The sequence below is a fragment of the Dromaius novaehollandiae genome, chromosome 5 (assembly GCF_036370855.1).
Source record: "Dromaius novaehollandiae isolate bDroNov1 chromosome 5, bDroNov1.hap1, whole genome shotgun sequence".
NCBI classification, from domain to species: domain Eukaryota; kingdom Metazoa; phylum Chordata; class Aves; order Casuariiformes; family Dromaiidae; genus Dromaius; species Dromaius novaehollandiae.
In genome coordinates this window covers 14,141,960-14,717,701 of record NC_088102.1, presented here as the reverse complement: position 1 = coordinate 14,717,701, position 575,742 = coordinate 14,141,960, and the positions used below count along the sequence as shown (strand labels likewise).

Genomic DNA, 575,742 nt, shown 5'->3' with positions numbered 1-575,742 from the left:
GATTTAATCTTTCTTCTTCAGAATTCCACTTCCTTTGTTTCCTTAGCCAAGTTTCAGCTGATTGTGAGATTTTTAAGGAGAATTGTGAGGATAGTTCTACTTTAACTGGGTGGAAAAATGGCCTGCATGACAAACAATACCATGCAGTAATTGAGATGATTTGAGGACGTCTGCATAGAGCAGTAAGATGGGAGTTTCACCATTATTTTCCAGGTACTTAAGTATTCTTTTTGCTGATCTAACTATTAGTCACCCTTCTCCTGCGTTAGCCCATTTGAACCTCTTGAGCATCAGCAAAGGCCACCTAGTTCTTGCATGTTGCTAGTTTTGACTGCCACCAGCCCCTAGCTGACAATCACTTAATGGCACACAGTCTCTGTTGACAGATTAAAGCATATGGAAACCAACCCACCAGGATCAGCCGTTGGCAGCAGAGAGCTTTGCTATGATGCAGCTGGCTCTACAAATACAGAGCTGTACGCCCTGGATGTATATTGAGGGAGTTATGTGGGTGCCTCATAAATCTCAGAGGAAATATTTATTGGTAGAGGAAGACAGAGACTTACAAATACATCTTCTCCTTCTTATCCTTTCTCCCAGCCTACACTGAGTGGAGGAACATTGCAGATAGGCAGCAGAAGTATTTGAGTATGTGCAGGCACATATGTGTGTGTGTAGGTATGTGCCTGCCAGCTCAGTACCTTTTTATGAAGGTGGGAAGATAGTTATTGCAAGCCTGTGATAGTCAAAGCATAGAAGTACATGTATATTTAAATACCTGATATATTTATCTGCTATTTATTAGGTTCTTTACTGGTATCATTTTTCTTTATTTTAAAATATGCTTGTATACCCAGCTGTCATATAAACTGAGCTTTCGATAGACACTGCTGCTGCATTTGAACATGCTAGTATACCAACCTGGATGCTGATTCAGGATAAGTGTCAAAATGGTCCAGAATAATGCTAGTTACCACCGTACAGCTGCTCTTTTCTATGTATGTGCAGTCCTCGACTTCTACCTAGTAGTAATATGGTTTATTGCCTTCTCTTCTAATCTCACCTCTGTGATTCAAACTGGAATATCTGTATTTTTACTTCCACTGTTGTAAAGTGGATGTGTTATGTCAGAGCAGCTACATCACATGGAGGACGCAGCATATCTTTGAGGGAATAATATGGACCCATCCTTGCTACCTCCTGTTCTTTATCTCCAAGGTAGAGCAGCTGTGTGAAGAGCTCAAGTTTCTTTCACTTAGCAGCTTCTGGTACCCGACAGGCAGCCTGAGCGTCTTTGCACTCTGTTGCATTCTATGATATAGACACATCTTTAGGCAAAAATTTGAGTGTTAATAAGTTAATCGTGCTCTTTCCAAAGGATCAGAGAGGCAAATTTTCCCACAAGTTACTGCAGAAAAATTCTAGGTTTCTGCCAAATGGAGGAAGATGCGGTGAAATAGGTAGGGCTTTGCCGTGGGGACACACAAATGCTGGCAGAGGTATTCGGGGTGCTCTGAACTGGATTGCCCGCGCCGCGCGGACGTGGTTTTAGCACAGCACAGTGAGGAGGAGAGCGGGCAGCAGCGGGCATCAGGGCGGCTGCCACAGTGCCCCGTTCCCCACTGCGCCGTGTTGTCGCGCTCAGCTTATTGCACCGTTACTGCAGTGCTGTGGCTTTGCGCCCAAGGGGGGAATAGAAAGCAGAGCCGGCAGGGCCCCACTTAGTTATCTCTCAATAACTAGTAACTGTGTTCCAAATTTAGGTTTGAGTACTGCATAGTTTTTCAGTGTTATACAGACAAGTGAGACTCCAAACCCACTTGATGTGTGTCAATATTCTGCTGCCTTTTACATGACCTCCCTGAGGTTTTTCATGTCCAGCCTTTACTCTGGGGCACAGGTGCAGCCATCCTGCTGCCTAGAGCAATGTTTTAACATAGCCAGAAAAGCAGTTAAGAGGGAAACTGCAATCATTCTTAACAATAATGTGGGAAATAGAGATGCTATTGTTAAGAGAGAAAATCTCCAACGTTCAGCTGTTGTAAGCACTGACACTGAGTAGCTTGTTCCTCAGGGGCACAGCCGATGGTAGCTGCTAAACTCCTGACCTTTTTTCCACTTAGTACTACCAATCTTGCCAGTTACTTGCCCACCATATACTGGAAAGTTTTATTGACAGAGGAGGGCCAACTAGCCTCTCCAGTCCTTCTGCACCTCAGTACGTACGAGCTGGGTGACAACCAGCTCAGGGGAGATGTCACTGCAAACATCTGTATTTGGCAGCATTGGGTAAGAAACAACTGAATCCACTGAAGATTTTGCTTTGCAAAGGTACAGCTGACTCCTGTAGCCAGCGCAGCTTAACTCACTGCAAGAGATATGCGTTTACCTCCGTTCATTCATTATGAGCAGTTGCTTTTATGAGAGCTGTCATCTGTGCCAGATGGGAACACAAGACAACAGCACAGCAGCGCCTGTCAAGCTTGACCGTGGTGGGTCTGATGGCCTTGAAAGGCTCCATAGACCAGCACCGCTCTTGCAGATCTTCTTTCCACACAGCCAGGCAGAAGGAAACCCCAAAGGCGTTGTAGTGATTAAGCCAGCAGGCTGTCCCTCAAAGGCATGGGGATCCTACACCCCAAGCTGTGTCCCCACAGCGTGTCTGGTTATTGTCACCTCTAGTCTTAACCACAAGTGGTAAGGAGCAGCCTACATTATTCCTGGTTATTTGCTTTTAAGGAGCATGACTGGATTTTTAGAGAGTTTGGAGAGTATGGCTGGTGACACGTCACCGTGTGAAATGGTTTCAATGTGCGGGGGGGGCTAGGCACTGTATGTTGAACCCTGCCGCCTGTATAGGAGCAGTTTTACTCACAAGCAGTTAACAACCATATGTTATGCTCTGGGACAGCTGTTAATAGATTGAGTTTATCACCTGGGCAGGAAAGGGCTCCATCTAGCCATGACCAGGAAGAATTGGCATTTCAAAAAGTTAGGTGGAGCAGACACTCTTTTGGAGAAAAGGTAGCACTTACAAGGTAACTGTTCACAGAAAAATACTTTTGTCTTGAGAAAGCAGGAAAAATGTGAATCTGGGACTGCAGAAAAGATTGGATGTGTTCATGTGGGTGTAGATATTCCCAAAGATTCTCTTTGGCTACATCCACACTAGTAAATGAACCAGGAAAACACCCAGAAACGTCTCCTGGCATTGGCAATAAACGACCAGTGCTATTAAATCTTTAGAGCAGCCCCCAGCATACTTTTGGCCAAGACTAACCAGCACTCTGAAATAATCCTAGAATAGTTCAGGAGTAAGTACAGGTGAGGGACCATTCCCAGCGGCAGGCAGCTTGGATGCAGCTGGCCAGTTTTGGAAGTAAGAGCATTAAATTATGTAAATGTGGGATGTCTTGCACCAGCTGGCCTTAATACTAGGGAACAACTCTGATTTACTAAATATAGGTGTAGCTTTGTGAAAACTAAATCCAAGGTGACTGTTTTTTCTTAAGGACTGAATTTTGGATCACAAGGCCACGTAACCTTCTTGACAATTTGTTTACTGGGTGATAAAGGAATACAAATCTTTGGAGCACATCAGAAGTACAGGGAGAGAAAGTGATGATTTTCTTTTATTTTTTCTGCACCTACCTTTGAACAGAATGAATGTATTGCTAGTATTTGGACTGCTCACATTTTTTTTCCTTTTACAATGTATTGTGGTTTTAGATAGATACCAGATGAGTTGCAGCCCACAAGGTATTTCATTCCTATCTGTGTAGCAGTTGTTTAAACCAACATCTTAGACCGTTTTTGCAGTGCTCAATATTGCAGTATGATACACACAGACACCTAGGAGATACAGAGAGTTTCTGGAGGAAATAGCAGAGCTGCTTTGGGAGCTGTTATCACAGAGGCTCCTGCCAGGTGTAGGACAACGAGGGAAGTTCTTGAACCATGAAGGTCTGTGGGGGCAGTTGCAATGCTGTACAGGTGGGTTGAGCAGCTATGGCATCATCTGAGGCTTTGCTTGGGAAGAGCTGGGGGAGAGGAAATTGCCCTTAAAACCCTATCACAAAAGAAAGATCTAGTTTCAGGTTTTTCCTCCTTGGTGACATGCTGTGCTGGGTGTGAGGTGCTGGGAAACATGACACAGCAGGTCCCTGTGCGGTCGCGCGGGCCGTTGACTCACCGGTGCTGGGCTGAGCTGAGCTGGCCCAGCCTGAGTCCTCACTTGCCAAGGGCTTCCTTCTTTGTCAGCACTTGAAGGTACCCCAATGTTCCCCGGCAGCTTCTGTGACTTAGGGACCTGGCGCTTGAGGAGGTGATTTTTCCCGGTGTCAAAGGGAAGGTCAGATTTTTGTTACTAATCAGGTGCCGCTTTTCTTTTTTCCTGTCCCTTGATAATCAGGTTGAAATGAGTTGTTTTCTGTTTCCAAAAAACACTATAACACACCTCAGTGGCCTTGGCTTGAATGGACTTAATTATGATTCACACTGATACAAATAACAGTAGAATTTGGCCTACTGCTTTACACTGTATATTCATATACGTATATAAATATATATATATACACATATGCTGAGGAAAGTTACATAGTTATTTTGGAATGGAAGTAACATTTTTCTTTACTTTTATTAATAGCTAGATTTAAAATAAGGTCATCTATTGTAATTGTGCTGGTAACACAATTTAAGTGCCTATTTTGTAGTATTATTTATAATACTGCAGTTTGTCTTTTGTAATAAAAATAACCAAATGTTTAAATTAAAGTATTCATCTTTTTTTTTTTCTTTTCAGTATGGTGTATGAATGAATAGAACTGTAAGGGCACAGCAGCAAACATCTTCCTGAATATTGTAGATGATGAGTAATAGAGAAGCAATCACTGATTGTTCCAGGGGAGGTGGTTTAAGATAAATGGCTCTCTTACATTTTGTAAAAAATTCTGTATGATCTTACTGTAAATAAGTTCATCTGCCTCAGTACTTTTCACACCAACTGTCATAATAATAGGAACAAGGAGATCACATATTATTACTTGGCCATCAGAACAGTGAGATGGGTTTGCAGGTATATTTCAATGAATATTTTGAAATCTGCTTATATTCTTTATACAGTGTTCCACTGAGCTGGATAACTGTCTGCTAGTATTGTGGAGTTTTAATTCCATGTTGAATGATACAGAGAATATTAATCTGTCTAAACTCTTAGAATATTTTAGATTCAATGGTAAGTTGAGCAGCTTGATTTTGCAATCATGCAGCAAGAGAGCTTGCCAATATAAGTTTTCTGTACTGAATTTTCCAGTCCTTGGAGCAGAGAACTTGATCTTTGGCATTATTAAAAGCAAATAATTATTTGCCACAAAACAGTGACTATGTGAGACTGAAGCCATCAAACAGATAAGGGGGTGAAGGCATGCTGTGTAAAGGCACGACGAAAGTTATTTCTCTCCTGTTAAAAAGTTAAATTAAAAAATTAAACAGAATGTTTGAATTTTTCACAGCTGGCATGCAAAAGTCTGCGTTTCTGCCTCATGTCTGCATGATCACCGTATTAAAAACATTAAAAGTATTGGAAGCTGTAGATCTTTTTTAAGCTTCATCATAAGATTTGGATGTTCCCATAAGCAGCAGACTCGCAAAAAGTTACTAGCAAAACATCTACCATTTTCTCAACAGCTGGTGCACGTTTGGTAACTATATGCCATAAAGAGCCCATTATTAGTTATAATGTGATGTTTTCGTTATTGATGATTGTGTAAAATATTAATACAAAAGCATGTACAAAGCAGTGGTGGTTCTGGCTGGGGTTTTCCAGACCCTGGCATGTGGTCGGGCACGGCACAGTGCCTGCGTGCTGGTTTTGACATGGCTGCGTGGTGTGTGAACATGCAGAAAACTTGTGTAGCTCATCCATGTCTCAGACAGCATTAGATCTCCAGGTCTTAACTGGTGGGGGTGTATGCAGTGCTTACATGTGGGATTTCCCAGCATGTGGCAGAGCTGCCAGAGCTGGACAGAAAGACTGAAGTCCCTAAACAACAGCTGGTCCTCAGAGTCCACCTGGACAATATTTCTGAATCGGAAGGGAGGATGTGCCTGGTAAAATCAGTCCCTAAGTTTGTACCTCCATTGGGCATTGAGGAAAGGCATTGCTTATCGCAGCCCCAGACCCTATTAATTCCATATGGACCTTTAGGCAGGGGATTGAGGTTTTAGCCTGTAACTTCAAGAGAGGTACTAATTTAATTGCCATCTGCAGTTAACCAGTAGCATACAACAGATGGAGATATTTAACAATAAAATTAAGAGCTTTTTATTTAGCAGTGTATTTTATTGGCAAGCTCAGAACTGCCCCAAGATACACCCCTGGATAATTATATGCTGCAGAGCTGGGAAGTCATTTCCAAGTGCAAGAGATGCCTGTGTTGTGTCCACTACCTGCTGTCCTCACATATGGACTGAATGATGCTGGACTTCTCAAGAGAGAGGAATGAATATTTTCAAAATTCATGACTATGAAAAGACAAGCAAAAGAGAACAGGAGTTTGGACTAATCCTATGTCCTATACATTTTTCAAATTCACCTTGTAGCTTTGCATCAGTTAATAATTCCCAGGTTTCTGCCCTTCTGTTCTGCTCCCAAGTGTCTCTTGCTCTTTGTACTTCTGGGAATGTGCAAGTTGGCAAAATGTCCACGCGATGGCAGTTCAGCCCTTGGCAGAAAAACGACAGGCGGGAAAGTTCAGCATGTCCAAGTCTCCACTCCTTTTCAGTGCAGCGTGTGGGTCCCAGATAGATAATAAATACAACAATGACTTTGTATCATGTCCTTCATTCAAGGGTATAGAAACATGTTAGAATACAAACAGAAGTTTTTATTAAAGCTTATCTTTAACGCCAGAAATATAATCTCCAATCTACCCAGGCTGAATACTTATGAAAGGGGAGTTACTGACTGATAATTACATTTGCATGAGAAGCTTCATTCTGAGAGCTTGCCTATTCTAATCAGGGATCAGAAATATATTACATAGACTCTCTATCCCATCAAAATGTATAAAATATCAAATATTTTATCACATATTAAATACTCCCTGTGAGCTGCTCACAAACAAGGTAGGAGCTGGAATTTTCCACAGGAATTATTCTGAGTGATTTCAAATGAATGACTACATTACACATAGTTACAATCTGTTCCTGAATAATTCTGAAAAAAAAAAAGGTTGATAAAACTCGGAAAATCAACCTTTCATCATGAAGTTCATTCAGTGGCTTTAAAGACATGGTTTCATTAATTAGCTTCAGTTTTTAAGCACTTTCTCTGGGTGATGCTATTTTTGTGATTAGCTATGCCTTTCCCACTGATTGGAATTGGAATTCATATCAGGAGATCATGATATATATGTATTGTCTGACAAAATGGGAAGGAATGCTAGCTTTTTTCTGAAAACAAGAGGTTATAAAACCCCAAGGTTAACAGAAAGGAAAAAATGACTTTTAATTAAGATAAATAGAAATAGTAGTTACATAATATTGTTGTTCATTGATAAAGCACAGTAATTTCCAGATAAACAAAATCCACGTAAAGACAAAGATAGTGCTGAGACTAAGTACCTAAAACATAGAGAAAAATCATTCCAGGGTTGTTGCAATTATTTCAAACAAAAGAAAGAAAATCAATGTTAAATTTAACAGAAATCCAAACAATATTTAAAAAACACAACCAGCTTCTGCTCTGTCATCTACTGACAGCCAATGACTTCAGTATGTAACATTTTGTACCATTACCAAGTTACAGCATTTCTCAGAGGTCACAGCATTACCAACAAGCTCATAATTTGTGCTATGCAATGGGAGCCCACAAAAGAGGTGCCACATGGGGCACAGGTTGGAAATCAGTGGAAAAGGAGACCAGGTTGTATTTGTTCTTAAAGGGCACATCAGGTTTCCTGCCTCTCCTTCTTGAGCATTGTAGCCACCCGAACTGGAAAGCCCAAGAACCCCTCCCAGCTGCCAGCCTTCACGGTTTTGTCCTGAGTCTCGCCATGCCTGGTGTTTTTGGCTGAGGCACCAGCTGTCCATGACACCTCAGATTTCAAGGCAAGAAAGGCACTAGCCTTGCCTCACCGTACACATCTGACCTTCTCAGCAGAGAAAGGAGACCATCAGCATGCCTTGAGGATGGCTGGAAAGCTCCGTGCAGTCCTGGCATCCCCCCCGGAGGTGAGGGTCACATCAACCGTTGCAGTAACCATCCCAGGAGAGTCTGCCATGGCAAAGGGGCAAAGGGAGAAACGAACCTCAGAGTGAAGTGGAGGTGCTGGTTGCCAGGCCCTAGTAACGGCCATTCGGTAGCTTGTCCAGCTGCTTCTGCCTCCGCAGGGCCAGCTGTGCCAACAGCACCAAAATCCTGCCCCACCACCGGTGGGAGAGTGGGCCAAGTGACTGAAGCATGGGCAGGCTTGGGCCATGCTTGCCGTAAGATCTGCTGGTTCCTGGGGATGTCAGAAGAAAATCCCTCACATCCTTTGAGGTCTGCAATACCAACGCTTTCATTCTCACTCATTGAGAGCTGCCCAACGTGGAGCAGGCGGGTCTGTAGGCCACCGAACTGTGGGCTCGGTGCTTTCTGCTAATCCAGTGCAGGCTCTGACTGATGTGTCTCCCATGGGTGCCGTCTCTTTCCCATACATCATCTCTAACACAGGCTGAGCTCGGATTACAAAACCAGACAATTTCTTTCATCTACCTGGTTTTCATCTATTTTGTGATCTGTATTTCTATGTCAAATTTTGATGAATTTGTCCGCTAGGTTCAAAAGTTGTTAGTGAGGGGTATGTAGACAGACTGAGAGACATATCACAGGCAGCCAGGAAAAATAAGACACAGAGTCTCAGCTGCTACGGATGCTCTTTAAACTCTCCTTCACCTACTGGCTCCCCATTGCCTCTCTACCAGTCCCAGGCAGAACACTGGCCATTCAAAATTATTTACCATTTTGAAACCAAAGTAAAATAAAGATAACAGACCCTCACTTCACCCCAGCATGAGTTGTTGTTGTTTTGATAGCAGTGCTCTGCTATCTCTGATCTGCTAGTCTCAAAAACAAGCAGAAGCGACAAAAGAAAACCAATGAAAACTTGCAGGCTTTCTTACATTTGAAAGGCAAAGCAAGCTGGCTGTCTGAGGTGCCTGGCATATGATTGCTGCATCAGATGGACAAAAACAGGGGGTGCCCTGAATTACATCCCACCCTCCTGCTGAGGAGAGGTACAGCCATATGGGAGCTGCTGGGAGGGAGGCAGGGAGGCCTGGGAAAGACTCCACATGGGGAAAAGGCAGGGGTAGGAGCTCCTGCAGCAGCCTTGTACGGTGGTGAGAAACATGTCCGGATGTCCATGGGCAGCAAAATATAAGAATAAATGGTAAAACTCCATCTAGCTTAGTATCCTGTCTCCAGCAAGCTGGATAAAGCATGCACGGGGAAAGAGCATGTGAATGGAGGTATGCTGTGCAAGACAGCTGCTGTGCCTTTTTTCTTTAAAGGACACGGCTGGCTGCAGGGTTTGTCCCGCCTGTCCTCCCCCCGCTGCGCTCAGGGCCTTTGGGGATGGCATCACCCCCCGGCGAGGAGCAGGCTGTGCTCCCGGGCTGCCCTGACTCCCGCCCGGCGATGGGGCGCCCTGACCCGCCTGCCTGCCTGCCTGCGCAGCCGCTGCCTGCTCGCCCCGCTCCCCGCCGCGGCTGTGCTGCCGCTTTAAGCTCCGCCGCGCGCTGCCTGGCCTCCTTCCCGGCTTCCTCCGGCAGCCGGAGCTCGTCCGGCCCCGGACCGCCCGCCCAGCGCGCCCGGGCTGGGCCTGGCCCCCCGGAGGCCATGGAGGTGCTGGGGGCCCTGGGGGCCCTTTCCCTTCTGCTCCTGGCCGCACTGCTCCTGGCCTTCGGCATTTACTGCGGCTACGTGCAGCGCGTCCACGCCAAGTACGACCACATCCCCGGCGCCCCGCGCGAGAGGTAGGGGGCAGGCCCTGCGCTGCCTGCGGTCTGGGCAAGGTCGAAGCGGCTCGGCGAAGGGGAGGAGGCGACGCAGGCCTTTCCTCCGCGGGGGAGCGGGGGCAGCCTGCGGGCAGAGCCGGGACCCGGCTGACGCTGCCGGACGCGCACCCGACGCCGGGGAAGCGCTGTCTGTGTGAGGAGCGTCGTCATCCGTCGCTCAGGCCGAGGCAGGCGCGGAGCGGTTAAGCGAGTGGTCTGCGCACGCCGCGTTCCCGCCTGGGCCCGTGCGGCCCCACCGCAGAGCTGGCTGAGGGAGGTGGGACTGTGTCAGCTCAGAGCCGGGGCGACGGAGCCGCGTCCACGTGGCGAGCCCCGCTGAGAAGTGAGGGGCAGTCGCGCTGGTGAAGCCCTGCCGGCTGCGGGGGCCCCGGGCGAACGTGGATAAAGCGCCCCACTAGCTCGGCGGGAAGTCTCGTGCCGCGGGGATGCCGGTGTCCTGGCTCACAAACCTTCTCCATTAAACCACAGCTTGCTTTTCTGTACGGAAGAGCGACCTGTCAGCGGGCATGCTCCGCCAGCGACGCCTGAGGGGTTTTGGCACCACATGAGCACACAAGCCTTGCTTGAGACCCTCCCCATTTGTATCCGCTCCCACGCTGACCCCGGCCTGCCCTCCCACAGAGTGCCCAAACGCACCTCACCTGACAGCCACGCCACCTGATGCCGTCCCCACTCCCCCTCGCGACTTAGGGCTTTAGTTTCTGCTCCACAAAATGTCCAAAATTTTAAAGGGCGGTGGAAAGTCTAGCAGCATGGTAGTGGCATCGCTGTCACAGGGAGATACAGTTCTTGCAGAAGTGGGTGGGCTTCGCTTTGGGTGCGTATGCTCTCAGATAACATGCCCATACTGCCATTGGAACAGACATCGCAACAGCTCTCTTACATAAGCAGTCCTAGAAGAACACCAAGTCTGGCTGCCTGACTCCAATTTTTAGCCTACTTGTATAATCAGGGCTAGATAATGTGATTAGAGGTATGATGGATCCTGTTATACCTGATCCTGCTTGATTCATTTTGAGGTGTGAAGTAACATCCTAGAACAGTGGCAGCTTGTAAAGTAACTCCATCACTTTTTCTGTTTCTTCTTCAGGATTTGAGGCTTAATCTCAGCCTAAGATCCTTCCCAGGAAGGTTTCTAGTACTGCTGTGCCTAAGTGGAAGCCCATGATAGCCCTGGTATCTGATAGCTTTTAAAAAGTATAGTCAGTGACTTGCCTGGTATGTCCAAAGTCCCCATTCGAGTACTTGTTATGCAGACACCTCCACTCCTAAATATCCAAAGGTCAAACACCTCCAGCTATGCTAAGTAGTCTATTTAAAAAAAAAAAAAAAAAAAAGAGGTGAAGTGGGCTGCTTGTGTGGTGGTGGCTCCCCCGGTAGCAGAAAGATGTTGACAAACCAGAGCAAGTCCAGTGGAGGACAGCCAGCATGCCTGGAGGCTGGAGCACAGGGAGTACAACGAGATGCTGAGGCAGATGGGCCTGCTTAGGATGGAGAAGAGGCTGCTGAAGGGTGGAGGGGATCCACTTGCTGTTTTCAGCTACCTAACAGGTGGTTATGAGAAGGTGGAGCCAGACTTTCTTGGATATATACAGCAAGAGGACAAAGGGTAATGGACACAAGTTGCAGCAAGGGAAATTCCAGTTAAGCATAACGAAAAACTTCTTTCCAGCAAGGGAAATTCCAGTTAAGCATAAGGAAAAACTTCTTTCCCATGGTGCTCAGATACCGACACAGGTTGCCCATGGAGACTGTGGACTCTCCATCCCTGCAGATGCTCAAAGCTCAACTGGATGAGGCTCTGAGCAATCTAATGTAGCTCTGAAGTTGGCCCTGCTTGGAGCAGGGAACTGGACGTAAGGGCTTAAGAAGTCCTTGCCAACCCAAATTACTCTGGGATTCTATGGTTCTAACATGCAATTAATCCAAATTTAAGCACTCCTCAGCTGAGATTTTAGCCAGCAAACTAAAGAAGAATGGGACCAGAAAGAGAGGAACCAAACTGATGTGTTGGAAAGTAGGACTCTTTGGGAACACTGGAGCAGAAAGCTTCCCCTAGATGAGTGGTTCCCTGGTAAAATATAAGCACTTCAGTTAAACAAAATAATGGGAAAAGAGTTATTCTACTTCCAACTTTATGGCTTTCTTAGTTAGACACTGGAAGGATCGGGAGACTGATGTCTCCCACTTTCTCCACAGCTTAAGACCTTAAGGTTATAAACTTCTTGGCCTTCATGATGGAGCTATCCTGAGGGAGGGCCTCCGCACATGTGGATGGAAAGAGGGAAACCAGCAACATCACCACCTATGCACGTTTCAACTAAATATCATACTGCAGCTGGAGTCTGCCACCCATGCTGTTGTTAGCCATGCAGGGATATGTCCCTTTTCTTTTCTACTTCATTTTTTCCCCTGTACTCTTTCCTTTGATATCTACTGAATGGCAGCCTGGTCCTGCTAGACAGAACTCCACTTTCTGCAGCAATATGGAGCACCCCCTAAGTGCCAGGCAAGAGCCCAACACCCATCTAAGCTTGCCAGGTCTTCAAACGCCAGATGAGGCTGTGGGCCCATCTCTCCCTCCACTTGCAAGACTGCAAAGACAGGAGCCATGAGCTTTTTTGCAGTTCTCCTCCTCCTCCTCCTTCTGTGAGCTTGTCTCATTTAGTCCTAAAGGAGAGAGGATTCAACTGAAACAGCAACAACAGCCAGCCCAGCCCAGCCAACTTCCCTCTTAGCCCAGACAAGCAGCTAATACCACTGTCCATTTCTGAGTGCTTCAGTGCAGTTTCTGGAGTCCTGTGACACCACTTTCCCTCTTCCAGATGGACAGGGCAAAAGGTTCAGGTGTGCCCAGCAGCAGTAGGATTATTTCTTGATTTGTTCACCCCGCACTTTGATTTCAGCTCCTTACACAGCTGAAAATTGTTCAAGGGCTGGACAGAACAAGCCACAGGCTGTAGCCTGCCTGCAGGCTGCTCACAGAGCTGTGCCAAGCTGGATAGCTCAGCATGGCTGGGTTTTGCTAAAACTTTCTAAAGCTAAAGGCAAAGAAAATAAGGCATATTGATATGAAAGCCTTACTTTGTGCTTTCCATTTCATAGAAATCACAGCATTGTTTAGGTTGAAAGGGACCATGGGAGGTCTCTAGTCCTACCTCCTGCTCAAAGCAGGGTCATTGAATTCAGAGCAGGTTGCTCAGGGCTTTGCCCAGTCGGGCATTGAAAAGCTACAAGGACAGAGACAGCACAACTTCTCCGGGCAACTTGCCTGACTGCACTCATGGGGAAAAAGTCTTATATCCAGCCTGAACCGCCCCTATTCCAAGCTCTGCCTGCTGTCTCTTGCCCTCCCACCAAACACCCTGCAAAGAGCCTGGCAGTCTTCCTGCCAGCCTCCTTGTAAGTCCTGGGGCTGTTGTGAGATCCCCTTGAAGCCATGTCTGCCCCAGCTTGAACAAGCCCTGGTCCCTCAGCTTCTCGCAGGGCAACTGCTCCAGCCCTGACCAGGTTGGGGCAGCCCTTTGCTGAATTTGCTCTGGTTTGCCACTTGCTGTCTTGTGTTGGGCACCCCAAAACTGGAGGATAATCACTTCCCTCGCTCTGCTGGCCAAGTTTCTGCTCAGACACCCCAGGATGCTGCTGGCCCTCTCCACAGCCAGGGCGCAGGGCTGGCTCATGTCCTGATCGCTGCCCACCAGGGCTCCCTCACTATGTCCAGCAGAGCTGCTCCCCAGGCAGTTAGCCCTAGGCCTGTATCGTTTCAAGGTGTTAGTCTGTCGTGATTTTGCATTTGTCCTTGTCTCTTTCCTTTGCCTTCGATAACAGCTTAAGAAAGCCTTGTTTTAGGATGAAGTAGAACAGGATCTTATCAAAACCTCAGACCTTGGGTAAGCTCTTATGGCTGCATGATGACAAGATTATATTAACACCCCTGATTTCTTGGGCTGATTTATTTTATCAGAGCTAACACAACACATCTCTAAAGGAGACTGTTGTGCAGAACAGGCTGAAAAAGTGAGTCATAGTGGCTTTGTGTCATTTTTACTGCATGAATGGCTCACCTTTGAACAGATAAGGTTATCTCTTCAAAGGTTTATTTCACATTAGAGATCTAAAGGTAAGAAATGGCAAAAAGGATTTATTTGCAAATACTTTTTCAGGTGATGATAGTGTGACTTAATGCTATATTACAAACTGAGCCCTTGCTTAGTTTTATCATGACATGCATTAAGTGCTAATAATTGTGACCTCTCTTTAGAGGATTAATATTTTAGGTCTGTTGTAGCACTTAACTTGAATGTTTTTGTTCACGTGAAAAAAAAAAAACTATCAAAACTGAATCCCACAAGTTTCTGAAAACCTTCAACTTGCTTTTACACCAGCCAGTAGAGGATCCTCTGAGCTACTGTAAAGGATTCAGTGCAGAGCCCCAGAAAAGAACAGTCTCAAAATGACACACACACATGGTGCATGTTATGAAAACCTTTCATCTAGTCTTCTGCTGATTTTGTCATTAGGAACACACTGTTCTATTTGTGTATGGGCAGGATAATTGAGGTTTAGCACTGTCAACCTCTAGAAATGCATACAAATGTGGTAAGTGAAGCATACGTTTTCTGCATTATCCAAGTCTTCGTGTTGCAAGTTCATCTAGGTATGCTTGACGTTGTCCACATGCAAGATCTTGCAGACTGCAAAAAGCAACCCATGAATAAAGAAAACATAATGCTAGCCTTGCATCAGGGAGCGATGGGCCGCTCCAGAGTATGGCCGTAGCCTTGGTCTTCCGCACTGGCCAGTGGAAGGAAGCCAGCATAAAGGAGGATACGGCCTGTATCCTTGTTGTACTGGCATTTTTTCAAGTGGTCTCTGCACAGTAGAGGGGTACTGATAGGACAGAGGATTAAAAACATCTCTGAGGATTCATTTGTCACAACTAAACAGTCACACAAGGGGAGTCATGGGTGGGACCTTGCATCATACGCTCCAGAGAGTTGTTGCTGAAGCTTTACTAATGAAGGACATGTCTGCCTTATTTGGTGCTTTCATATCTTTTTGGAGTCCAGTTGCTAGTAGAAGATTCACGCAAGTGAAGGATTAAAAGTTTCTGTAGGAGGTGTTGGGTAATTTTGTTGAGCACTTGTTATTTTAAGCACTTACTGGATCCAACAAAAATAAAGTAGGAGTTTGTTTTTCTCCTACAGCTTGTTTATATTGAAGAGAGTGATAGTAGGACTATCTGTCTCAGCTGGAAAACAGATCTTAAGCATAGCTTGCTTGCTTTTAGAGAGGAATTTAGCCAAATCCTCCTTCATATGCATGCAAAGTTGGTGGATATTCCCCACTCATACCTCCAGGAAGAAACTGATCTGACTTTTGTCTAAAGCTAATGTATTTAAAGAGTTAACCCTTTTTATTCATTTCTGCAATTTAGCAATTAATCAGTGATTATACTTCTAGGTTTGCCTCTTCTTTTCAGCATTTGAATTAACATGACTTTAGACAGAAAGAGCCCATTCCTATTTTTCATCTCAGTTTAACTCCATTGACAGAACAAAAGTTACTGCTCATCAGGGCTGGACCTGTATTCTTTATTTTGTATATACAGAAATGTAATAGTTGCAGTATAGATTGAGTCAGTGTAGGCAGACTAAGATCAAAGCAGTTCATTGGGAGTTCCCACACACAAACCCAAATATCCCTTATTCTTATGCAGGAAAAAAGCTCCCCTCAGCTTGCAGCACACCAGGGCTTTGTTCTGCGTCTCTGCACAGATCTTCCTGACAGTGCAGGAACTGCACAGAGTGACCATGGTCTTCCAGTTTGCAAGGGCATTGGACGCAGCTGGGTATTACTTTTATCTTACCTTAAACGGAGGAAAAATACAAGCACCGTGCATACTGCATCCACTGAGCAACAGAGATGCACGCTGAGTAATCAGCACACAGGGCGTGTGGGGATATAAACAGTGTCACTGAAATGGTGTTCATATTACTCCAGTTGTTTCCCTCAGCGAAGGATCTTGAGCATGTTTTAAAATCAAATTATTTCTTTTACAAGTGCATGTGTCATTCCAAATCAGATCACACTGGAACAACAGGGTCTTGGAGCTAGCCTCACATTCTTCCAAAGCCCTTCCACCCTAAAATCAGCAACGAGCACTGTAGTCCATCCAAAACCTTTTTTGGCATCCTCATGACACTCAAACTTCTTTTTCTGTAGCTTTCTACTTGGACATCTGCCAATCTTGTGGAGAATGATGAAGAAAAATGAGTTCGTGCATGATCTCTTCCTGCAGTGGTAAGTTGAGATACTTCAGTAACTTAGAATCAGGTAGCCCTGTAATACAAACTGGGAAATCAAGGCACAGAGATATTGAATTACATATTCAGCATCATTCAGCAGGTCAGCAGAGGAACCAGAGCATTGATCTTTCCCTTTATTCAGTCAAGACTGCAGTAGGTCTAGTACATTCTGGTTTAGTCCTTTGAGGTTATTAGGCCTGCATTGTTACATGTTCATGTTTTATATCATAATTCTCTTTTTTTTTCTTCCCTTCTTGTAGGGCTGAGAAATATGGACCCATTGTACGATTTAATGCTTTTCACAGAGTCTCAATAATGATTTTGAGTCCTGAAGGAGTGAAGGTACTGCAGATAAAATAGAATCTACAGTGGGGATCAGCCCATCCACCCAGAAAGAGCGAGGTGCTGTCTAATGTTTAGAGCAGCATGATCCAGCCAGTCTGCACCCTGTGGGAGCGCAGCTCTGAGCCAGGTTATGAGGGTGAGGTATTACTCTGGAGTCCCGGCTGTCCCGACTCTACTTCTTGCTTGATTTACTTTGTTACCTTTCTTTAAGCTGCAGATTGAGCAAGCATCCACCATTTCTGAAAAGCATACTATCTGCAAGACCTTTATATCTCAAAAGAGCAAGGCACAAAGGGGCTGATTTTTCCTTCTAAATCCTGGTAATAGCCACAGTGTGAGATTTGAGGTCACTGGGGAAGAAAGTGCTACAGGCATGCAGAACAAGCTATCAGCCCACAGACCAGGGTACACCAAATAATTCATGAAGCCTTCAGGCTTGGCTACAGGAAGGAAAGGGTGAATGTGTTTCTTTGTTTGGTGTGGGAGATGAATTGCCCTCAGTATTTACTGACATTAGATTTGATTTTAGGAATTCTTGATGTCGCCACAGTACCCAAAGGATCAACAGGTGTACGGTCGTATCTTCAATATATTTGGTGTGAGGTAGGCAAAACCCAGCTGAAGCCATTGTGACCTGAAAGTAAATGAAAGATTAATTAAGTCACAGGCATTACATTTGCTTTGACTCAGAGCATTGACTGTCCTGTTGGGATTCATGACTAATTCTAGACACATTTAAGCACCAGGTACCTACTAAGTTATGCTGAAAGTGCACATGTCAAGTCAAATGTCTTCCTGATCAGGGATGAGGTTGTAGGGATTTTTTACCTGATCTTATATTTTTCCTGTGTGGATATTCATTTAGTCTCAGACAAACTTGTTCAAGGTTCATCAAACTTCTCACCTGGATTTTAGAGCACTGAACTATTCCTTAGTGCACTGGAGTTTCCAGCTCCTAGGCTTAATGAGAGGAAAAGGGAATTTTCCCTGTTAGCCTGAAACTCCTAAAATATAATAATCTAGCTATTATATTAATTATTTGTATAACAACTATTCTTGGGAACCTCTGTAACGAGCCAGGGTCTTGTTGGACTCAGCATTTCACAAGTACCAGGCAAAACATTTCTGCAATTCAGTCGTTGTCCACCCTGATGTAATGATTGTGTACTCAAAGCAGCATGGTACTCCCTGCATGTGGAAAAAATACAAGAAAGTAGATGTGGAAGAGTTATGTTTGCAACTATACAGCTTTCAGCTGGCTCCCTTGCTGAAAACTGTTCCTCTTCTTGTTTCCCTAAATGCTAGATTTCTTGGGAACGGCTTGGTAACCGATCGCAACTATGATCACTGGTACAAGCAGCGGAAGATTATGGATCCAGCTTTCAGCCGAACGTAAGGCAAATATCTCTGGGATGATCTATTTGTTAATTCTGATGTGTTCTTATGATTCCTACTCATTGATCTGTTATTTGATATTTAGAAAGAGTAAACCCATTTAGTGTCAAAATCACATTTTACTTGGAGTCTAACACATCATTTCCATGACAACCGTAATTTGACCAGACTTTCCACGTGAAAGTGGAGGGACACCCATATAAGCTCAGCGATGGCAGGAGCAGGTCCCGCAGTTTTGCACCCAGCAACGTGGCAAGGGCTGCCTTATCCTGTCTGAAAACAGATGTCAGATACTGGAAGTGGGCAAGCCTCAGCACCACATGCCTCAGTGATTCCCTATGGGAGACATGGCATGATTAATAAGCAGGGGGGTGGTGGTTGGTCTGATTTGTTTGTGTGTGCCTATTTAAAACAGATGCATTGCATGTAGGGTCTGAAGATGAAATCCACTTGCTTTGGCAAGCAAAGGCCAAAGCCCTTTGCCATGCCTTTGCGTGATAGGACTTGTCAGGCTGCTGCAAAAAGAACTTGGCTCATTTTATCTTGCAATGGTCTTTTCTACCTCTTTGTTTTCAAAAGGAATAAAGGCAAATAAATTTAAGGTTAAAATAATGTTTTTTAAAAAGTTTCTTTACAATTTTATATGGAAAATGAAGAAGATAAGTTTGTCTGAGCAAAGATGTGCTCCCCAAAGCCCCCATCACTCATCTTTATTAATTGTTCAGCTACCTGATTGGTCTGATGGAAACTTTTAATGAAAAAGCAGAGGAGCTGATGGAGAAACTAGAGGAAAAGGCAGATGGAAAAAAAGAGTTTAGCATGCTGATGATGATGAGCCGAGTGACTTTGGATGTCATCGCAAAGGTACCAGCTGCTTTCTTATTTCCTCTGCAACTGGCAGGAAAGAGTGGAAGTAAAGGGTACCAGCAACTGCACACCGTCAGGAGGCCGGAGCCAGGCAACAAGAACTTTATGCAGAAATGCCAGAATAGTTGAGAGACTAGTTGTGCCACATCTGTCAGGGTGAGCAGCAGTGAAACCCATAGGAAGGGACAGTTCAGGAAAGGGTTTACTGTCCAGGTTGTGTATGAGTGGCCTGCAGTACGCTACATGGGGGACCCTTTGCAAAAGCCTGTACATTCTAGTAACTCGCCCCCCTCCAAGCCAAAAGGGGCACATCAGTATTCATTCATGTGTGCATGCTCTTTTATTACCACTATACATCAGCGTGAAATCTGCCTCACACTGGCTTTTCCCTTCATTATGTGAAACACTTTGGGATGAATAGAAAGTAGCATTAAACTACTAATTCCCCCAAGACAAGGAGGAAGCCTAATCTAAATATTACCCTTCCCTCACAGACACCTGCAAGGCAGAATCTAGCCTAAGATAGTTTTACAGTAAAAGAGATCAGTGTGAGGTTGTTCTGCTCTCTCATCCCAGACCCCATAAGCCAGAAGGATTCAGTTAGTTGCTGCTTTTTTTCCTCAGATAGCTTTTGGCTTGGAATTAAACTCGCTGAGTGATGACCAGACACCCTTTCCACACGCTGTGACCATGATTATGAAGGGAATGACTGAGATGCGCATCCCCTTTGTGAAGGTATGTACTCACCCACTTCAGTAGTCTCTCCTCATATTGAGGTCCATACATGACAGGGAAAGTGTTACCAGTAACTCCTTCCCTCCAGCATGCATTGAGATAAAATTTGCTAGTACTTTAAAACACTTGCAAAATTAACCTTATTATTTAATGCTTTGTTTACGTCTTTCTGCCTTCTCTTCCCCTCTGCATCTCTTTTCATCCCCTCTTAATTTTTTATATTTTCACATCAATGGCTTCAAAAATTGAGAAGTCCTTCCCATCTGTCTGAGAAAGACTGCCTTCACTCAATGTGCTAGAAATTTGAACTTTCTTACCATAAAAAAATTTCTGTTCTTGACCAAAACGCGAATATTAGAAAATTATGGATGAAACCTGAAATATTTCTATTAATTGCATGAAACAGTTTCCCATGAAATAGTTCAGACTTCTAGTGCTTCTGTTTTCTTTTTTGGACCCAAAGAGCCTAGTTAGATTCTGTATCACGTTACAGTTTCTTTCCTTGAAGAGGTGAGGATTTTTGCTCACTGTGCTGAAAACATTAGCTCCGGCAAGACATGACATCGGCATGCACAGATTGAAATGTTTCTTGCGTTAGCCAAAATCAGCCATTCTGGGGACATTCACCTTTTTCCAGGGAGAGTGGACATTTTTGTGAAAAATATTATTTAACAGAAAATGAAGTGCTCACTTGAAAAATAATGCTGTCAATATTTTTACTAGCCAAAGGAATAATATGACTAAGGAGATTCTATATTCAGTACATGCCAGGAAAACAGAAAATGATAAAGGAGGTCCAGGAGAGTGTGAGACTGCTGCGCCGTGTGGGCAAGGAATGCATTGAGCAACGGAGAGAAGCCATGCAGAATGGGAAGGAAGCCACGGTAGACATTCTTACGCAGATACTGAAAGGAGATGGTAGGAAACTCACTGTTGCTTGAGTTAATTGGTGGAATGTTTTTCCTGAGATTTGGGGAGGCTTGTTTTGGGGATCTGAACTTTGAGACTCGGTCTTCTTTTAGTTCAGGAGTGTAAGTTTTTTCACACTGAAGAGACATACCGGCACTTGTTCTGAAAATTCCTTCCCTTTGAATACATTCCCAGTTTCTTTATGTTGGATCAAATACTGCTCACAAGTCACCCTTGAGCTGCCCTCTCAGAATCTCCTCCCAATTCCACCTCGGACAAAATACTCAAAGAAGGACATAGTATTCTAGCTGTTCCAACTGGGACATGGGGAAGTTTTCTAATCTTGCTTTGTTTTCTGTCTTGACAGCTCTGGAGGAAATTAGAGATGATGAAAATATTCTGGATAACTTTATCACTTTCTTTGTTGCTGGTGGGTAGCTATTTCCTTATTTGGATATGTAATGTGGGAAGCTGCAGGAGCATCGCTAATGATTTTGCTCACTCCTCGTGGCACTGCTGTAACTAGGAATCACTTCATTGGAGAACAGCAGGCCTGTACTGGAATAAGACCACTTGAATGAGGTCTGAAAGGGTTCGTAGTTTTCTCATAGGCAAACGATTTTTTATCCTCCTATTCTGTCCTTTAAACATAGTGGACAATGTCAGGCTCCAATCTGCAGCACAGAGAGCAACACTTTCCGCTGGTGAGCAAGAATATTCTTTACACGGTTCTGGCCCTTTCTCCCCACCTCCTGCTAAATCTCACTGAAAGAATCTTTAGTATATTACAGATGCCTTTGCATCACCTCACCCACACATGTGAATGCCATTCTTCCCTTAAGGGCATTACACACTGCTCAGTAGGAGAGGGCACTATCAAAACTACAGAACACAGTTTGACATGATACGTGAGGTAAATGACTTAAAAACACTGATCCTATTGCAAGACAGTAGGATTTAGGTCCCTAACAAGGTGAAGTCAAAACATCTTTTGCAAGAAAACTGTCTTTTCAAACAATGCATCTTTAAAAAAATCTATTTCCAGTAATGCTTTAAAATAATATGTATGACTACCAAAGAAAAAATGGAAAATGTCCACAGAAAACAGACACTTCAAAGAAAGCCTGTTAGAAGCTCAGTTTGCTCTCAAAACCAGTGTATTCTTGCTTCTCAGCAGGACTATGTATGTGTCCCATGATATGACATGGCAAATATCCGGTCCGACTGGCCTCTTTTGAAGCATTGATCATTGCTGCTAGGGAATTCTGAACCAGTGAATGCTGTATGCATCGATTGCAGCTTTGCATTGCTCTGGATGGCTTGTATCTTTACCAGCTCTATCTTGTGCTTGAAACACTTGAAAGCTCCTTAAATAAATATTATGCCCCTTTTAGTGTTTCTTTTTTTTTCTAGTATATTTGAAATTAAACATTCAGAGCCCGATTTTTTAAGTAACCTGTTCACATTAACACTACTAGACGTTCTTAATATCATACTTATTTCAAACTAATCTTTAAACTGACTTTTTGTGTTGTTAGGCCATGAAACAACGGCCAATCAGTTATCATTTACAGTAATGGCACTGGCTCAGCATCCTGAAGTATTGGAAAGGTATGTACACTGTAATTTGCAAGGCCAACCTCACTGTTGATTTTAAGAATTTAATAATAATTATAAGGATTACTAAAAATCTAGGATCAATTCCTAATAAATTCCAGCCTCCTTTCCAAACTACAGTTTCATAGTCCAATATATCTAAATTTTAAAAAGCAGCTTAAAAATGAATTATTTCAATTCCATCTAAGTGATTTTTTTTGAGGCCTTTGTACAAAGCTGGTCCTGAATCCCACCTGATGCCAACTATTATATCCTCATATGAGGCACAAGCTCAGGAGGCTGTGTGGGAATCAATAGGCATTTTGCTTGAGGATGGAAGTCCAGCTCAATGTCTGGAAAGTTAAAAAATGTAATTTGTCGAACTGCCTGGCAAGAAATGGGCACCTGTAACTACTGTTTTTTAAATTTAACTATAGACTTCAGGCCGAAGTGGATGAAGTTATCGGTGCCAAGAGAGACATCAGCTATGAGGATCTTGGCAAACTCAAGTATTTATCACAGGTACTATAGAAGGGAAATTAAATATCAGTCAGAGCTGTTTGGTAGTGCTCTTGCCATGCCATGTGACTGCCAAGAGGAGTCCCACACTTCTAAAATTTTACACATAATACCAACATTGGATTCTGACAACTTTTGTCCTCAGAGAAGTAAGCTGGTACTCTGAGCCTTTTGCAGCAGCCGAGCCTTCTTAGGGAAGTTGCTTCTAGAATTTTGTCCTGAAATCCAACATGGTTTCTTCACTGCTTATTTTCATTACCAAGCTGGGAGCTAGAGCTGAGTTGCTTAATCCCTGCCAGTTTAAGCTGAAACAGTAGCCATACTTTAGGAAGTGTTTGCATCTTTGAACCCAAGCTTTGCATGAGCCCTGTGCAGTTCCCAGACTTACAGATCTATTTTTGTTTGGTTATTACTAAAGCATTTCCAACTCTGATCTCACCATGTGCAGTAAACTAAGCAGGATTTGGGGACATCCCAAAAATGGTTAGTTTTTGCAGTTTTTATTTTGTAGGATTCAGTCTTTAAACCCCCTTCAGTCACTTGGAAAAAGAGTTTGGTCCTAACAGAGGTCTTGTATATAGAAATGCTGGTTGGTAATGAACTGTAAAGCCAGGGCTTGGTTACTTGCCAGCATTTGTGTTGCAGGTCCTTTTTTACAAGATGGGAGACAGCAGTAACCCTCAGCAGAGGCTGAATCACAGTCCTGGCAACTACTCTCCCTGCTTAAATCTCCCTATTATTTTAATAGTCTGCCATGATCACTTTTCTCTTAAACTGCCCTGTTGAAATGGGTGATGGCATTTTAGCATTTGCCATGTCTCGTCCCATAAATCACCATGCTTTGAATGTGGATAATGATCAAAAGTGTATTTCTCATATGGAAAAGACATCTCTGTGTGCCTGCAGGAATCATCAGGTTTCTTCAGACTTCTCCAAACATCATCACAGTTACACCAGTCCAACTGGGACTGCGTATCTAAGCCTTTCAGTTTTAAGGCAGATCACAGGCAACCCCTCTGAGCAGACAGTTTTTTTAACAGGACAAGCGTGAGATCTGTACAGTCAAAATCACAGTCACCCTTGGTCAGAGAACCAGTCTGTCATTGGAGCATCAGAGACCATGGGACTCCTTTCTTGCCATTCAAGCAATTCTGAATCCTTTTGTCCACTCTTCTTTTTCATTGACTCACTCGTGCATACACACTTATTAATTGCATTTGCAGTGCAATGCTAATGTGCACTGTTAATTAGGCTTCACTTCCATGAAAAAAAGCCATTCTTTCAGCTCGCTGCCACCAAAAGAAATGGTCTCATTCCATTTTTTTTCCCCACTGTTCCCATTTCAGTTTTCTTTGCCAGGTAGTTTTTTGTCGGTTTGGTGTAATGAGCTGGCTCAGCTCAAGAACTGCCTCCCCAGGCAATGTCCTCCTGCACAAAGGCAGGAGTGGGAGCACAGTGCTGAGAGCAAGAAGGAGTGGGAGCAACCACACGGTCAGAAGCTCCCATTTTAGCCAGAGGCCATAGGGAAGGAATTTTATTTCTGCTTCCTGCACTGTAGTAGCTGACTGACCCTTTGTGCTTTTTGCTGACACAGGTTTTGAAAGAATCGCTCCGACTGTACCCCCCCGTCCCGGGGACTGTACGCTGGACAAAAATGGAAAATGTCATTGAAGGCATCAGGATTCCAGCGAACACGACACTCATTGTGAGTCCAGCAGCAACATCTGCAAGTCGGCAGCTTTTAGCTGCTGCAATGGATCCACATGTAACAGATCTGGATCTCAGAGGGCCAAAATACTCTCTGGGCCTAATTCTATTGGAGGCACTGAAATTAGGCCTGGAGAAATTCTGGCCAAAACTAAAGTGTGAACTGGGACTCTGGAGCGTTTATGTAAGAGGCCCCAGGAGTAGAAACAAGACCAGCCCCTGTCTGGGGAGTGAAAAGCAGTTACATTTTTGTATCTGTGACAGCAAAGAGGCACTTTCAGTGTGCTTCTCCTGACTAATGCAAATAAACTCTTTCTTGACAGTTCAGCACTTACATAATGGGAAGGATGGAACAGTATTTCAAGGACCCACTCACTTTCAATCCAGACCGATTTAGCAAAGAGGCACCAAAGTGAGTTTCTTTTTACTGCCAAGTTATTAACTATCTAATAAGGAATCATTACAGGAAGAGATTTCAAAGGTAAAAAATGGAATTAATTACTTTTTCATTCCAGTATGAGTAACACTAAAGCCTTATCCAGATGCAAATAGAAAACAATAATGTCTAGCTTTTGTTCAGAAGCTCTTTAGACTGCATGATGACTTACAAAAAAAGACTGATACTAATGTTTTTTAATATTTATACTGAGGTAGAAGTTATGGGTCAAAACCAGATTGAATATTGGCCTTAGTGCAGCACAGTCTTATAATACATGACAGCCCTCACCCCAAGAAGCTCAAAGTAGCTCCACAATTGATGTGCAAAAATGGGCCCAAAGACATAAAATGCTGGTCTGCAACAGGCTCAGAAGGCCTAAGCTGTGTCTACAGCAGTGGGCAGTCGTGCAATAGGAGGGAGCAATGAGTTGACGCAGTTGGTGCTGAGGCCCCTATATCTCTTCTGTTTGTGGTTCAAGGGTGTTACTTCAGACTAGAACTAGGCTGGACTGCCTAGGAACTAGAGGGCATTTAGAGTGTGCTTGCAATTCAGTTTAGAAATCGAGTTTGCATGCATCAAAACTGCTCTTTGAGCTCAGCCAACACACAGTAGGTGGAGATGACTGGGAATTTGCTTCCAAACTGCACTACAGCTCTGAACCATAAATGCAAATTTGGAGACAGCCTTAAACAACTCAGGTGGGTAAAGTGGTATTCAGACTATATCCGTGTTGTTTTGATGAAATGTCTGCTTCCTTCTTCACAACAAAGCCATCAAAATGACAGTTTTCAACATTTTTTCTTCATAGGCCATATTACTCCTACTTTCCATTCTCTCTGGGACCCCGATCCTGTATTGGGCAGGTTTTTGCACAGGTAAGCAGGCCTGGAAAGATGATCCATTAGTGAGCACTGGTGTTTGGAGGTCAAAGGCCATTCTGATGAAGCACCAAACCTCTTCCCTTTAGAGGGAAGATCCCCAGCATGCCTGTGACAGGGCATGTATCTGCCATGTGATCAAATGCTGTCACATGACCAGATAGATGTATATGTACCAAACTTGTCCCATGTCACCCATGCATGCGTACATCCAAGGTGTTTTCAGGAGAGGGGGCAGCAGGCTGCACAGCTTGTGACTTGTTCCAAGTTGCCCTGCTTGAATCCAAGCCCTTTTATAGGAATCGCAATCACCATTGCGTTGCCCCCCATGGTCAGACACAAGGGATAGGTACCGCGGCTCTTAGGTACCAACCTGTGGCTGCAGCTGGCAGAGTCAAACCATGCAGAACATCAGCTGGCAAAAGGGCACAGACCAGCCAAGGCTGGCATTAAGAAGGGGAGGAGGGCCTTGCATGGATGGGAGAAACAATTTAACAAACTATGCAAGCATATGAGCATGGCAAAGGGCATTTTAGAAGCACAGTAGGAGGCCAACTCTTTGGGTCTGTGCTGTGATTTCATCTAAGCATTCAGGCTCAAAATCTTGGTTGGATTTACACTCTGATTTCCAAAGCAGGATTAACACATAAACACAAGGATGAGTCTTTGTGCTTGCCATTTGTCTTCAAATCCGGGAAGCCCCAGGTAGCTGTGTTTTTCCTGCCCAAACTCAGAGTCAGCTGCATTAGTAGAGTCGTGTGTAAAGTTTTAAATCTCTATATTGACAAAGCAGCACGATGTAGCACACTGAATTTAATAGCTGCAGTCAAGGCTGAATTTGCTGTCACTGATTTTGAGTTTGCTTTTCTCCGTAACAGATGGAGGCGAAAGTGGTGATGGCAAAATTGCTGCAGAGGTTTGAATTCCAGCTGGTACCAGGGCAGAGTTTTAAACTCTCGGATACTGGCACCCTTAGGCCACTAGATGGAGTAATGTGTAAATTGAAGCCCAGGAGCCTTCCGAAAAGCTTCCAGACGTGATTGTCAGGAAAGGGAGTATGAAGTGGCAGTGGTAGAGTTTCTTCTGATTTTGAAGACTTCCCCACTAATCAAAGGTTAGATTTTGTAGGTGCCTTTAGAGGATTACTAGACTGAAATTTTTCCTAGTCTTCCACATCATTTATTGAAGAAAACCTTAGGAGGTTTGTTCTAGATATGTTTGAACATCTTTGATCTGGAAGCTTGTCTGGAACTTGCAAAGCCTGTCTTTTTTTTTTTTTGCCGGGGACTATCTGATTGTGACCAGACTTTGAAAAGAACATATCTTCACTGGAGTATCCCTGGTAGCTACACACAAACCTACATCAAATCCCAGCTGATATTTTCCACTGATTTCACTTACAATACCAGATGGTCTAAGTAAAGGGCCTGCTTAGAGTTGTTTAGAACTTACTTAGTTCAAGGAGTTTCATATTTACACAGTGAATCAAGCACTCAGTAAGAGCATAAGGCTTGGGCTGAATTCGGGAAGAGAAGTTTGAAGATACTCTGTTGGTCAAAACAATTTTTCCTCCCCTATTCTAAATAAGAATATGGATTGATAGAAGCAATCTGAAACAGAAATCACTGCTATTGGCCACTAGTTTTTCCTGTTGCTTCTGCCTCATTTTTCTTCAGTGTCTCCCACTTTTCTTCCAATATTATTCAGAGTGTAGGTTCACAATCCATTTAAGCCAGTGCTGTCAAAAGAGGCTCTCTGCTTTTCTCCTACACTGCCCCCCACTCATTCTCATGCAATGCTATAGTTTTTAGAGGGGGTCTTGCTGAGTTCATTTTAACCCAGATCAGTCTCCGCATCTGGCTCACCATGAAGCAATCTGAACGCTTGGACCAGACTGCTGTAGTAGGTACAGCAGCCTTGAAAGTATGTGCCTAGAAGCAGATGCTGCCTAAACTGACCTTGCCTCTGAAGAAAAGTGCACTGAACTTGAGCCAGAGGCAGGGAAACATCCTGCACCCTCCTTTGCTGCTGCTGCTCCAGAATTGCTCACTGCTTGCAGGCTTTCAAAGATTCCATCTCTGCTAGGGAAAAAATGATGTGTGAAAATCCAATCTTCCTGAAATATTTTGATACCTAATAGGAGTTTGGGCATAAGATCTATCTTGAAATAAAGGAAATTCAGGACATTCAATCCTTGCCATTGTTATATCTTTTCTAATTAAAATGGGGAGAAGCTGGTATGTACACTGTCAAGTTACTGTGTTGGTTTCCACACCAGCACAGTGATTTCCCAAAGATTTCCCTGAGTCTGCTCATGTTGTGCAACAGATCATTCAGTGCGGCAGTGCAATATCAGACCAATAAGGTTGATGCTTTCATTGATAACATAAGCTATGTTCTACAAGGTACAGATATTACCTATACCCAGAGGTACTAATACTAGTATTGCTAGAGCAGGTTTAGCCTATCAGTCAATAGGCCAGTTCTTCAGTCCCCTTTTGCTGGAGATCTGCTTATATCTTCTTACAGATTAATAAAATCTTGTTTGGAAAACTAAGGAGTCTCTGGCTGGGAGCATGTTTGTGGGAGCTGATATGGTTGGGAGCCAGATGCTCAATGTCAGTGGGGCTAGACTTGCTGGTGGCATAACAAAAGGCTGAATTCTGAGAACATGTTGAAGCGGGGGCGGGGGGGGATATCACAACAGCAAAGGAGTCGTCAGGGACGCTGTGAGGGGGAGTGGCATACGCTGTGAGCAGCACACAGACAGCTTGACAGACATGCCAGCAAATCATGCCGTGGGGATGCAAGAAGCCGCCACCCCAGCTCTCTGCTCTGCCCTGCTAATGAATGAGCTGAGACACATTAGTAGCCCAAACACATATTCCCTTCTGCAACCTCTGCAGTGGGACTGGGCATCTCCAAGGAGGAGCCAGGGCTCACAAGCGGGGGTGGTAGTTCGTTGGAACCCTGCAGCGAGTTTTGCCAGGCCTCATCTGCTCCAGCCCTGCCTGCTCTGTGCTTACCTCGCTCGGAGAGCGCCCACATTCCTGCCCTCTCTGCAAGCTGAAATGCCAGCCTGCTCTCCAAGGATTACCAGCACAGGCCTTTCTCCTGGTTCTACCGCCAGACGTGGAAGCACAGCTCTTGCCAGACTGTCGCCTGTCAGTGCTGATCGCCTTCCACCAGATGGCAAGCTCTCATCACCAATGCACTGCGCAGGAGCAGCGTTCCTCGGCCTCAGCATCTCCTTGTCTCGGGAGACAGCCTGTCCTGAGCTTTGCAGGTGAGTGTGTGCCAGCGGGAGATGATTTCTAGACCACGGGGATGTTGTGTCAATATAGTGCAGGGCTCTCTCTGTTTCATCCTCACCCCTAGGCAGGAGATGATCCCTCATCCTGCAGAAAAAAAGGATCCGTGTTCAACCCACCGGCTTCAGGAAAGCTGCTCCCCGGGGCCCTGTATGCCAGCTAGGTGCTTACATAGGCTCTGCCAAACCCTGCCAAGAGGCTTCAGGCCACGAGTACCCAAGCAGACACAGCTGTGGCTGTCATGGGCTATGAAGAAAGCTGGGGGCTGCAGCTTTCATGGACAGCACAGAAAAGGAGCTTCTTTTTACTCTGGGAAAGAGAAAAATGTTATTTCACTTCCAGGGCAAGTCAGCTTTATCTGTAAGCACTCAGCCAGGGATCACGGCCAGTAAAGAGGAAATGCAGAACAGGAGCTGTCTGCCCTCCCAAGTGCCCATCCCAGCTGCTTGTAGGCGAAAGTATCAAACACGGTGCTATTTTTCTCTGTATGCTTCTACTAGCATCTGAGGAAAAACAAAGATCTGAAAATGACTGGTGGGATGATTTTTTTTCCCTGGGCGCCACCCAGAAGGGGCCCAACCCAGCCCTGCATGGAGTCCCATGGGCTGAGTGGACAGGCAAGTCACGGTTTGCTCAGAACCACAAAGCCATGCTCTTCAGGACTGCTCCAGCCCCTGAACCCTACGAGTAAGAGCCTGCCCTCCACCAGATCCCAGAGCTCCTCTTGCCTTCACCCTCTGCAGATGCACATGCTTGGAGACCAACAGGAACTCTCAGCAAAGGCTCAGCCAGCAGGAGCCAAGGCAAAGAGCTGCCTCCAAAGGCGAGGATACTCGTTCCCAAGTGTCTTTTTTACAGGTGTCCAATTTTTCCTCCTTTTCTGACTGATGGCTGCTGCAGGTTTCTTTCATCCCCCTCCCAGACCTATAAACTCTTTGCCTCCCTCTTTTGGATTGATGCCCAGGACTTTCATGTACGTGCTCAGAGTGAGGACGTTCCCTAGGATTTCTCCCCAGGTTTTATATGCTAATCGAAAAGCCTCGATCTTATCTCTTTCAGATCAGTGCCATAGACGAATAACAGGAGAAACAGGGAAATCACCACTGCCTACAGACATTCTCTTGTGATAGGAAGGAACCAACTATAGCAAATGCACCCGGAGGAGCCTCCGTCTTTCAGAGGAAGGCAAATCACCCCACAGCTGGGATGGGAGAAAAGCATCCTTCCTTACCCCAGCTTGTTTGGAGCACAGGAGCAAGACTCACGGTTTTGCATCTACACCTCATGCAGGGAGGGTTAGTGCTGGAGGGAAGTGGGAAAAATACCACAATTTTGCCTGGGAGGAATATCATCCTAACCCTTGCAGGAAACCAGTAGAAGCTCAGAAGCATGGGATTCAGTCACAGTCACTGTATTATAGCAGAGCCTGAAATTTTCTGAACAATGCAGGGACTTCTGATCTATCTAAAGCCTCTGGGGGAATGACTGTAGATAAGAGAGCATAAGATGCTGTCCTTTTCATTGCTGGAGCCCCGTATGCAGAATGCGAAGACAACTGTAACATGCGACCTCCCCGGGATCTAGGCAAAATCTGCTATTGAGACAAGACAACCTTAAGTAGCTGTCCACAGCACGTATCTAACACATCTTCACCACGCAGAGCTCACATGCTGGCAAAGGCAATACAGACAGGCAGAAACATTGCAACTAGCCTTCTTTCTGATGAGTGAGAGCAGAATGATGTGCTGTATCCAAGAGAGGCACCAGCGGGGTGGTGGAGCTGCCTACACTGAGACATTTGAATCCTGCCAGCATCTCAGTAGGACCATTTTAGAGTTGCTCCATCTTGCTGCCCATGCCAATCCTTTGGGCTGCTCCACAGGACACTTCTAGACACGATTTGTAATTAATAACCATTTGTCTCATGGTAACATTTGGAGGCCACCCCCAGGTGACACTCACGCCCTGTGGAGGGCCTTTAACTCCATTTTACTCCCTGTGAACTAACTTGGTTTCTTGCTCTAGAATCACAGCCTAAATGGCAGTTAATGTGAGTCGGGAAGGCTCAGAAAACTGAAAATAAGCTGACTTAACCCCAAACTAGCTGGGGTAAGGAAGGATCCTTTTCTCCCATCCCAGCTGCGGAGGGATTTGCCTCCCTCTGAAAGACAGAGGCTCCTCTGGGTGGGTATATTTCCCATAATGGGTTCCCTCCTATCACAAGCAAATAAGAAAATAAGCTAACTGAAAATAAGAGGTCAAAGCTAGTGGGCTCAGAAAACTGTCTACATCTTCCCTTCTCACATAAAACCTCTGTGTGAAACATGCTGACAAATCCTGCCTCAGTCACTGTGCCCATGTGTGCCCGTACACGAGTCTGTGCGAGGTAGGAGTGTTTTGTCTCTGAACTGGCAGTGATGTGTGCTCAGCGAAACTGGAAGTACTGAGTCAGGCATTTCCGCTTCAAGCCCTGAAGCATTTCCTGGCCTTGTCCTACTCTGCTATCTCAGCAGGCTCTGGAGCAGACACAGTCAAAGCTATTTATAATCCCTTTTGAAGAGCAGTTCTTGAATCCTCCTCCGGGTTCAGTCAGGCAGAGGCCGCCAGAGCTCCTGGAAGGACACAGCACTCAGCAGTGGCACCTCCCTGTATTTGCAAGGACTGCTACTGTTTCTCCCCTCCTCAAGACACTAAGGCTACATCTCTGTTAACAAATTATGTATGTCCAGGACCTTTCCCTGGCACCGAGGCCAACTGGCACACAATGGCTGGGTCTACTGAGCTCTCTCGCCCTTCAAATTATGTTGATGACATGCAAATTGCATACTGGGAATGGTCTCTGGCACATCCTGACTCCCAAGCCATACCAGAAGCTGTCAGGGGGCACGCTACTGGCCAGGAGCTGTTATAATGGCTAGTGGCTACGAAGAAGGTCAAGCACCAGTGCACAGGAAAGTACCTGACGCTTCATCCTACACAGTTTGTATCAGTCTAAAGAATATCTTTAGACACAGTCTGTGCTGGTCAGCCAATCCTGCTAGTAACCATTTTCTTCTAACAAACACTGAATTTCTGACTTGCATCCTTCCTCTTTACCTCCATTCCTTCCTTCTCTTAACAGTGTTGCGGTCCACACATTTCCTCTCCTCAACATTGGAAACACCACTCATTTCTCATGCTCCAACCATCCTTCTCCTCTTTGATCCATCTGTAGGATTTGCTTCCTATCTATAGCACTCCAGTACTGGGGTCCAGATGGGATTCTTGAACTCTCTGCCCCATTCTGTCACCCTCACTGGACTGGGGCAGGGTAACTTGTTCCTCCAGTACACACTCGTTATAAAGATATTAAAGAACAGCTTTTTTCTAAGTCTTTTCAGATGGACTTTATTCAGTTAATCCTCCTCTCTGCTCCATTCTTTAAAAGATTACAGCACTGTAAGCTATGAGCAGACAGCGGAGAGTCTTCAATGTCTGAGGCACCAGCAGTGTCCAATAACAGATTATGCTGGATCTGCCAAGAAGACCTGAGCAGGGGACAGATACTGGCTCCAAATACAGAGGGAGACTCTACTCTGTGGAGTCTTTCCAGCTTTTTTTATTAAGAGATGATCCTTGTCTCGCTTACGCTCACTTTTCATCTCTTTTCCCTTTTACTTCTTCCCTCTTTTGTTTGCACGATTTCTCCAAAGAAAATAAAGGACACTCAAATTCCCACTTACTCTTATATCTTTTCTGCAGCACTTTACTGTGTTTCCCTTTTAATGTGTCAGCTCTGTCAAGATGATGCTACCTTTTGTGCTATTGCCTGTAAGATGCTTTGCACAACAGAGCCAAGATCTTGGCAGGAATCCTTAAGTGCTACTATAAAGCAAGTAAATGATCCATCATTATTATTTTTATTTATCTATGAGTCTTCTCTAATATGTCTTGATATTATTGTGGTGCTGAAATTAAATAATAGTACATCCAGTTGGCATCTATTCTCTTGGAAACACAGGCAAAAATGCATTTAATAGCTCTCCAGTGACAATGAATATTCATTAATATGACACAGATGTGTACTTGTTTTGAAAATAAGGACAGTAATTAAAGCTATCAAGGTTAAAAAGCAACAAAGGAAATTTAACTATTGAAAGATTTGCCTGGGATTGGACTCTAGCCTATATATGCATGGAAAAGAACAGAAAGCCTGAGATTGTCTAGATTATTTTAGACAAATTTTGTCTGCTGACTGAGTGATGTATACCGCTAGACCATGGGCTCTGCACTCACTTCCAAAAATCTTAAGTCTGCATATTTCCTGAGGAATTCAGGATTCATTTTTCCTGTTTTACAGAACAGCTGTACTCCACCATCGCACTGCTCCTCAGACTCTCTCTCACACCTTGCTCTGGGGATGTTGAAGTGATGCGAAGGGAAAGGGAAATTTTCTGCATGCTTTTGGGAAGGAAGCTATTTATGATCGATTGCTGACGTTCATTATTTCTGTTACAGTGGTCCTGGGAACCAGCAGTGGTGCTCTAGATGAGAGCTGCTCTGCTATAATCGCTGATAATCTCTGTCCTGCGGGCCTCAGCATTTAAGGGCAGTAGCTCAGAGAAGTTTCACACAGGCTTATTTGCAGGGGTAGCTTCAGAAGGAGTGATCTGAGCAGCATGTACGTTGAGTGAGTTGGGAGAGAGGCGATGGCATTGCTCTATGTGGAGTGAGGCAAGGTCCAAGGAAGAGGGGACACTTTGCAGGACCAAGCGGCCACACTGCTCGCTCATGCCTAAAACAAACCCCATGCAATTTTACTTGTCTTACCCAAGCAGTCTCCTCCCTGCATGAGAAGAAACTGCAGGTTCTCAGCAGAATCAGGTCCCTGAGAGACAGGAGAGACAAGGGCAGTGGCAAGGAAATACCAGCACCCTCACTTAGCAGAGAAAAAGTCAGACATATCTCCTCCAAACCGAGGTGTGCTGTTGAGAGGAGGTCACTGCACTTGGCCATACATCACCGCTCTCCCCTTCTGGGGAGGATCTCCTAGACAAGTTCTGCCACTGAAGAAATTATGACAGGAACTGAAGCAAATCAGGCAGAGAGGCAGACAGTTATTTTAACTTCTAACCCAGTACTGTAGTGGTAAATAAAAAAGTGAATAAACTCACCGGTTTGGTGTTTCAGGCCAGTGGAGAGTTAATGGCACGTTGCCTAAACTAGAAGCAGATAAACTGCATCTGCCTTTGCAGTAAGCTCTTACTTTCTTTCTAAGACTTTCTTTCTAAACGGCAGCACACAGTGGAGCCACATACACAAAACCTGTGACAGAGTGAGGAGGGGAACCCCAGTCCCCTGAATCCCATTTCTTTGCCGCAGTCTCAGTAACACTTTCCTCTTCTTTTCAGGTATACGTGCCACAGACGGCAGCGCGGGATAGACTGTGTGTCACTGCTCTGACCAATTTCCTCACACATAAATACCAAGGCAGCATCTTCTGCCTGGATTGTCAGCTTTTGGCAGGGGAAGCTGAGCTTTTTTGGCCTTTTTTTGCTGGAAACAATTAGAATTCCAGCCTTCAGCGAGTGCACTGCTATTTCAACCCAGTATAGCTTTTCCTTCTAGTAAGAGAGACTGCCAGTATTTGCTTTTTTTAGAAACTCCACACGAGCGTTTCCAAAAGCCTGGGAATTGGCTAACCCAGTTCTGACGAGTTTTAATCAGCTTTCCGTCCCTTGGCTGCCTTCTCCGGCGACCTGAGCCGGATCCATGCAAAGCGCGGGCGGGAAATCCACGCGTGGCGCTACCGACGGCCGTCGGAGAGGGGGCCGGGGGGGCGCGGGGGGGATGCACGGAGGGGATGCGCCCCGCGGGGCGCGGCGGCACGGCGGGGCGGGGGCCGGGGCGGCTCGCCGGGCGCCGGGGGAGGCGGGCGGCGCGACACGCCCCGGGCGGCGCTCGCCTCCCCTCGCCTCTCCTCGCCCGGCCTCGCCCCGCCGCGGCGGCGGCGGCAGAGCGGCGGCAGCGCGCGGCGCCGCTCCCCATGGAGGCGGCGGCGCAGCGGGCGCGGGCGCGGGCGCGGGCGCGGCGGGGCGCCCGGCTGGGCGCGGCGGCGCTGCTGGCGCTGCCGGCGCTGGCGCTGCTGGCGCTGCCGGCCGGCCGCGGCGGTGAGGGGCGGCGGGGCGCCGCGCCGCTGCCGCCGGGCTTGCTGGAGGAGCTGCGGCAGAGGCGGCGCGACCTGCGGCGCTTGGCGGCGGGCGGCGGCGCGGCGGCGGCGGGCGCGCTGGGCTGCGGCGACCTGCGGCTGGTGTCGGGCGTCAGCGTGGTGGGCTGGGGCTTCACCAAGGTGGTGCTGCGGGCGGCGCTGGCGGGCGGCGGCGCCGTGGCCCTCAAGGCGGTGCACGGCGCGGGCCGCGAGGTGCGGCAGTGCGTGCGGCGCTACGCGGCCCCCGCCGGCTGCCGCCGCCTGGCCGCCTACAAGCTGCTCAAGGAGGTGGCGCTGCTGCGGCGCCTGCGGCACCCCGGCATCGTCCAGGTACGGCGCGGCGGCGGCGGGGCGCGCGGAGGGCTCTGCCCGCGCCGTCGGGCGGCGGCGGGGGTTGTGCGCGGGCCGCGGCGGCCGCCGGCGGCGCTCCTTGGGCGGCGGGATGCGCCTCGCTGCCGAGGGGGGTCCCTCGGTCCGCGTCCTGCATCACCCGCGGCCCCGCTCCGGCTTTGCCGCCCGGCGCCGGCTGCCGGGAGCGCAGCGCGCCCCGTGGCTGTAGCTGAACCCCGAGGGCCAAGTCGATCTGTCAGTATTTCTTCAGCCTCCCCCGACCGCCCTTGCTGCCTGGAAAGCCGGCCGGGACTGCTTGCATCCTGCCCGGCACTGCTCTGACACCGCTTCTTTTCTCCCTGCAGCTGCACGGTCAATGCTATGACAGTAGTGGCGATCCTGAAGTGAGGGTCACAGCTATGCTGGAGCTGGGATCCCCCCTGGAGATGATTCAGCTTCTGCAGACCCCCTGGGAGGAGAGATTTAAAGTAAGAAAACAAAACAAAGGGGGTTTTATCAGTAGCTTTTAGACCTCAAACTGAGTAAATGCGAAGAGCCCATGATGACTGCTGGGGCAAACGGGATTGTCATGCTGACACGCTGTTTGCTCCTGCAAATTGCCTTTAAATCATTTTGCTTTTGCCCCTTTTAAGTTGCATTAAAAATAGTCATAGTCTGGAGTTTCACAGATAGATTCCTTTCCTCTAAAGCAACTTAAAAGAGGAATTTTGCTGGGAAGAAATGGCAGCAAAATCTTGCTCAGAGCTGGAGCGGTGTGTAATACCCAGTATTGTACTGTATTTTTAGTTGGTCTACCCTCTGTTGGTCTCCTCCACAGAGGGACTAATGGCTTTCATAGCCGGACACATTGGCAGACAGGGACTGACTCGGGAAAGCCACCTCACCTTGCTGTGTGTCTGTTGTTGCCTGTGTATTATCTATTTCTAGGCAGCAAGCTGAGCAGCCTGTCTTGCTATGTGTTTTTATGATGTTTCTGATCTTAGCCCTTCAGGTATTACTGTATTACAGACACTGCTAAATTGCTTTCTTCGTGCTGTAGGTGATGGGATCACCTCCCTGTTCCTGGTATCTGTCTTATCTCCTAAGCATTACACGTAGAGACTTTTAAGCTCCCCATGAACACAAATGACTTACGACATGGCAGCTATTTTGGTTGTGGCTTGTATTGCAGTTTTGCCTCAAGGTCTCAGTTGGGGGCTGACTGCTACTTGTTTGCTTCCCAGGAGGAAGGAGAGCATCAGGTAGAAACATGGATACCTTCATGTCAATACAAAATGCTTTGGGTAAAATGAAAACAGAACAAAACTCCCAGAATAAATTTTCTCTCTGCATGTGGTCCACAGCGTTGAATATGACCCTTGCCATCCAGGCCAGAGTGAGAGTGGCGGCTGGACTCACTGAGCTGCCAGGAGTGCAGCTGGGTTCCCTTCAGCTTGGTTGCTTCGCTAGTGAAGTTAAGATAGTGCCAAAGCTTCCAGGATCATTTCTCCTGACCTGTAAAGTTCCACTTTTGCTAGCAAACTATTTTATACTGCCTTCTACGTAGCTTTCCATGCACTTTATCTTCTCAAAACTGTAGAAGTCTTGCACAGAGCTGAGAAAGCATGCTACTGGATATGCTGGTGGCAAGGTTCGGTATGGTGGTATTAACATTTTCATAATCTTTTGACTGCTCGAGACACTCGTACAGAATGTAGACTGGCAGTGTTTAGTCCTGTTTCCTAATTAAGCCATCTAAATGGATGGGATTTCCTCTGCAATGAGCCACATCAGATACCAGGGATTCTGTGAGCAAACCCTTGTGCCTGTATAGATCACTATCTGAGGCAGAGACCTGGTGCAGATCTGACTGTGGCACACCTAGCTGATGACAGTTAATTCAATCCTAGGACTCCCAATACTGAACAAAAAATGCTGCAGCTACTTTAAGTGCTGGGTCAGTGTAAATGCACTCTTCTAGCTCTAGTTTGTTCAAAAATTGCCTACCAGGCTTTATGCCGGATCAGGTATTGTCTGACCTTTCCCTGCTGCCAGAAAGTTGACATGAAAGCAAAAAGCTGGCATAAAATATACTGCATGCTTTGGCTAATTCTTCAGAAGCATGATTGTGTGCCCAAATTTGTACTGCTGAGTGATGCAGCAACACATGAATCTGGTATTAATGACCACAGAGCCTCAGTCCGTATGGAGCAGCATGGAGGAAGGGAGCGGAATGTATTAATTCTATGCCAGAGTGGGGGAAAAGATCCTTCCAATTTCAGCTAGCAAATCAGTATAGGTCCTGAAACATTAAGGCTGCTATTGTTTTCCTCACAGCTTTCTCCTCTGGTTAGTATAACTGCAAATGTCTCTTTTTGTGTACACATTTTTAAAAAATGTTGCTAAACTACTTACCACAGTCAAATCCTGTGGCAATGTTGATAATAAATTTTGTAGCATACATATAATTACCTTTTAAGCACTATATGCTTTTTTTGCCTTTCATTTCAGGGAATGCCCTCTCCTTTGTTCTACTTCCAATTTAATAGCTGTTTTTCATCTGTTTTTCCATGCATATTCATCTTCTCTTTCTCAGATTTGCCTGAGTCTTGTGAAACTGCTGTTTTACTTGGCACATTCCCCCCTGGGTTCAATAGTCCTCTTGGATTTCCAGCCGAGGCAGTTTGTTATGGTGGATGGAAACCTAAAAGTGACAGACATGGATGATGCCAGCACTGAGGAACTGTCATGCAAGGAAGATAATGACTGCACACTCGACTTCCCTACGAAAAGCTTTCCTCTCAAATGCTCTACCGTTGGGAAATGTGAAGGAATAAATGAAAAGAAGAATCTTTTCAATGCATATCGGTATGTCCAATTAGCTAGGGAAGAAAATCTGCCTTGTTTGACCTCACACAATGCCATGCAGCATGTAGTATCTCACATTTCTTCCATGCAGTGGAATGATCCTCACCTCTCTCAGAGGACAGTTAAGGATCGCTTTGAAGCAAGTTTATTTTCCTTATAAGGCAGGAAAATAGTTTAGTTATTGTCTAGGGAGAATGTAGGCATCCTTCTTCTACTGCTCCCTTTCCCTAATGCCCTCCAGAAATTTGCTTCAAAGGTTGCACCTGTGAATTTGTTGTTTGCCAAGCAAGTCCTACTAAAAGCCCTGTCATTTGAAAGCCACCGGCTATGTTTGCTGGAAGCGGTGGCAGTGCAGGCGGCCTGCCAAAGCGCATCAGTTCTGACCTGCTGGTGCTGGGAACGTGCTACTTAACTTTTCTCTTGAACTCGGTCTCTCTACCAAAACTGTGGGCAACTATGGAACAGTAATGAAACACCCCAACAATGGGCGAGAGGCTGAGACTGCTGCGTCACTTCATGTAGGCCACCAACTAATGCTTAAAGTGTGATGACTTCCACTCACCACTGGTGTTTGGCAGGTCAGGCGAAGGTGGAAGTCTTGGCAGCTGGATATTTATACAGAATGAGTTATTATGGGAGCCCTTGTTGGCAGGACTTGCTATTAAAGGGTGAATCCCTGCATAGACTGTTATAGCCTTGCAGTAATGTATTTGTCTCTTGTAGAACAGGAGTTTTCTGGAAGGTCAAGGGAATAAATAAGAGAGCAGTCTGCTTTTCCATGGGTAATAGGGATGCCAAACCTTTTCAGGGCAAGAAAAAGATCTTGCATGAATCTTTTTTTGTATAGGTCTTTTTTATTGATGGCAAACCCATTGCTTAGTGCACAAAAAATGGGTCCAAGGAGTGTGAATGAGGGAAAGATCCATTGCTTGAGTCTTTGAAAGCTGAAGTGTAGTGCTTGGCTGCACTCTGTGCTATAAAGACCAAACTTCCACATTAGGCCACAAGAATGGTCTGTGAGATGCCAGTGAAGTGTTCAAGCATAATTTAAGAACCAAGGTAGACTCGCTAGTCACGTGTGGCTAATCAAGCCAGAGGAAAATGTGGACAACTTAATCACTATGGAATCTGAGCAACTGTGTTCTAATCAGCCTGTGGGATTTTTGCAGGTATTTTTTCACCTATCTCCTGCCACACTCTGCACCACCACCTTTGCAGCCCTTTTTGAGTGATATTCTGAATGCAACAGGTACCAGCTAATATTCATAAACCAAGGCTTTTTTATTGGAAGATTGTAAATGGCATTTCGTGGAATTACTCATCTCTATCAATTTTTTCTTTAAATGCAGGTGATTTACGATATGGAATAAATGAAACCCTGAAAGCTTTTGAAAAGGTTTTACATCTGTACAAGTCTGGGCTCTATCTACAGAAAAGACCTCTTCTTTTAAAAGGTACGTGATTTCAGATGCTTTAAGTAACACTAATAATTCCTGAGGGAGCAAGGAGCTTTCTAGCTGGCCAAATTCTGATCTCTCGTACATTCAGACAGTCTGTAGTCACAAGGAATAGAATTAAGCACCACAATGTCTTTTTTTTTTCCCTCCCTCATTTGAGCAGTCTTTTGTTGTTTCTTCATGGGAGTTACGCATGATTGCATTGTTTTGCAAGGTAAATGCAGTGCAGACAATCTGGCATACATATGAACATATGTTTGCACTACTTCTAAATACTGTTTTCAGAATGCACATCAGCCCGTGTTTTAAGTGAATTGGTGCATTTGCTATAGCTTAAGCAACTAGACCAGAGAAGTAAACTTGAATGTCGCATGTTCTTCTGTCTTCAGTGTCATCTTTTTCTCTTGACAAATAGGGCAATTTTCCAGGTTGATATGCAGTCTTCCCCTGTTTCACTTGATGGCTTCTGGCTGGTCAGCACAGTTTATTATAGGAGCACAAAGTGTGTGGGGGTCACAACACTGACTGAGCCGAGTGTGGCAGAGTAGCTAGAGCCTTGCTGCCCTACTATATTTCTTTTTTTTCTGAAGACCATACTCCTGTTTGATGTATGGGTGGATGGAGGAGCCTTTATGAGGCACACCCCTCTGTATAAATGGGACCCATTCTGTGGTAGAGATGTGGCTTCCCATTGGAAATGCTTGGAAAGTCCAGCAGTTACCATGGCTTACATTTTCCTGAGTGTTTCCTTGAGGTGGTGGAGGAGTGATGGCGGCTTGAGGAAGGAAAACCCTTTTGTGTTCAGAGTATCTGGAATTGGCATATTTATGAAGAAAAATACCTGGGCGTTTGCACTGAAGGACCAGCAGTTTTAACAGGAATTGCCAGTGTTTTCCGATGACACCTACCTGTTGACTTAGCAGCTGGCCCAATAGCGATGTGCTAACATGATCATCCCAGAGGTGTGGGAGGGTGGGGAGAGAGACTCTTAGTGAACAATAACCTTCCCATTGCCTGCTCAGGCTTGTCAAGTCTTTTGGGTTCTGCTGGAACAAGACCTAGCCTCCCTTTCCTCCACTGTGGCTCCTAAATCTCCTGTACCTGTGGGTGGCACCATGATGTGTGGATCACCACGTGCCCCACACCACTACGTGGCAGATCTGCAGTTCCCCAGGGAGCTGGTGCTGCTTTTGGGGCTGAGATGGCTGCTGTGATGTCGGCTCCTCTGGAGCCCTGCTAGAAAAGCCAGTCCTCACCACAGCCCACTGCTACAGCCTCTGCCCTCTCATGCGCCCCTATAGTCTCTCCCCTGTTCCTTCACCCCATAATGATTCTCTATAGGAACTTGAGAGCTCTGCCTTCTCTGTCATATCTGTTGAGGAATTGCTGCCCAGTGCTTGATAGCAGAACTAAAAGTAAGGATTTGGGAGTTTTCTACTTTTGGAGCTTCACTCCATTTAAGCAGGTCAGTTTGCTTTCGATCTATCGTTATCTCATTTCCGCGAAGAATTTCTCTAGATGGCAAAGTATAAAGTTTATGTTGTAAGCAGTCATTGAAAGTGCATTTAGTTTCTCTAAGTACCATCTTTCCGTTCCCAGAATACATCTCCCTGAAGGGCTTCCGAACGGTGGAAGTAGAAGACTATAAGTGCTGGCCCTCCTACAGCCACCTGGGATGCCTGCTCTCTGTCCACAGTGCCGAGGAAGCTGCTGCAATTTGCAACTCCCAATCCCGGTGTCAAAGTTTTATTGTCACCCAGCAGAGGACATGGACAGGTGAGCTTGGGCCGAGACCGAAGCTCCTGTGGCAGGAGCGTGAAGTCAATGACCACGTGGTGCCCCAGCTTCCTCATTCATGAGTGGGGATCACACCTCCTCCATAGTGCCTTGAGTCTACAGGTGCATATAAAGGCTGACTTTCTTATTCTCAAGGCAGGTGGCTGCCATGGTGGGCATCCAAGGATCCAGAGTATTTGCAAGGAGAGAGGTGCTGACATAAGAGAAAAATTACATTCTCCTTCTTCAGATTTCTGCTGCCTTTCCAGAACATGCGATATTTTTCTGAATTTTCCCCTCCATTTTTTGCACAGCGCTGCTATATATTGTTAAACAGTTACTTATTTCATATAGAGATGGCTTCATTTTGGTGCAGGTTAAACAATTCCTGTGGCATATATAGTTTGCAAAAAGCTGTGGATTTTTTTTGCGATGAAAGCAGCTGTGTAAAAGTAGGTGGTTGCTATTGTTATAACTGGAAGAATCATAGCTTACAAGTTGTTATCCCCTCTATCAAAGCTAAAGCCCCAAACCAATGGATTTCACAAATGTCCCTGTAATTAGCTCTGATTATAGCCTTTTATAGCTAGCATGTTTTCATAATTATATTATAAATTACCTCATTTAGCTGACACTTCAATCGTGGGCTAAATTGTTACTCAAAGTAAAACACTAAATGAAGTAAATGAGTGTTTTCAGTGGCAGTGTTGAAGAGTCATGCCTTGTCAGCTCACATGACAAATTCTGTTAAAACAACAACAAAAATACAGTCTTTCTTGGGTTTGTGTGGAATTGGCATGTGTTTGACTATCGACATAGGAGTGCTCACATTGATACAACCTAAAACTCTCAGAGCCAGTTTCATGCTAGCGATGGATTGTGTGAGTTCTGCGTAAGAAGACTGTGTTTGCTGTGGTCTGTTAGGTTTCTCTTGCTGCAGTTTTTCTTTCTTGCACTTTCACAGTAAATCTTTGCGACTGAAGATGACAGAAGTGTGTGGCAGGCCTCTGAAATACGACTGCCTAACTTTTCCATTTGGATTAATGAGAGCTGTGGGAACATGCCAGTCCCTCTTAGTGCAACTTTGTAAAGCAAAGCAAGACATAAAAGCCTCTTGGGCCTGATTTCGAATTCCTTGTGCACGCTTACTGAACTTGATCAGTGTCTGGAGTACACTGGGAGTGTAAAACACATCTACAGCAGGGCAGAACGACCCTCCTTTGAGAAAATATGATGTTCTTGTGTTTTTTGGAAGAAATAGCATGGGTCAAAATGAACCTATCTCCTCTATTAAACTTGCACTTTTATTTCCTTTCCAGGACGCCCACTTGCCTCGTTTCAGAGCAGTCCAACTGATTTAATACCGGATGTTAATGCTGTAGTCTATATTAAACGATCAGCTTCCTCAAGTGAAAGACTTTAAAGACAGTGAGATCATATAAAACGATCCTGGGAAGAACAAAGCATTGGGGAGAATTTCAGCTACTGAAAAGAATTACATATTTTATTTTGTTTTAGGATGTGATCTCCCTACCAGCTCAGATTGAGTCAAATGCTGCTGTCTCCTTGATCAAAGCTCAGATTTCTCACTGCAGAACGCTCCCTTCTCCACAACCCTGCTAGCTTGTTTTATCTGTTCCCACACTCTGCTGTTCCTCATAAACATGCTCAATTTTAGTCCAATGTTGCTAGAATGTGCAATACCTAGCTTTGCTGCTTCAGTAACCAGCTTGTCAGCCAAGAAATAGAAATAGCCGCAAGGGACCTGGCTGGAGTAAGCCTAGCTAGTTCAGCAGCCTCTGAAAGCTTATGAATAATGCAGCTTGGAGAATGCATGAGCTCCTCCTGCAGCTGCCAACAAGGATTTCATGCCACTGCAAATATAAAGGTCTAGATTTCGGTGGCGGGGCCAAGGTTGCAGGGTTGGGATCCATAACCAGAGGTTGATGATGGGGGTGGTCTTCAAAGGAGGGTTTTGGTTCAGTTCCTTCCAGGGCAGGGAAGGGAGATGTGTACAAATCAACTCTGGAACCATATGTCTGAATGTTTGCCTGCAGGATTTTTGTTTTATCCTAGGTGGTTTGTAACGCCAGCTCCCATGTATCAACCTTGAAGGTTTTTCTCTGTTACTTTCCATGAAAGAGCGAGACATTCAAATTATTTATGTATAAAATGTTACTCTGTATGGTAAAGAATGACTATGTTTATTCCAAGCATGGTGAGAAAAGCTTTTTTTTTTGTTGCTTTTTAATTGTTTATGTCTTTATTGCAACCAAATGAACAAATGCAAGTGTTCTTCAACCCCACTGACCTAGCAGCATTACCTACTGCTGAGGACGACCTGAGGGTGTGCTTGGCAGTGTGTGAATGTTCCCAAGCCCTTGGACTCGCAGATCCTGGAAGACACTGTCTGGCTGTGCTTGCAGGCTCACGGGTACAGAAGAGAAAGTCTGGATCTGCCCTTCGCTAATGGTGTAGATAGATGTGGCCTCTGAAAAATAGGTGGGTTTTACTGTATCTTCAGGCTGTGAGAGGTGGCAACATAATGTGCCACTCCCAGGAGTGTGTGGAAACACTGGCTGTACACTAGTTTGCTGTCACTTTTGTAACATGTTCAGAAAAGCCCAAATCAGTGCTGGCCTCACTCCTCTGCAAGGGAAGGTCCCTAGCCGAGCCCTGCTGGGGAGAGCAACGCTGCAGCCTGTGTGTGATGCAGCTGTGTTTTCCCCCGAGCTTGCACTGCGCTGCAGAAATGACTGCTCTTGGGACATTGCCGTTGACTCCCTGCAGCCTTGTCTGTGTGTGGATGTTTCCAGGCCTCTGCAGTGGTCTGGGTTCCCCTAGAGTCAGGATGCCTGAGCTCTTGCCCTGGGTTGTGCTCTGCTTTTTGCAGTCCATCCTGCGTTTCCTAATGCCGGTACTCCCCTGCCAGCCCATTAGGGCTCTATTAATCCACAGCAGCGCGGTTGCAGGGGGGCTTTCTCATGCAGCATAACCCCTGCTGCTCACACTGAGGCTCGGCTACTCTGAGAGGGATATCAATTAATGAGGCCTCCTCGTTAGCACAACAAGAAGGCTCTTCTTACTGTGATGGCCGCTTTGCTGCAGGCTTTGTGAAGAAAATGCTTTTTAAATGGGCAGCCACAGATGGTTCTCCATTACAGTGGGTCCAGTGGAAGTGGAAGGAAAGGCCCTGCCAGGGGTCCTCTCTTGTTTTGCACTGAGCCCACCGAGCAAGGCTGTGGCCATCTGCTGTGTGGCGCTTCACATTAGCAAGCGGTAACGAGAGTTTATTCCTCATCTCTCGACCTCATGAGACACAAATCAGAACTATATCCCCCAAAGTAATGGCTAGCCTGGGGTCATTTCAGAGAGGAAGAGAGAGACTATGAAAACTCTAAGGTTGAAGTGATTCCGGTTTGTGTTAGAAAGATTTTCCTGTCCTAAAAAAACCTCTCCTGGTGAGAAGGGAAGGCCAAGGCTGTGAGAGCACTGTGTATTTTAGTCATGACACACTCCTTTCATGTTGCAGATTTTTCCATAGAATTTTCATTGTATTATTTTCTGCAAATCAGAGTCAGGTCCAGCCCATCAGCAGATGGGGCAGGGAACAGCACTGTTATTAGTATAAAAGCTCATTCCAGCCTTAAACCTGCAGTTGTTGGATTCTGTGAGCGGAGATCATATCATCCTGTCTTGGAAAGTTTGGAGCACACAGTGCTTAACCAATAATGAAAAATATTAATAAAAAGGGAACTTAAGCTTCAAAGAATCCCAATTACTTCATCTGCTTTCGCCACACCAGATGGCTTTTGTAGGAAATTTAGTCCACTCTCTGCAAATGCAGGATACGGTCTTAGAGCCCTGACCCCACTAGTGCATTCATCAGGCTGTTAATGACACGCTCCACTCTGTCCCACTGGGTATCTGCCATGCTGAACTGGAGCTGCCGTGTGCCTGCTGCCACCCATCTTCTTCCATGCCTCCAGCAGCGTAATGCCTCTCCCTGCGTGCTGCTAGGATTTGTCCTTTGTTCATTTCCTTGGTGCAAATTCTGACATTTGCACCAGTGAAATGAGGAATAGCAAAGATAAATGTTCACAGCCACTGGCTGGGGCGCAGGCATATGTTTATGTCCAATTCTGTTCGTGTGCTAGAGACTTCGAAGATGCTACAAATGTGTTGTTAAAAGTGTATGCACCCATCCTCCCTGCGGCACGTAACACCCAGTGGATATGCCAGATTCAGTATGATTTGAGATGACATCCTACTGCCATCAAATGGTGCCTGGTGAATGCTGGATTGGATCTAGGGAGAGAAAACATTTTATTGCCCCTCTACATCTAGAGCAATAGTTTGACATGCATTTGAGGAAACACAGCCACCAGAAAAAGCAGTTCCCACCTTGCTTTTTCCTAGCCTCTTGTTGTTGCCGTCTGCCAAGAAACCTTTTCCAATGGCAGTGCTGGTTCAGATGCATGTGAAAGTCACTCCGTGCAAGCCTGCGGTGGCTGGTGGTGACCCTCAAGCTTCACGCAGCCTGTGAGCTGTCAGGTCAGCTTCTGGGCCAGCTGTGCGTGGAGCAGGCAGGCAGCTGAACAAGCTGGAGGTGAGTCTACAGGAGGAAGCGTATGCTGTACAGCCCTTGTGCACCATGTTGCTTCCTTATAGCACGCTCTCTTTAAGTCCCATCTCATCCAGTTAGTCTTTATTCATTCCATCCTTTTATTAAATTGTAACTGCCTCAAGCAGCTTTAGACTTTCAATTCCAGTGAAAATAGTGCACGCCTAAAAAACTGTTTTGGTAACTGTGGTACATGCAACATTGAGATATAAACGTTTGTTGCCCTTAAAGCTCACAATTGCTGGAGTTAATTTGTCTCTGCTATCGCTGATCAGTATTTTAGCCACCATTGTGGAAGATGTAACAGAGTAAAGTGCTTGGAAGGAAACAGCAGGGGATCAATTGCAACGGAAACCATGTGTGCTGGAGGAATAATATTTACCTAAATGTGTCTATCATAACTTCCCAAAGGATACAGCTATTAGGAGAAAATGGATATGAAAATATTGCCTTCACAGATAAAAGTTAGAAATATCATTTTTTAAAACACAGACTTTAATATTCTTAATGAATTCCATATTGCAATAACAGAGATAAAGCCACATCCATAAAGGATAATACCATGTACTCCAAAGATATAAACCACAGTTTAATAAATAGCAACAGATGCAGAATGACTCATTTTAAGTATGTTTGCACGTGCATTTTCATGACTGGTGAATCCATGCTTGGTTGAGGAATGGCGTGAGGGGGGGACAGAACTGATTAAAGAAAAGGCAGCCCATGGTGCATCAGTAAGGGTTCAAATAACAGTAAAAATAATACCTGTATTTTTGCATTACATGTTTTGCAAACTTCAATGATGCTCTCAACAACATTCAAACAGATGAACTTTCAGGTTTGTCTGGAGCATTTGTGAAAACCAGGAGTTTATTACAAGCAGCTGTAAGCTCAAATCACACATCTGGGTTAATGTTAATTTTTATAAAGTCTTGTATATCTCCATGACTAGAAGTCAGAGCACTTCTGTCCTACAAGGACAAAGACCTTTTTTGTGGTCCAGTTTGAGGAGTCAGTGAAGTGTAACTCCGGTATCTAGAATAACCGCTCGTAATGGCTGGGTAGGACTTACAAAGTGAATTTCCCCCCAAACTGTCTATAGTGCTTTCACGGATTTTTCTCCTTGCTTTAATTGTCCCAGCATATCAAAGTGACATCAACAGCAGTGTGGGCATGGTGGTGGTGAATGAATATTTATACAAGACAAGTATGTAAGGGGCAACTATAAGCTTCTCTGCCTCCTCTATAGCATATGCTTGATCTTGGATGGTGGATTTACCCTGAATGCTAGTCCTTGGTTAGTGGGAAAATGTATCAGATTACATCAAACAAGTCTATGTGCGCCAAGGTGGGTGACAGCCAGAGCGAATGACTGCCAAACTCTTCCACTCGCAATTCAGCTCCTGGCTGTGTGTGAGAACTTCAGGCAACAACTTGTGCAGTGGAGCTTTTGCCTTCCTGGCTGACAAGCCCACGTGGCAGAAGTGCTGAGCTTAGAGGTGGGGGAGACTTCTCCATGTGGCCTTGGAGGAGATCAAGATGATGATGGTTTTGAAAAAAAAGAGGTTTGGCCTTTCTGGGCATCAAGTGATGTCCACGCACTGCACCCACTGCTGCACTGCCCTATCCTCAGGCCCTCCTGACTACCACATCAGGTCTAGATGTGGAGGTGGGTGAGGACACACACATATTCCTTAATCCGTGTAGACCCATTCCCCCAATGTCCATGTGTGGCCCCACAGCCTCTCAACCTCTCAGCCGGCATATAGGTGCTGATATAGCCGGGGAGCCACTAGGTTATCTGCTGTCCGAGGTGAATAGGTAGAAGCAGACATCACATCGGAGTGGTCTAACCACAATACAAGCCTCTCTTTGATTTATAACCTGTCTTTTTATCTACCATTAACCATTTCTAGATTAGAAAGTGCTAAATACTATGTAGTAATAATGACCTGTAAACAAGGAAGGGTAAAGCTATGTGTTAAAAGCGCGATGCCTTAACTACATTGTACTATTAATATGCTACATCACACCTTCCAAATCCAAGTCTAGATGAGGCTAAGAAAAGACAAATGCTTATAAGCATTTATGCTCAACTCCATCAAAATCAATGGAAGTTTCCCCCAGACTTTTTGGATGAAATCTATTGTCCTACTTAGGATACTGGAAATGTAAGATCCAGCCTCAAAATGGATTAAAACATCAGCCGCTCCCTAGGCAACAAAATAAACAATGAAATTTTCAGATTCTTGTATCTGTAAATTATGTCTCCCCACATAATGTCTTTAGCAAGTGAATTGTTTTTTCTGCTGGGAAAAACCCTGCTGCAAATTCTCCCACTGCTTCAGATGAGAGATCAGAGAGTTCTGACTCAGATTAAAAGCTTGATAATGAAACCTGGGGACACAAGTTAATCATCACACTGGGTAGCCAGAGAGGCCTTTTATGCATGTCTTGGGGACACTTGGGTGCAAGGGAAATTTTCTAAGACCTTAGATGGAAAATACTGAGAAACATTTTGGGATAACTAGGTGCTGTGTTTAGCTCAGTGCTGTTCCTCGCTCGTTTGGAGAGGCAGCCATGAACTCTCACTCCTCGTTAATCTTATCCTTGTTTGTTTCTGCTGATTCTTTAAATACGCAAGACACGATTCACTGTCCCTCTTGGTAGAGTTAATGACACAGCTTGCATTTTCCGGGGAGAATATTTCACTTCATCTAGTAGAATTTAACTACTGTTACGTGACTATGATAATTAACATGACCTCCAAGGCAAAGCAGTTATACCAGACTAAATTCACTCTTGCTCTAGAATAGTGTTAAACCCAAAGTATTACTAGCAAAGCCAAAGACCAGGTCAAGATGTACTCTAGAAATAAATGGGTTTTATTTTATTTTCACTGAGCGCTTCATCTTTGAAAGAGATCAGCAGTGCGTTATTTCAGCAGTGCTTCCTCCAGCTTGCGAAGATAACGCAGGGGCCGGCCTCCCCCCGCAGCGCCTTTGCTTTCGGAGCCGCAGCGCCGCGAAGCCTGGCTGATGGCGGCACGCCCCGGCGCTGGCGGCCCGGCGCGCTGGCACGGCGCTGGCTGCGCTGGCTTCTCCGGCAGCACGAGCCGGGGCAGAGCTCCAGCAGCCCCAGCCCCGGCTGAGACCGGCTGCCTTCGCTCTGCCAGCCCGTGGCCCCCTCTCCAAAGCGTCTCCCCACCAGCGCTGGATCTGACGGCGATTTTCTAAGCTCGAGGGCCAAAGCGTACCGGTGCTTCTGCTCTGTTTTAAATACACATATCGCAAAGTCTTCGTTTGGAGCTGCTGTTTAGCAGTACAGCTTCAATCCTGCTGGGCTGCAGATAAGTTGTCTTGGGAAAGGTGAGCGGTTCCCATGCCAGAAACCTAATCAAAGCTTTCCTTCCTCTCTAGCAGTGCAGCTTTACCTTGCCTGACCCCCATCCTGCGGAGGACCCTGAAGTTGCGTGGATCAGCTTTGCACGTTCATGCACAGGAAAGAATAGGGAGTACAAACAAAACACCCCGCCTTCTTCCACTTATTTAAGATCAGAAAGAGAGTGTGGGCTAAGCCTGGAGGACTGGATTTATGGATTCAGAACAATATAGTTATTAAAATGTTATGAAAGTTTTCCTCTGCTTTAAATGCATAAATATGCAGATGAAAGGAACCATGTGATCTGGCCGCTGGCCACGCTGCTGCAGGCTCAGCCTAATTATCAGCTGCCAGGGCTGCTGCTTTTCAAGTGGTGAGCATGATTAAAGATGCAAAGACAACTGAAGAAAGTTAGATTGGCTCTTACAAGGCCTGCTTCTATTTTATAACCACATGACAGCTTGGCCTTGGGACTGAATCTGCCCTTACAAGCTGAGGGAGAGAAGTTCTGCTGATCAGACAGTTTATTCTCAACCACAAGCTCCACGTGCTCTTAAATTCATCATGTTCATAGCAAGACATTTTGTCAAGGCAAACTGCTGTCCTTCCCAGATCCTAGAAGAAGCGTGCTCTGTAGTGTAGCAAGCGAAGCAGGTATGGCCATGGCACATGAGGGAGGCAGTCAAATACTTCAGGAGCGTGGTCCAAATATTCACGCTTGCCTAACCAGAGAGGGGCTAGCTCATTTTAAACACATTGTGAAAATGGGGTTCCTGGGGCTTCTCCTCTCCCTGGGAGCAGGAAATATCACTGCGAAACCCAGAGAGTCTCGAGCGCCTGGGGGAGAGCGCGGTGGATCGAACAAAGGACGAGGATTCTGCTTTCCAGAGCTGCCAGTTTTCCAGCTCAGCTTCATAGCTGTCATAGTTAAAGCAAGGCCAAACAGCCTGGCAGCATCCATGCTTTTGTGATCCATACTCACGGGGGGACGGGGCCTGCCTCTGCCAAGCGACAGACCTGGCAGCTCTCATGCTTCGAGCGTGAATCGCGCACAGGGGGTTTTTGCCGCCTGCTTCCCGCAGCTGCACCTGGAGCTGGTGCCTTCCCAGCGCCTCTCCCCGTCCTGGGGTTTGCGTGACGGACGCGGCGGGTTAGCTCTGCCTGGGAGCCCCCGGCGGGCCACACCATGCCCGGGGGGCTGAGAAGTGGCAGGCGTCTGTGCAACTTGTTTTGCTGTTGTTTCATGGCTTTGCAGAAAGACGATTTGGCCTGTTTTCAGCTCCGGCGTGGAGCACGGCAACACTCCCCGCAGCATCCCGGCAGGCAGTGCAGCAGCCCCGTGCGCTGGCAGACCCGCCACCGTCGGGAGCATGCACACGTCCGTCGGCGCCCGTGTGTCGTGCAGTGAACGAGGTGAGCAATCCTGCCGAGCGGCCACAGCCGTCCCTGCCCGCGCGGGCCGGTGCCCACCACGGCTCCGTCCGACCCCCTCTCCTGGCAGCTGGGGGCCACCAGCTCAGGCACAGACCTGCGAAACGAAGCCTTCACCTTATGTTCATCAAGAAATAAACCACGTTAAAGAAACACAGCCAGTCTGTTCCAGCGCTGTGCTTTAGGAAGCGCCACTATAAAGCTGTATTCCCTTCCAACGGCCAGACTACAGCACTGCTGCTGCTCCTGAGTAACCAAGCATCCTTAAACAACTATTTTATGATTATAGGTTCGCTGAGGTTGAGATTTGCATTTTTTCCAATTATGTTCGCTCTGTGCTGCTTCCCAGATCATGTTCCATCTCTTAAGAATAAAGTAGTGTTAGGCGCTAACTGCTCATTAAAACCTATTTTAAATCATAATCTCTTTTACTATTTGACAAAACAAACATGTTTCATCCTAGAGATTATTCTATTCTGAAAGATAAAGAAAACACGCCAGATATCAGTGCTAATTATCCTATAAAGGACATTCCATACTGATCCAATATATACAGTCAGGCCACAGAAGTCTGGGGTTTTTTAATCATTAATAATGCATAAGCATGCTGCTCTTTCTAGTCCCAGCCAGATGCCTCTGTATTATGAGACCACTCTCACTAATATATTCTGTGGTAGAGGAAAAGGGAATTAATCACATGCAGAGAATGGCAGGAATATATATATATTAATAATTCTCTGTCTTCTGTTCTTGGCATTTGTTTGCATTTAAACATGAGGACAGTCCTCTCATCAAGGATGGGAAGGGGGCCGCCTGTCAGCCTGCTTGCTCTCGCTCTTTTCTCTTCCAGGGTTTGGTCCTGAGGAACTGTGCAGCAGGGTGTTAGGACTTCTGGGAGTCTCTTCCCCACAACAGCTTCCCTGAAGTCAAACCTTATCTGTAGATTTGCATCTCAGCCCTACTATCGACCCGCTATTTATGCACACTGCAGCCGTGTAACAGGGTTTCTCTTGGGCTGGTGATCTGCAAAATGGACTGGTTTAGTGGCTAGGGAAAAATGTACGTGATTACATTTAAAAGCGCCGTTCAAATACCTTTGTAAACATCTCCATTTTTATCAGTAAAGTGCAGGGGAAAAGAAAACAAATAATAAAATCAGAGTGAGAACAAACAGGAGCTCCTGGCTGTGGTTTTATCAAGCCAAATCAGTGTCTTGCTGCTGCCAAAGGGGTCTCACAATCTCCTTCCCAGCCCCCTTCCCTGCCCCTGCCTTGATGCGTCTGCCAGCTACCTTGCACGTCCGATACCTGGGAAACCAATTTCACCCGCTGAAGTGGCAGGAAACTTCCCAAGCAAAGAAATGAAAACAGGTATGCTCAGCTAGCGAGCAGATCTGATGGGCGCAGAGGTGCACGGGGGGTGCTGAGGAGGCAGGGGGGAGGCAGAGATAAGCGGGAGATGAAGGGAGGGCTTGGGGGTGAGCAGCGGGTGTCAGCCTGGCTCCGTCCCTGCCACCGTCCCCAGGCAGGGGGGCGGCAGCTGCCTGCCCCAGCCTCCTTCGCCAGAGCCTCTGCAGAGACCATCCTCCGCAGAGCAGGCGAAGGGGCGAATCTACCCAGACCACTAAAAGGACTGCCTCTCTACTGCCTTCACACACCAAAATACATTAGGAAATGGCAAAAAAAGGCCCCAGAAGAGGCAGGAACGCATGGAGAGGAGGTGGAGGAAGGTCAGTGCGGCTGGAGGGGGCAGGCAGGTTGACTCAGGTTACCGTGGCACAGCACCGTTGCCGGTATGCTTTCAGGGTCTCTTGAAGCAAAAATGCAAATCCATGTTTCTGGAAAAGCTTTCCCACCACTTTCCTTGCTCCAGTACCAACAGCAGTACTACTCAGCAGCCAGCCAGATCAACAGACGTCAGACAGCTAAAAACTAACTGTTCCCTGAAAAATATCTCAGTCTTAAGTTGGATTAGCTCCCTGATGTGGAGCATGTGGTTGCATGAGTGTGGTCAGGAGCCCAGCAAAGCAGCGAGAACGTGGCTGGGAACCAGGGGAACTGTACACATACCACTTGTCCATCAATCACCTCTGCACACTTAGGCTGACCTATGTTATTTAAGAAAATACACTCTGGCTGGGGCTGTGGTTCCTGCACTTCGACCTGTTTATAAATGGTATTTAATGGGACTTTAGCACAACATGCACAAGCAAGCTTTTCCTAGCAAGGAATTTCACAGACTTCTCAGCTTTTTAACATGTGGAATATACTGTTTCATCCCTATCCATGGAGACACTTGGGTGCCTAATTTTCCTTTTACACTGTGGGGCAACAGAGCCTGCTCTTCCACATCATTTTAAAATGACTTCGGTCAGTGCCAGCATGGTCCCCCTCACCCTGACTGAAGATACTCCCTCCAGCCCCTCAGAGGCACTCTCATTTGCAGACTGTGCAACGAGCCAGTTCAGGGAGCTAAGCTGGCAGAAAACAATTAGCTTTTCTGGTCAGGTTAGATTTCTGCCAGTGTAGTTTCCTGAACTGACCCACCCCATGGTCAGATATGCATCAGTGCCAGCAAACAGGGATGAGACGGCACTGGGTAAGCCCACCAGATGAAACACCCATTAGATACGCCTAACTATTGGGTAACCACAGCTTACGCTATTCAGGCAACTGCCAGTATAACTCTTAGTTTCACAGAACCCCAAATAGCTCAATATAATACAGCACAAGGACTTCTGTGGACTCATTACTTTGTAGTTTGAATGCACCGTGAAGAAGGCCAGGATAATGTAAGTACTAAATATTTTGCACGACCCAAACTGTAAGGGGTCACATGGATCTTTTCTGTGTTCATACCTGGCCTGGTTACTGATAAGAAACGTCTGTTCTCCTGCAGTAAGGCCTTCTGCAGGGTTGCTCTGCTGGGCCACGTGCACAGGGAAGGAGGGCAGAACACGTTTCTTCTCCCAGGTCAGCAAGCCCTTTGCACAGCCCTGTGCTGTTCTGTGCTTAATATTTAGAACAAATGTGCCAAAAGCTCTATTTTTATAGCCTATCTGACATTTTGGTTCCTGTCTTTAGCTGAGAAAACTGAGTTGTGTTCAAAATGAACTCTCTGGCTTTGTAACCCTGGACTAAGTGTTTTTTCTAGAAGAAGCAGGAATTATCTGAGGATTACTGAGGTATGAAGCACTCAGGTGCTTCCCTGGTCAGCTCTTGCGGCACTACACACTGTGGTGAGCTTTCCTCCAAGCCAGAGCTACGTTTTCCAGCAGTCCTGGTGCTCAGGGAGCGGAGAGAGCCAGGTGTCTCGGAGGAACCTGATGGCCTAAGCTCGGCGGTGAGCGGGGCCAAGAGGCAACCCTGGACCAGGGTGGAAATCAGGCAAATGCGGTCTGCACTGGGCAATTTGCATTCCTCCGCTCCCCGAACAGCGCTGAGCGTGCATGGACAGTGGTCACAGCTCCTCCCTCACCCTGAAAAGGGAAAGCAGTGGAAGGGTAGTGCGCAACAGAGGAGAGTTTTCTGGCTCGCGTTTCAAACGCGACTCCTGCGCAGCGGCACAGAGTCACTCCCACGCTCCCCGCAAACCGCCCCGGGGTGGTAACTCACATCAGAGACCCCCGCAGGGGTACCGACCGCCTCGGTCTCTGCTTCGACGACCACAGGTCTCCGTTGGAGCTCTTCCACCCATTCCCCCGGGCGCTCTGCCCGCTGCCACGGGACAGCTCAGCGGCCGACCCCGGCCTCGTGCTGGGTGGCTGGTGGGTGGCTTTGTTACCACGATGCTCCTTTGGAAAGCTGATCCCGTATCTGAGGACATCTACATTTCCCTAAAGGACTGGCACGTTCAGAGACACTCGCAATGGATTTAATTTCCTTTCAAGACACTTCAGTTTGCGCCTGCCTGATGCATGGTAAATTTGAATGGGATAAGTGCAGGAGAGGTATAAAGCATTTGGATCACCCAGCCTTATACTGGAGATGAATTTTTCTCCTCATCTGAGTGAGTAGAAAAGAACCTGCAGCTCTGTCAGTGATGACTCAAGCCAACAGCAAAAAGCTCTCAAAGAGCTATTCAGAAGTTTGAGCCAGCACAACTCCAGATCCTTTTAGTATTTTCTAAGAATAAAAGAATAAAAGGTGGACTAGACTACCCAACTGTGTCAGGATCGCTGCAGAGCAATACCCGTGTACTAGCTAAGGTGTGGATGACAAATGAACAGCACTCCAAAAAAGATGTAAAACTGACAATAGCGCTCTGAACAAGTTAGGGAAACAAGTTTCAGCTTTGCCTATATTGCAAAAAGGAATCAGGGTTTTGAAAGAACTTGCCTCACATGCTAGTATTTCAGTTCTCAGCAAAAAAGCCATTCATACTTTATAGCCCAGCTTGCAGTTGTGGAGCTGGATTTCCTTTCAGCTATGATGTAAAATTTTTAACATATTTTTTCATGTTAAAAAAGGACAATTTTTAGGGCAACTTCCAAAAGTACTTTCTAGAATTTCTAAGGTTTGCCATTGCATCTGGCACAGCTGGCAGAGTTGATTACCCTGAACTATGCTGTTGTGGTCTGACCTTTTTGCTGGGCTGGATGAGCCCCACCTCAGGAGACCTGGACGGATCTATGCTGGCTCTGTGCTCACGTGTTGTCTTGACAAGGAAAATAGCGCCTGCTCAACTAAACTGATTTTAAGCTGATTTAATTAAACAGATAACAATCTCACTAATGTAAACACAAAACAAGAAAAAAATGTATCTCACTTTAAATCCTTTGTAACATACCAAATGTACAGTAAACCGAAGGTTTAAGTGAGGGTAACTGGCTTGTGCATGTCTCACTTATGAGGCTGTATTTAGAGTTTTATTTAAAAGCAGGCAACGTAAGCTGCTGCCTAACGTTCACAGAAGGTAGCACCAGCAAAAAGGCAAATTTGCCAAGATGAAGCAGTTATTATTATTCCTGTTTAAACTGGCAAAAATGATGAATTTAATCTTCATAGGATTTTAGGGGGGAATTAGAAAGTAAGCTAGAAAGGGTGAGGGAAGAAAGTAAGACAGCACCTGTGCTGATTTAACTGCATTTATCCTCACACTGAGGAGCACAGGCAGCCTGGTGTGGGAGGAAGCATGCTGAGGGGTGGCTGTGACCAAGTGGGAACTGGGCCTGGGAGCAGGCGGGAAAGGCAGGGATGGAGCAGTGCTCCAGGGCTCTGGGGAGGAGAGGCTGGGCTGGCTTAACGATGCCGGTGGCGCATAGCGGTCTGGAAGCAAGTGGTGAGAGCTGCTGTTCTAGATCTGCCCTGGGCTGACCAGGCTCTCAGAAATGCTTCTTGTCTTGGTCTTTAGAGTTATCCTTGCCTCAGGTATCCTAGGCTCTTCTACCGGTGTGGAAGTTGGAGGAACACACAGAACAGATTGAATTTGTTTGGTGAGCAGATTTCTGTGCAGCTCATCAGTGTACTAACTCATAGTGTGCATTGCTTCTTCAGGTACCGAAGCTACGTTCGTGGTGGGTTTGCCTGCATGCCATTTCTCTAGTGCAGCTATGGAGAAGGCGTCAGGATGCTCCAGGGCAGGCTGGTACTGCAGGTGCTCGGTGCTTCAGAGCTCCTGCTATCTGCTGCTGTTGCCAGCATGAGCAGGATTTGTTGCTCAGCCTTGTATTAAGGCCTGAGGTGGAGCTATAATGTGCGTTTCTCTCTATGATAAGCCTCAGCTGATTCAACGGACAATGTAGTGCTTCCTCGCTTCCCATCCTTCCTTTTCAAGCCATGCTCAGCAGAAATGGTTGCCACATTGCTGTCAGCCTGTGACGCACAAACATGAAAATCCAGAATCAGAAACGAGTTGTTGCATAGTCCAACCAAGGAGAAATGCAGGGAGCTTGAGGCACTTTCTTTAATTGTCATAGTGAATGAAATGCTGAGAACTGAAAACTCATTAGTTCATATAATCCTACCTATTCTATCCAGATAGAAAAACAGGCACACAGAGCTTGTAAGCTGCCTACCATCATCTACCGAGTCTGTAGCAGAGTTAGATATAAAACACTAAATGCCTGTGGGTATTTTTTCTGGTGCTTCCCAGGGAGAACGTGAAAAGGGTTTATTAACTTTAGCACAGAGCAATTCTAATGGTAGCTATTCAGTTCCTGATTTGGAGCTGGCTTGTATCCACGCAGCTTAGGGATATCCCCTGCAGCAGGGAGAAAACAGACCCATCTACAAAAGATTATACAAATATGACAGTTTCCCATCTTGTGACTTAACCATTCGTTTAGGCTTTATCCCCATTGCAGACAGGGTGTTCAGTAAACCCTAAAATTAACTCTTGAACACGTACTATCATAACTGGTTATGTTCGAGAAAAATCACACCTCATCCTGCAATGAGATATGAAGATGGCAAACACACTAGGGAAGTCATATGCTTATTTAAAGTCTAGGCAGTGACGCATCAGAGGAGTCATACAATTAAATGATTTCACTCTTCCACCTTCCATTTAGCAATCAGTGAAAGTTCTTCCTTCAGGGAAAAGGTAGACGAGGGGTGAGAGCTTGGCCCATTGTGTTGCCTGTGGTGCCAAAAAGAAATACATCATGATTTATATGTTAATGAGCAATTCTCGTTAGGCAATGCATTCTGCAAGGTGTTGTAATGGAGGACTGCGAGGTTTATCCGTCAGAGGAAATTAATTCATCATCAAAGCGAGACAGGGAGCTCCCTGGTGAGAACTGTAAATAGGGCACTCAGAGAGTGACAGAGTGCTGGGTGGCATGTCCCCCCAGTTAGCGCTGCTATTGACAGCCGCCCCAGCGCCTGCTCTCGGGCTCCAGCTCATGCGCATTTTTTATAGAGCATTTCACATTCCTGGTCGGTATCCAGTCAATGTTGGTTTCAATTAGAATAAATGCTTATTGATTGAGAGGAGATGGGCCGGCTGATTAGCTCCTTGGGAAGCAGAGCACGCTGCTGGCAGAGGGCGGGCTGGGCTCCTCACCGCAGCAGAAGCACATGGGCTTCGAAAATTTGTCACAGAGGAGAAGTCTTCTAGACTAAATCAATTCATTGAAGAGTCCGTCTAATAAAGATAAATACCTAACTTCATTAGGGAATTAAGGATAGGCCTGATAAAAACCCCAGGGGGAGGCCTATTGACTTCAGCAAGTTTTGGATCCAGCCCAGTATTTGGCTTGAAGCAGTGGTTTCCAACCTTTTTTTAGGCTCCTGAAAGATATGTGCATGTAGCCATGCAGTAAGAAACAGCAGACACAACATGCCTGTGCTAAGAAGTGCTTCAGCTATAGATGGAGAGCTATAGATGGAAACCAAGAATCTTCCAACTGCAACAGAAGTGCCTACCAAAAAAGACAAGCATCTTTATTTACAGCAGCAGGCACAAATTTCTTTAGATACTATGGAAGAAAGTCCTAGCTGGATAAGTGCTCCAGGAGCATGAAATCACAGCACATTTCCCCCTCCCCAGTGCTGCATGCATTTTCACAAACACAGCTGGATCTAGATGGCATGACTGACTTTGCTGCATGTTTGGGCATCTGAAACATTTAACTCGCTAATAGTCTCATGCTATGTATGACACACACCGCTGATCTGATTACACACAGTTCTCTTGCTTTGAATAGTAGAGCAGAGTTGCCCGCATTTATTCACATCATTGATACATGATTAAATTACCAGGATCTTTACAGGTTAGCTAACACCATTCTCAGATCTCGAGGATCCCTCACAGTGAGGGCACAAGCTGAAGCAGAGATTTGTTACGTTGCTGTGAGCAAGAGGCTTGTTTGCTGGAAGTACTGGCAAGATGCCCAACCTTGATTCTTTGAATCTTTTTCATGCCATCTGCTGTGCAGTTTTTGAACCTGCAGAGTTTTTTGAGGTAACCTGGCCAGCTGCGGCACTGCTTCACCGCCCGCCACCCCTCCGGTCTCCCACCAGCCCAGCTTCCACTCTGGCCTGGGCTCTGAGCGACCTTCCCCAGAGCAGGCGGTCCTGCCTGCTGTCACCTTGCGTCAGGCGCTGCGCGAGGGCCGCTCCTGCAAGCCTAGCTAGAGAGCAGTGCTGAATGAAACCAAGTTTCAAAGACTGGGAAGAGCTTTGGCAGGTTTCCGATTTGTGCGAGGAAGCCCGTTCAGCAGGACTTTGGGACTGCACTGCGCAGGGACGTGTGGCCAAGCAGAAATAAAGTGATTTTAAGTTAGAAATAAAGTGATTTTTAAGTTAGGTGAAAATATTTCAGTCCAGCAATGTTTTAGGGCATGCTAAGTCAAAGAGGATGGTTAGAGAGTGAGACGTGCCCAGGGACTCACGTGGCTGCGACGAGGCTGAAGGCTGCAGTGCCGTCAGTGCGGGTGCGGAGGAGGCAGGGTGCAGGAGGGGGCTCAGTGGGGCTTTTGGCTCCAGCTCTGCCACACGGGGTCCTACGCACATGGGTGCCCCTTTCTCCATCTGACCCCACTTCTGTCTGTATGTTGGGATCCCTTTGGGGCAAGGCTTGCCCGTCCCCATGTGTTTAAGCAAACCCCAGCACAGTGCGGGTTTGCTCCTGCCCAAGGCCCTGCAGATCCCACACCTCAGACGAGGCCCAGGGGTCAGGATGAGGCCTCCAGCCACGTGCGGGCTCCACCCACCATCAGCACGGGGAGGGCTGAGCAGGAAGGGACTGGGTAGCAGCTCACGCTCAAGGGGCCTTCGCCAGCGGGGTGGCCCTGGGGAATGCAGTTTCTCCGCCGGGCAGCACAGGAGAAACCTTTCCCGCAGCGGCATCCGCAGCTGCCTGGGAAGCGAGCCCTGGGCTGCGTGGCCGGTGGGCCGGATGGGGGGGATACAGGAGCGGAGCCATTCGGCAGTGCTCCCAGCACGGTGGAGGGCTTTGGGGGCGAGGTTTCTTGGTTCTTCAAGGCTGAGTGGGTTGCTGCGTGCTGCAGCGTTCCCCTCCTGCGGCCGGGCTCTGCCGGTGCAGCCGGAGCTGCAGGCGGGCGGCACAGGGTGGCACGGGACGGCCCAGGCAGGCAGGGATGTGCGGGAAGAGAGGGGGCTGCGGGTGCACGGGGGAGACAAGCACTCAGAGGGGGATGGATGGGGGCTGGAGAGGGGGAGTCTCAACATAACCCTTGTTTATTTTTACTTCCCTTCACGTTTCCCTCCGTTCTCTGGAAAGTGCAGGTCCCTCTGGATTCAGGGCCAGGTTGCCTTGGACCGCAGCTGTGCCTGCCCTGGTGAGGCCGGGATGCCGTCGTGGCTGAGCTGCGGGAACCGAAACCTCGGCCCTCTCGCTGAGCTGACCTTCCTAAGCACAGCGTGACCTTGCTGAGCACAGAAAGCAAGTCGGATGGAAAGGGAGACACTTCAGCATGAGTCTCCAATACTGATGAATCCACAGGAACAGCAATTCTGTAAATGATTAATGAGTCCTTCATTATTCATGCCTGTGTCGGGCGCTGCCAGGGCAAGTCCTGCTGCAGCCTGACACTGGCTGTGTGCTGCTGGCCCAGGGCTGCTGCCGAGGCGCGTGCAGGGGCTGCCCTCTCCTCCTGGGGAGCAGCTCCCGTGCAGTTCTGCTTTGCCAAATCCCAGGTGTAGTGTCAGTGACACAGTGACACAGAAGTGTCGCGGAGACACCGCTGTCTTCTTATGGGTGTTTTTTTGCCATGGGCCATTAGTGGTCGGGTTTCAAGGTTTGATAGAGTCAGGCTATTCGGCGTTATTGGATTGCATTCTGGGTCGTGCAGTGTGTTACGCAGGAAGATGGACTGAAGGATGATAATGGTCTTTTCTAGTGGTTAAAATCTAACAGAGGCCCTGCCTAGCATTCTGCCTGCAGCCAGCACTGGGGAAGGAAATTCCCTTAGAGTCCACACGCGGATGAGAAGGAGTCAAACAATTTGATCTGGACTTTCCCTAAATCCCAGGATTTTCACATCAGCTCTAAGCTCCTGGTATGAGCCTGCGATGCTCTACTCAGGGGGACATTGGTGCCTGACCTTTGCGGGTCTCATACCCTGCAGCACGAGCGCTACTTACCCACATCATTATCGCAGTGTGCCCTGCTGGAAGTGTTATCTAGAGTACAGGGATTCACTGGGAACATTCATTCCAATGTAGGACAATGTAATTATTATTACCATCAGAGAAGGGAATGACTAATAAGGACCTTCAGAGAATGTTTCATTCATCCTTCGCTCCATGTCTTCAAAGACAACTTTAAAAGGCATAATTAAATAGCTTGAGTGCTAAAACTGCCTTGGCTCTTTTAGTTAATTTCTTTCCAATATCAAGACATAAAGTGGACAATAATTTCCCAGCAGGCTTACATCTCCACCCTTAACGAGCTAATGGAGCTTACATCTGTCTGCTCTCATGTTTTGCTCTTGCTGTGCACTTCTACCTGTTGTTCACTGTTTTCCCACTGATTTGAGTGATATTGCTCAGAACAGGCAACTGTTCCTTTTTTGTCTCACTCCGACGTCTCTCTGCAGAGCAGCTTCTCACAAGCACAGCAGAATACTGTTATATTGATGACCATCTGCGTGAAAGATGAGCCTGATTTGGCCAAGGACATGGATGAGCCAATGTGTTTGTTGCTCAGCACTGACTTTTTCATCAGGTTGATAGGGCATGGGGACAGTCGTTCTCCCTCAGTCTTTCTGGGCCTGCAGGGGGAAATATCAGACATCGGCATGGGTGACCGTGACCACGGCTCCACCTGACCAAACATCTCTGCCTCTTCTAGCAAATTTGTCCTTGTAGTAGTAGTAGTCCCTGTAGCAGCAATGACAAATTTTTTTAAACCGTGCAGGTGCCTCAGACACAGCCAGGCCACTAACTCCGATTTAATTCAATGCTTTCTAGTATGAATTTTGAAATACACTGCTTCTTTTCTGTTAAAACAAGTGGTTCTGCTGTAGGTTTTCTTTTCAGAAAAACTCATTAGAAAGAGTTATTCATCTTAAATAATCTTGGAAGGGAAAAAAAAGGAATGTTTAAATAAACTCTGAGGTACTTCTCTGACCTTTTTGAGTTGAAGTCAACATCCAGAAATAACAGGTGTCTGGATTTCCTTTATATCTGCATACATGAAGTGAAGCTGTTAATGGAGTAATGCCAATGTAAGAGAGGGATAAATGAATGACACTCAATGAATTCGATTAGTTTTATTACTTCCCCCATGTTATTGAGAGGTGCCAACCTGTCTGCAGGAGGTGCTGTGAGGTCCTTCCAAGCACTTAAAGACCTCAGTGACTGTAATAGTGAATATGGGGCAAACCTAACGAGCTTCTTAAATAATTAACTACACATCCTCCTTTCTACACTGCAGACTAATTAGTGAAGTCAGACATTTCTTTGTGTGGCCAGAACTTGGCCAGGCAGTTTGGTCTCATGCCATCGGTTTGACTTTGTGACATTACCGAGCAGAAGAGGAGTTCACACCTTTGCCATCGGTCAGGCGCCTACGGCCAGGCTGGTGAAGGAAAAGAGTTCGCGTGAGGCCAGAATCCGGCCCAGATCCCAGATTTGCAGGGTGTGTATATAAGGGGAGCAGATGGTTTCTACCATTTCTGGTTACAAGAATGTCATAGTTAGCTGCAGGTCCCAGCGTGCCAATGGCAGGTGGGCATACGTGCTACGACTGCGACGCCATGAGCCGTGCCTTAACCCATTGCGCCCAGCTTTCACCTCAGTCCCCTGCCACGCGTCACCAGCCCTATTTCAATGTGAGTTATGGTATGCCTGTAATTCACAGCTCAGAATACCAATTTGAGTTGCAGCAGCTGAGGACCCAGTGGCCTGCTGGCTGTGCTATCCCACCGTGGCAGCGAGCACCTCTGGCCTTCATAGTTTTGCAATAAAGGTTGTGTTTAAATCCACCTAGCTAATGAACTTTTCAAATAGTAGATTTCTGAGTTGCCTGGGAGAGAATCTCATATATGATGCAAAACAATAATGCTTAGTAATAACAGTATAAAGCTTTGCTGTTCTTGGTCATCTGTTACCACCTGGCCATAAAGAACGCATTAAGTGCGCATCTAGGCAGAAGCTAATGCAATATTCTCCACACAATAACTTCTGCAAAAAATATTGAATTTGTTGCTATTAAAAAGCCCTATATTAATTACCTAGTTCTATACAGACAACCAAATACCATTTCTGCTCTGTGATGAAAATGCTAGAAAATGAGGCAGCAATTTGCAAGAGCACAATAAATCTGAAAGTATTCTTCATTTAAACTCAGTGCGATCGTCACTGTGATTAATGTGTAGGTGATAGAGGGAATGAAGCTCGGAGATGGATGTGCCCACAGGCATTAATAAAATACCTCTAAGTAAATACAGTGAGCCTATAATACTGGTAGCCTTAAAAAGAGCAGGCATATTTATAAAGTTTAAGAAGAAGAGGTAAATCAATGTATAACCATGCATTAAGAATTCTAAAGAATTCAGGTATATGAGCCTTTGGTTCATATGTATATGTGACTATGTATTATATTATATACATTTAGTATATACACATAATACACATATAATATAGCTCTAAAATTAGCAAAAAGTGTATTTTTCCTAGTTCTAAATTTCAACTAGTTGGGAGAATACATTCACTAGCAACTCCATCTTTTTCCAGGAGAGGGCAGTCATATATGTCCACAGGGTTTACAAATGATGAGAAGAAACTCAGTGTGTAAGCAGAGAAACAGGTCATCTTAAAAATATAAACATTTATTTATGCTTTCATGGCCTTACAGATATTGCTGTTGGTCTCAAGCTAAAACCTTCCCCCAGCCTTTATGAACCACCAGTATCAGGTCAAAATATTTTCGCTGATGCTGCAGCCAAAGTTTTCACAGGCAGAGGCCTCCTGAACAAAGACATAACAAGTCTCATTAGGCAGTTTACAGATTTTAAAGTACTGTATAAAGCTAAGTGTAAATATAGTAGAGCAGGTGGTCAGTAGACACTTCCCATTGCTGTGCTTCCTCTGGAAGTCTGCGTGGCTGCTGGAGGAATGAGGACGGTACTCTTCCTTACATGTAGCCCAAACATCCTGGCAGCAAATTGGTAATAGTCCAAATAGCAGCTAAATCACTGGGAATCATTTGAAAGGTGCTATTAGTCTCTTTTGCTTTATTAATGTCAGGTGGAAGTCAACACAAATATTAATTGCTAACCTGTTTCACTGAATTGCTTTGAGCGGAGCAGGAGCAGGCATCATAACAAAGCTGAGAAGCTTTGTGTTTTATTCTAATTAACTCAACAAGAAAGGCAATTTCAATGAAATGTTTTCAGCTGTGTTGAAATGTTTTCAGTTGTGTTCTCCAGTGCTAATCAGCAGCTCATTATCTTTAATCACACTGGCATTGCTTTTCTCTGTTTCAATCACAGCAATGGAGAGACCGAGTACAAATGCACGGCAGCACATGCTGCCCTGTGTGTGAATGCGGTCAGGCAAGGGCTAGAGAGGAAAGAAACCCAGCGGTTGTATGGGGTGCATGAGCAGGGGGAGAGCTGAGCCTTGTCTCAAGGTCCACAGATATGGACATCAGCATCTGTTGGAGAAGGGGATCCAGCTGTTTCCTGGCCATGTCAGCAGCCCACCGTGCTGGGCAGAGCTAGGATGGGTCCCAGGAGAGTCCCTCAAAGGGCTTTCCGACACCCTGCCCTGCCTGTCCCTGCACCAGCCAAGAGCTTGTGTGGCACCAGCCTCAGCTGGGCCAGCCTATTGCCTGAAGACTAGTGTTTGTATTTTCTTGGCGAGCTGGTCCAGCTGGTCACGCAGCTGCGGGAGAGCTGGGGTAACATGAGGGATGTAGTGAGCACGGGAGAGCGGCTGTGCTGCCGTAGGGATGTGGAATCACATCCTGAGACTTTCCAGCATGCTTGGGCCTGGCAGTGCAGTGGCCAAGGCTCAGCGACCACCCTGGCGTGCTGCGAAGGCAGGCAGGGCAGCTGTGTGTTAGACCGAAGTAGCTGGGTGACGCTGGCCTTTACCCTCGCAAGGCCCTGGTGACCTCAATGGCAAAGTCACAGTCACAGAGGTGCTCACGTCCTAATGCCCAGTTACAAAACTATAATCCACCTTCCTCAGGGATGGTCCAGGCAAAAGGGTCTGGTGGCCAGGTCTCCTGAATCCTGCCCTACCTTGATTACTGAGCCACCGTGTCATTGCACCTAACACCACTGTCCTGGCATCTTGCAAGCCTTTTCACATGGCAGTGTGGGCTGTGGAGATCATCCTCCATTTTGGTCTAGTGGTGAGGACAGCACCCAGGATGGAGATGCAGAAGGTGTTTGACCAGCCCACTCCTCCCTTGGGCAAGGCTTTACTGCAGGGAGCCCTGTCACACAGGACCTGCTCCTGCCAGGGCATGGGGGCATGCTCAGGATGTTGCTGGCAGGCAGGGCTTCCTGAGGCACCCTGGGAGACTCATCTCCAATCGGCACATCTCCTTCCTAAGCCCAAAGTGTTCAGGCAGGGCAGCTGTGCCCACACACAGCCCATCCCCGAGCACACAGGGCACCTGGAGGCCACACTGGGAGTTGTCTCCATGGTCCACAGCAGCTGAGGTCACGGATCTGGACATGAGCACCTCCATTCTCCCTACAAGCACATTCAGGTGCCTAAATCATTCAGATATGGTGAGGCAGTTACCCCTTTTGGGCTGGTTCTAGGTAGCTGCTTGCTGGATTTCAGTATTCCCCACTTCAGCCTGTCGTCTGTCCTGGACACCAGGCTGAAGGGCCCGATGCCGCCATGTGTGCAGGCTCAGCATTGCAGCGCTGACTGGGGCAAACGCCCACGTACCTTTGTAAACGCCCGTGTGTCTTTACAAATGCAAGACTTGGAACCCTTAGGAAAATAATTATAGCTTATGGCTGCCTCAAGTTCATTGTTTTCCTACATCTTCCTGCTTTTCCAACAGCAGGGGGTTAACTGGGAGGATAATGACTCTGATAGTCCTTGCAGCTTTTGGGTACCAAGCCCAAATGGTCTAGTACATCATCTGTCCTGAAATCATGTTTTCTGCTGCCTTGCTTCTCTATTTTCTTCCTAAGATCCCCACATCCAATACAGATATGTCCATCTCCTTTTCATGTTCTTCATCACTGATTTCACAGCCTGTGCCACCTCACCAGTTACACTAGAGCACATGCTTTGGGAGTCATTTTGGAAAAATCAAGTACCCATAGGACTCTGAATTTCAAGGTTTGATAGATACTCTTATTTGTGTACCACCATCTTACAACATTCAGTATCAATACATTCAATGATACTACTCATAAAAGGACTATTTCTATGGCTGTAGGCATAAGCATGAAATAGATACTTTGCAATATTATTATTATATTGTGACAGAGATGCAGGTGGTGGATAATAAGCTATAGATAAATTACTCAATAGAGTGAAATTCTTGCTTGGAAGATCCTAAAGCCAAATTAAACCCAGACGCAACCTAGAAACAGAGCCAGACAAAAAGCCATGTTTTGGCTGTGGTTTTATAAAACTTCATCAGATATATTTTGGGTTTGCATGGCCATCCCACCTCTGAGATTTTATTTTATCTGGATCACTGCTACAAAGAGCTAGAAGTGTTAGATGAGAAAGTCTAGCTTTTGCCAGATTGCATATGAAAAAATTCAATATAGCGCACATGCAGAAGGTCAGCAGGGTACTCGCTGGAGTCAGAAAACAAAACATGAGATTCTACTCTTGGGTATTAAAACTGCTCAGGGGAACGTAACGGGTCTGTTACCACATGGTAAGCATGACATACTGCTCGGTATTGGCCTCGTATCCTGAAAGCTGATGGCAAGGCTCCCATTGACTTCAGTGCTGCAGAATCAGGCACTACGTGACTGTACTTCCCCCATACGAAAATGAGCAAGGTCTACACAAACAGTCTGCCTGCAGGCTGGACATTGTTTGTGCCAAATGGCACATGTCCCTGCCCAAGGGCTGCTGGGTAGCGCCACGGTGCCCTGTCCTCTGATAGAGAAATCAGGCTGACCAGCCTCGTCTTTTACATGCTGCAAAGCCCAAAGAATGAATGATATCTAAATTCTTTCTCACTCATTATCTAAGATTTGTAATTCAATCTCTGAAAGTCTCTGGGATCCTATGTTTCATACCACTTCGATTATCCCTGGGGTTAATTTCTGTGCATCTCTATCCTGCTGCCAGCTGATTTGCTTGGTGGTGAATTCAGTACAGATCCGTATTAGTGTGTGTTACATAGAACAGATCTCGTGTAAAGGTTATCCTTTTTTTTTTTCTTTTTGCATTTGAATTGGTTAGAAAAAATACAGCCATCCAATATTGAGTATGCACAAAAACACAATCGCTCCTCATATTTTCAGAGTGCCCCTGTAACCTTATTCTGAAGATGGAGGTGAATGGCCACCAGAAATATTTATCAGGGATCATGAGGGATCAAGAACTAAGAACTAGCTAAATGCATTAGAGCACCAGCCACGACCAGAAAGCTCGTGTTCAGATATGTGTGTGTATCTCAAATTTCCTGGTGGTATTGTTAGATACCATAAAGGACTGTGGGTTAAATTCAGCCCTGGAGTAACTTCAGTGAAATCGAATCATGTGCCTTTGGGTTACTGGTGCTACACCAGGGACTAATTTGGCCTATGCTATTTAATTTGGATCTTCTTCACTGGAATTAGCATTGGTTATTTCACACAGCAGGCGGGCTTTCCAAACAGGAGTTTTCTCTTCAGTTGCTGCTGTGTATGTCCCCATTCCATCTTTGAAAAATGATGCTCTTTAGTCTTATTGTATCTAAGGGAAGTATTCATCAATAGAGAGAAAAATGTGGATTAGCCCTACATCTGCTCATCTCTCTGCTAAGGAACTGGGTGAAGTGGAGGAGGAGTTTTGCCAAGGGAAACAGTAGCAGAGAGTGCTGTTGATGTAGATAGAAGTAAAAAGTCTGCCCTGAGGACAGCTTGTCAAATGAAACCTCCTGTGCCATTAATTACAGTTCCAAGGTGCAGATGAAATATGTATGTGATAGAAGAGGTTTGCTTTTTAATGTATTGTTCTAGTGAGATTTTAAAGAGACAGCATCAAGCCAGGTTTTCAGCTCACAAACATCAATTTTTCTTTTCTTGTTGCTCTTGCCATTGCATTTTCAAAATGCTGACTGTAGCTCTGGTTATGCCTCCAGAGGCTGATTTCTTCCTGGGGAACCTGCTGGAAGGGCCCTAAGACTGACATACTTTCAGCGGTCATGTCAGTTCTCACATTAATGCTGTTATCATTTGAAATATCTGGAATTGTGGAAGCAATCCTAGATTCATTTTATTTGTTAGAGAATTATAATTTAAATGGAACTCTGTACAAAAAAAAAAAGGCAGAATATGAAGAATCGTAATTCAGCTCTAGCTAGTATTTTGTATTTCGTATCAAAAGCACAATAAAACCTTTAATGAAAACAACAAAAAAATGAATGTACTAATTATGGAAGCACATAGAGTACATCCCAGCCAGGGCAGGAACTCCAATAAAATGCACAGTGTAAACAAGCAACATAAAATAGTTCTCGCCCAAGGGATTACAAAGGGAAACTTTGCTATCTACAGTCTGCAGAGGGAAACTGAGTCACAGAGCAATTTAATCTTTTGTTTAGTGTCACACAGGAAATCTCTGGCAGACCCATGAACTAAACTTAGTTTCCTGAGTCCCGAGCGAAGACTTAACCACGGGCCAGGCTGCATTCCTCTCCTGAGCGGAGCGCAGCAACAAATAGCAGAGAGCGAGGGAAACGGAGAGAAGACATGGGAGAAGCTGGTTGCTCTCCATGGAGGTTTGTGGTGACCTGGCAGATCAGCGCAGTGCCTGGTGAGGAGGATTTACAGCTGGGAAAGCTGCCCCTCACCCGGAAAGCCACCCCTCGCCCAGTCAGCCAGAGAAGGCACGCAGGGGCGAGTCATCATCTGCTGGAGTCTGTGCATGGAAATGCAATGTGGGCAGCAGAGCTAACAAAGGGTGGATCCCCTGCAATTTTTGACCTGCTTTGTCACCTATCTATCTAGCTGCAGAAGCCCCATTTTTAACCCTCATGCCACCTCTAGCATCCATGCTGCATTACCACCAATCTCCTACGACCTCTACTGCACTCCCCACACCAGCTCCCCTTTTGGGGTCCCCACCTTCTTCCCGTGTCCCCCGAGCCCGTTTGCGCTGCCTGCAGGGCAAGCGATGGCCCACACTATGACAAATTCAGGGTGCTGTGTGAGCTGCCTGGGCGCAATGGAAAATGGTTAACATTGCCAGGCTGCCTCTAGCAGGCCAGCCACATGCTAGTCAAATCTCCCCCTTTGCTGAGTCACAGATTGCCGTGAAAATTGCAGGAACTTCGACATCTGTTAGACCTTACAAGGGCTTGGACCTGGCCCGTGCGTTTATTACCGCAGGGACGCTGCAAACCTTGTTTCTGCAGAGGAGCGCAGAATTGGCGGGACAGCACAAGCCAAATTCCACCTTTGCGTAGGTGGATGGGAGTCCCGGTTACGTTGGTGCCAGCAGGATGTGCCTTTCCGAGGGCTGCATTTAATCCGAGGAGCCTCCTGGAATGAGGAGGGAGGTGGTGGCAAGGGAGGCCCAGTGGCCGAGGTGCGGCTGGCCCAGAGCAGGGCGGGAGCGGCGAAGGGAGCCTTTCAGCAACAAACAGTGAGGCTGCTGAATCCATGTGCGCAGAAAGGCACACTGTATTTTGCTTTCTCTCCCTGCCCTTCCCTGAGTGAAAAACTCAGCTCAAAGGAAAAACTTCTGTCCAAGTGGAAACACACTTGCCACACTGCCCTTTGCAAAAGAAACAACTTGACTTTTGACCGTAAGTGGAATTTCCTTACGTGTGGGCTCTGCTGTGAGACAGGTTTCTTTTAGGTCTCTGCTGCTTTCTAAATTAAAAGTAATAATGATGTTTTAATTTTCAGCTCTGCAACCTTTGAACTTTTCCTGTCTACTTCTTGCAAGTATTATTCCTTGCATCATTAGTAAGCCCTTGTAAATTTTTAAGTACAATTTTGTGGTGAGAAGCACTGATTTGCTACCTCAGGAATGCCATGATCCCTGAGTAGTTCACATTAGCTGCTGCGGTAATGGCCTGGCGTTGGCCTGTTTAGCATGTCTAACTCAGTGCTGCACAGTATAGTAATGACTTTTTCTGCTGATGAGATATATCCCAGCATTTGAGAGGCAAGTGTTCACCTGCTTCTACTAATTCTTGTCATTTCTGTGGATTAATAAAAAGACAGACAGGAAAGGGATCCGGCAAAATATTGCCTTGGTTTTGTGCCAAAGGGGAGTGAGGGCATAGCATGAACAAGGCACAACGGAGACTGGCAAGAGGCGGTCGGTCCGGTGGGGTGTTGGGAGGCAGCAGCAACCCTGAAACTGCCCTGAGGTGGAAACTCAGCCCATCAGTGGCCCAGGGGCCCCGAGCTCTGCGGCAATGTGGCCTGCTGTAACCCAGGCTGGTCAGCGTACAGTTAGCAAAGATGTCTCCAGCACCATTTGCAGTCACTTCGGTACGTGGAGGCAGGGAGTTTGGTTAAGTGAAAGGATGCCACATACTTAAAGCCCCCTTTGCAGGAGTCCCGCAGCAGCCATTCCTAACCAAAAATCCAAGGTGCCAGTGCAAGGCACATCTCAGTGTCAGCCTGCTGGACAAAAATATTTTTCCATTCATCAAGGCTTTCAGTAAAGAAGAAAAATAAAGATTCTCACATTTTTCATGAACACATGGGATGATATTTTTTTCTCTCTTTCCTTTCTTTGATAACAGTAAACAAATTATTTTTACTGAGATTTTTATTTTTGCAAGTGGCACTTCAGTTTGACAACCTGATTTAGTGAACCCCCTGATTGTCCCTTGCCCATCATGGAGCAGGGACCAGACTCCACTGCCACCTTGCCACTGTTCACGGAGCGACTTTAGGAAAGTCACTTCACCCCCTTCCTGAATTTCCTCCTCCCTGTGCTGGAAGTGGTGGACTTGTGTTTCCTACTAGGAGACTCAATGCAATGCCTTCCAGCCAGGTGCTGCGTGACTCAACAGTGAGATGCTACAGCTCTTGTGTCTAGTCCACCCTTCCCACCCCACACCTCCAGAGCTGTGAGTCTAACCACACAAAGCAGGCCCTGAATTTCTCCTCAAGGTACCTGGAGGTGTGCAGAGTAAAGAGCATCAATATATGGGAATCTGAAACAAATCCAACCCTGCTTTTGATGAAAAGCACTTGGAAATACAGAAGCAGTCACACGCAAGGTTTCCTATGGCTCCAGCAATATGTCTCAGCCCCAATGTGACCTACAGAGGTCACTTAAATGGTGCTTTATTCACTATTCCAGTGGATCCCTGTCCTCTTTGTAGAAATTGCTAGCAAGGTCACTGCTTCCATTAATTGTGAGACTCTGTTTATTGTACAAAGGAGGCATCTCCAAACGAGCAAGAATGACAGCTCCTCCCTAATCATTCCTTCTGTCAAACACTGATCAACGTCTGCAAAGAGGCAAATGAAAATGGTTGTAGATTGGATCATATTGAACCAAGGTACAAAACTCAGGATTCCCTAATGCTGCTCATTCGACTCTGACTCTATTAGCAGTTCCTTAGTGCTTCTGTCTCCCAGCATGGCAGACCTTCCCCTAGTGCTATGGGGCAGCAACTGCTTTGGTAGAGAAGCCCATCTGGAGGACTGATTGCCCTCCCTGGTGGCAAGCCTCCTCTTTGCTGCTGGTCATTCTAGAAAGCCTAAAACAGCAGACAACCTGTGAGCAAATCATAGGGGTTATCCACAGCACAGGGTTGCCAGGGAAGGGGTTACTAGCCACGATCACTCAGCCTGCTGTTTGCTGCTCTCCCAGACCCATTAAAAGGCCTGCATTTACATGGAGTTTAGTTTATTCCTATTTTAAGTATGGGATGAAATTCTGCTCTCTTGGGTACCTGTTCATGGCTACCGTTGGTAAGTGACAGTTTTAACAACGTATATTTTGAGCTGAGTTGATGAAAATATCTTGCTGTGCTTTACATAGGACTAAACAGATAGGAAGTATTGGAGATGAGAATGGAAATGGGATGTCATTTATTTGAAGACAAGACTTTCTGGTTCTTGTTTATATATGAATATCTTGTTTGGGCCTGGTTAAAATGAATACTAAAGAGTAGGTGAAAGTGTTATTTCTCAGTAGCCTGCCCTCTGCGTTATTGACCTGCAGCTGAAGGAGGCAGCTTTTGTTTCCTCAAAAGTTTCAGTATTCCCAGGATGAGCCAATAATTCAGAGTGTCTGACACCTCACCTTTCTTTATCACCAAACTGATATCCTTGATCATGGGCAGCTGCAATTAGTCCCCAAAGCACTTATAGTAGATGAATTATGCTGTGGCTTTTACCTTTTGAAAGGATGATATTGTCCTTTCTTAATTCCTCTTGGGATCTTCCAGCTCTCAAGCCTTTGTCGGTTAACCTTGGATTTACAAGCCATCTAGGGAAATTATTGATTCCTCTTGTCTCCACCTCCCTAGCCAGTTAGGCTGATTTATAGGAATTTTGGTAAGAACCACTAAAAACCTGGCAGAGCTAATTTGTGAATCTTGTAAAGATTTCCCTCACTGCAGAGACCATCTGCTTGCCTGACTGTTATTTTTGCAGCTGCCAGATCAGGTTTGCAAGACTCTCACCTTCTCCTCAAACCTACCACTTGATACCATAATATTTACATTCAGGGCTCAACACTCCTTTTTCCACCAGACCTGTGCAGAGCAAATGCAGCTATAGTCAGCTGTGAAAGGCTCAGTCTTAATCCCACTGAAATAAATTGCAGAAACACCATTGAAATGAGAAGCCACAAGACCAAATCTAACTGTGTAATTATTCTTTGCTTTTTACATTCACCACGAGACTGCTCAATAGCACCTGGAGCATTTGCAGAGGGAACTCCCAGGAACACTAATTGCAGCTGTGCATAAAACTCCACCACGTATCGATAGGAAAACAGGCTCTGCCTCTATCCTTCTGTGCCGGTGCCTCCTGCAGAAGCTGTAACGGAACAGCCACCTGCATTTATCAGTGAAGGGTGACAGCGAGGCTCCTGCCGTTGTGCTCGCCATCTGCGAATGCTTGTGCAAATACATCTCACTGCAATGCTACAGCAGGTGGGTCCTGATGTACGGACCCCTCTTGGTATCTGGTACATTAGGAGAAATTGCCCACAACAATTGCCACAGCTCAGAAGCCAGTTTTACCTTCCAGATGTAGCTTTGCTATTTCCTCACATAGTTTTCACAGTCCTCTGTAACTCCTCCCCAGAGGATGCAACTGCTTATAAATTAGATGAGACTAAAATGCCACTGAGATTCAGACCATCCACTCTTCTTTAAGATAAATCCTCTTCTAAGTCTTTGATCTTCTTATTTTATTTACTGTGTATCAACACATTTGCATAAAGTGTTTTCTTTGTGAGCCAACAATCATCACTGGTGAGATTCATATTTCTTGCAGACAGCTGGAATTTCTCCCTGATTTTCTCTTTGAATGTGCAAAGTTATTTCCTCTGCCATTGGATCAGTGTCACCTGACACAGTTAATCTTCTAATCTTCTCTGTAGGGTGACATCAGAGGACATGATGGAGACATTTCCTTTCTTGAACACAAAGATCAGATTCAGTTGTGACTCGTGAAAATCCAGTTACAATTTTTTAAAATACAGACTGATATTAAAGTTTCCCAGGTGCAAAATAATGCTATATCTAGTTATTTCTTTGTTACCTTACCTAAATGTTACCTTTGTATCTGTCTGTTTAACTGTCAGCTGTCTCTTGCCTTTTCTTCACTCTTTCTGCCTTCAGTGGATGCACTGGCATGAGACATCATCAGTGCATCAGCTCGGCTTGTAATTACTTTATTGCACTGCCGGCCCATCAAGCTGAAATGTAAAAAGCATGTGTCAGAAAACAATCACGAAATAAAATCCCAATTACTGGGGCCTTTCTAGGCATTTGAATTTTAGCCTGAATATCTTTGCTTTACGCAGGGAAAGCTTGTACTCATCGCAGGGCAGAGGTCCAGGCCTGCCTAAGCAGCAGCTCCGTGGTCATTTCTTCACCGTCTCAGTAACGAACAGCCAATGTGTCACGGTTACGGTGATGGCAGGTGTTACAGCTGTGATTTTTCCAGCTGTGAGTTGGTGGGACTTTCCAGAGAGCTTCCCCAAATCCTGCCCCCACGTCAGGCGGGAGGGGATGGAGCCCCAGCCCTGTGGCCCGTGGCTGCATCTGCCTTTGTAACGTTCCCCTCTCCCTTCTCTGCTTCGTCTGGGTGCAATTTGAAAGATTTTACTAGTTTTACTCGCTGCACGGGAGCCAGTGGTTTCTTCTCCATCCCTGGGCCCTCTCCTTCCCTTCCCCCCTTCTTACTTGGTCTGTGAATACTCCCGTACCTAATAGGCAGAAATCTCTTCACGCAGCAGGAAAAAAATCCAATGGAATTTGCATAAATTAGGAGGGAGCAGTGCATTTCAGTCATTTTCTGTTTGAACTGCATGGCAGTCACGCTGATGTGAGATATAAATGCCTGCCGAATGGGGCAGTAAGACGCTTGCCTCAATCTCGCAGAAAATTGCAGATTTAATAATCAGATCTGACTTGGTTAGCTAAAGAAATCACTCTCACTCACTGCGATTTTCCTCTGCCAGGAGAGCAAAGTGCAGGGGGAACGAGCACAATTCATTGGGACTCCTGCGTCGGTGACAAGACTAGCAAAGCCCTTCTGCCACCAAGGATTTCAGCACGCAGGCAGGGCGTGAGGTCCCGCGGCGAGACCCGCAGCGCCAGGTTTTGCAGAAGGGGTTTGGGCTAGACCTGCCGCAGCTGTGCCCGAGCAAGAGGCAGATGAGCAACACCAGCCCCCTGACCTGCCGGGGATGTTCGGGGGAATAGCACGCTCTGTGCTTACAGATGGCTGAGCCCTTCAGCCTGGGGGCAAAATTGCTGTGACCACCAGGAGATTTAAGGTCTTAAAGACCAGATTTCTAAAGACATTTAGGCACTTAGATCAGAACCCCACTGAGATATAAAAATACAGAAGATGGCCAGCTGAGTCCCTTGCATCTTACTCATTTGGGTGACAGACAGTATTTGTGAGGACATCTGCCTGCTGCTCTCTCCTGAAAACTTGGCCTAAGTCTTACCAAAAGTCAGCAGGACTCCAGGCTGCTTGGCCACTAAAGCAGCTGTGTCCTTGTAATGTCATAGGTGTCCTGCACTCAGGTTGTCCCCCATGTTTCCTCATTTCCCACATGTATTAGCTCTCGATAGGCATATTAAGCTCTGGATATCTGAAAAGCCACATGTACAGTCAACACTTACTGCACACATGGGTTACCTGCAGGATTCATGGCATGTACAGCAAACACTATGTTTCTACTTCTTCCTGGAAAATTCCAGAGAGTGACATGGCAAGTCTAGCTCTTGATATTAAAAAAAAAAAAAAAAAAAAAAAAAGTTTGATCAGATAAAATGCTGAGGCGGAAACCTCTGTGATTTCTTTTAAGCACTCTCTTATGCAAGGGCCCTTTTTTAGTGGGACATGAAATCATGTATTCTGCATACATCCTGCCACTTTGTTCTCCACCTCCTTTAAGTATTTCGAGACACGTAAGGCCTGTGCAACAGACTTCCACAGAAGACCAAACGAATGCAGGCAAACCTTCTTCAGGAAATATTCCAATGCTTTCCTCCATAAATTAAATTTACCATTTCATTCATGGTATTTGTCATAGACACTCTTCTGCATTAAAATCTGTGCTGGGTAGTAGTATGAAGTAGGCAGATTGATGACCAGTTTTCATTGAGTATTGAGGGATAAGCATCCTTCAGGTTCATTGTAAAATCTGAGAGTAATTATTGACAGGTGTTTAACACAAGTCTCACATTAGTTCAATGCTTATTATAATACTTTATGTACTATACTTCTCATCTTTTATTGTTTAGTTCAGTTTTTGGCTTTTGCATTTTTTGCCATGACAGACATCAGACCTATTCATAAATTCCCCAAACTTTCTATTTTCAGACTTAAATTTTCCAGGTTTGGCCTCTGTCCAGGAGCAAGCATGGCTTTTTTCAATCTGAGAAACAGAGAAAGTTAAAAGAAATACAGTTGTACACTTAAAAAAAAGTCTAATGCCCCCGTAAAAACCAGGAATTTTACAACCAAAATATCCAGGGATCAAAGCTAAGTTTTTAATTGAAATAGTCCTCATTAAAGGTAAGTTTTGCTACTGTCATGGTAAGAAATAGGTCTGATTTGTTCAACTTATGACCCTGTGGATAATTTCATGCTTCAGTGTTTCACTGAAGAATTCTCCCAAGGCTCAGCAGAAGGTGAGTGCCAAATCCTAGCAACAGCTCTGACAGACAAGCTCTTGCCAGCGTTGCTGTAATAGTTTGAGATGTTTTTGTCTTGTTCCCAAACTTCTCTGCTTGCTTCTCTGCCACCCCTTCCAGAAGACTTTGTCCCCTGTAGCAGACTTGGCCAAGGACAACATAAGTGGGGTGGCTGAGGCACAGGTTTCTTAAACTGCTGATGAAGGTGAGTTTGAGCTAAGACACCAAAATGTGATTTGGCGAGATTTCGACACAGGCACTTGTCCACCTCTGCTTGAGGGCTCTAACCTTCATCAGAAGAGCACCAGCACACAGCTGGGAGAAGGTAACATCAAAACCAGCTGCAGCTGTTTGCCTTGTGAATGTAAGTCAGAACCATGAGTCCTCGATCCTGCAAATACTTATGCAGATATTTAATTTTATTACTGGCATATATTTAACTTTATTACTCTGAGTAGTTCCAGGAACTCCAGTGGGGCCTGAAGTTGCATTGGCACATAAATGCCTGCAGAAAAGGGGGCCTGCACTTGTACTGGGTCTAGCTAAGAAAGCTTCAACTCACACATACTTCTGAGCAATTCATGTCTGCAGTGAAATTGCACTCCAATCTCAGGGTGCTAAAGAGAGTGCTTGTGCCTTTTTGGAAAGCGTACTGAAGGCAGCCTTGCTCTGACTTACTGGAATAAAACAAAGTCCTCCAGGCTGGTTTAGGCCTCCTTCCCTGACCAGATTTGTATTGAGATTAAGAGCAGCTTTCTTCATGGATGTCTATCTTCCAGATTAGCTAGTGACCATTCCTCAAGTCTGTGGGCAGCAGAAAGAAGGACCGGATAAGCATGCTGCCTTGCATTTCCCCTCCGTGCACCGCATCCCTGGTGAAGAACACAACTTGAGGCTGTGCTGTTTTCTCCCCAGAGCTGACACCCATGTGTGACTTACACCAGTGAGTATCCTGGCGTTGTTACGCCAGCGGCCAGAGAAACAGCTGCTGGCAAGGGCTCTCCCCGGCAGGGTGATGCCAGCAGGCCCTCAGGCCAGCAAGCCCGAGGGCCGGCCACCCGCAGAGCCGGTGCGGGAAGCCCCGGGCGCCCAGCGCAAACCGCCTGGGGCAGGCTCTGGGCTCGCTACCCTGCCGAGGGCACCGGATGGGAACGCTGCTGCAATACGTAACTATTACATTTGCAGCTATTTTAGCTTCTTAGTCACTGGCCTGATATCCTGACTTGAACCTATAGCTAGCTTTGCTGCTGAGTAACAAGCAAGTTGCTAAAACGCTTCTCTTCAGGGGTTTGAGGCCAACAGCTTCAGGCCTCGGTGCTTAAAATGAAGCATCTAAATAAAAGTAGCCTGATTTTTTCGGAGGAGCTGAGCAAACTTAGCTCCTAGTAGACTCATTGTAAGTCAAGCCTTTTTTCTTCAAGGTATCTAACGACCATAACTATGGCAGATAACACCCAAATTATCCCCAACTGTTCCCAGGTGTGAAAGAAGCAAAAAGTGGCCAAAAACCGTCTCCTCCATACAGTGCTGAGGGCACCTGCCAGGTGTCAAAAAACTGCTCTCTCTGCTGGACACATGATGGTTTTAATGGTGCCAGAGCACCAAAGTTTTTACTTTGTTAAGGTGCCTAGGGAATAAAGCGGTGTGCGGAGATACTCTCTCGCTGGCAGGACCCAGCTGGAGGCGGAAAGGCCTGGAAATTTCATACCAGACAAATCCCACTCAAAGTTTTCCAAAGATTAAAAAAAAAAGTTGTGGGTGTAGCTGTCAAATGCTTCATTAAGATAGAATTAAATCAGCATATTTTAAGTGCTCAGAAGTCGAGAAAAGTTACAGAGCAATCTGCGTTCGCAATATGGCCATTGTCTGGTATAAATATACTGTGAAACAACCTTTAGTAACGTTGTCACAAGCTATTCCTGGCGATTACACTGTAAAACAAAGAATCATTTTTTTTCTGCCCCCTTAACTAGCTCCGCTCTGGAGACATACCCTGAAGAAAACTGCCGCCACCTCCAACCCCTCCAGCAAAAGCAGAGTATGTCTGCTCAGATCCTCGCTAAAGCTGCAACTCCAGAAGGCACAGAGCAAGACTCGGGGTATCCCGCAAACCGTCCCCTCGGGCCCCGCAGCCTCCGGGGAGCCGGCAGTGCCCCGCGTTGCCCCTCCGACCGGGGGCTTCCCCGCGCCGCGATGAGCGCCCTGCTTCTGGACCGATTTTCAGCTTCGCTCTTAAAAGCCGTTTCATAAATATTGTATGGCCTTTCAGCCGGGGTAATGTGCCTCTGTGACATTAAGGAGGAAACTCCGCGAAGGGGAGGGAGGACAACAAATTTATCCACCAATAGCACACTCTTTTGGCACAAAAGCACATTCTTATCTTTACATCCCATAATGAGAAGGCAGAGCCGGGACTGCTGCTGCGGCTCTCGGCGTGGGTAGATGTACAGCGAAACCGGCGGGCGGCTGCGAGGCGCGAGATACCGTTTCGCCCCCGCCGCCGGCGGCAGAAGGCCCCGCGCTCGCCGTGGTCCGCCGCAGCCCCGGCGGGAGGCCGTGCCGCACCATGTCGGACTGCGAGGGACTGCCTGTGGGTAAGCGCCAGATTTATATTTACCGCAGCGTCCCGCCGGCGAGTTCGCGTTCTCGGATTGCAGAGCCACCGGCGAGCCCGCTCGCTTCTGGGAGCCGGTGCCGCGGCGGGGGGAGAAGCTCCCCGCAACCCCCAGAAACGCCCTGCGCTGCGGGCCGGGCGGGAGGGCGGCTGGGCGCCTCCGCACCGAGCACCCGGGCTGGTGCAGCGGGCGGTATCGACCCGCCGCCTCGAGCTGCCAAGCAGCAGTTTCTGGGGACGGGTGGCATTTTCCAGCGGAGCGGGGCGCCGCGCTAGCGCCCTGATAAACCACCCGCGCGCAATGGGCGCAGCGAGGGCAGATAAAGACAGCGCAGATGGGTTATTTGCCAAAAGAGAACACAACATACCTTAATTTTGAGTAAGTGCCTTCCGTGCTGCGTCTGTATTTGAAAGGAACTTTACTTGTGCTTACGGCTGTGTATGTCAAACTTCACTGTATAAGAGAGCAAGCCAGAAAGAGGCATGTTTCTCAGCTGGGTTTTTCTTTTTTTTACTTGTGCCCATACTGTAAACACTCACTAGATCATTTGCATGAAAGGAAATTCTTGTGGAAATGCTACGGTAATTCTCTGCCAAGGCGTTCGACTAATAAAGACATGAACCATTGAAAATATCTTTTTTTTTTCCTTTTGCCATGTCAAGCATATATCTTTTCACATATGTATATATACACATGCCCTCCCACACACATATATATAATGTAATACTTGTATTTCACTAGCCTGCGAAGACCGTGTGCGGAGATGAGGATCTTGACTAAAAAGTGGGACTGGAAAAGGAGAAGGCTGCTGCAGTGTATTTTTTTTTCTCTCTCTGTCTCTGCTTCCATTTTCCAAAAACAAGCCAAGCACAAAATATGCGCTCAAAAGCAGAGTGAAAAAATATAAATTATATATGCAATGCAGAGTGAACTGCACCATGCACAATTCTCTGTGCTGTCAGACAGCTGCTATCATTGCTTAAAGGCAGCAGAAGGGAGAGGAAGATGAATATTTCTTGCTTACCTTACCAACGGGCTGATCTTTTACAGCATAACTTCCCTTCTTCAGCAAAGCTGCCTTTGATTTTAAGGGCCTGGCCTATGTTTGCTTGTTAAGCACTCCAGGCTGAGGGTGGGATATTTAAGGATGACAGTGACAGTATTTAGCTGGCATCTGGTATTAATGATGAAACTGATATTGAGCATACACAGCAGGTTGTGTGCAAAAGTCGCTTATATCTCAATTACCTTTGCTGCTGAAGGGGCCCACGAAGTTTCCTTCAGAAAATTGTTCGTAGATGTGTAATTTGAGGGCAGGAAGAAGTTTGTTATGAGAAGGAATGAAAGGTAAAGACGAGCCAGGCTGCGGGTGTTTAGATGTGGAGGCTGCTCGGAAATGTTCCAGCACAGGCCGACGAAAGGTTCGTTTCTCCCCGTTCCCTTCATCTTCCTCCCAGGTTTGTTTTCCCCCGTGCCCCTCATCTTCCTCCCACTCCCCAGGCCTCCTCCTGGCCCCGTGCCGGCGGAGTTGCTAGCACTCGCGCTCCCTTTTATACCTCGCAGCATGGCTGAGACTAGGCAGAAATAACCGCTCGGAGCCAAATCTTCACACTCTGCAAAGACCTTGCATAACTCTCCGGTTCATGTATGCATAGATGCGTGCGTACATACATTTGAGTACACACAAAAACAACACCGGAGGTACAAATCACGGCACTTGTTATCAAACAGTTTTGGTGAACCAGCTGCTGACAGCTTGCTTTTCATGTCAGAGTATTCTGAAATCAAGTAAATCCCTTTGTTGTTATTTCTCTTTTACAAGCTATTTCAGAACATACAACTTTAGCAATATAGTCTCCATAAAAAGGTTTGCATAAAAATCAGCACAAGACGTTCTAAAATAATGATCAATGTCCACTAGTGCAGAAATACCATTTTACTGACCCCAGTGAGCATAGTCAGACCGAGGCTAGTGTTGGCCTTGTACTTCTTCAATCCTTATTTCTGGATGTGCCAGACAATATAACTGCAAAGAATTGTTATAGCGACATATATCACTAACACTGTAACGTGGACTGTAGCCGCTATCGAGAGCCCTATTTACAACATAAACGATACAGAACTATGCATGTCTGTGTACACACACATACAGAACTATAAATAAGTTTAGCCGAACCATAAGATTAGTATCAAGTGTGTGTATTACTTCAGCAACCTTTTTGCAAAGGGTATGCCTCCTGAGCAACCTTGAGAATTGAAGTTTGTAGTTACAGTAAATTAATGTCGGGATTTTTACACTGCTCTCAGCCTACACAAGAATGTAGTAAGAACAGCTGTGTAATTGTTCTCAGAGAAGCAGTTCAGAGGGAGCTGATGAATACAATCTCTGAATTAAATAGCTGGATATGAATGGGTCAATATACCAATAATTTTCCAACAAGAAGCTTTATTCAGTGAGAATATTCCACTTCTACATTTGAAACAGTCATGCAGTTTTTCAGGATGAAAGCACCAGGTTTTTTAAATCTCTGTTTTATGTTGGATTCCAGTGTGGCTGCACTGTTTCGCTGATCTGGAATGGAAAATTAAACATGTGACGCAAGCAAAGTTTTGTTTTGCCTTTTGAGTGTAGTGCAGAAGATGTAAAAAGTGGCTGTCAGATTGCAGATTAAATCTAAGTGTAGAGTCAGTCTGGACTGAATTCCTACCAAAATAGGCACTTGAAAGTGTTGATATGAAAATGATCAGTTAGTGAACAGAATTTTAGAATTTATGCTATTAATTTCTCGTTGTAACACAGTTATATAAAAAAGGAAGAAGGATCAGTCACTTCAGGACAAATACACTCCTATTTCTTTCTCATTAGCAGGTACTGACACACTAATGCTACCCATTAGTGCTAGGTACATAGATTTCTTGTCATTCCTACATGCAGATAAAAGAAAGGCACATTAATTATTTAAGTGCTTCCTCTTGTGTGTATTATTTTTCTTCTGTAGGGAGGCGTAAGTTCAGCCTCTGTACAACTGAACAGTTTTTCATGCACCCAGCATTTTGATTAGGAATATGTGAGTCATGATGGTTCTGGTCCTTAACACAATCCTCTCGACTTCAGAAAAACCTGTGAAGTCAAGCAAAGGTTCTTAAAGTGCCTGTTTGCTTACTTTCCCCTCAAAGAGCGTAGCAGCCTTAGAGCGATTTTGAAGGACAGAGGCTAAATTTTTGTGGACAAAACCACTCCGTTGCAATAATCCAAGGTATTCAGCTGCCATAGGTAAAGATTATACCACTGAAGAGGGAATAGCTAGTCAGATTTGGGGAATCCCATATGTACATCCTTTCTCTGCTTTTTATAAAATAGTGCTAAAAAGGGAAGAAACAGAGTTGATTCAGCTTGTTCTGCAGCAGGTGGCATGCAAATCTAATTGATTTCATCAAAATTCCTCACAAACTTTTATTGGCATCCTTTCAATAGAGGAAGAAATAAGACCTTTCGTCTGAAGTATATTCTTGAATCTTTAGCTAAATATTTCCTTTCGAAGCTAAAATTACGCATTTCAAACATGTCTTTAGGAGAGACTGGAGCCAATTTGCTAAAATAGATGCTTTCAGAATCAGGACATCCCACAAACCTACAAGAATTTCTGTTTCTTGAGATTCATTGCATATTCTGCAGTGTCACGGCGAGTGCATTCAGCTCAGCAGTACGCACTTGATCAGCCCAAGCTGCTGCTAGTGAGTGAGAAATGAGGAGACTTGAGCTCATTCTCCCACACTGTGCTGTCGCTACGTGACCATCGGGAGCAAGAAAAAGGCACAAAAATACTTTTGTCACAAAAAAATCATTAGAAATGGTTCAGTAAACACATGGGGAATAGATCTGTCAGATAAAATTGCCCCACTCTTACTTAGTCATATCAGAACAGAAATATGCTGTAAATTAATCTTTCATTCAACTGGGTGAAAAATATCTAGCTTACTGCAGAAAACTCTGTGGCCCTCTTTGGGCCGGAGCACCAGTTTTGCCCTGCTGACTAGACCTTAGGAAAAGGGCACAGACCAAGACACTAATGTTCTCGTGTGGGTAGTCCCACCGAATACAGCTGTTTGCAGGATCAGACCCGGAGCAAATGACAACACACTGAAATTGTGTGTTGGAATCAACGTACAGACTACATTTAGTACTCCAGGTTTCTGGGATAAACGTGAGAGTGATAAGCTTTTCTCACCCTACCAACCCAGCTGCCCGCTGCAGGTCTGCGTTAGCAAGGTACTGGGATCTCGTAGGACATGAGTCTGGGAGATGCACTGCAGGTCCCGACCCCACCAAAGCCACCAGGCGCGTTGGGAGGATTGCCTTGCCCACACGGGGCTCCTCAGCAGCGTCCCCGGGGCAGGGCTGGAGGAGGCCAGGGTGCTGGGGCTCACACACCCTGGGATCTCACCCTGCACTGTGAGGCAAGAGCAATTGCGCAGTCACTATGCTCAGAAACAAACAAACAAAAAAACCATATAAAACTTCCAGTTTTGGGGAAGAATGGTCTGAAGACCAAATTAAGAGTGATTATAAATGACTACAGCTACACCACAGTCGCTGAAGCTGTGCAGCCATGCCCAGGCCATAGGGGTTAGATGCCACTGCTGATTTCCTGAAGTCTCTTGAGTGGCTTCATCTGAAGGACTATGAGCCCAGCCCTGCTCTTGTCTATCTTGCTACATGTCCCGGCCCAGCCATTTGAAGATGCTCTGCAGCTGAGACAAACATCTTAAAGAGGGAACGTAAAAGTTGCCAATGGCCAGTGTAAATCTTCAAGGAAGAAGCACTTCCCAGCACCAGCATTAACCCCATTTAGCAGGTTCTGCTCTCGCTTCAAGCACTGATCAGTTCGCACCCACTGGGGAACACATAGTCTCTCTGCACGTGATTTTCATAGCTGCGGTATCCATGAGGCAGTTTTATCTGGTTTGGTTGAAATCCAAAGCCCACCTTCAGCACACTGGCTCCCTCCTGCTCTCCCCTCTCTTCCCAAGAGCCGTTTTGCATGCTCATCCTGGTGTCAGCCCATGGAAAGCCCCTGCCAAGGGGAGCGAAGGGGCAGGAAATCCCCACCAGCTCCTGGCCCACTGCCTCCATGCTCTCTGGCCTCTTGGACTTTGCACAGTTCCCCATTTCTCATATGGATAATTTCCACTTTCTACAACTCCCCAGCCAAAAGGCATCACAGCCCGTTTGCTCAACTTTCTGAAAGGCTTTGAGTTACACATGAAAGGCTCTGCGTAAGGACTAAATGCTTTTGCTGGAGCAGCCAGCTTTAGCAGGTAGGAAATGTCCGTTTTGACCACTGGAGAATTTTCTGAGTAGCATTAAGCACTAACAGCTAATTTCTGCAAAGCACTGAGAACCTGAAGTGCTCTTTATTATGTAACAGGGTTTGTTACTGATGAACACCTAGCAAAATCTCAGGGCTTGATGTATGCATCTCCTGGCAAACGGCTTTCCTTTTGCATTTGGGGTGTCAGATGAGATGAGCATTAATTATTAGAGGTCATCACAATTTTTCCAGGGGAGTGTTCTTCCACCATAAAACACAGAGGTCATCGAATCAAAATTTATCATCTTGTCAACACTTTCAATACATTAATGCATTTCAAAACACTACATTTTGAAAATTGAAATTAAGTGGAAAGCAAGACAAAAAAATCCTCTTGAAATGCTTTGGTAAAATAAAAACAAATGTAAAGGTTAGGGAAAAATCTAAGCTCTTTGGCCCAGTTTGATGCAAATGAAACTTTGAAATCTAGAATTTTCTTGAGAGCTGGGAATTCTCCTTTGGACCCACTCTATGACCTACCCCATAAACCGTTTTGGTCAAGCCCTGTCCTTTCCAGCCTGTGCACTGGCAGGGAGAAACACCAACAGTTATGAAACAGCAGTTATTTTGCGTGGCTTTAAACAACCTTTGGAACAGTAGGATCAGGCAAACAGGCACTGGAAAGCAGGTGACTCCGGAGCCCCAGGAATCCATGTTTCATAAGAATAACATGAGAAGCTGTTTCATGGCAACAAGAAAACCCTGCTGAGACACAGGAGTGGAAGCACATCCTACATAAACCTGAAAAGCCCTCTCTGCACACGAAGCATTTCAAGACAGCCCATGGTCCAAAATATCAGAGGCAGCCAAAGGTTTCTAAAGAGTTAAAATCGACTGTGTGCACAATTCACCTGCTTTGCAGGTTGTTGGAATAGGAGCCTTGGTTAAAATGACTCCCTACCCAGGTGTGACTGTCATGTTCAAACACTGTTTCAAAGCAATGAGGCTGCAGTGGCCCAGCCATAGTCGTCTTCTCCACCTTCTCAGATCTTTTATTAGAAAAAAAGTGCTTTTCAGTTTAGAAGAAATCTGAGGACTCCCAAACCAATGTAGTAATCGCTGCAGTACTACGAAAGGGAGCGAGCTGGAGGGCTAGAAGCAACTCTCAGTTTGCACTTGTGTAACATGCCACAGAGAGCAAATCTGGTTCTTTGTTATCAAAGCCAAAGAGAAAAGAAACATGTTCTCTGTTATATCCAGGCTTTTTCTCGATAGAGGTTTTTCTGAGCTCCAGCTGTAGCATAGCTGTACATAGTTGCAGTTACGTAGTATGAGTCCCTTCTGCTAAACATAAAGTTAATTCTTTAAACTATAGGTTTGAGGTTTGCAACCTTCCTGGAGATACCTAGTTGCTTGGTGCAACCGGGGTGTTTGTGTCTTGTGAGAGCCCACACGCCTCGTTTCGGCGATGTACTGGGGACGGCGTGTCAGCAGCAGGACTCGGGAGTGCCCCGTCTCTGGGGCTGGCCGGTAGCTGGGTGAGAGATGCCTGTGTCTGGTTGTGCTCTGTGAGTACAGTAAGCCAAAGTATAGGGTTAGACGGCATCCTCTGCACATGGATTTAAAATGTAGCAGATGTGACGTTCTTCTGTGGACGAGGCCGAGTAGGCTGTCAGGCAGGCAGAGGCTGCGCCTGCTCCCGGCATTTCAAAGGCAAAGTATGTGCGTTATGGATTACGGTGCTCCACGAGGAGGCTATTATCACTTAACAGGCATAGACCTTAACACCGAGTTTCAGAAGTTTAAGCTTGCAGAAATCTACTGAAATCCTCTCTGAGGGTATAGGAGAGGTTTTGTTTTCTTTTTTCTTTCTTTTTTCTTTCTTTTTCTTTTCTTGAGAGCGAGTTCTTAAGAAGGGGAGCTCTTTCAGGCAGTCGTTAGTGATAACTGCAGTTAACATGTAAGTTTGCCACTGGAATGGTAGTTAAGGGTCTTGTTAGGGAAATATTAAGGATGGTTCCTAAGTGCTCCTCCTCCTCCCTGCACACTAACAGGAGGATTTTGCTTATCTGCAGAAATATTTGGAATCTGTAATTTGTACCAAGGTCTGTGAAGAAAAAAACATGCACAAGCTATGCAGCAAATTTCTTTGCAGTCTTATTCCATGATGTTTACAGTAACTTAAGGCATGTGAAAGACAACCGATGTGTTTTTTCTCTACCTCTCCACCATGCCTCACAACATCTGCAGCATTTCTAACATAGTCTATGTTAAGCCATTGGCATTTAGAAGCCATAATTGCATTTAACATTTGCTTCTTGCTGTCTGGAGCCTCTCTTGCTACATCAGTGTTTCACAGGCAGTAATTTAGAGAGTGGGGGCCATTTTGCTCATTATGCAGTTCAGACTCTACACTAAACACGCTCTCTACCCTCCCACTGACCTGGCGGGTGACCAGTCCTCTCATCTACCTACTAGGTTGCCTCTTGGTCCCTGTCATTTCTTTCCTCACTGTCTGTGATTGGTTCTCTCCCCCTGCACAAATGTTTTTCAGAGTTAAATTAGTAGCATTCAGGACTCCCCTAGATCCTGACTCACCTAAAAGCAGAATGGCAAGGTCCCCAAGTGTTGCCTTCCACACGGAAAATTAGGAAAAGCAACTCAGGGGCAGAAGAATAAGCTCCTTACAAATGCCAAGCACTGAACGTGGACCTGCTGATGGTGGCTGGTGCTGCGTGCAGGATTGCGTTCCCAGAGGAGTCATGTTTTCATATACTAGCCGAAGTAAATGTTGAGTCACCATGGCATGCAGGGGCTGGTCAGAGCTGTTGTTTCGTTCTGCACACAATCTGTCAATCACAGAAATTACTTTAGGAGGAAAAGCCTGTGTCTCTATAAGCCCTCTCTCAGATGACTTGGAACTGGGCTCAATAAATTGGCTGTGGCCCTCGGTCACACCGAATTGTGAGAAGGCTGGAGAAGATATAATGCTCTCCTCCTAGTAGATAACAGAGTACTTAATATATTCCCTTTAGAAAAGGAGCATTTTTAGTGAGGTACCAATGATTCACTCATCTCAGAGGGCATCCCTGTGCCTCCTCCCCACTGCCAGGGCAGGGACATCCCAGCTTCCCGTCCCTGCTCTCCGCACTGTGCCTGGCTTGTGTTTCCATCAAATGTGTTTTTGGTGCTCCACAGGAGAGGAAGGGCTTTCACCCACACCAGCTGGTGCACGGACATGAAGTAATGAGTTTGGAGAGAAGTTATATGAAAGGGTTAGGTCCAAAATCCCTTCATAAATCCATAGGCACTATATGTCAAACTTGGCATTTCATGTGGTTTTCATCTGTTTCGCAGATAAATATATTTACTTGCTACCTACAAAGCACATATGCACACTTACTCTTTGTGCTATGCTTTTTGTGGAACTGCAGCATAGGTTAACCCTCAATCATGCAATACATCTAGAACATTTTCCCGTAAATAACTGTTATAACACTGTCGTGAAAATGGTTACACCTTTGCTGCTGCAACCATCAGTGAGAAAAAAGCACTCGGCCATTTGTTGGGGCATATACACATGACTAGCAACTCTCCTAGGCCCCTCCAATGGGCGTAGGCATTCCTGCTTCTCCCCAGAAATTCACACAAGAGCATTTTAAAAATGTGTGTCAAACTGCTACAGCAGCAGCCAGCTTCTCAGGCACCAGGTCTTCAGCCTGAAGCTAGGGTTGAGTGAAAATACTTGTAGCTAGACCACTTGTTCAAAGAGGCTTTGCTGAGACAACTAAGGAGTTAAAGCACATGAGAAAGACCAGCAGGCAACATCTGGACACCAAGGCGATTTCTCCAGATACTCAAAAATCTACAAAGCTGACAGCAAGCTGAAGGTCTCAGGTTTTGCTTGATCGTATCACAGTGATTAAGAAGGACCTAACTTTAGCTTAAGCCTATAATTTGTGTGACTCCCTCTCTGCAGGAAGGGAGAGCTCTAGGAGCCTGGTCAAGACCGCTTGGCACCAAGAGAAGCCTTTCCATTCACTCCAGTGAATCTGAATCAGGACTCACAGGTCCTGATTTAAATCATCAGAATTTAAAATCCTAAATGAGAAATACTTGTATCACTCTGACCCATAGGTTCATGCTGCAGCTGGGTTAGCTCAGTTATTCTTCTTAAGCTAGACAGCCCGAGTCCTAGGTGGTTTTGTTGGTGAAGTTTGCTGGGTGACACCTTACCAGCAAGTGCTGACATGATGTGTGGGAAGCAAAGTGCATTAGTCACACTTTGTCCCAGTATGACTGTTCAGAGAAACATATTTATACTTATACCTAATTTGAACTCAGTAAATGTTTTATATCTACCCTAGTGAAACATCCCTAAATATGACTTAGCAGTGTGTCGCAGCCATGTGTGTGTGAAACCATTCAGAGTTTATATACAAGGAACTGAGGCACAGCAAGATTAAGCTAAAAAAATTCCCCCCTGCTGTGGGCGTCCCATCCAAGATGCTGAGGAGCACTTCTTTCAGAGCGTGCAGCACAGCGTCTTACTTCAAAGCAAGGCTTTGTTCAAAATACGTTTCCCTTGACTTCATTCATTTGCAGCTGTGAGTGTTGAGCACTTCCATAAATCAGATCCTGTGGTCTCCAGCCCAGTACCAGGAGATGGGGGATGCACCATTACTGATCATTTCGGAAAAGCTTGATTTCCACAGTTGCTCAGCCTTCAAGAGAAGCTGTGGGTCTGAGAGAGAGATACAATCCAGTTTCCAAAAATACTTTTCAGACTGATTTAGCCTGAAATTGTCCTTTATCTTCCTGAAGTTGCATCCTTCACCACCTTTCGGTATCTCCAGCAGGTGAAGCTGTGATGTTATGATACACAGCCTTATTGGAAACACATTAGTCACAAAATGTAAAATATGCTGTCACCTCATAACTTGATCTCTAAATACAACTTGGGAAAGTAAATACACTTTCTCAACTAGCCATAATTATAATTTGATACTTTAGTAATTGTTTGGAGATAGCCTACTGTGTTGATAGCCTCAAGGCAGTTTGTCTCTGTGAAGCTAAGTGTGTCCTTTTCAACTCTTCTACCTAAAGATCAGGGGCTCCGTGGTTATTCCTGTTGCTAACATACTCAGCTGGCCTCTCACACACATCTGACTTAGGCATGCTATTGCAATACATTTGTGCTACAGGCATATGGACCACATATGGAAAGGATTTTGCGAAGGAAACTACTAAACTACTATTTCCTGCATTTATCATAAATTCCAAATGGTATATTCAGGCATAACTGTTTGAATGCAGGCAGCAAATTAATGAAATGGAAGCAATTTCTCTGGGAAATTTCACCTAAAACCTTTGATTCATCTTAGTGCTGCCAACTCTTTGAAGTTTATCATGAGCCTCATAATATTTGTTTGAAATCCTTTTTCTAAAGACCGGTTTCTTGAGTCATGAGGTTTCAGGGTTATCCAAATGTCTATGCACCATCTATTTTCACCCAGTCAGAAACATATGGGGAGTCTTTCTCCATTGGAGAGTGAGGGTTTTTTCCCAAGACATTCTGGTCAGTTTTTTAAACATTTAAGTCACAGGGAGAAGCATCATGTGGGAAAGTGAGAGAAAATGTGAAGTGTCTGGAACAGATATAGCAGGCTGAGGCACACAAAGCTCAGATGTGTAGGCTGGAGAACAATATTTCTCTAACAAATTCTGTCTTTTTAAACACCAACCAGATTTTTGCATGTTTTCATTTTGAGTCATTTATTGAAAAAATTGGAAAACTCCAGGGAAAGTGTTCAATCCGCTCACAGTTGCTCATAAAGCGTGTGTTTTTTCAGCAAACTCCTCTCGTATAATTACTTTGTTTCTTCAGATGTTTGGGGAGCCTCCCCACACACAAAGTGGCTGAACAGTCTTTTTGCTGTCCTTTACTACTCCTTGCCAGTCCAATGTCCTATTAAGTGGCAGAAATAAGAAAACAACTATTTACTCTTCTCCCACTTACACTGGAAGGCGACTACTGCTGAAAAGTGACCCGATGACATATTTTTGCTTAGACAGAAGAAATGAAACTGTCTCCCCTCACTGCTCTAGGAGTCTCATTGCTCGGACTAATTAAAACATACCAGATACCAGCAAGACTGTGGCACAGTTTTGGACTCTGAGCACAGAGAAGGGCCGCAAAACTCTAAGTGTGAGTCTACCATGGTGCCTAGGAGGTGAATGTCTAGGTGTTGTCCAGGGGGTAGATACAGGCTTAGATAATATTTGGTTTTCCTAACTTGATTTTACTTAGCCCTGTGGAAATGTGCCTTGAAGTTCACTGCATCTTTGCCATTTGCTTCTTTTATTTAATGAAGTTTAGAGACTGGGTTATCCTAGATAACAGTGCCAAATCTTTAAAGATTGCCGTGTGATGAGGCATTTTCTCAACTGACAATCTGACTCATGGAATTAAGTTCCCTTCAGCGAAAGAGAAGAATTAGAGGCAATTGAGCAATTTAATGAATTGATGCAAATGGCAACACCACATTGCAGAGTGAATCTGTCTCCATACAGCTTTGAATCCACCCAAACAGCTGTTTCCTTGCGGCTCAGGGCATGTGCGCTCTTGGGAGCTAACTCGACCGGCATGCTGAGTTGCCAGAGTGAGGAGCCAGGATGAACAGATCAAATTTACTTTCCACTACTCGACGTACTGCCTTATCACAGGCCAGAGTGTTTACAAGTCAGCTCCCTGAAGAATACAGTATAGAGAATACAGCCGGGCAAGCAGGCTGCAATATCCTTCTCCAGATTTTGCCTTTTTTCCTTTGTGAAATTACTCATTATTTCATATGAATCCCAGATTTCTCCTCTCAGAAGTTAATAGCATCTGACAAGCTCACTGAGATCTTTATGGACTTGAATTTCTATGTCTTGATCAGGTATCAGGCATCTACAAAAGGCATGAAAAATTAGCAAAAAGGAACTTCTTCACTGATTCAGGTCTCAGTCAGGGATAACCCTAGATTTCCTCCTGGAACTGGAGGTTGACTTTAGCTCAGAAAAAGGTTACTAGATTCTTATTTGTGCTCCCATTATTTTCCAAAAATTGCTTAAGAGAACTGAGTTATTTCCTAGATAATTTCCTTGTCTAAACTCTCTGGATACACGATGCGTAGCTGTCATCTCTGTGTTTTAAGACCTTGTGCTAAATTTAGACAAGAAGAAGAGATTTCTTCTCTCAGCCTTCATTTTGTGGGTTACCCATTCACTGCTATGTGCACGCTGTGGTCTAAAAATGGCATTTACTGAACAACAAAGTGGACTGGGGACTGGGAAGACTGATTTCTTCTTAGTACCTACTAGAAGTTCGTATGCCTTTGATGGAAACACAACAAAAATCAGTGACACCTCCAAAAGGCATATCCATTTTTATCTGCAGAGACGCGCAATAAAATGAAGCAGTAGCTTGTATCAGAAATTACAGGCACTGACACCTACCTGTGTAGCACTTTCACCATAACCTATGAATATAGTATTTGCCAGCAGAATTTTGTGTAGCCACTAGATGGCCCTGGCAGGGGGGTCCGCAGGCATCATCATCAGCCCTGACACGGTGGGTGGGTGCCCTAGAACCACCCCGACCTTTCTTAGATATTTCATTAGGCAAATACTTCTTAAAAAGTGTTTTTTTTCAGCTGCATGTGTAGTTCTCAAAAGATCCTAAATACATGGTGTCTTTGCTGCAGTATGGTACATCTCAGAGATAAGCAGCCCAAAATATCTCTGGCCTTTCCTCTCAGTTCTTCCCATCCTGCTCATCTGCTGCCTGCTGCTTTGCTCTTCCCAGCCACAAGTCCCCAGAAAACACCTTGGTTTTATCCAGATATGTAATGGGATGCTTCAAAACACCAGTCATGAGAATTTGTGGGAGTAAAGTTTTTGCATCTGAATACTCATGAAATAGAAATGCAAAAGTCATTTTCTGCTTGGAGTGAAGATTAAGAGAAATGTCTTTGTGCTTATTAGAGGAAAACATCTTCTACTATTGTCACAGCTTTAAAAAAAGGAGTGTTTCTCTAATTCTTAGGCAATAAAGGTGGAATTCTACCAAGTATCTGATGACAAACCAAACCACAATAGTGACATATGAGCCTCTCGTTTGTGTCACTGAAGTCTCAGAAGGGAATTACAGCCTTTAGCAGGGTTTATTTGAGGTATACTACTTAAGGTAATAGGGCTGGACAATCTCATTAAGATTTATTCCAACCCCATTTAAACATGGGTTCAAAAGTACAGCTGGAACTGTACTGGCTTTATCTTTGACTTACAGAAGAGATCGGAAAAAGAGGTAAACAGAAAACACAATCACTCAGTCGATCAATCTGCTAGGCCACGAGACTGCAGCATATAGAGAGCATATATTTGTGCCTGGCAGGCTTGGAGGCCGAGGAAATCAGAATAAACTTTTGTCCTTCTTGCATTGCACAGGCTTTTTTTTTTTTTTCTTACTGGATTTAAGGGATGTTGCACCACTGTGGGAGGAGGCAGGGGACAAAACAATTGCTTCTGTTCCTCCCTAATGGTAGTTCATCATACTCGCTGGAGCTGTTCCAGACCTGAATTTGTCCATACTCATTTGAGAAATGCACAGTTTAGGAAAAATACATTTTGAAACATTTCGGCTTGTGTTACAAATTCCCTAAGTAGTCTGAGATGTTTACAAAGCTCCTAGCGCCTTGGGCTTGTCCTCCCCCAGATAATGATATACGAAGACAGTAGTCCTTCTATCTCACTTTAAGTGCTTGCTCTTGCTTCTGTTGAAGTGATTCAGATTGTGGGTTATTCTGCAATATTTCCTCTGTTTCTTTAGTATAAAAGAAGCATAAAGTATTTAGTATAAAAGAAGCAGAGGCTCCTTCTGTATTGGGAAGGAGAATTTGCTCGATAGCAAAAGCAGAAGCCCACTAAATTTGCTGTAGTATCATTCCTGTGAGTGGGAACAGACACACTGGGATGCTGCAAATGCCAGGGACAGGCTGCACCTACACCGCGGCTCGGCCGTGCCCGTGGCCTGAAGCCCAGGGCTCCCAGGATCAGACGCCCTGGAATCCGTCAGCAAAGCCCGGGCCGCCGGCACGCTCCGGCTCCTCTTACAGCCGGCAGCGCGGGGCCTGTCTAGGGGCCACCTCGCGGGACCGCGGCCTGCGTGTCCGCACAGCCCGCCCCGCGGGGCGCCCAGCAAGCGGACGGCGCAAGAGGTGCAGCGCTCGAGCCCCTCCGGTGCTGCCTCCGCATGGCGATGCGGCTGGGGCATTCAGCCCCGCGCGGGGTTTCTCGTTTAGCCAAGACCTCTTGCGCACTCACCCCTCTCAGATCCGGATCACCCTCTGCGGTTGCCGAAACCAGAGGTAAAGGAGTGCACGTTGCGACCCCGGCGGTGCAGAGGCAGCAGAAAACGTGTTGCCCCTGCTGCCCCTCTGCACGAGGCTCGGCGGGGAGCCAGGGCGAGCGGGGCTGGTCCGGAGGCACGACTTTGCCGGCACGCGTTACCGCATGCAGTGCCCAGCACTGCACAGCCAGCACGGCCATGCGCGACGGAGCTGCGAGCCGCGCGTTTGGAAGAAAACCAGGGAACCGAGCAGCAAGCAAATGGGGGCTGGCAGCTCCAAGGCCCCATCACCATAGCATCAAGCCACTATTTACAAAACTTGTCCGGGAAGATGTTTCCCCAGGCTTTTTCCTCCAGCTTCAGCTAAACTCAGTGCAGCCACCGCTTGGCATCTAAACCCTGCCCTGCAAGGCCTCTAATCTGAACACGGAGGCGTTGAAGTCACGCGCTAAAGCAGGAGCACGCAGCTGGGGACGCGGCCGTGAGGAGGGGGTGACGTCGGCGCACGCCCGCCCGGCAGCACCAGGGCAGGCCCCGTCCGCTTCCAGTGCCCCAGCGGTGTGAAATACAGCTCCATTGCCGGCAGGCGGGGTGAAAAATTAATTGGCTATTCAAAATTGTTTCTGTTTTAATCGGGAGTTATTAAGGACATTTATTCTTTAAAGCACAATCTTCAACCTGACAGTGTCCCTTTAAAATGCTTCATATAAGCTCATTAAAAGCTTCTGCATGTTGTCGTGCTTATTGCAATTAGCAAATATTAGTGGATCAGCCCAGTTGCGAGATATTTTTTCCCTCCTGTTTTTCTTTTGTTCCTCCATCTCCTGCCTGTCATAACCTAAACATAGCCTAGATTAGATCCTTTCACACATCAGCCTTTCTGTCTGACAAGTTCTGAAGAAGGAAAAATGAAAAAATGGGAAAGGAATAGAAAATTAACCATTGGGAGCCTCTGCCAAATCAAAAGAGGCTCCGAGATTAAGTCCCTTGGCAGTGTCAAGACTCGCAGCAGTGCCAGTGGCATTAGTGGCACTAAGGCACTTAATTCCAATATGATTCAGAATCATTTGTAGCTATCGGCTTATTCAGAGTAAATCCTCTTCCTCCCAGGTCCTTTGTTTGCCATCTCTTGACAAGCTATGTTGCATATAAATTAACTTGTAAGATATGAGAAGGAGGGATATATTTTCATTTGTAGCTGAAGTTTCATGCCTGCAAATGCTACTCTAGAAATAATGGTAATGAATAGTATTAATAGTTAATGAATCTAATCCTTATTTTGGTTTTGTTTGGGGTTTCTTAGAGCCTTTAACTCAGGTATAAAGTATGTGAAATGAAAGGGAGGTTTTTCTGAAAAAGGATTGGTGCTCATTTTTAGAGATACTTAGACCTTGCTCCATTCAGTGGCAGAGGGCCCACCTGGCCTGTATCATGACCTGCATCTCACCAGATGGTTAGAAATTAGCCTCTGCGATCTTTATTTGTTTGGAAATGAAACGTAGACCTCTAAGTCACTTAATGTCCACGAAGAACTTGGGTTCCTAGGATGGGACAAAGATTTGGGTATCGAAGATACAAATCTTACAACAGAACTTAGGATCACGGATGCTGAGACTCCAGTTTAACTGCCATCCCCACCTTGAAGCACTTCTATTTCATAGGTGTCTGCAGTGCAGACATTTAAGCCCCTCACATGCCCAAATTTCCGCTGTTGTGTGTGCCCACAAGTGCCTGAGTCCTGACAGAACAGATAAGCTCATGTCCTATTTTAGCCTGACCAAGACCCTGAAATGTCCTTGTCCACCTTCTGATAGACGTGTTCTGAAAATGCCTTTTGCACACCAACAAGAACAGATTTTTCAGAAAGCAGAGGAGCATCCCTGCCTCCTTATAATGTTACAGGAAAGAAAGGTGCTTTACTGCATGGACGAGTGCATTCACGGAGCAGCTAGAAGATCTGGGTCTTATTCCTACAGCCTCTTGAGCGGTTTCAAATCCTCCAGCAGAGGATATCCTAACCTGTGGGTTATTAAGTGATGCTCGGGCTCTTTCTGGCATCCTCCTGGCATGTGTGGGTGTGAGTCTGAGCCTTCTGCCTCCTGGAAGAGTGCACCAACAGGCAATTTTTACCAACAGGAAACAGGAGACTAAAATCCACTGGAAGTTGTTACTACTCTGTTGCAGAAAAGGGTGGCTGTGCTTCTTTTTCTGAAGGAAAAGGGATTAGGAGAGGGGGTCTGGGCTAGAATTTTGTGACAAGACAGTGTGGAGAAGCATTTGGGAAGCCATATAGTTATCAGTGTCAGATCCTGTACAACAGACCTCAACCTTTTCCCCAGCAGTGCCCACGTGGCCGCGCGGGAGAAAGAATGCCGATTCCCTGCCAAGCTGCAACCCTACTTGGCTTGTCTGCAGTGGTTAGCATTAATGGCTCTTCTGTCCTGCCTGCGAGCTCGCAGTGCCTGTGTCTGATGATATCTGGAAGACAGGCTGACTGTAACAAGGCTGTTAGAGGTTTTTTGTTTTTTGTTTTTTTTCTGGAAAGAGAACAAAAAAAGAGGTCTGTGATCTCCACGTACTCATTTAACAAATATATGAAAATGTATCCAATCATTATCTTCTTTATTTATAACAAACCTACCGCACAAGGGCCAGATGTGTGGAACAGCAGTCCAACAAACAAGTTTTCATTTAGTGTAAACATTAAAATTATCACATAAATTTCAGAGATTCGAGTTTAAAGAGTTTGTTCTGGGCACTCGGGAAATGAAGCTCCATGTTTAAAGGAGAGCCTTTCTTCAGCCATTAATAATCTAGATTTAAGGGCCTAATTCACATTTCCCAGTTTTGTTCTTTTCTATTTGAGTTGCTTAAGCCTCTGCTGCTTTTCCTTGCTGATGTCCTTTCCCCCGTAATGCACTCCAGCGGGACAACCTGCTCTTCCAGCACTTGGAAATCAATCCCAGGGTGTTTCTTCCAGGAGAAAATACTCTAAGTGCTCACCACTGAACAAGCACGACCCCCCCAAAGGCCACTGAGCAGCACTATGTGTCGCTGCTACAAGTAGAAGTTATCAGATGCCAGGTGCCTCGGGGGAGTTTGCTACCCTCTCTGAAACTATTCACCCTGAGCCTGTCTCGATGGTCATTCAAGTCTTTTCACTGATACCAGTGAGCTTTAGCTTGGACTTACTGTGTAGAAAAGTGCCCAAGCTCTTTGAGGCCCAACTTCTTGTCTGTCTTAGGTTCTCATTCCTAAAATCTCAAAATCTCATCTGTTATTTCTCTTCTTAATAGTTTCATCCAAACATGCATCAACTGACAAGTGTATCTTTGCCCTGTCATGTCTTGCACAAATGTAATCTCTGTGGCATGCACTGGTTGAACTGAAAAATAGCCTTGATAGCTACTTCCATCGCCTTTCCAGGAATGTATTTTGGACACAGTCTAGAGATTAATGCCTTGGCCGATAGCGAGGAGCATTAAGAGCAGGACCAAGATAGGGTCAGATTACATAAAAAGAGAAAGGCTGCAAAACCCAGTATACAAAGAAGGGAGAAGGGAATATCTCACAGATGAATTTATCCATATTTCAAAGTTGTTCCACCTGAGACAAAGCCAGCTATAGCTCTTAAAAATTAAAGACTATATTTCCATTACATGTTAGGTGTGATCTTGCGCTAGCTGGGTCACAAAAGATTTGAAAAGGAGGATAAATATTGTCTATAACTTCAGTTGCCAAAGAAAATGTAAGTGGTATTATTTTCAGCTGCTTACTCGTTCAGAGGGAGCTGCAGCACATGAGTCTGGCTGTGCTTTCTGGCTGCTGGAAGCCAGCAGTTTTTCTCTTCAGGCCTGGAACGGGGTATGCTCTAGTTCTTGAGGGGAAACATGGATAAACCGAAGGTCCACTGATGTTGCCTTGCTGACGTGATATGTGTAGTCTAAGCATGTACTGTATGGATCATGAATGGGCAAAGGAAGAGAAAGTGCTTTTGGAAACTTTCACAAATAGGAAAACAAATTTACTGGTATCTCTTGTTTTGCTCCAGTAAGCACACTTAGTACTATATGCAAACTTGCTAAAGAAATTATTACTTTTCTCAGTTGTGACAAGTTTTCATAACAAAGACAGATTGAGTCAACAGAGAAAAATAAGAAAGGTGACTGACAAATAATATCAGTGAATGTATCAAGAAAATATTATTTTGCTGCCAAACAAAATAATGAAATTAAAATCTGATTACGTGGCCTGGCTAAACTAAAGGGACTAAATATTCAGTAACTATCTCTACCCCAGAGGGTTTTCATTATTATTTGCTGGTTATGCTACCAAACCCCTAATACTTTGCAAAAACCCCCTCAGCAGCAAATATGAAAAATAGCTATATTTCACTAGTTACCAGTGAGTCTCTGCATCAAAAGGTAGAAGATGCCAAACATGAGATCCTGTTAGAAGCAATGGGAAGAGTCATTAAGCACAGCATCACAGATTCGTTCCCTCTGGGAACGGCACTAATGGACACAATGAGCAGCTACCGCTGTTTGCAGTCCCGCTCCCGGCGTACTCCTCGGGTCGAGTCCCGCACCGAGCCCTCGATTCCGCGTGTGCAGAGACCCCAGCCTCCACTAGCCACGGCGATTCTCCACGCCGCCTTAGTGCTGCGTGAAGGTAATGGGCCAAATTCTGCGATACCGTCGCAGCCGCTGGAGCTGCCCCGCGGAGAGGCCCCGCGCAGCCCCCTCGCAGCCGGGGCACGGTGCGCTGTAGGGCGGCGCAGAGTCCCACCTCAGCAGCAGCCGCACACGCTGGTCGCCCTGCCCCCTCAGCCACATGGCCGAGCAGGCTTTGGGCTACCTGCCGCCTGGAGGGAAATGGTCATAAGGAAGCACCTCGCATAACTGAAGAAGCCTCTCTGCGCCTCATTCTTTCTAGGAGTCATCAGTAAATGCGTAGAACTTGCTTACCAAAAAAAAAAAAAAAAAAAAAAAAAAAAGTATAGCTTCAGAGACACGGTGATATTTTAACAGGGAAGAAGAAAACCAGCAGCTCCAAACAGAACCCTTGCCAGTCTCAGAATACCTACCAATAAGCTAAACTGTGCATTCATAAACACTCATTTGTGCTACAGGAATGTCACCAGAGGGCCCAATTTCATTTTCTCCCAGTCCACAGCAATTTGCAGCACTGTGATTTAAGTCCTGGTCATCATCTCGAGTGTGTCTGTTTGGAGGAGGGGCAGTTAAACCACCTGAGGCCACCTTCGTCCTTGGAATTAACTACACCTCCAGAAGTCACTCAGTGCAATTATTTATTACTTGCATAAATCAGAGCAATGCAAAGATGTCTGCCGATGAAGTTTAATGACATGTTCTCTCTTCTGTTATTGTTGCAGCTTATCTAAGCTGAAAAAGGGATGGTTCTTTTTTTTTTTTTTTTTTTTTTTTTTTTTTTTTTTTTTAATGAAATGCTTTGTGCTCCCAAGGAAATAATAAACAGTGATTTATTTATGAAATTCCTAGAACAGGACGAAGTCACGCTTGGGTCTTGCAGCCATGGAGGGAGATAAATAGACTGTCCTAATATATTTAGCTAAAGATGACATAACCCACAGAAAAGCAGACCGAGCAAGACTGAAGCAATGTACACAAGCTGACATGGAAGATCCCGAGCCGGAGAACAGACTGTTGAGGTGGAGGCGCCTATGGGCACTCCCCACCAACACATGAATCACTGAGGGTACAACTGCCTAATTCAGCAGCACTTCCTACATTTCTTTTGCCCTTTACCTCAAGAAACCTGTATGAAGCGTTACATATAAGCCACTAAATACTGCTATGGGGTGATGCTGGGATTCCTTATATGGATGGGCAAGGCTTAAAGTGCACTTGGCAGCAGGGCCTGGAGATGAAGTTAGTGTCTACGCAGAAGTAATTCGTTCCCCTGCATGCATCCTCATGTGGTGGGAGAGACAGGGGAATGGGGGTGGGCACCCACCCTGCGTGCTGCCCCCAGTCCTTGCTGCTGCGTGCCGCTTTCCCTCAGCTCCTCTGTGGCCATCGCAGAGATTTCATCTTCTGAAATTGTTGCTCTGGGCAAAATCCTTTCAGCCCTGGGTATCATGACTTGACCCAGTAATTTAGCACAATAATGGAAACCACTTATGGATATTATGGATAATGCAATATTTGTTGTTATCATTATATTCAACATCTGGAATTAATGGGCTGTAAAACCCATATAACTTGTGGCAGGGCATTGCATTAAGATATCTATAAAAAAGCAAAGATGTCTCCGTTGACAGCATTTAACAATTTTCTCTAGTGCTCTGCTATCTATTCACCTTCAATGGAAAGTACTTTCACGCACCGTTGAAGGATACCACCTCCAAGCACTGAGAAATGCTGAGATGCTGCAAGAAGTGACACCAACGAGCGGGTGTCTGCTCTTCGGCATGCAGTGCACCCACACGCAGGGCTCGCAGTGCTCCTTGCCTGCGGAGCTGCGGTATCGCACACAAATCAGGACAGAATTTGTCCCACGGCACAGAAAGTGGAACAGAGCCATTGCAACTGCCTTCCAGTCTTGCATGACTGCCAGGCAGATTTTACATTAAATTCCTTGTATAAAATTGGTGGTAAAACGTATACAGGCCTAAGCTTGTTTCACCAACTTTTACTGGATGCCAGAAACAGTGCTTACTCATCTTGCAGCGAGGGATAGAGGCTGTAAGTTGAGAGACTGGCGCTCAAATCCAGCAGATTTGAATAAAGCCCTTAGGATATTATTCTCACTGCAATTACAAGTAACAGCTATGAGGGAAAGAGAAGATAGTGGACTGCCATGTGGTGACTAGAAATATTTCTCGGTAGTTGTATGCAAGAAGACCGCAGACAAGGATAAATAGTTGTTACTGTAAAGCTCTGAGTGACAAATTGATCCTCATCTTTGTCTCTCCTGGCTGCCTCTAGTTTTTCCGTATGGGATACAGTGGTAGGTCATCAGTGTGAGCATTTTAAGCCTGGCGAATAAAAAAGCCTGCTTTAAGAGTCTCCTTGTGTGACCCTTGCTTATATTCATAAGCGTTGCTCACACAAACAGTCCCTCTGATGGCAATGCTAATAGGTAGATGGTGGGGACGATTTCAGCGCGACTGCTGGAGCTCGGAGACGGAGGAACAAAGGCTCCTTTCTCAGCGCTCTGCGTCTCTCTGGAAAGCTCTGACTCACTTCACCTCGTGTGGGACTGGCTGTTTAGCAAAACCAACATTGCCATCTTTTTAACCACGTTTGCAAGATTGCAGCCTTAGGATACACACAGCATTGCTCACTTCAGCTGCTTCCATTAACGCTGAAGACAGGCTTGCACTTAGGCTGTACCAGCTGCAGAAAAGGCTTCTGTGTGAGAGGATTATGGCTACAGTTCAGATGCTCAACATATCCTAGTGGAAATATTTCACGGTGAAGCAATAGTATCATTAACAGTTTTCAAGGCTTCACCATTTGCTTTATTTCTTCTGTTAGACTCTCCATTAGATTATTATTTTTCCTGGTAAGGCTATGGAAAAAATCAAAACAGATTGTTCCTTTTCCTCATTTTTACCAAACCCAATTACTTAGGAAATAGAGACAGAATCTCAGGCTCAGTTGTACAGCATAACCACACTGTCATGTCAGTGGCAATGCAAAAGTAAACCTATTGACCTGAGGAGATTTCTGGTCTCCCAACATGTGCCTATCTGCACATGATTGTGTGCAAGCACAAATTAATTCTGGCATAAATTATGTGAACTATACTATGTTGTATCAACATATTTTTCCATTCCTTTTTGTTTCCAGAGGTATCTAATTTTAAATATCTATCTCTACATTTCTGAGCATGTAATGCATGTTGCTCATAGCTGATGCAGGTGTATCAGCTCTTCTCCTGTGTGAGTCAGAGACGCTGTTGGATATTTCAGTAGATAGGATATGTACTTCTCCATGTTGTGCTGGGTTTGACACATCCACACAAGACATCCAACAGAAGTCCTTCAACATTCAAATTCTTTTATTCCTGGAAGCCTACTCTCCCTTTCCAGTGACCTTGTTATCCTAAGCAGGTTCTTATGACATCACCTTAATGCCGTGGCTTAAAACCAGCTTAATTAATTTAGTGTCTCTGCATTGCTGTCTGCTGCCATTGTAACCTTTACATAAATAAAAAGAAGGTAAGGCACCCAGCTGCCTCTCATGCAGAGTTCTTTGGGTCCCGGACATAACCCGCCAGCTGCGCCCGCGGCATCCCTGAGGAATATGAGGTCCATCCCTGAGGAACCAGCCCAGGCGGATCACAGCGGAGCGCCGGAGTTCTGTGCAGGTCACTCTTTTTTGCATTACTTAATTCCACATTGCCACTGACATGGGGATTATCTTGTACTTTATAACAGTACAGATTTTACCTCCATCTACCAAGAAGTTCGTTTTCCTAAAGTGTGGTGGTGGCTCAGTGTTAAGCAGTAGCTAGACAGGGTTACTATAAAGATGTTTTCTGTGGTCTGGATGTGGTATTGTAAGATAGCACCTGTTTCTGCATTGTCCTATTTGAAATACCATACTTAGTCATACTTAGAAAAATCTTTTTGACTTTGTGCTCGTAGATTTATTGCTTTTTAAGTATTGCCTGTTCACAGTGAGTATTTTAGTGTGCATTACAAACAGCAGATAGCTTTCCTCTTCCTTCAGTACAATTTGAAAAGTAGACAGGTGGCAGTAAAAAAAGGACTGTAAATCTAAGCCAAGCTGTAATTCCATTAATGGTTTAACTTCCTTCAATAAGAAGGGATTTGACTGGTTACTAGCTCAAGATCGTAAATAACTGTATTTTCAGTCAGTCAGGAAAAAAGCAAGATATGCAATCAAAATACCAGACTTTATATGTATTTAATTTTCCTAAGTTTCAAATGTGTCGATCTTATTTTTACGTTACTCATTAGCAAACAAAAGAAATCCCAGTCCTGAGATCTAGTCAAGGAAATCCAGGATTGGAGTTCATACTGAGACTAATCTACGTAGATTAAATAGCATTGTCTTTCTCAATGCGTTATACATCTTGACAGCATACCCCAAAAACAAAAGCAGATTCAAAAGAGAAGAATGTGTTGCATTTCTACCCAGCTCCTGTGGCTACCCCAGAAACAGCAGCTCTCGCTTACCAGGGTACTGGCAGCAACGAGGTTGCTTTTGCGGTCTGTGGACGTAATCCCGCAAGGTGTTGTCGGCTCATCCTGTGCACAGTCCTTTGCTTCACAGAGTTCAGTCCCACAAAGCTGCACAGGTCTGGCAATTGACATCACAGCAGCAAACAGTATTAGCTGAATTATGCATGTATCAAACCCAAGCATCACACAGTACGAACAGGTTCAAAAAACCCTTCTGACAGCTCTATCACAGTATTATATAGTATGTGACTCATTAAACTGTGAGCAGCTGAGACAGCCCAGGTAAAAAGACACATTTGGAGCTGGTTGTTTAGTTTAGAGTGAGCATTTACAAAAATGCTGCCCTTGCACTTGTGGGGGAGGCTACATGTGCCAAAGATGAAGAAGATCTGCTAGGGAACCACTACACTTCTCCCTGTGCAGGTGAAGCATAGGGCTGCATCAGACATCCCAGAACTATTAGAAAAGTTACAAGTACAGTGAGATCTTGGGAGACACTTGCAACTATCCAGCTGGGAGGTAGAATGTGTGTTTATAGAAGAGCAGTTATTTTTCCTTTCTGACAAAAATCTTTGAGAAGACCCTGGGTCATGTGTCGCCTTAAGTCTGTAATAGATTTGATGAGGAATCCATCTACAGAGTCTGGGCTCTTTCTCTGTTCAAAATACCGAGATAAAATAGTAATATGTGGATAAGTGATAATACTCTTAATGATACTATTGAACTTCATATTGCTTAGCATGTGGGAAAGTTCACGAGCTGGAAAGCTGCACCATGTGCATGTGCTGGAAAGGTTATTATGTGAACACCTTCCTCTGGCAGAGAAGCACAGCCTGTGCTCAACACAAGAGAGGAAGGCAAAGCGAATGCATCCACCAGCGCCACAAAGACAAAGTCAGGGCTCAGCAGTAGGGCAGCGCGGTCAAGGCAAGCCTGGCTAACAGCAACAAATAAATCAGTGCAGTGCACTTTAGGGAGCAGTAACGTGTCTCTCGATGTTACATAGCTGTGGGAGCTGAGTGGAGAGCAGTACTATAACCCTCGTGGAGGAGGCTGGTGGGCTCTCAAGTCATGGGCGAGCATGTGGAGGGGCCCAGCAAGGAAGGGAAACCTCCGCATGCTGGCAGCCAGGAGGGGAGGAGGGAAGGGGCTCTACGCGGATCCTGCCGAGCTACAAGGTGGTGACAACCATGCTGGGTTGCCTCCTGCACGCGTGCTGGCATGGGCATCGCGTGCCTCTGTCCAGCTGCCGCCCGAGCGTTTCTGTGGCTTTTCCTGCGCACTGATCTTGTCTCTTCGGCTGTGTCATCCTCAAGATGTTTTTCCATTTCTTTAATCAGATTAACCAGCTGCTCAGGTTCCCGGAGCACCGGCTCTGGAGGACAAACTCCAGACCTTGGTCTGTTTTGCCTTAATACTTACTGCCCGACAGCTGCGTGCTGGCGGTGAGGGGATTGTGTCTGGCTTGCCTTGCCCGGGCAGATATACTCTGTCTTTCTGCTGAGGGACTCTCCGTCTCCTTGGGCACGGCGCGCTGCCTGGGGGTCCGTGGCAGAAGGGGTCCCCCGTGGTGCTTCCCGCAGGGGAACGGCAGGGGCAGACTCAGCTTCTGGCTGATACCGTTGTCTGAGACAGCAGAAGGGAGGCTTGCCCATAGCAGTGAGAATTTTCCGGTGCCTCCGTGTGCCGCAGGGCACCGTGGCTGAGAGCAAATGACTGTGTTGGTACCTCTGAGGAGGGCAAACTGCACCACAGCTGAAGCTCCTGCTTAGCAGAGACACAGTGATGAGCTAGTTTGTTCCTAATTTGGTATAAATGAGAAGGAAAAACGGGCACATGAAAACAACCGTGGAGATCATACGCTTACATGGAGTCTGTTCTCTTAGTCTGAGGGTAAGACTAAGGGACACAGCTGCAGTGACTTAAGCCAGCTATTTTCATTTATGTCCAAAATACGTATACAAGATTAAGTGTGTACCAAATACACAAGCCAAGGAATAAAGGTTTTACATAATTTTCTTAGTAGCATGGAAAAATGAACCCGGTAAATCTTTGAATAGCATCAAGTGTGTCCAAACAACAATATAAAGAGATTTTCCATAAACACATTCATTTCAGGGTGTCCATTACTCTGTTCTTAAAACATGTAACCAGAGCTAATTGTTACCAAAATCAACAGTCATTATAACAATCAGATCATGAGCAGACAACTAGCACATTGTTTAGAGGACAAAGTCTGTGTTTTCTCTGTGCCACATCACCTAGGAGTAGTTGCCATCACTACAATTCTTACTGTTATTCTCTCACATCTTCCAGCTTTACTGCAACCGGATTTGCAAAGCAGTGGTTACTATGAATATGCATATATCTTGCCTCATAAATAACTTCTGGCACATGTTTTAAGAAGTAGGACAACAAAGATATATGATCTATTCAGGCTGTGGTTGTAGAGAGGTTTTTTTTATGATGTAATTTGGATTTGAATCTGTCAGGTACTTTTATTGTGGTGTTCACTACAGTACTTAAAAAGTATTGAGTTCTGTCCCCCCAAACGTTATATATGATTTTCAGCGTAAGTTTATTTTGCATGTAGCTAATATCTCAGATGTTGTGCTTTCTGAGCAGGTTGGTTGCTGCATTGTTTCTACAAAAAACATCAGCTGCAAAAGATGAGATAAAATACCTGTACGAAGCTCCCACACAGATTATGCCAGAGCTGAAAGCCTGAATTGTTTTACATTTACTGCTAGCCTTGCACTTTCAAGACCATGCTTCAGTCATACTTGCATATTAGAAGGTCTGGGTAGATGGTAACATGGTCACTAGCCATTTGTCCAAACCACTAATGATGAAGCTTATGTATTTTTTTAAAGGAAAACTTGTATTAAACCAGCTAGTCCACTGAAATATAACTTTCGGTATTCGGGTGGGATCAGAATTTTATTTTGCCTAGAAATTATAATGTTCACTGTAAGAGCAAATTATCAAAAATGAGCGTGTTTTATTGTTTCTTCCTCTAATTAATCATGGAATAAGATTGGCAGAAACAAACAGACAGAAACAGTTTCATCTTATAGATGGAAAGGCCTTCTGGAAACACAGACCCATGTTGGAGCATTTCTCAGAATGTTTTGTTAGATCCATCTGTCAAAGGAAGATATTAAAACAGATGTTCTTTTATCTTTTTATATATTATGGGTCTAATTTCACAGCTTTTTCTTAAGTACATTTCCTATTGTTTTCATTGCCAAGGAAAAACTTGTCTGTGTATGGATTTTTTTAAAGAAAAACAACAGAAAACAGAGATAATATCACGTAAGAAGTCTCCCTAGTATCGTTACATTTATTTACCACTTTTGACTGATGGAATTTACACATTTCTAGGCTTACGAGTGCCGGTATTGAGAAGTACATCCTCCTCAGGGTATTTATGCTGACATAGTGTCAGCATTGACTCATAGACATTTCCACCCCACTCCATCTTCTGTATTCAAGTCACCCTACCATAATGCAAGTTTCTTTCATTTTCTAGTGTGGTCCTTATTCTATATCTCTTTTTAGCATCCGTTGTTAGCAGATGGACTTGGAAATGTGTCACGAAATTCTTAAAAGGTGCTCAGTTGACTGAGTTGGAAAGAAAACCCCAAGCTTGGGACTGCAAAAGCCTTATTTCTGTATTCCAGTGTGAGGGCATGTGTTATTACATGTGTATATTCTCTCTTGAAGAGAGCCATACTATCAGCATGTGCATGTTACCTGACTTGAACTTCTACATTGTATAAAATGAGGAAAGAGTTTGTAAATTATCCAAGAACATCCTCATGAAATGAGTTTTAAGTCATTTGATTATGAAAGCTCAGCCTTGAAACTCTTATTTAGGAAGATTAACAGGAAGATCCCTATTATAGCTAGAATATTTTCTCCCCCAATAGCAAGGAAAGACCTACTGCCTGTTGTTATGTTTTGAATGAGGTCTTCTATGCAGTAGGGTTTTAATGATCTTACCATTGCCAAGCTTTGCTTTCAAAATCCTAGCAGAATGTTTTTACCAGGCCTATTAGGTAATGCACAACTTTTGGGCACAAACTCGCTATCTTCGGTTCAGTGTCCTCATGCTAGGCCTTGCCAATGTCACAGATGTTCATTTTCCATAAATTCCATCAACCGTGGTCTGGAAGCCATAGCTTTCATTATTTCAGATCATCTCTGCTTTGTATGCATTTGTTATATCTGGTCATTATCCTTTAACAAAAAACTTCTTGTCTAGTTTAACTTCTCATTAAAATTAAATGTCTGAGCCAAATGGAGGAAAGATCATTCTATGCTATTGGCCAGTCTTGACGCTTTTGTAAGCATGGGGAACATTTTCAGAATTTAAGATGGGAAATCATTTTGTATTGTCCCAACCATTGAATAATGAAACATTTTTTCCAAATCTCAGAAAATGTCATTTATAAAGATGTTAATTGAGTTAGTGAATCTTTGGAGAAGGACCTGGAAAATGTAATTCTGTGTATATACTTAGCACATCAGTAACAAACTGGTATCATTAATGTTAATACCTCTAAAGTGGTAGTTCACATTTTGTCAGGCTGAATGAGAGAGCTTTAAAATTCATACAGCTTTCCAATGCTACTTTCCATCGGGCATTAATCGCTTCATGTTTTCTGAAGTTTTTGAAAGTCCCAGGGCCATAAGTAATACATTTGACTCCAAATGAGTTTCATGGAAGTCTCGCCTTGACAAAAGACATTAATCCAATCAGTGATTGCAATCTTTGCTGACTCTCCACCCAGTCCTCAAATAAATGGTTCTTGTGGAGCATCTTGGTCGGGATGGGAGCCAGAGGGAAGGGATCTCTGGGTGCATCAGGGCTGCTGGTGATATTTCAGGCTCCTGCTGTGAATCCTCTGCCAAGGAATGGCCAATTCATCTGTGTCTTCTTGGATCCTTTGGTCATCCCTCTTCTATTGCCTTTATTTCGGTATTGCTTGAGAAATAGTCCTGAATTAACAGGAGATTAATGACATGGCCTAATTGGTTTTGCTATCCTTAGAGTTGATGGGCCAAATTAATCCCTGTCAGAGCTCCATTAATCTTTACGGATTTACACCCAAGATTAATTTGTCCCCCTGATACTAATCACTTGCTGTGTGGTCTGTGGAAAATCACTTAACTTTGTATGGGGGTTTTCCACTCCAGCTGGAAAATGGGGTTGATAACTCTTAGTTCAGTGAAGATAAAAGCATCAAACACTGTTAGAATCTGTTACTGCCCTTAAATGGATGACACTTTTTAATAATATGCACATTTGACATGTGCATGTTAGTTTTGGTTTGCTCTTGTTTTTTGCTTTAGTGAAGCTTGGAAAGAAACCTTTTCACCACAGGGTACACATATGTGTGCACCGTAAAGGCTTGGTACCGTGGAGCTCAAGGGGAATTCGTGTGCTGATGATGCTAGGCTCAGGGCGTCACACTTCGGGTTTTAAGGAACTCACATGGCAGATCCAGAGGCAGAATTTGGCCTTTTTCATTTCTGCTTCATTTAGGCCAATTTCTACAGCTGTTCTGCAGTGAGAATCACATGGAAGATAGTAGGAATTTTGCTTAAGTAAGGATTACAGGATTAATCCCTCTATCTCCACTCATGTTTATTTTGGCACTCATTTAGATTGGTGATCTCAGGAGCTCCCTAGCTCCAGTGCTCTTCGTTCTGCTCACAGATACACATCTAAATGCGCCTCTTACGGATTAAAGTAGCAATTGCATTTACCAAGAGGCTTCTGTATTTGCAGAAAAATGTTCTGGTAATGCCACCAATTAGATAAAACTGTGACTTTGCACAGATAATAGAAAAGAATTTGCTGATAAGGCTTGCAGCAATTTATTTTAGCTGGGACCCAGGCTAGAGGTGAATAACAAGTAATCCATCAATAAGATGATGAAAAGTACACTTGAGTTTTACAATACCTTCCATTTTAATAACCCCAGGCACTATTACTCAACCAGAAAAAATATATGTCGAAATATGTTCTTCTGTATATATGTATATTTAATTGGCTCTATGAGCAAATACATGTATAAAAAAGAAGTTAAGGGCTTAGTTGTTGTAGTCTTTTCTAAAATAAAACTATACAGTCAGATCCAATGATCTTTGCAAAAAAAGGAAGATGCAGTGTGTTCGGTAAAGAAATAATTACAGGGTTTTGACTTTTCTTTGATACAGCTTCTTTGAATGATTTACAAATTGCTATTTAAGTGTAGCTATTTTTCAGCTATGTATTTTATTTTATAGCCAGTATTGGCTGTTTCCTCTTAATCCTAGATATATAAAACTGTTTTACCTATTTACTAGCATTCCAACAAACATGCTAAATATACACTGAAGTCATCGTCAATTATTTATTTGAGTTGGCAAGGAAAAATATTTTTAAAGTTTAATGAAGCCAGCAGTGATACACAGTTTCATGTTGCTGAGCAACAATACTGATGGCCAGTATTTTTAAGGTAAAAGAATACAGTTTAACCATGTTGATGCCTTAGGGCTTGGTTGTACCTCCCATGGTAGAGCTCATGGGAGGAGGATCAAAAAGCCCAGCGAGCTGGTTCAGCTGACTGAATTTCTCAGGACGAAGCAGCAGCTTGCTGCTTCAGGTGGGGTAGGTTGGAGGACCACCTCCAAGCTCCACAGGTCCCAGAAACCCACAGGAAAGCAAGCTCTCACCTCCTTCAGGGTGTAAAAGATTGGGGACTATAGGACAGAAGGAACTGGAGAGAAAACTTGAGAGGGGTGTAGAAACTAATGAAAGATGTATTTCATTTAAGTAATTAATTTGGCACTTCTCAGAATTCAAGGATAAAGAGACGATAAGCAAAGTAAAAGGCAGAACATAAACTTGATGAAAAGGAAAGCTTTTGCCCAATGCATAATCGATCTGTGGAACTAACTACATCAGGGTGCTACTGCGGCCAAAAACATAAAAGATTCAGAAAATGACGAGAAATTGGCCAAGCAATCAGCATTAGTTGCATGAGGTAGAATTTTTTTTTTTTAAATAAGGAGTATGTGTAGCTTCACACTTCCGGGGATTAAATAACTACATAGCAAAACTGGGGAGAAAATTCTTCTGAGGACAAGCCTGTTGTGTGGCGCTCTGAACGCCGTCTGATCCCGAGCTAGCTGTGGGACAGGTCTGGTTTGGCCTGGCAGCTCTCATGTGCGTGAGGCTTCGAAGGGAGTATTCACAGTGCCTCCCTAAGGAGAGGCTCTCGCCCCGGCAGCCTCCCTTGTACATGGCCCATATCCCCATTCCCCGGGACCAGGGTCAGTGCAAAGCGAGCCCTCGGGCCGGATCCTGCAGACCCTTGGGCTTTGCAAGTCCCTCTGGAGAGGACACAGGAGTTAAGTGCTGGCTTGCCTGCATCTGTCCAAGCATGTCCTGTACCGATAAATGCCGTTCCGGCTGCGTGACGGTCCCTCGGTGGAAAGGTGCAGGGCTGGACGCAGCGTGGCGGAGAGCCATGCTTTCCTTCCCTGCCGGCTGCTGCTTCCCCCAATAATAAAGGCGCTGAAAATAGGCAGCATTATGGCTCATTATTTATTAACTGTGCTCCCCAATAAACACATCAGTGCAAAGCAGTAACAGATTATCATCCGCTGTTTGTGCATGTTTTTGAAAAGCGTACTCTGTGCCTACTGGGAGTCATGTTTTTGAGCGTTCCTTTTTCTGTACTCTCTGAGTCATGTTCCCATCATTCCTGTACCTCACAATATTTTCCCATTGCCATAGTGACTGCCTGTGAAGAAGGCACAGCCGCCTAACTTCAGGTTTTACTGAACCCAAATTGCCTACCAGACTGGACCTCTGCTCGAGTTTGTGTTATATCAAGCAGCCAGCATGAAACAAATAGTGCATTTTATTTTTAGGAGAATCGTAGCTCACTTCCCACGCAGAGATACTACTGTCACCTGTAAGCTAAAAATCCTCCCACTAAATGATCCCAACTGCTCAACCCCAAACCTTTCGACTACATCTGACTCCACAAAGAGACAGTGACTCCACGACTCTCAAAGAGAAATAGCTAAACAAATTGAAATGTACAGTAAAGTATGTGTTGTTCACTTGCATTTTTTTTCCTCTCCCCCCCTATTGTACCCCCCCGACACCAAGTCAAATTCCTTAAAAGTAGAAAGTCTGGACCAAATCTGTGTTTCTGAACACCTCCCTCTGTTGGACATGCATCCAAATGTCACAGCTTTCTCAAGTGTCTAGGCAGATCGGCAAACCCGAATTTCATAAACGTGAAGATCTTATTTTAAACTTTCTGGTTTAGGTTCTGAAATATCTAAAAGATGACTTTTATTATGGAAATTATATGGATTTAAATGTGTATCTTAGATAATGTAAAAGTCACGTAGCTCTTGCAGAGACTTCTTTTGCCAGCACCACGAAGTACCAGTTCAGAAAACAGATTGTCTAGACTTCAAGGCTAATGATCGTTTTCAGTGCCTGTTCAGGAGACTGTGCCTCAATGTAATAAATCATATTACAGTATCACTCTTTTATGAGGGAAAGGGAGGACAGTCTGTACAGAATGCCTTTACATGCAGGATCTCTGTGAACAGAGAGAAGAGACAGGCACAAATGCCTTCATATATCCTGAAGTACTGTTTTCATCTTATACAAGCAGTTAATATGAATGCACACAAACACCTTATTTCTGTCTGTGGCAGTACTTTGTGACATGAAGTCAAATACAGACTGAATTCAATTTCAAATATTGTCAGTGGTATTGATTACAGATGCTCAGAAGCATCAAAAAACTGAGGGACACTCTCCTTTCTGTAGATACATGTTTCCCTGCTAAACAGTGATTAGTTGTTTCTAAAGTAAAGCAAATAATGCAGTCAATGTCAATGGCCTTTTTACTCCATCAGTGGTATAGGACTGGATCAAAAAACAGGGAATAGAGTAGAAAAATCAAATAACCTCACACCCCGCCTATTGCTTTGGAAGTCAGCAGTGAGCCACCTCAGTCATGATGCCTGCTCAGTCTTCTGGCACTCTCACTTTGCAACCGTGGTTGTGCTTCTTTGCCAAGTTTTGGCTCTGCTTTGTATCTTCTCATAACAGGAGAAGGAGCATTAGCCCATTTCATAAGGGACACTAGTGGATTGGTTTTGCTTAGTGTTGACCTAACCTGGTACATGCCGGGGACTGTGAGAAGAAAGGCTGATTCTCCATCATTAGCCCCCCGATAGTAGCACCACTTTTTTTCCGTTTGGACCATTAGTTAGTTTATAACAAACGAATATTCAGAAAGGAGAAAGCGACTTGACTTTTTTGGTATATCAAATGTATTTTCTGGTATGGCATTGATAAAGTTGTTTTCTTCCTCAGCTTCTCTTGGAGGTGTTGGGAATATTGCCATTGGCTTAAATGGGGGCAAGAACTGATCTCCTAAGAGCAGAAAAATGCAGCAGTGTATTGTTATTTCATGTGTAAACAGAGAGAGAGCCTTTTAGACCTAGACTCCTAATTTATATTATCCAAGCTTCATAGCAACTGAGAGAGATCATATAAGTAAATTAAGCAAGATTATTTCAGACACTCCAGCCAATTCCTCGTGAGGTCACAGCACACAAACCAAACAAAATAAATGGGAGAAGTACAACTGCAAAATGCCTGTGGAAGCGGGCTTATTGTTACTGCTCCCCAGAAAGCTCAAAGGACGGAGCAGTAACTTGTCAAGCTGAATCTTGGGAAAACAGGACTGGAAAAGACCTTGAGAGTTCATCTAGTCAATCTGCCTCAAAGCAGAATCAGCTATCTCCATATCTTTTCTGACAGATATAGTCTGATATGTCCTTAAAGATGTTCTGTGGACATCCTCTAACTTTCCTAGGCAATTTTTTCTGGTGCTTTACCACCTTTAGAGTTAAAAGGCTTTTTTGCGCTAATGTCTAGCCAGTGAATGAGACTCTTCTTTGATATAATTTGAGTCCCATTTAAACCTGTCCTGTCTACTACCATCGCAGAGAACAGACCATTGTCTTCCTGTCTGGATCAGCTTTATGGGCTGAAGGAGTGTGGTCACACCTCTTCCACACCACCTCTTCTCAGGGTCACGGTTCAGTTTCGAGCCCTCTCTGATCGTTCCCGTTCTCTTGTGGATTCTCTGTATGTGGCCCACATTTTCGTAATATATGGTATAAACCCAACCCAACGCTCCAGCTGAGGCCTCATCAGCGCTGGGTATGGTGGAAGGATTACTTCATGCGTTTTGAGGATTATACTGCTACTTATCCGTCCCAGTTTGAAGTTTGCGTTTTCTAAACTGCATAACCTAGTTGACTCAATGTTTGGTTTGTGGCCTACTATAACCCTTAGAAGAACTATTTCCTAAGCAGTTATTACCCACTTTCCAGGGGATAATTTCTGTCTAAATGTAGTCCCTTTTACTGGTCCTTATTACATTTTGTCTTGCTTTTACAGACAGTTCCTTCAGGCTGCCAAGACCTTTTTTTTAATTCTAATCTGGCTAATGACTAGTGTACTTGCAGTGCTCCCAAGCTGTGACTTGCACATTTACCAAGTGTATTCTCTACTCCCTTATTCGGTCATGAAGGAAAATGCTGAATATAATGGGACTAAGGACAAAACCATGCAGAATCTTATTTCATACACCCTTCCATTTTTTGTTATTCTCTGGGTATAACTACCAAACAGTTTTACACCTATTCTATAATAGAGTCATCAAGGTTATGTTTCCTTATTTGCTTATGAGAGTGCCATCAGAAGTGCAAAAATCTCAAGTTATATGACACCTACCACCTTTCTCCTATCCACAATGCATGATACACTGTCACAGAAAGAATTAGATTGGTCTGACAGACTTTGTTCTTAAAAATAAAGCTGAATGTTACCCACTTCCTCATTATCTTCTAGGCACTTATATAGTTTCTTTAAAAAATCCTAGTTTTTTTGAAGTTCAGCAGACTGATCTATAATTCCCTGTCTCCTTGCTTTTTTTACCATAGATAGGCACCATGCTTTCCTATTTCTGATCCTCTGATACACCTAGACACTCCAAGAGAATAACTGACAGTTCTTTGATTACTATAGTCTGCCTTTTAGGGGTCATAGAATGACGTTACCAGGTCTAACTGATTAAAAAAAAAAATCTAAATGCATTGCAGCCATGAGATGAATCAAACTGAGGAACTAATTGAGCTTAACAACAGTCCTCTATTTGCTAGGTGAATTTTCAGCTGGATCCGTTCCCCCCTCTAGATCACTGCATGGCCCTACAAACCACCGGGACAGCGGGATGCAGGAGGGCAGCGAGGAGCTGGGAATGCAGTGATGCAGGGAGGGTGTAACTACATTTTTCAGCAACAGCACTGGTTTAGAGTGGTTGCTGAAATACAGCTTTAATGATGAAAAAAGATGCAAAAAATGATGCAAAAAAGTCCTTAATTACCTGTACCTTCTTGGTGTCATCTGCTAATAGCTATCCCTCAGCTCTGAGCAGTGGGACCAGCCCTCCCTAGCCTTCTGCATGTGCGTTTGTAGAATGAAATCTTGTTGCCTCGCTGTCCCTACTTGTGTCTTTGTGCTTTTGTCTTTCTGATTTTTGCTTCGACATATCTGTGCCATTCTTCTATCATTAACCGCAATAACTCCACCACTTTCCATACACTTTCTTCTTGTCAGTCAGAAAATGGCTTGTGTTGTAGCCAGGGACTCTCTTACTGTACTTCCTGTCCTTCCTATGCGCTGGGATAACTTGAGTTTATCAGCTATCAGGGAAAACATGCAGGGATGGAAAATCCGCTGGGTTTCAAACTTCACATCCCATATTTTCTAATTCCATATGGAAGGAAATCATCATGAATGAATGACAGGACTTTCTTCATCAGACAAATGGAAAAATGCTAAATCATATCAAGACTCTGCCCTATCTGTGTTGCATGAACACAACACAAGTCAAGGCAGTACAAAGCCCACGGAGGCTGCCAGCAAGAGAGGAAACGGCATTTTTTCAGGCATCCTTCAGCAGTCCTGAGCTGCTCAGCACAACTGGATGTAAACAGACATTTTGCTCTGCTTCTAGTCTCTAATTGTCTCATTTTCCACAAGTTCACACATACAAGAGTTGAAAATCAAGAGTCATATGTATTTCTTTCCAGGATGAAATATTATTTACTCCTTATTCTTGGGTGGTCACTAAATGACATTTAAAACAATCAGGGTGGTAAAACGTCCTTTTATATGATCTTATATGGAGTTCTGTAACTAGAGCTTCTTACTGATAGGAAATGAATGCCATCCACTTCTTTGAAACACTTTTCTTTAGTTGGTCATGTGAAGCTAAATTGCATCAACCTTGCTAAGTTTTTTTTTCCTGCTGAAGTGACTGCTGAATAAGAAGATAGCTGTCAATCTCCTGAAATAAGTGATATTATGAAGGAATGAGGAACATAGGTGTGTAAAACTGAAAAATCAGATTCCAGAGCTTTAACTTTGCAAAAAAGATAGAATATTTAGATCTGGACCTTGGTCAGAGTAAAGGATGTCTCTGGTCAGCATTAAGCAGCTAGCTAGGTTATTTCTAGTTACTTCTGAGTATGGTACAATAAATCTGTATAACACTTTTTCTAGCAAACAAATAATGAAGTTGAGAGTTCACCTGAAGCTGATAGTGCTCTGCAAGGTTATAGCGGATGAAGACTTAGCCCATGGCCTGTTCTACCCATCCCTTATAGGCTGGGACGCCCATCCTTTTTGCGAGAATATTTGCCTGAAGAGAAGGTTTTAGGAAAAGAAGCAAGATTTTTCAGACAACTGAAAGGTATACCACAATATACCACAACTTGGTTATGTCCAGGTCATTTGTTAAGCAGTTATGGATACCTGAAAGAGCTTTTAAGAGCGAGAACCCTAAGGAAAAGGCTATGAGCAGCAGGGCGACACGGCTGTAGCCTGACTCCTGCAGTGAGATGCTGACTTGGAAGGCACAATAGTCACGCAATGTCCCTTGGCAACCTGCAGCCCTCCATCGGCCAGGGGACACGGCAGGGGTTTTATGTTCTTAATTCTTTCGTTCATGCCTGCATCTGCTTGTGTAATTTATGGCACACAATACATATTTTTCTTTTGAGATTCATTCTCTTCTTTATTCCAGTATTTATTCTGTCGGAAAAGGGTGGAGCAAGAAGGGGCTATTAGGCATCAAAGAGTGGAAAATAACTTTTCTTCTAGCCCTTTTTTTTATTGAATTATGACTGCACTAATGACAAGATCCTTTTAGTTTCTCTCCATTCCCTCCCCCATAGCTCTGTTTTTCTCTTGCTTCTTCTTTGAAAGTCTGAGAGAGAAATATCAGGTGATGAAATCCATGAGAATTAAAATGCTGCACCAGGACTCATTTTCAAAATTGGTAAATGACTTGGTGTATAAAACAAATGAGTGATTGTTCTTTATGCTTCCGTGGCTGGCAGCCAGGCATCGGAGCCTGGACGACTTCGCAGGGCTGCATTCAGAGACTGTCATTATTGCCCCTATCCCTTTTCCCTCTGTCCGTGGCTCCTGAATGCCATCACCAAAGGGAAGAATGCCACGCATGGCTTCCCCCGAGGCAGATTAGTAACCCTACACCTCGCACCGCCTGGCAGAGGTGTTCTAAGAGCAGCCGCGTTCGCTCCCAAAAGCCAAATATTTTACTACTGGATGGACCCGATCCTGCAATCTGAACGCCTCTATCTGTTCAGCCCCTGGGTGATTCAGTGGCAGCTTCTTTGGTTCAAGCACATACTTTGTTGCATTTTATTTAAGTTTTACATGTCAAAAGGAGGTGAAATTAGGAATTTCTCTAAATTTCTGGATACACTGGCTGTGAATCTGCAGAAATAAACTGCTTAAAAAAACATGGGTAATGTGAAATTGCTTTTATCACACTGCAGGCCTTGGTGTGATTGCTGAGACCAAGATAAAAAACGTTTCTTCTGAGCCAAGTTCTTCTCGAAAGTAAATAAAATAGTTTAACTCAAAACAAAACTATAGTTACCCACAAAAACAAAAGCTACAGCTGATGCTGGAAATCAGAATAAAGTGATACTGAAATCTGTAAGAAAGGTCTATTCCCTATTGCTTTTTTCTCAAGCCAGCCAAGTTTAGATTAGCTGATGATTTAACTGCTTTTGTCCACCTGCAGGTTGTTTCTACGGATCTTGAATTGGGAAGGCAGAAATGGGCTGAGGCAGCAAAAGCCCTAGAAAGACGTAAGGTTTCCATGTAGGTGGTCTTGGGCTCTGGCAGATATCAAAGGAATTTGTGAGAGGAGTGGGCTGAATTCCCTGCTTTTTTGTCGTAGGCCATCCTTCATACCGCCCTCGCTCCTCCACCAGCTTGGGAAAAGCTCATGGAAATGCAGTGCATTTGAACCAGTAGTGTTTCTACGGTCCTACCTAGAAATAGCCCATGTGGCGTGAATGGAGTTTGGTCTTTTTTCTCCCACTACCTCTTTTTGCCATTGCAAAGGATACTGGAGACGGATAAGCAGAGCGTTAAGCTAGGCTAGTGGAGGTGGTCAGTGGGCACGTGTGATGGCCAGAGTTAAGACCACAGGTAAGTTCTCCATAGATACTTTCTGATGATTTGTTTGGTAGCACGAATTAGCTTTCCCAATAAACCTCTACCAAAAGGTAAGCATAATATGTAAAGTCATAAAATCAAATTCAGTATTTTTTCTGGTTACCTCTTTCAACATTTGCTATAGCTAATTTTCCACAGGCCTAAAGGAACTTTACAATGTCATATCTGGGCAAATTTCCAGTAACATGAATTACCAATTTTAGCGCTTAATGGAAATACAGAAAGGGACATAAATGAGATTGGATCGCCTCCTGTGAAATTAATAGATTGGACTGACGTGGTGTTTCAACTTATACATACATTTTTATGTGTATTTTATTATTTACATGGCTGACAATTAATTTTCATGGTAGGTATCAATTCCCTTGAGAAGGCCTTAATGGTGCTGGATCTTGAGAACAGTGAAACAGTGATACAGAAAGGTGGGAAATTCTGAATATCAGGTCTTACAGGTTTCTACTTATACAGTTTCTACTTCTAGGTTTTGCACCTTCTTGTAAATTGCTACAGTCAAATTAAAATTCTTGTTCTAAAAATGAAACAGAATGATACTTTTAGTATCACCCATGTAAAAAAGGCAATTTTTGTGTACACTTTAACTGATGGATTTACTATGCTGTTATTTAAACATCTACTATTTAAAAATGATATATCTATGGCATAATTTGTACTAGTCTTTTTCTTCCATTATATCAGTCAGAAGGCACTGATTTATATCGTTATAGCTTTGCATAAACCAGACATGAAATAGTGACAAAACATGACTTAAATGTGTGAATAAAATAGGCCTCTGAAATATTTATTGTGGTAATTAACTCTTTACAACCGTAACAGAAAAATAAACCAAAAAACCCTTCAGAGTGATCCCAGCCTTGTGCAGGAGGTGTGTTCATGCGGAATGAGCCACACAAACCCCTCCTTTTTCTGTACCTGCTGAATTGCAGCTCCCCAAGTTTTAAGCGGTGCAGAAAAGCTCCTTTTTCTGGGATGCCGGGCTGCGAATCCCCCATGGGCAGTGCCCATAAGTCAGAGCTGGCCTGACAACCCCTACGGCTCCTGCGCCCCGGCTGGCGAACTGGTGAGGGCCCAGCCTGTGCCAAAACGATTTTACCGAAAAACAGGGAAGCAATTCCCACATGAGGTGGGATTCTGGTCCCTGAGTGCACAGAGCCGAAGGAGCTCTGCTGCTGGAAGGTTTCAGCCTCTGCTTAGGGCTGAGGCCACCAGAGATAGGATTGCAGAGCTGAGCTGGAAAACGCTCAGGAAGTAATTCTGTTGAGTGGACAGAACATTTCTTCATGGGATGCCACCCATCCCTGCGCCTCTTGACACCAATCTCTGAGAGTATTAAGGCCTCAGAAACGTTGCTGTCCACACCAGCACAGATTGCATGGAAGGTGAAAGAGGAGTTGCTTTCCCATGTATTTTTAGTGTATATTGCCTCTCATCAGATTAGTGACATAACGTTACATCTGTGGACATAACAAGTCTGCAGTTGGCTGTTAGATATACTGAAGTGTATTGAACCTAACTTGCTACCTTACAAAAATAAAAGTAATTCTACTGCAAATACTATGCTTGAAAGCATTTCATAATAAACTGTATAAATAATACCTGCAGTGTCTGTGGGCAGGGCAGACTAATGGTTAGCATGCTCAGCTGGCAGTTACTCTGTTTTGATTGCCACCGACTTCCACGCTCTTCTTTCATTCTGGCTGTGTCACGCGTTTCATCTCATTTTCCATATATGTAAAATAAAGACACTATTTAGTTCAAAAGGTGATGCAAGTTTGAAAGCACTGCTGTTTGCTGAGTACTCTCCCATCCTTGAATGGAAGGAGTCATAGATGTGCACAGCATTATTCTTTTCATCTTCAAAGCATTCCTCCTGTGTTTATAAATTAAACAATTTGCAAAGCAATATTTTTTTTCTGGGCAGTATGATTAAGAATACTCTTAATAATTATAGAGAAAATCACACAATTCCAATATGTCATTTGAAACAACATGATGTATACAGACATAATGTAACATATTTTCATTTGGATTGTAAAACATGCCCACCTTTGATGGTTTCATCACACATTTGTTATATTGTATTTTTAATGTGCTCAGACTGTGCTTGTGTAATGGTGATTCTCCCCTTACATCCCCTCTTTCCCACATGTATGATATGCGCTTTGTAGTGACATTCATGAAGCCCCCTGCTGTGGTTGAAACAGTGGAGTCCGGCTACTTAGCAGGAACTATTATTCCAGCAGCTGAAGTGTTTTCATAAAGGAGACTGGGAGGCAAGGCGCTTTTTTCCCTTTCCTTCAGGATAATAGGAAAGGGAATCCTTACGGGAGCCTGTGCAGCACCTTGACAGAGAGCCCTGCTCTAATACCTAGAGATAGTCTGTTGGTGAGCAAAAATCTCTTTTGAAGAATGAGGACAATTTATTCACCCCCCAAAATTCTCTTAAACAAACAAAACCCTCTGTACTTTCTGCTGCTTACTCAAGAGAAAAAGGGGAAAATCCAAAGGAGGGGAAAAAATAGCCACAGGTTTCTAAACTGGGATTTAAGCAGATGCTAGGCAGCTAAATCCAAGACATAGCCCCAGATCCCCCACAGCTAAATGGCTATATCATCCTGAAAGTGTTTAAAACTCACCACTTTCTTGCAGTCTGGATGAACCCCCCTGGCTGCCACCCTGGCTCGGGCCCCTCTGCTCCGGGGTGTGGGAAAGCCACGGCCGCACGTGACATCGCCTGCTGGCCAGCTCGTCCGGGCTCCCCCCGGGCAGCGGGGACGCTCGCCTTGTCCTTGCCCGTTTCCATAATTATTCAGGGAGAAGCACATGTTTGGTACCTTCTGTTTTGGATTTTAGTCTGGGGTCAGGCACCTGAAGGGCAACTACTGCAGAACTTAAGTTTTTTATTGGAGAAAGCCTGTGACTCACAGAGGAAAAACAAAACTTGAATGAAAGTGCAATTTAAAACCTTGGAGGCTGAAGCAGAGATTGACTGCTACATTAAGTAAGATTATAAACACTGAAATGGATACTTAAGTCTTAAATTGAAGCTGAAACATTACAGAGCCGAATTCAGCTCCCTTTAATCATGTTGCAGCAAATTTGGTCTATCAAATGATTTCTAAAACGCTTGAGGGTCTCTTCAAAAGTTAGTCGCAGTAAAATAGATGCTCTAATTATATCCCTTGATAAATTTGAGTGAAACCAGCATTTGCAGATGGTGCAAGATGCTTTGCATGGTGAAGTTTGCTCTACTGACAAAATAGGTTCAGTGTGAGCAGCCGCCGTCCCAGCTTTGCCGATTTGTTCCGTGAACCTGCAATATGCCAACCTGAGACAAAAACCCTTCAGCCTCTGTGGCTGACCAAGCATTCGCTTCTTCTCAGCTCTGCAAAGACGGTCCAATAAGCCCTAACTCCATTGGGACTTCTGCACAGTGGCTTTGCCACTGGGACCCAAATGCCAACGTCGGTGTCTTAGCAAGGGCCACCTTCTTCCGCAAAGCAGCTCCCTGCGGCAATGGCATCCTGCCCAGACCAAGAAGCCGCTTAGCGCATGAGCATCAAAGGTAGACTGTCATGGCAATCACCAAACGGTGAAAATAGCCAGGCGCTGGTCAGTGATAGCGCCAAAGGGATGACCCAGGAGAATCACTCTTCAAAAGTCCTTCTCTACCCACCAGCTTGCATTGGAGTGTGCTTGCTTTGGGCTTTTTCTCTCAGCATGATTGCTAACTACATAGGAATAAAATGTACAATCAGTTTCCACTATTTTAGCAGGTTCTAAAAGGATGCTATAACTTGCATTGTTTTTGTTCCATGTTGACATTGTGACTGGGACAACTTGATCTTCATCTGAGAGTATACTTCAGCTATCATCATATTATAATAATATACAATTCTATACAGTTGTGAGTTATGAATTACAATACTTCTGGTGTGAAACCACTACAGCATAGTTTTGGTATTTATTAGCAATGCAAAAGAAATAGAAATAAAAAAGGAACAGGAATAAATCAAACATCAAAATTCTTTGACTGCAGCATATAAATGGGGAGTGTAAGCAAATTTCCTTCATCCTAATATTGAAGTATCACATCCTGAAAATTCTGCTAGCGATGTGTAAAAGCTCTTTTGTTCTCACTTACCAAAGTTATTTATATTACGCTACTCAATACACATGAAACTTAAACCATCAGTTACAAAATACAGCATCAAAAAATGTGATGTTGTACAGTTTTAACACTCTCAACAATAAGCATGCACAAATGTACAATAAATCCCCTCCAAATACATCAGTCCCAGGATACTCATCAGGATGATATATTCTCCTTTATACAATGCCACATTTTCCAATGCACTGGCTTGGATCTGTACAAATGATTAAAGCTATAGTTTACCAAAAACTGGACTATAAAAGACATGCTTTCTTTGTTTAGCTGTACCACCAGAATTCCCACCAATGCATTAGTGAATCTTTCAGATCTATTGTTCCATTGTTCACACAGCTAGATATAATTTCTTTCTCATTTTGTGGTTTGCAGTGCAGTTTGGTGTAATAAGATTGTAACAGGCCTAGAAATCATTGCAATTAAATCATGATACTGTTTTCCCTTTCTAACCCTTGCCCTCAGAATATAATGGCATCATAACAGCAACTAGAGACTTGAACTGATATCATTTCATGTCACACCACTGAGCTGCTTTTCACAGCGTGGTGAGCTGATAGGCTTCACCGAGGTGGCACCCTCACCACAAATTTCACCGGGTAATCAATTTTAAGGTTTTAGATATTTTACCTTCCTTTAACAATGCTGTGCTCATATCAGGTTTATAGTTGATTTCCTAAGTGGCTTTTAATTTCCCCTATCTGTAATGGAGCTGTATTGCTCCTTTTTGTCCTTTCTTCTACTTTTCTAGGCATTGCAAAAGTCGTTGGGTCCTTACCTCTCTTACCTTCGTAGCACTAGGACTTCGTTGTAGATTACCTCACTGACAATGTTTTTTACTGCAGAAATAAAACTTTTGGACATCCTCTTTCATTTAATCCATATAGTATTGGAATCACTACAGATATATATGGAAACCCTTTTGGCATTAAAATCACACACCACAGCAAGGTTTCATAGAATTATTTACCAAAAATTGGACAGCTTAAAGAGATATAGAGTAAGCTGACATTGAGATCTTATGGAGACCACTTCAATGATGTTAAATCTGTTTCTAGCTAATGGAGAATTAGCATACTAAAACACTTCTCAAGCTCAAAAAGAATAGCCTAACCATGGCAGTAATTTTTTAAAATGCAGGATATTCTTAATTTGTATTAAAACTAAGTGGCACTTTTCTAGTACTGTAACATGTCTGCCAAAAATCCCATGAGTGTGTGTGTGTGTTTACATTTTTTAAAAACAATACCATATTTTGGAAGAGTTTGATGGATTATCCAAGGCCATGAGAAAACCTAAGGGATCTGTGTGAATTTTAAAGAGCAGAAAGAATCAGAGCTCATTTAAAACATTAAGAAAGCCTATTGTCTGTAGTATTTTTTAAGTCATTTTCCCTCCTATACTTTCTTTTTGTTTTATAACTAAGCTACTGCAAATTTTCTCTCTGCTGCAGCCTGCAGCTACAGCGTGCGGTTGCTTTAGTCAGGCACAAGCGCAGCGCCATGAGGCTGGGTAAGCACTTGCGTTGGAGATCTCTTCTGCTCTACCGGTATTGGCACTGGCAATTCAGGAGGGAGCACTTTTCACTCCGCTTTAAAAGGGAACGGATATCTCAGCCTAGTTTTATAGCGTTTTTGTGTTAGCACCCCCATGTTTCGGGGGCTGGTGAGAAGACCCGCGCGCAGGGCTCGCGCCTGTAAGTGGATCCACATGATGGAACCGCCCGGCGCAAAGCTCCTTACAGGACGGGGAGCAGAAGAGGCTTTGTTAAAGGCTTTGGGATATTCTGGCACGAAAGGCGGTGTAGATGTGCAATACTTTGTTTTTCTTGTGCCTCTAGAGGAGCTTGAAATAAAAACGGGTTTCAATCATTGCACACTGGAGCATCTCTAACACAGAAATTGAAGCCAATAAGGTCTAACACAATTTCACAATATTACTAACCACTAGTTTTGTACCAGTGCCCTGATACCGCCAGGAATGGATGCCGTACCTGTACCTAGATAAAGAAAAGTATGTAAAACAGTTCAAATTATTGTACTGTCATGTATTAGAAAAGTGTGCAGATGGTAGCAGTCTGCAAACTAAATAATTAAAACTACGCAAAATTGTCATAACAAATTAAAGGACGTATCATTGCTTTTTAATTGCTGTAAGAGAATATCAGTCACAGCATTATCATGACAACGGTATCGGGGCCCAGCCGGATCCCCAGCGGCGGGGAGCGGGAGCCACCGAGGAGCCGCCGCGGGGCCGCGCCGGGACCCACCCGCGGGCGGGGGCCGCGCCGCCTGGCCCCGCCCCCGCCGTTGGCCCCGCCCCGCCCCCGCCGCCCCGCCCCTCGCCTGCGCGGCGGAGCGAGCGGGTCGCCATGGCAACTGAGTGAGGCAGGCAGCAGGCCGCCGGCCCCCGCCGCCGCCGCGCCTCAGTGTGTGGCAGAGCGGGAGCCAGGCAGCGCCGGCGGGGCAGGCCGGGAGCGCCGCGGCAGCATGGAGGACGGCTTCTCCAGCTACAGCAGCCTCTACGACACCTCCTCGCTGCTCCACTTCTGCAACGGTAAGGCCGGGCGCCGCCGCCCCGCCGGGGGAGCGAGCGCAGCGGAGCGGGGCGGGCGGCTGCCCGGCGGCGGGCGGCGCAGCCCGGAGCCCGCGGCGGCCGGACGGGGCCTGCGGCGGCGCCCGGCGGCCGCGCCCGGCCGGCGCGGGAGGACCGGGGCGGAGGGAGCTTCAGCGCCCGCCCCGAGAGCCGGCAGCCGTTGGGGGTAGCGTCGCTCCCTGGCAACTTCTCCTGCGTCTGCTTCACTGGAATATATATATATATATATGTATATGTATATATGTATGTGTGTGTGTGTGTTTTATATATATGTATTTATATGTGTGTATTTACATATACATATATATATATGTACACACCCATATACATATATGTGTGTGTGTGTGTGTGTATCCAGCTCAGATGAGGATCTGGTACCAGGAGACGCGCTCGCCCGCCGCTGCGCGTCCCTGCTGCACGGTGACATCCCTCCCTCGCTCTCTCCATACGTGCCACACGCTTACGCGGTCCCGTGGAGGGTTGCGGCACGCGACGCGCGTGTCCTGCCCCGGGGACGCGGGCAGGGCAGGTGTCCTGGGCCCACGAGGAAGGGCGGCGCGCTGCGGCCTCGGCGCCTTTCCCCGTGGGAGGGTTTCCACCTGAGCGAAGGGCGTTTTTAGGTTAAAGGCCCTTGTTGGGATTAAGATAGTTGGTCTATAGTTAGTGCTTTTTTTTTTTTTTTTTTTTTTTTAGATAGGGTTTATTCAGGTGGTGGTGCTGGCTGGATGGCGCTGTAAAAGGCAGGCTGGCTGGCGATGACATTATGGAAAAGGAGGAAGAAGGAAGTGAGGAATTGTCAGTTCCATCAGAGGAAATATTTGCAAGCTGGGCTTGCAGAAGATGTAGAATTATTTAGCTAGCTGTTGTCTGCTGATATTTGCGGGGGGGGGGGGGGAAAGACATCTGCTATACTAAAAATACAGAGTTCTCCAGTGCAAACTTCAGAGTCAAAATAAGATATTTTGAGATTTTGCTTTTAGCAGCAAAAATTGTGAGCATTTGTAATCTCATGTTTCATAAAAATGCATTTGTGGATCTCTCATTCCTCTGGATTTCAGGAGTGGTCTGGCTTTCCACTGCTCTCTGAACAGCTGTAGTCAGGTTAATATTAAATTGCTTTATGACAGTAACTACATCAACATAGCTGCCTCTTCTCTTGGAAAAAAAGTGAAGATGATAAATTTTACATGATTTTCTTTGTGGTGTGGGTTATGGTTAGCAGAATATTCTGTTACGTCTGGACCTTGAGATTGTGGGAGTGATTTTTTCAGAACATGAGGAAGACTGTGTACGAGCTGTGCATTGTGTTGTGATGCAGTGTCTTCCCAGCTCTTTGGAATAGAAAACTATGACTGTGCAGGGGGGTTGAGCGCTAATACCAGATGCCTGTTTTGCCTAAACTTAACAAATATTTTATTGTAAGTATTTTTAAAAGGGAAACATGTAGGAATTTCTTTCAAAGTTTATACTCTAATCAGTTTCTAAGCAAGCTCTTCCTACCAAAATCTGTAGGTTTTGCTTTTGCAGTATTCATGATAGTAGTATACATGTGGGAACAGTGGGAGTAATAACACCTTTTCTGAGTAGTTTGAATAGAGAGTATCTTATATCTGAGAACTGTCACTTATGTTGATAAGTTGAGTTTTATAACTCTGAACACAGTATTATGGTTGATGCACAGCATAAATACATACTGCATTTTTACATAGGGTTTAAAATCTTAGTTAATCTTTAAGTATTATGTTCTAAAATGTAATACAGAAGAGATCACTTGACTGGCTAAGTCATATAATCATAGATAGTAAGCTCAAGAGAATGTTGCATACTTGCATTATTCTGTGTTTATGAAAGAAAGTTGTTTGATTCAGAAGCCTTTCCTTTTAAGAGTTAGCTTTCAGTGAGACTAAATTATATGAGATGAATAAGAACAAGAGAATTGGGCCTTTGAATACTGCCTAGAGGTGATCAGATATCTCGCACAGACACACATGACCCATGAGGAAAAAAGTGCAGATGGAGGATGCTAGTGAGGGTTTTGAGGTTGAAAGAGGAAAAGAAAATTGCTTTGCAGGGAGGTGGAAAGCTCTTGCCAGTATAACGGGTAGTGTGGAAGATGGGATGAAGCTGTGAGTAGGGCAGGCAGAGAGAAAGCAAGTGATTGTAATTTGAAGAGAAATGTGACTCCAGTATACTTGTTTTAAAATAGCTTGGTTTGGGTAAACTGAAATATAGAGATGGCTGGTAAGCACTTGAAGTGGTCGTCATGGTATGCAGAGAGATTTTCTGTTCTGAGGACAGAAGAAAGGGTTAATTTTAGTATTACAGGTGAAGACATAATGGAATTTCCTAATTGTCTAAGGCTGAAGCAAGAATAAAGAGGATGCCTGTATGTATGTTTGAAATGATCAGGATGCAAAGCCTGCCCCCGCCCCTGTAAGAGTTACAGCAGATGACCTATAGGCTGCATGTGTGAAGCTGCACCGGTTCAGGGCAGCAAGCAAGCTGTTGACTGGGCACAAGCACTGCTGCAGCTTCTCCTGTTTCCCGTCCCTTCTCCTTACACTGGGCAGGTGGCAGCCGTGCGAGCGCAGAGGATGCTGGAAGGGACTGAGAGGGGCCTGTCGGCGGGGGAAAGGAAGAAGGAGTTCAGGCAGGAGTGTGGGGGCAAATTTACCCCAACCCTCCCCCTCTTTCTAGAAAGGACCCTGGATTCAGGAGGGAAAGTTGAGTCATTTTTTCTTTTCTTTACTCTATCATACACAGGTATATTCTGCATGATCTTCCAGTAACAGGCTGTTGTGGCTTATAATGCATAAAAACTGATAAATGGTGAAAGAAGGGAGAAAAGAAAGAGGTGAGGAAAATATTCATTTTGAGTTGCATGTCTAAAAATCTGGGACAGATATTTAGCACAGCAAGTTCAAAGACACCTACTTTCTTTCTGTAAAATACAAGTGTATTTCACAGAACATTAGGAGAGAGTTGGCGTTTGAGAATCACTGTGTTAATGAATGCAAGTGTCAGTCAGAGATGGCATCAAAGCAAGAAATACAAACTTGCATAGTGAATTTAGGCAAGTTATTTCACTCTCAGTGCCTTAGTTTCCTTGCTTGTAACCACAGGGGAAAGAGTACGTACCTACTGTAGAGGAGGTTATCACAATAATCTGAAATCTCCCTTTGGATTTTCTGAGGACAGTCTCTTCAAATGCCCAAAGTATTTTGCTAGTTGGTGTGCCTATAGCCTTTTGTTTCTATGCTTGGCCTTTTTTATATAAGACACTAAAATAACTCCTATTGCATGTCTATGGATGATTCTCAAATTGCATCTCACTTTCTAGGTAATAAAGAACATTGCTGGTTTTAGTTTGTGTTGAAAAGTAGAGCTTGGATAATATTAATCATGCCTTATTATAGATACATTAACACCACGGATACCAGGTAACTTTTATATAATTCTGAAAGAAAGCCATTACATTTATCTACAATTAATCACTGTTTAGTAATCTGTTCTCTAAATTGAAAGTAGAAGTGGTAGAATGATGATAAAGTAATATGGTAGCCAGGTTTTTAGTGTCTGCTTAAGAATTGATAGAGAACCATGCTGGATGTGAAACTATAGAACAAGGCACATACCGGGGTTATGTACTGTGCTCCCCTTGCCCGCAGCTGATTTATTGAACTGCAGGAGTGATCAGTAGTGATTATAGGCGTCAGGGAGGCATGCAGCATGTGGGCTGAAGTTCGAGGATCCTCTGACCACAATTCCCTATCTGTTTGCAGTTGTAACTGTAATAAACATGGTCTGCACCATGCTAATGGCTGTGGGCACGGTTATTTGGTAAGCAGGATATAGAGGATGAAATTTGTGCTTCTGAAAAGATGCCTGTGTGGACTTAGAGAAGGAAGTGAGAATTTATCCTTGATTCATTTACAACTTGTGACACCTTCTTCTCTTGGCTGGTAAGAAAATTGTAACTGTGAAATGGTGATTTCTGGCAACCATGGATGCCTTGGCTGATGGAAACTTCAAATTTAGAATATCTGAGTGAAATAGTGAAATGGTGTAAAACCAACAATCTTTTTTTCTCAGTGAACCTGATTTCTTTTGTAAAGAATTCCATAATTTTAATTACAGTTCTGCTTAATTGATTACCTGAAGTATAATTATTAGTAGAAAACCTTAGAGTTCCTGAAAATTTCTCACTGATGTGTATTAATTATATTAGCACTCATTAAAAAAAAAAATCAAAAAAAAAAAAAAACTTTGAAAAAGCAGCAGTTCCTTTTCCCTCCCTCCTCCCAAATCACTAAACTAAGATTTTTGCCAGGTAATAGTTTTGATGACTGTCAATGACCGTTTCTTTGTAAAGTCATGCAAAGTAAATTGTATGAGCCAGGTCACGTATTAGTTTGGGTCAGTTGATTTCCAGTTCAAATGCCTGTGCTTCTGTAAGTAACCACCATTCCTGAAAATTAATTGCATATATGTACATTTTCTCCCTGAGTCATCTGCAAGTGGAGTGGTGCCTTATTGGTAGGGAAGCCAACTCCAGGAACAGGAAACCTTGATGGACAGCATTATTCTGACAGTTTTCTCTTCTTTCCCATTTGACTTTCACACCTCTGCTCGTTAACTTCTGAAAACGTATCCAGTTACTCTCTTCCTACAGCTGGACCAAAATTGCGCAATATAGTATGGATTAGGGAACGAACAACTGTACGTTGAGCCTTTTCATTTTCAGGTCACTAGTTCAACTCTGTCAAGGGTTACAAGAGAGTGTAATTTGTCTTCCTGTGGTCACTTCCTAGGCATAATGCAAAATGAAATTGGATTTACTTTGGTTCTCATTGGACAGAATAATACTCTGTGTGTGGGGCGGGGGGAAAGATGTTGCAAACATTTTGGTAGTATTCACGTTTGTTGTTTTTTCTCAACAGCGTATAACAACTGAGTAAGACAGACATACCAGACTTCTCCGTGATTCATCTCTAGGCCTAGTCTCTCCAGGGAAGCAGCATGTTTTGAGCTCATGTGGAGAAACCTGCATGAAGTTTCTGTCTGTTTGGTAGAGCAGTAGAAGATTTTATTAGCCAGAGGTAGTTGGAGACCATTTTTTCTTTCACCAGGATTTCTTCTGGCTCTTACAATTGGACCCCTAAATGTAAAGCTGGATTGGGCTCTACATTAAATGCTTGTTTCTCACAATTCTGAAGCTACATAGAATATGACTTTTGATCAAATATTAATACTTGCTTCTACTCCATGTAAAAGATTTTTTCTTGAGATTCCAAGTTGCTTCATAATTCCTTTTGTTACAGGAAGAATGGTTTATAAATAAAAATAGCATCTATGAGTTTCCAGAATTTGCACAGTTTTCTTCTATTGTGGAAAAAAGGGGAGGAGTGGCATACAGAAACAATTTTTTTGTTTGTGTAGTAATTGACTGCAGAATAAATCAGTTCACCATGGAATAAAAATAACTTGCTATAATGGACACTTTCACAATATATATTGTTAGACTCATTAAAGCTCAAACTATTATTTTTAATGAGACACGATGTAAGTTAGCTCTTTCCAAATCATGAATTATTATAGCTCATTTAGTCATGCATAGTGTTAATTGTAGTTGTTGGGATTTTGTTGTTTGGCTTGTTTTTTTAACTAAACTTTTAAAAACAAATACAAAGAAAATAGAAACCAGACATGAGAATTCTTCCATGTTAGTCAAGCCTCAATAGAGAATCTGTGTCAGTGTTAGTAGTATAGTGAGAAACTACAAGTATCAAGTATTTTATCATGAATAAAACAACATACAGAATTGTAAATTAAAGCATTGAGCTCTCAGCAGAAAAACATGCTTTATCTGATCTTCAAGGGGTTTTTTAAAATTTAATAGTACTTTGTAGAGCTGATAAAATATTTTTTTTAAGCTCTAATTAAGAATACCAAAATTCAGATTCTTTTATTGGCGCTTAAACCACATGCAAACAATTCAAATCAGGATTAAAATTTTAATAAATTATTAACAAGTGAATGTTATGCCACTCAGTGGCATATATTGTAATAGGTTTTATTCAGACTTTCCTCCCATTTCTCCTTTCCTCAGAAATTCAAGTTGCAATTTTTCAAGTTGATGCTGTAGTTCTGTTGTCAAGAGAAATTTTGCTAAGCCATAATGGAGATTTTGTCTTTTGATCGTTAAAATCATAAGGAAGATGTGAGGGAATAAATAGAAATGTAGCTTGAAATGCAGTATTATGACTCTTTTATTGGGGTGTTTGCTGTTTGCAGATCACACTAATTGGGCAACCATAAGGTACTGTGCAAGCTTGGAGGGAATACAGAGGGAACTTTGGATGATGCTGTTCATCTTCTATGAAACAAAATTTAAAATGCTCGTCCAATACGTAATTAAAATGTGAAAGTAGCTCCCTGAGGATTTTTAGGGAGATGGGGTGGGGATAATGGTATGTTAACATGATTTCACTAAATTAATTCTTTGGGAGGTAATTAAGTGAGATTGCCTACACTCCATTACTTCCAAAGAGTAAAATCTGACATGGTCCATCATTTTCTTGTCTTGCTTTGAAACGACTGATTTTTGAAGTAGTATAATATGGTTGTTTGAAAACTGGTATTAGAGGTCTCTAGTAACGTTATGGACATTGAGAATATAGACACCAATTGCTTTTTTGAATTTTAATTCTGAAATAAACACCTCATAGTGATAAAGAGTTTGTATTTATTAATAGCATAGACACTATATTTGATTGTAAACTTATGTTAGTCTCTTGTAAACAGGAGAGAAGAAATATTTTGTGTTTTCAGATGTAAATTTTATAATTTGTTGCAGGTCAATATGTGAAACATTTCTACTTGCTTGTAAGGGCTCCTAAGCCTAAGCTAAACTTTAAAATTCAAGGTTCCTATGACGCAGAATACGTGAGGACGTTTCAGTATGTAAATAGGAAAGATGGAGAAACGATCATTGTTTCAGGCTAGTGAAGGCAATTTTTTTTCATGAAAACTTTGTAATCTTATAAGAATCTTATATTTCAGGGAAACTTGATGTTTTCAGTAGTGTTCTCTTTCTTAAAGATATGGTGAATGCCACAAAACAAACCGAAACAGCTTTTGAGATTTCCAAGTGTAGCTATTGCAGGCAGAATGAGGATGGCTGGACAGTGACGAGTTAGAAGCCAAGTCTGGAATTTCCCTGAGACTGTGGAAGGTTGCTGTAGCCTGAGGTCCACAGCATTAGTGACACCTTTTCTATTTTCTTTCTTTCTTCCTTGGAAAAAAATCATTCTGAAACCTGAGAAAGATGCAGACAGACAATCAGTTTCATATTTATACTATGTTTACTAAAAACAAATGTTGCTTCCTTCCCCCTTTCCTGTCCAGCATTTCCCAACCTACATTACACACACACCCCTATTACGAGCTGGAAAGACTCCTTCCAATTCCCAAATGTCCATACTGCTTTGAAGAGTCCGCAGGGTCTGGCAGACGAGTCCTCCCTCTGACCTGAAGGCGGCCCATTGTGCTTAAAGGGTTGTGTGACATGGTCCTGCCCATCCATGTCCGAAGACTTGCACCCTGGCAGCAGACGGCGTGTTGGAAGCGAGTGAGGTCCGGAGCAAGATGGGTGGTCTGGCGAGGTTGCTCAGGCCATGGGGGGCAAAAGGGTCTTTATCTAAACTGATAACAACCTTATGGGCAGTAGCACGTCTGGAGACTCTGGCAAATCTTTATTATAGAGGCAGCATCTCCATTTCAGTGTTAAAGAATTGCTGTGGTTTTGCTTTATATCTTCCCAAATATAGGCCAAAGTAGTAGGTCAGAAACAGCCAGGACTACTCTGCTCAACTAAGCTGAAAAATTAGGCCTTTTTTTTAGGTTCCTAACTGAATTTTAACATTGAATTTAGGGAGCCTGTGTCCATGAATTATTCAAGGCACGGATATAAAACAAAAACTTACTTACTGAGAGTGTAACACACTAAAACAGTTACTGTTCTGGTTTGGGGCAAGTGATAGCCGAACTCCTGGGGCTGTACAGAGGGCAGGAGTTTGGCTGTTGACTTCATGGAGAGTGGGATCTGAAACTCTGAAGTGCATGTGGCCAAACTCTAATTGAGTCTAAAAAAAAAGCTTGGATTCTTAGGAACCTGGTCTTTCCTGGGGCAAATGTACACCACTGTAACCTAGCTAACTCTGTGTTATGCCATGCACAGCGGGAGGTGTGACGGTGGGAGTTTGGGCTTCCTTCCCCCCTCGCCTTTTTAAGCCAAACAGCTTGTGTGTGTGTCATCCCTGTGGTGGCTGCATTTCAGTTTGGAAATCAGTAATTTTCTCTGTGTTCAGACTAATTAGGGATCCTTTGAGACAGAAGATTTTATATATATAATTTTTAAGTTAAGCATTTACATGTTTTGCAAGGCCAGAGGCCTTTCTCTAGTGAGAAGTGACAAGAGATCTATTTTTAAAATTTAGTTTTTTGTTGTGTGGTGTAGCAAATGTAGCTGGGGTCAGCAACCCATGTAAATAAGACTTTTTCTGAATGGTATCCTGCAGGATCTGCAGCTTACTGCAGGGGCCTGCTTACAAGGGCAGGATACTTTAAAAGAGGTATTAGTAAGATGCTAGTAAGATTAGTAGGGTGCAAGACTGGCTCCTAGATGCTGTATTTTAGCCACTATGTCTACATTAGCGAGAAATGCAGGACAACAGGCATGAATCTGTAAAGCAAAACAGTGCTGAGGGCTCAGTATCCATATCTATGTGCATGTGGGGAATTTTGCTGTGGGCTAACTCCCATCTGATCCCGTGGGCTGAACACACGGAGTAGCACTGAAGTGCTGCTGGCGCTTCTGGAGTGCACTGCCAGAACTGTGCCCTCATGTTGACCAAAGAGGGGGGTAAGTGGGGATGAGCGGTTCAAAAGCACCCTCCTCACCCAAGCTGAGGTGCTAACGTAGCTGGAGCCAGTAATTATGAAGGTTAGTGTATGATGGGGGTGGCTGCTGTGGCAGCTCGGGCCGGGGCAGTTGGTGGTATTTCTTCCTTTGAAAAATGGTGTTTCCTCGTCTCGAATCCCTTTCCGTAGTTCTTGCTTTCTAATTTGGGAAGAAGAAATAGGGTCTGGTATGCAGCTCCTGAAAAGTTGTGCGCGCGTTGTTCCCATCTATGTTTTTCTCGAGCGTGTTTTTCTTAACGTGATGAACAAGTTGACACAGGACTTGGGCTGCGCTTCTACTGCAGTTTTGCAAGTCCAAAGATTTATCTGCAGCTGTTTTTCAAAAAGCACGTTGTGCGTATGGATAATGTTCAGGATGGAAAAATGAAAAACTCTTGACTTTTTTTGAGCTCAAATTAATGGATTGGACAAAATTAGAATCAAGGCTTGAAATTTATAATGGTTGTGCTTTACTGAAAGGTCTAGGCTCGTCCTTTCTAAAGGAGGTAGGTATTGGGTGTAGCAGTCTGTCTGCCCCCAATAAATCTTTTTTTTTTTAACCTAATAGATTGTTATTTCTGCCTCTCTTTTTCAAGCTGAATAAATGAGAAGATCCAAATGTTAGTTTTGTTCTTGGAATATGATTGAGTACTGTGTATTGGGATCTGCTTAGTTTTTACTGTGCTTTATTTGTCGGTGCATTATTTGAAAGATTTAGAATAAGCATGTCATCTGCACAAAAGTTTGAGAAAAAGCGTTCGTGGTTGTCGCACCAATAGTACCTCAGAACAACTTTCCAGCTGAGTTATCTGAACTGTATTTCAGGTTTCTTTTGTGACAGGGACACTTTGGTTTTGGAAATAGTTAAGAAATTTAGTCATGGGATTAAATATTCAGCTGTGGAGGTGAAAAATGTCTGCTGCTGTGTTAAGCAAATGTTTTGTAACTAAAATTCACTGAAGCTGTAAAATATGTTCTTTGGTAAGGTCTAACAAGAGGCAGACATTTATACTTATGTAGCTCATGGATGTAAGGCATTTAGATGAAAATTTAAAGCCATGAGCAGAATAGTGTGGTTTATGCTAATACTGTCTCATATGTAACGTATTTGAGAGATTCTGTCCCCTAGCTGTGATGATTCCCGGGTAGGATATTACTGCCGTGACCCTCGCCTCTTACATGGAGACATACTCCTGCATGAATAGTGTGCTTATTTCTAAAACTTGTTTAAATGGGGGAATAAATACCAGAGGATCTACTTTTTTTTCTTTCTTTTTTTTTCTTTGTGGGGGGGGGGGGGGTCTGGAGCAAGGACAAAAAAAGGAAATACAGTTCTTTGTAGCTGCTACTTTTGGTAAAGTTTACCCAGTTTTTGATTTGTATGTATATAATAGAAAATCATTCTAACCACTAACTTTGTAGATGAGTAACACCATATAATCATGCTGTTTCTATTTTTAAGTTAAATAAAATAGTCTAACAGTATAACATAGATTGGGGGGGGAACTGTATACAGGATGTGAGGGATGACAGGCTTGGTCCTGGAGATGTTAGGAGGCGAGGGCATATAGGGTTGTTTAGGAGGAGAAGTTAAACCACAGAGCCGTGGAAGCTTGAAGATGGTAGCACAAAATTGAGGAGACTGTGGCTAAGAGGACAGTGGTCTAAGGGGCAAAGCTGGTGGCCACCCGGGCAGCCGTTCCCGTTTTCAGGCTGCAGCGGCACAGGCAGGTAAGCCAGCCTAACACCACGCTGCTGCTCAAGGTCCTGCTTCCTCTTCCTCCCTTGCTCCATGTGGGTTTATCCGCTCAGCACTTGACAGACTAGCCTGTTAAATTAGCGCTGACAAATTAACCTGACAGAAAAATCCATGCAGTTTGTATGCGATATTCTTGGTTTTGCTTTTGCTGAGTTAGTTTTCTGCCAGGTCAGAGAATTAAATCAGCTTCCGGAGGCAGCAGAAGATAAATAGCAGGAGTAATGGGTGGTGCAGACAAAACAGGAGCATTTGGGTTGAGTGATCGTATCTCCTGGCACCGCACCTTCCCTGTCGTCATTGCAGCTGCTTGTGCATGTGTTGAATGACATCAATAAACTGATCCAGGTTAAAAGTGGTCCTCCTCATTTTTTTATATTGTGGTAAGTACAGCGGTGGAAGGCAAAGTTTTCAAACAACGTGCGAGGCAATTAAGGGGAGAGAGAGGCAGGCAGCTGCTAGAAGACTGTAATAATGAGGAAAGAAGTGTGGGTTTTTTTTTTTTTTTTGGCTGCTACAGGCATGATTTATAATTGAATTAAAAGTTCATAGAGGTGGAAAATTATACATGCATCATAAATTTCATTTTCAATCCAGTTATCCATTCAAAGCACAGTGGACTAGCATACATTTTTTACTAGTGAGATTCCTGCTTCTCTTTGGTGGATATTTAGCTTTCATGGTTGCTTTCATGTTGTGGATTTTTTTTTTTTTTTTTTTTACCCCTTCCTGGAAGCGATGAATCTCAATATTTTATAATTCTTCTTATGTTCTTTGCAGAAGATGACATCACATTTGTTTCATAGAAACATTATGGTTGGCCTCAGGCACACAGATGCAGTCAAAATATTTTTTATACACAGATCTTAATGGCGTGTCATGTAGGTTTTCTTGCACTTTAAAACAACTTTTTTTTTTGTACTTTTGAGAAAGAACTGTTACTTCCATCAGAAAAACAATGATGTCTTCTTCCTTAATGTTATATTGCCTTTCTGGCACAAGTTTGTAGGAAAAGGCATACTCTAAAAATAGAGCATGAATTAATCAGTGACAAGCATCATCACTGTGGAGATACAGCTCTGTTCTCACAGAATCAAATCTGGACTGCTTTAACTGCAGCATTTCACCTGGCGGTAGCAGACTTGGTGAAATGGGCAGAGGGAGATCTGAAAGGTCTCTGCCCATCAGGAAGTTTAAGGATGGTTGTTAGCTCCTGGAAGTGTGGGGTTTTTTTAATTCTTCCTGTGCAGGAAGACCTGGATTAAACTGGAGAGAGCAGTTGTCTATTCGGTTTGTTTACTCCTCTTATGTTCCATAAGGTTAAAGTAAATTGAAAGCAGCTCCCCTGTTTCCTGCAAGGCTCTGGAGGATTCTGCAAAGTCCTGAAACCATTTGGTTGGATGCTGAATTATTAACCTTGGTAGCTGTGACTCAGATTATGAGAGACTTATGTGCATATTGTTCCAGGAGGGTGTAACTTCTGCGTTTTCCTCCTTCCTAGTTTTTATTTTTGAGTTTTTAATTTAAAAAATGCTTAGCCTCAGGGAGCTCTCTAAACCTAAGCCTTCTACTGCCTCCTGAACTTGGCACTTATTTCTCTTAGTTTAACTCTAGGCATGTGCAATGTGAAGGCTTTGAAGTAGCTGCTGCCTAGCTGAAGCCTCTCTGGGGGCATGGAGAAGGATAATAAAGTTTGTGCTTTTGCCTTTTTTTTTCTTTTTTTTAGCATGTAGATATTCTAATGACTTAACATGAAACACAAGAGTAAGTGAAGCTGCTGCCTTTTAGTAAATATGCTAAAAATTATAGAATGGCAAAGATCATGCATCTTCCATGGTTTGGTTTCAATTTTAAACAATCAGATTAAAATCAACAGTGGGGGGGGATATTTTTTTCAGTTTTAACTTCTAATATTAGGAACTGGTTAATCCATTTAAGAAGTGGAACATGAGACTGCAGGGGCAGATGTTATGTCATAGTCTAGTTTTCTTACATGATGCCCCATGGGCCACTGACGAGTACCAGAAAGGATCAGGAAAGATGTTTGGGAAGACAACACAAGCTTTTGGACTGTGTCTGCAAATTCCATACTCAGCCCAGTCCGTGAATGTTTGCAAAGTCCATGGCAGTCTGTACCCCAAGCAGGAAACATGGAAAAAACTCTTCACCTTCACCCTTCTTAGAAGGGCTCTTCAGATGCCCTCTCAGCATTGCTTGTATACTTCCCCCAAGACCAAAATACGTGTAGGCCACGTTCTCTTGACTGTTCCAGTCAGCTCTTTCCAAACTGGGTCCCTTAAGCTTCTTGAGGTAGTGGGACTGAGAAGTAGGACGAATACACTGGGGAGAGGAAAACAAAAATCTGTTTCAAGCACCTTGGGCTTGGAGGAGGCTGATGAAGTGCCCTCTGCTCAGCTGTTTTAGTGCTCTCAGCTGTGGTGTGGAGTATTTCCTACACCACAGAGATATTATTAACTAATATACATAGTGTTTAAAAAAAATAGCATTATATTCTCATTGCTTAGGTTATATGACTGTCTAGGTTAGTCTGCTGCAGAGACCCAAGATGTTTGGGATCCCATTTTACCTTTTGGTCTATGGCATAAATCTCTTGCAACAGGTGAAGTGGGTTACGTGACTCTCTGCAGAGGTGCTAGGGTTGTCCCTGCCTCTGAGAATTCATCTGAACAATTAGGTTCTGGACTGAAAGAGGCAGCTTGCTGGCATTCGGTGTCAAAGTTGTTTAATCAGTCCTTGCGGATCCTTGATGTTCGACAAAGGGAAAACTGTTTTTGTAAGCCAATGAAAAATAACTGTTTAGCTTAGTTCTTGTCTTTGTTTTCATGACTTCTTTGCACTGTGGAAGCTGTACCGTTATGGTAAATATAGTAGTATTTATTTATTTATTTTTGTAGATGCTTGATTTATGCAATAGTGTAGGTGATCTGCTTTACTTGCAGGTTATTGTAGTAAGTTTTTTTTCAGCTATATAGATATTTATTCACTTTCTCTTTGTGTATAACCATTTGCCATTCTAAAAATAAATGTTCAACCTGAACAATAACTTAAAACCATTCCATGCTGGAAATGGCAATACTGTGACTCTCTTGACAAGTTGGGGACTTGTATGATTGTGAAATCTTTCCTCTTTTTTCCAGCTACCACTAGGAATAATTGCTGTATTTTTATTCTCATGAGTCCCCTGTTATCTGTCCTTTGAGCTATGTTGAAGAGCTGTATACCATGAAGATTTTTTTTGTTTATGGCCAAAATGGGAGAAACAGAACTTGTATCTCCTTATAAATGAGAAGGGAAAATTATTTCAGAAGACAGCCACAAATATTTTGAAAAGCTCAATTATCTCATAGTATGGTTTGTAGGAGTCGGAGTCTCACTTTCATTGCTGTGCAAGCGGCGAAGTGTAAGGCAGTAAAATAAGGTCAGTCCTTCAAGGCTGCTTCCAAGGCTTGTGATGCTGTGAAATCGAGGAAGTTGTTTGGGCTTTTTGTAGGTGCAGACTTTGGAAACAAATTAAGAGTTGATCATTGTTAAAATGACTATATTTTCCAGAATTTTACATCACGTTTTTTTCTTATATGATAAAAGTAGCAGCTTAAAAAAAAAAATAAAAGCTTTTGACAGGCTTCCTCATGATAATTATAGAGTAAAAAGATCCTGGGGGATGGCAAGACGTTAGATATGAATGATATTCAAGTTTGTATGCTTTTTTTCTTTAAGCAACATTGTTGCACAGAAGAGGAAACACTCTGAACTGTTGTGTAAAGTAGAGGTTTTAATGTGGAAAAGAGTTGTATCCATTTGAACTAATTCAAAGGAAGTTGGAGAAAGCTATTGGCACTTTCCTACTTCAGAGTAGCTCCTTTGTTTAAGAAAGAAGTTCTCAATCCAACATATTATGTATAATAGTTTAGAACTGTGCCCATTAGCTTCCAATTATACACAGTCTCTTATGAGACTTTAAAATTAACTTTCTAGAATAATAATTTCTCTTGCACTGTACAATCTGAGCATTGACCATCCTTTCATCCTATTAAGGGCACTGGAAATAATACCTTAAGTAAGAGATATTTCCTTGCAATTTGCATCAAGGAGCAGGAGGAAGGGGCAGAAGGATGAAGCAGGGCCTTGACAAACCTACAATGTAAGATTTTTATATGTAGTCCGCAGGAAAATGAAGTATAAAAGAAAATACATTCTCCAAGAAGCTCTGGTGAAGGATGGTTGGAGCAGGCTGGCGGGAGGTCGAGAGCCGGGGGGAGCAGGCGCTTGGGCTGGCAGGTCTGCTGAGGGATGCCAGGAAAGACCAAAGGGAAGAATCGAAGCCTGGCACGGAAAAAAGGGCTGGAGTGTGAACCAGGCCAAGGGGCGGAAAGCTCCAGAATACATACCGTGAAAGCACAGGCCGCTGCGGAGTCGGCGAGGAGCGGCAGGGCCCTTGGAGCTTGTCGCTGCTCTGCTACGAGCAGTTATCTGTGGCACAGAATATTTCATTACCTTCTGGTCCTGAGCCACGGAGGCTAATACAGCTTATTACTGTCAGTTATTTCTGTGGCTGAAGCAGTGGTTATAAAGTTCCAGACCCTCTGGTAAACCTAAGAAAATTATTGGGCTTTTTTTAAGCACTCAGAAGTTAGGAAACATTAGAATTAAGGCTGCACAATGAAGTTTAAAATACAACTCTTTTATTCTTGTGTTAAAGAGTCTTTAATTACTTCGTCACCCCTTGTTTTTTTTCATAGGAGCTGTGCCTGTGCATTGCATGAGATAGTCTTTTCTCCATCTTTCATAAATCTAAAGACTTCCAGGTCCTGCCTGCAGGATTCATTTTTCTGTGTTGTGTTAGAGAAGTTTACTGTATCTGGCTGCTTTTGTGGGGGAATCTTATCACCAAAAAAATCCTTAAACACTTGGATGCAGCTAATACATGTTCAAGACTGCTTTTAAAATGCACCTGTCTGAACCATAAATAAAGACTGTAATGTTAACTGGTATCCTGACGCGCTTTGGGAGTCCATGTGACTTCTGAAGTCATGGGCTGCCAAAAAAAGAAAAAGGGAGGGAAGGATTGAAAGGGGGAAGAGGGGGAAAAAAAACAGGTTCATAAGAGAAACCTGAAAATACGGACAGAGTTTAAATTCGCATGGCCGAATGTGTCTGTACAATTGGATACAGAGGTCCAATTTATATCAGGTCCACCCACATCCGGAGCTGAGAGCGCATGGGACAACCTTTGTCCTGAAGCTGCACCGCTGTCTTAGCCTCGAAGGTTTGTCTTTGCCCGTAGGGTCTACGTTACCGTGAGCTTGCTGCTCTGAGGCCACGTGGGGGACGAGCATTAGCAGCCTGACTTTCTGTTTGTTCTGTTGTCACTGATAGATGAATGAGAAAATGGCGTTTGGAAAAGGATTGGGTCCAAGGGGTTGATCAGAGCATATTTTTAAGCCCTTCTTCACAAATGTGAAAGCTCTAAAAACACGGTCCCTGTCTCCTTCTTCCTTCCCTCCTCCATGAAAACTTGTTTTTTTTTTTTTTTTTTAATAAAAATATAGGTTGTGTGTGTGTTGCTGTAGCGTAGCTGAGAGCCACAGAGGATGGGTGAAACCGTGGGTCCGGCCCTGTGGCGCTCGTGGGATGGTGGCAGCTCACCTGCGCCATGTGCTGAGACCGGCATCGCAGCTGGGGGGAACTTGGGACAGAAAAAATAAAATACGATCTCTTGCTAGGGAATACAATTTAAAATGAGAATGCAAATTGTCTTTAAGCAGAAGAGTTGCATTTTAACCCAAATAATTTTTATGATGGATGTTTCTCTGCTTCCTGAAAAAAAAACCCTGAAATCTGTGGGGTTTTTGTTTGTTTTTGTTTTGCGGTGGGTTTTTTTAGGCTGGAGAGGAAAGGGATTCTCACTTCTTTCTTTGGATCCTAAAAGCCCTAAAGCAATCCTCTTCCTGGCTGATATCAAGGCATCCAGCATCCCACCAAATGCAGCATTTCTGGCCACATTTGAGTCATTGGCCTGGACAGTTGGTTCTCTCTGCATTGATCTCAGTACAGATTTTTTGCTGGGGAGTGGGCATGTGTGATCATAAGATTGAAGAATAAAAAATTACTTTGTTTAGCATATAGATGTATTTTTACTAATTATCAAATAATTTTAAATGGTAATTTTGATATCTGTAAGAATTAAATGGAAGAAAGACTTAACCCTGACTGGAGGTGAAGACCAACAATACGGCAAAAATTCCAGTCTGTTGCAGGCTTCCCCTGTTTTTTTTGTCTTTTTTTTTTTTCCTCCTCCAAGCAAGGCTGCCATTAGTTAATTCAAGTACTTCTGACAAATACTAGATTAACTGTCAAAAGGGAAAAAAGTGTGTATTACTGGGAAAGGAGGTATTGAACAAGGCAAGCTTTTAAAGAAGACTTAAAATAGTTTTCTAAAATTGAAATAATTTTTTACCTTTAAATATTTAAATTGTAATTTGATTTTGTGACAACTTATAATGAAACCTAATTTTATACTGCACTAATTTTAGTAAATAAAATATTCAAGAGGTACAGAGTTCAAAAGAAAAATCGAACTACTGCGCTAAGTGAAGTTGTTAGCTAGGAACAAGAAACTAGAGTTTGAAAAAGTGATAAATCAGCTTTTGACATCAGTAAACCCTTCTGCAGTTTTACTCTTCTCATCTTCTCCTGTCTATAAATAACAATTTAAAAAGTTGATAAACTTGATAAAATATTGAAGAGGAAGGATGTTTGGGGGGTTTTATATCTTATGAATAAAAGTTATTGGTTATAGACTGAGTTTTTCCAATTTAAAATCCTCAAAGGACATAGTTATGAAAAAAAAAGAAACAGGAGCTAGTTCAAATTGATAACAATTTCTTGCTATTGATATATTCTCGATTTTAATTAATCTTTAATTTTTAAAATGGAAAATGTATCTTGCTTATACATTTCTGAAATTTAACGTCATATTTTTTAAACTTTTGGCATATATGATTATAATTTCCATTAAAATGCAGATTATAAGAAATTATAGGTAAAAAGTTAATGTTCCAGTAAATGTGAGAATCAATTGCTGTTCTAATATCTAATATGGAAGTTAGAAAACTGAAGAAATGTATGCTAACCCAAACAGTTGCTTAAATGCTTATATAGCGCTTTCTCTAATGTAATGTCAAGGTCAAGGCTACATTTTCATTGCAGATCAGCTAATGGCTGCTATGTCTTAATGGCTCCCTGCTAGTGAGAGTCAACTTTCCCTTAGGAAAATAACGAACAAGTGCATCAACAAGATAAAATTAAGATTGGTCTGCAAAGCATAATCAAAGGTTGACGTCACTAACTTTTAAGAGACGTTTTAAATCAGATTTCTTGCCTTTTAAATCTGTCCTGACAGCAAGTGAAAGCAGAGTTCTTTCTGCTTTACTCACATGAGACATAGTTGGAGAAGCTGGTTGAGGCATCCAGTTTTTAAAGGCAGTGAAAACACATTGAAGTATGTACTGAGAAAGTTTCTGGGAAAATGTGCTCTCTGTACCAATGGCTGGAATTTTTTTGCACATTGTTTAAAACCCATTTAGCAGAAGCAAATCTTGCATCTAATTTGGTTCTTTTTGTCTAATGGTGCCAAACAAAAGCTAAAGTCTTGTTAGCATATATCATGGGACAAATCTGAATTTGTGCTCTACTGCCTTTTGTAAGATGACTTGAAAATTTAGCAGTAAATATGACATGGAGGTCAGAATTAGTGTAAATATTTTACTGTCCTCCCGTATTCTGCATTTGTTTTCTCTGCTTTTATTCTCTGGAGATCGTAATACAGGCAGGTTCCTCAGAATATCAATGAGCATATAAAATAATAAAACACAGCTCCCCTCCGCCAGCTCTTCTGCCTTGAGATACATCTCCTTAACTACCCTGCTATTTCCTTTCTTTGAAAGTTGCTGTTATGCTGTTTCTTCAGCCTTTCAGCTCTCGGCAGATTATATGGTGCCGCGTGTCTCAGACTACTGTCCTTATATCGATATGATGCTCATTATGCTACCGACGGTCATCTTTACTCCTCCAGCTTCCGTTCGCAACGGTTGGTTACTGTATGGACCCTCCCGGCAGAAAGCAGAGGAATGATGATTTGTTAAAACGTTTCCCATCGATTTCTGTGCTCAACAGAGCCAGCGCGGTAGCTCCAAACCGTTAAGCATTTACATTACCAGACCTTGTCTGAGGAAAATTGCTCTAATTTGTTGATGTAGAGAAAATTTCTTCCGTCGTTCACTTAAACACTGTCGGGGAAGGTGATTTTAAACTGATTGATTTCCAAATAAAATTTTACCTGCCATCTGCCGCCATAAAGCAGCAAGCTTCTGCTCATAGCTGGTCGGCTACCGGCAGGTCAAGGGCACGTTCTTATAAACTTGGTACGGCAATTGCTGGCCAATAATTAGCCACGAGAACTTTGGGAGAATTTTCTGCCCAGGCCGTTTTTGTTTTCCCCATGTTGTTAATCAATACAGGCCTGCCAGCTGTGAGGCTCGGGGATGCTTGCTGCTGTGGATTGCCTTTCTTTCAAATTCTGCTTCTAATTTTAGGAAGTTACGTTCCTTTTTTTAAAACTTTCAAGTGGTCAAGCTCTAAAAGGACAAGTTATTCCTCAGTGAATGTTGTGGAATACAATAATATACTTTTATAAATACTGGAACTACAATAGCTAGCTGTATTAGACAAGAGAAAAATACTGTTCACAAATATAACCATCTGCAGTCCTTATATAGTAGATGAACAAATATTTGGATTAGAAAAATTTTTTAGAAGAAGTCTCTTCTCGCATGATGATGATTTACGTTCATGTTACTGTGGGCTCTTCTGGATCGCCTGCCTCTGGGGCTCCTGGTGCAGTTCGGAGGAGGGCATTAAGCAGATGTGTGGGACAGTGCCATCTTATTCCCTCCCACACATACCTACCTTTTGAGGACATGGAAAAACTAATCTGGTCTGTTCAGATTACTTGCTGTGAGATGCACCTGATTGTACGGAACTAGGGCATTTCCTTGCAGTGCTAATCGTTCTTAAGTATATGCATTAGAATAGGGATTGAACTGAAAAGTTGTCCTACCTGTTCAGAGATTGTATGGATATATACATATATAAACTCATAGACAGGTGTGACATTGTTCTTATGGCTATCAGGTTTAAAGAGGAGATACGATTTCTTGATCCTCACAATCAGAGCTTTGCAGATCAAAAAAGATATACGATGCATGCACTTTTATCCAATTACACATTTTGACAACAAACTGCAATTAGAGGATTTGGCTTTGTAAAGCCCATTCCTTAGCATGCAGCTGGCAACCAGTTTTGCTCTCTGAAACTTCATTAAGAGCAAAGCAGCTTCGATATAAACTGTAGTTAAGGATTTTTGTGTATTTTTTTGCTAACCACCCAAAATAACAAGATTAAATAGGCTAACATTGGGCTTTAAATCCACTTGCTTTTCACAGTGGAAAGCGCTAATCTGGTCAAATCAGGGTCTAGCACACTAGACCAGTATACACCAGGCTTTATGATAAGCTGTTGCACATATGTGCTGTCAGTGTCTCCTGGAGACAAGCCTGAAAAGCTAGGGTTTTTCAGGTATGGTATAATGTTTTGCATTAGAAAAGTGGATGGGGGAAAGATAGAATAGTTAGTCTGTGCAGTACTGTCGACACTAATCTTTTAAACAAAGGAGCTTGGCTGTGTGTTGTCAAAGGAAACCAAACTGCTGTTTTATTTTCCCATTGTTCTCTTGCACAGAGAGTCTTTTGGTCTGCAAATGACTGCTGACATTATGCCATAAAAACAGCCACAAGTCGAGTACTTGGTACTTCCCCGATTTTGCATCTAAGCCTGGCAACTGTGTCGTGGCTGCGCTCCACTGTTTGGGCACCACGGCAAATTGCTCATGTTCATTTTGTGAGATGGTTTATGTTTTAAACTGCGGGTTTGGTGGTTGTCTTTCCTCCAAATTCTCCTTTTTAGCACTTTCTTAATGTCAATTCAGACTCGGGCTATATCTGTCAAATAGGTTTTATGGCTGACTTTTGTGCCTTGGACTCGGAGACACATTAAATGACCCAAAAAGGGAGGATGGGATTTAAAGAAGTAGGAGATGCCTGCTGTATAGGGGTTCTTTCTGCACTGGTTTTCAGCTAAACAGATGGCGCTGGGAGAGGTGAAACAGAGAGATTGTTTGAAAGCTAGTGCTAGCGTGACTCCCAGGGAGCCTGCAGCAAACAGTTCAATGACTCAATTAGTTGCATGCCATCTCCACGAGGATGGGGGCAGGAGAAGAGAGGTTGCCCAGTGTGTGCCAAGTGACATGTGCAGTGCCTGACCGGCTTGCAGCATTGAGCGAATCGCTGAAAACCATAGGCCCGTACAGATGGGAAAAATGTGGAAAGGCAAAATGTGGGATCTTTCGTATTCTCACCTGTATGCTAGTAGTTACTGGGTCAAATTCAGCCTGTTGTTCTCCCTGTCTAAACACAGCTGTAGGATTTTGCTTTTCGTTTTAATAAATGGTATTCTCAACTTTCTGCCTTGTGGTGTTATGGGCTTTTTCAGCTGCGATGCTGTTCTGACACATTGTTGGCTGCGTGTCGGGGTGGAGCGTTCCTTTCTGTCCGTGTGCATGTTTCATAAGGCTCTGGTAGTGGTGCTGAATTAATAGCGATTTCCAAGGAACGTAAATACTTATGTCCATTAATTTCAACAAAAATGCAGAAAGTGATGCGCTTATTGATATCTCTCGGTGATGGAAAGTATTACTTCCAGCTGAGCTCAATTCAGGCCTTTTGGCATAGCCTACAACACCGTGCTGCAAGAAAGGCATCTCTGTGTGCAGATGATGCTGCATTTTTGCTACCACCCTTTGCCATGTTTTCCATCATTTGAATGATCTTTAATTTTTGCCAAAGACACTGTTGGAATTTGCCATCCCCAAAGGGCTCCGGTTTTCTTCTCTGATATCCTGGAGAGTATCCACATTCAAAGACAGCTCTGACGAGGACTGCAGGATGGTGCTTTTAATCACTGTTGTAATAGTGTCCAGCGACCACATCTCCATTGCGCTAGCTACTTTACAGACTTAGTATGCACAGAATATATTCTGAAAAGTTTTGGAAGTATTTCATGTACACTTCAATCCTATTAATTGTTACCCCAAAGAAGCAATGCAGATTGAGTAAACTCAGGTTTGCTTGCCAGTCTTTCCAGAATCAGTACATAATGTTTCCACTACTTAATCAGCTGTCATGGTCTGAGCTGGACAAGATAGGCTCAGAATTAATGTCTGCATAGGGCAAAGGTGAAATGTGTTAAATAAGCACCAGAGTTTGTTTAATGAAGTAATTCTGGGGGAGGGGGAGGGGAAATGCCATTTTTAAAACTCTTTTAATTTTCATTTTAATAGCATATGTAAAGTGAGTGAGCAATATTTATACTGCTTACTCATCTTCAAAATTTATAGGCATTTGGCAATGCAAAAATAAATGCAGATAGTTTCCTTTTAGTTTGCTTTATTCTGAGAGCTCCTTTATTTTCCAAATCATTAATTTTACAGTTTAGATTTAGGTTTTCCAGCAGGTAAAAAACACAGACAGTAGTATGTATTCTAATGTGCCCTCTAACTGATAATGTATGTTATTTTCCTTTATCCTACACACAATAAAATAATATTTATATCATACTTGCTTGTAAACAGCATACACATCCTCTTCTTGGCTCTTTTTCAGATGTTTCTTCACATTTGGCTAAGTTCAAGTAATAAGATGCTGAAAAACTGGAAGACGCTCTGGAAGCAGATTAATCATCTGACTCAGTATTGTCTTCTAGTTTGCCACAGGAAATCTTTCCAATCCATGAGATCATGGATTAGCTGGTTGGAAAATTTAAAGAGAGGCATGAAGAACATGCCCTTTTTTGCTGTTGTCTCTTTGAAACCTGCAGGATCTCAGTGAAGCGTTAGATGAGAAATGACTGTTCTTCCCAAGCTTTGCCACCAGTGTGTATTGTGATGAAAAAACAGGCATCTCGACTGGAACTTCCTCCCTGTATATAAATTTGGACGTTGTAGGTGGTGTTTATCTCATTGGATGTAGATGTTTATGTTCAAGATAGTGATTTAGACGTTCGTGATACTCCATGGAAAGAAATGAACGCTTGCAGAATGTGATTCATTTCAGATTTCTGAAAGCAAGTAGCATAAATTTCGTTTTAAAAGTATCTTTCCTTCCTACTGATTAGAAAAGAGGCAATGCCAAATTCTCACGCAGATGCTGTTGGGGTAGGTGATACGAGGTCTGTCCTATCTGTCCATGGGCAAAACTGGTAGTAGTGACTGCTGAGTAGATAACACCTCAAAGCAAATTGTCAGGATCTATAGTCTCCTCCATATACCATTCAAGACAGTAAGCAGCTGTGGTTTTCATGACCGCTAGATTGTAAAGATGTCACCAATCTAAATATATTGACACTGTTAAAAATTGTTAACATTATTGACTCTAGGGACACAAAAAGTAACAAGTATTGACGTAGTGATGCTCTTATTGTACTGTAAAGCTGTGTGGTTAAGTTTGTGTGGTATTACTGTGCATTTCTAACCACTTGGATTTCTTTTAAAAGGGCGCTTTGTGTTTCTTTGGATTTGCGTGAAGCCATTTGAGGTCTTTACGTTGCTACTATAAAGAGCTTTTCTCCAACTTACTGTAACTTGAACTGTAAAATCAAAACACACTTGTAATCCGGCTACCATGAGAGTAAGTCCATGGACGATATGAGCCAAAATTTAGCCCCAAACCCAGCCCTCTGAAGCCAAGGCACTTCTTTGCCTCTTGATAGTCCGCAGCCGCCTTGCTCAGTGCCTGCCCTGCTGCTGTCACAGCTGGCTTCAGCGGGTTACTTGAGAAGGTGTTATATATCTATGAGAAAACACATAACTCTATGCTATAAAATGTTTAGACACTTTACATTTAATATTGGCCTGGGAACAATAATAAGAAGATGGGTCTACTCCAGGTCTAAATCTTCTTACAAATGTTTATTAAAGATTTCTTTACAAATTTTCTTCTTTGCTGTGAAGATGACCGTTACCCTGCAGAAGCAAATCCCAGTTTAGACTAACAATACAGCTTTTTGTCTTGTGGGCAGACTAGATAAAGTCTGTTATGACTAATTTTTTTGTTTGTCTGGTTAGTTTTTATTATTTTTTTTTTCTTTTTTGTTAACGTACCACTTTGCTGATTTGTGTATGTTTAAGTTGTAACTTTATTGCTTAACATATTCTGGTCTAATCATCCTGGCTGCGAGAACTTTTCATCTTCCACTTACTGAATCCTACTGAAAGCTGGTAGAAACTTTCTTCTCTTCTGCATGCTTGGAAGGGAGCTGCATGCAGCAAGACAACAGCTATAAAATAAAATAGAAATAGCTGTAAGAAAGCAAGTTGTAAGCTGCAGCAAGAACGGGAGCTACCTTCACACGGAAGCGGCAGAGTGGGTGGTGGCTGCGGACGGTGCCGCGAGCCCAGCGGCCCGATGCCAATCGGGAGCAGCAATTGCCTGAGGGACTGTGAATAAACCAGAGCCACTGATTTACTACCTGAAGATTGAGAAAAATTCAGGCCTCTTTACCCTGAAAAGTAGGTGAAATCGATACTTTAGTGAGGGTGTTTTCTTTTGTAACAGGGGGTAGCTCATTTTAACACCAACTGATTTCTTTTTTTTTCCCCCCCTTGGGTTTTGTTCTGTGCCCGACCTTGGGAGCTGGTAATTTTTTTGTTGCCCCCTTTCTGAAGGAGATGGTGCCATGCCATATTGAATTTGGCACAATGGTCGACGGTTGAATTTGGCTTGCGTTGGTCTAGTGGCACTTTTGATGCGGCTGCCTATTGTCCGGTATGCTAATCCCTGTTACTTCCAGCTGAGTTAAAGTGTAAAGTCATTAGAGCAGCGTGGGCCTTTTGTCTGCCGGAGGAAAGGTTAAGTTGGACAGGCAGCTCATCCTGCTGCCAGCATGTCTGCTAATCTTATTTTGGGGGATTAATTACCTGTAACAGCTGCAGGACAGATTTCTGTGGCTGAACAGGATTGCGACTGTGCCAAAGTTTGGGAAGCCCTGAGATCCATGGGGAAACTTATTCAGCGTTTTTAGGGACTCGGATTCTGGTTTAGTTTGTCAGAACTGGGTAGTTATGTTACCGCTATGTTCAGCATAAAAACTTTAATAGCCTCGTGTTGATGTTTTAAATATGCTCTGAAAACCCCATAACAGAATTAACGAGTCACTTAAACCGTATTAGTCTGCGACTGGTTGGGGACTGTCAGCATTGCTATCATCTCTGCGTTTGAGTTTTTTCTAATTCAGCATTTGGTAATAGCACATAGTCATTGGGGGTGTGAGGGCTAAGGAAGCCAAAAGTAGCTCATGAACAGATTTTGGAAACAACTTGTGTTTGGGTGGATTGGAGACAAATAACGTTGTTTTTTTCTTTAAAAAAAAGCAAATTTTCCCACTGACCTTTCTAATTAAAAATTTGGATATTGTAAACATTTTTGGACATGCTTTTAAATGCATTCAGATGCTGAAACTGTTATTTTCTTGTTGAAGCACTTTGTTTAAAAATCCAGCGCTAGTTGTTATGCACAATCCATTTAACTTTCATTTTAAATCCTCATGCATATGAAGTGGAAAACAGTGGTGTGCAATGGAAGGGAATTATGTACACAAGAAATGAAAACAAACACTAGCTTCTTTGAAAAGAGAGACTGGCTTTAACAGTCAGAAGAAACGTGTGCAATGGACTCACTGTAGGAATGAGAGAGGAGTAAAGTATGATCATGGTTATTAGCCAAGTATCCATTTTTGTAAAGTGTAATTTATTAATTCTTCAGATGAAAGCTAAAATCCGGTCATCATTAGGCTATCTTTACTTAAAATGTTAATACCCAACTTTTTGTTAGATTTCAAATCTAGCTAGTTAAATAAAACTTTACAATTCTCTTTAAAAACTGTAAGTCTTTTTTTCTTCCTTATAGATATTAACTTTGACATCTTTGGCATTGTTTTTGTCCTCTTTTATTCCTTTTTTTCCCTAACATAATATTGTAAAAAATTATGATGTTTCTATTCGATAGGAAATGGAGTGGAACAAAAGTACCCATTTAGGAAAAATATTCTTATTGCTAGTTTTAGATGAAAAGAATGCGTAGTCCCCATCAGTGAGTTGCCGACTTTAATCTTCTGTGGGCCGTTTCTAAATAACTGGCAAATTGTGTACAAGGTAATGACCCTCTCAAACTTTGCAGGCCAAGGGTGCAATTTTCAAGTAATTCTGATATGTAATTCTGAATGCATTTAATTTTTCTATTTCAGTCAGAGGGAGTGTTCACATAGAAAGTTACTCATATACATTAGGGTTTACCAGATTGTGTTAAGATCTTTGCTCCAGTTTGTGGGCACTGCTTGAAAAAATTTAGACCTATCTGTTTGCTGATATATCTTTAATATTTGCGTTCTGTCACATATATGAGAAAAAATCTAGAAGGGTATGTAGAATATCAGAAAGTATAGCTCTTTATGTTCTGGTACTGGCAATCATTCAGCTATAGAGAAAGAGCAGATGATTGAATCGTGATGACTTGATCGCTCCAGTTTGATACACAAGGATAACTGGCGGTGGGGTTTGATTAACAGGAAGCAGTCCTGGAGCCAACATCCTCATTTTCACATTTTACTTTCGCTCTCTCTTTTTTTTCCCCAATCTCTCTTCTCTTTGCTCACTTAAACTTTCTTCTTTTAGAGGTTATCAGGTGTAAAAAAAACCTTTTTACCTACAATCATTTATATAAGGTATTTCTTTATGATTATACATTATCAATAATGTATTTTTTTGCTGTTTTACCTAGATGACAGTGCCTCTGCTGCAAGCAGTATGGAGGTAACAGATCGCATTGCTTCTCTGGAGCAGCGTGTCCAGATGCAGGAAGATGACATCCAGCTGCTTAAATCTGCCCTTGCTGATGTGGTTCGACGCTTGAATATTACAGAGGAACAACAGGCCATGCAAAACAAGAAAGGACCTACCAAAGGTTTGCATTTCAGATATATGTAAAATTAGCTATTGCATTTCAATGACCATTTTATATATCAAAGTAGGTCATTGTTTATAGCTTTGAAATGCTCAGAATCATCAAATAATACTCAAAAATAAAATTTTAAATTTAACCTGTTAAAGAAAACGTATAAAAATCCAATTAATTTAACCTGTGAACCCTCCAAAGTTCCAATGACCCAGTGAAGCATTTACATATTCTAGTGCTTAAGCCCCTTTCTGCATTTAACCATGACTACCATTTCCCGACTTTGGATCAAAATCAGTGTATAAATGCTTTGAGGAACCTATCATTTTCTGTGGGTGAAAACTCTAAGAGCTTTTGGATTGAAAACATTAATTAAAGTTTAAATTTAGGCAAAATTTAAGTTTAATTTAAGTAAAAATGGCTTAAGTGTCTTTGGGTATGCCTGCGCTGTCTGAAGAGAGAGCTCTGAGCCAGCTCAAGAGGATGTGTCCCAAGAGATGATGCAACACCAGCCACTCAGATACTCAAGAAGGGTGCAGCCCTGGTTGTGTGCCTGGCTTAGCTATACCACAGCAGATCGCAGAGCCAGCTAGGTGGCAGATGTGACAGATGTTGCCACTCTACAACAGGTGTTGTTGTATACACATGCTGCGGAGTGCAATCTCGGTTCCTGTTCCACAGGAATGTGTTTATTTGTATGCAGATCAGAAAAGTTTGAGTTGGATATCAAGCACTTCACAGTAGCAAAGGTTTATTGAAATCCAGCTGATGTGATTTCATGTAGTACGTGGTGCTGTAAAAGCATGGTAAACTATCTATTTGCACCTTAGCAGAAAGGCATGAATTATTTTGGGGGAGTCTCAGAAGTAGAAGTTATGGCAAGCTAGATGTGGAAGGAAAGTATGGTTGAGTTTATAGGCTCTTTAATGTCTAAATTATGGAATGTGTTTCTTTTGGAGACCTGATAGATATTAATTAAGATTAAATTTTTAATTTATTTTGGAAAGATTATATGTAATTATGGATTCATAATTTTCTCAAAGCTGGAAATTAGGACTTCTTTTCAGGTGGGTTATATGTTTGTGACTTTGTGCCACATTTATTTTTAGGCATTGATTTAATAGATTAGGTAAGCAACTACTTAATTAATTTGCTGAATTGTTACTCTGTTTGTTTTAATATTTTGCTTCTGGAAATGGGGAGAGGAGAAACAGAAGGACAGATTTATCCAGTCAGATTGGTTGATTTTATATCATGTTAGTTGTTGGATAGAAGATACAGTGAATGTCTGTGGTCTTGTTTTCCCACGCTCTCCCCTTGTTATATTCTCATCTTGTCCTTGCCTGTTTGATTGCAAAAGATATTTAAAATATCAGATAAGTTAAATGTTACTGAAGATAGGCTTCACTGTGATAAAATGTTCCACCAAATGTGAATGTACACATTGTACACAAGAGATTAAGAGGCCTTATGTTGCCTGTAAAATAAATATTATCTGATGCATGGAGGAAATAAAGTCTAATAATTATTATGCAATTGTAACCAAATTGTTGTTCTTGTCTGCCAGCTTTACTTAGCCAAATACAGAGTCAAATTTTCATGGACTCTGTGAAGAGTTGGATCCTAACTCGGGAGATGCTTTCTTCATTGTGATGGATCTTTAAGGCTGTGGTTCAATGTACTTTAAAAAAAAAAAATGTTATAAGCCTGTGCTTCTGCCTTCTTCTAAAGGGGGAGGGCATGGGTGTGTGTTTTTTTGTGTGTGTGTGTGTGGTGTAGATACCCCTTATTGTGTGTGTGAAATTACAGTGTAAGAAATATTACTGTGATAATGCAAATGGAAGACAGCAAATAATGTCCATTGCTCATCCACTGCAAACTGCTGGAATGAGTCCTGATCAATGCTAACTAAATACAATGCATTTATGGGAATAGCTGCTACTCTAAATATTTATGTAATAACTTAAATTCATTATTTCACTTGTATCATTAGTGTTGGGTCACCCTTGTTCACTTTATTAAACATGTTCTATGACATGTGAAATGGAATTTGAAGTATCCAGGTCATTTGTTTCTTTAGGCAAATTTTGTCAAAGATGGTACATTTCAGATGATAGCCTATTTTTCTTATTGTGGGCACAACTACTTTCAAGCCAGCTGCCTGCTAGTTCTTAGCTAGCCCGTAGGACTAAGCTCCGTTTCAGTGCTGCCCTTGGCGTAGCGCCGCGATGGCTCCTGGCGGTGCCCGCCGGGAGAGGGGCTCGCTTGGACGCCGGCAGAACCGGCACGGGGGCTTCCAGCGTCCTCGCTTGGGCTGAGCAGCGCTCGAGCAGTTTCCTATCCCTTGGTTGTTTCATGGGCAGTTCCATGTTAATCGTCTTAAAAAGTGGAATGGGGTCTCCCAGAGCGTCACAAAAACCTGGCCCATGCAAAATTGTCTTCGAAGCGTGTTGTATGTTGTTTCTTTTGGGGTTAAAAGTGTGTGCGCGTGCAGGGGGTCCTGCCTTTGAAAAAACAGGATCCTAGCTGTGCTGTTTAATGTCTGGAACAAGAAACTTAATGGGACAAAAGACTCCATTTTCTGAGTACTAAGTATTTAAAACTAGTCAAGTTTAAGGTTCACAAACATCTACTGGAGCTAGGCCTGAGCTTGTTTTCAGACTTGTGGGGTCCTGTTCTAGAGCTCAGCTGGGCGGCTTCAGAGCAGCACAGCTCGTGGAAACTGCTGCTTTTCTCGTCTCCTTCGCTAGGGGTGCTTTTTATATTTAATTCAGCTACTTTGTGGAGTTCAGTATGGCTTCCTGCCTTTGTTTTACTCTTGTTTGTTCTTCTTTCCTGTTGCAATTATTGGTTGGTTTGTAAACTTAACAGCCCTATTAATTCATAGATCAGAGTATGATTAAAAAAGCTGCTGCTGAGACTGATAAACATGTCAGTACTGCTACCACAGGTAAGACCTTGAAGCAAAAAAAACCCTTGCAAAATAAACGTTACTGACAAAGCAATAATCTGAATGCGTTTGAGTTACTGACATCCACTGCTTCTAACAGTAACGACATGTTGGGAGTTGTCTGACTTTAATTGAATAACTTACAGTTTTTCCGTGTACCGTGGAATGGTTTCGTGTTGTTGCTTTCTGCACCATCGGATTGTGGGGTTGGATCTTAAAATTTTCAGCTCCAAAAGCAGGGCTCTTGCACCGGCATTGGGTTCGAAGCGACCCTCTGCTGACTGATAAAAGTTACAGGGTTGATTACTGGCTGTTGCTGCTTCTGCTTTGATAATGGTAGGAGAGTAAACAAGCTCTAACTGGTTTCCTCCAGCTGCAGTTTAGTACTGATTTATTTTTTATCTAATTATAGAGATCAAAAAATATTTTAATCACTTATTAACTTTATTTTATTATTGTTGTTGTTGTTATTACCTTTAATTATTATTTTATTTCATGATGTCAGAGCCTCATGAAAGTTTTGTGAGATACAGAAATCACATCAGGGAGCAAGTCTACCAACTGCTCAGCTGTAGCTGTCTGTAATAGACAACAGTATTGGCGTTCATACATACAGCTTAATCATGGCACTGCAGCAATTAGGGCATTCAGCGTGAAACTGCAGAAAGAATTTAACTTGGAAGAATGAATACTTTAGGAGCAAATATAGTCATGGTATCTGAATCGCTTAAAAAAGGCATGAGAAGTACGATAAGTTTTAGGTGTTTTGGCTTCATGCATAAGCTCTAAAGACAGTGTTAGTCTGCTAAAACAGATCATGGAAACCAGGGCTAGAAGGCACTTCAAGAGTTCATTGAAGTCTTGTTTAGCCTTTTCTTAAAGCTTCCAGGAAGTTCCAGGGAGCTTCTTAAAGCTTCTTAAAGTTCTCCCAGGGAGAACTCCTACTCTTTCTATCATTGGTAAGAGCGTTATAGTCTAAGCCTTTCTGCAGCCACAGGCTCTGCAGTCCTCAGGGGACATGGAGCAGATTTTATTCTTTTTTTCTTTGCTGACTTGCTGTCATGTCATCTTTCAGTCTTTTAAACCAAATAAGCCTTATTCCTTCAATATATCCTTATGGGTTGTTTTCTAGTTTTCTGTCCTCTGAACAAATACATAATCAATACATAACAGGCAAGTGTATAGCTTAACAAAATTAACTGCTTTGATACACGTGTCAAGAGGTTTTGTCCTGAAACTTGCAGTCTGTGCCACGGTGAGAAGTTATCGTAATATAATCTAGGACCATATACAGTTGTTAGCTTTTTGGTTTAGCTTGTTAAAATTTTTTATCCTCATCAGTCTTTTTTCAAAGTGTGTTTCATAGGTATTATTTCTGACATCCTCCTGAATTTCAGTGAAATTTTAACTCGCTTGCCTTCAATAACTTATGGCTTCTGCCTTCTCTTGGGCGTTGTTTCTCTGAACCCAGAGACTTTGGGCATCTTTACCAAAAACGCCAGTAATACCAGGTTCTGTCCAATTTCAAGTGATACAGAAAGCTTTGATTTCCATCCCTGCTATAGAGAGAGCAGTAGCCACGTTCATAGCTATGCTTTCATGGTATGTTTCACTACTGTTTTCATGTTTGTAGCCACTGCTTGCTGTTTTAACCACTGTTTGTTTTTTGGCAACTAATTTCTAATGTTCCTTATGTGTATGATATGTATATAGGCTTTTGACCCAATATTTGATGAGGAGAACATAGGCAGATAACGTCAGCTGATCGTCCCCCCACTGTTTTGTTGGTTTCAATGGCTTTTTCTGAATAAACGATAAAATTCCTATTTGCCCAGCATAAGCCCATGTTCATCCTTCAGAGAAGGGGATTTTTGGTGGAGGTGGGGAATAAGGATTTTTGAATAGATTATTTGCTTGTGTAAATGTGCCAGAGCATTGCGAGATAAGGAGTAGGAGTATCTCGGATGGCTGCCTGCCTTCATTTCTAGCTTTTTTCTGAACACTGTCCGGATGGGCAATACACAGATAGTCTTTTAGGGGAGCAGGATGTTTTTTGGTGACAGCAGCTGTCTTTGCTCTTACCTGTAAGCTCACTGAGCTAGAACAGAGCTTTACAGATCAGAACAAGTTATAGAAGTGGGTGCTTAAGCAATATGCAGATGACCTGATTGATATCATTATAGATAAAAATAATTTGCCAACACACCAAAGCCCTCATCTTTAGTGGAATTTGGCGCTAGTGAAACACAAGGGGCTTGCTGCACAGGTATTCTTAAATGTTGTAATGTAAAAAAAGGAAAAAAGAAACATGAAAACCGTAATTCCGTTGTCTGCTTCTTTTACAGCAAGACCACTGGTACAAACACTGCCTTTAAGGACTACTGTTAATAACGGAACTGTGTTACCAAAGAAACCAAGTGGCTCTTTACCTTCCCCATCAGGAACCAGGAAGGAAACTGTATCACCAGCAGCAAAAAGGTGCGCATATATTAGAAACATTATTGTTGTAAATTGAGAAAATGGTATATCTCTTTTATTAAACTTTTAGCTGTGCAGTTTTTCTCGCTTTCAAAGTAATGTTCTAAATATTTAGTTCAGAAAGAAAAGGAGAGGTGAAAGTTGTTCTAGGAGATTTTAGACTTCCTTGGTTTAATTAATCACAATTAAGTTTATTTCAGTAAATATTGAAAAAACACACAGTACTTGGTCTACTGGTTTCTGTATTACTTTCTTGTTAATACAGTCTAGCATATAGAGAATAAAGCATTTCTACTCTGTTGTTGCGCAAACTGTAAATGTAATGGGTTGGGTGGGGCGAGTTCAAGTTACATGTGACAGTTGTTGTGGTGCTAATCAGCTATACTATTTGCCTGTAAAAGATAATAAAATATTGTGTGTATTTTCTTTTACATTTCCTTTGTTGTGTGTCATCCTTAGCTTTTTGCAGTGATGATGCTGTCAGTGCTGAGGAAGGCAAGTTGTGGAGATGAGAGTATTAACCTCCTAAAGTCTAACACTTGTTTTGTAAACAGGATTTCTCCTTAAACAGGAGATGGTGGCTTAGGACTTGCCATAAGTTTTTACTGTTTTGAAGGGGACTGATTTTCTGGAAGACTCCAGTTTTTGTTACTGTAAAGAAGCTATACCATGCAGGATTAAAACTGGAAAACACTCTAGTTGTTTCAACCTCCCACAAATTGTACTGGGCTCCTATGAGCTGGGGCTCGCTGCAGCTGCAGGTTTGGCAGGCTTGGCTGAATCAGCCCTTAAGATAAGAGAAGGAAGGTAAATACCATATAAATGGTTATAATGTTATCAGAATTCTCAAGGTGGCTGAGAAAACCTGCCATTTAAAAAGAAAATTATTAGTGTTTAGAAGGGGGAACTATTTTGTATATGCTAAATTTTTATGGAAATTTATTCTTTACAAATTATTTTTTATACCACTAAAAAACAGTGAGTTTCACACAGTAGTTACAAAATAAAAGAGAAAGCACAAGTGTTGGCACCCTTCACCTGTATACAAAGGGCACAGTTCTGTTAACTCTCTCCCTGAGGTTCAGCACAGGACTTTCCACCCCAGAGTAGGGTGGATCACATCCAGGTTAAGATCACAGTTGTGGTTTCTCCATTCTGAGAGTGCTTGACATAATTCAGGTGCCCATCAGATGTTTCCTGCAGCGTATAGGCATTATCATAGCTCAGGATCCCTGAAGAAAAGTGACCAGCTGCCTCCCTTCCACCTCAGCCACCTCCTTTCTGGATACCCTCAGCCCTTATGGGAAAGCCCTTAGGGAGCATTTTGTGACTGTCTTGGTTCCTGTACAAGACAAGTCTTCCACCACATATGGATTTTAAAGTCCTTTTATCATGCTCCATCCCTTCTCTTTGATGTAAAGGGGCTAGACTGAAGGTGCTTTAAATATGTAATATAAAAATGTATATTCAGTGTTGGAAAATAAATAGTAAGCATGGGCAATTTTGCTGTTATAGATGGACACATGCTAAGAGTGGCTTCCTTAAAGTTAGGAAGAGCAGGATTATCTCATGTCCCGAAAAAAGTAGTTATAAATCTAGGTGCTGTGGAGTCCTGGCAAACCTTTTCTTAAGGCATTCTTTAAATGAGCAGTGAAAATACAAGCAAATAGTATTCCCTTCAAAGACTCTAAAATACTGTGTGTGTTGGATTTGATGTACAATTTTCATTTTTTAAAATTTCTTTATTAAATTATATTAAAGTATTTTTCTCTGGCTTCCATATATATATACTTTGAGAGGAATAAAGTGGGTTATTAATGACTTCATCAATGAGTTACTGTGAGAATCTATTTTTCTATTGTAAGTTATTCTCCGCTTTTAGTAGCTTTTGCTAATGAATCTTAAAATAACTGATCGGGTTTCTTGTATTTATCATAAATCATATTCCAAATGAACAGTATTCAAACAGTTCAGTATTCAGAGATCATTCATTAAGTGTTCCAAATAGCTTACTTGCAAATAGTCAAGTATATGAAATCATTATGATGAATAGTCGTTAATATGAATTCATTATATTCATTCATACTTCGTATTTGTATTGGATCTTTTTACATTCAAGAACTGTAGGTATGTATGCATATAACAGTAATGGAAACACATCAGCAAGATAAAATAGTTTCATTTAAGTGGTAGAGCTTGTCTATTTGTGCTGAGAAGCTTCACTTAGTGTTGACCTGTTTATAGGAGGTGTGCAGTTTTAAATAACTGTTCTTTAGTTCTGTTTTTTTAGTTCTGATTTCTGCTAAAACAGTTGTCTTTATAGTGCTTTTCCTATAGACTGAAATCAAAATATTTGCTACTTTGTAATGCAGGTATTCTAGTAGTCCAAAATATTTTAATGTGGCATAACAGCTCTAAATGGTATTAAATGTTCATAGATGTTTTAAAACTTAATGGCAGCTTAGATATTTACAAACTCTTAACAATTTTCCTATGCCATAGAGGTGCCAAATTGAAGTAAAAATTTTTTTAATGCATTTTTTTCCCCTGACTCTTCTTTTAAATCGTTGTCCTGCTATTGATAATTACAAGTATCTGTTAGGATTACTGTAGTAGAAAATATCATCTTCAGGTTTTTGTTCTTCTGACCTATGACCTTATTTGCAAAAAAACACAAAGATTAAAGTCAATGGAATCCCTCCCAACTGTTTTAGTCAATGTGATGATAAAAAAAGCAAGATTACAAACAAATAACTTCTAATTTCTTTGTTCTCTGACACTTTCACAATTTTGGTTAGGAAGTGGTATGACAGTCAATTGAAATGGCATTGGTCTGTCCATTCAAACTGTTTGCAACACATTTATATAAATATATGCAAATAATCTCCACAGGAATCAAGTGTGCATCTATACATTCCACTGCTTAGAAATATATGTGCTTATTGATATGTCTACACACACAATCTCCTTTTACACCATAGCTGTATTTAAATGTGTTGGTTAACTCATTTGAACCTGCAGGTTGGTATACTGCTTGTCCCCTTTGCTGGATTACCAAGAAGATGTGGTTCAGAGTTCACTACATTTTCTGATTTCTGATTTACCATTTAATATTTGAAATGGAAATGACTTCTGGCAGGAATATAAAATTGGAGATAATAAAAAAGGCTTGAGGCTGAAATAGTGGAACTAGCAGGCTTTTATTCAAGTTCTACCACATACGCTCTCAATGACCTTATGCAAATCGCTTAACCTTCATGCATATTGGTTTTCCATCTGTAAAGTGTGCATCATGGGATAGCACTAGACTGTTAGAAGGGCTAATGTATTAATTAGGACCAGATCTTGCAAAGTGCTGAGTAACCTCAGCTGACTCTGACTTTAATTAGAATTGAGGGCACTAACTCCCATCAGTATTCAGACCTCGTATAGTCAATGCCCAGTTATCCAAGGTAAGGAAGGGACGAAGTAGCCTGAATAGAGCAAAAGTACAAATAAAAACCGTAGGTCGATTAGATTATAAATGTGTACGGTAATAATGCAATGCAAGATAGAAAGCCTGGCGATGCTGTTGATACTGGGATCAGAAATTCTGATCCAGCACCAACATGTGCTACTGTGTTCACATGATGCAGTGCCATGTGAACACAGCTATGCTGCTTCCAGATGCAAGCTGGCGAATGCAGAACCGATGTGGTTTAGTAATAGACTGAATAATCACCTGATGCTGATAATCAAGAATTGCCTGCATTTGTAAAGTGTTTTAAAGATTATTTGTTTGTCTGTTTTTTAAACAAAAAGCCTTTGCTCAGCATTTGATTTTGAATTTAATATATTTAGTACTTTTAGGCAGTAGAAGTCAGGAGTTAGACTGAGTATTTGGGTACCAGCTCTTTGAATACTGCCATATTATCATTCCAAGCTTTGTGCGTAGAATAATTATTTGAAATCCTCATTCAGAAAAGGATGAGCTTTGTGTATCATGAACAGAAGTTTCCCTTCCCTCTGCACTCTTCCTTTCAGATGTAATGTGGCTTGAAGTTCGCTGCTTAACATTAAGTTTGTGTTTGGAATTTGTCCAGCACACAGTAGTAATGTTTTGTGTTCCCAATTAAAATCTAGATTTATATGGCTGATTGAGGATAGCTTTGTTTCCAGCAGTTGAGAGAAAAAGGAAAAAATGTAAGGGAGGAGAAGGCAAACAGTACCTTTCCCAGTAGGGATGCTACTGCAGACTATAGGCTGGCCTATACTTTGTCTTTCAAAAGAAGACAATCCGTCATTCTTTCTTCTTGAGCAGATTGTAAAATATTACAATAGTGCAAAACTCAGAATGGAGATCAAAAGGAAGAAGCTGGAACAAAGAGAACATTATAGGAAGCTTTGTTTGTAGGGAGAATAAAATACTTTAGAAGGGCAGGAATTTATCATATTAAACTCTAGCTCTAAACACACGGCCCCTAGGAGATTGTTCAGTCTCCTGGAATTAATGTTCTGCATTCTGTTCTGGGGGCAACAATGATTTGTAACCGGCACACACACAAACTCGGCATCAAACCTTCAATTAAGCCTTCTATTTAACACTTGACTCGCAAGAATAATGTTTTAGAAGAAAAGGGATATAAATTAAAAACTCTCTCCATTGAACTCTGAGTGGCAAAACCATTATTCTACTTTACTATATCTCCAACAATTAAAGTTATTAGTGCACTTTGCTCAAAGGCATAATGAAATTAAAGTCATATAGTATTCTTGAATTTATTCTAATTGAATTAAATGAGAGTCAGAAAGAGTGCTAGGCAAGTTTCAAAATATTATTAATATCGTCAGTTACTGTCTAAGAGCATTGTGCACTATTTTTTAATTCATTTTATTAAGATGCTGTTGTTTTTCCCCAAAAAATTTTGGTAATTAAGTTTTTTTGTTTGTTTGTTTTTTAATTTTTGGCCAGATTTGCTCACCACAATTCAGTAATGCAACCATCTGAAACATTCATGCTATGCAGTGGTATATGTATGTATATATGAGGATTTCTTTTCTTGTGCTTACTGTTGCTTTGTTAATAGTCTTTTGTCTTCTAGCTGGATCATCTGTCTTGTTTCCTCAGATAGCCTCTTTGATTTTTTCTTTTCCAAGTAGCTTTAGAAATGGTCAGTGTATACAGAGCATTGCTAAGATTTTTGTCATTCAAAGATACATTGATGTTCTTAAATGTATGGTTTGAAATGATCAAACATCTGACTGAGTGTCAATGAACACTACGGTGTTTACTCTTGCACGTTACTTCATATCTTGAATGCATGCAATTATATGTCTTTTAATGTAAGTTTGTTTTTAATGTCTTGTTTCCACATTTTATTGTTGCATTCACTTTTTATTCTGCTTTGTTTACGCACCTCTCAATCTGGATAAGCAGGTCTGTGAATCTTCTCAATGCATGCAAACTGAAAAAGCCTGCTCTAAGGTGAGGGATCCTTAATAGCTTTGTAGTGTTGAAGCTCAGTTGTTTTTCCTTTCTGTTTTGGTTCAACACGTACCGAGCGACTGTTTAGTAGTAGCATTAACACTGTAGAACCTAACTGTGATAATTATTATGATCTTTAATATTTCCAGAAGTACATTTTTAAAACTCATCATCATTGATATACTTTAATGTCTTATGAAATTTAAATAATAATAATTCCAGTTATGGTATCACAATTTCCTCATGCTAACATCATTTTTATTATGGGGATAGTTCATTAGGCCACATTGCTTTCTTGAACAAGCTAAAAATAGCATTACCAAATGTTAGTCTTTTAAATAATTGAAAATGCCATCCTCTCATAAAGTTAATATGGAAACCAATTTCTGGAATCCAGTTTATACTCTTAGAACTCTGTAAATTAGGTGTATATTTTCTGTGCTCTACTCTCTCCTCACTTTAAATTCCTCTTCTACAGTGTATCTACTGTAGCCGCAAATACAAATAATAGTGTTTACTCCCCTGGACCTACCAAAAAGCGTACACGCCAAAATTGAGTTAATACACCTGTGTTGCTATAAACTTTTTTCTAGACTACCTGCTAATGCTGATCACTGCGTGTTTTGTGTTTTCTGTTGAACACTTAAAATAAAATTTTTCAGAAGGTGGCATTGCTAATTAGTTTAAGCATGAATGGACATGTGCCAAAAGAGTTTTAAAAAATTTTGGTCTTGTTCCATTGCAGTAAAAGTAGTTTTGACACTGTGAAATGGGACTTCATTTTTCAAAAAGAAGATAGTGTTACACTTTTAGGCTTCAGTCCCATTTGTTTTTGTCCATTAGTTTGTCTTTTGAATGTTGATAGCTATAAAAATAAAACCATAAGTAACATTAAATTGAAATCGCTTCTGTAACTTACAGTTTTTCCAACATTAGAAAGATTTGGTGATTTCCTTCATTAATTTTTGATGTGCGCTTTCCTGGTCAAGGAAAAGAAGTAAAATAACGATTAGACCCCACAAAATCATGCAGACGGTATGTTTATGCAGTGGTATGTATAATGTAGTGGAAGGACTCAGGCTAAAAAAGGTATTTTGTGTGGCATAAACATTTTCAGTATCGGAGCTTTATTCTTTAATTGGAGTAATATTAAATTGGATGATGTTATGAGAGGCAGGGAACATTTAAACATTAACAGTATGGTATTTAATTTATTGGAGAAGTTTTCTTAATGCGTTTGTTCTTTGGGATGACTTGGAGAATCTTAGGCCAGTTTAGGAAACGCTGATTTCTGAAGTGAAGACGGAATTAAATTCTTCTTGCTGCCACTTCCCTTCTCCCAGGAGCTTCTTTCTTTCTGTCCCGGTGTGTAACTTAGCATCCTGCTTGTGCTCTTACATCAGTCTCTCCACAAAAACAATATCCTCAATTTCAGCTTGATCATTTGCATTGAAGGCATTGATTGAAGAGTCAATGCCTGTCTCTTTTTTACACTACGCACAAAAATAGGACAAATTCTGAGGAGCTGGCTAAGGTAATGTGGCAGGGATAGTTTGTAGGGGGCAGGGGGTTGATAGGAGCATCCCAGAGCTCGGCGTAGCGCTCGCAGAGGCCTGGGGTGATGAGCCTGGGGATAACCGGGTCGTGCTGGGGGCGAACAGGGGGAGCTGGGTGGAGATGGCAATAGCAATGGCTGGGATGGGGCTGGGGCTTGAAGGAGCAGGTGTAGAAAGAACTGAAGTTTTGGGGTTGGAGGGGTCGCGTTTGGGATTTGGGGAGGGTTGCGTGGGTGTTGGTGTGACCTTCCAAGCGACCATCGGTGCTCGTGGGACCCGGGGTGAGGGAGCTGCCACGGGGAGCTGTGGGGAGGTTACCGGAAAAGCGGCCTTTTCCGCTCGGTTCTCGGGAAGGGGGAGAACAGCACGAGCCTGGCCTGGTGGGGAGGCTTCTCTACCCGCTCGGTAAAACTGCTTGGCTTTGGCTCGCCTTTTCCGATCAGAGGGAGCTGGATGGTTAAGGGGAGCCGTAAAGTCGCACATCATCTTCCTGATGGGTACCCTTGCAGGAGGGGGGTGAGGAGTGCGAGGGAAAGGGAAGGTTTAAGCCTTTGAGGAAAACCCCAATCAGGCAATGGGGGGAATCTAGTCCATTTGTACGTGTAAGTAGGAAACGTACATTTTTGACAAGCTGATGAAAAATTGCAGGCCAGCTCTCCATTAATTTCACTTGAGGGTGTGTTAAAACTAGCTTTGAAGCACAGCATAACTGATTTCAAATGAAGAGATAAGGTTAGCTTGCGAGTGCTCAAACTTTGACCTACTTTTGGCATTCTCCATAGTCTGGTTGGAAGTGGCAGGTAGCATGCTTTCGCTTCTTACTAAAAAAATGCAAAACTCCAGGAGTTTGGAGCAGTATTCCAAGATTTGAAACATGACCTTTGAATATTCTGCCTCAACAGTATGTCTTATTACCTGGAAAGTAGATTTTTCAGTCTATCTTATGATAGGTATAGATCATCTTCTGTTTTATGATGAAGAAAAAAGCAGTATATGAGTCTTTCTTGTACTAGACACCCAGCAAAACTCTTATGTAGGCTCTTCACCAGATCAAGCTGTGATTTAATAAAGAAAGAAACAAAGAACTGAACTTTTAAAAGATGTAGTTACTTTTAGAGTCAGTTTCACTTAATACATCTGTTAAAAATGTTTGTCATAAAAATATGTGCTTTTACAAGTACTGCTGTACAACTTGACCCCTTTTTTATTAGCACTGTTAAGAGAACCAGTTCAGCTGAGCGTGTGTCGCCGGGAGGTCGGCGGGAAAGCTATGGGGACTCCAAGGGGAGTCGCAACCGCACGGGCTCCACCAGCAGTTCCTCCAGTGGGAAAAAGAACAGTGAAAGGTAATGTTATTTAAAAATCTGCCTCCTTTCTACATCTACTGCCCCAACAATGAAGTTAGTCTCTGTAGTTCAGCAAATCCTGAAGGTGTTTTGTTTGGTTGTTTTTGGTTTTGTTGTTTCTGAGCTACACCAGTTGGACAAAAACGTATTTTAAAGCAGTTTAAATCAATTTCAATTTTAAATGAAATTTGTTTGCTTTATGTCATGAACAACATGAAAATCTTGAATTGCCCAGAAAAGTTTGTAATTCTTAAACGTGTTTTTTCCATTGTCTTTGGTGCTTTCCCTTAGTCTCCTGGCATATACTCTTGATAGGGCAGTTGCAGGGTTTACTCTGTTTTTTTTTTTTTTTTTTAACAAAGATGTGCCTACCTGATAGTTATATGTAGTTTGGGAATTTTTAAATATTTTTCTTGTTTCTTGGATTTTTCTCATGTTAGATTTTTGGAGTGCTGTGATTGGTTATATGTTCTGATACATCTCGAACATAGTTATTGGTTTAAGAAAAAAAATGTAGCTAAAGCTGTTCCCTGTTTTCAGTATTATTGTGTTCAAACTACGTGGTGATTACATGATTTTCAGAAGGATCTGAGCTGTTTTTCTCTTCACATTTTCTGTTATTACCTTGTCCCTTGTGATTTGGGTCAGGAGAGAAGTAAGTAATGAGGAAGGCAGGCAAACCGAAAGAGATTTTTCTGGGTGCAAAGGGCAGAGCGTAGCTTTGGACGTAGGTCTTGCAAATTCTAGAAAATCTTGTGGAGTCAATTTAAAAGGCTAGTGTCGCCACCTGGACTTTCCAGCAGAATTGGCAAAAGAAAAGATGTGCTTATGAGCCATTGCAGGTCACTGTCTGGTATTTAATATTCAAACTCAATTACTGTTCAAATGCTTTGAATACAGCAAAAAGATCAAAATTATGTTTAGACAATTAAAAAGTTACATCTATTATTTGACAATTTCTTTAATTATATATTTTGAGGCCCTAAATGTCTAACTCAACTATACATAATAAGAGTGTACTGAGGAAATACTGACTTCTAGCTGGATCATAGGTCTTGCTTTCTGTGAGAGCAGCTTGGATTTTCTTTTTTTCTCAGAATAGCTTTAGAGGCCAACAGTATATATACAGCACTGTGAAGACTTTTATCATTCAAATATACATAGGTGACCTGTAAAAGGTATGGTTTGAAATCACCATGCATCAAACCAAAATTATTTTCTGAAGATGATAGTGTGTGCAGCAGTGGCTGAGGTATAGGAATTTATGCCATTATCCCAACATTCTTATGGCAAATGACAGATAACAAAAAAAAGTGGGAATGTGGTAATATTTTCAAACCACTGCCATTGTTGGCTAAGTCAGATTAATGAGAAACGAAAGAAGAGGCTTAAATGCAAGTAGTATCCAGAGGACTGGAATGGAGAGATATGTATTTCTGCCTTAGCCCAAAGGTACTCTGTTTTTCTAGTACTGTTTGCCCTGTACTGCTGACAGTATAAAGAACAAAATGTCTTGTCCAGCAGTTTCAGGCTTAGGATGGTCTTGAACAGACAACTGATTCATTGACTGATTTTTGTGGCAAAGTCACTATATTGGGAGATGGTTCTCTTCCATATTTTCTAGGCAGCTTTTGCTCTTGGTCATTTCACTTGATCTCTGTCATATTCCAGTTTCCTATATATAAAGTGAAGGTGATGATACTGTTTCACTATCTTGCAGATGTTGTGACCGTAAGAAACAGAAGGATCTTATAACAACAAAATTCATCTGTTCTATCTGTATAGTATTGCCTGATCATTGAGTTGCTCATGAACCAATGCTATAGCACAAAAATCCTTCCTGTTTCCCTTTCTTGTTATCCATTTGGCGGCTTCCCTTGAGAGATGTGGGGAGTGAGTGAGGTTGTTGTGAACTGATGGACAGCCTAAGTATAGGTGATAAATTTTTGGTAGTTTGTTTCCTTGCTTAAGATTTCAGCTATGAAGCAAAACAGTAATTATGCAAAGTATGAAACTTTGTGAGAGCCTTAGCAGATTATAGGAATAATGGAAAAATTAAGAGTATAATCAGAAAAAAGATTATAAAAATTTTATCAAAGGAAGATATAATTAAAGATTTGCACAAACTAAAAATGTAGCTGAAAATCTTCTTGGTGTTGTACTTCTATGACTATGCATGAGCTTTTATAGAGTAGCAGAATTCTGCAACACTAGGCGTTCTGGCACTTCTGAAAATTTTACTTTGTCTCAGTATATGATTTTTTAAATTAAATTTTTGTACAATAATTTTAAACAGCAGATAACTTTTGTCTTTTGGAAACAATATGTTTTGAACAGAGATGAAAATGCTGCAATGGTAATGAATAGATGCAGTTTTGTTTTTTCCTTGCAAGTTTTTAGAACTAAACTTTAAATTTCCTCCAAGACTGAAATATAATTGCAAAAAACTTTTTACCATATCAATTAACTCTTAAGTAATAGCTAAATAAATGTTATTTTTGAAAGGAAACACAATCTCTTATTGGATTACTTAGGACTCTTACATCTCTTACTGCATGTGTAAATTCAGACAAAACTATTTTATTAAACGTTTCAGATTTTTATAGCATGGAGAATGTGTGTCTTAATACACCTGAGAGAATACTGTTGAAAGGAAAAAAACAAATATCATCATTCATAGGAATGAAGTAAAAGGCAAAATTAAGCAAGAAAACTGACCAGTGAGGGGAATGGTGAGAAGGTAAAAGCTTGCTGTTAGTTTAAGCTGCAAATTCTATGGAGCGTTGCCCTGGTGCATAACTTCATGCAGTTGGATTGTCTCACTGAATTCATTAATAAGGAGCTATTGTTTCCTGTATTGATCTCTTGAAGCTGTTGAATTTAGCTAAGACTGAATTTTTACTTCTGTGCATGTATATTTAACTTCCTATTCTAGTGTACATATCAAATTGTAGCAACAAGGTCTTACACTGTGACCTCATTCATTCAAAAAAAAGCTTATATAAACAGAACACATTTTTCATTTCATTAAGGGAAACTTTCTATTAAAAATTATAGATTTTTATAACTAGATGGGTAGGCTTTTGTTTATGGAACAGGAGCAGGAAGTACACCTACCACTGGTGAAATTTCATTACTTCATTTCCAATTTACTGTAGTTTCTAAATAAATACTTAGCAAACATACGATGATCCTGCAGTGTCCTTTTTCTATGTATTTTATCTTATACAAAAAATTTACTAACAGCAAGTCCCCAAAAGATGAATTCTGCTTATGTTGTTCAATGGAAATTATATCTATCAAAAACTAAGTACTGTGCAAAATCTGTTTTTTTCAAGATATCCCTGAGTTTCTGCTACGTGCATAAGATAATTTTATGAAATTAATTTTATATTTATGTAACAAAGCTACTAAAGGAATAAGGTGAGCATATTAGTGTAGTTCATTTAAATTAAGAAAAGATGCAACTTTAAGCAGCTATATAGAGATTACGTACACTTGAAAAGATGGTTTCCAAACTAACTGAGAAATAAAAACTTTATGAGCTAACTGATGATCATCTGCAAATTTGCTTTGTTTTCAGTCTAAAATTAATCACAGTAGTAAAAGTACATTTTAAATGTTTTCATATTTTTCTAATAGAAGTGTAATGATAATGTGATTTTGCAGCTGCGAGGCCACAAAGGATTGGGCTACACCATTGATCAGAAATCACGTAATTTGTACTCAAGGAGGACGTCCGAAGCACAAGTGATGCAATGCTTAAGTACTATGCCATTATCCCGAGGAACTAATTGAGAGCATGTGTTAGATTGCCTTAGCTGGAGCTAGTGATGTTGGTCCTGCTATTGGTACAATAGTTGTATGGTTAGAGAATTTTCCCAGGAATTAGAGGACCTGATTTATATCACCCACGGCCTGAGGGCATTCAAAACCACAGCTCTCACCTCCTTGAAGAGTGCCTCCGTCCTATGGAGTAGGCTGGGAAAGGACATGCTTCGCACTTCCTGTTGAAGCTGTGCCACTGTGCAGATTGCTTTTAAAAAGTGTCATGGGATCAGAAGAAAAATGAGCATGATTCTGTATGCTAGGGGCTAAGGCTGTTCCCCTAAAAGTAATTGTATGCGTGGAAGAGTAAGGAGGAAGGTGTTACTTAACCAACTACCTACAGCGCTATCATTTTTTGCATCGTCTGGTCTCTAGATGAAGCTTATAGCAGAATGCCTGTCAGGAATCTAAAAAGCAATTATGAAATTGTTTTTGAAGTATGTAGAGTGGTATTACTAACTTCAGTTGGTAGGCTGGTGTGCAAAAACGTAATGCTACAGAAAGGTATTTTAAGAAGCTTTAAGAAGAAGGGGTGAGGAGGTGACCATAATCTCCCATACTACTTTGGGGTGTCCCAGGTCCCCATCACTGTAAGAAAGAGTAAGCCTTAAGGGGTAGAGAGGCAGAAAGTGATTCAGATTTGTGGGGCTCCGAGCTGTGTATGTGGTTAGGCTTTGCGTAATTAGAAAGTACACGTGATGTGCTTTATTACTGTCATGAACCAGCCTTTCACATTAGCTTCATTAGCTTGAATAAGTCATCATGGACTGTTCAGAGCTAGGCGGTTTTTTTGTCTCTATTAGTGAAGCATTTTTGACTACTGCTCCATCCCATGAAATTTTGGTTTTCTATAACTCTTCATTCATTTAAAAAAAAGTTAATCCTGGTGTTAGCAATGGCAACACATCACGCTATTTATATAGATGAGACTGCCTATGTAGGCCAGCTTGAGATATGAGTTTTGATACTTGGCTATCTCATAACTGGTGTTATGAAAGGATGCTGTATGGGTGAGCAGGATCAGTAGAATTCAGTTAATTATTAAGTAAATCTATCGTTAAGTAAACTTATTATTCTTGATATGACAGTGTCAAATTACGGGAAGAGGGAAAATAGTTTAAAATTATTTACATCAACCTCTTTGTGGAGAGAGATTCTTTTATGCTGAGAAATACTGCACACAAAAGGACAGCCGTTTCGTTCCATTTTTTTGTCTTCTCCTCATCTGCCCACTGCTGTTTAGGAAGGGACACTATTTATCCCCTTTGACTGATGTGGAGATGGGATGAAAGCTCTGTGCATGATTTATCCTTCAGCATTCCTCCATTAAAATGATATGGTTTTCATCCCTTCTGGGATCACACTAAGAAACACAGAACAATAATCTTCTATTTTAAAAATTTTAGTGAATACAGGTAAAATGGAACTGAAAGAAAAATAACTGCTTAATATAAATAACTTCATGCCCCCTCTAAGTTTCACCAGAAACAACATCCTCAAACTTAATTATAAAGGCGCAAAGGATAAAGCAAATGAATGACTCATGTTTCTTGAAAAAGATTGCTTTTTTCTGACTGTTGTAGTACTATCTCGGTTGCTACTCATCTTTTCTGTCTCTTCCTTCTCTGCACACAGTGTATTTTCCCCTCAAGTTTTCCTGAATGGTTTTCCTAAGACAAAAAGACAAAGCAACTTTAGTTTCAGTGTTCCAGGCAGTAGTCCATTGAGAAAGAAGGGACATTTTAATAATGGATATGTGCTTTTCAGAGGCTTTCTGGGCACCAAGAACCAATCAGGCAGTTCCATATTTTATGTAAACTCTTAGGAAAAGCACCAAACTTTTTTTTTTCCACTCCTTAAAGCCAGAGAGAACAAAGCCATGAAGCAAGCAAACACCCGCATGTGCACTGGTGTAGTAGCTTACACACGTGTACAGAGATTTTACGGTTAAGGATGCATTCCTACCTTTTTTATTATAGTTATAGACCTCCTAAAAGTAACAAATATTATTGCCTGGAGACCAAAACATGCGGCTACTCATGACCAATTTCCGTATTCTCCTATAACTGAGCTAACTCTGGAGGAGGAGAAGATCTGGCAGTTAGTGGAGGACAATCTGTAGTCACAAGATGTAAAAGGAATTGAATGTAAAAAAGGTTTTAGCATTTGTCATCAAGGAGTCACAATGTATGCTCCTTTTATTGTGTCTGCATGAGGATCTACCTTGTAAATAAATGAATTGTAAAATTACGTAAACCATTTTTACCTTTCACATGTACGGTATGCACATAAAACTTTTTTAAATTGATTTTTTTTTCGTTATTTTCACAGCAAACCCAAGGAACCAATGTTCAGTGCAGGTAGGAACTTTAAAAATTTTTAAAGAGATAACTGTGATAGCATAATAGAATTTATCTGTGGATGTCCAAGAACTGGTATTGGGACTTTAAGCATGAAACCTACAGGCAACTGGTGGCATATTTTTTTTAAAAGTTGGTCAGTTTGCTCTAGTTTTTATGGGGCCAATGGGTTTATTTTGCAGTGAGGATTCTTTGAAAGAAGACAAAGAAGAAAAGGCTGTGTTTTCCCACCCCAAATATATCTTCCTTTTCACAGCAGTATTAATGTTTTTGTTTATTAAAACATATGAGAAGTTCCAGCTGTGATATTATCATGTTAAATTAGTCATAAAAGGGAGCAAGATAATACTATTAAAGAATTCTACATTTGTCCCAATGATCAAATTTGTAAAATTACAAATAAAAAAGAGATGTTTTGTAACTATGGTTTTGGGACACTATTTTGAATTTGAAAGTTATTGCATTTTTCCTGCTTGTGTCACTGTAACAAGAGTTAAAAAGCTGAATTGCACATTAAGTGAAAGTAGAATTTGGCCTTGTCACTGGAGCTATATAAACTTTTAAACAATCTCAATGAAGATATGAAGCTGAATAGTATACATAACAGCTTATGTTCTGCAAAACCAAAAATAACTAAAATAAAAGCTTTCCAATTACAGAATAAGGAACTGAGTATATATGGAGGGTAAAAAAACCGTGTTGATTCATCAGATTTATCAGTCTTTTTGTGTATGGTTCTGTAACAGTAATGATACATTAAACTGAAAAGATAGAAGACCTCTGTTTCTTGGGTCAGCATCTATTTGTTGAGTCAGCATCCAACAAAGCTCCTAAACCGTACTTAGAAAAAGGAAAACTGCTTCACACAGCATATACTTTTGTTGCGCAGCATTTCTTCTTCCCTTGCACCTTGTAAGCAAAGGTATTTGGAGTAATTATTCTTCTGGCATTTTCCAGTAGAAGATGATCAGTAGTTAAACATGTATGACACTACTTTTACCCTTCTCATCCAGACAAAGTTCTCACTGAAATTAATGATTATTTCTAAGAAAGGTATACTTAATATTCTTAATACTTATTTTTAGCATATAGATGCATAATAAAGTCTAAATTAATATTTTAACAATAAAAGAACTCAGCATTTAGAGCCACTGGCTGGAGGAATAGAGTTTTGACTGTAATGACCCAACCTACTGAATGGAGTATGGCTCAGTGTTTTGTCAAGTAACAGGTTAGCCTCCAGCAGAATACGATGGGACCGCCCGTAGAGCAGGTATTTAGTGAGCCTGTTGTACTCAAACACATCTTTATCTAGCCCTTCTGTCTCTGTCTCTGTAATCACAAGGGAAGCGCCGTGTGACGCACTGCAAAGGTAGGCTTCACTTCCAAAACCTCATAGCTCTCGAAGCAAAACTAGTGCTAGTATGATAAAAGCTGTATGCATAAACAGCTATTTTATAACTTCTACATGCATTTTACAACATCAAACCTTTTCTATTTCTTTTGAATAAAGCAAAAAGTATTGCACCATCTATTGTACCATTTACTGAATTATAACCCTCAGCTGCATTTTAATAATGGGTTATAATTTAGATGCGTGTGGACTTTCTCAGAGGAGTTTGAATTAGAAAAAAATATGTTGAGAGAGCTATATGGCAACACCTGGATGTTCACTGTGCTTGAAATGGTGTTCTGCACTTCTGCTGAAATTCATATAGAATCTGCCCCTTTGCTGGCTGTTTTGCTGTTAGCTTAACATTTATAGGCGCCTTGATTTTTTTTTCCTCTCTTGCTTTTTCATACTGAGTAGACTGTAGAGTTTTCTGAATGTTGAGTAAGCAGACATAGGCATAAAACTAATTTCTCCGTGCTTTTTGCTCAGTGTTATAATACAGAGTTACACTTGGTAAAACATATCATACTGGTTTCTAAAGCTGTAGCTAAGTTGTAGTGTAAATATGCACATTTTTGTTGCATGTTTATATCTGTGATATAATCACAGATTTGTCTTGCTTTTTAGAGATAGCTTATTCCTCACAGTTTTTCCACTAATCAGCATCTTTCAGCTTTGCAACAAATCTTAAGATTTCACAAAGAAAAGATGTTTGTCTTGAAGACAGTGTTTGAAAGAATCTCTGCCTCTGTGTATTTGATTTTATGCCTGCAATCGGTAGCGGTCTCCTTTGCAGATCCTACTAGCGTTCATGCATCTTCTTATTTCAATTCAGTAACTATATGTTTTTACTGATATTTTCAACAGCAATTTCAGTTTTACAAAATTGCAGGTGTAAAAGATACATTCGTTTAAAAATTTCACCATCGGTCTTTCTTTCTAGTTTCTGCTGACTGTCTGTCTTTATATCTATGTATCTTCACATAGAGAACTTTGCTGTCTTAAAGTATTGGTTATGGAAAACAAATGAAAAGGGATGTGGATTGGTTATGCAGTTAACATGCTGTATTACTAGCATCAGTCATTATAGATGAAATTAATATTACCAAAACTTAGACATACACACTTAGACATTTCTGTTCCTGGCCTAGTCATCCTAAGTTCCTCTTTATAGTTAGCAGAGAGGTACAGTCATTTTGAAGACTCAATTCATATACTTTGTTTTTGAACATCTAAACAACATGTAATGAATCCCTCCAAAAGTGTCTGTTACTCTCTAGTGGCTCTAAAAAGGAGCTTTGAGTGACTCGGTCAAATGTGGATACTTCCATTGTAGGTGTCTAAATTCAAGTTTTGAGTCCCATGATACGTTTGAGGTGATGGGAGCAATTCAATGAATTAAACTTTCTGTCCATCCCTTTAGTAAACACAGTTAGGAGTTGTCACTGCTGAAAATATATTAAACCTGGTGTAGCAATATTAGTAGTATTGCCATGTATTTTCAAGCTCATTAAATAGATACTGCATGTTGGTACAAATAGGGCTTTAATGCTCTATTATTGTACAGGGAAAAAACATCTATGGTTTCTAATTTTCTAATACAAATCTATCAGAGCAGATTTTTAAAAACAATTCCAGTATTCTGGCAGTTTTAACAAGCATCTTGAACTCCAACCATCTGTCACTATTATTGTTCTGTGGTTTTTTAAATTTTTTATGTTAAATTTTCCTTTTTTCATTTTATGCATGATTTCTGTAAATTAGGGTTTTTTTTTTAGAGCCCTAGCTGTAACTTTACTGTGACAGATCAACTAGATACCTTTCCCAAATGAATTAGTATAAAGGCAAAATACACATATTTATGTAGTACAATATAGCTATGATATTTATTTGTTCAGCCAATATTTTTAATTCTTTTAATCAGGATCTGTAATGTGTGCCTATTTTCCAATTCAAATAAAGCCTTAGTTTTCAAATTAAAAAAATAATGGTATGTTTGTAATGATACTTTACAATTCATAGCATAATTTTAACAGACCTAAATCGTATACGTTTTTTTTTATTTACATGATTTTGTTACTTCTGCCTTCCCATTTCCTCTGTGCCCACGATTATTCTGTCTAGTAACTCTACAGATGTCATTGACTCCAAAACTGCTTGATTCGCATGAGAACAAGGCTGAATTCTTTGATCTGCCGATGGAGCAGCAGGAGCCAGCACGTTCTGAAGCTGGACAAACTTCACCAGAAGTTCACAGGACACCCTCTTTGGCCTTGCCAGTTCCCAAAAGTCCTAGTCAGACCTTCATGGCATTTCCCAGATCACCTAGTTTTATAAGCCCCATGAAGTCCCCAAGTCAGTACTTCCAGATCTGTTATTAATCCCTGCTTCTCTTCCCCAAACATATCTCTTAAAAGCCCAACACATTATTTTTAGTATTTTCTCCTAGAAATGTTTACTTCTGTGAGCCAACTCAGTTTTTGTAGCTTCTTTCCTGTATGTCATTTTCCTTTCTATAATGTGCTGTCAATGTTGTCATTCCTTTTTCAATGTTTAGTCATTCGTAAACGCTTATTTTTTGCATGTACATCAGCATGATTCTTTTTACTAATTGTTTATGTTCCTTATTCTGGATGTATCTCTAACACTGTGTATCAAGTGTAAAGTGTATCTTTACACTGAGATGCAAAGAATGCAACTGAGTGTCAAAAAACACTTTAGATGCTGATGCTCCAATGTAAATATTGATTTAAAAAAATAAAATAATTTTAAGTGGCATTTCTGCGTTAATTGTAATCTTTGATGTTTTCCCCTTCACTTTTAGTGTTTAAAAAGATGTTAATACAAAATTATTTTTTAACAAAAAATAAGTTTTGATCTCAATCTTTTCAGTTTTGTAGTTCTTCATGATATTGTTTAGTTCTAATTCTACTGTTCAAAATATTTAAAGGAAAAAGGGACTTGGTGTGTTTAAAAAAAAATCTGTTTAACATCTGTGATTACTTAAAAAAAAAAAAAAAGCTGCATAATTTATCATGTAAATTTGAGACTGCATGTCATTTTGTAATTATAACCCACCAAACTGTTAAGTGGGAAGGGATGGAGAAGCACTGGAGTTCTCCACTGATGTTTTTCTGTGTAACACTAAACATTTCTGACCTTTTGTAGAGGAAGGATACGTAAAAATGTTTCTTCGTGGACGTCCTGTTACCATGTACATGCCCAAAGAGCAAGTGGAATCTTACAATTTGGAAGCAAAAGTAGAACTACCAGCCAAGAGGCTTAAACTGGAATGGGTGTATCCTTGCTGTGATGGAGAACTACTGGAAAAAATCATGTCTTAATGATTTGTTTTAAATAATTTTTAGAGCTAGACTGTAGCAAAACTTGGATTTTTTTGATAGAGTTCATTTCCTTAGTGAAGTATTAGGTCATGTTCCATTCAAAGAGGTGTTTGTCTTGAGGCTGCTGTATTTTGTGGAATACAGGATAGCAGCTGAAGGAAGATTTTGCTTAAATGTTGCCTGAAGGTTAAGTTTGAAATATGCTAATTAGCTCAAGATCAAACTAGGCATATTGTAAGAATGTACTGAGCTGTGATTATTAATTATAGTATGCATAAAACAAGTTCCTGTCTTTTACTGATTCTCATTAGTAATTTATCAGTTTAAGCTGTATTTTATAAAATGTGCACCATTGTCCTTTAGAGGATACTATGATCAACTTTAATACCTGGATAACACCAGAATCAAATAGCACTTTGCAACTGTTAGATGCTTAGCAATGTAGTTCTTAACAGATATTATATATAAAATAGTACTTGCATTTAGATTTTAAACTGTACTTAAACACCGTAAATACCAAACAACCGAATTTTCTACTGCCTGCTGTATATGTGAAAGGACATACAGCTAGAATTCTAACATTAAAAAGAAGTGTTTCATCATGTATAAAAGTTTTTTGCATTTCAATTGTAAATATAATAAGGAAATTTATTCTTTATTGAAGAAAGTAATGACAGACTTTGTTTTTGTACAATCTTAGCATGTGTGATAGAAGAGTCAAGATAAAACATAAACACAAAAAGATTTGAATCTGTTTGCAATATCCACTATCTTTAGACAGATAAAGTCTTCCAAAGGATTTCTATTTTAAGAAAAGGCTTTTTTGGTCCCAAACAGTGCAAATAGGAAGTTGCTTTGTCTTCGTATAAAAGAAGACAAACTGCAAATAGTCTTTTGCTAAGTTTTATAAATAGAACTACGTATGGTTTCAGAATGTATGTATCAAGTTTCCAAAGGATTAATGACAGATTTACTATCCATTTTTATTATTCTTATTGCAGCAGAGCCTGTGAGCTCTATCCCACTCTTCTGGAACTGGAGCTAATAAATACAGAAATGACTGAAGATGGATTAAAAAACAAATCAACTAAATAGCACAAATTTATAAAACGGTTGAGATTAAAGTGATAAATATTGCTTGCAGCATTCTACTATCTAATCACCATTCAAGTTCTTCAGCACATCACAACAAAATTGAGTGATGTCTTTTCAGATTTCTGTGAGGGGCCCCTTGCTTGTCTAAGAATGATATGGGAGAAGGTGTGAGGATGCTTGCTAAAACAAAAATCTAAACAAACAAAAAAGGTTGTCATTAGCAGTGTGCAGAGGGAAGCTGAAGTTAACATTTTAGACTATTATAAGAAATGATAATAAAAGTAGGTCATAATTTCCCTATCACTAGTTTCTCACTTAAGCTTCCTTAACTGACTTACAGATTTGCCAAACAAAATATTATTTTTAGTGTGAATATTCATGTGTCCTCTCAGGTGTTTGTGTGTGTACACCCAGTAGAATCCTATATATAAATCTTTTCTACCAGTAAAAAGGTATGAATGAATAAAATGTTCAAACTAACCCTAAATGGTTATTGGAGAGGAGACATATAGTTCCAAAAGAAAACCTGTGCTGAATTTGTTTTCAGATTTTATTTTCTTTCTAGTCAAGCCCAATCATGATATGCATACTTAAAAGTTACATCAATGACTAGGTATTTACAGGGTTAAAAGAAAAAAAAATGCCCAGTTTACAGACTAGAATGATGAGAAGAAAAGCTGGAGGCAATAGTGCAAGATAATTTAAGGAAAAAGACAAAAACAGCAAAAACAACCGATATTGCAGGCACTTGGTTCAGTTAAGCTGGAGAAGCTGAGCTGTTTGCTGGGAGGATAACGGCACTGCAGTAGGAGAAAAGAGCTTTGTAGTGGACAAAATCAGCCTGGCTGTGGGATTACAGCCGGGAATGCCTTGTAGTGTAGGAATGGACATAGAAAAACAAGGTGTTGGAGGCGAGATGGACAAACAGAAATGGCAAAGCAGAGTTTAACAAGAAAGAGAAGCAAAAAAATCAAGTATATGTAGAATGGCATACAGGAAACCTAATGGGGATTTGCAGTCATGTGACAGATACCAGGGTAAGGTGAAAAAGCTTCAGAGTGTATCAGACATATTCAGACACGAAGAAACAGAAATATGGAATGATGGAGGTGTGAGGGAGAGATCGAGCAAAGATGGTAGTCTGAGGGGGAAGTCAGCATTGTGCCTAATCGGGGAGGGAGCGGAGGTCTGCAAAGCTCCGTCTGCACCAGCTCGTCTGGCAAGCAGCAGGTTTGGAACAAAGGCAGCAGGCCAAAGGGGAGGGACGGGCAAGGTGACAGTCGCTGAAGTGCCAGCTCGTCAAGGAACGGCTGAGGCCACCAAATCCGAGCGTGGGAAATCATGAGGGGAAGGAGAGATCAACCCCCGTTGTTTAAATCTGAGAAAACTGCTGAGAGATATTAAATATTTGACAACAGAAATCATAGGAATGGTTGAGTGCAGCATTGCATTGATCCGAAAGGGGAGGGGAAAGAAAGTTTTTCTCTAAAGAACGTATGTTTTCCATTTAACAGCTATTTTTATGCACAAAGGCATGAAGATGTATATAATGCTTTAATTTTTTTTACCTTTTTCTTTTCTTTCCTTTTTTTTTTCTTTTTTTTAACTTTCAAATCCTAACTTAAACAGCTAGTTCATTAGAAAATTGCTTTTATGTTATTGAACTAAGGTAATTGTGATGTTGGCTTCAGATGGTAATAGCATCTGGCCTTGTAGAGAAAAATAACTTTGACCGAATAAAGCCTTGTCCTGCAACTAAAGTAGTAACCCTTATCTTTACAGATAGATTAGAAATTCTTAGTAGATTATCTGCAATTGTAAGGCATTTATGGTTTTCACTTCTCTAAATTTGAAATCTAAAACTTAAAGAAAGTTTAGCAGAAACATTCCATTTTAGGAGTCTAAAAGCTGGATTTTTGACTGCACATTTTGATGGATGAGAATGCAGCCTTGCAAATGAACAACTACCTCCACTGGGTTTATTAAAAGAAATCAGCAAGCTAGTATTTAAATTCATTTTTTAAAAGTAAGATGACTTTTATCCTTATTTTTTGGATGTGTTGATGTGGGTATTTTAGTTTGACTGTGTTATCTTTGACCATAGAGAATAGAGTACAAATCTCTTTTAAATATCATATAATTGAGGTTTCAGTACATACACGTATGTTTGTTGCAGCCAGTTTCTCCATGCTGACTGAATTAGAATGCTGTTCCGTTTTGCCAAGATTCAGCTAATACTGCCCCTCTCTGTTCCCATAAAAACGGAAAGCCAGAATAGTTGCAATCCCTAATGACTCTTCACAAGAATAAAACTACGTAATTTGGCTGAATTAACATTCAGTCTAAATGAGATTATTTCTGGATTAATTCCAGTTATTTCACTGGATTAATTTTAGATTAGTGTTGATATGACTAGCATCAGAATCTGGGCCACTGCCTTTTAAATACCACAAAAATAAATTGAAATGTATGATGTAACCCTTCTACAGTTTTATGTCCATCTGGTTGGTAATGACCAGAATAATGAAATCAATCATCCAGAACAAAGGATAATGCAGTCAATCCTAATGTAATGCGGGGAGATGTACTGAATAACTTATTAGTGTTTGCATCAAGTCCAAATTTTTATTTTAATTAGTGTCGGCCAATGTAAATAGTAAATACACATGGGACAAAATTGGTATTGCCTTTGTCTGGCTTTTATAAAATTCCAGAGAATACTAAAGGGGTAGTATGTCCAAATGCTGCCGCTGTCTCCATTACCGTTTATCTCCTGTATGCTTTACCTGTTTTTACTGTATGAAAGTGAGGAATTTGTGAGGGCTTTCAAATGGTATAGCTGTGCTCCAAACAAGAGATGCCAAGTATCAGGAAATACCAGTGGCAGAAAAGCATTTTGTGTTTGCTTATTTTCAACATGCTTAATTTTTAGGTAATGTTACTGTACCTTGACAAACATGCTAGCTATGGATATAGGGGTCGGGACTGTCGCAGTAACCTGTATCTTCTTCCAACGGGTGAAACTGTATATTTCATTGCATCGGTAGTTGTGTTATTCAATGTTGAAGAACAGCTGCAGAGACATTACACCGGTCATAATGATGATGTGAAGTGGTAAGTCTCCTAATACACTTTTTTTTTTCCTTGTGAAATAGTGTCTGTGAGTTCATCTTTTGTACTTTTCTATATATAGTTTTGAAAAGAGAATTCTAATGATTTAACCTGTAAGTCTTGCATAGGTTGGGTGCCAAAGCCTGACAACCTGTTTGCACAATCAAACGAAGATGTGACTGTAGTCATGGAAAGAAAGTCCATTATAGCTCTAATCTAGTCAGCACAAGAAGCAACTACTGACAGGACGCGATGGCACAGACTTTTGAGATATCCAAGTATCCATCTGAAGGGAGCCTGAGTTTGCTTGCAAAACCTGCCTTGAAGTCTCTGCTGCCATATGTGCTGTGCTGCTTACTTTACAGCTGGTTTGGATGTATCTATGTACAATTTGGCTTATTGATGTTGTCCAAATGACTGCTTCTTTCTCTGTCTCAGCTGGTAACTATTCTTCCTCATATGTTCCAGAACTGATGCACTGTTTATACAGAGCACACAGAAGAGTGGAAATCTGACTTTTGACCTACAGATCTGCTCATTTTCATTAATCTGTCTTTAGGATAATTTGACATTAATTTCTTCTTTAGGCTCACCTCTTAGTATTCCTACAATCGTGCTTCTCCCCCCTGTTTTAAATAGGATTGAATTATTCATCTTCATCTGGGTCAGGGTGCCAAATATAGGTCCTTCAAGCTGGATCTAACCAAAACAGTTCTAATCTCCTCTACAGTCTTCCTGGAAGTCTTCAGGCATGTCTACATCATGGCAGATACCCTGCAAACTAGTCCGGAGCGGTCTGGTTTGTTCATACAGCCTAATGTCATGCAGATATGCCAGCTTGGGCTTCAAAGTGATTAGCTGTGTTCAAGCTTAGAGGATGGTAGGTGTCAGGAAATACCAGTAGCATTAAATCGCAATATAAATAAACATATGGTTTATCTAGACAGTATCTGTCTACTTGTTGAGTGTAGCTCACACAAGCACCAGGATTATCTGATGGGCCCTAATGTATAAATGAGTTTGACATCCCTTCTCTAGATTAAGCATTATGAAACACCTGTTGTCCATGAAAGCCCGAAACAGAACTGATAATCAAATCTGGTTGCACCGTGAGCATGTTTCATTAAATCAAATTATTCATACAATTTAGTTGTTTTACAGGGAGATTTTAACCTGGACCTGTTCCATCTCATTTCTTTCCTTCAAATTTTCTGACTCTGTAGATATTTCAAAGCATTCAGCTTTATTAGAAAGAGCATACAGTTTTGCATTATAAAGCTGAATGAATTACTGCCACTGTTCATTTTGCACAGCAGTTTGCTCCTAGAACTATATGAAAATAGCTACCCTGAAAAAAGAATTCAGACAAAACTCAGGATAAATGTAGACTATATTCCAGGCATTACTTAAATATATATTTGAGGTTGTTTTTTCTTACAGGCATTAGTTATTGTTGATCACAGTTTTATGAATCTCAATTTTGATTCTGGGAATCAGATGATGTAATTTCTGTACCCTAGTTCTTACTTAATAAAGATTTTTTTTACCTTTTAAAAATGTTAGGGAGAAGATGATGGACATTTTTATTAGGCTCAGACCTTAATAACTGCCTTCCTGCTCTGGAAAAATACCATCAATTGGAATCATCTAGCCTGATTGCAGGTGTCTAACTTAGCTAGATAACTAAGTTCTTATAAGAGTCCTGGAACATCTGGTCACTACAGTCACTAGAGTCTATAGAGCAATTTGTCTTTTGTTTGAGTAGATCTGTGTGTTTGGTCTGGAGGATTGTTGGCTGGGCTACATGGGCTGTACTGACCACATCTCTACCCACTCTGATGGGAGATATCTGAAGTTAGATAATTAGCTCAAATTAAAAACTCGTTATATATTGCAATCATGTAAATCTAGATGAGGTGAACCCCAACATAAGTAACACTGGTGCTAGTTTGGCTACATGTTTGAGGTATTAGGGTTTAAGCAAATCACTGCTTTGTTTGTAAGGGAATAGTTTGTTGAATAAGAGAGCATGAAAATTGTTTTGTCACTTCTGTTTATAGGTGTATAAAATGTTTACATGTCTGTTGTGTGTTTTTTGACTAAAGGCTACTTATTACAGGCTCAGGCAAAACTATAGCGGAAAATATAATCAGTGGCTTGAAGTTTGACCTTTTCTCATTTTTCTTTTCTAGCCTAGCTGTCCATCCTGATAGGATCACTATAGCAACAGGTCAAGTTGCAGGTACATCCAAGGATGGAAAAGTGAGTGACCCCTTTGCTGATGTATAATTTGTTGCATTTCACAGGAATATGTTGCCAAGAAGATATATAATTTTCATATTGCAGTTAAACTGGTCTTAGATGTTAGGAATGAGCACAAACGAAATTTCACTTGAGAATACATATTGCACCATAGCAAAGTTAGCCAGTCCCATTATCAAGATCATTCAGTCATTTCTTATTCTGTTACTTACACAGACCAAAGGTAGTTTTGGAGTTGGTCTCCCAAAGAGGAGGAGACTAGGAGCAAGTAAGGAGGACACTAGAGGGCAGGCCTGAGAGGGAGGGAGGATGCGGGGAAAGAAAAAGGAAGAGATGCAGAGATTTAATTGGACAATAACAAGTTCATTTCTGACCACGACTACCAAAACCAAAGTACAAATAAGAATGGCTTTGGGTTATTTGCTGAAAAAGAAATCATTTCCTATTCTTGCCATTGTAAAGCCTGGTTGTAGGGTAAGAATTTAGTCAGACAGAATAAGACGGTCCTTGCCCCAAAGAGCTAAAACAAGTGAAAAGGAATAGATAGAAGAAGAGGGAACAAAAGTCTGAGGAAAAAGTTGCTCAATTGATTCTATGGCCAAGCTACTGCAAAATTTTTGGTAGATGTCATTGAATAAGAATTATAAGGAAGGGTTAAAAAAAAGGATTATCAATTTGCTACCTAGTTGTAAATGAAAAAACAAAATCCCAGTCACACATTATAAGGTTTATGTAAAGATAACTTAGTTGAATAACATAAACTCACTTTTAAATTTTATTGAGTGTTTGAGAAATCTCTGGGCTTTAACTTTGTAAGTACAATTGCTTACCATTGTATTTGTGAAATAAGATCTGTAAGGGTTTGATACCTATGCTTGAGGGGAAGGTGGTATAATCTTACATAAAAGCCATTTCTATACCTGAGGTACTGGGGTGGTTTTGATTTAAGGGCAATTTCCCTACTTATCAATGAGAGAGAAAGACTGATAGCTGTTGCTTTCTTTCAGATATTGTAATAAACCTTATATTAGTTTCGTTTGAAAGGACAGGGAAAAAAGGAAATAAAATATATCCTTTGCTGGTTTCCTGAAAAGGTTGAACGTACAGTTTTGACTTCCTAGCTGCTTTTATATAAAACTCAATCAATATGTGCTTAATGGGATTGCCCTCTAGTGGATTTGAGGAGCATTTCTGTCTTCATGGTGAACCACTGCGTGGGGCTCTGCGTTACAGGAGTGAGGGATTGGCAGGGAGGAAAGGGGAACCACATGCATTTCATAGGGAAATGTTCTGGGGCAATGTGTGTATAATGATACATACCTGGAGTTTTATGTTTAAAAAAAAAGCTGGTTCTAACTACAACTGTAAAGAAGAATCTGAAGATATAATCTTTTCCCTGGTGATTTTTACGATTTTGAAATTAGTTACACTTTAGAAATTCTTAATCTTCTTTATGCACTTGCTGTTTGATGTCGGATGGAATTACCTTGTTTGCTATGGTTTAAACAGATAATCCTGGACTAACCCTAGGTCCCATGTCACAGGGTTATCAACAATTTTCACTTAATGAAATACGTCTCAATACCCATTAACTTCATGGAATTAATGACTGTCAGTGAGACACGCTGAATATTCAATCCCAGATATTGGTCCTGAGCAGAGGTCTCATTTGTAGCATATCTGTGCTTAAACAGCCATTCTAGGCAAGTTCTGATAACTTTCATGCCTTCAATTGAGTCAAAATGTTTCTTGGATGCATTCTCATTTTTTAAATCTTGATATTTTTTACCACCATTGTTTCAGCTGTTATTTCTGTGTCTATTTTTATAGCAATTACCACCACATGTACGTGTCTGGGATTCTGTTACTCTGAATACACTGCATGTCATTGGAATGGGTTTTTTTGACCGAGCTGTCACTTGCATTGCTTTTTCTAAATCTGTAAGTAAATGAATAGTCATACATATTAAGAATGTGCACAGAACAGGTCTTTGAAGTCTTTCAAATTTAGCTTCCTTGACCAAGCTTTCTCTTCTCCTTAACTTCCAAGGCAGCTTTCTGGGCACAGTCTCTCTCAGCTTCCTCTTTAGAAGAGGAAAGCTTGAAGTTCAATTGTTTCAGACTGTTTATGTCATTATTAAAGCTAGTAATATCTCAAGAGTCTCAAAGATCTATCTTATGCGTACCATAAACTGCAATCAATTTTTTCAGGGACAGGCAATTGCAAAGGTACTTGTGTTCCAGAAATTTCAATATCTTTACTTTTTCCCTTTAATCCTCTCATTACATCTCTCCCTTAAAAAAAGAAAAAAAGAGTTGTTCTATTTCTGCAGCTATTTTTTTTCCTGTGCATTGTGTCTAAAAATGGCCTTTTATGATGGCATATACCTCTGATTTGGGATTTAGAAAATGGGGCTCGCCTAGCAGTAGCGAAATGTTTTGCCTGAAAGCAGCAAAAGGCGTATGGATAAAGGATTGCTGAGAATCTGAATCCTCCATTGTTAGCCTGTTGTAAGCACCCTTCAAACTCTGCTCTATCAAGGAGGTAAAAAAGATGACATAGAAGGCATTCAAGCCCCATATAGAAACATGAGTTTATAATCCGACGCACAGGAGCCTAGAAGCCCTTAGTATGGAACAGAATATATAAGCCCTTGATAGGTTGTGATGATTTGTGCCAGTCATCAGAAAAGCATTTTCAAAAAGGAGAGGACTAAATTTTGTATTTCCCAGGCAAAATTTGCTTCAATGAAAGTTTGTACAAACATCTGGAATATCAAGAGAATACTCTGTAAATACCTCCCTAGATGAGGAATCATGTACTTAATAGTGGAGGAATGCTACTGACAGGTACCATGAGAAAGCAGAAGTGTTTAACGTGTTTGCTTTATGCTGTGATTTCGCAGTCATAGCTTAGCCCATCTTGAGCATTACTTGCCATCCCATCCCAGTGCTGCTTATCTCTTTTTAAACAGCCCCCTCTTCAGGCTACTTATTCCTGTCTCTGTCCCACCTCCTGAGTTGTGCTGAAACTGGTATTTTTGTAGCTGCACCCAGGAAGTTTATTAGAGACCCGATCCATCAGGAAAACAGCCAACCTACCTTATTTATAAACAAAATGAAACGGGGTTGGTTTGGCTCTTTTTTTTTCCAAATGGATCCATTCCCCAAACATGCTCACACTATGATAGCCCAAACTTTTATGCTTGTCCAGCTCAAGAGGCAGCAACACGTGGTGGTGCTATGGGTGTCAGGAAAAGGACTGTTTGTATCAGCATTGGTGCCAAAGAATTGCTTGTGTAACCACAGTCTCATTCTGCATCTGCAAGGTCATCTGCAGTCACAGCTAACATAGTCAATGTCAGGAACAATGGGGTAAAAAACATATTCAAATGGCTTGAAAAGCAATTAGACGTTACTTGACGCTTTATTTCACTGTAGACACAAAGCTAAGAATTAACTCAAATCATTTGAAAAAAACAGTCTGAAAATTACCTTCCATATACCTGCTACTTGGAAAAAGATCTAGTTGTTACACAGCAATGACCATATTTTGGATATTTGAACAGGTGCATCACCAGTAAGACCTGTGATGTCAACCTGCTCCCCTCAGTTCAGGTAGAGTCTCTGTTGGAGTACCTCATTCAGTCTTTGGATTCACACTTCAGAAAAATGGGTATTATCCGGAGAAGGTCTAGGTAATATGATGCAAGAGGAAAGACTGAAGGAGTTAGGGTCATTACAATTAGGAAAGCAAAGAACGATAGAAGATATAACTATAAAAAAGACATCAATCAGGAGTAAGTTGTTTTCTCATTACTTCCCTTGTTCCCTGATTTTGTTGCATTATCACTTGATAAAGAATAAGTTATTCCCCATGTCCATAGTAGATCCAACAAGAAATAACTGGTTTAAATTGCAGTGAAGGAAATTCAGTTTAAGCATCAGGAAAAACTTTCTTAATAGTGCAATGATGTGTAGATTGCCTTGGGAAGTTACATCACTGAAAGTTTAAAAAGAGGTCCCTACCTCATTCCTCACAAACTGTGTTTTTCTACAGTTTGTCCTGAAAGCGTTCCTCTTCTATATCCCTTTTTAGCCTTATTTTTCAATGATCCTATAAAGTGCTATATTTCATGAAGATCTATGGGATAACTAAAAATATAACAATGAAAACATAAATATGATCTTTTCACCTATGCAGAACTATTTATTTTTTATGGGTATTTATGTGTTTCTCATATTGGGTTATGGATGCATTAATATTTTCCATGTTTTGCTTTAGAATGGAGGGAGTAGCCTGTGCTCAGTGGATGACTCAAATGACCATGTGCTTTCCGTGTGGGACTGGCAGAAAGAAGAAAAGCTGGCAGATGTCAAGGTGTTGCAATAAGATATTTTGTGTACTGCTACTTGCTTGTATGTAGATTTGGATTTCTTGTCATATATTTAACTTCTTGTGCCTTTTTAACATTTTCACTTTATAAAAGGCAAAGAATATGATGAAAGGGATTCTTTCCTCTTACTATTAAGATTATCCTAATAACTTTTTTGCTGCTGTAGTCATGCTAGAATTTATTAGAAGAGTCTGGGAAGCAATGAGAGGAGCATGTGCAGAAAAGAAATGTCTTAAACTAATCTTGTCTTTCATATGGATCTTCCTCTCCTTATCGGACATAATTTTGAAGGATAACTTTTGATACTAATTTAAAAAATAGAAAATCATGTGACTTCAGTCTTTTTGCTTCAAAGTATTTTACCAAAGTATTCCAGGCTACAATAATAAATGAATGGCTCAGTATTTTTCTTATATCTGTAGTTGACTAGTTTATGTAGCTAGAGAACCATTTTATATTGTTTTTTTCTTTGAATTTTAGATTTTGATACAATGTTTTTCTTTTCTCTTCCAAGTGCTCTAATGAGGCTGTATTTGCTGCAGATTTTCACCCCACTGACACAAATATAATAGTTACTTGTGGAAAATCACACCTTTATTTTTGGACATTAGAAGGGAATTCCCTCATTAAAAAGCAAGGATTATTTGAGGTAAAATAAACCGTTTCCTTAATTTTATGTTTATAGTAATGGTACAGTCATGCAGAAATAAGGCTTAGTAATATATGAATAAATCAAAAAATATATAATTATTAAACTTGCAGTTTTACAAAAATTCAAATAGCATTCATGGCATGGCACAGAGAACTTTTTGATGGGTTGCCACAATGAAGTTTCAAAGCGTAGTTCCCATTCTGTTCCTTACATGCCTTTTTCTATATTCTTTATACTGCTCCCCAGCAAAAGAAAATTACATTAAAACTCTCTATGCTCACCTCAGGTTAAAAAACTTTAGAAAAAAATATGCATTTTTTTCTTTGTCAGAGGAAAGACTTGCAAAACCCCATCTAATTCAATTAAAAATTATGTGAATATGAATATTCTTTCCTTTTCCTCTGTTCTGCTCAGATACACACACATATGTAATTCAAATACAGATTGAGCTGGACACTATGTGGTAAATATCATTTTCATTTCAAGGTCTTGATTTGATTTTGTTCTTAAATATAGACTAAGCTTTACAGCAGTTGCATGCGCAAATGAGAGATGTTTGTGGGTGACTGCAGATAACTACAGTAGGGCCTCGTTAACTGTTTGCTTGTGGAGTCATGACTTGCGAGTATAGTCAAAACAACTCCTTCGCAATGTCAGCTTATATATTTTGTGTGAAAGAAGGATGAGATACTGAGATAATGCATTTAATTTTGTTTCATTTTATTTTATTTTTCATTCATTTCTATCTTCTAAACAACTGGAGAGATTTCTGCCTCCGTTATGGCACTGTTATACCATATGGTTATTTTAAATGTGAAGTTGTGGTGGTCCTGGTTAATAACTGGTTCCAGTTAGTTTAAGGGAGGAAGGAAACCATAAAAATTCTTATTCAGCAAACATTGTAAATAATGTCCTCAGAAGCTGCTAGATAGTGAATATATTTGTCCTCTTACACATTTCCCTGTTTTGTTCTTGTCGGTATCTTAAATGCAGGGTCTCCAAGCAACATTTTCACTGCTGAACTTATGATTCAATCAAAAGATGATTTATCCATTTAAACTGCTGCCAAACTCTCTAGTAATAGTTCTCTCCTAGAATCTTTGGAGAAAAAAAAAATAATAAAGTTTGTTTGCATTTTTGGTCATTTCCAAACGCTTGGAGCCTTTGGGGCTAGGAGGGAAATGGGAGATTCAGAATATCCCAGGACATTCTTGGTCTTGTGTTAAAAGTTCGCAGGTCTTCTCACTTGCTGGAGGAATGCAGCTGTAACATGTAATATTGGGTGTAGTACTGGGACCCCAACCTCAGCCAGTGCATCTTTTGCCCTTGCCTAGATTAACTGTTTAGACTGTAGGAATGTGGTTAACTCCTGTGTAGACATTTAAGTAATAATAGAACTACAAAAGACTAAGCTAAATTACTCAAATGCATACAGTTAAAATGAATGGGCTGTGTGTTGCTGTGAGTGTATATTTTTCATAACCACGCAGAAACAAGAGAAGCCAAAGTTTGTCCTGTGTGTGACCTTTTCTGAAAATGGTGATACTATTACAGGAGACTCAAGCGGAAACATTTTGGTTTGGGGGAAAGGTAAGACAAGACTGACGTTAATACTGAAACCTTATTATAAAAGGCTGAATTTTTGCATGATTGTAATCCCATTTTAGGAAGAATAAATTTTGTTTTTCTTGAATTCTTTGCCAAGACCAATCCAATTCTCTTACCAGCTTTTCAAAGAACATATGCCTGACTGCTCTGACACAAAATACTGTAGAATGTGTTCCCTGTGCTCAAAAGTTAAACCCTAGAGCTATGCCAGCAATTATGGCTTTTACTGACTTAAGGAATGGCAAGGAAAATTCATTTCTTTAATCAAGGTGATTGCAAGAAGCACTGTTAACGTAACTCCTTAATTTAATCTCCTATACTCTCCCTCAATATAGTGCTTAGAAAAATTATACCTATGTATTGACAAATATTTTTGAAAGGGAACAAATAGCTTTAGTTGTTTCCTTAGGAAGTCAAGCCAGAATGTATGAAGATTTAATTGAATTCCTTAGATCTATTAAAAAGGAATGGATCGACAGGACAAACTTTAAAAGCCTATTCTATTAAGAAAAGGCTTTGTTTTAGGCATCGGCAGGTGATTCTTCCTGGAAGACAATAGTAACCACCTCCTAAACATTTCCTTACTGTGTGAGATGCCATGCATAGGAATAATGAGACCTCCCTAATGGAGGCCCTTTAGTAAAGGGAGAAGGGATGTGGATGACAACTGCTGCTTATTTACCCAGTGCCTTCTCTGAGGATGTTGGAGATAAAGGATGTAAAACCGGGGAAGCAACATGGTGACTCGTTTACCAAGTTGGGCCTTACTGAACTACTTTTGTAAACTTTTTTCAACTGAGGACTACTAGCCAGTTTTCTGTTTTCTGTACTTCTGATCAATTGGTGCATCATGGTACTGCTGAGGAAAGGAGTGGATGTGGTATTTGTAACTCAACTTCTTCTTTATTTCCCTTTTCCCTTTCCTATGATATTTTAAAGCAAGACATTTGCTCACTTTCCCTTCTACATGAAGTCGAAGGGTCTAATTTAGAAATTACACAGTCCCATCTCCTTCCTGTTCTTCTTGATCATTTTTCTGGGCTGCTGACAGACAGGGGAGATAGTGGCAGCTGCTGGCATGGCAGGATCAGTGCAGCATTCAGAGGCCACTTTGCCTTCATGCCAAGAGCCTCACTGATTTCTCCCTTGACTGCAAGCACTGTCATCCGCCTTTTTTCCTAGAAAAGGAAAAGAATTCCTTGTACATTGCAAGATCTCCTTGCCACTGTCACTTCTTTTTGGATAGATATATGTTCTTTGTTTTTCTGTCTTATTATGGCATATTTGACTAAGTTTCCACTGCTTTTAAGTCAGTGCTCTATGTTCAAGCAAGGGCTGCTTCCACATGTTTGGGGTACCCTTAGCAAAAACTTCTCTTTATAGAATGCAATAGTAACTAACACGTTATATCCATGGTTAAAGCAAATGTGGCAAAAGCAGTTCTTGTCTCCTAACTTATGTCAGCCTATCACTTGTACTAAACATGAAGTTAGCCAGGCTTTGATGCAAGGTGCATGTTCCAGTAATAGAATCACTAATAATTTTTTCCTTATACTTCATAATCATAATGATTCTCAAATTAGACATATTTAATCTAATGTGTTTGGTATGAAGGTATTTTGGGACTAAGGAGGTACTAGCAGAAACCAGCTTCCTCCTTGTGAGGTTCTCCCTAGCCTCCCGCCTTACCAATAAAGAAACACAGGCCCTTGCAGAGAGTGATTCAGTGCCTCCTGCCAGGGCATCACAGACCCCTGTTTAGGCAGATTTCAGTACGAGTTAGGTGTCTGAAGGATCTAGAATGTCCTTGGATGATCACAAGTGATTGAGTTATTCTTTGTTGATAAGGTGTGTACTCCTGCTTCAGTTCAAATGTGATGTCAAGCAGTTTAGCTTAAACCTCCATGAACTAGACTAAGTTAATATATATTTTTTCTTTTTTTGTGTGTTGAAGGGTAATAAATTTTTAAGATGTACTAATTCAGTCCCTTCTGTGGACCTGAGCATTTCAGTGCAGTGATCAATACCTGCCCTCACTATTGTTAGATAGAACCCTTGACAGGTAGAGAAATAAAAATAGATAGATAAAACAAAGGAAAAAGTGAGCTAGTAAGCTAAATATTTCAGTAGTAATATCTTTTCTCCATATATCCAGGTACTAATAGAATAAGCCACGCAGTTCAAGGGGCGCATGAAGGTGGAATATTTGCGCTTTGTATGCTACGAGATGGCACACTAGTATCAGGAGGTGGAAAAGACCGAAAACTAATATCTTGGAATGGAAATTACCAAAAAATTCACAAAACAGAGGTAATATCACCTACCTTTGAATTTACTCTGTTACTCAGAGTGAGATTTTAGCTGTGTTCTGAGCTGACATTCTTAAATCTTTTTTTTTTTCTTATGGAAATACATTCTGTGAGAAAGAAAATCAATGCTAAAATGTAACAGCTTTTGAGCGATCAGGTCATTTCTGTGATAGGCTATTCATTAAATAATATTTTATATTTAAGATCTATTTGAATTGGAAAACGTATCTTCTAATGATATTTTTCGTATTATTTCTTCCTTTTTTACAATTGATAATGTTAGATCATTTTTTACTTCAGATACTACAGTATTAAATATTATTACAATATTTGAATTATTTTAAACTTTTCTATTTCCAAAATGATATATTTTTTTAATCACTTAATTTTTTCCCATATATTGTTTTGTTAGTGGTGGGGTTTTTTATTTAAAAAATGAATTCCTAAAATCAGTTCCGTTGCTGTATAGGAGCTTGAATTTTACAGCAGAATTTGTTTGGACAGGATTGCATGATGGTTTACATACTGGATGAAAGAGTATAATCAGTGTAAAACTCTGGGGAAGGGTTTCAACTCGGTTGTCTATTATGAAACATTCCAAATATATTTGCAACTGGAATGGCATGTTATTTTCAGTAATTTGCTTTTTGACACAGCACAAGATACATGCTTGTTGTGCTGTTTCTAACCATGGCGTCTGAAGATGGCTACTTTCTTTTTCAGTCATTTGTTCCTGCAGTGGTTTTGCTTGTTCTTTTAAATTTCACGTCTTCCGTTGAGCTTTAAGTTGGAGATTTGCACTGAGTCTTCCAGAAACTGGGTGGCAATTGAAGGAGCATAACTTGCAGGAAAGCACTAGTGATATAAAGCCTGACACTACCTCTGGATAGAAATACTTAATCTGATATCAAGGTTGTAATTAAAATATGATTGAGTTAATGCAGCATGAAGAAACTGTAGCTTTTCTGCTTGTTGAAATACTTAGTTTATCTGTACATAGGTAATGTTCCATAGATAAGGGTATTTTTTCTTGTGGTGTTATAAAGACAGTTACTAAGCTGTTGCAAGTTGTTATAAACTTTTCAAAGTCAGAGATATATATATTCATGTATTTTATGTCATGTCTGTACAATTTCTATTAAAATACACTTGTTAGGCCATATGTCTTTAAAAAATACTAACACCAAAGAAGTCATTTTCTAGTCTGACTTATCTATCTGTTTATTTGTTATGAACACAGATTCCAGAGAAGTTTGGTCCAATAAGAACAGTAGCAGAGGGAAAAGGTGATGTTGTATTAATAGGAACCACTAGAAACTTTGTTCTACAGGGCACGCTGTCAGGAGATTTTTTTCCCATCACCCAGGTAAGTCGCTGCCTTACATGAATGTTTCTAATCAGTGTAAGAGCAGTAAAGGTATTGCCTGAAGTTAAGCATCATAAATGTGAATCTATTAAATTTATCATTACTTTTGGCAATAAATAACATGATAAATATGTGTCTATCCAAGGCAATGTATTTGTAATGCTTTAATATATAGTTTCCTCATTTTAATCCTGTTTAAATATGTTTAGTTTTGATGCTGCTGTCCACCCTGTCAAGAAACATTTCTGTTCATGTAGGGTCACACTGATGAGCTTTGGGGACTTGCAGTCCATTCCTCTAAACCTCAGTTCTTCACTTGTGGACATGACAAACACATAACACTCTGGGATGCTACCACTCATCGTCCTATCTGGAACAAGATTATAGAGGTATAAATTTATTAAACAAAACTCTACTCTTCTTGTAGAAGTTCTCAATTAATTTGCTTTTTTGTTGGTTTTGTTATTGTTGTTTTTAAGATTATTGATTTGAAGTAGCTTGAAGTGTAACTTCAGGGAGAAAAAATAAGTGAGAGTCATGAGACTTGTCTTTCTGAAAATGGACGTAATGCTTAAAAACAAAACTATGGAGCAAAACAAGAATTTTAAGACCTAGGTTATACAGATCTGTGTGTGGTATCATAAAAAAAGATACAGTGCTGCTGGCATTTTTTTTTTTAAATAAAACTTGGATGTATTTATCAATTGAAAGTAGTTCTGATGAAGGTTAATACTACTATCCTGAGCATGATAGTCAGGCTTCAGAAGGAAAAGGATTTTTTGCTAACACTTTTAGCCTGACTTTTTTTTTTCCTAGAACTGATTAGGATTTTTTTAATAGATTCTGTTCACAAATAAAGGTATGGGGTTTTAGTTTTTCACTTCCTATCCGTGGTATGAAGTGAGTATTTAGGTATTGAAGGAGTAGATAGTAGAGGCTCAGTTTTATACTTGTACTTAGGCCACTCGATTGAGCATTTGCAAACTCTTACAATACTGGCTTAGTGATAACATGAGTCTTTGATTATTACATGCATCACTAGAAAATTATTTTTAAAGTACTTTTTTTTTTCTCATGCAGCTGGTCACCTTTCTAAATAGTTACCCACAAGAAGACATTGGCTTATCTCCTAGAGACAGCAATGAAGCTTTTGTCTCTTTACTTTGAGATGCCACTATTGCATTTTTCAAAGTCTTATTTTTATATCCTGTTGTAGGTGTGTGTCTGATTCTGTGCTTCTCTGGAGATACACATAGATATCAGAATAATCCAGGTCACTTCTTAGTCTTCCCTATCTGCCCCTCTGTCCACTGGAAAAGTTCAAAAATTACATCAGAGGAAAGCCTAGCAACCTGGTGTAGAGATATATAGATATATAAAAATATATATATATATATCAACTACCCACATCTACAGATCAATATAACCCTCAAACTCTAGCCAGGAGTTTTCTTACAGATGAACCGCCTAGCAATTTTTACAGTATAGCATACTACATACTAGTCTATAGTATAGTATAGTATAATATGGAGGAGAATGCACACTGGCTTTTCTGAACCTGCAAAAAAAATTTTCAAAATGACTACTAAACTACATTTTCCTATTTCCTGATCATTTTAAAGTTGAATATATGTTAATACGTCTTGGATTTAAAGTAAGCTTTCTCCCTTCAGTCCATAGGGATACTGTAATTGTGCCTTAGTAGAATGGTCAAATCTTGAGACACACCAAAATCTTAATACACTGAAAATGCATTGAACTGTTTCCAAGATGCCAAATATAAGGCAAGATAAATACCAGCTTAGTGTAAGAACTTCAATGATAAAACATAATTTTAAAAAAGCCGGTAATCAATAATAAAACCAATTTTCCAGGATCTGCCTTAGCAGACTCTTTAAGAAAAGATAGAACCTATGCCTGCCTTTGTTTTGAATGACAGAAATAGCAGTGTATTGTATTGCACTGTATGGAATATGAAGAATTAGGTTATTGCTTTAAGAGCAATTCAGAGTGACTCAAACAATGATGGAAACTAGAAACTTTTAAATATACCTTTGTGGTTTTTATCATAATTTTGTGGGGAGATTTAATTTGATTATGTAGAAATGGTGCACAACTGGCTTTGTGTAGGTCTTTTCTAAATATCTTGAAGTGGAAAGTAAAACCATTGGTGCCATTTTTTATGTTTTTCTGATAAATTTCTTTTTTGTCTGCAATCTTTCAATTGCATATATTAATGTGATCCTTCACTCTGTTCAGTGGGAAGGTATGTTTTTGTATTCGTGCATATGCTTTCAAAAAGCTTGGAGAATAAAAAGTTGCTGTTTCAGATATATTTCTCATTTCAGGAATGGTATACTGAGAACAGCCTATATTCATGAAGAGAATAGCAAAATTTGGCTAAAGTTCTCTTTGGGGGGAGTCCTGAGAGTATTTTTTTCTCCTGCTGTCTGAGGAAGAGAGCATACAGCGTTGATAGCAAAGCATCATTAGTGGAGATAATTACAGTATGGGGAAAACAAACAAATTTATTAGCAAGATAAGCTACTTTCTCAGAAATAAAGTTATTTATTTTTAATAAGTTATCATCAGCTCAAAAAAAGGGCAAAGTTTCCACTTATCCCTGCTGTCCTCTGAAAAACAGAACTGGAGCTTAGATGATTACAAGTTTCAATCGTTAATATTTAGCCCAGCTATGCAGACATAAAACGCTCTCTGAGAAGCTGTTTCTGAAATGGTTAAGAACCTCCTTTATTTATCTTGATTCTTTTGAAATGACCGGCAACAGCAGTAGGTCTATTAAACCAGGCTCAGATCTTTTTTTTTCCCTCCTTTTCATTCAGACAAGATTTCTGTTTTCAGTCTTGACAATAATCTCCTTATTAACCACTTCAAATACCTGAGACCGTATTTCATAAGTCACTGGCTGCTTGTCTAAAGTAAATGAATCATTTCAGGTGAACCTGTTTTTGTCACAAAGATCTACGTATGATCTTTTTAATGTAGTTAACAGTACAAGTTGTTGCTCAGAATACATTCACTGTTTGAACCTCTGTTTTACGCAAGAGAATATTTCAGTGTTTAGTAGTTGTATGAAGTTATACTTTGGAAAAATTAGCAAATTTTCCCTTCTGTACTGTTCTAGTAGTTCAAACATGTATATACAATTCTCAGAGGTTAATGATTCTGTGAAACTTTTTTGAAGTTAGTAACTTCTTTGAAATTAATAATTTGTTTAAAATTAAGGGGAATGCCCCTTTTACTCAGCCAGTAGGGCAAGTAATTACAAATTGATAAAAATTTAAACAAGTTTACTAAAATGGCTACAATATGGTAAGTGTTTTAGAATGGAGAAAAGCAAGATAACATAGACATTTTTGTGAGCTCTATTACTTGATTTTTTTGCTTACATTTTAAAACTACTTTTCGGCATGTATCAGAAAAAAATCAGTTATTTATTTTGGGACTTTCTCTGATGACCTGCAGGGTTCTGGAGCTCATTCTCTGTAGCTGCAACACATTAGAAAGAAAATGCCCTTTTTTTTTTTTTTTTTTTTTTTTTTGCATACATTTAAACGACAAGAAAAGCACTGTAATTCTACATATAATACACTACTGATTTTTTGCAAAAATGAATGTAAATATTTCCATATTGGAAATCAAAATAAGAAAGCCAGTTCATGCCCTTAATCTCCCACTAAGCTGCAACTGGCAGATGCTGAAAAAGTCTTCTGTGTGTGTAGAAGTCACACTTTATCCCTCCATGCAAAGTAATACGTAACTCTGTTGAATAACATATTCACATGTCCCTTAGACAGTAGGTAAACTGCAGCTTTGATACTTAATTCTTAGGTCAGCTCTAATTTAATAAGCTGTTTTTATCTCTTACTTGTTTGTGATTTGTTGAGAAGCTGCTTTTGCCGATGTTGCTGTTACGAAATCACTTGCCAAGTTATTTTAAGATTAGATAGTGCAGAAAAAAAACTAGTGGCCTTGTACAGAGGGAAAGGTCTATTGGGTAATGTTTGAATCAGTTAAAAATGTATTATTTTTTTCTCAAGTTGTATTAAAGAAAAAAACCACATTTCTTGAAGAGAAAATTGAATTGTGTTTTTCTTATGAACTGGACTGATTAACAATGTATGCTTCCTTCTGAAACATTTTAGGATCCAGCGCAGTCTTCAGGTTTCCATCCTTCGGCATCCGTTGTTGCAGTAGGGACGCTAACGGGAAGGTAAGGTGCACAGGGCTACAGCGGGGGCACCAAGGAACATTACATGATTTTTCCAGCTCACCAAATCCAAGTTCATGTTCTTGTTTTCCAGATGCATGTGCAATTCTTTTCTCTTTCATGCATCCCCTATCGATTTCAATTGGATTTGAGAGGGAAATATGTTTGTATTGCCTTAGTGACCTAGAAACCCTTTCCTTGGACTTGTACCCCACTGTGCTGAGTGAGGTGAACATAGCGGGAATGCCGAATGAGGAGAAAGTCTCTGCCCTGGGGGAGCTGGCAGCCTGAGACGAGAAGGGTTGTCACAGGGCAGGAGGTATAGGTTAGCAATAAGACCATGCCTGGAAGGTGTTGTCACCAAACCGGTGACCTAAATGTTAAATTTTTGTGTCCATCATTGCAAAGGAGAGGTTAAAGGAGGAGTTTGAAGGAGCATAAAGGATTAACTTTGCAGATGTGTACATAGAGTTTCTCTGAGGCCCAGAGAGCAGCACAGAAGAAATCACATAGAAAAGGGTGTTCGTTTGAAAATTTAACAAGTGGTTTATTATCTCTAATACAGTAATGTCCAGGGGCTTTAACAGAGTTTTGGCAAATGTCTCACTGTTAGGCATGGTAAAAATACATATTAAGAGACTTGTTCTTCCTGAAGATGGACAAAACCAGGGAGAAAAGTAGTATCTGTTATCTTCATTTTACAGGGAAAATTGCGCTCTTTGTCACGTAGTGGATCAATGGCAGATCCATGGGTTCAGCCTTGATTGCCTAAGTCGTAATGGAGTATCCTCACCGTAATTTTGTCCTTTCCTTTAATGTCACCTGAGGGCAGACTTTGTTGTTAGTATTGAAAATAATTAAACGTAACTGAGAATATGCAGAATGCTGATAGGTAATCGAGGTAATTTAGGATTGTGTGTTTTCAAAAGGAGAAGTTTCGGGGTGGAATCTTTATTTTGTCTTTAATAATTTGGTGTAAGTATTAAAATGCAAACTTTATCTTTGTCCCCTGTATGTTTCCAGAAATTAAGTTTTGGTTAATTAAGAATAAATAAATAAATAAAGCAAATCTTCATGTCAGAAGAATCAATGTGTTCCGATTCCAAGAAAAAACAATCCTGATTCTTGCTCATGTTTTCTATTGCTCTGGGATTTAATGTAGGCATCTATTTAAATGTCAGCATAGCATAGAGAAGCCTTAAAGGAAGGGGCTAATCATATATAATTCATACTTTTTTATAATGAATGACACATGGTAAAACAGTAAAATCTGAAGATTGATATCGGGGTCAATGTTTGAAAATTATTCTTTTTAAGACCTTTGGAAAGAAACCACCCTTCTGTTAAAGTACAAGATAAACTGAAATGAGTAGCAGTTGCTGTTTTTCTTTTTTTTGGTGAAAAACTTATGGAGTGTTGCTATTTTGACAGAAGAAAAGTTGGTCATGATTACAGCAGAATTAAATTCCTTATGGAATGATTTATTGGCCTCTTCCTATATTTACAACAGGTGGTTTGTGTTTGACACAGAAACAAAAGACTTGGTCACTGTACACACAGATGGAAACGAACAGCTGTCTGTAATGCGTTACTCACCAGGTTTGAGAGAGTTTATTTACTGGTTGAAAAAGAAGTGTTGAATTTCTTATTAAATTGGGGGTTTATTTGTTTTAAAATCGTTCCCCACTTGCTATATTTAAGCTGAAAATAAATATGTGGTGAAACATTGGCAACAATGAATGGATGGTGTCTTAAGCTCTATTTTTTCCTTATTTTCCATTTTTTCCCCTAATATTCAGCATGGTTTCAATGGGAAGAGAAAAACAAACTTGGCTAAACTGTGCCTGTTGTTGCAATCGGGTTAGCCCTAAATTGACAATAGCTGCTTCCCGAACTGCTGCATGTTTTTAAAAGTAATATTTGCTATATAAACCTGCTGTTTTGATGTTGAAATAAGCATCAACTTGTAACTGTGAAAGAAACAAATCGAACTATATTTTTTCTTTTTCAATATTAAGGCCTTTAAGAACAGTTTCTATTGTCTGGGATAAAATAACTCTTTAAAATCATTTTCAATTCTTTCTTACTAGAATAATTACAATTCACTTTTGTATTTATAGATGGAAACTTCTTAGCGATAGGTTCCCATGACAACTGTATTTATATATATGGTGTAAGTGAAAATGGAAGAAAGTACACTCGAATTGGCAAATGTTCAGTAAGTGACCTTTTTTCTCTGTGTTCAATATTAACAACTAAGTGTGTTTTGTAAGATTGTGTTAATACAGTCATGTTGAGAGATTCTGTTAGCACAGCTAATATATTACTCTTCTCTTCATAGGGTCATTCCAGCTTTATTACTCATTTGGATTGGTCTGTTAATTCACAATATCTTGTGTCTAATTCCGGGGACTACGAAATCCTATATTGTGAGTAACAACTATATTTTGTCTTTTTGTGCAGAGTTTAGGCAGTCTGATTCACATTTAAAATTTAAATGAGACCATATAATTGCAAAGAGAGGCCATATGTTTTAATTCATCTGGTACAATCAAAGCCTATACAATTTTAGAATTAAAATGTCATGGTTTTTTTTTCTTTTACAGGGATCCCCTCTGCCTGTAAACAAGTAGTGAGTGTTGAAACAACTCGAGATATAGAATGGGCTACTTACACCTGTACTTTAGGATTCCATGTTTTTGGTATGTACAACCTCTTACAAGCTCTTATCATTCTTGTTATTAATTAATACTTGGAATGTCAAGTTTTTTTTATGAAACATGACTATTCATATTTTGGGGAAAAATACAGAACTTCTGTTATGCCATTTTTATCACAATCTGTCCTCTTATTTCAATCCAGAAAGGCTCTGATTTAATATAGTCTTGCTAGCTTCAAGTAGAGATATAAAATTGCAAGAAAAGTGGGAAACAGGGAAGAAATCACAAACTGCCCATTCTGTTGCACTGGAACTGCTTCTCATCTCTTTTGGTATAAAGTACCAATTCTATGGAACTCATATCATTTATTTAGGCAGCCTCTGGACCAAATCCCCCTATCAGAACCAGTTGCATTTGTATTTTGTGTTTGCACAGCAACTGTGCAAACACAGTGTCAGTAACAGCCTCCATCACAAAGAACTTATAATGGCCTTTGAGATAGTACATTTAATACAATTAAATGAGATGAAAGATATAGAAGAAAAAAGAAAAAACAGGAACACATGTAACAAAATCATGGTGATTTGTTTCCATGTGACGTCTATTAATTTTGGAAGACCTGTTTTTCATAGTGTATTCTAAATTTTTGTATTTATTTCCAACACATGCAGAATTTGACTGATCATTATAAAAGCCGAGTACAAGGAACATCAAATCGTTAGGATAAAGTGGGAAGCCATTGTAGAGGTTCAAAGAAGAATCTGTTTTAGTATAAGCAGTAAACAAGGAAAATTTTCAGCCATGTTTCAAGTGGAATAGATGCAGTAATGTGTTTGAAAGCAGGCAGAAAGGACATGTTTAGAGCCTAAAAGATGGGGTGGCAGTAGCAATATTTTAAGATGAAATACTCGCATTTTGTAAAATTTAAAGCTAGTAGGCAGTACTTGGGTCTCACTAAACATGCAGATTTAGTAAAAGGAGAAAGTCCTAGATGACAGGCTGGATGTTAACATAATGTATTTCTCTCACATAAGAGATGAAGGCCTCTATCAAAATGTTAATATATTCCAATCTCTAATCTTTGGGGCTTGAGTTTACCTGACACAGTGTCACAAAGCCACAGAGTCTTTGTGTTTACCATCAAAGGTTCAGATATTCTGAAATGATGAAAATACTTAAGTGAGTATTGCATGCTTTATAAATTGGACCCATGCAAAATATAGTGCTATTAAAATGTGAGGCTGCTTTTGGCACATCAAGAGCCCTAAGAGAAGGGCGTCGCACCTAGGAGGGGTTTCCTCCACTCTGCAACAGCATCAGCTTTTGGAGCAAGACTGTGGAAAAAAATGTCCTACTGGGCCAATGAGGAACTTGTGGAAGCATCATATACTTTTTTATAGTTTTTATAAGCTAGAGAGACAAGTATGGGGAAATAAATAAAAGGAGGTGGTATTTTTCATATTTATCAATTTTTTTTATTACTGTAACAGACAGGGATAAGGTTAGTCAAATGAATGGAATTTGAATCTAAAAGAGTATAACTTATTCAGAAAAGATACGTAATGGAAAAGGAGAGAACAGGGTGCCATGTGTACTGAGGATTCACAGATACACAGTTAGGTTCAGAATGGGAAGTTACAAAGGTAATGCATAATAACTATAGATGAAAAAAAGACTATTAATGGTGGGCAGGGATATACTGTTGCCCATCCTACCAGAAAGATCAAGTCTTGGGTAGGAATGACAATGGAATCAGGGAGGTCATAGCCCTGAGTACAGGGAGGAAAGAGAGCAGCAAAATAAAAATAATAGGCTTCAGGGAGGCAAACTGCATAAATCCAAAGTTCTGCTAAGTAAGATCTCAAGTTGGAGAAAAGAAATTGGAGAGAGCTGGTTATTTCCTCTAAATGATATGAAGGGCACAAATTCTCCCAGCACAGAGGAAAGATAGAAATGGCAGCAAGAGACAAACTTTGCTAAACGATGCTGACCTCTGCTACAGGGAGGAGGAATTCAGAAGGTAGGAACTGTGTTGGAGTACCAAGGACAGACATAAACAAAACCTAAGCATAACTGCATACTTGTGACGAGTACAGTAATAACAGAAGGACCAAGGGCAGCATTGAGCTGCTACTCAGATGGAGAGGAAGGAGCGATGACATTGAGAAGGCTGAAGTGTCTGAATGTTTTTTGTTTTGTTTTGTTTTTAATCTGTCTTCCTTAAAAGTCCTTCTACAATGTGATGGCTAGCCCAGTTAGTGCCAGCACCAAAAGGTTAAGACACCTCCTTTGAATAGGGAAGGAATAAGTTAGAAAATATGAGTTAGATATATTCAAAGTATCTGAGTGTGATGAACCTCATTGCACCTGTAAAAACAACTGGTTAACTTAATCACAGAACCATTAATATTTGTTTTCAGGGCCTCACAGAGAATATGTAAGGTACTGGAAGAATGGAGAAGAATGAGTGCAATATCTGTAGATCATATACTTACCCTCAGAGTCTGTATGGAGATGATAAAGTGCAAAGTTAGTGCTTAGAATAATAAATTGAAGAAGCTCATAAATTCTACATTGGAAGCTGGTCCAGTAATGTTGGAAGTCACTCTACTCTTCAGTACCTCAGGGCTTTAGAGCAACCACTATGAACAGTCTTGAAATGCTTGCCAGGATTGCCCTACTGGGCATGGCAGAAGCAGTCACATCATCAAAGACCTGAGGCATCCAGTATGTGGATGTTCACCAGCTACCGGCTGACTGAAACCAGACACGTTTTCTCACTCTAGTAGAATCACTTAGACATCACAAATAGTACGCATAACACCCACAGTTTAGCATAATCAATGCAGGGTGGAAAACGAACATTGATCTGTTGAACACCTGCCTTCAAGTATGGTAACAGATTAGTCAGCCTGGAGGCATTTGGAGATGATTCAACGAAAAATCAACAGCATGTAAGGAAACGTGTTCAGCAGAATATTCCAGTGATGCAAACACATGTAAATTTGAAGGACAAAGGACTATAAAATACTTACTGATCTATATGCTTTTGGAAGAACCATGTGCTACTGGACAAGGCATCAGGTCATATCACATGCCCATTATTGGAAAAATATGTATTTGAGTTGTAGGACAAGAAAAGAAGAGAAATGTAAGATGCCGTGAAAAGCCTGATGATATATTGCAAGCAAGCTAGGGAAGCACAACTGAGACTGACTGGGTGAAAAACAAATTAGAAGGCTGTACACTGAATATTATTTTTATTTAAATATTTTTGTTAATAATATGGATGATAAAACAGTATGTTTATGTAATTTGTAGATGACATTAAGCTGCAGGAGTAGCATTTAAAATTTTCTTGACAGAGTAATGGCATGAAAAAAGGCAATTCAATGGAGACAAATAGATTATACATTTAAACAGCATAAGCCAATTGTACAAATACAGAATGGAAGATAGCAGGCAAGACAGCAGTTCTGCATAGAAAGATCAGGAGATTACTCTTGCCTACAAACTGAATATGAGGCAACATTATTATGCTGTTAGTAGGATGTGTAATGAAAAGGATGACATGCAAAATGTGAAGTAATTGTCCATTTATCCTCAGTATCTGCTTCAGTCACAGCTGGAATACTCTTTCTGGTTTTTGCACATTGAACCAACAGATAATGTAGTCCAAGTGATGACTAGCAAGAATAATAATACATGTAAATACTGTCCTGTGTGAAAGGAAGTAATGAATGAATTTTAGAAAAGAGAAGGAGAAAACAGCATGGCATCAATCGTCAAATAAGAGAAAGGAAACGATCTCTTTTCTTTGCCTGCACAGGACTGGACAAAAAAATAGTGGACTAATTTTTCAGCAAAGGGGATTCAGTTTATACATTAGGAAAAACTAATGGTGAGAATGGTGGGGCACTGGAATCACTTATGAAAGATCATAGAATCTCAGAGAAAAAATAAACTGGTATGATCCTTTCCCCAGCTCATAATGGCAATCTTGTTTGCCAAATCATTTCCTCCAATTCATCATATTGACCTCTTGAGAGGACTCCTCTCTCTTTTCAGCTAGCGTTCTGTTCATACAGCTTCCTTTTTTGTCAAAGCAATTACTTAAAACAGCTTTTCTGTGTCTTTATTCTGTGCCCTATTCTTAATCTCATGTTGAGTGCTGTGTTTCTCCCCTGCATGTTCCTTTTCTTTCCTGCCTGCTTCTTTTTTTTTTTTTTTTAATATTCTTGATATAGCAAAGAGGTGTTTCCATGCGCAATGTCAAGAGAGTTAAGAGCACTCCAGAAATCAGTACTTCGTGTTTCATTTTATTTACAATAATTTGTAATTCCTCAAAGATCACATGTATAAATAGATGAAATCACTTCTTTTCAGTGCGTTTGAACTTTCATGTACAAAATACAAAAATGATATTTGGGAGGAACTACATGCACAGCAAGTGCTAGCTATTTCTACAGCTCAAGGCAGGTTCCCATTTTGGTGTTCTCCATAGCCCAAATGATAGAATCTACCTGGAGGGTAGGGTAAGTGGCAGGGGGCAATACCCAGCTCTGTATTCTGTATACAAAAAACCTGAAATTTCAATAAGGAGTTGTATTTTATTATAATTTCAGCAGATGAACATTTAGGGGCTTTTAAGGTGTGGTACAGAGATTTGGTCCTTGTATCAATGAGCATATAGTTTAATTTTAGAACAACACTGTGCAAGATCAGCAAGGAATAGAGGATGTGAGAAAGTAGGAGAATTACTTACAGTAAAATAAAAGCATTTCAGGATTTTGTAATATGTTCAGTTTGTTTTTGAGGGATCCATTAATTATTTGAATAACATTATTAAATTGTTATATAGAGATTTTTAGACTACAGTAATATGAAGAAAGTGTGTTGGGTCATACTTTAGTAATGTGAGGAAAGTGTTAGGTCATACATGAATAATCTTCTTTCTGGGTAGCTGTATTAGGGGAAAAAAATTACCTTTAAGACAAGCAGAAGGGGAAAATAAAAACAGTAACATGCTATTCTCTACAAAACCATGTAAAAATCCATGTAGGCTCAGCTATATGACCATAATTTAGCAGAATACTTTCCTGGAGTAAAAATCACACTGCTGAATAGAAAAAATAAACAAAAGCATTTCTTTGTGCTTAATTTCCTGTTAGGATCTGGACTTTTGCTAGTGCTTAAATACACACATTGACCCACTCAGTTGTTTTATAGTTTTTACTTTAAAAAAAAGTAATCTTTCATTAAAATTATAACAAAAACCTGAGCTACCACTTGTATTTCCATTATAGAAACCTTTAATTAGTCCCTCCATGTTTCAGGTGTGTGGCCTGAAGGTTCAGATGGAACAGATATCAACGCTGTCTGTCGATCACATGGGAGAAAACTGCTATCAACAGGGGATGATTTTGGCAAAGTACATCTCTTCTCATATCCCTGTTCACAGTTTAGGGTAAGTTACTTTAAAAAAAATTCACTCTTGTAACTGTCACAAACACAGGATTTTTTTGTCCTATCTACAAATGAAAAAGGAAGAGTAGGAATACTTACCCATAAAGGGTGCTAGTTAATGTTGACTGACACTAACATTAAATTTTAAATTTGATTTAATATTACAATATTTGAGGTGAATAATGTAGACACTTTTATTTCATTGTACTTTGAATGTTATGCTATAATGATATATTTTATGACAACTTACATTCTCACTAATACGGTGTTTTCCAGGCTCCAAGCCATGTATACGGTGGACATAGTAGTCATGTAACTAATGTAGATTTTCTCTGTGAAGACACCCATCTCATCTCCACAGGCGGAAAAGATACAAGTATTATGCAGTGGCGAGTCATTTAGAGAAAACATCAGCGTGAACATACACAGTTGAGTTGACCATGCACAGAACTTCTGTATAAACTGTATATTTAAAACTTAACAGTATGTTTGCAGTTTAGCCTGGTCACTGTGATTTTTGTTTAAAGAATTTTTACAAACCTCAGGAAAATTAAGCCCTGTGCTGGTTACCTTACTCAGTTTAGTGTTTTTTTTTTCATTGTGTCACACCTTAAGAATGATTGTTTTATCTTTTGTTGTACAATATACAATGCAGTACAAGTTTAATATAAAAATGTGGCTTGACAGTTTGCAATACAGTGATATCAGCAGAATGTGACTATCTTAAATGTTTTCTATAAACACTGCTAAAATGGTCACAAAAATGCCTTTCAAAGACTGTATATATGTGCTTATTTGTTTCACTATCTACACTTTGTACTGTATATCTACTTATTTAGAAAAATCTATGGCAACATTGAGGTACTGAATTGTTTCTGATGGAAGAGGATGAATTGATACAAAAGGTATAAACCAAGCTGTAAGATGAAAAAATTAACATGTTCTAGATCTGAAAATGTGAATTTTAGCAAATTTGCATTCCCTTGGGAATAGCACACCTTAGATACCACCTGTGAGGAGTTGTATTCCCTTTGAAATCAGCAAATCAGCAGGTTATGACCCACTTTAACCTGAACATCTCAGCAGGGTTTACAGATGTTTGTGGTTCAGGGTATTCCATATGAGTTTAAATCAAAATCTTTTTAGTTGTATATGAACAATTCCCTATATCAAAGCAAAACAAAAAAACTTGACCACATCCCCATTATTGATTGATATATTTAACTAATATGTATATTAATCAGCATGATACTATATTGTACATGTATAAGATTTTAGCAGTTCATAACAAATGGTAAGGCAATCTCGCTTTACTTTTTTATGCTTACGGATATTGTATATTTGTATTTTAAGACCAAGTAGACCAAGTCTAAAGATATCTTTTTAAGTGTACCATAAACCTGCAGAGGGTAAAGGAAGTCTTGGAAGCCTACATGAGACATTAATGTGTAACTTCTGGCTCCTGTGTTTTGTGCATGGATGGATATTTATAGTATGAAATAAGATTGTGTTTTGCAATGAAGTAATAGTGGAGGTGGTATAAAATGGTTAAGAAGGCCTTATCAATGTTGATTGTGACGCAGATTGAAAATGTATTGTTTACTTTGAGGAATGTATTTGAAGAATTTTAAAAGAGGAGTTCTAAGCAGACTCAAAAAAGATAATATTAAAATGTTGCTTGTCATGGACAGTAAACGTTAATTCTTTGAACTCTAAAGCACTGGTTGTTTAGAGTGATTTAAATGAAACAGAACCAATAAATTTTGAACTTTTTTATTACATCTCCAACCTGCTACACTGAAGTGCAGGACACCAATAAACATGTATTAAAGTGAATTTTCAATGTATTCTTCCTGTTCAATCTAATAGATTCATTTCAACATGGAAAAACTTGCTATCAGATAGATACTTCTACGTAATGAGACACATTTGTGAATTCTGAGTTGCATTTGAAAATGTTTGGGGATAAAATCTAAATGTGGGGGTACATAATTTCAAGCATGTGCATAACTCTAAGAATATGATTGCTAATGCACACATAGTGGGTAAAACTCAAGCTTCATAAAAGCAAAGAGCAGCTTGCTTTCAGCTACTAGCTTTCTTGATTCTACCTCCCAGTACATATCATTAATTGCCAAGAACGCTCTTGGCAGAGGAATGCCGTTCCACTGCAGAGGGTTATCTTCATTGCAAGAGTTCCTGACAATTTTCTGTGTTAGAAAATCTTGCCTGAGGGGTCAGTTCCTAAGGCCAAGGTTTCAGGATCACTTTAAGCTGACATAAACTAGCACTGTCACTGAAGGGAGAGCTCCTGCCCCCAGACGCTTATTCCTGTCCCATGTAGCAGTACAAGAGTTAATGGGGCCATAGGGAGAGCTGGACTGGGAGAGGGCCCAGGTTAAAATTAATTCAGGAAAAAAAGCAAGCAAGCAAACAACCACTACTGAAAAACAGGAAACCCGTTGCCTCTGTATCCTCATCAGGTTTGCTGGGCAGCTGTATGAATGCGTGTACTGAGACAAAGAGCAATGTGAAGCTGGAAGTAAATGGACAGAGGAAAAGTGGGACAACCTCTTTTGACAGCAGTGTCAACCTCCCTTGGCTTAAAGTATGTGAAACCCAGGCATAATGCTCCTACCCTTACTAGGGTTAACCTGATCCTAAGAGTTCATAATACCCAAGTGACAAGTTCTGATTTGTCTGGATGGCCAGTTCATTATGTTACAATACCTGTTACATACATCTATATGTAGATGTATATATGTGTATATATATATATATTTTTGCTTACATAGAGGGCTTTCAGTTGTCCTTTAAAGAATCTGTAGGTGATTTGTCATTACTTGCAAGAGTGTAAATAGGAGCTGTAAACTGTATTTGCTCATTCCCTTTTCATCCTTCTCCTACTATGCTTGGCAGAGCTTGTCAGAGTCTTGGGCTGTAGCATATTTCTGATCCCCTTCTTCATTTTAAACTATTCCCCCTACAAGAAATAGATGAGGAAGCCTGCAAGTTCTTCCCAGGATTACTGATCAAAAGGGATTTTCAACAATCCCATCCCAAATGTGCTCCTGTTGCTCCTCTATTTCTAATTTTTGCTGTTAAATGTGTCTCTGTGAGAACGTGATAGATATATTGGCTGCATTTGCAAATGCTGGGTAACTTCTTGAGCCAAATATCCTTTTGATGAGTATTTAAGATATTCTTCTCTCATTATCCAGGAATTTCTTTAAAATTTTACCATTGTTATGTGTAATCCAGCACATCTGCTGTTCTCTTTCTGAGTCCATTTTCTTCACTCCTTTCTTCCAACTCTGTTACAAGTATTCCGTTGCAGCTCCAATGTTTTGTTTTTTCCAGTCTTCTCACTATCATAAATCCACATCTAACCCCCATGCACTCACGTGCTTATTCTTACTCACTTTTCATGGTACTTATCCCAGTCTGGGCCTTCTGCTCTGCCTGTCCTCTCAGCTTCTCACATCATCCCCACAACTACCTGCACCTCTCCCCAGTTCTACCCCTGTTTCTCAGTTCTTGCATGTATTTATTTTTTCTCAGGAATGCCCTCTTTTGGGCTAAAAAAGAATTTACCCCTGAACTTTGCATATTTCATTCCCTTGGTATCACCAGGTACTCTAACACCTGGATCCCTTCACCTAATATTGTTTTGGCAGCCGTTGTCTTTTCCCACCCTTCCACAGAGTCTAAGGATGGAGTGGGGCTAGTGATATGGCCGGGGTTCAGCTTCGAATCCGTCCACATCAGCCTGGCTGCAGCAGTGCAGTATTGCTCAGAGACACTCACCTCTGCTCGTCTCATCCATATTGCTGACACCTGTCAACCATCCAGCTAGTCCTCTTCAGCTTTCTTCAGTTTCAATTCCTGTTTCTTGCTTTTTTTTCTGGTCATCTCTAGCATTGCCCTGCCATGACTTCAGCTTCCAAGTGCATGTCCTTCTTAGCCCTTAACTGCCCATTTTGCTGTTCTTATCTGCTTATAAAACCCATGGCCCTGAATACCTCTGTGATCACTTTGTGGCCAAGTTCCTAGTTTCTTACTATGTTACAGATCAGATATCCATGTCCATGCTGCTTCTTTGACCTCAGCTTATCAATATCAATGACTTTGCATCTGCTTTTAGACCCTTCCTTCCTGCTCCCCCTCCTTGCTTCGATTAGCGTATTGAGATGATCAATACCAGCTTGCTGCTTCTTGATTGTCCTCTGCGTGCATCCCTGTAATGTATGTCACATGCTTAAATTATGAAATATTTTTGGAGTAGGGTTTTTTTCTCTGCCGTTGTATACTTCTTTGCAATAGGGTCTTGTGGTCTGTAGCCAGACCTCCTACAGCAGTATAAGCAAGACTGCCACTTTGTCCAAAATGATGAGCATGTATATTCAGACAATACTTCTCTGTGTCAGGATTTTCAAAGAGATTAGCTACTGGAGTTCATTATATCTATCCCCTAAGTCTTAAATTATTCAGTAAACAATATATATGCTCTCAAAAGATGTCTTTCTCCCCCGGTATATGCTTATAAAACAAATACAGAATCAATCTGTGTTTTAGGCCAGTAGCCCATTTTCAAGTCCATGCTTTTCATTCTTATGTTTACATCTCCTACCTAAAATAAATATATTTATTTTACTCCTAAAAGACACGCATTTGTGGTACATCAAAACTACAGTCTTGTTGTATTTTATTATAAATTATTATGCTGTATTTTATTTAAATTGTTGTCTCTAAATTGATTATTGCATAGATGCTTGTGATAGCACTCAGTTTTGATAGGGGGTTAATACCTGACAGGTATTAACAATTTCCAGCAGGTGAGCTCCATAAAAATCAGCCACTGCATTAGAAGAGAGTCAAGAAAGGGGATATAGAGAAGAAAAATAAATAACTTTCAATGCCAGCAAATAAAAAATCCGTTTCAAACAAAAAAAAATCCTCTCACATAAAAAGTCCTTTTTATAAAATGGATTTTTTACTATTCTAATTAATACAGGATCATACTTTCTATGTGAAAAGCTTGGAAGAAATTTGTTCTTCAAAAGAACTAATTTTAGAATATATTATTTCCCTTAAAAATTATTCATGTGACAAGAGTTTGTAAAGCCAAACAGAAACCTTTTTTGTGAAGCCTGGCACTTTGGATTTCTTTGGTTCCTGTTCAGAGTAGCAGGCAGTCTTTTTGTTGTGTTTTTCCTCCATCCCTGGAACTAGGGCTGTTGACAGATCACTAGACTGCATCCTCAAAAATTCTACAGATGGCATGGAAAATGTCACTTTAATTACTGGTGTAAAGAACAGATACTTATGAGAAGCCTAAACTGAAATCTTTTTCTTCTATCACTGGCCTGAACGCATTGCTCTGCCGGAGCAGCGCTGCTCTTGCACTTCACGTCTCGCATGGTGACTGCAGAGGGCTGCCCTTCAGGAGAGATGCCCCAGGCCAGAGGGTTTCATAGCCCGAAAGATGGAAAATAAGGACAAAACTGAACCAAGCTCTGTCTGCTTCTGGGTGAATGCTACTAGTTACTGGAGGGGTGAGTACATTAGTGGTCTGCAGTCTTGCTGCGAGAGATTTATGTTTCTCCTTAGGCAGTTCTGCTGCGATTCCATTTTCTTATGGAGCAACTTTGGCCCCTGAATTCATTAAATAAATATAGAAGGATAAGAGATATCTTACATTACGGTATTTAGGATAGCTCAGGGAAAGCTCTTGTCTAGTGCTAAATGTGGTAGACCTGGTTTCATCTGCATCATTGTTGATACCAAAAGGCTCATTTAGGGAAACCACTTGCGGGGGACCTTTGTCAAGTGGGATGTTTCACGTGGTGTGTGTTCTCCTTGGTATCCTGCCAAATGTGCAAGTGTAAAAGCATATGTCCTTTCCCAGAGCACGGCTGTACTGTTAGTGAGTCACAGAGGCTGCTGGAACTTCATTTGGAGCCTATCTCGTGTCTATGTTCTTATGAAAGCAGAGCTTGAGGTCTTGTACTCTATGAGAAACAGTTCTCTCCGACCAGCTCCACACTCTTGCTTTAGCACAGGTTTGTTTTTACCACGTTTCGGCTACGTACAAAGTGTGTTAAATTAACTTACTATTTCTGTTCATTTGTAGTGACCCTATCAGCACCTTAAAGGCTGCCTCTCCAGACCTGGTCTGAGGTGCTGAGGGCTGCCTGTTCTCTAGGCCTCCATGCAAGTGAACAGGTTTACAGCAGAAGCTTTTAAGAGATGAGCCTTTTAAAATCTGACTGGTGGAATTATCGAGAATAAACATTCAGCCAGAAGGAGACAAATTCAGCTGTTCTGTGGAGGCCGGTTATCAGGACTACAGGAGCTGTGCTTGCTCCAGGTTCCAGATTGCAGCCTAAAGAAATCGCCTTCAGGCTGTTCTGTCATTATGGTTAGGCAGCAAAAATTACCAGGCTGGATTCGTTTGCCAGCCATGTTAGATTATTGTAATTTGTCATTGCTTTGTGTTGCCCTTGTACTGCTGAGACATGTTAAAGAGGGAACTGTATGCTTGAGGCAGCCCGAGAAGGACACTTTTCTTTACAGAATCAATTGCTTTGGCTGTTCATTCTGGATTCAGTTTCTCATTAAGACAAATGTCAACATTTTAGGGCTCCTTCCTTCCTGCCCAGCTTCTTCTTTTCAACAACTTTCACTGACATCATAATTCTGAATTTATTACATCAGTATACAACCGCAGCAAAGGTTATTATGCCAGAGGTTCAAGTGTTTTGGCCTCATTACAGCCCCTAAAAAGAGCAGAAGCTGAGCTCTGAGAGCCTCTGTCTACGATTCGAGCAGTTGGAGAGCAAGCTGACAGGAGGCTCAGTTTAAGTGAAAAGCCCTCTGGCATTTCCCGTATGCACAGCTCCTGTTCAGCAGAAAAGCTGGCCACACACAGTTTAGCAGCCGGGAGAGTCCCAACTGTCTCCGACTGTGTGAGCACAGCACCGTGTCTGTGCTGAGATCTTTTGCACTCATTTCTGGTGAGAAAGCCACTGGTTTTTTTGTTACCTTTCTATGAAAAGTTCAGTCTCTTTTCAAAGTTCAAGCCCAGACAATTTTGACTTTCCAATGCTATGACCAACGGGATTTTAATAATTATGGAACAAATGGGATGAAATGGGTCTTTGCCTGGCTCAGTATAGCCTTTTTAATAGTCAGCAAATACATAGGTTGTTGTCTGAGGGCACCTCACTGCCCCCTAACATGGAATATGCCTTATCAGAAACACAGGCTTTGGAAGCTCTCAAAAAGGGCTAGATGGTAAGCTGAGTATTTCTTCAAAGATAAAGTTATTTGTTAAAAGGAAAATTGGAATTGTCAGATGTGCTTATGTTGGCTATTCCTCCCCTCCTACCCTCACCCTAGTGTGAAAACACACCCCTGGAAATGCTGTCGGGATGGTTGGACCACTGATTCCTCCAAGAACAGCCAGAAAGGTGCCTGTTCTTCGGAAACACCGTTAACGGTTTGTTTTCGCACAGGCTGGCAGCCTACATGCTTGTGGTTGCTTGTGTCTTCTCCTTAAGTTCCATGTACAACTTCTTAAGGAAAATCACTTATGGCCTTGACTAGATAATGCAAAAATAGAGCCCCCGAGGCTCTGCGCATGGCTGAGTTCCTCCCAGCTTCCTGGAAGCCTGACGTTTCCTGCTTGAGGCTTTTTGCCGATTGTAAACCATGCCCTCCAGAGCCATAGCTGGAAAGGGGCAGTGGGCTCCTCCCTTTCCCAGATGCTTTATTGGCCAGAGGATTGTCCACACCATGGTCCTGAGAGCTTATGGACCCTTCCTTTCCTTATCTCCCGTTTTTCTCTGAAGAAGTATAATAAAAACATACAATTGAGGTATATCAAAGGTAAATTTTTCTTACCTTCTCTCTGCCTTTTCCTATACCATTCCTCCTTTCTGTCTTCTTTCCTCTCTTCATTCTCTCCTCAGTTTTGTCCTTTTAATCTATTGTTGCCTTCTCTCTCCTTTTCTTGTTCAAAGAACCCCAAGCCTCTTTATTTCACTCATTTTTCTTTAGTCTTTGTTCTCTTGTTCCCTTTTGTTCCTGCCAGACTCTTCTGCCATTTGGATTCATTTGTTCCAATCTCCTCTTATTCTTTCCTCCTCCTTTTCCCCCCAAGACCAGATGATGTGTTACTGAAAAAATCCTGTTTTCTGGGACTCTGCTGTACCCCTCCTGCTCCAGCCTCTTACTGCAGCCTCGGCCCAGTGTTTGCCTGTGCGTGCTGGGGCGATGTGCGCTCTTTCACTAGCTGCTTTCTCACCAGGAGTATCTTTTGGGCTGCGGTAACAAATCAGACCCATGACTCAGACCATTGCCATGAAATAAAGCTGAAGATAACAGTAAGCATATAAGTAGCTAAACACATTTGCATGATGATGGGTGCAAACCAAGCATCCACGTCTGAACTTTTCTTAGTTTTGGGAAAATCTGGATCTCACTTTGTTCCTGAATTTGGTAATTATACTCTCTCTGCCCCAGCAAGGTGGCTGTGAAACTCTAGAGCTGAAACCCAGCCACAGCATTGACAAAGTGATGAGTCGTATTGCCTTCAAAATAATTTTTTAGGAACCAATGCACATGCATATTGCTGGGCATAGTGCATCTTCCTTGCACTGACCTAGCTTTTTACTTGGTATAAGGCATTCTTCCAAAGGGTGACTTTCATGAGGTTAAATCCTCCATGCTTTAACAAAATCCGTCCCCTCAAAAGTAGGTAAACTGAGCTGCTGTGAGACATCTGTTGTCTTTGAAAAGAGCTAGGTGTTTTTGTGGACAAGACTGGGGGAAGCCCGAGAGTTTCAGGAGAAAGTTCTGGGACAGACAAATTCAGGGAGGAAAAAAATCACCAGGAGGCTACCGCTATGCCAGAGAGTGGCTCTGAAAGGGACATTGGCTCACAGAGAAAAACAGCTCGACGACCTTGAGCTCCTGATACGAAGATATTACCTCAGGCTGGTCGAATAGCTAAAGGAGGGCCTCCTCCTCCTCCCCTTGATGTGAAGTCTTTGAAGTGACAAACTGAACATGCCTCTGAACAACTGCCGCAGTGGGCTGCGGAGGTGGCAGATCCACGGCAGTTTTGCTGTGCAGGAGGTCTCAGGGGGATAGACCTGCCCACAGCTGCCTGCTGTGCTGTGCAGGGGGATTAGCTGCGAGGGGGAGCGGGGAGGCAGCTGAAGCTATCAGGCTGCAGGTACCCAGGCAGGATTTTACCTCAGGAGAGAGCAGGAGAATCGCCAGTCTGAGGTTCAGAAAGTTTCCTTACAAATGAGTAGTTTTAAGGCTCTTGGAAGACACATGCTCGCGTTAGCAATGAAGTGCTAGATTTGTCTGAGCAAAACAGTTATTACATGGTTTAATCACTTCTTTGCATCAACAAAGTGATCTAGTGGACAGGTCAAACACTAACCCCATGAAAGCTGATGAAAAAGCTCCATTGATTCTGATACAACCAAGCCTTGTGACACCACTCTTATTTCTGTACCTTGAACAGCCAACAAGATTGGCATATGCAGCAATACATGAAATTTCTTCTGCTTTTCTCTCTTGCTTCATAATATAAGAATAAATAAATTGTTCAATATAATTGACCGGTAACCTCAGATACTCTGCATTTCTGCACCAATTCTCAGATCACTTTGTGGACTAGTGAGCCTCCCAAGCCTGCCGAAGGAGTTTCTAGGTGTTGCCACTTGCCCAAGTACCTCTTCTCAGTAGCTCATGAAGGTAGACGGCCAGAAATGGTGAGAACCACCCCCTTTCCCCAACCAGGTGTTTGCAGTCCCTTCTGTACTACTGCTTGTGGGTAGAGACATCAGTACTACAGCATGTGTTGTTTGTAGTTTCATCCGTTTGTAAAGACTCACAGAGTCTCTCTGTAACATCAGGCGTTCCTTTACGCTATGAAGTACACGTGCCCAAATAAAAGCCTCTGCAGAAGATGTTTTTGCTTACTCTAGTTTTATATCTTAACCACAGCATGATTTACCTATGGTTCTTTGCGTACTTGATTTCTAATTGTTATAAACTTAGCTTTAGGCAATTACATTAAAAAAACAGATTATCAATGCATTCACATATGGATCTGCTCTTTTAATCATGATTTAAGTTCTAGTAGAATTATAGTGAAACTTTCTGGTTTAATAAGCCTTCTCATTGCCTTACGTTATCTTCCATATGTTGCATTGGCTGCTCAGTGACCCACACTAAAGGATTAGTCAGATAATTGTAATAAGAAGATAGGTTTTATTTTTCCTCATTATTTCTACATAAGCTTGCTACCTTTAGCAACCCCATCACAAATTATTTTGGTGAGCGGCTGTCCCTCAGGGGAGACTGCATATCAGAGCTATGGTCTGACACAGTTGTCTCTATGCAAACAGCATACATGGTGCCTTTGAGGAAATTTAGGATAATTGCTTATAAGTAACGGCTGTAAGCTTTGGTTTCCAAGAAATGAGGAGGCCCCTTAGCAATATGGGGAGCTGCTTCTTTAGGGAAGAGCTACTCCATCAGAAGTGAGCTGATATTAATGGATGGGTGACTTCTGAGCAGGACAGCACAGACCTGCTCCGGCAGGGAAGGTGAGAGCTGGGGTCCGTGGCTCGTGGGGCATGGGGGTGGCAGGCTCCCCCCGCTTTAGCCTTTCACTAATTCCTTTTTGAGCACCTTAATGATCGCTGAAAATAGCAACTACCAGATAGACGAGAGCTGCCAACAAACGAGCGATGCTCAGAATAAAAGGCATACAACTTTTTTATTATTGTTACCACAGTTGTTGTTGTTGTTGTTGTCATATTATTATTATCACTGTGTAGTTTTATTTAGTGTTGGAGCTGTGGTAAGCAGCATTCAGGCTTGACCAGCCAATGGTAAAATAGGTCCCTCAGTCATCAGATCTATGGGGCTTCATTTTTGCAACATTTATTCCAGTGGCATAAGCTACTGTTAGAGTATCAATAATTGCACCTCGCTAAGGCTGCCTCTGAGCAGAGGTAGAGCTCACGCAGGGATTGCTAATGGAGGGGGCTGCTGTTGCAGCTTCATGTCTTCCCCGGGGCTCCAGCGAGGGGCAGAGCTTGCTGCTGCCTGCAGGGACCAAGCCCGCAGCCCCCAGGGCACAAATCGGGACGTGGACACACGGGGAAGGAGGCTCTGGGCATGTATGCAGTTAGATACCATTCCCCTCAGCCCCGCAGGCTACGGTGTTTGTGTCCAGAAATGCTGCGCATAGATGTGGCACCTGCCTGGCTGCCACTGGTTATCGTGAGATTGCATCCAAGCACACGGGATGTTTTTCTGTCCAAACTGGATGACGCAGAACTGGGAAGGGTCTATGGGAGAAAGACCTGCAGTGTTGCAATTCGAAGAGCTTGAGAAAGGCCAGGGAAGTTACAGGGACCTACAGATGAAAGAACCTGAGAAACAACTGCAGTATGTGGTCCTTCCGGTGCCAGATCCTGGATAAAATTCAAACGATATCAGTGTCAACGTTTGGAGGATGGTGTATGGGAAGAGGCAAAGATGTGGCGAGGGGCTGGAGAAACTCCAGGCACTGCCCCTGCAAAGAAGCGGTGTCCTCTGCCGGACGCTCCCCAGGTGGTGGGGGCCGCACAGGGAGCTGGCAGGGGGTGACTGAGGGGACAGGAACTGGGGGGCACGGAGGGGACAAGGGACACGGAGGGGGAAGGAGAGCTGGGAGGGGCGAAGCGGCAAGGCCGGAGGAAGCTGAGGGCACCGGGGGTTGGTAGGGAGAGCGAGGGCGGCAGGAGGACGTGGCTGACAGGACGGGTGAATGGACTTGGAGGGATACTCGTCTGGAGACAAGCAGGAGGGGTGAAGGACCTGGAAACACATCTTCCCTACAGCTTTAACTGCAAATACAATTCCTGCTCTTCCATCCGGACACAAAATCTGGGCTAAGGAAACATTTCTAATGGAGCTATTTAGGTTCCCTAAGTGCAGGTTGCAGGGCAGAGCTCTGGAACAGCAATCCTGCCCCCGCTCCTGCTGGGAATAACTCCGGGATGCAGCACTTTCAGCGGCGACAGCCGCTGTGCCTCGCCTGCCGTCCCCCGCTTCGCTCCCCGGGCACGGGGTGCCGGGGCCGCCCGGCCAGCGGCGGGGGCTACGCTGCCGGGGGGTGGGGGCCCCGCCCGCGCTCGTCCCCCCGCACCTGCGCTCGTCCCTGCCCCACCTGCGCTATTCGCCCCCCACCTGCGCTCTTCCCCCGAGGGGCAGCCGGGAGGTCTAGGGGGCCGAAGCGCCAGCCCCGCCAGCCCCCGCAGCGACCCCCTCCCTCCTCGCGGGGCGCGGAGCCTGCGTGGGGCGGGGCGGCGCGGGGGGCGGCGCGGACCCGCCGCGCGTGGGAGCGGAGCGGCGGCGCTTTGTCCTGCCCACACGGACACACACACACAGAAACACACAGGCACGCACGCAGCCGGCAACATGGCCGGGCCGGCCGAGAGGCTGCCGGCCGCCGCCCCGCTGCCCGGCTAGCGCCGCGGGGCCCCGGCGCTGCGAGCGGGGGCGGCGCCGCCGCGGACCCCCCTCCCCGCCGCCGCCGCCCATGCCGCGCCGGGCCCGCGCCGCGCTCAGCCGCTGAGCGCCGCGGCGCCGCGCCCGCCGGGAAGATGAGGTGAGTGCGGGCGGGACGCGCAGCGCCGAGCACCGCGCCGGGCCCGGCCCGCGCCGCCGCCGCGCGGTGCTGCCCCGGGGGCCGCGGCGGTGGGGGTTTCCCGTGCGGGGGGAGGGGGCGGCGGGGTTAAGCGGTGCCGCGCTCGCCAGTCCTTCAGCGGAGGGATAAGGCTAGTGGGCGGTGACATTTTTGGCATGTTTGACTGTCACTGCTTAAATCCGTGTGACAGATTATCTCGGGGGCTGCCGAGGGCTGTAAGCGCCTGGGAAACGGCGCTGCGACGTGCGGCCGCGGAGCGAGCTTAGTGCCGCGGTGCCGGGCAGCCGCGCTGCGGGCCGGGGACCCTTCCAGTGCGGCCGCGCCTGCGGGGCGCAGCGGGGTGAGCCTGCTGCCCTCCCCCGGGCTCGTCCTGCTGCCCCGCCGGGCCGCTGGGAACAGCACGCAGGGTTGTGAGAGAGTAGCTCAGGAAAGGAGGAGAGACGTGATTTCTTCAGGGCATCCGGCCGCGTAGGTCGTGCCCGAGCCTCCAGCCTCTCTCCTCTCGCGGCGGAGCGCTCGGAGCGGTAGTTTTCTCGAGGTCAGTTTGTCGGCTGCGAATACGAAGAGCAAAAACCCCACGGTTTTCTAGTCAGATAAGTGCCTGATGGAAGGAAGAGGTTTTGTTTTACTTCATGCTCCTCCAAGCAAAACCTCTTTCCTCGTTAATTCAAGATTTCAGCTGAGCAGTAGATACCTGAGAGCAACTCAGCTTCTGATTCATCTTCTAACACTAGTGACTCTTTCCACTTAATTATTATCTTTAGAAGACACTTTGGGAAACCTCCAAAATGGAAATAATTTAAAGTCAAATACCTTTCTGCTGTGCGTATCCCATGAATGGCAGGCTTTGCGTTACTCCGAGGAAGCATAGAGGACTTCTAAAAACCTTTGCATGTATTTGCAGTTACACTTGCTCCTCGCACTACCGTGTGTGCTGAGGGTTGGGAGGTGCATTGATTTTTAGCATAAGTCTCCTCACTTGCTTAAAATTATGTTCTTGGGAAGGCCAAAAGCACAGAAGCCTGCAGAGTGCCCTGTGACTGGTGTCCTACCCTCCTGGTATCTACACAAAAAAGTATCTTCATCTGTCTCACCTGGCCTGATAACAGTGTTGCTCAGAGCGCTCCAAGGAGATCGGCTCTCAGACAAAACAGGCGTAGTGATGTTTTTCCCTTGCTGCCTCCTTTTGGGTTAATAGCCCAGTTGATAGAGCCAGTCACCCATGAAGTAGGAAAGCTGACTTTCTGTCTGCCAGCGGTGGCTCCTAACTACATCTTTCACCCTCGGGAGCACCACTGGCCCGGCTGGGAGGTTGGGACAATTTTGGGTTTCTGCTGCTGCGGGTGCCCTGCTTCGCATTAGCTCCTTCGGTAGATGGTTGTGCTTTTGGTTGGACAAGGGAGCAGGAACGACAGAGACCGAGAAAGAGACAGCAGATTAGGGTGCCTTCACCATCGCGCACCCAGAATAATCCCCATCACGAGGGTTCGGGCGCCCTCAGAGGTGTGAGCGGTAGGGCATGCTGGGAAGAAAAGGCTCAGGAGCCTCGCTTCAGGAGTGCCCCATTTCCTTGCTTTTTGACTGTGATGGACAGGGAGCTGCTAGGCTGGATGCTCGCACTGGGCTGTGCCTGGGCTAGCTAAGGAAGCGGGCAGCTGGAAGTTAGGCTCTGGGTGCCGCAGGCACTGCTTGGTGTATCTGCTCTGGGGTGGTTTTTCCCTTATGACAATTGGCATCTGCAAGTATAGTGCATTTTGGATAGCCTGTTTTTATATTTATCACTTTTGTATTTTAAGGTGCATGCTTGTTTTGTCTTTTTAAATGCATAAATAAGTTCCTATTTTTATTACGGATTTTTTTTCCTTGCTTATACAGCAAGGGAAACTGTAAAGGGAGGGAAATTCATTACTGTATACTGTAGTACACTTCAGTAAATATATATTTACAAAGCACCTAAAACCTATTTGAGTAATAATTCTTGTTTAATAAACATGGGTTATGTAATTCCAGAAGACCCTGGCAGGCTATGCAATCATTTAATAAAGACCTTCTTGAAACATTTGATTAGCTATGTGTATTTTGTTTATACTGCTTTTTGTGGTGAATAGATTAGTGCTATTCTTTGCACACTTGCTATTATGTGATGCTTGCCATTTAAGAGTAAAAATTCCCATTTATATTTTGATAATTTTTTGCCTCTCTTCAAAGATACAGAATATGTGTAGTGTGGGTGTACCACAGGTTTTAGTAATAAAACAGATTATAATAGATGTTCTGTCTCAGAAGTGGGTTGAGATTCCTGGGTGGAAAATGCTAGTGGAGGGGTGTTATTATTTCTAGTATATAAAAATATTGCTGTAGTACAATAAATATTGAGGTTATTTTACAGTAGATATTTATTCTTGCAAGAAACAGAATTAACTTGTATTTGAGAAAATGTCTGTGACTATTACTGTAGGTAAGAATATTCCCCTTACACATGCTGCTCTTTAGGAAGATCCTAAGTTAATGGGTTCAGTGCAGAAGTTACTGAAGGGAATGGTGTAATAGTGATTAATAACAATCATCCTTATCACCTTAACATTTGTTGAGTTTTCTAGCTTTCTTTTCTGAAGTCAACCTTTTGTTCTGAAACTTCTGCCTAGCTGCCAATTGAAAATGCTAAAAAGATGTTGTATTTAGCCTTAATTTAAAGGGACAAAGCAAAACCAGAACTGAATATTCATAGTATAAACATGTTATAACAACAGGAAGAGCGTGCATCACTCACTTCTTAAACCCTTTGTTTTCAGACATAAACAAGCAAAGTCTTTACGTTTGTTCCAGTAAACACAATATATGAAGCATTTCATTTTCTGCCACGTTTTCTACTCGTTCATGAGATAACTCAGGAGTTCTGCCACCGCTTTTGGTTCGCTAAGAGGATAACAGCAGCTGTATGTATGCAGCATTATTTTATGTTTTCTTTTCGATCTTTACTGTGAGTTTCTTTCCGTTTGCCCCTACCTACGGTTAGGTGTAATTGGAGAGAGAGCTCACGTTGTTTTTGCACATGGTGTCACCAGAGGAGTGACCAGCCTCCCTGGGCCGGTGGCCCGTGTGGCCCCATGCACCGTCTCCTGCAGCGGTCACTACCTCACCAGCCGGAGGAGAGCACTGCCCTGCCCCGAGACAGACAGCAAAATCAAGTCATGTAGACAGAAAGCTCCCTTTAACCTCATCACTCGGTAATTGTTTTCTGAGCTGGAGCTGCATGTTTGTAACCTGGCTACTACTTCTTTATTCCATGAAGTTTTTGGAGCGTGTGCCGTCATTCTCCACCAGCTGCTGTTCGCCCTGGCTCGGAGGTGTCGTGTGGCCCCAGGGCGCGAGGAGCGCTGTGGTGATGTCTTTCCTTGCCTTTTGACTTGCTGCCCTCCTCGCCAAAGCCGAGGAGGAGCGTGGTGGTGCCGGTGCAGCTGCACGAGCAAACGCCCTGCCCTGCGGCTGCCGGGGTTACGTCAGCAAAATCCCACCTGTGGATGCTACGCTGCTGGCGGAAAACCGCTGTTGTTAGCGCCGCTTAGATCTTCGGAGAGGTAGTTTAGCGGCCGACAGACCCCTTTGGCAGCAGCTGCGGTGCCCGTGCCGAGGGTGGTGCCGCGGTGCCTGTGCCCAGGTCTGTGCAGCCGCAGCGCTTCGGCCGGGCCGGGCAGCGCTTGGGCTCGCTGAACCGGCTGCTGCTGTGCGCAGGTGCGATGCGGAGGCCACTTGCACCTCTTTTAGGCTCATTGTTAGTCTTTATGTTTAAAAAATTAATATTACTTTCTCCTCTCTGAAATAAAGCATTTCGGCTTTCACAAACTCTGGACATCTTTTTGTCCGCTCCCACTCTTTTGAAGTCTTTTCCTCGTGTTCTCGTTGTGACGGTGTAATCAAGGCTGAGCGTGGTCTTTCAGGTGAGGGTGTGTGTGTCCGTTCAACTTAATGCTGCAATTTCTCTGCGGGGGTTATCACGTCTGTCCTTTTTCGAACCGTTCAGGCTGCGTTAAGTAACGGCTGTCCTAATGCCGAACAGCTCCCTGTTAGAAGTGAGTCAGGGTTAAAGGTGTCTGCGTGTCCTTTCGTTGTCCTTGCTGTTGCCCAGCTCGGTGGTTCCTTTTTGCAGTACAATACTTTTCCCATTCTAAGTATTTAATGGCCTCTTGTAAGAAATCATCAAAATCTTTCTAAAAGCGCTAATGCAGTTTAAGCTCAAATAACTTCTCGAATCTTGCAGGGTAGCGATTTTGGGATTTCTTTCCTTTTTTCCTTGATGTCCATCATAGTTTCTGTCAGTGCTGGGCGCTGTGTGAGATGTGCAGTATTGAATCTCCTCTGCTTTGGCTCTTGGTTCAGTGATTGAAAGCATTTCTAAAGCTGTTGCCAAATTAAAGTGAATCCTCTCTAATGTTCTGTCCCCAAAATTACAGGATTAAAATAAATCGAATGATCTATAGACTTTTTCATATCTGAGAAGTTTACTGTAGACACTTCATGTTTTTTTGCTGAACCCTCATCAGAATTGTAGTATTTTCTCCTCCACTTCCTGTTTACTTTTCGAGATCACGTCCCAGTATTATCCTTCATCGCAGTAGATAGGCGTTGAAAGCTCTGTGCTCCTTTATGCTTTGATATTGTTCCCACAAGAGGATGGGGAATTTCAGGATGTATTTTCTGTTTTCATTGCAGTCATGTCAGAAAGCTTGTCATCCCTAATGCTCCCTCCCCTCCATTCCCCCCCCCCCCCACACACACACACATACCTTGTGGCTAGGTTCAGTTTCTCATGAGCACTGAAATGGGGGAATGTAGCTGTGCCACCATTTCTTCCCCTCACTCCGTCCTTCTCCCCCAGGCAGATCTCATTAGCAGTCCCCCACATGGAACTTGCATTTCATCCGCTTCTTGATCTAATGTGTTATAATGAGGTGAAGCAGCCGTGCTGCACCTAGGAGTTTCCACAAAGACCTATTTGAACCCTTGTCCCAAAAAGCGTTCCCTTTCCTGTGACACTTCGCCTCTTTGCATTGAGGCGAACGCTCAGAGCTGTATTGACAGCCTGTCCGAAACTGCTCTTGACTTGTGGGTTATAAAAGCATTGAGAATTTCTATGTTTTTAATTAGAGGAGACAGAATGGGCAAGTCCTTACCAAAACTTTGGGCCAGGAAAACTCCTCCACGTTTCTGTTCGTCAGAAGTGTCGTTCTGTACCATCACAGCAGCTAAGGAAGTGTTACGTTTCCCTGGGTATCTCACAGTCCTGGTGTGCGAGAGAGACGGGGCGGCCAGAAAGCTTTGACTTTCTCTCATGGTACATACATCCAAGCCAGACATTTGTTTCGAGTTCAGTGTTAGCTTATACGTTTCCTTTGAATTCTCGCTGCTGCTCCCCTCAGTTGTGCCAAGTTGGGTGTTTGTGGTTTGAGAAGGTGAACCGTATCATGAAGTCCTTACACCTAAAGACAGAAGAAGAGAAAAATCTCATCTGCCATCAGCGAAAGTGTGCGTAGGGTAGGAACAAGTTGGAGGCAGAAAGATATGGGCAGTTTTTCCTGATAATGCTCACAGAGCCATTTCTCCAGGGAGCATTACTCCAGGGAGCATACTGCAAATTAACATTTTTTTTAAACATTTTTAAAATATAAACTTTTTAAAAATGTTTTTAAAATTTTTTTTACTGAGATGCTAGTCCTGCTGTTCCTCCTGTCCACCACAGATCCTTCTACCTGGGCTCCACAGCTCTTGAATTACAAACCACATAGCCAAACTGGTAGTACAGGGGAACACTTTCTAAATACCAACCTTGTACCCAAGCCAAGCAATGTATTCGCCATCCGAGCTCGTGGTCCTTTTTCTCTTGAAGCTTTGAACGCAGCTCTCATTCAGGTTAGTAATTCATTCCTCAGGCAGTAGGTGTCATTCCTGCAACTTGAGATCTTATGGTTTTCTTCTATCTTTCTTCAGTTCTGCATAGGTGCAAAGAAGGATAGATATGTTTCTCTGTGATTTACTGACAAAAAAGCTGTGTTGAGCAACTTGGCTTACCGTAGCGCAGCGAACCGTAGTGTGTGTCGGGAGATGCCCTGCGCGAGTGCAGGTGCAGGCACTAGCAGGGTGAAGGTGGTGGTTCAGGTCTAGCTTTATGGTGAGGTTGTTCAGACCTGAGCACTAGTCGTTGCTGGTCGTTAGCCCCATGGTGCAGATACATGGTGTTTCATAGGCTGGTCTGCGGCTGTTACATCTCTCATTCTTTTTGGCTTCATTTCTTTATCTGCTGGAGGATAACAATACTTACCTGAGGGGGAATTAAGAAGATTAGGTGGCTAGGTCTCAGTCTAGCCCAGGATTTAAGAATATGCTTAAGCTTGGTCCTATTCAAGTCCTTGCTTTGCTAGAATGGAGACTCCTGTTCAAAGAGCATTTTTTTGAGAATGAAGAGCTTATTTGTACTGAGTGCTAAGCACTATTATAATGTCCCTTGTGTTCTCCATACTGCTTGCTTTTCCTTTTTTCCCTTTCCCATCATTCTTTTCTTCTTCTTGGTCATTGCAGTGCTTGCTTCCTACATTGCTTCGTTTCATTATCCCTCATCATGCATCTCTCAGTAAGCCACTCCCTCTGTAATGAGGAGATCTAGAAAATACACTGAAATGGTATTAGCAAGAAGTAGGTCCATGGTCACTGAAATCCCTTTAATTGCATGTTGTATCTTTTTTTTTTTTTCCTGTAGCTTACATCTGATCAGGATGTTGGCTGCAATAATGTTCCCTGTGTACACTTGCGTATATGTTTGCATGCGTTCCTCCACATGCAGCAGCTGGAAACATTAAACGAAATTGGGACTGTTAAAAGCTGATAGATAGGTTAAATCGGTAAATAAAAATGAAAAAGCCGTAACTGGAAACAAGTCTTTTCCATTAGCATGTATTTTGCATGAGCAGGAATGACTTCAGCACTGAACAGGACCAATGTTACTCACCTTTTGGTTTGTGGTCCGTAGGACATAAAAAGATAGGTCAAAAATGCCTGCAAAAACCTTTATAATCAGAAACAAAAAAAGTTAAAGTCATCCACATATGCATATATTTTCATGCAGTTGGTAGGTATGTAACCATACCCATTAACTCTTTATTTTTGTTATTACCTACTTAAAATGTACTAAAATCATTAGTATTAGACAACTCTATTTGGCCTGTCACCCTCATTCCCTCCTGCCAAACAGTACTGGGACATAATCCGTGAATTCCTTTTTGAAAAGGATTTATGATTTATAAGAGAGAAATACTGGACTAGCGTATTTTGACAGAATGAGGTAACTTTAATATTCTGACTTTATCATGTATTAGTGTGGAGTGTTGCAATGCATTTGCATGCTAATCTTTCCATTAAATATCTAAATAAATCATCTAACTGGATCTAAGTCAATTTTTGATCCCACAGCTGTTTTAAAAAAATAAGGGTTTGAGTCATCAGAAAACTGCCTTGCTGTTCTCAGGCAATTAATTTCATTGACCAATCAGATAAATAAAATGGAGCATGGAGTTATATATTTGTTTTACCTGTATGTTTAATAAAAAGTCCTTTATCTTTCCTTGTTTGTTGTTTATTTTGTCTGGTATTAAGAACTATCTGTGAATAAATGGATTGAAGGTTTATGTTGTTTCATTTAGCTTCAGTAAGTCCAGTATTTTCCATTAGAGGAGTTAACTGAAGTGCTGTTTTGTCAGCTGCTGCCGAAGTAATCAGTAACTTGCGACACAGTCTTGTACCTCTACCCGTAACCCGGCGTTGTGATAGATAATCTCTCTTCGGTGTAGAGTGGCTGTTGTGAAAGAGTAACATCAGTCAGGGAGCTTGCTATTTTTAGCGTGATGGGCTTTCCATTTACAGCGTGAGTGGAGGAAAGGAGGAAAGTACAGTGTGGAGCTCAGTGGATTTGACTGTATCTGTTTGTGGACACAAGGGTATCAGACATTAAATTTCACTTTTTTTTTTGGAAGTGCTGCTGTTTTAACTCCAAATTTCTGTTGGCAAAGAGGTGCAGGGCTGTGATGATGTAGGTGTCATGTCAGATATGGACATGCCTTTGGTAAAGTGGTCAAGTCTCAGTGAATTCAGGGAGGATTAAGGCAGCGAAGTGAATTCAGTTATGCGTGTATTGAGCTGAGAAGCCAAATGAAGGAGCTTTCTGGAGCCTGACCTGTTGTTGACTCTTGACGATGTATTTATTTGGTTTAACTGGTGTTAAGTTGTTATCTTTGTCAGACGCTAGTTTGCAGTGAATGAAACACACACAACTGTGGCAAAGATTTCTGCGATGGGTGATGATCCCTGAGGCTTTCTAGCTCATCACATACCACGAGGCAGTCCAAAATGATGCTTTGCTCTACCTGCAAGTCAGCCTGGCGACGGCCGTTTTTCTCCATCCTCAGGGATTTCAGCCGTGCTGGCCGTGTCTTGTATTGGAGGCAGGGGAAAAGCTGGCCAATGCTGTGACATTGAGGTCCTAATCTTGAAAAGACGAGTACGCGTTCTTGACCTTATTATGGTGAACGGTATCCTTGATGTTTGTGAGAGCGCTGAAGTCCGGCGTTTTCCTTTGAGGCCACAGCTCAGCAGAGGAAGTCTTCTAGCTTTTGGGAAGGAAGTCAAAAGCTACCCTATTTCTTTCTTGTCTGTGGAAGTCCTCACCTCTAACATACCGAGATTGGAACATAAACATCTCTTGCTTAAAATATTTCCCTCCCCAATAAGCAATTATTTTGCCTGAAGACTCTGCAGTAAATCAGAAACTACCCATGCCCTCCAAAAAAAAAAAAAAATCTCTCTTCTTGTCCAGTCCTCTCTGGTTCTGTGTGTTATCTATTACTGTACTACTGAGCTTCTTTACATTTAGGTGTGGATCGTAACCTGAAATTAAAACAGAGATGTGAGAGTGGGCTGCAGAGCATGAAACTGAGGGGAAAAAAAAAGGGGGGGGGATAGGACAATGACGACCAAATACTTCACTTGCCAGGGTTTCCTGCCTTGTGTAAGAAGTAAAATATAACCTTGACTTTTAATTGGTTGCCTTTTAAAAATGCACAGACTCTGGGGAGAAAAGAGAGAAGTGAGTAGGGGAGGACTGGTGATTTGTCACAGGTGGAGGCCTCGGTTTTACATGGTGGCACCTCAGGGTGCATCAAGGTGAGGATGGAAAGAGGCAGCAGTGGCAGGAGGAGGTGTGCGGTCCAGGAGCAGGGTTAAAGAGAAGCGGCGCTCGCAGCCAGTGGTGCTGTCCCAGGGATAGAGGTGAGGCTGTGGTGGCTGCAAGGACGGACGGTCCCTCGGTGGGCAGCCTGCCAGGGGTTGCCTGAAGGTCAGCTGCTAGATGCCTCTCGGTCTGTTTTGTCATGTTTTTCCCTAAACAAAAACAGCGCCAGGACCGTGTGCCTGTGGCTCTTTGCTGGATCTCAAAAAACCTGAAGCAGGGTACTATTTTAAAATTTCACCATGAGAAATATGAGAGCATTGCAGAAGTAGCACAGGGGAAGATGGGAACAAGTTTGTGAGAGCAATTTTCCTTTTCCTGAGTCCTTTTTCCTTACTAAGGGGTGCTTTCCATAGCCTTTTATTTTTGATGCTTGTCTCCAGTCTTGGATTTCTTTGTCCTTTGGGTCAGAGTCTATTGCTGCAGGCTTGGTTATGCCCGGTGCTAGCTGTCAGCCGTTACTGCCACCCAAGTCTATTCGTCATTCTTCTACTTTGGAGGTTTGGACACCTTTTGTGACCCTTAAAGATGATAGTCCTGAGTTGACACTGCAAAACAACCGAGACAGCTAACGGTTCCCTTAGCAAATGTTTAGTGATATATTTGTGTATTAGAGGCTATAGTTAAGCCTGATCTTGCTGGAGTCCTTGTCCTTTGGATGTAGTAGGACTATAATCTAGTATCAGTTTCTAACTGTGATTCCCCCAGCACACGTGTCTATGATAGGCCTGAATTGCAGTTCAGCCTCACAGATGGTACCTGCATCGTAGAGAATATTAGATGACTAGTGCCCTAAATATGACAGAGTACATTTATCTACACATCTGTGTATACAGAAAAATTTCTTTCGTGGGCAAAAACTTAGGCCCATAAGAGAAGAGAGAGAGTTTGGTGGAAGAGTCAGTGGTGACTCTGCAAGGGTTAGATCAGGATAATCAAAATTAGAATAAGACCTTAGTACTGTGAATTGATATGACAAGTGGCTTTAACATCTGCCTGAAGACGTTGCCTTTTATAAATTTTTTTATTCCCTTGTAAAGAACAGCTTTGACAACTGCTATATTTTTCTAACAGTATGAAACACTTCAAATATTTTGGTGACCTGCTATTTAAGAAATAACCATATCAAATACCTCAGCTTCCTTGAGGATTGTCTCATTTTCTTTCAGGACATGCATTTGTAATGAGCCATTAAAATCTGTTCAGATACTGCAAATGCAGGAGGACTGAGAGTTAAAGGTTTGCAGAGTCAGATTCTCTCACTGTTTTTCTGGATTCCAGATGAATATTAGCAAAGATGAAAAGATGAGGAAAGCATTCATGGCAAGGGAACGTGCAGTCCTTCTAGCATGTCCTCAACAGGATATGCAGCCTCTTGTACCCCATTCCTGGGGAATGAATTCATTGATGGTTCAAAACTGTTGAATTTTGGGGGAGTTTTCCACCATCTCTTGTGTTCTCCACCCATTCTGTTCTAAAGGTGTCTTTGTAAGGGTGTGAAAGAAAATGAATCCAAATCACCTGAAATATGGATGTAAAGTGAATTCACTTAATTAAGCCATTGTATACGTTCTCTAATTCAGCGTTCAAGTGACCTTAATTTGATTTAGCTTAATTCACATCAAAGTAAATTATGCTAAATATGAAATAGGGTTGATTTAATTAATAATGAGAGTGTCTGCAGGGATCTGATGTGGTTTGATTCATTATAGAAATGTTAATTCGGATTACCTTTCTAAAATTTCCTCGTCTAGATAAACCCTACAGGGCGGTTGATGAGTTTTGTCTAATCTGCTGTATTTGTGGGTCAGCCCTCTCTGGCTCTAGAAGGACATTCCCACCCCTTCCCTTGTGTGGGACTTCACAAACGTTTGGCTCAGAGATGTCTTGTTAATTTGTTAATCCAACCAGAGAAAACCCGACAGTTATCTGTTGGATTAGCCAGCGTTTGACCTGGCTTGTCGCTGCGTGGTGCTCCACAACGTAGAGGACGGAGTGCGAATGTGCGATGAAGGTGGAGCAGCAGCTTCCAGCTGAACCAGACTCTGGGCCGGAGGGGCAGAGCTCTGTGCTGGCGGGAGGGGAATATCAGCCCCTTGGGCTGCAGCCTTTCCTGGAACAATGTGGCCCATCCAGAAGCCTAGTAATCAGCATGCCGTCCCCAGTGAATCTCTCGCTTTGCCTGCTGCTTCAGGTCAGCTCTTTCTACAGGAGATGCCCGGCTTCAGGCGCTATTTATAAGCTGGAATTTCACTCCCTGTCATGTTACGTAACACTTGGACTAGATGAAGTCACAAGGCTTGCTGGAGTTGCTTAAAATCAAACTCCATCAAGTTTGATTTGCTCAACATCTAGGTGCAGTTTTCATGTATTACTTGGCTCTAGCTTGCACTCTTCTCCTTTGGCTTTTTCCCTCTTCCTTGTGCCCATCTACCTTCTGAGTAGCTATTACCAGTAGCTTGTGCTTTTAGTATAAACACAAGCTCTACTGACCCACTTTCTTGTAGCTTTCCTTCCTTTTCTGTGTGTGACTTTTAAGTTTTATAGTTATATTTTTTGGCCTTATGATTATTGCAGGAATGGACACACAATTGCAAAGATACGACATCTGGAATGGCTGAGACCTATATATATATTTTTCCTAAGGAAGTACTTCATTTGCTTGCAAATGATTGGATTTTGTCCAAAAACTTTATCCTGCTCTTGTAGTGGTGTACTTCAGGAGTAAAATAAGTAGGAGAACTGCTTATTATCAACAGTCAAAATGAAACTGTTGGAGTGGCTTGAGGAGAAAGATGGTTTATAAGTAAGAACTAGCTATAGCAAAGTTGGTTGAATTCTATAGCTTTTTGTTTTCCTCTGAAGAGAAGTAAACTGCTATTTGAAAAATGGAGAAATGACCTGAAATCTAGCCTGAACTTTAACGTGAACCCTATCTTTGATGCAAAAGTCTTTGGACCTTGGGAGACTGGAAGAAGGATCATTTTGTGCTTCAAAACTCTCTTGAAGTCTATTCCCAGAGTACTAGGAAATGGTTGTTGTCCCTGCTGGTATCTTCGCACCTTCAAGTTTCAGCTTGCACAGACAGCAGTCCAAAACAATGCCTAAGGGATGCTGTCAAACTCAAGAAGGTTCTTGGGGTTTCATTCTGTCTCAAAACCAGGCTTTGAGCTTTGAAACCACTGAGTTGTGCCCATCGCACCCTGTTTTAATATCAGCACACCCAGACGCTTGCAAACAATGTGCCGCTTCATGAGGTGATGAAAATCAGTGAGGCTTTGAAAAGACATGCTCTTTAAAGTCATGGCCTTATTTGGGAAGTTGCTAGAAGCTTGGCTGTCGCAAGAGAATATTTTGGCTCCGTGACAATTTCCTTTATACGGTTCTCCAGCGAGGAATCCTCTGTGTCTGTGCAGCGATGACTAGTGAGTGTTGTGTGCCTCTTTTCCTTCTCGGGAATATTTGCTGGAGGAGAACCCAAAACATTAGTCAAAAGAGAGCAGACTCCCCTTTGGACCTCTGTTTGGCCCAGAATATGTAGAGAAACCGAGTTTACCAAGCTAGACTGAAAAACCTTGTGGTAATCTGATTCTTGAGCAGATTCTTTTTTTTATTATTATTATTTTTTATTTTTTTGGTTGCTGTTGTAGTTACCCCTCTATACCCATTTTTCTGTGTACTTATCTGTTGAGTGCTACTTTCTGTTTATGTAAATAGGATTATTTAGGAATAACTCTGCCATCATCCTTATTTTCTTTATGCTCCTTGGGAGCATTTTCTTTATGTTCTTGGTTGTTTGGAAATGGTGGGATAAAACAGTCTTTATGATAGAGGTAAGTGACAAACTGAAGGGAAAGGTGTCAGAAAGAAGTATTTTATACACAGAGTTGCATCAGGAGAATGAGAGAGGAGAGAGAAGATTATCATAGCAGCTTTTTGAAACGACTTGAAAAGACATAGTTGAAAGAGAGGGATTAGAGAAGAAAGTCATCATTATAAACTAAAAATCGCTGTGCCTGTTACTGAATCCCTTGTCACTATGAAAAACTGGTGGAATATGAAGACACTGCAGAGAATGAAGCAGCATCATTTAGGGAAGTCCTGAGGGAAGAGGACCTCAAGGCCACTCTGATGCTGGAGACCTGGGGCACAGCAATGAGTGATGTCATATGGAGCTGTCACGGCACTGATACCAGAAAGGACACCCTGAAGCATCAGCAATGCTATTAAACAGTGATAGTTGGGATGGGAGTTGAGGTCAACATGGCTTAAGTGTGGGGTTAAGACCTGCCCTTGGAAGTTTATACCCTATGAAGGGTACAAAAATATCCTTCTCCCCCAGATGTTGGACCTTCTCGTCCATGTATCCTTATTGGGTTTCCTTTGACCTTCCCTCTTCTGTTCTCTTCTTGACCCTACATATATTTCAACTCTTCTGTTTCTGAGGAGGTGGGGGTGGGGGAGCTGTGTTGGCTGGTCTGTCCCTTGCTCCACACTACTGCAGAAATGAAGGCAGTGTTCAGCCAGCACTGACCTACCTTTGGAGATGGCAGGTGAACAGGCAGGGAGAGGCTGGAGCTGGGGCAGCCCGGGTGTCCAGCATTACTTGTATTTCACATGCACCAACACTACCATAGCTTTGCTGTCTGATAATAGTAACGTCACTTAATGCTGTGCTCTTGTAAGAAGACCCATAGGTAGCAGGAGTGGTGCTGATGCCAGTGGACGAAAAAGCAAGATACTTGTAATGTAAGAGAGCTTGAGCTACAGGTGGCAGGTGCACAAAAGGCAGCTAGGAACGTGAGGCTGGAAACAGCAGGCATCAGGTTAGAGAGGCCAGTCTGCAGTGCTCTGAGATAGAAGATAGTTCAAAATGCATATCAGTGGCTGGTCACGCTCATCTCTCTTTACCTCCAAAGATGAGGGAAGTAGGATTTGCCTCATGAGTAAATACTTAATTCTTGAAGATATGAGTCGCTTGGCTACACTGAATTGGTGCCTAGCTCCGTTTCAAAGGCTCTGGAGTATCCAAGTGATCTCTGTGACTGACAGCTGGTGGGAGAGCAGAGCCTGGCTGGATGCCAGGCACTGGTACCCTGGGGCATCTCAAATGGTGCTGGACACCTGTGTTTAGACAACTGGTTCAAACCCCAAGCAATGCATACCAGCATGTCAGCGAGACTATGCAATGTTCAGCAGTGAGCAGGGAGGAAAATGTTTTTATCTATCACAGCTTGCTCTGGGTATTGGTGTACTAAATCTAGTCAGTGGATCTATAGCCCACGCTAGTCTGAGTCTGACTGCAAAACTTGCTCCTTATTTCCCCTTTTTTCCTTTCTTGTTCATGGGAGGGATGTTTCATCTTCTTTGTGTGGTTTTGAGGTGAAAAAGAGTGGATTCCATTGCTTTACATGAGGGTGCAACCCAGCCGTGAGTTAGGCTAGACGTGTTACGTGCCTTCTTGGTATTCTAGTTTGAGTGATGAAAATGCCTCAGTCAGCATAGTTAGGGAGGCAATAGGTATTACATTGAGCTTGATTCATGGTAGCATAGAGGAAGTTGCACTGCTGCTCCTTACTTGGCTGTAAAATTGCTAGTAGAAGTACCAAAGGTAGTTAATCACGGTTGTGTAGCCTAAGTAGGCTTTTTTAAAGTTAGAGTGAGAAAATGGGATCATTCAGTTGAGAAATAATAAGCCTTGCAATTAGAGCTGGGCAAGTAGCGTGCTGTGCCTGACCTCAGACTCTGCTCTCCCTCCTGAGCTGCTGCAAAAAATGTTGCTGCCTCTTAAGCGTTGCTGCTGGAGGGCCAGGGACTGGGGCCGCTCTGGCAGGTTGGGATAACGGTTCGATTTGTCTAAAATCTCCCAAACTGGACTGTGGAGCGAACACAGGTCTGGGAGTTGACAGAACCAAAATGAGAATTCAGACTTCAGCAGTAACTTTGTTATGCAATCCTAAACCAGACTGCCTGGCATCCCTGACCTGTGCATTTTCCTCCTGTGAAATACAGCTTAGATTATATAACTCTCAGGAAAACTAGGAGAGGTATGGATAATTTTGAATGTGGAAAACAAAGGAAGGCAAAGGGAGGTACCTCAAAGGTGAGGCCTGTGCTATTGTTACGCTTTTTTATGAACGTGAATGCTTGTCCTTTTGTTAGGAAACTGAATCTCATCCCCACTAGCTGTGGAAACTGGAGGATTGCTCACATTCAGGTGATGTGAGGTCCTGAAAGCTGGCCAGGTTGGACTGTGCAAGGCCTTTTGCTGTGGTGTTTTGTAATTTACATGCCTTTAACTTAAAGGTGCAACATGCAGCTTGTGTAAAAAGACATTTTTCTGTTAGTTTTGACACCTCCTTTAAGTATCAGACCTAATGACATTTCACTGGAGACCTCTCCTTTCCCTTTCCAAGAAATCCTGCAGCAGCAGCAAAGAGCAACAGGAATTGTAATATTTCCCAGGTTCATTGGGCGGGGGGGAGGAGTTTTTCAGACTTCAGTCTTTATGTAAAGAACAAATAAGAGATACAAGTATGATATTTAAACCAGTGCTTTGCAACTTAAACTGTCTGCTCTGCTTGTGATTTGTCATGGAACGTCATACAACATACCACCTTGCTGTAGGGCTCAAAAACGTGGGGTCTTGCTGATGCTCTCAAAGAAATTGGTAAAGGCTGACAGAAACCCAGCTCCTGGCCATGCTGACCCTTGGCAGAGTTCAGTCTTGCCAAGCCTCATGCATTTCTGAGTAAGGCATCCTGATGTTTTAGGATATCATCATGGCCATCTCTTTCAGCCTTATAGGAAGGAATGCATAAAGTCTCAAATTTGTTGTCAAAATGCATTGATGCTTTTTGGGTGCTGCAGAAGGCCCTATGCTTTGGCACTTAAAGCTAAACTGTCCAAGTCCTGCCAAAGTGCTTGGGAGAGGTAAGGGCTAGTTATGGTCTTCCTCTGCTTTATGTATTTTACTTAGGTGGTATCTGTCATCAGTAAATGAAGTTCACTTGAGATGTGTTATCGCAACAGGGAATATTGAGCGGGGCCTGTACTGCTGCATGGGGTTATTTCTCCCTGGGGTAGGACTCAGTGTTTCCCTTTTGTTGAGCTTCGTGAGATCCCTATCTGCTCATTTCTCCAGCCTGTTAAGGACCCTCCAAATGGCAGCACAACCATCTGGTATATCAACCCAATTTTATGTCATCTGCAAACTTGCTGGGGGTGCACTCTGTTTCATCATTCAGGGCAGATGTTAAACAGTGTAGGCCCCAGTGTTGACCCTGGCTTGCCACCAGTTGCCAACTGGTCTCCAGCTGGACTTTGTGCCGCTGATCACAAGCCTGTGAGCTCGGCAGTGCAGCCAGCTTTTAGTCCACTTTGCTGTCCACTTATGTAGCCTGTACTTCATCAGTTTGTGTACAAGGATGCGATGGGAGACAGTGCTGAAAGCCTTGCTAAAGTCAAGATTCATCTGTACAGAGTAGGCCAGAGACTAAATAGTGTGGCGTTGTCCTAGCTTTTCCTTGGAAGCACGGCTCTAGTGGCATCACACCACTAACATCTCCCACCTGCCAGCAAAGTAACGTGGGCTACTGTGTGAAACTGTCCTCATGGGTGCGAGGCTATTCCAGCACCTGGCAGGAATCAAAACCCATGTGTCGTTATGGGAGCCAGCAAGTAAAATTCTGAAGTTGCCACAGCTTAAGCTTGATGCTGCTGTCAGAAGCTGTTTCTGAACAAAGAATTCCACCGTATATAATGAATAATTCCTTCGCACATTTACTCTAACATCTCTTGCATCAGTCATCAGGGAAAGAAAAAACATTTTTTTGTTGTTCCTGTTTGTTGTCTACTCTGAACTTGCAGGCTTATTTCCAAGAGTGTGCAAATATTAACTAAAGCACTAGGACTTTACTGTTTTGTTAAAACTTCCTATTGAAGCAGAGGCAATAGAGATGTTAATGTGATAGCAATGCAGTTAAGTTTTGGCAAATTCTATACCATTAGTACCTCACAGTGGATTATCTGTATATATCCTGGGTGAAATTCTGGGCCATGATCAGATCGAGCTCTGACATTGTCTCTATGTAAAATCCCCATAAACTAATAGCTCCTAAGACCTTGGTGCTGTGATCTTGTATTGGAGTCTTATCAACAGCAGTGAGCTTGCATCTGGCAAACAGAAGCAGAAGCATAAAAGTCATAAAAGTTGGCCTTGATTTTTCTCTTATCTACTTCCTATCATTTGAGTGCAGTGTTACAGGAAGATGCAATTGTTAATAGACACACTCTTTTAATGTTTACTAAAGATGTCAAGTACACTCTAATATCTTCCATGCAAGAATAACTTACAGCTTGACGATATACTTGATAATGAGTCCACAAATTTAATAGGCATTAATGTGTTCATCTGTGTTTGGGAAGCTGCTTAGTTCCTATCAGCTGCTACTTTTGACTGCAAACATGTCAATGTGATTCAAATGCTTAGAAGATCTATGCCACCTGGTTCCTTGAGAACTGCAAGAATCAGTGTATTTCTGGTGGTATGTGACTACCTTTATTTGTATTCATGACTAAAGTAGGCATTTTTGTGTTTGTTTATACATGAAATATGCTCGACACACAAAAGTCCATTTACCCCACTCCACATGGTGATAATGCAGTTCTAGTTTGAGCCTCCTGCTCCTTTCTCTTCCCACATATTCCCCCACCACTTGGAAAAAGCCCAATTAACTAACTATGGCTAGCTTGAAGGAAGTTTCCAAATTGAAATCTATAGTTCCTTTATTTTTTCAGAAGGTGTTATCCGTGTCTTCTGCTCAGTGTTCATACAGATTAACATACTAATCAGCAAAGATGTAGGTATAAGATGCTATAGCTATTATGTGAATTTTGAGGTAGCATAATTCATTATTGCTGAGGCAACATTTGTTTGCAGTATGATTCAAATTAAACTGTCCTGTATTGAAAAAGCTCTAGTTGACAATTGTTTATCCAGGAATAAATAATACATTACTGCCTTTAACTTCAAATTCATGCAGTCCTGTGCTTTTCCTTGGAAGAGATTTTGTATGATTTAAATCATTTCTCATAAGCAAGCAAAACTCGGGGCAAGGATACCTGCACCTTATGTAAGCATCAGATTAAGGCAAATGGGGCTGTATTTGGAAAAAACTTTCTATTTCAGCACTGTGAGATGCTGTATGCTTGCCTGCACCTGGTACAGAGTATCTATTAATAAAAATGGTATGTGATACTCCCAGTATGATAACAGTAAAGCCGTGGGAGCAAAACACAGGCAAGCCCTCACATCAACTATCCTGTGGTCAGGCTGGGCCCCTGGGTTTGCAAAGTATGAAGTGTATCCAGGCCAAAACTGGGAGGGAGAAAACTGATTTTTGTTGAGAATATGTTCATATAGTGTCACATTTTAAAACTATATAAATGAGGAGGGGACATTGCTAGGACTTTTTTTTGTGAAGGTTAACTTCCACCGTGATCAAAACAAAGACCACAGAATGAAGGGAGCAGTTTGAAATGAGGATAAGGAGACCATGCTTGTACCTTGTAATTGTCTCAGTGCTTTAAGGCAATGTATATTAGAAATCCCATGTGTGAAAATAGAGGGGGGGGGGGGAAGAGTTGTTCCTCCCCACAGCTTTAACATTTGAAGGTTTGAGTCAATACTGTGACCTGCAATACTGCAGATATCATTGCTCAGTAAATACTGTAACTATTTCCACGATTTTTCCTGCACCTGGACAAACTAAGGTAGCCCTTCCCTCTTCTATTTCAATAAATCCTCTTACATCTTATTTTCTTAAGCCCAAGAAAGACTTTTGAACTCGGCGAAAATCCTATTGAAAGGAGATTTTTCAGCATATTCTGGGATGCTGTCTAGGATTGCCCCATCCTCCACTGTGAGGAAATGTTAGAGCTGCTGCGGGTCTGTACTGATCATACAGGTTCTCGTTGACTCATTTCTCCTCTCTATTCCCCTCCTGTCGTCTTCCTCAGGAACTGAAGTGAACGCTGGATCTTTCTGTGCAATTGAATTTTTCAGAGTTGTCTGAATATCACTTCATCAAAATGATAATAACACAGCCTTAATGATAGATGTTTGCTATGTTAGTGGCTTTTCCCTTGCTCAGCGAGGGAATAACTGCTTACCTCATTGAAATATTTCAGTCTGTGATCGGATAATGTCACCTGGCAGCTGGCTAAGACTTTGGAGGAATCTCAGGTCAACAGAACCAGTACTGATACACTGAATACCAATAATACAAGCTATTTTTCTTGGGGAAATTAAGTTCTTGTGCAAAGGATCAACATAAGGCCTTTATATGCCATTTAAATACTACTACCTAAATCCAGAAATTGCACCATTACCCTCAGCCTTGTCCTAGATTGTCATATTTCAAATCTTTTTGTATCCTTTGCTGCTTTGCCAAAACTTTCAGTAAGGGTAACCGTTTCTGTCACACAGTCTCACTTGTTTGTTAGACTTACTTTGTTAGTTAGACTTAAAACTGCGAACTGTTAACCAAAAGGAAGCTGCTGAACTGCTTCTGTGGGAGCTCTCACTGCTGCATCTATCTGGCGTTAGATCAGAAGGCGGTATGTGGGTCCTTTGGTTCCCATTACATTATTTGTCCCCCGCCAAATTCATCTATGTTTAGTCATTTTTTGTTTCCATGACATAATTCTGTTCTGTGGTGAAGTGTGGAGCGTTATCCTCTGCCTGGCTGTAAAATCAGTACAGGCTTTGATTGGAAAAAAACTCTCTTTTTGTATTGGATTTCTGTTGCTGGTTGTGGCTTCTGAAATACTTTCAGTCTCCTTTTAGATGCCTTAAATCTGTCTCTGGGCACGAGAAGTTGCAGTCTTTGCTAAAAAGTCATAAGGAGGTACTTCTGTCTTGTGACTTTATAAGCCTCTGGAGGAATATTGCATCCAGTTTGTGCTGTGTGAAAATGGCAGATGATCAGTAAAGTTTGGGCATTTATTTTTGTATTTTGCCATTGCATGTGTGCATTAGACTTTTTAATGTCACTGCAAGGTCAGCTGGGTAATCGCATGCTGATCCTCGTTCGTGTGGACAGCATAGAATGATGTTCTGGGATCTTGCGGTCTAATATGGGAGTCTTCATAATTAATCAACCAGAAATGACACTATCTGTTATCTTATAGAATAGGTACAGATTGCTTTTACTGTCTGTAACGCTACAAGCAGCTGTGAAAGTGCTGGCTAAAAAATTCTGTTAAAGTTATTCTACTAAGACCTTTTGACAACTGACATTTACTGGATCTGAAAGCTTTCTGGAGGGTGTTTGCCTTTCAAGTCCTGCTGCCTGCACAGTGAACTCATTGAGGAGGGAGCCTTGACTTGAACAGTTGACTATTTGTTTGCATAGTGGCTTTTAAGGAGTTGCAGAAACTGGAAGACCAGACAGTGATTTTGTGAAGTCTGTTTCAAGGAGAATGAATGCTTGGAGGAAACAGTACATTGTAATAGCAGTTAGTTGTGTAGAAGGGTTTTTATTTTAGCCAGCATAAAAAATAAACACTAAGACTTCACGTAAAAATGCAGCCTCTTCCACTTGAATTCGAATTAGGTTAAGATTGGGGTTAACAAGAAAACAGAAGTTCAGACTTTCTTCATTTGCCTTTAGGGAATCTTGGCTAACTCTGACTTTGAAGGTGAAGTCCTGTTTTCCCACAAAGTCAGTGGCAAGACATTTAGCTTCCATGGGGCTACATCATCTGTGTCTAGCTGTTTGGATACTATATATAGTTAACATACTTCTGGTGAAGTACATACTAAAGATGGAAGATGACTTTTCTTCATGGTTGTATTCTTCTCCTCTCTGGTAGTTTTGATCCCTTATCAGATTGTAATCAAAAGCTACTTCTTTTCAGTCCATCTCTTTTTAAATGCTGATGGAATAATTAATTTACATCAGATTGTATAACAGTGGATGGAACTTGTGTGTGTTTTTGTGTACCTACAGTGTGTGTTTATTGTCACTGAACACTATCGCACTTGTTTAAAAGGAAATAAAGTGAAATCCAAAGTCATTAGTGCATTAAAAACCACCATGTCCCAAGATAAATTCAGATTTTCTTTGTTTTCAATGCTAATTCTTTCTCTTGAATGCTTTTGCTTTTCACCCCAGCCCTTTCTGTCTATACTTTTCAGAGACATGGGTTCGAACCTTGTAGTTACCTTGGCCTATCACAGATCACTGTGTGCTGGAGGTCTTGCTGCCTGGAGTTTGGCTTCTTTGCTGGTACCTCGGTGGCGCAGCCAGATCCCTTGAACGGGGTGGACCTCAGCTCTTCGGGAGCTGCAGGTTGGGTCTGGATATTATAGCCTCCAAACAAAATCCTCCGTGTGAGAACTTGTTTATTGTACTGGAAACTAGCTTTAGCAGTAAAAGCAGGAGGTAAGCCAAGGTGGGGAAGCAAGCCCAGAGGTGCCTTGAATTTGCTGTCTCCTCCAGACTTTCCCAGTCAGCATGTTCTCCCCCTGCGCCTAGATCATCACCTCCCAGATGAGGCAGCGAGGAGCTGATTTCCCAGGAACTGAACCTCCGTTATTTCCAGCAGTCCTCTCCCTTCATTCATTCTCCAGCTAGCAACCAAGTGTCTGGGTCCCTTCTCATTCTGCCTGGCCTGAGCTGGCATCCGTGATCCTCTCCTCTGTTAGGTGGCTGCACACGGTTATGGCACAGATGCTAAGACTAATTGAGTGAATATAAAATTACATGAAAAAGTGTTCTTCTGTTCCTCCTGAGCATGTTGGCGAGTTCAGCTGGAGCTGTGGAGAGGCTTGGTGAGGTCTCCTCGTGGGTTGAGTGCATCCTGGTGGGTAAGGTGCATACTATTCCTAGCAAACGGGTAATTGCAGTCTCCAAACCTGTGTTTTTTGTGTGTCCAAAATTTCCAGAAGGCAAGTGGCTTGCTATAGGGAAGATGAAGTCTGGCTCCTAGTGTTTTTGCTCCCCCCAAGCTGTGTTTGTTGAGACTGGGTCTGTAAAGCCTCTGCGCCGCGATGTTTTGGAGGGGCAGATGCTTTGTCTGCTGAGGTATTTTAGGAATGTGCCCTGTGCGCTTTGTTTGGGCTACTCCAAATATAGTAGATGTAAACTTCATCCTCATAACCCAAGCCTAGGGTAGCTGTTAACTCCCATTCCTTCCCGTTCTGCCACTTGCGCTTTGGCAGCGCCCATCTCTGTGTTTTGGTCCGTGTAGTCATCCTGAGGTGCGAAGGATGGTGAGCTTTGCCCACGGGTGCAAGAGTCTCCTGCCCGTTTGAACCTGCACGGCTCCGACCCGGGCGCTGCCCGCGCTGTTGCCGTGGAGATTGTGTGTCCCTGTTGCTAGGCAGCTGGAGCATCTTTAGTTACAGGCTGCAATTCCATGAAAATTTCAACTTTCCTTGTTCCCGTTTTCCTCCTTTCATTTTGAAAATGGGGCTGTTTTGGCTCTTAGCCTGCTTCATTCAGTCGCTCTGATGCGATTTGACAGCGTTAACTCTATAAAACTGAAGAAGCGCCTGTGGTATTGCAGATGGGATTTATGGCAACGAGTTCGGGGCTGAAGGAGTTAAGCTGGTTGGGAATAGGCTACAGAAGGGATGATTTCTAGTAGATAAACTACTTAAAATGGTCTGGCATTCATGGCAGGGGAGGTTTGTGGCTGTAATCTTTTGTTGCATCATTGATGGCTTTATGTGAATAAAAACACAGACTGTAATATCACTACAAGGTAAGAAAATCAGCTTGAATGGGCCTAATTAATCTCCTCAGTTACGATACATGCTTGTTTTCCTTTTGTCCTCCGCTTGCGTTTTCCGATTTTAATGTAGCATGCGAACAATAATTTAGCCATTGAGCCTGTCTGGTACCGTATTTGACTTATTTGGCTTGAATAATAAAGATATCAGCCTGTATTCTTGGAGTATACTGCATTAATCAGACTTGCTGGAATGATCACATGGTACTCTATCGCCTTTCCCTGGTAGCTGCTGCTTGTCAGCAGCTGGCTGAGCTGTAGGCTGCAGGCCAGTATCTGCATACCCTTTCTCTTCAGAATATTTCCAATATACTCTCTCTTCAGTATGCATTTTGCTGCAGTTTGACAAACTAAATGGTCCTGCTGCACGTTAAGAAGACTATTTTAAATTTCAGAGCATTTGTCTAGTTACTAGGCCATGTATGCATTTGAAGAATTCAGGTAGGCTCTCTGTTTTATACATCAGTGTGCTCGGTTTTTGTTCTCGCAAGGTTTTTGCTGTGTAATGTCAGTAAGCTCTACAGTTAGTTCTTCGATGTGCAGATATTTCTTGCATTTTAAAAGCTCTACCCTGTGCATGGGGAGAAGTGCTTGAAGGATAAGATGCAGGTAGACGGTAGCTAACCGCATGATGAAGTGCAAAGCTTGGTAATTGATTATATCTTGCACAAATTTCATAGCCATGCAGCCAGGAGCAGCAAGTACAGTGTAGTTATAAATATAAAACAGAAACTGTTCTGTTTAAAAGGGTCTTTGCTATTTTTGGTTCCTGAGAATCTGACAGATGCTCTTTTAGATTGAATACTGATTATGACAGAGAAGAAAAAAAATGATGCTTGGATTGTAGATAGAATTAGATTTTATGCTGCTGCAGAGTATACATGCCTGTTTTCCATAATCTTGTAGCTGCAGAATTCCGTATGAATTATTTAAAATACCAGTATGGTTAAGTTGGTTGCGTTTGGTTTGTTGTTTGCAAACATTGGAACTACCGAGATTGTTAGAGTATAAAATTAGCACCTTGTATTAAATATTGGTTTTGCTCAGTATTGCCTCTGCCCCCTCTCCCCCTCCATCCTCACCCCCGATATAACTCCTGTCCTTAGGCAAGTACTGAGGTCTCTTAAAACCATAGCAGATTTCTGAAGACACAACACAGAATTTCTGCCTTCACTAACCCAGCTGATTATTTTATCTGCAATGAAACAGTATTTGACTTTAAAATTTTCCCACCAGTAGTTTGGGGGGGGGGGGTGGGCTGCCACTTTTTTTCTGGTTCTGCTTAGTATACTCAGTTTCTCATAACCCACATTTTAAAATTGTTCAGATAGAATAGTGACAATGTTGTAACAGCATTAGGGATCACATCATCATATGTTTGTCTGTCTGTATATAATCATTGTAATATATCTTAAAAATACCCTTTCATTTTTTGATTCAAAAGGAGATTGTTTGACCAAGTGTGCAGCTAGATGAGAGGATGCATTGGCTTTGTACACACTGTTAGCATCCTGTACCAAATATTTTCAAATTAAACTTTAGAGCATCAGATAAAATATCAATAACATTATTTCTGTCTTTGGTTGGAGGAGTGAGTGTATTGGCTGTTTGCTTTATGTTTTGCTGATCAATTCTGTGTGGAAGTGAGCAGCTGTGTTAAAGGCAGTAACAGCACCAGCAGGAACTCCCCCCGCAAATGTCCTGATTCCAGACATAACCAGTGAAGAGAGAGCCTTGCAGCGAATACTTCTCCCGTTGTGAAATGCAGTGTGATGCTGTCTCAGTGAAAAGATTTTGCTGGAAGACCAGATAATGCTGTGTAACTGCAGTTGTCATAGGGTTGTCAGGAGATGCTCCACATCTTGACATAGCTGATTGTTGGCAGTAAATGGAGCTGCAAATGGGCCCAAAACTTACTGTGCCACTTGCTGTGCCCACGTAGTGAGTTGTATTTCACCAGGGAGGTTGGGTGGTGGTATTAATGGAAGGAAATTCTCAATAAATCTGCACTAGAAATAAATATGTTTTAAAAATTCTGTTTTAAAAGCTTTAGCTGTCTTTCAGTGGCCTTCCTAGATGTCTTGGACCAGGAATACACTCGCTTACTTTTACAGCAAGAATGGTTGAATGCTGATTACACACCCATTAGGCTTATTAAATTACTTGTCTTCTCTTAGACTTGCTTTGAAAATAGTATTAACACTCTGCGTGCAGACGGCTAGACCTTTTGGTTTTTTTAAATCTTCCTCACTGCTAGGGCTGTGGTTTTTGTGCAGCAGCATTTAAATGGCATTTATTTTATTAGGCATTTCAGTAGTGTTTTGTTAAGGTTGCATCTGCATGTAGATGAGGGTTTTTTTAATGGTAGGATTATTGTCATGCCTGTGGTTATACTACGTTTTGATGGGATCAAAACATATTAAAAAAAAAAAAGTTCTGGTTGCGCAGCTGCGTGGGAAGCGCGCTCCCGTGAACCCGGGGAGCCAGGCAGGCAGGTCGGCAGCTGGCCCTCTCCTCGCGACTGAGGGCCGCCCCAGGGTGCGAAGAGGCCCCGCGCGCTCCGCCGGTGCCACCTTTATGTGTGCGTTAAACGTGGAGTCGCCCTCCCCGGCAGCCCGAGCGCCACCGCAGCTGGGTGCCCGCGGGCAGGGTGCTGAGGTGCCGGCCGTCCGGCGTCCCCGTGCGCTGGGTCTCCCCGCAGCGGCGTGGCGTTGGTGAAACGCTTGTTTGTCGAGTCCGTAGGGGTGAAACAACCGCCGTGGTTCCTGGGTGGATGAGCAGAAACTTGAGCGTCAGAAAAAATCCAGGGGTCGATCCACTGATGGGCTTGTAGCGCCTTGCATAGGCCAAGCTCAGTTCATGGTCCTGTTGGGGAGAAACTAATATCCCCTGAACAGCTTCAGTCATGTTTAAAGGGTGTTAAAGGAGCTAAACCTGTTCTGTTTGTATAAGCTGCTGTCTTATGCGAGATGCCCATTGGGACCATTTGCTCACTGATGTTCCTTACTGCCTTCACAGACTCCCCAACCTCATGTGTGTTTTGCTTATAACCGGAGGTAACTGTTGGTCAGGTATGGTTTTGGGACCTCCTGCTTATCTCGCTGTCACAGGGCGACTTTGCATGTGAAGCTGAGAGGAGGGGTTGTACATTTGGCCATGAATGGTGCTTTGCGTTTTCTGTGTTGACTCCAGGTTTAGCTCTCTAGCAGCAGAACACAAATGCTGGGGTTTTTTTCCTTTTCATGCCATGTCTTTATCTTTGTGGGATATTACTTAGCTTTCTTCACAGTGAACTAATGTCTATTTCTGATACACCGCCCACCATGGCATCTCAGTATTTTTAACCTGCATCTTCTATTCCCCATCCACTGAGCAAAACTGAGAACGCTACAAAGAGGAAAATTAGTCTCTCGAAGTAGCTGGTTATGAATAGAGGAAACAAAATCCACCGATGAAGAGAAAGCAAAGTTCAAAATGCTCTTCAGTACAGAAATTCTGGTTTCCCGTTGTGCATGGAGAACCTCTCACCCGATGAGCTCAAAACCAGCAGCAGCAGTCCGGCAGCAGAGACTAGCTGTTCCCCCGTGCCTCTGCGCAAACGGAGGCACTGAGTTTACCTGATTTACGAGCATTTCAAAACCGAGTTCAACTGCAGAATTGGAATTGAAGCCAGGAATCCTGACTTGTAAGCCTCTCCTTTCACTGCTGTCACCTTAAAAAGTAAACCCCATAAGGTAATGAAGAGTTCAGTTTGTAGTGGCGTTCTGCAAAAGCAGATCCCGGCAGCAGGTGCCCGTGGAATTGCCTCCTCCAACTTCTGGCTGCAGTATTCACTGCGCTTCTGCCAACAACTCAAATGAATACCTCGAGGGTAGGTGGCAAGTCTATTAAAAAATAATAATAAAGGATGAGCAACATCATTTTGTAAAGGTGGACTTGATATTAAAACCTGAAGCGAAGGCAGATGGCTTTTCCTCCCCCTTCCCCAAAGAAATAGCAACATTGTCTACGGAAAGGACAGAAGCCCGGTGCCCTGGAGGGGTGCAGGCCAAGCTTTTGTGGCTCGTCCTGCTGAAAATTCATAAGAAGGAGGCCTCTTAAATAGTCCTGATTTTCAAAAGTGCGACCACTGTTTGAAAAGCCAAACCACTTCAGGAAGCCATAGATGAGGCCCTTGAAATGATTTTGCTTGTGTTGTGAATTGCCCTTTGAAAAAAATAAGGTCTGCTTTTCTTTTCTGCAAGAAATATGATCATATTGATGAGCGAGAATCAGCAGAAGAGCTGCGGAAGGAGTATTTTGACTGCCACAAGAGCATAGCTTTTGTGCAGAGAGGTAATGGGACTGCAGCACTGACAGAAAGTGGAAGAATTCATTTTTCTGAATCTGTGACTTTGACCTCCCAGGTTAGATGGAGCAGCTAGTGAAAAACACACCAAATAGTATAGTTAGTCTTTTCTGACAAGAGTGAAAAAGAATCAAAAAGTAATTGTCACTGAAAACAAAAACAAAAGGAGCACAGAAGTTTAAAATGGAGAATAACCCAAGGCTTAAAGGTTTGGATGGTATTTTGTCCAAATGTAATTGCTGGCAGTGTCTCAGCCCCTTCTAACCTGCATTGCTGAACTAACTGATTGCCGTGTCATGTTCAAAATATCCTTTAGGTGTGTAATAACTAACTACAACAACCAATTTGTGGACCTAAAAGCAGCAAGTGAGCAGTTCAGCAGGCAAGTGAAGCTGCAGGCCAGCCGAGTCCCTGCTTGCTTAACGCTTGCTCCTCCTTGGACTATTTCTTCCAGCAAATCAGCTAGTTACATTCCTTTCTTTTGTCCTTATGTGAATACAAGGAAATTGAATGCAAAACTTGATAAAAATACATTGTTGAAACAGAAGCTTTTGATTACACTCAGGAATTGGCCGGTCTTGTTGTTCGAGTTGCAAATGTGAATAGCCCATATGATGCGTCTCATCAGAGAAGAAGCATGTGCCTGGAGGGGCCAAGTTACAGTTGCTGTCAGATCCGTAATACCTTTTGCATCTTTATTCAGTTAAGAGTTCACCCGTAATTTTGGGACCAAGAGGCCAAATTCTGTGGGCTTGTTGTGAGCCAAACTTGCACTCAATCAAAAAAGAAGAAAAGGAGCCAGTTAGCTCTTCTTGCTGAAGGTGGTTGCCTCAAACCTGACCCTTTGATATTTGAAATAGATTTTAAATAGATGATTTTTGGACAGTTGTTATTTATCCACACAAAGCATAAACCCTGAGGAAATGTTGCTTCTTTATACAGCAGCTTGAATCAAATGTTTTTGCTGACATATTTTTCCTTGCGAGAACTGACACTGCAGTTGCCACACATTTCGTTGGTTTAGCACTGATATATTTGAAGAGAAGGAGAGTCATACTTCTAAGGAAGTAATACTAGAATGGAGTTGCTGGAAATGAAAATAAGCACATACTGTTCTCATAATTGCTATGTTGTAATATTTCTACTGAAGAGAGAAATAGCTAGAGACTTTTTGTTAAAGATTGTGGGGTTATGTTTGGCCAGATTTAAGAGGAAAATATGCTGGTGCCTGAGGGGGGTAGCTTTATCCTAGATATAAACGTGAAAGTAAATTTATCCCAGGATATTTGTTGGATTAGAAGAGCTTCAGTGTGTATGTTAGGAGGTAAATTCCAGTCACACTAAAATCAATGTAAACTGTGTGTCTGTATGTATTTAGTGCCTGAAAAATGGGGCTGCCTATGAAAGTGTGCTGCGTTCCCATCTTTTCCCCACTCCAGCTGTACACCCTGCATAGCAGCTGTCTCACTGGTGCCGAAGACTTGCAGCTACCTGTGATCTGCTGCAGTATAGTTACTTTATAAAAGCAAGACATTTCCTCTCCATCCCGCTTGCCTTCTGAGTTTGGCAACATGATTTTTTTGCATTCTTCTTTTCTCTCTCATCCCATATGCATTTCTTTTTTTAAGCCACCCTTGTAGTAATACTCACAACCAAGAAGTGGCTGCTGTTGTTTAACTAGGATCCAGACACACTTTTCTGAATTGCAGCCAGTTGTGCATGGAAATTTATGTCAATCTTTAAAATGAAAACAAATAGCAAGTATGAATGGCACCTTTAATGAACAGAATTAACTTAATGATAATTTCTAAATCAACCTATGGCATCCTTAGAGAAAGTCATTCTCAGTCTAGGCTGCCTCCTCCTAGTCTTGAAGGTAAAGTCTATGATGAATCTTTGATTCCTGCAGAATACCGCCCTGGACGTGGGAGCAGGGATCTGGGCGTGGAGCTGGACAGCATGACCAGTGCCTCTCTCTTTTAGCACAGGAGGGAGCTTAGGACCTTGCAAAACCTGCCACCACCTCCTCACAAGCACTATATTAATCAACTAGAAGTGAAGAAAAATATGGTGTCCATAGGGTAAAAAAAAGAAAGCTAAGCCAGACAGGGAATACTTCAGACGCACTTTTTGTCTAAGGACCTCAAAGTGCTTTTAAAGAATAAACCTTTCATTGTCCTATTAAGATTTTTGTGTGGGAACAGGCAGAAACTAAACTAAAACAAAATGATGAAGCTTTTTCATATTCATGTGCTGTAGTGTTTGCTCACAAGATAATGCAGAATTAAAATAAAATGTTTAGAGTTTCTTCTCTTTAAGGTTTTATTAATAGTTGTAGATTAGTAGCTGAGAGTAGAACGGTAGAAGAAGCTGGAGAGCTTCTTTGCACCAACCATGGACAACTTGGGTTTAGTTTCATGCTGGGGACTGCATAGTCCCCAAGCACAGCTGGGCTTGTCTCCTTCAGAAACCAGTGCTTCCTTCTGCTGGAGACCCATTTGGCTCAGGTAATGTTATCAGAAGAAAATTTTATGCATTGGATATTTTCTCAAAACATCAGGAAATAGAGGTAACAGCCCCTCAAAGCTGGCGTTTCAGCTCTTTGTTGCAGCTCGTGTAGAGAAGGGGAAGGTAAGGAGAATGGAAAGTCTGTAAAATACCTAATTTCTTTCCATCTAGGTGCAATGAGAGCAAAATTGTACTGTGAAGAAGAAATGGCTTGGGTGAGGGGAGCATGGAGGAAAACCTTCTCAGGTGATAGCTGCACTTAGTAAATGGCGTTAATACTCCAAAGTGCTGTGAAGTTTGGGAGTTAATGGCCCAGAAGAGATCATGGTTAAGCCTGCCTCAAGGGTGATGGTTCTGTTTCATGAAAGCAGAGTTGAGGGTTTTAGTCTGAAACGAGATGAGAATAAAACTTTTCCAACCTTTCTTTTGTGAAAGTATATACTTGGATACTTCTCTGTTGTTAGACACTGCGGTATAAAAGTTTTGGTTTGGACTGACACTGTAGTTTGGTGTCTTGATATTGGTTCAGGAGATGAGACTTAGATTAAAATTCTACCTTGCCTGATTCTGGATGGCTTGGGATGAAAAACTATTCTGAAAACCACATCTGTGTGATTTTAAGTCCAAGTCTTCCCACGTCCTAGCCAAGTGTCTTAGGCATTTAGCTACAGCGCTTGAGAGAGTGTGCTGTCTTAAATGAAAACCAGTGTATTTCCATAAAACATACTATTGTAGTACTGTTATAACAGTCACGGTCTAAGGATATAAGAGCGGCAGTATTTGAAGGGAGAGAGAGTATCTTTTATTAAACTGGCTAGTATAATTGGAGAAAACAGACAAGCTTATGATTACACAAGTCTTTTTACAGATCTGAAACGGATGTTTCCAACAAAGGAGCTAAGAAGATACCAAAAAACACCCAGAAGAAGGATAATTCTCTGAAGTAAAACTTCTGCTTTGCTTTTCTTTAAAGTATCAGTTCTTAGCAACGTCATAAGGCCCAGGACTAATTTCCCATTAAACTTGTCTGTGGGAGAGAAGGAAAAAGAGGAAAAAATCATGCTTGAATGGAGTAAAAGGAAAAAACAGCAGATAAAAGGTTACAGAAAGAAGCAACGGAAACTTTTGTTTCAGACCTGAAGAGGGTTTTTATATCTAAAAGCTTGTCCATTTTTTCTGACTGTGAGTTGACATGATAGAAGGAATATTCCTGCAAACCTTGCCTCCGCAGAACATCTTTGCTTGATGAGACAGCACTTTCTGATGTTTCATGCTAACTGCATTTTGTGTAGTTAACGCTGTTCTGCCCAGCTATCGCATCTTTGCTGTTGTTTGGCTAGGGGCTATTTCTTCTAAATTTGGGTTAAAATGCCAGTTAACAGATAAAGCCTCTTTTTGATATCCATTACAAATTATTTGAGATCAAAGTCGCATTCTCCTTTTAATTGGGGAGGGGAAATCTAAGGATCATATTTCAAAAATACAAGAAAAATTCATTTTACATGGATCAGACTTTCCCAAGTGTTCAGCTGGTAGCTGCTCATTCTAGGGAGGAGGGCCTGGCAGATGCTGTTCACTAAGAAATTTGGCCTTTGTGTTTAAAGATGTGGAATGTTTGAGTTCTTTGAAAACTTATCTTTGTTTTGAGACCTAAACCATGTGGAAAATTTCATTCTAAAATGAAATTTTATGTGGACTGCAGGATGAAGGAGGTGGGCATTTTGACCCTAATATTGTAGAAGCTGCTATGTTCTTGCATCTATGATTTTTAAGTGTGCCAGGTCCCTGGCAGAAATATGAGGCTGATGAAGATTTCTTCCCCAAGAACACACTGAAATTGGGACGTGATGGCTACAGTATGCCTTATGCGATTTTTGCATGATCAGTAAGATGTCTTAATAAATGTTTGCAATTGCTGAAATGGTACAGGTAGGCAATGGTGGTCAACAGCCATTTCAGACATGAACAAACATCAGCGACAAAGTCAAAAAAGTCATGTGTAACCCTAGAAGAATGCTGTTAGAGCAAATGAAATGTAGTTTGTCTGTGACATTATCACCACAGAAAGAGGCTATTGCCTAGAGCCTGTGCCTTAGGTCACATGCAGACAGTTACAATACTACTTGGGCATAAATAAATGCATGTCCCAGTTACGCCAAATGATTGCAGTGTCACTATATGTGCTTTGAAAACAGAGAGTACAGCCCAAGCTTAACCTTGGTTTAAAGCAAGTAAAGCTGTCCATTGAGTCAAATCTAAGTGTCCTGCATGGTGCAACTGGACTCAAACTTTTAGGGCATTGGGACATTTTTGTTGCAAGAGGAAAAATCAAGTAATTTAGGAATTGTGAGTACTTAGTACTAGGAGTGGGGGAAAAACACGCAAAAACGTCTTTGGAAAAGGATCTCCCTCAAAGCATGAGGGTTACACTTCAAAGACTTGTTAGATGACATTACTGGCTCTAGTAATAGGCAGTATACTGATATCAGTAGTTCCATTATAGTCATTTTTAGCTACTCCAAATAACTAATGTTAATTCCAAATTCACTCCAACAGTTTGTTCATAAAACAAAGGTACACATTTATGTAAACTGCTATAAAGCACAGCATGAAAAGGAGGAGAAGGAAAACACTTGCTTACAAAAAAAAAGGTCAAAGACAACTCATGGGGTGCAGCACATGTAAGATATCTAAATAATTTTACATGAAAAAGAATGCCTGATTTAGTGTGGAAATCTTGACATTGCTGACAAAGAGGAAACATTATCCTGGTTTTGAAGGCTGAAGTAAGAGAAAATCAGTCTTGAAGTAAGATGTGATTTTCCAGCGCTGAGAGTTATTAAATGATGGGATTGTTCAGAAGGGGAAGAGTGGCGTCTGAGAGTTGCTCTTGCCTGTCTTTATCAGATAACATTTTCTCCCCAAAACAGGATCAAATTTATGCCCATTGGTGCGAAAGGGTTGGGAATGGATAGTGGTGGCCTTGGGCTGTGTAGCTGAATCCCCACATCTGCCCGCATCCTGCCTGAGCTCCAGACATACTTGTGTCACTGCGGCTCTACGTCAGCATAACACCTACCGCCAAATACTCCATTGGCTGCTGCTGTGTGTGTGGGCGAGGGGAGAACAAGGGGTCAGGAAAAGACCTTTTTTCCCCAGTAGATATGTAATTTGGCTTCCAGGGTCTGGGATTTGTTTTGTTTTGCTTTTTTGGTTTGCTCACTATGAAACATCAGAGGTCATCCTTGCTGACTGGGGCTGTGAGCATGGCAGCCCAGCGCTTGCCAACCAGTATTTTTACTACTTGTTTCCTCGCTCCCCCATCGGTTTCCCCAGTATGTGTTGTGGTCCATATACAGCAATCATCTGGTAATGCTTTGCCAAGTTTAAGTTGCTGGTGCATTCTCAAGACCTCTGAAAGCTTTAAAATCTTTATCTGCAAATGACACGTACATAAATAAAAACAAACCATCTGTGAGCTCAGTCAGTTTTTTTTAGCTGTTCACTGGTACTTTAAAAGGAAGGATGATACTATATCTTTTAGTGTGTGCCATGAACAGAAACTTGATTTTCAAGAATGCATTTTGAGACATGCCTACTATTTTATTCTCTATTGAGTCCATCTGGTAGAAGAGCTGTTAAGAAAAAAGAGTGCAAGGAGGTTAAAACCCTGCCATTGCATTGCTACGGTAGAAAAATATGCAGAGTACCTGCAGTCTCGGTCAAAAATGATGACTACCAGAAAGTATATTGCAGGGCTGTCTGTGCTGAGCAGATTACTTGATCAGAGACTCCTTCAGATGTTTGAGCTCAGCCATGGATGCTTAAGTAAAAAGTGAGAAACTTGACTAAGACTGCTCAGTGAAACCATTATTAATCTTTAAAGGAGGCAATGAAGCAAAGATTAGATGTAGCTGGGTGTGGAAAATAGCTGTGGAAACAGGTGTCGCTTGTCACTTTGAGTTTTACTTCTGCATTGGAGTGAACTTGCATAGTGGCTACTGCAAGCCAGAGAAATCTGGGTCTGCTCTAGAAATTGTGCATCGAGGAAGATGGGCTGGAATAGTCATCTGTTCTTTGCATTTGGTGTTTAGTGTGCAGCCTCTAGTCTTCAATGCAAAATCTCTGTAACCTTGAGAGAGGATCAAATCTGACAGTGACGACTGAGCCAGCGAACTGAGGATTTGTCTCTAATGCTGAGATTTAATGCAGATGCTACCAGAAATGATGCATGTGTGGCTGTTTGGGCACAGGGGACTGTGTGCATCAAACAACGAGCAGCGCAGCATGGTACCTACCCGTTTGCTCCTGCTGTTTTTAAGGGTGTTTGCAGTGACGTGCTCAGTCCCACCGTGGGTGACGGGTGGAAGTGTTTGTGGGGCGCGAGGGTCCCTGTTTAAACAAAAAGGGGAGCAGAGCCATGATGTGATTACAGCTTTGGGGGGACACACAAATTCATGTCTAACAGCTGGTGAGTAACTGGTCTGAAATCTGTCAAATAAAATGGAAGTCACTTATCTGTGTGTTAGAGCTGGAGAAGTGGAGGTACTGGGTGTCCTAAATCCATGTCAGAGCTGAGAGTAGGACTGATGAGTGAGATCCTGGCTCCAGCAGCATTGCTGTCCTGCATTGCACCGGGCCAAGGATGTCTTCACTGTGAAGCATGGCTGTATGTATGCATACATACGCATACACATGCTTACATATGTACATTCATTTGTGTGTGTACGTGTTGCTGCGTCATACTGTAAATGCAAGCCATTTTCCAAATTAAAATATCTTTTATCTTGTGTTATGTGAGCATTTTCCTTGAGATTTTGTTGGTGGGATTTTAAGAATGGAAGATGGAGACAGTGACACTTTGTTTCGATTTTCAGTCCAAGTTGTTGTGTACAGTGATTCAAGTGTGGTTTCTAGATGGGAATTATTCATTTTTGTCCATTAGACTTGGCAAAAGCCCGAAGATGCGCTTGCATTACTAAAATTCAAATCTATTTGTCTGGTAAACTTAATGGCAGGATGTGTGGGCTTGTGTGTGTATATGTGTATATCTGTATATATATATATATATATATATATAGTCATTTAGGCAGAAAGTAAAAATGATTGTTTTGCATTAGTACATGATTTGAACAGGCAACAGAAAAGGGAGCATGTTGGTAAACTTGCAGAGTGTCAGAACAGAAGATACAAATCCCAGAAAAATAAGGATATGAATACCATTGGGGAGAACTATCCAAAAAAACAGCGTAAGCATATTTGTTTCAGCTGTTTTAAAGGTAAATATCAGATAAATGCTGTCTTTGCAATGATAATTATGATGGTGTACATGTAATAGTTATTAGTACCTCTGTTTTGACGAGGGGCGCTGGAATCCCAGAACACTTTAAAGATGTTAATCAATTAAGACTCTTAATGTTCCTGAGGGATTGTTATAATTATCCCTGCTTTGCAGTTAGTAGGAGAAATGGGGTTAAATGACATGCCAAAGGTCAGATTCCAGATTAGCTGTAGTGCTGCAAATAGAAATCGTGACTTAGACTCTTTCAATCCCTAGTCTTAGTTCGAATGTTAGAAGGAAGATCTTGCCTTGGTGAGAATTCAGATTTGAAGTCAGTCTCTGGAAAGCAGAACGCCTTGTACCTCTGGCCTTTTTCTACAGTGGATTTTATCCCCAATCTTAGCCATGAGAGGATGAGCAATGCTATGCACGCACATGTACAGATGTCTGAGATGGGCTTCATTTCACCTACTCTAGATGACTACGTCAGACCGAGTCCCTGTTGGCCCTTGTGTAATCAATGGAGAGAAAAAGCTGCTGCTCAAGTGATTCACCTGACCTGTTTTAGCTGCCCAGTTTAGGAGTGGATGAACCGTGCTCTAGAAACACTTTTATTTTTCCTGATTTTAAGGCAGTCTAGATGAAGAACTGAAACATAGAGGTTGTCTGTGGTGGGCGAGAAGCCGAACTGTAAACAAGAAAGGCCGTGACAGTGACTTACAGCAGTTTACCTTGTTTACAGGAGGGTTTTGCCGCTGGTCTGGCTGCTAGCACTTACTATGTGGCCTGGAGCAGTTAGGGGTTATTGCATCCTTGCTGGTTACAGAGTAGAAGTGACTAAGTTATCAAAAGAAAGCAGGTGCAAAGAAAGCTATTAGAAGGAAGTCACGCATTTTCCCCCCTGCTGGCAGGCGAAGGCCAGTATAGCTATTGCCAAGTAGACTTAGATGCTTTGTTCTGGGTTTGATGGATTTTGGACATAGCCACACCAGGCCGTCTCAGTCTGTGAGCTTTAAGCAAGGGGAACGTATGAGATGAGATCTCCAACCAGATCAGCTATCGATGGGTGGTTGTGTCTGCATGAAATCTAGTGCTTTTAACAGTCTGCTTGTATCACTTTCATTTTCTGATCTTGTCATCTTTACTGCAGCTTCTAGCTTTTGTATTTTAACATTCATTAGATTAAACTTGAGTTTTAGAATACAGACATGGGAATGGCCATGGTACTGTCTGACTGAGTTGGGTGAGATCACAGCTTTAAATTTGGTTTATTGCTTGAACTCTTTATTTTGGGAAATAGAGTAAATAAGCTCTTTTGTAAAATGTGGTGTTAGTCAAGACTAACTTGTGACTGTCAAGAAAATATTGAATGGCCTCAGTGTTACATGGGATGTTTCATACAGCTCTGACTGTACCTCACCAGAAAAGATCATTATTACATGTCCCGGTGTATTCCTGGGTTTATAAAAGGCCTCCCTGTGTGCTGAGTTGTATGACGTGTTTTGTGGTTTGCCAGCAGTTTTTGTACTTAGCTGAACTCTCTATTCTGGACATGTAATACCAGCTGTACTCTGAAGTCTCTGTACTGGAGCGTCATGAAGCTACTTCCAAGGGAAAGGTGTGCTTAAAAAGACCAAAGGACTACTTGTGCATGGGTAGTAAAAAATATCCAGATGAGAAGGCTCTGAGAACAGCTTCAGTCATCATCTATCTACCTACCTACCGCTTGGGATGCTAAAGAAGTCATGGAGAGACTTCCAGAGGATTTATGTAAATTCCAGATGTTGTAAGTGACACACAAATATGGGCCTGTCAAAATGTATGCTGTGCTTCTCCTCCTCTGTGATTTATATTAATAATCTGTAACTTTTGTCGTCTTGGTTGGTTATGGTGTTTATGGTTTGAATCAACTAACTAATGAAGTTCAGATAGCTGATGTTGTCTGAAACAACTTATTTTTCATAAGCATTTTGATTTAATTGCTGTTCTAGACCAGCCTAGTTTCGCTGATGCAGTAGTTCCCATACACTAAAACAATGAAATTGCTTTAAGAAAATAATCCCCCGTGCTCCTGTTGACACCATCTTGTGTTCCTTGAAAGCCTCCCAGTAGTTGTGTTTTGTTTAAAGTAGCTGGATCTTCTCAGTATGGTACTACTTTCTTACATATTTCAGTAAGCAGTGAAATAACTGGCAATGGTGGAAGCAAACAGCTTAAGCATGGAGCTTGAGCACAGTTCATGCTTTCTGAAAACTTGCACAGATGGTGCCCATTACATCCAATTTACATTTTAAGTCTCTGCTCACTCGGATCACATAAATGTGATAAGAGGAGAGGAGAAAAGGGAGGAGAAAAGCCCTTCTTACACCTGACTAAAGTCTTGCATCTCACTGCTCTGAGAGATGCTGCCATGCTTTGAAAAGCGCACACTAATATCCTAAGCCAATAGTTAAAACAACCAAACCTATCTTGAACTGAAGGCTGCGATTCCCTCTGGGACCAGGAGCGGGTCTCTTCTTCCCTTGCTCTTGCCAGTTGCCAGACGACAGGACTTGGCTGTTTATGAGGGTGTGCTTCCAACTCTGTTATCAAATATTAAGCAGATGAGTATGCAAATCATTTTTAATGTTACTGTGCTAACATCTTTACCACAGTAATAAAACACTAGTTGCTGTTGCTTTAGCAAGAGGCGTGCTTTTTTTTTTTTTTTTTTTGAATTGGAAAATGAATTGATAGCTCTTTTCTTGCCAACTAAGGCATGAGAGAGAATGAATTTCACAGGGAAATTTGGCTGTAATAAAGCACATCATCTGTTTGACTTAGTTTTAAAGAAGGCAGTTGTTTAAAGCAGCTGGTTAAGTACACAGATGTTCTGGTTGAGGGAAATCCAATATTAAAATGGCATAATGTGGCAGCAAATTCTCATTTAAAATGAATGACTGACAAAAGAAATATTTAGTTAAGCGGCCTACCCTTAATTTCAGTGGCAGATATTTTGCTTCTAGAAGCATGTTTTCAAAAGGTGCTGAACAACAGAGCCGCCTTTCTGGCAGAAAATGCTGTGTCGCGCTTCCTTATGAAAGAAAAGATGCGTTTACTGACTTGCTGGACTCAGTTCCCCAGTGTGAGATTGCCGCATAAGTCTGCGAGTGAAATGGCAGTGGCTGTGCAGAGAGGTTTTATTCATTTACAGAAATAAGAAGGGTGAAGTGATGTAAGAAAATAAAGCTGAAGACAACATACATATGTTGTGGTCCTGCTTCTGGGGCTTCCCAGCAATCCTGGGCAACCCCCATGGCTTGTACATTTGAATCCTTAAGCTGGGATGGAGACCAGCTGGCCTCGGTGAGCTTCCTTGTGCAGAGTGGGCTTTTAACTATGTGATTTTATCGATCTCCATGGCTGCCTGCCCTGTGAAGCCTGGAAGTGTTGGGCCTTGTCCCCGCTGCAGAAGTTGAGCTGGACTGATGCAGTTTCCATGTGCTTCATTTCTTTGAACTGGCCTGGTTGCCCTCTCAGGACTGCAAAGCCCCTGGCTGCAGGGCCTGCTGGTTTTGGAAGCTTCTTAATGTCAAGTCTAATCTCAGTTTTCATTTTTAAAAATAAAAAAAATTCCTTGACTGCTTGCAGAGAAAATGGAGTTATTCCCAGTAAGTGAAATGTTTGTGCTGTTATGTTTCTGGGTTTCAGACAGGGCAGTGAATGACATGTAAATCTTTCATATTCCAGAAAATAGAAGCATGGTGTCTCCAGTTGCACCAATTAAATCAGTTAAACAGTAGCTTTCCTTCTTCTTACCACAGTTCCCCTGCTTTATACCAACCAGTTCTCAATGCAGCCTCCGGCAATAGAGCACTTTATAGCCTGCCCGGGAAGTTCAAAGACCAGGGCAATCTCGTGTTGCCTGTCCCCAAGGTCAGGGCTCCTCACAGGAGGCATTTGAGGGCCAGTGGGAAAAGGGAACAGTCCCGGAGATTGGCTAGGGACACCTGAGCAGCCCAAGCTGTAGTAGTACAGCACAAGGAGTAACTGCAGGTATTTTCTCACCCCTCTTTTGGCTGCCCAGCTGTCTACTGTGCCCAATTTTTCAGTCGTTGCTGGAATAAAAGCCCAGGAACAGAAGGGAGGTAGGTAAAGTGGCATGAAAAGTTTAACCTAGTACTTCCAAATACTTCTGAAAGCAGGAAACGGCTCTGTCGTCTTCCGTGGCCTCCCCTATCTCTGCCTCCAACACTTCCTTCCTTGCCATGGATCATTTTTATTGCTTCCAGAAACCTGCCAGCTCTCTCTTCATCACTCCTAGCCCCGGCCCTGTCATTTTTGCCTCCTTTCCCTTAGCAGGACAGCTAAGCTGAATGTAGTGTCTGCATTGGCATGATCACAGCTTTATTAGGGCCAGAATAAATTTTAGCTGAGGCGTATGCATATAGCTTGAAGTTACACTTCTTGCTTGTAGGAGAAATACAGCATTAGTCCTTCTGCCACCCTTGTCTGTAGAACAACTTTTTTTTTCTACAGGGTTGTTTTGATTAATTCATCAAATTTTCTAAAATGTGTCATCTCAAAAAACCTCCTTGTGTCTGAGATTCTTATCTTTTTCCCTGCTGATATGGTCCTGGAGGTGTTGATAGGGAAGAGCCTTGTTCTAGCAGCGGTGTGTCTTGGCCCAGTCTTTGGAGAGCATGAACCAGGTACGGCATGTAGGAGCTCTTCATTAAGCTTAAAGAACTGGGGTAGAAAATACATATTTGATCAACTTCAGAACATTGTTAGGTTTATTCTCACTTTTTCCCCCCTTTATGGAGGCCTAGAGTCAGGATAGATTTTGAAAAAGGAGATGGTGATATGTGGTGAGTGGAGGGGGAACAGGACCTGGGGAGACCAGGGTTGTTTTCCTAGTTCTGTGCTGGTGCTGGAGTGACTTTGGGAAAAACGGATTCCCCATCTGCAAAATGGAGACAGCAGAGTTGCCAGGGGGAAATGCTTTGGTCTCTGCTGGTGAAAACATGCTAAGGTTGAGACACTCTTCTTTAAAAAACAGCTTCTATTTAGACAACTTTCTTCTGTATTGCTCCTCCTGGACCAAGTTGCTTGTGTATTTACATGTCATAATGCTTTATAATGTGACTTCCCAGCAAAGCCCACCTGTGGCAGGAGGTGAGGATATATGGAGTTTAACACGTTCATTCAGATTTAACTACCTTTCCAGGAAAATATTTAAAAGTACTTTTTACAGATAAAAGGTTTTCTATTGCTAGATGTCTTGAAAATGAATGTGCTACCTCAGGGCAAATGCAGTATCTTCTTACTGCTCGTGACACGGTTACTTTAAATCTTCTGCCTTTATTGAGAAAATTACTATTCTTGTCGAGGATTCCATTAGTCTATCAGGGAGGCTCTTAGCAAAGTAGATGAGTCATGTGAAGCCTTGTGTCTCTTAGCGCGTGTTTGCAAACCTAATTTTAGTCGGTCTACTGTATTCTGCACTGCCAAAATTAGATAACATTGTTACAGTTATCTGACTGTTGAAGTAAAAAAGATTCTCCAGATAAATATAATTAGGAAAACCAGTACCCTTTATCCATGTTCAGTCATGGATCACAAATTCATTCGTCAATTTTTTTTTTTTTTTTTTTTTGACAAGGTACCTAAAATTGAGTTTCTAAGACCCATTGACATCTGCAGGCTTAGTATCAAGTCCTTAACCTTACACTTATCTAAATGAGTGTCTAACTTTTCCTGTGCATCTTCTGGTTTAGAAGTAGTTGTTACTTCTGGATTCTGACTGCAAATGTCCTCATGAGGCCCAGCACCAGTTTCGCTAAAGATTTCTTGACTTGTCAGCAAATCATCGTGTTTGCTGTTTGTTTGCAAGGTTTCATACTGCCTACAAATACAAAGTATATGTATTTGAGCGCCTGCTATGCTGATGAATTTATCCACTGTGTCCTTGTGAAGTAGCGGGGAGCTGATCCTCGTTTGCAGAACCTGCTAGCCTTGCTCTGCAGCTGATCGAGTTGATCTTGATGAACTTGGTGCTAGGTGAGAAGAGCTGCTGCCAGATCAGGACAGGGACCCTCAGTTTAGGAAAGACCTCGAGTGCACACTTCAATTCCAAACGTACTTAAAAGGTTTGTGACAGGCTGGACATTAAACACATCTTCAGGGCTTTATCAAATGGAGTTTAGCTAATGCTTTAACTCTTGTTGTGTTGGACAGTCTCGTTAACTGAGGGTCCTGCGCCACAAATCGGGTTTGAATTCCGATTATGCAACACAGAAGATTTGCGAAGCTCCCTGTAATTATGAGAATAGATGATAGGTATTGGATAAGCACACCTGACTACCCAGAGGCTAGTGGTATTTTGCATTTACTGTCACAACTGTGTGTCTGCCATAGTCCAACACTGAGTAAAGAAACACCCTGGAGATTTTGCTGCTGTGGCAGGTGAAGGACCAGAGGATGGAAGACAGAGGTGTCTGTTTGATCGGAAGCTGAGATGAATGAGGTTTGGGACAGGAATAGCACCTGAGTCCTCATGTACAACTTCAACTAAACACATCCAAAAAGGGAGAAAGAAACTGATACTCCTTGCAAATTGACTATTAAATGCTACCTCTGATGCAATTGCAGGCTTTCTGCGGTATTAGTTACTTCTGATTGGATTTGTGAGATGTACTAGATGACAACAGTTTATTTAAATGTTTATTGATATTCTTGCTCTAAAGTATCTTGGAGCTCTGTGTGGATTATAGAGTATTTGTGAGGACACACTTGCACAGACTCCCTTACTGTTCATTCTTATTTCAGCCAGCATTTACAGTTGGTCAGCACCGTGTGCTCTTACTCTGTAAATAATTTGCCAGCTGCAGCAACTTGCTCCCAGGATCTTTCTGTCTTTGTGTGGGAGTCAGACCATGCTTGGAGCCTCTGGACTTGTCTCCCTCCAGAGGTACATGTTGGAGCTATGATCTGAACCTGCAAAATCTCCTTCTCAGGGTGAGTTTTCTTGCCCTTTGAACAAATCATCTGCCCTCCAGCACAGGTTGCTCTTGCAAGGTGTACTGTGGAAGGGGTAGATGGCTTCAAAAAACAGGGAGTGAATGCAGTGGTTAAAAGAAAAAGCAAGGCTGGAGTGTTTCCCGTGTTTGCTGGCCGCACGGGGAGTGTGTGACTCATGCTTGGACGCCCAGTTCCCCCTTCCCCGCAGCTGTGCAGTGACTCGCTGGCTCACTTGCAGCGTGGGGCTGCAGCTGCCCTGTGGCTCGGGAGCCCCTGCTGAGGTTGGCCATGGGGCTGCTGCCCAGCATGCTGCAGCACCGGGGCCGGCAGCAGAGAAACGTGGGTGCCGGGCCAGAGGGAAAACCCTACGGTGGAAAAACTCTTGGGAAACTTAGCAGCACCTTGGTGCCAGAGTCGTCGTTGTCTCTCCTCGTGGCTGAGCGTGCATGTGGGATGCCATCGCTGGGACAGCAAGGAGCTGGGGCAGGGAGGTTCAAATCATTTTTTTCCCTCTTGGCCTTCTTCATCCATCAGGTCTTCCCAGTCTCATCCTGTGCGTTTTTCCCTCTTCTCCTGTTGACAAGCCCCTGTTGCCAGCCAAGAGAAGGGCCGTTGCATTCGTTGCGCCTGTTCTCTGTGTAAATGGAGTTTCACTGTTGTCGATACCAGTCCAGCAGCACTGTGCAAGCCCTGCAGTCTGTGAAGACTTTCATTTAAATAAACAAAGCATATTTTAAGTTGTGCGCAATGTTTGGCTGTGGTAGCAGAGAGCCTTAGCAGGTGTCTTTAAGGCCTCTAGCAATCCCCAAATGGGATGCACAGTGGACTAGAGCCTTGGCTCGTGGAAGTTGGCCAGCCTCCACTGGGTTTGACCCAGGACAATCGGATTGAAAAACAACGCAGAACAACACTTGTTTTCTTTCTGACAAGCAGTGTTAGAATGACTTCTTTTCCTTGCCTCAGCAAGCTGCGCTGCACCTTCATGCTGCATCTCTCCCCACTTCTCATCTTCTCCTCACCTGCTGCAGGTGGCAGGGAGCAGCCCTGCACACATGCCACCACTTGGCTGCAGTGACTTGAGTTTTGCCTTCCTGTCACTTAGATAATCCAGGAAGCAAACTCTGTATTTAGTATTGCAAAAGGCCAATGACCAAGGGGAAACGTAGGGGCAGTCAAGTTGCGTGTGAAGGTAAGAGGAGCCTGAGCAGCCCCTTGGCAGGTCTCACTCCAGGACCACATGTGCCTGTTGGCCACTGCCTTCTCCTGGTGGGAATGAAACGCCGTCTAAGAGCAGCGAGGAGGAATCTGGTAGAGCTCCTCCAGGCTGTGGCTGCAGCAGCAGAGCTGAACTGTTTTATATGGTTTAAGCGTTTTATATGTTTAGATGGTTTATACAGCTGCCAAGCACGTCCCTATGAGAACGGCACCTCGTGAGCCGGGGGAGTATCAACAATCTGATATCGTCATAAGTAAGAAAAAGCAAAATGTTTTATTCTCTGGAATTTTTCTAACTGGATTAAAAAAAGAAAATATTTTAACATGAAAAACACAGAGAAAAGGTAATCTAGTTAACTGGGGGTTGAAACTGATACTGAATAGTGTGTTTGTAATTATTTGTATTTATCCTGGTGTCTCTGTCAGTTTGGCTTTATTAATGACATACTCAGCAGGCTTGGTTAAAAGGAGGACTTTAAGCAAGTAGCACTGTTATCTTTTATTTAAAAAGAGCTTTGAAATATGAAACACAGCAGGGAAAACAGGTGCTAGAAGAACTGTAGGCAGAGAAAGCCATTATTAGATTATTTTCTCCTCGTAATGGATCTGCAAGCAAAGTCTCTGCCCCTTAGGTATTCCAGGGACTGTTTCTGCTGGAATTAGTATTGAAATGTGAAGGGGTTTTTTGTATTAAGAGCAACTTCGTATGAAGATGGATGGCCTAAAGAGCTGACAATTTACAACTCCTCTTATCTTGTACACAGAAACTCCCTTGCATATGATCACCTCTTAGTGTATCCATGTGAATAACCATCTCATTGCAGAGACTGCTGGGATCAAAGGTGAAAGCAGCAGTCTTCTACCTTCAGGTCTGAACTTCCACAGCGTGTCTACTGTCTTGTTACTTGTTTTTTTGCAGTAAACCCATTATACTCTGTTCACACTACGTTTGTCAGGCTCCTTGACTTGCTTTCTGTCCTTGCTTTACCTGGTCATTATTCTGGATGCTGCTTGGAAAAGGTGGGAGATGTGAGAGATTCGGTTTCTCCTTGAAGTCTTGCTATGGACGTTGAAATAATTCTTTATCCATATGTCAATACACGGCTGAGCAGCTTCGGAGCTTGGGGAAAGGTTCGTTACTTGATATTTGGTTAGAAGCAGCATCAGGTGGCAAATCATGAATGAAATGGGAAATCAGTAGCTCTGTAAATGTGAATTATGGAAAGGAAATTAGCGTGTAAGTCCCATTCTGAAAGAAGGGAGAACATTAAAATTATATAACATGGAAATTTATCTGGGGCGGAATATTAGTAGAAGCAGCCAGCCTTTTGGCTGGATTTAGCATTTTGGTTTTATCTGTGATATGCCAAAAATATAAAATTAGGAAACATAACAGAAAAAGCAAAAAGTTCTGTTTCTGTGGCTTTTTTTTTAATTTATGAATAAAAATGTAATCAAGGAGATCTGCTAGTTCTAAAGTTGTAGAAGAGACTATGCTTAGAGACTGTCTGTCATGTGTGCTAGTAAATGATGATTAATCTCCATTTTGCAGTATTTTTAAAATCAATTTTAAGTTAGCACTTCAAGTAGTTTTGTAAGCTCATTTTTGTATGCTGTGAATTAAAATTCCGATTTCCATCAGTATATAGCCTGGCAAATCAAAGGTAGAAAAAAATCATCTAGTAAATGCAGAATGTACATGATTCACTATTACCTAAATTAATGCAAAAATTAAGATTCTGAATAAAGGTGTGTTTAATCTTTGTAATTGCTGCATATGTGCAGATACTGAATAATGTGTTCTCCTGATCACCTAAGAAAGCACCAAATTTCTTCTGACCAAAGAGAGTTTCCTTTGGGAAAATAGCTTAAAATAACCACAAATGCAAAACAAATTGAAAGAGCAGGAAATCCTGTTTTAATTAATCTTATGGATTTAAATCATAATTAAAAACAGGGATACAAATCAGTTCATGTATATGTTGCCCTCACTGTGGGGAAGAGCTGGCCAGGATGCAGGACCAGGATAGGAGTTTGCAGTGTGGACTCAAGTTAGCTTTCACAGTGGTCATGAAATCTTGAAGTCCCCTTCTTGAAACTAGTCTTTGCTTTTATTAGAAAAGCAGTTTTAAGGTATCCCAAATTGGAAAGTAACACTTAGTTTTTATTTTGATTCCAACCAAGCATTTGTTATAGCCAAAAGTGATGGTTTTGATTGGGTTGATCCAAAATAGAACTTTTCTGTTGTTCTTCAGCGAGAGAAGTAAATCACCGTTACGCACTGATTTCTCCTTACAGTTGTTTATTGTAGTATGATGGTTTGTTCTGCTTTCAAGCTTTGTCAATCCTTGACATATAAATCGAAGCTCCTGAATCAGTTTTTATTTGTCAGATTTGACTAGGGTTTAATCCTCAGCCTTGTTTATAAGCTTTTTCTGCTCGTGAGGGCTGCATTGTTTGGAAGTACAGTGTACAGATGGTGAAAACTTGCACTCTGAGCAACTCAGGGATCGTAGTTGTCTTTTATTATTCCTATTACTTGTCTTTCCCCTTCTCTTTCTGCTGTGTGTAGCCATCTGAACAATTGGCTGCTCTAGTGCTTGGGATGAGGTTTCATATAAGCACTGTGGTTTGTTTGAAGAGGAGGAGCAAAGGAGGACCCACATTGCAGTTGGCATTTGAGCTTCGGCCTGATGGTCTGGAGCTCCTAGGTCTGATTCTGGCTTTGCCGCTCACCTCCTCGGTGGCTTCGGGGGAGTTATTCCACCGGATGTTACCTCCTGTTTCCTTTCGGGTCCTATTGGGTGTTCTGCGTCGATGCTGTAAGGTCTCTAACACAAAGGGTGTCACTTGTTACCTATTTATACACTACGTAGAAAAACAGGGTCTCTAAATTCTTCTGTACTGCAAACACTACCTAAAAAAACAAAGTAATGAAATATTGTTTAAAATAACCTTTCAATGAGGAATTGTATTGACTACCACTTAGAGGTCTTAAGTTAGGGATCACCAATTGGAAATGACTGCAGGTACCATTTAGTGTTGGGTAGTGCAATCTAGTGTCTGTGCAATGGAAAGTTCAGGCTTCTTGTGCAGGAAAACTTGCTGCAGAGCTGATGGTGAGACAGGGGAGACTCATTTAAACAAAAAAGCTAAACCAGTGTGCTAAGAACTACCACAAACCACATGAGTTTCCTCCCATGCTTCTTTCACCTGCTCTTTCCAAGCAAAGACTGTAGTACATCACCCAAGAAACAAATAATTAAAAGCACTCCCATAGTGTGTCTGCTAAAGACATCAGTAGACCAGAACGTTTGATTGATGTTGGTGGGGTGTGCGTGTATTTGGGAGAGGTGGGAAAACTGTCTCTGCTCGGTTCCCTTCTCTTTTTCTGGAAGATGCTATGGGATTGTCATGCCAATAATTCCAATTTACTTAAAATAAAATTTGAAAAACTGAGGCTGCATATGCCGGAAGTAGGTTGTTCTCGCTCTACTCAGCTGCAAAGGAGAAGATCCAGAAGGTGGCTGGGCACCTGAAATGCCTCCATATGTAGAAAGAAATAGCTGGCAGTAGTGTCTCCTCCCCACTGGGGATACGGTGCGCCCTGAGCCTGTGTCTGAGGCAGTGGTAAAGCCTCGCACAAAGCTGCCGAGGAGACCAGACGGAGACAGGGAGGGCAGCGGACTTCTGCAGCTCAACCGACTGCCTGAAAACGCTGTAAGATTTCACAGGGGAGCTGTTTTTTCTGTGGAGCGGTGTAAAATTTTACTTTCTTCTTTGTAACTAGGACTCGTAATCTATACAAAAAAGCTTTTAGCAATTTAGCGCTGGTCTGCACACCTCACCATAATGCCTCACTGTTGTGTTTTTCTTTCTGTGCTTTTTCTTTCTTGCCTTCATATTGAAATTTTCAACTTAAATTTAGCTTGATTGAAACTGTCAACATCCATTGATTTGGGGGAGAGGGAAAGCCTTTCTGTTGACTTTAATTTAAGTGAGGTGCGTGCTCAGACATTGGATTTGGCGTGGATGTATGATGTGGCTGCAAAATGAATGTTTGAGGTGGGCGAAAGGATCTCTGTTTCCAACAGGCGAAGAGGTGGGTATAGAAAAGGCATAGCTAGGGACATCCTCCAAAATCTGCAGAGATGCCCCAGATGCAGAAAGGATGTCTGTGTTGCTAGAGAGTTTTCCATCACGTTTAAAGAATGGTTATTCGCTCTTTCTATGAAACAGCTATCAGAGATCAAAAATTACACATCTGCTTTACCTTGTCCTGAAATCCACTTTGCAATCTGTAAAAATAAAACAAGAACTCTGCTTTTGTACAAAAAGAGAAGAAAAAGAAAAAAGCTGATTCCAGGATCCCTGCCTCTCTCTCAGCTTATCAGCTCACTAGAGACTCGGGGAGGCCAGCCCTGCTCTTAAAAAGCACCGTGGCGGTGCAGCCTGCCCGCGCAGGTGGGGAGAGCGGAGCAGCTGAGCACCCGGTGGTGGTGGGGTGCTGCCCTCAGTGTGCCATGGGCAGAAGGCACAAAACCGCCAGGGAGCAGGAAGGAGGCAAGCATTTAGGATATCATCTGAGCCAGTACTGGGAGCAGTTGTGTGTGCATATGTGTGTGTCCCACCCGCCCACCACTGCTGTTTTCTTAAGGGGAAGACGCAGCACTATGAATTTTAATGTTTTGTATATTTAGGTAGAATTATGCAGTTGTGGTGCAGTCATATGTCTACAAAGTATAAAATTATCATCTAGATGTTGCATTTTTCAAAATGTGTTGAATGTTTTATTATAGTCTCTACTGTGCTTAGAACATGGCTTAAAAACTGCAGAAAATGTAAATGATGTGCTATAAATAGGCATATGATTCCTAAGCAATAATGTGTGCTGCATAACCTTTGTACCTTAGCAAACTGCCAAATCTGCAGTGAAATCTGGTGGCTGAATACTGTATTGGGTTTGACATTGCACCTGGCTGTAGACATGGAAAGCAAAATCCTGCAATCTGGTCAGTGGGAGTGCTCTGAGCATGAAGAGAGGGGGACACTGGAGGAGGGGGTTCAACCGCTGCATCTCGCTGAAATTGCAGGGCAGATTTTCACTATAAAGTAGTGCTCATGACAAGCCCGTTTGGCCTTTTCTAGTCCCTTCATGTTTCTTTTTAAATCAAAATAGCCTTTCAGGACAATCTGTTGAAAGTATAACATGCCACCACTGCTGGGCTTGGTGGAAAAGACAAAATAACCCTTATAACGGAAGGAGCAAAGCACTGCAGCAATTGCTACCAATGCCCAGATGAAAGAACACAAACGTAACTGGGTGTCATATTACGTGCTTCTGAGTGGGTCTGTTTCCTTCTAATGTAAAAATTGCAAGTGTCCTATAAATAATTGTAGGATGAATGCATGTTGCAAAAGTAGCTCAGGTTCTAATAGCGGTCTTTTATAAACCATGCTCTGTCATAAGTGGGTTTAGTGCATGTGTGCGCCACTTTGATATCACTCTGTATGTCATCACAGCTGTTTCAGAACATTTTTTCAGCTGTATCTGTCACAATGGGTATTTTAAAAAATATTTTCCTGTTATACTATTGTTCCGTTACTTAAACAAGGAAAATAAGACTAGCTTTCAAACTGATGCATACTTTATCTGCTTCAAGGAAATCAATATGCAAGTCCCCACCCACCCTGGCCTGGGGTTATCTTTGTGAAATGCATAACAAAAGAACATTTTATCTTTTAGTAGCATTTGAAAAATTATTTTCTAAAATCAATATTCTGTTTTCTCTTAAACTTGAATTTAGTGAAATATTTTCAATATTTCATTGCTCTAAGAAAATTAGTAGCTACTAATTGTGAGAGAAATGCATCTGGAAATTTTTTTCCCTAATGACACAGTTTCAGCTCCAGTTTGGCCCACCTAATGTCCGTTCTTATCACCGTGACATTCCTGAGGTTACACTAAAGACAGACTTACCTTGATGCATGCTTGGTTATTTATCCATGGAAACAGGGGCAAAATCTGGCTTCTGCAACGACTGGTCACATGCTAGAAAATCTGCTGGCAGCAAACACGGCACATGGCGAAAAGTTAGTTGCCCTGATTCTGTCTTTTCCAGAAAGTCAGAGACGAAGCTGGCCGCGAAGCCCCTGGAAGCGGCAGCGCTGAGCGCGAGGCACGTGGGCACGTTCTGCTCGCTCGCGCGGCTGGATGTAACGCTCGAAGATCCCTGCGTAGCACCATCCATCACACTTCATAACGTCGCTGTCTCACATAACTGATTTTGCACTGAGCTGAACAGAATTTCAGTGAAAATGCCCCTCTTCAAAATATATCTTTGATTCTATACTAAAAGTCCTCTCTGCTATAGTTATTCTCCCTTTATGTAGCCCAGCGTCGTAAAAATGAACTATGTTGATGCTGAGACCAGGCAAGCAGAGAGCCGAACCATGTAGGTATAGGCACAGAAATGCAGGTGTGTCCCCTTAATAACCAGACATTAATTTCAGAGCTCCTCAACGGTTGTACCTTCATCTGGTGAACTGTCAAAAATTGCCATCTTCTCTCTGCTTCTCCTGCACTTGCTTGTTGTGGATTGTTTATTTTTCTCCAGCAATGGTCTGCAACCTTGAATCGGTCTAATAGCATACATGAGATTGATGATCGTGCTGCATGGGTCAGGTAGCAGGGGTGCCTTAGCACAGCTGGCATCCTCCTCTTGGAGATTACAGCCATCAATTCCTCTCTGTTGTGAGCACCTACAACGTGATTCCTGGGTATGGGAATGTCAGGTTGTTCCTAAAGTTGAACGAGTTTCCATTTGGCAACTTTCCCTCCACCCCCAGCATCAGTTCTAGAAAGGTGTTATCAGTAGGTAATTTTGTTGGACACCGTAATATATAAACCTGAAATTAAATACCCTGTTTTACAGCATTAGGTCAGTAGCCACCCAGATGTGGTAGCTCTTGAGACTTTATAGATGTTTTGTATTTTCAGTCTAAAAACACAGTCTTCTCTTTTGTTGGTTAATCAGAAGTGTTATAATTCAGTATTGTTTTTTTTGGGGGGAAAAAAAAAACCAAAACCCTTCAAACCTTAATTAAACTTGGCCTGAGCCAAGCCTGGAATTGTAGGAGGACAATGCAAGAAGCAGATCCCTTTGCAGACTCTCAGACTCGCAGCCTCAGCAGCTGTGAAACAACATCCATTCTTGGCATGGGAGGCTCAACACATGCAAAACTTACTGTCTGACTTCAGAGGTCTCTTGAAAACTTGGTCTGTGTGTTTTTTCTCGCCCTTCTCCTCCCAGCCCATCACCATGCATCCTGTTCTGCAGCACTGGTCCCTTCCCCACAGCCCAGTTTGCTGATGGCTCTGCTCAGGCAAGCAGCAGTACTGGCCCTACCCTGATACTGGGTTAGGGTTGTGCAATTGTGCCAAAAAGCTGGCTTCAAGTTATGCTTTCTTGTAACCTCGTTTACACAGCGCTCTTCATCTCTGCTGAAACAGTCTCCTTATGAACATTTAAAGTCTCTTGGCTCACAGATTTCCGAGTGGAAATCCTGGTAGATGTGAATGCTACTGCCTCATGCGTGTGCCTCGTGTTGGGGGAGAAGCTGGGGTCTGCTCTGGCTTCTCTAGACAAAAACTTGGATCTGAAACCCTGAAAGTAGTTTCTCTTTCTGCATCCCCTCACCTACTTCCAGCTCCAGTGTAGGTTCGAAGCCTCCATGCACATGTAGTCCCTATTTCATAGTTGATCCATCCTGAAAACATTTACAGTAGGGATTGCTAACCTGATATGCTCATCTGAATTTTAACATTGTTTTGTCAAGGAGGACCTGTAGCCAGGGTAAAGCGATAGGCTGGGGAACTTGCAGGGAAAGAGGATGCCTTGGATGAAGCCACTGGGGACTGTGGCATTCAGACTGGTTCCCCTGCGAAGCGCTGGGCCCTGTAGGCTGCACGTATATCCCTGGTGCAGCTGGTAAACCCCTACGCTCAGCAGCTTTGAGGTGAACCTTGCAAGGATTTTTCAAGCCCTCATTCCCAGGATGTTTCTCAACAGTGCCTATGATTACTTCAGAAACATATAACACTTGGAGGAACAAAAAAGGCTTAATAAAAGCAAATGTGTTTGTTAACATTAATTCACAGCAGCCTCTGTGGCTGAGAGCACCAGCTGCCATCATCTTCAGCTGCTGCATTTGGCCAACTTTAAAAGCGGCAGTAGCATTGGCTCTGGAGGAAGCTACTGCTCTGTCCTATCGTCTGGTGAAAAAAAAATCCTTTATAGTAATGCCTGGAAAGCATGTGCCAGTGAAATGCTGAACAGATACAAAGGGCACAGAGTATGAATGTATACAACGAATTTGCAAGACTTTTTCCCTCAGATGTTGCAGTCTTATGGGCCTGATTCCTCCCTGTTCTTCAGCAGGTGGTGGTTTGTCTATGTGGGGACTACGTAAAGCACTATCACATCAGTTGCTGTCTTACAATACTTGGCTCCTGCAAGTGCCAGCAGCAGTACAAGCTGGAAAATAGCAGATATTTTTCTTTTTTACCATGACATGTTGTAGATCTATTGGGAGTTGCAAATGTTCAAGGATCAATATAACCTGTTCTGTGGCTAGCTCTGAGGCCACCATTGCGATGCTACTGTCCTCCTGATGCTGTCAATGATGGATGTGGAAGAGAGGAAGAGGCATACCCTGTGGAGGACAAATCCAGCTGGTGAAGTGCATGTGGTGGGTCTTGGGCTTTGAAGGCCATTATAACACAACCTAAATGTACTAACCAAACTGTGCGTGATTGTCCTATATGGGCCAATTCTGTCTTTTCACAGTGTGGTCCTGGATTTCCACCAAAATAGCCTCTCTGTTGGAGTCATGGTGCTTGTTGCTTTTGGCCCCATCACCAAAGGTGCGTTCTCAGTTCCTTTCTTTTGGAGACTTGTTCCTTATGAGCAGGAGATGAGTGACTCCAAGGAAAGCAGTGTGACCTTTGCATTTTTGAGCAAGGGCACTCATCCTTCTAGTGTCATTTCTTATGCAGGACAGCAGTTTCCGTTTAATGCTGTTGTAACTACCCCACCACCTGCCTTAGCTCCTTTCCGAAAGCACTTCTCTTGCACAGTCCCAACTGGAAACCATCTGCTGTGGCCATGTGTCCTCTGGTGTGTGTTGCCGCTGTCCATTGCACCCAGTGTATACTTAAACTCTAATTTTTGGGACAGGGATTTTAAGGAACTGGAAGGGTATGTCCTTGCAAAGTCCTGATGGAAATGAGAAAAAAAAAGTCCTCTAAGACAAATGAACTTCTGTCAGTATAAAATGAATCTGAGGGAGAAGAATCTTCTTCCTTCCTCCTCACTCCGACAGTTTTTCCCCAAGGTATTGTAACCATCAAAACTGCTTATGGAAAGCACTGCTCTGATAGTGGAAATACAATTTGGACTTACAATTACTTTGGAGATCAATAGGAAATAACAGCACTTGTGCAGCGAAGAGTGAACGGCATGAACTTAACTTCCTCTCCCCTGCTGTGATGTGTGTTGTACTGTGGCCCTGTTTTCTTATCTTTTTTATATGAGAGTGTAATTTCAGGCTTGATTTTTCTTGATTATAAATGAACAATCTACAGATTTTACTGTACTGAACCAACCCAAACCTTTGCCTCCGTTCTGGTGGGGTGCCTCCTCATAATTTGCTGTACCAGCATGTTTGGCAGGTACAAAGATCTCTTCACCATCGCATGTTTTAAGATCATCTCATCGCTTTTTGTATTTATATGTTTGCTCTTTTTGGAGCTGCACGTGGATGGCAGATGAGCTTCACGCGCCTTCCCTTAGCAGTCTTCTCGGAGCAGTGCTGGCCATGTGGGATGCCATGCAAATGAAAGTGGTGCAGTCTTAAAAAAAGCTGGACAAAAGAAAAAAAAGAAATATGTTAATAAAGGAATGTGAGGAGTTTGGTGCTATCTGTGTGTGTGAATAAAATAAATGCCCCAATAAAGGTCCTTTTCTTTTTTCTTTGTTTTTTAAGCTTGGACAGCATGGTGCCTACCTGGTTAAAACACCCTTGGTTTCCTTCAGAAGTATCTGAAAAAAACAGTTGCACTGTGATTGTTTTGAAGGCTAGACTGAACAGCGAGAAGTAAGAGCTACATTTCTGGTTTGTGCGTTACCGTATTGCTCTAATTCAACTCAATTCAATTATTGAGTTAAAGAAATTAAACTAAGACTAAAAGTGTCCTGGATGGGTTGTGCTGAGGCAGAAGTACGTTGTGGGGTGTGATGAGTGGGACAGTGCCTCTCTTTATCTCTAGGCTTGTAGGACTTTTTTTTCCTCTGTATGCAAGGGGTGAGAATGGAGAACTTCAGTCTTGGACTGTGGCACAAAACCTGCCATCAGTCTGTCATCCTGAACATTCAGCTTCCCCTTGAGGAGGAGTGGGCTTGAGAAAATCAAATTTGGAGGAAAAAAAGTCTGAGTGGAGAGGGGAACTAGTTGAACTGAAGTGCTCAGGGCTCTCAGTAGTTCCCAGGTGCTTTGGCCCTGGAAGAGAGGAGACGCTGCAGCAATTCTGGTCTGTAAAACGTGAAGTGCCTCTCTCTAGCAATGATGCAGCTCACGTCTAGGAAATATGATGAAATACATTAGAGTAAAATTAAAACCCGCCTCATGTATTTAGAAATGAGGAGAGGTATCTGTTTTCATGCTTAGGTGAACTTGACACATACAAATGTATGAACCACAGTCTCTGGTGACGATTATTATTTTAATAGTAAATGAAAAACCCAGAGAGAGTATAAATTGCTCGTGTTTCTTCACGGCAAAAATGGATTACACACAATCTAGCAGGAAATACTATACTCTGCAGACTAGAACCAGTTCATATATTGCCTGTTAATCTTTCAGCATTAACACTGACTGAAGTTGGGGGTTTATTTGTTTGCTGGTTTGGGGGTTGTTTCTGGTTATCAGTAAAATAAATTAAGCACTGAATTGATTGAGTATTTGAATATTTAAAGGCTGCAGTGTGTTGCCATGAACGCTGTGATCTTTAGAGGCACTGACAGCTTTCCCTCTGGCTATTAACATGTCTGCTTTATACAACACAAATGTCAACATCGCTACTACTCTAATTAGAGCAGTAGGTCAAACAGTGTCTTTGTCTGTAGAGGAACCTGGGCCATTGGCCATGTTACGAACTAGTCCCTTTGTTAAACCTGATTTATTTTTTTAAGGTTCGTTTTATCTGGTGACAGCCTACAAATGCTATATTTCAAGGTGGGCCATTTTTGCTTACTGCAAAAAGGGAAGAGATTTTTCCCCAGCCCTTTCAACCCCCTGTTTGAGCTATAAATACAAACCTACCCAACGCTCACGGGCTCATGGTGGGCTGCAGGTCTGACCTACGTGAGGGAGGTGTGTTGGTTTGTTTTTGTTCACATGCAAAGCGTATGTTCCTAGGGATGGTTTAAATGATAGTATTGCAAGCTTTAGAAGCTTGTGAAGATAGGGAAATACAGTGCTACTCTTTAAAACTGTTTTCTGTTAACTGATGCAAAGTAAAGTTGCCATAATCTTCCTCATTTGTGTGCTCTGCTAGCGACTGTGGTTTGGCATTGCCTTTTCTGTTTTGTTTTTAAGTAGAATTTTGCATCATTTCCCTAAGGATAAATCTTCCATTTAAGATCAAAAAGTCAGTGGTGCCCCTCTTGAATGTCTGAAAGATGTGATTGCTCTTTGCAGCTTATCCTGTTTGTTTTTCTGACAATGTCTTTGATTGTTTCTCTTTCAATGCACTGCGCATCTTGCTAACTGACATTGCCTGTAACATTATGGAAATAGACTGAAATTATTTTAAACTAGACATTTCAGCACATGGTTATCTTTAATTTCTGTGATTTTGTTTTTTAGTGGATAGTAGGTGGTGAATCTGCAGTGGAAATTCTCAGATTTCAGAATTGCAGGATTGTTTCTTGGAGTAAGTAATAGTCAAATGAGCTAATGCCGACATGATGTGCTGTATACACTTTAATCCCACTAGTTCTTTCTCTGAAAAAAGGGTGTCAGCTGTAGACTGGAGGTCACCACTACTTTTTCTCCTTAAAGGAAAGCACATTGAAGAATAGTACCTGGCACGCTCTTGACAGTGGATGGTGCTTCCCAGAGCTCAGGTCTGGTTTTATCCTCTCATTAGCATGTAGCACAGCCACTTTCTGCTGGCCTTTTGCCCCTTCTCTAGGATGATACGTGCCCTGAAACAGATCAGGCTGGGCGCTTGTAACTTCTTGCAGGTCGTACGCTCCTTTGCCTGTAAACTCAAGCAAACCTGAAGTGCACAGGGAGGACACAGGGTAATAATCCATCACCCACCCCTATGCTGTGCCACGCAGCCTGCCGAGAGCCTTGCGCAGCAGAGTTTGGCGTTACAGGAGCAGGGTGAGGAGCAGAACCGTGACAACGTGAGGTGTCCTGTGCAGTGCCAGGGCACGTGCACGCAGCAGGGTGGCACAGCGGTGCCGTGCCGTGCAGAGTGGGGAGAGCCGGCAGCGTGACAGGGCACCTTCAGCGGTCTCCACTTGCCCTCTCCCTTGGTGGGAGAACCAAGAAACCGGTGGCCACTGCCAGTCATCCCGCAGTGCTGGTTGCACTGCACAGCTTAGTCCCTGGGCTGGTTCGGAGGAGACAACCGTCTGCCTTCCCACTGCTGCCCTCCCAAAGTGCTGCTCAGGGGCTCTGCCTCCTTCAGGGTTGTCCTGGGAAGGAAACCAGCTCCTGAACCTTCTTGCAGGATGCTGAAACACTCTTTTTACTGGTGAGGGAAAAGCTCATCACAGGTTTAGTTAATAGGTGAGAACCTCAAATGATTTAAGTTGCTGGCAGTGTCATGGAGCAAAAAAGTCTAGCTTTCCCACTCCAGCACTTTGCTGGCTGTGTCTGTAGGAAATGAAGATCCTACCAAGGACATGTCCTCTATTAGTTGGAGGATCTGTGCTTTACTACTATGTTTTTGGTTTTTGTTTGTTTGTTCAGTGACTGTCATTCTACAGAAAATTAAAGCTGTTTATTGCCCCAGACAGAAGCTGTATTTGCAGATTTATGTTGCCCTTCACTAAAACGGCAGTGTTGCTTCTGCCAAATTAGCTGCAGCAGATCTATGACTTGGAGGGTGCTCTTCAGCAAGCCTGGAATTAAACTATTATTGGATTTTTCCAAGTGATTTTTTCCATCATTTCCAAGGAGAACTGTTGCTAAATGTTGCTTCTGTAAAAATAGCTCAGACTTGAGAAAATATCAGGTGCCAAGTCTCCCTTGGATTTCAGTGGGGGTAGGGTGCCTGACTACCTTACATACCTTTTAAAATCCCACCAAGAGCCAAATGGAACTGAAATAACTGAATTGGGTTTAATTCATTTTGGTTACTGCAGGACAAGCCTATCAATTGATGTTTTTCAGTTAAGTTTTCCACTTTTTATTGACTATTAAGTTGAAGAACTAAGTGATACTATTTTTTCTTTCTTTTTTTCAGAATAAGAATGTCCTTGTATATGCACCAAAATACTGCAACTGTAAGGGATAAAAGAATTTTTGGCTGTTGTTCGTCTGTAAAACAACCCTTACACAGAGGACATACAAGAGTATCAGCAGTTTCTTAGTTTGTAGGGTTAGCTGGGCTCTCATTGGCATAGCCATAATTGGCTGTGAAAGTTTAGGCCTGTGGCACTGCGTGGGTGTAAAGATCTCGCCACCCTTGCAGAGAGTGTTTGTATCGTCGCCCCCGGAGTTCCCTGACATGGGAAAATTGTCACTTCATCCTTTTCCCGAGGGGCCTGTGGGCTATTCTGGCTGTTGGTCAAGTGATGCTCTCTGCATCCCTGAGCAGGTGAGAAACAGAGAGGGGAAATGGGGCAAAGATGGCTACCGAGTTGTCCACTGAATTTAGGAATGAACTGGGGAGCTCTGCTGTTTTAGAAACACAAGGCTCTGCAGTTCACACTAAAAATACAGGTGTTATGCACGCCTGCCGTACCTCAGGTGAGCCCTCTCCCTCCGTCATTTGCCACATGCCTGGTTATCCCTGCTCTGCAGGAGGCACTTCCGTCCTTTTCCCCGCAGTGCTGGCTCTCAAGCTGATCCGTGCAGTTTCTCAAAGGCACGCTTCATTATGCACTGTATTACCCTTTGTCCTAGTGAGCTGGGTGCTCATTAGAGCATCACCGTTACAAGCAGAGCCACCATTTTGCTTGAGGAACACTTTAATATTAGCCTGGTACCTGGAAATTAATCTTATCTCAAGCTGGGTTATGGCAAAAGGCAAGTGATAGTAATTATTGGTAACATCTAAAGAGGATAGTAAAATTGCAAATGTATAAAACGTACAGATGGAAAAAAATGAAGAAAAATTAAATCTACAAAGTGCTGCTCTACTGTCTTACCATTCAGCCAGCCCTCTGTGTCGTGACTCTCTGGTGTCTTCATCCATCCTGGGAGGGACTTCTTTGCCCTCCCACCGTGGTTTCAGAGAGCCCTTGCTGGCAGTGCACACTTGCTTCCTGGTGACCTCCAAGGGTTTCCTTGAGACCCCTTTTTTTCTCTTCTAAAGTTTATACAACTAATGAATCCAAAAGGTCACTTTTAATTTTGCCCCGTAAAGCTGTGGTGTGCCTCCCCGCTGTAGAGACACGAGTGTTACTCTGGCAGAGCAGATGCTCTCAGGGCTCCTGCACTGCCTATGGAGAACTCTGGGACTCGGCTCTGTCTCCAGCTGGTGCCTCGGTGTGCAGGTTGCACACTCGGTGTGCAGTGTGGAGGGCCTCCTGCTGAACAGCTATTGTTTGGAAATCTGTCATGTCATACAGATACAGGGGCACTTGATGTGCAAGTCTCATTTTGGGTATGTGATGGAGTTTGACACTTGGATCATCACTTTGGAGTGATACTAGGTTTGAAGAGACTGAACCCAGCGAGTTGTCTTGAAGGGATCCTGGAAACACCAGTTAAATGGAATTTGCAACAAAACTCTGTCTTTTGGGAAACCATGCTTATCCAAGGGTTTTTTTAATTCACACAACACCAGCAAGCAAAGCAAGCACAGTGCTGATGTAGGAGGGGAACAGCAGCTCTTACAGGTGCCATGGGCTTAAAGCCACCCAGAGGTTGAGTTTGCGATGTGTATATGTATATAGTGCTAAGTGAGCAGTATTCCTGCTGCTTTCTCAGGGGTCCCTATTAAATGCTTCAGCGCCCTGAGACTACAAAGTCAGAACTGGGTCCGCAGTGAACATGACGCTGTACCGAGGCACAGGTAATGGTTGATGCTGCCTGCCTGAGACATGGTACAGACCCAGAAGGAGCGTACGTGCTAAGACAAGGCACGGAAAACCTCATGTATCAGCAGGCTTTATTCTTATTCTCATTTTTAAAACGGTGTGAACTTAACTCTAAGTGGCAATGAAAGTGCGAGACTGAGAGCAATGAGGCATATGGCACGCCAATTAATAGCTTTCCGTTTTTTTCCTTTATCTCTTGTTCTGGAGAGGGATGGGGAGTGAGGGAGGAGCTGTTTAAATATCAGTGAGATCAACTTTTCCCTCTGTTTCTTTTTACCAGTATTCCTGGGGTGAATTGCTCGGTCAATGAGTGACCAGCAGCACTACCTAGGTGGCAGTTAAGAGAGTATAAGGTGTCTGCAGACAGCTAGAGGTGGCAGTGTGAGCTTTGGAAATCTCTAGCAATCCTGAAGAGCAAAATGCCTCTGTCCAGAAAAAGGGAGGGGGGAATGGAAAAACAGACAAACAGTAGACAGAGCCACCAGCTGCGTAATGCAGAAGCGTGAGCCAGAAACCATTCCCTGCGCAGGTGACAGTAATCTTGAGTGTGAGGCAAGTAAGTTTTGTTTTCGCACAAGAGCATGCCCCAAATCCACAGCTTGTCTGCCAGCTGTGGACGTATTATTAAGTAAATAAGTGGCATTGTTTGCGTGATAGAAGCCAGTCATCCTAAGCAGAAAGACGTGAGATGGGCGAGGAGGGTAGATGTGTTTTTAATTAACAGTTTAATGATAATACAGCTTTGGATGCTGATTTCCATGTTCTTGTTGGGGCTGAGGAATAATGGCGGCAGCACCTGAAAGAGGAATTTGCCTTATGATCCCACCTGGATGTGTGCGTTAGCCTTAATTTAGAAGCATTTGGGCTGCCTGAACCATTGCATTCATGGCAGATGTACTGCTGGTGGCATCTTGCTGCTTCCTCGGGTCCCTCTACCTCACTGCAGCCCTCCTGAATTCAGGACCGTGGGAGATGGTGACCTTTAGAAAGCAGTCGCTCTAGGAAAGGCATTTGCAACAAAAGGAAAGTCGAGGTACTTTTGAAACTTTCCCCATTCCCTGCATCCACCTCTCCTTTCAGTAGTTTGTTGGCTTGTAAATGATTTTTCAGTTCTCTTTTTTTTTTTTTTAATTTTTTTTCCAAAACATGCAAAGCAACAGTTCTAAATATTTCGGTGCTGTTGCACCAAAAACAGGGTGCTGTTAGGCAAAGCAGGCCTTAACATCGTAAGCTGTTTAACACTCCCATTTTGTATAATGGCTCAAGGGCTAACCTTTTATGTTAAACTTTGGGTGGGAGAGGTTATCTTCTGGCAAGTCTGTCTCAAGTTCTGACAAGCCAGCTACATGCACCAGACACCTATAAAGAAGTTACACTTTTCAAAAAAATATCTGTAACTCCTGCTATGGAAGACTGAACAAGACAGGATATATAAGAACTACAGAGAACTTTTACATAGTCTTTTTTTACAGCTCAGTACCACAGAACAACTGAGTCTTTCATTTCTCATGGTTATCTGAAGGGGTTTTTTTAATTCTCTTTAACCAGCATTAACTTGAAAAATTCATTCCATTAACCTTTTCTTTTTTAACATTTTAGCTTTCTAGATTGTCAGAAGAACTTTAAATTTCTACTATGTAATTTCAGAAATTTAAGTGAAAATTGCTTTGATTTTTCTCTGCAGTTTTCCAGGACATCTCACTGTGCTGGACATTATAGCTCAGGAGAAGAAAGAATGCTGCTTCACAAAATCTCAATGTTTCAGTAGGCCTGTTTCCTTTGGGGGCTCAGGGAAAGGATCTGTATTATTTGTTGTCTTCTAATGGCTTTTTAGCTCATCTGGAAGAACCGCGGAAGAATCTTTGACAAATTTGTGAAAATTTTCACGAACCGTAGGCACTTCTTTCTCCATGTTGTGGACATGGGTGATTTCATTGCAACTCAAAAGCTTGTGGCCTGCGAGCTTGATCAAGGTCATTCTGCGTTCTGGTCTAAACATATTCTTTAACTTTATGACAGGTTTGCAGCTTTTTTGCACCTTCAGATGTTGTCGTTTCAGAGGATCGCTTTCATAAGACTTAATGAAATCAGCAGCAGGTTGCGTGTAGCCAAAATGCTGAAATTTACTGCCTGAAGTGCTTTTATTAGAAGGTTAGTCCTGGATAGTGTTACATATAGACGTTAACTGTGAAAAGATATTGGATTTTGTAATAGCCTGAAGCCTCTTTTAAAAGCGGCTGCAAAAGCCATTGCAGAGGCTTCGCTGGTCATTGGCAGCTGCGGATGGAGGCCGCGCGCTGGGTGCCGGCGAGGGCACTGATGTCCATGAGCGGTGATCCCGTAGGAGTCCTTTCGCTGGCAACTTCTCTTTAGTTTGCTTTCCTAAGGAAAGAAAACTTACGCAGTTACTTTGCCTTTCTGTCCATCCCATTGTTTTCCTGCTCTGCACCCCCTTGCCAGGGGACTCAGAAGTTGCAGCCCAATTTGCGAGGGGAATGAAAGTCACTGATTTGTGAGAGTCAGCAAGCAGGTGGAGGGGGGAGTGATCCCCTTCCTGGGGAAAGGCAGAAGTGATGTGTTGGCAAGCCGTTCGCTGCCAAGCGGCACACGTGCTGTCGCGGGCAGTTCAGCAGCTCTGTGAATCCCAAGAAGCGGCGCGGTGTGGCATCTCTGCCTGGTGGGGATGTCACAGGGGACGTATCGGGGTGCAGGTCGTCGTGCCAGGAGAGGTGAAGAGGGTTGCTAGGGGGAGAGGGCACAGATCCCTAGGAAAGCAAGAATACTTCTGCCATTCATGGAAGCAGTCTCCATTGTCTTCTCCAGTGTCTTGTACGTTGCAAACAATTTGCGGCTTTGATTTAGAAAAACACATAGTCATCTTGAAGCCTGGTGCCCATATGATCCAGGGATCCTGTTTCCATTCTGACATTTATTGAATATATTTTTTTCCTGCCAGGCAATGGAGACAAATCTTTACCAAGAAGTAATGGAGAGCGGGAAGGAAGGGCAAAGGGCCGCCAGGATAAATTTGTTTTGTCGAGTATTGTCAGTAGTTTTGGCCACTAAAGTTCTTCTCTACTAGTTTTAGGATTCGCCTAAATGAATCTCCATTCACTAGCTGTCTGTATGATTATTTGCACTAACAGAATCTAAAAGTGATTCTTCTTGTGAAATTCAGGAAAAGCACCTGATTACAGCAAGTAATATAGAGATTTTTGAGTACAGTTAATTAAGGAAGTATAAATATTCCTTGTCTTGACTCACCCTATTTGTTTATCCTTGGTACTGTTTTATGTCTGCCTTGAAAAAGGCTGTACCATTTCCAGGTTGGAAGATAGTCAGTGATCAAGCCTGCAATGTTCATTTTTTATCAGAATAAAGTCACTTAGTCTAAATGCATACTGTGGCTCAGTTTCACGGACTGTTACTTGTGCCAGGGGTAATTTCTTATTCTTCCTAACTGAAGCTTGTCTGTAAGCACTGAGGCCACATTCATAGCCCATCAACATCAGTGCAGATACTGGATTTAAGATGAGGCCCCAGTAGTCGAGTATTGTTTACCATGTTCCACTGTCTGACCAGTGATGCACGTGACATAAAAGATACATGATATAAAAGATACATTCTGCTGCAGCTGAAATTGCTAATGGGAGGGGGTTTGCCAAGTTCAGCAAGAATGGAGGCAGGTATCAAGTCATACAAAATTTGCTCAGCATCCTGTTAAATGTTATAAGGGATTATTTTAAGAGTTCTAATAAATGAAGAAAAAGGTGAAAGAAATGTGGATGCACTACCAGCGTTACAACAAAGAGCTTCGCTGTGTGTCTGCTATGCAGTACACTGCATAGTAATGAAAGACGTGGTGAGCTGACATGAAAACCTGCCCAGCGTGCCCATTCTGCCTTCGGGGCTGCTTCTGCAAGTTGAAGTTTCCTTGCTTCCATCAGCAGACTATTATTTCTAACCTGCCCTATTCTGGAAGTGTAAGTATTAGAAACGAGAGCGGAAGCAGTTAATGCATTGATGACACTGGTTTGCTTTCCAAGGCTAGACAGTTCTTCAGCGTGGTGTTAGCCTAGTCGGCATTGCTTTTATAACCATAACAAATTGCATTCTGCACACTAGAGACTGCCAGCTCTTGCAGCCTTCCTGCAGTACGTGGCCTTCCTTTGATTATTATGCTTTGCACCCTGATTTGTGAGGGATGGCGTTGCTGTTTGAAAAGTGCTTTCTCAATGAATATCAAATGTTCTTATTCTGGCAGCCTGAACATTGGGCATGGCACATGCCTTTAGAGGAAGGGGAGAAAGGACTGCAAGCAATAAAAGTACAGTTAAATGTCATTTCTCATCACTTTTTGTCTGTTTCTTCCACTGCAGTCTTTTAACTGGCAGTCTCCTGTTTTTCCATGCCTTCTCTTCATTCCAGTGTCCCTTATGTCAGAAAACCTCTCCTTATCGTCACACCTGCTAAGTTGTCCCTCACCCATCCGTATGCTCCTAAAGCACTTAGGATAAAAGCACTTTCACCGTGTTGTGGTGCCCACAACATACTATAGAGGTGTTTTACTGGGCAGATAAGATATTTGCATCATAAAACACATTGTTCGAATTCTATTACTTAGTGGTGGATAGCAGTAAATAAAGTTAGCAATGGAAATGAGCAAATGCAATTTTTGTGTGAGAAGTTCCTTGTCTCTCTTCTAGGCTACTGTACAGTTGGCATTTGCCTTTCAAATCCCAAACCCAGAAATCGATACAACTTCCCCATCAATTAGGAGCTACCAAAAATAATGCATGGCCACTGCCTGCAGCTGTTGAAACTGCCTGTGATAACCTGTTTACTCCAGCAAAAGGAAATATGCAAACTGAAAGTGAAAATGCGTCTGCTGCGGAGCCAGCGCTGGGGATAGCATATGCTCAGGGAATAAATAGGAGAATGCTTTTCAGCTGATTCCTGGTGCAAGTTCACATTGATGCTCAGACCATTGCTAATGGCTCTTTAGATCAAGGCTGCTTTGCTTTAACATAAATATGTTGTGTGGAGAAATTCAATGTACCTCTTAAAACGTGCAGTACAGAACAGGATTTAAAAGAGTCTCTACTCTTTAATTCTCAGCCTCTAGAAAAGGCCAGCATGAGGCTGCCGACCTGAGCAGGGTCCCCGTGGCTCCGGGCAGGTGCGGTTGGTGGTGGTCGTCGTAGCTGCAAGTGCGGTGGCATCTCTAGCCTGCGGCAGGAGGATGCCCGAGCTGGGCTGCGGCGAGGCTGCAGCCAGCAGAGGCTTGGCGGAGCGGTCCTTTGCGCCGCTAGCTGCCATGAAACAATGCAGAAATGTTTGTTTAATGAGGACTGCAAAATGTCCCAGGCACTCAAAACTCTTAAGTACTTTCCTACTTTAAGGGGAACTTTTTCTGGCAAACTTGGGTTGTGTTAAATTTCCCATGATATCATAATGCTCCGTTTGTTATAAATGTGCTGATTTGCGGGTGTGCAATTAGCTGACTCAAGCAAAATAGCATTATAGATGTCCCGTGTATGAAGTGGCGGTTTATTTCTCTCCATATGGTCTATAACTTGTTCCATGGCTGCTTAACGTGGGGTCTGGGCTTACTGCCCATTGCTCATCACAGCTTATAGAGAAGAAAATTGAAAATTAAAGGCAGCCATAATTGGATTGTATTGCAGCCTGCCCTCATTGGGGAGCAAGAGGGGAAACTGAAATCATCGTGGCACTGCATGAATGAAAGAGAGTCAGAGTCTTCCCAGAAAAAAAAAATCTCCCCAAATCTTGCCCAACTCAGGTCCTTTAAAAGAGTGGCTATGTTTCTCTTTCGTATGTTTAGTTATCACTACTTGGGTGGATCTATACCAAGGGTTAAGTTTTGTCCCTGTCGAGTCCGTGGCAAAATTTGTTTTGGCCTCACTAGTGATGGGCTTGCATCCTAAATTAATAGCCTAAAGACGACTCTCATTTGTGAAAGATGCTCAGTGCAGGAGCAATTGTTTTGCTGTCACAATGTTAGTTAGCATCTTAGCTCATTACATATTTTTAACACCCTTAATGCTAAATAAGTATATTCTACTCTGCTCTCTAGCATCTCTTCTTGCTTAAAATGAACGAAAAGCACAAAAAGAAATAGAGATTTGGGAGAGCCATAGCACATCTTAACATACAGGGTTAAACTTTTGGAGGACATGGAAATTTTTTTTGTCTCATCAGCATGTTTAGTGGCTGCAAATCTCAGTGTATGAGGAAATGTCTTACATTCAAAGACTATTAACAGCTGTGAAATTGGTTTCGCAAATCTGACTATATATCTGTGCTTTTTTATACATGCTGTTATGTAGCATTTGTGCATATATTCATACAATTTTCTTGTAGTTTTTGAAATTTGTGTGGTTTGTGTGGACTTTCAGATTTCTTAATCATGAACTCATTAAATGAAAGATATTGCCATATGCAAATTTTGAATTTTATACATTGTAATAAGCTGCCTTTTTAGAGTAACACTGAACTGAAAACAATAGATATACAGTTATTTGGAAGGTGTGAAATATGTGTTTATTCAGAATAAATATTTTTATTTTGTCTGCATTCAAATAGCTCTTAGACGGTTATAGTTTTATTTTTGGGTTATCTAGTGTAATAGTCTTTTTAGCATATACCCAAGCACAATTTTAAACTGCATCACCTTTTCATTCTTAAAACATTAACTGTTTTTTGTATGTTGACACACGTCATTTTGAGGCTGGGACAGTCACCTCTCTGGGTTCAGTCCGTAGCTCCAAGAATTGAAAATACACGTTGTCATTGTCCTTGTGTTTCATTTGGTAGCGCAGCTGTCTCCAAATGGAAGTGGATATGGTACTTGGCCATCTCTGGAGTATCACAGCCCCGTGTATACGGTCGGTAGGCGTATTGCCGGAAAAGTTGTGGGACTAGTTGTGTGGTTGCAGCTAAAGCCTAGCTCTCATGTTCAGGAATTCTGATCTTGCAGAGATCTCGACACATGACCGAAATAATCTGTTTATCTGGCATACAGTCCTTTGCGAGGATCGAATAGAAATCAGCCGCTGGGTCTTATTTGTAATTTGTCCCTGAGTGCTGTTTCCTTCTAAGCACTCCCTTTCTAGTCCAAGCCCGCTGAGGCATTTTAGCAATGCAAATGAGCGATTAGAGGCACTTCTGCTGGCATGGATGCTGTAATGCTTAATGAAATTAATTTGGCTTCTGGCAGGGCTCTGAGAGGTAGCGCTGGGCTTTGTCCTGCTCACCGTCACCGTTTCTCAGCGTGACTTGGGACGTGTTGGTGGAGGCTGGTTCTTGGCAGGGCTTTGAGCCTGCTCAGGTCTAGCTGAAGCTGGTGTGGGGTGCGGGTGGGGAGGACGGAGAGTTTGCAGATGCCCTCAAAGGTATTTGTGATCAGGAGAACCAAATCTGTAAGAAGAGATTATGCTAGCTCCGATTATTTTAGTTAATCTTTGTGTGTAAGGAGAACCGTACCTGCTTGGTTTGGCAGGAAGGCGATGCTGTAGCTAAGTGCTGTCTTCTTCCCCCCAAATCAGTGACCATATCGATCCAAGATACATGAAATCCGGGAAGTTTAAAGGCTGCTCAGAGCTGTCCCCAGTCTCTCATCCTTCACCCTTCTGCCAGCGGCAGTGGAGCCAGCGTGGCCAGTCTGAGCAGCCACATTAGTGATTTGAGTACATGATTGTTTGCAGACACATTTTCCAGGTTATGCCAATCTTTGCTTACATGCAGTAAAGTAGTGTTTACGCAGACAGGCTCCCTAATAATAGTCTAAGCAGTGTGTGAGCTATACAGAAGAGCTTGCACTGAACTCCAAATGAAGTCAAGTTTTAAATTTATGAGAAACGGGGTTTTTAAATTAGAGCAGTGCTCAAAAAGCAGCCAGCTCTCAGAGCAGCAAGGAATAGTACCAGGTAAATAGCAGCCAAATTTAAATCTCAGAAAAGTGATAATAAAATGTAATGTGAACACAAGGAGGGTTTTGTTTAAATGTCAGTGAAAGCATTTTTGGGAGGTGGCAGCCTTCCCCATCAGTTTACAGCCTTCTGCCCTATGGAGATTTGTGGCAGAGGAGGGCGAAGCTGCAGCTGAGTGGCCCGATTTTGACACCGGAGTTTTCCCTACGTAACGTTTCACCAGTGGTTTCTGCGTGTCCTTCAGGTGGACAGTGAGGGCAACGTTTCATAATGGGAAAGCCAGGGAGTGCGAGAAGCGCCCTGCTCATCGACTCGTGTGGAGGGCTGTTTGTGGCCTTTACCGCGCAGCAGAAGCGGCACAGGAGCCTTCGTGGCGTTGTTGTGCGTTGCCAAATGGAGCCTCTTTTCTAGCCTCCTCTGTCGGTGCTACGTTGGACAGGGATCTGAGGTTATTCATGAACACGCTGCGCTCCTAAACTCCTGCGAGGCCGTTAGGGGTTGTGCCATCTCCCGAGGCCGGGTCTCCCCGGGGGTCCGCGGGCTTCGCTCCTGCTAGTGCAGAGCGCTGGAGCTGGCTGGCAGAGACGGCCCGCGCGCGCTGGGCGCTAGTGCTGCCGCGGCGGTGGCAGCGGCACCGAAGGAGCTCTGCTGCACGTGGTGTCCTCAGTAAGGTCACCCCAACACCACCCCTGGTCTGTGGGTGCCCGGCGTCCACGCATGACATCTTCAGGCAGATGGGCAATGAGCGATCAGAACAGGTGAGAGAAGGTTTTACGCCGTGGTTTCGCGAAGGGAAATAGCTCGTTTGCCGTGCGCTTTGGGGAGCTGGGTAGGGATGGAGTTGTGCAGTCCCTATGTGGCTTGTGTAACGCAGCCGGAGGCGCAGAGCAGCTCAGCAAGTGCCAGTGACCCGCAGTCGGGTGAGACCCTTCCTTCCCTCTTCCCACGTGCTTTGCATGTATAGTTTGTGTTAATTTGCTGTGGTCACATCACGGGGTAGTTCAGATGTTGTGGGGAGAATTATTTTCTTAAGCAAAGGCCAGCGTTAATTCCCATGTAAACCCTAATCAACCAGATTTTATTATAGCAAAGAATCATTTTTTGTTTAGTTTCTTCTGGCCCATTTGCCTTTCCTTTCTCTGCTCTTCTGCGTAGATCTTCAGGGAGGGAATGCTTCTGATGACCGGCGCTGAGGAAAGGCGGTTAGGAGCTCTGAATAAACCGTGCTTTTATTCTGTAGTGGTTTTCACTTCGTATTCGCACTGTACATGTTTGAGTAATCACAGATAACAGATGATGTATTTAGACACATTAAGAGAACTTGTGAACACACATACAAAAATCCAGAAGATAATTTCAGGTGGAAATGGCAAGAAAATCCCAACCCTTTCCACTTAAAACCAGAATAGGGCTGGGTCCGTTCTGTTTTCCCTATCACGTTAACCTTGCATTAGTTCTCCCTCTGCTATTAATCTGTTCATACCACGATGAACCCATAGGTTAAGCTGAAGTTGGGAAGACTATGCAAAACTTGCAGTATATCTGCATTTACCAGTTTACCAAAGCAAAGAATGGGGAGAAAAAGGAAGCCAAGAAGAGTGATCTGTGTGAAAGGCTCACCTGTGAGACTTTGCCCATTGAAAGTGCCGTTTTACCCCAGGAGAGGTAGCGCTAAAATACTAAATTGGTATTCTGCTCTCCACAACCTCTGCTCTTTTGGTTTTGGTGCAGTCCTTTCAATTATTTTTCCTAAATTTTCAAAGTTTCAATTACTGTTAATAGACCATCTTGCTGTCATAACCAAATGTCATCGCCCAGTTAGCGGAACAGCAGTGCAGGTAAACTAGAGACTGGAGAGAGAGCCGGGAGGTGAAGGCATTACCGCAGGGCAAAGCAGACCTTCCCCCTGTTAACAGGCATATGCCTGCATGCGAACACCTGCGGAGGCAGCTCGCAGCAGGATGCAGATGAAGGCTTGGAGTCTTAGGGGTCTTCTGCAGGCAGGGCATGGTCAAGAAGGCTTGGTTTTAGCAAACACTGATTAAAAAATAGACAAGATGATATGTAGAACAAGTTGCATGGAAGGCAGATGACACGTTTTCTACAGCAGAAGCTGTGAGATAAGGTATCCTCCTGCTTGTGACTGTGATCTCGACAGTATTTAGTGCCAGCCAAATCCTGCGCTGCAGTTTGTGAGAGGCTTAGCACGGGGCATGCAGGAACGCAGGGAAGAGGTGACTAAATCTCGTCTCTGCTGTCTCCAAATCCCAGCTGGCCGAGGGCCTGCCTGGCTGTTAACCCAAACTAGAGCTCTGCCAGGTTACCCATGATGGAAGGAAGGCACGCACTACTTACATACAACCCTTGGAGCAAATATTTTGTTTTTAATGTTGGATGTTTCAACGATATCCCTCTCTAAGCTACCTGATTGATCACCTCCTTTGGTGCAGATGAGGGTTGCTCAGTTTATGCATTGCTAGTGATGCCCTGAATAGGACTACGGAGTCAGAGACTGACCATGGAAAAAAGCATTTGCTCTGTCTGGACCCTGAGTTAAGCACGTTTAAGCCAGCTTGAGCCCAGAAGCTGTACTGCCACGCTAGCTGAGAGTCAGAGTATGGTGGCTTGGGCACGGTGCCATGCTAATTCAACTTTGGGGCTGGAGCTGGCCCCCAGCCAGCAAGAGTGTGAGACCGGCTGCGTGGTTGGAGAGGGGCCCTCGGTGCAGACAGGGCCTCTGGGTTTGGTTATGCACCATGCCTGCTTGTTTCCCTGCTGTGAATGACTAATGGTAATTTTTTTTCTGGGTCTTAGGTTTGTTTGCTTTTTCTTTTCTTGGAGAGTGAACCTGTGCCTTGGAAAAATAAGTGAAAGGATTTTAATATCCATGCCACCAATGAGGAAAAGGCAGCCCATCTAATCTTAATCCATACTGTTTGGACTTTTGTTCAGTAAATCAGCTGAAAGAAATAATACGTTTCTTCTTTACAGTCCCTTGCCCTGCCCCTCCCTTGCAAGTGTTGCTTCCTGCCCTTTTGCTTTCTTGATGAAGCTTCCTTTTCCTGTTTTGGTTATAAGCCTTCGTGTAGACTCTTGGGTTGTCTCGCTGCCAGTTTCTTCTGCTCTATAATCTGGTGAAATAAGGTATTTGGCTTCCAGTGCACGTGCCAGATTTGAGCAGATACTATTCCGGGATTACCTGACCAGTTCTTCCTCAATGGCAGGCACGTAAGTATCTGAGGGCTGCGCTCCTAATGACAGGGATCTATTGAACAGAGCTGATGGGAGCGAATAGAAAGGCAAGTGTGTATTGTCATACATGCACATGGTCTGCTTTTTAGTTATAGCATCATAGGATAATGTATAATTTTATAAAATGGTAATTAAGCTTTTATGGCAATAATACATTAATATGCTGCTGCTGGTAGTGAGGGAGCAGCTGACTTGATTCATTGAGCTGCGTTCATTCCTGGTGCGACTCCATTGAAGCCAGAGGAATTGTCCTAGATTTATTTGCGTTTCTTTTGGGATTAAAGATAAACCAGCTGTAGTAAAAGACCTTTATGCTGATTTGTTGTATCCACTTATGAGTGTGCCCCTCTGACTATTAGTTATGCTTATGACCTTTAAAACTTTTGTTTGAAGTGCTGTTCTCCTGAAGCATGCCTTTGACTGGTTCATGACTGAGAGCACTCCATCATGTGATTTCATTTGACAGTTCAGTGTCAGGTTTTGCATGCAGTGTATTTTACAAGATGAGTTACTTACTGTTTTTATTTCTCTAATTTAATGGTGAAGGGAAATAGTTTATATTAATAGCAACCTGGTCTAGCAAAATTGATTTTTACTGTTTTATCTTAATGTGTGTTTGTACACTAGTTGAGTTCACAGTGTCACCCCAGGGCGTTTACTTTATGTTTATTTTTAGGAACTTCTGAACATTTACATAATATTTAGTTTTAGGAACTCCTGAAGTGTATCTTCAAGGTGGTGTGCAAAACCCGAAAGTGAACCACTCTTCGCTGTAGAAAGAAACATTGCATGATTTAAAGCATTAACAGAGCAATGGAGCTTCTCCACTAGGAGACAGAAGCCACTGTACCTTGTTGGAATAGGTGGAAGATCAAGGGAAAGTTTCTTTCTTTTCCTCGCGTGTCTCTGAGTCTGGCTGTTTGTCCGTGACGGCACTTCTGACTCTGAATCACTACACTTCCACTGCAAAGCGGTTCCGCTAAAGCGTTTTTTAAGGTGTTCAGTTGAGATAATGATGAGTGGCATTTCCCTTAGGGTTGTTTAGCTACTTATGTTTTAATTTGTAAAACATACCAGAAAGCAATGTGTTAAAATTAACTCCACCAAGTAGTATCAAATTCTCAGGAATATAAACTAAACAGATGTGCTGGCTTACAGAGGCGTAAATCTGCGGCCACTCCACTGGCCCTAAATCTGCACCGACTGGCAGATTGGGTATTTAGACGTCGCGCTGGATGGAGAGGGCAGGATTTTGCTGGTGGCACTGCAGGACTGACAGTTATGCAGTGATGGTGGGGCCCATGTGAAACTGCTCTTCCCCTGTGTTAGCTTTTTGCATACATAAGTTATTTTTTGTATTTCTGCTCACTTACATCTCAAGAGCACTGAGGTGTGACAGAAAGATATATATGTTTCTTTGGTCATGCCAGGACTGCATGAATTTTTCCAAATTTAGCAGCTAATCTCCCAGAGTCCTGGCTCCGCCTGAGAGCTGGGTGCTCTTGAGGGTGTCTCTTTTTTGGTTTCCAGCTGAAGTGTCTGGAATGGATGTCTGCAATGAGCAGTTACTGGACGTGGCAATTCCCAGTGGGTGTGCCAGTAAAATAAGGATGATTCAAATGAATGTCTCATTGCTAGCAGAAAGGAGAATAATTCTTAAATGCTCTTCCTTATGGAGGTGAACTGGTGTTCGTCTTATGCTCGTTCCTGCTGTGTAGGTACCAGCTATTTCAATTCCTCAGTCTGTAAAATGTGCCTTTCGTTTTGCAGGCATGTCATGACTCTTAATTTATTTAACACTGTCAATCTTTCTCAGAGCTGCTTATAAAAGAGGCATTGTATACCCACAATTTTCTTGTAATTATTTAATATTAAACTGGTTAGATGCTGCAGTTTAGCAGTGAAGAAGATGCTCAGGCCAGGCACCTGCGGGCAGGTGCTCAGTGCCAAAGGCTCTGCTCCTGCTGGCGGCACGGCGGGAGCTGAGCTCCGACGGCAGCTCTCCACGTGTCCTGACGAGGAGAGCAGGAGACCAGAAATAGCAGCTCCCCTGTGAACCGGGCTTCACATGAGGCTGGTGAGGGGAACGGATGCCCCGTCGTGGGGGTCTCTGCGCAGGCAGACAACGAGGAATGGGTGCGAGTTGAGGACTTCTGGCCGTGGGGCCCATGCATTACTTTTTGGAGGGGTCCCAAGAAAGGGAGCTCAGACAAGCAAATGGAGGCAGTGGTTGTCGTTCCCCCCACCTTATATGTGAGACTGCAACTACTGTTTTTCTAAATGTCTGCTAGAAAATAGTCAGAGGTCTGCATGTCACTGAAGATGAACAGCACTCATCTATATGTAAAACCCCTATAGGTTCGCACTGTCCTTTAGTTCGGTCCGTGGCTAAATGCCGTAGTTTCAGGATGAAGTTTTGCTGCGTTGCTGGGGAAGTAGGCTCGGCGGCACCCTGGGATGGAGGCAGGGAAGGACTGCGATGCGGCGAGTCCTGCGGGGTTGCTGCAGAGGGAAGTTGAGTTCGAAGCAGGAGTTCCCAGCTGGGTCACAAGCCCTGCTGACATGCTGTTGCAGAAATGTGGCTCCCAGCAAGAAACGGGTGATGAGCAAAGCCGGCAGTGACTCTCTGGTGCGAAGGCTTGAGAACCATTTCACCATGGCAAGAAGAAGTTAGTGCTTGAGCAAGTCATATCAGTAATGAGCTAAGACTTCAGATACCGTATATATGAGCCTGTATGGCCTGACTGTTTCCTGTTCAGAGGGGCTCCCAGGACTTTTCTTCTGTAAATCCAGTATCCAGACAGAAATGTCCCCCTGTTTCTTAAAGAGGGTAAGTGAAATTCTTTCCCTGCACGCCGGTTTGCTGTAATGAAACCACATAAAATCTGGTCAACATATCAGTCCATCCAAGTTTGCAGTTTGCTTTAAATGCTGCAGGAACATGACCTGTAGCTTGCTGATTTTGAGGTTAACACAGATACATATCACACAGACCACACATCTCCATATACAGGATTTTATATTTACACTAGCTATTTTAAAACTAACAGCAGGAGAATTCTGTCAGCTTCTTAATTCGGCATCAGCATCTAAGTCTTGCGTGTCAGTTTTAACCACACGACTGTGACTTTTTGTAGTCAGGCTCAGTGGACCGTTAGAGAGTGAGCTGTGCTCAATGGCTTGTGAGGTATCTCACCCACTCTGTGTGCTGACGGTTTGCTCCCAGTCGGGACAAGTCTCGGGTGAAGAAGTGTTAACAATTTATGATACCAATAGGGCTCATTAGACCAGTCAAAAAATAATTTTTAATGTGGAGGGAAAAAAGGAAAGAAAATGCATGGGAAAAGGAAATCAGAAATAAGATAAATGTTCACAAAGGTCACTGTTTGCATTTTCTAAGAAAGTTGGATTTGAGCTCCTTTGAAGGCGAGCGAATCATGAGCAGGTTAAAAAGAGGTAGCTCCGTAGTGGGTTTGAAGCACGAGAGTTTGATTCCCATCAGGGGAGCTTTCACAGTTTACGCCAAGCGAATTTTCCTTCTCGTATTTAATTGCCTACAGTCAGCCAGGTAACATCAAGCAGGTCAATGAAGGCTCATGTGATAATCCACAAAAAATACAGGTATCTTCCCTAAGACTCTCTATGTTATCTTTTCCATATCCTTTTGCAACTCTTTTTTGGCTGTGAGTCCATGTCAGTTACAAGTTTACAGAAAGCCAGAAAGAACGGGGCTGCGTTTTTCAAGCTCTGCACAGAAAGAAGAGTAGGCGCTTCGGGATGAAGTTGCCTCCATTGCAGCACTGGTTCAAGGTATAATAGATGGCTATCTCTAAGTGCTATCCAAACGCAGTAGTGTCTGTACTTTTAAATGTACTTTGTACATTTAAGAATGTCCCTCTAAGCTTGAAGTGTCCCATTTGGGGATGGAAATGCTGTTGACAGTGGAGCTAGTAATGTAACAAGGATGCAGCAAGTATGTGTTACTGGTCCAAGCATCCCATACAGCCCAAGTGCTGGTGTTGCCTAATTGCTTTCACTGAAGCTAGGCTACTTCAGGAAGGGTCAGCTCCAAATTAGGTAACCTGCACTGCAGTAAAGAGAAACTCAAAACAGAAAAGACAAAAGAGAGTTGGTGGAAATGGGCTACACAGAATAAAGCAAGCAGTATCAGCAGCAAGTTTGCTTGGTTTTTGTTTTTTGTTTTTTTAACAAGGGAAAATATCACAGGGCTAAGAACTTCATCAGATTTGGAGACCAACTTCAGACAGAACTGCTCAGATTTTTTGGATTAGTATAGAATTTACTGGACTGAAGCAGTATAAATCTCAATAATGGATGCTGGATTTTAGGAACCAGCTGTCAACGAAGGATTTCCCAGTGCAGTCTGCTACTAGCAGATACGCGGTTAAGCACGTTTGCTCTACCTTCAAGCGAACAAGTGGTCCTGTTACAGAGGTTCACCATCCCACAGATGGGGGGAGCACTCAGGAGAAAATGCTTTCAGAATAGATAAGAATGGGTATTAGGATTCAGATGTACAGGGGTCGCTAGGCAGATTTCCCCCCCCCCCCATGTAAATAAGATGTCTCAAATCTACCTTACAGCATGCTGCAGCACATTGATTTTGATGGTAAGAGTATATGCATGGCAGTGGTCTTGTGGAACCTGAACTAGTTTGTAATTAAGACCTCTCCATGATGGATTTTTTATCTTTCATATAATTGTCTATGGTGGAAACCCAGGCAGATAAAAAAGAGTCTGACAGCTTGCGTCTTAACATAACTTAAAAAATGAGTAGGGGAATTAGTAATATTTGGAATGGTGTGTGAAACTTGCTGAATCTTCTCCAACATACACCCATTTTCCAATAATTTATATATATATTCATAGGAAAACAGGGCAAGTTCTTGAAGCTACAGTCTCGACTTTATAAATGATGATACTCGCCAGACTCTTCTCATGGAGAAGGAATATTGAGTATGCACAATAGCGTGACTAAAACCATTTTTATTACCTGTTATGTATAGCTGACATAAGTTTCAATGGTGTATGGTCCACAAAATAAAAGGAAATTTTGCTGGAGCTTTGTGAAATCAATGTTATTTGATTTACATTTAAAACAACGTAATCCACAGAGCATAACAGAAAGATTCTCATTGACATTGGATCAAACCTTTTCTGAACCGTTTGCAGGGAAGCCCCTTAAAGCAGCGGTGGGATAGTTGTCATTTTTGTGGGTAGGATGAGTAAAGAGTCTTCAGGCATAAAGAGCTACACCTCCATTTAGGGTGAGACAGTAAGCTAGAAAAGGGTCCCTGGAGGCCTTTTAGGTTTTAAAAGATTGATGAAGTGCTCTGCAGGAAGGGATACCCCTTGTGCTTGTTTTATGTTCCTTTCCGTTGTTTCACTGGAGGCCAGACGACAGGCTTAATCCTTTTACCATTTAAATGAATGATGAAAAACTTCCATTGACTGCAGGGAGAGCAGGAATTGAGCTCGATGTGTTGTTTTATGTTACGGTAACAATTGATTGTCATGCATTAAATATTGCTCCGGGGGCCTACATCTGTATTTCCATCAAGGGATTGTAGTGTTTTTTTTCTGAAGCTCTTGACAGCAAAGTTGCTGTATGCATTGGGATCTCGATACGGTGTTGCGAATGATGCCAAGATAAGGCCCTCATTTGGGTACGGTTAGGTGCACTCTCTTTGTTGTAAGTAAGGATAATTGAATTACTTTTGACTAATTAAGGAGTCCTTGATAACTGTGGGTTTCAAACTTCATCTCAAATGCAAACAACATCTGGTCCATACGTTGGGTCCCAGGTGTGCTCTGATGAAACCAGTGGCACACTTCTGCTTATTTTAGTACACCAAGGCTTGTAGTGACTGATGAGGCTTTAGGGACAGGGCCTGGTGTCACACTGGCCACGTGTGAAGCTTACAGCCAGCAGGCTCACTGGGGTAGGGGCTGCTGTGGTCCTGGGCAGGCTGCCATTGCCCGCCAGCTCTACACCTGCAGATGGGACTAGACACAGGTAGGTGGGCAGCACCACACTGGAGGCTATTTTTAGCCTTTCCACATCCACATGGCAAAGAAAATCCAGTGTACTTGTTTTTTGCTGGTGTGTTTCTTTCCCTTCCTCCCTGTCCGTGAAACCAGGTAGGGTGACTGTCCTCCAGATCATTTGGAGGACCCACTCCTGCCTGTCTGATGCGGTTCTTGCTCTAGCGGGAGATTTAGGCGCACTGGAGTGAGTTCAAATCCCTCGGCTGCTAGTCTCAGACTACAACCATAGGAAAGATGCCACAAGACACCAGTTTACTTTAAAAAATAAATAAATAAATAAAAAGTAATATAGAGGTATTTGCTGGGTAAATACATCAGTAAAGGTGCAGACCTTGTTCAGGTATCTTGGAGAAGTTATTAGCGTTTGTCTGCTGGGAGCAGATGCGTTGCACTGTGGGGTCTGTTCTTGATGTCCTGGCACTGAGTTGCTACAGAACGAATCCCAGGTGTTTGCAGGCTCCGAGCTTCCTGCTTGGTTTGGACAGTTATCGATCCACTGATGCTTTTACATGCAATCGTGTGTTGGAAATAGAAAGAAAGGGAGGGGAGGAGGTGGAGAGCAAAAGGGGAAGCCATCTCCCTGTCTCCACAGTCTGTGCTATCTTCATTTATAAACAGCAGAGATGAGATTTTCGGAAGAAACTTTTAAGCAATGGAAATTTTGTGGTTGCTTCATTTATGCCCAGAGGTTTAACAAGCTGCTAAACAACAAGTACATCATTCTTAAATGCACTGACTGAAGATTTCTGACTCTTTGTGGTACAACAGAAAATAATAAGGCAGTCCCTGTCTCGCAGAACAAAACAACAGCAACTGCTGGTGGAAGAGCTTGTTTTTATAAATCCTGAAGTGTATAAATAAAATAATGTTTAGTCTTTCAGGCTGATCTGAATATATTTCCCATATGCTCTAGTAATGGTTTCCATGGTATGTAATAAAAATACACTTTGTTCTGAATTTTCTTGCTTTGTTCTTTACGGATATGTCTGCCAAGTGTCACTGTTCCCACTGCAAACCCCAGCGCCTTCAGGCTCTTGCCCACAACCTAGGGCAAGTCTGTGGGCTCCTTGGAGGGCTCTGGGCAGTGACTGATGAAACGAGCCAAGCATCAGTAGGCTTTAATTTACAATGAGGCATGCATCTGCCTTGGAAATCATCTTTTTGAGATCCATGAATCAGGAAAGATTGAAAAAATAGCAGATATCTGCTATCTAATCTATCTAGATCCTCGTAATACTTACAGTAATGTGCTCCCTTTCATTAAAATGATGACAATGATGTGGTTGAGCAGTTTAGTTTCTTAACAGTTGGCATAATTTACAAGTGGTGCAATTTGGCTGCAGTGGCAATGCAGTGATATGGTTTAGCCCCACTGAGGAGCTTCTCACATATTGGTGTGAAAGTGAGGCACTACTGAGGCAAAACCAAAGCAAAGCAGTGTGTGCAACGAGGGGAAAAAAGGATTTGTGTGCAAAGCAGCTTACGCTTGATACTGCATTGTTGAAAATTATTTAATATAGCTTGGACTAAGAAAAAGAGGCATGTATAAAAACAGGCCCTATAGGCCTGTAGATAATACGAGGGTTATGAATTTAAGGTTTATGGAAGACACAAACCATAACAGTTTTATTTAGGTCTGACCTGCACTATTTGCTCATAGGAAATCCCTATGTTCAAAGATCTCAAATCTCCAGTTTAGAAGATTTATTTTTCCTCATAGAACTTATTTCCTCTTGTGTAAGTAGAGTTGCTGTGAATTCAGAATAGAAAGGATTAAAATGAATGGCATTCCAAAAATGCCAGTGGTGTTTGTAAAGCACTATGATCCATACTGACCTATCACCTCAACGATATTTGCCAAATGTTTTTCTTTTTTACAGAAGAGATGCATTTTAGTATGAATCTGGATGTGCACAACTTGTCTAGTGTACTAATATATTTGTCAGTAATATGCAAGCACGATGTAGAGAAATTACAAATTTCTGTGGTTCTGCAGAACAAAAATAGTTATATATTAATGCTATTTAAAATAATGGCTATGCACTTTAACACGGAAATGTATGAAGTTATGGGTTCCCTTTCCCATTTTTTTTCCTCTTAGGATGAAAGAAAAAAGAGATCTTGTGTGTTTTGTACGTGTATTCTTGGACTTCTAAGTGCGTCACCGGGTCTGAGTATTAGACGTTAGCTGGATTAACTTAATTGATTTCTTCAGTTTACCTAACGTGGCTTTTGGTTCAGGGTCTGCTTGCTTCCAATTTTAAATGTGTGGCTGAGCTTTTTATGTCATGTTTATTTTGTCACTAAGCTATAAAATATTAGTAAACTTTCATACGAATGTGAAAGGCTTCCAATAGGTACATAAAATAAATAGAGCATTCGTACTACTGGACAATTTTCATAAAATGTGTGCGATACAAGTTATTCCTTAGGGCCTAATATTTGTATATAAAATAGATTATCAGTTCGAAACAGTAGTGTGCTGGAGATTCTTTAAGTGTATGAACACATACGTGCAAGCTTTAATTTAACAAGCAGATTGTGAAGTGCCTGTGTTGGAAGGATTAGTAGACTTATAGTAAGATGCACATTTTAAATGATTTAATAATTTCTGTTGTCTTTTCCTTGAGATGTGTCTGGTAGTAGACAGCAAATTCACTGTTTCTTCTGCTCGTGTTGTGTTTGCTCTCCAGTGAACAGAGTATCTGCCAAGCCCGGGCTTCAGTCATGGTCTATGACGATACCAGTAAGAAATGGGTGCCAATCAAACCTGGACAGCAGGGATTCAGCAGAATCAACATATACCACAACATTGCCACTAACACCTTTAGAGTAGTTGGAGTTAAACTGCAAGATCAACAAGTGAGTAACTGTATTAAGTTTCCTGTGCATTAACCTTTGATCTCGTTCCATACCGTGGGTTATATAGTTAAGGCAGTCTAGCAACGTTTCCTGCTCCCTGCAACATTACTTTCTGTTTACTCCAATCATTCAGATTTTGTATGGTTTTTTTTTTTTTTTTTGTGTGCATGGATTGTAGCACCATTTATGACTGTTTATTTGTTCTGTATGTGTAAAGAGAGCTTTTGGTAATTGCCGGGAAGAATTTAATATGATCTTTTACCCCCTCTTTGCTTGTGAAATGAATCTTATTTTGTACTGCAGGTTTTACTCTCAGCTTCCCTTAATCTACTTTTTGCTCATTTTTAGTATTATATATACCAAAAAAAAAAAAAAATCACTCTCTGTTGCCCATTGCATAAAGTGTGATAGTTACATTGCTGTGATAAGTAATTAGTTCCCCGTAATGCATTTTAAAATCCTAGATGCACGCTCTGATCTGATTTACGCTGGCCTAAGTCTGCGGGCCCTCCCCGGGCATTAGCGTCGTTAGGTGGGATTTGCGTAATCGGGCTGGGATCCGGCCCCCCTTGGCCGACGCAGCGCGGCGCTGAGCCCTGCGGCGGCTCTCGCCAGCGACGGCTGCATGTGCCGGTCAGCCCCTTCCTTAGAAGAACTGGCATATTTGTGTTTTAGAGAGCAAAAATACCCCTGCCTAAAATAGCGATGCTCTGCATGAATCCCGTTAGCATTTTAGGGCAGGGGTTGAGGAGCCTGGGGACGCTGCGTGAGGCCGGCGCGAGAGCTGAGCTCCTCCAGCCGCCCGTCTGCTCACCGCACCAGCAGAGGCGCCGGGGAAAACGTGGGTGATTTCCTGGGGGCAGAGAGCCCTGAGCCGCCTCGTGGAGCCACTTTCAAAAGCTATTTGAGCTGCTTCCCGGAGATGTTAATATGCCTTTTATGCGCTGTACATATGCGCTATACATATGCGCTATTATGAGTTTGAAAAAGGAAAACTCAAATAGAAATATACTTTTTCTTTAGCACATTGGCTTTCAGCTATGTGCGGTGCCCTTCTGAACCACCTGCATTATCTTTTGCCTCTGTTGTTACCGTTCTCAGTAGAGCAAAGGCAATATATTAATTTAGTTCCATTTTAAAAATACAAGATATTTTACCTAGCCAGCAGGTGAATGCCAATGGTTTTCAGTGGGTACAATCAACTGTTATGGAAATTAGCGCACCCCTCCTCCGGCCGGACCCTTTTTTGAAAGAAGTATTTGCTTATGTCATCTTAAAAATTATTTATTGCTTTTAATGCTAAGGTCTAATTCATCAAGATTCTTAAGCATTTGTCTATCTTTAAGCTGCAATGCTGTAGCACCAAAAGAAGTAGATCAGAGCAGTGGTATATTCAGTTTGCTATTCTTTAACACTACGATGCAGCTGAACTCCTGGTGTAAAACTCGCACACAAAGGTCTCCTGAGCTATGCGTGTATATACATGCTAGAGGTCTGTCTTAATGAGAGTATATGATTTAAAGGGTAGAATATATCTCAAACTTGAGTCTTGATCTATATTTTAAATGTTTTGCATTAAATTTAACATTATATTTGCTTGCAAATGTTGTTATTTATGAAGAGGATGAGTGTCACCTAAAAACAACTGAATTCAGAAGGAAACAGATATAAGAATATATTCTTCTAGAGTTTGAAGACTAACAGTCCTCCCACAAACAAACAAAAAATAGTACAAGTTACCTCAGTTATGTAGAACTGTCTAAAAGAAAATACTAGTTTTAAACATGATTACAAAAAATGCAGTGTTATGAATGAAGCAAATTCAAGATAGCGTAGTATATTAGTATTAAAAGGAATGTTCTGAAAGTTGCAGATTCAGATTTTAATATACTTTATATCATTCTCATGTGGAGTCATAAGTTTTCTAGACTTGCTAAGTATTGCATTTAAGAAGAACAAAAATGAATTTCAGTAAAAATGAGTCTCTGCGTAAGCCATTTCATGCTTCCTCTCAGGTTGTGCTAAACTGCAATGAAAGTGAGGTTTTATTAAAAGCAGTTGTTTTGCCAGGAAAGCCATTTTTTTCTGAAAAAGACTGATTTTTTTCAGCTAATATGTGATATTGGCATGTAATGAAGCAGATGAAGCTACGCAGATTTCCAAGAGTTGAGAAACTAGCTGAAAATATGTAACATGATAATACCACATAGGAACGATTTTAACTTTTATTACATGCTTTTTGGCAAGGTGCAGACTAGAGTAATCTTCATGACTTCACCCTTGCCTGCCTTTTGTTTCCCTTTTAGTTCTTGTTGCTTTGTATTACATGTCTAATAATCTCCACCTCTTTCATTTTCATCATCTTTTTTTCCTCCGTGTCTTCTTCTGTAGGCTTCTTTCATTGTCTTTCTCTAGTTGCTTTTCTGTTTTCTAGCCCTCTTTTGCTGCAGGCGTTACAGTTTATGATAATCTCTTCCCATGCTGCCTACCTTATCAGTGTTTATTTTGTGTTCTGACTGATTGCATCTAAAAAGTTCCTCACAGAGAAACAGGGTTGTTAGAGTGGGAGGGCTTCAGCACCACGCTCAGCACAGGGAAGTGGTCCTCAGACCTCCAGTTCTCCTCGTGGGTCTGGGGCACACGTTCGCTGCGTGCCTGCTTGCAGCAGGGTTAAGTTAACGACCGGCAGTAAATGAACTCCTCTTGCTGCTCTGCACAGACGTGCATGTTAGCCTAGACTCGTGCTGGCATGATCAGTAGTCCTCAAAAACACCGAAGTAGCTTTTTGAAGCTTTGAAGTAGCCACAGAGGCCAGGGTGTTTTTAGAGCTATGGCCAGATCAGTGTTACAATCACTTGACGTCATTAGCTCTAATGTTTCTATGCAGCGTTCATTTTCTTTTAGTGGATTTCTAGTCGCAAGCAAGCGATTTACCACTGTGTTGCAACTTGTCAGTGTAATGGTAACCCAGCCTACGTGGTGAATGGGTGAAGCCTGTTACAAGGTAAAGTAAAATGTGTTAGCTTAAACTGCACGCGAGAGGTTCACAGAGGCAGAAACATGCCTAGGAGCAGCCTCCATGGCTTAACTGGCAAGGAGCGACTTCCCAGATCAGCTGAGGATTTAAAATGATGATTTTATTTCAAGTGATTTCAGCTCAGCGTGATCTCAGGGTTGAGATGCAGGCGCTGAGCGGATAGATGGGGCGGAGGGTGCGAGGTGAAGTGAGTCATACCTCCGGAGGGGCTTGCGTGTCGATGCGGCTAGGACAGGGCCCTGGGGAAGAGGGAACTTCTCAAATTTGAGCCCAAGCCAGAAGTGAAATGGTGACAGCATTCTTGTGATACAGACTGAACCACATTTTTTAGGACTAATTTATTACTGCTGTAACTTATTAAAGTTGGTCAGGTTTGGGCCTGCTTACGGGAATAGAGAATGTGGCCCGAACTGTAGCAGTTTTGAGCTGCTGCGCCATAGCCACCGCATCTTTAGACCACTAAGTCCCAGACTTTTCCTGCTCTTGAGAAAAAGGCCAATGCCTTACTGCTTGAGGAGCAATAGCATTAACATAAAACTTTCCATTTCCAAAGTATTGTAAAAATCAGATGGCAAAAAAGACATTAGTGGGTTTGCTGGTGTGTAGGATCTGTCTGTAACAACAAATATGGGGTACAGGGCTTGTTATGGGAGCGACAAGGCCGGCGCTGGCCTGAAGAGGTCTGGAGTCCCTGCAGGTGCCCTGGCTGGGTAGGTCTTTCGCTCTCTGAAACACCCCGAGTCGTTTTCTTCCAGCTCTCCCTGGGGCTGGCAGAGATGTGCGACATCTCGGCTCTCCATTCCCTCGCCCGCTGCTGCTGCTCCCGTCTCGCCGAGGCTGGGCACGGTGCCCCTTGCCAGAAGGAAACCCAGCAGCACACACCAAGGGCCCCTCCTGCCCCCAGCTTCTGCTAGCTGATGGCGAGGGCACCTCCATTTCCTGATCTCTCTCTCCTCTCAGCTGCACCATGCATCTTCATGAGGATAGATTAGGAACCCTTCTGTTCAGATTTCATTTTGTTTCTTAAATTTACATCACAACAGCGTACCATGGTCACCCCAGAGATGGATATCTTGGGGTGCTGTCCCTGCGACTTGCCCATCCGGCTTTCCAGTGCTGTGGCCAACAGGCCCTGCCTCTCTGGTTCGGCCTAGAGCAGCTTACGCTTTCAGCTTTGGAGGTTTCTGGTTTGATCCCGGGCACACTGTGTACCTTGGTATCCAGCGTGCCCTGCCAAGGGTAAACATGGCATTGTATTTGGCAGATTAAATCAAATCATGCAGAAACACCCTTCTGCTGCAGACAGCCATTGATGGAAATTATAGCATGTACAGCAAGGGAGGAGGTGGGAGAGGAAGCACTTTGTCGTCTGGTTTTGTCTCTGCCTATCTGATTCTAGACGAGAACTTTCTCAGCATGAAAAGCTGCTGGTGATCAGGTACAGGGGAGGAGCAAAAAGCCAAAGCCGGTGCAATGAGTCAAACATTTCTCTGCTCGAGGGGAGGGATAGTGCCAAGAACTCTGTCTTTCTCCTTTTCTGACAGCCGTGCATGATCCTCCGCCAAAACATGGCAACAGCTGCTGGCACTGACTCTTGACATCTGTCTGCAGTATATGCGCAGCTGTATCCTGCGGAGGTACTGTAGAAAACATGAGCAGGTAATAGATTTTGCAAAACTAGCTTGCAAGTCCCCGAGGCTGAATTTGAACTGTTGTAAATCTCACCCCCAGATCTGTCTCTTCTGTCATCAAAACTCACACTGCCTCACTGTGCAGCCGTCTATGAATTTACCACGTGAACTGTATTGCCAGTTTAATTGACCTTCTTTTTCCACTGAAAAGAGAGCTATTTTTAACCTTCACCTCTCTCTCTCAAATCACAGGTAGTGATTAATTATTCAATTGTGAAAGGACTGAAATACAATCAAGCAACTCCTACTTTTCATCAATGGCGCGATGCACGGCAGGTCTATGGCTTGAATTTTGCAAGCAAAGAAGAGGCTACCACGTTCTCCAATGCAATGCTGTTTGCTCTGAATATCATGAATTCACAGGACGGAGGTAAATTAGAAGTCGCTGTGCTCTATATTAATCTGTGCCATTTTATGATGCTTGTGTCACCAGGTGCAGTTGTGCTGGATCATATGTCGCTTTAAAACACATTATAATAAAAAGAAATAAAGAGAAAGTTGGTCTCTGTTAGACAGTCTTCAGCTCAATGTTTACAGTGGTAGGAACCATCCATGTTTTCAGGCTTTATTCTCCTTCCTTCCAGTTTTTCATGGTGTCTTAATTCATGACAGAAAATCAATAGTTAATTATTTGAGAATGCCCGGGTAGCCCCGGTGATTTATGTGAATTTACCTATGTGTTTTATTACTTGGAAGATGACAGAGTATAACCTTGAATAAACAGAAGCTAGAGTAAAATTAGCAATGTTTTATAAAACCTTTTGAGATAGAACTCAGAGCTCTTGTTTCCGGTGCGTTAGGTGTCAGCTACAACCGTTTGTTGTTGTAGCCCAGCTTTCTAAAAGAAGAGTGTGTGGCTTCTGGGTTATTTGACAAGAAAAGATGCAAAGGCTTGAATTCTGGACATTGGTAGATGCTGTTCATAAATATTATATTGATTGCAGTTGAAGTTTGTAGTGAAAATTACTGTTTTGTGAAATTTTCGTTACAATAGCTTGACAGAGGCCCAAAATAGTTTCTGCTCTGCAATGTCTGGATTAAGCACTGCCCTCCGTTACATGCCTATGACCTCTCTGTAGCTGTTGGGCAGGGGGAACAGAAAGCAAGACTCACATTGTGTTTTTCCTGAGAAAAATACCCCACAGCCTTATTTTCCTTTGAAAATGTAGTGATTCAAGGTTTACATCACTTGCTGCCCTCCAAGTTTCGGTGCAGTGCTCATTGACGTTAGACAGCAGCCCTCTAATGTACAGCACTAACTGTCCACGAGATATCAGTTTGTGAGCCCACAAATATCCTTTAAATGGAGATCGTGCTTATCTCCTGACAACCTTCAAAACACAAACACGTCGTATTAAAATGTAAGTTTGTAGTATATATTTTTTTTCTTTTGTTATTTCCATTCATGCTACTAAGCTGACAAAAGTAAAAGTCATCAAAGAGCAGCAACTGTCCTACATTCTGTGCTGCATTCAGAAATACTGAGGACTGAATTCTGGCCTTTTCAGCCTGAACCTTTTTGGCTGTAGTTGTGCTGTAGTAGGAGACTTCTGGGGGGACTCTGGCTGGCGGTCCCCGTTCCTACCCGTACCTGAAGGTGCAGAGCTCTCTGGCTGCTAAAGATCTCTAATGCCTGCTCAGCCCTTTTAGGCCACCTGGTGAGACCTCGAAATTCGGTTGCTTGGAGTGTAAAAATGGGCCTGATGTAGCCATTGGCTTAACTCCTATGATGAGTTTGGCTTTCTTCCAAAAGCCCCCATTTACATCTTTTTGTTTCATCTCTCCCCTCAAAGGGTCGGATGTTTGCAGGATTTTGAGATAGTTTCACTGAGGTGCCTTGCGGAAACGTGAGTTTCAAAATGAGTCTTCCATTTTAATCAGATCTTTTAAGATCAAGAAACTATCTTAAAGTGGATGTGTCTAAAAATTTAATTGTTAGCTATGGCTAACAAAGAACAACAGGTATTGTTTAGATGGTGTTTTTGAATCCTTGAAAAGGTTACTGGATTTCTGAGGAACGTATGAATGGACAGTAAATAGTCATTTCAATTTTATTTTTTGGTATTCTTTTGCTTTTTTAGTACACCAAAGTGTGATAGATGCTTTACAGACATAAGATCAGGCCCATGCTGAAGAGCTTCCTTTTTAAGTTTATAACTGTCACATAAACAGGCATGAATTGAGTCACACAGATGCCAAAATTTCTTTCTTCCATTTTTAGGAAAAAAAATCTTCTGGCAAACTTTCAGTTTTCAACAACCTATTTTCTCTCATACATGAAGTGTTAAAAGTTTGAAAGATTGCCAGCTTTCCCATCTCTGTACAGCCGAGGTTGTCAAAAGTTGAAATTTGTTTTTAAGAGTATTTCAGTATTTGGGGTTTTTTTTCTGGTTCCTTGAAGCAAACTCCCCAAATCCTGATTTTTGGCAAAATTCAGTTTGGGGGATTAAATTTACTTTTAAAATATTTCTGTTCAAAATTATGAAATTGATATTAGATTGCAAGAAGACATTTTGGCAATAATAGCTGTGTCTAACACTACATATGTTTTACTAAAGTCATATGATAATTGAAATAGATTTTTTTCCGTAGTTATTCTGGACAGGGACTACTTAGAAGTAATTGACAGTAAATATATTTATTAGTAATGAAAAAATAAAATTGGGAACAAAATCACATTTCAGAATTTTCTTGATTCTAAGTGTAAAGAATTTCATCTCAAAGCTTCTTTCTTGCAGGAACTTTAACTAAACAGCAAACAGTTTAATAAGCTGATTTTAACAATGGTCGTGTTAAATATTTTGACAATGAACTTTTGACCTGCTAAATTCACAGCTTCTGTTTATCAGGGCTGCTTCCCCTTGCCCCCCTTTTCACTGCGCAGGTGAGGTGAGCAAAGTCAGTGGATGCAGAGCGAAAACCAGGGAGGCAGGAGATGAATAACGGCAGAAAGGGTGGGCAGAATTTGTCTCCTAACCGTTTTTTCGCCACGCTTTCATGTGATGGTAGCGCATGGCAGATACGTGTTCTCCCTTGGGACTTTTATGTCATCGTAAGATTCCCAGGCTTTGCAGAGCTCTCACCATGACAGTTGACAGCAAAAGTGCGTAACAGGCATAAGGCACAAAACATTTGCTCAGATCTGTCCCTAAACCTGCTCTTCCAGGCTCAGATTGTGCATATGCTTTTGTGGGCATGAATTAATGCAAATAGGAATTCATACAAATACACATATCCATGTATTTTTTGGGGCACAGGCCCTGCTTGCACACTCAGTTCATTCTGCTGTCTGCATGTTACACTAGGATTTGATTTTGCTTGTGCAGAAGCCATCAGAAAAAAAAAATGCATTTATGTCTATGCCTGCATGTGTTGAAGTTGTTCTGGTGCTTTTGCAGAGGGATTCTGCCTTTAAGGACCGCATTCCTACACACAATTGTTCTCACACTAAATAAATCCTCTGCCAAAAACTGGGAGTTAAACAAGCGGTTCCCTCTGGAACATTCATCCTTAGCACAGCATACCACATATATCTAACCCTGCAGTTTGGGATATGCTGTGTACATTATTTGAGATGTGCAGTTTCTGCTGTTTAGTTGCTTTGTATATCCCTGCTATGCCACTATTGTGTTTAACTACTGTTAATCTTTCAGTGGTTGGATAAAGAGTCTGGCTTCCCTGACTGCTTCTCCCTTCATGTTACCACCTACTTGTACAGACTAAAATTAATCATGTTAGACTGGAGCAGACAATCTGAGAATGCATCATGTCTTCAGCAGACGCAAAGTCAGTGTGCTATACCTAGACTGACATTTGGGGAAATAACTAGTTTTCTTCACAAAGCAGTGATGTGGGTTTTTTGAATGGTACATTGAACTGGAGAGTTAAAAAATGGCAGCAATCCATGTAATTTCTAGGCATCGCTGACTTTCTGAATAAATGAGTCACACCAAATTAATACACAGTTACGAACGAGTATTGAGAAATATTACGGTACTGCCCTGCTTCTTCTTGAAAGTGTGTCGGGGGATTGATGCCAGCCCACGCCTCGGGGCCGCAGGGGCCAGCAGCCCCGGCTTCCCGCAGGGTCCCTCCGCGGTTGGGGAGAGAGGCGCTTCCAGAGTGCGTTTTGGCCCTCCCGAGGGCTGCCACTGAAGGCCTGGTCTCTCTCCCTGCTGATCGTTCTTGGGTAGGGATTGTATCCAACGGTCTGAGGTCCCAGAGTTTGGGAAAGGTGGGGTAAAAACCGCAGTCTAAACTTGCTGTCTCGTCTAACTTCTGCAGTGAATGGACTTATTCGGGGTGGGGTGCATCATCTTTAGTGTGTCCAAAGTTCTTGCTGCTGTGGTGGGAGCTGCGTGTAGCTGCTCCCTTGAGCCTCTTCAAATGCACACCCTAAGGCTAGGTGGGTTAAAGAAGGCTTTGCAGTGTAGTGACTGAATACGGTACTCAGCTCAGTCTAGTGTTTTGGAAGGCTGCTAATGCTCATGTTGAGAACAATCTAAAATCAGATAAAATAGTGATCCAAATTAGTACAATTCTGCCTTTAGTTTGACTCTTGTCCCACTGAATGACAATTGTTTACCTGCCAGCTTGTTTATATACCTAATTACTTTGATTTCCTTATATGTCTCTTTAATCTGTTCTCTGGTACAATAGAAAATGAAGAACTTGTTCTGTGCCAACCTGCAAAATGAGAGCAAATGATAACATTGACTTGCTCATTACCAGATTCTTGCTTAGGCTTGTTTAACGGTGTCACTTAGTAAGACCGTTAATATGACAAATGACTTACCGTTAAATTGGTTTCTTTCATGAGAGTCTACTTAGTGAATCGAAGTCAGGGTTGGTTGCTGGCATCGGTTACCTGATACAATGAGTGTCCTTGGCCGGCCTTGGCATCCGCAGCCCAGGGGTTCGTTAGGGACAGAGCAGCACCCCTCCTTGGCCATGCTAGCTGCTGTGGGAAAAGCATTATGCCCTGATCCTGCCCCCAGGCTGTTTGATGTGTAAGGTGTCACAGGTCTGCCTGGGACGTGGACAAGGTTCCTTTCCTTTAGGGCTTACATAACGAATGCAATGACCGGTGACAGTAAGGTGGGAATATCACTAAGCTAAAATGGGCAAGCTCTTCCCTGACATCGCTTTGTAGGAATGTCACTGCTGCTGGTGATGAAGGTAACTCTCACTGCAGGGCCTAACAGAGCCTGTAATGTTAGCGCTTCCTCCAGTGAGTGGTTACTGTTCCCTGAGAAAGGGAATCAGCCAAATTTCTCTCCTGTCTTGCTCTGGAGAGGTAGCCAAATCACGAGCGATAGGAATAGGCAAAGGGATGGCTTCATGCATTTCCCTCGTTATTTGCTTGCATGCTTTATGAATTGTCTTTGCTTCCCTGTTGATGCCTAACAGTGCCTCCGTGTTACGATCAGAAAAGGTCTAGCAGTGGCTGCACAGGAGGACCAGTGGCTTGGCTGTGGGGATTGGCCTGACCAACTCTGAGGGCTTCTTGGGCTTCCATGGTTTAAAGATTTGTTACCTCTTGGAGAAAAATGGAGAATCTGGTATATGCAGCCTGCTGGTAAATGTTGGTCTGTTGTATAATAAATTACGTTTTTTTGCTTTTCTTTTGATATCTTTGTCTTGGAGACATGGGTAGTTATTGTTGACTTATGACGCAAGAAAATCATTTATATTTCTGAAAGTAAATGCCACGTACTGGAAGGCTTGTGCAGAGCTAGTTATAGTTAGAGGCTAGATGCCTTATCTGACTAAGTAGGGAGATCATGGAGGAAAGCATTAAAAAGAGTTGTAGAGGGGTTTGAAGAGAATGAATGGAGTAATATTTTTGCTTGCAAGAAGGCCATTGGCTTTTTCTGAGTATCTGGCTTGCCGAAAGCACAGTGTTGATGCACAGGGGACAGGATGCAGAGCCCCCTGCCCTTCGCCATGGGTCTTCACCAGCACAACTTTACCCTTTCAGGGAGGATGGGCTTTGGCAGTTAGGATTGCTCACGTGCCCTTTTTTCTGATGAGGAGATGAAATTCTGATTAGGCTTTTCTTTTCCACCATTGTGGATTTTATTTCACACATTTCTCCACCCCCCCCTTTCCCAAGAGTTGGATTTGATTAAGTTTTTCAGAGTCTGAGATCTTTTTCTATTCCTTCAGTTCTTCAGCTCTTATCGTAGTCTAGAAGTGACTGTATTTCCATATTGTTAGAAGGAAGTTGCTTGTAAAGCACTTTGAGTGCATCTCCAAGATGAGGGGAGAAATAGAAGGATAAAGCATTGATTCATCAAACAGCAGGTATGCTGACACTATATGGCATAAATTCTTTCCTAGTTAGATGCCTTAAGTATTTGCAATGTTACTCTTAGAACAGGATGTATGCAGAGATTACAGTGCATCAGATTTCAGATCAAAGGCTATGCAATTTTGGGAGGTATAATTTTGTAATGTTATATTGAGTTCACTTTTCATTAGAATTACTTCAAGTAGTCCTGCGTCTTTCTTCATATTTCGGTAGCACTGAAGTGTAGCTGCTGGGAAAGTCAGTCAGCTGTATTCATCTTCTACAATGCAGCGACTGTTTTATTTGATAATATTGCCCCAAGACTTCCCAGCACCACAGAGGATACAGTGTGGGAAAGCAAAAGGCTGCATCTTCATTACAGTGCTGCATAATACATAAAATAACTCATCGATAATGCAGGCGACCCACCACAGAACACCATGTGTGCTTGCTGCTGGCTAGGTCCGAAACCGTTGTGGAGTAAAGAGCCCCAAGTGAGGCAGTTCACATAATGCACTGCAGACTGGTTTCCCACGCTATCAGGTGTGACGGTATGGATTATAAACCCCTAAAATGGTATATCCTGTGCAAGTTGTACCTTTAAACTTACTAATAACATTTAAAGACTGTTGTAACCTCATTGTCTAGGCATTGCTGGACTGTAAGCATGCAACTATGCTGCAGGTCTTTTAACCAAATGATCCCAGAAGTTGTTGCTGTTTATAATGCAGGCATAGAGAACTTTTAACTAACAAACTTTTAAACTTACTACTGTAAATATGATCCATGTGGTCACGTGTCCCGTGATAGCCAAAATAGCAAGCCACAGGCAATGGTTAATTGGGTGCTTGTTAAAAATCTGAAAGGCTTTTACTTCTTTATAAAAAAAGGCCTTCCCAGGGGAATAAATCTTGCCTGACATCTTCCAAAAGCACCAGAGAAAGGTCTGGGGAAACAAATTTTTCACAATTTTTCCAGCCTCATGCCTACTCCAGCTTCAGTATGAACTTTAGTCCCTCAGAAATGTACTGCAGATGGGCAATTTCTAATCTAATTTGCTGTTCTTTTTAAGTCAGTGAAGAGGGAGGGAAAAATTCAGGTAAGATAATGACCTTTTTCCTTTTCTCTGCTGCACTGCTTCATCATTGGCACTGTTTCAGAAAAGGCCACTTGAGTGATCAATAAATAACCATTTAGCAACTTGCTTACCAGAGGAGTAAATTCCTTCAGATGTTCATTTGTTAACTGGACAGAGATCAGCTGTTACACAGCAGACAACGTGTGAATATCCTTGAGTAACCGATCCAGTGTACTCACTCCCTGCAAGTCTCGTCCGGATGTCTTAAATTGGCACTTTCTCCTGAAGACATGGACCTCAGTAAATGCAAGGAAAACAACTGTCAATATGGAGCAGCTGACTGCAAACCTGTAGTGATGTAACTTGCTGCTGCCTACCTAGAGAGGGTTTGCTCTTGAACGTTTAAACCATATCATTCAGTGGTCCACCACACGTACAGTGGTTCCTGTTTCTGACGGATCGTTTGAGTGCAGGAGTTTGTTTTAACCCCAGCTATGAATCTGTGCTCAAGCCGTAGCAGCTCTGGCTTCAAAGCCTTGCTTTGGAGGCTCTTTCTTACTGTACTGATGGAGATAGTGCTCAGGTGAGCCCACTGTCCATGTTTCCAGAATAACCAATGCTTCTCCTCCCGGAATTGTGGGCACTTGCGTTAAAAGCTTCTTCTGCCTGCAAAACTGCTAAAGTGCCCTATTCTCAGGTTAACATGGGTTTTCTAAGATGGATAGATGGAATTTCTAAGAACCTGGGTACACCGCAGAAGCTGAGTTAAAGGAAGAGAAACACATTGAGAGAAATGTGCTTAGAAGTTAATAAAACCATTACAAGGAAAGAGGAAAAGAAGTGGAGTGTTAAACATCCCCCTCACTTGCAGCCTACCCAGAACTGGAAGAACTTGGCCCAGCCAGAAGTAACAGAGAGTAAAACTGGTTCATCTACCATATTAGCTTGACTCAAGCTGAATGGAGCACAGGAGGTGAACTGCCTCACTCGTGAGTAGACAAACTGGGCTTAGAAACTCCTCTCAGCATTAGAACTGTAAATATCATTGCTATTATTCATCTGTCAGGAAGTATCAAACTGTTCTTTAATTATTTTGCCATTAAAAAAATGTAGGCATTGTTTTTTGGATTCATTTCTCCAGTTCCGCCCATTGCAGGGATCCACGGCAGAAAGTTTTCCCCGACATATTTGCCAACTGTTCTTTCCAGGGCAATGAAATGCTCTCCCAGTGTTACGTTCATAAAAGCTCATGACATGTTCCTTGTGTGCATCTTTGCCGCTTTCTGCAAGACTCTGTATCCCTGTGCAGAAGAGCAGCAGCACTGCTGTCGCACATCTAGAAAAACAAAAGGTGCCTGTGTTCTTTGAAGAGCATAATAAATCTAATGGCTCTCAAGTCTCTAGCTGATGTTTTTGCTGCTTCTGTGCTAAATGAAAACCACTTCAGGAAGGAAACTTTGTGGGGAGAACATTGCTGAGAGAGTTAAGAGGGACTTAGGCATGTTGAGAAAAAAGAATCCTGCTAGTGGGATTCCCGGGCAGCATTGCCCTCCACGCGTGTCTTCCTGGAAGTGCTGTTAACTGGTGAAGTTCCCAGAGTTCAGTGGTAAAAGGTGCTGTGTGGCTTTTTTGTTAGAATTGTTAGAAGCAAATGGCAGGAGACTATATTAGCTTAGAAAAAAACATTTTTATCAGAATTCCAAAAGTCCAGTAATTTATGTGTAAGCAGCGTAGGCCATGGAGAAGAAGGAAATGGGCAAAGGAGTGGTTTTACACTTGATTTTTGACTCCTTACCTCCTGTGTAGGCCTGAAGGCCCAGCACGAGCTCCAGCCTTGTTTTTCAGGTGACAGGAGCGGTCCTGTTTTGTTCAGAAGTAATTTCTGCGTGTTCAGCTGTCACACGTTTGTGGTCTGACTCTGCAGCTCCACCTCAGTCACAGAGAGCAGCAGAACCTTAGGGCTGACCTGCTCACCAGGGTTTCATAAAAGGCCCAAAGAAGTTAAGCCCTGGGCGCCGAGTTCATGTGGTCTCCTTTGAGAACCACAGCCAGAGTGCTAAGTTGTTTTCTTGATGCATCCCATCTCCGGTTATTTCTAAACTGTTCTTGGGGTGCACAGCGCTTTAAACATCTGAAAGATATGAGGCGCAGCTGGCATTTTTGTGATGAGGAGAGTACTTTTCTCTTCACCTTTTCCATTGCCATACTTTGGCATGTTAAGCCTCAGTGCATCTTGTTTTGAGCAGCAGTAATGGACTATGGGACATTTATTTATTCACTGGACATCTAATTTCTTTCAGTGAAAGAGAAATTGCTCATTGGAACAGATTTGATTTTTTTAGAAAATTCCTTTCAGTTTGTGTTCATTTTCTGTCATTTTTATTGTAAGTGCTTTGATGTTTGGTATCCTGAGGTAGTCCCTGAAATAACCTGGCTGTCAGAACTAGAATTGGTTTTGTAGGGCAGTTTGTCATCTTCTTCAGACCCAGAATGAGAGATATGGGCTTTAGTTCCAAGACCGATGCTCTGCTTAACTCAGTACTTGCATGGACATCCCGCTCCACTCTTTAGATTAATTTATGTTATTTTGAAACCGAGATGCTGAAAAGAACATCCTTTGAAACTGCTCTCACTAATAGGAAAGAGAAAACAATGTTGAAAATAAATAATTAAAATATTTTAGATACTGTAGGGGTTGCCCTAACCTTTAAAAGAAAAAAAAAATGACCAGTCAGTATGCTGTGCTGGTAGTTATACAGATCTAGATTTGCAAAGACTGATAACTACTGACAAATCACCAAAAAAGGACTGATTTTAAGAGGGTGCTGTGCTCTGTCAAATGCTATTTATGTTTGGAAAATTAGGCTATAGAAACTTCCAAGAGATCATATAAAAAGTGATATCGCCTGTTTTCTACGTGATTTAAAAGTACCCAAATATACTTACAGGGAGAATATTATGCTCTATTCATTTTGAATCATCTTGAAGAAATGGTACATTCTGTTAATTATGATTTTGTCTAAGTCTAATGTTATCCACAAAAAACTTTATTTATTTCATCCTATTCATGGGTAACCTATGCTAATTAAAGGATACTAGCTAATTTATGTGAGCAATTATCTTGAGATGAGATACAAATGTATAGGGATTTAGATCAATTTTGGTTTATTACTTGTTGAGCTGGCAAGAGATTTAGTCCTTTTTTATTTAGTAGATTATCTGAATTCCCAACTAAGAGCCAGGTCTTGCAAGAGTTTCTCTCAATACAGTAATTCGTACACAGCCCTAGCTGTAATCCCACTCCAAACAACTGACGATTGTGTGACCATAGTCCCACTGGTAACTGGAGTAGAAATGTGGTACAGACTACAGTCTGTACAGTGTAGTACATCTGTAGTACTGTCTTTTGCATGCGAGCTAGGCTGTCTTTGTAGTCAAGAAAGAGAAAAAGACACTCGTAGGGCATTTTGTTACCTATTTTAAATGTGTCTACCAGGGACCTTCAGGCAAAATTCTGCCTATTTTTCTCTCTTCAAGACTTTAAAGGATTGCTACTAAACACCTTTCTCTGCTGTATGACAGTTTTGCCACTGTCCTCTCCCAAACTTTCTAATTAATAATTATTTCTAATTACAGCTATAATTAATTAGTAACTATAATGATTTATTATTATTAAACCAGAGGTTTAATTACTAGGAACTGGGAAAATAATGCACGTAAGCCATACGCTTAGCAGTGCTCCATGGATTTCCCTGGAACCGTTAGTGAGAGCTCATAAGAATACATGTGTGTTGTGTGTGCTCACCGGAGCGATGCACACCAGATTATCACCTCTCTGACTGCTGCAGCTCTGCAAACAGATGGTCTTTGTACATGCAAATTTTTGAATTTTATACCAGAACTGAACCCAGGAAGAAATTCATAAGTATATAGATACAAGTTAGGAATAAGTTGCTAAGTTGAGAGGTTTTTCTCACATTTAATCAAAATAAAATTGATAGAAGTTAGGAATAAGTTGGTAGGTTGAGAGGTTTTTTTCACATGTAATCAAAGTAAAATTGATAGTGTTTTGATTTTTTTAACTCTGCTTTCGTTATGTCCTGTAGTTTACTGCATGAAAGATGTTCAATAAAATGGGTTACTGGTCAAAATGGATAGCAGTTAGGACCACAGAAATGAGCAGTGACACATCATGGTGCAGTTAGAGAGTTAAGGCACAGCTATGCAGCCCTCTCTGACAGTGGACTCAGCTAAGAGGGCCGTCTACTCTTGAATTCCAGCCACCGAGCGAATCGCCATATGCCACCTCTGTCAACGCATGTAGAGCAGCTTCTGCTGCTGGCTGGTAATCCCTTGGGAGCTCACACAAATTCTATAAATTGCCTTCTTAAATGACTCTGTGGAAAAACAAGGTGCTGCACCGAGTCAGAGATCCAAAAGTCATAAATCGTATGACATTCGTGAAACAAAATCTCAGACCTTTGTGGGAACGACTGTTGTAATTTCCCCAGTTAATCCCGATGAGGAAGTGCAACTGAAATACAATTCATTTAACTGCGCTCTAGCCATTTAAATGTGAGGCATTTGCACTAAGTGTATAAGCTTCCTCCACCGGGCGAGGACGGCTCACCTAGAGGTGGCTGGTGTGTAATCACATGCTGCTCGATGGGGGCTTGACAAGCTTGTACAGTCCTGGTGACACAGCAGGGAGTGAACCACGACCGTGATAAAATGAAACATTCTCTGCTCCTCCCTTTAGTTCAGGAAGGAAGTAATCTACTGATAGGTGTTTTTAGTTCACAGAGTGCATAGCCTTTGCGCTTGTACGTGCTCAGCTGCACAGCCAAAGAGAGGAAGAGAAATCAATGTGGTACGTGCATTGAAGGTGCATTTAAAAATCTGCTCCTATTAGAGCGATAGAAAAGTCAAGCCCTGCAAAGCAATCATCGTCAATCTGATTTACCTGAATTGCTTTAGCTGTTGATCTTGATTAGTATTGCAGAGTACTGTATGTAAAACATCAATTTTAATTCTATTTCCTTCACTTCTGATTTCTAGGGGCTCCCTCTGGTGGCTAGTGCATCACCTCAAAATTGCTGTGCATGCATCCTCGTCTGTGCGATACAGCATGGTACTAGGGGGTAGATAAAGTGGGCACAGCAATGTAAGTGGAGAAACATTAACCTGTTTTGTTCCCTAGATGGGAGGAAGATAACAGTAGTTATTGTACTAATTCTGCTCTATTTTGGTGCAAGCCTATTCTGTATGCTAAGGGAGGGAGTCAAGTGCTTAAATGAGCCTGGTCTTCCACTGCTGACCAAGTCTTACATGATAGGCCCGGCTTGTGCTCTTCTTAACCTCCTCAGACACTCTCTGAGATGACAGTTTTGTGCCCAGGAAATTCGGGACTGGTCCCTTAGCTCTCCCTTCTGGTTGAGCGTTGTAGGTGGTGTGATGCCACCCACACAGGGCGATGGATGATGGCGTTCCCGCAGCACGGCCTTCCCTGGCGAAGGCGCTTGTGCGATAAGTGCAGTTTTACGCTGGCTGAGAAGCTCACAAGTGCACAAAGCGACTCTGATTCGGCGCTTGCGTTAGCAGAGGGAACACCTTCTGTTGGCGTAGACAGAGCTCATCCACTGTACAAGTGTAAACCATGCCCGGTAACGTCCTAGAGGGTCCACTAGATGTAAGGAAGGGCTAGCAGGGTTAGTCAGAGGCAAAGTGTTTTTGCTCAGAGAGCTCGAACTATTTTGAGCAATCGCCCTCCCTCAAGTGGCTAGCGTGCCTGTGAACTGTCCCAAAAAAAACAAGAAATGTCTGAAATCTTGCACTAAATGATTGTATAATATTCTGTACCAAATATAAAGAGCCTGCAGTTTTTGGTAGTGATCAGTTTGAAGGCCTTTTAGATTATCTGTTATCGTTTCCAGCGCGTTGTGTGCTTTTTCTCGCCATTCTGTATTGTCTTTTAAATTTGATTAGGCTTTCACAGTGCCCTACATCAGCAAGGACCACAGCTGATCATATATTACACTTCTTTCTTGCTCTGTGCGTCTACAAAACAGTGCTTCCTTTCTTCTCTTGTCCCGAAGCAGGTAACAGCTTTAGTTCATCTGCCACCAATGTGTCGTTTAACTGAACCCTTCTGAGTCCTCTGGAAAAGCACCTGTGACTGCCAGGATGGAAGATGTTGGTTAGAAAATAGCCCTGATACATAGACTGGAGACTGATATTTCATAATCAGGCAGGGCAATACAGTAGGCCCTCAATTAAATGCTGGTGCAGCCTCTCGCCCAGCTGCTGAGTGCTTTTCTCTCCCCTCTTCAAGGCGTTCCTCCTGAGTCCCTTTTAAGTCTTCCTTTCTCAGGTCTGTCTCCCTTTCTCATTCTTGGAGACAGCAGAAAAACGTCAGGATTTCTGTAGATGTGAACATGAACTAGTATCTTCTCTTAGTTTAAACAATGACACAGTCCCGCGGCAGTTCCCGCCAGTGGGCAGAGGGGCACTGAGTGCTCCTGACCCACCACTGCCCCTAGTCTGAAGATCTAGGAAGAAAGGGGAAAATAAGTTGAGGGAGGCACTGATGAAAGAACTATTTCTGTGTTAATGGCATCTTATCCCAGCAATATAATTAACCAGATTTTATAATTTGCAAAGGTAGGCACCCCAATTGTGGGAAAGGTAAGTCCTATTTCAACCCTGCATAGGAAGACTGTGATTTTGAGGCCAGTGAGTAGAGAGCACTGATGAACCACAAACATCCAGGCAATAGATGCGTAGAGGATTATATTTTAATACATAATCAGTAGAGCTATCACACTTGTAGGATGGGGAGATAAGATTATTTCCCCATCTGTGCATCATTCAGTGTATGAAAGTCCTTTTATTCTGGGCTTATGCAAGGCTCAGGGGACATGAGAAGGGGCCAGGGGAATTACAAATTTCATTTTTCTTAGTATCTAGTGGTGTTTGGCAAGCTGAATGCGCAGAATGCTGCTGTGAGACAGCTGGCTTAGAGGTGCTTTCCAAAAAGACATGCCTAGTATCAATGGCAAGAGTTAAACAGAAGGAGGCACGGCTGTAAAACTCAATTGCACATAGAGACTGTGTGGTTCTGACCAGGAGACGATACAAGCGACATGACCCTGATGTGTTATGTGAAGTAGCAATGTCAGAATTAATTATTTGGAGGAGGTGACAATGAGCCACAATTTATCTTCTGAAAGTCTGTCTTTGTGTGGTATTATCTAAGCAAATTAGTAGCAATCATTGTAAACGGCTTTTTGCAAGAACTGCAATGCATTAGTATTAAGAATGAAAATGTTGTTAAGAGTAAACCCACCGTTGTGTTGGTATTTGCAGTGACTGCTAAGAAACTTGCCATCTAGTTGCAGACATACTCCGGGACACTTGGAAGAAGGGGAGTGCAGTCATTAGCACCTTGATCTGCTAGTCAAATCTCATCTCTCTGAAGGGGGGAAAAGGGTGGGGAAGGGTGAGGTAGGAGGCAGCTGAGTGAGAGTATTAAAAAGAGTATTGTTGAATATTTTCAGAAATGCCTCTATCCCCACAGCTGGGTATGAAAGGTAATGTCAGATGTTTCCAAATCTGTAGTTCCTGACCTGTGCAGGTGAAGATCATTCTCCAGGTTTGTCCAAACTTTTGTATTTTGTGGCTATAGAATTTAGTTTGTAGGTTCAGACTCTTAATGCTGAGTTATAATTTGCAAGAGGTGTATAACCTGCTAATAAACTCTCCAGGCCAGTGTGCCCAGAGCTGTCGTTCTGGGCAGGGGCAGGTTTAAGTACATGCATAGCTGGTTGGTTGTGTGGCTTCTCGCAATGCTGTCAATGCAGTTGTTGCAACGCAAAAGTCAATGTATGGTGTGAGAGTGTCTTTGCAGCAGGTGATACAGTGTCAGTCACTGTTGTCCATGTTGGTGAAACAGATGCATATTTGTAATGGAGTTACTTGGCTTTTCAACGGGAGGAAGAACGTTATTCAGTGTTGACTGAGGAATATCTTGGGCTTTTTCACACCTTTAAAATAATACATGTGGTCACAAGTCATTGAGATCACCACCTCTGTTGACTAATGGAACTTGTTAAATGTGGTTTCCTAGTTTTTGTAAAGTAATGCTGCGTTTCCTGCAGTGTGGCACAGGGAGGAATAGGACTGCAGGTAGCCAGGTGCCAGGTCTCTTGCTTTATGGAAAGTGGGCTGCTGTGGAGAAGGAGGAGGTTGAGAAAATCAAATATTGTTAGAAATGGGCTGATTGTACGTGGAGCGCCCTGAAATTCAGAGGACTTTCTATTCAGGGGTATTGGTTCAAACATTACTTTGAAAAGGGGAGATTTCTTGAAAATGTATGTCCTAAAAATGTGTTTCAGAACTTTTGTTTGGGAGGAAATATTTTCATTTATTCATTCATTAAATTGTCTTTTTTTGGCAATAACTGCCGCAACTAGGCATTTTAATTTACAGGCTGTGTTTTTCTTGGTAGTGGTTTTCTGTTTTGTTTTGCTCGTTTGTTTGTTTTGTACATAACCGTAGGCAACCAGTATTGGCATCCACAGCAGAAACTGTTCTGGGCATTTGGATCATGGAGCTTAGGTTCCCATGCATCATTAACAAATACATACATTTCCCTTCTAAGGTGCTTTGCCAGCAAATCCTATTGCTAAATAAAAAAGAAAACAACTTGAATCAGCAATGCGGCAAGACTAACTGAACTTTGAGGAAAAGAAATGAGGCTTTTTGTACACCGGAGCCTGCCACATCACTGTGTGCTGCTGACGAGTGAGACGCGCTGGGCCAAGGCAGGAGCAGCCCATGAGCCACTCGCGAGGCCCAAGTGCAAAGCAGGTTTCCAGATCTGCTGGGGAGGCAGGAGGCACTGTGATAAATCTGGGTGCCGTTAAAGGTAGCTGCAAAACTCCTTTCTCTTTGAGATAAGTGAAGAGTTGACCTCTAGTTTTTGAAAGGAAGAATGCTTTCAAAAGGGCAAAAAGGGTGAGGGTCCAAAGGAAAGCACGCCTCATGTTTTCGGTTGATGATTTTGTTCCTCATCTTTCTGATCACTCTAAATTTAGCATTTAGACTTCAGGGCTAAATCTTGAAGAATAAATATAGATATATCACTCTTTAGGCTATTTGGCCTTTGATTCCTTTTTTGCTATCTGCTGTAGCATTCCTGTAAGCCCAGAGTAACTGCTTGTTTTCGACTGTTATTGCAATGGTTTTCTTACTGACAAGCTTGCCCGTGCATTGGCTCTTCAGTATCTCATCAGCTGGAGAGCCGGCAAACCCGCAAGCCGCCGCCTCTTTGCTTGCCCGAGTTTACTGGTATTTCCAGAAACTGCCCAATTAGAGTCATGCCGCATATATTTCTTGTCTTGGATCACATTATTTTGCAGTTAAATCTTTCAACACTGCTCTGTTTTTAAACAATGTTTTCCCTAACACTGCAAATTGTGCAGAGAGGCGTAGAGAGATGGCCGCTGAATTGTGCCGTAGGAGGATCTTCGATCAGCAAGCTTTAATACACAGAGCAAGATTTTTATGATGAAGTATTGAGAAACCATTGCAAAAACCTGGACAGTGCAGAAATATGTCCTTGATAACGCTGTAAAGGTCAGTGTCAGCTCGTTTGGCTGATCAGGGCGCGTTGTGTATGCAAGAGCTGCTCAGTGCTCTATTTAATACGTACAGTGAGGTTTTCTCACACATTTCGCACACTGCTTACAGTCTTTTTAGTTTCTCTTCAGTTTCTAAAATTAAATTACAGATAGAGCAACAAACAAGTTGTGTGTTTCTTTGCAAGCATTCTTGAGGTGCATCAGGCCTGGGAAGCTTTCAGGGGAGGTCTGCACCAGCCATTAGATGGGCCAGTCAGTCGCTATTTTATCATCCCTATAAAAATGTTTTGCAGATTATTTTAACAAGAACCCAAACCTTTTCCTAGAAATGCATTAAATCTGATAATACATTTGATTTTTTTAAAATATAAATATGTTTTACTGAAATAAAAATAGAACATTTGACCTTCCTCAGAAGATAAGGTATATGTTTTTCATGCTTTCATACCTTTTGTTTCACATTTTTTTCAAATGAACATAATATAAAAAAACACATTTGCTTATCTGGAAGCAAACAACAAAATCCCAGCCTTCCAATCAAAACTGAAAAGAAATTCAAGCTAAACATCCATTTTGGTTTCCCTTTTTTATGTTCACATTCAAGGTAAATTACAAAAAAAAGAGAAGAACCATTTTATTTGAAAAGTTAAACTTTTTTTAAAGAAAAGGAATATGTTCTATCTTGAATTTCAAAAAACCATAAATTTCTGTGGAAATTCAGATAGTTTTAAATAAAAATTTTAAATTCAAATTTTACCTGCACATTCTTTTTTCACCGCTGCACTAGGAGCAGTGTAATGCAGGGATGATTCTTGGTCAGTAGTATCTTCATTTATTGGATTTCACATTGTTTTTATTATGGATTATTTTCAACACTAAGATTCATTTAGGGCTAACATGAGAACAGTATTTATATAAACAAATTTTGCAAAACAAGCATATTGTCAGCTTTCACACTACATAATTTAAAACAGTATTTACATTAGAAATGGATGTAGTAGGGTTTTTTTTGATCATATAAAATGATTCTGAACGCGGCCTCTTTTTTCATTTGCTACGTTGTGCTTTTGAGGAGAAACATTTAATATTTGGTAATATTAAATTAATCTGTTGTTTTAAGTAAAATCAGCGGGAATGTGAACAGGAAAAAGCTGTGTGAGGCAGCAGTCCTTGCCAGTGCCTCACACCTCCCCGGGGCTCCTGGCCTCCGCGCTCCTGGGTGCAACGCGGGTGCAAACACGGCCGCTTTGGATATTGCTAATGGGGCTGCTTGTTATTTTCCCTGCCTTCTTCGCAAGGGGTTGTGCTAATCCGCTAATTTGTGGTACATTTTCCTTTTTCTGCAATGATGTGAATGGGTGGGGATGCCTCTGTTCTCCTGTCTTCTATTTGTGCTTTAAAAGTAGGGGCTTTTTTGCCAGTTTAATATTGGTCAGAGATTTGGAAGTGTCTTTTCTTGGGCTTTCCTCACCCCAGCTGAAACAATTAATTTCAGCCTTCCCGCTAAACTCGATATATACATAACAGTTGCAGTTAAACCTTAGTTTCATTCATTTTTTCCGCTGCGTATTTTCCCCCTCATGCAAGCTCCTATTAGTATTAGAATGCTTAAGAAGTGACTGTAATCTATGGTCCAACTTGTTCAGGTTTGTCAACAAAGGTGGTTAGCCTGAGTAGATTTAAATTCACCTTTTTGTCATTTTTTTTAAGAAAGAGCAAACCCAAAATTCATCTCATTCGTCCTAGTATAGTCATGCCATTGATAGGGAAAAGTCAGGGCAAAGTACAGGGTCTGAGCGCTCACAGGCTTCATTGCCTACCAGAATGGCTTCTTCCTGCACAGCATTAAAAAAAATGGAACTGTTGTGTTTTTGAGTGATATTTTTTGGCAGCATATACAGTTTCCCTGAAAGGAGATACTTCAGGAACTACTAGGAATCAAATCGCTGGTTTTTACGAGGATCAGCATACGTGGCTAGTAGTACATCGGGAAAGAATTAAATCCCCCAAACCGTAGTCATATGCTACCCTTCTCCTGGTTAATAGCTGCACCCTTGTGGACTTGAAATGTCTTGTGTAGATTAAGCAAAGAAGCCCCTTTGTCATGGGATTGTTTTTCATTAAATGCTTTCATTAACTGACTTTCAGAAGCTACTGGCAGGGCTTTGTCTTGTCAGAATAGACCTTTATTTGGGGGTAATAGAGATGAGGGTACATTTACAATGAAGACTATGAAGAGGGAGTTATATTTCAGGATTTATATTCATTTGCATGTCAGATTAAGATCCTATGCGTTCCCCATGTGAAATAAAAACAGATAGCAGTTTTGAGAGTTATGAGCTGTTCTTATGGATTTCTATGCTGAATTCCAGTAAAATATTATCAGATGAAAGTGCCCTCGCATATGTTAATATCCTTTCACATTTGGAACAGATATAATGTGATATCTATTTTTATATGTGCAAACAATGTATCATGTTCGTGTAGATTTTTATTTCCAAAGAGTTAAAGGTCATGCTAGCTCAAAAGGAAATAAAGTTTACAATTCTTAAGACGAAGGGGGAATGTCCATCCTTAATGTTACTGACTGCCTCGGGTAATTGTACTTGATGTGCTCATGCGGTAGTCGGTGTAGGTTCAGATCCGGCGTGCAAGGTGCGGCATAGCGCATCACCAGCGCTCGCCTGCCTTAGTCTCAGGCTGTGAGAATTAATGCAGGTATGAGATTCACCAGGGCAATCGTCAAAAACCCCTTCGGCAGCAGGTCCCCCGGCGGTGCCAGCTGCATACGCCGAGCTGCAAACGGCTAGGTGCAACCGCTGCTCTGTAGGCGTCGGAGCTCTCCTTGCAGCTGCAGGACGGAGCATCCCCGCTGTCCCAGCTCCTCGGCCAGGGCCACCAGCCCCTTTCCTCCATCCTGGGTGACCAGGCTCTCGTGGCACCCTCGGTCCTCCCGTTATCCTGTCCACAATCTCCGTCTTCATCAGGGTGGAAGAAGAGTATCAGTGTCTCCCTTGCTCTTCCTCACTCCTTCCCACTCTGGTTTCTCCTCTATTTCTTGCCCCTTCTGGTTCCCCATGCGGCCCCATCTCCCATGGGGAGAGTTTCCTGAGGAAGTATTTTGAGGAAATTTTTAATGTGTTCTTGTGCAACGCTTCATTAAGGAAGCACAATTTCTGCAAAGGAAGTGAATTTTCAGCTCTTGCATTTCACATTGAAAAGAATGATTAAATCATGAAAATAATTTTCGGCTGGAGGGTAATGGAGTGTGCTGCTGATATGAAATAGGCTTCACATTATTTCAAGGAAAGTTTAGCTTTCACAGGTAAAAATTGCTAGTTAGAAAACGAAAAAAAATATTCCCACATCCCCACATGTGAGTGATTGTAGAGTATATAAACGTGGCTAAGGGGTTTTTTGGTTATGAGCTGATGATAGTAAGAGATTATTGTGACCCTGCTACTCAACAAGATCCAGATTTAAATCATCAGTGTATCACTTTTTCACAATATTACAAGTCTGTTCCCAGAAACTTCCTTGATGTGTTATTAATGTCTGTTTTGACAGTTTTTCATCTCAGCCAAAGTTATTGATTAAAAATAGAAGAAATGTCTTAAAGCTATCTCATGACTCAGTTATTTTTCTGAATTGATCTTGCTTGGTCGGATAACTTTTTGTCTCCTTGCTATATGTTATCTTGGGAGGAGGTATGCTAGAGTGACTGTTTAGAAGAGGAGTGAATCAAGTGAGCTGTCACCAAATATTGAGGAAAAATGAATGCTGAGCTGGTAAGCCCAAATATACAGAGCAGAAACCTCATTGTAGTTATTCACTTCCAGTGCAGCACAGCACATATCTAGAATGAAAAAGGATTTTATGGAATTGTTCATGCCAAGATTGCAAAAGATGGCTTATTTTTTAAATATTTTGGGGGAGGGGGGGAATTGAAAAGTAAAGGCATTTTGGCAAAAAATGTTCAGCAGATGTTTATATATTTATGTGCTGGAAAAGGTGAAATTTTTAAACTAATTATTAAATACAAAGTATTCTCTCATCTGTAATAATATGTTGTAAAAATAGAGCATTTTATTACAGAAGACCTCCATATCTGGTGGCCGTGATGTTCCTGTGGTTAAAAGGGCTTCATTACGATTGGTTTAATACTAGATGTTACAATTTCCTCTCTATTTGTGATTTGAACATTTTATTACTTTAGCCTAAATGGTAAAAAAGTAAATAAATCTCCAGTCAGTGTCAGTTGCTGCAGACTGAAAGGCTCCGGTCCAGCCGGTGGTTCAGAAAATGTCTTTGCAGTTGGACTGAAGAATTGTCCTGCTAATATAGGTTAAGGGTGAATAAACTGTTCACACCTCACCAACTAAGTATTGCTGCAGAGGACATCTGATCCCAACCAGAGGTTTTGCAAAAGAGCTTCTATTTGCTGTTTTTCTTGTGATACTGCTATGGAGCCCTTCAGCGCTGTTCTGTGCTCGTATGTTTACTTACAGCCTGACAGATACTTTTTTAACTTTCAAGAGCTAATAGCTCTTGCAAAGTAGTATTTAACATGGTTTTGATAATTGAAACTAATAAGCGTTATCAGTCATTCTGCAGTTTTAAGTTTTGCTTAGCAGGTGCCAGGTACCAAGTAGCAGCTCAGACAGGACCGACGGAGGCTGCGGTGTTTCAGTCGGATGAGTGACATGGGCAAGGGCTCATTCGCGTCTTGTCTCAGCAGACTCCTCTCCTGGCCCAGCCTCTCCAGAGCTTCCTGATCTGATTCCCCCCTCTTTACTTGGGGGTTTCGCATCCCGCAGGGTGTCCCTGGTTGCGCTGGCGTTTGCCCGGCCAGTGTTCAGCTGCCAGCTTCTTTCTGACGTCTCATTTGGACGCGATGTCTCCTGCAGAAATCAATCCACAGGATAGATCAATGTCTCTTCATGTTGCCGCTTGGGAAGATTTTTTTTTTTTTTTTTTTTTTTAATACCAGTCTGTCTTGCTCAGCAGGATCAAGACAGATAGGAAAATATAGGGTTGGCTTTTTATTTATTTTCCAACTCTAAAGTCGGGTATTTTTGCTTATTTCTTTTTTTCTAAAAAGATACAGGCACAAGGGATAGCATATTTCAGCAATGAGAATTGCCTGGTGATTTGATGTACCAACTTGGAAGAAGAATGTGTTCCAAATTTAGTAGGATAAGGTTGTGTTTAATAATTACTTTACAAGAACACTGTAAAGAATATTTTGATATTTTTGTAGCAGCCATACAGCAGACCTGCTGTGGGGACTGGTACTGTTTTCTCTCCTCATGTTTTCTTTAGACCTGAAGAAGGATATGTTTGCTTCTGTGAGATCATTTAAAGCGAGCTTGGTAATGTGTTGGTCACGTGCATGTACTTATGGGATGGAGCTACTAGCGGCTGAGGGGGTTAGCAGAAGGAGGTGGCACTCTTCTTGTTTGCTTGTTTTTTTCCTTTGTTTCCGCATTAAAATTTCAGTCCAGGGGAAAGTTCAGCTCAAGAGTGAGCAAGTTCCTCTTGAGCTGATTTCAGAAGTACTGAGCAGTTCAGCTCTTTCTGCTGTCACTGGTGGTTAAAAACACTCAGCGTTTTTCAAAACCAAGCCCCCGTCTGCTTTTCCCAGAGCGTACAAGTAACGCTGTCCATCTGGTTCTTGCTCTACCTGTGTGCATATCCCAAAAGCTGTCTCTGGTGGTCTAAGAGGAGTTGTCAAAGTTTGACTGCCTTGTGGATGGTCCTAGTTTCTCAGTGTTCTACCTGGGGTTTTTAATATTTTTTTTATCTTTATGGAAAACATGGTTAAGGCACATTGGCCAGTCAGGAAATAGAAATGTATGCAGCCTCTACAAAATCAAATCTTTTCAATGCGAAAAGAATGGGCTTTGGTTTCCAGGCTGTCGGTTCAATTGTCCTACAAGAACTAGATGTTTTGGAGAAAATTAAAATACTTAACAAGACTTATTAACCTGCCAGTATTTATGTGAATTCAAATTCTCTGTTTGGGGGGGAAAGGAGTATCAGTTCATTTTCAATGTACTTGGTATTGAATGATCCCTTATGAACTGAAAGAAACATAGGAATAAAGGAAAATCTTTTCCTCTCTTTCGTTTGCTCCCTCTTTAGGACAGTAAGAGACTGCAGGTGGAGAATGCCTCATAAAACACTTTGTAAATCTGCACAGAAGCAACATAAAGTCTTTAAAACATCCATAATCTGAAAATTAATTATTTTCGACTGTATAAAGTAGAAAAACAATATAAAGCATCACTGGAAAGGTTTTCACCCCTGCCCGGGTCTGGGGTAGCAGCTGAGTGTGGGCCTAACCATATCACTGTAGTAGTCCCATCAGATTGCTCAGATGTTGATGGTTAAGCACATGCTCAACTGCTTGTTGTAGCAGGATCCACTTGATGTTATAGTACCGCAGCAAAGGAGAGTGATGTATCGGTGTCAGGAGGCTTGAGAAGATCCACTGTGCTGTCAGCTTCTTCCCGAATTTCCTAAACCCCAGGAGGCAGGAAGGAGATGGCCTGGGAAACCACATCTCCAACAAGCCCATGCAGCACCTTCGTGCATGGTTCAGTGCACAGTTCACAGGGAAGAAGTATTTTATGAAAGTGTTTCATTTAGGCTGAAATTGTAGCCTCAGCAGACGGTGCAGCATTATTGAAGGGAGTGTGATCTGTGGCAGAGGGAGAACTTCATCATCAAGGGAGCCTTTGATTTGGTATTTCATTGTCATTCACTATTTCTTGTCATTCCCACCTTCAGCAGAACGTACCATTATTTACTCTCCAAGACCGCATGTGCCAGCATGACAGCTGTAGGCAGTGCATTTATGCATCCGGGAGAAAGACAGCAAGGAAAAATGCTGTTTAGATAATACCCCACGATTCCTCTCCCTGAGTGCAGTCCTCATGTCCGTTTGCAGCACCCCATCAGTTTGTCCGGTGTGATCCCTGAAACAAGGATGGCGAGGGGAGAAAGAGCAGCCTGTGTTGCATCTATTCATATCCCTTATGGAAAGAAGGCTTTGCTACATGGTAGTGCCATTTCCGTAGTGGAGTGGAGGCCAACCAACCCTCTGTCCATACGAGGTGAAGCTCCCAGGCTGAAGACCCCTGCTCTTGCAGGGGACAGTTATTCACTGCCGGCACTGAGCCAACCCCGGTGGAATTACACATGTGAATAACCTCCATGTGAATAACCTCTCACCGATACCAACGCGAGACTTTCTTGTATGTATCCCATCTTATGCTTTTAGTTGGGAGTATTAACTGGAAAAGAGATGCAGGATTTGTGTGATTTATGACTGGATGTAAATCACCATGGTAACCACCACATTTCTTGTGCTCAGGGTGTTTTCCTGAATTCTTCTAGAAGCTGTATCTGTGTTTATGCAGTTCAAAGTGAAGTTTTGTTAAGGCAGTAGCTTTTTTTGTCTTTTCATCGTGCCATTTCCTTTTCTTACCACTATCCATTTGAGGTCTGCATTTTTTTTTCCTTTCCAGATATAACTGTAGTTTTACAGCGTGGGCCCTTACAGTAACTAAAACCCTTTTTAAAATTACAACAGCAATCATAACCTTTGCTTTATAATGACTCTTTCTTGATACAGAGAGAGTAAAGAAGCACTGAAATAATTGTCATTATTTAGCTTACTTATTTCATTGGAGAATTCAGAAGTTTACAGTGTTCCAGGTCAAAGTGCTCTCACAGCATCATGAAATAATTTATTATTAAATGAATCTATCTTTGGGCTTGGACTGACTTGCTGTAGCATGCAGGGCAGCATTATGTCTTTCGGGGGTTGGTGCTGCTGAGGATTTTAATGCCGAGTCAGCATCCTTCTACTTTTTGGTCCCTGATTTAGTTTCATCCAAGGTCAACCATAACAATGGAGCTCAAACTCAGGAATGCATTTAGGAGAATGTTAAGTATTCCTACGCATTAGATACTGAAGTATCTGTGAAGGAGCTGCCTTCATTAAGATCTAGAAGCTGCTGAGTGTACCCCATGGAATCAGCAGCTAACATATTCTGTTGTGAAGACTGGTCAGATGAATTTTCTTTATTTGCTCTCTAGATGCTGTGGAGACTGGTAATATTTGGTTCCTTAATTTCTGCAGTGTCTTCAGACAGAATTACTCAGGCACCTCTTCAGAATGTGATCAGGTTGCTTAGGGCCTTGTCCCATTGAGTTTTGAGCATCTCCAAGGATGGTGATCCACTGTGAACTGTTCGGGAGCAGGTGCCAGCAGTGAGGTCACCCCTCAGCCTTCCTTTCTCGAAACCGAACCACCTTGATTCCCTCAGCCCGCTCCTCGTATGCCATTTGCAGCTCCTGGCCTTCTTCATGATCCTCCAGTGGATCACAGCACTTGGTCAATGTCTCTCTTGCATTAGGGGTTCAGAGCTGGACCCAGTGTTACAGGTGCTGAGGTGACTCAAGGACAGTTAGATATAGGGCACTTATATTGCTTTTTATCTCAGCTGTGCTCCTTCCAGGCCAGGGTTTAAAATACCTTGTCGGGGGAAGATGGGAAAACATAAATGTTCCTGCATTATGCTCCATCTTTTAAAAAGATGGAGGAAATCAAAGAAACGTATAAGGACACGTCTCCCTGGCTCAGTGCAGAAGTCATTGTGGGAATCAAAGTACTCCTGTGAGTTAACACCCTTTTTCTGCATCAGTGACTGAGCTGGTGCACTTGGGGTGTGGTGTCATCTCTGCATGGCCCTGCCTGTGTCATGTTGGCATGTTGTGAAGAAGAGGGGAAACAAATGGCATTACTGCTCCAAGAACGAGAAGTTGTTCTTTTAATATAGGCTATCTACTGCCGCTCCAAATCACAGGTGTGCTTTCTGGGAATAAGGGTAAAAACTCCACTATCTTTAATAAAGAACACTTGCCATGTTAGGAAGAGTATGCTTATTTTTCAACGAACCTAGAAAATGAAGAGCCTTTCGTTTTCCCTAGCCTGTTTGTGCAGTGGTCACTGTTAAAGTGTTGATAATTATTTGTTGAAAGTAATGAATTTCACAGTCTTGTGGGGACCACACATTAAATTCAAATGGCAAACAATAATTTAATGACAATAATCCTAGGTGTTGTTTTGTTAACTTCCCTTGAGGGTTTTGTGTGATGAGTGTCTGCTGTTACTGTATTCACTCGACAGTTATTTTTTATGCAGTAATGAAGTTTTAGCTAAGAAATGCCAGATTCCTTTATATCCTTCCATCAGTGACACTTTGTGTGCATTAACGATAAATCGAAAGTAGAAAAATAGAAAAGAGAGCAAATTGGATTGTTAAACAAAAGTTGTTTTAGCTGTTTTGTGCTATCAGAAATATGCAGACATGTCTGCAAAACTCCAGTAAAATTCAACAAGTAATTAAGCTTATCTACTCAACCATAGGATACTATTATTAGCAAAGCATTTAATTAGCTGTCCATTGAGATAGAGCTGAAAAACAAATACCTTCTCTTGTACTTCCCAAGTAGTCCATCTGTAATTCACAGAGCAACACTTTATCATGTGTTCCATAGACAATGAATAAGATTTTGATGCAAAAAAGCTTTATGCTAAACTTAACTGTGTATTATTACCTTCTGATACTACACCCTAAAAAAACCCAACTTTTTTAAAAATAGGGTCAAACACACACCCTGAGAAGATGCAAGAATAATATAAACTAGTCCATAATTCATGATGCTTTAAATTGTCCACATGTCGATACCAGTGTTGTTGCTTCTGTTCCAACACAGCTAATGCATCAAAGAAGAGCTTTATAAATGTCTGTTGTGCCATATCCTCGGGAGATTAGGACAATACAGGATTGAAATAATGTGTATGGCAAGGAGGACTGGTGGAGAGCTTGATACAGCAGGGTGCTGACTTCAGCCCATCTCATGAACGTGCTCCTGACCGCTAGCAGTGCGTGGAGGGATGAGGTACCCAGCTCCTCACACAGTGCTTGGTGCTTTGCAGAACTGGGTCTTCACCTACCGCTTGAAGCATATTGCCCCAGATCAGGCAAGCACGTGAGTTTATAATAAGATATATTCACCGTTGCCTTCTTCAACTGGATGAAAAGATGGGTATCAATGGAGACAGGTATATCACTGCTCCAATCGCAAAGGCAGCAATCCCCCCATAATGGGAAGATCCTGTCCGCTGGGTTTCACTGCACCATCCTCGGTATATTCAGTTTCGCTGTGTCTGTCTTGCGTATCGAGGAGGAGGTCTCTGCTAATGGGAGCGTTAGGCTGGAGGGTGTCCCAGCATAGCAAGTAGCAATCCCATTATTAGAAAATTGAGGATTACTGACCTAGATTATGATCTCTCCAGGACAGGGAGTAACTTCACGAGTGTAATTGTCAGCTTGCAAACAGCGACCAAAAATAAAACCAAAGCAGTAGTGACAGTAGCCCACAAGTGTAAGATTTTTAACTATGGATAAAAATGTTTATTTTAATAGTCTTTCTCATTAAGCCAAAGTAAGTGGCTTAATGTAAATTACGCATATATACTAATAATCTTCTTTTATTCAGTAACATGATATCATTATTTGTAGGAGAAAATATGAAAACTGACTCATCAGCGAATACATTTTGCAGTGCACTTGGATCCAGTGTTGCTTACTGTGGAGTTGTTTAATTCATCTAGATGCGTAGACAAGACACAAGAGTACAAGAAAAAATACAAGTATACATTTAATATTAGTTACACTGCTTGTTCATGCATGCTTTCACTAAACTCTTGGTACCATACGATTTCAGATTCTTTTTGTGTGTCCCTAATCAAATATTCATGGTTGTATTCTCACATACATCATGTTCTCCCTGGTAAAGAAATGATTCTGAAGCCTACCTTGAGGTAAACATGGAGAATAAGGCAAATGTTCAGCTCAAACTTTGGTATTGGTTATGCCCATGTAGACCCTGTAGCAACAGCGACAACTGGATATGTATATGAAAATCAAAGGACAGGTGCTGCTTAGACAAAACGTTAGCAAGGTATAGACTATATAGACTGTAGACTTTCTAGTACTGAGACACACAGTATTAAGAACATGCATAATCCTCTTTTCTCATTTCAAATAGGGAAAGGGAAAATGCCATTTTTCAATAGAACAGCTAGAAGAAAGCATCCCAGTCTAGGTCCAGTTTAGCTGCAAATTATGTACATGGGGTTCAGAGGAGCAGCCCTGCGTTCCCAACTGAAGAACTGGTCTTAGGTAAGATATTACAAAAGCTTTCGCTCTGCATCATATTTGGGGACGGCGTGCAATAGCAGCTATCTTAAGACATAATCCAAACTTTAGTTCTTCTTCTTTCATTATTAAGGCGTAATAGATATCACTAATATCACTAGTACTATTGCTTTTTGCAGTAAACTGTAAAAAGTTACGAATATGATTAGATTTTTTGGGGGGGGGAATGGAACAGAAAAGTATGCTTTGTACATCAAAGCAACTTCGGAAAGTATTTCCGTGTTTGAGTGTCAGCCATTATTAGAGAAAGAATTCATAAAATCTGTCAACATAATTCAGTTCCCTAACTTTGCCCGTGCTGGGCGCTTAACTCTTACTCTTGCAATCGTTGTCATGTTTCATACGGTGTTCACATGTAGGTTGCTTCTGCAAAAGGAAGTGAATTTGTTAGTGCTGCGTATTATTTATGCAGCAGCGTAGGCAGAAAGAAGTAAAACCGACAAGAGCCAACCTCAGCTTCCTTTTAATTTGTAGGGGATGCTGTTTCGTTATTGGCCCCCTCCCTTTGAAGTGTCAGGTTTCTGAAATCTCTTTTTAATGACATAGATGAAAAAAGCGTAGAGGGGGGAGGCAGTGCGCAGAGCCGGGGGAATACGAGACGTTTTGAGGCCAGGCTCTCGCGGGAGCGGCGGCGGCAGCAGCCCTGCGCGGGGCGGCGAGTGAAGGGGTCCCTCCGCGCCTCGCTGCTGTCCCTAGGTCAGCAGCCGGGCAGCAGCTCCTCTGCTCGTCAATGAACCAGCTGCTGTGGCAGATGATCGTGCTGAATTTCAGGTCATTTGATAACTAGGCCAGGCAGCCGTGTTTTGCGGTTCAGCTTGGGTGACACGAAGGCGAAGCGCTTCATCAGCACAATGCAGCGTTGCTCACGTTTCCCCGCTGCCCGGCTGCGTTTGCTTGGGCTGGGGGTGGCGAGGGGCAGTTCAGCCAGGTCCCGTCCTCGGCGGCAGGCTCGCGAACGCCACCCGTCCCCTGCTTGCCCTTGCTTGGCCCTTCTGCATGCGAGAAAAGTGCGGGGGCACGGTTAATTTTCCAGCTTCTTGTTTAGTAACGGCTCTTATTGAGGCTATCACTTAGAAAATCTGCCAGCTGTCTGCAGGCCTGGGAGGCTCTGCTTCGTCACGTCAGCTGCCTCAGAAATGAAGCGTGGTGCTGGTCTCCACGGTTGCAGAGAAATACTCGCACCCTTGTCGGGGAGCAGCAGCAAAAATCGCCTTCCTTTAGTGGCTGGGACTAGGCGAGAGGGGCCACGTTGGGAGCGGGAGGCTCCCCTTGCCCTCCCCGTCAGGGTCTGAACAGAGGGGAGCAGCGCGACCGTGATCTCTGCTCAGGCTGCTCAGCAAAGCTTGCTCGGGCTTGCGGGGAGGGACAAATCAGAAATTCTGGGGAAAGCAGCTGGAAATATCATGGTAATTTTCTCAGCTTGGCAGGCTGGTTAGTTTTAATGGATTCCCAGAAGCGTCAGGCTTATCTTTGGGGTAAAGAAAGTGGCAATGAACTGTGCTAGATCCCTAGATTTTTACAGCCAGAAGAGATCATCTCTTCTAACCTCCTTGCATCACACAGACCTAAGGCGTTCTGCCTGCAAATTCTTGCACATTTTCAGATGGTAAAAACCTAAGCAGAAGAAGAAAAAGCAGGGCAGTCATTATTTGGACAGAGAATAGACTGCTGAAGATGCCATCATATTTGACATGGCAGCTAAAACTTGTTCTCTGTGTTTCAGAGTGAATACATCCCTTAAGGCAAAAAAAAAATCTATTTTTAACTCTCCTTCTGGGAAGTCACTTTTCCCTGTGCTGGTAGGGAAGATACGTACACTTCGTCACAGTTATCTTTCATGATTGTTTATCAGCCTCCTTTCAATAAGGAAAGCCAGGCAACAGTACAGAAAGTTGGTCACCGAAGCCAAATGATTCATAAGCCTCTGTTCATCATTCCAGGGACTGACCGGGATGGGGAAAGTGGGGAGAGGGACAATCCTGCTAGATTCAGAAGGAGAGGTCCCCTTGTAGAAGGTAATGCAAAGCCAGAAGAGTACTTATTATTTATTTCAATTAAGCGTTTGCTCACAGTGGGTCTTGCAAGGCAGCCCAAGAGTGGCACACCCCGTCATGCGTCATGAGCAGTGAGGAGAACGATAAGCCAAGATGCAGAATGTATTCAGGTTTCTAAACCCTCCCTGCATCTATGGGTACTTGGGTAGAGCTTGTGGCTTAGTCTCTTAGGATAAGATTTGTCATAACAAAATTTAGAGGACAGAAAGATAAGCCTGTATTCTAAGCTAGGATCCTCCTGTAATCAGCCAAGAGACACAGCACCACCGTAGGAGGAGTCATCCTTCTTTAAGACGGCTATTGTTTGCTGAGGAAGTTTTAGGAAACCGGTGACCAAACCAGTGAGAAGTATGCAAAGCTGAAGTATTTTTGAATTGCACTTGCTAGCATCTGTACAGGAGTTAGGAAGGCTTGAGGCTTCTCCTTGAACCTAAAGCAGAGGTTCAGGCTTTCTGTATCATATGAAAAATGCATCACAGGCTCCCCCGGAATGCCTGTTTTTATCTCGGAGAACAGAACGCACTTTCTCAACATTTTCATGTGAATCATAATCAGTTTGAAGGTTTAAGTTAATTAAAGTTGAGCCCTCTGAGAAATAACAAATGCATGCCAGCACTTTATTTGTACCAAATTATCTTAATAGCTGTGTAGCATAGACTTCAAAATTTCCAATCAGTTAAATTAATGGAAATTTTTGTGCAGAAGAAACTTTAGAAAACAATACATTGTAAGCAAGGTATGTTACTATTGACTGTTTTATTTAATGTTACTGTACTGTTGGCTATGGACAGGTAACAGCTTAAGTAACCTGTAAGTGGGGCCACTCTGTCTTCAGAAATGACTTGCGAAACTTCATCTTTCCTGTACAGCTATTTTGCCCCCAGCAGTGCCATGCAAGGAAAGGATATGTGAAGTGCAAGCATGGCTTTTAAAAATCAGTTTAATTTAGTACCATAAACACTAACATGATTTAATCATAGCATATTGTTAGAGAATGGCATCACTGGAAGACACTTCAACACAGATAAATTTCTTGTAGCTGTAATCTTTACTTCAAGTTGACCGGGGTTTTCTGGGCATAGTCTGCAAGACTCGCATCTGCCTGGAATGCTTTTTGCTCTTTATTTATTGGTAGAAACTTTCAGTCTTGCATCATATTTGAAATAGTCTGTAACTGGAAATTACTAGGTCCAGTTCTGCAGGCACCTGAATCTTTGCTGTCCATCAAATGTTGTATTCCTAGGCAGTTCTCACTCCCTTGTGCCCCATATTTCAGGTGTCAGGAGAGGATCCCTCGACCTCACTGGGGAGTACCAGCTTGGTACTGGTTCAGGCAAGGTCAACCTGTGAAGGGAACAGCTCCAGAGAGACAAAAAGTGGAGATAAGCACAGTGCTTTCTTCCATGTCTTAAATTTACTCCATGCAATCTTACTCCAACCAGATTGCTACAGTATGTGAATGCAGCATCTAGGGACTAACACCCATCCTATGAACATGGTGTATGGTTGGGAAACACTTTGACTTTCCTCATTATGGTCACCAGAAGTCTTTTGGAAGCAATGAGGGAAATAGAGGTTGAGAGCAGAGAAAGGCAATATCAAAAGTTCAACCTGGTTCAGTGTAACCAGCTTCCAAGGTAGGGCAAAACATCTGGAACTGATCACTCAATGAAATAAACTGGTTTCCAACCGCAGGACTGCAATGGTCTGGACATTTTTAATGGCGTGGCAATGGCTTTTTTAGTGTATTTTGCCTAGCTGAGGAACTTCAAGTTCATTGCTCTCCTTCTTGAGAGTTTTTGAGAGCTCTTGAGAGTAGAGACCTTCTCAGAGCACCAGTGGATAAAGACACTCCTAACATCATAAAACTAAGCACTCAGTTCCTTTGATAGTTTTATTTCAGTTTTGGCAAGGCCTCTGTGCTCTTAGCTGTCTAATGCACTTTTAAGTGACTCCCAAAACATGGCAATAGATATTAGGAATAAAAAAGGAAAGCAACCTATTCAATTAAGGGCAAAATATACAAAAATTAAAATGACGCAAATTGTATCAGCTGCATATTGGCTCCTATGTACATAGTCTGCAGGTAAAATCAGTAGGTGCACAGACTGATAATTACAGTCTTCCTGTAATAGGCTTCATGTAGGACAGCCACCTGCCTGCTTGCTACCACTTGCAGGATCAGAGCTGTCCTTCATTGTCATTGTCATGGATTGTGGAATTACATTTTTCCGACTTCTGTTCAAAATAGAGGGATTTTTCTAGCGTATCTCCTCACAGAGGACTGCTGCACCAGGTAAGCAGTGGGCATCATAAGTGATTTGTCAGCCTTTGTTATAGACTCACCAGTAATTTATATTTGTCAAAATGCAATTTGCACAATTGATTTCCTGTTGCAAGGATTACAAGACCAGTTAGCTGAGGACATGTTTGCCTTCTAGCCAGCTTCTATTGCTTCACTCTCTTAATGGAGCCAAGGTTGTTTTTTATACAGCAGTCAGAGACGGTCAATTGAATTGTTACTTAAAATCTTTTTAGGTGCACAACATCTGCAAGCACTGCTAGTTTGGGAATCATCTATCTGGCCACAGGCAAACTGGAGTGAGAGATCTGTGGATACGTCTGTCAAGTAACAGTAGTAAGAAGTCATGAGGTTGCTGGTGCTTTCACGGCTAGTACCACATGCTGCATGGCAGAGTATCACTTTTAAGTGACTTGCATACAGCTGGTGGTACATACATACATACTGTAGTTTAGGAATCCCTGATATAAATGTTATAAAAACATTTGGCCACAATGTTTTTGGTCACACACAAAAACTAAAACTAGGCTTCTCCTCAAGCTTAGACCAGTACTGATAGCATCTAGCATCATAAGTTTCTTTGTCCAGAGCAGGAAGCAGAGGTGGTGGCTCACTTCATAATCTCTGGCCATTGCTTTCTGAGGGTCTTACATTATTTTTCTTTGGGCCATGGGCAATGCTGTTAATTTCAACTTCCAAGAGGTCTCTTTCTTGCTTATGTGATCATAGATCTCTATCTTCGTTTCTGAAGTAGGAACAGGTAGTGGAGTAACTGAGTGAGCTTGTTCTCAGGCCATATGTGCTCTCCTTTGCAGATCACCTAATGCCACTTAGGTGTAGCAGGAGTTACTCAGTCATATAGCAACACCTGCTCTGCAGTCCCACTTTTCATTTGAATGAGCTATTTAGAAGTATTATGTTAATTTTAAGGTTAAGCCAAGGAAGAAGTAGCATTCCAACTCACTCGTTTTATTGGTTGAATCGTAGACTTTGTTGGCAAGGTATTTTCTTTGCAGGTAATAAGTCTGCAGAAGGTTCTGCAGGAATTTGTTAACCCTGTTAGATCAGTCTGAGATTCTATGAGATGTGTTTTGGCCTTGAAGGGTATTTTTCAGCTTTTTATTAGTCGTGAGTGTGTTTAACCCCTTAGCAAGCAAAATCCTTGTATATATGAGATAAAGACAGTAATAAAGAAATGAAGGATAACGGATACTCTTGGACAAATAAGTCATGGAGAGAGAAAGAGTTAAATGCATTCTTATGACTGAACACCATTGTACATCTCTGCATTTACAGACTGCCTCATTAGTTTGGTAAATTCTTTTTAATTGCCTACGTTTGTGTAGTAGTGTTTTCTTTTCAAAGGGCAGGAAGGTTCCAATGGTGCTGCAGGATAGGTCAGCGCTTTGGAGATCAGAGCTGGTATTTCACATCAGCCAGATGCTACCCTTCATTGTGATATACAGGATATGGAGAGCCTTCAAAACTGGAAAGAGAATGCAATGGTTTGAACATACTTTGTTCCCTAGAAAAACTTTTGGAGTCCTGATGATAAAACATAGTCTATGATGTTATTATTTTAATAACCATTTTGTTAATTTAAATTTATTTTGGGCTTTTTTTAAAACCCTCAGAAAGTAATTACATATGACCTTGGCATTTAGGACTACAGCAACCTAAATTTACAGTCAAGTTCCTGAGTGTAGTATTCCAGTTTGCTTATGTGCCTCTAATGACTTTAGAAGTCAACAAGCAGAAAACAATGGGCACATGCAGGTAGAATTTACACCGTGTGTATGCCATAGTGAAAAAGATAGTTTCTTATTAAAGGAGTTTTGCTCTCTCAGATATTCACTAGCTAATACTTGTTTTGCTGCATCTGATAGTGGAACATACCAGAGAGGTATCAATACTGTACATTTAAAATGAGACATAAATAATTCATAGGAACAAGCATTAGAAAATATATGATAAGCAGCTTGGCTATTAGAATATCTACATATCACTCAAATGCTCTGAGAATGCTTTAAAGATGTAGGAGGCAGGTACAGAGACAGAGTTCCTACTCGATTATGCTGATTAGGTACCATTTACAAAGAATAGGAGTGGTTCTGTTTGATGTATTGCAAGGTAGGTATGAACTTGTCTCCAGCTGGGGTTTCGCTTCGAACCATACAAAGAGCCTGATAGTTTCTATTCAGCCGTTTCCAAAAATTAGATAAAAGACATATCTGCTAACTTCAGTGGATCTGAACATTAAGTGATCTAAATCAAAGTAGTTTCACTGACGCTCTGGAGAAATATCCCTTAAACCAGCTATGAATTTGCTTGAGGAGTACAGGATTGGGCTGTGCAGAATCACCAGTAGACAGCATAATGCAACGGCAAGAAGGAAAAGAAACAGATCAAAGAATATTGAGGAAGAGATGACAGAGAATAAATATTCTACATAGTCTCCTCATTCAAAGTGTCCATTAACTTCAACTGGATTTCCTTCTCTGAGACCTGCCATACTTAAATATAGAAAAAGAAGGTGATTAGCAGACAAAGTAGAAAGGGAGAAAAGTGTTGGGATCAGAGGAGATCAGGAATGATGGGATGATGAAAAGAACTGCTAAAGAGTGGATGGGGATTTTAAACCATACATATTTAATTCTGAATCCAGCGTGTTTGCACTAACATTTTAAACTAGTGCTCTAAAGTCATCTGTGGTGTAACCCCTTTGTCTTCAGCTACACCGCCACTAAATTTGATCCCACAATGTTCATTTGCAGTCACTTTTTCCCCAGTAGAAACTAATGTTCTTCTCATTCTTCCCATTCACACTTCTGCATTTATTATAATTCCTTGCATGCATGCAAACATTTTGAGGCCTGATTTGGAGGGAGGAAAAGGGGGCAACAACTGCAATTTCCTTTCACAGTGTTGTTTCAGGAGCGTTTCTCCTCGTCCAGGCAGCGCGTCAGACGATGAAGTCTGCCATTCAGGCACCTGCCGCGCTCGGTCGGCGAGGAAGAGCTTGCAATTAAATATTGAAGCGGCAGGGCCCACGCTGCCGCCGTAGCGGTGTATAGATTACAGCCGGTGAAACCCGGCCCGCAGTGGGACGGCCGGTGAGTGCGGGGCATGCGAGAGGTGCTGCGGAGAGGGCTCCGAGGAGGGGGCTGCCCTACTATGGTCAGCAGGGAATGGATTTGGCACTGCTTCTGCCTCTGCCACTGTGACTGCGTGGTCCTGTGCAGGATGTCTTGTAGGTGATGGAGAGGTCCCCACTGCCTTGCATGCCCGTCCCTCGCGTGCCGATGGGAGCCGTCCCGGAGAGGGGGCGGGGAGCTCCACGCTCGGGGGCGTTTTCGGGCAGAAACGTGCTCTGCCGCCATCCGGTTGTTCTGGGAAACCACTTTCCTGCTGTATTGATCGATCTTTGCTTTGGCTTGTTTTGGACTCCAGCAGGCAGGCGGTGGGGTGCCGAGGTGGTAATATTTGCAAGAAATGAGCATGAGGTTCAGGTGATGCTGGCATTAGTTAGGGCTGAATCAGCATGTCGGACTGTTTCTGTCTTTACTTGCTAATGGATAGCATATATTCTCAGGCAATAGCCTAGAGTTTAAAAAAAGTAGGTGTGAACAAGAGCAGCATTTAATACCTCCTGTAGTTATATGGATATTTACCTGCTTTGTGCTCCATGAAGACCTGCCTGTGCCTCTCAACTCCTGGTAGCTTTTCTGGAAATGAGGAGGTGCTGGGCCATTAGGCTGTGGAGGATGGGGGATTTGCTATGGATATGCTTAATATTTAGTGGGACTTTCACTTCCCTTAAGCAAAGAGGTTGGCTTTTGGTGTTAAGTGTGAACAGACTCAGATCCTATTTTGAATTTCTTCACATTTATTGGGAGGACTTGTGCATGTGTTATACAGGAATGCTGTCCATTACTAATGTTGCTTTTTTACATTTTCCATAAATCCCCAATTATACTGTCATTTCATTGCCTTTTCCTGTGCTGTGTTTTGTAGAAAAGACCTCTGCCTTCCAGCACTCTGTCCCGGTACCGATGTCTATACTAGCTGCCTTTACAGCAGCGTTGGGGTTTATACATCTTGGTAAAATGGATCTCATCTGGACCTTATCCATTAACTACCTGCAATGTGTATTTATGTTATGGTATTTTCTATTAACCATGTGTACATGCTGCCCCAGCGTAAGGTTGAGGCCCTGTTGTTCTTCACGCTGTGAAAGTACAAGTTACAAAACTGCCTTAAGGAGTTTACTGTCTCGCCAGGGAGTGAAAAAGGAAGGAGGCACTTGGAAAAAGGAGAGACTTGCCTTGCAAGGCTGTGCTGGAATTGGGCCAAGAATACACTGCTGGGCTGCAGGCCCCTTGGGTGATGCCCACTCCACTAGGCTCCACTAAGTATATGTATTTTTCCAATTTAATGTGTCATAAATCTTATTGTTAAACAAAACCTGAGATGATGTTTGAAAAGTTGGGTGTGTAAATACCAGCTGAGTGAGCTCCTGTACATGCCAGTAGCTAGATTCTTTCTTCCTGTGGCTTCAGAGATTATCAGAGATTTAGTTTGTCCCACAAAAAGGATTGAATTCCTGCTTTTAACTTGATGTGAGGAATTGTAAATATGAAGTGCATGTAAAAGTGTATATGCGTGTGCTTATGAGCAAATGCACACACAGCTGTGCTTGGCTAAAGGAAGATGTTAGGCTTATATTTTAAGAGACAGATGCATGGGGCTCGAGACGTTGCCCCCTGAAGTCGGTGGGAAGGTGCTTTGCGAGTTCAGTGATGCTCTTTCTGCAGATTCTCCTTTTCTTAACCATGCCAGGCTGCTATATGCCTGCTGCCCTTCTCGGCTCTGACAAGGTCTGGCACATTCTTACTGGAGCGAAACAATTTACTTTCCATTAACATCAAATTCAGAAAAATATCTTTGTAACATAAGCTATATGTTTAGATAAAGGGTGTTGATATACCACCTCAGCTTCTTTGGAGCATCTGCTGGCTGGGCTCTTGGCTTAGCCAGTCTTCTGTGCAGTGGCAGCGAGGTGATAGCTTCTCAGTGTTGTTCGTGTGCTTGATTTTAACAAGAGTCTGGTGTTATTTGGTGGGTTTTTTTAAACTTCCATTACTGCCTAGAGGCGTGACATTGTGGGCAAATGAAATGGTATGGAAAACTTTCAAGCCTGGATGTGCAGGATAATAGGCTTGACACATTCTGAAAAAATACTGGAAAAAAAGAAGGAAAATCAAGAAGAATTCAAGAGTTTGTGAGCTTGTTTAAATATGGTTTTAATTTGAAATACCTTTTTGTGAGCTAGTCTTATGGTTCTGAACTTCACGGATGGCTTTTTCAGTCCTGGCACTGACTGGCATCTTGTCCCATCATTGTCCCTGTACGTGTTTACAACGCCTTTTTCCTCCAGGAGAAAAAAAAGAGCTATTCCCATAGCCCTCTACATGCACACCCCCTATGGTTTAGTGGAAACACGGGTGCTTCTTGCCATGGGCTAAGCCCCAGCGCAGCCGCTGAGAAGGAAGGGGCTGCAGCAGCAGCGTCGCCGGTGGCAGGCTGTCCGGTCCCTATTGCATTAGTGCGTAACTCATGGTTCCTGAATTACTGTTTCTTGCTCAAGCGCTCAACCCAGCCAAACCCCGACGTGGGCACCCCAGCCCACTCGCAGCTGCTGGGGGTCAGGTCCGGTGGAAACGTGCTACAGGGGAAGGTGTGAAACCAGCCAAAAAGGCTCTTGCAATTTTTGAACTGTGGGGAAGGTGCTCATCCTGACAGTCCCCATATCTGGAGCCGCTTCGCTGTGCAATGCTTATTTCTACCACTTCTCCTGGGAGCACAGTCACCTATATGTATTTTTACATTCCTTTCAAAGCTATTTTAGCTGTCTGACGTGAGAGGTAACCCAAGCTGCCCCTGGGCTAAGGCGCTGAGATGAAGTGCAGCTGAGCAGTGTCCTTTCCTGCTGCCTGGTGTCAGGGTGCACATACTCTCTGCGGGAGCTGCTTTAGCACGGGAGCATCTTTGCTGCATTCACAAGAAAAAAAAAGGAAATGCTTTTCTTCATCACCTAAACCAAGCCAGTACCATGAAAAATCGTGAAAAACTATGCTGGTGCCATGCTGACCAGCAGGATCAAACAGTAATCTTACCATAATTCATGTGAAACGGCTGAATTAACAGCTTTAGTGGGTGAGTCCAAGGCCCACTGGTTATATGCTGGTGTGTTCACTGGCAGTCTTCAAGGGCACTGAAAATGGTTTTATTCCAGTCATCTTGCGGCGCTGGATCTTTTTGGAGCCCTTTTTCTGGTAACTCTTCTCAGAATCTCGTTCCCTTTGTGCTTGCTGAGCATGCACAAATGTGTAGAAATGGAGGGGCCCTGAAACTCTGTTGGTAAGGCTCTAATTATTTATATTTTTTTTAAAGGCAGTGCACACCTCTGTTAGTGAGGCAACTACACCTGTACTTGCAGGAGGTGTGAATTAATGTTTGGGGTAGGGGACTTTCCTTTAAATTCCAGGCTTGTTTTTCCACTTCTGTCACTATCCTTAAACCATATCCATATCAGAAAGTTTCACCAGTGAATATTAAATCAGTTTATATTTTAAATGATCAGACTTCGCATAGGCCCCCTGTGCTCACACTCCTACTTTGCTTTAAGGAGGTCTGCTTCATGTTAACATAAAGTAATATTACAGGTGTGACAAGTAAAGCAGCTGTAGTCTTACAAATGCTGCTTTCAAGACCTTCCAGGTTGGAAGCTGCTACAACTCAACTGAGAGGTGGCAGCTGGAAAACGCCCTATCCCTTGTCCCGTGCGGTTTAAGGTAAATTGAGGTTGTGTAAAACGTTGCTGGAGATGGTTTTGAGATAACCTCTTTTGCTTTCCATGGCCACAGGCTTGCTGCAATCTCGGTGGCCAAGGGACAAGGGAGGGATGTAGAGGAGGGGCAGTTTCTGGCACAAAATCGGAAATGCTCATTTCACTGCAGTCTTGCAGTGAAAACTTTCCCTTAACGTGAAAGCAAAATTAATTTGGTCTCCATCAGAGTAAGAGTGCCTTAGATGAGATTTTGCATGGGCTTGACTGTGTCAGTAGTAGATCTCACCTATAGGAAAATTGATGCAAACAATTTTTACTCGTGCAGTCATGGCCTGGGTATAATCAAGTCATTTAACTTCTGCCTCACAGGACTGGTGAAGTTTAATTAAGGCTTGTGGAGTTCTTTACGGTTCTCAGAGGAAAAGTTCAGTAGATGTGTAAATGTTATTACCGATGGTATTTAACGTGTTCGGTTATAAATGCTGTGAGGCACCCAGCCTGCGAATGACTCTCTGAAACTGTTTCTATTGCAAGTTAATGTTTAACAGGAATGAGGTAAAGGCTGCCTGAAAGCAGTCTTTGTGGTGCTACAGGGAAATGCTCTCCGGGGCGGGCAGGCGCCCTCCCGCCCTGCCCGTGCATTGTTGCTTGCCGGGTTCGGGTGACCAGACAGGCTCCCTTGTGGAGCTGTAGGTGCTCCGCTGCCTAGTTAACCTTGCAACAAAACCCTAATGGCATTAAAAGTTTTTTAAATGAGCCAAAATTAGTTACCATCTAACCAAAGCGCCCCCTTTGGTGTGGCTGCCGCTGGCATGCCGCGGCTCCCGAAGCCGCTGCGGACGGGCGCTTCTCGTGGCATAACTAGCACACGCGCTGTGTCGCCTGCAGAGAGGCAGGACACGCGGAGGGAGCCCCGCCGCCCCGGCTCGGAGGCTGGCTGCCTTATCGAAGTGCGTTATCTTATCTAGGCTAATTAGCTCGGCGCTTTGTCCAGGCTGATTATCCCTGCTAATGAGTCTGAGCACAGCCTGGCAGCACCGCTGTCCTCCCCGCGCCGGAGCTGGCTCCGCCAGTGGGCGCGTGGCCGCAGCGGGGAGGTCGTGTCCGGCGCCTCCGGTGCCCTCCCGGACGGCCCGGCAGCCAGCGCGGGTCCCGCCTGCCCCCGGGGCCGGGCCGCAGGCCTCCGTGGGCCCACGCGGGAGGCGCTGCCGAGGCCTGGCGGGCGCCACATGTGGAGCGCTGGCCGAGGCACCGCGGCGCGCGATTGCCCAACAGCGGCGCACGAGCTAAAATTACACCCGGGCCCTGAGCGCCGGGAACTAGCGGTACGAGGAAACGCAGCGAAGTTCCTCCGTCCCGCCAGAGCGGAACCGGAGCCCGCTCACTTTCACATCCACATCTCCGCACGGGCGCCCAGCGGGCTGATCGAGCCCAACCTGCAAATTTTCGCAGGGAAGTCGCTCCTCGCAGGTTTTGTACGGGCGAAGGGGGAGGATATGGTGGAGAAAGCAGGATGGACCTTCCGGACGAATCCCAGCGTGGATTTGCCGGTCAGCCTCCTCCGGCAGCACAGCCGGGAGCCCAAGCTCCCCGTGCCACCTACATGGTGAACGGCGGTCCAGGCCGTGCGCAAATAAGGATGCTGGGATTAGCGCTGGTCAGAAATATTTTTGACTTTATTTTTTTCTGTCAGAAAATGGCAATTTATGGGAAAGATGCTGCTATGGGAAAGGAAAGCTTTGCTGGAACTGGTAATCAGGGATGATTTCTTCTGTTCAGGTCAAAATAAGCAAATGTCTGCGATGCTCCTAGGACATAAATGACCATGAGTCAGAGCCGGTGCCTGAACCTGAGTCTCCCACAGTCCAAGTAGATGCTGAAAGCAAGCAATTAGGGATAGTCCATCTATTCCTCGCTTCTTTTTTTTCTTCTCTCCCATACCATACTGTGTTTTTTTCCACAAAAAGTCACAATATTCTGTTCATACGCAGAGCAAGAATTTTCAGTCTCATGCAGTTAAAGCCCAGATGTATTTCGCATTCAGCTCTGACCATGATGCCTTCCCCTGACCCACCACATTCATCGCTGGTCTGTGAGCTCCATGGAGGTTATAAGAGTTATAGAAACCCTGCTTGGGAGCATCTCTGTTTCCAGTATGTAAAATTAATAAAGCATCTATAAGTGGCTTAGATTAGTATTTCTGTATTTAAGAACCACAAAATCCTGGTTGCCCAGAGAAATGGACCTCGCTTTGCCGTTTCCTTGAGTGCACGCAGTCAGTAGTGCTTGCAGTTGTCATGTAAGTAAAAGAGGAAAAGGAAACATGTCACTGGGGACTGCCCCAGCAGGAGGCAAAGGGTGACATTGTTCCTTCTTGTTCAGGCCTTCCCGACGCAGCTAAGCCAAAGCGGAAGCAGGAGTGCGTGTTTTCCCTCGGTGACAGCTAGGGTCTCGTCTACAGGCTGGCTGCGAGTCCAAGCGAGGACATCTCCATGCAGCGGCAGGGTGCAGTGGTGAAGACACTGCAGAGCAGGCACTGGGAGGTTGAGCACACGGAGGTGGTGCTCAGCTCACCCACGCCGGCGATGGTGCCGCTGCCTTCTAGGCCTCATGAAGGACTGTGGCTAGCGAGGGAGCAACCAGCACAAGGAAGTGCTGAGAGGGCAGCAGATGTTGTCCAGATCTGGGCACCTCCCAACCTTATCCAATAAGAGGGAGGAGAAAAAGCAAACATGGAAAACCTCCATGTCCTCCCCAAATATGCCTTGAGCTGAATCACAAGGTGCTTATATAAAATGCAATTAAATATTGCAAAGCAACGAAGCGAGGAAACACAGACGTTCACAGTATATCTCCTGCATTAATTAGTTGCTAAAAATGTAGATTGCAACAGCCATGAAGCTGCAAGCTTCATGGGTCGGTAGTAAAGATGTCCCTCCTGGTTATTGTATTCAGTAGTGCTGTTCTCTGTGTGTCTGTTCCCAAAAGCTGTCATGTTAGGAAGCAAGACACAGTGCAACTTGAGAAGCATGTTTAAATGAAGATGCCATTACCAAGAGCACTTACTGCTCATGTTTGCCCATGTCTGAGAAATATCTAAAAATGTGGAGAGAAGTTAAACCTAGAAAGCTCCAGTCTAATTTAGAAAACCCTCAATCAAGCATGTGCCTGCTGTATGTGCACTACAGAACATACAGATATGAAATCAAGCTTAAAAGTAGTCCCGGCATTCAATATCCATATGAGCTTTGGCTGAGCATGCTAAAAGCAAGCTTAGGGACAAGAGAAGCATGAATGTCCACAATTACGGAGCTTAAGGTTGTCTGCAGATTTTTCATGAGATGGCTGTAGGCCTGGGTTTGCAGAGAACCCCAGCCGGCGGGGGAAATCTAGCAAGATTTGTGCTTCGTGCAATAAACAGGTCAGACTCTCTGAAGGCTTGGGTTGGACTTCTAAGTTGGCCAAGCCTCAGGCAAAATCTTGGCTGACAAAACATGGTGCTTCCAGTCTTTTTCCTCAGGGTTTATAAACGAAAGTTTCACATTACCATAGAAAAAAAAGATTGTTTTGAATAAGATTAAAAGCAAAATGTAAGAATGAATTATTTCTAACAGTTGTGGGGAGCTTGAGTGGAAAAAAAAAAAAACGATAGAATACAGAATTGATGTGTTTCCCGCTGTAGTCAAGAAAGGTGGGGACATAGATAAGCAAAAGCTGTAACTACCCAGAAAATCCTCTTGTCCTATGCCAGGTGTGCATATGACTCCCCTCAAACTCTTTTTTTCCAGTAACTTCCAATCAATAAAAGTTGGTAGCAATACAAAATTGGTTTCCCTAATACCACTGGCTGCGACTGAACTCAGCAATTGGTCTATGTGTGTGGATTCCCTGCTTTCCTTCCGGCAGCATTATCTTACCAACTTTTACTACACCACTTCTGCAGTCGTCTCATTCTAGAGAGGAGAGGGGGCAAGCACCTGTTACAACTTCATCCTCCTCTTCTGTTCATGCTTCCCTTTTTTTGTCTCTCAACTTTGTTTTTTAGAATACTTCACTTCTAAAGCGCTTTGAGAGGAAATTGTGCTGCACAAAGGAAATGCACAGAGGAGAAGTAACCAGTAAAATAGAACGAAGAAAATGAATTTGGAAAAGATTCAAAGGAATGAATGATGTATTTCTGTCTGAATTTTTGTGTACATTTTGCTGCAGTGTGGTGATTTATGTAAGAAGTCTAAATGTATAAAAGAGGAATTAGTCATTGCATATAAAACACCAATTGTCACACATCTCAAGATCTCCAAGAGAATTAAGGATTTCAGAGGGCCATGCAGTAATGTACCCTGTGCATCTGAAAGATTGTCTGCCTTTTTAAATTAATGTCCAAAAATAAAAGGCTGCAAATTTGTCACTACTTCTGCAAAGAGTTTTTGAATATGGAATATTTACTTATTCAGGTCCAAAGTATTTTCTTTCCTTCTGATCTTATTTCTCTTGCCTTTGTGTGTCAAAGGAGGAAAGCATTTCTATAGAAACTATGGAGAATTTTTCAATTTCAAAACATAATTAGGAGCTTTATGTGCTTCATTTTAAGGACATTTCACGCTATGAGCAAATAATAAGAACAACAAAATACTGCCAACTAAAACAGTTGGCTAAGGTTCTTAATGTGAAAAAAAATAGGGATTATTAATGCACGGAGATCATCTCAGAATAAGGGATTGAAATCAAGTTACTCGAATGCAGTGAGGGAAAAAATTTTCAAGTAGCCTTGTCTGACTTGTGGCCTGCCCTAGGAATATATCAGATACTTGCTGAACCTCAGGAAATTTTTTTGAAACTGTATCTTGCAACCAAAAGCAAGGCATTTGGTTTCAGTGTGGTCCTAATCTTGCAAACATATACATACTTAACAGAAAATGTAGGTAAATTCATTTACTTTATTGGGAGTTCTTTGTAGTGAAAATTCAGATAGAATTGTTTGCAGATTAATATGCTTATTCACTTATCTGCCTGTTATGCAGGTGAGAGACCAGCTCAGACAGGCTCCAGATGATAAAAAGCAACAACCTCAACTTCGAGATGTATTCTGTAACCTTGCCCTAAAATGATTTCTTCAGGCTGCTTTACGAAATTGATTTGGTTTGATTTGTTTGCTTTTAAACCTATAGGCAGTTTGTAACAGTGCATACAGGAAAAGAGAGTCTATTTTTTGTGTGGTGTCTCTGATTCTAGGTTCCTTCTGCATTTTTAGCACTAGTCAGATTGGCCCCACTGCCGTGCTTTTCTGGGCACTTAGCCGCAAGAGAAGGTTCATGCCAAAGAACCAGATGAAGATGGAGCCATTAGAGCCTCTATTATCCTTTGACATAAATTATTGTCAAAGCAGAATTGCTGTTTCTGCTGCCTCATCCTCTGGCCTTCTTACATTGGTGCGTGCTTTTATTCATCTTTCCAAGCAGCATGGAGGCTTCTGTATGATATTCTGAATCTTTATACAAGGAAAGTTTTCTTGTGGTCAAATCGTATGCAGTGATGGATATTGCTAAAGTTTGTCATGATGGCATTCGTTAGCCTGTGAGGGAGGAGTAAGTTCTTAATTCCTAAAATTCTTTCGTCCAGAAAACTGTTTACTGAAATATGTAACAAGTAGGTGTATATACACAAGAGAACATGTGTGTTATTTGCAGATAGGTCACACCAAAGCCCACGGTCCAAGCAGCAACATAGCTGAACTGTGGGAGGTCTGGTCCAAATCCACGTCTTGGAGGTGGGACCTTACCTCTCTGACTATGTCATTCAGAAAAAGGTTAAATTCACTTTGTAACTGCTGCTCAGGGGTAGCTCTGACCCTGCTTTCACTTCAGTGGTGAAGGTACACAAAACATTTGCACAATAACGTGGAATCCTTGTTATACCTTCAGTTCCTTGCAGGCAAGCCTCCCTGTGCGCTCCAAATGCCCACCAAGTTTTTTTTCTGAGACTTCCAGCTGAGAAACACCCACTTCTTTTCCACATTCATTGTTTAGTTTGATTTTTACAAAATCTGCCATTTTTGCCCAAATGGTTAGCCAAAGGTCAGTGACAGACAATATTCGGTTGTCAGTGGTGAGACATTAAAGACGTGGATTGTCTTCACTTCATGCCTGATCCTAAGATTTTCTAAACGTCAGAGCTTTTGACTCTGTGGTTGTCATTGCCTCCATTTTTTGGATATCCTATTGAAATACATGGAAGGGTCTGACTTTCAGAAACTACTGAGTGCCACCCCTTCTGCAAATGTTAGTCCTTAAAGACATTTCAAAAATAAGCACAACAGAAAAGATCGGTCAATGCTTCTGGAAATGCCGACTACAATCCATTTCTGCAAGCTTTCCTGTTTTCACGCAGTCATGCTTTCTAATTCATTTTTAGATGAAATTCTGTCTAGCAAAAACATAAAAGGAAAATTGAGCAAGATTTCCTTACCAGTCTTTGAGTGATGTATTTGGATTGTGTGTGTTTAGTTTTGAATTACTCCTGATGGATAACTTTTAAAAGAATGAAACTTTACATTTGAAAATGTAAGAAATTAGGTGCATGTAATAATTATTTTCTGTATGTAACTGATCTATTTCACAGTGCTATTTACCAGGAAAATTCCTGGTGCATTTAATAGAATTTTTATCAGTTTAGTCCCAATCAAATCTCCCCCCACCCCAAAATTAATGGAACAGTTGTCTTTCCACAAAATGTGAGATCACTATAGCTTACATTACCAATAATTATTTTTATTTTTGCAATAATTACTTCCATCAGAAAATAGCATGTAACTGCTAGTGTACTTGATAAAGATGTCCAAGAACAATCTCAGATTAAATAACCAGAGTCCAGAAAGGAGGCATGACGTAAATGGTGACATGAATAGGTTTTTGTTGGTGAACGTCAATGAAAGCTCAGCTTGGTGTGGCTGCTGCAGAAGTAGAGGACTTGTAGGGTAGTAAAAGGAGCAGCAAAGTTTATAAAAGATGTGTTTTATCTTTTATCTCCTTACATCTTCCTTCAAGAAGCTTCTTTATGTCAACTCAGCATCGGAGCGAGTAGCGCTAGCTAGCGCGTGGTCTCACAGACTCATTGCTGTGGTGATTGTGCCTTCATTTGGCTGACCACCTCATCTGCTACTAATAAGGTAGCTCATGCTGTAAGAGAGTATGAGACAAGCGAGGTGTGAGGGACGATTACATAGTCTGTGGCTACCGCAGTGCCTATAAATTTACTAGACAAATCTGCTCACATATTTAGCCATCGGATTCTCTGAATGGGACTAAAAATTTACCTGAGGTGATAGTTTGGCTAACAGGAAATGATAAATTGAAAAAAATAAATCAAAAAAAGAACAATAATGCTTCAGGTTTTTTTTCTCATAGTAAGATGGAGAAGCAATTAATCCAAATGGCAGTGTTTCTGGGAAGACTCAGCAATGCTGATGTTACGTTCATTTTCCTAGTTGTGTTCTGTTGATTTTTCTGTAGGTCCAGCTGCCCAGCGCCAGGTTCAGAATGGTCCCTCGCCAGACGAGATGGAAGCACAGAGAAGGTAAGTGGAGTTAATGAATTAGGGTAGATTTCTAGTTTGTAACTTGGGTGTATGTGGAGTACTTGCTTGCTAATAAGCACTGTTCTTTTTAATCTTATCCATTTTATGTTGATTCTGAGCTTTCTGTAATTAGTTAATGATTCTGTAATGACTTTTCAAAGGGTGAAGTGAGTTGCAGCCTTAGGTAAACTCTTTGCTCAAAGGCAAGTATGAGCCGTGCTGATGTTCAGAGATAAAGACAAAACCTGTTCAAGAGCAATATGTAGAGTGTGTTTCTCAAGTGTGTTAAGGAAGCCTAACCTTATCCTGTTCTGGATCACTTGCTAGCCGTTGACAGTCATGTTACCCAGGAAGCATCTTATGGACTTCATGCACTCCTGGTAGTAACTTTGGCCCATCTTGGGTATAGCTACCTCCTATATTGTGTGCAGTTTCTTTTATGAATGTTTTGCACTAAACTAGGATAATAAATGAAAACTGTAAATTTAAGTTGGGAGTTCAGGTAAGCATCCTGTCATACCCTTCACCTTTACACGTATGTCTGGGCATAGTGCCATTATACACAGCCTTTTTTCTAGCCTATATGGCTGGTCTCCTTGACATCAAAGAGCAGATAGGCAAGAGTTGTGACAAGCCTTCACTGTATGCCTATCTCCATAATCAAACTGTGATGCCCATCTTCTCATTTCAGCTTTGCTGATGCAGCCAAAGTTCCTGTAACAGCTGTAGAAATTCTTTTAGCAGCAGTAGAAATTCCTGTTGCAGTGGTATATTTGCCTTTCTTTGCCAACTGTGAGACCTATCTATCAAGTTCTGGACCAGGTCTTCTAGTCTGACCAGTCTGCCTACACTGCATCAGCTTCCTTGTTGAAGTATAGCCTAGTGCACAAAAAATGACTGTTTCCCATCTTCCTGTTCACTGCAGGCATGTTTCTCCTGCTGTACAAGAGATGCCACAGAATATTCTGCCATAAAACATGTAGCAAGGAATTAGAGAGTCTCACTTCCTTAGGAGTATGTTGGAGCACAGGAATCAGCAGGATCTGTTGCAGCTTGGTGCCATGGGATTGTTTAAATGAAGCAGCTGCATATGGTTTGGTAAACAGAGGTGGATCAGCAAGAGTGTGGTCAGCCCTCCAGAGGGCTTGGCCTAATGTTTGGTTCAGATAAGAAAATAGCTTTGTAAGGATTTTACTGGAACTTTGCCTGCAGGTACAGTTCAGCACCAGAAATGTCGGAAATTCATCTGCCTTGTCGACATGACAGACTCCCAGATCTCAGAAGTATCTGCCTTTGTAGGCTCAACCTTTAAGCAGGCAAGATCCCTCCTTGTAGGGGTCCGGGGACTGCCTTGGCCCTTTGAACAGCATAGCTTACACACTCTCGGAGGAGCAGAGATGAAGTGATGCAACACATACATCATTTGGGTTGATGCTCCACAGCTACCATTCTGACTGGTCCTTATACAAAACCACATATAGGCCAGTTAAGACATGGCCCTTATGTAGGCTATGATAGGTACTTAAGCTTCTGTTATAAATAACCCTCTATAAGATTTTCTCTTTCCCTCTCCAAAAAGTGTAAGGAAAGTGTAGTGAGATTAGTTTCCTGTGCCTTTATGGATAATGGCCTGAGATTTAATGGGGATTTATATGTGACTATTAAACGGGTCAGAAGGTAAGAATATTTCACTCAAGATTTGTAAGATTTACTTTTGGGTAGCTAAACTATCATAAAGGTCAGAGAAGAGATCCTGCTATGCACCTATATGCTACATAGAGGCATAAGTGATGCAGTCTGTCCCTGCAGTCTGATTGAAAGACCTGGTCCAACTCTTGGTTTAACCAGCGGAAAGTACTGAATGTTCAGACCATCGGTAACTCAAACCTCAAATTTAGGCACCTGCTCCTTGCATTTAAAGTGTGACTAGCCTAACTGTGTTAGAAAAAAGAATGATTTTATTTGTTCTTTTTCTTTTAGGGATAGTAAAAGCCCTACCTATGGGTAGGTATTTTCTCACTGCTATGAGGTACATGGTTCTGGGAAAGCTTATTTTGCTCCACTGGACTGGAATAAGCTATGCCAGTAGATGCACTTAGATATTGTTGCATCTGCAGTAGATTTTCAGCCTTAATTATGCTAATGCACTCTTTAAGCATATAGCAGACCTAATTTTAGGCCTAACTTTCTTTGAATATCTTATAAGCAGGCAAGGAAACCAAGTTCTGATAACTACCCTGCAAATCTGTCTGTTTAAAAGGCTTTTCTAAAGACCTTTATACAAATGTATAAAGATTATATATTTGAAGTCAGAGGCAGTGATTTGCCCCCTCTCATACTTTACTCCTTGTATTCTCTTTAAGCAGCCTTGTGAAAATCTTGGTCTTTATTTAGTTCCACTGGAATAAATTTGACTTCCTAAGAGTGTAAGAACTTCTCTTTTTAGCATGTGTGGGAGGCTGTACTTGGCACACATAAACTATATCTGCCCAGAGGCAGGCAGGACGAGCATGAACCCAAAAGACTTGAAGTGACCGTGGTTGACCCTTGCTTCTGAGGAACAGCCCCATGTGTGTATCTGTTCCACAGTGGCTCTGGTGACTAGAAGGCATGTTACTGATCTTTCTTTCCAGGTCTGTCAGGGCAGACTTTTCCAAGGCTGTCCTCCAGATAAAAATAGAGCTTTCCCCAGGTTTAAAGAGGAAAATACACATGTCAGGTTGTTCGTCATAATCAAATTTTGTTAATAAGGGCAAAGCTTTTGTAGAAGACAGTATGCTTAAGAAATCCTTAGTGCATGTGTTTACAACTGAAGTTTTAGCAGTGTGGCTGATGCTGTTGTCTAGGTGATTAGCACATAACTGGCAAATAAGAGCCAGGATATGTGTTGAAGGAAAGATTTCTATTAGGTTTAAACTGTCATTGTTCTAATGCAGCCAGTGTAATCAGTATATCACAGTTGCAGCCAGCTACGACTGTTTGTCAAAACTGTCTCACATTTGCACATGTAGTAATTTTCTCAGATATCTCTAATGGTTTTCCAGAAATTGCTAGTACTCTGTAGATTGCATGTCTTGAACATAAAATCAGTTTAGGATTGATCTCTTCGTAGTGAATAATTATAATCATTGATTTTCCTGTCTCTTCTATTGAATTAAGATTGAAATGTAGGAAATTTGTTTTGCAAACTAAGACATTCTTTTTTCCTACATAGCATGGGATTTATTTTTCTGGACTTTTTTTTCTAGCGAAACCTTTTATTTATAAATAAACAAGATAAAATTATTTAAACTTGCAGATTGATTTAAAAGTACAAGTAAACAAAAATGCAACAGGGAGACCTTTCTAAAATGTTGTATTACCTAATGAGTCCAAATAGAAGTGTTGCCTGTAGTTAAGCTGGCCTTAGAGTTTGGAATATGAAATAAGCTTCTTGCAGAAAAAAGAAGTGATTATGCGTTCAGTTAAGGCTAGCCCAAACATATGTGTAACAAACTCAAGGCAAACTTTGCTTAGGAATCATGGAAGAACATTAGAATAGACATTTTTAGCAAGTGCTCCAGTAGGTAATTTCAGAGTTGGGCTTTGGTATTCTTGAAATCTGTAGTACATATCCATGCGTGTGGCAAAAACTCTGGCAAGTACTCTAGTTTTTAGCTATCAATCTTTTTAACTGAAGAAGTGTCAGGGAGAGTTTATCAGAGGGCTAGCTGGGAGAGCTATTTCTGCTAAAGTGTTACAGCGTGAGAGAGAAGACCTCTGGTGAGAGATGTTGGGAACTGCACATCTTGGGAAAGTGGAGCCTGAGAAAATGCTTTTCCCATGGTGGTTCGATGCCTGGCAGAGCATGTTTCTCACATGAAGCCAATCTGGTTAACTGTGACACTAGGAACCTGTGATGGGAAGGATGCAGAAAAGCAGCAGAGTAGTTTTGTGATCAGCATTTATCAAGGAAACCCAGGAGTCCTGCTCCTCATGGCCCTGCTGCCCTCGCGCAGATATAGCTGTTTTGGGGTATTACATGAGCAGGCTTTCAGCCAGGCTATCCAAAAACTTGCTCACCTGCAAAACTTCGCTGGATCAACAAAGGGCTTTGTTGTGCAGCTGTACAAAATGGGTTTTGTGCAGTCAGCAGCTAAACACACTTCCAGCTACAGGTCCTTCAGGTTGCAGATCTGTAAAAGCCTCAGTAATGTGTCATTTTAGGCAAGACATCCCTTACTTTTCACTGGAATTCCTTGTAGTTAACTACATGCTTAATTTCTGTCCTCTTCTGGGACCTGAGATGCTACAGTACTTTCTTATTGACTATTCCACATGCAAAATTAAGGAATTATCTTTCATGGATTAACCAACCCTTAAAACAAGCATTTACTGTATCCTGCAGGTGCAGGACCTTGTTCCGATTTCACGTCTCCCAGTCTGTCTTTCAGCAATGGCTTTTCTGTAAGGGACTGACTCACACCACCCAAAACTTCTGGCTTGAGGGCTTCTCAAGGTATAAAGCTTTTACCAAAAATTATAAAAAATACATAACAATTGAGGTTTTTTCATTGTTGTTTTAGACAAGTGATGGAGCAGCAGCAACAGCGCCAGGAGTCTCTGGAAAGAAGAACCTCTACCACAGGCATGTATCAAATACATAGAAACAAAGCAGACATGTTCCTTTCCCTGCCTGCCTCCTCTAGCTGTAGCTGGGTTTCTTGGGGGTATTATAGAAGAACTAGACTGCTAAAAATGGTTATAGTTGTGATGCAATTTTAAAGCATTTTCAGCAAGAGACTTCAATGTATTTGGGCAATGTGTTGTTTCACAGAGGCTTGGGTCCTGGGTGCACAGGTGCAGCTAGGCAGATTTTGCACCTAGCAAAATATGTATGGCAGAGGGGGATTTTTGGTGTACCAAGGGGGCCTGGCCAGGCTTCTTCCACACCCTGAAGGGGAACAGGTAGCACAGCAGCTGGCAGATTGACTCTGTATGAAGCGGTGGCCGTGCTGGTTGTGCCAGGTCAGGGGTTCTCCATCACTCTGCAGCACAAAGCCAGACACAGCACAGGAGAAAATATAGCCCTAGATTTTCATCAGCATTTTGCAATAATGAAGTGAGGAGTCTTGTATGACAGTGATGGAAAAAAATATACATTTAATGAGCTTACGAAAATCTTCTATAGCATATTAAGTTGCATGAAGCTGAGAGAACAGATGACAGAAATAGTTTATAGCCATAAAGTATGGCTTTGCCTGTGTGAAAGAAGGCAGAAAGCAAGCCACGATGGTTTTGTTTTGACCTTTGTTTTGGATGTTAGAGTCATTTTTTTTTGGTTAATCTGGCAACACACATGAAAAGTTTTCCTCAGCTGTTGTAACTTTTTAGTTGTTTTTGACTTGAAACCAGCTCAGAGTTACACATGTACTGTGGGCAGTGACAGACATTGCTGAGCTCTGTTTGGGCCAACGCTAGCGTGTACAATTCTGCGTTGGTGAAATGGAGATGCTGCCCCAGCGCCTGCAGGGAGAGAGGCACCGCATCGCCGGGGGGGTTCTGGCTGCCCGCCCCGCCGCACGCCCGCAGTGGCAGCCTGCCGCCGCGCTCAAAATGTCGCTTGCCACTGTCCGTGGAGCAGTGGTAGCATTCGTAATTCTGACTCAGCTACACATAGGCCTCAAAGAGGTGTTAAAGCACAAAGTCTGGCCTTTGCTGTGAGGATCGCGGCTTTGCACAGCTCTCCATTTCTGGAGTTCGTTGGAAACCACCAGAACCAGTGGTTTTTCTGCACCATCTTCTCTTTGCTTTGTTTGAGTTTCTGTTTGCACTTACTTTGCAGTTCCTTTTTTTTTCCATGCCACTTTGCCTTGTTTTCATTCCTTGCTGCATATCCATTTTATTCTTTTCGTTTTTCTTTTCTGTTCTTTTAGTTTCCACCCATCAGATAAGCGTGTGCTCTCCCCCCTCTCACCGCCAGCCTCCTCCTTCTGACTACAGTAACTGCAGTGCTCCCGCCTTGGCTGGTGCTGCCCCTCCACCACAACCCTATGCCAAAGTTGTCTCTTCAGCATCTGCTGCCCCTCAGCCCACTAGTAAAACCTCTTTCAGATCCTCCAGGATAGCCAAAGAGCCCCCACAGCTTCTCCACAGACATTCAGCCTCTGAGCTGTCACCATCCCCAAGTTCCTCCTCTCCAGCCTGGCCGAACCACAGGACCGTAGTGCAAAGCATCAAGCAAATCTCGCTGTCTCCACCACCACCTCCTCTTTCCCACTTTCCCTTCATCTCTCACCAGCCTCTCAGGCGCTCTTCTCTTCCATACTCTCCTCAGTCTTCTACTTCTCCTGTCCCAAGTGCACCACCTGCCCAGAAGGGCTTTGTCCTGCAGCCGCATATTCCAGTAGCCCTGCCTGTGGTTCCTGTCCTGCATGACAGGCTCAGAGGATCCACAGGTAAAACCGGCCAGGAAGCCTCAGCAAACGTACCTCTAAATGGCCATCCTGAAGCAGCACTAACAGGACAAATTACTTTAGGCTCCTCTAGGACCCAGGTGCAAAGTGCGGATGGATCCTTCTTCCGGCACCCAGAAGCTATGCCCACCTCCCAGCTGCCCCTGATAGCCAGCCCTCCTGGCTGCTTTAGCCAGACTTCCTCTCACTCCTCCCACCCACCCTCTCATCCTCCACAGCACTTGAGTCAGCCCATGTCACACTGTTTTCCATTACCTCCACCATACGCTGCTGTATCGGAGGTGACCATGTCCAAGAGGACCCCTCCTTACATGACTTCATCAACCATTTCCCACTTGAGTAAGTACTTATTTTGACTGAGTTGCGACCTGTAAAAAGCATTAGCTTTGAACTATTTTAAAAGCCCCGTTTGCACTGCCCATGAATGCTAGAAAAAGGCCTGAGAGATCCAAGACGAAGCCTGTTGTCCTTGATATCTGAAACCAAGGTGGAGCACTATGGTACGCACTCAGGGTTGGTCCGAGGACCTTCAGAGCTAAAAGCAGGACAAAAAGCAAAACTTTCAAGGCCAGGACTCTGTAGCTGGCTTGTTGCAACGCATAGTCTTAGTGTATTAGCCCAGGAGGAGATTTATATCATTCACCAGAGTCAAATTACGTTTGGCAATGAGCTTGGTGCAAAACCTGTACTCGGCTGGTCCAAATTTAGCTGATGGGCTCTTCTGAAGTTGGAGGCCAGGTCTACAACAGAATCGTTGTCTGTGTAGCAATATTGGTTCAGGTTATGGTTTTTATTCTTTTTTTAAGTGGTACCCAGAATCTCCTGTTGATTTCATTCTAGGAACTCTCTTCCTGGTATAAACTTGCATTTATAGCTGAGGGCTTGCCACCATAACTATTCCAGCAAATCTTTTTTAATGAAGGCAGATCAAGAGCGTGGGTCTGTACTTTGCATATGGTCTTGATTTCTAGTGCTCATCTAAAGCCTTCTGAGTTAGAACAATTAACGAATAATGCCTGTTTGCAATTCAGATCACACTTTTTGTGAGTTGGATCTATTCCTATTTATAACCACATATAATGCTTAAATGCTGTGCCTAGAAAAGGTAGAAAACAGAGACACTTCCTTCCACTTTGTGCTAAAAGTATTATTACCACCACTGTGGGTTCAGTCTTTAGGCTGATATAAGTCCTTGAAATCCATTCAGTTCAGTAAAGTTAGTTAAAATTTGCATCAGTCCATTATTTTGTCTCAGTTCAATTTTTGCTTCAGGATGGCCACTAATTAGGTGGGTGTAGTTTTGCAATTACAATTAACTATACCCACAATGAATTACTAGCCGTTATTTTTGTGAACCAAATAGGATTTGAGATGTTTAAAGTATTTCTAGTAGCAGCCACAGTTCATTTCAAGAATGGAATTGGGAGTGTGAAATAATGGGAGAAGTAACCACAGAAATAAGGCAGTATTATAAGAAACCCTTTATAAGAAGAAAATCAGACTACTAATGTTAAATATCATTTCCAAATGTTCCTCAGTCAAATCCTCCCTCTTTTTTGAAATAATGCTTACTGAACAATCGAACCTATGATTATACATCAAGAGAAGCCTATTCTGAGAGAACATAACGTAGAGAAATTCCCTTGTGGTGGTATATTCACTCACCTGACCCATTATAAATGGGCAAAATATTGCCATGGGATTAACCACTTTTGATCAGTCCCTCAAAGAGACTGCCACTTTGAGCAGCTTTGCTGAACCACAGTGTGGTTGGAGCTGGACTCTCAGCCCATTATTTTCCGAGACTGGCCGAGGCCCCGCACGCTTCATTGAGCAGAAAGGCAGATGTGTAGATGTAGCCCACGATTCTGACGAAAAGCTGATGTTAACCATGTCCTTGGAGGTTGCTGATGTAACTTCTACACATCTACATGTGAGAAGCTATAGCAGAGGCATCTATCTTCTGTTGATTTGGGCACAGAATAAAACAGTAGCCTGGCCTGGGAGGGAAAGGGGGAGATGGCTTGCTTATTAGTTACAGGGTGTCATAAGGGCTCAACTGTAGCTGATTCATCATGGATGCATTCACCATTCATCATCCCTCTGAATGCTTGCTGCCTCCTTGCATTGGGCACTGGTTGCACAGTCAATTCATGGCCCTGGAAAAGGGAACATGACGTCACCTGTGAGCCTGTTGTTCATGTGTGATTCATATTCTCTGCGTTTCAGGCCCAGCACTTCCACCGGGTCATCCCAGTGCTGCTGCTGCGATACCTGCTTCATCTGGGGGGCCCCCACCTCCGCCGCCACCCCCCGTACCTCCGCCACCCATGGGAGCTGCACCCCCTCCACCGCCCCCACTGCCGGCTGGCGCCGGCCAAGTGGCTGGCACTGAAGATGGGTCGGTGTCAGGGCTAGCAGCAGCTCTGGCTGGTGCCAAACTAAGGAGAGTTCAACGGGTAAGGACATGCCGTTGGGATTCCCAGACAGGCTTTTCCCTGCTGCAGGAAGGCTTGGCTCAGCTCGATGTAAAGGTCTGCAAATAAAGCCCATGTGTATTCAGAATCCAGTGTGAAACGTAGAGAAACATGCTTTGGCTGACCATTAGATGAACTATTAAAAGTCAGTTTGTAATACCATAGCCCATAGGTAATTGAGCAGGAAATGTTTCATATAATTTCTGCTTTTCAGAGAATATTAATCAGCAAATGGCTGCAAGTTCTTCTGTTACTAGGATTTCATTATCTCTGCAAAGTCCACCATTGTATTATCTGCTAGTGTTTTACAGTCATAATTGATTTAAACTGCACTGCACTTACAAAAACCAGTTTAGGCTGTTGAGGCCTCATGTCTAGGTGGCAACTTAGTTAAGGGTTGCATGATGTAAACATAACCATGAACAAGGAGCAGTCTGCTTTTTTCATCATCCGCCCATATATTTGCCTCATCCAGACTGCTCCCAGGTTTATACGATCTATACGGGTCTCCTTTTCACTGCAGAACACATCCTGCCTCTGGTTTTGGTCTGTGCTGTGATCACTGCTCCTAATAATTATAAAAAATTAATCATTAAGGGCATGGTCTGAAATTAAATTATTTTTATGACTTGCAATGTTGATTTCTCTCTTAAGCCAGAAGACGGTTCAGGAGGGTCCAGTCCCAGTGGGGTCTCCAAGAGCGATGCCAATCGAACAAGTAGCGGAGGAGGCGGAGGAGGACTCATGGAAGAAATGAATAAATTACTGGCAAAAAGGTTGGTATTTAGACTTCAAGTAAGCATGAGATTAGCAGCAAATTGTCAAACAAGATATTGTCATTTTTCAGTTAGCAACGGGTCACTTCGTTGCCTCTTTGCAATTTGACAGATCTTGTATATGTGTTAGTTGCCAGAGTCCCCTGGCATTTAGTACAAAGCATGGGTCGTGCAGCAGTGATACTTGGCAGAGCTTAGCTGCTGTAGCAAATCCTGCAGAGTGGTAACCTTCCATGACAGTGATAAATGTATCCTGTATGATTTTGCTAATTTACCAAATCTATTTCAAAGTTACTGTTTTCTATAAGAATAAAATATGAAAGGAATTTAGACAAATAATTTTTTATGCAGCACTTTCAGGATTTGGGGCTCAAAAATTTATATGGAAGTGCAATAACAGGAGGCATCTTGGCAGGTAAATTATTATTGATTCTTAGTGTGCTGGAGACAGTCTGGCCAAGTTATTCTCCACCAAGACAAGTTGTGATTTATCAAGCTACCAGATGTTTAAAGGCACTCCGTTTCAATTATTTTTGCTTTCTCTTTTCCCTGTGCTTCCATCAGTAATGTTGTATCAGATTGTAATTCATAAGCTCCTGGTGTTACATGTTTTGGTTTTAGCTCTTAAGATTTTTTTACACGAATAGTGAACGAAAAGGTTGAGTAAGATGATGAAGTGTAGTTACAGTTGTGTAGTGCACAGAGATAAAGTTCTTAAATAACGTTGTCTAAGATAAAAACAATTTCCTGTTCAGTGGGTCTGATTCCAACTTTCCTCCATGTCCTGGTCACTTCAGAAGGAATTCTGAACATCGATCATGGATTTAATCCTTTGGAAAGCATTAAATAAGCACACAGAGCTGCAAAAGCAGTTACCAGCAGTGTAAGACATCAAACGTATAATTTTCACTCTTCTTAAAACTAAAATAGTTTTAATAGCTTTTAATTAAAGTACTTATTTACTGGTTCAACTTCTGATCTATTTTGTGCTACTACATGTCAAGACTGACCTTGCTGAACTGGCAGACGTCTGTAAGCAAACGCAGGTTTGGTGACTAGATTTTGGGGTAACTAGCTCTGTTCGAACATGCAAGCTAAATGGACATTTCATATGCTTGGATATAGAATCCCACAAATGCCCATGTCATTTTTTGTGATTCTAGTCAAAAATGTACACATGTATGGCTTTCAGCAGTGGGATCCAGATTCTTTAGTTGTTCAGGGTCAAATTACTCAGTATTTTGACAAAAACTCCTGTACTCCAGTGGGCACAATGTGCAACCAGTACTGAGAAAACAACTGAGCTGCAAATCCCTTCCCCGGGTGTGTGTCATCAGCAGAATTGTCTACTAAGATATGCTTCACAAAACCATGGAAGTTATTGAAAATACACAAGTGTCAGTCAAGGGTGCAATCTGGACACATACTGTTAAACTGATATTGAGAGGACGTATCTTGGCTGCAAAACCTTTGACGCTGTCTCAGGTTACTTTTACAGAGCTGGCGGTCGGGGGGAAGGAAAGGTGTTTTTAAAATGAGCATGTTCAATACAAAAGTCACTGAGCGATGAGCATAGAATCTCAGGGACCCTTTTCGGAGCAGCAAAGCACATGCTCAGAAACAGGGGATGTATCTAATGCTGGGTAAGTAACGGAGAAAAATGGCTCAGAGAGCACAGGTGATATGAAATATAGTGCTCTACAAACATTGGCCCCCGTGAGAGTGGCTGTTTGTTTCAGAACTGAATTGCAAGAGAATAGTGGACTATCTCACAAACCGCTGTCATTTCTAGCCCAGTTAAGTTTGCTGCAAGACATAATCTAACATTGATCTCTCACCCTGGCAAATATTTTCCTGGCTCAGGCTCATAACTATTATAACCTTTGTTCCCCAGAAGTATCAACTAAAGATAAAAAACTATTCTTTATCTGGTACAATAAAATTATTAATGTAGTTGAATGTCTATAAGTAATTCCCAGAAGGCACCATGTCCTGTAAAAACATGCATGTATTTTACTGCTCTGTTTTTTGCCAAACATACATCAAATCCTCCAATTTGTCAATCCAGTAAGTCCTTTCTTTTGCCAATGATATGTAAAAAAAAAATCCTTTGACAAACTTGTGGAGATTTTTTAAACTCAGAAGTCTTTCTAAAAGCCATTTGGGATTTGTTTTTGTTTTTTTGATGGGATGAATTTTGTCCGCTTCGGAACCCAGACTAAATGAAGAATCTGTCATACTGGTGTTAAGAAAAATATTCTACAGAAGGTAGTGTTCGCAGGTGGATTAGATCATCAAATCAAAATCCACATGGAGAGTAGAGACGCAGTTCTCCAGTAGTCTTCAGTGGGAGATCAGATGTCCAGAGGATCGATACGTGGCACATTTCTTGAGTTTTTGAAAACAAAGTTTGTTTTTTCTTTTCTTCGGCCAGTGCAGTTAATACCCAAGAAGAAAGCAGAGGGGCAGAAGAGTTCCAGCTTATTGCTAGGCTTCTAGGTTATGGGAGTGTGCATAAGGGGTATAGAACAATTGCAAAAATGATATTGCATGTGCCTGAGAAGGCAGTTTGACCCTTCACTAAAATATCCACCTGAGAAGCTTGGGGGTGTTTTTGTTTCTTCCAGAAGCAGCCAGTTCCTGAGCTCTAGAAAGAAGTTTTCCCTTTCTTACCCGTTTTCATACCCAGCTGCACTTCTTCCCTCTGCTTTGACACATTTCTTTATGCTGTGCACCCTGTATCCTATTAAGCATCCCCTCGAAATATCGCCCCTCCCTGATTCATGACGCTAAGTTTTGGATTCCTCACCGCCATACAAATCCTACGCAACCAAACATATTCAATCTTTGTCAAACTCCCTAAGGTGAACTGAGTAAACAATGACTCCCACCAAAGCATGAATCAGCCTTCTCGAGTGGAGACTGGTGCCTGCTGCAGGAAATGTGTTCCTAGAGGGTTGACTGTGTGTCCTATTTCATATTTCTTTGCAAAGGAGGAAAGCAGCATCGCAGTCAGACAAGCCAGCTGACAAAAAGGAAGAGGAAAGCCAAAATGTAAGTGAAGGATTCCTTGCTGTTGTGCTCTTGCAAATATGTTGATATGCTGCCTTGTAAGCTAAAGGCCTGTACACATTCATGTACGTGTCAGGGAATGACTGCTGATTTATTAATATATTTGTATGTGGAATCAGAATTCAAATGTAGCTGCTCTTGTAAGAGCACACTAGAAATAAGAATTGTCTTCTTATTCGTAGGCGACATATTGTCCAAACCAGGTCACTAGGTGCTTTTTCATGGTCTGCTCTGAATATTTTAGGGTACTGTAGGCTCTTGCCCCTCAAGAAGATGTCATGAACCCTTATGGCAAGTCATCTGAGATGAGGTCCACGTTTCATACTTTAAACTTGCGGCCTCAGCTGGGCTGAGCAGGATCATCAGCTGTGTGGGGTAACTCTGGGTTGCCATGCTCCATGCAAAGCAAGAATCAGCTCGCTTTGGAGCCCAGCCTGCGTTTAAATATGTCTCCGAGGGGGGAAGGGGAACAGTAGATTAACCACTAGGCCATTCAAAAGTTAAAACGCATGCTCACACTGCTCACTGTAAAACGAGATGGAAGTCGGACAAACGGAGGGGAACCTTGATGCATCTCTGTTTTAACTGTTCTGTGTGTACGTTGTCCGCAAAAACAATTGAGCAAGAGTTTGGATTTGATGCAGCTTTTAAGATGAACTTGATGCTTGTAAAAGATGCTGCAATTTCAAGTTCAGCCTGCAGATTAAAGAACTTCTTTTTACCAGCTGAACTGGTACAGCATGGGAGATCTTTCCCATGTCAGGAGAGGCCAGGCTCGGAGCTGTGTCCCTTCCCGTCGTGCTTGCCTGGGCTGCTGCTCATACCGCATTCATGTGGCTGGCCTGTACCCCTCGGGGAGGCTCGCTGCCGTGGCAGCAGTGGGCTGAAGCATCCTGTACCCAGCGTATCACCTGTACAGAGATATTCCCACCAAAAATGAGGTAACTGCTGCTCAGAGGAAAGCCATTCAGAAAACACAGGCTGCCCCCCATTCGGAGACATCTGCAGCAAGAGCAGGAATAAGCATTTGCACTGTTTAAGGAGGAAAGCAGCTATTTTGGAGGAGTTCCTGGAGGGATGCTTCCAGCCTGGAATTTTCCTGTTGAATCCTTGATTCTGCTGTGCAACTGTTAATCTTAATCTTGCCCCAGAGCTGATTTTGAACCTTTCATTCAGGAATGAAAGGTGCTATTTAGCTTCAAGGTGCTCAGCCTCTGCTGTGCTTCTGCCATTTACTCTCACCTTGAAGCTCTGCTTAGTTTGCATCCCCAAACTTCTAATAGCACCAAACTGTTTAGAAAGATGTTTTTAGGGAGCACCTGTTCACTGTGTGCGGTGGAGTACACTGTGTGGTGGGGGTATCTTCTGTCAAACTCTGTGCAGGTTCATTTTACCATACACAATTAATGCTTTGCCTGAGTGTGCTTTGAGGGCTGTTAAATAATATTGACATGTCAAATATATGGGTCAGTGTTCAGTGCTCTGTCACACTTACATAAATCCTAGACAGCAGAGCCCAGATCTGTGATGTGGTATTTAATCCTCTAGTTAGTAGGAGTATTGATAGATTAAGTTACCCTTTACTCTGTTAGTAACTGGACTACTCTCACTGAAGTCAGTGGCTGTCCTAGGCTAAAAGGCTGGGATCGGACCTAGCATTTCTTCAGGTGGCTCAATTTCTATATTGCAGAGAGCTTCTAAATTTGGGAAATGGATGGTTTGTATTTAGACAGCAGCAGCCAGCATTTGTCAGGGGAAATTCAGCCTGGGTTTGTGTACAGGGATGAAAGCGATTTGGTTCTTAGTGGAAAAAGTGTCCATGAAAAATAGAAAGAGGCATTTCCTAATGGTAAAGGGAGAGACAAGTTAGAGTGTGAAGGTGCTTGAGCCCATACCGTGGCAGCAGCGCCTGTCAGATATGCTGGGAGGAAACTTGTTTCTGTCCCACCTGTGCTCTGGCTGGTCTCCAAAGTAGAAGAGGACTCTATGCTTCATCTCCAAAATCAAGAAACATCTTGTTTTTCTCTTCCTAGGATGATGCTAGCACCTCTCCCTCACCCATTACACGAGGTCCCACCCAGCAACAGCAGAATTCTTCAGGTATTAAATTGAACTACTACTGTTTTAGTTGTCGTCTTAAGCTAGTCAGCTGTCTCACCCCTGAAATCTGGGTTCAGTGTCCTGGTTTGGAGTACAATAGTAGTAACTAACAGAAAATTTCCAAATAATTACTGTTTCAGAAACTATGTTCAGCATGAAATGGTGTCTTTATATTCTCCATAGCCAAGAGAATAACAAAACAGCTAAAAAAATCTGGTTATATAGGTTCAGATATGTGACTGAGGATCTGGATCTTCTCTGCACCTGATTCCTCTAAGAACGAATACCTCCATTCTTTCACTTTGCTAATGTAGCTGTCCTGGTTTATACAGCTGAGGTTTTCATCCTAAACTATAATCCTTCCTTAAGCTAGTAGCTGGTTGCAGTAGGCCTGATCCTGAGAGTTATGAGAGTAGATGAAATTAGGGCAGCAGCTAAAATATGTTTTTCCTATGCTGATTTGAAATTATTGTACCTCAGTAAATAAACTGCAAACCAGTTGGATTCATTCTTGCATCAGCCTTTGATTTCATACATGATAAAAGAAATCCTTCCTGAGGGAATGAGCATTTAACTGTTCCAGCTTCCTTTTTGAACAAAGCCATTATTTGCTTGCTTTGCAAGGGAAGGGGAAGAAGCCGGGAGAAAGGTGCATATAGATGAGGAGCAAGATCTAGAGATTTCCTAGGAATGCCCATAATTCTTTTAAAGAGCTCTTTAGGACCTCACAGGAGCAAACCCTTGTGCTTGTGCACAAGCTGGGTGGTGTTAGTCTCTGAAAGTCTCTGAAACATCACCCTTAATTTTGAACAATTTTCATGAGGGAAGACTGGGTTGAGAATACACATTTCCAACAGCAAGATGTAGTGCAGCTTTCAAGAATTTTCTGTAAGTTAGAAATGAAAACAATGCTAAATAAATTCCCTGGAGATTTGTATAGCAGGGGTTGCATTTGTCTTTTTTCAGATACACCCACTTTTTCTGCCAACTATGCAGACAAGAAACAGAAGATCTCTTAAATTAAAATACAAATTAATAAATAGTATACTGAATAAAATAAGCCTTGCAGTAATTAGTCTGCATTTCTTAATACAAGTGATTTGTGCTCTTCCTCCTCCTTTTCCAGTTTCATGTCCTTTTAGTATCATTTAACTATTTGGTCCCTCGTTAAAGGGATCACTAAGCAGATTTTTGCCAATGCTTTCTCTGTGAAGCAAGCAACCATGCTCATTCAGCACTCCTGCTTTCCTGGATCTTTTTGAGTCATTCATCCTCACTAAATAAAACCAGCTGCCTAAGACAATCAGTTTCAGGAGTCTTATTGTTAAGAAAAAAGAATAAACAGTTAGTTTTCTTTTTTTGATGTTTTTCAGACTCTGGAAAGAAGCCATGGGAAAGGAGCAATTCTGTTGAAAAGCCTGTATCTTCGTTACTTTCGAGGTGAGCTGCGTGGGTTGTTTAGCGGCTGGCCGGCAGCCTGGGTAGCCCTGCTGTCCCCATGGCATGTGCACAACTCATGTCTCCTTTCATTCCATTGCTGTAGAAACCCATCAGTGGTGAAGAGCTGTGAAGCTAAGAGCCCCACCCAATCCCACGTGTCTTCTAGGTACTGGCTAACAGCCTGGCTTCTTAACCGTCTTGGCTTGTCCTTTGGGAAGTCACATCATTTGGCACTGATGTTCGTCTTTGTCACATCTTTGCTCATTCTGTTACAATCTGCTTTGTCTGTTGCTGCACAAAGTTGGCCTGAGTACGGTTGAAATGATGTGCAAGCAAAGTGCATTGTATCAAAGGCTTCTGCTGTGGAAACAGCCCCGTGTTCAGGAAGGCACATGCATTGCAGAAGTTAATTAAACTTAAGCAAGTGCTTAAAGCATATGCAGCCTTGAATCAGAGACACGGGCTTGGCAGTGTGCTGTGCCACGTGGAAGACACATTTCAGAGCATCTTTTTGTTGCTCCAAAACCACAGCAGTTTTGGGATGACCCTGCAAATAGGAGACCAGTGGTTTTCATTGTTCAACCTCTGCAGAAATCTGAAGGCAAAGGCAGAAATGACCTGAAAGGTCTGCAGCTTGGCAAAAGGAAGTTACTCCTCCATGCAGCTGCAGTGGGTGCATGGGAAAGGAGAGCAAAGCTTAGTGCAACAGAAGGGTTTAGAGGATCCTGCAGTTATCATCACCAAACAGTAAAATGGCACCGCTACTAGATGACAGGGCACTCAAAAATACTGGGGGCAAAAGCTGGCAGCTGTTAAGAACAGAGAAGCCTAAAGCAGGAATTCAGCAGTTCTGTCAGTCAAAACAGCCAAACTGCAGTATCACCCCATTCTTACTCATAGATTAAAGTTTGATATTGGACAGCTAAAAAGAGAGTTCCTGATCCAGGACCACGCTGTGTTACTGCAGTACTGAACACTGAGATGGAAGGCTAAGCTGGAGAAGGAGGTAAAGCACAGGCTTACTTGTTTAGCATTTAGTGCAGAGAAATGTTCCTTATTTTACAGTTACTTGTACTATGGTGCTAATAGTTTGCAGAGAGAAAGTTGCCAAGGCAGATACCTGGACAGACTTACTGCTGCTGGGATATTCCCTGCACTAACATTCAAAGGGATTCACTGGTGCTAGTAGAGCAAAATGTAGTCTCTCCAGCTCTCCTAAAACCAATGTGACACCATGGTTCTAGGAAACCTGTGAGAGTTTCCAGTAGACACAGAAAAGAACATTATTTATCCTTGCAAATGGGAATGAAACATGGGCCATTTAAAGCAGCGATCAGGTTTTCACCAGCTATCATCTATAATGCCGTTCATCTTAGGAGGAGTTCAGTGGAAAACTCCATTCATAGTTTCACACACAGAATAGTGCTGAATGTTTGCCTACTTACATGATTTTGGGGAGGATGAGAGACAGGGTTTGAAAGCTCTCAGCTGTGGCCTGTTTCTGTTCCTGTTCAATTTGATGGCATCTGTATCTGTTTTTACTTCCAACTTAACTGTGAAAATGTAGGAAATAAAAGATTTTCCCAAGAAAAGATTGCAAGACCCAAGCATGCCCGTAGCATCAGTGAAATCTTGACCAGCCCCCAGTTTGGGACCAAAGATGATGGCAAAGTTACTTGAAACATTTCCTACAAATTATATAGTATAATTCATTTTTATAGTTACTGATTAAAAGAAAAAGATTCACACAGAGTTCAGCTCACTGATAATGTATTCCTTTGAGCTGGGTGACTGATAGCACCCAAGCGTATCAGACATCAAGGGTAGATTGTTTATATTTCTTGGTCAAGAAAAAGTGCTGCTGCTACACAGTGTTATCGACAAGCTCTGCTCAGATCAGGCCTTGCAAGGAAACAATTACTGGATTATAAAAGATTTACAAGTAATCTTTTTCTAACCTGAAGTCTACTGTTATTTTAGCAACTGATTAAAGCCTTTTCAGCCAAGAGTGGGTTATTGTACAGAAAACAGACTGTGAAAGAGTGAAAACCAGACAGACACTCATTTTGCAGACTGCCAGTGTTGTGATAAAATGCATTGTTAATAGGCTTTATCCCCTAAAGTCATCTCAGTATTATCTAGTTTAAAATCTTTGAGAAAAAAAGTACAAGTTCCATTGCAGCCTTTGCTCTCTCTCCAATGCATTTTCAGTGCAAGAAGACAGGTGAGGTCGAGTGCGGGAAGGCAGCCCTGCTTGCTCTTAAAGCTGAGCAGGCTGCAAAGTGCTCCTGGGAAGCACAAGAGGGAGCAGTGCAATGGTAAAACACACGCTTTCTTGCTCTGTGGTGGATTTCATCTGCTTCATCTGGGTGAATATAGCTTAGCCTACATTGCAAGGAACTGACTGGCTTTTTTTAATCCTCTGTTTCCATCTCTCAAAGGATGAAACCAGTGAGCAGCAGCAATGATGTGGCTATGGATGCCTTAGATTTTGATCGAATGAAACAGGTGAGCAAAAAGGTCTTTCACATTTAAGAGATTTTGATGAGCTACCCATTTTCCCCCATGCATGCGCTGTACAAGCAAAACAGCTGTTCAGTCTTCTGATTTCCTCTATAACTAGGTGCTTATAGAAGGGATAGTTGGTGAGCAGCAGGAGAGCACAGTCTCGCTGCTGTTGAATCAAAATGTCTGTACAGAAACATGCAAGTAAATATGCCAGCATCTTCTGCATCCTTGGCCTGGGTCTGCAGACATAGCTGTTAGTAGTGCTAGGCTTTAATCATCAGTGGAGGTGGGGGACACAGCACAACTGTGTTAAACTTGCATTTTCTTCCACCAGTTAGAAGGAAATTCTGAGCAGCTGACTTGTGTTTTGTCTCATCAGGAAATATTGGAGGAAGTTGTAAGAGAGTTACACAAAGTGAAAGAGGAGATAATTGATGGTAAGAAAGAGAAAAATTATTATTTTTCTCATCTTTATGACTAATTTCCTGTAGATAAGACGACAGGAACTGCAGAGAGTTCCATGGTGTTCTCAGACTTTTTTGAGCAGCTCTGATTTATATACACATTTGAAGAACAAGCGTCTACCTTAACTGAGCTGTGATCATTGCGTTGCATTTACATCCTTTTTTTTTTTTGTGCTGTTGACAAGCATTCTCACTTCCAACCTGTGAGAAATTCACTGTCCCGTGTTCCTCAGAGGTGGGAGTGTATGAAAGGGCCTGCTAGTAGCCCAGTTGCATGTCAGTTTATCACAATTGGTGAGCGTGAAATTGCTTGTAACCAGCGTGTCGTTCAGGTACCAAACTGTCAGTCCGGCAAAGGTACCAAACTGAAAAATCTTCCCTGAGCATCTTCCGCAGGCTTCCTATGCTTGAAAAGCGATCTCAGACCTTCGCTCTAACCATTGGTTAGGATCTTCCAAGTAGCCACATGTTTTTTCTAACTCAGTGAAAAGTGCAAGAGCACTGCTAAATGGATCAATGCTTTTTTAGAAATTGCTCTCCATTATATGACTCTATGTATTTTTCTGGGCCAACATGATGGTGTGTAAGGCAGCATAATACTGCTTTTACTGAAATGCACAGCAAAATGCCTATTTGAAGTCCACATTAAGGCATGTGAAGAGGCTTGTCCACACGTTGCACTCCTATCTTAGATTCATACCGGAGGGAGAAAAGAGGAAACTGTAAAACAGCTAGAATCCATTCCCTGTGTCCTTGCCCTAGGCCTGTGTGCTCACAGAAGAGCTGGGCAGTTTGCCACGGAGCAGACCCTCACCTGTACATTGCCATCCTCACAGCTTGGCCCTCAGAGCCTTCCTAGTTCATTCCAATGCAAAATGAGACATTTGTGTAAATCACAGATGCAAATTCTTAAACTAGTACTGCAGTTTGCAGGCAAACAGCTGACTGCTTTCCCTTACTCATCCTTTTACCCTCCACTCATCCTTTTACCAGCGCGTACTTTCTGCAACCTCTATACTTAGCGTTTTCCACCACACATGGTATAATATTATGCATTAACTTTTTGGTTTGGTTTTCTAGCCATACGGCAGGAGTTGAGTAGAATCAGTACAACATAATGATTGCAAAGCATTTGGACGGTACTAAGAATGCTAGGAAGATCGGATCATTTCTAAGTGTACCAAGGTCATGCAAGATGGTGAGAGAGGACACCGGCACTGTCTTTGTTCTTATACCCTTTTTATTAGCAGACTCAGCACACTTTGAAGCTTGCTGCTGCCTTGGATTCGCTTCATTTTAAAAGTCTTAATCTAAAGAATATTAAATTTTAAATTTCTGGATTTTTTAGATTTCATCTGACACTGCACATTGGATTTGTCAGCCTTTTTTGTATTTTGTATTTGCTTATTTAAATGTATTACCTTTCTTTTTAGTAGTAGATAAGAACACATGTGAACCATTTGCTTTTAATAGATTACTTCAAAGTAATTTTATTAGTAGTCTGCAATGTAAATGAAGATCCTTTGCCAACAGAAATGTATTGTGGCATCACCAGAAGAAACAGAGACATGTTAGTTGTCAGCCAAGAAGTTCTTTGTCTCAGAGTTATCACAATATAAAAAAATGGTACGTCGGTGCATCACAGTATCTGTGTTCATATTGGTAATAAACTGTTTATTGTCCACATGGCCCTACCTTTCTGTGTTTCATTAACCCGTTACTGCAGGCTCCAGGGAGGATGAGAGAAAGGTAACTCATATCCATCATCCAGCCAGCACCAGAACACGAGCGCGTCATGTTCGAGAGCGTGTGCCTATTAGTGGTGGTGCAATGGCAGCTGTCCAGCAGCAGCTCCACAAGTGTTACAGCGCTGCTTTCCTTTGCGGACAGGCATGGATCTCACCTACTTGCATCCTCCAGATTGCCTTCTGAATGCTGCCTGCTTCGGTGCCTCTAGCCGGGCTGTTTGAACCTCAGCAGCTTTTTGCTGAGCTATGTGAAGCACAGTGGCTGCTGCTCTTCTCAGGCCACCACTCACCATCCCATACCTTCAGCCTTAGCTCCTGCACTTCATGTCCTGTCATTGCTAAAAAAACAGTTCCATCACCTGCACCTCCAAGAGCTTCTAGTAAATAACCGGGAGGTGTTTATTCAGAACAAGACTTCTGAAGGCATTCAGACATTGCAACCACAGCAAGCTGAAATCACTAGCACAACATTGGTGAACTACAGGCTTAAGGGGATTCATTTGTTAACATGTCACATTTTGTAGTCCTTGATGAGCTTTATTTCAGTCAACCTGAAGTCAGAGATAGACGTACAGGACACGGCATCAGCGGCTGAACACTTAACAGCGTGCACCACTTGCATCTTTCTAGTTGTACAATCTTTTGAGAAAGCCATTCTTTCCACTAAGTGTAATCTTGGGGATTTCTGCTTGACTTGGTTCAGTGCAAGCTTTACAAGGCAGTATTCTTGATACTATCATCTCCTTGATAACTTTGTGCAAAAGGTAGGAAATTGGAGCTCAGCTATCAAAACCCTTCAGACATTTTCCAAAATGCCTTGCTTTGCTTCAGGCCTTCCTGAAGATTTCTTTTTAAAAGCCAGGCCTTGGGAACTGTTTCAGGTGCAAAGCTCAGCACAGCAGACCAGAGATGATTACTGCTCATCTGCTAGCCTCCCACAGACATGTAGAGAGCTGTGCGGTGTTTTAGAGTGGAGCAGGCACAAGGCAACAACAGGTACAACACGGGAAGGACTGCATCTGAGCGAAAAGATGTACAGGAGACTAGGAAGGGGGGGTGGCATACGCTTTGCAGTTAGTTGCCAAATTTTATCTACTTTAGCTCAGAGTGCATGTGGCTCTCCTTCAGAGCAACCCTGTCTGACTTTTGGAAAACAGTCCAGGAACTACTTTTTCTCAGTATGGTTATACTGTAAATCAAATATAAGAATAGTTCTTCTATGGGAGAAATCTAAGTTTAATTCAACTGCAAGCTCTGGAGCCTGATTTCTGTTAGCTATTTAATGCTAACTAGCCAGATCCCAGCTTCCAGAGCAGAGGGCTAGAGAAAGGTTAGGTAGTGGGACAACATTACTGCAACACCCAGACCAAGAGAAAGAGCCTTTCCACTAGGAAGAATGCAGCTAAGCATCAGTAACAGTAAAGACTATAATGGTCTATTGCATAAATCTCATACAATAGCTCAAGTGTTTCTTAATTATAAACCCAATTAATGGGATACCTGATAATAGCAAATACTTTTCAAAACTACTACCTCTCAAATGATTGCAACCGTTCTGTGAAATGTTCCCATAATCTTAATTAAGCTTCAGGAAGTAGGAGCCTGGCACAGTTCACTTTGCCTTGGAATGCTGCACTATGCCTAAAGTCAGTAATAACTGCATCTTAAATGCAAGCTAAGCTTGTATATGGTGTGCCCCTCTGTTAACATTAGCAACCTGCTGTAAATGAGTTGTTCTTACTTTCTTCTCTTACCTCTGCAGGCCTCATATAATTAAGATGCAATGACCTGAAGTTTGCACAGGGTCACTTAATAGCTGTGGGAGCAGAGGCCCAAGATTTGGGTTTGGGGGATGGGGTGGGAGACTTTACTGACTAGGCGAAGCAATAATATCTCATCTGAATCCCAGCAGCTCAGCCGATGCTACCTGTTACAAACTGATAAATCTGCTCCTGTTTAGGCTCTGCCTGCACCAGTTAAGTAACAGGGCCAGAGGTTAGCTGTGATCTGCTCTGAAGTTAACTTGCTCAAGCCTTTGCCCAGTTTTGACCGAAGCCGCACACCACTTCCCAGCACGACTCCTGGGCCCGGTTCAGGATTGGCAGTAGTCGGAGACCATACCTGGAGGCCGCCCTTCTTGTTGGGAGCAAGCGCTGAGCTGGATGAGCCAAGTCACGTCATCCTTGCCAGCCTGTGGGCAAGAGCACAGGTCCTAGCACAGCTAGTGCTTAGTCTGAGCGTACGGCACTGCCAACAGCGCTGCATGGTGGTGTCCAGCCGCGCAGGAGCACTGCCAGAGGATTTCCCCCTCCCAGACACCCATTTAGTTTATCCTAACCCACGGCCCACTGTAGAGAAGGGTGCCCCACTGGAGGCACGCTGTGCCTGCCAAGGGTGCAGTTGCAACACTGCCTAAATCAGCATAAATCAAAAGGGACATGAGCTTCCTCTCCCACTGGCTGTTTGCCCCGATCCATGTCTCACCTTCTTCCTCTTGCCAGAGCATTTGTGTGGTGACACAGTGAAAGGAAATCCAGATTAATTTTTAAGTTAATACCGTAAAGCCATACATAGCTCTCATGTTATTTCAACCCAGTCCCATTCACCATGTGTTTAACAAAAAAAAACAAAAACAAAAAACAAAAAAACCCCACCTTTCTGCCGACATCATTGGTACTGACAAGTGCCCAAGGAGAAGACAGGATCACAGCTTTCTCCAGCAGCACTGACCTAAAGCACACATTAAAAGAGCCAACTAACTGCACATCTGCAAGCACCAGAAGTTCCAGCAACTTGAAATTCCCACTTTGATGGAGAGAGCAGAGCAGGGGGGCTGTGGTGCTGCCCAGGTGTGGGAAGTTGGAACAAGGACTGAAATGCACATGGGAGGCAGGCTGAGAAAGCAGTGGCTAACTGGGTTTACTCCCCATTTACACCATAGCCTCTGTGTCAGTCTAGGCTGAGTCCATAGATCACATTGGTGACTGCATCACTGAGCAGCTGAGTAAGGGAACTTCAAGGCAGAAGGTCACTCTACATAAAGAATAACTACAATAGTCAGAATGAGGAAGATGGCATAAACTTTATTATGGCTTTTATATTAAGTTGCTAAAGTTGGCCAAGAAAATTGAGGAACAGCTTGCTAAGAAGGGTACAGGAAGTTCATCATGGAGAGCCAGCAGCACTGAGTTGAAGTCATATAAAAGTGAAGCTCCCTGAGGTGAGTATCAATATACAGAAGTTAATGGAGGTTCCCGCACCAAAGCTTTCTCTGGGGAAAAGGCACCTGAAGAGCCAGTGAAGTCTGATGTGTCAGAAGTCCTGTTCTTCCTCTCCTTTTCCAGAAATCCAACTTACAGAGCAAAACAGTATCCATAAATGAATCAGTATTCAGTCCCAGAGTCACGCGGGATCTTGTGCCAAGCCTGGGTGTTTACCCTACTGTCAAAATCAGACAGACAAGGAAACGGGAGGAAAAAGAAATGGAGGAGGAGGAACCGAAAGAGCTGCAGGCCAGCTGGTCTGCCTGTCGTACCAGGCAAGCTAGCAAAAGGACAGAAGATGGTACTAGCATGACGATCTGACTGAGTCCGGGGTTGTAAGAAGGACAGAGACTGTTTATTGAGGAAATTATGCTTCCCAGGTCTAACAGAATACTTTGAGGGACCAATAGGCACATCGAGTAATCCTTTTCTTTGCAATATGCATGGTTTTCCAGAAAAGAAAAAAAATACTTGTCAAAACTCTTAGAGAAATTAAGCTGTCACAGTATAAGAGGATCCTTCAACCCCTCTTTTAACCACTTAGGACAGAAATAGAGTCAGCTTTCCAAAACAGAGGGAAGTTGTTAAATGGCATCTGAACTCCTCACTCCCAAGAAATTGTCCAGTATGTTCTACACAGGGTGTGCTTGGAGAAAGGGAAGGTGATTAAGGTTTTTGACAATACAGAATTATTGAGGATAGCCAGAAGCTGATGGCTGGATAAGAGGTGCAGGAAGATTTAACTATTCCAACGGGTAAAAATGACAGGTGAAGGCCAGTGCCCCAGCTGCATGTTCCAGGTACATCCCCCTAAGACTATCAAGTGAGGGGTTTTATAGCTACAGAGTATCACATGCTTCCCAAATGTCAAGTCAGTGCTCCTCTGATCAGGGAGTGAAAAAGTTACGATTACTCTGAAAGCAATTAGGAACAAACATCACCATAATGTATCCGTGTCTGCAGTGACATATGTGCTCCTGAACCCTATTTTCAGAAAGGGAGAAGAGAGAAAAGAAAGCATATAGAGAAGAATAGAGAGAAAAGAATAAAAATACAGAGAAAAGCAAGAAAGATGATCAGAAGTACTAACACTTTTTGCGGGCAGCAATTAAAATTAGAATCTTTCCATGCTGAGAAGGGCTTCCAGTGGTGAAAAGTGTGAGAAACATGAAAGTGTGAATACTGTTGAAAAGGTGACTAGGAAAGAACTGCTCACGATTCCTCACAACCCAAGTTATGGCGCATCCAATTAACTGATCAGGCAGCGTGCTGCAGACAAAAGGAAGTTTTTCTCCACATCACAGTTCAGCTGTGCTGATAAGTTACAGGGAATATTGAATCCCAAGAACAGAAATGGATTAATGAAAGGTTTAGAAAAAGTCCTGGAATAAAGATCACACAATAGCTACTAAAATAAAGACCAAATGTATACATATGCTATTTCTTATACTGAATCTCAACTACCAGGCATTGTCAGAAGCAAGATACTGAATTAGAGAAGACTTTGAGCTAAAAGTACCTGTGGGTTCTCGCAGAAGTTATAACTTACTATTGCATGCTAGGCCTCCCTGCTTGCATGGTCCTATGCATGCAAAGTAGGTATATCTACAGTGGCCTGAAGAGAAGCCAGCCAAAAAATACACATACACATACCCACAGCCACACACACCCCCCCCCACACACCCCACACACCCTTCTGCCATTGCTGAAAACTCAGCTCATTCAAACAAACGAACAAAATACCAGTGCAGCAGCTGGAGCTATTCCGTTAGCCTTCTTTTGCCAGTTTGCATAGTCTTTTAACCCTTGAATAAGGACCAATAGTGTCATCAAAAACAAATGCCCAAAGAACTCGAATCCAGGACCGGTGGTGTGGGAGGTTATCATAATATTCTGCTGCAATCTTCTTCACCTGGAAGAGCAAGAGAGAGACAGAACAAGGTAGTTAGCTGTACAACGTCAGGTGCATCCAGTAGTCCTGTTCAGATCAGATGGCACAGCCATCAGGTAAAGTTACTTGTTAGTGCATGCGAGCTTCTGAAGTTCAGCCAAACCAAGATGTACTTAAGTAGAATTGGATACTTTTAAGCAGAGTTCTGTGGGGAGTTTTGCTTCATGGTATTTGCAAGATGATGGATCGCTGCTTTTGGATTAGTCGGAATCAAACGTCTCTCATTTGGGAGGTGGAGGAATCTCCACAATGAGATAACTGATCTAGCTTATAAATTGCCAAGACTCCAACACACAGTATTTAAATCACTGTTTTCCACTTGCAGTACTAGCTGCTGAGGGCTTCACGTGTAAGAGTCCATGCCAATTGAGAAAAGACTGAAAACACAGCCTTGGCGACAGTTGGTTTTTTTTTTTTTTCTCTCTCTGTTGGGGTTTTTTTCTCTGTTCTGCTACCAGGACACACAGCTGAGAGGCAGCTTCCTCCACCAGACAGAGGAGGTTGGAGGGTCTGCTCTCCTCAGTCCAGTGTTAAAAATGCTGCAAGATTCATTATTAGGTCATGAATCTAATAAAATTGTATCCCTGTTAAAATCCCCAGGTTTTAAAACTGTTGCCATCAAAGAAGCATTGTGCATTGGTCGTGGTGGGGTTTTTAGTAGAAGCAAGGACTGAACCCAGATGACACAGAAGTTTCAAACCTGGCAGGTTCAGGGGACTGTTAGGATTCCTGAGTTACCAGTCATCCCTGTTCCTACTTCCAGCTCGATGATCTGCCTTTTGAGCATACCTGATGAGAGCAGCAGCAGTGGAGTCTGTTAACTGCTGTACATTTGCACAAAATCTCCTCAGGCATTGTTTTATTAGCACTCCACCTTCTAGACAAATAAAGTTCTCCCCAGGACACTCTATTTGAGAGCAGTTTGTCTTGCTGGACAACCTGACTTATCGCTTTAAAAACCCTGCAGAATTTTAGCACGAGCTGCATCAAGCATAGTAGAGATTTGCAGTGAAGGTCAAAAGAGTTGCATACAAATGGCCACCTGGGTGGAGGGGACTAAGCAGAACCTGAGGTTTAATGGGGTAATCTGAACAGGGCATCTGGCCTGTTTGTGAAAAAGTAAGAATCACAGCTGAAGTTAAACTGTAAGCCAGTACTACTCACTGCTAGCTATACTGCTAATGCAACTTCTAGCAGATACTTCCTGCGACAGAGCTTGTGTAATGTACACGGAGTTTAAGAGCTTTTACCTCTGTACATGGAAACAAGGTCTCAGGTAGTGACTCTGCCTTCTGGCACATGAGGTTAATTGAAAATGACCCCAGGGAGGAAGTAGGATAAAAATGGCTTAGCGGAGAGGCCAGTATTTGCAATCTGCCTATGCCAGACACATTAGTTCTGGCACATTGAACAAACCTGGGCAGCAGACTAGTCTGGGCATAGTGCTGAAGAGCTGAGGTGCACGCAACATGCAAGCTCAGAAACTTGCACTTAAATATACTCCATACACATATTCTGCAGTGGCATAACAGATTTAAAGGAAGCATCCCAAATACATTTATTATTTAATAATTAAGACAATCAATATACTCAGCACTGAATTTTGAAGACCACTCACACTGTATTTTGGAAGCAGGTAGCCTAGTCAAGACTAACATGCTGCTTGCCAGCATGAAGTGGCTGAGGACTTGCTTGCCGACCAGATGTATTGTTTTAGCGACTCCCTGCAGAGCACAGCAGCAGCTCTTTCTGAATGAGACGCTCAGGATGGAAAGCAAAGCTGATGACCTTGTATAAGACCGGGTAACCCTCTATCAGCTGCTATACAGTAACTCGCACCTAAAGGGGCTCTTTGCTCCTGCCCCTGTTTTGCTTTGCGCTCAGCAGCATCTTGTGCAGAAATTCAAGTGACATTTCCACCACGTGCAGCTTCCCGGTGCTCTGAGCAAGAAAACTGCATAAGATGTGCAGAAACAAGGGAGGGGAGAAAATAAAGTGCAATAACATGTTTTGGGCAAAGGAATGGGGAAGAGGAAAAATTCAATGGATGCAGTTAGGAGGTAGAAGAAGGGGTGACATCTGAAAGGTCTTCTTATGAAATTCATGAGGAAGTTTGTTAGGTTTTTGTTTATTTCCATCATATTATCACACAGGAGGAAAAAATTAAAAAGATAGAAGTGCTTTCTCCTTGACAATGGATACACACAAAAAAGTTTCCTGGCAAAAACAGCTCAGGTGTTGTCAGTTGCTTCAGCATCTCTCTGTGCAAAACAAAATTATCTCAAAGTTATCGGAGAGTTGGAGGAGCAGGGAGTCATTATTTTTGATGCAGATTCCCTCTTAAAATACAGTATTAAACTACCTCTATTAAGTATGCTTTAGGCTGGATAAGTCAGCCCTCATCTCATGTTCTGGGCACTATACAAAACCTGTGGATGAGTTTGCAGGTAGCAATTTTTGCAGCCGGTGTTACCGTCATCTCAAGGAAGGCAGTATCATGACTAAGTACTCCTGAATCCTACTCCTGGCTTCCCCCTCAAGCTCTCCATGTTGCATTGGAAATGGTCCCTTTGCTTCAATTCCTCCCTCCCTTTAGAGTGCCCGATGGGAATTTGGACTATCCATACACATGAAAATCGTAAGTCTTAACTCGTTGCTAGTTTTTGATTGGAAAATGTCACAGAGGGATAACGCAAGGATAAAGTCTGCAAATAACTGATTTAGGCACTTGGCACCTGGTATTTTGAGGCTTTGCTGCAGGTAGGTCAAGATGATAAGTAGCAAATCACAACTTTTGGACTGAACCGTTGCTTGTGATTTTGTGCTTGTGTGGCATAGCAACAGGACCCTGATCCTACTAGGACCCCCTCCAGTATATTGTCAGAAAGGCACAGAAGTCATACACAATCTAAGCATTTGACCGTAGCTTTTACAGCCCATTTGTCCTGGGGTCATACAGGAACTAGAGATCCTTATACCAGGAAGCTGAAGGATAATGTATAGAATGCTAGAGAGCATATTACAGAAGTTCCCTAAATACTCCTTGATTTGGGGTGGGATGGGGTGGGGAAGCACCCAAGCTAGCCCTCCTGGTCATCATAGGGTTAATGAAATCTGTAATTCAAAGAGAGTACATCTACCATGTTTTCCAGTCTTGTCTGTCTAATAAATCTGGCTTCATACCCTGCCTTTTCCTTTTCCCACAAGCTTAATGAATAACTAGTTTGCCTTTAGTAACAGTCCAGTTTTTATTGTAGTTCTCAGGAAGAGCAGCACATTCCTCTTCATTCTCCCTTCCTCTCTCACCGTAAGTACATCCCACCCTTCACACAACAGAGAATGGATCTTTTTACTCATTCAGTAAAGAACGCAATATTTTATTGTTATAAAGCTTCATGCAAAGACTAACCTAGTCTTCAGTCTACTGGTATTTTTTTAGAGCAGGCCCTTCACTCCAATGTTGAATTTCATGCTCTCTCATGTAATCTCTCATTATACTAGTGGAACTATACTAGTGGAACTAGTTCTTACTGCACACCCATACCACTCATCTTTAATATCTAAAAGCTTATAGCACGGCCTAATTATTCCTGCTTCAAGTCTGCCACACTCCTAGGGTACAGATCTTTTCAGTGGCAAACATATTACTTGGTGCATACTGAATGAGCCACCTGTAACAGAGGACAAAGCTGCATTTACCTTTCTGATAACCAAGTGGAAGATCCAATTACTTTCCAAGCTCAAGATCCAGTTATTTTCCAAGCCTATTTCTCCCCTCACCCCAATTATGCAGTAACTGAGGAAGGACCTTGTTTCCATTTTACGCTCACCAATATTTACAGATAAAAACAGCTATACCCAAGAGGTCATCTATATTAAACAAATCAACTATTAGAAATCTGAGTGCTGTAACTTAAGAGAATAGATCTGAAAACCTAAACTTTCACTCCTTTAAAGTGAAGGATTTGCTGGGAGGAGGGCAGGAGGAGAGCAAGGGGATGTTTCTACCTCTACCTGTTGTGAAGGTCATGCAGAGCTGCATGGAGACAATCTGTCCCCATACCTCCCTCCCCCAAAGAGAGAATTTTTCTTCTTGATTTGTGGAAAAGAACAGCCTGTTTGTTTTAACAGAGTAAGGACTTTCTACAGTAGCTGTTTTGCCAAGGGATTTCCACTTCATAATAGATTTTCACTTGTAACTGATCACTTGTCAAGGACTCATAGTTTTCCATAGAGTTCTGTCACACAACAATGATTGCCAGACCTCATATCTCACATCTCCTCCACCAGTAGGGCAGGTCTCAACTGCCCTACAGCTAGAAACACATGAAGACAAGTCCTTGAAATCCAACTGATAACTTCATCCTCTTCACACAGGAGGGCAGACACTTTTAGCTGCTGCACTGCCTCAAGGAGTTAAGCTAAACTATTTGTGATGTGGGTGAGGAGGAGATTTTCAGGGCTCATTCGGGTCTGGAGCAACAGTCCCAGCAAGTTCAATTAGTCACTTATTTCCCTTGTGTAAGATACAGTGCTAACCTCCTTCTCGTATATACATTTTAGTAATCTAAGTATCTAAGGATCTCTAACAAGTTTGAACACTTGGAAGCTAAAGCTATGTTCATACACTTGCTAGCAGAGATACCAGCTCTATGAGCAATGGGAGTGCCTGTCACGAGACCTTCACGAGTAAATGTTGGCTGCTTTACGGGATGCCTTGCCTCTCACCAGAAATAGCCAAGTTCTCCAGGACAGATCTCCAGCAGTAAAGTGGGATACCTTAAAACAGAATTGGTGGCTATACAGAGGCTCCTGGTGCTCTTCTACACCGCAAGAAGATCTCTTCTTGCATTGAATCTCCTCTCAAACAGTGTTTCTGCTATGAAGAACACTAACCCATTAAAGCAAGGTTCCCAAACTTAATTTGCCTGGATATACTGTCATAAAAGAAGTATTCTGCATTATACAGTAACACAGAGAAGTTGCAGTTCCTGAACCTCAGCCTCCTCAGCTCTACCTCCTCCTCAGGAGGATTTGCAGTAGGAGCTCCCAGCTTTGCACCAGACCAGAGACAGAAGATGTTTCCTGCCTACTCTTCCAGAGGGTTGGTGTGTAGAAGTAATCCTTCGAAGTCATGTACCTCTAACACTGTGAGAACCCCTGTTAAAGAACTCCTTCCCATATTAGAACCCAAAAGTGCAGCTATATACCTGGAGGTAGATACAAAACCATCCCTAGACAGCTGTGCTTTGCAAGTTTGATTCCCACAACTGATAAAATGTAAATACAAAGTGGCTTGACTTCCAAAGGAGGAAAGCCACAGAACTTTCTCAGTGGTGGACCAGGCACCTTCAGTTCCTGTGGGTGGGGCAGCAGAGCTAAAGCAGATCACACACAGTGGAGTGTTATTTTCCAGGGGTCAGGTTTTGTGTCAGGTTGGAACATGCACCAGTATTCAGGTCATCTCAAAAAATAGAGAGACTATTGCTTAATGCACTATCGCTTAATGCTATGTATATAGCTAATAGGTTGATCATCAGACAAATTTCAAGCAATGATTGCCTCCTGTCTTAGTTCAGATGGGCCTTCAAAATTTCAAAGAGCCCAAACCTTGAAGACAGGGGAAAGACATGGAGAATTTTAGGCCATTGTTGCCTCCAACAACAATCTTATCAAAAAGGTATTACTCAAGCTCTCCAAGACAATTAAGTTCTCATTTCCTTCAAATAAACTAGGTACTATAGCAGTTTGGCAGCCATTTCTCTCAATCTTCTGGTTAAAAAGAAAGAATCAAAACAAATCCAAAAAGCTTTCTTCTTTTTTAAGAATGGATTCATTGCTATGATTTGGAGTGATTTCTCTGAAACAGTTCAACAGTTTTTAATGAAAACCCACTTCACTTTTGCTTATGCTGTACTTACCATTGGCAGCTTGCATCCGGGAATGCTGGGGAAGTCATGGTGCTCCATGTGGTAGCCTACATTAAAGGTGAGCCAGTTCAGAGGTCCATAATAAGAGTATGTTTCATACCCTTTCAAGAACATGTAATGTTCTGCTATGAAGTGCCCAGAAATGGGATGTAAACCCGTGCAAAGAATTGTACCTGCTATTAAATAAATAATAGGTTTGAGTCCCCAAAGGTAGTAGATTGTAATGTTTACAGAAAACTGCATAAGAGCATTAAAAATTTCCATCTGGGTAATTGCTTTGGGGTTCACATACAGTGCTCTCAGACTGTAGAACAGAGGTTGGAGGAAGAGCCAAAGCAGCTTCCGAAGTGGTGTGCAGAAGAACCAGCCTTCAAAGTCTGTGGGAATGTCAACATCCAGGACGTCCCCACCAAGGTATCGATGATGGTCGATGTGGTATTTCTTGAAGGAGGCAGAGTAAGGAATTCCAATGGGCAAGTTGGCAAAGACTGCAAACCATCGGTTCCACTTGGCCTGCTTGTTCCCGAAGGCAACGTTGTGTGAAATATCATGGATGGCTAAGGTCAGTGAATGGTTGATGCAACCCCCGAAAGCATAAGCCCAGAAGAAAACCCATTTCCAGGATAAGTCTTTCACCAAGTAGCATGCTAGCAGCTGCACAAAAACCATTCCAGATACAATCCACTTTAAATGTGGGTCTGGTACCATCAGAGCCTTGATCTCTGGATACTTGGCTAAAGACAAAAAACACAGAAAATCTCATTAACTTTCGTTTAGGCAAACACAGTCACCCCTGGTGCACTCTAGTTTTATCACCCTATGTTCCCTATGTTTGAGGCCCTAGTTTTATAAATGGCAGTTCCAGAGCAGGTTTACCACCACAGCGAAGATTTTACTGACGAACATGCCCCAATCCCACTTCCAGTGCCATCTCCTATTGAAATACCTGTAGGCTGACCCTTATGGCTGCCATGTGGCCCTGCATGCCTTCATGACAATGAGTATTAGTATGCCAACAACCACTAGACTTAAGCTGTAAGAAGTGCTCTCTGACAGGTTTTTACTTGCTTTTTTTTATTTTGCCCAATCCAGATGTTATTTTTCCACAGAAGGGATACAGTAACATTGCATATAGACACTGCTTTCTTTGTAACCTTCTTCACACTTTCATTTCAGACCTACCAGCAGGGAAAGAGGGCTGAGCAACAGGCACTCCAAGTGTTTCTGTGCAGTTACATGACAATCCCAGCATTTTTTAAAAAAAGTGTCATGAATATTTGAGCGTTTATCAGTGCCTACATCACACATGGGTAAAGACCCATGTCAACAGCATGTCAACAGCATGTCAACATCACAAGAAAGCCAGTAGTATTATCAGGAATTTGGAAGATGCAGAAAGTTACTCTGTGTTCCCATTCATCAGCCTGTTCCTAAGGAAGACAACAGGAGCAGGAATGAAAATCAGGCAGATAATCATGCAGCAGCTTCAATGCATTTTCACCAATACTGCAGTACAGCATCAGAGAAATAAGGGTTAGGCTTACCAGACCTGATCTACCACTCATGTCACTATAGGACCAACTTACTGACCTTTGGTTTTGTTGGCTATTCATTTATCCTTTTAAGGAAAAGGAAACACACAGAAGCACAGCTTATCTTCTGGGTGTATTTCATCACTTCAGGTCTCTTTACAAACCCACACTTCTCACTTCCACTTTTTACACTCACATGAATTTTCCCACATTTCTATGGCCTCCACCTACCTACTGATCTCCTTTTACTCATGCTCTACATTCTTCAATTAATATAGCTTACACAGATAAGACTGTAGGACAAGTCACTTGATCTGGAGCCTGTAGTCACACAGTGTGCTCCCAGAAGTTTGATAAGCACATTTTATGAATAGAAAAGTAAATGTCATCTGATGATCACATTGTGGTGTGCATACTACTGCATTAAAATCAGGTTATGATGATTTGCATGCATGCAGCTGTAGATACTGTAAACATTAGAGACGATATACATAACTTCACGTGACCTTGCAAGAAGTGGTACTGGCTGGTATGGTGGGCAGGATGCAGGGTTTTTTATAGCAATGAACCCCAAGAAGTTTGCAGTAGTTGAGACAGACGCAGCATAGTTTAAGGAAGCAGGCTGGCGTGGTCATGCTCCACAACTATGCCAGCAACTTTTGAGCTTGCCGGCCCAGTTCAGCCAAACTTGACAGGGATTAGAGACAATAAAGATTAAGTGTTGTGGAAGATGATGAGAAAAGGGATACTCTCAGTTGTTTCTCTTGCAAGGAGAAGTGGGGGGGGGGGGGGGGAAATCACTGCTAGGAACATTCAGGCAGGAGAGAGGCTTTGTAAGTGCTAGAAAAGCTCTAGTAGACATCCACATATTTTTAAAGTCAGCCAAACTTTTTAAAAAATATCTCTAGCAAATGTAGGTTGCCTTGTTTTTGATGCTTCTGAAGTTATAGTTTTCACACTAGAAACACTAACATGCCAGAAATTGTTTTCTTATACCTAGACAAGCACCAAAGTTTTAGAAAAAGTCCCAGATATTGTACATCGACCCTAAAAGATAACTTAATGCAATGACCTGGTTAGAAAATCTGTTACAGAAATATTTTGTATGCAGCTTTATTTCCTGCTTAGGGACATTCATGTGAAAAGCCCTTAAAAAAAAAAAAAAAATTAAGTGCCCTCAAATTTTCAGTCATGCAGTTGGTAGAGGTAAGTTACTGCAATTATCAGACCAGCCACTGAAAACATGCATAGCAACCAGATCTGTTCCTCAGTCTGGTCAAATTCAAGTCACTGACAAAAAAAAAAAAATGTCCATTTTATTTCTTTTAAGGGGGAGGGGAAACTAAGCAAGGGATGTTTTGTACTGTAGCTTGAGAACACTGATGATGTTGGATGTATTTCTTTTTGTGAGGGCTAACAAGGATTTCAGACTAAATTAAAGAGATTTCAGAGCAGTAACTGCTAATCAGCAGCAGAAATATCTGGAAGCATTGCTGGTAGTGGAAGCAACGCAGGTAGGTTGCATTTATCAATCAGAAGTGACAGCTATTAAGTTACTTGTTAGGGTTTAATATTAAATTCAACAAGATTAGCTCCTCTCAAGCAACAAATTTTGGTATAGTAGTTAAACCAAAATGCTATGTCCATGTATCATTAATACTGATAAAAATTTCCTGTTTCCATTACATAAAGAAACCTCAGGGAAGCTGACAAGTGGGGGGTGTTTGGCTCACCAGAGGCTGAAAACCCTACTGGTGCGAAAGGCTGCAGGAGACCTTTTTGTTCATGTTGGACAAAATGTTGAACACCAACTCTTTCAAAACCCAAGCACACTTCGGTGGGACACATTTCAGCTCAATGCACTGGTCCTGGTGACTGTGGTTTATACAAAACATGCTAAATACACAGCTATGGCAATATAAATACATATCTATCTCATTTCTGACTTGTGAACACGGCTTGAAGTTCAGCAATGGAATCCATGGCAGGCAAAATACAGCACTTGCAGGCAAAAGATTGGGCAAACCCTGCGGGCTGCTGTGACGAGTGTCTGCAGGTGACAAGCTGGGCTGTGCAAACCACACAATTGCTGACAGCCACCTGCATGTCTCAACGGCAACAGAGAATCAGATACAGGGCTGCCATGCAGTACTGAACTAGGACCCATAAAAGACTATAAAACCTGTGACAACTACACGATAAAGACCACCTTTGTTTCCTATGCACTGCTCTTTAAATAAACTGGTATCTACTCTACACTCTTGAGACCATTAAAGTTTCACATTAATAGGCATCTGAGCAGAGATTTTTATCGTACGGCTCTTTCCTGAACCACTTTTGTTTTGACCTTCCTGAGCACTTTTCCATTATAAAGATGACCAGCTTCCGTGTGGTCAGGGTCCATCACTTCCAGACGAGGGCTGCTACATGAAGATGGTCATACAATGTCATTTGTAGTGAGCTCTTTGTTATCCACCATCATGGCATGCAGAGGGATGAGGAACAGGAGAAAACAAACAAAAACCCTCAGCCATTCCAGCTAGAGGGGGGGAAAAAGACAAAGAAAAAGCATAAGGGTATGTGACCACACAGGACCAGGATTTGTCCATCAGGGTACAATGGGACCCGGAGAGCTCCAGCTACTCTGATGTCTCTACAGCACACTCTCCGGCCTCCAGTTTCTTGGGAAAGGCTGCTAGCTGAGCCAGGGGGACAGCTTATCCCTGTGCACTGCTGCCACTTGTCCAGGCAGAGCCACAGTATTGAATTTGGAGGGTGGAGATACTGCTGCAGATGCACAGGAGGGCAGAGGCATGGCTCTCCCATCTCCAAGGCCAGCTCACAGCCAGAGCAGCTGCAAGCACTTTCATACGCTACGTAGCTGGAGCTAACCAATTCAGCCCGACCCAGCGTAGCTCCACGGTCTCTATGTCATGTTCCCAGAGCAGGTGAAAAGTCCATTGTGAGGATGAAATGAAGACATTGACCACTTTTATGATAGTGTGCATGAAAAACAGCAGTCAAGAAAGAACAAATGCTGGAAAAATCTTTTCAGAAGCAGCCTGTGATTCTGAAAAAAATCATTTACTGAATGAATGTTTCACTGGGATTACTCTGTTGTTGTGTGTAAGCATCAGTCTCCTTTTCTAGAGGCGTGCCTCATTCTAAATCTCTTTTGACAAATTACTCCGATTACACGCCAATTTTTCCCCTGTTTCTGGAGACCTGACACACTGTACCACATCCTTAGCACTGGAGCTGTCCCGAAACGTAAAGGTCATGGAGTTTTGAACAAGCAGCAGTGCCCAAATCCATGAGAAGCTAGTAGTAACAAAAGACATTTAATTTCTTCATGTTCCTTTATTTTAACCACATTTGCAGCATACATGTATAGTCAGAGTGGGAACACCATTCAGTACAGGACTTTCAGAAGGCCTATCAAAGGGCAGAAGAAAAAGCTCCCTGTGATGACACTGTCCTGGACTATGTTCTATTAATCATGAGTCCCTGCCAAAACAAACAGGGGGCACCAGGCACAGGATAGCAGCTTTCATACCCTCCGCCCTATGCTGGAGCTGGTTTTTGAACCAAAAGAAAAAAAAAAAGAAAACGAAAAAGAAAAATCCAGTCAGTTCTCTGACATGATAGTGCTTTGCTTTTGAGCAGCTTAGCTCATGAACACACTCATAAACTGCTTTAAACTGTAAAGCACTTTTGAATCGTATTTAATGCAAACGACACGCAAGCCAGGACAGTAGGATGACTCACACAGAGCAGAGCATGCGTGACAAAACCCTCAGGTTTTGCATGGTCTCCTGCCCCCTCTGGTTTTCAAACCAGTAAGAAACCCTTTTGACTGATTACACTGAAGTCTTATACCCCTACCAAGCAAGGACAAGGAGCTTAATCCTTCACTCCCCACCCATAAGCTCCCAAACTGTTTTGTGCCGGCAGGCTCAAGAGACCTGAGTCACTTGGAAGTGCCCACCAGCAGCGAGGCACTGTCCCCTCCCTGGGCGGCCACCGCTCTCGGTGCTGGCCTCCGACATCACCATGTCACTGTGACAGCAGGTATGGCTATGCTTACTTAATAACTGGTTAAGAGTAAAGACAGGTAGGAGTACTAATAAGGGGGCTTCCAACTCCCTTTGAAACAAAACCTACAACACGCAGTAAGCTGAAGCCATCCGTTGCATTTAATTTTAGTACAGTGTTGGTAGAAGACAGCAAGTACCTCAGACATTGGCTTTCTGCTCAAATAATTTATCTTATAGGCAGCTCTCACAGGGACTGGCGGGAGCGCTGGCAGCAGCTACTCCGACTGTGCTCGGCGCAGGACGTGCACATCGGTGGCAGCAGGGTGTCCACACGCTGCAGCATAGAGGAGAAACAGACTCAGTTTCCTCACTAGAAGCACATGCAACTCAGGGCTTTGATTTAAGCTAAGGAGATATGTATCTAGCACATTTCAGTGGGTACAATTTATTAGAATTCTCATAAACGTGGGTTTTAAATAGGCCACAGAAGAGGCAGCTGCAAGAACTAGTAATCTCCAAATAAATGAGCAGAGCTCATGTTGGCTGAAACCTATTATACTCAGAATTCAGCTAGATGAAATAAATAAAATGAATTGATAAAATGAAAATAAAATGAAAAAAACTTTTTGGTTTGGTCCCCCATCCAAGCAGGTAAACTATGTACAAGCCTCTTACACCATTTCCCCTCCAAAATAACTTGCCAAAGACCCAATTATATAATTATTCTTGGATGTTTGATCACACTCAGAGCCTACCATGAGCAACATGGATTCAGCCTGCATCCTCAGCAGCAAACAAGTGCTTCTCTAAGAACCTTATGAAACAAGACATTTTCTGACCAACCCACAGTGATTTTATAGCATTAGATCCAACCCACATCATAAACAAGATATCATTCTTCTATGCTGCAACACATTGCTCATTGCTTATATTTGGAAAACTGTTTGCAAATATAACTATTCATTGTGTGCTTATGGTGTTACCAGCATCTGAGAAATGATTTTTTTCATCTTCTCTCAAGACTGAAAAAACCCAGCACCTCCCACAGTGTGCAAGACTGTAGTCCCACAAGCGCTTTAATCCAACAGATCCTACTGCTACTAGAAATAGAAATTCTACTTTTATGAGAAGTACAAGTCCCCTCTACCTTATGCCTAGTCACTCACTGTGACTGGAGACTGGATAGTATCAAGCACAGGGTAAATTTTAGTACCTAAGTTTTAAGAGCAAGGTACTACAAAGCAGAGAGATGAGAGACCGGGAAGTGTTACGTCTTCCTTGCGCAAAATGTAGATCTATTTGCTGGTATAACTACATCAGCCAGGAATCACATCCCTAGTAGGCTCACCTATTGCAACAAAACCCTCGTGGAGGCTTCCAGCCAGCCGAGTTGATACACCCACTGCCCAGCTCTGCTGCTTAAGGGAAAATCATCTGCCCCGAGATCGCTCTTGGGTAAATATGCCAGGGCAACGATCTAAGAATCAGCACAACATCTGTGGCCAAAAAGCTGCTCTGAACGACATGTACGTGAAAAGAGCTCCCTAACTCGCAGAGGGACGCTTCTCGTTCAGGCACGTTGTCACTGCCTACAGAAGTCACAAATACCTTGGGTGATTAGCTCGCCAGCCAGGCTATGCAACTTTGTGACAGCCCATTGTTACTGCTCAGTTACTCTTTAGAAACGTATTGGGACAACAGTTTAAGGAAACACCACATCTATAGAAAGAGCTGCCTTATGCGGTTGTCAGTTTGTCCATAATTTTTTTTCCTGATGGATAATTTTCAGTTTGCATTTAAATCCATTTTTATATGTTCAAATCTATGCAAGATTCATGCAGCACACTCCAGCTCAGAGACTAGACGCTTTGATAAGTATGCACGCAGGGGGGTTGCTGACCCTTAGGCTGGGAATGATACAGTGACAGTGATTACACCAGTGCCATACGGGATGCTACGATAGTCTCAGTAACTAATAGTTTCAGTTTTCACGAACCACTCTGCCCTGCCAGACATATCGCAGATCATTCTGCCCCCACTGTCCGTGCCTCTGCCTCCATTTCCACTGCCTCTGCCTCTGCTCCCATGGCTGGGGAAAAGGGCCTGAGGGGAAGGAGATGGACCTTCATTCCTGTTGCTATTGTTTAACCCAAAGAAAGTAGGGACAGAGCCTCTCCAACTACTTAGCTGATAGGTCCTAAAAAGAGACTGAACTGAGGCACGGGTAAGGCAGTCCAACCACTCCAGTACCACCTTTCAATTCGGCTTCCCTCAGGGACTAACATCCCCACTCCTATGGCAAGACCAGAAAGCTCACCAAAACATAGTTCCCTTGACTGAAAGGATCAGTAGCATCATTTTACACAGTGATAGCACTCATTTACCACTATTGGGTAGTAAAACAAGCTTTTGTTTTTGTTTTTCTTCTGGATATTATCCAAACCTGGACTAGGATATTCCACTAGCATAACTATAATAGGAAAGTTTTTGTAGTTTAGATTAACCCTAGATTAATCTATTAATTGTGAAGGAGCTGAGAAACTAAACCTGATCATCACAGTCCCTGCCCACAAGCCACAAGCCCAGTCTTCCTTTATAAAAGACCTCCAAGAACTCTACCCTATTATTTAAAGGGAAGAAAACAAACCAAACCCTTCTTTATTAATGAGATGTTGAAAAGATAATTTCAGGAGATTAGCAACCATATGCTGTAACAATTCTGAGTTATTAGTTCTTCTCATAAACTAGCCTCAGAAAAACAAAAACAAACAAACTCCCCCACATCCTTGAAACCTCAAAAAACACCCATGCACCATACTCATATACACAGTTAAATGTTGCCTGAACAACACGAAAATACAAGATAAGACTCTACCTTGACAAAGACCTTTGCCTTGTCACTGGGACAAGGCAAAGAAAGATTATTCTATTACATTCTTGTGGCTTTGTGTTGCGCTCTAGCAAGCACTCACCCACATCCTCATGTGTTTTATTGCACTACCACCATACTCAGAAAATTTGCATTTAGGAGGCAACCCAATCAACCTCCTCTACACTGACTTGACAAGCAGAGTAATCGTGCTCTTCGAGTTGAATGAGGAAATAGTCTGAAAACAATTAACTCTAAAGAAAATCTCAAAGCACATTTTATTTGAGAAGAGATGAAATTCTACATTAAAAAAAAAAAGGTATTTCCAAGGGTTCTTCAACACTAAGCGTGTTGAAATAAGTCTTGGAGGAAAAACATTGGTTTGGCGAAGTGCTGGACTCGGTACACACAAATCTGCCTAGCGGGTCCCTGCCGCTGCCCCCGGGAGCAGCCCCCGGGTCTCCAGCTCCGGTGCACCCGGAGCGAACCGGGGCTTACACGCACCTGGGCGCAGCCGCTGCCCGCGGCGCTGACGCGCTGCCCCGCTCTCCCACCCGCCGCCGCCGCCTGCAGCCCCCGCTCCGCTCCGCCGGGCTCCGAGCTCCGCCCGGCCCCAGCGCGCCCCGTCGGGGGAGCCCCGCCGCCCGCGGCATCCCCCGCCGTACCCAGGATCTCCTTCCTGCGCTGCGTGTGCGGCTGCTCCGTGTAGACCCACTCGAAGTCCCCGCGGGTGACACGGTTGCCCATGGCTCCCGCTCCGCGCACCGCGCTCCGCCGCGCCGCCCTTATAGCTCCGCGCCCGGCGGAGGGCGGCGCCGCCGCCGCCTCCCTCCGCCCCGCCAGCTCCCCGCGCCCGCGGCGGCCGGGCGGCGGGCACCGGCCGTGCCCCGACAGGGCGTCCGCGGCCGGCCGCCGCGCCTGGCACCGGCTCCGCTGAGGCACCGCTCTGCTCCCTGCGCAAGGAAGCCACGCGAAGGACTCGGTAACCTCCAAATCCTCCCCAGCCGCTCTGATTCACACAGAGGAGTTGCTGGCGTTACGAGCTGACACTTCTCCACACGCAACCCAAAATTAAAGTGTTGCTCTTGTTCCCGGCATGCTTTTACAAGCTCATACCTGACCCGCTGTCTGTCTTTGGTGCTCACTGGCCTTTTGCATCACTCCTTCCCGTGCCAACACCCCATCTGGACCAGCTCCGTGCTTTGAAAGCGGCTTTATTTCGCTGTGTTCCTGTCCGTTTCGCAGTCCCCCTCGCTCCCTCCATACTCTCCCAGCCTTTAAACCACTCATTGTAGTGGGAAGTTACAAGCAGCAGGAAGAGCAGCCTTGCAAATGTGAAACAAATACTTTCCAGCAATAACTGTTGCCTGTTAACACTGGCAATATTATTTACCTTTACTTAGTCTGGTTTAACCGTATAAGATTGCTTAGTAGCACAGTTGTATGAAGCGATACGGCTTAAAAAATACCACAAAACCCAAACCAACCCCAAACCCTGCCACCTGACTGCTAGAAAGCTTCAGGAGGCTTTTTGATTTTTTTTTGGTTGTTGTTCTGAAGTGATCTAGATTTGAACCATTGAGCACTTCAAGGTCCAAAGCAGGCTGAGTGGAAGGAGTGTGCTGTAAAGGCAAGCAGCTTTGCCCAGAGCTGGGGGAGGAATTTAACCATTTTCTTTTTACAGGTCTGCTTCCTGCAGGTGCAATGGTTTCTTAACCACGGCTACTGCTGCTGTTCCCATGAAGCTGCAGGGCCCAACGCGGTTAATGCGGTTCAGTCCAAGTGTGGTTACTGCATGTCTCTCTATGGAACAAGCCTTCAGACAGCAGCCTCAGTACCTCAGCCCAGACCTTTAATTGCCACTAATGTTCTGTCTTGTTGACAGTATCGGTGGAGAAGCCAAAGACTACCGGGACGTGAGCTTACCCTTCCGTCACTTCCTGCTCAACAGTTCTCAAGGTGACCAAAACAGCAGATTAGTGAGGCAATCCACGCAGTTGCCAAGAAAATAAATACGACTTCATTCTCTAAAGTTTATGCAATAAACTGGTGTTATTGCATATGCTTATGCACAGAAAATATCTCCTTTGCAGGCAATGACATCGTCTTCATGTAGCTTATTACTACTGTTTAACCCTACCACATCAGAAGAAAAAAAGCTGTTCTGTCTCCACTGAGCAGGCATCTCTCTTTGAGGACAGTGTTTCATCCTTTATATTGTATAACAAACTCAACAAATTACACCAATTGAAGAAGCAACACCAGCTAGAGACTGTCTTCTAGAATAGGCAGAAATGCTCTCTGCCATTTTTGTCCATCCCCCCCCCCAAATTTTATAATACACTAGTAAAATAGGCTTACAATCATTCACCCAAAGAAGGGAGATGGCATTAACATCTCATGCAGGAAATAGAGAGGGCACTTTAGCATCACCCAGGGATAATAGCCCATTTAATGAAGATTATAATGTTTGTGTCTGAATCTGCTAATCCACATGCTTACGATACTTTATGGCAGCCCAAGCATGCTTCAAATGGCCAGGTTCTCACAGGTGTAGCCTTCAACAGCAATTTTCTCTGCTTGCTCGGGACTTGTAGCTCTCCAGAAGCCTACCTGAATGAAATTGTTAATACGAAGCAGGAGGAGCACCATTGCTGCCTCTACACAGGCTACCAACACATTTGCACTTCTGCAGCTTTAGACACAGGCTATGCTCGCCTCCTGCATCACAGCTGGCAACTTCCAAGGTAAAAAGGACAAAAATCCTTTGCTCCGTTGTGGCTGCCACACACAGAACGCAGCTCTGAAACAAGGCATCCTGGAGCGCTCTTCCACGCAGGCAGACGGAGACTCGTATTTCTCTGCCCCAGGGTGCCTTGCTCAGCGAGTGGCTTCTCAGCACCAACCTATTTCTGCCACACAGCCCAGTGCCTTCCTTTCTCCACTTACTACAAGCACAGGAAATACAGTAAATATAGCAGGAACACCTGCCCACGCTGCCCACTGGCTATTGCCAGCTCGAGGAGCAGGCTTGATTTGGGGAGGGGGTCTGAATTCTGCCTTGGTGGCCTTTGAAGTACCTTAACTCCTCTTTTTTTGTTTTATTTTGCTTTCAGGGACTAATTTTTGTTACATTTGATGCTCTGGAAGGGCATACAGTAAAATAAAGTTGTCTGGTGATTTTTTCTCTAAATAAGGTGTCTTCTCTTATGAATAAAGAGCTCCATGCCCCATGACAGACCTGTGTTTTCCATTCCTGAGTTACCCAGCTTCTTCTCGTTGCATTGCAACTTCCTTCAGGGTTGCTTTGATTACCTGAAGAAAACACAGCTCTGTATTTGCTTGCTTAGAAAGCATTTTATAGTTGTTTAGAACTGGGTGTCACACTCTGAAGTGCTGAAACTAGTTACAAGGTCTACAATAAAACGAACCTTTGTGAGCAAAGTCAACTTTCCATAGGCAGCAGGTGAGGTGTGGGTGAGTCACGTCATCAGCTCGGGGGAAGCATTTTCCTGACAAGCCCTTCTTTCTGCTCTCCCCTCCTGCCTGTGCTGACCCTTCCCCGGCCTGTTCTGGCTTTTATTTATTTATTTATTTATTTGCACTGATTTAACTCTCTCAGATCAGTGACTTGAATTGGCCAAGTAAAGGGTGTGAGGAGCTGGAGCAACAGAGGAGGCTGAATCTGAGGGGAAGGGAGGAAGACACCTCCCTCTTGCTGGTGATAAGCCATTAGATACCTTTGGTCGTATTACACACATAACTCACCCTTCATGCAATATGCTGCTTTCATGTCAGCAAGCGAAACAGCCGCTGAGCAAATCCTACAGGATCTAAACAGATTCATAGTATCTCTGCTTGGGAACTCGCCAAAGGAAAAATGTGGTTCAGAGAAATAAGTATTTCCCGACGGCATCGGCCCACTTCTGCCAGGTTGTTCCTGCTGACTCCCTGCCAGCTTTCCCAGGCGTCTCTGTGCTCCTCAGCAGCCCTCGCCTCCTGCAACCAGCCGGGTGGCTGAAAGGCGGATTTGGCACGAATTTGGCACGGCCGACCACAGTGCTTAGAGCCCCCTCCTGCCCCGCGAGCAGCGGGAAGCGCGAGGGGAGAACCAGCACGGCCGGACTCTGGCTAGCGGCAGCGTCCCAATGCAGCAGGGGGACTGTGCGCTGCCTCAAGGCCTCGGGGGAAAACAATGTCTTTTCAGCTGCTTCTGGCCACAACGCCCCTACTCCACGGCAGGGAGCAGCGGGGCCAGGGCCCGCGCAACGCAGAGGGCCGCGGTGGTGCGGGCGCTGAGCGCGGGCGCCCCCCAGCGGCGCGGGTAACGCGGGCGCAGGCAGAGCCACCGCGGCCGCCCGGGACGTGCCGAAGGGGTCGGCGCCACCTCCGCACCTGCTGGCACGGCCGCAGGATTTGTTCCTCCCCCCTCCCCCAAATTTTTGTAACACTTGTGAGTGTAACAGGACTCCAGGAGAGCCCTAAAATGCTGCACTGGTGGATTCCTTGAAAGCGAAACTTGAGACAGCTTTGACAGCTCTCCTTCGGTGTAAACTGGCTCTTGACCTGCCTCTTCTAACGTGCTTAAGGCAGGATGACAGACAATCTGTAGTTCCTTCGCCTCATAATATTGCACATTTTCTTTTATTCCGGCAAGCCTAATTCTCCTACTAATGCAACAGAAATCAACAGAAATGAAAAACGTAGCTTCGGCACATTTCATGTTGGCAATATAATTTATTTTGTAGCACTCATCAATATTCCTGGCTCCTCTAGAAATAGAGGCTTAAGGAATTTTAAAGTGCTCTCATCTGATATTACCTACAAGTTTACCTAATGCAGGCTTACTGCAATTAATGACATCACTCTGATCAAGTGTAGCATGTATTCAGGAAGACTGCTTATGCAGAATTTGGATGAAAGTAACTTCTTTTACATAGATGCTTTTTCTTGTTTTATGTTTTCACTCTTCTCCTTCTTAGCTTTGTAAAACAATCTTTTGGGAAAATAATGCTTCCACACTATGTTTTATTTTGTTCAGAGGATTTGAAATTATTTTCTATTGTAGGACACATATTTGCTCTTCTGCATCATAAGTACTTATCCCATCAATAGGTTATGCTACCATCAATGCCATTTTGGGATTTCAGGAACAGTTTTGCTAGCATTCCTCTATAAAAACCCAAATGGAGTGTGTTATCTAGACATTCTTTCCACAGCAAAAATATTATATGCAAAAGGTAGCAACATTTCCTAGATATGAACAGTACATATGATTGTTCTGCTGTGGCTTGCTGGGTGATTGCTTTTAACAGCCTGTTCTGTCTATGTACATAACATTTGCATGTGAGGATGCAACATGTAAGTCCCTGAACACACAATAAATAAAAGGAGAGGGTTTTTTTTTTTTCTTTCATGGTAGTCATACTGGCAGCATGTGTAAAAGAGTGAGGAATAAATTGCTCATAAAATATGCCTATTTTGTTCATTGTACTTATACGTCCCTGCTAGTTTGTCAGGTGTTAGACCACACGCTATGCTGATGCGATGCCCCTTATGTTCTCTATGGAATAGTAACCACTTTCTCAGTCTCTATGATACTTCGTTCAAAGTAACATTTTCCTATTGAGCTTCTGAAGTCAGCACTTCTTCCCCTGCACTATTCACATCAACATGGCTCAGCTATTAGCTGTCCTAAAAACCCTCAGCATTTGTAATTGCATCCCAAACATGAGGACCGAAGGGCTTCTCTTGTGGCAAACATTTTCAGGATTATGAGAAAATGTTGCTCCTGTGAAGAAGGGCACCAGATTAAACTGTGATTTCTCTCCTCGCACCTTAAGCATTGATGGGTCTCTGCTATAAAACTTCGCACTGCTGTACTTCAGTGTATGGCAGTGCTTTCTAGACCACAGCTGACCCTAGCAGACCTACTCTTTCAAATGTATTTCCTGACACGCAGGTTTCAACCTGATATACTTACAAGCTGATTTTTTTTTTCAATGCCGCTGCACACACTTCTAACAATGGGGCTGCCCCGGGGTTAAGAGGAGTACTTTGTTCAGCCCCGTGAAGTCAGAGAGCGAGCTTTGGGTAGAGGGAAAAAAGCCATTTGAAATTGGATAGTTATTTCTGGGTGTTTTTTTGTGTGTTTATGCGTGTGTATAGGAAGGATTCCCTCTGCAGGGAACTGTTGGAGAACAACTCTGATAACGAACTGTGTGAAATTCTGAAGATATGTTACACAGTATGCTTTTTTGCTTTGGAAAAAATATTTTTACTCAGTATTTATATTGTAGCAGCACACATGTTCCCCCACAATGGGCTAGGACTCTACTATGAAAACACAAAGTAAAATGACAATCTTCTCTTCAATGAGTATGAGTTACAGATCTTTCTAATATAAGCACACCAGAAAAAGTACTAAGCAACTTTGCTTATGCCTAAGGAGTATGAGTTTTTGTACTCATATTTTATCAAATCATCAGAGATGGAAGAGGCACATTATATATTCTAGAATACTGTAGTTTTGTAGAATATTGTAGAACTGTAGTACTGCAGAATATCGTAGAAACCCAAGCAGATTTGTTTAAGAAAAAAAATTGCTGCCCTTGGGCCTTCTTTGAGACTGCAGGAATTTATACAACCTATTTATTTTTAATTAATTACTCTTATTCACTTCAATCTGGGATGATTTTTCTTTTATAATGTAATACTAACTTTAGGTCTGCTTATTCCTGAGTGCTACTGGGATCTATCAATATCCAGTGACTTTAATGGAAGCTGAGAGCTCAGCCCTTTCCAGCATCAGGTCTGGAGTATGTAACTCGATCAAATGCATATGCCTGGAGAGGACTGAGAAGTCCTGCTATTTGTAAAAGGCAATAGGCATGAGTAGGGGTTACAGATTTACTTTTTGGTCCTCTGGTGCAGAATGAACAGTTAGGACTTGCGTTCACACACATTGCTGGTGCTGGCAGGTGTGAAATCATACCATGCAGGCTCAGCTAATAGGCATTGTTTCCCAGAGTTCTTTTATTATCTATGATTTGCAACATATGGCCTGTTCAGATGTCCACAAATTCCTGTGTTGATATGTCTAACCTGACCACTTTGTAATGGCTGATGGGCAGGGTAGTTTCATATCCTCAGCTAGGAAATCTGTCAGGACTAGAAGAGGAAGCAGTCACATTTGATGGTCATCTTAACAGCTCAATAATATTTATTTATATTTTACATGCACAGTTAAAGGGTTAAATGTTCCTGAAACAAAGATTAGGTCCATGGATTTATGAACAACCGTTTCGTACAGGAGGAACAGTAAATTATATGATCTTGTCCTTACAACAACACTTGTTTAATGAGACTGGGGTGATTAGTGACTATGACTTAAAAATGTTTGCAGTGGTAGCAGTGCAAAACCTCTCCCTCCCTCTGCAAATACAGACAAGAGAAAATCCTTCCCCCACTGTGCTCAGTCTCAAAGACATAAGCAGATGACAAATGGAGGAGAGCTATAAATCTAAAAAAATTAATTGGTGCAGCTTTGTTAGCTGCTTGGTTTGTTTTTAAGTGGGGATCTGAAGTAGGATATGACACAGCAAGGAAAACAACAATTATTAAAAGTACCAGGAAAAGAAACAGAGAAAAGAGGTGCACACAGAGTTCATCATTTGTCTCTGGTCATGGTCAGCAGGCAGAACTTTAGGGTCATAGTGAGCCGTTAAATGGGTTTTGTAGGAGGCTATATACAAATTAGATCAGGGATTTCCCTCATGTTTAATTAGCAGCCAGATGAGAGACGACGAAGCTATTTATGGGAGAAGCTAGCGAATGGACCATAAAGGCTAGGGCTGGTGGCAGCTATATTAGATCAGCTGGGAGGATAAGTCTAAATTATGAAAGACCTTAGAGTTGAAGTAAAAAGCACATTTCCTGGAGAACTGTAAAGAGACAGAAGAAGGACTTCAGGAAGAGGGTGGCACAGCTAATGAGCATTTTTCTTAGTGGATTATTTTAATAGCATTGTGAACCCCAGCTTAAATTTATTCCTGAGGTTTCTTTTCTTTTCTTTGAGACCTCTCCTGTTTTAATCGATTAATAAGCCACTTCAGATGAAAATAAAAAATAAAACCTGATACCTAGAATCAGCAGAACTTACTCATCAGTCTTAGATATAGGCATTAACAATTAAGAGAAAGAGAACCCTGTATTATCAACTATTCATTTTCTTTTCCTCTGCTAAGTGCCTCTATATCTGATCTCCTCTACACAAAATGCGCAGGAGTGAAAATATCTTAAGAACTATTTATATCACGTATTTATAAACTAAATATGGAAGTATTATCAATTTAACAATCAGTGTTGATTTACATTGGGAGGGCCAATCTTTCTTCTCTCAAACATTAGACAAAACAGTTTGAAAAAAACAGGCTATCAGAAGTTTCCAAACCGGTGAATTTGATAGGCTGGGTGGAAGAAATTGGGAAAAGGGTGTGTTATAGCAAACAGTTCAAAATTCTCCCTCTTTCTCCCTTTAACATTAGCTGCAAGAGAGGGGAAAAAGTAGGACTAAAAGAAGAAAACATAACTTGGAAAAAGAGCATTTTTGTTTGTGTTCATGCTTTCTTACTTTGTGGAAGAATATCTTCTTGTGTGACCTTCCTTTTCTTAAAAGATAACAGACTTTATATTTACCAAGTAATTCCTGTTTAAAAGAACAGTTACCTAGTTTTGGCTTGATGCAAGTGAGATACAGGCCAAAATAATTACTTGTGGAGTATGAAATGTGTCCTACATGAGAAAGAGCCTTTGAAACAAACATCATGCAACAGAATATTATACGCAAGATTAGATAAGTACAGCAGTGACAACTATGATTTCTGGATGCTCTGAACTAACAGTTCACTACAGGAATACATGAAACACATGAGAGGAAAAAGCGTAATATGGATTGAGTGGCTGATGATGTTGAATGCTGGCCATTGTCTGCCATTGCTATATTGAGTCTATCTGAGAGGGGCTGTAAGAGTTCTTCTAAACCAGGGTGCTGCTGGGCCTCGAGCGTACCGTACCTCCCGGTACTGTGAGCAGCCGCACTGATTTCACTGCAACCAGGCTGCACATAACAAACTGGTGAAGTCTAATCAGGACAGGGGCCTCAAAAGGAACTGCAGAAGCTTGTTTTTGCTTATATGACAAAATCACAAATGAAAAAAAAGAAGACAGAGCCAGAGTCTTCTCAGTGGTGTCCAGCAAAAGGCCAAGAAGCAAAGGGAACAAGTTGAAATACAGGAAATTACATTTTAGTGTAAAAAAAGATCTTTTACACTGTGAGGGTGGTCGAACGCTGGAACAGGTTGCTGAAAGAGGTTGTGAAGTCTCCATCCTTGACGTTATTCAAAATCCAAATGGACTCAGTCCTGGGCAACCTGTTCTAGTTTGGACTAGACACTCTCTTGAGGTCCCTTCCAACCTCTGCTACTCCATGATTCTGCAAAACTAAAAAGACCAACTACTCTTGTTTAAAGCACAAGCTTAGTATCCTTTATGGTAAACTTAAACAAAATATAAATTTTCAAATTATCCATATATGTCATCTGTGCATACGAAATGGTTGGCAGAAACCTGCCTTCAGAATTCTTACATGAATTTAAAGAAAATCTTTGCTCTAAAACAAGAATCCAACACACAGGATCTTCTACAACACTTGATGTCAAGTTAATGCAAAAAAAGAGGAGGGGAGGGGGGCTCAGAAGAGTAAGATGTCTCTTATTACAGAGTAGAAACTAAAGCCCTCATGCATATCTTTTTTTTTCTTTCTTTTCTAATGCAGTGCATATTACTGGTAGCTAAGGCATATGTTGATGGTGCTATTTTTTTTTTATGGGACTCAGTACCAAAATTAAAATGAAAAGATCTCATTAACCTATAGCTTTCTATCTTCTCCAAATGGTGACAGTACAGAGCTACTATACAGTTTTGTGCTGGATTTGCAACTATCGTCTCTTTGAATCTTCAGATTTGTCCCTGCCCACATAGCTGTTGCAGAAAGGCAGACACATAACCCAGTCACATCCAGAAGAAAGAGACACTATGAGAATGAGGGAAGCTGGACTTGTCAAGAGAAAAATAATTCAATTTTGCTCTTTCAGTTAGATATGCTCAGGACCTGAAACTATTACCAGGAATTTTGCAGCGCCAAGAAAGAAGAGCAGAGAAAGGCAATGCTGGGAAAGGGGGTGCACATGAAAAGCTAAAAAATGGTTTCTGCGGGCTGATAGTGGACTGTGATTTACTCAAGCAGATTTTAAGAAAGGAACCAGAAAAGAAACAACATAGGTAAATCTGAGACATCAATAGCTTGTAAAGATTGTTTTTCATTAAAAAAACAGATGCTATGAAAGCTTTAAAATAACTTTTATTTTCAACGAAAGGTTTTCAGACATATGGATGGAATGGACAAGTTTGAAGGGAAATCCTGTGTTAGACTTCCCTGCTCTCTCTCACTTGTGGAGCTGATACTACTCAGATTGCCAGCGAACCATGAGGTTGATCAAATGCTTTTAGCAAAATCTTTCCCTCACATCTTTGCCCCCCTTAAAAATATCTTGAGAGGGGAAGTTTGAAATTATTTTTTTCCCTCACTTTTTAAATGCAGCTAATAAACAAGCTGGAGTTCTGAGGACAGGAAGTAAAATGCGGTGTGCAGGGTGGGAAGATGCGAGATTATCTTGGGAGTAACTTCTGCTGCTATTTGGACAGAGAAAAGGAAACAAGAGGAGGATGAGATTCTGTTTTAAACAACTTTTCACTTGGCAGCTTCCACATCTTCGATTTTGCTTGTCGATATATTTTTCTCTGTTTGAGCAATTGGAATAATGATATATGTCTAATCCTCGTGGTTACTGAAAAATATCATATGCTAGTTAAGCAAATTACCTAATTCAGGATGAAGAAGACTTTATAATGGTTAAACCACTGTTGAAGAACCTTTCAACATAACGTTTCTTGTTAAAAATTAATGAATTGTGAATGTTGCAGCAAAACATTGGCTTTAAGCCAAAGTATGGGGAAAAAACCAGAAAATATTCATAATATTCAAAATAACATGATTCTGATGCTTACAAATTTAAAACTGCCTTTTCTGTTCAAAAGTGTTTTGAAAATGTTATGCTTGTTCACAGTAAAAACATAAAAATTAAACGGCATTAAAAAAAAAACTGTTAAGATATTGTGACTGACCTGACCTGGACCAAAAAATTTGCATTCATAAACATGAGAGAATGTGAATTTGCTAGTTGACAAACCTCATTTACACACACACACACACACACAAATTTCACCTAAAATAATTGGTTCCCACACAGCTAATATATTCAGCTATGTGCATCCTTTGAGTTAGTTGGTTAATTCAGTAAAAAAAAACTTGCTGGCCTTCTCTTTTGTATTGACAGCAGTAAGAGTCTAGGGTAAATAGATTATAAAATTAATTTCTTTGCAACTAAGCACAATGTGGGGAAACACAGTGTTAAAATAGAAATGTAATCTCCTTTATGGCTCACTTCCTTTTCCCTATTGAGAACTTACATATACCTTATGTACATCTTGCAGTTTGTTAAAATGAGAGTACTGAGTATGACTGGAAGGAAGGAATTCCCAGACTTCCACGCATTAAGTAAATCTGCTACTATTCCTGATACTTAATAAGAAAATATTTTCTGCTCTTGTCATTAGCCCAGAGCTCAGTAGTGCTCATTGAAACTTGGATAGACTAACTTTGAGAACACTTCAAGCTGAGGTAGAAGAAAGTATTTTATAGCAGGAATCTTTTACTTGTTTTTAAACAAGTGGCAATTTGGGATATTAGCAAGAAAAGCAATGGTATAGGGAGAAGTGAATATAAAAATGGAATTTATCACATGACTACAGCAGTCTAGGAAATACTTATGAGGCAAAACTGCATTTTTGGTAATCAGAAGCTTGATATATAAGGGGAAGGAAAGGAGGTGTTAACAGAAGAAAGTATAAAAGAAGGAATAAGGAACAAAAGATGAAACGACCCTGTCACGGATACAGAAGGCCTGTAAGGGTTTGATTTGTTTTAAAAGCCTAGCATTCGGCAGCAATTTACTTTGTAAAAACTGAATGTTTATTTTTTTCAGATTTAAATACTTGCAGAGCTTATAGTACCTTCACCTTCAGCTGAAGATAACAGACAGTCCTTCTGAAGGACTTCTCATCGGCACCACTTGGGAGCGATTGACGAGATCCTGTGCGTCCCAGGCTGCGGTCCTGTGCATCCTGCTCGTAAACACTCTCACATCTGTTTGTTCATACCGAAACAGCTGTTTCTTTGCAAATATCGTTTGTGCTCTAAGTGCGCACGGGCTTGACCCCGTGTGAAGCCAGTGACCACATGAACGCAAAACGCGTGAGAGCGGCCGTGCTCCCCCGGCACCCGCTCGCGCGGGGAGCTCCGCGCCGGCGGGGAAGGGTCCCGCGGCGGCTGAAGAGGGGGAAGTGGAGCGCCGCTGCGTTTGCCCAGCACGAATTATCTCACTGCTGTCTGGGGAGGGAAGGAGCTGCGGGCAGCGCGGTTCAGCGATGGGCAGACGCTAACGACCGCGAGTATCGCTCGTTTTAAGCTGTTTTAGACCCGGGTTCTCGCACCGGGCTACCGGTCTCGGCTACAGGCCGACGCAGAGGTCGACGCCGCAGGGCGCGCTGCCCGGAGCGGGCCGCTCACCGGGAGCCCCGCGACGGCCGCCGCGGGGAGGCCGAGGAAACGTGCGCACCGGCGCGGCCGTGAGACCCACGCGCACCGCTCCTACCAGCGCCACCGCTCTGAGCCCGCCCCGCGGCGGCACACGGGGCTCCGCCCCGACCCCGCGCCCCTCGGGCGGCCCCGGGGCCGCTCCCGCCGCGCCGCCGGTGACGGGCGGCCTCCCCGCGCGCCCCCTGCCGGCGGCCCCGGGGCGGGGGGCGGGGCGCGGCGGCCCGCGGCACATGGCGGCCGCGCTCTCCCGTCCCGCCGCCGGGGCGGCGCTTCCGCGAGGGGTGGGGCGAGCGCGGAGGGGGCGGGGCGGGCGGCGGCGAGCTGACGCCGCCGGGGCCCCGTTAGCTGCTCGCCGCTGGGAGGCGCGCTCCCCGCTCGCAGCGCTCCCCGATAGGCTCGCGGCAGGACGTGGGGGCGGGCCCCCGAGGCACGGCGCGGCGCCATAGGCCGCCTCGTTCGCTGGGGCGAGCCGTGGGTGTCGAGGGCGGCGTGATTGGCCGCCGAGCGGCGGGGAGGCGGGCCGCGGCGGCAGCGGCCTCCCGGGGCTGGAGTCCGTCTCGGCGGTAGCAGCGGAAGTCTCGCGAGGGAGCGTAGCCGGGATTTGGCGGCTGGCTGCCTCCCTCCCTCCCTCTCTCGCTGGCTGTGAGGAGCTGGTGTTTGTGTGGAAGGGGGAGGAGGAGGCGAAGGAAGGAAAGCGAGAGGAGCCCAAGCCCCACCATCCGCCGAGGGGAGCGGACCGGAGCTCCCCTCCCCGCCCGCTGATCTCTCTCTCCCCCCCTCCCTCCCTCCCTCCCCCTCGCCCCACCATGGCCTCGGGAGACACCCTGTACATCGCCACGGACGGCTCGGAGATGCCGGCCGAGATCGTGGAGCTGCACGAGATCGAGGTGGAGACCATCCCGGTGGAGACCATCGAGACCACCGTGGTGGGCGGCGAGGAGGACGAGGAAGAGGAGGACGAGGACGAGTGCTGCGAGGAGTGCGGCCCGCACCACCCGCCGCACCACTACCACCACCACCAGCCCATGATCGCGCTGCAGCCGCTGGTCTCGGACGGGGACCCCAGCGGGGCGGGCGGCGGCGCGGCCGGCGGCGGCGGGGGACAGCTCCATCTGCACCACCACCACCAAGAGGTGATCCTGGTGCAGACCCGCGAGGAGGTGGTAGGGGGAGACGACTCGGACGGACTGCGGGCCGACGACGGCTTCGAGGACCAGATTCTTATCCCGGTGCCAGCCCCCGCCGGGGAGGACGAGTACATCGAGCAGACCCTGGTCACCGTGGCCGCCGCCGGCAGCAAGAGCGGAGGCGGCGGCTCCTCCTCGGCCGGTGGGGGAGGCCGCGTTAAGAAGGGCGGCAGCGGCAAGAAGAGCAGCAAGAAGAGTTACCTGAGCGGGGGAGGCGGCGGCGGGGCCGAGGGCGGCGGCGGCAGGAAATGGGAGCAGAAGCAGGTGCAGATCAAGACCCTGGAGGGGGAGTTCTCGGTCACCATGTGGGCCTCGGGTAAGTGCGCGCCGGACCCCTCCCTCCCCGGCCCCTGGGCCCTGCCGGCGGCTCCCCGGCTCGGCCCGGACAGTTTTGTTTTGAAGGGAGGCCATGTTTTGATGTGTGTGATGGGCGCCGCCATGTTCATCGCCAGGGCAAGTATGGCGGCTCCCCGAAAAGATGGCGGGGTCTGCGCTGCTGCTGCCGCTGCTCCTGCCCGGCTCCGGCGGGGGGAAGGAAAGATGGCGGCGGCCGCCAAGATGGCGGCGGCTGAGGGGGGTGCGAGAGGGAGGGAGGCAGCGCGCCGCTGGCTCCAGGACTAGGCCGCAATGGCGTAGTTTCTGCAGCAGGGGGAGGCGGGGTGCGCGGGCGGGCACACGGTGCGGGGCGAACCCAGCCTCCTCGCGGCTCCCCCCGTCCCCGCCCCGCGGCTCCGCGGCCCCCCCGCCTCGCGGCGCCCGCTCCCCCGCCGCGTCCCCGCCGCCCCCTCCGCCGTCTTCCCTCCCCCCCGCGGCCGCCTCGCCCGCTCCTCCCGGCGCTCGCTTTCCTCCTTCTTCCCAGCCCGCCGCCGTCGCGCCTCCCCGTCCCCTCCCCCGGCTCCCCTCTCGGGCCGCCGCCGCCTTCCCGGCCGCGCCGCCCGCCCCTCGGCTGCCTCCGCCGCGCGCCCGCCGCCGCATTGGGCCGCGCTGTAACGCTGACCGCGGGCGGCGGCCCCGGATGAGGCGTGTGCGGCGGCGGCCCGCGACCGTTATGCGCGGGGGGCGCGCCCCGCCGCCGCCTCACCGGCTCTGCCGGGCGCGGGCCCGGCGCCTTGCTCGCACACCGCCCGCAAACGTGGCCGGGGCCGGGGCAGGGGATGGGGGGGCCGGGCCCCGCGGCCGCCCGGCACCGGCCGCGCACTCGCCGCGGCTGTGGGTGGGGCCTGCTCGCCCTAACTGAGCGGCGCCGGCGAGAGGGAGAGACCTTCCCCCGCCCGGGGGGCTGCTTCGGAGAGACGGGCCGAAAATAGCCGGGGCTTCCGAGGGCCCCTTGGTAGGAGCCAGGGTCTGACAGCAGCCGGGGGGGCGCTCCGGCCCGGCGGCGGCGGGGGTAGCGGGAGCGGGAGCGCTTTCGCGTCTGCGCTCGGGGTGGTGTAGCTTTCCCTCGATCGGCTCCGGGGCTTTAAACGGGCTTTTAAAATAGGTGCAGCGGGTCCCTGGCTTGTGTGAGGTCCTGTGCGTGTTTGAGTCGGGTTTTTGTGGAGCGGTCTCAAAGGGAATAAAAACTTGGTATTATGAAGGCATTTAGTATCTGCAAGGCTTGGACTAAATCTGAAGCCTACCGCCAGTTTTTTATCTACCACTGTTTTCTTACCTTTTCCTTTAAAGTAAGGGTGGATGAGACTTTTCCGTCAGTAGAAGAGTGTTACTTGTGATATGCTGTTTATTTTTTTTCCTCCCTCTCACCCCTTCCAAAAACCCCAAATGTATTACTGGAAGCAAGGCTCTGTAGTTAAACTTCTACGCTAAAGTTACATAAGCATGAAAACTAAGTCAAATCGTATCACTTCATGTAATATTTAAATTGCTGTGTTGTCGTTAAATAATCTGTTGGTAATCCGTTTTATGTATCATAATTTTTGTGCTCTTTTTTAACTTGTAAAGAGTCTGATAGGGTTCAGGTTAGAAGATACTGTTTAAATTCCTGATGCACTCTAAACTGCTTATATGTTGTGTGTGAATGACCAGTACTTGTTAGCAGTAGGAGTGCTGAAGGAAAAGTATATTGAATGGCTGAATTCTCGGGCCTGATAAAATGCAAAGAATGGTCCATCTGACCTTCTAATATAGGTGGTTATTTAACAAGTTTTGGCAGAGAGTATGATACTTGGAGTGTATTTTTTGTGTATAATGTAGCTGCTGCAAAATGTTCTCAGAAATCATTTTTAGGAGCCTGATACTTTGTTGACAGCAAATTGAGTCTGCTTCATGATAAATTGAAAACTTTCCATTTGAGTTTCTCAAATACTGTTTAGTAGAACGGGATTTCTATACGCATCTGTGTATCAATACATGTAAGTTGAATTCAATTCATTTGCTACTCTTTTTCTTGGAATTGACCATCCAGGAAAGACAGAATAGAAACAAACGTAGTCTTATGGTGTGTGGAAGCTATCTAAGATAACTGAATGCAAGTGGATGTATGACTCATGAGCTAGCAGGTTACAGGAACTGACTGAGATCAACTGAAAATTACTAGCACGCGTTTGTACTCTGAAATTCATACTGCCCAGTTGGATGCTTCCGTAGAGCTGCTTTGTGCAGATTATTACTCGGCTGAAATGAAATGCATGTATAATCAATGCACTTGATTCTCTTTGCACTGTTACATCAGGTAACCCCATTGATTTCAGTGGATTTGCTTTTTATGATCACAAACATGCAAGGACAGGCTGGACAGTATCTACCATGTAACTTACTGGGGACTGAATTGCACTGATACATTCAGCTTGGTTATAGTCTAAACATGATGCAGAATACCTATTCGAACTTAATTTCTAAAACACCTCGCCCACCTCCCAAAAACAGGCTCAAAAGCCCAAATCACAAAGCCTGTATGTGAAAGAAAAGTATTAAAGTTTGACCTCCCCCCCCCAAACACACAGTTCAAACAGCCTGTAGTAATACCCTGGTCAGTTAAGTGTTGTGGAGCTTACTGAGCCTATTGGACAGGCTTTTACACCTCTTACACAGCTTAGTGAATCTTGTAAAAGTGCTCTAGAGTGGTTCGTGGTCAAATGTAGAAGTTCTGAGACTTCATTTCCTGTTTTCAGAAGTTTAAGAGGGGGTATGAATGCCAGAAAAATTCCAACAGAAGCAAAACTGGAAAAACAAAACAAATGACCTGCTTGCAAAAGGATAGTTGTACTAAGTTTTTCCCTGCAGAAACAAGGACACTTTATTTTGAACAAAGATAGTAGTTTTGCATCTGTATGTTGACATAATTAAAGACTGACTTGCACCCTGATGTAATTGACTATTTGATTTAAGTATTTAGCAAAAAGTTTATCAAAAGACAAACAGTAAACAAGGCCATGCATCAAGATAAAACAATGGGTCCTATATTGCTGTTCCTGGGTATTTGAATGGGGGACAAGAGCACTTTGCTTACCACAGTGTGGGAAGACAGTGTGAATTAATTTCTTGTTACTGTGTTCTAGAGCTACTATATTAACTTGTTCATGGGTCATACCAAACTTAGGCAATCACAAATCTTTGCCTGTAAATGAGTTAGCCCATCTTGAAATGCGTAGTAATAGTCTAGCAAATATATATTAATGTGATTAAGGGGGAATACTCGATCCTTGTCTTGTTTATGTGGTTACTTAGTTGCAGTACCGTTGTTTGCAACCATTTAGCCTTACCATAACTGCTCTTATCACCTTGGTATCTATGGTGATATCAAACTTGTGACCCATGATTACTTTAATTAAAGTGTTTTGTTTGAAACAGGAATGCTTTGTTCTAGTTCAGATTAGCTTTCCAGATGAAGAATGGAATTATTTGACTTTCTTCATGTGTGAAAATAGAAACTAAACAAAGGTGTTCTATTCCCTGAGATGTTTACATGTTTATTGTGGATGCTTCAGTCCTCTTCTTGTATTACCTTTTCTCAATATTGTCTAGCATCTTTCCTCGTTATTTTCATTGGAGTATCCTGCCATGGATTTAGAAACTGTATGTAGTCAACAGCCCTCTCCAAGTGAGAGACCCCAATTTGTACTAGGAAAATTAGTTTTCACAAAATTGAATTTGAATGCCTTTATGAGATTCAGCTTGAATCTTCCTCTTTATTGAATATATCCGGATTAGGTACACAATTGTAATGGGGAGAAGGATAATTAGAAATCACTTGGTCAGATTGCATTTACAAAACTAATTCTTAGACACAGGAACATTTGGGAAGGTGATGCTGAAACACTGGCTCCAGCAAATGTTGGAATTTCAAACAACTTGGGCTTAGTCTTGAAAAAATTGCATTGGTGTAATCACATCTGCTTCTGAGTAATGACTGATTCTGTAAAGCTTTTGGATCTGAAAAAGGTTTTGTCTTGGATTAATTTATTATCGTTAGCATAGATGCTCAGCAAGTTTAGGGCTGAAATAACACAACTGAACTAAACGTGGCCCACGGACTGCTGAAGTATCCTCTTCCTAGGTAGGAAAGACAATGGCGCAGAAGTTGATATGTGATTTGGAAAGGATTCATGGTTATCCAGGAAGCCTGTGCAGTGGAGCCATATTTTGGAATTTGTGGAGTTTATGCTGGGTTTTTAGAAGGTTCTTCAAGACCTCTGAAAAAAAAAAAAACTTTTAATCTCTTAAAATAGTTAGAAAGTTTTTGATTTGACTATATGTTTCTCACCCCTGCAATCTGATAACTGTCTGCTACTTGACCAGTTAGTTGTCTTTTATAGTATAATGATAGACAAGTCATTTAGTTCAGTCTTGGGCCTGTATCAAGGATGGCCAAAAATCTCTGTGATTATGAACAGGGAATGAGTTTCCTATATGAAAATTTTTCATAACAGAAACCATGACAGAAATTTTTCATAACAGAAACAGAACCATGTCTGGTTCCTTTAAAATATTAGGAAGGTAATCTATTTCTGACTCTGATTACGATAACACTGTAGGCTCTTGATAGTCATAAACATTCAGTCTGCCCTAAAATTTTTGCTAATGAACCTCAGAGGGTAAGCATACACTTTAAATACTTTCCTACATTTGTTTTAAATGTCTTTTCAGTTTTGAAATTGAAATACACTGATGTGGTTCATCAGGTAATTTCTCAATTAAGTTGCCTCCTAGCCCATCTTTGAACTAGTTTCCTCTAACTTGGGAGTACATGTCACTTGTATATTGATGATTCAGAAGGTCATAGTGCTTCTGCACAGTGTCTCACAAATGTTGAAGTCAGATGGTGACTATTGATATATGCAGTGTTTTTGTCAGTTCTTGTCTCCTTCAGTGATGTGATATATGAGATGGGTGACACGGGGAAAGAAGAACCTGTTCTCCATCTGTGCAAGGCACATCGGATAGAAAGTAGCCTAGCAGCCGGTTAGGTTAAAAAATGACAGACCATGCAGAATGGAGTTTAACATTCTGAAATGTCCACTAATAACTGGATTATTTAACAAGCTAATTAGGGTCCTTTGCTTCCAAACATGACCAATAAACTATTTTGGCTGAGGAGATCACGACGTGATGGCAATAACCAAGCGTGTTACCACAGTGCCTTGGTACTGCACAGTTGCCAAATACATCCTTTATCATGTAACTGCATTTCAGCTGATCCAGAAAGCAAATGTTTTTAACTGTGTGATCGTAAAAACAAAATTTAAGCTTTAAATGTTCGTCCTCTTAGCTGCTAAACGTTTGTTAACTTGGTACCTTACGGATGAAGCTCTAGGATTACGTCTCATTGCTGTACTAGCAAGTGTACCTTCTGAGTTCCCTTTTGCACTCCCTATTTTCCACAAGGGAGATTTGATTGAATAACAATGTGTGTTCTCCCTGCTCTATAAGAAAGTAGGAGCTCAGAGAACTAGGGATCTAGAGGTGGAGTCCCAAGGTTACAGTCAGGTGTGACAGAGTCAAAATACTGATTGGCCTTCTTGGGTTGAAAGTTGAGGGTCTTATTAGAGAGCCAGTGTGTTCCAGGGATGTCAGCTGGGGCTGACTACTATTCCTGAAATGCATGAAATAACAAGCTTCTGAGTTGGATGGATTTTCTGTGCAAGAAAAGGGCTGCAACAGATGGAGAAAATGTGATAATAAGAGCAAAAGGTTTTCAACAAAAGGCTTAGGAAACAGATTCTAGCACATTTTATCATTGATCTGTTACATGAAATCTGCATTTCTAGTTTTATCCCAGTCATTTGTCTTTCTCCCACTTAAATTGGTACTTGGGGTTGGTACTCTTAAAACTTCTAATTAGTTCACCAGCAGAAATATATTTAAGTGGTAGCAAAAAGATCTGTCTGGCTAAAATGCAGCACTTTCACTGATCTTAGTGCAAAAATATTCCTTTGAGATACTCGCTTTGAATGCAGAAGTGTCCAGATGTATATCAGTTACGAAGGTGGCATGAGAGAAATGCAGATGGAAGGACATGGAACATTAACATTTATTTTGGTACCTCTCTAATATGTCCTTAACAGATAAATAGAACACCCTAGTTTGGGATAAAAGTCTTGTCTTCTGTAATCAGGCATAGGAGGATGTTGTGGGTATCTGTTGGGTTTTTTTGTTTGTTTTTGTTTTTTGTAGCAAATCAGTCTTTTTGTAGCTTTATAAACTGGGTGAATATTGGAAATAATTATTAGAGTGCCTGGCAGTGTATATTTTTATGATGATAAGGTGGTTAACTAATTGACATACCTTCAGATGGTCAGCATATCTCAGAAGACAGGACTGAAATCATGTTTCAAGTTTCTAACAGAAAGCTGTAACACGTCTGTGGGAACGGTGCTAAATATACATTTAAGCAGAATGCTTTGTATTTGAAAACCAGAGTCTGCTGTACTCTCAAGTGGTTTTAAGGGACAAAATAAAGTGGGTTAGAGAGTATATAGCAGTTCAGTTCCTTTTTCTTCCCTGGCTCCATGGGTCTGTCTGTATTTAGCTTGCATGGGTGTCATGCAGATTAGTCTGGAATGGACTTAAGCCACATGGAATTACTGCACCTTATTTGTACTGTACTTTTCCAGAGGTGTCATTAGAATTTGAGGGTTGTGTCTCTGTGTGTTGCTTTGCTTTTGCTGCCATATGTTTGACTTTTCTGATGCTTCATGGGAGGAAAAGGGGAATTAATTTGTCCTTTTGGACATAACAGGTGCCAGGACTTGTGTTGAAGGCAGAAAATGTTGGGCATCCAACTCGCCTTATTTGCAGTGAGAATATTGGTTAACTTGTCAGCCTAAGTGAAAGTTTGCTTGGACTTTAGCCTCCAAACTTTGAGCTGTTTAGTCCAGCTTGGTAGGACATCACAAATAAACTTGTGATAGATTTGCATATAAGATGTTGGTAAATCTCTTCCGAAGAAGTGTGATTTTTTTTTTTCCCCTTTTTTCAAGGAGTTGATAATGTCATAGGATGGTCTGTAACTAGGACGTTCTGGATGCTAACTTTTGATAAAATATTTCACTTTTGGTATGAACCAGATCTTCTATCTTGAAGGATGTTAGCCTGACACAGCACTTTAAGGTAACTATTTTATATGTTGTTGTTTTGGTCTGCTTTGGTGCAAACTCATTTCTCAGACTGCATGTATGTGCTACTGTAGAGATATGATTTTTGGTATAGGAAAATTTGAGCAAATGTTTCTTATTTTCACGTGACCATCAGGGATGTACAAAGTGATCCCTTCTCTTATTTTCTTCTGTATCAAAGCAACATGTTCATAGTTCTTCATGTTTTACTCCAATAGCCTATTTTAAGACGTAGCTGCAGAATTGATTGCTGTTTGCAGGCTTTGGGGAAGGAAAGGCACTGAAGGCTGACTTCTCTCAGTTTTGCCCTTAAAATAGCAAGAAAGCATTGTTGAATAGTGGGCCTTTACGCTAGGGAAAGAAAGAAGATCTGAAGGAATGTGTGCAGAATTTCCCTGTTGACTCATGCATTTGATATGAGGCAGGAAATGAAAACTAGTTTGTTGTAAATGTCATCAAATAGTCAAACTGGAAGTTCTGTGTAGCTGTTGAAATGGCTAAATTGAAGGCAGCTGATCTCATTCTAGTCTGCAGCATGGAGAAGTCTTCACATCTAGCTTTCCAGAAGTTCTGCACTTTTCTGAGTCATTGCTTCATACTTTTTTTTTCTTTGTATGCATTGCTAAAAATTTTTTACTCAAGTTTCCAACTGTTTGGAAGAACAAGTTGTTGCTAAGCTTAAGCTTACACCTGAATTGAACTTGTAACTCCTGCAGATGCTGTAAAACTTACTGCTAACCTTTGCTGAAGGTAACTGGCACTAGTAAAGACTGAAAGGTAGTATGTTGAATGAAAATGAGATGTAAAATGAAAAATGGTCCAAAGTCAATTTTTGGTTTATTTCTAGTTTATTACTGAAGATGTCTGTGAGTTGAAGTCTATTTTCCTCTTTCACCATGGAACACATAAGTGAACTGCTATTTGATCTGGTAGATCAGATTAAACCCCAAACTAGCAGTAACATTTCTAGAAATAGCTCAGTGGTGAAGATTAAAAGCAGGCATTACGAATTGAATAGAAATTTGTCCTTAGGATATTTCTTTTACTCATGTATGTCTTCTTGTCCTCTCTTTCCTAATTTAAGTTACTGAGTAATGGATAACGTTATTTCCTGTGTTTCTGTTTGGGGGGAGAGGGGTGGAGCTTGCTTCATTTCTTCTCTGCCTTATGTTTTCCTATTTTTGTCGGGGGGAGGACTAGTATTTCTGTCCTATTACCTTGTGTTTCCATTCCTTAAATACTAGCTGTAAAACTTAACTTTCTGTTGTTTATACAAATTTGACTTTGCAGTTCTTTTATGTATAAAGTGCTTTGCAGAATCCACTTCAAATAAGCAAGACAAGGGAGGTAGTGTAGTGGCAAGTTCCTTAACATTTAGCTGAATAGTTACAGCTATATTCTGTAGGTGGGCATGAAACACCTGCATTTCATTATGGTTGTCCTAGTGCACTTTGGGAAGGTGGCTTGTCAGGTGAGGGTGGAGGATAAGATTGGTGCTGGGTCTTCCTCCCTGCAGGTATGAGCTCTGCAGTGAGGAACTTTTCTGTGTCTTTTTCTCTAGCTTCCATTGTTATAACATGTTAAGAGAGGAGAGAAACCAGTGTCTTGACACTTTCTAAGGTCTGAAGCTGAGTAGACAACAGCAGGGCTTCCACCTGATTTCATTGCAGTGGTTAAGCACAAATCCGTAGGAGGATCTCCAGAGCAGATAGAAAGTAGTATTTTCTTGATGGCTTGTAGATTTACATAGGGTGGGAAGGAGCTTAGGCTCCACCACAGGCAGAAGAAGCCCCTCTGGGAGGGCAAACAGTCTGTTCAGGTTTTTTGTTGTCTTCCAGACCTTTCTGCAGCTGCTGAAAAACTTAAATTTTATGAGCAAGTGCTGAAGTCAATTAAGCAGTTGTTTTTTTCAAACCTGATGTCCCTCTTGGACACTTCTCTTGGGGGTTAGGGAAGTCTAAAGAGTGCGAAGGTAAAGATCAGTACTCACAACTCGTTATGGTAAGTATCTGCCACTCCACTGATAGGCTTGCTTGGTTACTGAGTGTTGTTGTGATCCAAAGTGGGTATGGTGGGCATTGAATCTTGAAGATGTTTGAAGGGAGATAAATGTCTTTGCACTGGTTCAGGAAAAGTGCATTGTAATCTCTAAAATGCAGCCAGCATTCTCGTAGGGTGGTTCTACTTATTTCCGTATTTGTCTGTGTTAAAGTAGATAGCAACTCCTGCTTTTTTTATTCCTCGCCCACTGTGTTCTTTCTGTATTCTTTATGCTGTAACTGTATGGATGCCTTTTTGCTATTTACAAGTAGCACCGAAGTCTAGAAGTGCACTGTATCCTTTCAAGAATGTGCAGTAATAGTGAATTTGTATTTGTAGGTGTAGGCTTGTATGCTGTTTTGATCTTCGGTGTGTATTGAATTCAGTATTTTATGTATTTCAGATGATAAAAAAGATATTGACCATGAAACAGTGGTGGAAGAGCAGATCATTGGAGAGAATTCTCCTCCAGATTACTCAGAATACATGACAGGAAAGAAACTTCCTCCTGGTGGAATACCCGGCATTGACCTTTCAGACCCCAAACAGCTGGCTGAATTTGCTAGGTAAGTAGGAAGAAAGGATGTTTTAACTAAAACAGTTTTCATGCCGTTGGTTTAATTAAGAAACTGTTAGGCAAAAATAAATAGTAAATTTAGTATGGCTTATATTATTTCATTTAATTATCTTTTAAAACAAGGGATTTCCTTCAGAATGAAATAGTGAATACAGTATTAAAAACTGGGTTTTATCTTCAGCAGATTACTTCTGGTCTTTGGTTATTATTAGGTAGGGAAGGGCCTAAATACACAGACAGACTCCATCTCTGACATGACAATGTATGTTGCATGTGAGTAGTATTAAATTCTTCAGTGGCAAAGGGTCAGGCAAACGAAATGCTGCATTCGGGTTGTTCAGTACAAGAAAGCTAGACTACAATATTTATTTTGTAAAGCCAGTTACTGTGTATAGTGTGGTACCCCCTGCCCTGTTTCTCAGTTCTTAACCTCTGGGTCTTAAACATTTTTTTTTTTTTTTAAATGGAGTCATGTGTCTTGCTCTTAAGTGCCACTGCTTGTTGTTTTTTGTTTTGTTCCCCCCGCCCCCCAATTTTACAGTAGATAACTACCTATACTGTTTGGATTTCTTTTTTTCTTTCTTTTTTTTTTTGTTTTTTCCCTTGTGAAACAGAATCATTAGTCTTTTACATATTACTACATTGACTTGAATTACAAGGTGACTTTTACTTTCAAATAGAGGTAAATGAAAGTGTCAAGCGGCCTTTCCCCTCTCCCTTCCCAAAGCTCCTGGATGCTCAGGACCTGGATGTTCAGGGTGACCTGTGGCCACCAGAGGGCAATCTTGAGGTCACTAGAGAGAAGCCTGGCTCTTGGAAGCTGTGAAACTAACGTTGCTGTGCAGCCGTTCATACAGTCCGCTTCTTTTTGTGCACGCTGTGGTTGTAATTACCAAAGGCTTACTGCTCCATTCTGTGTATGGACAACATTAATGCTGGTGTCCCCCCAAATTTGAGCACAACTGCACTTTCTGCAGCTGTTATGATAACCAGTTTTTCTGATGTTAAAGTCAAAGCATGTGTATGAAAGTACATTCATTTTCATTTGGCTGGCAGCTGGGTGTTCTTCACAGCCCCCGTGCAGCATTCTGTCACGCAGAGCAGGTAGATGGTCAGATGTTGTTGTTACTTCCTGTATCAGCTAGCAGAGGGAGAAGTATCCTTAACATTGGGTTTTTCTTGGCTACTTGCTGGATGGAGACTAGTTCTGATCCACTTCTTGGTTAGATGGATTCTGGTATTCAGTGCGTGCATGCAGTCTTGTTTCTACTCATGCACCTGCTCTTAGATCTTACTGCTTTTAACCACCTTCTTCTGTTGCTCTTCATTCTGTTGTCTTTATGCTTGTAGGGGAGGATTGCGGGCACAGGCCCTTCCCACAGCTATTTTCAGTAAAACCCTGCAGATTTATGCACAAAATCTGTGGGTTTTGAAGATTCCTAATAAGATATCCTAAAGCAGGGAGGAAGTACTGTGAAAGTATCTGATCTGGAAATGTATAAAAAATTATGAACAACTGAAAAAAAGGGCTTATCTGAAGTGGTGGGTGGTTCTATTGAATACTGCTGTTACTTTGTTTACTAGTGTTGATCATAATGAATGGGTTTTCCTCTGTGACCTCCTGAAAGGCTGATCTGGGCTTTCTTTGTGAAAGCAAATGTTCAAGTGATATTCTGTGTATATGTAGCGTTCTAATTCTAAAATGTTAGTTACTTCTGCTACAGTCATGTGCCTAGATTTGGTATTCTCACTTACTTTAAAGCATGGTGAAACATTTGGGTCTATTAAAGACTTGGGTACTGAATAGCTATGTTTTGCTATGAAGCTTGGGTAGTTTCTCGTAAGGTATTCTGCATGCAAACACTGAATGTTGCTCTGCAGATTGGTTTGAATACTTGAAATGGTTGCCAGAATTTGAGCTTCTTGAAATGACCAGATTGCTTCTGTCAGATCTTTCTGCATGTTCCTTAATATTATAAAATGTACTGCATCTTTGAGTTGTGGTTATTTTTCTGTTGAGAAAATAGTGGCAGCTGGCAATACTATCAAATTATCACTTTTTTATTCATGGTAGAATGTTCTTGAAAGTTCTAGGGCTAGAATTTGTGACATGATGGCAAGGTTGAGTTTTGTGTGTGCGGTCTCTTATGGTGCTGTTAATCTCCCTCTACGGTAGATAGAATGAGACCCATTTATTCAAAGACAAATATACAATGATAGGGGAAACAACTGGGGGCACATTGCCTTTAACAATAGCCCCAATATGTGCCAAAGCCATGAAAAAATGTTCTTAATAGCTTGATTGTAGATGTACGAAAATCCCAAGTGTTAGCTGTTTTAAGAAATCTTTGATTCCTTGGTCAGCATCAATGACTGTCAAATTTCTACTCTTGCCTTTAAAAAAAAAAAAAAAAAAAAGGAGGGGCGGGAGGAAGGCCCCTTCCCCGTTAGTTGCATATTGGATCCTAAAGGATTGTGTACAGCTGAGGCTGATAAAGATGGCTGTGTTAGAACATTGCTTGTGATCGTATTGCAGTGAAGCATGCCGGAGGGACTCCTTGTAGTTAATAACACTAATTCAAGTTCTAATATATGCAAATCTCTCTTCTACTAGTCAAAAAAAGAAAAAACCTTTGACAGTTTACTTGTACTGGAATTGCATTTAGAGGTACTGGAAATGGGGTTGTTCATGCTAAAAGAGTATGCTTATTTATTATGAAGTTCTTTGAAGGTTTCAAGCATTGCTAGTTACTCTGAGTTTCAGAGTTTGTAAACTTTCTCACAGTTATATTCTGACAACTCTGAGCAGCACGTGAATTTGAAGCTCTGTTATCTTCAAAAATTACAGAGTAGCTTCCTGTACTCTGAGTATAGTTTTTGTGTTTCAGTAACATACTCATCTTTTGCTGGCTTAAAAAATTTTGTGCACAATACCCACATGTAAGGAAGCAACAAAACTGGCTAGGAAAATTGCATGCTGAGTGTATTTCATGCAGTTGAGAGCAAGTTATTTTGGGATGCCTTCCTATTTTCATTTAGTTAGTCAGAAGGGCTACTTTTTTTTTTTTTTTTTTTTTTTTTTTTTTTTAATGTTAGCTACTCAAAACCAAGACAGATTGACTATAACTATACAGCTTCTCTTTATTAAGGTTAAATTGACTGAGACATTTGCATGGATTCATGGGAACAAAGTTCTTAGGTTAAGGTTAAACACAGGCAAAGCTAGTGCACTGGGATAACTTAAAACCTTTGTGGCCTGGTAATATAAGAGCATTTATATGTTGGAACTGAATTTTAGTGGTAATCTATTCTAGGCAAGGTTCTAGAGTTTCGATTGTTCCTGTTACCAAGCTGGTGTAGACAATGGTAGGGCTGGGGGGTGGACTTGAACTCTTGGTGTATAAAAAAAATCTATGTATTTTTTTAAAACTGCTTAGTAATTCAGCATATGAAATAGACATCACTGCTGCTCAGCAACTAGATGGCACTAGTACAGTGAGCTATTATGCTGTTCGTCGAAATACAGTTGTTCTTTGGTGCATTTTTGGTGCATTTGCCACTGAGTCATGTAGCAGGAATTCTGGACCCTTTAACTGGAACTTTAAGTGGAACTATTGCAGTTATTCCTGGAAAGGCTTTTATACATCCTAAAATTACTGAAAACACTTTGAATAAGCAAGCTGTGTCAGAATATTAAGGTATGTTCAGTAGCGAGTGGATGAATGACCATAAGTTATACATGGCTGGGCAACTTTCAGCCATTTACAAATTATTTAATTCCCTTTTACAGCTGCTGCATTTTCTTTAGCTCACTTAAAAAATGTGATGGAATGAAAGGAAAAAAAGAGCTTGTGCATTTCTCTTAGGCAACCTTGTGTCAGAATGTGAAACGTTAGTTGCAAATGATCTCTTCAAGGAAGAACTGAAAACTAGTAAATTACCATGTTCCCATTTGATACCTCTGACTGGGGTAGTGGCAGTCCCTTCAAGCAAAATAAAATGCCTCATCCCAGTCAAATTGATTACAAGTAATTTTAGGGGTGAAGAAGTCTTAACAGCGTGGTACAAAAAGCTTGGGACATAGGCGTATTTTCTAGTAGGTGCACGTGACAAAGACTTCTTTAACATTCCCCTTAACGAAACCATTAAAGAAAAAATCCTTGATTTCTGCTGCACCCCCACCCTTGACAGATAACATGACCAAACTGGCTAAAGACAGCAGAATACAGACATGAGTAAAATACCAAGAAATAAAAAGGGAACATGCTATAGTTGGGAAATTGGCACAGTAATGGGTCCTAGTGGTAAAAGCTTTCCTTTTCTTTCCATGTCGTCTTTATCTTCTGCTCTTAGTACCCTTTCTGAAAGAGTGCCATTGTAAGAACTGCCCTTCCTGTTAAGACCGCCCTCTAAAATGGATAGAAGACAAAGAGGAGGAAACTGCCTTAGAGTTTGAAATTGGACACCCTCCTTGAAAGTGACAAAGCATTCTGGTCACCTAGATTTATATGACTTAGCCCTCTTTCTAGGGTATAGGATTGCCTACTGTTTTTGTTTTCATTGCAGAAAAGCTTAAAGGGCAGTAAACTGACAATTACTTCACTCAGAGTGGTGTTCTTGCATCTTCTGGGGGAGGGGAAATCTCGTGCTCTGTTCCAGGCTGCAAAGGTCACTTTCTCTGTTCAGTATACATGATGATAAGTGGAACAAAAGTAGTGATTGTTTTTGCCAGAACCTTGGAGCGAAGGAGAACTTTTCCATTTTACGACAGTTTTCTGCCCTGCCGTGACCAAAACATGCTGACACTGACTGTGGACTATTTGATCGTAGATAGATTCCTAGGACACTTTGCACCACTCCCCTTGTGTGTATTTATCCAAAAGCCAGTCTAGCCAGTTTCAGGAGTTCTTTAGCATAGATGAATTCTTGCAATGGCATAGGGCCAGGGCACTCATGTTATTTCAGCTTCAGCAGGGCAGTTCAAGGGGGTGGAGCAGAGTGGGGGGAACAGATCAGAAATGGTAATGACACCACTGATAGATAGAAGAAGAGGAAATTATTCTGTGTTCTTAGAGATGAGGTCACTGGCAAAGGCAAATATCACTGCTGGTCATCAGATACCTTTAGGAAGTGTGAAAGGAGTTGGCTGAGAGAGATGAATGCAGTTTAGGTTTCATTTATGTACAGAAGGAGAAGAAAAGATACAAGAACACGAAAGTTTAACAGGGACAAAAAAAGGGAGCTACCAGAACAAGGGGGAAATTTCATACTGTTCATTGCTGTTGCCATATGGATTTCCTTTGTTCCTAGCCTTAATATTAGTCTGTGGATTTTTATTATTATTTATCATTTTAATATTATATCCAAGCCAACTGATTGTAGAGATTGACAGAGGTTTGGAGTTGGGGGGTTGGTTCTGTCAAGGTGCAATTCTTTCAGTTTGGCTAGGGGGATGAAGGGATGCAGTTAGCTGTTAGATGCTTTCTGTACAGTGGCAGAGTAGCTTTCATTTTGTGTGTGTCTATATATTTTCAGAAGAACTGAGTGGTTTAATACTCGTGATTTCACTCGCTCTTAATCTTCTCTATACATGGGCAAGAGAATTTCCTTTTAGAGAGCCGATGCTGTGAAGCTGTCTGGTTGTTGCCATACTGTGCACCACCTTGCCCCCTTCCGTTACAAATACGGCATCTCAAATACGAGTGAACAGATTTAGCCTTTAATTGCAGTGTACCAGTACCTTGGTCCAAAAAGTGCACTCCCTGTTTTCTCCCAGAAAGCCAGTCTGCAGTTGTTATTATGAGACGTGGCCCATCTAGGCTCACTGCAAAAATGAAAATTCTGGTCTTGCCATGTAAATTGACTTTCTGCAAAGGCAGCTGCCATTTTGAAAGTTCCACCCAGGTATTAATGTGTGTGTCTACAGTTGTTTTAAATAGTGGTATGTGTTAGAGTTCTGTTTTTGATTAATGTTTCAGGCTAAGAAAACTTGGACGGAGCTGGTAGAGATGCTCTACTGGGTGGGAGCCAAAAGTCTAACCACCAGCAAGAGGGTGGAGCTACCTGCAACAGTGTAATTAAGATCAACAGCCCAGGTTCTAGTCTGGTCTCCTTTTGCAGAAAGTTAATTTTAAAGTAAGACCAAAATCTTTTTTTCTAATACATTTAAATATATAAAGTTTTTAAATTCTTCTTTGAATGATTGTCCACATGGATTCCACTGCCTTGGGAGCAGGATTAGACTTTTGACAAAATGGTCAGTTGTAGTTGTGCTTGTGGTGTATGTGCCCTCATGCCTTCAGTGTACAAAGGGCCCAGCTTTTGCTACCCATGGCACTGAGATACATCCTGGACAGTGTTTGGTGCCTTGTCTTTTTAAAGTGTGTGCTTCTGTCTTGTTGACCAGCTTGGTTGCCCATGGAATACTGTGTTACAGTTCTGAGTTTTAGGCTCAAGTTGCTCCCTCTCTATCCTCTCAGCTGAAGTGAAGATTTAAAATCTGTCCCTCTAGTAGTGGAACTTTGTTGTCATTTTGTAGTCAGTAGGGACACTAAATGTTTGTATGTTCAAGTAGGTTGCTGGGCTGATAATCCTCCCTCTAGAAACAAAGCTCAAAACCTAGAAAATCAGCTTATTGCAGAAGGAACACTCATAATGTGAAGTGCCTGTTCAGACACTGAACTTAAAAATACAGGTGTATGTTGGATGAAACTCTAGTCAGTCCCATGTCTGACCATCCAGTTCAGCTGAGATTTGTACCTCAGCTGCCTGACTGTGCTGATAAATCTTTCTGGCTGCATTGACCAGGGTATGCTCTCTCTCATTCCACTTCAACAGCCTGTTATGAATGACATTGTCACAGCATTTCTTTCCCAGAGGTTGCTTCAAAACCAGAGGTGAGATGCAACAGTTAGGGACAAGACTTAACACAATGGTGATTGGTGGTATCCTATGCCAAGTATAAAGACTGTAAGAATTACCCACTAAAGCCGTTTGCCATATCTCTCAGTACTGTTTCCTCTTCATCTAGTCTGCCTCTTTACACAATAGTCGGTTATAACCTCAGAACAGTGGTGTTATCACTGATTCTGATGATACTATGAGCATGGGTTTGGGGCTTAATAGAGCTATCTCTTTCTCTTTATTTTTTTTTCTTTTTTTGGTTTTCCTTGAAAAGTGACTCAGCCAACATATAGCAAGTTGATAGTGTTAGAAATAAAGGATGTATTTTGGGGACCATCTTTGTCCTCTAAGAACATTTGTTCTCTAATGCTGTTGACCCATGGCACTGTTACAGAATCACAGAAGGGCTGAGGTTGGAAGGGACCTGGAGATAATCTAATTCAACCCCCCTGCTCAAGCAGGGTCACCTAGAGCATGTTTCCAAGGATTTTGTCCAGACGGCTTTTGAATATCTCCGAGGAAGGAGACTCCACAACCTCTCTGGGTAACCTGTTCCAGTGCTCTGTTACCTTCACGGTAAAACTTTTTCTCATGTTCAGATGGAACTTCTTGGGTTTCAGTTTGTGCCCGTTGCCACTCTCTTGCCACAAGGTCCCATGTTGTCAAAGCTTTCTCCTGTGTGCCCATTTTGGCATAACAGACACTCATTTCTATGCCTTCTCCTTCTGTGAAGATCATAGAGACACCAATGAATCGTTTGTGAAGGGTGGTAGGAAGTTTTCTACAGATACTGTAAGAAAGTTTTGTGTGTTTTTCCTCTGGCTTCAGTACCTGTATTACTTAACCCTCACTGGAGTGTAGTCAATCAGTTAATCCCAATCTCCTGTTTGTATTTAGTTACTCTGTACTTTCCTCAAAGAGGCTGCATAAACTAAACACAGCACAACCATTCTCTGTTTCACTTGGATTGTATTAAACTATTAAATCTAATCAGTAAGGTCATCTGACTTGGTCTCTAATCTTGGAAAGAAAAGTTATCAGGAAGATAATAAAGAGGACAGTCTATAAGAACAAAAACAATTTCCTGTGTTCAGGATGTCCAGCGTCTCCTTAAATTGATGGAATTTTTGGGTATACTGCTGATGATGGTGCAAGAGGGGCCTTGTGAACACAAATACCTTGCACCCATCCTCTAGGAGTTGTTAGTATCTGTAAATGAGGAGATTGCTGAAGCCTGTGAAAGGCATGTGATAGCTCTCCAGCTTCCACATTTTTAGTCATTTAACCCTTGCAGGGGATTGCGATGTTCTTCAGTTAGTACTGTACGTACTCAGTGTAGCCTGGAGATGCTATGTCCACTTAAAAACAAACAAACAAAAAAAACAGCTGCTAAATCTTTGGGTTTTGTTTTATCTGTGATGTGGCTGTCAAGTGCTCTGCCCATACATGGTCACTTGAACTGTGCTAAATCTACAACATAGAGAGGAGTTATAGTTTGTTTCTGAGATACAAGTGAAAACCCACAGTACCATAAGCGACTTCTCCCTCATATGTGGCTCCCTTGGCAGTTGTAAGGAGATCTTCGTGGATCCACTCTTCAGGAATTCTCAGGGATGCTTTTCACTGCCCTTGCCTTCATTCATCCTCACAGGGCCCTCCATTCCTGTCCTCTCTGATCCATGCATATGAGGAAGGCAGGTGAAACCACAGACTTCAGCCATATTCACAGGAATGTAGCAATATCAAAGAACACTGGAGCTACCTGCAAAGAAACACATTCTTCCCCCATTCTTCCATATCTGTTTTCAGGAACTGTCTGTATGATGGTTAAAATTGCTTTGGATAGCCGCAGTCACCTGTGCTGCTTAATGCTAAGAATAGTGATTCTGGTCATTGTAATTCTTTTGTTAAATTTAAGACACTCATCTCTGTTTAATTCAGACCAAAGAAAACACCAGAAAACCTTTCATTTAGCTCAGGAGGAATCTACATGCCATATCCGTGATACAGAATTATCTCTTACTATATTATCAGGAAAAATAGTTCAGGAACTCACATAAACAATCTAGTTCCTTTCCCCCAGCAGGGTTTGGGAATGGGTAATATCTATTGACTTATTTAAGTGAGTCCCAGCTGTATAAGATGCATTTGTGAGTTGTCATTTACACCTACCTGCTTCTGTTGGAGCCTGCTCCACTAGTAGTTAAACCATCTCTTTCTGGTTTTCGAGACAGCACTACAGGTCTGAGAAATAAGGGTAGGTAAAGGGACGGTGCTCTTCCTTAGGAGTACTGTCCATGCATATGACATCCTTCGGGCATCCAGACAGATAACTGTTAAAGCAGGACTGTTCTGAAACTGTTGCTTACAGGGAGTCTTATGAATATTTGTGAAACAGCTAATTTAAATGCAAGCATTAGTTTGCTGGGCTTCCTATATAGGCAATGGAGACTATTAGTGGGGCCCATAAAGTAGTAGTGAATAGCCCCATCAGTGACCAAAAGTAAAAAGGTGATTGCTTCTCAGTTGCCAGGAGTGGAATCCATGTGTACAGTAACTTAAAGTAAGAATGACTATTACAGTTTCTGTGGTTATAACATTTGTCTGTGTAGATTCCCCAGCTTGCCTACCTTCTTTGCTTCTGCAGTGTTTGTTCTGGAGTCTGGTATGGTAAACTGCTGAAGACTGATTGAGATCTACTGTCTTTTATGTCCTGGGGCAGGGATGGGAGGGGAAGTGAAGCTACATAGGCCACGTGCGTACAGGCACAACAAAAATGGAGTTTTCAAACAAAACCCCTTAACTGCAGTTAGTGCAAGCCAGCAAAAACCTCTCTTTCCACATATTCAAAGGACTAGGAAGGTAGTATTAAATGTCTTATTGTATATTTGAGAGGTGCTTCTGGAAAAGCTGAACTTTCAAAATGCCAAAGTACACTGTTAATATTATTGGGTTTTAAAAATATTAAACTATGAATACTACTGATGCACCTAATACTACTGAATAAATCTTTGCATTATGCAAACAGCTGTGGGAGAAGAGCTATCTACTAATATTTTCCTTTTTTTAATCTTTAAGAATGAAGCCAAGAAAAATTAAAGAAGATGATGCTCCAAGAACGATAGCTTGTCCTCACAAAGTAAGTGAAGCGCTCTTGGCCTTCTGAATTGGTAGTAACTTGTGGAGCAGAGTTTTGTATTACTGTTTTCTTTTGAGAATGACTAAGTAATATATCTTGTTATAAATAGATTGTTCTCAGTTAACTGTATTTGAATTATCACTCTTTAGAGGCTTCCTTAAAAACCTTTCACTGAATAATATATTATTCCCATTCCTTGTCTTAAGGTTAGTGCATCCCTAATCTTCTGGTAACCATGATGCACAGTCCCTAACATGCTGGTTTTACTGTTGTGATTTCCTGCCACTCAAGAATACATACTTGAAAGAATGTTCTGAAAGCTGTTCAAAGTACGTTCCTAAGATCTATATATCCTCTGCTTGGAAGTTATGACAGATTGGGAATCTAGATCAGGAATCAGCAATCTATGGTATAGATGCCAAAGTTAGCATATTGGAAGACTTTGAATTATATTCTGCAGAGCTAGAAGGTGCATCATCTTGAGAGAGAGGCATCTGGGAGATACTGATTCTGATCCCCTGGGAGCTGGGAAGCTTCTGTCTTGAATAGATGTTCCTAGTCACCTAGTTTGGTAGCATCTAGCTTTACTGAATCACCCAGCTTCTGTATAGCTTCTGTTAGCTGACTTAGCCTGTAATGGAAAAAGACAATTATAATCTTGCTGACTTCTGGTCTAGATATTGTGAGCCTAAGCAAATATTCAGTGCAGATAGCTAATAGTACACACTGGAGAGCATGAACAGAAGTCTTCTTTCTGCCAGCTGTAGTCTAATCAATTGTCACTTTGGGCTGAGAAGTCTTCTTTGTATTTATGTTGATTTCCAATCCTTCATATGCTACGTGTCATTAATTCACTGTATTGTAGTATGTGGAGATATAGCACCAGATTGTCCGAGAAGCAGTGCTTATGCCTTACAGTACTGAGGAATGTTGCTTTCATTTCTTTGATTTACTTTTTCATAGCCTCGACTTCATCTAAATAGGGGAAAAAAGAATATTCCTATCCTTCCATCTCCTCTCTCTACTAGAATTTCTAGGTTTGTGTATGTATGACTTCAGCTTAAAAATAAAATAGTTGCGGAAAACATAACTACTTCTCTCAGAGGCAAGCAGGGACTTCAAAATGAATGCAAACAGGTTGATTGTGTGTTTATTTTGGTGCTTTTTTACTCCACCCAGTTCTCTGATGTGCAATGAATAGTGACACAACACTTTTCAAATTAGCCAAAGAAATTCCAGTGCCTGGAGAAACTCTCCTTGAAAGTGGTAATTCTCCCCTTCTTAAGAAATAAGGCATGTTTAAATATGGTTATTAGTTTTGAAGAAAATAGTTTCTGAAGAAGCAGCCTGCAGAATTGAAGATTAGCAGTCGATAGCCCCTTTAGGATCTGCTGTTGAACTTTATGCCTCATACCACTGTGATGTTGGTAGGCTAGTTTATATAAGCTTAAACAGCAGCATCACTTGAACTACACATAGAATTTAAAATTCTTAGTAAGATTTCATGAAGCATTTTAGACCTAGAGAAGGACCTTTGTAAAACACGTGATAGATGTCTATTGCCTGTCATTAAAATGCAGTATAGCGATAGCTTTTTTTAAAAACTTTAAAAGGGTGTAGTAAAGAGAGTTCCAGGCTGCTACTGATTTAAGTTCTAGAATCAAAACCAATGCAGCTTGTACACCAGGTGACAGATTAGGACTTGTGGCTCTGTACCTGAGTTAATGCGAGTATCTGTTGCTTTTAGGTTGATTGGCACTAGCCCTGAGGTACTCCTACCTTATTCTGTTCTCCAGTATTTTGTAGGTTTAAACTGTAGAAGCAGCAGTAGTAGTAGTCTCTTCTGTCTGTTTCAAGGTGGTCGTTATCAATCTGCTGCCCCAGAAGGAAGCCCTGCCAGTGTGGACTAGGTAGTTTCTGTAAGCTGTCATGTGTTAGAAACTCTCTTGCTCTACTTTTTGTCAGAAATGGGGAGGACAGAGAAGGAAAGCGTGAAGTGTTAGGAGATGGAGTGGTGCAGGTGCATATTGGTACTTGGAGAATACTCTGTAGTATATTAGAGGATATATAGTACATTGGGGTACTGTAGTACTCCACAATATAGTACATAGGAGAATATACCATAAGTAGCCATGAACTCTATCATTCTGTCTTTTGTTTTTCTCAGACCGTAAGTGCTTTTGTTCAGTTTATTCATTTGCTTCTATTAGAACTGCATCTTCTCCATAAGACTGTCCTGTTATTCGACTGCATATGGTTCATAATATTAAGGGAAGATAAGTTTATTTTTTTGTTTGTTTTAACAGCTTCTCAAACGATTAGTTTTCATGGGATTGCTCTTTTAAATCAGGGTAAGGGACCTACTTTTCAGGGCCAACTTTTAAGAAGGTCTTCAGAATATAAAAGCATTCTTACTGTAGCAGATAAAGCTTTCTTTATCAGAACTAGCTTGTCTACTAATTGAGTTTCACTGTTCTTTTTAAGGGCTGCACAAAGATGTTCAGGGACAACTCTGCCATGAGGAAGCATCTGCACACTCATGGCCCTCGAGTACACGTATGTGCAGAATGTGGCAAGGCCTTTGTGGAGAGCTCCAAACTAAAGCGACATCAGCTAGTTCATACTGGAGAGAAGCCCTTTCAGGTATGGTTAACTTCCAGGTATAATTACTCCAATTTATTAATTAGAACATGTATAGACTATAATCTAGCTTCTGTTTGACTTTGGGGATAATGGTTTTCTTCTAAATCAGATGAGACACTAAATCATCATCTTAAATTACTTGAAAGGCCTCTTAAGCTAATTAGGCTACCCTTTGTTTCTATGGCCTTTTGATAGAAATCAGCAAATAGTTTGTATGTGTGAAATACGCTACAATATATATTGTAAAGTAACCCACTTTTAAAATGAAATCTGCTGTTACTCCTCCTCTTCCCCCTTTTCAACTGACGGCAATGGACAACTGACTCTCGGGCTCATCGTACTCATTTTCAGTGGTGGGTATTAATCGGTTTCCAACAAAATGACGTTCAACACTGAATCTTTCTCCATTCATATAAAGTCACATGAGCTTCTACCAGCAGAGGTCCCCAGGCTACTTCAGATGGTATTTCTTATTTATGTAAATGTTCTTCACAGTGCTTCAGAGTCTCTTGAGTGTATCTGCTTTCTCCGATGTGCTTGTTACATGTATTTTTTGTTTGTCTTCTTGGAGAAATGATTGTTTCCAGAAATTTGATTTGCAGTCCTCAGGCACTTAGTTGCTCATGCTGAAGCTGTTATATGTATCCAGATAAATACTGACTGCTAAACATGCTACTGTTTGTACTCTGAGTCCGTCTTGAATATCAAACTGGTAAAAGGAGTAAATCTATCAAGCTGGTAAAAAGAGTAAATCTATCACTGAAATTCTGATGTGAAACATTGTTTCTGTTTTCTGGTATAGTGTAGCAAAATATTGTTTGGGACACAGAGTGGTTTTGGTCAAGTATTTGCTTGAAAGCCTGAAGTTATTTTCCTCTTTAAAAATTGATATACTACTGTGATAAAACAACCCGAAATACTTTTAAATTGCTTTTAAAAAATAAAATTGGTAATGCCCACAGCGTCGTTTTATTACATCAGGTTATTAATTTCTCTAGCAATTTCTACTGGCTCTTCTTTCTGTGAGAATAATCTTCAGCGTTTGGCCATGGTTGTGCAGTCTAGTGATTCAAAGGAGAATCATTTAATCAATGATTAGAATGGCAACTACTTCTGTTAGCTAATGGCATTATCTTTTCCTTTCAACAGTGCACATTTGAAGGATGTGGAAAGCGTTTTTCACTGGACTTCAATTTACGCACACATGTGCGAATTCATACTGGCGACAGGCCCTATGTTTGCCCATTTGACGGCTGCAATAAGAAGTTTGCGCAATCAACTAACCTGAAATCTCACATCTTAACACACGCTAAGGCCAAAAACAACCAGTGAAAGTAGGAGGAGAAAGTTCTTGAACTCAAAGCATCTTGCAGGAGAATGATCGGGAATAAATATGCCTCCCCTTTGTATATTGTTTCTAGGAAAGAATTTTAAAAAAAAGAACCCTACAAACTTAAAGGACGTGTTTTGATAAGTAGTAAATAAAAGCAAAAAAACACAAAACAAAACAAAAAAACTTTAAGGTGACGTTGCTAAGATGCTCTACCTTGCTCTGTAATCCCGTTTCAAGAACACGGTGTTTTGTAAAGTGTGGCTCCGACTGGAGGGGTCAGTTCATGAACTTGCATCAAAAAAGACAGTTCTTTATACAACAGTGCTAAAATTGGACTTCTTTTCACATTCTTATAAATATGAAGCTCACCTGTTGCTTACAATTTTTTTAATTTTGTATTTTCCAAGTGTGCATATTGTACACTTTTTGGGGATATGCTTAGTAATGCTATGTGTGATTTTTCTGGAGGTTGATAACTTTGCTTGCAGTAGATTTTCTTTAAAAGAATGGGCAGTTACATGCATACTTCAAAAGTATTTTCCTGTAAAGAAAAAAAGTTATATAGGTTTTGTTTGCTATCTTAATTTTGGTTGTATTCTTTGATGTTAACACATTTTGTATAATTGTATCGTATAGCTGTAATGAAATCATGTAGTATCAAATATTAGATGTGATTTAATAGTGTTAATCAATTTAAACCCATTTTAGTCACTTTTTTTGGAAAAATACTGCCAGATGCTGATGTTCAGTGTAATTTCTTTGCCTGTTCAGTTACGGAAAGTGGTGCTCAGTTGTAGAATGTATTGTACAGGCACTGACCTTTTATTAACACCTGATAATATGTACATCCCATGTAATAGAAAGGGCAACAATAAAACAGTGGTCCTAAAGAAAGAACATGGCAGAAAATGATCTGTAAGCACAGTCTATTTTCTTTTGTTGTCCAGAGCAATTCTAGTTCCTCTTGAACCTCCCAGAAATTGGAAGCTAAATAAACTCAAGTTTCCTTTACTTTGCATTCAATTACAATGATTTGTAATGAAATTATATAATGCCACATTAGTTGGTATACCCAGACAGAATTGGTGATTGTACCTTTGGGATGCTGGGTGATCTGGACTTCCATTAACTGGAATAGTGGATTTGGAGACTTGGCAGTGTTGTAAAGGAGCTTTCAGTATGCCTGGACAGCAAGTAGGTGGAACAGTACAATAAATGGCTAAATGGGCGCCTTTGCTTAGTCAAGGTAAGGAACCCTGGAGGTTTAAATGCAATGGCAGTATAAAGTGGCAGAACGGTAGGGTTTGAGTGGTGATGCCAGAAAAACAAACAAAATCTTCTTTTGGCTAACTTGTTTGACTAGATAAAATTATCAAAAATCTTGGAACCTCCTTGGTCACCTTTTACTTCAAAATAAGAGCTTAAAAGTTCTCTAAAAGAATTTGATGGAGTTTTGATGGTCTAACTAAAAGTGGTTGCTACTCGTTTGTTTAAGTGTTCAAAGTAAGAAATTTGCAGATACTATAGTAAAATGTGACAGACTAATAAACACAAGAATATGCACAGAAATGCATAAGCATTATTTTTTAGAGGAATGTGAGATCTATTTTATTGTAAAAACTGTTGTCAATCTCTTTTGAATTCTGTTCTTACAAGGTTCATCAAACTTTTCACGGTTATTACAGTAAAACTTACTTTTGAGTCCAGTTCTGGTGGTAGTGAAAAATACATGGGTAACATAGTAAACAAACCTAAGAAGAGTGAGACATTTCTCATCGGTACGTGAGTTATTGTGGATACCGCAGGTCTAGTTTGAGACTATTAGGGGCAGAAAGAAAGATGGGATATTTAATTGTAAAGTATGCATTAGAATTTCGGCAGTTTTTTATTTTTATTTTTTTTTTTTTAATAAGCAGTTCTTGAACAGGGCAGTATACTGAAATGTGTAAAGTTAAAGTTAACTTAAATTCTGTATGCAGTTAAATTAGTGTCTTTTCTTTTTGGAAGGAAATAAAATCAGTTCAGTCTAGCTCTAACTGACCTTACATTTCTTTAAACACTGTATATGAAGGTGTTAGTCTTATACAGAGGTCTGCTTTCCTGTGAGATAAAGCGGTACCAGTTTTATCGAGTTGCAGAGTAAAGGGATTCCTCAGTTGTCTCTGTACTTTATCCTTGAACCTGCATTTGAGACTAAGTTATTTATGTTCAATATTAATTTGAAGATTAACTAGGAGGGGGATAAGGGGAGACATCTTGAAAATTTTCCATCCAGGCTTCAGACCCCTCCTCAAATTGCTAGCATTCAAGATGCTCCTGAGTTAGAGTAGATGGTGAACTTGCCTCAGTTGCGGGAAAGAGAGCCTTGCTTTGTAACTGGTGAATTTCATACTGGGAATGAATAAATGCTTACATTGAGCAGCTTCTGTAAGTTATTTAAGCTTTAAAAGTACAACTGGCATATCTTGTCCTTTAAAACTTCACACTTAGGTGCTTCCAGAGTTCTCCTTACAGACTTTCAATGAAGAAGTTGCAAGCTTTGGGAATAGCGACAGAGTTGACTTTGAAACCACCCTTTCCAGCCTACTATCCACAAGAGCCTGCGTTTATACCACCATCTTATGAGCAAGTTCAGGTAAGGGGAGGAGAGGCTAAGGGGTGGGGGAAATGTAGCTAGCAGTTTTATAACTGGCAAAAGATTTAAGAGCCTATTCATCATGCCTGTTTTATTGCTCATTTGATCTTACTTTTCACATTACCTTATCTGGTTCTCCTGCGGTCAAAATATATAGAGAAAATTTCTGTAGCTGTACTTGTACCTTGGTTCCTGTAGCGTTGTATCTTTTCGGCTCAAACCACTTTTTAAAAGGCAGAACTGACTATAGACTTTTCTAGCTGTCTGTATTTGTGGTGTGCCAGTAACAGCAGTTTTATGCCTTAAATGCAAGACAATCTGAACTTAAATACCCCTTATTTTTTAGAGATTCTTCTTTTGAACAGTAAGTAGAGGGAGCCTAGGTACATCTTTGAAATGGGGAGTGAGTGAATTCTTAGTGAACCAGAACTAAGGATTACTTATTCCTGTGTGCTAGGGCCTCAGCTGCACTTGTGCTTGATGCTAGTTATCTTTTTGGACCAAGAGGTTTGCTCTTAGTTTGAGGTAGCCCAATCTGGTAATTTATGTTTTTCATCTTGGCCACAATTTGTCAGTCCACAGAGCCATATACTAAATACAGTTGAATAGTGTAGCTGCCAGCAATATCATGATTTTAAAGACAGAGATTCTTTTTCTCTGCTAGCTCCACAGTAAGTTAAGGGCAAAAGAAGCAGTAGTTAACAGAAATGGCAAACTTACCTGGGCTTTAAAATGTTTGAAGGAAACTAATCCCTTCAGAGTGCTAGATGAAGGGCGTTGGCAGCAAGACATGAAAGATGTGTCCACTTGTTCATCCCCTGCCCTACAGTGCATGCAACACAGGTATCATCAGTGCATGCCTTGGAATGACTGGAAATGATTTGCCTTTCTGTTCAGATAGGATGGACAAACTTGGGGATAGTATGCAATGAGAAGGATTCTTGAAAATGGGGTTCATTAAAGCTTTGAAAAAATTAGTATTTTGTCAGTGCTGCTAAACAGATCAGTCCAAGAAGTCCAGATCAAGCCTGTGGAAGTTGTTAATGGCGTTGACTGAGGCAGTTGATCTATAAGAATTACATTCTGGAATAATTGATAACCTTGTCACTTATGCTGCACCTGTCTTAAGTCTGCACTATCATGGCTTGAGAGAACAAAGGGAGTAAATCTCTGTGTCAGCATTAAGCCATGAATTCTTAATAACTTTACACTATTGCTCCTGTGTTGCTTAAAGCTGTGGAGAAATCACAATGTCTTTCAAAAGCGATAGGGCTTGTGGTGGATTTCAAAATTGAATGTTGAGAGTAAAACTGGCAGGCAGGAGTAAATAAAAGTTGGGCTTGGAACCAATACAATTATTCATAGGTGTGTAAATGGTATAGTTTAAAAAGTTCTTTTTAAGAACTCTCTTTCTTGGGAAGAGTGAAAAATATTTTTCTTAGGAAAGATTGCTTTGGCAATCCCAGAGCAAAAGAATGATATGAGGAAGAGGGTGCGAGATCCCACAACAAGCCAAAACATCGACGTAATGATCCAGAAAGGTACAAACAAACTGAAGAGGAATGTATGTGTTTGTCTTACCATGAGGCTCAGTATTCATCTTGATGACATGAATTGATCTAGTCTCACATTGTAGAAGACCAAAAGTGTAAAGATGGATTTACAGCAATGCTGAAATTTCACTTGGATGGCAACAGGCTTTGTTTTATAAGAGAATTTAACCAATGGTGCCTTACACAGTTTCATTCTCTTTGCCTACACTAAACCAACTTAGGCAAGTTTATGTATATACAATGATCCTATGTTAACGCCGTTTTGTTTGGAATTCTTGGCAGTCCCCTCGTTTCTTTGGAAGTAGTCTGGAATGTACTAAATTTCATTCCGGAAAAGGCCCATCAATCAGTTCCTGGGTTCCCATAAAGCAGCAGGAAAAATGCCTTTTTTGCTTTAGGTGAATGAGTAAGAGATTGCCTATAGCAATTATTGTTTAGACAACTCCAGTTTCAGGTTCTCTTCCAAAGTCTTCTGGTACTTCTTCTGTCAGAAAAGCTTTAAGATCGGATACCATAATTTCTAATGGGCTTTCCTTTCTATTCTGTATTGAGATGGACATACAATTCTTGTGAGCTGCTGTTCTCGCCAGGTTCCTGTATAAACTGGAAGCTCACTTCAGAGGTAGGCCTGAAGTTCTGTAGAAATGTTAGTCAATTTTGGGAGGGAGGGGGAGAGAAGGAAGCTCTGTGGGGTCCTTGCAGGACATCTGGATCCTTATCTTTCTATCACTTTCTTAACTGAACACTTAACTGTTCTTGTAGGTTTAAGTAGGGTTTCTCCCTAGCGGGCATATTAGATAGCATCCATGACAATGCTTGATTTCAGCCTGTACAGAAGTTCTTGATTAATAATTTTCCAGGAGATGGCAGTGAATTACCAGTTTGTACAGTATGAGCAGCAGCCAGAATAGCAGAGTGTTAGTCTGCTTCTATGAGAACAAGATGGTGGGGAGAGGAGGTCCTGTGTTGTTCAGGAAAGAAGGCCTTGACAGACTTTGAACGTGTCAGTGTCAAAGAGCAGCTTTCCCACACACCAGCGTGAAAGTAAGAAATACAACTTCGTTCTGACTTCTGACAGTCCCAAGTGCACCTCGTGTTCATTAAAAGAACCATCAGAGCAACGGTATGTTTGAAATGTGGATAAAAAACCCTTCAGAGTGACATGCATCTCGTTGTATTTTTAGGGGACCCTTGCATCCAAAATTAGTATCAAGTATCTTCAAAGAGAAAAGTGGAAATGAATATGCTTTGAACCCTTTTGGTTCGCTGATACACCTATAAAATACCAATGCTTTGCTCCAGCAGTGACTTCCAGAGGTTGCTACAGAACTGTTCAGGTGGATTCCCTGGAGGCAGTTAGGCCCTCAGAGTTTGACTTTCTTCTAGCGTGTTGTTCGTAATGTTTGCGAGGCCATTCAGAGGTTTTCAGAATAGATGCTGCGTCAGATAGTCCAGCATTGCTGTTCATGAGAGAATCAAAACTGCCTCTCCACTAAACTGGTTCTCTCTCTGGAGCAGGCCCACAAAAAAAAAAAGTGTATTTAAAAGGGACGTTATTTGTGAATAACAGATACATTTTGAGATAACTATAGAGCAGAGAGAGACTGGGGCATAAGCTGGACTTCCTGTTAAATAATGGAAAATCCATCCAGAGAAAAGCTTGATGACTGGATATGTCCTGACGTACTTCAGCAAAGCTCGTGTCATCAGCTGCGAGACAAATCCATAGGAAATACTATTTTATTAGTTTCCGTGTTTGTGGAACGACTTACTGGTTCGTAGTCAGCTGTCCTTCAGAGCTGCAAGGTATTTGCCAAAGACCTCACTAATATTGCCAATAGCAATTTTGGCTTGCTAAATTTAATTTGTGACTACCTAACATGTGACATGATACAGCTTGTGTGTCAACTTAATACATTTTTTTCCTCTGCAAGACTGGCCTTTGGGCATGGAATCCTTCAGTCTTTCCAGTCAAACTCTGGTTTAGAACAATGCCTTTTGTTTTCTTTTAAAGTAGTGACTCAAATTTCTTGCATCTCATTTTGGAAGGATTTTGATTATTGGTGCTTCTCATCAATACTAAATTCATGGAGCTGAAGATCCCCTTGCGTGGGAAAGATATAACTAATTAACTGTAACTTTATCCCTTAATTAGGTACCCAGTGCTTTGACTGAAACTGCCATAGGTTTATATGAAGCCCATGACCCCCATAGGTTGAAAATGCATACAAATATTTCTTGTTTGGAACTAGATTGTAAGGAATAGTAATACTGTTGCAGGTCTTCAGGTTTTCCCTTGTTGTTTTTGTTTTGGTTTTGTTTGTTTTATTTTTGTTTTTAATCTTTCCTCTTGCAGGGGTAAGTTAGGTTTTTCTGTGTGGGGTTTTTTTTTGTTTGTTTGGGTTTTTTTTTTTTTTTTGGTTAAAGGAAGTTTTGTTGCATCAGTCCTAACAGCATTAGGCATTGGACTAACAATCCTGTCAGCTATGGGAGGTGTTTGTGGTGTATGTAGTACCTCCGTTTTTTCCACAGTGTGAAATGAAAGTGTATGGTCCCTCACTTCTGAAATGGCAGAGAAGCAGCTATCTGCCTGGAGGAAAGTAAGGGTAAGAGGTCTATTTTTGCTTACCTCCTTTTAATTGCAGTTAATAAGCTGAAATTTTTTGTTAGCCTGTTTTTACTACACATTCTTCCTTACATGAAAATATGTCTAAATGCCTCTTTTGGAGTGAGTAGAGACTGGTATCGTGGGAGAATGAGGTTTTCGCATACTAAGTACCACCTACAGTGAGGGATACCTTCTCATAATCTCTGAAAGGGACCTCTGGAACTTCAGAAGAGATATCCTAAGGCCTATATGTGTCCTCCCAGAACAGTGTGTCAGGCCATCTCTCACTGAACTTTCCCTTAGGCATTACTTAGAAATAGGCTGTGAGCTAGATGGACCGGTAGGAGAAGCTACAAACTGCCAGCCAGCTTTCCCAGGATTTCCTGCCCTTACTAAAAGCAAGTATGTGTTGCATGGTACGTGTTCAGTAAAGCAAATGCTTTAGGCCAACTCTTCTTCCATCTTACAATCAACCTAGGTAATTTTCGCTTTGTTACAGAGAAGGAACTCTAGTATGCAGCTTTTGCCTGCCACGAGATAAAGGTACATGGCTTGCTTGGCTGGTACACTTGAATATTGCTAATCTAGAATAAATCTCTACTTGAGACAACAACTAGGTCAGATTCTAGAAAAAGAGTATTAATTTTTTCTTTCATACCAACCTCGGCCTAGCCAGGCCAACTTACTCTAGCAACAGTTCTTCTTATTTATGTAATATTTGTAGCAAACAGTGCATTAGCAGACCGTGAGGTCCATTTTCATTACAAGTTTAGTATTCTATCAATAGAAACATGGATATGGTTGAAGCGGTACAATCCATTTTTACTGTTATAATAAAAAAAATGAGATTTTTCTTTCTAAGTGAGGGGAAAGCAGTTGATTGATAATAATGAATGATATCAAGAAGCAATTAAACTGTAGATGTAAAACTTTATAGACCTGAAAATGATTTGTGTGCATTAAAATTTGTCTCTCTTCCAATGATATCAACTCATTTTTTTGAGGGTATTATTTTTTACTACAGACCTTGCCTTGGTTGCTTAGAATTTATTTTCTGATCAAACTGTCTAGTTTTAAATCACATTCTAGGTCAAATCACTTCATATTGAATTTTAAAGCAAATTGGTGAAAACTGACACTAAGCTGAGTAGACAAAGCTTTTACTGCATATTGTATGTACTATTATGCATATGAACTCTAATTTTTTGCATGTTTTCTTCTTGTTGTTAATGATAAATATTTTCCTACCCAGTAGGGACAGCATTGGGACAAAAATTATGAAACAGTTGCATTGAGAGGATGAAAATAGGTTATTTTCCTCTGCCTTCCCCCCGCCACTGCCCATGAACATAGATAAATTCCTGTTGACCTGAACACTGAAACAAACAGTTTTCTTTCTCATGTTTTCAAAACCTATCTGCAGTAGGCTTGACCCTCTGGTTCTTTGCTTGCTTGCGGTGCCTTCTGGAGTCGTATGATCGCCTAGATCCTTCATCTGTCTTCATGACTGTAGTGTTTGATATGGCATGTTGCCTTGGTAAGTTTCTCTGGCTGCTTGCAAGGTAGAAAAGGGATTTCTGCCCTTTATGTTGTTCGTTAACTATCTGCAGATCAAAAGTCTGACTAACAGCAGCTGTTAACACTTGTTTACCAGTCCAACAGTAAATCTATTTAATTTCACAGAATAAGCACGTTTCTTCTCTGCAAGGTCAACTTTTATATTTGTCTTAACTATCTCAGTATGCTCCCTGTCCTATACGTACAATGTACATATTTTCATACATGGAGTAATATAGTTTTTCATTATGTGAGCTGTAAAAAACAAGACAAAACAAAAATACTACATGCAAAGAAAGGCAATGAAGAGAAAACAAATAAAACAAGAATTCTGTCATGTTGTCATGGCAGACGTAATAAATGTGTTTAATTTCAGCATAGTAGTTTTTCTACAATGACCTCTTTAAAACTTAGTACTCAACAACATACACTTTCCAAAGCCAGGACTTGTCACTGGAACACTTTTATAGTATGGGAGTTCTCCATGTTCAAACTTGTTTAGAAGTTACCTCGACTTTCCTGGGACTTCAGGTCAAAGCTTTCTATTTTCTGTATGCTGGGGTTGTGTACATGTTCACTTTTCTGTCTTGTGCTAGTTTTCTGCCACGTGTAATTCAATAACAGGGTGGGTCAAAGAAAGATTACAGCACTGTGGCTTGATTATAATGAAGTAGCACAGATATTGTTGGCTGCTACTTCTCCTGAGCTCTGCTGTACCTCTCCATACAGCTCTTTGAAGAGTGGTAATTGCCAGTTTGGTTTTGGGCACAAGTGTAGTGTGTGGAGCTCTTTTGAGATCTTTAGATGAAAGCTGCTTTAGTATTGTCTGTCTGAGGCCTGCTCTGAGAGATTTTTGTCACAGATTACTGACCTTAATCCTGAGATTCTCATTCAACTCATTTGGAACCTGAAGCTGATAGCTGGCTTTACAAGGGAAGGTATGAATACCTAAAATGGTTGTTTCCTGGAAAAAAAAGAGCTAAGGAAATCTGATCTCCAATGGCTTTGTGAGCTGTATCTTTTTTTTTTCCTCTCTCTCTTCTCTCTATACTTTCTTTGGTGATGCCTCTACTGTAATACCTCCTGTTCCAACCAGTGTCTGCTAACTCCCCTCATGCCTCCTTATCTTCCCCTTTTAGTCTGCAAGCTGAGTGATACATGTGTAATAGTTCGGAGCATTGCGCTAGCTGATGGCCTGGCTATTCCCAAGCAGAATGGATATTAGATGGATTCTACCTTCTGATTCCCTTCTGTTGGATATTAGTAGAGCTTCTCCTACCCAGTGTCATGATGCTTGTGGGAACGGGCCTGTGGGGAGGCAGAACACAGTTTTGTCCGATGTAGCTGAATGGGCAGATGTATCAGAAGTGTAGTAGGGAGAATATAACCACTGCCCGAGTGGTTATATTAGCCTGATTAGCAGCAGTATTCTACTCAGTGGTACCACTTAAAAATATCAAAGATGCTGCTGGTTGACTAAATTTGGTGTGGCAGTGTCCTGTCTTCTCTTACAGTTGTTCAAAGGGAGCAGGCAGACCAGTGTAGCAGTACTGTGGGATGGAGCACTAGAATAATGTGGGGGTTTTTGTTTTTTGTTTTTTTTTCTTTGGGTGGACCTGGAACCTTCCTCGGTAGGTTCAGAGCCCTGTTACAATGAGCTTAACCTGAACTTTGTTACCTTTTATAGACCCCTTGAATAGAGATTTTAACACTCATTTGAAATGGAGGGAGATAACTTAAGCTGGATTGTCCAGTAGTAGTACTGCTCACTGAAATGTAAAACAATTTCAAATATTGAATCATGTCAAAAAGATGGGCTGTTGCTCAGCTTGATTTAACAGTTAGATGAAGCACAGGTTTCAAGCAGTTGACATCAGGATAGGTTACAGGCTGGCTTTTACCCTCTTTTTAAACTTTCTTATCATGCTGCATCAGTAATCTCCATTATCTGCTACTGATCCATATGATCCTGATGAATGATTTTCTGGAAAGACTGTTTTAGCAAGTATCGAATAAAGTACTATGTAGCCCTTTCTGGTTTATTGATGCTACTGTCTTGTAGGGGTTGTCTTCCCAAAGAAACTATTCACTTATTCCAAGTCCTTGTTTTGCGCCATAGTTCAAAGTTTGTGTTCTCTCAGCAGGAGCAACAAGTACTTGAATAGAACTGTCCCTTGTCATGGTTAGTTGGAGAAGTGGTGGCCTTTCCCTTTTCGAGCAAACTGATCCTTGACAGAGTTTATTTCAGTTAAGTGTATTCTACCCTTTAGAAAGATAAATTAGTGGAGCCAGGACCTGACCTTGCTTCCTGCCAGCAATGATCTTTTTCATAGGTCACAAACCCCATCATCCAGCTTTTCCAGTGGGGCTTTTTCATTTGGAATATTGATGCTTTTCTCTGAGGGCTAATTGCTCTATTACAGTCTGGACAGAGTAAATCTAAACTGGGAATACAAAATGACAGTGCTGAGGCCTAATTATCCACCTTAGTAAGGGGAAAAAACTCCATGTGCAGCATGTACCCTTTAAAGAGACCATCTCTGACAGTTGAACAGAATGCAGATAAAAATGTCATGAAAAACTGAATGAGCATAGAATAAAAATGTTGAAGGTTAACGAAGCTCGTAGTCAAACTTGTGCAGCTCTGAGCTGAGCACTACTGATTCAGGTGCGAACAGCTCCCTTGGCAGACTGGGTAGTTGATTCTGATGCAAGTCTAGCCTTGATTTCTGCAGCTGTGCAGCCTTGGTCCAGATCAGCACCACTTAGACTGAATAAATGCAGAGTATGAACGGGCCAAGCACCCTGCCAATTTGCTTGCTCTAAAAGTAGGATTGTTCTCTTAGTAAACTGCTATAATACCTTCAAATAAGGTATTCACTGAAAAAATCAATTTGAAGAAACAAGGCAACTTCCCTTGTTTACTTCAAGAAACTGATATACTCAAGGGACTTTCCTTCCTGGGCGTGCATGGAAAGCAGATGGAGAACAAGTTTCTTCAGGCAAAAGCCAGAAACGCTACTCTTGCAAGCTGTGCCTAAAACAAGGAAGAAGCACACAAACATACCACAAGAAACTTAAAGGAACTAAAGTCAAAATTTTTTAAAAATTTATTCCCTCAGTTTTGTATACAATAATTACAGACCACTGTACAAAGGTGTAAATTCTTTGCTTTGAATTGTTGTGCATATGCAGCTTAGTAGACATGTTTAACATTCAATTTGAATCTCAGTGCAAGTAGGCACTAAAACATCCGACATACCTCCAAGGTATAAAAAGACATACCAGTTTTACAGGTTTCTCCAGCATGCTTTGTTACAGTGCAAAATGCTATGAATTAAGGTTTCTTTAGAAAATCCATATAAATTAAACACATATTGCACATGTCCCAAGCAAAAGTGTAACAAGTTGTACTTACTGAGCTAGCTTGATACTTCTGAAAGGTTCCCCCAACCCTCCCCACACACATGCACTGCTTTCTCCTGGCTATTTGTGCCAAATGTGTGTGGTTCTTATTCCAAATGTTAAATAACTGTTTATAGCTCTTAGAATACAGTAATCCATCTTGAATGGACTGCTAAAAATATTAAAGTAGATTAATGTAACGAGAAAATTCTCCAAAACCCTTTTCAGTCTTCCTTCTGGTAGCACTATAACTAACCTCTTAAAAACCAGTATTGTTTAAATTCATAATGCAAGTGTATTGAACACTAACCATTTCAGGCACTTGCACCCCTATTTTCTGGAAAGGTGTGAAACCTCCACTGCTAAAGATGTACATATTTCTAAAGTACTTCAAGCTGCTAAGCTAACATTGCACCCACTAAGTTATGAGCAGTAACACAGGTAGGACTTTGATTTCTACACAGCGCTGGCTGCTATGCTGCACTTTCAGAGAAGTGGTACCAAGTTACAAACTTCAGAGAACAAAGTCTACTTGGGCTGAAGCTGGTTAATACATTCTGTGCACCCACCAAATAAGAAATAAAGGTGAAGACAAAGAACATCAATTTTGCTAGCTTTGAATTATCCTAAATCCTTACTAGACTTGAAATTTAAACAAACAAGTGCACATGAGTAAAGATGCTAACTCTGTTTGCACTTCAGATATTTAAGCAAAGCTGAAAGGTGAGGGAGTAGCTTAGGAACAAATCAGTTCTTAACAAACAAATATGAACAAAGATGCTACTAAAACCACTGACATAAAAGCAGAGGAAAAGTAAAGCACATGGCTAGCTGAATGTTCTTCCATGTCTTGAACAGTTCAGGGTTACCTGCAAAATGCTGTCAACATTTAATTTCCTCTCCCCCTGCTTCACCTTAGAGGACTATACTTATCCCTGTCATATACAAAAAGAACATTTCTTTTCTGAAAACACTTCTGCATTTGATTCAACTCAGTCACTCAGAACATGGGTGGAAGAAAACCTGATTTCTGGTACTATGGTGTCCTCCAGATCCTATTCTGGAGACATAGCAGTATCTGTACAGTACTTTCTAAAGGCAGGTCCCCATCTTATTTGGATACTATTAGATATTAAGTCCTTAGTAAGGCCATATGCTGCTTGTACAAGTGATGAGATGAAACCCTAATTTTGACACATTTAGGAATTTTTACAGAGAGAGAGTATATTTACACCACTTCTTCAGGTCAAGTGTTTACATTAAAAGAAACAAATGGGCTTTGGATCAAAAGAACAAAAACAATATTCACAAACTCGAAGGCTGCTGGATTGCTGGACCTGGCTCACATTCGCGAAGGTCGCCTTCTGACCTCATATACATGAGGAACACAGTGACAGTAGCAAAAGTGGCTGCATTGACAGGAAAAGCACGGAGAAGTGTAGAAGTAAGACCTCTTGTAAACACCCTCCAGCCTTCATCATGGTAACTCTTTCTGACACAGTCTAGAATGCCATTGTACTGTGTGACTCCACCAACTCCATCTGCTTGAAGCCGGGATTTGATCACATCCACAGGGTAGGTTGAGAGCCAGGATACAATTCCTGACATCCCTCCAGAAAACAGCAGTTTGGGAATAATATAACTGTCTTCAGCTTCACAGCCTAAGTATCTGGTCATACAGTCATAGGTCAGGAAGTAAAAGCCAAAGCTTGGTGTCTCTCTTATGAATGTAGAGACCATGCCCCTGTTGATACCCCTCAGCCCTTCCTTTCGATAGATTTTGACCAAACAATCCAGAGAATTTTTGTAGTTCTTCATCTTCAATTTGTATTCACCTGTTCCTTGAAGCTGCATTCTTGTCTTTGCTAACTCCATAGGACAACAGATGACACACTGAATAGCCCCTGCGGCTGACCCTGCAATAAACTGGTTTAGAGGAGTGTCTTTTCCAAGAGCACGAAGTGTATTTCCTTGTACACCAAATACAAGTGCGTTAATGAAGGTAAGTCCCATCATTGGTGACCCAATACCTTTATAGAGTCCAAAAGCCTGGGGGAAGAAGGAAGAAAAAACCTTTCTTTAATAACGATGTTGATAATCTCCTGAAACTGTCCAGAAAATGTACTTTCTGGTTCTTACTTGTGTTTTAACATCCTAAAGGTAGCCAGTAGATCAGTACAATCTTGCTTTGCAATAAGCAGTAATTTGATTGCTGCCTAAGACACAAACATCTTAATATAACATTTCTAGCAGTATGAATACATACTTGTACATTTTCAGAAAATTTCCAGAAAACTTTATCTTGATTGACTATGAAATTATATATAGTTCAGGTTTTTTTTCTTAATAGCTAAAAGCCTAAGGCTATCCTTTTAGTCTTACAGGTTCAGCAGAAAAACAATTTATTCACTCATTGCTTAGATTGCTTGCATTCTCTGTAAATTAGTTATTCAAGTAACTAATTATCTTATTTAAAGAGTTAAGTATTTCAAGTCAAAATTTAAACTTCCAGCCTAGTGATCTTTTTAAGGAAGTTTTGGGCAAACTTCTGAACATAAGCACCCAAGCCTGAGAACTCTGGTATAAAATACTTAGTTGTGTGCCAAAACTACAATATCTGTTCTACTGTCAAGTCAGGTTCATAATATAGTTTTCTTCTGCAATATTTGCAGGTTTTTTTGAATAGTTTTCCCACCCTTGTGATACAAAATATACAAAGACACAAAATTTAAAAGGCATTAATTTTGTACTCACAGATTCTTGCTTTATGATGGACTGAAAGCAATGGAAGGTCCCACGATAGAGAGGTTTCTCTATGTTTTGAACTTGTAGACGAACCTGTAAAAAGTTGTACAAGATACTGATTTGTATGTCAAAAGCAGTGTAATTGGTAAACTAGTGTCTTGTACATATAGCAATGTATACATATGCAAGAGCACGGACTGGGCACTAGAATGCCATATGTGCAAAATCATTTAAAATATTCTGTAAGGGTTTTGAATGATTTTTCAGGGCAAAAATATGAAGGGAGGAGGATTATTAACTCAACTTTTTGTGAAAAATTAGAAAAACAGTATGTGGAAGTACAACAGGGTATACCATCTCTAGAATTTCAGATAGAAGTTTTCCAGTACTAGCTAGAACAAGTACTTTCTTTCTCTAGCTGCCAAGAATACTTCTGTCAATGCTAGGTAATATCTGTACAAACCTGATAGCACATAGCATTTTATAAAAATTTATTTACAAGTTTATCATTAAATAGGGATGATTTTAGAAGAATGGAGACTTTCAACAATAACAAAAAATCTAGTGTCTCTGCCTGCTAGACTTGGGACACTTAACTGGGATCTTATTTTTCAGAGAGCAGATGGGAAGAGACTCTTAAGATATCTTACATTGTACAAGAAAAGGAATAAAAAACCACTTGTCCCTTTAAATCTTAGTCTGTTTTTTAACCTGCTGAAAGCAAACAATTCAGGAGGTTGTGACTATTTCAGACCTTTATTGTTAGGTGTTCCGTCTACCATACACAATACAGTATATAATTCCTATTTAATTTACAGCTCAGATAATCAATTAGCTTCTCCAAAACTGAAATAGTATGTTCTGCAGGACAGATTGATGCTACTGTAACTGGTGACATTAAGAGACAGGCCCATTTTCTAGATACTTTTTAACCTTTAATGAAGAAGTCCAATTCCATTTTTCCCACTAATTTGTCTATCGGACCTGAAAACAAGGCTCAGAGCTACCTAGTTCATGCAAAGCCCTATACTGCAATAAAGTCAGATTGAATTTGCTGGATTGGTAACGTTAGAAATCTGTCTTTGATTTCCAGCATGGAGAGCTTTAATATTTCTCGGAGATGATGTTTATCAGTCATTCAATGCTGCTGCAACTCCAGGGCAAAAAATTTCAAAACTCTCACTTTAAACGAAATAAAAGATTATCGGGTCTATATGGAAGATTTCTGACCTTAAAATGTTTTTATCTGTCTAAAGCAAGCAGCACCACCACCACAACAACAATGAAAGACCCTTAAAGTGATGTAGGTCCAGAATGGATTTGGGGACATGGTTTGTCTGAATTCCATACTGAGGTTAGCGTTCTTACAGGTAAGGGAAAAAAAAAAAGTTCCAGTATTAGTGTTTTTGACATAACTACAGCATGTCATTTTAAGTTGTGTAAATCAAAACTAGTTTCAGTGTCTCTTTAGTATATACACTAGTGTATACCAGCCAAACTCCAATGCTATGATCACATCAAGCCTTTCAAGGTGTAACAGGGTTTTAAAATATCTTAGAGTTAAAAGTAGGCTTGCAGTAGGAATCAAAGAAAAAGTCTTTGTTACTCAGAGTGAGGTTTGAGTACAGGGGTGGGCTTTCTCAGGTGTGTGGGAGGGTGGTTGGGGGAGGGGAATGTTGTTAAAACTGCTCAAGAAGCAGCCCTATCAGCAAAGTCATAGACTCTGAACAAGCTTTCATATTTGCCCCAAACCAAGGCATATTTACAGTTTTACTGCTATTGTTTCAAACCCAGGTTGTGAAGTCAGGGGACTTCCAAATGTATGGGCCTTGGGAGAATTACAGCTTAAGAACCTCATTATTTTAACTCTTCTATACACTTGTCTTAAGTAGTTTAGAATTAGTGATATGCTGCATATAGATTGAATTTCCTACTGCCATATAGCTTCCATTCTTTTTGCCTAAATAATTTGTGAAATACTAATTAAGCCTTGTTATAGGTTTAAATATTTGGAAAGTTAAAGTACTGACACTCCAAGTCTAAGAATGGAAAAAAACAGATCTTTAATTTGAGCACAGTGCTAATCACCTGGGGTACATGGATTGGCAAAGTGCCAGGTAAGGTGATAAATGTATATTAAACTATTTATGTCATGGCTATTACTGCCATATTCAACAAGCTCTTATTTAGCATGTACAACTATAAGAAGATGGATCATTTACAAAGTTAAGCCCTCTATTCTCTTCATTGCCAATGACCACTGTGTCCTTTCATCTTGCTTTCTCCTTACTGAAATCATTGTTACTGAGGCTTTATGTCCAGTAGTAACATGCTGTAATTTATCATCACTAAAGATTTGTACAAAGGTATCCAAGACTAAACAAACAAACAAAAATTAATAGCACGTGAAGTGATCTAGAAGTTCTTGAGCAATGAAGTTTTGAGCGTATGTAATGGAGAAGAGCTCAACAGCACTGTGCCTGATGCCCAGTTTTAGAGCCACTGTGTGTGGAAGGGAGGAATGCATACCAGGCAGAAGGTCCAGAATAAGACTTTATATTAGAAAAAGGGATATTTAAACCCCGCTCCCTCCATGTCACAGCTATATAAGAGGGACACATCAATTCAAAAATAAAAGGGGAAAAAGCTTCATACGTCTTTTAGATTTTTATTTGAACTAATACATTTTGGAATAAATTAAGACTGAGAGAAACAGAAGTGTTCACCTGGGCTATACTTACTAGGTAACTCTCCCGTGATGAGGCTTATCTGTCATCTACAACAAAGTAACACTTTTGCTGTTAATGAAGACAGCCCCTAGCTCAGAAAGTAAAGGCAGTTAAAAGCAAAAAAGCAATTTTAAACATTTCATCAACAAACCAGGGATAGAGAGTTTGCCATTTCTGAGATCAGCTCAGTTGTGGGTTTCTCAGTGCAACTTCAAAGATTTAATCTCTCCCTGCGTGTCCCACCATCCCCCTCCCCCCCTCTCATATTTGGTCCGTGTGAAACATGATCACTGGCAAAAAACCCTTAAAGTCAAGGTGGAAGTAAAATTCTAGCTTGATCTATGCAGCTTTTCCATTGTTCAGTTAGGTTAAAACCATAAAATCTAATGCAGCTATCAACTAGCCCTTCAAACACTGTGGAACTATAAAAAGGGTTAATCTTAACACATATACATACACAACAACTTATACAATGTCTTTATTTTTTAAGAGACCAGTTTTAGTGTTACGTCTCCCACATACAGTAGTGACTATGCCACCTAATAACACAACTATTTTCTGTAACAAGGGGTAGATAATGCTGTCCCTTCTAATCGTATGAAAATAGAGTGCCACCCTGGATTTCATAAAGTGATTTAAATCATCTGGAAACAAACTGTTCTCCTCTACTGTATATCAAGCTGCTTTTCCTGAAGCCAACACGGGTCTTATTTTGCATTAATACAGCTGCTAGAACTACTAGCACTAGAGCCCCAATTTTGCAGATGCTTAAATGTTTAGTTTCATGCACTATAAGTTGTTCCACTTGAAAAAGAAAAGAACAAAAACATGCTTAACTTTAGTCTGAGCACAGAATTTTAGTAGTTTTGCTGGCTTCAGTGAAATGACCTGTCACCTTAAGTTAAGCACATAAGACTTTGCAGGAGGAGGAGGAAGAGCGAGAAAGAGACAGCCCTCTCTGTACTGCCTGAAAAAGTGCAAGTCTGGATAATACAACTCCTAAAAATATTTACTGGAATTCAACTGAATTACTTAACAGTCAAATTTATCATAGGCTGAGAAACATGTATACAGTATTAACTATTTGAACAGCTTGCACTTGACAGATAAGAACTATCCACTAGCTAGTTAAATCAATGCAGAACAGATTTTCCTGTGTGGCTAGAATAGGGTGATGGCCTCTGTAATACCATCAGCCCTTCACACAGCTAAATTCAGTAGGGTAGACCTGTTCTAAATATAGCTATAGTGAGTGGCATGCTGTCTGCTGCAGTCAAGTGATCTGGTGTATTAATTTAGTAGTGAATATACTGGAGTCCCTGTTCTATTCTTCCAGTGAGAGACTTTGGATAAGACTGGCAAAAAGTGACTTAAGTCATCATCCCATTTTGAGAAATGGGCTTGAACACTAGGGGTCCTGGTTGAAGGGCCTTCCATAAGACCTTAAAAATTTCCAGAAAATACTATCTTTGAACAGCTTAGCTACTCTTAGTATAATCATGCATAACACATATCACCACAGGACTGTCAGAAAAATAAGTAAATAAATCAATTTTTGCTTGGAAAGTTTGAAAAAAAAAAAAAAAAACAAAAAAACCCACCCTTCAAAAATAATTCCTAAAGGGAGGAAAAAGGCTCTGGACAAGCTTCATGCTATGGGTATTTGTACACTTAAACCCATTGGCTAGTATAACAAATTAATGCTTGAAGAGTAAGTAGCAGAGCTTGGGAAAAAACAACAAGAACAACATTTTCAACCTAGTAACCAAGGTTTGAGTTACAAATGCAGGTACAGGCTGTTTTAGCAGTTAGTGATAAACAGCTGCAGAGAAACAAGCTTAGAACAAAATGAAGTTAAATGCAAGATCATATTTTCAAATGTACTGATGTTATTATATTGATGAACTTGTGGTTTAGGCCAGCTTGTGTCACATTACAGAGTTGAGTTATACACACAAAAATTTTTCACTTCTGAAGATCTGGAGACTCTGCAAGTCTATAAACAATAGTTCAAGAGGCTCGCTCCAAGCTTTGTCATAGCTTCTACAGTATCTGGGGGTTTCTTTCCTCTCCCATTCCCTGGAAAAACTTCAAATTTTCTACCTAAAGACAAAAGTATTTCAGAATGAACCCACCTTAACGGTGTCAAATGGGTGTCCTACAAGCACTCCAGCAGCACCTGAAACAAAACAAAGGGTACATTTATGACTGTTTTCTTCCTGGAGCTGGGCTGCAGTCATCCTAGCGTGAGTACTAATCTTAGGTAGAAGTATGCGGTGTTGTTGGTAGGCCAGCTAAGAAGCGTAATAGCAAGTCAGAAGATAGCAATCCAAGTTCAGGCCTTTAGGCAATTACTGGATGCCTTTATGCTTTAGTCAAGCTGCTGAGGTCCAGACAGGGGTGAGGTGTATGACTACCAAGCTACGTCGCATGGGAGATGCAACAGCTATTCCTGGCTTTGACCAAAAACAAGTCCAGCAGACAGAAATTACAGATTTCCTTTGAAGCAGAACATTTTGTGTACATGCCATCTTTACTCTGTGGAAGTGTAGAAAATCTGCAGGCTTCTGTAAAGGAGCAAGAAAACCCCTGCTGTCTGCTCTCAGCCTTCCCAGATGTGACAGCAGCACCTGCAGAAAGAGCATGCATTGCCCAAAATGTTTGATTCTAGTATCAAAGGAATTTTTGAAAGTCATAGGTTGACCCCTTAGTTAACTCTAATCTGAATGCATGCATTTTGCATCAAAAGACACAAGTACTAGCTCAAAACAAGGGATGCTCTAGCTCCATGTTTCAGTGAGCCAAAATGAAAGTTAAATCTATTTATGACCTCGGACAACAGCAAGAAGTACAAACAGTGCCTTGGTGTACCCTCACACTTGCAGAATGATACGGTGCTTCCCCCCGCCCTCCCCCCCCCCAAGGAGATGTGGCAGAAATGCAACACCCCTTCTATGCCCGTACAAAAGGATGAAGGAGTCCAGGTTGTTCAAGGACACTGCAAGGAGCAGCAGATGCGCAAGATAGTCTAAGTCGCAAAATCAGCCATATGCACTGTCTGTGTTCAGCGTGAAAAGACCAACTGAACAACTGACTGCGCGGGAGTCCATCCTTGCAAGACAGAGAGCTAGGATGAAGTCAGACGGAAGATGCAAAACCATCTCCCCGGCAGGCTGGCAAGGAGAATGACAAAAGACAAATAATTGAGAAGATGCGTGAATAAAAGGTCTTCTCCTGGGTGGGATTTAACAGCTGCTAAAATTAAAAAAAAATAAAATGGCCATAAGCAGATACCTAGGGAACAGCGAGAATAAGATAAGCATATATATGCGTTGTCCTGATGATGTAACCCTAGGCTGGAAACGTCTCCAGCTCGGAGGGCTCCCTGAGCCTGCTGCTGCCTCTCCGCAGCCCCCGCAGCGCTCCCAGGGGCCGCCGCTCGCCGCAGGCTCCGCACGGCCCCGGCTCCCCGCGCCGCAGCGCGGCCGCGGAACCGGCAGCCCCCGCCCTGCAGCGGCCGCGTTTCCCGGCGCGGCTCCGCGGGCTCAGCCCGGCTCCGCCGGGTGCGCGCAGCGCCTCCGCCCGCACAGCGCGGCGGCGGGTTTCCCGCAGGCTGCGGAGGGCTCCCCGCCGCGGCGCCTCCCCCTCCGCGGGCGCGCAACCCCCCGGCCCCTCTCCTCACCGCCGACGCATCCCGCGAGGAAGTCCAGAGCCATGCCGGCACCCTGGCTGCGCGGCGGGGCCCGGCCCGGCGCGGCCCTGCCTGCCACCGCGCACCGCTGCCGCCGCCGCGCCGCGCCGCGCCGCGCCGTCCTTTCTACCGCCCCCGCCGCGCCGAGGGGCCGGGCCGCCGCGGACCGCCCCGCTTCGGCAGGGGGGCGGTGGGCGGCCGGGCGACTCCCCCCCGCCGCCCGTCGCCACTGGCGGCCGCGTCGGGGCGGCTCCGGGCAAAGGGCGGCGGGGGCCGGCTCCGCGCAAGGGGCGCCCAGCGCCGGGCCCGGCGCTGGGCGCCCCTTCCGCGGAGCCGGCCCCGGGCCCCCCGGCTTTGCGCCCGCGGCGCCTCTGCTCTCTCCCCGCGGGCTTTTCTTGCTTCGCCTTAACGCTAATCTCCCGCTAAGCGCTGCCGGGTTTAAGTGCCCTGATGGTAGAGGCTTTAAATGGGAAACTCGAGCTGGGGACAGTTGCAAAAGCGAGCCCTGTTTGAGCTGCTTGTTGTTCCTGCAGGCGACGTCTGAGAAAGGGGAATGGTAGTGGCCGAGGACAATAAATAGTCTGTTCACGCTTTGTTTAGAGTTAGTGTTAGAGTAACATGATCTCTACAGTGCCTGCAAAGTCAGCGTTTAGGCAGTATGTTCCAGAAGCAGAACAGAAAAGGAGCTAGCTGTTTTTTGCATCTCTTCCCACCATATGGCAGTCCCTTTCTAGGTGCAGCGGCCGGATACAAAGCCAGTTAGCGCTTATGATGAACTAGATATTGAAAAATCAAGCCAGCTTTTACCTTCTGTGCAAAGAACACAAACAAAAAAGACAGGGACATTTACAAGGAGGCCGGAAAGTTTATTAAAGCAGGTCAAATCCTGAGAACCTGTCTGAAGACTTAGCAGCTCTCAGGCCATCATTACAACTGGTAAGTAAGTAAGATGGAAAAGCAAAGCATTCAATGGATCCCTGACCTTCCCCATATCTTTTTCCACTCCTCAGGACAAACGCCGTCTCAGCTGGCTTTCTTCTCATCTGTAGACACTGTCGAATCAAAGCAATCAACCATGTGTTGACCATTTGGATTCCCCAGTGCATGTACCTGTTCCATCTGGGGACAACCAGATGATGCACGAGAGAGCAGGTGAGGGGGCTGGCCATGTCCTTTGCTGGAGCACTAGCAGTCTTGGTAGCTGCCTGATTCCTAGCCCAGACTTGCTGTGTCCTTCCAAGTCCCACCTTGTAACGGGGAGCTTAAACCTTTCTGAACCAAAACACCTAAAGCTAGCACTTGAAATAAGACAGGTAGCCCTGGGCATGGAATAGTCACATAAACTCAGACTTTTTCCCTAAATAGTTGCTCCAAGTAGAGGTGCAAATAACTTACTGGGAACCTTGTCCACTCTGGAGTGCACAGAGAGGAACCACTCTGTGCACCATGCTGCAGGTGAAAGTCCAGCAGCTACCTGCATCTCTCTTGTGGCTCAAGCCTTTGAAGGATCAGCTTGGAAGAATCAGTCTAAAACATTCCTCACCAAAGTGTTTTTAATCTCTTCTTCAAAGTCTGTAATCTCCCAGGCAATCTGCCTCAGAGGAACTACCCTTACCACCAGAAGCTTTTTGTAATTTAATGTTCACCCACAGTGAACAGGAAAAACAATTTATTTTCTGTATTGTTGCAGGCACTCTTAAAGTTATCTTAAAACAGTTGTCAAATCTTCATCTTTTCTTCTCTGAATTATACTGATTATGATTTATAGACCTTTGATTCTTGTTACCCCCCTCTAGACTTTCTTCAGTTGATTTGGACTTCCTTGAACTGACCCAAAGACCTTGCTGAGCGAGTAAGGGGAGAAGATTACTTTGCGTATTTGCAGACAACACTCTTGTCTGTGTATCAGAATATGAGATTTACTCTTCCGTCTCTTCTCTCCTCTTCCAATAGCATGATATTTTTTGACTTGTAGTCAGCCTGTGACTCATTATAGGCCCCAATTCTTTTCTGCAGAGCAGCTGCCCACAGCATTGTTCCCTATCTTGTACCTGCCCAGTTTTTTTCTTGTAGTTATTCCTGGTGGTCCATGCTCAACTGCTTTTTCCAGATTGTTTTTCCAGTTTTTCAAGATCACTTGAATTCTAATCATGTTGTCCGTGTTTGTGCAGCCCCTCCCAGGTTGCTGTAATCGTCCAAGGTCTGTCATGTCCCTGCGTGCTCAAGCTGTTCCTAATAAGCCTCATTTAATGCTATCGAACACCACTGTAATAGGCATGTGATTCAGATGGGGGGACCTACAAATTAGTGGGGAGAAAACTGAGGGTCAATTGGTACGAAGTTTGCTATTTCAAGGGGGCCAACCAGAAAATGTAAATGTGTATATAAGCCACTAAGGAATGAACAGGGGTCAAGTCCTGCTGGTAAGTTTCCCTTTTGTCATTTTTTTCTTATTTGCTTTCTTTTTTCCAGTTTCAGTTACCCTTGCAAGGCAAAGTTGTATGAATACAAAGGAGTCTCTAAAGTTTGTATGTGGGGAGGACCCTGAGCTGCATACCAATATAGGTGCTTGTATTTGGGTGTGATTTCCATAGGAGCTCTGTGATTAAAAGAAAGGAAGTCATATAGCTCTTACAGTTTGGTAGTATTACTTAGATCCAATGTGTTGCATATTGGCACAGGGCTACGTGTGTGCACTAAAAATAGTTTTGAAGAGGAGAGCTAATCTGATGCTCAAGGAAATCCAGACCTAATGGTTCTCCTCTTAACTCATGCTATTCTTCTAGATAGTTCAAAGGTTATGTGTGATCTTGCATCTGCTTTGTTGATGTGTAATCCCTCTGACTCGGAGCATGAATCAGACATCATCTGCGAGTTCTTGTGCCCTTTGGGCTCGAGGAGTTGGCTCAGTTTTGGCTGCATTTCTCCAAACACTGCTTACAACTGGCAGGGATGCATTCCTAGAGAACAGGAGTGAGGGCTTGTGTTTTCCCTGCTGTTTTTTTTCTTTTCTTTTCTTCCCTCCTTGTTTGGGAGTACTTAGCTTCTCTGTTGGATGACACAATGGGGACTCACCAAGTAGAAGGAGTTGACAGCTGCTGAGGGAGCATATAGGGTCTACCGCTGTGTACAGCAGCAGCTGTACATGACTGAGAGATCCTCGATCCCTTTGTCCCATTGTCTTTTACACCTCAATTGTGGCAGTTTTAGAGAATGGAAGAGGCTTTAAGGCTGACATTGAAGGAGTGAGAAGGTTCCCCTTGCTCTTGGTCCTTGTAGTAAGAAGCAACTGTCAGCTTCCTTTCCGCCTTGATAGCACCCGGGGAAGATCTGGGAGAAAGTGAGCCTGAAAGAAAGATCGGGAAAGGGAACTGGAAAATTAAGGAGTGGAAGAGAATAAAGAGGAGAGTAAAGAAGAAGCAGGGCAGAATTAACACTAAAGGTAAATGAAAAACAAAGGAAAAAGGTGAAAGCAGAGTGAATTAGGAAAGGGACAGAAATGTGATGTTATGGTACACTTGTAGAAATGCTAGTGGCAATAGCATGCAGTAAAATACACATTGTTGCCTCAGGCATTTCAAAATCTTTATGTTTGTGAATTTGGCATCAGCAGTTTGTCATGTCCCAGCAATGGCACTTGAACATGGAGAGTGATGCGCAGGGGGTTCTCCCCTTTGCTCCCCAGAATTTCCCTGGGGCTTGGCCAGCTCTGGGACTACCTGTAAGAAGAATTTCCCTTATACGGCCTTCTCTTCTGGCCTTATTCCTTTTTTGTCTTCTAAGTTAATGCGCTGCTGCAGCATCATGACTCCAGTACTTGTTGTGTCATCCAAAAAAACACACCAGTTTCTATCTTTATTTGGGTCTGGGCTTGTCCTCCCTAGCACTTAGCCAGGCTCCCTGAATCACTCTTCAAGGACTCTTAGGGATACTAACTCTCTGTGCCCAGCTTATGCATGTGAACCAAGGTGGCATTTAGACCATGTGCACCCAGCCATGTGAATGTTGCATCCATGCTAGCAAGCTGCTTGCAAGGAAAATCTTGCATTTTGCAGAGACTGCAGTTCCAGTGCAACTAGACTTGAAGGCCAACTAGTGCTTCACTGCATGGCTGACAATCTAAAGCAACAACATATAAATCGAAACAATGAAATGATAGAGGAATTGGGACACAATTTTAAGTATGAAAGAAAAAGTTACAAGCTGAGCTGTTCTGTGGAAACACCCAGTGTCTGAAAAATATTCTTCTGCAAGTGAAGTCGCTCAGTACCTTTGTGTGGATTCATATCCATTTTCTTAGTTCCCCCAAGCTGCAGTATTCTTTGCCCCACTCAGTGTTATGCTATTGGCTCAGGTCATTAGCGTACTCCATTTCCTCAAGATGTAGCTGTCTTCAAAGACAGAGCTGCTATGGTGTTATTCATAGCAGAGTAGATGGTTTTATTACCCATTAACTTTATGACCTTGGGTGGCTTTAGGGTATTCACTGGTGTTATTATCCCACTGGCTTCAAAGGTACTGTATATCAAATGTTGAAACTTCAAGGCCTGATAAAATGCTCTGATAAGGCTGATGTTTAAAAACATGAGCTGTAACTGATACATATGTTCAAGTCCTGTTGAAACAGCTGCTTTGCTTACAGATCCACGGAGGAGTAGGGGCTCTGTGGTTCCTCAAAGTGTCCTGCTCATGATCTCAGGTTGAGACCCCCTCAGTTCCAAGAGAAATCGTGACCATGATGGATGAACAACTGTTCAAGCTAGTGTTTGGGAGATGTGGAAACCGAGAGCTGCTGCAGGAGGAAGGCAGCTCAGTATGCTATGATCAGAGCTGTGAAGCACCCTGATAAAGCTGAGATGGTTCCAACTTTCCATGGTTTATCCCAGTAAAGTGGAAAATTTTTTATTATTAGGCATGCATATCATCTGGAAATCCTAACCTTTGCAATTTTAAATGGAAGAGGCAAAATTCTGGCATGTGCCTTCTGTTCTTTGTCTCGGCCTCTACTCCATAGGAATATTGTGTATACAGAGGAGCATTTTTAGCTTGAGTTATTGGTTTTAAATGTACTGGTCCGCTGGAAAAGGCAAGTGGAAGAAGTGCAGCTTGCATTTAAAATGGTCAACATTTAGAACAATTTGGAGCAAGAATCCATCCCTCTTCATATTCAGCTGTCTTGTGCTTTGTTTAAAATGTAAATCCATAGCCAAAATCCCTGTGCACTTCCCTGCAGTGGGTGAGAAACTCAGTGACCACAAAGTAGGAAAAAAAATGCTTACAGGCGCTAGTCCAAAGTCCTTTTCTCAGCAGTATCCTTAATTTCAAACAAGAATGTTTACTCAGTCACCTACCAAATATACTTGGGAATGGTGACATCGAGCAAAAACACAGTCTCTTGGGGAATCATTCAGAGAAGGAAGATAAAAACTCAATATTTGGCATTTCTATAACATTTTCCAAATCTGGAAAGTAATAGCTTATAAAGTAAGCCTCAAGTTGTTTCTGTGAAGTAAAAATGTGCAGTATTCCATAATTCACAAATAAGAAAATTGGTAAAACTGACTTGTCCTTCATTCCTAAGGGAAGAGAAAGCAGAGCTGAGATGAGAACCTCTGCTGTCCAGCTCCTGGCTTTGTTTTTAAGGCACTATGTTCTTACAGGGACATTTCTGTAAGGTAAATGATTTTTGTCTGCCAACAGCTATACAAATATACTTTCAACACTATACTTGAAATCCCTTGGCACAGTTTGTATTCATATGCAAAGCTGATGATTGGGAGAGCAGGTCTCCAGCAGAACCAAAACGCTAAGTTATTTGACAGTGTAGCTGCACAGTCCAATGTGCCAGGGAGAAGAGCTGTGAGTGAGAAGAGAGAGCCAAAGAAAGTGAGAATGTGTTGTGAGGCAATACCACTAAGGTTTAGGGGCAGACATATTTTTAATATCTTGGCCTGTCTTCAAGATAGTTTCCTGCTGGGTCATACGTGGGCTTCCAGATGTCATAGGCAATATGTTTGTTACTGCATTAGTCACACAAAATGGCATCCGTTTCTCCAAATCTGAAAGCTTCTAAGAAAAGATTCAGAAAGCATCTGAGAGAACGGGCTTAGCAGAGTGACGAATGTGCCTTTGAGGAAACATCTTGACTGCTCTGCAAGATGGGCACTCAGGCACTCCTGAATTAACATCAGGGAAAACACAAATAAGGAGTGATAAGTGAGGTTGTGAACTTCATATGATATTCAGAGGCTGATGCTGTTTGTACTTGGGTCTGGATATTTTTTGCTGTGGAAAGAAAGAGCTACGGAAACTCCTGGCTTAGAGATGAGTCTTCTCCAGCCTGACCCTATGGTAAAGGTCATGTTCAAGGCACAGAATTGAACACTTCCTGATGAAATAGGTCTATATTTCTAGGACTGTGTGCATTGCTTACAAAGGTTTATAGCAGACATTGCTCAATTAGCACTGATCAGGCTAGCTTGGCTATCTGTCAGTAACTGTTTGCCCATAACAACGCAGGGGGCTTCACTGGCATTAAACTTTGTAGCATCATTTTTAAGGGAGATGATTCATTTTCACTTGAGTGCACTAATTAATACAAGGTAGTTTCACTTGTTCTCCACTCCCACAAGATAAAAATCTTCTTAAATTCTTTTGTATATGTCCCCTCTTAACATAAGCTCATAATAACGCTGGTATTTAGAAAAAAAATCTTTTTTCTGAATTCACTGGTGCCGGTTTTGCCAGTTAAGTATCTTTATAACAATCTTTCCCATGTGATTTTAGCAGCTGATACCAAACTCTTAAATAATAATGCTTTATAATCCTAGAGTCAGGTTTTCTTCCAAATTTCCACGTAACTCTGTGGTCGTTAAATAACATCAGTAGTTCAAAGGGGAAGAAAGATGGTAGGCTAGTCGAAATGGAGGGATTTTGGATGTGGCATCTCATACATTTTTCCCTGGGCTAAAGCAGAGAGCTGAGGTCTCTGGGGGGACACAGTCTGAGAATACTGGGGGAAAAAATATAGGGCCACAGACACTGGAGAGAGCATTGACGTTGCAATGGCACCGTAAATGGATTTTGCGGTTGTCGCTGTTACTGTGTCTCTAGGTTCCCCCACCACAGCAGCTGTATTTTAGAGCCAAACACCTGAACTATCCTTGCTGCTAACAAGAGGCTTGAGGGCAGTACATTAGTATTGTCATGACAAATAAATACTACGCTATTGCCAGGTGGAGGAGGCGGGGAAGATGAGTGCCTGCCCTGCGGGAACAGGGTGAGGGAGTTCCTGGCTCTCCAAGCCTGCTGTCAGGTCGGCACTCAATATATCTTCTGTTAATTAGAGTGCAGAAAATGTGCAAGATGTTGGAAAGAGGCTCAGGGCACAATTAGAAAGTCAATAGCAGTCCTGACAACACCTCCCTCCCGCAGAGCCAGCAACTCCTTCCAAATTCCGATAATAATTCTGGCGTAAAATCCTGTACAGGAGTTGACTGACATGACTGTCATGGTCCCTCTTTCTTATTGTAAATATTAGCATTTTGGGAGACAAGTTAAATAATACTTAAGAAGAACCTTCAGAGCAATGCAGTTTTGAATATATATTTTCATATGGGCGTTTGTGCAGGGTGGGTGCTAGCACTGTTATTTCCTCTTTTTTCCATGAATCACTCCTGAATAGAGACGTTAAGATGTCTCACAAGTGCCCGAAATCCTTGCAGTGACCCTGTGGCAGGGGGCACACAGGACGCCTGTAGTGCTGATGAGAAGATTACACATAGAGAGGTCAAGTGATTTGCCCAAAGCCATCCAGAATATCTGTGTCACTTCTTGAATTACTGCAGTCATCTTTCCTTTCTTTGGAAATGTGTGTGGAAACATCACAAGCTTACATCAGCTTTTCAGTGGTGAAATCACTGATCATTTATACCTGGCTAAAAGTGATGCAATTGTCACCACTCAGGGTGACTTCCTTACTGATTTTGTTTATTTTGCTGTGAAATACCTGCTGTGAACATTTGAGTCCTTAGTATTATTGGTTTTTCTTTCTTACCTGAGATAAAGGACAATGAGATAATCTGATCTGAAAGTCTGTGACACAGCCACAGCCAAGTGGTTCCACCCCTTTTTCCACCCACCAACTCACAAGCCAAGTTTCAGGCTCCACCAGCTCAACACAGCTGTTGTCACTCTCCTGTTCTGCAATTTGCAAACAGCCCAGTGACGTAGCAGGGGGTAATGTTGTTTGAACAGTCTCTTCAGTCAATGATTTTCTAAAATAAACTGGACAGAAATTAATAGGTCTGCACAGGAGTCTGATATTGAACAGTGCAAGGGGAATAGAAAATTCAGCATGTTATGACATGAAATAAGGCAGGAATGTTTTCTCAGCAAATCCGGCTTGGTGACCTAGCAGGTGGTTGCAGAGGCTGAAGAGGACAAGCTTTTCTTTCACTTTGCAGGATGGAGTGGGTAATGTCCTGGAAATGACTCCCAAAAGGAGAGGGGTAAAGGGATGCTGCTGCCCTTATATCTCACCTAAAAGATTTTACTTAACATTGATTACCTACTGTCTCCCTATCCACCTATCTCTTTGGTCCACACACTTGTACCAGTCCTTTAACCTTGCTGCCCCTTTAGCCATAACCCTGGTCTCTCCATTTGGGTGAGCAGATGGCTGTCTCCACCTGAGAAGCAAATGCAGTGTTTCGCCCACCATAAACTGTGCAAAATTAAGACCATCCTCATTTTTCTGCCCTTTGGTTTCATAACTTTTTGCAGATTGCTTCATATTCTCAGATCTGTTTCTTCCTCTGCCAGCATCTTCTATGCTTTGCTTTTTCAAAACCCCCTGTGAAATTCACTCATTTTGAACAAATCACTCCTAAACAACCTGCTACTAAGGAAAGGACTTTTGAGTTATTGCTGGTGGAGTACTATCCATTGTACAGGCTCAAAGCATATGTTTTCTGTTCCTAGGACATGCTTTGAGAAGACAACGCCTTGAGATCAGGCATTTTAGCTCTTGTTTGCATGGCCATGGGCCATGATGTTGCTTTGTGAGATGGACTAACAGTGATCTCTGTCCATCCTTGTATGTTATGTGCCCTGAATGAAATGATGACAGAAACTACTTGTATTTGATCTGCTGGAAGAGAAACTTGAAGATCTTCCTGTGAATTCAAGATTTCTCTGGGATGGATTGGGGGGGGGGGGTTCTGTTGAACTGTGGCATTGGAAGGGCTGAATTCTCATATATGTTTCTAAAGACGATGATGTCTGAGAGGGGATGTATCCCTTAAACCTGGAGAATAGGAGATGAAAGAGGAAGCTGCAAGGAGTGGAGGACACTAAGACCTTTAAGGGCTCCAGATCTCTATGAGGACTCCTGAAAAGGGAGGCTGAATTAAGGTCCTGCATTAAGACCTTTTCCTTTAGCAGGGAGATGGTCTGTACTGGGTACTTGCAAGGACAAGCCACAGAGTTGCCAGCCTCAGGCCTCATGAGCCCAGCATTCTTGCTGGGAGGAAAGAGCCCTCATCATGCCAGTTCTGTTGGGTATTCGACCTCCTCGCTGGGAAGGGCGTGAGTCCCAGCAGTCTGCCATATGTGTTAAACCATCTTAAAATCAAGAGGGAAGCAAGTGCTGGGTTGGTTTCTTGCAGTTCTAGGAGTGTTAACATAACAGTAAATGCAGTAACGTGTTTCATTTCTCAGCTGGGGCTTCCTTTAGGAATTATACCTTCCTTAGTACTTGCTCACATATGAACGCTTCTACCCTTACCTAATACTTCACTTCCAGCAGGCTCTGCACTCGTCTCTGTCACGTGGCAGCTGAGCTGAGTGAGTCATGCAGCTAAAATCACACATCACAGCAGCAGATACTGTTTTCCTCTAAGTTCTGGCCAGACACCTAAAGAGAAGGGTTGGCGACTGCAGGGGACTACAGACTGTGGTTCCTGACGTGATGTTACCTGGGGCTTGTATTACCACCACTGCACTGCTAAGCCCCAAGCAAGGCACGTGTCTATGAGGTAGCTGTGTGGATAATGTCCTTTCTCTATTCTTGCTGATATTGCACCAGTCACTGCAATATCTAGAAAAATATCCTCATAATTGTGATTGAGGGGAGGGGTGGGATACATGACAGCATTTTCGTTTTAGGAATATAGTGAGTTACTTCACTTTGCCTGGAAGCAGTTCCTGAAAAAGTGGTATTAAGTGGTGTTGTCTGAACAGCAGTCCTTAAAACACTGGTGACTTGTGTGAGCAGCCTGGAGCTGCTCTGTGATTGCCTGGTCCCTGCAGGTGCAGGGGGCTGTGGCATCCCCTGCATGTGACTGGTGTGACAAGTCCCACACTAGCTCCCACTGCTGGACGAGGCACACAGGGACAGCACCTGGGAACGGCTGATACAAGAAATGGAAATGAAAGCACCTTTCTCCGCACTTGGCACATATGGACTGTTGATGAACTGTTAATAATTCCTGTACGGTTACCAGATGTAACAGGGAGGGCTATTGAATAACCCAGCACGTTTCACTAGCTACATTGCTATCTCTCTAGATAATATTTTACTTCTGTTTTTAAAGTTTTGCTGTCTTTGCATAATGTTACACTATGGAATAAAATGTTCTCTTCAGTTCAGAATGTGTTCAGTGAAGGATTTGTAAGAAATTGTGGAAAGTAGGTTGACATAAATCCTTTAATTTTCAGTTCCCAGAAACTCCCAGCTCTCATAGTGAGCTGTGCTATGTGTCATTGACACATCTGGCCCTCCAGAATATGCATTTCAGAGAGAAATAGGTTCTTGTGAAATGTGCTGGAGACTTAGCACTGGGGACTAAAGTCCTCAGCTCCTCTGTGAAGCTGGTCCAGGGGGCCAGCAGCCGTGAAATTATCTTCTCACTTTGCTGCCAATGTGCCTTGGCTCTGACCTGGGGAAACCTCTTTAAGAGAAGTGCAATTCAGGTTATGACTTGGCAAGCCCTTACCGCATCAGGGCTTCAGTTTCCAGGTTTGTTCTAGGCAAAACTTAACCTTTCCTGCACAGAGGTGGCTGCCCTCCAGTGCAGGACTGTTGCGCAAAAATAGGCAATTTAGCACTGTCGAGAGACGCTCCCCTTACCAGCACTTTTCTCTTTCCCCTGCTGGGATCAGTCCTCGATGCACTACACAGCAGGAAAGCTTTCTGCCTGTGCTGTTCCTCCTCTTCCCCCAGCTAACCTTGTTTAGTCCCAAGGAGATCATTTTAGTGTTTTTCTTCTATGTCCCTTGGATTTTGCTAGGTGGACCAAAATTCTCCAGAGAATCATGTTTGGCTTCCAGTACTGGGGGTGGATTAGGAAGGAAAAAATGAGGTTCTGAGACCAGTCTCCTGGCAAAATCTTTCTTCATCTTCCCAGCTTGGGCTTTCAGCAGCAGGGTCAAAGGCTGGGGTGCAGACAAACGATTTGCTCCAGCAGCAATGATTCCTGCTCCACAGCTGAACTCAGCAATTGGGAGATATTGAAAAGGGGGCTGGGAGGCTGAGCAAGGCCTGAGGAAGCAGAGCTCCTCCAGGAGCTGGGATAACCACTCTGAAGTCTGGGAGGGAAGCAAACGCTTCATGCGCAGTTGGCTTTATTTCTGGATTTCGCCACATGTATACACAATGAGTGGGTAAAGATTCTTGGGGGTTTGCGTAGAGCTTTAGGGCCAGTGGAGTAGCCAGAAAAGCCAAGGGGAATCCCCAGTGGAGGCATGGGGAGGACACGAGCTATGTCCTTGGTGAGAAGGGGTCTGCTCCAACAGGACGAGGATGGGAGGAAAGGAGGTGTCTCCTACACAGACAGTGCACCATGGCATCGGGTGAGTGTCCTTCGGCAAACAAAGGTGCAACTTCTGCGATTAATAAATTCAGCAGGGAATGGCCTCTTCACAGCCAACGTTACCTTGCAAGCACCACCCCTTGTGATTTTCCAGGCAGAAAGGCACTGGGAAGGGCGGCTCTGGCGCAGCATTGCAGGGCTTCACGGGATTACTTATTCACTGTGTTCCTGGAACAGCTCCAAGCTTCCCGTCTCTGCCTCCAGTGTACAAACTCATCGAGTATGCAGAAGGCTTACAGCCCCCAGAGGCAAGCGAAGACGGTAGGAAGGTGGTTCATACTGCAGATCACGCTGCCTCTGAAGGACCTGCCGGGCTGTGTTTCTCAAAAGACTGAATTGGTATCCTCCCTTCTTCTACCTCCCTAACGTTTAAGCAGAGTAATTAAGGCAGCAGACTCTGTCCGGATGGATTTCATTGCTGGGGCCATTGGAGGTAAATAAATCAAGTAGTGCTTGTTGATGAAAGCAGATAGCTGTGTTTCCTTGTTATTAAGCTAATGGGCAGGTCCTAGTGGCAATGGCAGAGCTGAGTGTCTTTTGGTGGGGGCTGCTTGTTAAAAGTGTATTCTTTAATAAGTGGAAGATGTCATCATAGCAGGTTCACAGAGCTACTGAGGAAATAGCCCTGCAATTTGGTTGGCTGAGGTCATTGCCCTGCAATCTCCTCCAGTCCAGTGATGGAGCAAAACTCTAATAGGAAGAGACTACGTGGAAAATGCTGCATGCAGATACAAACTGGCAAACGTTGCCTGGGCAGCAGAACCTCCCTGTCTGATGCCTGGGGGTGCTGGCCAGGGGTCAGAGTCATGACTCTGGAGGGCTGAGGGTGCATCTCATAAAACTGGGAGGGTGGAGGCACGGCTTTGTTTCAGTAAAGAAGGTCTGAATGAATGAAATTTATGTAATCTTAGGCTGAGATGTATTTGCAGCTCTGATGGTAATTTCACCGCAGGCTGCTGCATAGCAGGCTTTGATCTAGTGAATAAGTTAGCTATATTAAAAAAAAAAAAAGTGTGATTTAATTTTAGACATTTTGAGGGCAAATACTGCTCAAACCCAGTTTTGTTTTAAACAGCAAAGTGTAGCCGCTGGTCTCATTTCTTTTCTGAAATCTCCTTGTCAGATTTAGCACAGTATCGAATAGCAAGACAAGAGGCTTGGGGTCACCGCCGCCAGAAAGGCCAGGTAAACCTGCCACATGGCTGAGGCACAGTCCAAGCCCTGCATGTCAAAGCTTACTAGGCTCTCGGAGCTGCTGAGGTTTGGCAGACTTTTCCTGACCAGGAGCGACCTTTGGCCCAGTTACAAATGTCCATTTGCCCAGAGGGACCCCAGCGAGTTTTACCCTGCCACCCCTTTGCGCTCACTGCCCAACCTGTGGACGCCGGCGAGGTTTGGCTGCTTGGGGGTGCCCGGGCCCAGGGTGCCTGTTGCTCAGGCTACCGGCTCTTCTGGAGTGCTGAGACCTCCGCTTGGGAAGGGCTCTTGATGGGAGAGGGGGATATAACCCCTCTATGACATCTCTCCTCTCTACTCCTCTTTCCTCGTTGACTTCCAGAGCACGTAGTGGAGTTTTGGGCCCAGTGGTGTGGCTGGTAAAGGGCTTTTTTAAGAGGCATAATGCAATCTTTCAGTGGCAGACAGCAGTGTTTTCTGGCATGTTCTCCCCTACTGGGAGCTTGCACATAGACACGTGCAAGGTACCGTGGGCAAGGGCTTCGGGCCATGGTCCCTAGCCTGATGTGGGACAGCTCCCAGGGGTGGGACAGCTTTCCTGTGAGAACAGGGATGTTTTTGGCACTGAGGCTGTTTCGCAGCTTGTGCTTGTTAGAGCTGAAGCAGATTTCACATTCCCAAAGAAGCTGCAAACCCAGCTGAACTGCATCAAGCAACTCAAGTGGCAACACAGATAACAACAGAGTCTGTGTTTAGTAAATGATGTTCTTGTGACCTTGTTCTGTTTTCCGGATGTTTTGGAGAAAACACAGCTTGGGCACCTCTGAAAAACAGTAGAGGTGTAGTCCCTTTGAATCCCGTGTAAAGATCCAGCCTCGCTCAGGAGCACACACAAATATTGTTGTGCTTCTCCTCTGAGCTCCTGCTTCTGTGCCCACAGGACAAGCTCAGCACCTTTGGCCTGGGAAACAGTGACCTGGTGTGATTCCAGATGAAAACATTGTGAGAGAAACATGTTTAGTTATTAAACCTGGAGGCTTTCAGTAACCACAAAATGGGGCTGAAGGTGCTGGAGAGCAGCTCATCTGTAAGGGTGTCCTTTTTGGCCCAATATAGCTGACCCTACTCTGGGCAGGAGGTTGGGCTAGAGACCTCCTTAAGTCCCTGCCAACCTCCCTATGAGTTGATATCTGCTTCTAGCCCTGCTATCACAGCAACCCAGGCCATGGCAGGGCCTGAGCAGTGATGACTAAGGATGACTTGACTCTTGGGCCTGAGCCAGAGATCTGGGAAAGGGAAGCTGAGGTTTACCCAGCACTGCCCTGGTAAAACAGCCCGGTCTGAGCAGGTCCAGGCTTCTCTGCCTCTTGCTGCAAGGTTACACACCAGTCACATGCAGTCCCAGGGTAGATAAATACTCTACCCACAGAGCAACATGCTGTCTCCTTGTCCCTTGCTGAAACAGCTGGCTACTGCCAGGGAAATGTTACTGGATGGAGTTCAGGTTGTTTGGGGTACGGGGCAGTTTTAATGTTCCCAGCTCTTTGCAAAGTAACAGGTCTTTGGAACTTGCTATCTACCCATCCAATGCATGGACCATGATCTCTGCTTCTCCCTGTGTCTCCCAGCCAGGATTTCGCCTACAGCTCAGAGCTGTTACAGTCTGGTGGGCTCTGTACAGCTGCTACTTGCTGTCTATTGATTGCCATTTCAGTGGCAGAATCCCTCCTTATTTTAATTGCCAGGTCTAAATAGCCTGACTTGTGAAGAGACTGTGAGTTATCAGGTTTTGTCCCTGCTGTGTGGGTGTGTATGCAGGGGCTGCTGTAACCTCTACACAGTGTCTGAGAATATCTCAGACAAAGTAGGCAGGAAGACTGGCTCACTAAACTGCAGCACTGATCATCCACCTCATTTTGCCATTATTTTCTGCACAACCGATACAATGTTAGTGAATGGGAGTCCCATAGGATCCCTCTCCTGTATGCATCCTATACATAGCTGGCCTTTGTCACTTCTGCTGTGCAAACAGTGCATGTATGGGTCAGGCTATCTTTGTACCAGGCTATTTATATTGTCTGACATTGCACAGAGCCCTTCCTCCTAGTCTTTGACACTCTTTGGATTGGCTCTTCAGCCAAAAAAACTTGACTGCCCCGAGTGCTTTGGTCCTTAAGGAGGGCAGTTCATGGCAGGCTGTGGTTGTTGGGAGGTTTTGGGGGCTCACCTCTCTACTGTGGTGGGAGCAGTGAAAAGTTTACCCTTATGGTCTTTTCCCAGGAGGGGATATTTTTTCACTGTTGAAACGAGGGTGAACAGGAGCCCTTTGGACTGAGGAGCGATGGGGAACAAGCTGGTTTGGGGCAACCTGCTTTTTCTGTCAATGTTGTTGCTGACTCCATTCATCTTAATGTGTGAACAGAGTGATTTTGCTGTAAGGGAATACACTTTGTGTCCAAAATCAGCCCTGGTACCTGATACACATGAGCCAGTGAAAAAATGGCAAGGCTCCTACCTTCCTGAGCGCAGTGGAGCAAGCTGGATTACAGCTGTGTGGGGGCACTGTGCCCTTGCGTAGCCAGTGTCTGGGCAGCCCCCGGGTGCCACCTTTAAGATTCGGGAAGTTTGCAACTCATGTAATGCCAAATCCTTTGGGCTGGGACGGGGTGCTTGGGCCAGGGCAGAGCACTTCCGAGGACACCACAGTCGTGTTGACATTAACTTATTTGCTGCTCTTCCCTGGCTGGAGGGGTCTGTGTTTGCAGTCTGGGCTGAGGGCTGGCAATCTGGGACAGTACAGGTGGCCCTGGGTGACTTGGTGTGCTGTCACTGTCTGCTCAGCTCGGATGCATTGCTCCTCCCAGCTGTCTTCTTCTGCTGTTCTTTCTTTCTGTCCTGGGCATTCTCCCTCACTCTCTCTCTCTTTCAATCTTACCTCATTTTGGCTTTGAAATACAAAAGTTGACTTCTTGGCCCATTCGTTATCTCAGCTGCTATTGATCTGTCCTGCTGGCAGACCTGACAGAGTTTTTGCAGAACAAACCTCACTTTTTCTGCAAGTGAGACTCTGCCCGTTGTTTGCTTACGAGCAAAGCACTGCAGGCTTGGCGGCTGGCGACCCACACCAGCAGCTGCTGCTGCTCTCCAAAATGCAGTAGAGCTGCTCAGAGCTCCCAAGGAGCAGTGTAATTGCAGGTGAACCTGCCGAGTGAAACGACTGCTGCAACACAGCAACAGATACGTCTTTAAGTAGCTTCCTTTTCCTTAAAAACAAAACAAACCCTCAATGACAGGTACTTTCTAACTTGAAGCCACCAGAAGCACACAGTTTTCTGTGACTTCCTGGCACCCTGAAGAGCTCATAAAAGCACTTTTATGAACTCGATCTCTGTATGAATAATCCACATGGATACAACTCTGTTGTCCCTCAGCCTGATTTTCTTTCAGGTCACTTGGCAGTTTATATACTCGGAGGAATTTGACTAATCGGCCCCTTTATTGTACCTGCAAGCAGATACATGCAGATGAGAGCTGAGAAAGGCGGCGGCAGCGGTGGCGGTGGTGGCACGGGTGGTGATCCATTTGCTGTTCCCTCCCTATCTGCAATTAAGGCAGTAACTTTGTCTCACAGGATTAATGTGTTTCCAACTCCAGCGGCTATTTTAAGGTCTCGAAATGAGCCCGGGTGTCAACAGAGGGTTGACAAATCCCCCTAGATTGCTGAAGATGCCTGTACTGTCACCGGAGGGCAGTAACGGTCAGCTGGCGTGCGGGGCGTGCTGCCGAGCATGCCGGCTTCGCGCACGCCCCATCGCTAATCCGCCCTAATCCTGCCAAGCCCGAAACAGAGCAGGGCAACGGCTTCACGTGGGGCTGGTGCTGCCGCCTCCGACGGAGGGCCCACGCGGGGCTGTGCTGCTGCCCGCTCGTGCCGGTGCGCAAGGGCTCGGTGCTCGCCGCCGCTCGCTCCCGCCCAAGGGCTCTCCCCTCCCCAGGCTCAGGGCCTTTGCTTTGCTCCGTGCTCTGGCTTTGCAGCATACGGCGGTTTCTGTTGTGTCTAGGGAAGGCACTTCAGGGGCTCAGTCCAGCAAGGTGCTGCAAACCCCTCTGCTCAGTGCATTTTTTCTTGTGTGCTTTGTAAAGTGCAGCCAGGCCATGCCCAGTCCATGGCAGGCAGGAGGACCTCTCCTGTCACCAGGATAAAAGACAGCTTACTAAGGAACTGCCACGCCTGAGGACCACCTGTCTTTTAGAAAAGTCCTTGTACTTTTAGTTCTTAATATTTCCAAGTCAAGCATGCGGCACCAAAATTGCTCAGCAATACTCAGAGACCCTCCTGCGAGTGGAGACGCTTTGCTGCTCATGTAAGTGTGGCTTGGTCATGGCCCAAAGATGCTTTACTGCCTGCACTGAGAGGGGAACAGAAACAGCCCAATACTGCGGTGCATGTTATCCCTTTCACCTTCCCGCCGGTCCCTTCTCAGGAGGGCTGCTCCGAGCCCTGGAGCTAGAGGCATGTGCAGATCCTTTCTAGCAGCAGTGGTTTCTGCATCTTTGCCGGCCAAGCCGGCACCGTGGCGCTGCTCCTCCTGAGAAGTTTCCTGCGACGCTCCGATCCCTCCTCCGAACGTACCTCGGTCTCTCGGAGAAATTGGCCTGTTTCACTCCATCGTTGTTGGCTTGGACATCCCGGCTGGAGCTTGAGAGAGATGGGGTGCCAAGAGCAGGAGTCTGGAGCTGCACTTGTCTGCAGTTCCCCTTCTTCTGCTGATTGGGGAAAGCAGGCTGCCGTGGGGTGTGCTGCTAACCGTGTCCAATAAATGTCTGTTCCAGGTGGTCTGAGCACAGCAGTGGGTTATCCGCTGGATACGGTGAAGGTACCTGTTGGAACTTTATTTCTTGACTACAGACTGAAGGCAAACAGACCCTTTTGCCTTTTTTCCCCTTTTAGAAAACTAATCCAGTAACTGAATGCTTTAATCTTTGTTACATCAACATATTTCACTATCTTCATTTGGTTGTGTGGTTTTTGCTCTTTTTAAAAAACGTCAATTGTTCAGGGATGCTATTTTATGATTAACTAACTGGTTTGCTGTTAAAGCATTATTGGATTTTTTCTTTTTTAATCTGATGTCCATATTTCAAAGTTGCCCCTGTGTTCTTAGGTGAGGATTCAGACCGAAAGGCGTTACAAAGGAATTTGGCACTGCATTCAAGAAACATACAGAACAGAAAAAGTAGGTACCTCTCATCAGAATCGCTCATGCAAGCTATGGGTGGCTTCTTATTTCTACCTGGAGTAGCAATAAGAGAGGCCTCCTACATAAGCCAGAGAAGCAAAGCTGCTTTACTCAGTTTGGGGAGGACAGACCACAATTACATGTAACTATTTTTTGGGAGAAGAGTTAGCATGAAACTTGGTTTTGTCAATAATAATAAAAATAGAAAAAAGTTTTGACTCAGCCTTGTAAGGGCAGTGTTTTAGAGTGGATTCTTTCCCTTGCTGTTCTCTTAAAACTGTTCTTTTTTTCCTCTGTTTCAAACCAGGTGTTGGGATTTTACAAAGGCATATCTGCGTCAGTCTTCTCAGTGTCACTGATTTCCTCTGTTTCATTTGGTACATACAGAAACTTCCTTCGCAGCATCTGCAAACTGCGATACGGTACTGCGGACGCAAAGCCCTCCAAGCTGGATATCCTTCTTGCTGGAAGCGCTACTGGTGCCGTCCGGGTAGGTAAACAGCTGAAGGGGAGATCACAGAGAGATCTTGTTCACGTGTACGTGGGGCTGGAGAAGCACAGACCGGTTTCTGCTCAGCGCTGGGAGGGGGGTGGCAGGGAGCCTGCGTCAGAGACGGTGCTGCCTTCGCGGGGGGTCATGCTCTGCCCCGCTGCTCCCCGGCTGCCGAGGTCTGCAGAGCAGCCGCGTCCTGCTGGGCACCTCACGCTGGACTGACTGTAGAGAGTGCCAATGTCGTTAAGAACATGCTATTAGGAGTTACGTGAACCGTGGCAGAAAACGTACAAAAAGAAAGAAAAACGACCTGGGTAGCAAATTTTCCAGGGGGCTCTGACCGCATCCCCGCAGAGGGACGGCTTACGCAGCAAGCGGGCACCTCCGCTTGCGCAGCGCAGGCCGGTGTTTTGGCAGTGACGGAGATCAGACGCGAGCGGCCGGCTGCAGGTCAGCGCGGCTGAACGGTGCCCTCCGTGCGTCGAGCTCCTGGAGCGGAGGTGGCCGGCACGAAGACGGGTTTCCAGCAGCTTTCAAGCGAGGGTCAGAGCCTGCCAGGGCCGGGAGAGCAGGGGGATTAATTCCCTCCTGTGCCGGAGGGTGACGCCGCTGGGGGAGCGTGTGCTGTGCTGGCTGCGTGAGCTCGGGTTAAAGCCGCCCAGTGCAGCGCCTCTGCGCCCGTGGGGAAGGGGACCGCACGCAGCGTTGCCTTGGCAGGACTCCAAACCCATCGCGGCTCAGGGCATCGCTGGCAAGCGAAGCTACCTGGCAAACACGTGATTCCCACAAAGGATGTTAGGTGGGAAGTCTGAATTCAGGCGCAGTTTCCTGTAAGCAGACGGATTTGTGCAGGCGCTGCGAGTGCCGCAGGGCCTCCCGTCGTCCCGAGGCGTGCTGGGCTCAGCGGGGCACGCAGCCCCGGCAGTCCTCGTATAGGGTAGTCTGGTCTATAGGTATTCCTGGTAGGGAATGGCTCTACTTCACAGGGGTTGTTTTCTGGTATTCCTTATGGCCTTGGTTCCAATTGCCAGTGTGTTGCAGAGCCCTGATTTATGCTACTCGTTAGCTGAGGACATCCTTTTTTCCATGCCCATATGGTTTAACAAGCTTTTACAGCTGTTTAGTATCCTCTGCCTATTTCTGCCTCACCTTCCACTGTGCACAGCGTAGCACAAGCTCACACTCGTGTCCTGCTGCTGCTCTGCGATGATTTAGTGCACACCAGTGGGAGGAAGCTGGAACTTGCTGGCTTCAGATAATAAAAATTATTGCCTGAAAAGGTGGGAGATAAGTGATTTGATGGGTCAGGCTGGAGGAGGATCAAAACACTGTTTGAATGGGAAGGTTTGAAATAATGTCCTCTGACTTTACAGGTCATGTTGATGACACCTAGTGAGGTAGCTAAAGTTCGAATGCAAACTCAGAAGCAACCACATCCTTCTGTGGCATCTCCCCAGTCTGTTCCCAAGCCTAAGTACCAAGGATCTCTGCACTGTCTGAAGGTGATTGCAAAGGAGGAAGGTTTTGGGGGTCTCTACAAAGGCTGCTCTGCATTACTCTGCAGAGACTGCTCCTCTTCTGCAATATATTTCCTTACCTATTCTGTTCTGTGCGACTGGCTTACACCAGTGGGGAAAAATAAACCGGGTAGGTACAAGAAAGTGTCTTGCATTATCTGCAAAAATGGCTTATTTTGTATCATGCTCAGAGGAAAAAAAATATTCTCAGCAAACACTACCCAGCACCTATAAGGCCTCGCTCAAAACCATGCCTTGTGAGGGGCACGTTTTATTATTGCGGTGTCTTTATTTCCAGGCACAGCCAGGCGATTTGTGCCCTTCAGGCAGGGGCGTGGGCAGGCTGGGTGTGGGGGATTTGCTGGCTGGCTGCTCCAGCTGTGCTGAGCAAAATCAGCTCACGTGGCTGCGAGGGTGACAAGCAGGGTAAGCCGCTTAGTGCCAAGGCACGCGTGGGGCGCGAGGTGCCCTGGGGATGCTGCAGGGCCAAAGCAGGCCACGGCAGCCCCACTGCGCTCCCTGCCCATCCCGCCTTAGGGCGAGCGCAGTGCTCGGGGAATAATGCAGCCATGGGGAGAGTGAACCAGGGCAAAGGCTTTCACCCCTCCCAGCACGTGCCTTGCAGATACAACGCAGGCTAGGAAAGCGTGGACGCAGCTCATGGGCAGGGCGGGAGGCTTTTCTTCGGGGCCTCACGGCAGTGACCCTGGGCTGGGGTGCTGGGGAGAGCAGCCCGAGGTATTTTTCAATGTGCTGTGAGGGGAAATAGCAGGAGCCAGGGCCTGAGATGATCCAAGTTAGGGAATTAGGGTGCATTTAGGATTTGTTCTTGGGTATTACTGTAGCACAGGGCATGACCCAGCCGCCTCTGCCGTGAACACACACCAGAGAGCTGGTCCCACTCTCCAGCGCAGTGCATACCTTGTTTTTTTTTGATCTGGGCAACAGAAGGTTTGATCATATCAAAGAGGAGCTGAACTGTGTGTGTCCCCCAAAAGTTCATTTGGGGATCTTGTCCCTCAGCAGCTACTTCTCCTTCTGCAGGAGGGGTGCTTACAGCACACACCACTACCTAGTATGTGAGTATGAAAGCCTCTTCGTGCAGAAACGGGGTATGCAACTGGAAATGAAACACGGACAAACCGCCATGAGCTCTCATGGAGCACCTGCTCAGGGTCGGTCTGGAGCTTGAAAATACCGTCCTGGGACAGAACTGAGAGTCTTAGGTTTTCTGGTTGCTGACTTGGCCCTAAAAAATAACTGTCTGCTTCCACCTTTGAGTAAATACCAGAGGGGCGAAGCAAATTTTTCCATTCAGCAAAAATAATCTTCCTGAGAATTATAAAAATAAGTAAGCCTGGCTGAGGCAGGTCTGAGCACACTGAGGCTGTGGCAGTTCAGTGCCTCAGAGTGACAGGCTCCATGTCACACTCTGTTTGTGTGGGGTTAAAACAGATGCTGTCTTTGCACAAGCCAGCATGATGTATGCAAATGGAGCATGCTGTGAAATCAAGAGGCCACATGTTTTGTATGAGATCACTGGAAAGACACAACTGCAATAGCAAGACAAACTAACTACTGAAAAAACATGAAGGTTGAAAAGTTATTTGCTATGCAGCATATGGAAAGAGAAGGCACTCCTCCTTTTCCTCCTCTCTCCAAGGAGCAAGGTTTTCTAGTTGAACTAGGAGAACTCCCCAGTTCTGCAATTGCATGACTGGCTAAGTGTTTTCAGCTTTTCCTCACTTTATTCTGCAAGAGCAGGTCAGGCTGTGGTCACTGCTCAAGGCGCGGTATAGCCTGTGATCTATGAAGTGTGCTGCTTAGATTGCTGTATGGTGGAAAGGGAGGTAGAGCTGTCTCTCGCCTGGGAAGGCGAACTCCTGACAGAGACCACACAGGCTGGATGAATCCAAGGAAAAGATCAGAATTCCAGGAGAATTTGATGGAAAAATCATTTGAAGAAATGTTAGAGACAACCTGCAGGAGTGCAGTGATTGTAATGCAGTCATCCTAGCCAGTCTGGCAGGTCCCAACCATGCCAGACCGAGCAAAATTTCAGTTTAGTGGTCTTTCTGTTCTTTCCTGTTCCTAAAATTATTTGCAGAATTAGATTTGAAAAGACGTAAATAAGCAGCTGCAGAAAATAAATCGGAGATTGTCATAGCTCTAGGAGTTCGGAGCTTATGCTAACTGCTCCCCCCGCCTTCATCTCTTGCAGGTTTCCTAGTTGTGCTGCTTTCTGGTGGTTTTGCTGGAGTCCTGGCCTGGGGATTAGCTACTCCCATGGATGTCATCAAATCACGGATGCAAACAGATGAATCGGGACACCGCAAGTACAAAGGCCTAGTTCACTGCGCTAGAGAAAGTGTGAGACAGGAGGGTGTAAAAGTGCTCTTCAAAGGACTTGGTTTAAACTGCATTCGTGCATTTCCTGTGAACATGGTTGTATTTGTAACATATGAAGCTGTGCTGAGGTTTACAGATCATCTTACAAACGAAAAATAGCTTATGTCACTCTGTTCAGAGGTGTATTTTTTTTTTTTTAGTCCATTTTTTTGTAACACAACATACACAAACAACTGCTGAACTTTGCTGTCATTGATGGATAGTGTAAGAGGTATGGACATTTCACCCTAAAGCTGGATGACTGATCTCTTAGTTCATCAGGAAGTCTTGTACCTATAGTCAACCTCCCTTTTATCCTGTTAATGTGCTTAGACTGCAGCTACTTCTCATGCCATTGAAACTTTTGCAAATATTTGTGTTCTAAAAAGCTGGTAATCTGACTAGAGATTTTTGACAAAAGACAAATTTTATTTTCTACCAGTACAAAAATTGATCTTCGCTACGAAGGCAAGAGTTGAGGGCAGTTTGTGCGTGTTAGATTTAACACTATACAGTGTGTGCTCTTTATATGTAATGCATGTATTGCATTCACTTAATAACTTACCTATTTGTGCTTGAAGCCACAACTGACAGACCTTTCATGCCTATCTGTAATTTTGCCCAAGCGCTCCACAATTATATCCCTTTGGTAGCAGCTGAAATACGAATCGCCTTGCTTTTTCCTGTCGTCTTTAAATGAGTGGCAGACATAGTTTGTTTACATAATGGCTAATGGCTTCATTGAAAATGAAAACAGGCTTCATTTCAAGTAAATCATGTGATTTTTCTCCCTGTGCAATCATTAGCAGTAAAGCTTCAGTCCCCTTCTGCTGCGAGAACATACCATGCTTCTGAATTTTGATAAAGCTCTTTGTACAGGCTGTTCTCATACTGTAAGGAGGGCAGGAAGAGGAGCAAAACCCTTTGTTTCTCAAAAGACAGACTGCCATAAGCTTTGTGCACTAGGGGATACGTAAACTAAAGGAGAAGTGCAGAACTGTATGGTATAATTAAGATTAATTACTTTTAAAAAGTATATGCTCTTTTCACTTTAAAATACACTCCGTTAGGACTGGCTAAATGTGTGGGTTTTTGGTTTTTTTTTTTTTTTTTTTTTTTTGGTCAAAGTTATGTTCTGAAGGAATCTCTAACTTGCCTAAAAAATATTCTTTTTTCATAAAGGTATAGCATTTCATAAGCCTGTCTATTGGGGAGTGGGGGAAATACTACTGCTTCAGAGGGAACCTCTCTAAACTCAGAAACACTCTGATTTGCAAATCTTGCCTCAGGAGCATTTTAGATGTTTTGTGTCTCTATTCTTCTGTCTTGATGAAGGCATTTGGAGTGGACTGGCTCCCACTCCAAAATTGTGCTGAACATGTGCTTTTTTTTGAAGCAAAAGGGACAGACTTTTTTAAAGGAGTTCTCTTATTCATGGCTGATGAAATTCTGGTCTGCATCCACTTTCACTGGTTGATAGCACGGCCTTTACACTAACAGTGACTTTGCAACAGGCAGGACTCAGCAGCTGTTCTGGAAAATGGAAGAAACGATCCTGTACTAGGACACGCTTAAAAATGTTAAGTGCCACTAGCAAAGAATAAAGGGGACCTCTTCCACTCTAGAAAGACTAGTAAAAGCTCCAGAACTGTCCTCCTGAAATCTAAGCCTTCAACTTGCTTTTTAAATTTCTTCACAGCCATGCTATCAAATGACTACCATGAATTTTTCTCTCAAGAGTCTATCAGCTGCTGCAGCCAATCCAAGAGCAGGTTTAAAAGACCACAGACAGGTTCAGAGTATGTCACCTTAAAAGGGCATAAACTGAAAGACTCAGCAGGGAAACTAATGCTATTCCAAGGTGCTTATGGACTGAGCAACCTAGTACCCTTGGTTACAGCTTGGGGCATGAGCAGCAAGATTCCTTTAGTCTGAAAGTCCTTACAACAAAAGATTTAATTAAGTCAGTAAGATTTGAAGTTCCTCCTAAGATGCCTCTTAAGAGATTACTTACCCTCACCTCATTCTACACGGGACGTACTAGACTGAGTGCTCTCCCAGGAGGGTGGTGATTTAGCCAGGCTCAGCCTGGATGTTTCCTGGAATCAAACTCCTTTATACTGTATTATTCTCAGCCTAACTCAGTTCTCAGGCATTAAGTCTGAACAGAGAGAAGGAAAAAATACCTACAAATAAGACAAAACAACCATTTATTGCTAGGCAGTGTTGATACCATCCATGGTCAGCCTGAGGTTTGAAAACAAAGTCCAATCAGAAGTAGCTCAGCTTTCCCCACAGGCTCATACATTCAAACAACTAAAAATGTCTCCTCCTGTAAGCCAAATACAGGCGGTTTCAAGAAACAGGAATTATAGGTGAATTGTTAAATTGAGTGGGAAAACCTGTGGACCACAGTCAGCAGGGCTGAGATCTGTAACCCCCTGGGTATTCAGCATCATATAAAAGCAGGCTCCTACTTGGCCTGAACAAGTGCTGTATGAGAGGTAAGTCATTTCTTTAGACAGCTTATTTCAGGAAGCTAACTACTTTGCAATACATTCAGTCTGCAAGTGTTTACTGGGAAAATATAAATATGCAGTTTATTGGCAACAGCCCGTCTTAAAGCAAGTACTCAAAGCTAATTCACGCTGAGCTAAATTACCCACAGGTAAAGAAATTGACTGTATAAGTAAATACTGTAAATCCAAGCGCATAAATAAGAAACAATTTTTGTTTAACAACATATTATACAGGGTACCCTTAACTCCATGTACGCTAAGCTGGGTATTTGGCTTGTGGATTTCAGAACCTGGCTGCTTATTTTCTCATTTCTTTTCATAACCTTGGCCTTCAGCTACTCTGTTTGCTTCTCTGATAATCACAGAACTACTTCTGATAAATTACCTAGCTGAAGGCCAGCCTACAGAAGGAAGACACCACATGTGCTGGGCTGTTACTAGGTTTACTTTGCTAGGGATCACAGCTTTCTGCATAGACAATTTCTTTCAGTAACAAACTTACTGGCCTTGAAAGCAGAAAATTTTCTTTAGAAGGAACATTCTGCTTCAGGTTTTCATTTTGCTGTTAGTTCCTGTCTTTGTGACAACGTTCACAAATATCCGAGCAGGTTTCAGCACGCCTCTTGGCGAGTATGGAAGAGCCATGGGAAGCTATTCAGGATCTGGGCTCCTCAGACAACTGCAATCAGAGTACCAGTTTCCTTTAAGCACCAGTCTTTATGCCAAACCTATCAAAGTATCATAGTAACAGGTCACACTGACCTCCCCAGATTTCTGAACTGGTTGTGGTACATACATAAATGCAACACCCAGTCTTACTTGCAACCAGCCAGTCTTTGGATGACTGACTCTTACTAACTTGCCCTGAGAGCAATCTGAAATCTACCTGGTAGGACTGGATACAGAGGGTTGTAAGGCACCCTATTTCACTACTTGCAGGGTGGTAGGCATCAAAACTAAGAACAACTCCATTGGATGACTAAATCAATACTCGAAAGGGCAGGAATAGCGATTAAAAATACAGTAAGTGTAAATTAAGCCTTTTAAAAGTTAAAAAAAAAAATCAAATGAAGAAGTTGGATACAGGCTTTCCTCCACGTTTTTATTACAGCAAGATGAACAAAATATCAACAAATTGAGGAAAATGTAACGAACATTACCCGATTACATTCTTAGACATTTCACCCATGCTTTTCAAGACTGCCCTGTCATGATCTTTAAATACCTCTGGGACATGAATAATAATTACAGATTTAGGAACTTTCCAAGCTTCCTTTAAGAAACTGTATCATTTCTGTTGGATTCAGAAGTGCAACATGTCGTAAGCATTTATCTGAGTCCTTGAGTAAAGTGCTTTCTCAGTAAGCAAATGATAAATTAATTTTGTTACTACGTGCCCTTCTAGAACTTTCCATTCAGATTTTAATTGCTGTGTTATAAAATTAATCCATAAGTTTTGTTAGAATAGAACACACTGAGTTTGTCCCACATCAAATTTTCTCCCTGAATAACTGAATTAATTCTTAGCTAAGGAAATAAATCTTACAGGACTCATGGAAAATTTTCACAAAGAAACTTGCACTATGAGTTTGTAAAAGCCCTTTAAGATCAACTTAAGAGCTATCTATTACGCATAGCTCAAAGATGGCAAACACTGGATTGTGAGAACAGAAAGGTTACCATTGAAAAGTCTAGAGCAACAAAGAATTAGTTAATTTACCACTGTATTTAAGACACTATTTTGCTTTTCTAGGAAGCGCTCTATGACTTTAAAAAGACAGAAATGTATCTGCTGATTGTTACGCACTTGTTAGCACTAAGATACTATGACTACGGGTTATAGAGAGGTAGTCTATTGGTAAACATTTACTTTAATGCGTCAGAGTTGGTGGCATTAGATCAGTGAGGCTAGGTCAAGTAAGTGGAAAGGAAAATAGAAAAAGCTAAGTATTCCTATTTTCAGCACAAGTTTGAAACACACAGACTAAATTTGCTGTGCATTTCAGTCTTTCCTTGGTCCCTTACACAAGCATGACTGTAACACTAACTCAGTCACTTATATACAGCTTGGCACCCAAATGTTTCCTTCTCAGAAACACAAGGTCGCTGCTGGACAGGACATGTATGCACTGTTACAGAACCGTTACAGGTGGGAAGGGAGTAATTTTGCAATGTCTACCAGCTCCAGGCAGGACAAATAGTGCAACACAATCTTATGTACTAAGAGACTGATCCAAGGTCTACTGAAGTCAATGAGAAGCCTCAGCCTTGAAAATTCTCCCTCAGCCCAAGTGTAATCAGCTGCCTTCAAAGGCTTAAGGACAAATTAAAAGCATTTTTTCTTTTTTTTTAAAGACTACATACCAATATATCTGCTAGGTTCCATAGTACAGAATCTGTTAAAGCTTAAATCTTTCACACTTCATTCTAGTGCCTTCCTTATATTTTACATGACTTGCAAATACCACACATCAGTGCCCACCTGTGTGATCAGAGGTATTTTTGTTTGATTTAGATAAGATGGATCTGGGCTAGTCACCATCTATTCTATAAAAATACAAGATAGGTCTAATAGTATGTAGTCAGCACTGTACATATTAAAACAAGCTAGCTAATCATCTGAATTGCTCTTCCATAAATCATACCAAAGACATCAAAGTTCTTTTTAAGAAAGGAAATAATGAGGTACTACATGAGGTATCTCAACAGAGTAGATTTCCTCATTGGGACAGATCTTAAAATAAGTACCAGTAGTTTAAATGATCTGGTGCAGTAAAACAGAACAGGTAGCCCTAAAAATATCACTGTGTCCAGCAGTGACTTCATTCTCACAGCATGACTCAGTACTTAGTATTTTTCATAACTAGAAACTAAAATTTGCATTTCTATAATATCTTCCACCTGAGAACATCAAGGAACTTTACAACCCTGTTTTACCTCTTCCCTTTAGAGGTATTCAGACTAGTTTTGTAGCTGCAGAAACGAAAGCAAAGACTGTTTTCTGTGACTTGCCCTGGGTCAAAGAGGAAGAGGATAACAAAGCCAACTAAATTTTTACTATCATCTCCTGTGTTCAACTCACAGGCCTCCATCCTTTCTGTACTGATCTCAGGCTAAGTCACTGTGTAATCTGTTCGTAACATTCAGCATCTTTGTGTGTGTAGCACGTTCCCAAGTAGCCCCATAGGACATGTAGTCTAGTAAACAAAACTACACAGGACAAAAGAAATTGAACCTGCCAGTTATTAGTTTCTGAGATATGACCTCTTACCAACATATCTGAAGCAATTTACAAGTTAGACTTTAGCATCAAAATGGAAATTTTATTTATATTTTCAACATGAAATACAATAAAATAGGGTCCTGTGCTGACAGACATGCTTCTCTGCAAGATCAGGCAATTCTGTCTTGTATAGAATCAATTCCTCAACTAACACATTTTGATTTTAAATAGATACGAGTCATATTTTAAAACTTTTTCTGTACTCTGATGTTTATTGTAAGTAACGCATTAAAAGCAATATTTATAAAGCACTGATAGCAGGCTGTACATAACTAGGGAGTGATGACATACAACAGAAGACAACAAGTATTGATTTTGGTTTATCAAGTGATAAGTTACATACGCATTTCTTCAAAATTCAAAAGCTAGCTTCCGTGGAGTCATGAATTGCTTCACCATTTCATCTGTGACCTGTTTGCGTCTCTCTTGATGAGCTGCTATCAAGGGCTGCAATGTTTCAATAAGCACCTTCTTCAGCTCCCCTGTGAGCAATTCCCCACTTGTGTATGCCTGTCAAGGAAGGGTTGATTGCTAAATATGGTGCTATATGAAAAGAGGCCTAGTGACAAGAATTTCTTTATAAGTCCGCCCTTGGCAAATAAAGATTTGGATGTCTCTATAAATAAGCATATGCCTTATAAGATCATCTGGTATCACTTTGAAAATGTAACTTGAAAAATTACTTGTTGCCTTTTAAAAGATTAAGGCAGTTGGGCAATTTCATACATAACAAGCTGTATGCACTGAGTAAACTACGTTCACAAGAATTTAATTTGGAAACTCTGTAACTACTTGCGGGAAACTGCACATTTTCCTCCGCAGCATCCCAACTGAAATAAACAGCTGCCCTCAGCTTTTTTTTTTTTTTTTTTTTTTTTTGCGCAATAGGAGGTACAAATTCTCTTATTTTTCTCTCACAGAATTTGGGTAAGAGGTTAGGTGCGACTAAAGTATCCTTTTTATTGCAAAGACACTGAGAATCTCTGTCGACACTAGGAGTCATGTTCACCGTTGGCAATCCATTCAATTGCTCTGCTACTGAAAACACTTCAGCAGCAAACACAGGCTAAACAGAAGACTGCGTTCAGCCCTGGCTGGGGCAATTCAGCCATGGTTTGAAACAACTGTGAATGTGACAATCTCACTTTCTCTTGTCATCAAGCCATTTGTAATACCAATTCAAGGTGTAATTGTTGCTGATGCTCACTCAGCAATAGTCAAACACCTTAACAACAACTGGATTGTTTTAATTGATTTCAGTGGATTTTTTTTTTTTTTGAATATGAGCTGATGTTGCTATCTCTGAGTATCCACTTCTGAAAGCTTCTCCCTGTGGTACTGTAACTTAACCAGCTCCATTAATGACAGTATAAGCTGTGACTTCATTTTTTCTAACCTGGCTCTGAGGCAGCATTGCAGCAAGCTGAGGACTGTGGTCTAGGTTTAGCGTTCCCTGCAGCAGTTATGCTAATACTGCTACAATGGTGGGAGAGTACTGGAGAACTGCTTAGTACCTCAACTGTGCTCTAGATATATAAGGAATTTGTAAGAGTTTGCAAGGGGATTAGTAGCTACCTAACCTGCCCTTGCATGGGAAAGGTTAAAGGTTTAGAGAAGAATCCATAGCTCGTCTTTCTTACAGCTGTTCTCACCAGGAGAAAGCTGACAAACCAATGTGATATGGGTACTATCGGCTACAGATACCATCTTCCACAGAATATATATTCCCTAGTATTGATGATGATCATGTATCTGAAGGCAGTGAAAGGTCTTGCTACTGCTGCCAGGGACAGAAGCCTGGCAGATGGTTTTAAGGAAAATACTAGTCATATTAAGCAGCTTTTGTTTGAGCTCAGTGAATCAATTCCTCATTGCTATTACCTTTCTTGTGAAGATAAGACAAAAAAAATCAACAAGTTTTTGACATTTGCTTTTGTAGCTGCAGAGTAGTTAGGTACTTTGTACATTAGGCACAGGCAGGGTTTATTACACAACTAAAGAGCAACATGAATCTCAACAAGGTTCCATAATTCAAAAAGTAGGAGAGACACTGTCCTACATAGTGTTAGAGATTTTTAAGAAAATACTTGGGAAATTATTATTTTTTTTCTTTTTCAAAAAATGTAGAGACAGAATAACCTGTGAGAAAGGAGAACATTGCAACAACCACATGCAATGAAATCTGTAAGGGATGGAGAGGGGAAGAATAGCAACTCAATTATTTTCCTGGAGAAGGTTCATAGGAGGATTTGGTCATAGTTTTATTCTCCCAGTAAGGAATGAATAGTATTATCTTTAACTTGGTTACTTACCTGCTTCAGTTGTTCAAGCCTGTCATCATCTTCTAGGAAGAAAGTCAGGTACATGAAAGACACATCAACATCACAGTTACCTCCGTACTTCCTGTGCTCTTCAATAGTATCTCTGCCTCCTGAGAAAGCATGCTTGTTAATCTGAAACAACATAAAGATCTGATGGTATAATTTCTATAAAAGTGCAGATGACTGCATTGAAAGAAGAGCTGTATCACAATCCTCTGAAGTCTATGTTAAGGACTAGTTGAAAGATGAGTGGGACAAGTTAACACAGAGCCTCAGGACTGAAGCAGGGAGGTCATTAGAAGCTAGCACAGAAAAATGACCATGCACACACATTCTGCAGATCGCATAACCAGACCAAAATGAAGCAGAAAGCAAAAAGAAGCCAAACGAGATTTGTCAAGAAAGTTTAAGAAGCTGTTGCTTATTGGGGAGACCATGTGCTTACAAGAAATGTACTTTCTATATGAAAAAATAAAGATACACATCTCATCACAAAATTAATTTTCAAAGAGATGGAGGAAGACTGCAGAATTTTTGAAGAAATTCTACAGAACCCAGTTTCCTCTTTATTCTGTGAGAAAGACAACACAAGAAAGCAAGGTTAAAGATTACAAAATCCTGGCTATGATGGCTATCCTTAGACAAATGCCCAATTGCTCAGTCTAAAAATGGAATACGTGATGACTTTTTTCCCCTCTTTTTAAGCATAGCTTCCTTCGGGCAGATGAATTGCACTGGTCAATATCGCTTATCTGCTTATCTCATTCATAGCAATTTAGAAGCCACTGGCCTATTTAAAAAAATTGACACGGTTAGAGTTCTCCAGGGATGCTAATCTTCCAATCAAGTTTAAAGAAAATAGCCGGGCAGAGGAAGAAAAGCCTTCCCCAATTACAAGGACAGCTTTCATTTGGATCTTGTACCTTTTTTCAGATATCACCAACACCCAAGAGAAACATATGCATATGAAGTAAGATTTTATTGGTTCTGGTACTTAGGAATTGTTTGTTTCATATTTACCATTCCTGAATATTCTTATTAACTGTATCAACGTTGCTTTTTTGGAATCTTTCTAACCACCATGTTACAGATGTCTTGTGGCAATGAGTTGCATACCATAATTATGCAGTGATGAATATCTTAAGAAAATAAACTGCCATCTGTCACATTGCATCTATTCCTATATTGTAGGACAGCCTGAATAGCTGCTTCAGGATCTGTAAAATTATTTTTTTATATATTATTTTTGCACTTTCCCTCACATATCTCCTTATCAGATTCCCATGTTTTGCAAGTCTATTGTTTTCTCCCATGTCCATAATCTCCACAGTTTGTCTTCTTACTAAGGTGAGAGGGACTAACTACAATATGCCAGCTGAAGGCATATTATTGTTTCATAAAAAAAGTGTTCTATATTATTCTTGCATCATTTCTTATATATGCTGGCCTCTACTCATTGATTGAGTGTTTCAATGATTTATCAATGATCAGTGATGCACTGATCTCTTCTCTGTATTGATATAGATAACTTAGAACCTAAATTACAGATTCTAATAAAACATGCAAATAATTGAGCTATAATTCAGTGTTGATATGTGAAATAAGAAGAGTTTACAATAATAATTAATTTCCTTTGAATAATTTCCCAGATGCTTCTCAGTCTTTTCCAGCACTGACTAATTTTTCATTTTCTGTTGCCTGTAAGGTTTGAGCCTCATTAATTTTCAATGTATTAGTGATCTGAAAAAGGCTGTAAATGATAGTTCTTCTTGTACAAAAGTGCGTTCTGATTTTAACCTTTAGCTATGACCACGAGTCACTGTTCCTTCTCTGATTTTTGTTTCCTGGCTACAACAGCGCTTTGTCTTTCACTCCAGCAATATTTTCATAGCTAGCTCTTGTGATGGGCTTCCAAAGCTGAAATAAATGTCAGTTTGTCTTCCATTACTCAATACTTCACATTGTGTTCAGGATTTCCTTTGGACAGTTTTTATATTTCAAATTGCTAGATTTTTTTCTCTATTATTATTCTTCCAACCCACTCAAGGATAGTAGAAATCAGACTTATTAATTGAACATAAGACACCTTAGATCTCTTTAAAGAATATTAGCTGATTGCAAAGAAAAAGGGAAAAATATTACCAATATTACCACTAAGTGAGTATCCTCTATCCTAAAATTATAGGCTTTTCTTTTTAAGCAACTGTTTCACTGTGCAATACAATAAACTGGAATTCTTACCATCCAAATGCATGAGAAATTCTAATTCTTCAAAAAAGTACTGCTTACTCTAACCAGTTTCTACATCAGATAACGAATTGTTACGAGATGACTGCAGAAGAATTTGACCAATATATGTGTTTGTAAATCATTAGAGAATTAATCCAAGACCACCTAGCAGAAACAAAATAGTTTCCTTTTCTTGTTTTGACTGATAGTAGCTTCAGATCTGGCTCTTTTGTCTATAAATCCTTTTCCACTTAATGACTGCTTTTTTGTTTGTTAATTTTTAAACTACTGTGCCACAGGTGAGCTTTTGCCTAACTTAGTCATCTGACACTGGATGAGAGGGATTTTCCTTGGACCTAAAAGTGGCACTATGAATATACTCAGACAGAATACTCCTAAAATTTAGATGAGGTCTAACATAATATTTGTCTGGGAATTTGAGTGAGAAGTTCATGTCACCAGCAGATCCCCAAGCAGCAGGGAAAGTTTGGCAAGTGCTGCAACTGCCATTGTGCAACACTGCGTGCCCCTAGCATGGAGAGGCAGTTGAGAGAAAGAGCTGCTTATTTGATTTTTATCATGGACTGGCAAATTTCAAAATGATGGCAACACAGTATTTATTTTTAGATCAAGAACCTCCATGGATCTTATTCATGCACCACTGCTCTGCAGATATCAGATAAACAAACAGGATGTTTTGTAGATTACGCTACCTAATGTTTGTATTGCTAGTATAGCTGGCAGGGCTATCGCACCTGATTACACTTGATATGTCTAGCTGCATTTGCCTAACTTTGTCAATTGCTGAAGACGCTTTGCAATGAAATGAGCGGGGGAAAAGGAAGCTGATATGTTCAAACAAAACATTAAAAAGTTGTCATTGTAATCACGAGGAACATCACTTCTCTTTATTATAAAGCTTTGTGCAAGGTGCACAGGTTCTTACCTTGGTCTTGATCTGTTTGGGAGAATCAGTGAGGAAGATGGAAGAGTTTGGATCACTAGCACTCATTTTTGTCTGTGCTCCTTGCAAGGCTGGGAAGAAGACTGAGTGCAGTAAGGCTGGTTTAGGAAGTCCAATTCTAGGTGCTACATCTCGGGTCATTCTAAAATAAGGATCCTAGAACAACCATTAATAAAAGGACACAATAAAGTTGAAAAACATGGTTTTAGAGCTAATTAGTGCTGACTGTTAGGCATTAGTTCATGCCTTAACAAGTGGCCTTAAGAAAAGAAAAATGTTCCATAGCCTATTTCCAATCCCCTCAGGCAGCCACTTCACCTTGAGGAACCAAAACAAACAAAAAATTCCTAATATCTTTTTATTTCTGTATTTTTACTGTACTCTCCCATTCCTTCAATTAACAGATACATTCAAACAGCTGTGAAAACTATGCTTAATAGCCTGGAGATGGATGCAACGTAAAATGAGAGGTTTCTCCCACCGTATTTAACAGCCATCACAGAATCTAAACTAAATCAATGATCAAGCTGGCAGTGCTGTGCTGCTGACCTGACTTAAACCAACTGCAAGAGCTTTACCACATAAAGCAGTGGTTGATGAATGTAATTACATCATGTTCCGGTGACTGTCCCCACAACTAAAACAACTAAAGATTGGGATGGTGCAGAATTTGATTCCTAGAATCAATACTTATCTACAGTAATGACACTATCACTGTTGTTTGTAGTGGATGTTGGTCTATCCTCTTTTTATAGATCTGAATTACTAAGGTTCTGCAGGTTTTCGGCAAACTACTCCAGTGCTTCATTATTTTTAGTGATAAAAGGTTTTTCCCTAAAGTGCAATGTGAACCTCTTGTGTTGCAAGTTAAGTCCATTACTTCTTGTCCTAGTTACCATAGAAATAGCCAGAAGTTTCTTCTTATCCTCACGTCAGTAAGCTTTTGCATAATTGAAGATTTCACAGTCTTTGCTTTCATAGACGCCAGTGCATTGTGAACCAGGCTGAGATCAAGACAAGTCCAAGACTGGCAAGAATGAGTAATATATGAATCCATAATTGCGAGGCTATGAAAGCCTTCATCTTTGTCAGGACACAGCACAACACCCTTTTATCTCTTCCAGCTTCTTCTCAAGAAAGGTATTCAGAGGAATGTTTTATAGATGTTTTGATATAGCACCATGAACTTTGAAGGGTATATTACAAAAATAAATACATGAAAAATCAAATTAAGTAATATTATTTTTCACCTGGTCAATAGCACACGGAATAAGACACTGAACGTTCTCCTTGCCATTGAAGATCTGTGGAAATGATGAACTGAAGGATGGAGCAGCTTGAATAGCAGGGAAGCTGATCTTTCCTAGAAAATAACACATTCGAAAAAGCTGAGAAAAAGTCAAAATAGGCAATGATAAAAAGAGACAGCCTTTCGAAATACATAATACACAAGTGAATCATTCACATGCTCAACTGAAGACCAACTCCTGTCCTTTTCATGCAGTATTCCCTCATTTGAGGAAAAATTTTCGTCTTTACCTTCTATGACCTCAACATACCTTCAACTAACATAGAACTAATGAAAGAAGACAGGCTGTGATTACAGAGGTTCAGGAAAAGGTTCATCAGCACATGCTCTGTACGTGAAAATGTACCTGCCTCATCTCTCCTCTCAGAACATCTACAATTCTCAGAAATATACTTGACTATATCATCACTCTAATGAGCTGCTCATTTTCTTCCTTTGTGAGAGAATGATTACAAATCTACCTATTGGGCAAGTTCCACTCCATGATCTTAGAGCCATCGCTATATGCATGCTATTGTCATGAAAAAGCATCTCAGATGTGCCTAATGATCTTTTTTATACAATGCTTAATTGCAGAGTGACCAGCCTGATTCCCTCATCAAAACCTTCTCAGAACTGAATGCTAACAGTACATTTTTCCAAATGTGGGAAGAAGCCATCATCACAATACCAACATTTAATAGAACACTGGTGAGGTATGACACTGACAGGAATCAGTTCCTTGGTAAGAGTGGAGGCTGAAAAGCCACCTCTGGCCCGCTTACTGGTCAGAGAATGAGGCTACCACTCAGGAACTCCAACATTTTAATGACATCTTTGACAGAGAATCTTTCTGTGGCCACTGTGATAGAAACCTTCAATTGCAGTGAAGTGAATAAAAGACAGAGTTACCCAGCACCTTAATAACTGGGCTTTTGAGCACCTCTTAACTTTTGTCATGTGTGCATGTGTGTATATTAATAGAAATTTTTCTGGAGAAAAGCTTCTAAATAATTTTATAATAGAAATTTCTGGGAAACATTCCTGACTATTGCAGTAATAGCTACAAAAAAGAACTATTCTCTATCCTGGACACTTCAACTTCTGTGCTTTGTATTTTGCTGTGACTAAGGCCAGAAAGTAGCTCTCACACTGGAACTTTCACTCCTAAATGTTTTCCATAGTGAAGGCACCACAACAGTACCCTTTTGGAATCAGCTTAGAAATAGGGATCTTGCTTTTTCTGTTTTTTTACATGAGTGGAAGATACTAATCTGTTTACGTAATTACTTAAATAGCTCCATAGAAAGTGATAACAGGCATCATTTCTAGAAATCCATATTATTTCCTACCAATGCAATCGCTGTCTGTAAAGCCAAAGATTCCTTTCACTTGGTTAAATGTAACATGCTTCTGAACTTTGACGATGTTTTGGTAGAATCCTGCACTTGTCCTGTGAGAAAGGAAGTGGAAAAATAAAAAAGGAATCAAGAACAAAAAAGCATATAGGCAGAAACTTTCATTCAAAGGAGAGAGTGCCACAAAACCTGCAGGATTAAACCCCTGAAGGCACCAGTTTGGTCTTCTGTGGCACGTGTAGATGATAATCAATGATTATTTACAAACAAGAATTTTATGCCTTGAAAGTTTAATATATTCTTTTTTTCAAAAACACTTATTGCAAACAACATTTTTGTCACAATTAATTATCTGAAAACAAAAATATTTTCGTTTGGAAATGGTGCCAAAATGCCTCATGGAACCTGAAGTTTATTCATCTCTATGCTTTTCTGTGAACTCAGGCATCCTGACTGGACCATGTCTCGTGTGCTGTTTGATATCCCCCATGTGTACCCCTTAAAAGACACTCTGGCTCACCAAAGGAATAGTAGCTCAGATTTTTCATGTTCTTATTTTCTGTGGGCTAAGTTGTCTGGTTCCATATTTCTCACCAGATACACCAGCAGCATTTCCAAATCAGAAACTGCTCAACAGCTTCTCCCTTTTATTTCTGCTGAAAACTTGAAGCAATAGGAATGGCAGTTCTGACCTGCCCCTGAGCTGTTCAGCCACAGAGCAGATGATCTGTGCTAACGCAACCTTTCTGAGTCAGGAAAGTCAGGGGAGTGAAAGGAGAAAATGCTTTGCAGGCCCCACATTCTGGGACTATACATTATACAGATCTATTCTAAAACATACATTCTCTCATCCTAAGCATCCAAAGAAGCTCGTTCCCCCTGTACAAAAGGGCAAAGCCCACAGCTTCAGTTCTGGGTTCTGCCGTGGAACAACTTCTTTCTGAGAAGGCATTTCCAATAGCAGTTTCTTTTTTAAAATCTTCTTTAAACTTTACCGAAAGTTCAAATAATAATCTTTCATGATGTATTATTAAACTAATTGACCATAACAAGTTGCTGAAATACCTTTCCCAAAAAGTAATATAACACAGATGAACTGTAAACACATCTCAAAGGTTTCGATACCATCTTAAATAAAACAATCTCAAAATTTCTTGGTGGTTTAGGAATTCTTACATTTTAGGGGTTTATTTTTTTTTTTTAATTTAAGCTCGAGCATTAAACACACAATTCCTTGTTCATATATTATACAGAAGAATGCCAGGAGAATATATATAAAAAACACAGACAGCAGAAAAATTAGTAAGTTTCTATTTTAAATGTTATACAACTTGTCTTGAAGCTTTCACATCTAGACATATTTATCAAATATACTGCTGGCTGTCAAAGTTTGAGTGAAAATACCTAAAAATTTTTGATCGCAACGCTCTAAAGAAATCTTATACTTACCCCAAGTAGTCTAAATCAGAAAAGATAAAGGTTTTATTGATGTCAAAACCACATGCAATAATGTCTTTTGCATTCTCTACAGCATATTCATGTGCCTTCTCAGTTGTCAGGTCCTTCCAAAGGTATTTCTCATCATCAGTTAACTGTACAACTAAGGGAACATCAAATACTTCTTGCAGCCACCTAATAAAAGCAGAAAGATTTTATCTCAGAATAAGTTAAAATGAAGACATAAGGTCATGCAGCTAAAATATTTTCATACATTTAAACAAAAAGATATAAAGAGGCCTGCTTTTCTTATCTTTGTACCATACGCAGTTACTTGTGCTTATGTGAACAGTTATGACTGCATAAAGTTTTTCATTTACTTAATATTCACCCGATATAAACAGAACCCATTGTAATGTATCATTTTAGTAGTTCTACAAACACTATTCAATACTTCCTTAGAAAAAACATGCTTTGATTAATATAAATGGTTCAAATAACTTACTTTGTGAATATAAAGGGGATAAGATGACCAACATGCATTGCCTGAGAGGAAGGGCCTCTGCCAGTATAAAGGTAAAAGGACTTCTTATTTTCATAGGCATGAAGGACTTGGTCCATATCTCTAAAGAAAAAAAATGGAGAAAACCATAATGCATTTCTTACAGAACTTAAGAGGAAATACCTATAGCAAAAAGCTTCTATTCAAAGTTTGAGTGTGTTTAAAACCAAATGTATTTATGAATAAAATATAGTATCCAGCAAACATACCCAGGTCCAGTGAACATACAAAAAAAGAGCAAAGAAAAAAATAATTAAAATAAAAAATTGCAACTTTTAAAATTACTTCATTGGATAATAATTTCTAAAGCCTAATAAAACAGGGCTGGGAATCATTTCCTGTTCCCAAGGTGAAGGAGTATGACTTAGTTTGTATCCCCACAGCTAAAGTTTCTCCCTTCCCAAAGAGGGTGCCATGTGTGAACAACCTATTGGGAATAATCTCTGGAAGGGGTTTTGTCCCAGATCTCTCTTAGGCATTGATTTGAAAAGTGCTAGCTGCCATGGGCCAGAAGCCCATGTGTGCTAACAGTTAAACTGTCTAGAAGGCTGGAAGGCTGGTGCTTAAGCTTATTCCATGAGCCTTTTTTATGTAACCACATAGGTATAGCCTCAGAGTCCCAGGCCACGTGGACCCTTGCTGAAATCAGCAGTGACTCCACATGAACCCTGGGATTCTCTGCTAGGCCAGTTCCTCCATCCGGCTGCTAACATACTGAGTCAAACTGGAACCTGTACAAAGGAAAAATTGCCTGCACATTTTTTCTTCATTTTGGGATTAGTGAGGATATACCAGAAACTGGTATGTGTACTAAAAAAGAACAAAGTGTTCCAAATGTTGACAGTGTAAACCTGATGCAGCTTTTACTCATTTCAAATGATATAGCTGGTTTACCTGGATGTAAAAAAAAATGGTCTTTGCTAGGCATTGGTTTCTCCTGATAATGCTCACAAAAATTCCATCTAATCTGACCTTTAAGTTTTAAAAAAAGAAAAACTCACCTATGAGAAAAAAAGATTCCTCTGCGTAGAAAGCGGTGAGGTTTCTGCCCAATAGCTCTTTCTATTCGATTGATCAGATCTGTGTCAATTTTACTGCTGCCAAACCGAACTGCAATAATAAAATGTTAAAAAAAAAAAAAGTAAAAAAAGAAATGCATAGCTTCAACCAAATCTTGTATTTGCCAAGAACACACCAATACAGCCTAGATAAAAAGTGACAACTTCTTCAAGTCTTAGGTAAAAGAAAAAATGACTAGATTTTCCTGGTTGTTGACCAGAGTCCCAGCAGTAGCCCCTGATGCTAACTTTGCTTACATTAGCAGATCCAGTATATTCACAGCATGCAGTGTTGTACCCATGACTGACAATTATGGCTGCAGTTTCCTTAAAGCAAGAGTATTCTTTATTCAGAACAAAAGCATGCCAAAGAAACATACTTGGGGCAATAACTTGGTGGCCTCTGGAAACCAAAGGATGAATATGGATGCAAGGCTCTGAATGCTTCTTTCTTGATGCCTAAGTTTTTGGCTCTCAGGTCATATTGTTTTCATCTTCAACCCCAAATACTCTTATGCAGACTGCACTCTTCTTTTATGTTGATATGGTTATGGACACCACTCCCCTCAAGAGGCGTGAAAAGGTAATGCATAATACTTTTCATTTCAGTGAAGTAGGATTTGTTACTTGATGGTTTAGATAATCAGCTGATCAATATGATGGCATTTTCTAGGCATTTAGGTGCAGTCATTTCATCCAAGAAAAGTTTTGGCAGATTGAAAAGGCAGTATTTTTTCCTATTGCAGATAAAACCAAAGTGGGGAAATCTTTCTTCAGTAGAGCTTGCTACACTCCAATCCCAATTCTTGGGGACCCTTCTAAGCAGCTCAATACACCATGATTTGGTTTGATTGACAGAAATCTAGACAAGAATCTACTTGTAGCTACTATTCTATTCTATTTAGAATTAGAACAACTTGCAGTACTAATTGTTGTGATTTCCAAAGTATTCAATGGAATAAAACAGAGATTCTGGAAGTAAAAATTCTTTTATATGTAGATAATATCTAGATCTGTCTATTCCAAGTATTTTATTAAAAAACAGACAACATTGGCAAATTCCCTGCTTACAAGGCACATGTCCACACGGCAAAAGCAATTAAGGTCGCATTAACCGTAACAGGAAATAATCATTCTACGGGAACATAGAGATGACACTTGACAAATCTGAAATATCGTAACAGTTTCCTAAGGAAACCAGAAACAGAGAAATCAGTTTAGACCCATTCATTATGCAGCTAGCAAGCCATATGACTACTGAACTTTTGCCCTGTGGAAAACACAAGGAAAATTACCTTGAATGTCCCATATAGAATCAAGTTTATTTTTAACTCCCTCCTTATGCATATTCCCATCTTTTAATTATCAATTTTTTTTTAACCAAAAGCAACAAAATATTAAAAGCCTTCCTACAGGGATATGGTAACTAACCAAAATATCCTTCTAAAGACTACAACTTCCTATCAGAGCAGGTAGGTTTAGATTTCCTAATGTTACATCCTGGCATCACTGGATGACAGAGCTAGATTGACTCCAGCTGGAGGCAGAGCTGTTTACCTGTGTTGTTTACCCAATGTGCTGCCTTGGGAACACAACTCATTTTCCAAAGCAAAATAACCAGCTACAGGGGCAGCAAGGAACATTAAGCACACTGGGGTAACTTGAAAAGCCAAATATTTAGACACGCTGGGTTTATTATACAGCCAGACTAGACTAATCTCTTTCCCATCAAAAACCACAAAAAGCCTTTCCAGCCCTTTCCAGTCCAGGTTCTCAAAGTGCAGCATGGAGGATATTTTTGTTCCATCAAGGCTTATATGCATCTTAAAAAGGACTATTTAAAACCATGCCCATCCTAATCGTTGAGACTGCGGTGTCCACAAAGGCTTTATGAGAGATGGGAGAGAAGACGCAGCCCAACATGTACACAAGAGCTCCAAGATGCCGAGAAGACCTGAGGATAGACAGTTCCTATCCCATCCTGACTGAGATGCATGTTTAAGTTTGATGGTGTATTTTGTTATATGGACTATTCGCTGAGCAGCCTTTCAGAAACAAAAATCAGGAACCCTCACTGAAGGAAAGACTCAATCTTGACGTGAAAGAGGAATGGAAATACATCCAATCTGACCATGAGTTTGGAAGTGTTTCAAACCCTCCACAACTATTTCATTTTCTTCTAGAATTACTGGTTATGCCCTTGCATTACTAACAAGACTTTGTGCTAAATTTAAGTTTACTGAGTACATACAAATTCATTACTAAGTGGGAAGGGAAAATAGGTCTATCATTCACCATTACTCAACTGGCACAAGTTCTCATTTGCAATTGTTCATTCACTCTAGGTAAACCAAGCAAGAAATCATACAAAGGAAGCACTGAGGCCATGCAGTGACTGATTAACACAAATACCACTAGAAAAGAAAAAAGATGGTGCATGATTCAGCAAACACCAGTTTAACCCAAATGTTTTGGGAGAGTTATTACATCTACTTGTCCTGAGCAGACCTTAATTACCAAATTAATTTCTTCCTAGCAAATAAAATGCATCACAAAATGGCAAATTAATTATAATCTGGATGAATACTAGCAGAGACCAAATGAACATGAAAATGTTTGGTTCAGCAGAACAAAAACGACTGGTAAGAGGCTAATCTTACAGAAACAGAAACCATGAAAATGCTCCAGACTAATTGGGGCTAGTAACCCTGGAAATGTTTGTATAATGTCATAAAAAGTGGCCAAAAGCTCTCTAGCACATAGAACACTTCTGGAAATGCCCGAATAACTTTATTAAACATTCACAGATTGTCTCGTCTTTCTCTATCCTCTTCTTTCCTGTTAAAACTAAATATTTTTCGCCGAATTCCTCTTATGCCCACTTCCTCCTGAAAGTCCTCCTATTATTCGTCTTTCAATACGAACAGCTAAAGCTTTCAGATTTTTATTTTAAAAGATAATGTTGGTTTGTAAAAATGTGCGATACAGGCCAGTTGTACCATACATATTTACAGTATGTTAACATTAGTTCTAACAGTTACAAATGCAGTTCAAGTGAAGATACAGACAGTTAAAGATACAAGAAGTCCTTTTATAGATTTGAACAGGTGTTCCCTTTTATAGATATTGGATCTGTTATACTTGAAACATAATAAACTGGGAAAGTTGAACACTTTTCAGACTCTCTATCCAAAGAGACTCTACCTTCCTAGACAGCTGCTAACAAGGACACATTCTCCCTAACAAGCTTTTAAGAAATTCTTCAGTGTGCTTTTAATCTACAGTTTTCTAGCTTTCACCGAGACAGCTTTTAGTTTGCTGTCCATAAGATAAGAAGTTCTGAAAGCTGAACAGCTTGCTCCGCTGTTTTCAAAAGCATGGTTGCATTACTGAAAATTTATTGTGCACTCTTCCTCTTTCACCACCGTCATGTTATATTTGAATACGGAAAACTAATAACCAGTAATTTTCGTTACACAGTAACTTTACTGACCGAGTCACTCTAGATAATCTCTGAAAGGTCATCGAGACCAGGAGAGGTTCCTGAGGATGGGAGAAAGCAAATGGCATTCAGATCTTCAGGAAGGGCAAGAAGGAGGATCTGGGGAACTATAGGCTGGCCAGCTTCACCATGATCCCTGGGAAGGTGATTGAGCAAATAATCCTGGAAACTGTCTCCAAACATATTAAAGACAAGAAAGTGACTGCGAGTAGTTACCATGGATTCATGAAGTGGAAATCATGCCTGACCAACCTAACAGCCATCTACAATGGTGTGACTAGCTCAGTGCATGAGGGGAATGCAGTGGATATTGTTCATCTCAACTTTAGTAAGGCTTTCACAGTCTCCTGTAACATCCTCACAGAGAAACTGTTGAATTACAGACTAGATAAATGGACAGTGAGGTGGACTAAAAACTTGCTGAATTGCTGGGCTCAGAGGGTTGTGATCAGTGGCATGAAGTCCATCTGGAGGCCAGTCACTAGTGGTGTACCTCAGAAGTTGATACTGGGGCAAATACTATATAACATCTTCATTAATGACCTGGACAACGAGACAGAGTGCTCCCTCAGCAAATTTGCAGATGATACAAGATTGGGAGTAGTGGTTGGTACACCAGATGTTTGTGCTGCTATTCAAAGGTATCTCAGCTGGCTGGAGAAATAGGCAGACAAGAATCTCAAAGCTCAACAAAAGGGAATGCGAAGTCCTGCATCTGGGCAGGAATAGCCTGTAGTGACAACTGGCTGCAAAGAAGCTTTGCAGAGAAGGACCTGGTGGTGCTGGTGGACAAGGAGTTGAACGTGACCCAGAAATTCACCCTTGCAGCAAATAAGGCCAACAGCCTCTTGGGCTGCATTAGGAGAAGCATTGTCAGCAGGTCAAGGGAGGTGATCCCTCCCCGCTACTCAGCACTGGTGAAACCACATCTGGAGTGCTGGGTCCAGTTCTGGCCTTCCCAGTACAAGAAGGACATGGACATACTGAAGCAAGTCCAGCAAAGGGCCACAAAAATGATTAAAGGACTGGAGCACGTGTAATATGAGGAGAAGCTGAGAGAGCTGGGATTGTTTAGCTGGAAGAAGAAAAGGCTCAGAGGTGATCTTGTCAACATGTATAAACACCTAGTGGGGGAGGGAGGGGAAGAGGGGAAGTTAAGAAGACAGAGCCTCAGCTGTGGCCAGTGAAAGGACAAGAGGCAATGGATAAAAAAATCGAAAAACAGGAAACTCCATTTAAACATAAGAAAAAAGCTTTGTATTGTGTGAGTTGTTGAACACTGGAACAGGTTGCCTGGAGAGGTTGTAGAGTCTCCGTCCTTGGAGATATTCAAAACCCAACTGGACAAGGTCCTGAGATGACTCTGCTTTGAGCAGGAGGATTGGGCTAGATGATCTCCAGAGGTCCCTTCCAACCTCAACCATTCTGTGATTCTCTGTCACTTGCAATACTCACTGATAAGTATCAGCACTCTAACATACGGAGCTCTTTCTCACTCAGTCATCTTTTCTTCACTCATCCTCAAGTCAAAAAGCCTACATTCTCTAGGGATGCTTATCTCTAATACTTTGCTAACATAACCTTTCTTCCCACAATATTTGCAGGCTGTTTTGGTGTGTAAATAAGTGCATGCCCAAGACAACAATTTGAGAAAAATGTCCATTTCAATTAAAACTCTTGCTTTTAGCACTTTCATTCTTTTAAGCTTGCATACGCACAAACACAATGGCACCTTTCTCTGGTACTGATAACAAATATAAGGATTTGTGGTTTCCTTTATTGTAAAAGCTGTCAGATGTCAAATTCTTGGACAATATTTGTTCTTTTTTATTATTTTTCTTAAAGGAGGAAGAGGAGGAAGTTTATCAACAGCAAACAGTAAATGCTTCACTTCCTGGAATAGTGAGCATTCTTTGAAAAATTTCCAACACATGACTTAGAACAAGCTAAATGACTCATCTACCAAATTCACCAATTTGCTATCAGTATAAGTATGGAAAAACCCTCCAGTCTAATCCACCATTGGAGGGCGGGTCAAAAGACAGTATATATGCACACACACACACACCACCTGAAAAAAGGACACTGGTTTTACATAACTTATTTACAGTAAGGTCATACCAATCATTCTCAAAAAGACCTTGAGACTGTGCCAACAGAGTAGGATACTCTTCCGACTTTTCTACAAGCATTAGAAAACCCCTCAGGAAAACCCAAAACCTTCCCCATGCCTCCTACACAAGTAACAAGATGATGAGAGATCTTGTCCATCTCTAGATTCTAACAATTCCTTTCTTCCCTCTCCCCCACGGTGGTACATCTTTCTTAGTACACTTCTCCCTTTCCAACTTTTTCTTTTTCCCATAGCCTTCTGCAGACTAAACCAATAAACACACTCATTTGATATGATCTTACAAGAGTATCACACCCAGTCAAAAAAAAAAAAAAAAAAAAAAAAAAAAAAAAAAAAAAGAAAAGAAAAGAAAAGAAAAAAAAAAAAAAAGGTTGGTACTAGCAAGTCAGCTCCCAAACGCAAATATAAGGTCACTGCCACATAAGGTTGTATGGTCTATCATCAGAGCCAAGCTACTAAGTAGACACCAGCAATTTAATAGTGTTAAAGAATTTTCATTGAGGTACTAAACATGGTTTGGAGGTTGACAACTGTCTTAAAAAGAAGAAAAATAGTATAAATTAATGATCAGTTCTCTCACCTGTTTCTACACTACGGACCCAAACAACCTATCAAAATAGACAACAATAAATCAAATAAGGAAATTAACAAAATGGCTGTTTCTTAAGTTTCCAAACTTTACAAGTTTTGTAACATCTCCGTCTAAAATATCTTCCATTAGATACATGTTTTCTGCTGGAGCTGCATCTTCTCCATCCCAAACTGCACTTAGTTGCTTGATATTGTCTTGTGAAGGAGTCACTGCACTTACAGATTTCTGCATTAATTTTGAATTAGAATTAGAACAGACTCTGACCTATCTAATGTGGAGGTCAAGTCAGATGTGGAACGATGGTAAGAAGCCTGGCCATAACTATTACTATTCTGTATCACAGCCACTGAAGATGCAGTTATTCAGTCATAGTCTCTTCATTAACATAACTTCTAATAACAATCCTTGTGCTAAAAATGAATTGTGAGTGAAACTTTTATTTTAAGCTGAAAAATTCTTTGCAATGTATTTAAGTCTTCCATAGGAAAGCCCTGCCTGGGACATTTTCAACTCCTAGAGCTAATTCTTTAGACATATGAATGCTAAGATTAGACATAAATTAAAAGTTACCTATTCCATGTCTGTGGTTTTGAATTTGTTACGATCTTTTGTTATTTTTGTGGTCAACAGAATCACTTTACATAAATTCCTTAGTAGCAGTGAAGAAAGAGTTATACCTATGAGTTTGTCATAATCCACGCCTTTAGCATTTGATGTCTGCACAGTCCAGGGGTCCACGAAGTCCTCGTCCTCTTCTTTAGCTGTACCGTTGTTTATTGATACAAGATCTCTTGGAGGCAAGCCTGCCTGATAATCTTGTCCCGTTGTCGTTTTATATGACAGCTTTAATGACAGCAGCATCCTCACTGCTGCATCAATTTCATCCTGAATAAAGGAAAAAAGCAGCTGTTTGACTTAAGATAGACAGCATTCATGCTTTGACTTATTTATAAGTTCTAAGTTAAGCCTTTACACATGTTTGCAGTATCAATGCCCAACAGAAAAGAAAAACAGTTTCCTAATCATTAGAATTTAGTGCATCACCATTGGCAAGATATTTAAAATCTCTCTGCCTCACCTTTCCATTTGTGCCTGAGGAAAAAAAAAGTGCTTACCTGATTTTCAGAGGTATAATAATCTTAAATACAAATTTCTAAGGTATTTAGATATAATATAAATTGTTATCTAATTTACTTGATTAAAAATGTTCTTGCAGTGGCTCACCTTAAAATGACTTACTCATTATAATTCACTGGTAGACTTGAAGAAAAACAAGAACAAGAAGAACATGAACAACTTTCATCGTTATGACCTTTCTAATAAAGGGCTATTGTAACATCTCACACAAACCATAAATATATCAAAGTTTTATTTGACTACCAGTTTTAAAGGCTCATTCCCACAGGCATTCCACACCCATATCAACCCATATCAAAACTGAACTCTCTGTGCCAACATACTGATGACAAAATAGGGAACTTGAAATTAATGGAATTAATGGTAAATTACTAAATTATTTAGGGGAGACCAAGCAGGGGTTGTCCGTACAATTACAGGAAGACATATTTGCCAATGTGTATGATAATGCATGTAGAAAGAGATTTTAACTAAGAATCTAAAAACAAAGCAGAATGTAATACAAACACCATTTGAAAACCAAATACCTTGGATTACTTCACATAGCACGGCAAATGGCTGAAGCAAACTTTTAAGCATACAACTCTGTTCTTACTTCAGAAGTAACAACTTTGCTCTTGTTAAGGACTACCCTGCTCCAGGTACATCCACAGCAGAAACAACGGACAAATATTTTTAAACAAAGGTTTTTTTCTTATTGCAATACAAAAGAGATCTGAACAACTGTATTTTTCAAAGCTGTTAAAAACAGACATAAACTTAAAAATGAAGAGTTCAACACATGAAATGGAAATACCTTTGGTGCTTTTCCTGCTTTCAGTGCTCTGACTTTTTCTCCTTGTTCAGTTACTTTTTCAAACAGCTGAAGTGGATTCAAAGATTTCAAATCACAGTTCTGAATATCAGCCATTTTCCAGAAGTGTAAGAGATCTTTTTATTTACAATTCAAATAAATCTAAAAGTCTTCCACTTTTTCAGCTTCTGGATTCAAAACAGCAGCAACAAACTGAAGGAGAACTGTAGGGTAATAAATAGTGTGTTTTATTCTTCTTTGTATATCTTCAAGATTAGAATGCTGGAATAAGAATATAAAAACTATACTGACCCCAAACTTGATTTCATCCATTTGAAGACTGTGGAGAACTACAACTGCATAGTTTACAATAGAGTAATTCACAAATTATGGAATGTTAAATAATGTATACTTAAGCAAGCATACCATTTTGGTTATGAATCACATTAAAACCAGTAAGGTTACCATTGTTCTACATCACAAACATATAAATAACTAAAGGGACAAAGATCAATGACACATTTATAAATTACAAGTTCTTCCTTACTTAATTTTAGTTAATACACCTCTTGGTACACATTTTAGTAATTTCAAAGAATGGAAGTTCCTGTAATAGGGATTACACTGGATTAACTCCCACTTTATTATATATGTGCAGTGGCTCAGCAATTTCTGCTGCCACAGGAATTTCTTCTTCTAACTTTTCAAAAATTACCCGATATATTGTCTTTGCAGACTGTCTGATTTATGTCTAAGAAATATGGTGAAGCTGCTACCTGGCTGCCATTAGAGTGAAAACACATTTCATCTGCAGAGGCAGAGATGTTTTATTTTAAGAAATCGTTCAAGCTCAGCAGCTCTCTATCAGGGTCTTTAGAAGCACATAGGCTCTAAAACAGTTTTTGTTAAAATTCAAGCACTGTGGTGTTTAAATATTTGGAACTGAGGATAAACAAGCATTAACTTGATGTGGGAAGAGTGACTTTTAAAACCATTATGGTTCCAATTATAGTGAGTTTACCATATTTATATAGAAGAAAGTTAGTTTTAAAAAAGAGGGGAGGAGGACATCATTTGTCTGAAAAACAACATGGTAAGTAAAACTGCAGCCATTACAAAATGATCCATTTCCTATGAACACTAACATAACTTGGCCAGCATGGCAAAGTGCTACTCCTCAATCTGATGCAACTGACTAATGTAACCACCCAAACTACTTTATTGCTTTTTTATTGAGGAAAGTCATGCCATCTTAATGCATAAACTGATGCTTATTTTATACACACTGTATTCGGATGTGATAGTGACAAATGCAATGCAAGTTGGAAGAGTAAATTAGCCTTTTACTGAGCTGCAAACAGCAATGTGTTAGAAGCAGAGCATTCACCCTAAGCATTCTCTATCATGCTATGCCCACATTTTAGTCCGTGCAGGAAGACTTCTGTGCCAATGCAAAGCCCTACTGACTTCCAAAGGATTACGTGGACACTGGTATTTATTCAAAGAGAGTAAGCTGCAGGTTCAAAGACACTAAAACAGCCACAGAAAGCCTATTCCTCATGATGGACTAAACAGGCCTTTTAAATACACTTAACAGGCTACCCATTAAAAATTTCGTATGAAACAGAATTGTAGGAGGATTTGTGCTCTGAGACCGCTGTCATTTCCCTTCTTCAGAATGGACAGATAAGCCTTAAAGTAAGCAAAGTAAGTATTTGTTGAAGAGAGATACAAATTTAGATCAGACTATTCTAGAACCCTGGAGAGTCTCCCTAACGTCCTCTTGATACATGGCTATGCACGGAACATGAATAGATTGGATTTACAGATTTAACTCAAGTGAATCATAAAAGCTATTAACGAGAAACACACTCATTTGTTTCCCCTTTACCATAATAATAAAAAAACAGTCTATAATATTTGCATTAGCTTTTCAGCACTATATCAAACCTTCCTTTATAAAATAATCAGGCTAATCACAACCTTGCTTATATTTAAAAAGTATGTATTTTGGCTGCCACTGTGACAAGGCTTTGCCTGCCTAGAAAACCCAAGCAGGACTGCTGGTAACCAAAACATCCACCATTAAGGCTTTGTTTGTCAAACAGCTGCAATGTTCCCAAATTTCAGCTTCAGTTGACTACTGTAAGAAAGTTGGAAAGCATGTACATCTACTTGCTTATTTTATTTGCTCAGTGTATTAACACAGACACTGATAAAGTACTTAAATTATATAATTGACTAAAATAAGACTGAATAGTATAATATCAGTCATCCTCAAGTTTTGAACCTAATATTTATCCCTTTGAGTTTGATTATTTGAAATCTGACAGTGTTATTTTAAAGAGGTAACTTGACGCATATAAAATAATTATCTGACACATTCTTATAATTTACTTACATTTATTTATTTGGATAATAGTGTTTTCCTCTTTATCATGGGCACAAGATATTTAACTGGAAAAGAGAGTATATAAAGTAAATTCATACGAGGAAAGATTTATTGATTCTAACACACAATCTTTCTGATGAAATATCCCAGCTACATTTGTTGGCTTCAAATTTTACAAAATACAAAAAGTAAACAGGAATTATTTTTTGGTGTAGAACAAATTGTGCCTTGGCATTTTAACTTAATTCTGGAATGTACATTCTTATGGACAGATTGCCTCCATTCTGGAAGGAATTCTGGAATGTCACAGTCAAAACTGAACACACATACTGGAGGACAGTAGGAAAGAAAGACTCTTTAAAAAGTTTTAAATATTACGCTTTCAAGCTAAGCAAAAATTCCCAAATGAAAATGCATTTTTGGTAGGAAGTAGCAAAAGTAATCTAGTCAATGCAGCAAGAGATGAGGATATCAGGATTACAGAATGCAAAAAAATACTAACTGCTACCTAAGCCTTATCTCTAACACAGTAAAACTAAATGTCCTTCTTTGCTGGTGGAATTCAAACCAGGAATTCAGTTACATGGGACAGAGGTCTTTATCAGTTTTTGAAATTCATAAAGGTAGTTTTGAACTGTTCAAAGAAATAAATGGACTTTCTGCATTTTTTCCAGGAACATTTTTCTTCATTTCTTATTGATATTATGAAAACAAACAGTCCCAAACACGTTAAGTACTTTATATAAACAGTTTTGGAGGAAAAAAAGACACATGGGGACTTGAAAATGGATTACTAAGACATTTAGAACCAGTCAAAGATGAACTTAAATGCACAATTTCACAGTGTAAACTTGAAAGCCAAGAATTACATGACTGTTCTTCCAATCTAGTGCATGGTAACTTGTAATGGATCATGCTCTTGTGACTGTTTAAGAATATCACATTGAGTTATCATCAGACAAAGCTCAGAAACAATCCTGGGAAGAGGTATCAGGAAACAACTGCATCCTCTTTCCAGTTGTATGACAATCACAGATCTATGATCATTTTCACTGCTTGCTATCTGATTTGGTAAGGGTAGAGGACTGGGAATCAAAGAATAGGGTTTTATATTATGTTAAGAAATGCTTCTTCATGACAAACACCACAGGAAGGCACATCGAAACTTCCAAAGAAATCAGTATTACAAAAGTGATGACTCAGGTTTCAGGAATGAATGAAAGCACGTGAGCATAAGTCTAACAGCATTTATGCTCCTGAAAAATGCATCAAGTCCCTTAGAAATAAAACGCATGTGGTATGTCCATGCGTATCACACGAAATGCCCCTTGAGAAGTATTTCAACATACACGGCATTTTATAGCAGAACCAGCTTCTCAGCCAGGTTAATCGTTAATTTATGTATGAAAATATGATAAAAGCTTGCAAATACATTCCCTGCGATGGCAACATGACCACTCAGCTAATCTTATCGAAGTCCCGCACCACCTGCAGAGAGAGAGACCTCTGCGAGGTTTTCCCACAGCGACCCGGAGCCAAGCTGCGGTACCGGACGCGCCCTGCGCAGAGCCGGCGCCGCAGCCCCGGGCCCCGCGGCACCTCCCGCCGCACAGGCCGGGCCGAGGCCCTCGCCAGCCCCGCGCAAAAGGCGCCTCTCCCGCGGCCGGGCCGGGGCCGCGCGGCAGGAGGGGGATCCGAGCCGGGTGGGAACCGCGCACCGCGCTACGGCGCAGAAATAGCCCCGACCCCCCCTCCCCGGTCTCTCACCGAGGCGCCGCTCGACGCCGCTCAGCACCGCCGGGCCCCCTCCTACCAGCCCGCGCCGCCTCCCCTTCCCGGCCGGCCCGGCCCCGAGCCCACGGCGCCTCCCCTCCGCCCCCTGGGCCGCCCCGAGCCCGCGGCCCCCGCCCGGCCCGGCCCGGCTCGGCCCCGCCGCCGCCGCCGCACGCACCGGCTCCGCTCGCCGCCCCGCTGTCACCGCCGCGTCACCGCCCCCGGCACGGCCATCACTACCTCCCGGCTGGAAACGCACCCTCGCCGGAACCCTTTCCTCCCGCCCCCTTCCCTACCTACCGCCATCGGACGAGCCGCAGCTCGACGAGACCGGTCTCTCTGCCTGCCGCGGGTGGAGCAGGGCTCCCCCACGCCTGGCCCCTTCTCTTCCCCACACCGCTTCCCGCCGGCACGGCGCGGGGCAGGTGGGACCGTTTGAGCAGCGCGCCGTGTTTCCTCCCCGGCGGGCTTTAAAGGCCGGAGCGGCTGCCGGCAGAGAGAGTGGCGAGATCCGGGCTGCGCTGCCGGCGGAGGGGCTGTGGCGCCGCCGCCGCGCAGGTATCGCGGGGGCTGGGGGGGGGGGCGCTGCCTGGGCGCTGGGGCGTGCTCCTGGGGGCTGGCTTGGTTTCCGTCCTCCGTAGGGGTGTGGGGAGCGTCCCGGGCCGCGGCTGTGGGGCCGGCAGGCTGCGTGTGCCGCAAGCGCTGCAGTGCTCGGCGGTGATAAGCAGTTTCTTACCTTCGTGCTGTCGCCCGGGGTTATCCCGTGGGTGTGTGATGTTGCGTGCGCTAAGCTTAACGCTCACTGGTTTAACGTACGTGGATAAGTCACAGAATGGTTGAGGCTGGCAGAGCCGGGCCCAGCCCCCTGCTCGGGGCAGGTCACCCGGAGCTCACTGCCTGTTACCAAGGCCAGCCGGGTGTTCAGTATTTCTAAGGACAGAGGTTGTGCAACCTCTCTGGGCAACCTGCTCCAGTGTTTGACCGCCTTAACAGTGAAGAAGCGTTCCCTAATGTTCAGAAGAGATTTCCGGTGTTTCAGTTTGTGCCTGTTGCCCCAGTCCTGTCACTGGGCACTGCTGAGAAGAGTCTGGCCCTGTCTTCCTTACACACCCCATCAGATATCTATAAACAGCAGTAAGATCCCCATGAGTCTGAGCTCTCTCAACCTGTTGTCATAAGATGCATGCTTGAGGCTTTGTGGACTCACTCCAGTAAATCCATGTTTCTCTTATATTGGGGAGCCCAATACTGGACACAGTACTCATGATGTGACCTCAGCAGGCAAGAAGGATCACCTCCCTTGACCTGTTGGCAACACTCTTCCTAATGCAGCCCAGGATACCATTGGTTTTCTTTGCTGTAAGGGTGCATTGCTGGCTCACGTTCAACTCTTTGTCCACTAGGACCCTCAGGTCCCTCTCTGCAAAGTTGCTTTCTAGCTGGTTGGCCCCCAGCCTGCACTGGTACAAGGGATTATTCCTGCCCAGGTGCAGGGCTTTGCACTTTGCTTTGCTAAACTTCAGGAGGTTCCTGTCTGCCCATTTCTCCAGCCTGTTGAAGTCCCTCAGAACAGTAGTCCAACCATCTGGTGTATCATCAGTCATACATTAAAAAAAAAAAAAAAAACCTTGCAAGGTTTTCCTGGTAGCTTACTACATTGTAAAGCACGTCATTAATGCCATAAGCTAGTTTAAGTATTAAAATCCAGTATGTTTACAATAAAATACAATGTCCTTTGGTTTTGGATTTTCTTTATTTAGGGCAATGTTAGAAGCTTTAGGACAGTGTTGATATAAAAAAAGTTGAATTGGAATTCTTCAGATGTCAGAACTGCTTTGCTTGTACAAAAACTAAGGCTTATGGGTTATGTGTGTAATAGGATGTTCATCAAATATAATTTGACAGCACCCTTCAGGTATCCCAAGGGAAACTTTTTCTACCTGGTGTGTGCAAGGAGTGGTCTTGCACTTCTGAATCCCAGCTTTACATAGCCTTTATTTATTTATTTTTGTGTTAAAACAAAATAGAGTAGCTTTGAAAGTCTAACCCTGTCACTTCTTGCCTATTTTCATCTATAGCTTTTGGACAGAGGGCAGTTTCTCAGTATGTTTGTTCTTTGAAAACCATCTTGGCTGGGGCCTGTTTTCAGCACTGCAACACAAATAGTAACCGTTTATTCCAGTTACTGAAGTAGACTGTGGTAGCATTTTGTGCATACATTTTTGGAACCTCAGTTTGAATTAGAAGATTGTGGTGACTGTGAAGTGCAATTCTTCAGTATTACTACTGATTTATATGACCAGAGATTTTTTCACATAAAGCTGACTTGGAGGAGGAAGGACACTTATTAACTACTGATGCTGTTCTTTGATTGAATTGATACTTAAGTTGTCCTAGAGCATGTTCTTAACTTTTTTTTCTTGACATTATTTAAGTGGAATGCTGCTTTAATAAATGAAGTTGCACTATTTGAAAAAAGAAGAATTTTCCCTTGCTCTTTTAGTTTCTGTCATTGCTTTTAGCTATTGTAAACTTCAGATAAAGACATAAAATGTCCTCTAGAGGGAGATCATGATGCTTTTTGTGGCTAAAGTGTTAGTCACCCTGTTCCAGTTAAATGTCCTAGTTGCTTATCTTGGAGAGGATCTTTGAATGTGTGTTTTTATTTAATAGGATCCTATTGTCTGGGTCTGTACTTAAACTTCATTGCAGAATACAGACCATAGCCTGTAACTTAATGTTTTTGTAGGTTAAGTAAATTTTTTTGAATTTCAGATAAATCTTGATTCTGAGATTAAATGAGTAATCCTTCTGAATTCCAATGTTCTACTTCTGCAGTAATATTTGTTTTATATCTTTAAACTGAGGATTTCAGCATCTGATCTGAAAGTGTTGAGTCGAATTACTGCAGTGTGACCAGTGCTAACAGCTAAGCAAGAAGAGAAAGCAGAAATAGAATGTCACCTTATTTCATCTAGCTTAGCAATCAAGGTATAGAAGTACTTGTTGAATGTAACTAGCAGTGTTTCTTTCTTTCTTTCTTTTTCTTTTCTTTTCTTTTTTTTTTGGTCAAACCAATTTCTTGAATGTAGCTAAACCTGTACTTTTTCACATGCTCCATACAAACTTTTGGGAAAGCTGATTGCATTGTTGGTGGTAAGTTATACAGCATGTTGTGTACACAGTCTTGGCATGTGATTTCTTTTTCACAGAAACTTAGAAAAGCTTACTCCACAGTGAGCCATCCATGCTCTCTATTTTCTATAAATATTGATGCAAACAGGCTTATGCCAGAAGCTGCAAACAGGCTTATGCCAGAAGCTGCAGTGAATTCACTGTTATGTAAAAGAAAGGCTATGTGGAATTTACTCTATGGATAGAGTTTGAAATTGTCCTTGTAAACTTCTGATATGTTAGTAATCTTCTAGTTACTCCCTTTTAGTTGACAGTTGAACGTGTTTGTGCTACTTCACAGTAAAAAGGACCTGAAAGAAATACATATCATTAGCCTCACTCCAAAATACTTGGAGTATTTTTATTCCTATAGATGTACATCCCAAAACACTGCATAATTACATTATTCTCTTAGGGAACAGCGCTATGGCAAGTAAAGACTTATGGTACTTACCTTGTAACTGTTTTCCTTTTCATATTCATTTTCATTGTTTTGTGGTATGCAATTGTATCTCTGCAATGCATTAAAAATGTATGTAAAGTGCTTGAAGGTGAATGATGTTGCATAATTGAATGTATGGATGTGCATAATTGAATGTATGGATGTGCTATAATAAAGGAAGAAAATATATGAATAAACAGGAATAAAACCATGGATATTTGTAAAATGATATAAATATGCTTTAAGTGATTCAAACTGTAGAATCCATAATGACTTGTGTTCTGAATGATCAATTCTTTATTGTAGATCATCCTTTTGGAGGATTACAGCACTGAGATTTCTGGAGTCTGCTGTATCTAGCCATCATGAGTTCATCATTGGTTGCTTATGATGATTCAGACTCTGAGGCAGAAATGGAAAAGACTGAAATTCCCAATACATCTAGTAGAGGAAAAAGTCTTCCAAGTTCTTCTGTAAATCATGTTCAGTATTTTACACCTGGTGGTTTGGGCACAAAATCTACGTATGAAATACAAACTACTGTGAACACTGACAGTTCTGGCATGGGCATTGTTTGTGAAGATCCCCCTGAACATTATACTCAGAATAATAACACTGATTTGACATCTCCTTATTGTAGGAGAGCTCACCCTAGCTGCACTGCATTATGCATGTCCTACAGAAACTATGAACAAACATCAAGCTCTTCAGTAAACACTGGCATTTCTCCTCAGAAGCGAATACATAAAGACAGTATTGCTACCATAAAGGGAATTAGACCATATATCCCTAAAAGACTGCGTCAAGAAAATTCTGGTATGTACAAAGAAAAAGAATCTGATCAGGGAGAAAACTCAAACTGTAATGTTAAGTTAGGCATGTCAGGAGAGCAGACTTTGTCAAAGATCTCTGAATTAATTAAGCCCTACTTAGGATCCAAATATAAATTAACTGAAGTCCCCAAAAACTTAGTATTTCATATATCTGAACACAACGGTCCTGTTAATGAAATCCAGTGGTGTCCTGTACGAGAGCAGAGTCACATGCTTCTTTCAGCTTCTATGGATAAAACAATCAAGGTAATGTAAAACAAGATGCATTGTGAACCAATTAAAACTTAATATTCTGTCTTGAATAATGTTCTGGGAATAACAGAAATGCTTGGTGTTGTTTGACAGTCCTCAGAATTTGAGCAGATGTTTTGTAGTGCCACAGCCTATTATGAACTCTGTTTAATCCCTTTCTATGCATAGAATCCCCCTATTTCAGAATGTTTTTGTATTAGATATGTCAACTTAGGTACCAAATCAACAAGCTAGATTTCTAGTAGGTGACTATATTGTAATCTGTATTGATGATGGGTTTCTAATATTTCCTCCTTTAAGGTCACTGTGGCCGTAAGCACAGGTGGGATACAGATTCTGCCTTAAGTCATTAAACAACTGACTGCTGACATTGGAAAAATATTTTGGGGAACTTTATCTTTCTTTTAGGCCTAGCACACTGGAGACAGTGTGCTAGGTCAGATGAATCTTTTATCTAAACTTATATGGCAATTCTTATGTCCTGGGAAGACACAGTCTCATGATCTAAGGAATCTGTTCAATTTTAAGTTTATTTGAGGTTAATTCCTTACTACTTAAAGTGTATTTTTCTTCTAATTTCAGTGTATTTGGTGTCAATTACAGAAATCAATTCTTGTTTTAATTTGGTCAATCCAATGAACTTTTATTTTTAGAATGGGTAGTAATTTTATGTGGAAAAATCATGTGTGTTTTCCCAGAAATGGGGCTAATGCTACCTGTGGGTTCAAATACTATTCTATGAGTAAGAAGATATCTGGAAACTCCAGAAGGGGTTTGCACAATACCATAGTCTAGATAAGAGTGCACAGAATGGGTGCTCTTTTTGTGGAAAGCCTGCTTTTCCCCCTGTGTCTAACATAGCAGGTAAAATTATTTTAAAATTTTGTTCTAATCTTACTAAGCATAGAGACAGGAAGAACAGCCTTTGTTTCAGCAGTTTTCTAGAACCAAATGAGAGCATGGAACTTCAAAATAGAATTTGAATTCTGTTTTCATGTTCCTGTTTGTTAGGAATGAAATTCTCATGGAGTTTATTAAAATTGATGTTTTACCCTTTTGTCATTTTATTCTTTAAGTGAGAAATTGAACTTTACTTAGTTTGTTTTTCATATGATTTTTCTTGTTTTAGAATTATTTTGTCTGCTTTCCTCCCCCTGTTTTGTCATGGAAAGTTTTGTGGCCATTTGAAATATGTACTGACTTCACAGCTTTGAAGCAGTAGGGTGGAATATCAGGCAAAGCTATACTTCCCTAAATGGCTATTAAAGCATTGGTTTTCCATGGGAGGGGGGAAATCTCCCTTCACCCCACAAGACATTTAACCTGAATAAAATTTCCTTCTCTTTTGCTTAGCTAGTATTCTCTTATGATATAATAATTTCACTAGTTCTGTAGTTAGCTAAGCCACCAAAGTTCGAGTTCTTTGCGAACCATGGAGTATTTTCTCCTTCATCCTCTTTCCAAAGTTACTTTTTGTGCATCACTTTATGTCAAAGATGAAATAGAATAAAATATCTTTTTCTTTCCAATTCTCTGTTAGTATACTGAATAAGTTAAAACTTGGCCACTGTTTGAAGAACACACTTAGAAGGAAAACACCAAAGATGCCAAAAACATCTAGCAGCACTTTTTGCTCAAGTGGCACTTTAAATTTGGACTGTACAAAACTATATGCATCTCAGACTTAAGTATGTCTGAATTTGACTTTTTCTTAAGCCATGATACTGTATCTTAATGCTTACTAGCCCAAAGTTAGCAGCATTGCAATGAGTGAAATGAAATCTGGATATACTCAATTTAGTAAAGTAATCTAGAATGAAAATTGTTATTGTGATGTAATATTATAATATGTAAAAGATGCCTCTTCATTTTGTCTTCTGAGCAGGAAAAGAAGGTTTATTCTTTTATTTTCTAAAACAGTGTTATCACCCCAATTGGAAGCAACTACTTAAAGCAATTTACTTAAACAATACACTTTTTCTTTTTTCTTTTTTAAAGACTAATTGCCTTAGGTTCCCTGAATGATGGAAATTCAGTATAAATATCATTAATATTTGTAATATTTGAGAATATGCCAGTCTAAGCATTAGTGAAATAATACTGTAACTGTGTTATGAAGTGTATTTGAAACACATCAGTGGCTTGGAAGATGTTCTGTAGAGAAATTAAAAATAGAAGGCTTCTCATTCTCTCTTTCACAATTGGTTTGAAGATTCTGATGGTATGAGCGATAGTATCTTTGAAAAGTGTACACCTTCATGTAAATATCTTTCAAGCCAGTAGAGGGCACAGTTAGATTAAATATTGGCTTGATGTTATGAAACTAATTTCACCAACTTCTGAGGGTCGCAAGCGCATAAATCCCCTGTGAGAAAGCAGTAGTTTATCTTCTGGGAATTTTTAGGCTGCCCGCCATTGCCTGGATTTGTCTATTTCCTGCTGTAAGTATGAAAGCACAGATGTAGATTTTCTTTTTTTGCTTCAATTTCATACTTTTGCCCAGGTCTCCCTTTTCTTATTCACTTCAAAAAACATCTGCTGGAACACTACTTTAAATCTAGGTAGTGGTAACTTATCTTATTACCCTTTAATGGGAATATTCATGGTGATAGACACTCAGGATGGTTGCACTGTTTACTCTGGATAAGACTCAATGCACCTATGGTTAGAAACCTAAAATCCCTGTATAATCAGTAGAGAGAATAGGCAATCCAGAGCCATGAAACTATGTACTTAAGTTAGTCATGTGAATAATTCCTGGTATAATTGCAAATGAATATTGCAAATGAATTTTTGTATGTGTAAATATTTTGGATTCAGTCCTTAAATTCAGCCTATACAGCTAGATAGCTTATTTTGTGAAGGGTCCAGCATAAGTCAGTGGCAATCTGTCAAGACTGAGAGTCATATAGTCATATGCTATTTTTGTGTTATTTGGCCAAACAGTTTTACATCTTTTATCTGTTCTTCTGTGCTCAAGTTTTGTTTTTTGTTAAATCACAAACTAAGAATTTCCCATTTTGGTAAAGGATTTTTTTTTTTTTTTTTTTTTTTTTTTTTTGCATGGAGAGGGAGGAAACACTTGGTTTCTTAGTTACCTTAATTTAGTGGTCTTAGTTTAGATGGGAAATGAAGAAAATATATCTTATGGATAAATGATCCTGTACATTACATATCACTTGTTCCTATGTATTTACAATACATGCATGGAATTGATTATGTGGGTTTTTACTTTAAGTATATCATGTATCCTGTTTTAAATTAGGAAAAGAACAGTCTTCATGTTCTCCCAGTTTAACCAGTGTGCATTTTACAATCTTCTCCTTTATGAATGAGTGTAAATCATACCATAGTGCTTGCAAAAATCAAGTTGACGTTTTCAGCTTGCAGCTGACTGAAGAATAACCTGCTGTCAGGAAAGATCATCTGAAGCTGTTTGTAAGAACATCTTGTGTGTTTAGGAAGGAACACACTCTTTCAGAGGGTTTTATTTTTTTTTATTAAAAGTATTTGTTATCAATGAAACTTCTGGTAAGATTGCATTTAAAAAAAAAAAAAACAGTAATCAATGGCAAGTTCATAGGTAACTTCCTTGAGTAACCCTTCTACCAGCAGATGGAGCTCTTGAGCATCTCAAAGTGATATGAAACTTGTCTCTTAAAGAATAATAATAAAAAATAAATTGTTGCCTCCATTTTGTGTTGAAAGACAAAATTAAAAGTTTATGTATATGTGTTGAAAAGCATATAAAAATCTTCATAGAGACTGGAAGGCAAGACAACCTCATAAGGGAAGGTTATACATACTGCAGATTAATTACCTGCAGTTCCTCTACTATGGAGCATTATAGATTTCATGCTAAATTTTGAATTTGTAGAGAATGCCAAAAAAAAAAAGCTTAGATTTATACTTTGGAAGTAGTATTTTGTCCTCTCTTATTTGGATTTTGAGTATTCCCCTTTGGAAGGGGAGGCTGGGAAGTAGGATGGCCTGCCCCTCTTAATAGTAGCACTTCTGATACCTACTGATGTAAGTACTGATAGTACCTCCACCTTAGGTAGCTAGAGGAAGGGGCAGGAGACTATTCAAATTAGGAAAGAACTGCTGGGAGCTTTTATTATGGCAGTGCTCTTCATCACTGATGCCTTCTAACTATATTTTCAGTGGCTGTTTCTACTTTAAATATGCTTTTAAAGGTTGCAAATGTGTCTCAATGTTTGTCCAAACTGATTACGCTTGATTTTTCCTCAGATAATATTAACTTTTCTGTATTGTGTCTATTTGAATAGCTACTGTAAATGAAATCAATGCCATTTCTGTTTTTGCCATGGTTTTAATATGTCTAGTAATCTTTGCATGCGTTTTGAGACTCAGCACAGTTAAGGATGCCTAGTTTTCATAGCGTGGATGTTCAGTATTTCCTGAAAATTAGACCTTGTGTAGGTATTTGTGGTTTAGAACTCAAAATACAGACTCCCAAATCACAGGTTACCATTGATGAACACAGCTGTTGTTTGTGTTGTAGGTACCAAGGTAGATGAAAATTTTCCCTTGAAAGACACGTTTACCAAGAACACTCGGTGTAGTGGGTTTTGTATTCTTAGTGTCTGAAGACCTCATAATTGCATAGAGCCACGTCTCTTATTCTTTCATGCTTATCTCTTCTTCAGGGGAAAGAAATAGCAAAGTAGTATATTCTAGAAATTTATTCTTTTCTAGATCCTGTGATATCAAACTGAAGCAGTGATAGCCTCTATTCATCCACATGTGTAGCATTGACAGCAGCAATACGGACTTGTTTGCAACTGCTGTTACCCTGCCCCAGAGTAACAAATTCTAGTGTTAGTTCAGTTTTCAAACATGCTGCACACAATTCAGTTGAAATAACCAGGATAGATTTGTTTCCCGTTGTTCTGTCATGTGCATGTCTGTTCGTAAGGTAATGAATTTAGGCTCCCAAATTACTTCATACAAGTTCAAACATAGCTCTCAGATGGTTATAACCTTGTCACTACCAGGTTGGATTCAAACTATTCACTCAACAATATTAGATATCATGCTGCCAGTGCCCCTAAGCATTCAAATCTTTAGGTTCATTTAAAAGTCTAATTATGATAATGCTCCTTTAATAGTGACTTGTACATAAAATGAGAATTTGAGGAGTCTCTTTCGTGAAAATACACATCACTTTAACTGAAAAACTTTAGAGAAGAGCTATCAGTGATGTCAGTACACTTTTAACATTTTTTTTTTTTTTAAATAATTCTTTTTATTATCTTGGAAGTGGCAAAGAACCTCTTCTAGTGCTTGGTGATCATGTGCTGCTTACCTAGACATGTGACAGAAGCATCATTGTCTTATTGCTGAAGAGACTACTAAACAGGCTATTCTGAAGTATTGAAGCTGACTTTTCATTGTGGTGCCTTATTCTGACCTTCTTCCCTTTTCCGTTTAGAGCTGTGTGTATTTTTCCAAGGTTTTTAAGCTTACTGATTATTAAGGTAGAAGTACACTATTTGATAGATGCATGGTAAACCAGTTTCTGAAGTACTGAAACTGTTTCTCTGTATATTTTTTTCAAACAAAATTACTTCATATGATTCATTTGGGTATTCTCTACAATACTTATTTTGTGTGAAAAGGAGCATCATGTAGGAAGGAATGTACCTGGCTGTTGGCAAGAGGGTCTGACTATGCTTCTCTCTAGCTGTTACTATGGGTCAGGATGTAATAGCCAGCTGTTACCTAGTCATTCTGCAAAAGCCATAACACAAGTCAGCAAAGAACAATTTGTGGTGGTGGTGGGTTTTGGTCACAGAAGTATGTGCAGGTAGGGACTATTCCACATTTTGGTGTGTTAATATTGAGATCTGTTTAGAGATTGTTCTTGCATTGAGATTTTTTTTTAATTATTTCCTTGCTTCCAGCAGTGCTGTTGTCAAGGAAACAGAAATCCTTGTAATGCCTTTGTTCACTTTCCTCAGAATCCACAGCTGGAGATGACTTGTATAGTTTTTATTATGTTGTTAGCAGTTGACACACTCTTGTGTCTCAAAGGGTTTTTCAAAGTAGTTTTTCTTTGAATATAAATAGCTGCATCCTGATCTCTACACTGTGTGATAGGCCATTGTTTTCCTTCCTCCTTCACTAACAAGAACTAAATTCAGTGCTGCTTTGGACAGCAGTTTATCCCAACATGTGTGCAAACCTCGCACTAAAAGGGAAAAAAAAGGCAAAAAAGCAGTGAATCCCTCAGCCTCTGGGTTAGGATTTTAGTCCTGCAAGGATGTCAGTTTTTCTTGGCACCTGGAAATGTGTCCTGAATTAGGATCTCAGTAAGAAACACTACAATACTACCCCATGCTGGAGGCCTTTCAAAAGATTTTTGACAGCCTTATGGCCATATGAGGATGTAGCTATTTGCGGGGGAGGGAGAAACCTCATGATGCAGCTGATATGCTCCTGTTTCCAAAAAGCCTGGAAATTGCTTAAAGAAAAGTTCAGAAAGTATAATCTCCAGAGAAGTAGAATTAATGAAGCCTGGTGGTGGATTTTCTGTCACTTTTTTTCTCATCTGGGGCCTCTGTAGTTTCCTGCTTTATTCAACTGCTGAGCTGCTTAGATCTGGAGGAGAATGTAGTCCTTCTGATACCTCAACCTCTAAAATTTGATCAAAATTGACCAGTTGAGTGAAAAGTTACTGCAGGTGAGAGGCAGAGGGGGGAGACAGCTGTTGTTACTTCACAAACCTTTCCTTCTGCAGAAATCCTGAAGGACTGAGGAGGGCTTTTGGATATCTTTAAATAGATGTGGGGAATAAAAGGACTCTATTTCTTTTATTTCTTCCAGTCATGCTTTATAGAAAAGGTTTTCTTTTTTGTTTTGTTTTTAACATGCAGAAATACCAAGAATATTAGGTGGTGTCTGTCTCATTTTCTTGGAAATCCTGGATTGCAGAGTTCTGCACTTAATTTCTATTAAACTCCTCCAACCATTTACCAAGTGTTTCTTAAGTAAGCTTTAGCAGAGATAAGGTACCCTCCCCATGCAACATAGTCAATCTATTGGAGAGAGGAAGGAAAGTCAATGCTAGAGATGTCAGTGAAGTAGTCTCTCTAACAAAGCTTAACTGATGTCATGAATCAAGTCCTGCAGTGACCCGCAGAGCCTCATGGACAATTGGTGTGGAGTAAGGATATCAGAATGTAATCTGAGCTGCAGGGAAAAAAAAAAACTTTTGCAAGAATTTCTCAGAATTTCATCATAAAAATAAAATGTTACTGTTTTCCCTTTGTAGATCACCTGTTTAAGTAATAGAATAGACTAGCGGGGGGGAAAGTGTATGGTGGTGATTTCTTCCTTCTGGAAACTTAAGAGTCCAGGTGAAAATGTCATGGTTTTGAAACTTGGAAAAAAATGGAGCTGGAATAGTTTCATTTTTCTGAAGTTACTGTAATAAATTACAGTAAATTTTTTTTTTTAACAGATGGTAAGTTCTAAATGTTTTTGCTATTAGGAATGTAAGTAACACCAATCTATTTTGCTTCTTTTCTAGAAAACTAGCTTTATAGACATGTATTACATAGTGTTATACACTTCAAAAAAAAAAAAAAAAAAAATCCACCAGCAAAGATAACAGCATCTTATGAGTTGGATTCTTTACTTTTCTTGGTCTGTCAAAGTTGTCAAGGAAACAATCTTTTGAGAAGCTTTACTCTACTTCAGATCTTGTAGAGAGATTCCTTGCATAAGATTTATCCAGCATCAGCAGTAGAAATGGTTTGCCTCAAGTTTCTGTTCTTATCAGTATGTTCATGTCCTTGCTTTTTTTAAAGCATATTTTCTTTAGTGTAATATAAAATAACTGCGTCTTTAATGTTATGATACCAGTGAATGTACCAAAGATTGCTGACACTTGATCTTTGGACAAAACCTGATGCAAAAGAAATATAATGACATTTCAGTATATGTGTTATAAACACAACTTTTAGTTACAGATTCCCTTCAATTTAAGGGGAAAAGAAATTAGTAAAGTTGCTTCACTGTTATGGAGCTAATGAAGGCTATTTCCTGTGAATTAATAACCTCTATCACACATCACTTCATCTCATACTTATTGTTTCATTGCAATAACCCATCCTCTTCAAAGAAAAAATACATTTGGTGGATGGTCTGGAACTGTACATTTGATTTGTTTTTTCAGTACATACATGCTGACTAATTGGGGTATTAAGACTGAGCTCTGCCTTCACCAGGCTTGTGGAGGGGTTTGAACTTGATGTTTTACCAAACTGCTTTCTTCTAGGAAACTTCTAGGAATATAATTATAGAAACTTCTGCACCTTCCAAATATTGAAATTGGTTTATGAGTTGAAAGATATTGGGGGAGACTTGACAGACAGGAGAGACTGCACGGACTTGTATGTTGTGTGCATACCAACTATGTAATGTCTCACTTCATGAAGCAAGACTTCAGAATTTGGAATTTAGAACCTGTTCACGAGGCTTGTTGCCGTTTTTGGATTATCACTTCCTCACTAAAACAGTGTTTCTTCATTCTGAACATTGTGATTAGTAGCTGGATTTTTTTTTTCTTTGTCCATAGGAGCAAGACTACTTCATCATTGGGAAAACTTCAGGTTGGTAGTGGAGAAACAGTACTGCAGACATAGTGTCCTTGACTGAAGATTTCTGCACCCTAAAACTATTAAACTGGCCCAAGAGCTGTTCAGGGAAAAAATATTAAAGTTTGGAAGTACAATAATGAGCTATTAAAGCTATAATGATGTTATAGTCCTACAGCTTAATATAGTCTCCTTCTAATAGTTTAGAGGCTGCATTTACATTTGAAAACCCTGAGTTTAAGTGTCCATATTTGCAAGGTGAAGTAAGAGGTTAATGTCAGGGGCATAATGTCACCATGTGCAATTAATTTAGAGAGCCATCAACAAAAGGAAAGATGTTAGTACATTATTAGTTCATGTTTCCTATGATCTCTTTTCCCCTTGTTCTCTCATTTACATTATTATTTTTTTCCTCAAGTCTGTCAGTCTCTCTTCCTAGCTGGTAGAAGTGTCTTCTCACTTTCTTGACCATGCTGCTTACTTCTCCTTGGTTTTTGCTTTTTATTTGCTTCTCTGAAACTTCTAGTTGCTTGCTGCCCCAGTTCAGTGTGTCTGTGATACTCTTCTGATTAACTTTGTATCTGAAGACTTTCTTGTAACTACTTGTGTAAACAAGTGATTTGTTTTGCTTGTAACTGTTTCCTAGTGTGGTGTATAACTTAAACTTTTTGTGAATCTGGCTGTAAACAGGACTTCTTGCTCATAGCTTATTCTATAATACTGCTACTGTGTGATCCAGGGGTATATGCTGAGGTGCAGCTGGGTTTATCCAGCCATATGTCCTTTTCACTGCACAGGTGATTGACTGCTGCTGATAACCAGTTTGTCAGGATGTAAATAGAGCAAGTTGGGATCCAGGACTATTTTGAGAGCCTGTTTTTAAGAAACATGGTTATCCTGTAGCTTTAGAAAAGCAAGATGTTGCTAATACCCAGTCGCAGTAAACATGTTAAAGCTTGGCAAGTGTTAAAGCTAGCCCTATGATAAGAGTACAGAACAAATTTAATTTAAAGATAGCTTAATCTTATTCTGTTTGCTAGTACTGGAATAGTGAATGTCCTCATTGCCAATGAAACGTATGACTACCATCTGCTTTACAAAATTTAGAGTTTATTTCAGTAACTAAACACCTGACCCTGCTAACATTTATTTAAGGCAGTTTTGTCATGGACTTCAGTGGATTTAGGATTGTATCTTTATCTTCCATAGTGTAATGTTTTTCATCTGTGGTCTTTGCAATTATTAATATTCTCAGTAGTCTTGGGAATAATAAAAACTTTATTAGGTTAGTGAAAGAATGAACACTTGTAAAGAGAGAGGTATTTGCCCAGGCCAGCCAGTAAATGAACAGAAAATTCATTAAAGCCCAGTTTTTTGGATCACTGTTCTAAATCACTATACTGTCCTTGTTATTTAGATGTTGTTCAAATCAGTGTGGGCCATAAGGATGCAGTGGCTACTAAAAAAAAGCCTACCACTTAATGTTGGAGGTGGGATAGAATTTCCCCATAAGTGAGGGAATTTGGTTACAATTCCCTGCAGACAGAAATTTCAACTTAAACACAAGTGTTTGCTAGTGTTTTTAGAAATGTTTGTAGCTATGTGTTACTCTGTGGCATTGTACAAATACTGCTAATAGCTATGCACAGTGTAAACAGGTGCACTGGGTTGTGCTGGGAACAGCTGCTGGCCCTCTGGCTAGGCTGGCAGGGCTTGTCCGTAGCTGTTGTCCCTGCTGTGTCCTGTTCTCTCAGTGCATATGATGTGCAAGAATGGGACAGCCTAAACGGCTCTTTTTAGTTTGTGTTTTTACTTGTCTGTTTTATTGACCTTATTAATAGAAAAGATGCTTATTTGATCATATGGCGTGTGTGTGTGTATCTACATACATACATATATATAGAGAGAGAGAGAGAAAGAGAGAGAGAAAGCGCTGTAAAGCATATGGGTAGCCCAGGTGTCTCAGAATTCTATACTAGAAACAGCATGCCAGTATAAAAGTACAGTCCAAATAGGTTTGAATTTTGATAGCCACTGTTTAACTGCAGCTTAATGGGGGAACCTCCTCCCCTGCAACTTAACACAGTTGGTTAATGTTTGTTTTCTCTCACATGTTTTCAGATGCAACTCAAAGATCAACTGCAATTGCATGTGCAGTTGCATCCTTCAGAAGTTGGAGGTTTAGCTCTTAAGGTTGTACTTATGCTCTGAGTAGTGTACAATATTTCCTTGTCTAATAATGGATGTTCAAAATCTGCAGGATGCAAATACATCTTTGAATGCATCACTCCAGTTCTTAATTACCCCGTAGGAATTGCAGGCACCTACCACAACATACCATTTGCCTCTAAACTTGCATGAGTCTGAAATGGAGGTGTTTAACATTTATGAGGAGTCCCCACTTTTAATAGCACATAAATGCGTGTGATTTGGGGGAAATGGTGGTAATGAATATGCTACACAGAGGTGAAGGAAAAAATCAGATTTTATAAATAAATGGCTATAATAATTTAGCTAATTATAACTTGGAGAGTTGTAATACATTTATTCCTCTCCTGAAGTTCTTCTCTTTTGCCTGCTGGTAAGGTATTGATTGCTTAAGTGTTTTCTGGGTACAATTACCAACTGCTAGTAAGCACTGCTGTAATTACAGTTTTAGGTGTTCTGAACATGTTCATATTATTCTTAACATGTTGCTATTGCACTGAGGTCAGTGAGAAACTGCAATTTGTGTCCTACCACTATCTTCCCATATAGGTTCATCAATAGAAAATTTGCTATTTTTGAGTCATTCTTAATATTTACTTATTATTATATAATAGTTTCTCTTGTGTTACTTGAATACATATATGTCAAACCATCTCTCATCCCAAATGTGTCTGATACTGTGTAGAAAGTAGGTAATTTACCTGAAATAAACTTTGTGTTTTTCTCAGGCCGGATGTTTACTACATGCAGTTGAGGAGGGAGAGGGTATGTAAATATTTTTGTAATACTTTGCTTCACCTTCTGCTAAAACAATTCCCAGTATTCATATTGTGCAACAAACTAGCTTAAATCATAGCCTGATTTATGTTGTATAAATATGCTTTAACTTCTGTTTTTCATCACTTTCTAAGAACTTACCATTTGGGGTGCACCCATAGTGTCAGGCATATTATCATGGCTAGTCACGAAACACTTAAAGGATACCTGCAAAATAGGTTGGAATTCTTCCCTTGTGTGTGCATGTGAAGTTCTCTTGCACTTCCTGCCCAGCATGAAGCTACTGTTGCTGTTTTGTAGGTGCACAAAACTAAATGTGCTCATAACTTAGGTGGCTGAAAACATGATCTGTCTCCTCCTTAGTCAGTGGTTCCTGCAGAATGTATGATTTGCTTCAGGCTTGATTATTACAGAATGTCGTCTTGCAAAATAAAGAATAAACTGTATGAAAATAATATGGCATCAATGGTAAAAATGCTTTGCTATTGAGAATGGTAGTGTCTTTGATAAAACAATGATTTTAAATATTGTTTACTTGGTAATAGTTATTTACAAATTGCTGGGTTTTGAGCTTTGTTTGTAAAGTAAGGGTTACCTGCCTTCAAAGTAAAAATGTTTTGTAGGTGGTGCTTTTGTTCTTGGCCTTTTGTCTTATTTAGCATCTGGTAACCATACACCTTCTTGGCAAGTAGTGGAATTTGGCTAACAGACTTGTCTGGCACGGATGATGAAAATATCAAATGAAGTTTCTGATTATATGAATCTTACTGTTCAGTCTGCTTTGCCTCAGCTATTCTTGAGATTCTCGTTTGATATTATGGCTGAGAATTTCACATGTTTCATTTGGAGTGCCTGATAGGGTGGTAAATCCTAGCTATACCTTTGCCTCCTGTAGTATGCATCTGTACACCACTTCAGAGAATGCTTAATGTTATTATGAAATGCTTCAAGAAAGAGCACTCCTAGTCTACACGGTGGGTTGTGATGCATATGGTCTTAATACCATCATGCTACCTCCATAAAGCAGATGAATTCACATATTGAAAAACATGCTTTAAAATGTTATTTTCTTCATAATTTGCCATAACTTTTGATGAGTATCAAAAATACATATGCATTTATTGGACTGAAATGTCAAAATGCATTATCTTGTCGTATTTCTGCAGTAATAAAACAGCAGTACAATACTAGTAACATAGTTTCCTTTCTTATATTTCTCCCTTTTATTCCCTAGTCTCATTGTTTTAAAAAGCAATACCCCTTGGAGGGTGCCCAGCTTCTCTGAGGGGATTAAAATCTGCAGTAGATTTAAAGATATGTATGTAGTAGTTTTCTGTCAGTTAATACTTATTTGGCAGACCTGGCTTGCTTTAGACAAAGTGTTTACATTTGGTGATGCTTATGTAATGTAACCTTCCCCCTGTAATATTTTTCTGTTGACCCTTTTACATGAGAACAGAAATGGTTAACATGAAACATTGCAAAAGTGATTATTATTGAGATATTTTTACTATAAAGTGTTTTGACTGTATTGTTGGTGTTCTGACAAAGAATAAAGTGTAGGACAAGAAAAATCTGTACTGAGTTTAACTCCTCCACTGTATGTTCTGTTCTTCAATAAGTCTGAGCAGATTGACTTCTGAAATGGATACCTTGAGCACTGTTTCAGAGAAAACTACACTTGTGATTTTATTGATCAGTTTGGTTGAGGATCTCCTATCTGAACTTGTGTTTTCAGTAGGGGCGCAGCAACATAGTCTTAACTTTCACTATTGTGTATGTCCAGGCTATATAAACATTTTTCCTTTGCTTTCCTAATCCATTCACAGCTTAAGGAAATAGATATCAGGGATGGGAGGAAACCCCTGTCAGATATGGAGTCAGAAGTCTGAGGCATGCATGCTGTTTGTGTCTTCAGGTGCTGTCCTTTCACCCTGCAGCATGGTGGGTCTCTTATCCTTCTGGATGCTCCAGTTAATAGGCGCTGCCAGTACTGGAGATGCACTTTTGAAGTAGAACGCTGAATGTACATTTACACAGCTAGGCAGGAGCAGCAATGACCTTTTAGAGGGTCAGGAGTTTCTTGACACTACTTTTCTTTCAGAATACTTGATTTATTTACTTAGACAGTCTACCTATTTTTCTCTGCAAACATCATTGACAGCTTTCACCAGGAGAGATTTTTTTTCAGGTCTAGGGTAAAAATTGCTAGTCAAATCAGGTTGAAAGATACAGACCAGTCAGATATCCTTATAACATACAACTATCCACACTGATTATGTTTGTGATTAAAATCCTCCATGTCAAATAATCAGAGAAATAGAGTAGATTTAATCTGTTGGGCTGTAGACCTTTAGAATGGTGCATACATGTGTTTTATCTCTTCATCTTGGAGCACATTATTCATTGATCTTCTAGCTGAAAGAGGCTTTTTGTTTTTACTCTTTTTCAAAGAATAACAGGAAGAGTGCTAAGGTATCTGTTTTAACACCATGTTGTCAGGCTCAGTTTTTCCTCTTTTCAGGTTTTATCGCTCCTAGAAGAGTTGACCAAGACAAAGATCAAAGTGGATAAGCCCCCTTCCCTTTAAGATAGAAGGGTTATGAAGTTTTTCATGTCTATGAATTTTCTATGATGTTAACATTCTGCTTAAGTTGTATTTCATCCCTGTAAAGTGCTGAACTTGTATCTATCTGTAATGAACTTGATTTATTTAAACAAGATAAAGTATGCAACCTAATATGGACAGTACACCTAGTATGCATGGTAGTGGTAGGCTTAGCTTAAATGAATATTTTCAAACAACTATCTCATGTCACTCTTATGTGCTTGAGCACAATTAAGTTAACTCAGTCATTTTTACTTGCATTTCAGTCTGGTGGCATGAGGAACTTATTAACTGTCTGCTCTGAGAAAACAATCAGAAGTAGTGTTTTTCTCAGCTGCTTTTGCCTGAAGGAGTGTTTCTTAACAAAAGCCATGTACTTGTGTTTGAACATGTATCTCTACATTAGCAGGTAAGCAAAGGTATCCAATTTTGCAGAGCAACAAAATACTTGATTACAGGTCTAATGATAGTTTAAGAGGTGTTTTCAGATGTGCCGAAATCAAGGACTTGAAGCAGATGAACTTAATTATCTTTGTGAATATTCACAATCACATTATGTACTTTAAATGTCACATTTGGAAATAGTGCCTCATTGCTAGTTAATTAACAATAATTACTCAAGGTAGTACTTATGTTTCTGGAATTTCTTACCCACTGTGAAAAATGTGCTTTGCTTGTAAGGGTATAGCAGTACAAAAACTAGATTTTACTTTAACTCATTCTTAAAGTGTCACTGTTGCTTAGCCTTTGTAGTTTGTACCTTCAGTATTCCTGCATGTTGAATTAGTTATTCTGTTCCTTTTATTGCTACATCTGGGCAATGTTTTTAACATCTGAATTATGGTATATAATTAGAGTTGAACTCTAACATAATAGGAGAGAAACAATAGCAAATTAGGCTGGCAGTCTGGAAACCCATGATCAGGAGTTACAAAGGTGTGTTGACATCCACAGCTAAAGAAACGTGGCTTATAACAATACCGGGAAGGCTTTCTCAATGATAGCTCCAATTCTGAGTATGTCTTCTGTCTGTAAGAATGGCTTTTCTTAGAAAAAATGAAGGTTTAAAAAGAAAAAAAAAAAGCCCTTGGATTCTAGGAAATCTTCCCTATCCTCTTCAGCTTCCCTCTTTCACCTTCCTTCTCTGCCTTTCATGTAGAAATTCAATAACTGAATTATGAAAGGATTCCTCTCAACTATTTTCCCTTCTGAAAGTGTTTTTTTCTTTAGCAATGATAGTCTGCTTGTTTGCAGCTGCACACTTTTATATAAATGCTTAGTTTAAATAACGAGCAGCCTCAGTTGGACTCAGACTTGCAAACTGGGTGTTCTCTTTGCCTGTAAATTTCTGCATTACCTGCATGAATGAGAAATTCCATGGCAATCTTGATAACTTAATCTTTTCTGTAAAGTATATGAAATGCTTTACAATGAAGTTTTTAACTGAAACAATATTTACAATATACAAAACAAATGACTGAATTCCCAGACATGAATTTAAGAAGCTAATTTGGAGAACAGTAAAAAAAAAAATTACTAAACTTTAGAGACAGTCTTGAAGATAAATAGAACTATGTATGCCTTGTGCAATGGGAGTAAAGATCACTGCAAGTATATGAAGGTGTGCAATCAAGGGATGAATATTGTTTAGGGTGGAATAAAGGGATAGCAATAAGGATGGAAAAGAGCCTGAGTAGTAGGAAGCTGGAATGATAACATGAATTGGACTGTGGAAGGGTCTTCAACATAACAAGTGAAAAGAGCACAATACAGGTGCTAAGCACTTTACTGGGGAAAACTTTCCCATAGTAACTTTTCTTATTGGTTGTGAGAAACCTTTCCTCCAATTTATTCTACAACTGTTTTAAATAAAAATGTTGGAGAATGACAGAAGCATTCTAGCTTAAAATGGTCGTGTTCTGAGTGACAAAAAAGGCTTTCAGTCATGTCTGTTATAAATGGGTTGAGGTCAAATAACACTTACTTATTGTTAACCTTTTCATTGTATCTGAGGGACTTTTTTTTTCTTCCTCCAAAGGACTGAGGAGAAATCTATTGATGGGTACCAAAGCACAGAGCCTGATTATCAAAAAACTTGATTGCAGCCCCTGCCCTGTCTTTGTTTATTTTAGAAATTGTTCATTTTCATGCGTGTAAATGGAAATCAAATGCTTCTGCATATCTGTTTAAAACTGTGGTCACTAAGCTCCTGAAATTTTGCTAATATGTAGAAACCTGTAATGCTATTAAAATCTTCAAATAACTCAAAGCAAAATATTTACATTAACTTTTAATTTTTAAATTATTAATTCTGGGGATCTACTGTGATAAAGTGAAATGAATGCAGTGAAATACTTTTGATAGTGAAGCAATGTGTTCTTTGAACATGTCAAACTGCTGTGAGGAACACTGCACGAAATTCTGCTTGAGTTTACAAACGTTGCAGTACTTAAAACATTTATGTTATAGTGCTAGGGAATCCAGGACACTGGGCCTATGGTGGAAGTGATTGTGGGTCTATCTGTGTTTGTGATGTACTATATAGAGTAACTGAGCCAGCTGGGGTCTCAAAAACAGCAGCACAGGATAGTGCAGTGCCTCTCTGAGCTAGTTAGCTCTTCCTGTGGGGTGAGGCTAAGAGCTGGAGGAGTGGATCACTTGTGCTACTGTACTCATCTGATGATAGTGTAGACTTAATGCTATGTGAATGTGAGCAGTGATAGCCTCTGCTAGTGAGCCGTAAGGCATAAAAATGAAGTGTGTTCATCAGGCTTTAGAAAACAAATGTGTGGGAGGGTAAGTGGTGTCTAATCCTACAAATATTTACTTTATAATGAGATAAGCAAATGTGTATATATAATGTTTAATCTAATTGAGTCCTATGTAAATGCCAGGTATGTTTGTAAGAATCAGAATTATGTTCTTATCAACTAGTTGATAACACTGTCATTGGTTCATGGCTTCACTTTAACATCCAAGTAGAGAGCTAGTTTTTACCTGGTTCCAGATCTCTAGCTTGGAGTGTTATTGATTCCCAACTTTGAAGATATGCTCTTATACAAGCTGTAAAACAAAAACTGGTAACACTTTCTTTAATACAGCAAAAATCCAATCATTAAGCAAGCTTTTTATTTAATTTCCGAACTGTTACTAGAGTAGTATAGCAGATTCTTTGAACTTATGCAATTCTATGTATTTACAGACATTTTTACCCACATTTTTATGATAGGAGTTCTTATTTGAGCTACAGTGCTAGTTCAAATTAAAAGCTACTTATATCTGGAAAACAGCCTTGAAACATTTGGATTAAAATAAATAATATTCCTTCTTTAAGGCACACCTTGTTGTATTTTAAATTAGTCATTTTTATCACCATGATGTGGTAGCTAGATAAAGTAAATACACAATCCGTAGACATGCATCAGCTTTCTAAAGTTTTGATGTGGTTTTTAAATGAATATTGAACTGTGTAATGGCATTGAATCTAGTATCAAAGCTAATAAACAGCTACTTGCAGTATTAATGAAGAAGAAAAGGCTATTTATGGAAATCTTTTGGGGGCTGTGGAAGAAATAGCTATCTGTGCCTTCAAGGTTGCTTTTTAGAGTCTTAGTGTTTTTTTTTTTTTTTTTTTTTTTTTTAAATCTAAAAGATCTAAAACTGTTCTGCTCTGTGGTGGAAAAAATATAATCAAACTGCTATTGTTCAGCTTCAGGTTGGCTATATCACTGAGTCCCCCTACATTCATAAAAAGCAGTACAAAACCATGTCTGCTAATTTAAGGTTCATTAGGTTTGCGCATAATCTGCCAAAGTCACTTGGGGATAAAGGACTTCATGAAACCATTGTCAGTAATCGACTGTGGGGTTGACTATGTAACAGGTTGCTTTTCTAGATTTTGCAGAAGAGAGATTAAATGTTACAAAGCACAAAATACAGAGACCCTGTAGGGTAATCTAAATGGTGCTGTAGGAACCAAATGATGTTACACAGAGTAATATTAAACATATTTGCAATCCTCTGTTAAGGGGCTTGCATTCATGTGACACACTTGTTTAATGAATTGCGTAGATATGCAAAGGAGAAATAACAAAAGCTAATCAGTTTTGTTTTATGTAAAGATGTTAATATGTAGATACTTGAATACCCTCAGAAAAAAAGAATGAGTATTCTAATGATACATGTTGATGTTGTGTAAATTGCTTGGAGAAGAAGAGCTTCTGTAATCACTTCACTTCAAAAGTGAATATGCTTATAAAGAAAATAGGATGATGCAGCCGATGTTATACATCTGTACTAAAATTACTGTGAATTTGTCAATCGCCGCTAACCTGAGATAGTTTGTCTAAAGCTTGTCTGGGCTCTACCAAATGGGAAATCAATCCAAAACTGTTCCCTTTCCTTTAACACACAAATGTGAGGAGCAAGAATCACTATAATGGCCCCAGCATGCTGGATATAAATGAGAAAATGAAATATTTTTGTCTGTAATATGTGGGAAACTGGAAGGCAAAGTGAGACTTCTGAGAGTCGGTGAGCTGCTTGGCATGTTTATAAATAAGTGCCCCCACCAAGTGTGCCAAGTGATGGTGGTTTCTGTGTTGGGTGAGGAAAACTAAGTTGGGTGGTGTGTGTATGGAGGGAAATTGAAGAAAAAAAATCAAAACTTTGCTACATTTAAATGAATATGCTGAGGGAATATTTTCATTGTGCAGCAGTGCACAATGAATGGCTGTCTTGCACAGAGTCCAGATTTTTCTTTAATATGAGTCAGCAGATATTGTCGGAGGCACTGAATGTCTAGGGAGCCAAATGTTAACTTGGGGGGACTCCTGAGGCCTTTGGGGCATCTGCCTTATGTCTCCAAATACCAGAGAAACTTCTCATAAGTGGCCAGGAAGTACATGTGATGACATTACGGATGCTTGTATCAGCACCAGGCTGTTCATGCTGTGATGCCCTTCAGTTTCTGAGTTTTTTTCAGAATGAATTCTTTAAAAATACTGTTAAATCCAACTTCAGCTGTTCAACATACAGGTATTTGTGCAGCAGATTCAGGTCTTCTGTTGATCTCTAAGAGGGGAAGTCAGTGAAGGTTCTGGAAGGCAATTTAGTGCTCTGAATTATGTTCTGGAGGTCCTATTTATGTAGGAAATACAGGCTTTCAATTCACACACAGCAAATAAATGTATATGTTAGATGGTATAACATTCACCATAATATATGTAGCAATTTGCTCCAGGGGAAGTAGAAGCCCAAAGCTTGTACCCAGAGGCCTTTCTCACTTTTAGACCATAAGCTTTGCATATGTTTCCCCAATTCTTAGAGATATGTAAAATCATAATAGCTTGGTAGTGGTACAAACAATTGTTTGAAGGTAGGAAGCTCTCCACCAGAAAAGCAGAAAAGTTTTTCAACCTGAGTGACCCTGGCATAACTTGGAAGAAGTGGGGGCTCCTGTGCTGTACATCCATCCCTCTATGTAACATCTTGCCGAGAAAAATGTTGAGAACACCTTAGCTGAAGCTTATCCCTGTCAGCTGTCACAGGCTATGTGTATGCTTCAGAGTAATTTAAAAAATATCTGGCAGAATTTAAAATTAAGCTATCAGTATTAAGAGCTCTGAAAGAGGTAGTATTTAGGCTAAACTGATTCCAGTATCAAAGTTAGCTGAGATATGTTACTAGTTTAGTCATAGGCTCCGTATCACTTAAATAAAATAATCAATCTGCCTGTTGTGTGTCTCAAACTGCATTGTGCAGCACTGAAAATGAAGAAGGGCTCTTACTTCAAGACCTTTATTGTAAGAACGTAAGAATGTAATCAAACAGTGCCATCCTAGCCATCTTTTATCTTTTTATCCCTGTTCCTAAACTCCTACAGGATAAGACCATTACTGTGGAAACAAGCCAAGCTGTGAACATTGCTCTGCTGCCAGCTGGCTGTGATATTTCTTTCTCTGAAAGTAAAGATCTTTCTAGCCTGTTCTTCTTTGTGTAATACAACAGTAATTTCAGTAAAAATGCTACTACAGGTTGTTGTGGGCAGTCTTGATTTAATTATTCATGTGGCTATTAAAATATGTGGCCAAAATACACATCTTAAAATCCATGTTAACACAGATCCTACATATTAATTAATGTATGTTCTACTTCCACCTTTTGCAGGTCCTGGTGACTAGGTTAGTATAGTTCTCAAAGTGTGCAGCTTCCCTGCCTTTCCGAGAGATGAGCAAGTGTTGTGTGCTGTGCCCAATAGATACTACTCAAAGATTCCCTGTGTGTCCACCAAGGCTAGCCGTATGCCTCTACACACACCGGTTACAGCATGCCAGCATGGACTTTCTGTAAGATAAGTAACTGCTCTTCACTGAAGGAATAGTGAGAAAATAGTCTCTACAAATTCTCCTTTCATTTCTATGATGGAACATTTTCCAGATCTTGATAGGGGAAGGAACCCTGCCTTAACAGGGGAGGGGAGTTGCAAGAGAGGTATCACCCTTCCTTTTAGGAACAGGAGAAGAACTGAGAAAACTTGCATAATCCTAAATTCTAGCTGTCTGCTAAAATAAAAGTCAAAAGAAGTATCAGTGTATTCAGGCATTATGTTGTGATCTCATTACATGAAGAATTTATACTGCAAACTGCTGCAATTATCTAGCAAGTCTTTAAAATGATACGTGTAGTATAAAAGATTCCAATAAATATGGGAGAGTGTAGAAGGCACCACTGCATTTCAAAAGCCTATCAAAAAGCCTAATTTACCTAATGTTTTTAAATGAGCAGGCAAAAAAGGAAGCCATTTCAGGAGAACTTTGTTAATGATAGTATTCTGCCTTCAAGGAAGAGAACTGATGGAACTGAGAAGATTTCACTCAGCAGTATATGGGGACCCCCCATAAAACTAATGAAATGAAAATGAACATGTTGGTTTTCTCTCCACTATCTTTTATCCTGTAAGGAAATGTTAGCAATGAAAAATATTATGAACTACATGATGGTTTTGTTTTGAGCAGACTTATAACACAGATTCTAATCAACATATGGATTAAAGCCCCCCGTGCGCGCGCCCCCACCCCCAAACTGTTTTTTCACATCCGTCTACCTGTCCAGGTTGTTTATATTTTAGATAGATAATAAAATTGTACAGCTCTGATGCCTCTCCTCAGTTTTTCAGTTTATATCTTCACTTGCTAAAACAGCAATCAGTCCTGCAGAGAAGTGCAGATGATGTCCAAGAAACACTGGATTGTGTTAATGTGCCTCTTCATTGCCCGCTTCCCTGAAAATATTTATTTTTTTGACAGTGAAATTGCCTTACTGGGATTGGCTTAATCTTTTTTGATTTTGGGGGGGGGGGGGGGGGAAATCTGTGCTACTAGAATTTTTCTTTAAAAAGTGAGAGGGAGAGAGAGATATATATCTTATTGTCTTTGATTCTTTTTGTCACTTTTAAAATATGCCACATCCTCCTCTGTGGTACTAAAAATTGAATGCATGTTCTAAACCTGTAACCCAGGCCTGTAAATAACCATCTTTCTGTGCTACACACACTGTACATAGACATAACTTTGTGGTGTTAAAGCTTTTAAAAAAAAAAAAAAAAAAAAAAAAAAAAAAAAAAAGCTGAGTCATATCTTAACTAGATGGTATGTTCATTGGAAATGGTACATTAAATTGAACTGAAGCCAGATGGTCAGTGACTGATATGATACCCATTTAAAATTAAATCACGCAAAAAAATTGTAGATTGGTTTTAATTTCAAGTTAATATTGGAGTAGTCCAATATAGTTATTCCCTTTATTGTTTACAAAGTGTGTGTATATATACATGTCTAATTTCTCAAGTTTGAAACACTTTGGCTGTGAAAAAAATCTTTTATTTTAAAAAAAAAAGAAACTGGAATAGTTTCTTCCTATGAGATGATGTATGGGTTCCAATTCATGCTCCACCCTCCCCTTCAGCTCATACTTACTGTAGTTGAAAAGCAACTATTGTTGAAATTGGTAAAGTTTTATTTATTTTGGTGAGGCATTCAAAGTTTAAGTACCTTTATTGTAAATTATAGGCCAAAGCTTGCACAGTAGCAATCATATAATTTAAATAACACAATGGTAGTCTAATAAGTTCCATTTAATAGGTAGCAGTAATGTTTTAAGCCTGTGATTACTGAATCCTTGGGTGCATGGATTAGTCTAAGGAATCTATAAAGTTAATTAAGAAAAGCAAGTTACTTGACAGCTGACTTAAGATAGTTGCATAGTCTGCATCTCCCCTGGAGGATTCTTACCGTTCTGCAAACTGAAACAGATTGAAAAACCACTTAATTTTTTTCTATTTCCAGAGAAAAAGAGATGTTGTTATTAAGGAGTGATAAGAATCATGTTCTCTTACAGTACCCTTCTAAAAGTGTATTTAGTAACAAAGCACCTAGTTATTGTTTCTGTAAACTCCTCTTATGACTAGATTTTCCTTCAGACTCTGGCACTGGCTTCTGCAGGAGGGCTCTGCCTGATGCATGCTCTGCAACAAGGCGCTCATGTTGTGATGTTACAGCTTGACAGTGCTGTATCGATGTGTGGTGAAAGGGTGCCGTGTTGTAAGCATCGTGTATTGCTGCAGTGTCACAACATGTTGGCACCCAGGCAGCTCACTGTGACTGACACCTCTGCTGTCTTTGGAACTACTTATCAGTCAATTCACTATAGCAGAGGTACATGGGAACAACTGCCTGAGTAGCCTCATAAGTAGATCTGAAATAAGGAGAGCTTTCTACAGATATAACTTGCTCCAGTTTTGAGAGGAATGATCTTTGCTTCACTTTACCAGAAAGGTTAGAGAGAGTCGAGGCTAGAAGGCAAAGCTATCTTTAGTGTTTAAGGATAAAGAATCAGTATGTACCTAACGAATATAAGAGTCCTTTTGCAATATTTTTCCGTATCCAAATGCTTATCAAGTGGATGTAAATATTATGTTGTCTAAGTGTTCTTAAATGTAGTTATATACATGCTATATATATATATGAAAGTGTTATCGACAGTGTTTTGTGGTGTCAGAATTAGGAGGGTAGTTTATAGTAGATCAGATATAACATTGAAAATTCAGGTTCTAATCTCAAAGTTAATCTAAAGCTTGCTGTTTAGAGTCTGTTTACCTCCCCCCCACCGCTCCCGCCCCCAGGCACACACACGAAACTTCCATTGACATTAATGACTTCTGTAAGTGCCAGCACATTTGAAAATCAGACTGCTTGAATTTTTAATTCTTATATATGCAAGTAGAAGATTAATCTAACATACTTTAATTAAAAATTGCAAATAGAAGAGCCAAAATGAGGATGCTGCAGTTATTTTGACTTAAAATATCCTTTTTTGCGAGAATTCTTTTTTAGTTTTCTGTTTTTAACAGACCTTTTTGTATTCCTCTTTGTTTTAAATGATGGTATGACTTGTAATGAAGTAGCTTTACTATTGATGTTAAACACCGTAATGGTCTTTTAATGGTACCTTAATGGGATCTCTGAGGACTTGCACTGAAATAATTTTACCTTTTCCTAATTTTACTTCATAATGGAGTGTAGCAGTAAAATTTAAGGTCTCCTTAAATATTTCATTGATTTGTGAAATATATCAAAAACTAAGCTACCATTCTGTCAAATAGAGGAAGTATTACAGAAACTTTTTGTTGTATTTGGTATGTTTTCCATACTTAAATATTTGGTCTGTCTCACCATTAATAATAGTTGATTTTGTCAATATCACTAAATAATAAAAAAGTGTATATTGAATTTGTTTGCCTTCCAATTAGGAATAAGAAATTTTCTCTTGATATATCATTTATTTCATGTGTCTATGTGACTCTGAAGCTAGATATAATACAAAGATAGATTGTTACATATCTAGTGCTTATGTTACCCTTTGCAAATAGTATGAAAGAAGGTTGCTATTCAACTGTGTTATTTTTGGGTAGCCCCAGGTGTTGGAATGGAAATAGCTCATTATAAATCTGGCACAACTTCAGCTCGGTAGGCACACCTACAGATATGTTATAATAAAAATAAAATTTTTACAATCAATTGCTGTGTCATGAAAGCACACAAATAGAAATGTTATTGACTAATTCTGAAGTTTTTTTAATCTGGATTTTCATGTAAATGACCTGGCAGGCCAAGATTTTGCCCTGAGCTTGTTCATACTGCAATAGCTCTATTTCAGTTCTCAGCACACGTTTTCTGGGCAGAGATTGTTAATTTTGGGTAAACATCTGTTGTAAATAAAAACTAATTCTAATCTGTTACTTAAGTTTATGGAGGTAATAGGCTTATTTCTGAATAGCTATGTAATGGTCTAGTGTTTTTTTTATTTTAATCAAGAGCTTATAAATGATACTAGTATTCTGGTATTCTTGTTCCAACATTTGTGCATGTGTTAGTTGTCTAGGTCAAACGCTGCTAAATATTTACAAGAAACGTGTGTATGTGTGCTATCTAAAAGTTCAGAAAGTAAAGGCCTCCTTGTGAAAAGGGTGTGAGAAGCTGGAGGATTGAACTTGTTTGCCCGGATACTTCATGTTATTAATTATGGAAGAATATTGAAAACCATCGAAGGGAAATAATTCCTTGTCCTACCTCTCCGTGTTATCTTGCTGTGATTCCAGATATGGGAACATTCAAGGAATAGGAATTCACTATTTGCAATGCTTTCTTTACACTTGCCTGTTTACAAATCGAGGGGGGAAAAGGTTATTTCCAGGTAAGATTAATCTGTTCTGTGAAAAATGTAGTACATATAGTTAAACTTTAGCTTTTGATACAATGGCAATGTAAAACTTAATTTATAATCTCTCTAATGGAAATTTCCATGAGATATTCATATCAATCCTGTTCAGTTCCTTACCATTATCTTTTTTTATGTCTTTAGTAAGAATACTAGTTTCACTAGTACTGACTAGATTGTCAGTGACAAATTGACTAGTTTGTCAGTTTTGTGACTTGAAGGATTCCTGCAGAGGCTATATTAATTATGCATAGCTGCAAAAACCCAACCAACTTACATATTTTAAAACAAGTTATTTTCAGATTTCATTGATAAGATCTTGCTTGCTGTGCTGCTAGTCTTTAGAGTATGCTATATTTATTCCCAAGAGTAGACAGCCAATAAACAAGCTTAGGTCAAGTGTAGTTGTTCTGATTATTAAAGCTTTATCAAAAACACTCCTGTGTTGTATATAAGCAGATGGGCTTGTTTGTTTGTTTATAGAATTCTGGTTTAGTTCCCTTGGTTGTCCCCATGCCAGCTGAAAATTTCAATGTTTTTGTCTTAGTCTATTAATGTCTTCTTAAGATAATTTTTAAAAATGTTGCCAACTGAAAATACACTTTTGATTAAGTTTTTATTTTCCATTCAATAGCAAAAACAGCTGAATGATGCTCCATTATCGACTTATGGACTTTTGCTTGGGGAAAGAGCTACTGAGTTTCTGCGTGAGGGAAAAATAAAATAAAAACTTGCCATGTAATTGGAAATGTATTTAATGGGTGTGCTTAGTATGTTACTACTAAGATTTTTAAAACAATGTAATGACTTCTGCCTTTGTCATCTCAGACTAAGTTAATGTTGCCCTCTAGCTGAAGTCCACCATTTCTGGTGCAAATTATTGGAAAGTGATTGTAATATTCAACTGAAATGCACGTTGTTTTATAATTGTCATTGTCCATCATAGATTATTAGGAGCATATTAAAAAAACCCCATCCCCTCAAATCCTCTTCTTCCTAATACAGAATTTAAATACGGAAAAAAAAAAAGTTGGGTGTAAGCAATGTTTTGTGACAATATTGTAAATGGCAAGAGCCTATTTCCGCTACTAATGTCAGAGAGCAATTTATTCTGTAAGTCATCTCCTTATTTTAAAGAGAACATTTTGTGAAAGGCATTAGTCACTGGAGTGACAGCAGCAGAATCTGAACCAATGTGAGCTTGGGGCAGACAGAGAAATGGAACGCGGGATGAGGAAAATAATGTTATAGCAGTGACTTTCTTGGCTGAAAGCTGCATCTGGTTTGTTTTGTTTAATAGTTTCCTCTGGGCTGCAGGGTGGTTCTATCCTGATATTTTTTTAATAGAGTGGCTAGAACAATGAGGTATGTTTCAGCTCTTTTACACTGTTTTGCACTTAAATATGATAATCTAGACATTCTTGATATGCATATGACTATCCAAAGTTTAAGCATTTTATAAAATTCTTGGTGTGTTTGAATTCTTGTGATGGTAATCCCCACAACTGAATTGCATATTGTATGAAAGCATTGTTTTCATTCATCTTGACTCTTCCGTTTTTTTGCTCTTGCTTTCAGAGGCAGGAGTTTATTAGCTGCAGCTATTAGCATGCATTTTTGTAACTCTTCATAGGTAATGATGGTGGCTTATTTAAAAGTATTTCTAATAGTTCTTAAAAGATACAACTAAGTCTATGTACTGGACATCACAGCTTTTTATCATCTTGTTCCATTCTGTGTATAGACGTTCCTTTTTTCTTCCTTTTTCTTTTTTTAATGTTCCTTTCATTTTCTGTGTAGACTTTTTCATATATCCTTTTATAATTCCTCTTCTGTCTTTCTCCATTATTTAAACTATTAGTCTTTCAACTTCAACAGTTACTCAAAATTTTGCAAATTGCTACAGTTCAAAGGATATATTGATGAATGTTTTCTGGATCAAAGAGAGAAATGGACCCTATTTGTTTTATTTTTATTCATTTTCCTAGACCGTACAGAATGTGTTTTGCCAAATGCAGAAGGGATGCCAACAGATCACTTTCAATCAATTCCTTGACCCATAACTTACCCTAGGCTTTTACTTAATGTTACTATATCCATGCTTCTGTGACTGAGAAACATTCAGTCTTGGAGGTCATTCTGTAGGACTTTTTCATTCATGTGTATTGCTATTAAAAACAGTGACACTGTTCTTTCAGGTAATTCAGTTCTGTGGACAAAATGGAACGTAACCTTAACTTAGGTAGTGATGAGTGCTTATATTTTGGGTTGGTTCCTTTATTTCTTTAATTTAGCCCCAATGAAAGGCAGTTGTGACGCACCAACTTCAGTAAGATTTAACTTTACCCGTGACGTATTCTGCCTCTTTGTGATCATCTCTTTCTGGTCTCTTAGAAGGTAATAGTAAGACTCTAGATTCATTTCTGCATTGTTTCTTTCCCTATGTCTTTGCTGGGCTGTTTAGGAGCTGTAATCACGTCAGTGAGGCCCTGAAGATTAGGCTAGCCAGAGCTTTGGGAAGCAGTCTGGCAGCTGTAGGGCTGACTGGGTACTTTCTGGAAGTCTTTAAATATATCACTGTGTTTATTTGAAGTTATCATTGAATTGCTGGTAATATATATTTTTAATACACTTTTATGGCTTTATATTGTTAGCACTGACAGTGTAACAGTTTAAATACCCTAAAAATGAATTCTGTTCTTATCTCAGATTCAAAACGGGAAAGCTAGTTTAAGAGAACTAAAAGTACTAGATATGAAGCAAAGAATGGGAGAAAAAATCAAAAGATATATATGCTAGCCCTGCTTTAGGATTTTTTTGTGTGTTATCTTGTCCAAATAAAATTGTTATTCTTAAGTGTAAGATAGTTCTGGAGAGTCTGCAGTGTGGAAGTTTTCCTTTAACACTAGATGATGTTGATGCGCTGGTAACCATAGCAGTCATAAGGCTCCTTTTCCTGTGTCCTGAAATTAAATTTATTGCTTGTACTTTAACTCAGCCTTTGCTGGATTCATCAGTATTAAAACTTATTGACATGTTTTTATAGCAGTGGCTTCAGTGTTTGCAGATCAGTTTTCATTCTACTGGCTAGCTTCTAATAGTACTGCTAACCAAATTAACAGATAGTCTACTAGTGCAATAACTTTTGAAATGCTTCTGCATGAATAAAACACCCTACAAAATAAGAGCTATCTTAATATCAATGTACTCTTCTCTTTTCTTGTAAAGAGAAGATTTTTCACCTCATTGGTTTGATAAATTTATTTTAAACATCTTAATATTAAACTTTTTGATGAAAAATGAAGTGAGACTTTATGCTAGCTGTCTCAGCTAATTAAATTTATTCCACAGTAGTGAGGGGGGTGTCCTTGTAATAAACTATCAAAATATGAACTCTTAATCAAATACGAGTGGAAGAAGAAAGCTGGCTTGCTCTATTTTTTTTTTTTTAACTATTTCAATGCATAGGACTAGTGACTAATAAGATAATTCTTTTGAATTGCATCTACTGCAAAAAAGAAGCCGCTGGAAATCTGTAAGTGCTTGTTCAAGTGATAGTATTGATATGCACTTATTGTACCATGTCTAGATTAGGAAAATAGGTGTCATTTAAAATATGATCCCTGGCACATTTTTAAATGTTACTGGAGTAAATGTTCCAACACATTTGAAAACGTGCTAGCTATCTCTAGCTAGCTTTACAGAATTCTGCTGAAAAGCTCTTTATTGGGACACTTGGTTTACATGTTGAACTGATATGTCCAAAATGTCATAAATCATATTCTACATAATCTGAAAATCTATTTGCATCCTACTTAATTACATGGCAATACATTTATTAACAATTACAGGTCACATACTAAGTCAGGCTTTAGCTCTTAGTTTTTACACAATTAAACTACATGTTTAGGCAGTGCAAAGATAATGATCCATGTTGTGCTTTCTTCTGCTTTCATGTAGAGTGTTTCATCTATTTAGTAATTACAGTTTTAGAAGTTAATTTTACTATTTAGCTCACTATGTTATGAAGCCACTAATTGAAACGAAAATGAAGCGTTCTAAATTTTCCTCTAGTTTCTGTAGCAATTTATATCTATGTTATATCTATGAATGTATCCATTCAAGATCTGTTCTGCTATTTTAGTATGGACGTTCTGTTGAAATTAACTTGAATCAATCCATTAAAAATAGCTTTCAATTTGTTATATATGCTCCAGAATTTTTTCCTTGTTTAGTATTCCTGATGAGCTCTGCTGTAGTTCCTTTACGCCTGTGAATTCACAATGTGTACAACTTGATTCCTGATGCTTGCATCAACTTCTAATTTATCAGACCTGAGTCATTGTTCTTAGGTTCACTGTGCAATTAATGACCATCTGAATAGAGACACCTTTCTTTCTAGAAGTATGGCTGCTATATTCTTTTTCTGCTATGTGATTTGCTTGGAGGCCAGCACATTACAGATAATTGTAGGATGATAATGGAATATACATGCTCAGTTCCCAATTTGTCAGTTTTCAGATGGTAGACTAGTTTTCACATTAACTTTTATTAATCTATTTACGATGCCATGAACTTTTTTCTAGGAATTAATCCCTAGTTTAGATGCTCAGTAAGATAAAAGCCTTTGTGCTGTGTCCTGTGAGCTGGCTGATACTGTACGGGAGACTCCTGAGCATTTTTTTGTGGCTGCTCTTTACCAAATGCTCACCCTCTCCCTGCTTTCTTTTGGGACTTACTGAGGGAATTTTTATTATCTTCCCCTGCCCAAAGTACTTTATTTTCAGAGACTGTTTTTCTGAAAGCTTTCAGTCAGAACGTGGTGTCTGGAAGCGTATCATCTATAACAAATCTGTTCTGTTATGTTGTTTAGTTGCTTATATCATTTGTGAACTTTTGATCTTGAAGGTGAGGTGGTCTGGTTTTGTTACCTAAAATGCTGGTTGCAGTATTTTGACTATGTTCCTAAACCATATAGGAAAGTAAGAAACTTCTCAGAGACCTCTATTTCCAAATATTGTCAAGAACATGGAAGAGGCATGGAATTAGAACATGCCTAGGAGAAGGTAGAAAAGATCGATTTATTAGAGAGATCTCTAGTATAATTTTGTCACTTGACTGTTTGGACCTGCCATTTTGGCCCCTTCTATTAATCCTAGCAGATAACTGTGTAATGCCCTGTACTTTCTATGATATGGAAGGAAATGAAAGCAGTCAGTGGAAGAGAAATGGTAAAACAATGTTATGGATAGTAAAGTCTACAATGGTAAGAACTAATAGTGAAATGTGAACCAGATTGGCACATTAAAGCCAATTTTCATAAAACTGGAAAAAATGCAACTAAAGTGTTCATGATACCTTAATACTAAAACACATTGAAGAAAGTAGTCTTTGAAAATGACTGGCTAATCTCAAATCTTAAGTGTTTATTTCTTCAAAATATTGAAGAATTCATTAATTTATAACTAAGTATAGGGGAGATCATACAAACAGTAACTAGTCTAGCCTCATTACTGTATAATAGAGAACAGGACTTGAATATTCGGCAAAAAGCAGTATTTTCAGAGTAGCAGGCCAAAATGTGTGCTTTTACCATTTTAGCTCAGCGATTAAAATTCCATCTGACATCACAAGATAAGAGCAACTTCAGATTTAATGAGAATTTAGGATTTCACCTAGTAATAACACTGAATGTTTGAAAGAGTTTAAGGCATGCAACAACACTGAAAACAGTTTCTCTTGGTTAAAAATAATTTAATATAAAGTCTGTCTATCCTCTAGACAGATGCATAATAGCATCTAGTCCTATAATACTTGATATGCCTACTAAGGAAGGTGTATATCTCAGACTGTATATGTTTAATGAACTGTTTCTCCCGCCCAAGTAATTTTTTGCCTACTTAATATGTAAGCTCTTACTCCCTGTAAGAGATCAGAGTCTGTTTTAAAGGTTTATATCACTTAGGTATTCTTAGAGCTCAGCAGCCTTTAGTGTTTAAAATACAGCTTTCTAAATAATTCTAAGATGTTTGATATCATTAAAAAACATCTTACTTTGAGGTTAATGCTGAATTTGTTATAATAGTGACATTTTAAATTATAGTGTTATGCCTTTGGTTTCAGCCTCAGGCTGTTCTTGGATACAAAATCCTTTTTCTGGGCTCATATTTAGATGCCATTCAGAAAGAAAGAGTCTGCAGAAAATGGGCTCTGAAGATCTATCTCATCTTGCGTTATTTGCAAATTCTGCTCATTCTTCTGCCTCCATGTCTCCTGTCAATTCTATAATTTATAAGTTCTTGCACTATGCTAGTCACCATAGTATCACAGAACCTTTCAGCAGGACATAGTTATTAATAACATACAAAATTTTGCTTGTTCTCCCTTCATCTTTGAGAAAAATGCGTGCAGTGAACACAGTGGTATGTGTGTTTAGATTGATTTTGTTTCTTCTTTAATTCATGTTCTTGTTTGGTAGGGAAGGAATGATCAACAACACTTCCTTGAATTGGATAGGAAAGTTTTTAATGGCTTTAATTCCTAGGGACTTTTTACCATTATCTCGTAATGGCCCTGTAAAAATTTTCTTCTGACACACAGCTCCACTGGCTATATTATAACCTAGTTCCATATACCTTGCAGAGTTGCCATTGCTCTAAACCAGTTGATTAGTGTCTGCTATTTTTTTACCTGAGTAATTTAGAGAACATACTTCCAGGTTCAGGCCTCATGTTGGATGCTCTTGGGGGAAGTGGAGTATTTCGTCAACTCTACTGGTTACTTCCATGTAGTCTTTCAGAGCATCATTCTAGGCTTATTGTTCAATCCTATTTTGAGCCAGTATGTGAAAAAAGCAAAGCAGAAGAGACTAGGAAAAATAATTTCCACACAAGTTATTCCTGAAGCACTTGACAATCTCAGTTTTTTTGAAACGAAAACCCTGAAATGCCTTCCATCTTAGAGAATTAGATAATCTGACATTTGAGTGTTTGACAGAGATAGGCAAGCTCGCATTAAAAAGACTCATCCCCTTGCAACCCCCCTCCATTTTTCCTTACAGCAGAGCAGCTGCCTGCACAGAGTAAGTGCCAGCTCAGAGCAGGCATTCATCTGAAACTTTTGATGGGAGTATGCTCGAACTCTCCCTGCAGCCATGGCTTTCCCTTATTATGATAAAGCAGTAGAAATGCCATTATAGCACACAAGTTGGGAACTACTTGAGGGATGCTCTGAGAATGCAGACTTGATGGCTTCTTTGTGGTGACCCTGTAGGATGTGAAGCATCTTTCCTGGGTAGTGAAATACAATGGATTGTCCATTTGTAGGTGTCGACAGTGAACAGGCTCTATTGCGTGTAGGCACAGAACAGTGTCTGTAGCTTGAGAAAGACACATTCTGTCACTGTGGTGCCTTCCTGGTTCCCGCTTCCTCGTAATTAATTATTTGTGTGGAAAGTGCATAGCTTGTTCTTTAGCTGTCTTGTTTTCAGTTCTGTACACCCATTTTTATTTCTTGGTATTTGATGGCTAAACTTTACATGACCTTTTACAGGCATGCCTATATCTCTGTAAGCGATTGCAGAGGAGCTAACTGTAAATATCAAACACCACTTCTTGCAACAACAGGTAAAGCTTCCCTTTTCCTGTGGAAGATGAATATTGAAATTTAAAACTCTTTTTCTGGGAATGCTTTGAACGGTATCCTCTCTGCAGCAGGGTGCACAGTAACACAGCAAAGCTGCAGTGAGCTAAATTCACCAGATCAGAGACTTGAAGGAAAATCCCAGCCAGCTCACAGGGGACCACAGCTGGGGTTGAATGCCCCTGGATGAGCCTTGCAGAGCATTGTCACTACGCAGCAGTGCAGGGTTTGATGTGATCTGCTGCTGTCTTGTGTGAGTTCTCCTTGCGTTAAGCTGTGAAGCCACAGCAGAAGTAGAACCTATCAACATTTTTTAAAAGCACATTTGTGGGCTCCAGTGAATTTGCATTGAACTCTCTCTTGAGATGCAAGTGTGTCCTAACTCCTCTCTTCTGAGCTGACTTGGGCATAAACTGTTGGGTTTGGTCGTGGGAGCTCCGGGGGTGCCCTGGGTGGGAGGAAGTCATGAACAGCCCTGTGCTTGTCCCAGCTGGTTCCAGCTGCCTCTGAAACAGATGAAAAACAACCCAGTGCGTGCCAAAGCCTCAGCCAGTTGGAGGACCACCTGGCACCTCTGCTCAAACATATTTTAGAGAGCGGCAGCTGCTAGGGGCAGGAGGCACAAAAGGAGATGCACGTGAGAGGAGACAGGAGGACATGCAAAAGGAGGTGTGTTAGGAGATACCTGGAGAGATGCATTTGGAGAACAGGGAGGAGACACGTGGAAGGGGATGCACTGGGGCCGTGGATGGAGGTGCTGTCTTGGAAGGAGATGCGCCGTGCTAGAGGAGGCCCGCTTCTGAGGGACCACAGCCTGCAGGGCACCTGTGCCAGGGCAGGGACAGCCCTGAGGGACCGCAGCCTGTGGAGGACCCACGCCAGAGCAGAGGAGCAGTAAGAAGGAAAGAGGCAGTGGAGGACAAGAGTAGGAAGCCAGGAGCAGTAGAAAGAAACCCCAAGGCAGTGACCCCAACCTCCTGCACCCCCCCCCCATCACCTCACCAAAGGGATTAGGAGCGTGTGAGTATAATGTGCAGCAAAAATGAGGGAAACTGAGGCCAGGAAAGGGGAGGAGAGGTGTTTGACTGAAATTGAACCTGGGGCAAGGTTTCCCTAAGTATTCATTTAATTGTTGGGGCTTTTTTCTTTTCTTCTCTCTCTCTCTTTTTTTTTTTTCCCTGCTCAACACCTGATTCAGTAATTTAATTTATTGCCAATTAACATAAACTTAATTAAGTGAGATTCCCTGAGTTGAGACGATTTTGGCTGCAACACTGCCCTCATTCTCGAAGGCATTCCAGTGCAGCCATTACCTGCGTGAAAAGAGCCAATGGAAAGTGTAACAGTAGAAATAAGTGTGATATTTAATAAATTTTCCCTTATGTTTAGTTGGTCATCTCGTCATTATGGGTAAATCATTTGTTTCTTCTCACAAAATGGAGGAAAATATACAGCATTAGGCGTGCACTCTTTTCCACTTATACAGCTGCTTTTTTTTAATTGAGGTGGAACTAAGCAGCACTGTTGAACTTGCTTTACTTTATCCTTCATGTGAAAATTGGGTTTTCATACTTAATCACTAAAACATGACAGGAAAAAAAAAATCTGAAGCACGTACCACCTGTTTTTCCTTTCATCTTGATTCATTCATTAACTTCCTCATATTAAAAGCCCTCCAAGACACAATTAACCCTTATTTTTAATACCGTGAAGCTTGAAGTGATCATTAAAACTCATTAAAGCTGAGAAACTTATTTTCAAAGGCACTTTAATATTAAATTTTCCTGATTTCTTTTCTTGTGGTTAGGGTGGAATACTTAGGATACAGCCATCATGGTTACAGTGTTAACTAGCTATTCAAGTAATTAACAATAATTGGTTGCTTAGCATTGCAGAACTACAGTCTGCTTTAGATACTTTGAAATAATTTTCCATAATGAATGTTGTCTTCTGAGTGTGGGCTATTCTACTAATGATGTTGTCAGCAAGTCCTTTTAGTCCAGCAAGAAGAAAATCTAATTGAGGATAAAACACATTACTAGAAGGCTTGGGTGTTTTTCCTCTCCACGTTCTCTTGCATTATGGATTGTGCTGTTGCGACAAGAAAGCAAAAGCTTACGTTTTCTAATTGACTGAATTACTCTTGTTTTTAATGTCTTTTGAAATGTACGGAGATGCAGTCAATTGAATATTAACACTGACTTCAGTGCTGTTGCATAGGCATAAGTGAAGGCTGAATTTGGTCTCGGAAAACAAAAACAAAAACAAAAAACAAAACAAAAAAAACACCCAAGCATTTTTTCGGTTCTGTAAATTGCTTAGCCTACTGCAGGCATTATGTAAGCAATAGTATTAGAGTTTAGTTGTTGATTAGAATAGAGAACTCAGAAAAGCTTTCCAAGCTCATAAGCAGTGTTTGAAAAACATGTCCTTGCGGGATGAAAACGGTAGTGACTAATCACTAAGAATTTTAGAAATGCAGTAGTGACTTTAAAGCAATGAACTGCTGAAGTTTTTAGTTTATGACTGGAAATGCAGTAAAACTGTCATGCAACACCATTAAACTGTTGACTGACTTGTACTGCTGATATTAGCAATGAAAAAGTGGGGTTTACTGGTATGATTGTAGTATTTAGCATAAATTTTATTAGGCAAACTCAGTTAACAGAGGTAATAGTGTATCATACAATCATATTTTATAAACTAGCTTTTATTGAAGCAGAGTATTAATAGGGGAAATAATTTCGATAGCTTGTTACCTCACAAAAGTGAGCATAGTGGATCTTTATGTGGGTCATTTGTTGCTTAACTTCTAATTTTGTCCTAAAGCTGTGGCTAAAGGAGCACTGCGACAGAATGCGCTTTTGATTGTGAGCCACATTTGGTAACTGAAATTGCAATTAAAACTAGTTGCTGCATTTTCTAAAATGTGATTTTGAAAACAGTTGCCTTTCTCTCTTTAAAATAACGGACTATTTGAACTGTTTGTGTTCTGAAAACACTAGTTCTTATATTCTTATCTCTTTATCTTACTTAGAAGTTTTAGATGGGCAGTAGAATGGGATTTTCAGAAGTGCTCAGTATCAGCCTAACTCTATCCAACAGATGCTAAAAAATCAGAGGACTTAAGCCAGTCCTTAGAATTCTCAGTGTAGCTGCTTGATGATTGATACTCTTACCTGCCTCCTCAGTGAAGTTAAGGAATTTTAAAATGGTACTTAAAATTTTAAACTGCAAGAGTGAAAAATATGATAATATCTTCTACATAGACAGATCTCAAAGCCTGATAATAGCTTGCAAATGGGCATATCTTAAAGCTGCAACCTCCTAGGCTTCCTTTTATTCTTTGGAAAGCAAAATCTGATAGAGGCACAAATTTTGGAAGAAAAGTGTTAAGGAGAAAGTGTATTCAGATATATCCATACAGAGAGATAGGAGGGAAATATAAATGGGAAAATACATCTTCATATGACTTGTATTGTTTCTCAAAATGTCTAAATTATTCTCAGTAGCAATTCATGTTATATTAGTACTGATTTCTGCCTCATTAATAAAATACCTGTATTCTAATGGACCGTGCAACTATTTCAAACCCATATTTGCAGCTTAGCGGATATGAATTTGGAATGCAGAGTTATCTCAACTAAAATGATTTGCCATAATTATTTTTCAGTACATTGGAAACAAATAATGTGATTCTTTATGATTAAAATTATTCTTATTCTTCTTTTTAAGGTGTGGAATGCTGTAGATGCAGGCTGCTGTTTAAAAACATATTCCTGTCACTACTGCGCTGTTCGAGCTGCCCAGTGGTCGTCTTGCGGAAGAAGAATTCTCAGTGGGGGCTTTGATTCCATGCTTCATTTAACAGATGTTGAAACAGGTAAAAATGATGTAAGGGTACATTTTAGCCCTATTTGTTATGTTTTTTGAGTACAACTAACTTTGGAGCTTGTTAACCTTATTCTTTCTTCTGAAAATAAAGGTAAATTCTCCACAGATCAAAGTCAAAATTCTTGAAATATGACCTCACTGAAAAATAACACGGCAATTTAGAATTGTTTAAGGTATTGAAGAAGTACAGAATATCTTTACCTTCATTATCACATATAATTGTCTGACATTGCACAAGTGAACAGTCTGAAACAAAATCTTGCATATTTTTTATTCGCCCAACACTATCATGAACATTCATTAAAGTGTTTGAAGAGCCTCTTAAGGTTGACTTCAGTAACACTTATACATAAGGTTAATTTAAATGTAGACTTGTACTTTATCTGTTCATTAGGTTTTAAGTTTGTACATATAAGTGAATTTCTTTTGCTGAGTAGGAGATTAATTAGGAGTATAGAACTTAAATTTTGATATGAAATCTTGAGGCTGAATCTCTGTTTTAATGCAGTCTTGGATTTGATTTGGCATTTGATTGTTGCGCCCTTAACAAGTAATTTCGTCGGTGTTGTATTTTTCCGTGTCTCCTTAACAAACCAAAGTGATTCTATTGGCTATATTTCTTCTATCTTTTGTGTATGTTATCAGCATTGATACAGTGGCATTCATTGGGGTTGGAGGTCATGTCTGTGTGTGTGTAAATGCAGAATAAGGCCTAAAATTGTCAGCTGAAGAGGTGCAATCTTATTTCTTGTATTTAATTTATTTTTAAATTTTGGACTCCTGAAAATGTGCAGTTTTGTATGTAAAAAACTATGAAAGAATTCCTTGCAGAGACTACAAGTATCTTTTGTCTAGGAGGGTTTTCTATTCCGTAAAATAAAGAACTGTTCTATGTAAATATCTGCAGAGCCCCATCAAATTAACTGGGAAAGCATCCAAGAAAATTTGTGAACGTTGTTTGCCCCAAAAGCAAGTTTTTTTCATGTTCTAGGAATTGATTTTTTTCTTCAATGTTTGTCATGCCGTAAGACTTTAAAATCAAAGATGGCTGCAAGGGAGCTGTTATAATTAGAGAATGTGAAACACGTGGCATAGTTACGGAATATTGATTTTTTTTTTTGAATATTCTGGCTTTATAATGATGAAAAAAGCTTTAGGTATCTGGCATAGTAGTACCATGTAAGGTTACTATAGCAAGACGTTAATTTTATAGACTTTGTCCTTTATTTTCAGTCTCACTGCAGCAATCTTCTCATTTATATTTTCATATAGAACAATGTATTACTAATCCAAATGAATTTAATTTTGAGTGCAGTGCTCACAAACTATAAACAGAATGGTTATTATCACTAGTGGGATTTTTAATAGTAGAATACATTTTTTTGTGCCCAAGTTGTTTGAATAGACTGACAGTGTATGTAGGGAAAATCTCATTTTATAAAATTTAGAACAAATTCCAAAGATATAGAATTCCATTCATATATTTTAATTTTGAAAATATCTTTGAATTAACTATCTGGTAATGGAGTAGTCTTTTGGATTAGGTTACTTTTAGTGTTTCATTTGGTAGTCTAGTGTTTCAGACAATGTCAACAGTATCTGTAAAAATTTATGTTTATCAAGTCTGACTTGTGAGTTACCTAGTATTCCTAACTACTTAAATTGTATGTGTATGGGCAAAATGAACACTTAACAATTCTTGAGAGTACTAGATATTCATTACTGCCTTATTTCAAGGGCAGAGGATTTCTTGGAGCTCCTGTGAATTGTGGTTGTAATGTTGATGTTTGGACCAGACTTTCAGTGTTACAAACCTGATTTGGAAAAATGTGATATGAGTGATAGAAATTTTATTCTAATTTCAAACACATTCAGCTCAGTTTCTACTTTTTCCCCTGTTGTAAAGTTGCTCTATTTTTCACACAATTCATTCAATTCTTTCAGAGAAACAGGGCAAGCAGTTTGCCTCTGGAATCCAAATCAAGCTGATATAAAAAGCCTCATTTACATTTGAAAAACACTAAGGCAACTATAAAATTTTGATTTACATCAGTTCACAGAATCATTCATTCCTCCTCACTCTTCATCAGTGCTGAGATGACTACTTCTTTGATTAACTTCAGATAGACGTTAGAACTGTTCCTTCACAAAGGAGGCTTTTTTTGGACTTTGGCCTTAATTACTTTTCATTGCTAGACTGACCTAACTACCACTGTGTTTAAATGCAGTAAGTGCACGCCGATGGGATTTTATAAACAATTGTACTGTCTTCAGTGAGTACTTTGGCTCTACACTCTTGTCTCTTGCTCTTGTTCTGGTTCAGATTTTTTTCTGGTCATGTTTCAGTGTAGTTCTTATATGTTACATCTGTGTCATAGTAGTTGTTACATCTCCTCTACCAAAATAAATGTAATAGTCTAAAGAAAATTACTTTTAAAAGTTTCAGAATGGTTGCAAATGCATCTTAGTATATGCAGTATTGTTTAGCTGTTCAGTTCTTTTTTGTTTTGAGTTGTTTTTCTGTTAGGAACATAGCTGCTGCCTTATTAAATCAAAATTGTAGCCTAGCTAATTGTTTGTTCTGCATCTGATGACAGCTACTTACAAGATTCTTCAAAGGAAAGTGCAAGCTTTGTTGTAACAAACAGCGCTAGAATAAATTTTCCATGGAATTTTGTTTTGAAGAATGGACTAAAGTGTGGGTATTTATCTTCCTATGATATTGCCTTCTCTTGAGTGACTTTTTTTTTTTAAACTCTATGATTTGAATGATATCAGAAGCAAACATTTAAATCTCATCATTAGTCCACAGAAATAGTTTGGTGTGTTTTTTGGTCTTATTTGAATTTGTTGGCAGAGAAATCCTGATGCAAAGGTAGAAGACATATCCATGAAAGCCTAGCCTGCAGTTTTATATGATCAAACCTCTTCCTCTTGTCCTGTCTATTTAATGAAAGCTCTGGATGGCCAAGAGTTGGAAGATACTACAAGCTGGAAAAATGGGCTGACAGGAAACTCATGAAGTTCATCAAGGGCAAATGTAAAGCCCTGCATCTGGGATGGAATAACCCTGTGCAACAGGACAGGCTGGGGCCAAGCTGACTAGAAAGCAGCTTTGCAGAAAAATACATGAGGGTTCCAATGTTAAATATGAACCAGCAGTGTGCCCTTGCAGCAAAGAAGGCCAGCTGCACCCTTGTCTGTGTTAGCAAATGTGTAGCCAGTATATAGAGAAGACAGAGCCAGGCTCTTCTCAGAGATGAAAAGGATGAGAGGCAGTGGAGGCAAGTCAGAACACAGGAAACTTTGGCTCAGTTTCAGGATGATCAGTCACTGAAACAGGCTGTCCAGAGACACTGTGGAGTCTCCATACTTGGAGGTATTCGGAACGCAAGTGGACAGGTCCCTGCGTAACCTGCTGTAACTGGACCTGCTTTGAGTAGGGGACTGGACTACATGACCTCTGGAGGTCCCTTCCAACCTACGTGATTCTGTGGTGCCATGGTGAAGAACATGGAAGGAAAAGAACCCAAAGAATTGGGGTCAAAGGAGTTAACTTGCCCTGGTTTAGTGAGTTTGAGAATACATGCTATTCTTCAAGTCATCTTTTTTAAACTTGTTTTTTCGAAATAACATCCATTATCCTAGCATCAAGGTGTTAAGCTAAAGCTCTACACAAATATGGCTTCCTTAGAAAACTGTTGTTATGCATTTGCTGCAGACTGAGTCTGATCCAAAATATGCATAAATTGTTTAAGGAACTGAAAATTATTCATATGACTATGTTTGTGGGTACTGTTAGCATGGTGCAAATTCAGTACTGTAGTATGGAATTTCATAAATGTCTGTAGATCCAAAAAAGGCAACTGGGCTGCCTTTTTTGCTGTTTCTGTATCATTTGTCACCTATCCTTTTTCACCTCTGTCACCTTTTTTGACAACTTGTAAAACTTTTTTTTAAAGTTGTATAAAAAGTGCTGACATACCGTGTGTTATCAGATATATTTCAGTCAGCAGATTACATTGTAGTCCAATGAGCTCAAGCAGTATCATTTCCAATACAGTGAAGTGTAAAAGACAGCAAAAATACCCATTCTATATAACATTGCAGAGATTGCTGATTACTGTTTTTTATTGTTCTATTTTATATACATTTTTTCCATTATAAAAATACAGCTCTTAGCAGTATTAGTATCACAGTTGTGAAACCCTTCAGTCTTATGTGAACCAGTAAGACTCCTTGGTTATAGTCATCTCTAACCCTATATACTCTCAATTTTTTTCTAGTAGTGATCATTCAGGTAGTTTGTTGTTTACAGAGTTATGGTAGCGCTATATTCTGTGACAACTTAGAGCATTTTATTCAAAGAAAATATGCTTTTAAAACAATTTTAGATCAAGTACATTTGACATTTAACCTTCTGCGAGGTAATGGAGATGCTCTACCTGCTTTGGAAAGGTTATTACATTTTTAAAATTTATTTATAACTATTTTATTTTTGGAATGTGTTTTGTACATCAGCGAATTCTTTGTTAGTCACAAATGAATCAGTACAATAGCATATGCAGAACATTGACTGGAATAATATATGCATATTATAGATATCTTTCATTTCTTTAATGTTACGATAGAGGGAATGTTCCAAGAAACTGGTACACTACCTAAGCTACTGAATGCTGCAGTTGTATTTTAATTCATGGACTGAGCTTGACTTCAACTGTAACTTCCTCAGACTTACAGTGAAGAACTTAATACTGCAGCCAGGCTACTGAAATTAAACTGTTGGGTTTGAAGGAAAGTTCAGATGATATATAACATGGCTACGTAAATCTGTGGGTTTTTTACTTGTTTTGTTTTAAATTTTTTGAGACTTTCTTAATGGAACGTTTTGCATCTCTAAGAGGATGGCCTGAATTTGACTTTCTCTTTTCTTTTTTATATCCTTATTTGGTAGCCCTACAAATACAGCATTGTTATCATTAATGTAATAGTATTTGTTCAAGTAAAAGTTTGTGTGCTCATAGATAATCATCTCAGGAGAGCTGTGACTTTCTTCTCCTATTCCCTCCCTGCCAAGGTATTATATGACACCTCAGAAAAGAGTGGATTGATTTTTTTTTTTTTTTGTTCTTTTTTTTTCTTTTGGGTGCACACAGGTGTCTTTGAAGTGAGGTCACCAGGTTCCTAGTAATAGAGGTTTATTTAGGTGTCACTAGCCAAAAAAATTTCTTTCAGCAGTTTTAAGTAACATGTTGAACATAGTTTAATGATCACATTCCATTAGGTGGGAGGTAACAGTAATATTCCTGGATATAAAGTCCTTGCAATAAGAGGAGGGGAAGATGTTTATTTTGGAGAAGTTTTTGAGGGTAAATGTTAAAATGATTTCATATTTTAAGTGCCTCTGGCAGACAGAGACTTGTAACTATAGGAGAAAACAAAATTGGGAAATGCATGTAGTCAGTATAACTTCAGTTCTTGGAAAAATAATCAAACAATTTTTAAGCACAGCAAGATTAAAAAAGAGATAAATAAGCCAACATCAATTTGTTAAGAACAAATCATGTCTGATCAATCTAATTTTCTTTTCTCACTGTTGCACATGAGAGAGCAGCAGACATCATAGATTGTGACTGTAATGAGATTTTTTTTTTATATAGTCTCATGTTTTTTTGTGTAAACAAAGTAGAGAAATCTGGTCTACTCTGCAAGATGAATGCAGAAGTAGTTAAAAACTGTTCACAGTATTTATCAGAAGTTTACTCTCATGCCATTATAGGCCTTAGACTTCACCTTTTTTTACAGCTTAGTGTAAGGAAGTGAATGCTTTTGGATTACTCGGGTAGGAGTGTGAACCTGAGGACCACTAAACACAGTTGCAAAGCATCCTGTGCTCAATAACTGTGTTGATGTTCTGTGGAAGAAATCACAATGTTAAATAGCCTTTAAAATATCTGATTTCATAGTTGAGCAGTTTCACAGTAGGCCACAGCATAAAAGGAACAGAAACATATGTTCAAAGTCTCTTTAAAGATTTTTTTCACACTGTGTATGTTACTGGTGGGCCTCTAATAAATGAAGAATTGAGTTAAAGCACTTTAGGAATATAAAACACATTGTAAAGCTGTAGTAGATATTGTTATGAAAATTCTGCAAATTAAAGATTGAAAGAAACATTTGCCTTCTACTTTGGAATAACAACCTCTCACACAGCAACGTGATCTGTGGCATGAATTTTTCCTCAATTAGCTAAACAGATTTTCTGACAAACATAATTTTCTACAGCCTGTAAGTTGGCTGAATCTTTGTTATGCCACCTTTAGGAACTAAAATACAATAAATGTGTATACAATAAATGTGCAAGCTTATGCAATAAAATCTATTGTATTCTATTATGGATAAGGGAGTCTTCAGCTAAAAAAGACATCCCTTCCAATATAAAAAATCAGACTCCAAAAGGTTGAGTATGTATTTAATATTAATAAGCTGAATAATTGTAGACAAAAGTATATGTAGCTCTAGACAGAGAATGATAGAAACATGGAGCAGGATCTTGAGAAAACATTGAAACTGGATTTCCCAAACTGTGGGGCAAAGTCCCATCACAGCAGTTACAAGTGCAGTGTGATAAGCAGCAAATTCTGTTCATAGTAGTAAAACACACTAAATGAAATTGGGACAAAAGAAATTGCTAATAGCTGAATTCACTATTTCACAATATTGAATTACACAAACTATTCTGCTGCACATCATCTTTCAAAATGATCTGTTCCATTCCTCAGATTAATATTTTAAACAGGTTATTGAGATTCTGAAAAATTTCCAGGGACAGACATTTCATAACTGTATAGAGAATGCATCTTGGCTGTTTAGCCCTGCAGTTCTAATACCTAAAAGGGAAGGGTTTAAGGAATGTACTTATGTGCATGTTAGGAAAGGCCATTTTGCTTTTGATCATAGCAGGGAATTTGGTTCAGGCATGTTTGTTTGACAAGCAGTTGTCTTTAGATTCTGTAGATTGTGTAATTTTTGGTCTAGCAATAGGAGAGTTTCATTGGTGTCGTCTTGTGATTCTCCCTGTTAGAGTATTTTATCCACTGCTGCTTTGCTCCCATATTTTCTTTCTACATTCCGGTCTTATTTTCTGCGACAAGACAGGGAAATGAAATTTATGTATACATCTAACAATGCTAAAGTCTTCAGAATACTGTTTGCTGATCTTCCAAAAACAGAGGTTAGATTGAGTTTCACTTTGGGGAGAGAGGGGTAAGATAAGAAAAAGAGGGGTTGATTTTAAAGTGTTAATTGAAGAACCTGAGTTTCTAAGATTAATGCATCATGGTTGTTCCTCAGACCAGTCAAATACCTCGCATGGTTAATATGCACATCAAACAGTAAGGTACCAGCTTAGCATAGCAAAAGGAAGCAAGTAAAAGAATACACAGGTAAATTAGATGGTCCAGTTGTTTGCAAAAATTTTAATCGTAAGTATTAGAGGGATGGCTTGTAATAATCTCAGAGCCATTAGTGACTGTCACCAAGAGCTTTTGGATAAATAACAGATTCTAGAAAACAAGAAAAGGGCAAACACAGTGCCCATATTTATCTTTAAGACATGGGGAGATAAGGTAGGGAATTAGAATTTTAGTTTCTGGAAAAATACTGAGTGAATGATCAAATTATTTGTAAGTAGAGGATGGGATGGGAAGACGAATTAACAACAAATTATGTTAAGTCAATCATTTCTATGGAACAGTAACAGATCTTGTAGTTAGAGGACATGCATCTTGAATTTAGTGCATGCCTTTTTTTGGTTGCGTCTTATGTGACTTTCTCATGCCTTAGGCTAAGGAAACATGGTCTACAGTGTCTGTTGGGACCACAATGGGAGGAAAATGCATGCATTGGGGGTGAAAAACAATGTCTTGCTGTGCAGGTAGAAACAGATCTCAGTAAAGTCAGCTAACCAATTGAAGTATATCAGAAGGTTAGAAGGTGAGCTTCACTAGATCGCTTAATATCTAGTGTCGTTTGGGCAGTAAACGTTATGGAGATTTGTGACTGCTTGATCTGATGTCGTATGTCCTTTGTGAAGCCATTTGACAAGGTTAGCACAGGTAGGCTGCAATTTTTCTAATTCCTGGCTATAGTGCAGTAAAAGCATTTTGGTTATACTCCTGGAGTTCTTATTACACTTGGTACTAGTAGGAACTAAGTTCCTTTGAAGCAAAATACTATTAAACTGACTGGTGAGCCTCTATGTGGAAATTTGGCATTTTCTCAAGTGTTCTGGATGACAGAGCAGTGTGTGTGCATGTGGCTTTTTTAAAGCCTGCAAATGATGCCTGGTAGTGGCATAAATGTGAGGAATTTCTTGTTGCTCCTGCTCCTCATAGTTCTAATACTTTCTTCCTTCCCTATGTTATTTTTTTCTATAGTCACCAGGATACTGAAAGCTCTCATGAGGAGAGGGAGTCACTATTGTGTATGAGGCAGCAGAGGGCCTCTGCTGCCCTTGTTACTTCTCATTTCTCTTTCTGGGGGAGGAACTGAATTAAGTCTTTCCTTCAGTATTGACAGAGGCCCTTTAAATCTTGCATGGGTCATTGGGGAGAATCCACAAAAAAATACAAAAGCTTATGTTCCTGTAGAATAGCAGTTTCCACCCCCCTGCCCCTGCAAACACACACTCTACTCTTCCTGCAATCTATTTTTCCCTGCCCCTAGTAGCTCAAACAGAACACACATGATAAAAAAAAAAAAAAAAAGAAATTTTACTTCAAAATGGGTAAATAAATAATATGGCAAGTCTTAATCTCCTGACTGTGCTCAACAGATGGGGAAAATGGAACTGATAATGAAACCAAATAAATTGGTTCCAAATCATGAAATTAACAGGGAAAATATATAAGAAGCTTTTGATACCGTTCACTTAATGGTAAGGATTTATACCCGTCACTAACTTTTTTTTTAAGCACAAAGTATTTCTGGATGTTTAAGAAAACTTATCTTAAGGCAACTTCCATCTGCTAAAAATCTAGATTGATGAATATTTTAAGAAGCTCTTGTCATAGTATTTTAAGTTTTTGACTTCTTCAGCACCTTCTTCACTGTAGTTTATGCAGTCACTTTATTTAATGTAGGTCTTTACAGATGATATGTAAAATATAAAATGTAAGTGAAACTGTGAAGTCAAAAAAGTTTTTCTCAGTCCATGCTGCTATTCTAAAATGATATTTCAGTGAATGTACATTAATATTATGAATTTGTTAGGATAAAAGCAGTGAACTGTGGAAAAATCCTATAAATGAATCTAGCTGAATTCCGTTGCCTTTGAAAGTGTCTACAAGCCAACCGATATTAACCACAGGATCCTGCGAAGATTAGTGTACACAATTAGATGTTGAGAACAGGGTAGTCATGGGAACTGCATACCATCATACCACGGCAATGGCTAATTATTTCCCACTTTGAAGATGAAGTTTTCTCTCTTACTTCACAGAAGTAAGTAAACAACTCAAGAGTGGAGTATAGTTCGGGATGTAGGATTTCTATGCAGACAGCAGTTGTCTTTTCTAGCTGTTATTTTTATCCTACTGAAAGAAAGACTGTGGCTTCTCTGTAGACAAACATTCATCTCTTGGATTTGTAGACTTAACTCGGCATGTCAACTGAACTGGGACCTCCGTGGAGCTCCTCTCCTTAGCGCGCAAATCTACTTGTTCTCTCACAGGATGGTGCAGAATCCCATGATCAGGATGAATTGAATGTTGATGGAAATCAGAGAGTTCAGTCTCACAGTTTCAGTAAATCCAAGTCGTCCCAGATACTTGAAATGTGCTAATATAAACATATTCAACTTTGATTGCCTAAGTATTTTTGAAAGTGGATTAAAATGAATAAAATATTTCAATTTATGTACAAATCTTCATCTTTACTTCTCATTTTGTTTTAGGGAAGCAGATATTTAGCAGCAAAAATGAATTTAGGATCAGCACACTGAAGTTCTACCCTACAGATTCAAATACTTTCGTTTGCGGAGGGTTCAGCCCAGAAGTTAAAGCTTGGGATATAAGAAATTGTCAGGTAATTGAAATCTCCCCCCCGCCCTTTATTTAGTTTATTTAATATACATTAATTCAAGGGAGTGATGAAGGACCCTTATAGGGGAAAGGAGGTAAGGTAATTACGCTTGCTTAAGTGCTCAAATGTGAGCAGTAAGTCAGGGCTCCACTTGTGGTCATTGTGTTTAAAAAAAAAAAAAAAAAAAAAAAAAAAAAAAAAAAAAACCAGCTTTTAAAAGTGTTTTGCTTTAAGTGTGTTTTCTAGTTTTGTAAACTTTTAGGTATGGTATTTGCAAAGGTTCTGAGGGCTCTGCTACTGAAGAATGATATCGTTTTATCAGTAAATATTAGGGATTAAATGTTTACAAACTAACCTGATGCACAATTTTTTGGTAGAATTTTAAAACTGTATTCAGAAGGAATTTACTTTTTGTTCTAAAAATAATCTCATACCTCAAAAGTTGCTAGTTCACATTCACATTGGTATGTTTGACTAATATGTTATTCTGTTTTTTATATCAGTATCATGTTTTCAATTTTTAGCATTTAGGATGTTTCCTAAGTTGGATATGCTGTGCTTTAGTAAACTGGTAGATGTGGTGTTCTTTGGATGAGATGTTATCCTGAAGTATCTTGCATTTGTCATCGATTGTGTTGCCTGTGTTGACATGAACCTCTAATGTTTTTGAAGCATGAAGAGAAACATTGTACATAACAAATATCAATTTTTTTGGCTTCTATAAATATGAGTAATATAGTTGAATTAAATAAAGCTAATAGTTCATTTCAGAATTGTAAAAAGGGGAAGAAAAAAAAAAAGCAGATGTGTTAGTAGTAAGCTGTATGGTAACTGTAGTTCCTTAAGTTGTTTGTGTGCGGATCAGGATGTGTGTGTATGTACCTTTTGTGTAGAAGCCTGGAGTGGTTTTACTTTCGTGAAAGATCACAGAGAGGCAGGTATGGCCTTTGCTTCTACTCTATCCTGAATCATAAAGGACTGTGTGCTCCCAGCTGCCATTCAGAGTTCAGGTGAGACCAGAGTTGCATTCCCTAACTGGGGAGAGGCAGGAAGAGCCGACCTCCTTGTGAACACAGCAGGGCATGGGACCGTGGCGACTGTAATCAGAGGAGTTCTTTGATTTCCTCTGAATTCCTGTGCTTGCAGATCCTGCTTATCCTGGTTAGCCATCTGTTTGCTCTTGAGGGTGACAGAAGGGCTCTGAACAAAGCTAAAGCTGCTTGTCCAAGCTCTGTGTCTGACCTTGATGCGCTAAGCAGAGTAACAGGGGAGAGATTTCGTATGTGAGGATCCTAACAGGAGAGCTCTGATGTAGTTACGGGAGTTGCTTTATTAAGGAACTACAGTGTTCTCAAGTAATCAGAAATCTATTTCCCGTGCTGCAATTGCTCCTTTAGATTTGTCACTGATGTTTGACAAAAGAATTTAATTCAATCTGGGTAATGAGATTGTTTAGTAAGTGTGTAAGATCTTTACCGTTAGGCTTCCCTCACTTCGATGAGAGCTTAAAGGAAAAGCGTGAGAGAGTACACATCTAGAGTGCCAAGTCTGAGACTACTCTAAAGTAAACTCATTGTCAATTTCAGAGTTACAGTACTAGCATGGAAAACTTCATGAAAAGGAGAATTGAAGTGATGGAATTTTTCCTATCCGTCATGCTTTTATTATGGTTAGTTTTCATTGATAAGTATGTAAAGAGACTCAAAACAGTTTCATCAGGGAAGATATTTCTAGTTTTAGATTGCAAAACAGTGAATACTTCAGATTAAGAATACCCATAAAACTTTTTCAAAAAGTTCTGAGCCATTTTTGTGGGAATGTTTTCCTCTCCCTTGCCCTCCCCCAGCGTTGCAGTGGTATACAGTATTCTGATGTCGTCACTAAGTGATTTTAGTATAGTCTCTAGAGTCAGGAGTTGATGAAGCATGGAAATAGATATCACACAAGTGGAAAATAGTACCAGTTCATAGGGTGTTCATTGAGTATGATCACAGGTCACCATGGAAATTTACTGTAAGACAAAAACTATTTTTTTCTTTGTCAAGGGTGGGGGGAGCAGAGGGGATAAAGACTAATGAAAGTCTTTTCTCCTGAACAGCAGGGCCAGTGATTCCATGGTATGCAAATAAGGGAAAATGTAATTTTTCTTTCTTGAAACTCTAAGAGTAGACCTAATTGTGGGCAGGAGGTGCCATCTGTAACTATATAGTTAACTGTCCTTTTTAATGTAAGAATCCATTTGTATGTCATGTTATGTTGAACTTCCTTTAAAAAGTATTTCAGGAGTTAAATGGGAAAATGGAAACAGATTTTTGTAGAAGTTAGATTGTTGATCATAATGTCAAATTTGAGATATTCGATCCTAGTCAAGAAGAAGATGGCAGAAGTGGGGACAGAACATTCATTCTGAGACTGTCTAACCTTGTGCAATAAGCTTTCCCATGAATGATATTGTGAATTAAAGGGCTAAATAACAGATATTACAGCTTGTGCTGAATAAACTATTTCTGAGTCATCTCCTGGGTCTGCTGTTCTCCTTTTTTGGTGTCTGTGCCAATGCCTGGTATTTTGGTTTTGTCTTGGAATGATGTTATGGTTGTACCAAGAGAAATGACCTGAAAAGTGCAGTAGTTCTTGATTCCTCCCTCCCTCCCTCTTCATGAAATTTCAGCGTTTCAGTACTGATTCCCCTTGGTGCCAGACAAGGTATCAAGCAATGCTTTATACCAAGTAAAGAAGACACTAAATATGCCCATTGCTCGAGGAAAGCAGCTTCTTCCCTTGTTAAACTGGTGCCTTGGCTCAACCACAGCCAATATCATACATTGATTTGTCTCACCAGCTTGCTTGTAATTCAGGCCTGTGTAACCATAGTTTCACAAAACAGTTCCTTTGGAACATGAGCAGATATTGGACAGCATGTGCTTTTTAGCCTTGAAAGAGGATGCAGACCAGTGTATGCATCCCATGCTGTAACTGCCAAATATTGACAACCAGTTTAGCTTACTGCACCACAGAAGATGCCTCCTGCAGAAATGTATGCATGTCTTTCCTACAAGACTGGAGTATATTTATTGACAAGGGGCAGTTTGATAGGCTTCTTCTCAGATAAACTTTTTGAAAAGCAGAGAAGAGGAAATTCCTTCATATCCCTCACTGATGATCAGCATTACTGGAACAGGGAGAAGGCAAGTAGACAGAGTGTAGGACATGGTTTGCATGAGATGTTACGGCAGTAAGGAGCAGACACATGAAATGAGAGGGAGTTGCAGTAGAAGATGAAGAAATAAGGAACAATGTAAAATTGGTAAAGTATTTTAGTTTATAAAAGGTACTGTTATAAGAAGGCACAGGAACAGACCAATACTGATAAACTAGACTTTAATAGCTCACCCATTCCTATCTTCTGTAATTCTGATGAAACCTACCTTTGCTTGATATGATCTGATATAATTTATTTCTAATATTTTTGTGTAAACTACATGTCTAGCAAAATTGCAATGAGGAAAACTCTAGTTCTCAGTACTTTACTACTGCACAGTAATAAGAAATGAGAGTTATGATTGGAATCACCATCTTGCAGGGTTGCAGGGAATGACATAGAAGCTGCAGGTGTGCCTGCATGCAGACCCACTAGTGAACACTTTGGCAACATCCCTAATTCATTTCCAGAGGACAAACACGCATTGTAAAAGCCATTTATGTTTATATAGGCTAGTAGAAGTGAAATGTGAATACTTAACACTTTATTATTGACTGTACGTTCACTCTAAAGGAACATTTTTCTAGTTTTCTGCTAATTAGAAAGTTTATCTTTGAGAGTTGAACAGTATTTTATTGTAACTTATGCTTTGCTGCCCAACTGCTTTTTATTTTGTCCTCTTTACTTACCGATCTGGGCATGGTGCCTCTTTCTAATGGGTGCAGTGAGGTATTTGTCTTTCCATGGGCCATACCATGTCCTCATTTTAATATTGTTGCCTATGTAGAGGGTACTTAGGATCATTGCATTATGAAGTTTTTCATTTGAACTGAGAATATTGCTGTTGTAACATCTCTGACTGCGTGTTCTGAAATCCTTCGATCACATTTAATGATGTGATTTCTTAGTAGGCAGGGCTTTCTGTGGCCAGGTTATGATATATAGCAAAAATTAGACTAGCTGAATAATTCCTTTTTATCTCAAAAATTGGCCATATGCTCATTTTTGTAATGCTGAAGTTCCATCCTTAGGACCTACCTTAAAGAACTGTTGAATGGTGAAGAATGAAAACACTAGTTGTTTGCGTAGCTAGTCCTGCAGCACACTGCTGTCCTTGGAAAGATTTTGTGCAACTCTGTTTCTATAAGCTGATGCTAATGAAAAGATAATGGTAGCATCCCACAGTATTACAAAGAAATAATTTGCTGTCCAAGAGAGTGAATGAATGAATTCATGGGTATTCTGACACATAGAATAGGAAAGGTTTTAGGCTTACTGAAACACAAAACCAGCCTGTTTCTTTTGTACCAGTTCTATACCTCATTCTCTGAGGAAGGCTTTAGAAGCCATTACCTGCTTTGTTCATTGGGACACAATTATATTCCTGCAGAACTTTGTCAGTCAGAAAGCTATCTAATTAAGCAGTGCATTAGGAATATTAGTTTTAATAAGGAGTAGTATTTAATCAGCCTAGGAAGTGGAAGGTGTAGCTTTAGCCTGGAAACAGACACTGATCTTTTTTTGATGTGTTTGTTAATTTGAAAACCGTAGTTTTCTAGTTATGTATTGTGATTGACTAAATCAACACTGTATTTTACTGTCTCACCCTGGAACATTTCCAAAGAAGAGAGATACAGTTTGTGTTCTCCTTTGTTTTTCCTGTCTGAGGTAGCCATATCTCAGTAGACTGTTAGGCACCTAAATTCACGTTCATTCTAAAATAATGTTTCGATTTGAAGAACTGTGTGTTTGAATGTTGAAGATCATAGCTGAGTCGAAAATAGGGGAAAAATAATCAAACTCTGGTTATGGCTTCCTCTTACAGAATGAATACCACATATGCAAAATAATGTAGTTATACTTCAAACTATCAGCTATAGAACAGTTTGATTAGGCATGAGTTATCAATATCTAATGTCTGCTTCTCCCTCCCCAGTTTTGGGGATTTCAATAGATTCTTCAAGTACTCCTGTGTTTTCAGCTATATTTTTATCTTTGTTCAAATGATACAAACAACTTGTTATTCCGTCTTCTACACTTATGATCATGATCAAGATTGGACAAATTGTACTGCCTAATATTTCAAAATTTATCCTGTTATAATGAGTACTTTTTGCTTTTAACTGAACTAGATGGTAGAGGGCTTGTTCTACTTAGTTTCAGTTTTGATGCAAACATCCTTAATATCTTTCAAGTGCTTTCATCCTAATTCATTACAAGATTTTCCTTGGTGTTCTTGCTGTTATAAGTTTGCAGTAGCTTTGGTCCTGTTTTGCCTCAAAGTATTATTTCAAGTGATTTAACTTGTCATTCAGCTTGGAATGATTGTGTGGGTGAAGTAATGATTTCCTCACCCCCAATTATCATACTCCTGATGGCATTTTCAGACTTTGCAGCATATTTTGGTAATGTAGTGAACATCCTAAATCAAGTGCTTGAGTGGTGTTACTCGCTGCACATTGAAAACTCAATTTCAGCGTTCATCCAATTTCAGAGGTGGTTCTTTAGAATGTATTCCTGTGTTTTAATGGGCTATCCACTTGCACATCTTAAATTTAAATAATTAAGGCAAAATAATCATCATATTTCAAATGCATAACTTGAAAAGTATCTGACTTCTCACTTAGGAACTGATGTTATGTTCTTGGTCTGTGCTGCTGAGAGAAATTTCCGTGGAGACTCAGAGAAAAGCAATAACCATCACAAAAATGGAGGGAATGACTAATAAGAAAACTGTTGTCCAACTACACATATATATTACTTATGTGCAGTAGTTGAAAATATGTGAAGGTAGGTTTGAGGCAGTCTTTTAGCTACTAAACCCATGAGAAATATACAGTAGTCTATTAATCAGAAAAGCAGATATCAAATCTGTTTTACTAAAAAAAAAAAAAGTGTTGAAAACATGTATTGTTATCTTTTTCTGTTGAGCAAATAGGCAAAATGATTTCAAATGTAGCACTGGGTATTGCACAAGATGAATGAGAATAGAAGAACAATAAGGAAGTTAAAATCTTCAAGGTAAAGTTAAGCAATATACCTCACAGAGAAATGAATGGTTGGAGCAGCTTGTTAACTGCTCAGTAAAATGTAAAGCATACAGGCAACTCAATATTAGAGACAAGTAATCAAAGCCTGAAAAAATAAATAGAAGAGGGATTTGAATAGAATTTAAAGACCTATTGTAGTGGTATTTCATTCTGTTTGTGTTAAACCCAGTTTCGTGTCTCTGGAGAAGAGATTATTCTGGAGACTTTTTATTGCTGTGTGATGGGTTGATTAAATTTATGAAAGATTTGGAAAATGTGTATGCAGACATTTTGAAAAGACCCCAAAATTTTGAAGAGAGCTGCTGTGTTAAAAGAAATGCTGATCTTTGCATTGTTGACCAAAGGGACGGCATCATACTGAACAGGGTCCCCATAGAGTCCTTGGACCTCAAAGCTGAACCTCTAAAAGCAGACAGCCCTGTAAAAGGAATCACACAGTAACACTGACACATTAAATTAGTCATGTATTTTAGAGGTATTCCCTTTTTCTCCTGGGCTGTGGAGAAATGTCTTAAGATGTCCAAGCCAGTTGCGTTACACAGTCACTTGCTGTTCTGGCCAATCTACATTAGCTTTTTAGACAGGAGGCAATATATATATTCCAACCACTTATTCTACCTGAAACTTTAATATTCTTTGAAATACTGAAGCAAAACAAACGATTGAGCTTATATCTTTTAGGTCAGCATTAAGGATTTCTTTGTGTTCACAAAAGCAAAATTATTGCAGCTAAATGCTTTATTTTTTTAAATTTGGATTCCTAGTCTCACCCAGTTGTAATATCCATTACGATTTGTAATGGACTGTAATATCCATACCCATTTCTGAAATTGAGGCCTTATAAGCTGTAGAACAAATTAGAAAAATGGTGGAAGCAATTATTTTGAACTTCTAAAATTAGACTGGAAAATGCACTGCAGAATTTTTATTATTTCTAGAGCAAGGGTAGAATAATGATAGGTCTTTTTCCATATTGGTATATTATTCTGAGTTGAACATAGTTACAATTTTGTAACCAAGTCAAACAATCTAAATTTTTGTAGCTGTCAAACAATCTAAGTCAAACGATTTTAAAAAAGAGATACTCTTCATATTGTTGATCAATTTATCTGTATTTGAGTTTATAAAGAACTAAGCCTAAGTCATTAAAGAATAGTTAAATCCAATAAATTTAGAGTGCAAGTGCAGTGCATTTGTTTCCCTGGAAACATTCTATTGCAATATTTTTTTTTTAAGATGAGATGCAGTCATTTTAGGTAGCACATATTTAGGAGACCTAATGAATTTGTCTTGAGATGGCATATAAATATAAAAAAGGCTGTAGAAATTGGTGGAATTATTTGCACTCCTGGTTTCTATAGAAACAGCCAATACATAGACATGTACTGGTGGTGTTACAATGAGCAATGTAATTAAAATAAGATGATTTATGCTGCACTTCAGAAAACTATAGTTATTCTTCTTGTACTGTGAGAGAAATCCTTACTGAATCCATCGACGAAAAGTTCGAAGAAACATGGTGCAGGTAGATTTGCACACGCTTCATGGTGTTTGTTTTTTATTTCAATTAATATTAAATATTAATTTACTGTTAACATACTGTGGTCCTTTTTGAGTATGAAAGCCCATTTTATGTGGCTACAATGCATACATGGGCAGTCCCTCTGTGTTTATTTGGAAGGCAAACACTGTGGTATTGCAGGATGAGAATCGTAGATCAGTCTGTACATACAGCCCCTCCAGGAGCAGCCACCCCTGAAAAAGGGAGCACTGAAATACGTCAGGAACAAAACATACCTGCTTCTGGAGCATGGGTGTGCAGGGGCGAGGGTGCTGGGGAATAGCCCATCCTGATCTGATCTTGTTTAGACAACGGACCAAACAGTCTTTAGGTAAGACAGATTCCACAGGTGGGGTGCAGGCAGGGACTTGATAGGTCCCTGAAGATTATGATTTTTTGTGATTGAATAGAAACATCTGTTTTGGGGCAGAGCTGAGGCTCAGTCTTAGTCCAGTGCTGTACCTCCAACAGTGGACAGTATGCATTTAAAAAGAAAAAAAAAGAGGGCAAACTTCCTTGGTATAATTCCCAAGGAAGGTTATGCAGATGTTTCTAAATTAGTTTTGAGACTTTCTGAGCCATAGAGAGTGGTTTTGTCTTTCATATCTTTCTATGAATTCATTCTTTGAGTTTGTTCTTGATTTTTAGCATCTGTGACAACCTGTAGCAAGGAATTCATCAATTTAAATACGCATTGTGCAAAGAATTATCCCTTTCTGTATGTTTTGAGGCTGCCTTCTGCTGGTTTAGATTCTAAATTCGTATAGAAGAAACCATTCACTTTCTCCATGTCATCCAGTCTTATTTATTTCAGATTCTTTCAAATTCCCTTTAGTCATCCCATTTCTTGACCAGAAAGTTCTTGGTTACTGTTCCTAAGAGAGGAGTCATTCTGTATCTTTGTTCCTTGTCTGTCTTCTATGTCTAGATTTCACTTCCGTATCCTATTTGAGATGGGGTTACAATTTGAAATAGAAAATTTGATAGAATATTAATTTTTTTCCGATAGCTGAAACTTTCTGTCGCAGGATTCTCATGCCTTCTCAAGCAATCTGAAATGGTCTTTTTAAAAGTCCATGTATACAGTGTTTGTAGCTAAAGCCTTATAGGTTAGTATGAGATTAAGCTCAACAGTTTCTTCTTTTTAATCGGTCTCCCCTCCCTTTTAATTATGCTCAGAATGCTTATACAATCTTGAGCTTGTGTCTTAAAACATTAGCAGTTGCAAACCTTACAAAAATACTTAATTAAATAGAAAAGCAAAATACTTTTTTTCAGTGACAAAATTTACCAGGTTTATGTTAAAATTCTTTAAAAGAACTCAACAGTCTAGAAGAACATAAAACCATACCATTCTTGACCTTTCTGTTTATGGTATTATCATTTTTTTGATTAAAATTACCATTAAAGCTTTTTAGATGAGGATCAGAAACATAATTTGGATTTGTTATTTGTTCACTTGCTCTTATGAAGTACTCTATTTTTGTTTTTGTTGCACGTGAGTAGGTAAAAAGGCAACAGTACTCATCAACCTCAACACCACATAGAAAATCTATAGAGATTAGCGTGTGATTGGAATGAATTTTCTCACTCTGTAAGAGTAGCTCATTTAAACTGTGATAAATTAGCATTGGTTCCTGTCAACACAAGTGGCTTCCACTGCAGTAGAGAAAATACTTTTATTTTGTGCAAAATAAACTTTTTTTTAAACTGAAATGCACATTTCCTTGTTGTTGTTAGTACTGGTGTAGCACTGTTTCACAGCTGAAACTTGATCAGTCTCCCATTATATTAATTACCCAACATGCTGTTAGGAAGAGGCAGTTTCATGCCAAAGCACTCAATCTTAAAAGGTCAGATAGGAAGTAGAAAAATAAAATATGACTATTTTACAGGTTGGGGATTAAGGCACAGACTAATTAATGTTTTTTTCATGATCATCTGGATTATCTGTAGTCATGCTAGGTTTTGGGACCTTATGTACTGATTCTCAGAGCAGTAACTATGTAAAAGCATGACTGTCTCATGACTTACGTAAAGATCAAGTGGGTTTTTGGAAAGTGAAGTGCACCTAGGTTACTGGTGGCCAATATGGAGCTGGGGAGAGCAGCAGATTCTCAAGTGCTTGTATGTAGGCTTGGAGCTCTCTTGAAAAACAAAATACAAGGCATTGCATGTACTTTATACAGAGAAGTGTGATAGACCATCCATACAGAAATACCTAACTTGAATTCACCATCACAGCATGCTTTTCAAATCACCAGAGCTATAAGAATCTATTTGAAACTGATTTAGTTTGCTTAAATTACCTTTCTTGAAGAATGTCTGTAGCCATGAACTCTTGCCTTAGTAAAGAAGCGCTTTATTATTACGTTGGATTTTGCGGACACCAGAAACTTTAGGCCTTCCTTTGAAAGGATTTCTTTTGTGTCCAGAAAATATTTAGATTGAACAAGGGGACTGTAGGTTTTCAAAGGCTTATGGGTGATATGTCTGCAAACGGAAAAAGAGCAAATGCTCTTCTTAACAAACGAAAGCCAGCAGGGTAGGAAGGCTGATGCTTTCCTCAAGCAAGTTCCTCGAGCATGTCATGAGTTAATTGTCTAAGGTAGAACAAAGCAGGTTTAATTATGAGTACTTATCAGAGCATGGGTGTTGCAATTGGTTATTTTTGAAAACTATCTTTACAGGGGAATTTAGATATTATGCATACCAAATTTCTAGCTGCTAATCAGTGTTAATTTATTGTTTGAGTCTGTTCTTACTATGTGGTCAGATGATTAAACTTCATTGTTTTTCTAAGGTAAATATCAAAGGTCTAGAAAAAGCTCTGTAACAGAAAATTATCTTTATAAAATTAGTATAGAAGACTTAAGATAAGCAGGGAAAATTGGTTGAATATCTTATTAAATAACAGACAAGCGAAACTGTATATATGTACTTGTACATACCCATAAACATTTTTTGGAAGCCTCGAGTAGCTGAAGGTCCAAACGGTATGTTTGACTTTGTTGGTTTCATCTTTGAAATATTAAAATATTAAAGAATCACTACCCCAAATCACTGTATGCTACTTTTTTATCTTTTATTGCTGTACATTGTTCTTTTTCACTTCCTGGCATTAATTGGCCTTTGTCTCTGCTTCCCTCTCCCTGTTTCTCCACATATTTGTGCTTCTGCATCCTCTGATCTTCCCAGCTGTCTGGGTGAGGACTCGTCACTTCTGTAAAGGTGCCTGTTGCTAGGTAACTGCTTCTGTCAGGTATCTCTGCCTGGTAGAGCACCTCACTGCATTTGTAGCATTTAATATTTTTTATTTTCCTTTTTTTTCCCCCTCTCAATTTAAATTTAATTTTCAGTTCTGCTGCAGTTCATCCAACTGTCAGGATTCTCTGTGGTTTCTATTTCTCATTTGAGGCACCTATTATAAGTATATTTGTTTTTTTACTTTTTTACTCCTATGGAATAGCTTAATATTCTACTAATGAACTGTGGACTTCCTTTTTTAACTGTCAAGAGAGATATGCACAATGATTTCTCCATAGACAAAGTTGGGGCTATAAATATGCAAATATCACTTTTGGCTTTACAAAGTTTAATTGCTTTGTATATTGTGCAGATTACTAGGATGAAAATGACTGACTAGAGCAGTAACGCATTTGTATATTCACTTAAAAATGCAGACAGATTGCTGAAAAGTGCGCCAGTTTTTTGTTCGACAGGTTTACATCTTGTTGATCTCATTACGGTATGTGTGGAGTGCTTGCATGACCAAGGTTCTTTGCCGAATGCAAACATTACGTTTCTGAACCGTACATTTCACAGAGCCTGTGAAAGGCAGTCGCAGCAGTTGCTGCACTGAAATCACAGGAAATAGAGCTCAAAAGGACCTCAGGAGATCGTCTAGTCTATCTCTCTACTCTAAAGCAGGATTAACTAGTTCTGAATACTTCCAAGCAGTCATAGATTTTGACTTTGAGGCAAGAATTAGGAAATTGTCATGTTGTATATGGTATCTTAAATTACTTTTCTTCTGTTGGGTAAAGTATAAAGCAGAAGTTGGAGGGTATAATCCAGAATATTTTATTGCAATACCTGAAATCTAATTTTATGAAAATGTATGTGCTTACAGTATCTAGAAAAGCACTGGGCCAATGAACTCAATAGTCATGTGCAATGTTATGGGTATAAGGCAGACACTGAAATGTCTCATAAAGCTGAGAATCACTTCAGTATAATACTTCAAGAAATCTCTGTGCTTTGTTGGCATTTCTAGTTAGGTTACAAGAACGACTTACTTCTGGGCAGCCTAGTAGAAGTGCAAGCTAATATCTTTTAGCTATCTTGGAGCAAAATTTAAATATTAATAACTAAGAGAATTACAGTATCCTAGTTTTAAGGATCATCACGTGCAGAGAGAAGTCAATCTTCATTTGAGGCAAATCAGAGAAAAAGAAAGCAAAGGTATTGATTTGCAAAATTCAAAATAGGCAACAGGGTTGCAGAATTTCCTAAAGAAAGGTGGAAAGAAAGGAAATTGAAATTATTCATATATTATTTAGAGTAGCTTAAACTCTCACTTTATAAGGTTCAACTTGCAGGCCGTTAAAATATTCAGAGTCCTGTAGCCGAGGATCCATTTCTTCATGTTTTCAACCCACTTCAGTATAAGTCATGAAAGAGAATCTAGATTTGGAAACTCTTATTTTCTTTTATGTAACACACTTCTTTGAAGATTATTCAAATGCATTTCCTCTCTGTCAACAGCCTTCTCTTAATCCTAATTAATGACTCCCTCTCCCTGTACAGGAAATGTTAATGTCCTAAAGCTTTGGCCATGTGTGGTTGTTGCCTTCTAAGAGTGTGCTAGCAATTGCTCTTGTGTTTGACTAAAGCCTAAATTTGTTATTATTCCAGTGTGGAATATGTAAATAGCAAACTGATGCTTTCTTTTAGAAAGCATTTAATTTTTCTGTGCATGGACTCTTTACATACATTAACAAACTACTTAGTTAATACACTTGTATTTCAACATTTAAAAATGAGCTACTTCTGTCATGTTTTAAAATAATACATATTTTATTTGAGACAGCCATTAATACTGAGAACAGATTTTTATGCCCTTTTTATCTATACAAAAATAACAAACTTTCATGTCTACTAGGTGATAAGAGTATACAAAGCTGCAGTACAACAGACATTGGATATATTGTTTCTCCCTGAAGGAAAAGAATTTCTTACAAGCACGGATGCAGTGAGCCGGGACTCAGCTGATCGTACCATTATTGCATGGGACTTCCAAAGCGCTGCGAAAATCTCCAACCAGATTTTTCATGTAGGTTTAACAACTGTTATCATTTGGGTGATGATTTAGTACTTCATGCTTGTCAGCATTATTAAAAAGCTTTTGATATTCTAGAAGATCATTGTGAGATTTATAAAATGCTCTTAATATAAGTTGAGTTTTAGCAACATTTACTTAGTCTTTGAAAAAGACCTGAATTTAGGCAAGTCCACTACAGTGTCATTCTAGCGTGCCAGTGGTGTATGAGAGTTGTTGCTTTACTACAGTGTTTCTGTCCCCACAGTTTCCCTAGGATAGCAAAATGATACATTTTTCATCAGCTGCAGTGAGGGTTATTGACAAAATGTATGAATTTAATATTTGCACAGTAACAGTAACCTGATATATACATATCGATATGTAGTAAGTCTAAATCAGAGGCAACACTTACCTTTCTCAAAGGCAGGTGCAGTATTTTTCTCAGTAATCCATGCAGGCAAGATGTTTAAAGGCCTGAACCATCAAGAAAGGCTGACAGCTTCAGAGGAGGTGGCTAAGGAAGTTCACAGATGATTCTAACTCCCTGCAGATTACATTGTGCTTTCTAATTCCTTACTGCTAGACACAGTTTCCCCTCAGAAGCATGCAGTGCTCTGCCATTGAGTACTCCCAGGCACACCACCTAACGATGTTTTGATTTCAGAGCCCAGTACCTTACACTACCTAGAACTTCCTTCCCATTTCAGCACATTTGAATGACATGACAAAAATTCTGATGTTCTTCCCACCCTGCCATATAGCCCATTGTGCTCAGCATTCACCGTCACCCTGGTGTCCCTCCCTTGCAGAACTATCCTACAGCCAAAGCTTGCTTAATTTGTATTTGTGGCTTCAAAAAAAGTTTCTTCTGTTATGTAACAGATACTATAGACACAACTTATGTTTACTTTGTATTTTATGGTCTTTCAAATATGTCAAAAAAAACCCTGATTCTTTTGAACAAATGTTTTATTTTCTACAACAAAGCTATCTTTTAAATTATTTTCAGGAGCGTTACACTTGTCCAAGTCTGACTCTGCACCCAAAAGAGTCTGTGTTTGTTGCTCAGACAAATGGAAACTACATGGCACTGTTTTCTTCCCAACGACCTTACCGGATCAACAAAAAGAAAAGATATGAAGGACATAAGGTATCTTTCTTCATTGAAAACTTAGTATTCAAGCCTAGAAGTAAGATAACAAAGTATCAGTGCTTTTTAATATATCTGCTGGTAATGTTGGTGTATAAATGAATGATAGATATTATTTGGAATGCTTTGCTTTCCTGTATTTTAATCAATTTTGAATCATATATACTGAGTAAAATAGTTATTAGAAGACTTTGTGAACAGTTAATAGCTTGATTAATTATGTGTTATAGCTATGTCTTAATACACACCTGGGGAAATCATTAGTGCATATTTATTTAGAGATACGTTTTTGTACCATACTCATTTTCAGTAGATCACAATGAACTTACCTAATCAGTATCAGGAGTTTACACTGTTATTGATTTTTACAGGTGGAAGGATTTGCAGTGGGCTGTGAATTTTCTCCGGATGGCACACTTCTGGTGACAGGAAGTTCAGATGGCAAAGTATTTTTCTACAACTATCATACTGCTAGGATTATTCGCACTCTGTCTGCACATAGGGAAGCCTGTGTGAGTGCAACATTTCACCCAGTCTTGCCATCACTCCTTGCAACATGTGACTGGGCTGGAGAAATCAAGATCTGGCAATAATAAGCCATAGTCACTTTTCAGGATGTCTCCTGTGAGGTTATCAAAGACATAGGGACATAGGGTCTGGTGTTTCCGAATGGATAAGTCAAGGTATGCGGTGTGAGTTTTTGTTATGAGTAGAAGAGATTATTGTCTTATTTTTCTGTGACCTCTAAATGTATGCTTTGATAATACAATTAAGCTGATCTTGTGGTTAGCTGATAAAGAAAGAAGTGGGCTTACTCTCTTTTCAGGCATTGGCCACAAATTTCTGCCTTTTTTTTTTATGTCAACTTTCTTGTGCTCATCAAGCCTTAGACTGGTGTGAGTAGCTAAACTTGAAGAAAACTATTAATCTTTTTGTGTAGCTTTTCACTATAGCTTTCTTAAATTAGTTTTTCATTAGTTTAGCTCTCCCTCCAGTCAATGAAGGGTTAGATAAGCACCAATGTAGTTCAAGACAAAACAGCTTCCTCTACACACAGGAAAGCAGGTGGGACTGCCTCTTTTGGAAATAGGTAGCCTTTTGATCAGCTCAACTTATTGTAAAGTGTAAAAGAATCATCTTTGTCTTTTACATCTTTAGTGTAAAAGAATTCTAAGGCAAGATTTTCAAGATAATTTGGAGTTAATTCTGCAAGTCAATAGGTTAGTGTTCTCAAAATCTCCTATCTAAACTTAAGAGTCTTCAACTTGTTTTTATGACTGTATAGACAAAGCAAACGATATGTAAATATTTTTACTAAAAAAATAAAACACTTTTTTACATGGTGTCTGTATTTCTGTTTTATTCTTGTTGCTCTTGACAAGTTAGTACTTAAGACTCTCAGGGAATCAATAATTGGGAGAAAATCAATATGCTACCTTATGTAATTTATTGCAAACACACACAGAACCTTACAAAGGCTTATAAACAGTAGTAAAAAAAAGAAATCCTATAAGGAATGTGGGAAGACTGACTCATTTCCCCATACTTCTTCATGCTTTAACTTATATATTGCCACTTATAAAGAGAAAATTGTCATCAGGTTATACTGTACAGGGGCATGCTCATTGGCATTCAGACTGGAGCTGGGCCATTCTGCAGCAAATAGAAAATTCATTAGGCATAACTGCATTTGCATATGTATAGATTACTTCTAAATGTATTTTTAACTTTGCATTCCCTGAACTTTCATTGCTTGAGTCTGGAAATCATTATAATATATCTTGTGTGTGTGTATCTGTGTGCACACGGACACACACATGTATTACATAGGCAATATGTATTCTCAACCTTAATTCTGTATGAATATAGCATGTTATCTTGCAGCGAGTGCTTTTAGCTTGGCGTATGTTTGGTCAGATAGGTCTATAAAGGTATTTCAATACAGAAGATCATTCTGAGCAGATTGTCTCTGTCATAGAATCCATAAAGCATGTGTAATAATGTTTCATGTGTAACTTTTATTCTTATGACTTGTTCTTACATAAATACAAAATATTTTTACCATTTTTCATATACTTGGTTAAAATGACTTTTCCAGAGAGAGTTTTTTTGGAAGACTCTTGCAAATGGCATATTTGAATTAAGTAACGAGGAAAATGTATTCCATTCGTTTGTAGTTTGTGCTCCTTTTAACTTGTATATAACCTGTACCAAGACTTTGGATCCAGTTTTCCTTGAGCTTTTAAATTGTTTGAAATCTGGATCCAAATATTGTGGCTTGAAAACATACATAGTCTTAATCCTCTTGTCAGCAGCTATGATGGATTTTAACAAAGGGCAATCAATTTTAGTGAACCATGCAACTTAAAGCAAAAAGCTGGGGAGGGTTTCTTTTCTTTCTTTTATTTTCTTTTATTTTGTTTTTCCTTTCCTGACTGTTCTCAATGTCTTGCTTCCTTTTTTGACAGTTAGCTGTTCCATTGTAGCCTGGATTTTGCACTTCTGTTCTTGATTGTTTCTCTAGCATACAAGCTAACTGTACCCTTTAAATGATGACTGGTTCAGTGATTTGATGAGTTACTCCTAATTCAAGCTGTGGTACTAGGTTTTATGGGATTCTTTCTAGACCATCTCCATAAACGTCAGAAGGAGTTCAGCTGAAAATGACAGAGTAAGTGCCTGTATTTTGACAGGCTGAGTAACAGTTTTAGTTTAGAAAAATAGTTTTCTAAGAGAGTCTCTGTATCTCTTTCTGTTCAGCTATTTTAGTTCAAAAGGTGCTATTGCCACTTTAAAACTTCTGGTAATTGGTTGTGTGTATAGGAAGGATGGGCAGTACGATAATATATCCTTTTATCTCTTCAAGATACTATCGTGGGCTGTTATGTGATTAAATACAGTGCTGAAAGGCTTCTGAAATAAATGTGAGACCATGCTAGAAATGTCTTATTGAATCAGGCCCCAGCCTACTTGATAACTGCTGTATGTCTGAATGAGGCTGCTAGAGGATGCTGAAGCTAAGAGAGGCTCTGGGTAGAGTGAAAGATCCAAGAGAGCAGTCTTTGGAAATCATTGCCCATATTGCATAGAAAAGTAACCTCATCTTGTAATTCTACCTGTGTTCTTAGAGTTTGACTTATGTCCTGAGGCAAATGCCTAATACAGATTCTGGTGTCTGGCATTTAAGCTTTCTGGAATTATCCTGCAAGTGTAAATTTTAGACAAGTTATAGAAAAAACCTTAAATTTGATTAAAGGAAGCAGAGAACAATAATAAAAAAAGATACTGTATAATCTTAAAGGAATTTTAAAATTGTAATTACATTTGTGTCAGATTTTCAAGATGACTGAAGCTTTAATTACTTGTGAGATCCAGCCAAAGTTTCATAATGCAATGAAATAATATTCACAACATTATCTTGTTAAAATCTTTCTAATATAAAACTGATTAAAACACAGACTGAAATTTAATAATTGAAAATATTTTAGCATAGTGGTATCAATTAAGTTGTCACTATGATTCAAAGACAAATTCACAATCTTATGTAATGAACTATAATCAAAAAGTATCCACATTGCTCCATCATTCTGCAATTACAAAATACTGTTTGAGCTGCAAACAAGGAGTATTATGGTCAGAAGAATCTTTTAGAATGTAATGAATTGTTGGTTAATTAATTTTATTCATAAAATGGTAATCTAGAAATGTTTGAATCTGGCTTTTAGAGCAGTTCTAGCTTTGTATAGAGCCCTAGGAGAGGTTCTTTATTAGAGCCAGACTAAAGATCTTCACCATTTCCAAATGACCTAGACTGCGTAAATAAACAAGACAGATTTTCAATCTATTTTGCACTGTATCAAAAAGTAATAATGCTAATCTCTACCACATTATTATTTGCTACTGGAGCATTATTAATTTGGGGTGTCAGAGGATGCAAATTACTCAACTATGCCCTTATCTCAAAAACCTGCTAATTAACAGGCAGTTACTAGAATCACTGTGTTAGCTCAGCTAAAATACTGTTGGTGAGTCACTAAATCCCTCAACTCTAGGCCTAAATGAGAAAATAGGGTATGGCAGTACAATGCAATGACTCTTTCCTTAGGGAACAGGCAAATTTAAATCTATGGCAGAACAGAGCAAAACCAGAAGATCAAAAAAATCATGGGATTTCAAATGTTCCTTTTTTCTGCTTTGAAGACAGAGTTTCCATTGCCTTCAACTGAAAATATTTCCTCTGGTTTCATTGGTTAACCTTCAGTTTATTCTCTTAATCCCAGCCCCTCCTAGCCACTTCTTGCATCCTTACTGTTTCATTCTCAGTTTTTCTGTCCTCATTTCAACACCTTGTCTTCTGCATTTAGATATGTAGTAGTTTATATGCTTACCCTGTACTCGCTTCCTCTTCAATACATTTCTTTTCATTTTGCTCTGCTCTGACTTCTGCCTTTCAGGCTTTCGTTCTGCCTGTCCTTAGAAAGGTAGCCAGAAATCCCGGAATACTTGCACTCCATTCTTGTCTTTCTCTGCTTTCCAGCTTTAATGAGATATCTTACTTTTAGATATTCTCTCCTCTTAGCTTCTTTTCTGTCTGCTTCCCTTTCTACCTTTGATTACTGCTTTACTGCCTTGTAGGTCCTTTCTATTATAGGCTCTCCTGCAAGTTGCATCTACATCAGTATTTTAGTTTGCCAGAAATGCACTTTTTGAAAAAAATCTCACAGTTGTCACTTGTAATGCTTTGTTTCACAGAGTGCACAAACAGCACTTCTTTCAAATGAAGCTAAACCAGAAGATGAGCTTCAAAAGCATATTTAATGTGTGCCAACTGATGGGAATAGACAAGAGTTAGTTTAAAGTATCCCCTACCCTCAAAGGCCTGTGGTTTAGATGTTGGGTTCTCAGAAATAAATAAGACACACTCTACAAATTACTCTTGCTGGGCCATACTACTTGCTAATATAGACATAGCCTCAGTATTTTCAGTCTTTGATACGTTCCCCTTTTTTTGATAAATTTCTTACCTATCCCTTTATGACTCACCACTCTATTCAGACTGGTCATATCTCTGATATTTTCACATTTCAAAGGATGGAAATCAGGGAATTAAATCAATGTATGAAGGGGGGGGGGGAAACAGTGATAGAAGTTCTTGATTTCCAGTGGTAGTAAAACTTCACAGTAAAACAAACTGAGCTTTACACGGAATCTGAATAATTCTGGCACGTGTGAGGCCCTACTCTCTGAGTTAAGGTGGAGCAATCTAGTCTATAAGTGGGAATGATGGGTCAGTAGGTGTAAATATGGCTCCTTTTGTTGCCCTAAGGTGGAAGCTTAAAGGCATTAGGTTTATTCTTCTCCCGGTCTCAGTCCTTGGATATCTGTCTCCATAGGCTTATTTAGAAATCTACCATAAAATATCTAGGTAGTGCGTAGAAATGATAATGCTTCATCCAAATGTCATTCTCCTCACACTTTCCCCATTTTGGAGAAATGCCTCTTAATCTAAAAATGGCTGCAGGAGCTCTTTGGACATGGTTGAAATTAACTAGTTGAAGATGCCTGAAATCATGGTCCAGACAGCTTCAGGTTGGATCCATTTGTCTCCAGTTTTTATCAGCAGCACCACACAACTCAGGTAATGTTTCTAGTTCTGAAAGAAATTTATACTAACAAGATTTTTGAAGTGTGTCCTTGGAAAAGTAATTTGTGTAACGTATGGATAAGTGTACCATCTCTGGTACAGACCTGTTTATAGCAAATAGCAAATTTCTTGCATTCAGGCTGTTACCATTCTGTTTCAAGCAAGCAGCAAAGAATTACCTCACAATATCATTGTTTATCTTTAGCTGTGAACTATGCTATCTTTCATCTTGTACTGCATGGCCACCTTCTCTGTTACCTTCCTGTTACGTGATGTAAGTAAATCCCAGAACCCTTCTGCTTTGAGGTGCATAAAGAACAATCCAAGCTGAGTATCAGGTAAAGAATATCACGATACCTTATAAAACAAACATCAGCTATTTTGATTCCTTCCCTTTCCTCACTTTTGTTTTCTGAGTAAAAAAAATGGAAATAATGATTGTGCCATTGATATGAACCATGCATTCTGTGAACTGTAGATCCAACATCTACAGAACCTGTATTTTCTCAGACTTCTTTTTCGTTCCCTGATCTGGTAGGGAAGTAGTGAGAATTGTATGGGATTTTTTTGTTTTTTGTTTAATACATAATTTTTCTAGATGATTTTAATACTGGAGAGAGAGGTGAAGGCATGGGGTTCCTCTACAAGTATGAAAGGAAGTAACATCTCTGTTCAGTTTACTGAACTGTTCATCTCAAGCTCTGTTCATTTTGGCTTCTTTCCTTCTTTATAATGGTTCAGAAACTAAATCGCTTTTGGTAAACACTCAGGTGAATTGCACCCTAATGTAAAGAGGTTATATCTGAGTCTTTGAATACTCTCCATACAATGTGTGGTATGAACAGATGTGGAAATACTTAGAAATTCTTCTATTTTTCTTTTTATCTGGCACAATACATGTAGGAGAGATTAATACCAAGTCCCCACAATCTATAATCTAAGACTCAGTTCTGCAAGGCTTTTATGTAGGGCTTAAACTGACAATGTACATGATTTCCTTCAGTGATGTGCTCCTAGAGCTGGAGTGTAAGGTAACAGTACACACAGGGCCCAATCTATGAAAGCTTTCTAGAATAGTAAGAGGTTAGAAGGAAAAGGGAGAATGTGGTTGGAGGGCAAGTGGCAATGTCAGGTGACAAATAGCATAGAAGATAAGATCAGAAACAGGAGAAGAGAGCAAAGAAGAATGGATGTAACTAATCACAGAACATGAGAAGGAAATATGAAGAGCTTAATACTAGTCATAAAAATGTATGTATCAGCTGCATCAGAAAAAGGAATAGACCAGACCTGGGAAGTAAGGGTAAATATGAGACATGAATAAAACAAGCCAGAGCATCTAGTTCTTGGAAGACATTTAGATTTCACAACATTGTCTGTTAGCGAAGAACCTATTGCACTTTTGGCCAACGAGGGTGGCGGTTCAGAAACCTGTAACAGACTGTGGTGGATGCCTGGCTGTGCAAGCTGAAGTCAGTGAAGCTAGAAATGTCATGATGATGATACATCAGCTGAGCACTGCACCCTGGAGCAGGCTGGGTAGGATAAGGAGCTACTTGAATAGCTCCTCTGTATATTTCTATTCCTGTCAAAGTCTCAAACTTCTACAACTAGGGGCAGCTCCATAGTCCCTTTCAGATGGACAAACCTTGCTGCACTCATGCTGTAAGCTTACTAGACCTGTGTAGTTGCAGCTGTTTGATGATGGCCTCTAGCTAACAAATCTGCCTCTGAGCATGTGAGTTTCCTGCTCAAGCCATATTGCCATGCCAGCCAGGGCAGGTAGCTTTTGTTCGGTTCGGACTGCACCTATCTGTAAAATACAGTGTAAACTTGCCATCAGGTTGCTGCTGAGCTTACAGGACAACCCTGCAGAATAGTGTAGTTTTCATTTAGTTAACTCCAGTATTCTTAGCAGTCTAGTCATGGCTGCTTGCAACTTCAGGTGAACTGCAAAATTCACCTGAGAAGCTGCCTACTTCCCTGGGCAGCTGGCATTTCGAGAGCTTTACAGAGAGGGCAGCAGAGGCATGTGTTGTATGGTTATTAAAGTAAAGACAATGCTTTTGGGATTCGAGCTCCTCTCATAATTTACATCTAGATCTCTGGTTTCCACTTAAAAGATTACTAAAAAGAGCACTTCTTATTAGTGATGTATAGAATATTTTCCTTGGTTTTGAACATGCTAGCTAAGCTACCACATTAATTTCATACCTTTAGGGATTTTTGCTATTTGTTGTGTTTGGAATGCCCTTCAGAGAGAGGGAAATTAGGAAGTGAGAAGTCTGAAGTTTTTCTAAGGGATTCAGCAATATCTCCTCTGACTTTTACAACTGCATATGTTAAGATGCATGTTCTCTTTGGTGCAAATGAACTAAAAGCCACTGTAATTACTGAAGACATGTCCTTTCTTATGAAATAAAAATGTAACCAGGATCTGGACAAAACATAATCCTTGGTTTAAATGCTTGTATTTTGACCAACTCGTAAGAGGCTTTAATACTCACAAAAATCCTGCATTCAAATTGAGATGTGATTATACAAATACTTGATATGCAAAGTGGCCTTTGAACTGACATTGCTGCCACTTCATCCACCAAGCAGAAACTCCTAGTTCCTTGTTCCAGTATGACTGTTAGTGAGTCTGGGCCTTGGTGCTGAAGAGACTGCTTTTTTGTTCATGTAATGTGGTCACAGATGCAAATAATGGGGAGAAATAAGATGGCTTCCTTTCCTTCCCATTTTCTCTACCCTCTGGTTCCCCAAATGTTTTGAAGGGCGCTGAAGCATTCCTGCAGGGACTGCAGTCCTAAAAAGCCCAGGATGTTCACCTTTGCAATATGTTTGAAAATGCCTGTTATACAGGTGCCTGTCAAGGGAGGCCTTTGAGAGACATGAGATATATTTCATGATCTGCATGGAGATCATGGCTAAGAACAGTTTTAGATTAGGTTTCTCAAATCTACTAGGAGGACTTCTGAATAAACTCCGTTCCCCAGTATGAAATTTAACTACTGGGAAAGTGTGATCTTGCTTATTCCAGGACTTCTATTGAAAGGGTCTCTCAATTGCCCAGCAGAAATTTCTCTTGGAACAAACTCACTTAAGGCTAGAGCTGTACTCAGCTATTTTTTTGGCCACAAAACTCTCCAACTTTCATCTGATGATAACATTTTTATTCAAATTATGAAGCCTTTTTCAACATACCTTTACACCAAATTTCTCTAGTTTAATAAATTCCCACTAGCAAGGGATTAATTATTCATGAACCTGAGATCTTCATGAAATGCAGTAACTGTATGGGGCAAAAAAAAAAAAAAGTTTCGTAAGAGAACTTTTAAGAGTAAAAATTTGGCAATAATTTGAGTAAATTAAAGCAAAAATATCAATAGACTCTTCAAATATTTTCAAGATATTTTCTAGAGGGATGTTATTTTTTCTTCATAACACAAGGGCTCATCATTTGCTCCTGAAATTAATAGCTCTGTTTTTATTTTTAGCATTCATAATTAAACATTAATTTGATCTCTGCTTACATTTCAAATTGTGCAATCACTCCCTTTTGAGCAAGTGCTGTTCTAAATCTCAGTGAGAAAAATTCATGACGATTAAGTACATTTGAAGTGTTACTACATTATCTAGATGATTTATTTTTGCATTCATGCAGGGCCCCGTCAAATCTATGCTGAAGTTGCTATTGGTCATAAATGACTCAATAGGAATTCCAATAAAGGTTTCCGCACAACATCACTGTGCAAGTCTAGCTACTCTGAGTTCCTGCACAAATCTCTTCTTTTTGCTTTTAAATATAACTTCTGCCACTTATCTCAAGAACAGTTTTAAATTCCCTCGTGTTTTGCTGTTATTTTTCCTCTGCTTCTAATATTTCCCTGCTTGTCTATCCTTAACGCCTCCTCAGGACAAGAACTATCTTGTTACTGAATATCTGTAAAGTACCCTTCCTGTCATGGCACAATCACAAACAAACCTGGTGACAGAAGACTTTCAGATGTCAGTTTTATCTGGCCCATAGTGAACATGCTAAAATGTGGCTGTGTCTTGGAGGTTTATGTGTGTATTAACACAACAGGAGCATCG

At 41.6% G+C, this 575,742-nt stretch overlaps 10 protein-coding genes and 3 long non-coding RNA genes across 37 annotated transcripts; 8 read left to right on the top strand and 5 right to left on the bottom strand.

The window, feature by feature from the left end:
• Positions 1 to 6,863: 6,863 nt before the first annotated feature.
• LOC135328450 (uncharacterized) lies at positions 6,864 to 11,083 on the bottom strand. Its single transcript, XR_010389323.1, has 2 exons — positions 10,704 to 11,083; positions 6,864 to 10,539 (listed from the first exon to the last, which is right to left on the bottom strand). It is a non-coding gene; the product is annotated as an uncharacterized LOC135328450 (long non-coding RNA).
• On the top strand, positions 9,745 to 27,951 carry LOC112989932 (cholesterol 24-hydroxylase). Of its 2 annotated transcripts, none has more exons than XM_026111354.2 (15): positions 9,745 to 10,020; positions 16,288 to 16,365; positions 16,631 to 16,712; positions 17,245 to 17,318; positions 18,021 to 18,107; positions 18,836 to 18,974; positions 19,602 to 19,712; positions 20,474 to 20,630; positions 20,989 to 21,051; positions 22,160 to 22,232; positions 22,655 to 22,739; positions 24,331 to 24,441; positions 24,767 to 24,855; positions 25,691 to 25,757; positions 26,639 to 27,951. In XM_026111354.2, exons 1-15 carry the CDS (start codon positions 9,884 to 9,886, stop codon positions 26,798 to 26,800), a joined length of 1,515 nt encoding a protein of 504 aa, XP_025967139.1. In that variant the 5' UTR covers positions 9,745 to 9,883; the 3' UTR covers positions 26,801 to 27,951. The 2 variants fall into 2 exon arrangements, with proteins under 2 accessions (XP_025967139.1, XP_025967140.2); XM_026111355.2 differs by lacking the exon at positions 9,745 to 10,020 and adding an exon at positions 15,861 to 15,913.
• A 7,130-nt stretch (positions 27,952 to 35,081) lies between these two features.
• Positions 35,082 to 43,902, top strand: LOC112989915 (extracellular tyrosine-protein kinase PKDCC-like). Its single transcript, XM_064512090.1, has 7 exons — positions 35,082 to 35,588; positions 35,954 to 36,076; positions 38,185 to 38,456; positions 39,626 to 39,705; positions 39,806 to 39,910; positions 41,513 to 41,689; positions 43,009 to 43,902. Exons 1-7 carry the CDS (start codon positions 35,097 to 35,099, stop codon positions 43,110 to 43,112), a joined length of 1,353 nt encoding a protein of 450 aa, XP_064368160.1. The 5' UTR covers positions 35,082 to 35,096; the 3' UTR covers positions 43,113 to 43,902.
• Positions 43,903 to 70,775: 26,873 nt separating this feature from the next.
• LOC135328449 (uncharacterized) lies at positions 70,776 to 80,607 on the bottom strand. Of its 2 annotated transcripts, XR_010389322.1 has the most exons (4): positions 80,184 to 80,607; positions 79,527 to 79,612; positions 73,935 to 74,086; positions 70,776 to 73,804 (listed from the first exon to the last, which is right to left on the bottom strand). It is a non-coding gene; the product is annotated as an uncharacterized LOC135328449 (long non-coding RNA). The 2 variants fall into 2 exon arrangements; XR_010389321.1 differs by having other exon boundaries at positions 70,776 to 74,086.
• Positions 80,608 to 124,220: 43,613 nt separating this feature from the next.
• On the top strand, positions 124,221 to 207,069 carry EML1 (EMAP like 1). 8 transcript variants are annotated; one of them, XM_064512082.1, is made up of 25 exons: positions 124,221 to 124,459; positions 151,184 to 151,366; positions 154,245 to 154,307; positions 156,653 to 156,785; positions 162,202 to 162,249; positions 165,017 to 165,151; positions 171,311 to 171,339; positions 172,685 to 172,711; positions 175,901 to 176,030; positions 180,136 to 180,285; positions 182,475 to 182,544; positions 184,375 to 184,485; positions 186,830 to 186,925; positions 187,456 to 187,590; positions 189,084 to 189,183; positions 191,357 to 191,511; positions 192,751 to 192,876; positions 193,134 to 193,265; positions 197,043 to 197,110; positions 198,618 to 198,706; positions 199,228 to 199,325; positions 199,449 to 199,536; positions 199,714 to 199,809; positions 205,104 to 205,234; positions 205,510 to 207,069. In XM_064512082.1, exons 1-25 carry the CDS (start codon positions 124,393 to 124,395, stop codon positions 205,633 to 205,635), a joined length of 2,586 nt encoding a protein of 861 aa, XP_064368152.1. In that variant the 5' UTR covers positions 124,221 to 124,392; the 3' UTR covers positions 205,636 to 207,069. The 8 variants fall into 8 exon arrangements, with proteins under 8 accessions (XP_064368152.1, XP_064368155.1, XP_064368154.1 ...); XM_064512087.1 differs by lacking the exon at positions 124,221 to 124,459 and adding an exon at positions 133,829 to 133,965; XM_064512085.1 differs by lacking the exon at positions 154,245 to 154,307.
• LOC112989924 (uncharacterized) lies at positions 127,359 to 131,233 on the top strand. Its single transcript, XR_003260947.2, has 2 exons — positions 127,359 to 128,460; positions 129,439 to 131,233. It is a non-coding gene; the product is annotated as an uncharacterized LOC112989924 (long non-coding RNA).
• Positions 207,070 to 217,618: 10,549 nt separating the features above from the next.
• EVL (Enah/Vasp-like) lies at positions 217,619 to 369,651 on the top strand. Of its 6 annotated transcripts, none has more exons than XM_064512081.1 (14): positions 217,619 to 217,918; positions 296,693 to 296,861; positions 301,782 to 301,959; positions 348,612 to 348,675; positions 353,241 to 353,302; positions 357,360 to 357,589; positions 358,262 to 358,383; positions 361,377 to 361,437; positions 363,489 to 363,555; positions 364,929 to 364,995; positions 365,099 to 365,161; positions 367,437 to 367,503; positions 367,883 to 367,940; positions 369,048 to 369,651. In XM_064512081.1, exons 1-14 carry the CDS (start codon positions 217,914 to 217,916, stop codon positions 369,083 to 369,085), a joined length of 1,251 nt encoding a protein of 416 aa, XP_064368151.1. In that variant the 5' UTR covers positions 217,619 to 217,913; the 3' UTR covers positions 369,086 to 369,651. The 6 variants fall into 6 exon arrangements, with proteins under 6 accessions (XP_064368151.1, XP_064368150.1, XP_025967195.1 ...); XM_064512080.1 differs by lacking the exon at positions 217,619 to 217,918 and adding an exon at positions 241,432 to 241,469; XM_026111410.2 differs by lacking the exon at positions 217,619 to 217,918 and adding an exon at positions 254,896 to 254,951.
• Positions 369,652 to 372,778: 3,127 nt separating this feature from the next.
• Positions 372,779 to 390,068, bottom strand: DEGS2 (delta 4-desaturase, sphingolipid 2). The gene is made up of 3 exons (XM_026111293.2): positions 389,963 to 390,068; positions 380,851 to 381,593; positions 372,779 to 374,890 (listed from the first exon to the last, which is right to left on the bottom strand). The coding sequence occupies exons 1-3, from the start codon at positions 390,042 to 390,044 to the stop codon at positions 374,747 to 374,749; spliced, it is 969 nt and encodes a 322-aa protein (XP_025967078.1). The 5' UTR covers positions 390,045 to 390,068; the 3' UTR covers positions 372,779 to 374,746.
• A 12,523-nt stretch (positions 390,069 to 402,591) lies between these two features.
• YY1 (YY1 transcription factor) lies at positions 402,592 to 428,461 on the top strand. Its single transcript, XM_026111330.2, has 5 exons — positions 402,592 to 403,578; positions 413,259 to 413,421; positions 423,414 to 423,474; positions 425,959 to 426,117; positions 427,267 to 428,461. The coding sequence occupies exons 1-5, from the start codon at positions 402,882 to 402,884 to the stop codon at positions 427,447 to 427,449; spliced, it is 1,263 nt and encodes a 420-aa protein (XP_025967115.1). The 5' UTR covers positions 402,592 to 402,881; the 3' UTR covers positions 427,450 to 428,461.
• A 10,429-nt stretch (positions 428,462 to 438,890) lies between these two features.
• Positions 438,891 to 448,540, bottom strand: SLC25A29 (solute carrier family 25 member 29). The gene is made up of 4 exons (XM_026111369.2): positions 448,365 to 448,540; positions 446,818 to 446,861; positions 441,963 to 442,046; positions 438,891 to 441,257 (listed from the first exon to the last, which is right to left on the bottom strand). The coding sequence occupies exons 1-4, from the start codon at positions 448,396 to 448,398 to the stop codon at positions 440,514 to 440,516; spliced, it is 906 nt and encodes a 301-aa protein (XP_025967154.2). The 5' UTR covers positions 448,399 to 448,540; the 3' UTR covers positions 438,891 to 440,513.
• A 184-nt stretch (positions 448,541 to 448,724) lies between these two features.
• On the top strand, positions 448,725 to 472,141 carry SLC25A47 (solute carrier family 25 member 47). Of its 3 annotated transcripts, XM_064512076.1 has the most exons (7): positions 448,725 to 449,309; positions 449,384 to 449,525; positions 466,256 to 466,299; positions 466,588 to 466,659; positions 466,970 to 467,152; positions 468,529 to 468,802; positions 470,894 to 472,141. In XM_064512076.1, the coding sequence occupies exons 2-7, from the start codon at positions 449,507 to 449,509 to the stop codon at positions 471,178 to 471,180; spliced, it is 879 nt and encodes a 292-aa protein (XP_064368146.1). In that variant the 5' UTR covers positions 448,725 to 449,309; positions 449,384 to 449,506; the 3' UTR covers positions 471,181 to 472,141. The 3 variants fall into 3 exon arrangements, with proteins under 3 accessions (XP_064368146.1, XP_064368147.1, XP_025967168.1); XM_026111383.2 differs by lacking the exons at positions 448,725 to 449,309; positions 449,384 to 449,525 and adding an exon at positions 460,420 to 460,679; XM_064512077.1 differs by lacking the exons at positions 448,725 to 449,309; positions 449,384 to 449,525; positions 466,256 to 466,299 and adding an exon at positions 450,632 to 450,796.
• Positions 472,142 to 474,660: 2,519 nt separating this feature from the next.
• Positions 474,661 to 500,668, bottom strand: WARS1 (tryptophanyl-tRNA synthetase 1). 6 transcript variants are annotated; one of them, XM_026111382.2, is made up of 12 exons: positions 500,581 to 500,668; positions 498,639 to 498,694; positions 496,241 to 496,461; positions 494,985 to 495,192; positions 488,023 to 488,131; positions 486,965 to 487,084; positions 486,472 to 486,654; positions 485,017 to 485,117; positions 483,627 to 483,739; positions 482,359 to 482,532; positions 479,175 to 479,315; positions 474,661 to 477,372 (listed from the first exon to the last, which is right to left on the bottom strand). In XM_026111382.2, the coding sequence occupies exons 3-12, from the start codon at positions 496,352 to 496,354 to the stop codon at positions 477,214 to 477,216; spliced, it is 1,422 nt and encodes a 473-aa protein (XP_025967167.1). In that variant the 5' UTR covers positions 496,355 to 496,461; positions 498,639 to 498,694; positions 500,581 to 500,668; the 3' UTR covers positions 474,661 to 477,213. The 6 variants fall into 6 exon arrangements, with proteins under 6 accessions (XP_025967167.1, XP_025967165.1, XP_025967166.1 ...); XM_026111380.2 differs by having other exon boundaries at positions 496,241 to 496,519; positions 500,581 to 500,664; XM_026111381.2 differs by lacking the exon at positions 500,581 to 500,668 and adding an exon at positions 500,397 to 500,540 and having other exon boundaries at positions 496,241 to 496,519.
• On the top strand, positions 500,588 to 567,343 carry WDR25 (WD repeat domain 25). Of its 4 annotated transcripts, none has more exons than XM_026111376.2 (8): positions 500,588 to 500,960; positions 503,278 to 503,393; positions 504,325 to 505,097; positions 541,473 to 541,620; positions 551,587 to 551,717; positions 564,692 to 564,862; positions 565,860 to 566,000; positions 566,372 to 567,343. In XM_026111376.2, exons 3-8 carry the CDS (start codon positions 504,384 to 504,386, stop codon positions 566,591 to 566,593), a joined length of 1,527 nt encoding a protein of 508 aa, XP_025967161.1. In that variant the 5' UTR covers positions 500,588 to 500,960; positions 503,278 to 503,393; positions 504,325 to 504,383; the 3' UTR covers positions 566,594 to 567,343. The 4 variants fall into 4 exon arrangements, with proteins under 4 accessions (XP_025967161.1, XP_025967160.1, XP_025967159.1 ...); XM_026111375.2 differs by having other exon boundaries at positions 503,270 to 503,393; XM_026111374.2 differs by lacking the exon at positions 503,278 to 503,393 and having other exon boundaries at positions 500,590 to 500,960.
• The last annotated feature ends 8,399 nt before the right edge of the window (positions 567,344 to 575,742 follow it).

Excerpts from the sequence above, each read along its gene's own strand:
- LOC112989932 (XM_026111354.2), top strand. The coding sequence starts at position 9,884 with ATGGAGGTGCTGGGGGCCCTGGGGGCCCTTTCCCTTCTGCTCCTGGCC. Across the intron at positions 24,442-24,766 it reads CAGCGAACACGACACTCATT|TTCAGCACTTACATAATGGG; the intron begins GTGAGTCCAGCA and ends CTTTCTTGACAG. Across the intron at positions 24,856-25,690 it reads TTTAGCAAAGAGGCACCAAA|GCCATATTACTCCTACTTTC; the intron begins GTGAGTTTCTTT and ends TTTTCTTCATAG.
- LOC112989915 (XM_064512090.1), top strand. The coding sequence starts at position 35,097 with ATGGAGGCGGCGGCGCAGCGGGCGCGGGCGCGGGCGCGGGCGCGGCGG. Across the intron at positions 39,911-41,512 it reads AAGACCTCTTCTTTTAAAAG|AATACATCTCCCTGAAGGGC; the intron begins GTACGTGATTTC and ends TTCCGTTCCCAG. Across the intron at positions 41,690-43,008 it reads CCAGCAGAGGACATGGACAG|GACGCCCACTTGCCTCGTTT; the intron begins GTGAGCTTGGGC and ends TTTCCTTTCCAG.
- EML1 (XM_064512082.1), top strand. The coding sequence starts at position 124,393 with ATGGAGGACGGCTTCTCCAGCTACAGCAGCCTCTACGACACCTCCTCG. Across the intron at positions 176,031-180,135 it reads AGGCTTAAACTGGAATGGGT|CTATGGATATAGGGGTCGGG; the intron begins GTATCCTTGCTG and ends CAAACATGCTAG. Across the intron at positions 191,512-192,750 it reads AAAAAATTCACAAAACAGAG|ATTCCAGAGAAGTTTGGTCC; the intron begins GTAATATCACCT and ends TTATGAACACAG.
- EVL (XM_064512078.1), top strand. The coding sequence starts at position 271,440 with ATGGTGCCTACCTGGTTAAAACACCCTTGGTTTCCTTCAGAAGTATCT. Across the intron at positions 271,541-296,692 it reads GCTAGACTGAACAGCGAGAA|TGAACAGAGTATCTGCCAAG; the intron begins GTAAGAGCTACA and ends TTTGCTCTCCAG. Across the intron at positions 296,862-301,781 it reads TTAAACTGCAAGATCAACAA|GTAGTGATTAATTATTCAAT; the intron begins GTGAGTAACTGT and ends CTCAAATCACAG.
- DEGS2 (XM_026111293.2), bottom strand. The coding sequence starts at position 390,044 with ATGGGCAACCGTGTCACCCGCGGGGACTTCGAGTGGGTCTACACGGAG. Across the intron at positions 381,594-389,962 it reads GCGCAGGAAGGAGATCCTGG|CCAAGTATCCAGAGATCAAG; the intron begins GTACGGCGGGGG and ends TTTTGTCTTTAG. Across the intron at positions 374,891-380,850 it reads CCGGATGCAAGCTGCCAATG|GTGAAGAAGATTGCAGCAGA; the intron begins GTAAGTACAGCA and ends TTGCTCTTCCAG.
- YY1 (XM_026111330.2), top strand. The coding sequence starts at position 402,882 with ATGGCCTCGGGAGACACCCTGTACATCGCCACGGACGGCTCGGAGATG. Across the intron at positions 403,579-413,258 it reads GGTCACCATGTGGGCCTCGG|ATGATAAAAAAGATATTGAC; the intron begins GTAAGTGCGCGC and ends TATGTATTTCAG. Across the intron at positions 423,475-425,958 it reads CGATAGCTTGTCCTCACAAA|GGCTGCACAAAGATGTTCAG; the intron begins GTAAGTGAAGCG and ends GTTCTTTTTAAG.
- SLC25A29 (XM_026111369.2), bottom strand. The coding sequence starts at position 448,398 with ATGGCTCTGGACTTCCTCGCGGGATGCGTCGGCG. Across the intron at positions 446,862-448,364 it reads CCTCGCGGGATGCGTCGGCG|GTGCTGCTGGAGTGCTTGTA; the intron begins GTGAGGAGAGGG and ends GTTTTGTTTCAG. Across the intron at positions 441,258-441,962 it reads CCATCATAAAGCAAGAATCT|GCTTTTGGACTCTATAAAGG; the intron begins GTGAGTACAAAA and ends TTCTTCCCCCAG.
- SLC25A47 (XM_026111383.2), top strand. The coding sequence starts at position 460,652 with ATGGATTTCATTGCTGGGGCCATTGGAG. Across the intron at positions 466,300-466,587 it reads ATCCGCTGGATACGGTGAAG|GTGAGGATTCAGACCGAAAG; the intron begins GTACCTGTTGGA and ends CTGTGTTCTTAG. Across the intron at positions 467,153-468,528 it reads GCGCTACTGGTGCCGTCCGG|GTCATGTTGATGACACCTAG; the intron begins GTAGGTAAACAG and ends CTGACTTTACAG.
- WARS1 (XM_026111382.2), bottom strand. The coding sequence starts at position 496,354 with ATGGCTGATATTCAGAACTGTGATTTGAAATCTTTGAATCCACTTCAG. Across the intron at positions 485,118-486,471 it reads TCTGATTTAGACTACTTGGG|GACAAGTGCAGGATTCTACC; the intron begins GTAAGTATAAGA and ends CCTTTCTCACAG. Across the intron at positions 477,373-479,174 it reads GGCTTGAACAACTGAAGCAG|GCATACACAAGTGGGGAATT; the intron begins GTAAGTAACCAA and ends CTTCCTTGACAG.
- WDR25 (XM_026111376.2), top strand. The coding sequence starts at position 504,384 with ATGAGTTCATCATTGGTTGCTTATGATGATTCAGACTCTGAGGCAGAA. Across the intron at positions 541,621-551,586 it reads TTTAACAGATGTTGAAACAG|GGAAGCAGATATTTAGCAGC; the intron begins GTAAAAATGATG and ends ATTTTGTTTTAG. Across the intron at positions 551,718-564,691 it reads GGGATATAAGAAATTGTCAG|GTGATAAGAGTATACAAAGC; the intron begins GTAATTGAAATC and ends CATGTCTACTAG.